Genomic DNA, 576,716 nt, shown 5'->3' with positions numbered 1-576,716 from the left:
AGGTAAAGTGACATGTATTGTATTATGTGTATGTTGTTTTATGTTATTTTATTTAAAAATTTTTTAGATTTTATTTTTTAAAATTTTATCAAATATAATAATAATAAATACATTTTTAAGAAAATAACGTGAAATTATTGGACTGTTGAACTGCATCAAAACAAGAAATTCAAACACAAATATTTATTATATTTATATTTAATATGAAGTACTTAAATTTCATTTTGTTGCGTTCCATAAATGTTTAAGAAAAATAATGTGCAATTATTGGGCTTTTAAACTGCATTAAAACAGGAAATTCAAACAGATTTAAAAATAATAAAACTTTCCCTACATTTTATGGATGTAAGTTGTCCTGTTGGGGAATATAAAGACTTTTGTTAATTTTCAAAATAACATATAATGTATATATAAAGTAAAATAAAGAAATAAATATTAATATCTGTAAATCACTAAATACAGTGTTGACTTTGGGGTTGACAATCGATGTAAAAATTATACAAATAAAAATTTATATTCAATTTTATTTGATCAATATAAGATACTTTGAAAATTAGAAGTTAAAAAAAGTCAAAAGTATTTTGAGTTATCGCATTTTGTTCCCTTTTTAAGTTAAAATATATGTATGTGTGTGTGCATAAATGTATAATATGTATGTGTGTGTATAGGAAAACCACAGGCTTTTCAGCAAATGGTTAATGAATAATGATAAATAATGGTTATATGGGAGCTCATTTCATGCACAGGATATAGAAAAAATCTGCCTGTGGTGGTCAAGACAGACATGCTGTTGATATGTGTCAGTGTTTGAATTTCAAGTCTATTTTGTTGGAGCCTTTATTGCTGTAAAAATACAAGTTTGAGGCCTACTTGATATAATTAGGTTTTGCTGTGTTAAATCACACTGTTTTATGATCCTCAATAGTCTTGGACTGACTTGGACTTTATATATATAAATATACATATTTACATCTTTATAAATGATTGTTTTTGCCTGGTTAAAATATATGTTGATTCAGAATTAAGCATGTATATTTATATACTGGTGTGTTGATATAGTCCAGAGAGAGTCGTCACGCGTGTCTCTGAAGAGATCGTCTGAGATCAAGGCGCGGGCGGATGTTCAGAGGGGCTCTGTGGTGGAGTCTATGGACCCTGCTCTGAGTGGGATCAAACAACAGCTGCAGGGGAAAAGTGAGTTCGTACAACACACAAGCACGTCTGTTCGCTCACATACAGGTCCTCAACAATGTGGCTGATATCACAGACTTCACACAGACCGGCCTCAGTTGTTCAGCTCCTATAAATACATCCTTCTCTTTGTTTTGATTGGCTTTTTACTGATATTTTGAGCCTGGGTGCTCATGCAGGAAATGTAACTTTGAGTTTTACGCCATTACTAGTATGTTTTTCACACTAAGGACGTTAAAGGGAAAATTACCCCATGATTTACTAATCCTCAAGCAATCCTAGGTGTATATGACTTTCTTCTTTTAGATGAATGCACGTTAAAGGGAAAATTACCCCATGATTTACTAATCCTCAAGCAATCCTAGGTGTATATGACTTTCGGTTTTTGAAGCCCAGAAAACGTGCATCAAGTGTGTGCATCCATCATAAAAAGTGCTCCACACGGCTCTGGGGATTAGTGTGTGCATCCATCATACGTTTGTATAAGAAAAATATCCATACTTAAAACTTTATAAACTGTAATCTCAAGCTTCCACTAACTGTCACCTCTCTTCTTCACATCATCTGGTCTTAAAAAGTCTTAATTTGCCCATCCACAAACTAACAAAAATTTGACTGCACGCATACAGTACACACATACTACACTGGTGGCTGAATTTACGTTACTCACACTGTATCTTTTAGATGAATGCATACCCTATCATACGCATAAAACCTAAGTATACTTTGGGCGTAATACTGATGAATCCGATCCTTGGCGCTCCCCTCTGGATGGAGGTCAGATTCAGGCCAGTGTCTACACTGAGCTTAGAAGGCATTGTTTCAGTCATGTTAGCCGGCAGATATAAATATGGAGATAGGCGACCTGGAAGCGGAAGCCAAAGCAGCCCAGAGCTCTGGTTACATTCTGCCCAAATTAATCCGGACAAGACCCGGTACCTGCCAAACTCCTAAATAAAGCGTTCTGTTGCACTGAGCCAATACATGCTCAGGATAACAGTGATTGGTTGTCAGGGACTCATTTCCCAAAGCTGGAATCATTGCACGTGTAAAATGATAGCCGCCCTCGAATCAAAACACACACTGCTTTAATCATACTTTCATCTCCCGCCTTTTTTCCCTGTGGTCTTAAGAAATGATATTGCCATGTGAGTGTGTAGATGTTTAAATATTTTCTTTATGGATAATGCGCGACTGTTTTTGTACATTGACGTGACATTTGATAAGAGTAAACTGAGAGGCTTTGCTAAATTTCACCCGTCGATTTTAAAGATAACTACTCTGGAAGTGCCATTATATGATTTCTTTTGTGTCATGTAAAGTTGAAAGTCTCTGGAAACAGATGTGTTTCAGCGCTAATGGTAAAAAAATGTGGACAACAAGGACTAGTTGCTGCCGGGTTTTCTGCGCTTTTTCCAAGTTCTGTCACACCAGCGGTTTCGACCTATTAAAATCATTGCGAAAGTTGACAGGGAGACTGCTCAATCACAAAGAAGTGGTGACAATCGGTCCATGTTGGTATAATTATAGTCCACAGTTGTTCCAGAAATGCCTACAGCAGTTAAAAACCACAGGAAGTACTATGTAAAACCTCATTTACTCAACTTTTGTGGGTCTGTAGTAACTTCTCCCATGTGATGCCCTCTTTTAAATGTTGAGTGACGTTTGGATAGGGGGTGGACATTTGTTCTCAGTGTCAGCAGAGTTTTTCCCTGATACATAAACATAACAAACCATTGGCGTGATCAACATTTCCCCTGTTCTCCATATTTTCCATTGTGCCGCACCTGGGCTGCAGATGTTGGCTGGGGTCTGACGTCCCATGTGTAGAAGCGATGCATTGCTGTATTAATATAGTCAAACATTTGTGATGAATGGTGTTGTGAGTGAGGCGTTAGAAATGCTAATTTAATCAGGTCTGCATCCCTCACTCTCACTCACTCACTGACTTTACTTTTTACCGTAATGTGCTTTAGCATACCAGTCCACAACAGGGCCTGAAACACTTGAAAAAGTTTGTTTTTTTGTACAAGTGGTTGGTAAAAGAAGCTTGTTTTTCATTGATTTTATATGAGGTTTGACTTTTTTTTTAATAAAATATATAGTACTTTTCAAAAGTTTGAGGTGAATATAATTATTATTATTATTATTATTATTTTAATTTTTAGGGGAAAAAATCAATTTATTCAGCAAAGAAGCATAAAAATGATCTAAAGTGACAAAAAATCCACAAAAATAAAAAATTAAGCAGTAAATAAAGCACAAAAATAATAATTAAATAGTAATAATAATAATAATAATAACAAATGTTTCTTGAACAGCTTATCAACAGAATAGAATGATTTCTGAAGGATCATGATGCTGAAAATCCATCTTTGTCATCACAGGACTACATTACATTTTTAGGTGCTATTCTGAAATTTGAAGTTTTGTAACTAGGTACTATCATGTTAGCTTATTTTTATCAACATATTTAATGTGTCTCTATTGTTTGTAGTAGCGGGAGACCAAATTGTAAATTTATTTCTGGCAAATGTCTGTTAAATTTACAGCTTAGGTTACAGAAAAACTTTCTTTTCTTACCCAGAGCATATTTCTCTGAAAGCCCCTACTACTCCCGCCCCATATCATAGTTAAGGGTCACAAGTGCCCATAAAAGCAGTTCCACCCATTTATTTGCCTCCATTGCCCTTTGGGCTTCCAGCCGATACTGTTCCCAGGCGTCCCGTTGTCTTTTTCTGCAGTATCACTTCTGACTCCTCTCTCAACTTTTGCCCTCGGCACACTCTCAGCCCTCTGATTATATTCATCTGTCAGACTGACATCAATACCATGCTAGTATGCGGCACCTGACATTAATGTCATACGTTTCCTCTCACTCTGTCACGGACAGTGGGCACCCAAATGGCGGTAATTGACTTTAAACGCTGCTCTCATTATTGTATGTGTGTTGCAGTGCAAGAGCCGGCCCTGCTGACGGAGATGGAGCTTCGTGTTAAATGGGAACAGGCTCTCGGTCCACATTACGATGTTATGGTAAGCAAAATGTAGGGGAAGTAATGTTAACAGATGCTAAATGCAGCTTTCAATTAAACATGAAGCAAACTGCACATCAGCAAGAACCGCCAGCACTTACGCATGCTGTGATAAGAGATGTTCGATCGACCAGCTAAATCTAGCTGTAGATTGCGTCACTTGACTCCTGTTGGATTTGAGTTCATGTGCTGACACACTGTTGTTTGGCTTTATTTACCATAAAGGGAGTGTGTTGACCGTATTCAGGTTACCACTATGGAGAAATCTTATATTTTTTATTTATAATTCATTTTGGTTTTTTTGTTTTTTTATTCACATATTATTTTATTTGCATTTTATTTTATTTTTACAGGTTGTACAGCTTGACCCTGTCATAGATGATGATATTGAGCTGCAGAAGTACTCCAAGGTACTGTGGAAACAGCACAATCCATGATTCATTCATCCATTCATTCATCTCTATAGTAGGGCAGGGCAATCTATCAAATATTCATGATATATAGTACAGATGGTAGCGAGCTGGACACGTGTAACTCTTCTTTGTCTCACGACATGCAAGTATGACAGCACTTAGATATCAAGATGGTTTTTAGCTCCTCACAAGTTCATAAGTTTAAAATTAATTTCTGTGAATCAATTTGTTACAATGAATAAATTCAAAACCCTGAACAATTTGTTTGAATTATCACAAAAAAAGGTCTATTGAAGTTCCCAACAAGCTTTAATATATTCAAATGTTTTAATAAAATATATTGTCAAATTGGTGCATATAAAGAAAAAATATTTTATCCTTGGGTTCATTTAGTGAAAACCCATGTGGAATTTTGATTTTACTGTGTTTTAGCACTTGCAAGAAAACCCTTCTTGAACAAACACTTAAATATCAAGATATATATTAAATCTTACCCAGCCATGCTCAGTAGTGATCACAATGAGTGAGTCAAACCATAAAAATTATGTTTCTACAGCTTCTCCCAATACACACAATGCGCTTGGGCGTGGAACTAGACTCTTTCGATGGACACCACTACATTTCCACAGTGGCTCCTGAGGGTCCGGTGGCTAAACATGGCCTGCTTCGACTAGAGGATGAACTTCTGGAGGTAAAGTCAATTTAAAGAGCTTTAAACAGCATCTACACTTCCGACGTGTGTCTTTCTTGCTCTCTCACTCTTTGGCATTATGGTTACGTGGGCTCCCAGGGTTTGGCCAGCCTACAGCTTTGCTCTTGGCTTGCTTTGGTGAGCCTCTTCTCGGATGCTTTAATAACACTGACCTTTGCGTCCTGCCAGCACCAAGCCTCCAGGAAGGCTTGCTGCTGCTGCTGCTGCTGCTGGCTCGTGGATGTTCTGGCAGGAGGGCTCCAGAGTCTGACCGTGGCCATCTGCATGACTGTCCCCTGCCCTAACCTCCCCACTGGCCTTGCTTCCTGCCCCCTTCCCTCTAAACTTCCCCCTCCCACCTGGTCTGGTGGCTGAGGGCCGCTGTGCCTTCAGCCTGTTGCTGTTGGCAGGAGCCTGGATGGTTAAAGCGGGGGAGATTTGCAGGGCTGCAGGAGAAGTGGCTTATAGAGAGATGTGGTGTACCTCAAGGCTACGTCCTGGTTGACAATGTATTTGTTGGAGTCTCTGAAGAATCATTTATGAAAATCCCATATTGCAGTGTAACCTAAATATCTTAATGTACTCCTCTTGGCCTTGCTAGATGCTTAGAAGTTCTGTGGGACAGCGATGGTGTGTACATATGTGTGTGTGTATAAGGGAAAGGATGTGTGGAGACTATGGCTTCCCCCTGGTTTGTGCAGATGGCACAGTGCCGCCCCCATTTGCCCGCTCCATGAAATACCAATTAAAGATGGCCAGTGAGTGCCATATATAGTCACCAACCTAATAAGCTCCCCATAAGATGTTAATATGATCTGTAACATCCTTGACAAAGAAAAAAAGTTACACTTTATAAGTGACCTTATTTTTATACCCCTAATGTTTGATTATGGAAATCATGCAGTGTTAGATTTTCAGTATGTTTGAGAGTAAAATTTATCCCAATAAAATGTGTGTTGTATTTGCAGGTGAATGGTGTGCAGTTGTATGGGAAGTCCAGACGAGAGGCTGTTGCGTTCCTCAGAGAGGTTCCTCCTCCCTTTACTTTGGTTTGCTGCAGACGCCTTGCTGAAGAAGGCAGCGAATACCACCCTGAATCTGAAGAGTGGCACTCATCCAGCCCCTCAGCCAGCCTACAGGAGCAGGTAACGAATACATACACACAGAGAGTCCAAAATTAACACACAACATCTGCCAAATACAAGTCAAAATTGGCTTTGGCAAGTTACTCTGCATTGGCCAATACTTCGAAACAAAACTGCAAAATAATGTATGCCTGCTCTTTTTGTAATAATTTTACAGATTGAGAATAACCTCTCCATGTTTGCCAAAGATACAAGTCTACGTGACAGCATGAGGGAAGAGTTTCAGGTTTGTCCATACCCTCAAATGCAAGGCTCTCTAAACTCTGTCTTGGAGGGCCGGTGTCCAGCAGAGTTTACTGGCACTCCAAGACCGAGTTTGGAGACCCCTCCTCTAATTAAACTTTATACCTGGATTGTAGCTCAGCAGTTCTCTACTGATTTTGCTTCAGGATCTAGATTTTTACATGTGGCACCAAAATGGTTTATTATACAAAAGTAAAAAAAAAAAAAAGTACAACAAAATACAATTAAAATAATTATTATCCATTAGATTTATTAAAATGTATTATATTTATATCAGAAAGTTCAATTACAATATGAAAAATTTGTAACATGATATAAACTTGTGTTGTAAAGTTATAGTTTGATTGCGCAATTGATTGATTAAGTGACCCCAACAGAACAGACCTGCAACCCATTTTGGGGTCACAACCCACCAATTGAGAACCACTACTAGCTCGTTGTAAATTTGCTTTTCTTTTCATGCCTGTCAGGCATCAGCAGTGGAGCAAGAGGTTAACCATAAAGAAGAGCCCTTAGAGCCAAGCGACCCTGAGAGAGAGCAGATGGATGAGGAGAAGGATGATGATGAAGAAGATGAAGGGGAGCTAGCTTTGTGGTCTCCAAATGTGCAGGTTCTAGAACTAGAGAAAGGAGAGCGAGGTCTCGGCTTCAGCATACTAGACTACCAGGTGGGGAATTAACTCATTTCTGTTTTGTTTTTGTTTTTTTTGGAGGGGGGTAACTACAAATTTTTATCTCTGTCTCTGAGAAAAACCATGAAAAGATCGCTTTACATTTCAGGAAGTGTTTACAAGAAGTGTTGAGTGTTGTCATCTGCATGGAGGAATTGATACAGTCACCCTGCACCGTAAAACAAGCTAAAAATGAATAAATATATTTAGTAAAAACAAGACCAATCAAAATTCAGTATGCAAACAGATAAAAGGAAGAGGTCCAGTCACAATTAACTATACAATTATTGTTATGATGTCTTCGTGGTCTGTTACATTCTAAAAATATTCCATTATTTTGAACATGTATGTTAAGTTTAGGATTAAGTAATACCAGAAGTTTTATACATCTGCAATTTAGAACAGATTAGGGCTGCAACATACGATTATTTTGATAATCGATTAATCTAATGATTATTAGAACGATTGATCGACTAATCGTCGATTATATCACTGATAAATCAGTAGACTTTGATTATTCAGCTTTTGCAGTTAGGTAAAATATTGAGTTATACATATTCTAAAGGTAATCATTTCAGTTTTTGAAAATCATTTTATGTAATTTTAATTATCATACAATTAATTTATACAAATAAATATATTTGGCACACAAAATGAGACAGACAGGGAAACTCTCAATCACCATTTATTTAGCTATATGAAAAAGTAACTTCACGATTTTCTATCAACTGTCCTTTAAATGGGAGAAGAGGAGACCAGACTCAATCAATCCCCCTTGACTTTCCCAAAGTGTGATCACAGGAAACGTGCGTTGATGTCACAAGTCATTGGACATTGAACAAAAGAAAGCACTGAAACCTTTCTGACTAGGGCCGCCACTGTTTATCTGGCCCTGCGCCAGCAGTCAAACCCTTTGCTCTACTCACTTAGTACGAAAAGCTGCTTTCCTCCTTCCTTCATTAGCCCTCTAATCAGGGTTAGTACATAACTGCACGTTGATCCTGAATCAGAAGTGATCATGTAATGAGGCCACTTAGAATGCAGAACCTCTCCCGCAGACCTGCACTCCTCCGGTCCTGTGGGACGCCTCGTGTTTTATATTATCCAGCCATGGGTTCCAATTGATTTCATGCAGGGAAACAGTATTGGCAGGAGAAAAACATGGCTTTGCTTTGGTTTCTTCATCAGGACTGTAATAAATGGCCACCGCATCGTGGCGAAACTGAACAGAGATCATGTTTTAATGGTAAGGTATGCTTCTTTTCTCGTCGTGAGTGATGGGGGACTGCGGTGACATGGACAGAATTACATTTGCTGCTTAATGGCGGTAACCTGAGCAGTGATCCCTTAAATTCTTCCTTTCTCTTCATCTCTCTGATAAATGAAGGAATGAAGATGGAGCAAGGATGAGAAAAGTCGGGAGCGAGTCTATAGGCTCTGTGCTATGTTAAAAAATATGTTTTGCTGACTCAGGTCCTTATTTTATTTTTTTTCTTGCTATTATGAGATTATAGTTTGTTTTTGCAGCATGAACAAGTAGGAGCGAATTGCATCAATACTGCATCGACGCACTGAATTTGAGATCATCTCATCCCCACCAAGGCGAGCAGACAAGAAATTTGCAGTCCTGCAACTTGGATCATAGATCATTGTCATGGAGAGGCAGAAGCGCTAAAGCTTACTTTGCAGATCTTCTGGAGCAGTTGCTGGTGCACCCTGGGGTTTATTGGAAGCCATATTGACCTGTGTAGCTTCCACTCGGTCGAACTCACCGTTTTCGTGCTCGGCACCAGCTGAGCCCCCTCCACCTAGCCCTGTCTGTTGGCTTATCTACACCGAAACAAACGCTTTTCAACCCGAGGGCCTGATGCATGATGGGTGGGAATTGATTCAGAGGAGGAGGGGGTGTAGGCATTTGAAGTGAAAGAAGTGTTAAAATGTCCATAAATGTATGAGCTGTAAGGAATTGCCAGAAAGACGAAAGTGAGCAACTCCCTCAATGCAATGATGGGTACGGTCTTCTATGCTCTTCTAATGGAGGAGGAATCTCTCAACCTTTCTTCTTGACTTCTTTTCTGTTTCCCGCGGCAGACGGGCCAGGGCCTCTCCAGTCTGCAAGGGGGAAATTGATTTTGCCGATCTCTCCAGTAAGAGGCCTGAGCTGATAAGGCAGAGTAGGCAACCTCGAGACCTGCAGACATGCCCGAAGCCTTCCAGAACCTTCCATCTCTTCCTCTTTCTTACCACCCTCCTTCTCTTCTTCTCGTCTCAACCACTAGTATTACCCCTAATGCAAGGAGACCTTGTAACTGCAGCTAGATTGATGGGAGCCCATGCTTACACTGACAGCTGGAAGCCAGGGAGTTTTTCTTCCCTAAATGACACCCCTGACTGCGTGAGTGACGTGAAGTGGCGACAATGAAATCATTTGGAGTCACGCCTCAGTTTTTTGATCTGACAAGAAGGAGATCTCGAAGTAAGAAGAGCTACATGGCAACATGAGAAGGACCCCCTTGGTAGTACTAGCCATCCTGGTAATGGAGATTAATTCAGGTCTTCTTGAAGCCAAACAACTGATCTGAAGGGTCGGGTTGTGGTGGTTTTGTTTAAAGTGGGATTGTACTCTCATGGCCATTTAAAAGTCATTACTAAGAGTTTTCGCTAACAATTGAAGTCACGATGCAGCCAGACTCAACTGAAATTTGATTGAGCAGTTCTCCCGCGAAGGGTTTAGGGTAGATGTAAGCTGCCCAAAGGGAACGTGGCTTAGCGTAACTTTCTGTTTGGGTAGGATGTCGTCCCTACACCAGACTCAAAAAGAGAAATGACTCCCTTCACAAAAATAATAACCTTGTAGAGTGAAATAATAGCATGAAAAACAGGAAGAATTTGAACTGCGACATGTTCTCCGAAGGTTCTTACGTTTACAAATGCCGTTTTCCACAGAATCATATACATTTACATGAAAGGCCTTTTGCAGGTGGGCTGTAAACCTTCAGTGTGTAAAACAAATTAGTTTGAATCATCGGTAGTGAATGTATGGCTCCAATAATTCATGCTGTCCAAAGAGAAGAGATCTGAGAGAATGCATTTTTGAATCATTTCGATGGTTCAAAGCGCCTAACCTGCACATCAATACAGCATTTAGTCTCATCCACTGAATGTTTTAAAGGAGAGTCATAAATCATCCCAGAGTGTTATTATTTATTTATTGTTGTTTATTTATTCTGTAGCCTGAAGCTGCAGAAACTGACCAATGGCTATTTTATTACTGTCGCAGGAAAACAAGCTACCAAATCAACTATAGGACACCACCCTTAATGTTAATATGTTAAAGAAGGATATGCATTGTGCTTTTCAGCCGTGAACAATTGTTGTAACGTTGTTTTGTTGTTTTGCAATGGTGTCTTGCAATATTAGGATCCAGTTTGTAGCAGATCCAAAGAAAGAGTTGTCTGGATTTACTACCATTGTCATGCCTGCACTGTCCGTGCCACCTTATGCTAAACAGCTGCCCACAGCTATAAGTTTTAAAATAAAAAACAGCTTATACATTGTTCCTCCACCTTGTGCTTCCCAACTCTTTGATTTGGCTTGCGATAAGACTTGTCAACGCACTTGTCAATATTAGTGTCATAGCTAGTAGCAAGAAAGCAACGAATAACTATCAAAGCATTTTTTTTCTTAATGTGAACTTTTAATGAACTAAAGGACCTTTTTCCACTATCAAGAATCTTTGTGCAGAGGAAAGATTCCATAGATGTTAAATGTTCTTCATGGAACCATAGATGCCAATAAATAATCTTTATTTTTAAAGTGTAGTTTCAAGGAATTTATGTAATTGTACAACATGCTTGTCCGTGCCATGGAAATGGTACCCTGTGTTCTCTTCTCAAGGCAACTACAGTGAGAACAACCAAAAGACGGATTAAAAGAGAAAAGAAAGCAAAAGACAGACGTCCTGGAGTTCCTGGTATTCTGTTCAGCAAGATTGAAGGCATGCAGAGCACAGGAGCAAAACAGATGACTTGGCCTGCTATTGATTCCTGTGAAACAGCAGATTTACTGTCCGCCTGACACCACACTGAAGAATTTCAACCCGTTTGACAAGCAGGGCGAGCCAAGGGAATGTTTGGCACTCAGAGAAGACAGTAGCCAACCTTAGCCCAGCAAGAAATATGGGATATCCAATCCGGCCGCCAATGCTCATACCCATCCATTAGCTAGCCAACAGTTTCAACCACGACTTCACCTTGAGCAGTTTCCCATTGAGAATGGGCAACAAATTTCTATCTCGATACTTAAGATCGGTCGTGGACCCTGTGTCTCACCTGGTTGCCCGCTGACGGCATCATAGTCCAATAACATTGCTCAAAAAGTTCCCCCCGTGTATCATCACCTTAAGGTTATGTAGTCCACAGAAACACATTGTGGCATTTCTGTTGGCGTTGACCTAAACTAATTTAATCCAGTTTTGACTGACTATTTTATGCTGTCAGTGGTTGTGTGGAAACTCTGTAATGTGCACCACCCGCTAGGGACTTTTGGAATTGTCATTTTCTTTGGATCTAAAAAAGTTCTTCACACCTGTAACATAGTAAACTGCTGCTACCCCAGTGAGCCATGTACTATATGCCATCTAAATCATATGTGCACTCGGATAAAAATATAAATAAGAAATGGAGCAACCTAGTTCACTTTCTTTCCATCACTCATGTGAACATCCTTACTGATCGGTGTCTTTATTCCGTAGCAGGTGACGTATTGTCATATTAGGAGCCCCCTGTGCCGGCCTGTTCCCCTTGGCCCTATTTTTTCATTGCTGCTCTACTGACATCACTGGCCATGTGGGATGAGAGCAGGGCTTGGAAAGCAAAGCACGCTTGGCTGGAACCCGGCAGCCGGACAATGCAGCCTGTGTCCTCCTAAAGCGGCAGCTGGAGTGGAACTTTAAATCCTCTCTCCAACTTTTTCCTGTCTTTTTTTTTCTCTTTCTTTCCCTTCTCAGTTCCTCTCGCTCTGAAATTGCTTTTCTCTTCTCGTCTGCTTACCGTGCAGCAGTGGCTCACTGGGTAATCAGGGGTCAATAATTGCCGGGCTTGCTGACCCACTTTTTATGGTTGGGCTTGGTGAAGTTTCCCGGTCTGCTCTCCGCAGTTTCACTCAGGGCCTCTGCTGTTAAAAATCCTTGTCAATAATATATCATCTCCTTTTTTTTTTTGAGTGGTCATTGTGGTCTGAACCTTGAGATGTCTTTTGTGGTCTTGTCCAAAAATCAACTGCAGATACTGAAATAACTCAAAAACAACATGCTTTACATTTTTTACATTACAGTAGAAGAGATTTATGTCAGAAATCTCAAAAAATGCAAGGATCGTCCATTTTTCAGGTCTTTTGACATGGTTGGTCATAAATGTTCATGGGCAGATAGATGAGATTACTAATGACTGCGCTCCCGCTTCAGTTTTTACTCTCAAATAACTACTTGTTAATCACTTTTATATTGTCATTCGCCACATAAAAGCCGCCCATATGGGTCATGAAATATATTGTTGGAGACATCAAATCGGTTGAATTGCAGTTTTATGGCAGAGCTCCCCAGAGATGTGATTGATACCACAGTGCTTGGGATGTTGGAGTTGGAAGTTGGCCTCATTTGGCCTTCCACTCTTTTGGATGTGGATTTCAATGCGAGGGTAGCCAAGTCATTCCTGTTGTGAAGTACATATGTGTGTGTTTTACTTTAAGTAACATTAAAAGGTACCGCATAACAGGAATGACCTATCTGCTTGTTTGTAAATTTTTATTCTCTGCTTACGCAGGTGCTGTTTTAATTAAATGTTTGTATTAAAACTTAAGCATAAATAAATGAAACTTCAAAAGGCAGTCTTCTTGATCTGCTTTTTGATGTGTCTGTGATGTATAGGTTAAATCAGGGTCACCATTGCTCTTCACTTTGTTCTCACGTTTTTTTTTTTTTTTTTCCTCTGTTTTTCTGTTTGTGTGTCTGCATTGCCCTCTGCAGGACCCTCTTGATGTTGCGCGCTCTGTGATTGTCATTCGCTCTCTGGTGCCTGGAGGGGTGGCGGACAATCACGGGGGGCTGCTCCCGGGTGACCAGCTGGTTTTTGTCAATGACACTCATCTAGAAACATGCTCTCTGGCCCAGGCCGTAGAGGTCCTCAAATCAGCTCCTCCCGGGAGAGTCTACCTTGGAATCAGGAAACCACTGGTGGTAAGAGCCACTATGTAATTATGGCCTCATACTGTTAACATTCAGTGCTGGAAGTGTTTATTTGGGCAAATATTTAAGATTGGTGGGTATTTCTTCAAAGTATTACTTAGGCTTGTGTAGCTTTATAGTGTTTAAAGTGTCTTTTTCCATCACTGAGTTATTTTATATCTCACAATATGACTATATCTTATTTTAAACTTTATCTCACAATTTTCCATTATTTTTTTTTCCTCCAAAGCAGAGTGCTATGTAAACCAGATGTTTACAATGAATGTAAATTAGGTTACTGTAACACTGTTAGATAAGCATTATAAAAGCATGTTTGGCTTTTGGTAGTTAAAAGTTTGGTTCATCCTTCTATTGGCACAGTGTTATATATGATATGTCCATTTAGTCACTAAGTTTATTTTGCATTGTTTTGTGTCTGTGAACTACACAGCCAGAGGACAAAGGTACTGGGCAGCAGTCCTCTTGGCCTGTAGAGGGCGCTGATGAGCAAACAGCAGCAAAGCAGGCCTTCACTCTCCCATCTATGCAAGAGGTATTCCACTTTTTTTAAAAGCAGTTAATACTTTTGTTTAGCATAAAATTGATAGAGACTTTTACAAAAGACTTCTGTTTTAAATAAATGCTGTTATTTTGAGATTTCTTTTAATCAAAGAATCCTGAAAAAAAAAATATCATGGTTTCCACAAAAATGTTACGCTGTAAATGTTTTCAGCATTGATAATAAGAAATGTTTCTTGAGCAGCAAATCAGCATATTAGAATGATTTCTGAAGGGTCATGTGACTGAAGACTGGAGTAATGAGGCTGAAAATTAGGCTTTGCATCACAGGAATAATTTACATTTTCAAATACATTAACATAGAAAACGCTTATTTAAAATTGTGATAATATTTCACAATATTACTGTTTTTACAATATTTTTAAGCAAATAAATGCAGCCTTTGTGAGCATAAGTCTTTTTAAAAAAAATATTGAAACCTTGAAAAAAACTTTTGAACTACAGTGTACATAAGTGAATGTAAATATATATGTACACTACATAAATACTATAATCTTATATTCACATATACAGTTATTATATATATGGTACTGCAGGGAGTTTGCCAATTATAGACTGATCTATTTTGATTTAAAATATAATTTACAAATACAATATTAACTTAACTTTAACAAAAGCAGAAGTTAGTAAACTAAAGTTAGGCTAAATGTTTTGTTGTCATGAGAAAAATTTGAAGACTCCTGGTCCAACATCTGAAAACACACTTATGTCCATCAATATGTAGCAAAGAAACCCAACTACAGTCGTTATTAACAAAGAGAGCTGAAGAGAGAAAGAAAAAGAGCTCGAGCAAAAGAAGATGAGCGAGGAAAAAGAGGAACAAATGAGCGAGCCTCATGAGAGGAATCTTTTTGGAGCTGATGCATGACCCCCTCTATGGGCCTTTGAAATGTACCATATTATCCTTGAATTTTAGCAAAGATGTAATTGAGGCGGCCGAGTCAAGTGCTGCCGTAAATCTACTCAAAACGAGACTAATTGCGCCATTAAGATTTTAGACTCGGCACATTTTTCATGGCAAATTGGTTCTGCTCGCTGCAAGGGTGAGTGAGAAAGGCGCTGAGTCGGCTTGTTGGAGCATCGTGGGGGAAAAGTGCGCTTTCAGCTCTTATGATCCGTATGTGTGTGGAAGAGGGAGAGGAGGACAAGCTCCGGCACCCTGTTGCAGGGAGAGAAAGAGCTGCTTTGTATGCAGCAGACAGACAAGAGGTGAGATGTCTCTACCCTCCACGCCCACTCCAACATCAGACGTTTCTGTTAGCGGATGATTTAGGGGGGAGGAATGTTAAAAAGGGGTATAAAGTAGCATAGGGTTTCGCTATCAGGAGTTTCGGTGTGGGGAGGGAATCAACTCCAAAAATGAAACAAAGTTGGCCAGGTTTGGACTGAGTTTAATACAGCACTTTTCTGGGTGCTTAATAAATAATGTTTGCTTGTATTTGGTAGATGTAGCCTTGTGGTTCAAGATTTAGGTTTGTTGCCAGACGTTTTTGGGTTCAAATCCCTCAAGAGGCAACTTCTAAACTACTATCAAAGTACGATTAAGGGATTTTTCAACCAAAAATGATCTCCTTAGAAAGTAATACATAGTCAGACAAGTTTGGACTGAGTTTAGTTTAACTCTTGGACTAGTTTTCTAAGAAAAAACTAAAGATGCCATTTTTGAGCACAAATTATATAAATATGAGCATTTAACAGGTTAGAGTTTAGCAGAGCTCTTGGGCCTTGTTTTGAATAAAGATTGCATTTTTTAGCACTGTTTATATAAATATGGACTTTTTAGCTTGTATTTGGTTAATATAGCCTTGTGGTTCAAAATGTTGGATTGGTAGCCAGAAGATTGCAGGGTCAAATTCCATAAAAATTGGTTTATATACTATTATCAATATGGAGTTAAAGAAATATTATACCTAAAAATGCAAATTCTGTTCTATTTCGGTTTTAATTCAGTCAAATTATGACTTTTTTTCGGTAGAACACTAAAGTAGATGTTTTGCAGAATGTTCAAGCTGTTCTTTTCCATATAAAAGCGGTGGATTTATACTACCAAGTTTAAAAAATGCACCATAAAAATTGGTTAATATAACTCTTCTGACTTTTTCTTAGCTTTGAGTGAGAAACAGACTAAAGATTTAAGTTGAAACATAATTTTTGTTGTGGATAGGACTTTGGAAATGGCTCTGTTTTATCTGACGATCTGGATGAGGAGCCAGAGCTTATCCTGGACGCTGAGCCCCGCTACGCCTCCCCCCTCACCACCATTGGCCTCCTGCCCGTCCTGGAGCGAGAGATGGCTGTAGATGAGGATGATGAAGAGCAGGAGATGGACACCATGAAGGATCAAGGGAGCTCCAAGGTCAAGGGCGACAGTCTGCCTTCATACTTGAGTGAGAAGACTCGCTCCTGGGAAGAGCCAACACCATCCAGCCCCTACCAGTTCAACAATCAACCTGATACACAAGAACAGGTTTTAAATTCATTCATATATTTAAATGAAATCCATTATAACAAATGATACCATACACTAATAAAACTACAAAAAAAATGAATGCATTAAATTAATGAGAATTTTAAGTTGTCACAGTGTTAAACATCTTAAAAGTTCTGAAAACAGGCTTAGAATTCTTTATTGAAAATATTCAAGATATAATTTAAAATATAATTTTATTTTGGGGTGTATTGAACTCTTGTGTTGTTCAGTTCGCAGAGGTGGACAATGAGCTTTGCACAAGCTTTGAGAAGATTCAGCTGCAGCTCCCGCAAATTCCCCTTAGTGAGTGTTTGTCATTAAAGCAAGGCTTATTTCAGTATTAATATACTGTAGTTCATTACAGTTTGACATTTATACATCTGTTCTCAGGTCAGTCTGCCACATGGATCGAGGCAGCAGACAGCGAGGCAGACTCAGAGCTTACCTTGACAGACACCGACACTGAGTGAGTCTCCATCTGTAATAAACACACACACGCACACACACACGTCTCTAACCATCACTCAGCTAACTTCTGTCTATGAACAAATTGCCATGTTGTCGTTGGTTTAGTTTGGTTTAGGTGACAACATTTTAAAAACACAACGTCATTATGACTTTTTTTGGTGCTTGATTTCATTAAGATTGGTGCCCTGTGTGGAATTTTAATCACCGTGATTATGTTTCCTAATAGAACGATAACTCCACCTGCTGGACAGATGTGGTGCTTAACTATTAACAAGGGTTGTTAATAAACTAGAATTTTAAAGATGTAAAAATAAGATATTCAAATTAAGTAGTTAATCATAATTTAGAGATTTATGCTTTTTGTTATGTTACAAGTATTAGAAAATGATCGTGCTTATCTTAATTATGCAAATGAGTTAATTATGATGATCCATAACCCAGGTGTGGTAGAGAAATTGAGGAAAAGTGAGAAACGGATATTAAACACCGTTTTAAACTACACAATGAAAGGTGTCAAATTGGTGTGAAACGCAGCTGAGACTCGGCCAGCTGTTTATGACATCAGTGTAATAGAGAATTTGTGTGTGTGTGTGTGTGTGAGAGAGAGAGAGAGACTGCTTTTTGGTTTATGCACATACATGTTTTTGGAAATTATTAACACATTAATTATTTTTTCACTGCACAATATTGATCTTTAGAAAGGGAAAATATTTGTGCTATTATTAAATTATGAATAAACTATATAATAAAATGTTCTAAATATATATAATTAAATAACATAAATCTAACAATAAATAATAAGAACAAATATGATACTAATTATTATTAGTAGTAGTTGTAAGTAGTAGTAAAATATGTTTTAGTTGTATATTCTAGCTCTGTTTATGTTATGATTTTAATTTTTATTTGTTCATGCTTTAATCAAGTGAAATATTTAAGAAATAATTTCACTTGCTCTTGTGAACGCAGACTTGACAGATCTGAGATAAATGTGAGTGTGATTAAGTCAGAATCGCTGTTTTTGCATAAACCTGATGAGTCTGATTCAGTCTAGCATATATGACTAAGACTGGGACTGTAGTACATCTTTGAGGGATTTATGTGCTCGATTTCTCTTTGCAGAACTGCACAGCGCACTTCCTCTTGCAGCAGGAAGAGAAGAAAACAGGGGGCTGCCGGTTCGATGAGAGAAAGCCACAGGTAGCAACTTTGTGGCATTAAAGGGATACTCCACCCCAAAATGAAAATTTTGTCATTAATCACTTACTCCCATGTCGTTCCAAACCTGTAAATGCTCAGTTCGTCCTTGGAACACAATTTAAGATGAAAACCTGGAGGCTTGAGACTGTCCCATAGACTGCCAAGGAAATAGCAGTGTGAAGGTCCATAAAAGATATGAGTCTTTGTCAGAATACTCCATCTGCCACCAGACGTGCAATCTGGGTTATATGAAGCGACACTTTTTGTAAGCGAAGAAACGAAAACAACGACTTTATTCAACGGTTCTTTTGTCAACGGTCTCCTCTGTGTCTCTCCATTCACTGTATCACCATATGCTCTTCTATATCATCCGAACACGAATGGAGCTGTTTTTATCAGATTTGGAACGACATGGGGGTAAGTGATTAATGCATCCAAAATAGAATGCACTGTTTTCTTTCAGATCAAAATAATAAATAATAAATCATCTAAATACACGAGGTTTAGGAATGATGCTTTTTATTATAACTATACAGTAAATGTATTGTCTGCAGTGATCTGCCTGAAAGAGAGGAGGGAGAAGGTGAGGAGACACCTGCGTTCAGTCACTGGGGTCCCCCACGCAGGTAAAAAAAAGGTATTATAAAAAAAAACGAGTTTTTTTTGTTAATGAGGTTTTTTTGGAAAGGAATTAACAAAGTGGAACTTCATTGGAAACTTCCAGTTTTATATATTGTTACTTTTGATAAGAAACAAAGTCGTTTGTGTGTATCAAGGTGTTTCTTTGTTGGGGAATTAAAGTTTTATTTTGATGCTTTTGGTTGTGGCGTGACCGATCGCATTTAAACGCTTCAGTTCAAACGGCAACGCAATCATCACTTCCTCTTTACTACTAGTTTTAATGCGAAATAAACGTGAATGAACATCTCATGCCTCATGTAATCTCTCAATCAGTGTTTCAACCACAGAAAGAAGGCAATAAAACAGCTTGTAAACAAAATGTCACGTAGCATTTCATTTACTTCAGGCAAGTCATCAGTGTCCACAGCTCATTATTTCTTCATAAATGAAGTCTAGAGAAGAGCATTTCGCAAAATATTAGATTACACACTCATTATTTTTTACTTTACCTGTTAGTGATGTCTTAATTATATAATGTTTACATAAATCTGTCATGAAACAAGTTATGAGAGCCACTGTGTAAATTAATATAGTTCAACAGCAAATAGAATTTTTACAATTTAGAAGTTAATTTAAAAACTGCATTATGTGCAATTTTTACAATTTGGAAGTTAATTTAAAAACTGCATTATGTGGTTGATTAGGTTTTAAAAAGAAATAGTAATACATATACATACGTATATTTCATTCAATCCTTCATGTTTTAGAATTATTTTGATTCTATAAATTAATATTTAAATTTATTTGCAAACAGTGAAGGTAAATAAGTAACAAATATTCTTTTAGAATTCTTATTCTATATATAGTTCACTGTTAAGGCTTATGACAGTTTGTTTAATGTTTATTGTCAAATTTAATATTTGAATAATTTTAATATTATTATTATTAATGTATATATTATTATCATTGTGTATCACCCTTATGCATACAAACAAACAAATACAGACATTTGTATATTTTTTTAATTATTTTTAGTTAATTTTTTTTTTTATATATCTCTGTTAATGTAGCTCAGTTGATCTTGATAAGGACAGGAAGTGATGTGCTGGTTTGATGTTTTTGTATCAGAGATAATAAATCAAATAAGCCTCTGCTCTTCTTTTTTCTATTAATATATAATATTATATTATATAGGGATGCACCAAAATTAAAATTCTGGGCTGAAACCGACATTTCTGGATGCACTTGGCCGAAAACCGAATAATTATTTTAATAATTATTATATTAAATTATGTTATATTATACTTATATATTATATTATATTATACAAGCTATCTATCTATATATCCATGTATATCTATCTATGTATTATGTATTACATTATACCAGCTATCTATCTATCTATCTATCTATCTATATATATATATATATCCTGTATTATTATAACGTAACAATTAATAATAATTAACAATACATTTATTTATTTTAATTACATTTCTTTTGTTCCTCTTTTTTTGTCTCAGAGTGGAGGTGTGGCCAGAGCCGCAGGAGTCTCTGGGTATCAGCATAGTGGGCGGACGCACCGTTATAAAGAGGCTGAAGAATGGAGAGGAACTGAAAGGCATTTTCATCAAACAGGTGCTGCCAGACAGCCCAGCTGGACGCACGGGTGCCCTTAAAACAGGAGACAAGATCTTACAGGTCTGAGAGCCACACACAGACACCTCAAACACATTTGCTCTTAATATAGCCACTTTATCTGTTGACATAACATTATTCTGGTCTTTTCTGCTTCCTAACCATTTTGAAGAGGCCATATTCTGTGTTTTGTAGCTTTTATTTATCCCTGAATCTGCTTAGAAAGGTTTTCTTGCACTAAAATGGCTTTAATTGATTTCCCGTATACTTTTGCTGCTATATACCTACAACAATGTGTAAATGACCTTTTTATGATGTGCACCTAGCTGTGACATCATGGTCTCAATAAATATTTGAAATAAACAAAATAAACAAGAGAATGCTGCAAGTCCCCTTTAAATCCCCTCTTATCTCTTTTTCCTTCCTCTGTCCTCTCTCTTTTTTTTTTATTCACCGTCCTTTGTAATAAATAGGTTAGTGGAGTGGATTTGCATAATGCCAGCCATGAGGAGGCAGTACAGGCTATCAAAGCGGCACCCAGTCCCGTGGTCTTCATCGTGCAGAGCCTGTCCTCCACTCCACGGGTAAACCTGCCATTTCTAACTCCATTTAAAATGCCATCCTCTTCTCCTGCCTCTGTGCACCTAAGATATGACCCCCTCCCTTGTTCATGCTTGAGTGCTCTCATTTATGAAAATGGGGCCAATTCATTTCCAGTTCAACAATATTAAATCCACTCAGGGCTGGTAAATGACGCTGCACTCTTGGGCCACTTCCTGCTCTGCCATTAAAGGTCTAGCCGGCTTTCGATTTCTTGTAGCCGCCAGTATTTTTCCATAACCCCTTTCACACATATAGTCTTTAAGAGATCATGTGTGAACAGGACCTTTTCAAAAATACCAGTAAATTCGTTCTGACGCATTTACTCGGTGTTTACGGAAGTCAAAGAAATGTCTGAAGTTGTCTAATACGATGATGTCTCTGGGCCAAAAGCACCTAAGCACCTAATACTTTTATGAATGTGAAATTTTGACACAAAAGTGAAAACATCAACAATAACACTGACCGCTTATAACGCTCCATGTTTACAGTCACAACACTGGGAAGCATAGAAGCATATTTACCGGTAGGAGGTAATTTCCAGTTAATGATGTCACAGAATGTAACGGTATTTTGAAATTGATGTGTGAATGGTGCTTTACTGGTAAAAAGATGGGACAGCACATTTTTGAATTTACTTGTAAAGTCGTTCTGGTAATTTTACGGCAATTTACTGGTGTTATGATGTAAAAGGAGTCTCTATATTGTAGTAAATATGGGTCTTGCATCTTTTAACTCTCAGCCAATTTTTTTTTTGTGTGTGTGTCTTTGCAAAAGGGCAAAAAGCTTAACAAAACACAAATAAATGCTGTAGTTGTGGCCACACATGCTCGCTTGCACATTTAGCCACGCTGCTCGTGTAGGAGATGCAAGTTGGAAATCATCCTATGTTGTATTTTCATGCAGCTGTCTTTTTCTTTTATTTCTACTATTTGACTGTTAATAAAAATGACAAAAAGATGCCCCAAAAATAATTGTAACAATAAATCATAAAAATACAGTTATATACATTTCAAAAGCATATTTAATGTTAGGTACATTTAATATTATTATAATTTATCTAATAATAACTTATAATATTTAGATACTGTTTTAAATTTCTTATTAAATTCTATAAATAATAAAAATCACATGTATTTAATAATAGTTATTACTCAAATAAATGAAACGTTTTAAACTTTTCTAAATGGTTTAAATACTTTATCTAAATAGAAATAAACAGTATTATATAATAGAATTATGTAAATGTATAAATGATACATGTATTGATTTATAAATTGTCATATGTATTTCATATATTTTTATATATATGTTTGTGTGTTTAAGCATATATATATATATATATATATATATATATTATATATATATATATATATATATATATATATATATATATATATATATAAAATAACATTAGTGACGCTTTTTAGTGATAATAAAGGGAGCGTGCTTTGCGCACTTTCTAGGCTATAATCCATTCAGAATCTTTATGAAACTTTTGATTTTTGGACACATACACAAGTTTTGGGAATGACATCCGCATATTTATGCTGGATTCACTCTCGAAATAGCAGTGACTGACAGTGATAACCATAGCAATGGATAAAAATATATGTGAGGAGAGGACCTCAGTGATTTAATTCTGGAACAGCTCCTGGCCAGACATCCACAGACAGTGTGCGTCCTGAGCGAGATCTAAATCATGGAAAGCATGTGTAAAGTTTATTGAGATCAGGACATATCAATCAGTAATGTCATTGTAATGGATGGTAGAAAGTTCAGGAATGTATGGTATGCCATTTATGACAGAATATAGTGCCACAACGTTGTTGTTGTTGTTTTTTTTTTTTGTCTTCACGTGTCTAGCCATGATTCAAATGGACACATTTCACGTGACACGGGAAAAAGTCATGGGAAATTTCAGTGAACATCAGAACCACATTTCTGGTTAAAAATGAAAGGGCATTTTTTTTTTAACACACACACACACAACACACACACACACACACACATATATATATATATATATATATATATAATATATATATATATATATATTTTTTTTTTTTTTTTTTTTTTTTTTTTCTTGAACCACCTTGACTTAAGGTATATATGAACACAAACGCCTTAAAGGTGCCATGTGTAAAAATTGAGGTAAAAATATGCAAAAAATGACCTACACGCATCAAAAGAATGAGAAGAAATAAGGGCGATGATGTCATTAAAAAATGTCAAGTTATAGTGCTGCAGAGATATCAACCTTAATTAGCATTAGCATTACTAGCCACGGCCCGACAGGTGTCGTAATACCAGTTTCGGCATGGGGGAGGCGGTATGCGGGCAACATAACCACCAGCCAACCTGCAATACACGAATAACTCGCACGGCTTGTGGGCGTACTTGAACCTGATGTCAATCGTGTGGAAAGTACAGCCCACTACTCTCATTTCAGTTCAGGGAAGAGAGCGGAAGGATGGCTGAAGCCCTTGGCAAGAGACACCTACCACCACCACCCGCTACAGGGAAACAACCGCGCTTGGAATCACAAATCAAATCCGATAAGAATAGGAGCCGAAACAGAGTAAACATCGGCACTGCTTTCCATCGCTGGAGACCAACTGATGGACTTCAAAGAAATGAGGTTCGACTCCATTGCAACATTTCTTTTGGATTGGTAAGTAAGATGCTGTTAGTATTTCGCTAGAAGTTTGTTTTATATGTTTGCGTATTTTTTTCGGGAAGTTATAACATAGAAATGTATCGAAAGCTGTTCGATAAACGTGCTAATGTTAGCGATGGCTAACCGTAGCTGCGTTTGATAATGAGCTAGCTATAAGTTACCCACAGATCCGATCCGGTTTTCACCTGTTATCTACCAAAGCCCGTCTCTACCAAGCTGATGCTAAAATGTAACATTACCTAAGAAGCTTGAAATGTCTTCGATGATAATGAACCCGAGAGAGAGAGAGAGAGAGAGAGAGAGAGAGAGAGAGAGAGCGCCCCGGCCGCGCGCGCAATCACTCACTATATTCAGAGCGGTCAAGTTTTTGAAAGCGTGTGAAAAGAGTCAATTGCGTGTGTCTCACGGTGAATGCTTGAGAGTTGGCAGCTCTGGTTACATTGGTTGGCGCTAGCTTGGTCAAAATCAGCTGTCTGATGTTGACTAATGATGTTGACAGAATGCTGTCTGTCAAATTAATTTAATTCAAATAATGTGTATATACAACTCAAAATGTAATATGAACAAAACGAATATGAACATATTCACTGGTAAAGGTGAAGGGGAGTAGCTTGAAGATGTCATGTTTCAAAATCACTTGACATCACCCAACGTTCCTCTGGAGGCAAAACGTCCTTTAGGCTTCGGCTATGGCTCTAGGGTTGTTGTGAAGGTAGGGGCGGAGCATAGAGACTATGCTGTTTCTCGTTTGTTACTCTAGAGTAGACCAATTCACTTTGAGGCATACTGCCCCCATCTGGTATGGAATGTGGAGTATGACTAGATTTTTTTTGCCAGACATTACACATGGCTCCTTTAATTCACAAAAATTGTTTATTATGCATTAGCAAAATCATTCAAGCAATTATGTGCCTTGGCCAATATGTTTTTTATTACTTATTCTAAATAATGTATAAATAACAAAACACAGTTGAATATAGGTAGTGTGACTGAAATGTGAGGAGGAAATATGCGTCACTAGAGACCTACTGGATGATTTTTGCCTCACAATATTGTGGTCGAGAGCAGCCTGCAGGCCTCCATAAGCATCCTTATTAAGGAACTGTGTGATTTGAGGGTAGAAGCTCTTCTGAACCTTTCTGTGTCGACCCTGAGGCTGCGGTTGCATCTTATGCACCAGCGAGCAGAGCTGTTGTTTAATATAACATAATGATTTTTCTGGCCTTAGTTCGGATGTGCTGCAGGTTGGGTACTTCGACCTCAGAATTCATACAGCCGGAGGAGCTTGTGCTGCTCCCATGCCATGCGCTAAACCCTCCTGATTGGATGCTTTCTATAGTAATAGCGACATTAACGGGATGTCCGTGATTGATGTGTTTCTCTGTCTGAGATGATTGATTTCGTTCGCTCTCAGCGCCAGTCTGGGAACGCACATCTCTAGAGCTGATGTGTCCCGGTTTGTTATCCGTGAGGTTGACTGTCTGTATGTATGTGTGTGTGTTCTCAGCCTGTTTCAGTGATGGCCTCCAGCATTAGACAGCACAAGGCTAAGAGGAAAGACGCCCAGGTGAGTTACAAGCCTGTGCTCTGCACAAGCTCACCCATGAGTTCTGGCTCTTTCACCTTCAGCTCTGGGCTTCTTAACCCAAGTCCTGTGAGAATATACATACTGACAGATGTTGCAAATAGAGCTGCCAGTTATTTAGTGGGTGTAATTATTTAAAAGTGGTGAAATAAAAAATGAACTCAATTAATCTCTTAATTTTATTGTATCATTATATTAATAGAATTATTAATAATAGTTCAACATTTTTTGATTATTTATTTGAATCTTTTGATATTGAGAATCCTTATCCAAAGTCAAATTAAATTCTCAAAATTAAAAAAAAAAAATCAATATATTAAAAATCATAATAAATTATATTATTAGAATTTCAATAACTTTATTTCCAGGTTTAATTTGGATTTTGAATGCTAAATTTTCAGTGTGGTCTCAGACTTCTGATCACATTTTATATCAGTGCATAAACTGACAGATATTACAACTAGGGCTGTTGATTTAGTGTGTAATCATTTAAAGTAATAAGCCAAATAGAAATAACAGGACTAGCAAGATATATATTTTTAATTTTTTTATTTGAATTATATTATTGTATTTTTTATATTGTTTTTGCACTTTTTTGTATTTTGAATTTGTATTTAAAAAAAAATTCACATATTTTAATCCTAAATATTGAGAATGCTTATCCAAAGTCAAATTGAACGGCATGGACATAAATATACATTAGGGTCCAACTTTTTTTTTCTGAGAGTAGTGAAATGTTATTTATTTAATACAAATTTTTCATGGCAGATAGTTACCATAATTTAAATACTAAAATGTATTTTGAATGCTAGATTTTCAGTGTGGTATCAGACTGTAAGTAATTAATACAAAAAGAGATACAAAATATATGCAGTCTTGCTAAAACTTATTTTTATTGCTATTTTATTTTAATTATTATAATAAAATAAAACGAATATTTTTGAAAAAATTTCTGGACCATATTTTGTATCTGGAGAAATAATATTGGGTGTCTGTGCTAGAGCTCAAAACAGCAGCATTCACTGCAATATGATTCTCACTGGAACTACAGTGTCCATAATGATCCGTTATTAGGTCCCAGCTGTCACAGATGTCTGTGTGTCCACTAGTGTAAGTGTCTAAGGCTGATTTCCACTCATATCAAAGCACAACCCATCACAATCTGGTTCAACCCTCGCTGCGTGCCGGAATCAAGAGAGAAAATGAAAGAAAGAGGACAAATGTGCACCAGCAAGCCCATGTTTCTGAGAAACGGTGTCTCTTCCCAAGAGACCTGCGGAAGAATCCGGTTTTTGAATCTTCTAGATACCTCTGGTGTCGCGGTATTTTGATTAAAACTGTTTTATCTAGCAATTAATTTGAAATGACGGTAATTTGCCTAATTGCTCCTTCATCCATTAGTTGCATTCGGCTCCCGAGGCTACGTGATTATTCACCACAATCAGAATATGGGGCCCTCTAATTACACCCCGCAAATTTAATTAACATTTCAGCTCGTATCTGAAGACAAACTCGCTCTGCTTTCTATTTCTGGTGTTACATTCAGAAAGAAAATGGAAATTTAGTTTTAAAAAGGGAACAGAAACAGACTAAATAGAACAATTTACTTTTATAGTGAGTTATATACCATTTTTCCCCCACATATTGTGTGCAAAATTGTTTGCAAACATAGGAAAATTAGCTTTGACTGCTAATTCCTGTATTCACATCTGTTTCACACATAAGTGGTCTTTCTTCCATCATTCAGTTATTAATCAGCAGTAAGTGCAGCTCTCAGGAGCAGTGAAACATTACAGCGTCATTCTGTAAACGCCGCTAATAGGTGATTAATGCTAATAGACTCAATAGAGGCAGCTAACGTAAGCAACTATAGCTGCACCTCTGTTGACAGATTGTTTGATTAGACACAGTTGTCGCTTGTCAAGTGTGTTACTTAGCATGTATGTTCAATGTATTGTTAAACTACTCAGAACTTCCTAGAAATTGCAACATGGTAAAAATAAATCAGAACACCCTACAAAAAGCATAGTAACGTGCAAAAAACTACTTAGCACCATAACCAGTGCACATCAACATGTTAAAAAAATGCAGAACACCCTAGAATTCTGCTTAAAACACCGTAGAAATCACATATTGATGTGCTAAAAACTACTCAGCACACCCTATAAATTATGTGGCATGTTAAAGTACTCAAAACCTCTAGAAATCACATAGCATGTTAAAAAATACAAAAAGCACTGTAGAAATCACATGACGACCTGCTAAAATCTACTCAGCACACCCTATAAATTATGTGGCATGTTAAAGTACTCAAAACCTCTAGAAATCACATGGGGGTGTGCAAAAAATTACTCCGAACACTCTAAAAATCACACATTGATGTTCTGGGGAAGTCGTGGACTAGTGGTTAGAGAGTTTCACTCCTAACCCTAAGGTTGTGGGTTCGAGTCTTGGGCTGGCAGTACAACGACTGAGGTGCCCTTGAGCAAGGCACTGAACCCCCAACTGCATAAATGGCTGCCCACTGCTCCGGGTGTGTGTTCACGGTGTGTGCACTGCTGTGTGTGTGTCTCTAGAAATCACACACTGATGTTCTAAAAACTACTCGGGATGCTCTAGAAATCACACATTGATGTTCTAAAAACTGCTCAAAATGCTTAAAAAATAATATGTTGATGTTATTAATAATAATATTAGAACTCTAGAACTTGCATATTGATGTTCTAAAAACTACTCAGAACACTAGAAATCACACATTGATGTTCTAAAAACTACTCTGGACGCTCTAGAAATCACACATTGATGTTCTAAAAACTACTCGGGACGCTCTAGAAATCACACATTGATGTTCTAAAAACTACTCGGGACGCTCTAGAAATCACACACTGATGTTCTAAAAACTACTCGGGACGCTCTAGAAATCACACACTGATGTTCTAAAAATTACTCGGGACGCTCTAGAACTACTCGGGACGCTCTAGAAATCACACATTGATGTTCAAAATCTAAAAACTACTCGGGACGCTCTAGAAATCATACACTGATTTGTAAAAACTACTCGGGACGCTCTAGAAATCACACATTGATGTTCTAAAAACTATTCAGAACATCTAGAAATCATACACTGATTTGTAAAAACTACTCGGGACGCTCTAGAAATCACACATTGATGTTCTAAAAACTACTGGGGACGCTCTAGAAATCACACACTGATGTTCTAAAAATTACTCCGGACGATGTATATATAAATCACTGATTTTTTTTATAATAATTGGTAGGGTCTATATATAAATCACTGATTTTTTTTATAACTACTTGGAACACTCTAGAAATCACCAGGGGTGTGAAGTAACGAATTACAAATACTCACATTACTATAATTAAGTAGTTTTTATCAGAAATTGTACTTTTTTGAGTAATTTAAAAATGTTGTACTTTTACTTGAGTACATTTTAAATTGTGTCTGTACTTTTACTCGGCTTTTTTCCCTCCGTTTGTGGTCGTTACATGCTTGTTTTGATTTTATTTTTATCCATATGCATGATTGGATAGGGAGAGGGTAATCGGTCTTGTGACTCTCGTTAAATCAAATTGTGTATGCTATTGTTACTCATGGCTGCTGGAAGCGCATTCTTCAAGCATCAATTCAGTTATCAGCATCTTCCTCAAATATGTTAAGGTAATTTTCTGATTTTTGCTAACTAAACGATCTGTATAGACTAGCCTATCTACAGGGCCTGAAATTTGGTGTGAGGTTGCGGGTATTGCGTACAATGTTAATAACTCCCACAAGTGCCACATTTATAACATGGTAAATTCATTCCCATTTACTTCAGTATAGAGAGACACCCGCGATCCAGAAGCAGTCATTTGGAGAAGTCGGTAGCTTGTCGACTCTTGATGAGTTTGAGTGCGATGCGCGCTGTGAAAAAGTGTGTTGGGAACACTCTAAAACATGGAAATAATGTACGCATGGAAATAATGTACCAGATTCAGTATGCACCTTATTGATGAACTGTGATGTTAATAAACTGCATCTGTGTCAGCACGTGATGTAATAAGTCAGCTCGTTAATAAACAACATGTTCTGTTTGATTCATTTTATACAATCTGTCTTCATTTAGCAAGTGCATTCACGCAAAAACAATTTTCAAGTTCAACACTTGTTGTTCGATTCAGATGTAGATGCTGCTAATAGAGCAGCTTGTTCACCGAGACCACCGCAGCCCCGCTAAGAGTGCGTTTGTGTGTGTGTGTGTGTGTTTTCTTTTAAAAAAAGTATCCCTGGAAATATTTCCCTATTTATTTAATAAAAAAAATTCCTAACAAATGGTAGAATCAGCATAACAATTTGAGTAAATGTGTAAAAGGTAGGCGATGATGTCCTGCTTCTAGAATGTGCATTTATGTTTAAGTTGTAACATAAATTATCATGTCTATGATTCTCATTTCTTTATCACAAAACACTAAACCTGGCACCGTTTTGGAGAGAATAATGGTTTTATATTCTTTGCATTTACTGTATCTAAACAGTACTTTATGAGAAACAATAGCATGATCTGGCTCTGTGGGCTTACACCTGATTTAAAATCTTTTTTTTTCTTTCAAACTTTGATTTAAATGGTGATGATTGTACTGAGAATAACTCTTTCATCACTTTAAAAGTTTTTCCATGTTGTTTTGATGTATTTTAAAGAGTTGGCAGTCAAAGTTAAAACTGCTAGATGATGGATATTCTTCATTCTTTCTGATAAACAACAAAAGATAATGTGTATTACAGTATGTACAAAGTTTTTTAAATGTTTAAGTTGAAATGTACAGCGTACAATAAGCTACTCTTTTACTCTTACTCAAGTAGTTTTTTGGACAAGTAGTTTTTACTCTACTCACACTACATTTTTTGGAATGTAATGGTACTTTTACTTGAGTATATTTTTTCAGTACTCTTTCCACCACCGGAAATCACATTGATTTTCTAAAAACTACTTCGATTACTCTAGAAATCTCATATTAACGTGCTAAAAACTACTCAGAACACTTAAGAAATCACACATTGATTTTCTAAAAACTACTTAGAACACTCTAGAAATCCCATTGCGACAAATCTGTTCACAACAATGGACCACTGACCAATGAGGTTGAAGTGCATTTATAGCACTTGGGGGTCCAGTAAAAGCACAAATGGTAAATACTTGTCATGCATCTGTAGAACTGTGTGAGTTGAAGTGCCTTGTATTGAGATTTTGATAACTGCTTCAGTGGCGGCTTTCCAGCAAATTATTCCCATGTCCATCTCCTGAGGCTTTTCTCTGGCAATGGCGGTTTTACGACACCACTTCTCGTAATAGCCTAGTGTCTAATTTCGCGAACCAGTTACAGCTTTTCTTGCTCTTATTTTTCACATCTCTCTCTCCTTCTATCTCGGTCTCTCTTATTCATGCTTTGGGGTTTCTAAGTTTGCTCTGCCTTTTGAGGAATAGTACACCCAAAATTGAGTTTAAAAAAAGCATCCTAGAAATGGCATAAAACAGAGCCATGTGACTCGTGCACTATATTCATAATGGTCTGAAGTAGATGTGTTGGAGAAACCCAATCTGAAGTAATTATTAAAGAACTGAATCAGTTTGCTTTGTGAATGAGCTTATCGTTTGGATTGTTTTTTGTGAACTGGATGAACTGTTTAATTAATAAGATTAAAAAGGCTTTTCATTTTGGGGTGAACTTTTCCTTTAAAACCATTGCATCTTTCTCTGTCTAGAGTTTTCCCAGAAGCATTCATTCATATTCATCTCTTGCTGTTTATTTCTCTGCATCCTTTATAGTGTCTTTCCACAGTGGGCTGCATTATACTCCCTCACAGTCTCTTTGCTTTTCTCTTTGCAGAAAGCAGGACAGACCAGCGGCCCTCCAGCCATGCGCCTCCCCCCACCCTACAGACCCCCCAGCCAAGTGCAGGAGGAGGAGCAGCAGGAGGAAGAGAGTGAGGATGAGGAGCAAGCTAAAGGTGAGAGTCTGCTGATCCTGCCAAACTGAACTATATGTGGCCCTGGCCTGGAGTATAAAACCTTAGGTCGCTGGGGTATATTTGTAGCAATAGACAACAATACATTGTATGGGTCAAAATGATGTGATTTCTTATGGGTGTGATTTGTGTAAGATTTCTAGGGTGCTCTGTGAAGATATTTTGTAAATTTCCTACCGCAAATATATCAAAACATAATTTTTGATTAGTAATATGCATTGCTGAGAACTTAATTTTGGACAACTTTAAGGGCGGTTTTCTCAATATTTTGATTTTTTTGCGCCCTCAGATTTCAGATTTTCACATAGTTGTATCCCGGCCAAATATTGTCCTATCCTAACAAACCATACATCAATGGAAAGCATATTTAATTAGCTTTCAAATTATGTAATAAGCTCAATTTTAAAAAAAAAGATCCTTATGACTGGTTTTGTTGTCCAGGGTCACATATGTTCTTTACTTCACTTCTACATCACTGGCTATGTTCAGAATCACATACCACCATTCTGGTCTCTTATTTTGTAGCAAATAGTATGGATACGTGGCAGATTTTCTGTATAGATGGAATACCTGTAAAACCTAATACATTTTCATTATTAGGGCTGTCTGTTTGTTTGTTTATAAATTCTGGTTGAATGCGTAGATGTTTAATTGAATGAAATTATTAATAATAAATTATAACAAATAATATTAATTAATAATAATTTTATGTAATTAAGCAAAATTAAACAATTTTTTTATATATTTTTTAAATCAACTGACAGATTAATTACAAAAAAGTACATGTAGATATTTTGTATGCATGGAATCATTATGCATTAGGACTGTCAATTTAATATGTAATGTAGTATATTTAATTATATACAAACAACTAATATAACTATAATAACAATAGTTAGATATTGAATTGAATAAAATTTGTTTAAATTAATTTTTATCCAGAAATGTTGTTAATAATAAATGAATATATTATTATTTTTTTAAACAATTAAATTGTTTAAAGAAGAAAAAGAAATTTGGAATTTATTTTATTTAATTAACATAATATTTTTGTAATCAGTTGCAGCAATATCCATTAATGAGGTGTGCAATTATAAAAAAATGATAGTCAGATATTTTGTATGCATGGAATAGAGTTTGCGTTAGGTCTAGTTTAGTATAATTAATTTTATTTAAATAAACTAATGATAATTATAATAATAATACATTTTGAATTGATTTTAAATTATCTATCTGTTTTTTTTAAATCCGTTGACAGCCCTTCCCATTATACAGTTGTGCCGTTAATTGCAAAACATTATGTAATGTGCAGTATATAACACTGCACTGCACTGGGTAATATGTCCCAGAATGCAATGCATTGAAAGGGACATGGATTAATTACCATTACTATAACAGCCACACTTGCTGAATTAAACAAGCAGCTTGGAGAGGTCATGTGACTAATATATACTGTTTGAACCATTTATCATTGCACATATTGCTCAGTTTGCAGTAAGCAGTACACTATTATTTTATTCCGAACATAGCCAGTGTCTTAAGAAGTGGCATGCCGAGATATATGGTTTTAAACAATGTCTGTAGCCTTACAATAATGTTTCCTCATTACAACATCCCAGTACCAGATCTCATTCACTTGATCTGGGCTGGCAGACTTTCTCAGCATCACACCACCGCTCTAATCTCTTTCCACTTTGATGCTCCTCAGTATGCCGTGCAGGCAGTGCAGCGTCTTTTTCATTCATGTCCGCCACCGGCCCTTTGATTGGCTCTGTTTCTGGATGCTATCCAGCGAGCACTCGCGTAGTGTGAAATTGAGTCTGCGTTGAGGTGTGTGGTGTTTAGGAGATGGTGAGTAGGATAGGACCAATGAAGTGGTTACATCCAGGTAAAGTTGTGATGGTGTGGTGTAGTGGTTAAAGATCCATATTGGAAACTTAATTGTGGTGGATTTGAGCCTTACAAGGGAAAATACATGACCTTTCAGTATCATGTCCTTGAGTAAGACACTTTGACTTCAGGTTGGTCAAGGTTGCTGACCTTAATGTTTAACAAAGCATCATCATAGAATTGCACATTAAATCCATACACGATGTAGTTTGTCCAGTATTTTTTACTATTTACTACTATTTATAGCATTTCATTTGGCTTTCACCTCATGTGAAAGTGTCCGTGTTAAAAATGACAGATTAGCATGAAAAACAACTGGTATGTGACACCTTTGTGACCACATTTATATATTTTTGCAAAAACAAAAGGGAAAAATACAAAGCTGCAGGCTTACACTCTGACTGTGTAGCTGTTAGCTTCTGTTAGCTTTGCTGTTTCGTGCCACATACTGTATCTTCATTGCGTGCAAATTCTTCTTATGAAGTGATTTTAAATTTAAAAGTCAGCATCTTGAGGCTCTAAAATATGAACATGGAACTTAAGCCCTTAAATTAGACATTTTTGTTGTTGTCAACCTCTTGTATGTAACCATTTAGTTAGCAGGGCTGAATGTAAAGTTGGACAGAGGTACTACTTGCTAGTTTCAGCTCATTATTTCCCACATTCCACACCATTTGGACAACATTGTAATGAGGAATGGGTACAAAGCTGCATGTATACACTGTAAATGTGTTGCTTAGGTTTCTGTTAGCATTTAGCTTCTCTGTTTTGTGCACTTGTATCTTTAGTGTGCAAATATTGTTCTTATAAAGTGATTTTCGATTTAAAAGACAACATCTCAAGGCTCTAAAATATGACCTTAGAACTTAAGCTCTTGAATTAGACACTTATATTTTTGTTATTCAGTTCACCACTTGTATAAAACATGTTACCATTTAGCTAGCAAGGCTAAATGTAAAATTTGATCTACTTCTGAAGCCGCTACTTGCTAGTTTCAGCTCATTATTTCACACACTCTCTGAAATTTGGAGAACAATGTACAATGCATATTGTAGATGATAAATGGCTCTCATGTGCCTAGTCACTTTGGATGAGCTCAATAACTGCTTTCTATCTGCGGCCTGAACGGTTCTGCCTGTGAAGCTCGTCTTCTGGTAAGGTGGTTTTGATGAGCACATATGGTTGTCCCGTTGCTACCTTCCCGTCTGTCAGTAATAAATTACTTCAGGTTACCTCATCTTGCTTCTGTCAAACCAATCAAAGAATTAGTTGAATGGATTGATGGAACTCAATACGTCAGCTTTGCTGTAGGCCTCAACATGCCGAACTGCTTTAGTTAGAGAGGTTTTTCTTTTTCCACTCCAGCGAGTTCAGGACAACCTAGTCAGCAGTTTACATAATCCCTCGGCATAAGAAAACGTCTGCTCGTGGATTAAGATAAGAGTAATATTGTGTCGGATTTATTGAATGTTGAATAAACACAATCTAAAAACTTTGCCTAAAACTTGACGCAATAGGATTACGGGTGTTTGCCTTGCAATGTAGGACGTGTGATAAGACGACCTCTTATGTCTGGATTTGCTGATGTGCATTCATTTTGTATTTTAAATTGCACACTATTACCAAACGGTTATTGCATAACTCATATTTGCTCTCCTAAAAATCCCCAATATTCTGGCGTATTGTATGCTGGATGTAGCTCTGCTTCTACACCAGATTTATACGTTTTAAGGAATGAGTGAATGCTGCCATCTGTTCGTATCTGCGGCGAAGGTAGGGGAGAAGGCCGTCTATTGTTTGAGGTTGAAACAGGGACCTTGAAGTAGCTATTTATCTCAGTTCAGAGCATCAGTCAGCTTGATGAATTATAAAAGACTTGCAAGATGGCCAATGGAAAAACACCACAATGGAGCCAAAAGGCCCATTTTTCTGTTCAGATCTGTCTTTGGCAGCATCTGTTTCATCAGTTTCCTTGGAGGAATGGTTTTGTTTTGTGGTCTGGGATCCTCTAGTCTTCGTCCATCATCTGGGCTTGATGTATCACACTTGGTTAGGCAGACTAGAAATACGTTATCTTCCTTGTCAACTCACAGCTGTGGACATTTAATGCATATTCCAGTTTTTCCTAGGTGTTTAATAGTAGTAGGTCATTTGATGATGATGGTGGTGTTAGTTATTTGGATGGTATTTCATATCACAAAAAGATACTTTTTTGCTAAATTGAGCTCCAGTGTGGACCAGACTGTATGCTGATTGTCAAAAGTCTGGCTCAGTGAGATCACATCCACATAGTTCACCGGCCTGAAAAACAGGAGTGCCTGCGGGGCATCTTTCCAACTTGGCAGACTGTGTTACATGAGGTATCTTGGGAGATCATATCTCTTTTAAAAGTGATTGGCTAAAAGGTTCACCATCAGTGTTCAAAGGAAAATACAACAGACTTTATTTAATGGCAGTGAAATTCTAGTTTTCTTTTTTTTTTTTACTCTCTCTCACCCTTTTTGTTTTTATAACATTGTAGGAGTCTTGTGTTAATCTCAAGAATAATTTAAAAAAAAGTATATTTATAAATGTATAGCTAATTAAATATTTCATTTGGTAATTAAAGTGTATTGTATAATATTTTAAGTAAAACAATTGAGTTAAAATATAATATGATTCAGGGGGTTTTCACACTTGGTTCGCTTGCCTGGTCTGAACCAGAGTTCGATTGCTCCCCCCTGCTGGACTGCGTTCATATTATTTTATTTGGGTCTGAAACGCGGTTCTTTTGCGTCATCGAGCCAGCAGCTGTTTACCCCGTTGCTTAGTAATGGCAGCGCAGAAGGCGGCAAATGCATAACATTGCTCACTGCACTTTTATATATTTACATTTTTGAACCGTTCGTTTTGTTTACAAAGCTTCGGTACATAACGGCACTTACGTCTGTCTTACAAATGTACTGCAAATGCTCTAAAGAACGCTGAAGGCGAACAGAAATAAGATATACAGCTCTCTGTTTGCAGCGAGTCAGTCACGCTCATCAGGAAAGTGAGTGAAACACATTTTTATCAAATAATACGTCATTAATAGCGGTTCACTTCCGCGATTTGGTATGATTGCGTTCACATCAGCAGCGAACAATACCCCAGAACACCCTTTTTAAGTGGACTCGAGTACGGTTCGTGGGTGTGCACCTGAGTTCGGAAGACAGCGTTCACATCATGCAAACGAACCGAACTCTGATGTCAATCGAACCCGGGTGCGCACCAAAAGTGCTAGTGTGAAAGCACCCTAAAATAGTTTTGTAAGTAGCGTGAAGCTGAATCTTTTTAACTTTTCATCTTTATTATTATTGATGAAGATTATTTGTTTCATCAGTCAGATAAATGAGTTATTAATCTTACGTTTATCTTGTTATAACTATCATTCATGGAACTAAAAGAAATTCTTAAGAATCAATAATAAAGATGGTGCCCCTATGATGCGTTTTATATTTTAAATAATATGTATGTATGTATGTATGTATGTATGTATGTATGTATGTATGTATGTATGTATGTATGTATTGTTTTACACTAATAAAAAAGTTTAGAATAATTATTTGCAAAAAAATTAAAATGGCACTGCAATGATTTTTTTCACAGTATAGAGATCAGTTCTCACTATTTACTAGTTGCTTATTAGCATGCCTATTATTAACATATCCTACCCAATACCTAAACTACTACAAAAACTAAACAACTACCTTACTGACTATTAATAAGCAGCAAATTAGGAGTTTATTGAGGCAAAAGTCGTATGTAGTGTTTGGTTGATAGCAAGAATTGGACCTTAAAATAAAGTGTGACATCTATCTATCTACACTAAATTTAAAGTATAAGAAGTATATTTTTTGTCAAAAAACATCTAGTTTTAAGTTAACGTGTGCTGTCACCTGCATAAAAAAACAAACAAAGTGTTATCACTTTTTGAGAAGATAAAGTAGGCGAACGAGACCCAAAGTCCTTACCCTGTTGCTTTTAATCACCAACTCATGATCTTCACAATCTCTGTTCAGTCCAGCGTTTCTCCTCTAGTGTGCTTGATGTGTGCCACCACACCTCTGCAGTCACTTCCTCTGCCCGCCTGCTGTAGTTACTGCTGCATGATTAATAACTCCAGTGATTGCAGGAGTTTGGCAGGCTGTCGCTCTTCCCGCTGTGTGTATGCTCTCATGTATGCATGCTTGTGTCCGTATGCTCCAGTATGCTGTGTGAAGTCTGTGCCGATTGTGTCCAGGGACGGCACGTCAGTGGTTTAATGCACTGGATTCAAATGGATCACTGCCAAACAGCAGCTAACTATACAAGCATCACTGTCAGAGCCGTCGTCCTCCCTCGGCACCCCTATGGCTCAATCATTTCACTTCCTGTTCAGATGAAACCTGTCCTTTACTCCTGCCTTACTTTGACTGGAGCGTCATTTGACTATCATGGCATCATTTCCTGTTCATTTGACAAAAAAAGGTTTTCATATTTTACTGCAAATAATTACTATAAAATGTACTTTTTAATTCATAATATTTTATATATAACGTTAACGAGCAATGCAAAATTTGGCACCAAAATAAAATAGAATTGTCAGTGATTATATATGAATGTATATAATTATGTATTTATTTACTTAATACTAGTCGATATCTCTGACTATCTTCAATACTATTGTCTGTCGGCACAACCCTAGTTGTAACACTGAATTTCTATTTTTGGTTCTTTTGATAATAATCTATTGTAATGCATATATAATGTCGGTGTGAAACGCAAAAATGATGAGTTCTGAAAGAAGGGTTTCAGAACGGCCTCCTCAGATTTCATGGAGTTGCTCAGACTGGCCCTGAATATTTCATTGGCTGCTCTAGTTTTTACGTCCAGAAGAAATCAGTCATCCTCTGAAGTCTGCATATCGCTGAGCAGTTTTGCCAAATCTATAAATCCTCCATGAGGAAAGTTGGAATCATGCTGGGGTTTTCCTTTTCTGATCAGAAAAATTCCACTGTGGCAAAAAAGCTTTCGGATCAGTATACATGTGTTAGAGCCTCAATTTATCATTTATGTTGTCACTATTGATAGACCAATGTTCCTCTTCTTCTTCACTAATGCTGCCCCCCCTCCCCACCAATGTAGAGGTACAATGGTATTGGTCCTGCTAGGTAGAGTTTTTCGATGGAGGAAATTTTTGTGCAGCTATGGCAATAATACTTCTGCTTTTATGATGTTTCCTCGAGTGAAAAAGGGTAAACACTATTTTACCTCAGTTCTGTTTGACAGTCCATACAAAGATGAATGGTCGGGTCTGACATGTTTCTTGTTCACGACACATTTTAGAAGTCAAAATCGCCGAATCTGACACAGTGACTGTCGTAAAATTATGTAGTCTGAACCGGGTTTAGGAGAGCCGAAACCGATCAGTTTCAAAAAATGCTTGATCGGTCCCAATCTCGATCCTTGAGATCAGCTCGGGACATCCCTATTAGTAATGCTTAATAATAAACATTTATAGTTTATTAGGTCCGAAGGGGACGAAGGACCGTATTGTTTACTTTATTCTTATTATTATTCTTATTATTATTCTGATTTTTCTTTAAGGTTTTTGGGGCTTTTAGGGCCCTTAACATGCTCAAAAATTCTTTTAAAAATTGGCACACAAAATTATGATAATTTAATTTATAATAAAAAAAAAAATAATAGCGTAGTAGTAATTTGAATGTATTGTAAATATTTTGAAGTCCATTTCTCTTTAACGAAAAAGATTAAATAACCCTTTTTTTGTATATTTTTCATTCATATCCTACTATTTATTTTCCAGATAATTTCAGGTAATTTCTTCTTATGTCTTAACAGCAAATCCTTTTCAGCTTCATGATCTCTCTTCTGGTTTTAGTGAAGGAACGTGACTCATCACTCTGGTAAACTGGCGAGCCTCCTCTGTCTTCTTCTGCCCGGCCTTAATTAAGAGCCATAATGAAGCAGAGCTAATGAGAAGTATTCTCTGCAGTGCTGCTCTGTGTTATCTCTTCATATATGGATTAAACCAGAGTGAGTGCTGAGTGATCAAGGAAACCTTGCGTTACGGCTGAAGTGTTTAGCTTTGTCTTCTCGTTCTGAAATATCAGTGGCTATTTCTTTTCCCAGCTCTTTGTCATCTCTTTCTTCTTGCCTTCTCTGGGTTTCTTGGTGCCAGAATGTGAGTGGCTCTTCTTCATGTGTTCAGTGGCGGAGGATTCAGTTTAATGCACCGAATATTGTTATTTATCAGACAGCCGCTGAATGCTTGACAGCTTTTCTACATATATTTAAGGCAGAATGCCTTACCTCAGCAGTCTTTGTCTGCAAAGGCAGTATATTGTGTCAAACAATGTCTCTAAAGCAGATTGATGAGCAGGACAGCATTAGAGTATCTAGCAGTGACTGTGTGAAGGGGAGCTGTTTCATGATATGATCGCAATGCAACACAATATCATAATTAGATCGCGATTGAAACCGTGCCAGAGGGACAAGAAGAGACCCCCATGACATCTCATAGAAACAACTCGCAGAGTATATTCTCAACCAGGGATTCATGACTGTAGTACTGCAGGGGGTCTGCAGAGAGTTTTTATTACTTTATGACATTTCTGACCGTTTGAATGGTCTGATAAACTTGAATGAAATAATACATTGTAAATTAAATGTTACATTGCATTATTTTGATTAAATTTTTATTTTATATTTAATATTATAAATCAAATTATTAAAGTAAATTATTTTATGAAATATGTATTATAAGAACATTTAAAATTTAATTAAATATTACAGTGCAAATAAAATGTATCAAATTATTTTATTAAATTAAACTTTATAGTTAAATACATTTTTATGAAATATAACGTATTATATTAATATTTTAAACTAGGTTAAAAGTTATATTGCACTGCAAATTAAATGTTATATTATACATTTTTAGATTTTAAATTGCGTTTTATATTAAAATGTATAAACCAAATTATTTTATTACATTATATTTTATATTAAAATAATTGTATTGTGAAATGTAATTAGAAGCATTTAAATTAAATTAAATGTTATTGCATTGTAAATTAACTGTTACTTTACATTATTTTTTATTATAATTTGAATTGCATTTGACACAAAATAAAAACCTAATTGCTTTATTAAATTACATTTGTTAATACATTTTTATGAAATATATAATGTATTATAGGAATATTTAAATGTCATATTACATTGAAAAGTAAATAGTACAATAAATTTTTTACATTTTATATTACATGTAATCACATTTTTTATCAATTAAACTTTATATTAAAATATACAATTATTTATGAAATATAAAGTATTACATGAGCATTTAAATTTAATTGTTACATTCCATTGTAAATTAAATATTACATTAATTTTATTACATTTTAAATAGCATTTTATATAAAATATTATTAACCAAATTATTTATTAAATTAAATGTATTATTTTTTTTACATTATGTTAAAATAATTGTAATTTTTATTTTTTTTATTATTTTTATTATTTTATAGGATTTAAAATTTTATTGAATTATTGTTTGATTTATAATTTATATATATAAATTATTGATTTTTATTGGCAAAGACTTCGGATCGACCTTATGTGGTTTTAGTTTCAAATTTGGTTGACTTTATTTAATTGTCAATAAATTGTATTTGTGTGTGTGTGTGCATATTGGCATTATATCTGCATTCTGCCACCAAGCTCACACGTCACAGTGGACAATGAAAAATCCATAATAGTTCACTACTAGTGTGTAGAAAATACACCTGTGTGAAAATTATTGTACACTATTAGGATCAGCTAACCTCAATGCAGCTATCATAAGCAATTGCAGAACACATTAGACATATTAAAGAGGGTGAAAATAATATGTGTGTTTGTCTTTTGCAGGCTAGAGAAGCTGACTGTTGTATGGCCAGGGATTCCCCAATAGTAATCTGTATTCTCATCACGAGAGCTGAGGAATAAAAAGCGTCAAGGACTCCTCTTTTCTGTCATTTCCTCACTGCTTTTGTTCTGTGGGAGCTGGTGAGAGTTGATGTGTCTTTCATGGGCGAGAGGTTGTGGGATGTAGTGCGGTCTCAAGGTGGTTGTACGTCTTTTTGCTTGGTGATCAAGGTTGGTTGCATCAGGGTTATAGTGCGTGTTACTCATTTTCCGTTGAGCGTTTCCTGCTGTGGCTTCTTGGGTTTTCGGTGGCGTCTTGCTGTCTTTTTATTTGGCTCAGGGTGGTCTCTTTTTGTTCAGAGCTTTGCAGCTGTTCTTTACAGATGACTATTGTCCATACACTGAGAAGATCAGCAAGGACCAGCGTGTTTCTGCTGGTTAAGCTAGTTAAGGAGCTCGGGATGGACACCAGAACACCTAGATAAATTAAATTAAAATGTATTTATTTTTATGTTAACCATTTTTAATTAAATTAAATGTTGTATTGATTATAATTTTTTTTAATTAAATTATATATTTTTTATTTTATTAAATTAACCTTTTTATTAAATTCAATACAATGTTATATCAAATACATAAAATTTTATATTAAATATTATAAAATAAATTTATTCAATTGATATATGTTTTATATTAAATTTATTAAAGCTAAAAAAAACACCATTGCTGGTCGTTTCAACAGGGAATTCTATCCTTAATATAAAATAGCAAAAGTAATCAGTAATATTTTGATTGCCTTGTCCAATGTTTCCATAAATTACTTGGACATACTTCCTTCGTGTTTTCTCTTTTCTCAATTTGACTTCTTCATTTTGAAGAAGCCTTATTTATATATTTATTTTTTTGTTGCATTTATTGAATATCTGCATATGTCCAACTAACTGTTGTGGAAATCAGGGGAAATCTGTGGAATTGGGAAACATATCTATTTATTCCTTTTTTATAATACAATTTTGTTCTTATATTTAAAAACAATGGAATAAAATGTAATAATTTTTGAAGTAATTTTCACGTTATAAAGGCCTCATATTTGCTTTTGTTTGCAAAGCACTGATTTTAATAAACCATTTTACCTCACCTCAGCTTGTGCTGGTGTTTAAAAGTTCTTCACCATTGAGCACTGTAGACATTTTTCCTTTCAAAGTCTACCTTCTTGTGTTCCAGACACATTCAGCTGTTGTTCTCATGTGAAGAGGCTGGTTTGAATCCAGTCAATAACAAGTGTTTGCCGTTTCACTTTCCAAGCACCTACTGTACTTGAGTATGCCAACCACACCACTCTCCCATTCCCTTCAAGGTGACGTCTGCATGACATCCCTCTTCCCAATGTGATTTTTGGTTTAATGGAATGATATGTCACAGGATTGAGATAGGGGAAGTAAGAAAGAGGACTGGCAGGATTCTCTAAAGTGTCCCACATGAGAGGCGGCACTGAGTTTACACAGGGGACTCTCACATACAAAAGCCCTGTCAGTCAACATAGCCCATCCATCATTTATACAATACTGCTCCGCTTAGAAATACAAAAGAAAACGGTTTCATTTTAAGAAAGTCTTTGGCATCCACCATTCAAAACATTCACTCCATTAATAGAATTCATAATGTTAAACTCTATTGATAGCATTTGTGACACAGAAAGTAATTTTTATTTTATAATAATTTTTATAAATAATTTTATTGGTTTACCGACCTAGAATGGAAGTCATGCATATATATATATATATATATATGCATGACTTCCATTCTAGGACTTCCATAATTTTTTTCATAATTACATTTTATTATTTTAGCTTTTATTTTTATTAAAATTATTTATTTATTTATTTTTTATTTTTTTATTAATTTCAACTTGCCCCTTTATGTATAAAAAAGTAAAACTGCTGCTTCAGGAAAGCACTAAAAGTGCATCATCTAAAACTAGTGAATATTGATCTCAAATACAATTCTGAAATTATCAATAAATTATTTGAGATGAAATGTTGTCCAAACTATAATTTTTGCTACAGTTTTAGTTAGATTAATTTTTTCCTGCCTTAAACCATACATTATACCTTATACCTACATAAAGGAACAAGTCAAAATTATTTTCTGTGGTAATCAAAAAAAAAAAAAAAAAAAAAAAAAAAAAAAAACTTAACTTACATTATTAATACTGAAATAATAAATAAATACAATTATGAAATTAATACATCAATAAAACATTTACAACAACGTATCATTGTAATTTAAGTGCTTTAAAATGATTATTTTTAAATTTAGACTTAACAGTAGCAACAATTAAACTTTTCATCTGAAATAATGTTTTATTCATGTATTATGTAATTTCATAATTGTATTCATTAAGTATTGCTTTTAGATTTAAACTGAATGAAGTGCATGGAAGTAATCTATTTTTCAGTCAAAATGATTTTCTGTGGTAATCGACAACAAATGCTGTTGTTGAAGAGCTGGATGGAACTGTGAGCCAGTGATTCTGCTGGAAGTGAAATGAGATTATTGTGGCCGTGCAATCTTTGTCTTGTAGATCAAGTGCCTTCTTAGAAGCAGTGGCACAGAAAGAGATGTGTCAAGAACGCCTTTTGTGATACAGTGCCTTTCCCGCTGCTCTCTGGGCAGAAGAAAACGCTCCTCGATCCATCAGCGCTGGCTCAGAGCCGGCCCTCGTTTATCTGGAGTGGGACATTCTGATCTGGGACCAGAGATAGGGTCGTAATTACCACCGGCTTCTCCCTAATGCCAGAGTTATGAGGCTGCTCCAGTCAGCCATTAATATCGCAGACACACACACTTATGCACAACTCTCGGTGTGCCGGCAGCAGTGTGAATACTAGCCCTGATAGCCCTGGCAGCGTCCCAGTTACTTGATTCTTTGTCTACTGCAAATACTGCTGATACACTGAGCTGTGGTGCTCATTGTGGAATCTAGAGTTCAAATCTGGTTCTCTCTTGATATGATTTTCTGTCCTTAACTTCTTTAATATTGAAGTTCAATTTTTTTATTATTATTGTTTTGTTTTTCCAGTCTGGAGAAACCAAATATAGTTTTTCCTTTTGTTCTGTGGTTTTTGTGGCCAGCGCTGTCTGTGTAGTTGTGTATTTAGGACAGTTTCCTTCGAGCAAGTGGGTCAAGGTCAGTTATTCCAGTGTTTTGGAGTGAATCCCCAGCACTGTTTATTGAAGCAGTCGCAGTCTCTGGCGCTGTCCCAGTTTCCTTAGTCTCATTCCCAACACACACTTACCTGAGCAAAGATTTGGGTCTCCTAAATAAGCAATCGTTTCTTTCTCTCTACCTGTCAACAAAGACACTCTGATTGGTCTTATCTGCACTGGTTTTTCCATTGACTTTTATGGTATTAAATGATTTGTTAAATAAGTAGTCGCTTTTTTATTTTATTGTATTTACGTAAATTTCTCTGTTTTTTCTTAGTGTTTAGTTTTGTTCAGTGACCTGATGTGGTGACTCTCAATGGGAGATTTGATTTTGGCAACTATCACACAAGTTTTTGTTTTTGGTTTAGTTAGATTTAGCTTCGTTTTAGTACACAGTGACACACCAGATCCACAAACTGGATGAGGTTTTCAAGGTTTGAATGGTTATTATGACTTCCACTTGTCTCTAGTAAAGGGTTTTGGACTGTGCACGTTCTTTTGATGCCATCAACCAATTATTGTTGCCTTGACATCATATTTACTATGATTATTGGCTCAAAAACAAAAAACATGCACTTCCTGCACTAGTCGAGCAACTGCCTTTGAGATGGATTGTGTGTATGAGGACAGTGTGCAGTCAGTACTCTCTTTTTATGTGTAATGGTTTTGTTCGGGTGCCTGAAACACGTGCACACTCAAGACTACCGCTGTGTTCTGTTTGCCGGCACTTAAAATAAATTGTGTATACAACATAAAACAGCTCCTGGTGATTTGATTGTCCTTGAGTAAAGAACACTTTTTTTTCTCCCCCCCAGTGTCCTTGTTTAAAGAACAAAGCTTCTGTATTGCTTAAAACACCAATTAAGGGCCAGAACTTCACAGTTCTCCCTTACGGCACTATGAAATTCCCCATCTGCCTGAAAGCAAAGTAATCAAAGACAAGAGGAAAACTTTTTCTCGAGCATCGTTCTATTTCTCGATTTGTCTTCCAGCATCCCCACCGATAGTGAGATGTAGACGGCATCAAACGTGACCTTGGGTAACCAGTCATACTTTATGGTTCTGATCAAATGAATCTTTGTTTAAAGGGATAGTTCAGTCAAAAAATCATATTCAGACCACCTTAAGTTTTTTTCCATACATTGAAAGCCAATGGGGTACAGTATTGTTTTGAACCTCATTGACTTCCATTGTATCGACAAAAACGTTCTTCAAAATATTTTCTTTTGTGTTCAGAGGAGAAAAGGAAAGTCATACAGGTTTGAAACAACACAAGGGTGATGAAAGAATTGTTAGTTTTGAGGCAAACTATCCCTTTAAGTGTGTGTGTGTGTGTGTGTGTGTTTTAGTCTGATCTTGTCTGCCGTGTATTCAGGAGCTCTATGCAGACTTGAGTGAGCTGTCTCGGTATCTGTGGTAATAAATCAACCACTATCATTCAGTTAAACACCCACTCTCCCCATCCTCTACCACTCAAGCCTGATCTGTCTGTTTAATTCACTTGTTTACCCCTCCCATCTCACTCTGCTGTCGTTGTCTGCGTCATGGAAGACAGAGCCTAGATCTCTTTCCACGGTCACCGTTTGGCGTCATGCAGGGACATCTTGAGTCTTTGACTAATGTGATCTTCAGTACTGCCAATGGTATTGAAAGCGTCGTAATGGTCCCAATGAGGTTGAACAGTGGCCTCTATGTTGCTATCTATCAAAGAAAAACAAACCTGTGGTGTGTGAGCAATTTGTAATGGTGACCAATATGCCAATACATGTTGTTGCAGCTGCAGGTTTGCTCTAAATTATTTATGAAACCGATTGCCACTGGCGTACATGTCTTCTACTGGTACCTCCGGGATTGAGCAATTCATCCTGCTTGTCTTTCGTCACAATTGTTCTTTAGTTTTAGTATGATATTCAGTTTGTTTGAAATTATCATAGCAGTTTCACACTGAAAGCTGGCTACAATCTAGGGTTTCTTAGAACATCAATGGCCAATAAGCTTTATTTTTCTAATGTCCACTTGACTTAAATCTGCCCACCCCTGATGTAGGAGGAAAATAGCTCATGTACTTGCAGGGCTCTCCGTTGTTAAAACTGTGCTTCAGTGCAGGTGTAATGGACTTGAAAACCAAGCCGCTTCATAGTGATTGGTTATTCAGATGCCTGTTTCCTCTTGAATGCCCGGTTAAGAGGAACAAGCACTAAAAGCGATTAAAATCAAGTTTCACCAAGAAAGAACTTGAGCAAGCTGAATGATGCAGTAAAGAAAATACTGACAAATCTTTAATGTACGGAAGTGTTTTTGCTATTCGAAATTTGTCACTGGGATGCAGACAAACAGGTTTGTCGCCGTCTGCCAGTTCAATTTGCCCCAGAGAGTGAGAGGGACGCATATTAGGCACGCTAGAAGAGAGCAAAGCCACTTTCCACTCTGAACTTGAATTGGCAATTGGCGAGTCTTATTTTGCGGCAAATTGTCCTCCACTGACTCAACCCTCCGGCTGTTCACATGTGGGAAAGAATAATAACGCTCTAGCACCGGCATTAACTGGAGTGCTATTGTGTGTGTGATGGCAGGAGCATTAGGAAAACAGCAAGTATTGGCAAGTGACGCTTTGATCAATATGCTATTATGTGCAGAAAACGCAAGAGGGCTGAGGAACGACCCCGGACTCCCTCCCTTATCAATTGTACGTGCGAGTAAATGTTGTCGTACAAAAATTTGCTATTAGTCACCACTTTCCTCGCACTGGAGCATTTGCATACCTTGTGTCTTGTCTTCTAATGACTACACAGACATTTTGCATAATTTATGCACAATGTTAGGAAAGGTTAGACGGATCATGACAGGGAGGAAACAGACAATTTAGGGTAATTATTAAAAATAAATCAGGTTTATCTTCCCTTTATTTGTATATACAGAAAGGATTTCAGGAGAAAATGACAAGGGAAGGGGAGGGTTAGACACACTGAAGCGTATAAGTGTGTGTGTGTGAGACTGAACACGCACACACACATAGTGCAGCGCTGCTCTCCTCACCGCTCAGTGTGTTCAGAACGAGCACCCATGCCGGTTCGCACAACACCATGACTTCTCACCTCTGGTCAGCCTGGCTAACGGCGGCACGCCGCTGACGGACACACAAGGACATATGGATACCGTAAGCTCTGTTGTGGAGGTGTTCTAAAGGATGGATCATGGTGCCAGGTCAGTATCCGGTTCGTCCTGCGCTGTTGCACGACAGAAAGGACGGTGTGTGGGGCAGTGTTTAACCTTTGTGTCGTGCATGCACCTCTGTGTGTATGTGTTTTCATGCTTGCCAAAGCACAGCAGGGTTGAAGTCAGAAGGGAACAGTGCACAAACGGGTTAGTTCGGACTCTATCAGGTTTTGCCGCACACACACTTTGTGCTCTTGGTTGGGTTTTGTGAAAAGTATCTCTGCAGTTTTACAAAGCAAAAATCTTAAGATAAGGTGACTTTCTCTGCTTGGTGATTTTTGTTATGATTTGTTTATTTTTTCTTTTCTTTTTTTTTTTTTTTTCTTGTTTTTTTTTTTTCTTGTTTTTTTGCCTGTCTCTCCATTTTCTGTATCTTCTTTTGTGCCTCTCTCCCTCTTCCTGCACATCTGTCTCTGTCCCTCTCTAGCTCTTACTCTTCCTGTCTTTCTCTGTACCTATCTCTTGCACCCCTTATTTCTCTCTCTTCTTGTATCGCTGTCTCTTTGCCTGTCTCACTTTGTACCAGCCTCTCTTCCTTTACCTGTGTGTTTGCCTGTCTCTCCCACTTGAAGTCTCCTTTTCTCCTGTCTTTCTCTCTATATACCAGTCTCTCTGCCTGTCTCTTTCTCTCTGTAGCAGTTTCTCAGTCTCCGTCTACCTGTCTGGCAGTCTCTCTTCTCTCTCTCTACCTGTTTTTCTCTCTGCCTGTCTGATTGCCTATCTTGTCCTGTTCTTGTTCTTAGACGTTTTCCTCCCTTTGCCTGTCTCTCTCTCTCTATGAGTTTATCTTTCTCTCTGCCTGCTCTCTCTCTACTTTCTCTTCTGCCTGCATCTTTCTCTCTCCTCTCTACCTGTCTCTCCTTTCCTCACCTGTCTCTTTTCCTCAGCTTTCTCTCTTTCTCTCTCTCTCTCTCTCTCTCTTCATTTGTAAAACACACTCTCCTGTGTGTTTCAGAAGTCTTTACATAGCATTTTCTCAAAGTAAACACCTTGAGCAAAGGTCTCTCTCTCTCTTTCCTGCTCATTTTCCCTCAATCTTTTCCTTCTGTACTTTAGAGTACTATAATTCATTCACCGTTACGCTTTTGGCTATTGTTTCTCACTGCATACTCATGAAAGTGTCATTTTGAAATATGAGTGTGCCATGATTGAGATATTGACCCCTCTCTTGCTCTTGCTCTCTCCCTTTGTAATCATTATGTTGAAGTGGTCGTCTTGTGATATTAGAGCCTCAGTCAGTTGTAAATGCTCATTGCACAATGTGTATGTGTATCACATAGAAGACTTTGCAGGAATGTGCTCATTAATGCAACATGCAAAAGTGTGTGTCCATGTGAAACCAAATGTCTCCACTGGGATAGTAAAACCTGAAAGCACATACATTTTGAGGACCAGCCAACGGTCCCCATGGGGAGAACGTAAGGTAAAGGCTTAATTAACATACAGTTCTAAATGTTAATGAAAATTTGGAAGTGCAGAAAGGTGTGTGTGCACATTTAAAGTAGGCTAGGGTACGTCAAAGAAATGTCCCAAACATGATAGGAAAAACAAATGTGTGTACATGTGCAAGGGCTGGATGTAAATCAAACCCACAATGCACATTAAGAGTAGGCGTGTGTCCTTAGGTTTATATGGTTCATCATTCAGACCATATAATATAATCATGCATTGTGTGACATTTTAAAGATCAGTTGTGTCTGAGCGCTGCATCCCTTTAAGATCTTACAGTAGCCACACACAGTGTCTCTCCCCACAGCTCTGTTCGAAAACCTACAGAGCTGCCGTGGTGTTAACTTATGTAGGCAGCTGCTGTCTAAGGGAGCATATTGACTATCATAAAACCTCATAACTGCCTGATTTGAAATGGTGTACATAGGCAGCAACTCCACATGGGAGACTCTCAATTGATTTGATGTTAGCATGTTGCTAAGCTCATGGCGTGATACTCTAAGCATAAATATGCAGCGCTAAATGATGAAATAGTAATCAAATAATCATTTACAATCGATACTTATCAATACCTTGAGTACTGAATACATTTAAGTATTTATAATCAGTTTTGTCCACCACAGTGGTATGGTCGCCGATAAATGCAATTCTGTCTAAGAATTAAAATAGAAAAAAGGTGTCTTGTTTATTTTGTTTACGTTTTGAAACCGCCTTCTCGCCCTTGAGATGCTGCCTCAATAGGCAGCTCACTAGGTTTTGAAACAGAGCAATCCTTCCATGTTGCAGACAGGTCTCGTACAGACAGGTCATTTGCCGTCCCCTCTTGAGACCCCCTCTTGAAACCCAGCCGTCACTTGATTCTGAAGTATTCATCTCATCCAGCGCAGCAAAGAGGGCTGATAATGATAGAGTGTAATAATGTTTGACTAAATGTGCTTTACACTTTTTACTGACTAAGTGTTAAGTAAACTCTCATAAGACTTGAGATTTATTTTCCAAAAATGCTAGTTACAAATTGAGCTTTATTTTTTTTATTTATTTTTTTTTTTTTACTTTTTTTATTGAAATCAGAAGTTTGGGCAGAGCAATTTGCTGTAGTACTTGCTCATCACTTACAGGTGGTATTGGGGGAGGGGCATCATCATTCTAAAGAGCTTATGATTGGACAGAAATCGGTGTAGTGCAGGATGAGTCATCAGTTATTTTGGTCTGTTTTCTCTGTAAATTTGAAAATTATTGATGTTTAATATTTTTGATGATTATATTTGCTTTAGTTGTTTTTTGTAATTTTATTGGAGTATATTTGAGCTTAGATGTGGTAGAAGTTGGATGAAGTGGTGTACAGTTTTGTTTTGTTTTAGTTTTTATGGACACTTTAAAACTGGTTGCTGGCTGGTTGATTGTTTAGTAGGGGTGAGTGGTTAGGAGAGTGTGAGCACTGATTAGACTGCTGATATGAATGCACTGCAGTAATGGTGCATCTCAGCAGGTTACAGATAGACAGTGACCAGTACAATGTATATGTGAACAAATGAGGCTGCAGAAAGAAAGACCGACAATGCAGTGCTGGTGCACACACTCACACTGTGAGCATTGCAAGACGAAAATGCTCTGTTTATGAAAGTGCTGTCTAAGAGTGTGTGGTGCTGCAGGCACAATGCAGAGATTTCACACACATCAAGAATTGCCGTATAGACAGAATGGACTTTAACTACAGCCAGCCACCTGAGGAACTATACTGTCTCTTTTGCTTTTTCCATCAGCTTTTTTGCTTTTTCCATCAGCTTTGCACAGTTCTTTTTTTTGCTTTTTCCATCAGCTTTGCACAGTTCTTTTTCTCTTTATGTCTCCTGTCTGTCTGTCTGCCATTTCTGCTTATGAACCTGTCTTTGCTCCCCTCGTTTTTTCTCTGTTCATGTGTCTCTTTGTTACAGAAATCTGGATTGTTCACACATTGTCCTTATATTAGATAAATCTATCCCTATATATGCACATATATCTCTGTCCCTATAGCTCTTATATATCTTACTCTTCCTGTCTTTCTCTGTACCTATCTCTTGCTCCCCTTATTTATATATATATATACTATATATATATAATTTATGATTTTATATATATTTTTTAATTACCAGGCAAAGCTTTAAAGATGTTCAAAAATGTGGTAAAACTGGTAAAATGCCTGAAGATATTTTTGTGAAAAATCTAGAAATCTGTTTTTCATCTCTGTATCAAGCATTACAGCCTTGAGAGAAAGCAGCTTATTCTAACTGCAGAAGAACGAAAGGTTACACTGCATGAGAACTGCAGTAGGACATCAACAACCCTGCAGAAATGGTTTGTCTCGTTTACCATCCAGGACTAGATTTATGAAAATCCATATAAGTTTTGACATTTTGTTTTTGTCTGTATTGTTCCAGCAACATGTTTTAGATGAACCAATATTTCCTTACTCTGCCATCAGGTAGTTTAACCAGTCACAGGATTTCTTACACCTATGTCAGTTACTTACTTGCAGCGCTAGACTGACCAAATGCAATTGCAAACATAATGACTGTTTTCAAACAGGTTTCTGTCTCTTATTGGTCTGATGAACAGATATCCCCGCCCCATATTGGTTGAGGCTGTTGCTATGCCAGGCTGTTCGGAATTCTCAAACAAACAGATCAGTGTTTACTTGGTTATCAAGTCTCTGCATATTAATTATTTTAACATACAGAACATTTACACATTTTAACCACTTAAAAGTTTCTTACTCTATATCAATTACTTACAGGTAAAGTGTGTAGTTTCTGCAGCGAACGCCTCACCAAAAAAAATTTCAAACATAATGACTGTTTTCAAACAGGTTTCTGTCTCTTAATGGTCTGACAGACAGATAGCCCCACCCCAAACTCACACCATTGGTTGAGCTGCTGTTGCTATGCCAGGCTGGTCGGAATTTTCAAACAAACTGATCAATATTTTGACAAGCAGTCACTTTCAAATGAATCAACCTATACGTGGAGGGATTTCTGCATGTTAATTATTTCATCATAAAATAAATGTACACTTTTTGACCAATCGCAAGCTTTCTTTCTCTGTAAATTACACGAATTTCACAAGCCTCCTCAACTGGAATTTCAACCGTAATGACTGTTTTCAAACAAGTTTCTGTCCCTTTATTGGTCTGACAGACAGATAGCTGCGCCCCAAAATCACACCATTGGTTCAGCCACGGTTGCTATGCAAGGCAGATCAGAATTCTCAAACAAACATAACAATGTTTTGACAAACAGAGCTGCAGTGTTTCAATTTTAAGTGAATCAACTTGTGCACGGTTTACTTTGTTGTTTCTGCATTAAAAAGTATTTTAACAGTGAAAATGTACAAATTTACACAACAAATCACAGTCTTTCTTATGCTGACAAAACAACATGTTAAATGTTTCATAGGTATGTTTGTAAGATCGTTCACGCCTCACACACATCTGCATCATGTCCCTCCACTCAGGGGTGGCCCATCAGATTATCCCATCTTCCCCCAGCAGAATTCAATCTGTGGGCAAATATTGAATTATCCAAAACTGCAGCTGCACGTCCCTCTTGATTATAACCCTCCCTGCACACACCGCTGCCTTATCAACATCAAAGACCGATCTTACCTGTTTACCAGACCCATTTGGCTCTTGGTTTGAATAATTAATGTCGATTATAATTATTTTTTGGCGTAAGATGTTTGTAGTATTAGACTTCAAAGGCAACGCCCTCCGTTTGTGTTACGCTAATTACCTCCGCGTGGCCTTTTCATTGATTTCTGTCCATTAAACACAGCCTTGATAAAGCCGAATGAAAATCCCATGAGGACAAACCCTTCCCATAGACATAGTTATACTGGTGCACAGTATGCAACAAGCAAGTTTAGCTTATAATGATGTTGTTTGGAGTTAAGGAGAACCTTTTATTGTACATAAGAGGTTGTTTGAAGGTGAGGTGTTTAAAGCACAGGCTATGGTTTACACACTTGTGTGCCAGCAATGGCATTGAGGGAAAAGACTGTTACTGTAACATAAAATTACTCATACTGCCCATGCCTAGTGTGCGCAGGTGTTGTTCCTCAGCGTTTTTGGCAGGGTAAATTGCAGAGACACTTTTTTTGGAGGCAGTTTTGGTGCATCTAAAAATAAGACTATAAATAGGTGTATGTTTGTACAATGGAAAGAGACACAGAAGGGGATTGAGTGCTCAGAGCAAGGGGACCTGTCAGAGACGATCATCATACAGTCCAGAAGTGTGTGTGATATTGCATTGTTCTTCATGTATTAGATATTTTGTTTGTTTTTGTAATGAGACCTCTTTGTTGTTGTGGTAGTGGTATGGTGCAGTGTTTAAGATCTGAGCTGATTGTAGATTGTAGGATCGTACCTCTTTGGAGACCAATGTGTCCTTGAGCATGAAAATTTACCTTTCTGAATGAGGACCGAAATTTGTATGCATGCATGTGTTTTTATTTATTTATTATTTCGTTTTTCTATAAATTGTAAAATATGTAAAAATATTTAAAATATGTATTTAGTTAATGTTTAATTTTTGCAATATAAAATCATATTTACTATATAATATTATAAATAATTTATAAAAAAATAAATATACAAAATTATTATAAACTGAATACAGAGCAGTTAAATTAAGATAACACATTTTTTTAAATTGTATAATCACTTTAAAATTATATATACTATAAAATGTAAATAATAAATTATAAAATATAAATATAATATATAGTATCTAGTATTTAATTTTAGAAATAACATATTATTTTTGTATTTTTCTCACACAATAATTTTTGGTGGTTTTATTTATGTTTTAGGAAGGGGGTCAAAAAGTTGGTGTCAGAAAAAGTTTTGAAATTCCTGCGTTGGGCTACATCTTCCTTCCCTACTGTTTGGTTGAACATGGAAATCAAATATTTCCCAGCCCCTCATTCACGTTTTACTCTTCCCACAGTACAGCTCATCAGCCTCAGTCCTCAGCGCTTTCTAATTAAAACAGCAACAGCTGGCCTGCCTCCCCTATAGATGTGTCTGGATTCGCTTCACACATCTTTAGCTATCCTAACAATAATGTGCCAGTCGAGGCGAGCTTGGAAGTTGGCACTTGCCAGTCAAAAAACATACCTGAGAATATCCTTGAAGGGTTTCTTCCACCCACACAGTTTGTAAGCGAGTAAATGGCGCTCAGAGCTTTGTAGCTCATCAGCGGCCCTTTGAGAGAGATGAGAGTTAACAACTGTTATGATCTGTGCAGATGCAGCAATGTAATATATAGCCTCGATTTGAATAAGCAGATCAATTTGAAGGCATCAGCCGTGAAAGAAGAAGGTAAGGAGTGATGTGATCTGAGGCTTTGATAAAAGACTGCTGTTCTGGAATCACTCCACTGCAGAGAGAGATGTTCTCCAATAAGACTAAGACTCCTTATGAAATCTTGGATTCTAAATAAGCAGTTTGTATTACACTGCTTTACTAGATAGTAGCTATGTTATTGGGTGAAAAACTACATACAAGCAGTTGTTCCTAAACTTCCTTAACTTTTCAGTTTGCAGCTTGATGTTATTTTATATTATTATTTTATCATATCTTTGTAATTGTAAGATATGATAATTTGGTGCATGAGTTACATATTTATCAAAACATTGATGACACATGACAAATAAGAAAGTTTATAATGAGAAATGTTCAACCATTACAAATCATACTGGTTGCATGTGGTTTTCAGAAGGTATTACAGACTTGTAATAAAAAATTATATATATATTTTTTTTTTATTATTATTTAATTGCTAATGCTTATTTCCTGTTTTTAATTTTTTTATGATTTATTAATACTGTTAAATGTTATCTTTAGCAAATCTTAAAATAAATACATTTTGATTTTGTATATGTATTTTGTGATGCCTAAATTCATGTAGCATTAAAAATTGATTTTACTTTTTATTTAATTATTTTTATTTTTATTTATTTTTTTAGAAAGTTAACATTTCTTGATTATTAACCATATTGTGTTGTCATAATTGTTGATACACTTTCTCAGTGCACATTAGTATATGCCTCACTTTCATATGTTTTGTCTAGCCTGTAATTTTCATGAACAAAATTAAAACTTTGTATTGTCTCTTTGTTGTAAGTCCTTTTGGAAAAAAGCATCTGCTAAATGAATAATTTTGATGAATAAATTAAGGTTGGGAACTGCTGATATAGAGAATGACCACACACACTACTGGAACAAAATAACATTTTAGTGACCTAGTTGGGGTCCATGCCATATAGAAGAGCCTTCTTGAACAAATAGGACTATAGGGAGCAACTGTGCTATTGAGTTTCTGTGCTGCGTTTGTGCAGTGGAGTAAAACAGTTGAATAAGGCCATGTTCCTTTCTTATTACTATAGTTTATGCACACCGTCTGGCATGCAAAGTCCTTGAGCTTTCGCCAGTTTCTTTCTGGCACGTCTTCCCCCTCAGTGAAGATGGAGGGCGACCCATGGTGAGGGTCTGGACAATGATGAAGGGCCAGCATTAGCAAACCGCTCTCTATATTTCCCTCGTTTTCTCTGAATGATGCCCTGATGGGTCACCAGATGCCAGTTTGAGCACCTGGTCATTCAGAGTTCCTGCCTACTGATTACCTGGAATGGTGTAGTGTGTGTTTGTGTGTGTGTGTGTGTAAGTTAATAAGTTTAGTTACAGTATCCACCAGCAGAAACTAGACGGCAAAATCAGGCATACCTTAACTCTTTGGTCTCTGCCAGTCGATTCTGCTTGCTGAATTGCTGTCTGACCTCTAATAAATAGCCAGTTCTGCATGCGTGAGCTGCTACGTGATTCATAATCTGATCAAGGTTGGGTTCGCTGTCCTCAGACACCTCTAAATCAGAATAAAATCTTGAAGGTGACCTTCACAGTCCTCGAGGAGAGATTTTCTCGTTTCTCTTAAGTAGATGGTGCAACGGCCTCAAGGTCATTCAGATGTTAGGTCAGTATTTGCTTTCGAATTAATAGGTTTTTTTGGGGGGGGGGTTCTTGCACAGCATTTCTCTCTTTCACGGTAGTCATCTCTCGCTGTCGGTCTTATCAAATTACAACTGCTTGGTTTTTCGTTTCCACCTCTATCAGCATGTGATGGATCCTGACGCCGCTGATCTGAGTGCAGTCCTTGTTTGTTGTGCATTATACACCTCTTACCTGAGTGTCAATGATCAGCTCAGTAATATGGAGCAACGTATTGGATCAATAAAATGGCAGGGTTTATCCGAATGCATAATGAAGCCTCTTGAATTATCATGCTATCAAGGTTTCCAATGATAGTTGAACCTCTGACCGTGTGTCAACCTAGATGCTAAGCTCATGAGTTTTGAAATTGACAGCTCTGATTTTAAAAGTGCTGTAGTATAAACAATAATTAGGATTTCTATGTACACGTATTACAGTAGATTAGAACCCAGAATCCTTCATACTCAAAGCAGAAATGTAAACCATTGATTGATGATCGAGTGGTAATTGTTGAACCACTGACCTGCAAAAATCCCTGGTGTGAGATGTAGGAAATAAGTTATTAAATATTAGATATCACAAGTTCAATTTGAGCACTTGTATTGGTTGGGAAGAATGATTGCTTATTCAGAAAGTATGATGAGAACACATCTCACAAAGTAGTAAAGATGTAGATCAATACATTACATGCATATTTGACAGAATATGTGTTCATCACAAAAGTAAAACATTATATTATTAGTGATGCATCAAAATGAAAATTCTAGGCCGAAACTGAAAATTCAGGATGCACTTGGCCAAAATTTGAAACTGAAAATTGTAACTTTTTTTAAATTACGGCATAATAATGAGCACCATATAATATTTGAAACATTCACCATTTCTTGTCACAACCTGTCTATGCGAATTTTAATGCAAAATACTATGCTTTTAGGTAGTGTAAATTTATTCTTAAAGGCAGTGTAGGTGAATTGGTTAAAAAAAAATATATATGCTTTTTTTATGATTTAATACATAGATTTATAAAATGTATGTATTTATATCATCTGTGGGCTATGGAAGTCTGTTTCCGCCTCTGAATAAAAAATAAAACAAGGTAATTGCGACTTTATATTTCACAATTCTGACTTTTTTCCTCAGAATTGTGAGTTTATATCTCACAATTCTGACATTATTTCTCGCAATTGTGAGTTAATATCTCACAATTGCGAGATATAAACTCACAATTCTGACTACTTTTTTTCGAATTTGCGAATTTATATCTCGCAATTCTGACTTTATAACTCGCAATTCTGACATTATTTCTCGCAATTGTGAGTTAATATCTCACAATTGTGACTTTATTTTTTCTCATAGTTACCAGTTCATATCTCGCAATTCTGACTTTTTTCTCAGAATAGCGTGATATGAACTCACAATTGCAAGTTTATATCACGCAATTCTGACTTTATAACTCGCAATTGCAAGTTATAATGTCATAAATTCCGAGATATAAACTCTCACAGAATTTTGAGAGAAAAAGTCACAATTACATTGTTTTATTTTTTATTTAGTTACGGAAACGGGTTTCCATAGTGGACGATATAAATTGGACAACCATAAAATGTTTGTCCAATCATATTCCTTAGTCCAAGGGCTACAATAGGCTGTCCTACCTCCTCTCTTTGCTCACACAGGAGGTACGACACTCTCACTTCATCCATTTGCCAAAGTTTAATGCTGCTCCTACAGTCCTAAAGCTTTTAATTAGGCCTCTCACATGGTAGCGGTGCTCTCTCGATGAGCCCCCAGTGAGCTACACCGCAGGATAAAGGAAACAGGGATGAGCTTTCATGATGCGAAAGGTCACAGACATGCGACAGCTGTGGATTTAATCGGAATGACTACTGAAACTTGCACTTTAAAGAGCCACGGTAAGTGTCACATGGGATTATTGAAGTTTGGAAAAGATTTTAAAGGGTAGGAAAAAGTTGTTAAAAGTATGAAAAATCTTCACCGACCATCTGCCAGTGGCCTCATTTTGTTTAGGTGTCTGAAACCAGCCAACAAATTGTCTGGTTTTCTTTGATTCCATATTGCGAAGTTCCCTCATGGTTTCTTATCAATAAAGTCCTAACTGATGGTCCTCTGTGGTTTAAAAGTGCCAGCGAATCATCTCCCTCTGAAGTGTTTTGTTTCTTTATGGCCACCAGTAGCATTATACTCAATTTTGATAGCATGAAAACTGAAGAACCCTCAAAAAAATCTCTTCAGCCATTGAAGTCTTTTGAGATTCATGAGAAGCAGCTGGCTTGAAAGATTATCAAATGTTCCCAGTGCTTGAGAGTCCAGTCAGTCCCAGCTCAGCCCCCATTTCCATGGCAGCCATATAATACAGACTTTTGAGAGACGCAAGACGGGTAAAAGCAAAGTGAGACTTTCACTTTTGTCCCTTTTGCAGGAAGTGCCTCAGGATGAACCAGGCCTAGTTTTGATTTGAGCTTGTGTTAGGTCAACTAAGGGCTGATTTGTTAAGATTTATATGGCATGGTTTAAAATGCTCGTGGCGATTAAATGCTGCAGGCTCTGCTCTGTCTTTCTCTCAGCCGTTTATCAGCATGTGGCCATGAATCGATTACGTGAGCTCTGTAAGTCTCGATGTAATATCACATGAGCCGTGAGCTGTAAAAGATTCAATTCCGTTCTCCACTCAACCTGGAAAATCTCTAACACCCCAAATGTATCAGTGTTTCTTTTTTTGTTCTTGTCAGAGAAAAAATAAAATTAGTCTACTCAAACCTTGGCAATCAAAAGAGCTCTTAAAATTCCTGTCCATGCAAAGCTCATGGACATTTTTGACTTGTTAATTATTTCTAAGAAATATAGGTCACGTGCACACTGTAAAGTTTCAGGAGTGTTAACCGCATTTAAATACGGGAATTAATTCCATAAATTATCGTTTTTGTATGTGAACGGAGCAGAACTCACTCTCAAAACTGATGATTGACACCATGGTAACCAAAGCAGCGTTCTGCCATCTCGCATGTTTGGTAGTAATATTACAATGACCAAAGACTCGTTATGTTCAGCGATTTTACATAAACCACCATCGACAGAGACAGTATGTTTTATTTATGTTTGGAAGGCTGCTTTCAAAGAGCTCACTTTTGAAGGGTTGCCATGTCCACTCGTTATAAGCAACACTTATTAAGCGTCTTTGGGATTGATATTTGGTACGTGGTTTATTTCCAATTCAGTTGTAGAATGCAGTTGTCACTTGCGTAAATTACTGAACTGTGTATGTGCAGAACAGAATTAAGTACTAAAAGGTAAATTGACCTGTTAGTGAATTTAGTTGCATTGTGTACATGGCCATAGACATGGCGAGTCATCTTATGGCATTCGAAACGACCCTACGTTGGGCGCCACATTTGACTGCATGTATTAGGTTGGATTTGGGTTGGTTTTAAATTAGAAAAAACTACATATGGTGACTTAATGTGTAATTTCAAGCCGTGCTAGACTTAGTTCCCGAATGACATACCGAGGACGTTCTCAAAATGAGAGAAGCTTTGCTCACTGAGCCTTGGGGCTTTTCAGATTGTGTGTCAATACTGTTTACTATACTCAGTGTGATGTATAGACACTCGTGTAAACAATACCTTTATCTCTGTCCTCTAGGAAAGTAATTGCTTTTGTTTCCAGTCCTATTCCCTGTCAGACGTGTCCTTTCTTCATGTTTGTGTTTAGAGGTGATCAGGCAGAGGTACGCAGACCTGCCAGGAGAGCTGCTGATCGTAGAACTGGAGAAAGATCGGAATGGCTTGGGCCTCAGTCTGGCCGGGAACAGGGATCGCTCCTGCATGAGCATCTTCGTGGTGGGGATCAACGCTGGAGGGCCGGCCAGCCGAGAAGGACGCATCAAAGTGGGCGACGAACTGTTGGAGGTGAAACGCGCAAACACACTGTCAAGTGATTGAGTGGTGGGTGTTGATTTGTTGAGGTGGGGTTTAGAGAAGGTGAACATCTTCAATTTTTAGAACAGTATTTCTTTAAATAAAAAAATAAAAAATCACATTAAATTATTTGTTCATTAGCGTCATTATAATTGATATGCATTGGTTAATTAATCAATAGCCAATAATAATATTAATAATAATTATTAATGTAATTATTAATGTTATATTTTAAGTATAAATAATTATTAATTACAGTTTTATGATATTATTTTTATTAATGTGTGACTTACATATTCTTAATTTTATTTGTAATTTATTTTATCAATCTATCATCTATCTATCTATCTATCTATCTATCTATCTATATGTTTGTACACTGGAAAGAAATTACTTGTGTATATATATAAAATTAATATAGGCTACTCATTAATATTAAATATGAAATTTTTTATTATTATTTAATGATATATATTTAATATTATTTATAATGAATATTAGTGAGTGACATATATTGCTCAATTAATATAAATTATTGATAATAATACAAAATACGTACTAAAACAAAGTGTCCCTGCCTTTTTTTCCAAAGTGATTCTTACATAGCTCCCAGTGAGGAATTGTGGGTCAGTTCTCAGGATTTAGAAGCTATACAGTATCTCTCTCGCTTTCTTTTTTTTCTTTCTCTAGGTAATAGCCTTTTCCTGTTGAGCCCCTTGTAATCCAAAGGGAGAAATGGTGGTTTCCATTAATTTCATTCTCATTCTGGTTTAATGCTGAATGAAGCATGGGGCTCAAGGGTCGTCTGGGTCAGTCTCATACAGGCAACATCACTTTGAGTCTTGAGGGACGTGGTGACCAGGCTGTCTGTTCTGGATGTGGATCAGCTGGTTCCTCCATCTCTGTCTTTATCTGTTTGTATCTGTGCCTGAGCTATTAATGTGCAATCAAGAGTGTAGGGTTTTGCTCAGATGGCCGGATGAATTTCAAATGAAGCCACCCTGCCCTCAGTTTCACTATCTCTGTCTGTGCTTATCACTTTCCCTGCCTTCCTCTTCTGCTCGCTTTATCTCTCCAAGTGTTTCTCTAACTCCTTCAACCCCACAGCCTCACCATAAGACATAATTCAATGCGAGGTGAAACAGTGATAACGCCAGGTCACTTTTATGTTTATATTCATGCACAATTTTAATGTTTTTATTCATGAGTGTGACTTTGAATTGAATTGGCCAAACCCAGCAGGAAGTTGAGTTTAAATTTTAATGACAAGAAACTGAATTTTCCTATAAATATAGAACTTTGTGACACAATGTGAATAACTAAAACATTTTTCAATTTTATATATATATATATATATATATATATATATATATATATATATATATATATATATATATAAATTGAAAAATGTTTTAGTTATTCACATTTTATATATACACATATATATAAAAGCTAATCCACAAATTAATATCTAATCAGTTGATTATATAATTTATGAAACATTTTGGTGAATGTATTTGAACCATAAAATTAAAAAAAGATCATTAAAATATAATTAGTAATTATTTTTATTATAAATTATATTACTATTAATGTTTATTTATGACAAATACATTTAAATAAAAATGTATACAGGTAATTAATAATATCATCTAATATCTCTGGAAATAACACAGTGTGTATATTATATTATGTTTATGGGTAATTCATGCTTAACAATGAAAACTGAAAAAATACTTATTAAAAAAATTTAATTTCTGAATGAACTCAGCTGGTTCTCCATATTGCCTCATTCCACAATAAATTCCCTGATCTTTTCCCTTCCAGATGGCACTTTGGTTTCCACGTTTGTTTCCCCCTCAGAATTGCCTATCGATTTAGTAATTTGGTCGACACGTACGAATGCCGTATTTCAGTGTGGAGTTTGAGGCCTGGTGCAGCCGTGGCTCAGAGCCATGCTCGCTGACCTTTGTCTAATATCTATCTCCATTAGACGTGAACACACTGCGGCATTAGTCACGATCCACTAGTGCTCCTGCCTAATGATTCTGTCACAGGTGATTGGAGACACAAGTCAAACAGGCACAAATACGTGTTCGCAAACTCAGATGTGGCTATCCGTAAACGGTTCAGCAGAGCAAACTCTTACAAAAACAAAGAAAAGTACCATGGAATTATCACAGGTTTTTAAGGATGTGGTTCTCTGTGTTCAAATGTAAATGAAGTTATGTCTGTATATTGGTTGTTGTCCATGTTATTTGTCATATCAGACAAAATTTATATGAATATTCAGGATATGGGAAAGTGTAAATTTTAGGTATTGAAACTTGTTGCCATTTTGCCCAAGTTTCTTAGTTTTACATTTTAAATTGTTTTGAAAGCTTGTTTTGGTTAAATTTTTGTTTTTTCGTCGTTGTTGTTGTTGCCATTTTCCCCATGTTTTTCAATTTTACCTTTCATATATTCTCTTTTTTTCTTTTGTTTTGTTGCCATTTCACCCCAAGTTGAGTTTTACTATTGTTGCAGTTTAGTGTTTTGTTTTTTTTTTTTCCCCATGTTTTTCTATTTTTTAGTTTATTTTCTTTTTTCTTTTTTTATGTTTTTTTTTTTTTTGTTTGATTTTTTTTTGTTTGTTTTTTGTTTAGTTGCCAAGTTTCTTAGTTGTACCTTTGTTGCAATTTTCACTAAATTTTGTTTTTGTTTGTTTTTTGTTTTTGTTTTTTTTTTTTTTTTGCCAATTTTCCAAATTTTTTTAAAATTATACACTTCTTTTTTCTTCTTTTTTGTTTTTGTTGCCATTTTCCCCCAAGTTTCTCAGTTTCACTTTTTACATTTTCACACATTTAGTTTTTTGTTGTTGTTGTTTTTGCCAAGTTACTTAGTTTTATCTTTGTTGCCATTTTGCCATATAAATTGATCATAAAATGATATAATAGTACAATATTTATCTTTTCACAGTTTTCTTTAAAAAGTCTTGTTTTTTGTCTTGTGCTAACAGAATTTTCTGTGCTTCCATCAGATAAACAACCAGGTGTTGTACGGCAGGAGCCACCAGAATGCATCAGCCATAATAAAAAGCGCCCCTTCAAAGGTCAAACTCGTCCTGGTCAGGTAAGAGACCCTCAGGGACAACCTTCAGCCTGCTGCTTTATTATGAATTCTTTAACTCATTAAAAATAATGAGATCATAAATGTATTATAATGTGTTAGTTTATTCCTCTGGAGTTTTGAAATGTGTGATTAATTGCACCAAATTCAAAGTAATATTGTTATCAATTATTGATTCATTGACAGCTCTAATATTTATAACAAGCTCAAAATGTTGTGAATTATTGTCACTTTCTTCAGCTTGAATCCACATGTTAGCAGAAACCGTCGTTCTTTCCTCCTTGCAATTACGCAAACCAAGCAATCTCGCTTGCCCAGATGCGAATGAATTGCATTTTTTTTCTCCTGTCCAAACTCCTTGATCAAGCTGAAAACCCAAGGCACCGTGGCTAATTAGGATCATAAAGCAGGCTTTTCAGGGAGGCAGTGGCAATCTATGTATAATTGAAGCAATCTGAGTCAGTGCCAGTACTTTCGTTAAACATTCCCATCTGAAGTTAACATGAGTTAACAGAAAGCCATTTCTCTGTGTTCAAATGTAAATGCAGTTATGTCTGTATATCAGTTGTTAACAAATACCAAACTTAGCTGAATTCTTGGGTTAAAATATTCCCTCTATATTCCACTCTCTCAATTTATATATATAAATTAATTGCACCAAATTCAAAAATAATATTGTTCAGTTTATATATAAAAATTGAGACTATGAACAGTATCACATGAGTAGCAGTGCACGGTTGCATGGCTGTATATCAGACAAAAAAGTATTCAAAAATACTATGTTGAGTCAGAATTCCATAGGAAATGAATATGGGTCATTTTGACCCCATTATACCTTCTTGGGTTAGTTTTTTCTGTTTATATAACCAAGAAATATTAATGACAGTGGGGGAAGAAAACAGTTTTGGAGTTGACATGTCCTCCCATCCAGAGAGTGAGGTGTGATATGGTGTAATAAACTTGAACTGCTATCACTATAAAGCATTTTTTGAAAGCTTTTAGAGGATTTTTGCAATGCAATACATGGTTATGAAACAGTACAGCCCATTAGTCCATCATAAACGAACAGTGACTTTGTCATTGTAGGCGTAATCAGAGACTTATTATCTGTTTTGTGTTCATATCTCGTGTTTTATAAGAGTATTTGTTTGCTTGACCTTTATTTGACTGGTTGTTTTGTCAGGTTTTGCTGATAACGGCTGTGTAAAGACACCAGTATCTCCTTGCTGTCTACAGCTAATTATCAGAAGTCCGAGAAATATGACGGGCAGCTTAGATTACATCTTTCAAAACACATTAACATGCTACTGAATGGTAATAGATTTGCTTTAATGGATGCAGGGTTATTTAATGGCGGTTATTTGGAAACAAGCTGAAGATTGATCGTTTCATAAATTCTGATCACCTGCGTCGACCTTACCTTGACAAAAACACATGACTTGTAATTGGAAATGGGTCATTTAGTGCACAAAGACAATAACGCCAAGGTGAACAGAAGCAGGGGTGTAGGGAGCGATATTATTCGTCAACCCAAGATCTTGAGGAAGAGGCTCTGAGGATTCATGGCACAACATCTCAGTTTATCTGGCCCATCAGTCCTTATCGATCTGAGCAGAGAAAACTGCCAAGAGCCATGTGGGAACATGAGAAGTAGAGAGAGAGCGGCACCAATTTTGGCATCGTTGAAAGGATGGGATTCATTTTTCTCAGTTAAGCCATGTGCGAACATTGCCATTGATTTACAAAGTATGAAAAACTACTGTGGAAATCAATGGCTGCCGCTTACCCACATTCTTTAAAATACCTTTTTTGTGGTCAACAGAAGAAAAAAACTCATAGAGGTTTGGAACGACATGAGGGTGATTAAATGATGACAATTTTATTTTTTGGGTGAACAGTACCTTTAAGATGTTTTGCTGGTGAAAAATAATACCATCATAATTTTGTGTAAAGGTTTTTGTTAATTTGTGGAAAATTGACATGCTTTTCTGCTATTGCATGGGATTTGCAGTGAACAGACCTTAACATTAGATCTTTTCTGTCTGTTGATAGGAATGAAGATGCTATCAATCAAATGGCTGTCGCTCCTTTTCCTTCCCAGCCTTCATCATTCTACTCCAGTGAGGTAGGGTACATTATGAATAGCCACATTTGATTTTGTGTTGGTATCAGTGTTTTTGTCCTAACCACCAGTCAACGAGTACAATTTTGATGAACACCATGAAAACTCATTGGTCCAAAACATACTCCACTTAACATAAAGGTTAAAAGTGTTATGCTTTTAGGAAAAAAAAGAAAAAAAAAAGAAAAATAAAAATATTTTAATTTAATATTATTGAATATTGAAAAACAGAGATAATATATTTTATATATTAATATTAAATTGTTATATTATTATATTATTACATAATATATATTATTAGATTAATCTGCAAATATTTATTTATTTATTGCATAAATTGCCTGTTTTGTCCTAACCACTCAAGTGACCACCAAAATCATGCTACACATAACACACATATTAAATATGTGCAGAATTTTCACTTTTAGGAAAAAATAACGGGAAAATATTTGAAAATAATACTTTGAAAAAGAAGAAAATATTTGAATTCAATTAACAAATGTATAAATTATTCTTAAAAATATTAAATGTTAAATTAAAAAATACATATATTAGATTAATGTAATAATTATTATATTATATTGTATATTATTATAGTAATATTTATGTGATAATATTTTATGTATTTATCCTTCATTTATTTATTTGTTTACTTAATTATTTAAATAGTTGATTGCATAAATTGCCTGTTAGTGCAGATTAGAGATTACTGCCTCTTCATGCACTGCTAAAATTTAGAATTGGACGAGTTCAGCTGATTTCAGAGCTGTTGTTTCAGACGCATCAGAATATGCCAGCAGCTCTAGCTCCAGCTCCAGCTCCAGCAGAGAAGCCACAGCTACCCCAGAGCCTCCCTCTGAGCAGAAGCTCACCTGAGCCGCCACTAATCAAGGTGAGTCCTTGCCAAATCAACACCCTCCAGCATGTATGAAGGGTCAGCGGCCATGAATTGCTAATTTGTAATAACTTTGGTTCATTTTTTAATGTACATTTTGTATATTATAATTAATTATACAAATAATTATATATAAATTTCATGTAGAGTCCAAAAATAGTGTAGTGAATACAAAAAAAAGATTTATTTTAGTCTGCCGTGCTTGCAAGCCAGACTTTTCTACAGATATGATGCAAGAATGCAGCAACCGATTGCCATCATTATGAAAACAATAATGACTCTGGACTCAGCATTTTACGAGTCTGTCCCATCTACCCTCGCTTTCATCCCCTCATTGTCAGCCTGAGCTCGGACCAGCTGTTTCTGCCCTAAATGTGGATTTGTTTCGGTAAACAAACAGTTGAAAGTGCCTCGGGGGCGCTTGACTCTAAACAGCAGCTCATTGTCATCGGCTGCCTCTAGCTTTACTCTGTCCTAGATGGAGGCAGCGAATGCAGTTTTGACCTAGTTGAGGCTCTGTGGGGAGTATCTAGGCCTTGCGCTTTATTTTACCTGTTTGCCTGACTCCTCATACAGGATCAACCCAGCTTGGCGCCGACCGTGAGCTCCACGCAGACAGATCAGGTGCAGAAGACTTTCAGAGATGGAGAGTCAGCCTTAAATCCACGCTCACCTAAGAAGATCTCGAGCCGACTGTTGATCACTCCCGCAGACAGATGCAAATGTGCAAATTGTATAGTGTGCTCAGAGATGGAGATAATCATACCTTAATTTTTTGAGCACATTTCAAAACCTAAGAACCGTACTCAAGGACAGTATGTTCAAATCACATACTACAAAATACTATATTAATTCAGAAACCCTGATTTTTAAGGACAGCAATAAAATACAAAACACAGACATACAAAATATATAAATATAATTCAGTATATATATTTATGGGGATTATTGAAAAAACGACAGTAGGCAACCATCCAACAAAGTGATGTAATGTTAAAACATTTTGCATTTTTAATTTAGTGAGTGGCATTTAGTTGTAGTATGCATATTAATACTGAAGTTAATATACAGTACTTTGACAATTTTCTCTATTAATGCAATTGCTACATAAATTAGTTATATTGTTTATATATATATATATAAATTTGATGTACATTTATGTATTTAAATGATTGTTTATAATTATCTATATAATTTACTTTAAATCCAAGATTTTCAATACATCCAGTATATTTATGGAATTTTTTTAAAAGTGTTTAAAACATTTATTCTATTGCTATTAATGCATTTCCATCTTTGCCGTTTTACTCATGAATCAAAAAGTTCCATGAATATTAGTCAGTTTCATGATTGCTCCATTAGATTTTGGTTGTGAAGTCTCTTATACTGAGCGACAGAACTAATTACGGTCTATTAATCATCTCAGAAGCTGAAATCTTCAGAGAAAATATTGGAGACTCCAAGCGAACAGTCACCCAAGCCTCTTGTGGAGCAGGTGTGTTTGTTCATTAAAGTGTATGTTTGGGTGACACAAAACTCCATTTGCAACACATTTAACTTCCATATCATTCATATGTTAATTTTGAGTTCCTCTTGACTTTAATTGAGTTGCATGCAAGTTTGAATGAGATTTTTGGATGAGATCTAAACAGCTGCCAAAACACGGAAGCTCTGCCTAGACAAAACATGGCAGTCGTTAGTAAACAGTCTAACCTCTGTGTCTGTCTGTCTGTGTTCCTGCGGACTCGTCCTTGTCCTGGATTCTCCCCAGATCACCAGTCTTCCAAAAATCCAGAGGAATTCCACCAAGCCCTCAGCAGGTTCTCTGGAGGTCACGTCCTCAGGATCATCCGTGCCAGTGTCCGGCACCAGCCCTGACTTCGAGTACTGCAGCAAAGGTGCAACACGCTCAGTGTCATAAATTGCGTTTAAAACACTTTACACTGTTACTTTAATTTTCTTGTTTTTATGAACTTTTTTTGTTGTTGTTGTTGCGCTGCAATCTGTGGCGCCCAAATGCCTGTTTAATCAAGGCTGAAATGAAAACAACACAGGCCTGCCGTATGGATTTGCCTCAGCCTCTTTGAACACTGACAGTTGTTGTTTTTTACAAAGAGGAATTCATTTTCTGTTTATAAAAACACCGAACATGAAAGACTTGCATCATCTTTATCTCTCTGTGTGTTTCAGACCCTGCTACATGTCCCATAGTTCCAGGACAAGAGACGGTTATTGAGATTTCTAAAGGCCGGTCTGGACTGGGTCTCAGTATAGTTGGCGGCAGAGATACTCAGCTGGTACGATATCAGAAGTAAATGTGTATGTGTATGTGTGTGTGTGTGCGCGCTTTTTTGTTATTTTTTGTTTGTTTTTCGTTATTATTATTTTTCTGTATTATTTTTTGTTTTATTTGTCTTTTTGTTTTATTTTTCCTATTTTGTTTTTTATCTTTTGTATTTGTTTTAATTTTGCTATATATTTGGGGGAGGGGGAGTTGTATTTTTTCCGTTTAGTTTTTTTGTTTGTTTGTTTGTTTGTTTTTTGCTTTTGTGTTTTTTTTTTTGTTTTTTTTGCCTGGTTAGTTTTTTTTGTCTTTTCTATTTGTTTACATTTTTGTTACATTTTATTTTATTTATTTTTTCTGCTATGTTTTTTGTCTTTTAGTTTTGTCTTGTGTATTTGTTGTTTTTTCTGTTTAGTTTTTGTTTTGTCTTTTTGTTTTTTCTGTTTTGTTTTTCTGTTTAGTTTTGTCTTTTGCATATTGCATGTCTTTTGTTGTTGTTTTTTTTCCAGTTTGTTAACACTTAACCACTAAAAACAGAAATCATTAATAAATAAATGATTTCTGTTTTCAGTTGTTAAGTGTTTGTTAGCAAACAGGCTGAAATCACATAAAGCACCTTTGATTGAAACTCATGCATCAAAAGACCGTTTTAATGTCAGTTTCGGTCAATAACACATTTATTGTTGTTGATTGCTTATTTTTAACTAGATTTGGTAGCATACACACACATTATGCTTTCTTATGTTCAAAAATAGCTAGATAAAATGAAAGGGTTCATTCTTTCCAGTGGGCCGCAGGGCTGCATCAGAACAGACAGGTCACAGCACGAGCTTTTTGTCTGCCCTGACTTTCTCTGCTGGGCTGCAGAGACGAACATCGCCTCAGGTTTTTATCAGTGTACTGCCACCTCGCCATCATAATTCTGCAACGCTCCGGCTCTGTGGGTAGTTTAGCTGTTTAAGGCTTCCATGAGTCAACAAAACCAACCCGCGGGCTCCACAGGTTTTCAGCAGAAAAAAATGTCTTAGTGTGTGTTTTTATATAAAAGAATTTTAATGGTGAAGGGGAGCAGAAATTGCACACCCTCATGTCGCTCCAAATCAGTACGACATACTTTCTTCAGAGGAACACAGAAAGAGATATTTTAGGTTGCTCTTTTACATTTAGTTACAAAATATTGTGACTAAAGCTTCAGGCTTCAATAAAGGATGCAAATAAAAGTATCATAGAAGTGATCTGTATGACACGTGCACTATATTAATTTTGCTAAAGTCTTCTGAATTCCTGAATACAACAGCAAATTTTTGTTATCAGTTATTATTCAGTGATAATCTTTTACTCCAGTGAGCTCTTTACCGAATCGAGCCAGTGAGTTGAACTCGAGAACCTGATCAGTTCATTTTATAAACAAATCATTCAGTTTTTGTGAACTGGGAGATTCGTTAAAAAGATCTGACTCACAAAATAGAAAATGTCAAGATTTTTAAAACATAATGAGCGGTGTTGATATTGTTAACTAAAATTGAAACTGTTAAAAATAGTTTTCAGTAATCTAAATAAAAAATTAAATATAAATATTACATTAAAAACGAGAGAAAATATTGTCTTAGCAACTATGCCTTAGCAACTATATAAGCAAAGTAACTAAAAATTACTGAAGTATTAAAATGACTAAAATTAAAACTTAAAAATAAATAGCTATGTAGAAATGGCAAAAAAAAATGTAAAGAAAAAATGAAGAGCACTAACAAAATATACTAAAATATTAATAAAATGAAAAAAGCTAATTCAAAATATTACTTTTCAATTATTATTAATAATTCAAAAGTACTGTTGTAGTATGTAAATAATTGTACTTTAACACTGATTAACTTTTAACTTTGTTTTTTCACACAAATCTATGGTAGGACATCAGAAGACTTAAAATATGGCTAAAGAGTCACTGTTGTGTTACTTTTGTCTTCTTTATAAATCTTTGAATCTTCCATTTCAAGCTACTTTGTAATTTTTTGTTTCATACGAATTTGAAACAACATAAGAGTAAGTAAATGGTGACAGAATTTAAATTTTTAGGTGAGCTATCCTTTAAGAAAGATGTGATAGGAATTTGTAGTTTATTTATTTAATTTTTCGCCATATTCCTCCTCTTCACACACATTTCTCATCTTTTCAGGATGCCATAGTGATTCATGAAGTGTACGAGGAGGGTGCGGCGGCACGGGATGGTCGGCTCTGGGCCGGAGATCAGATTCTCGAGGTGTGTGTGTGTGTGTGTGTGAGAGAGAGAGTGTGTTGCAAGGTTGCAGAGCGGGATGCCTCTGTAATGTCTCTAAAAGCTGGTCTGCCTTGAGCAAAATGGAAATTTGATGTTGGTTTGAGGCTCACTATTATTGTGAATAATAAGAATAGAGAGCTGTGACTAGGAGCATTTACAATCATTAGATCTGAGCAGTGCTTCTCTGTCTTTAATTTAGATGATAGCTCCATCTCCTGGACATAGAGTAGCATGAGCATTAGCTCTTTCTATATGCTGAATGTGCTGTATTTATTCATATTATGAATTAGCATTTTTTTTTTTTTTTCAGTTTTCCTTTTAATTAACTTTTTAGTAATTTTGTGTCATTTATTATTATTGTTATCATATTATTATATTTATTATTATTTTTTAAGTAATTCTGTATAGCTTGAATTTTGCATAATTGTTTTGTTGGTTAATGTGTATGGAAACTGGGTCCTCTGGCGCCCCCTGCAGGTGAATGGAGTGGATCTGCGCAGTGTGGCTCACGAAGATGCAATAGCTGCTCTACGGCAAACGCCGGCCAAAGTGCGGTTGACGGTCTTGCGCGATGAGGCGCAATACAGGGACGAGGAGAACCTCGATGTGTTCCGCATTGAACTTCAGAAGAGAACCGGACGCGGGCTGGGTCTGAGCATTGTAGGGAAGAGGTGAGTGCAAACTGTTTTTTTTATTTCAGGAGAAGAGAGAGAAAAGAGCAAAATACAAAAATAATTTTAAAATAAAATGATTAGAAAATCCACAATACAATTATAATCATTTGAAAATGACATAAAATAAAAAGCACAGTACAATATAATTTTAAAATAGTATCTTAATAAAATGCACTGTAAAGTGAATATTAATAAAATGCAGAGTATAGTAATTTTGAAAATATAATATAATGAACTGCACAGTACAATGATAATTAAATGTGCAATACAGTATTTTTAAAATAAATAAAACAATGCATAATACTATGATCATTTTAAAACACAACACAATAGAATTTTTTTAAATAATCAAAAATCACCATATAATATTTTAAAATAATATATTCAAAGCAACTTACATTTTCAGAATGCACAGTACGGTTAACCAAAGTGACTTATAAATAAAATGCTCAGTACAATAATCATAATAGAATGAAATGCACAATGCACTCATCTAAAAATACAATACAATAGCAATCATTTTAAAAATAATAGTATAAAATAATAGAATAAAAACTAAAAAAATATTATATAAGTTTTATACAGTAATAGTTTTGAAATTAAATGGTAATAAATGATGCTCAATACTATAATAATTTTTAAATAAAACCATAAAATAAAATGCACAATATAATAATCATTTTAAAATAAAATAATGACATTAAATGCATCATTAAAGAATATTTTAAAATAAAAAATAAAAAAAAGAACTGCACAATACAATAGTTGTTTTGGTTGTACACAAATATGACATATGTTCCCTACATTTCCTCTGTCTTCAGAAATGGTAAGGGTGTGTTTATCTCAGATGTGGTGAAGGGCGGAGCAGCAGATCTGGACGGCAGACTGATGCAGGGTGATCAGATCCTGTCTGTGGATGGAGAGGACATGAGACAGGCCTCACAGGAGACTGTTGCTGCCATTCTCAAGGTGAGCTCCACCTGAATCCCAAAACTCAAGCCCAGTTTACAACACCTTCCAAAACTACAAGAGCAGAGTTATTTGCAGCGGAAGTTGCGGAATGCTGCCACTAGGTGTCGCTGTTTGATTGTGTATTTAGTGGTTGTTGAGGTCTGTAGTATTTTTAAACAATTTTGTATTTCTTGTTTAAAAATGTTGCTTTGTCTACAATCACAGTAATGAATTCAAAGAGATTTTATCAAAACTATTCTGCAAAGTTTATTCCTATTAAAAGAGATTATAGAGGTGATATGTAGGACCACAAAATGTATTTCAAGTGACAAAAACACTGAATTTCATGTCTTATGGTGTCTACCCTGACCATTATATATTTAATTTTATGCAAATGAAAAAAGGGCTATGATCGATAGAAATATGCCAGCATACAGGTTGCACCGTCAAGGTAAATGTGGCATCGAACCCACCCGTTTCATTTGTTTAGATGAGGTTTAGACACACATTCACTCTAAAACACATTTAGCAGTTTTGGCTTCCTGTAGTATTTTGTTTTTTAATTTGTACAGTACAGATTAGGTTTATTTATTTTTTTGTTTATTAATGATAGCATTTTATCTATTATCAAAAATGTTGTGATAAATAGTATTAAACAATATCAGCCTTCAAGACAGCATTCTCCAATTTTTTTTTTTAAGACATTAAAAATTCAAATTTCTAAAATTAATAACAACAAATGGAATTGAGTAATAACTTTGTTACAAATGTTATTTTTCTAAATTTTGTAAGAAAAAATTTGATTGTTGTCAGTTTTGTCATGTTAGGATGTTTGAGGTTTTTATTTTAGCTTAAACATTATATCACATATATGTATGTATATAAATATAATACACTATTATATAATATACATATTACAATATATTATACACATTATATAGTGCAAATGAATTGAAAATTGTCAAGTCATGGCACTCTCTGCAGCTCTTTGGGAGTCATGTGAAAAGGCCTTAATGGTAATGTTCTGAACAGGGCAAAAAGAAGCTGCAGTATTGTTCCAGTTGGTGGAATTGTGGGAAATGTTGGCTTGAATGAGGTTGCATTGAGCCCGTGTTGTTTGGCTGTAGCCTCTCTGCGGAGTTCAGCTCAATGGGGTTGGCTCTCTGGATGAGAGCGAGGATGTGTTATGGCATCAGGTCTTTGCATGTGTGTAAAGGTTCTCGAAAGTATGTGAAAGTGTATTTGAGAGGAAGTGAGTAAGAAGACACAGTCCACAGTGCCAAACCTGTGTGTGCGTCAACGTGTGCTGTGATCCTGCAGTGCGCCAGGGGCAAGGTGCTGTTGGAACTGGGCCGACTGAAGGCTGCCTCCTGGATCTCTTCCAGACGCACCTCCCAGGGAAGTCAGGTGTGTAGCCTGTACCCCACACCTCATTGGGCTTCCCTGCCACGTCTTAAAAACTCGAAGTCCAGCATGCTGAGCTCTAACCCTATCAATAGTGCATGTTAGCGGACGGGCAAACCAGCGGTGTACTGCTGTGGGCATCTGTGTGTGTTACTCATCCATATTGCCAGAGAAAGCAAAGGGAGTGTGTGTTTACATGTCCGCATGCACTCACTTGTCACTAACCGAGATGTATGCATGTGCGATGGCATGAGTATGTTGTATATATGCGTAGAATTGCACCTTCAGCTAACTCTTTGTACTTTAGATGAGCCACTTGAGTGCCAACAGCAGCACCCTAACCCCCACGCCCCCTGCTGTGGCCCCGCCCCCCTCTCAAACCCTCAACAACAACAGCCGAGCCATCACTGAGCCCAACAGCAAAAGCACAGGTACTTCTCGCACCACATCAGCACTTACAGTGGGGCAAAAAAGTATTTAGTCAGCCACCGAATGTGCAAGTTCTCCCACTTAAAAAGATGAGAGAGGCCTGTAATTTTCATCATAGGTACACTTCAACTATGAGAGACAAAATGAGAAAAAAAAAAAAAACAGAAAATCATATTGTAGGATTTTTAATGAATTTATTTGCAAATTATGGTGGAAAATAAGTATTTGGTCACATACAAACAAGCAAGATTTCTGGCTCTCAAAGACCTGTAACAACTTCTTTAAGAGGGTCCTCTGTCCTCTACTTGTTACCTGTATTAATGGCACATGTTTGAACTTGTTATCAGTATAAAAGTCACCTGTCCACAACCTCAAACAGTCACACTCCAAACTCCACTATGGCCAAGACCAAAGAGCTGTCAAAGGACACCAGAAACAAAATTGTAGACCTGCACCAGGCTGGGAAGACTGAATCTGCATAGGTAAGCAGCTTGGTGTGAAGAAATCAACTGTAGGAGCAATTATTAGGAAATGGAAGACATACAAGACCACTGATAATCTCCCTCGATCTGGGGCTCCATGCAAGATCTCACCCTGTGGGGTCAAAATGATCACAAGAACGGTGAGCAAAAATCCCAGATGAAACCAAAATAGAACATTTTGGTAAAAACTTAACTCATCGTGTTTGGAGGAGAAAGAATGCTGAGTTGCATCCAAAGAACACCATACCTACTGTGAAGCATGGGGGTGGAAACATCATGCTTTGGGGCTGTTTTTCTGCAAAGGGACCAGGACGACTGATCCATGTAAAGGAAAGAATGAATGGTGCCATGTATAGTGAGATTTTGAGTGGAAACCTCCTTCCATCAGCAAGGGCATTGAAGATGAAACGTGGCTGGGTCTTTCAGAATGACAATGATCCCAAACACACCGCCCAGGCAACGAAGGAGTGGCTTTGTAAGAAGCATTTCAAGGTCCTGGAGTGGCCTAGCCAGTCTCCAGATCTCAACCCCATAGAAAATCTTTGGAGGGAGTTGAAAGACTGTGTTGCCCAGTGACAGCCCAAAAACATCACTGCTCTCTGCATGGAGGAATGGGCCAAAATACCAGCAACAGTGTGTGAAAACCTTGTGAAGACTTACAGAAAACGTTTGACCTCTGTCATTGCCAACAAAGGGTATATAACAAAGTATTGAGAAACGTTTGTTATTGACCAAATACTTATTTTCCACCATAATTTGCAAATAAATTCATTTAAAATCCTACAATGTGATTTTCTGGTTTTTCTTTTCTCATTTTGTCTCTCATAGTTGAAGTGTACCTATGATGAAAATTACAGGCCTCTCTTGTCTTTTTAAGTGGGAGAACTTGCACATTCGGTGGCTGACTAAATACTTTTTTGCCCCACTGTAAGTATCAGGAAAGCGCCATAAAACGGCTATAAATCAGACTTAAAACAACACATTTCTTATCTTCCGACAGCTAGCGGCAGTGTTTAGAAAGTGCAAACAGTGTGCTTATGATTGTTGTTTTGAATGTAAATTATTTATTTAAATTAGAATAAAGTTGTGGTCACATTTGCTGTTGTTCGTCAAATTTTCTTGCCTGAAATCTAGTTGTTTCATTAGGAATTCACACTATTGGGAATTTCGTGTCAGGGTGAAAGATTTCCCCAAGCAGGGCTCAGGTTGGTCACGCGAATTTGCCACGTCATGACCATCAGCAATCAGCCTGATTTGAAAGTGACTTTTTTGTTAGCTGTCCTTAAAGGGATACTCCACCCCAAAATGCACATTTTTGTCATTACTCACTTACCCCCATGTCGTTCCAAACACGTAAAAGCTTAGTTCGTCTTCGGAACACAATTTAAGATATTTTGGATGAAAACCGGGAGGCTTGTGACTGTCCAATAGACTGCCAGGTAAATTGCACTGTCAAGGTCCAGAAAAGTATGAAGAGCGTCGTCAAAATATTCCATCTGCCATCAGTGATTCAACCATAATGTTATGACGTGATGAGAATACTTTTTGTACAAGAACAAAACAAAAATAATGACTTTATTCAACAAAAAGTATTCTTGTTGCTTCATAATGTTATGGTTGAACCACTGATGGCAGATGGAGTATTCTGACGATGTCTTTCTTATTTTTCTGGACCTTGACACTGTAATTTACTTGGCAGTCTATGGGACAGTCACAAGCCTCCCGGTTTTCATCCAAAATATCTTAAATTGTGTTCCGAAGACGAACAATGCTTTTACGTGTTTGGAACGACATGGGGGTAAAGTGATTAATGACAAAAATTTTCATTTTGGGGTGGAGTATCCCTTTAATACATCACAAAGGACAATGAACCTTTTTTGCCCAAGAAATTTAGCAAAAGTTTTGATATTGTGACCACCAGTCAACTTTCAGCAACCACTTTTATTCCCATTGAGGAAGTGGTATCTCAAGGATCGCTCGTTTAAGCCAGTGGTGTACAAATGGCCAGTATAATGCACATAAATATGTAATACAGCTACCAATTGCTGGAACTGGTACTAAGTCGGCAAAGCAAGCATAATTGATGCTGATAAACCCAAAATGACCAAAAGTACTAGTGATCTGGACGATATATAGTTACACATTCACCTCGTTAAACACAGCTGTGTATGCCGCCTTTTACAATCACTTGATTTGTTTTCCTAAATTCTGCCAACTTTAGGTTATATTTCTAATGTTAAATCATGCGGATTCAGGTTCAGGCATACTTAAATATTCCTGTATATTTGAATCATTTTCTGGTTTCAATCTACAGTGGACCATCCATCAGCTACCACAGTTGTGTTCCTCAGTAAAACATTCAGGAACTTATTAGTATTTCCAACGAACAAAATTGGATTTAAACATTTGAAACTCTTAAAGGGTTGTAATTGGAAAGTTGGTGTCTGACTTTTTATCCCTCCAGGGACAGAGCCAGGCGTTCGGACAGTGGAGATCACACGGGTAAGACCATTTACCTCTGAACACCTCAGTAGTTTGACTATAGTGCTCAGTAGTTACAGTTTTATTGCACCCTTTTCTCACTCTCTCAGGGTCCCACCGATGCTTTGGGTGTGAGTATAGCGGGTGGTAAGGGCAGTCCGCTGGGCGACATTCCCATTTTCATCGCCATGATCCAGGCCAACGGTGTGGCTGCCAGGACGCATCGCCTCAAAGTACAGCATCCTTGCCTTTACAGTTCCTTTCTATTGCTCATTTTCCTCTTTCGTCCTGTGTAAATCAGGCAGAGAGTTATTGATTAAGCATCATACAGTGGTTTGGGTGTGAAGGGCACTGCTGGGGATTGGGTTTGTATCAGTGTGAATGAATTTCAAGCAATTTTTCTTTTAATGTACCTCTTTTAGGTAGGTGACAGGATTGTGAGCATCAACTCTCAGTCTCTGGATGGCTTGACTCATGGGGATGTCGTAAATATGCTGAAGAATGCATATGGCACCATTATACTCCAGGTACACATTCAACTCAATAACGCTCTTTGTTCATTAAATTCACCTGCTTTCGGATGTTTACTATTGTCCAGCTATTCAGTGCGTTGTGATTGGCCGAATACCTCAAGTGTGTGACGGAAATGTTACACCCCTTAACATACTGTGATGCCGTGTGTCCCGGCACGACGAGACAAAACAATAAAACCCATTACAAACGAGGCATTTTTAGCATCATGTGGGGACATAATTACTGATTATAATGACTTATACTGTCTTTTTACGCGTTGTGTATCGCACCGCGTAAACATAAAACCATGTCTGCATTTGTGATCGTAGAAACGACAAACAACAAGCTCTAACAGTTACTCTACACTGCGCAAAGTTCATGTTTTAATCATCAGTGGCAAATTCTTTACATATGAAAATGTACTTACAGGCTGTGTGTCAGAAGCACCAGACTGTCCTTGCAAAGTTAGAATTGCCCCACTTTATAGAAACACACAGCGTCTCCACAACATGGTGCTGGCGGCAACAGCGAGAATAAAAGTTATGCCTTCTTTCTTTGCTTGAACATTTGGGCGGCGTTATGCAAATCTTCCCACATCCTGACGTAGAGTGGCATAGAGTACTTTGCTTATTCTTCTTCTGCTAAACATTTTTGGATGAACTAGTTTAACGAAGTGGCAAGGCTGCGAAGCATGCAACCTACAATTCAAATTAGCTACAGCGTTCTCACTCGCTGGCTAGCTAATGAGGGAACTCACTTTAGGTAATGTGATTTGAAGACACTGTACTTGTTAACAGGATCACGCCAGACAGTCTGTGGGATGAACTTGAACTTTAAAGAAGCTGCTGGCGCTGAACAGAGCCTCCGACTCATCTGGTGTGGTGCGTCAAACCCCCCACGTTTATTCCGAATGTTTTTTAGGAGTCGTTTGGTGGGTTTCTTCTTAATCCCAAGAAATTTCACGTAACCCACTGCTAGTTTGATATAGCACTCTAAGTTTGAATGTGGAGTTTGTATATGTTAGCATTTGCTGGTAGATATCAGAAACGAAGGTCACCATATTAAGTATACCATGGTACTTTTTTTTGTAAGTGGTGTATTGTGGTGTTTTTGCATGTAGCTGCGGTTTCAATGATGTGTGTATACACGCTTGTATTGTGTGCTGTTATTGCTATGCAGAGCTGGCTTGTGTGTATGTGTTCTGTACGGTTATCAGTGTGTGTTAGCGGAGTCGGTGTATTGAAGGACAGTGTGCTGTGTATATGTGTGAGCGCGTGTTTGTTTGGACTCATGGTGGTGTGTGTGCGAGTGGTTGGTGCTGTGTCACTGGGCTGTTATCAGCTGTGTGCAGCTGTGCGGCAGTTGCGCGCGGGTTGCCAGATAATCCCAGCCCTTTATGCAAATGTGCCGTTATCTGCGTGGTTCCAGGAGGAATGCACAGGGCTTTTAAACAGGGGAGCCCAGCCTGCAAAGCCCTGATTACAGCAGCTCAGAGAGCAATTATTGTTTAGCTCTCTCTCTCACACACATACTCTCTCTCTCTCTCTCTCTCTCTCTCTCTCTCTCTCTCTCTCTCTCTCTCTCTCGCTTATTCATTCCCTCTTCACTCGTTTGAGAGAGAGCTTACTTTCTCTCTCTCTCTCTCTCTCTCTCTCTCTCTCTCTCTCTCTCTCTCTCTCTCTCTCTCTCTGTTTTTATATCTGTCTCTCTCTCTCTCTCTCTGGCTGCTATATGTTTAATTGGACATATGTAATGCCCTATGCTATTACTCATGTCACAGAAATCAGATAATTTGATATTGTTTTGTCATTCTGGCTGTGATAATGTGCTTTTTTTTTTTTTTGAGAAGTTTAGTTGTTCCACCCTGCTGAAGTATATATCTCTCACCAACTCCCACTTTGTCTCTAGTTTTCTCTCTTTCATTTATTTTCTTTTGCAAACACAGAATCACTATAACTATTGCTCTTTTTTTTTAATTACTAAAAAAAATGACTGCATAGCAATGTGCTATAAAACACCCAGAACCCCATAGCAACCATCTAACAGCATAGCAACATTCTGAAAACCACTTCAACACTTGAACTGCATAGCAACACCTTAGCAGTGTAGTAAATACTGCTTAAAACACAGAAATTGCATTGCATCACATTGCAATGCCTTGGCATCCACTTAGAACACCTTAGTAACAGACTAGTAGCCACAATGTATTTTTTTTATAAGCAACTCCAAACCACCTAGCAACTGCATAGCAACGCCCAGAACACCGACAACGGCATTGCAACAGCCTGGGCATTAAATAAAAAAATTTTAATAAATTGGTTTTATCAGTCATTTATTGGCAATTAATGTTACACCCTAGCAACCACCCACGTTCTTTCTTTTTTTCTTTCTTTTTCTTTTTCTTTTTTTATTCTCTTTTAACACTTTTTTTCTTTGTCTCTTCTTTTTTCAGCCTCTTTCTTTTTTCGCTTTCTCTTTTATTAGTGTACCTCTTTCTTTTATTTATATTTCTTTCTTTTTCACTTTTTTAATCACATTTTTTTTTCTTTTTTTGTTGGCTTCTTTTTTTTCTCACTTTTTCTTTTATCACTCTCTTTTTTTTTATTGGCCTCTTTATTCCTTCCTGTTACTTCTCATTCTTTTTTAACACTCTTCCTTTTCTTTTTTATCCTTTTCTTTATTTCTATTTATTTCTTTTCTTTTTTCAGTCTCTTTCTTTTTATCAGTGTTCCTCTATTTATATTTCTTTTTTCTCACTTTTTTCTTTTTTATCAGTCTCTTTCTTTCTCTTTCTTTCTTTCATTCTTTCTTTCAGTAGGTGTAGGTGAAGATAGCGAGTGTGATGACTTGGAAGTGTTTCACTGTTGTTGTTGTTGTTGTTGACTCATTCATTAATTAGCTTTTGTTTATTGTTGTGTATTTCATTTTTAATTGCCTTGCCGTTAATTAAATATGCAAATTAATATGCCACTGCCCTCATAGCCAGCCCTGAGTTTAGTGGAAGAGAAAAGTTTAAATGAAACATGACAAAAAAAGGCATTTTTGATTCTGGTGAGGGAGACAGAGGTTTGATGAACAGCGGCTGAGCGATTGGTCGCCAAAGTCACCGAGAAGAACATTAAAGGATTGTTAAGATGCATTTCAGTACCAAACACACACACACACACAACATAGAGAGCAGTTTCCTGTTATCTACAGGCAGACAGTTATTTGTGAAAACACACACACGTCTAAATGGAAGAAAACACACTTTCAAGACTGAGTCATTTATTTCTGTTTGACACTGTTCGTCTGTGATTGACAGGTAGTTGCCGACACCAACATCAGTGCCATAGCCAATCAGGTGGAGAGTCTGTCCAGTAGCTCCACCCCAAGCACCAATCCAGAGGTCCGGCCGGTGGAACCAGAGTGAGTGACATCACCGTGGCAACAAGACTGTTTGAGTGTCCTGTTTGACCTTAAACATTCCGTTACAGGAGTCTCAGGAGATCATGTGTGATTTTGTTGTGTGTGATATTGACAGGACGCCCAAGCCACAGACCATCACTCTGGAGAAGGGCTCAGAGGGGCTGGGCTTCAGCATCGTGGGCGGCTTTGGGAGTCCACATGGAGATCTCCCTATCTACGTCAAAACCGTGTTCAGCAAGGTAATTCCTGTAGGATCATATTTGCAGATTAAATTAAACTAAACACACTTGGGCTGCATTTACACTGGCACAACAAAATCAGATTTTTGCTCACATTTGACACAGATCGGGATTTGTTGCACACGTGTAAACACAAAAATCCACACAAGATCGGATTTTTTTCGCCACTTCCAAATGTGCTTTTAAATCAGATACATATCTTATATCTGGACATCCGACCTACGTCTAAACACACATATATGATTTCCTGCAGAACTCCCAATGCGAGGGCGACACATTTGCACATAAAGATTGTGTTTTAATGCCGGTGTGCTGTATGTGCTCGCATTTTAATGATATGCAAACTTTTTATAGGTAAGAAATTTTACATCCAGGAGCTGGTGTTCAACCCCTGCCCCGTGAAGTTCATAAATACAACAGTTTTGAATATATACGTACAATTTATTCATTTTTATAATGTTTATTGTAGCAATGAATATTGTGGAATATTGTAATTTATAATATTTTATATTGATTAAACAGTTACTCTCTCTATAGATAGATAGATAGATCGATTGATAGATAGTAGCAGTGTTGTAATTGTTAACTAAATGTATTAAAAAACATTTTTGTCAATTGAAAAAACTAAAATTAAACAAAAGAAATATTCGATTAAAAAAATTAACAACAAATGAAAATGAGATGTCAACTAACTGAAATAAAGTTTGAGTTAAAGTACTAAATTTGCTAAAAATTAGGTAAAATGAATAAATATGAATACTAAAAATCTAATAAAAACTAAAAATAATAAAAGCACATAACAAAATTACTAAAACTTAAATTAAAATGAAAACCTATAAAAAAAATATAAAGGCTGTTTTAAAAACAATATTAAATAAAATAACCGTAAATAGCACAAAAATAACACTGATATGTTGTAACACTTTAAGCTATATAAATTAATATTACCTTTTTATAACAGGCTGTTAAAATCAAAACATTTCAGACACTTACTTATTTTTGCTTAAATGATCAGAACCCTGCATATAACATCTGTACAATATGAAAAGGTGGATGTGTAAAACAGAAAAGAAATGTATATTCCTACAGCATGTTGCTATGTGCAGACTGTACGGCTCTGTTCATGCCCTGGCCACCAGCAGGCAGCATAGAGCTCTGTTTCACAGGAACATAACCAGCAATAACTCCTGTCAAACACTTCATATTCACCTAGAAACAACACATGATTCGTGTTTATGTGATATGATTCTTCTGATGACTCTTCCAGCCCCACTGGCAGTCCATGAATGTCCTTCACGGACATATTGATCAAAGAAAAGTAATATTTAAATATTAATCATATTTATATGTAATAATTCAGAATATTTAATATTATGTATATAAATATAATTTAAATACTATATAAGGATATTTCTCAAATGTGTTACATTTAATTATCTGCATAAAGGTCACATTTAATTCTGTGAGTTAATAAATAATATTGTCCTCTCCTTACCTACAGGGGGCAGCGGCGGTGGACGGGCGTCTGAAACGTGGTGACCAGCTGCTATCGGTCAATGGAGAGAGTCTGGAGGGCGTCACACACGAGCAGGCCGTGGCCATACTGAAGAAGCAGCGGGGAAGCGTCACGCTGTCCGTCCTCTCCTAACAAACACACTAAGGACTACATCCACTGTAAAACACACATTGCATTCACACGTCTTATTAAGAGACTCTTTGCATCAGCAGCGGCCATTATTCGGCCACCTTACTTCCTGATATGGAGATCGTTTGCACTCGATCGCTTAAACTCCGCCCTGTTAACTGTTTGTGCACCTGGTATCAATCCGAAAAATACTCATAAAGGGAAATTACTGTATCGTCTTTGTCTTAGTCACAGACATGTAGCCTCTCCACTTGTGACGGTGAGCAGGTGAATTATGGGGCAATATTAGAAAAGGTTATTTTGATGAAATGAGTGCTGGTAACTCAAGACCAGGAGGAAAAATTAAAGTGCAACACACACTAACACATGCAGTTCGTTTGTAATGATCTTTTCAGTCCACATACAATAACTTCTAATGTGCTTGTCTTAATCTTTTGATTTCAAACAATATGTTCATGACCTACTGACAAACCCACGCTATTTACAAGAAATCAGATGAATTGTATGTAGTAGATGAATTCATGGATGAGCATTAATAAGGGATGACAGATGTGCCTTGGAATGGGCAGATCAGATCGTATTGGGATGTTTTGTTTAGCTAGTATTAGATTTAATGATCATTTCAATCAGGTTCTTTACATTGCAGGGTAGCTTTGTGAATATTTCAAGAAATAGTTCATCAGAAGATGAAAAAAAAAACATCTCTGATGTTGCTCCAAACTTGTATTACTCTTTCTTCTGTGGAGCTTAAAATTAGATATTTAGCTAAATGTTCACGCTGCTCTTTTCCATACAATGAAAGTGGATGGGGACTGGAGTTTCTGTGATTCAGAAATGCCAACAATAACCATAAAATATCACAATTTTGTACAAATTTGGTGTGACGGATGAACTGAAATTTCTGTCTATTTTCACTTGCAATCTTCCCTGTAAGTAAAATTTCAGACAATTCTACACACAAAGGTATTAATGTTAGTAATTTTTCATGTCAAATTTTATGTGGAACATAGAACTGGATGTTTTGTTGCATATTAACACTACTCTTTTCCATAAAATAAAAATGAGACTGGCATTTTATAAATTCAGAAATGACATCATGACAATAAAAGTATTACAAGTTGTTCATATGAATTGTGTGTGATAAGTTTTGCACGAGGAATGATTTTAAGTGTTTCTCACTTAAAATCTTCCCTGAAATAAACATTTCAGAAGAAATGTCATACAAAGCTATTATTGTAAGTCGTTCTCACTTAAAATCTTTCTCTTAAAAAGTCCCAGTCCCCATTCACTTTCTTTGTATGCAAAAGAGCAGCCTTAGAATTCACAAAATATCTCCTTTTAGATTCCACAGAAGAAAATAAGTCCTATAAGTTTTGAATTACATAAATGATGACAATTTTAATTTTGGGGAGAACTGTTCAACTCTATTATGTTTCTATGTTGTACTGAGATTCACAGAAATGCATAATTTTTTTTTTTTTTACATTTTTGTAATTCCATTTGTAATTAATTTGCACATGTCTATCATTTCATTGTGAATGTGTAATTTATTTCCTTTTTTAGGGTGTTTTTGCATCGCTGTTGTCTTTTAGAAAATGTCTCGCACATCCTAGTTTGAGACTGTGTGTGTCACAATATGAGGATATCCTGTGTCAGTCTCTCTCCTAGAGGAAGTGCAGCAGGCTCTTCAGAGACTATCAGGGCTCTCCAGGCTGTAGACAGCACGTGGAAGCCTCGTCCAGACCGTCTCTTACACTAGGATTTCGTAAGCACATCCTCATATGATGCCTCATGAATTTTTGTGCCATGTGGACAGTGTGTTCTGAACTGTCCAGCACTATGTCCCTTTAAAAAGATTGCCTGTATCTCTTATGCCTGTCTTCCCCTTTCTCCTCAAAAAAATGCAACGCTCCAATCTGCTACCTTTAGCTAGATCTTTACATTTGGGCTGTAAACCACGAAAACGCTCTTGAATCATGTCGAATCTTCAAATCGCCCTCAGATGACTCGAGTAGTGACACCTTTTTATCTGCCATTTTTCTGTCAGTGTAATGTTTTTAAAGTCACAAGAAACCATTTAGTTAAATTCATACATTAGATACAGATCTAAACCTGAAATAAAGCTGATTTATTAACATTTGCAAAACAAACAAGTGGTCATTATGGTCTTTGACTTTATTTTGGACAAGTAGAATTTATCTAAAGTGTCAAAATAAAGTTATTTTCATTTTAAGCGTCTTTTGACTTTTTATGATTTTATTTTAAGCTTTATTTTAATGTTTTAATGCACAAGAAACATTCACAACACCTATTTCTACATGCACTACCATTTAAATGATTAGTGACCGTAAGATATTTTTTTAAAGAAAATAATTTTGTTCAGCAAGGATGCATTACATTTAATCGAAAGTTTAAGACATGATGTTACAAAGGATTCATATTTTAAATAAATGCTGTTCTTTGGAACTTTATTCATCAGAAATATTTCCAAATAAAATAAAAAATTAAGCGGCACAGCTGTTTTCAACATTAAAAATAAATGTTTCTTGGTCTACAAATCAGAAAGATCATGTGACAGTGAAGATAGTGAGTAATGGCTGCTGAAAATTTAGCTTTAAATCAAAGGGTGGGGGGGGGAATACATTTAAAATATATATTCAGATAGAAAACAGTTATTTTAAGTTATAATAATATTTCACAATATTATTGTTTTCATTATTTTTGATCAGATAAATGCAGCCTATGTGAGCATAAAAGTCTCAAAAACATTAAAAATCCTAGGATCCAAGACTTTTCAATGGTAGAGGATATTATTTATGAATATTATTTAAAGAGGTTTGCACCACAAAGATCAGAGAGATACTGAATGTCTGATATTACAGTAACATGTTCAACAAATGTTCTTTAGAATTAACTACAGTTAATGTAGTCGATTACTAAAACCTGCAAAAATCACTGCTAACCTTTGGTACAAGATGAGCTGTGTCAGCTATTAAAATGATAACTTATTTACAACAAAAAGTAAGGTTAACATGGGGTGCTGACTCGGCTGATTGTGGACGTTTCCTTGAGATTACATCTTGGTCACTTTTTCATCTGTTTGGTGAACTATCGCGTTCTCATATGCTTTAGGGTCTTCACTGCTCCTGAAAAACAGATGAATACATGCATTTTAAAGGGAATATTCACTCTTTCCCATTCATTTTAATCATTCACCTTTTAACTGTAACCTTTTATTCTGAGAATAATTTCAAAAACATCATGTCAAATTTAGCACAAAGCATCAGATGAGGCGTTTTATTCTGACTGAACATGATTTCAGGCCATGTCAATATTTCTCATGCAGTTTCATTAAAGATAGTGTATCTTTTTATAGGCTTGGGTCACTTTAGGTTTTATAACGGCTGTGTTATTGAGGTATTATTACCTGACTGCGTCCAGACTGGTTTCACATGTTGATCCATTAGTCATGGCGTATTCGGTGGGCACTGCTTCTGGTTCGCTTTAGTCAACAAAGACGGATTCAAATGTTTACACAGACCAGATTTTGGACAGTAGTAGCTAATTAAAATAAGTGTATTACATAAACTACAAAGACAGATAAACATGCTTTGTGAGACTTTATAACCTTCATTCAGACATGTAGGCTATTACTGATGAGAAAATTAAGGAATGTGCATTACCTAGGCTATATAAACAGTATTTCACTAACAAATAAAAATGAAAATTCTGGTATATTAGCTATAGCACAAAAAAAAAAGATATTTTGGAAGATTTTTTTTGGACTTTAAGTTCTTTAACATTATTTTGTGAAGGAAAGTCATACATGTTTGGAACGACAAAAGAGGGTGAGACTTCTAAATCTTCTAAACTCTGTCTCTTCAATGTTAAAATTGCTAGTGGTTTTAGTATGGTGTTGAAATTGAAGCAGATAATTACCTTGGGGTTTCACACCAGGCTTTGTTCACAAGGAAGACGATGAAGACAAGAAAAAGGAAAACAGCAACGGCGATGATTCCCGTGAGCCAGTTTGGCAGAGCTTGCTCAGCTTTCTCTGAAAGAGACACGTGCTATAAATACAAAAACTGTACATTAAAATACCTAATACTATTGCATTCGAACGCTGGATCTCACTATGATATGCTTAGCGATGCTATTCTCCAAATTTCTAGATTTTCCTCCACAAACAAAATATCTGTGAAGGCTTCACCTGCTTGAGCCGCAACTAGTCCCAGAGTGAGGACAAGCCAGTGAAGCACTGTGACTGATTTCCCCATTTTTATTCCTCTTCAGGTGCGCAATAATTTGTTGAAATGTGCACTATATACTGCTCAGATAAAGACCTGTATCCTGTCTCTAACCAGGAAACCGTTATCTGAATTTCCATGGAAGAAAAGGACAACACCCAGTGGTCTGTACAAGTCGTGTCAATCATTAACCGCCTCATGATATTTAGCTATCGCAAAGGAACAACAGAGATGGGACTGATCTGATTCAGCTGTTATCCCAGTGATCTCTGATATCAGCTATAAATATGCATTGCTCTCAGAAAAACTGTTTTGCTCTTAAAACGACGGTGGAGTTGTTAATCTAGTGGAGGATGTCCTATCTCCGTACAGGTTTAAGAAGACGCGAGTCTTTAGATTTCGGCGATAAAGGAATTTGTCTGGTTAGCATTGCATGGTTTAAAATTAGGAATAGATCACTGAAGGGCTGCTTGACACATTAAACCCAACATTAGTAGCACTTGCTGCTGTGGAAGTTACAGTTTAGCCAGAGAAAAACAAGCGAGCGGTCTATAATTGACCCTGATTCGTGTTTGAGTTCAAGTTCAAACAAACCCATCATTCATCAGCTTGAAGTTGTTGTGGGTTAACGAAGCGAATCTTTAAAGGAATAGGCTAGTTTACACAAAAATGAACATTTGGTGAACATTGACACCCTCAGCACATCCGAGATGTAGCCTAGATACTTCATTGGAACAGATTTGGAGAAATTTAGCTTTGCATCTCTTGTTCACCAGTGGATCCTCTGTAGTGAATGGGTGCCGTCAGAATGAGAGTCCAAACAGCTGTTAAAAACATCACAATAATCCACACCACTCCAGTCCATCATTTAATATCTAGTGAAGTAAAAAGTTGCGTGTTTAAGATATAACTCCATCAATGCATTAATTTCATGCCATAAACACAACTGTTGCTTATGGCCAAAATAACAGTCCATAATCCATAACAACGCTTTCTCCAGTGAGAAGGTCCATCCCCTGTTGTCCTCTCACATCAAAATCCACCAACATATTTGTTTAGAACAGTTTGGACTGTTTTCACATGTAAACAGCGCTTGATCTATGTAGCTATATTTCTCTCCTGGTTCAGATGATACTGAGTTAAAATGTCTTATTGGTGGATTTGTTTCTTAAAAACGTGCAGCATTTCAATTCACAAGACATTAATTGATGGACTGGAGTGGTGTGGATTACTGTGATGTTTTTATCAGCTGTTTGGACTCTCATTCTGACGGCACCCATTCACTGCAGAGGATCCACTGTAGTGAGCAAGTGATGTAATGCTAAGAACAGATTGGATGGCCTGACGGTTGGTGTATTTTCAGCAAATGTTAATTTTTGGTTAAAGCACTCTTTTAACAGCTCGCTTAACTAACCTACAACAACTTAAAGTTGATGAATGACGAGTTTGTTTGAACTTGAGGGCATTGCTTTCCGTATTTGTCCTCTCTTATTAAACCACAAGAGATGAGTGCACATGAGAGAGCGCTCTTGAAGAGTGACAGAGCAAATGATTAACAGACCAAAACAGAGAAAAAGAGGCGGAGTTGGACAAAGACCACGATCCGCCCCTCTGGACTCAAGAGACTCCATGTCTCACAGCCCAGAGGAAATTAGCACCTCTTTATAACTAGAAAAGCGCTCTGCCCACTCATTAACACATTGCGTAAAATACCGGCCCGCTCCCCAAGGGAGCCACTTCTGCCGATGGTGTGGTAGATAGCCATGAGAGACCGCAGAGGAGACTCTTTCCACTGGCCTGTCCTGCCTCTGAGAACCAGACCTTTGGGAGGTTCACTGGGACATCCTTGTCCCAGAAGGAGGGGCGTCTTAATTGAATACTCTCCCCCTTGTCTAGTTATCTCAGGATAATGGTGGTTTTTATCAGTCGGTGAGCATGTCTTTTTGTTGTGATTGGGCTCCTTTGAGATCCATCCAGGCTGAAGCTCCGTATCCTCCGGTTTGGGGTCACTGGTGGGAAAAAGGCGAATCGCGACTATGCTGCAGTTAATTAAAAAGGGAAAAGATGCTGTCAAAAATCCATCCCTGATTGAATCCGTACCACCAGCCCACCGTTTCAAGCGCGAGAGCATTTGGCATTTGAGATGAATGAAGAGACTTAATAGAATTAGAGTGTTTTGATGGCATGTTGAATCTCTGGTGGGATACACACAGGCCTGTTTGTCACATGGCTTTAGTATTCATGGAAAGAGGATACCATTGAAGATCTGACTGATCTTTAATGGATGAATAAAACTCTAATTGAGCAGCACAGAACTTGATGTTGAGTCCAAAACTGAATTGTTCAGAGTGAAGTTTACTTAATGAGATCAATGAGGCATGTTTGTGTTAATAGTTAAATATAAAAGTGCATTTAAATTCATAACTGTAATGTAGCTTAAGACTTAATAAAATGACAATTTCACCATCACTTACTCACCGTTATGTTCTTCCAAACCTCCAAAAAAGGAGTTATTTTTCAGATTGTATTGGTTGCTCTTTTCCATACGGTATTTATACAAAGACCTAGCTCCAAAAATAACAAAAATCACCATTAATAAATCATTTTTATTATATAAACTTATTAAAATAAAATTATCATTTAATATTTTATTTATTATTTATATATGGTGATTTATTTTTTATTTAATGCATTTTGGTGGACATTTTTCTCGAAGCACCATAAATAAATATTATGGTGAATTTTGTTTAAAAAAAAAATAAAACGCTATAAATAAATACACTTTATTTATGGTGATTTTTTTCTACCAAATATTATATTTAAAATATAATATTATGTTATTATTTTATATTTATACGTTTTTATATATATATATATATATATATATATATATATATATATATATAATATCTTTGTACTTTTTGGTAACAATGTTTTGTTGAATCACCACAGATATTATGCAGATTTTTGGTCAAAAAGCACAATAGACACGTTTTTAAAATGGCATTTATGGTGATTTTTTTCTCCAAATAGAATATAATGTAATATTAAATAATATAAAAATTATATAATATTATAAAATATTTTATTTATTTATTTATTTATTTATCATTAAATATCACTGCAAATAAATAAATCTAAGCATTTTATTTTATTTTTTGTCATTTGTGGAGCACAGTGTCAAAGTATCCATACTGTAAACATATTCCATGTCTTTTAAAACCACAAAATTTTATTATGCTAAAAATTCCTCCGCTTTTAAATCTTGTTTGCATAAATTCAAAAAGTATGATGCGTCAAGATAGCTTGTAGCAGTTTTGATGTCAGTTGCCTCAAACGTACTTTGATCTAATGATCAATCATCATTGACATCAGGTAAAAAAAAAAAAACATTTGGGTTTGGAACAACATAAGTAAATGGTAACCAATTTTTCATGTTTAGGTAATTTCTTCATGCAAACTGTGTATTTGTGATTTCACTCTCCTCTTGATATAAAAGAGGAGATACTGTACAGACATTTGACATTATTAGCTTTATCTCTTTAGTTTGAAATGTTTCTCATGTCCTCCAGCTGATAGGATGGAGAGTGTTTGGGAAGGTCGTTCATGTGTGTGGGTGTGGGTGTGGATCAGTGATTGGTCTGGGAACTGCCCTTGGATCAGTTTTTCACAGTCCCTGTAGGGCCCCTTGGGGCCAGTAGACCGACCAATGACTTTTTCATTGGCTTTGATTCTTATCAGTCCTTCAGAGTCATATTCCCAGGGTTCAGACACCCATGTACGCCCTGCTTTGATCCTGACTGTCCTCACACCCTCAGAATCTTAAAACAAGATAGGCTTTTTCTGAGTGGGGCATATCTATGTTTTTGTAGTATTAAGCGCCTGCAGTATGTGTTTTATAGATGGTTGAATATAAATCTTGTTAAAGGTATTTCTTGTTATCACATCCCACTGTATTAATTTTTCATGTCAGGGATTTAACATTTTGTTCCTTACATAAAAATACATTGTATTTTCCCGACTCGCATGAGTGATTTGACAGTATTTTCATATATCTCAGTCCCTTCAATGCAAATTTTTTTTTTTCTGTTTAATCCGTCTACTGTGTTTTTTGACACTTTGTAAAACGCTCCACTGGATATTTTTTTCCTTCTCCACCTTTACAGTTGTCATGGCAACAGAAAAGATTATAATTCAGACATTTGACAATATGAACGTAATGTCCAGCAGACAAGCACTCTGTTTGCACGCTCATACACTGACAAGAAATTCTCTATTATATTCAGCATTTTTCAGAAGAATAGCACACATTTTCAGGTTTGTTTTTTATTTTTGTGGGGTTTTATATAAAATTTGTGTGATATAACATTGCATATGTTCATAGATAGATTTTCACCTTACAACAAAGGTTTTTCTACTAAATATCACATTAAAATAATCATTTTTTGTTTGTTTGCTCGTTTAATACCCAATAAAAGACTTAAAGGTACCAAGACTGGTTACTCAATCCTCTGCTAAAAAGCAGATCAAGTTCATACAAGTCAAATAAAGTGACAGAAGGTTACTCGATGAATGCATCATTGCGAGATGGTCAGGTTGGAGGGGTGTTTAAGCCAAAGAAATGAACGAATGAATGAAGGTGAAATGGAGATGTGAATTAATGGTGTACCATGATCACAATGCAAAAGAACAGTCTAAAGGAACAAGGGTCATCGTTACAGACACACAACATTATCCCGCTCTATGTACACGCTCTTGTACCTCCTCCACCATTTTTCTTGTATGTGTGTGGGTTTGAAAAATAATACCGAAAAATTGTATTTTTTCCAAATAGCTTTTTGTTGCTATTGCCACTGACGTTAGTAAGATTTAAAATAAAGGTCATAAGCAATTAAAATTCCCAGTATGTACACATTTGTCTAAAAGACGTTGCACAAAGCCAAAGCCGGGGCGTCTGTAATCATGTTTATGTAAAAATCAAGAGCAGCATAATTTTATTATTTACTCACCCTCATGTCACTCCAAACCTGTAGTACTTTCTATCTTGTAAAGATATTTTGAAGAACAATGGAAGTCAATTGGATCCAAAAACGAAAGCGTTGGACCCCATTGACTTTCATTGTAAGGTTCTTCCAATTTTCTTTTTCTGGGCTCCGTTGAAAATAAAAACTCACATTTGGAATGATATGAGGGTGAGTAAATGATGCCAAAATTGTCATTTTTGGGGATGAACTATTCCTTTTCTTGCTTCAAATGCTCTTTTTTTGTTATAAAAGTCCAGCTGTTTCCAATGACCTCCTTCCCAGTGGTGTACCTGATGAGATGTGGGTACCATTCAATCTGTTTTCTTTTTGTTTCAAGGTGGCGATCAACAATTCCTGCCTAAGCAACTGAGTGTGGACTAAAAATCTACCTGACGTTTTCCCCCGTACCAGCGTCTCACCACGGAGGGCACCTTAGCATCGAAGTGCGAAGAGAAGGGCTTAACAGAAAGTCATACGTAAGAATATGCTTGCACACAACATGAACATAGCTAGTTGAGGTCCATGAAGCACTGCGCCCTCTCAAACCCGGGGCTCCAGAAATCAGTCCACCAATGCCAAATCAGTCATCGCTGGGCGTTTCCGTCTAGCGGGAGGCTAGAATGGTGCAGTCCCCTTGCCGAAGACCTGGACTCCACCGATGAGTCCTGGTCTTCGGTAAAGCTCTCCGGACTAGCGTCCCCGTCCAGCAGGCTCCCACAGCTGGAGTTCGGGCTCAGCATCTCCTGAAGGAGGTCATCCCGAGCTAGGGTCGCGTCTCGGGTGGCACGGGCGGGGGCTTCGCCGCCCACCACGTCGTCCTGGTCATTGAGGAGCTTGGCCAGGAAGTTGATGTACTTCATGGCCAGGCGGAGGATCTCATTCTTGCTGAGCTTCTTGTCGGGAGGGTGGGTGGGGATGAGCTTTCGCAGCTCGGCGAAGGCACCGTTCACGTTCTGCTGCCGCCAGCGCTCACGGCTGTTGGTGAAAATCCGTCGCACGATTTTGGGCTGTGAACCTGCAAAGGAAGGATAGTCAGGTTATACTCTTTGGCATTGGTTTGGGGTGTCACAATCTGCATTATTTTTTTACTTCAGAGGGTGAGTTCTTGTTTGTAACAAATCAGCGACGCGGTTGAGTGCTTTTACAGTGGTTTCCTTGTGAACACACCTAAGGTGTTCACTCACTTCTCACTGGTAGATTAGCTCTTTATCTCCCCCTATTTAGCCAAGAATTAATTAACCTTTCTATTATCTATGGCATTTTACATTCAATTATTCAGGGCTATTTCTCATCCTAGACAGCTCTGTTGGAACAGGCCTATCAATGCTTCACTTTGCCTGATGCACCAGTGACTTCATATAATTACACTTAGTTAAATGGATTCCCAACCTCTTGAGTTAAGGAATAATTTAAAGCGTTTTTGAAATGGCGGTTAGGGTAGTGTTACCTTTCATGCTCTTCTATATCATATAAGAACATATTGTGTTGCGCATTTGCCATTTTCAGCTCATTAGAATCCTGCATTTCTGTCTTAGTACACGCAGCCAAACACACTGACTCATATTTGCATTTTTATAGGCAACTAGCAGCTATCTCTTTAGTGCATACATTCATTTTTTTTTTTGGAGGGTGGGGGAGTCGATTTCTATTGGCAAATGTAACCATTTTTTCTCTCTCTCTTACATGCCTGATTACTGTCTTAAATCTTCTTTGTTTCACAACATTATTGTATGATTTTAAGGGTTGCAAAGATACTAACATTATGGAAATTGTCACTTTAGCTAAATAATACTTATTTTACTTTTTTTTTTTTTTGCAAATGCAATTGTGACATTCCTTGTCACAAAAATATGTTAGATTAAAAAATTAGAAGTTAGTTCATTTAATTCTGTTCATTTAAAAAAAATTTAAGTGACACTAAGTAATTGTACAGATAATAAGGAAGTTATTTTGTTTGATTTAATTTATCATTTTAATTTTGTATGCTCTCTTTCTTATTACAAAATGTTTTCTAATACTAAATCTGGCTTGTTTGGTGCATGGTGTTGTTTTAGATGGAGAGAATGAGACTGAGATGATGGATGGGAAATCATGAGAAGAAAGAGAAAAGCACAGCCAAAGAGTGGCTTACCATACTTAGAAAGATCTAAAATGCTCCTACCATCGTTGATTTCAACCTCATAAGGTGCAGGTCTGCGTTTCACTCGACTGCTGGGATACATCCCATACTGATCCGCTTCTCCAGCAAAACCACTGAGGACAAACACAAACGTGTCATTTAAGCAATTGGAAATACGAAAACTTTTCCTAAAATGTTCCTGTTTATCTGCTTCAAATGTCATTGAACAAAACAGAACAGAATAGAAATAGCTTAGAAAAAAAAGTGTATATAAAAATAAATTTTAATGCATTATATTTATCTTTGACATATTCCAACATAAAATGCCTTTAAAAATAAGAAAGCACTCAAATAAATAAATAAATAGAATAGGCTAAGAAAAATGTGCATATTAAAAATACATTTTAATCCATTAGATTTTTCTTTGATTCTAACATAAAATGCCTTTAAAAATAAGAAAGCAAATTGTGCATTTTAAAAATACATTTTAATGCATTATATTTATCTTTGAAATATTACAAGATAAAATGTCTTTACAATGAGAAAGCACTTAAATACTAAAGTGTTAGATTGCAATGGAAAAAGCTCGGAAGAAATGCATAGAAAAATACAGGTCAGGTATGCATTTTTAATGCATTAAATTACATATTCTAAGACTAAATGTCTTTGAAAATGAGAAATTATACACTTAAATATTTAAATTATAGAGTAGAATAGAATAAAAGCTTAGGAAAAAGTGTATTAAAATACATTTTAATGCATTAGATTTATCTTTAATACATTAAATTGCTGATGGAGAAAACGAAGTGTTTACGTTTAATATAGCCTACAGAACAGAACAGAATAGAATAGAATAGAATAGAATAGAATAGAATAGAATAGAATAGAAGAAGAAGGAAAAATAGAAATATATATATATTATAGTGTAGTCTACCGTTTATTTCAGGTATCGCAAAATAAATAATATTTAGGATACAGATTATCTTAGGCTAGTGTAAGAAAATTAAAGATGAAAACGAGAAATTAAAGATGTTAAGATAGTTACAAATGTTATCGTGCAAATTCATTAGGCTATATGTATTTCGTTAATGCGTCTGGTTTTGCAACAGATATTTAAATGTAAGTATTTATTTTATATGTTACTTTGCATGCTGTGTAAGAGTAGAAGTTACCTGTTAATAGTGGTGAGCGGTGGGGTCATGTTGCTGTAGAGCATCGCTCGTGCCGGGAGAGGGAAAGCGGGCGGACTCAACTGCACCATTCGAGTGTCGCTCAGCGGGTCTCTGGGGGGCAGCGGCAGTGGAATCGGTGGTCTGCACAGCTCGGTGGTCTGCACCTTATGGCTGATGTCTGCCTTGAGCTCTCTGCCTTTTATATCCGCGCTCCCTCCTCTCCTGGACAGCTCGATCACCGCCACTTCCTTTTTTAGCTCGATGGCGTGGTGAGCCGTTTCCTTGGCAACGCCATTAAGGACGCAGCGCTCCTCGGGGAGGTGATGCTCTCGCGTCTCCGTCGTCGTGCCTTCCTGTTTCCCGCATGCATCTCCCTCCTCGGGCGCGGTGTCGCGCGGGGGAGATCCGCAGCCCTCCGTGCTCGGGCTGAGCGGAAATTGCTCGGATTTCAGTTTTTCCATCATCCTTCAGTCAAAATGCAAAAAAGCGTTTTCCCAAAAGCTTATATATAGTGGTATCCAAAGAAAGTTGTAATTCCCAACCAATCCAGCGGCTGTTTAGCTTCTCATCGGGGGTCACCTGTGAAAGAACACACCTTTGATTGAGTGGAACTGAACGCCTGCGTTATTACGCGCATCCTTTCAGTCCTGAGCGCGCGCTTGACTGGAAACACTGACAGTGTACAGTAATGCAGCTCTATGACAGCACGTGTCATGTGTGTCTCACTCAACTGCTGGAGCCATGCAAAGGCCGGATCATTTCTAGACCTTTACTCTTCCATGATTAAATAGACAAGCAAGTTTGTTTACATGTAGCCTACAAACTAAAATGAGACATTTGATGCATTTCAAAGAGTTTTTGATCAAATTTGTTTTACGGTGTGTGTGTGTGTTTAGTGTTTTTTCTTTTTTTCTTTTTCTTTCTCTCTCTCTCTCTCTTCTCGACCTGACCTTGGTCTGTCATATCATCATTCTGCTCATGGTATCTGGAGATAAGAGTGTCATACCGGTGTCTTGGTTGGGAAAGAGCTTATCTTTGGCTAACATTATTCTACATTTTAACAGAATATAATCTGCATAATTATTACAGGACATATTCAATAACACATTCCCAAATTTGCATTTTAAATCATATTCTTACATTTAAATGACTAACTTTATTATTATTATGATTATTATTTTAACATGACTCGTCACTATAATCTAATATAATTATGTATTTTTCAATATAACTTCATATTAGCCTATTTATTTTAAATGCGATGTTACCGTCAGTATTTAGGCCTATATGCGTTGTTTATTTATGTCTTTTCATTTTTTTAATCCAGGATTGGAGCTAAAACGAACGTTTTAACGTGAGTATTTGCGTCTATTTTTGTCTAGTTTTAAATATTATAGATGCTTAAAACAGCTTTTAGCTTTTTTGTAGTTGAGTGATTGTTTATAATGTAATTTCGTCGTCGCAAAAAAATTATTTCTAAGATTGATGCACGATAATAGGCCTATTAGTTTTATGTTGTTTTCATTCACAGAGAATCCAGTGTCATCTACTTTTAATAATGTTTATTTTTGTGTGTAAATATACTACATGAGCATTGTTAATAGGCTACATCATACCCAGTTTAGACACACTTTTACATTTACGTCTTTAGGTTTGCTCCATATAGCTATTTAATAATGTCTCTTGTATTTATAATATATGAAAGTGCTAATATTTGATCAGAGTTGCTTTAAAACAACCAAATCAGACGATAATAAACAGAGGCTATTTGCACGGTCTCAAATAGACTAATAATTCGACACGTGAATGTCAACAAAATTGAAAAACAAATTATCCGGCTATATTTATAATATCCCGCCCAAAATGTGATTTTTAGTTTTATAAATGAAATATCGATGGGTGAGTTATGGTGGCTGTTATTTTAAGCACTAAACGGAAAAGAAGAAAATAACATTTTATGTGGAAAACTGAATCGAAATGAATCGAATTTCGTAACTTTAGATTAAACGATTATGTCTAAAACGCGCGTTAATTATAAAATAAATGCCAAATCGATATCTGCCTTCTGCAGGCGCAAGGGCCTATTTGCTCCAAAACCGAATACAACCAAAAAAACCCTATATAAATCATACCTGACCTTATATTAATCATCTGGCTTCGATAGAAAGCCTAATTATGACCTGCATTAGTATCAAAGGAGCGCAGAAACACCGATATTCGCCTCTTACCGTCGTCGGGCGGTGGATGTTAGTGTGTGCATGGAGCCATTTTGTGGTGGGTCATCCATGTCTGAGGTTTTAGATGCACTGAAGTGCTGTGTGGAACTGGAAGTGAGGTCTATATAATTCCACATCACGTCCAGCGTCTCTCAGTATGGGGAGCGGAACACGGGCGCAATGTGGCCAGGCGAGATAAGAGCGCAGTGGCGGCCACTGCGCGGTCGATAAGCCCCTAAACCCATTATTTATGAAATGATTCATTATTATTTTGCTTTTTATCGAGGGCAAATGCGAAGAGAAAAATATAGACTTATATTGTGAATGGATATGCATAAAAAATAACTCAGCAGATTGAGGGGGAAAAAACGAATGCGTAATATTGTTGAACTGCTTCAGGGCTCAATCAGAAATTAATTATGCGTCCAAGTAACATATTTTCAGTGATATCAGCTGGGGATGTAGGGTTGAAAAGTACCATTAGCGGCTGTTTGTTTTACACATTTCAGCGTTTTCGGGCGTTCAGATTAAACTGGAAATAATGTACATAACCCTCACTCACATGTTAGACAGGATATAAAGGTAGACAGACACAAATTGCAAAAGCTAACTGTTGTGAATTCTAATTCATAAGAATGCACAAAAATAATCGCGATATGTTAATGATTATTTGGATTTAATTCTTCACAAATGCTTTAGAATAGAACAAATAAATGTAATTAAGAATGCACAATATATATTTGTGAACAGCATCAGCATTGTTAGAATCGAGCAGAATTGGACAATAATGTAAGCACATGTTTGATATTTAGGCTCTTTAAAATTCTAAAATTAAATAATTGCTAACATTTTTTGATACATTATTGCACTTATATGTAAATTCTAAATTGAAGCTTTGAATTTAGAATACACTTTTTAAAATGTAGACCTATGTATGTAAAATGTACAATGTCATATATATATATATATATATATATATATATATATATATATATATATATATATATATATATTATGTATGTATGTATTTTTAACAGTGATATAACTGAGTGTTATTTTTACATATAATGAAACATGTAATGTATAATACTGGCTTTAACAAAATAATTGTTAAATGCCAAAATGTCAGTATTGGTGCATCCTTGATTTTCGATATAGGCCTACTTTATTTATTATATAGCCTAATTAATAAATTATTGTGACAGTTAATATTAATATAGACTATAAAAACGTCACTTAGGCTATCTACTAGCCTATATTTGTAGCCCAATGTGCACCTATATTCAGAAGCCATTTCAAAAGCAAATATGCATCATAATTTGGTCACTCAAATGTTTTTCTCTGCAGTTATGTGCATATGTTTGCGTTTACTGAAGATGTTTCGATGATGATGGAGATATAAAGCCCATTAGTTCGTCATCATCGTTGTCAACACATTAACTCCAACATTAGCAGAGATAACAGTAATTGTCAACACTGGAAAGGGGTGTCAGGTATAGAGGAGAATGCTGACAGATGATAATATATCTTCATGAATGAATGTATGAAATAGACGCAGAATAATATGTGGGAAATCAGCTCCATCATCTGAGAGCCTTTGATCTCGGGCCTTTGTTAGTTCATTGCCACGGATTCTGAGTGATTTGGGAAGGATGCCCCGCGAGACTCGCCAGAATTTGGTGTAAACCTCAAAGGAGCACCTTGCGGAGTGCGATAAGACTGTATCAGTGAGCCAGCGACCCCGGGTTCATCCATCAGACAGGGATGAGAGCCACTGGGTGTACTAGTGCAGTTTGGCAGACACTACCACCATGACAGCTTCCTCCCACGTTTGCTCAATCCAATATAAATCTGCTCTAAATTTACTCGCATTATTTCCAGGTGTTAATAATAAACACACAGGCCAAGAACATTACATTCAAGATGCAGGCTAACTCTCTCCTTCTCATGGGGGACTCAAATTGACCCTTCACGCTTAAGGTAAGTTCTTCTTGAGTTCTTCAAACTTTTAAATGACAAGCTATCTCTTCATTTTCACCCGTTTCTCCATAAACAGGAAAAAGGTTGTTGTTTAGGATCAGGATCGGGTGATCTTGTCACGATTCTCAGTGCTCGAGGACGAACTAGTCTTGCGTCTGATGACGCTGATGTCACGATCCGCTTCCTGCAAGCCTCCCTGACCAAAAGAAATGGGCGAGTTATGGGTGTTTGAGTGGAGCACTGCACGAATCACGTCGTTAAGTTATTATTAAGTCACTATATAATAATTAGGATACACACCTCAAACGAATTAAGTCAAAACTAACAGTCGTTTCCATCTCATAACAGTGTTTTCAAACAATGTTTAAGTAGTAACGAAAGGAGTGAGATTACAAAGATTACAAACGGTGTCTTATTATTATAGGTATCTCTAGAAAACGTGTTACACGCCTGATGGTCAGTGAAACGTACAAGTTTGCGCGACAAACGTCCAGCCGATTTGGCGTTGAAAATTACATCATAACTGAAGATGATTGCATTAAATAAGCCACGGTCCAGTTGTAGCCTGCTTTTGAGAAAGACATATAGCATTTGCTGTTCAGGAGCCTATATTGATGAGATTTAACAGAACAGATTAGATTAAATAAAAGTAAAATTATAGGCTACAAATAGTCTATAGCTACTCAAAAACCACGATAATTGTTTTATTTAGTCATTCATTCGTTTGTATAAAATGCCACAACAAAACTCAAAATCGCTATAATATGACTAAATAATAATGTGATTCAGTAGGCTAAATAAATTCAGTAAGCGCTCTGACTGAAGTGTGTTTGATTCGCTAAAAAGAAAGGCCGACTCATAAGAGTCGAATTCATTTAGGAATCGAACTGGTATGTTTTTGATTCGGTGAAAAAGAACAGTCTCAAACGAGTCATTCGTTGGGTACCACTGATTGCTCTATTTGGCGTTGATTCACTGTAAAGAACCGGCTCATAAGAATCATTCGTTCAGGAATCGAACTACCACTAGTCGCGCTGTATGTTTTGACTCACTGAAATAAATGAACCTGCTCATACGAGTCATTTGTTCTGAAATCGGACTACAACTGGTTCACGCTGTATGTTTTTTAGTCACTAGAAAGAACCTGCTCATAGTAATTAAAATACATATATATATATATGTATATATATATATATACCAAACCTAGAGGGAATTAGAAGAAGTTGAGGCATTAGAGAAAAACGGGAGCATTTGTAATCGTGATTACGACTTCTAATGGCGGGATTGGGTATTGGCAGTATCATGAATCTTCACACTGTATATGCGCAATTTTTCTCAATGCAGCATCGCCCTCTAATGGTTAGACATATTAATGTTAAGATATATTACATTCATTTGTTAGCATGTTCAGTGGTAGCTCAGGAAAAAAAGTTCAAAAATAAACAGGGAAAAGATAATTGTAGAGGTTAAGAAAGTTACAGTAATTTTATATTATATATTTTATATATAATATTTTCTACAGATCGGACTTCATCTGCTTTATACGTAGTTGTATCATATTTATTTGTTTATTAATTTAATAGAATATGGCTAATATTCCTAATATTGCTTAATGTAGGCTACCCCTAATATTTTAGCAGTGGTGTATTTATCTCAGTTGTGTGCAAAAGGCGTTGTATGCTGTTCTTGACAATAAAGACTTAATGTTATAATACAATACAGAAATTAAATCTGTGAGCTTTGAGCTCATTCTGTATAAACGTCTTTTTTTTGTTTAGTTATTAAAAAATGTGTATTTTAGAAAATATGAGAAATGTGTTTTTTGGTGTTTTTTTGATTTTATCAATTAGTCAATACAACCAGTCAGTCACATAGCTGATATGATTTTAAAAAAAAAATGTGAAAAAAAAATTAAGCTTTCAGAACAGTAGATCTTTCATATAATCTGTTATCAATAATTTACTGTGCACATTTTTGTTTTGTGTCTTGCAGGTGCATAAAATGTTCACTAGATAGAGCTATTCACTAAGCTACTCCTTCATTTGCGTCCCATCTTCAGTCCGTATAAGGTCGTGCAGTTTGTCTTCACTGAAGAGAGGAGCTTTATGGAAAGTTGTTTTCACAAGGAAGACATTTTTCCACTTAAACCAGGTCACGCCACCCCTCCCCTCCTGACATATTTGCCTTGTGCAACCTACATGTAAGATTATAGACAAACTAAGCCTATGGATCTTCATATTAGACATACATTAAATCTAACTATTAACAGATTTCCATAGAACCCTGCTTGATTTTTGAATAACACAGAAAAACCTAAAGGAATACCATTTATATAATTTATAGGCTGGTATTTCCATTACTCTAAACAGTGTTCTTTTGTGTCTCCAAAGGTTTTTGCGCCAAAGGGTGGCTGCTGGATCTCTTGTTACAGAGTCAGCAGAATTAGTAGCGTCTGACATGGACTTTGGTGTGGCTACTGTAAACTGTACTACAGTAACCCAGAGATGGCTCAGTGTAAGTAATACAGCGTCATCAAGTGAGAGCAGAGAAGAAATGAGATCATGAATAAACAGAAGTGAATGGGGTCAGTCTGCTGTTTTCTCATCAGGCCCTACTACAGAGTATTTTTTCAAAGCCTCGCTTGGCAAGAAGTTGAGAGTGTGTTCCTTAAGTTGAGGGTGGAATTGCTTGATTCACAGCTGTAAGTATTCCTTACAAAAAACTACTATGGTAGAAGCAGTAAATGTATCAAATAGTAGTACTGAATGATTACCATTTATTTCAATGTACCATAATATTACCATCTGATACTATCACTGTGCCACCATAGTACACTTTTGTAATGGTATTATAATGCCATGTCCATTAAAACAACAGTATTGCCATGCAAGTTCAAAATGTATCATCATGGTTTCATATCTATAAAACCACAGTATAGATGTAGACAATGGTAAATGCCAACTTTTCTTTGCGTCAGGAGAACTCTTACATCTGTTTATGTTGAACATGTCATACTGTGCATGCTTCGCATTCAAGGTATTGTGGATCATTATGGATCATAATTGTGTGGTGGGGGTTTAGGTGTAGGAGGAAACTAGCGAGGGATGAGATCATAAGCGAGAGGAGTGTGTGTCGTGGCTACAGATGTGCTGTATTGCTCTCTCTGGCTCTTATCTCTGCAGGTTGAGAGAGTGATTCATCCATCAGCTCAGCAGGCGGCTAGGTCTGTTGTTTCTCAGCTCTATAAATACACAGCCCACGCTAAATTTGATGCTGAGGGGGCGCTGCTGTCCAAGTAGAATTACCTCACAAGCGTGTGCATGTGGGTCTTTCACCTTTCTATGTTAAGCTGTGATTCACCAGCCAGCATTCTTTTTTTATCACTTCAAATCATGGTGCATTTTCTTGGAGCGGACTGGCATTGCTGAATCGAGTCTATTTTAAAATACAAGGTTGACTGGATCTGCATGGGGGAGGCGGATGTGTCACATTGCTTTATGTTCATAGATGATCTGCCATATTAGCATGCCTGCTCCCAGACAGCCTCTGATTATGTTTTGGGTGGAGGTGTGATGAAATCACGTGTGTTTGCAAATGTATGTCTGAGTGTTTGTATCTCAGGTGTTGAACCCTGACCTCCAGGGGGTCCTTGGGCTCCTGGTCATGGCAAAATTAAGGGACTGTCTAGTAGGGGGGTCTGTCTGGGGAGAGATTGATTTGAAGTGATGCTGTTTTGACTGCCATGTAGTTAGCCTGGACAGAGTGTTTTTTGGACACTTATAATGAGGGACATGTCCTCTACCTGGCAGAGATGCTAATGCAGATCGCGTTAGGTATCATTACCATAAGAGGTACAAAAGCAAATGGAGCTGTCATCATCAATGCATTTTTTCTTTGGCACACAACATTTATGACTTCATTGGCAGTTTCTTGAAAGCAGATCCATTTTTGAACCATTACATCAAGACTAGAATCCTTATTGTTTTATGTAGCTCAATTGGTAAAGCGTGTTCCAAACGATGGGTTCGATTCCCAGGCACTGTCATAAAATATATATATATGTGTCTAAAAATGAACGCTTCTTGGTTTTTCCGTTCCTGATGTTTAATCTCTTCCGAAGGTGTGACACTTTAAGCTATCATGTTCCGACAATGCATTCTGGGCAGTGCTAGGTGTAAAGAGATTATATACCCTATGTGTTTTATCCTCTTCATAAATGCGACTGGCTTTGAACAATAAGGCAGCTTGCTGGCAGGAGGTTGGCCCCCTTTGCCCCCAGGGTGTATGTGGGGGTTGGGAATAGCTGTTGGAAGTATAAAAAAAACAAGGAGGTGGCGGTCGACGGGCTGTTTGTGTATTGTGTCGTGAAGGAGGTGGTGTGTGACATGAAGGGGTAAAAAAGGAGTCCTAGAAGGCGTACGAGGGGAGTGGGGGTTGCTGATGAACCTCCGACAGGAATGTGTTTACCTCACACGCCCTGCCCCCACTCATCTGTGACCCCCGTCACAATTCCCAGGATGGGGTCCTGATTTGGGGGATGTGCCCCCTTTGTCTTGAGGTTTTTGTCGCTCTCATTACCATTTGACTTCTTGAGGGGTTTCGCAGCGAATGGAGTTAAAGTTTGGTTGCCCCTAAACAAACTATCCAAGACAATTCCCAACCAATCAGTGCATGCAGAAAAACAAATGCCATCCGAGGACATTCGTCTGTGGCTAATTGACGTAAATTTCACACATTTATGATTTTTTTGCCCCTCCTCTTTAGGATTCTGACATCTGTTGTGATGTGTCATTAGCTTGAGTAACATCTCTGATGCTCCCGTGTGACTCCTCGGTTTCCTCTTGGGATGAATTTATCAACTCGGTCTCCTACATTTTCCCCTCAGAGAAGAAGAGCAGTCGGTGGGCTAATATGTGGCGTACCTCAGGGCTCACAGCTAAGCCTCAGAGTAATTGAAATAATAACACACGCTGCCTGGAGCACCCGGAGTGATTACACTGTTTGGGTTGCTAATTCCACTTTCCCCCGCATGCAACTATAAACACGGTAATGCATCGGCCCGCCTCAGTACTCTTGTTTGTTGTTGTTCCGCAGCTTGACGACTGCGCTCTCTTCCACCCCCCAGGGAGCGTGTGGTGTTCTTATCTGCTAAATGTCTCCAAATGACCACAGCGGTACAATAACTCCTTTCTGGAGAATGGTTAAATCCTTGCAGAGAAAAGTTGCTCACTAAAAACCACTCTAATAGAAACTACTAAAAAAAAATCTGAAACTACTGAGAGATGAGTGTGTTTATTAGCAATTATTTTGTGAAAAACTGGTAAGAAGAGTATTTGACAAAAGTAGTGAAACTTGTGGTGGGACCTTAACAATCAGTTGACGATCATGACATGACATGACTTGAGTTACTACTGCTGGGATCATATAAGGGTGGCGCCCAGGGTACAGGTCACGCCACATGACCGTAAAGTGAGCTCACCTCACACAATTGTGTGTTTTGTGCTCGTTCAACCAGTTTAGAGTGTGACACCACCTTTGCCTCAGGGTCTGATCGTCTCCACATCCAGTTGTCAACAAACTTGTCCTTTCTCTCTCAAGCTGTATTGTTTTGAAGGTCATGGAGGAGTGGCAATTGTTTTGATGTTAGATTACAGACTTGGTAATGTCTTTTATTGATAGTAGAAGTAGTAGGAGGGGAGCTATTATGTAACTGCTAATGTTGATAGTCAGTGAGGTTTGTGTTTCTACTGCATGTCTTGGAGACATGCATCAATTATGAGGTGTGTAATTCAGGGGTCCGGATTGCTGTCATGCCTCCGGCTAGATCCCATGCGGCACACGCTTGTGACGCACAGCAGTGACATTAAAACATCCTTGCTCTAACATCCTAATGCTGTTTCTCTCTCTCTGCTCTGTTTACAAAAATAGCAACCACCATACAGGGCCAACAGCTCTGCACACACACACACACGCTGAAACTGACTGAAGTAAAACAAACACACTCAGCTGTTCTGCACACTGGGCAGTGTGAGACCGAGGGACGTTTTGTGTTACTCCCTTCTAAACATCGCCCCACTTCTGTCCTGGTTATGCAATTTCAAGGGTAACAATGTAGGACAGAGTGTCCTTGCTGCTCTGGACTTATGAACAAACAGATAGGAGGGGTAATGGAGAATGGAAGTATCTATCTATCTATCTATCTATCTATCTATCTATGTATGTATTGTTGGATAGATTGTTCTTTCTGTTATTGTATCTATCTATCTATCTATCTATCTATATATATATGTGGGGTGATGTATATTTGTCTATCTATCTATCTGTCTATCTGTCTGTCTGTCTGTCTGTCTGTCTGTCTGTCACAAGCACTCACAGCCTGTTTCTGTTCTGAACAGATCAAATTAAAGCTGTCTGTGTTGTCTGTGTAGAGGTATAAAGAAGAGCGTAAGAGAGTTGGGTGTATGTAAGGGGCCTGCAAAGAGGAAAAAAGAGCTGTGTGTGTGTGTTTGGATGATGAATGGCTGACAGTGTTTGCAGGAAGTGCATGATTACACACAGACGTGATGGAAGAAGCACCAATACAAAGACACAGACAGGAGAGCCATGGGAGCAAACGTTAAGCTCTGTTACAAAACCTAGTCAGCTCACTATCTAGATTGCATCATAGGCACATTTTTTGATTCTATAAGACTGTTTCAATTGATAGGTATTATGCTGCCTTTTTATACCTTGTTTTGGCTATCTATCTATCTATCTATCTATCTATCTATCTATCTATCTGGCTATCTGTCTGACACACAAATACACATACATATGCGCACACTCTCACTGTCTGCTACTGTTCTGTACAGATCAAATTAAATCTGACACCTAAGCACCCAAGGATGTTTTTCATGCATACAGTAGCATCACCCCTCCTCCACATCACACAAAGACACAAACAAAAACATGCGTTTCCAACACCCTCACCCTTCTCTAGCACACGTGCGTGGAAGCATCCACAAACAAACAAATGAATACACACTCAGACCAGATTTGCAGCTGATGTCAAACAAGGCCAGTAGCCCCTCCCCCCAACAACAGCCCCCACAACAGATTCACTGAAGTCATGCTGGGACAGCATCTGCTGTCACCAATACCTCCACCCCATTTCTTCAAAATCTCCCCTTCTGCTCCAACATCCCCCTTCCATCATCTTTTGTTTCCGCTCCACACACATACACACACACACACAAAATATCTGGCCTTTTATTGCCCAATTTGTCCTCTATACAGACTGTCAGTCCATTTTGAAACATACTTATTAGCCATAGCGCTGTTGCATAACATTACAGTACATACTGTTTGGCTACCATTGTACGTGATGTGTCAGATAGTAATACCATGGTACTTTAATATATACCATGAAAATATACCATACCTAAAACCATGGTATCTTTCAAAATATCAAGGTAACACAATTTTGTTAATTCAAAGAATACTATCGTATTGCTATCATGACAGTGTCCGAAAACCAGGGTACATTTCCAAAATAACAATTCCAAAAACTACTGGTGCTTTTCTACAGCATGGTATGGCTCGGTACGGCTAGTACAGTACCTAGTATCTGGTACTTTTTAGTACCACCTTGGCTGAGGTTCCAAGTGAGCCATACGGATACTAAAATGTGATGTATAAACACTGCATGTCACTGATTGGTCAGAGAGAATCATCACTACCAGTGTCATTGGATTTTCATTTAAATAGTCAGCAACAGCCACCGCAGTACCATTTGTTCGCACAACATTTTTAAACGACTTGCTTTAAACAACTGTTGCACTCAACTTGGCTGTAGACAAGGTGGCAGTGCAACTATAATAATCAGTTTATCGGTACTAAACTGCAGTGGAAAAGCAAACTGAGCCAAAGTAAAGCGAGCGAGAGTCGTGCCGAGCCGAGTTGTACTATACAGTGGAAAAGCACTACATGTTAGTACCATGGTACTTTTTTTTTTTTGTAAGTCATTAAAAAGATACTATAACATTGTTGTGGTGTATTAACTTCAAATAATACCTTGGTATTACCATAGTACCACACCCAAAACATGGCAATAACATGGTCATTTTTAAGCGCAAGTTATCACACGTCAAAGGAAAGGCGATCATTCAGTGCCCATTCTTTTCCGCTAGACTCAGCAACTGTTCTTTGTTCCCGGCCAGGCACACATTTCTATTTTTAAAGCAGCGCCTTCCCATCAGCCCCAATGGGTGGCCCAGGATTTCCTAATTGTGATCAACTTTCAGCATGAGCTCTTGCTGGAAGGTTCTGCTCTCTGGCTCAGTCTGGGTCTTGTGTGTAAAATCCACTAGTCTCCTTAGGCATCTGTTGACTTGGCATATAGCAGGAAAATGCAGTGAGCAGAGACGCGTAGCCGTAATCTGATGGCCTCCTGCGGGTCACTAGAGCAGGAGGCTAATGAACAGGATTGTGTGACCCGCTGAACTGCCAAGCACTGTGGGAAACACATTAACACGTTGTTTGCTTTAACCTGTACGACATACATCAGTCCTGTAGAGTCTTGGACATATATGTTCACTCTTGTTCAAGCGTAAATATGATGGACACACGAGACACATTGTAGAAATTACATTATCTCCTCAACGTTTTTTTTGATAGTTTGGTTTGGGTAGTTAAAAGGGTGGCGCTCACTCTGAGCAGATGTTGAATGAGATAAGAACATTTTGGTCTATGACAGGAGATAGTGACACGTTGTACTTTCTCTAATGTGCATTTTTTTTTAGGATAATTTGACCCCAAAATGAAAATTCAGGCTTTTTTTACTCACCCTCATGTTGTTCGTTCCTCACAGCAGGAGATGTTCTTCTTCTGCTTTTCTCCATACAGTGAAAGTTAATGGGGAGAGATGCTGTATAGCTTCAAAAATGACAAAAAAGCATGATAGATGTACTGTAAAAGTAATTGACATGATTCATATTCATATATCAAGCCAAACATTAACTTTGTGGGAGGAACAGACTGCAGTTATAGCTGTAATCTCTTGAAAATACAGTGGCCATCTCCATTGACTTTAATTATTTGGAAAAGTGCAGCATGAACATTCTCCTAAACGTCTGTTTTTGTTTTCCACAGAGAACAGAAAGTCATACTGGTTTGGATCAACATAAGGTTGAGTAAAAGATGATCATATTCTAATTTTGGGGTAAACTGCCCATTTAAATGGTTCCACAGTGGTTCCAGGTGGTTCTTTGTAGAGCAACTGTTCTTGATTTTACATTACAGGCTCTTCAGATCATTGTTTTGGTTTTGAGTTACTTAAAAGCACCAGAAATAGATATTTTTAAGCAGTAGAAATACTTTTCTTCCATGGCTTTTGTCTGTAAAACCCTTTTGGTAGTAATCTAAACTTTTTTTCCCCAAAAAGATCACATTAAATCATGGTTCTCCTGTGTTTTCCAAGTTAGAATCAAAAACTGTCTGCTCCCAAATGAGTCCAAATGTTTGGAGTTTCCTCAGCAGCAGGCCAGAAAGAGAAAAAGGTGTCCTTTATATTCTCACTGTTTCCATGCGGCATATGGTCTTGTAATAGGTGGAGCCGCTCGCTGCCTGAATGGAGATCACTTTACTGTATTGTTGCTAAGCAATACAGCACAATGTTTTCTTTGTTTTGACAAAGAGCATGCACCAATAGTTTAAAGAACTTACCACAAAAATTGTTGACCAAATTTCCACCAAAACCAAAGTTTTCTAGAAGTATTGAGGGACATGGCTAGCACAGTTGTTATTAATGAAATTCAGATAGGTATGTTTTGATTTAGTAAATGCATGAATGGAATGAATTACTGTAAATCTATGCATAGTGATCTAGCGTGCGCCGTTGTGTTTATTGTTGTGGCAGCTGCTGTTGGTTACTGAACCACGTTGACTCTCCAGCATGAAGCTTGTTTTGTCTCCCTAGTAACATTTGGCACACTTACTGTTACGTCAAAACCCAGAAAACTCCTGGTTCCGACCTTGATTTTTGGACTCACTTAGATATAGAGGATTCTGTGACATCATTACAACCCAGAGGCAAAGTTCCCAGCGAGGAATATTTAGGTTAATTATTACTTTTAACAACAAATGGATTTGTAGACGTAAGATTTAATAGTTGACAAACAAGAAAGATCACCTCACGCTTCATATCACATTTGGATGTGTCATTTTTAGTGTACTTTTGTGTGAGTCACTATGAGCAAATAAAAAGTACTCTGACAGAACTTTCCTCCAGCCTCTGAACTGAACTTTGACCATTTCAAGGAACTAAGAGAGTGAGAAAACTACAAAGGTATTTTTGGCCATGCAAAATTTAATATACTTCCTCTTTTTTTGACAAATGTAATGGTCAGGAATCATAAAGAGCTTTTAAAGCATTTAAACATTTTATTGGTGCAAACCTTTATCAGTTAAACAACTTCTAACTTTTTGATTTGTTCTGAACCTCAACCCTAAGTATGGAATGTCCTAAAAGGTCAAACAAGGTAAATGCAACTGTATGTCTCACAAATGTGACTGTATTTCTCACAGTTGTGATAATATCTTGTAACTGTGACTTCATACCTCATAATATGACTTTTATTTCTTATTTACTTTATCTCAAGTATGTTTTTATCTTTTACTCTTAGGCATAAATAGGCTTCAATCATTGTAAACCTCACCAGATAGTTTTAAACTTGCACCTTAGCAACCACTTACAACACCCTAGCAACTGCACCTTAGCGACTGGATAGGAACAGAATAGCAAAATACTACAACCATTCAGAACACAACTGCATAGCAACATCCTGGCAACCACTCAGAACTCTTTTGCAATAGCTTAGCAACAAGTTAGAACCACCGAGAACACCCTAACAATGACATAGCATCACCCTGGAAACTGCACTATAGCAACTGCAATACAGCATGCTAAAACCACATAGAATACCTTAACAACTGCATAGCAGCACTCTGGCAACTGCTTTGCAACATGTTAGAATGTTAGAATAATTCAGAACACCCTAGCAATTACATTGCAACACCCTAGCAACTGCATAGCAACATGCCAAAACCACTCAGGACACCTTAACAACTGCACAGCAATTTTCTGGCAACCACCCAGAAGACCTTAGCAACTGTTTAGCAAAATGTTAGAATGTGAGTATTTTTGAGAACAATATTGTAACACTATAAGATGTGCATTTTAAAAAACATATAGAAATGTGATAAAACAAAGCAACTGCATAGCAACATCATGGCAACCACTCAGAATAATGGAAGCAAGTTTTACATGGTCAACAAAGAAGTTGTTTTTATAAAGTGAAAAATCTAGTTACAATTTCTGGAAACAAGAACAGTGATCACTAGTGTGTGTCTAAAGTGCCTGACTAACATGAACTTTCTCACTCTTTTCAGATCTATTTACACCGCGGCTCCTGTTGGAACACATGACCCTCCTGTACCAACAAAACATGAGAAAGGTACACCAGCCTTTTTTCTCTTAGCGACCATCTGTCTGCCTTAATTGCCCCAAGCTTCCTTTGCTCTCAACATGCCCCAGCTTGTAGCGTTTGAGGAGACACCTAAATGTTCACACACAAGAGGTCTGTTATCATTGCAGAACCCTCACAGATCAGCCACATGACTGTTTGCTGTCAGCTTCTGGAGTCTATAAAGCTTTTGGAACTGTAATTAAACGCAACCCCACAGCCAACAGGAAACATACATCAATGTGACGTATTGTGTGTGTGTAGTACGTCTACGGTCTTTGGCCTGGTCCAACAAGGTGGACCCTCCCCCCAACCCCACCACTCCACAACGACACCCCTTTCACCATCCCATGCTGCTCCTGTTTCAGGAAGCCTGGCCCTGTCACTGATCCCATGCTGGCATTTTTCCCAGGATACCCCTCCCCCGATCCCATTTTCCCTCAAATCACCTCCTCCTCCATTCCTTAGTACCCTCCCCCACTCAAACCCTTTTCCCCTCCTGTCCTCTGCCAGTTTCCCAAGATAAACAAAGACTTCAGTTTGTCTGGGCTCCGGCAGGGGTCAAATGGAATGAATAGCGGGGCCACGGTGAGGGCTCTTTCTCTCTCCCCTCCTTGAAAAGATCACTGCCGAATTGTCTTTGTGATTGTGCTCTTGTGGGGGGAAGGGCGTTGAGTCATTGTAGACCGGTTTCAAAGTTCTAACTGCTTTGTGGTTACAACTTTTAGTTCCCTGTTTGGTTTTATTGCACACTAGAGCCGGAGTTTCCCTGTTTATTTTTGCAGTCTCACTTAAACGACTAAATCTGAGATAATCCGTATTACGTGATGCTGTATTTTGGCATCACTCGCCAACCAGTCTCAATAAAGAAAATACTCTATGCACAAATTTAGTATTTTCTTCACTACACAAAAGGTTCTTTATAGTGGAAAAAGTTTCTTTAGATAAGATGTTCCTCATAGTTCTTTTAAGAACTGTTCACTGGAAGGTCCTTTGTGGAACCCAAAATGGTTTTACTGTCTTTTGGAAACTTCATTTTTAAGGGTGTACAGAAAGCACATCTGATCTTTTGGCGGATGGCAGATGGTTTGCTAGTGTTTTGAAGGCTTGTGATTAGGTTCGGTAATTCCTGCACGCGCAAAGCTGATTTGTATGGACAGTGACTCCTTTAAGCCGTGGCGTGAATCTGGAAGAGTTCACATATTGGTTTTAAGATTATTCTCTCACTCGTCGCCCATCCCCCCGAGGTACTTTTGGAGGAATACTGTATGAATACCTTAAAAACTAGGTGGATGAGTAACTTGGAGCATTGTGGAGACTGATGAGATCATTGACAAATTGCTTTGTGGGTCACTCTGGTTGATGTGTCAATGCGGAGATATCCATCTTGCTGAATGAGCAGTCTAAAGATTTCCTGACTTTCTGTTTGCTTTGAACAAAAGAACTGCTTGAGTAGATCTTGTCTCTACTTGTATCCAGACTGGTGTTTTGTTCAGGCATCTTTTCGCCCTACTCTTTGGGACTGACCATGTTAAACAGGGACACGGCATGGCTCTTAGCACACAATAAATCATCTAAACACCTAAAACAGTCCTTGACATCTTATCTTTATTGCTTGATAGTCTCGTTTTGTTTTTCAATGCTCTCCTAAAAGCTTCGCAAAAGATAGGGGTTTCACACCAAGTACTGAACTTTGTTTTTGATATTACTTTTCTAAATGGTCATACTGTTTAGTTTTTATATTTGTTGATAAAAGTCGTGTAGATTTGTATTTTAGTTTTATTTTTATGTGTGGGTATTATGTTATCATAAAGTAAGTTTAAATGCTCCATTCTAGTCGAGCTATACAGAGTTACGTGTATGAGTAATCAAGTTTTCTGAGTAAACATGACACTAATCAAATATTTGCCTATTAAATAGGTGCAGTCACACATTTACTGTGAATTTTCACGGGTAAAATCTAGTCATATCAATAGGAATCCACACAATCAGGAATTTCTTCTGAGGGCAAAAGATTTCCGCATGCAGGTTTTGCATATAAGGTTCAAGTTGGTCACACAGTTTCACTGCATGGTTTGAAAGTGATATCTGTGTGAATAGTGCTTCATTCATCACTACACTTGAAAATGGACAATGGACTTTTTTGCAAGCAAAATTTTGACCTTTAGTCCGACTTTGCAAAAACTAGACTGCTATGATTTCAGCTAAATATTGAGCACTTACAGGACATCTTAAAAAGAGAAATTATTGTCTTAGTCCAACTGAAATATAACTTTTTAATGCAAGTAAACTTAGTAAGTAACCACACAAAGCATCCCAACAACTGCATATATATATATATATATATTTATATATATATATATTTTTTTTTTTTTTTTTTCTTTTTTTCTTTTTTTAATATAAAGAAGACTTGTTGCATTATCATTGTGCATGAATCTGAGCTGATGTTTTACCAAAATTGTAATCTGACCAATGTTCCCGCTAAATTTCTCAGCTTTTGACTCAACATTCCAGACCCACATGCTCTCCTACTCCACATTGGCAGGAAACGTTTTCACAACTTTGCTTTTTTCTCCCCCCCCCCCCCCCCCTTTTCCTTCCAGGACTGAGGAATGCAGGAGCGAGAGGCCAGTCAGGAGAGGACAGCTGCATGTGTTTAAGCATGGTTTGTGAAACAGCCAGTGATGTTGCATCACATGCGACAAACAATTTTAGATTTTTATGTTTGATTTGTAGACATTTTTAGATCTGTATCTATTTTGTATCAGATTTCCCTATGTCAGTGATAATGAGAGCTATTACGGTATTAAAGGAACTGCAGAAATTTAAGAAAAAGTCCATCACGGCTATGTCAGGCCACGCCCTCGCCATCTGCTTCAGCTCTGTTACTGTTCTGTGCTGGTGTGGTCAGCTGACTCGACCATGGCCGGGATTTGAATGACCCACATTTCGCAAACGATCAGGGCGAGAGAGCAGCTTTACTCATGCCTTCTGGTCTTTCTCAAGGGAATGTATCTATCAATAGCTGCTCATGTCTGTGTGAAAGAATGCGGCCGCACCGGGCATCAACCTGGTTCTGCTGGAGTTAACGTCATAAAAAGTGTTTTTTCTTTTCTTTTTATGTTACGCACACATTGAACATACTGTTGACAATCTAGAAGGTATTTACATACCTGATCTGACCTTTAAAAACCACTTTCCCATTCACACATTTTTACTAGTCAATTTCAGTGACTTTTTAAAGTTTTGTGCCTGGAGAAGGATTTTAAAGTTATTTTATAGAGATTGCAGTTTAGTTTCAAAATATTATATTATAGAATTGAAAAGAAATTATATTTTATATGCTAAATTACAGGTTATGTTTAAATTATTTCATATTTGTAACCATATACATTAAAGTTTAAAAGTTTGGACTTTTTTTTTGCTTTTTTGAAAGAAATTAATACTTTTGTTCAGCAAGGATGTTAAATTGATAAAAACTGATAGCTGAATGCTGTTCTATTTAACTTTTAATTCATCATAAATTCTTGAAAATGTATCACAGTTTCCTACAAAACTATTAAGCAACAAATCTGTTTACAGCATTGATAATAAACCAGCATATTAGCCTGATTTCTGAAGGATCATCATGTGACATGAAGACTGAAGTAATGATGCTGAGAATTCAGCTTTGCCATCACAGGAATAAATTAGATTTTAAAATATATTCAAATAGAAAAGTTATTTTAATTGGTAGAAATATATCACAATGTCACTGTTACTTTAAATTACTTTAAAGCATAAATGATTTTCTTCTTTGTAAAATCTGAATCATATCGCCTCCAATAATAAAAAGTTTAGACGTCAATGATTCTATTTTGACTGCTATTTCTGTTGTAGGAAAAGGCATGTCATGTTGAATAGCCTGGGACCAAAGACAGACCCTGGGAGAAGAGACAGCAGTCTGCGCTGAAACTGAACCTTGCATACCACACATGCTTCAGGGGCACGATAGCTTTCTTTACAACATGCAGTAAAAACTGCCTGGAAGTGATGCAGTGAAGCAGCTGAACATTCTTGTTTTTCTCAAACTTGTTGGATCATTTAGGTCAAAATAGGTTTGTTTTGGGAAGCTGCATTTTAAATATATCAAATACTAACCCTAAATATTTTTCCATTGCCTCTTATATTCAGAATCAAGTGTGTGAAACATGGTTCTCACACTTTTTGACCAATTCATTTCCAGGAGTTTCATAAATTTTCATTTTAGATTAGTGAACAGTTCTTTGTAATTAAAAATATATAGAATTCAGAAATTTAAAATATGAATTCAGGTAAATTGGAACAATTTTGCCATTGAAATGACTTGGAAGAATGTCCCAATTGTCCTGAATCAAGCATATATATATATATATATATATATATACATACACACACACACACACACACACATATATATATATATATATATATATATATATATATACACACACATATATACATACATACACACACACACACCAGAGACTGCGCACAAACTGTGTTACAATATTGTTGACAATAGTGTTATTATATATTTATATAATAAATATTAACATTTTCTATTTAGACTCGTAGTAATTTCCATGTAATTCTACGATCACTGTGAGAACCTTGAAAACAGCTTTGGGCTGGAATTTTAAATAAAGTTCTAGAGAAAAATGAAAGCTGGCATCATTTGAAAAAAGGTGGATGAGGTGTCATTCTTAGTCATGTGAATAGCCACGTTCTCAACCTTACTACTCGTGAACAGAAAGCACAGAAACAGTGTCATTTCATTTTTTTTTTTAATACGTGAGCACCACGTAAATTGTCATGATACCAAAATACATAGATTCAGAATGCGACATGGGAAACATTATATATACACACACACACACACAGACGAATATTACAAAATGTACAGGTCTTTATAAAACAAAGACGTTAAAACAGTGGTCTAAACCTCGTACAGTCAAGTTTGGTGTGCTCGACCCTGAATCGGTTCAGTGACAATGTAATATTGACCTTCATGACACGTTTGCATATGTTGTAATACCACTCGCTCACGTGGCTTCAGAGTGGTCTGAGTTCAACACTTCAAGGACTGTAGTAGATCCCAAGGAGTAGCACCAGCATTCAGACAGTTCCTTCACTAGAAAGGCATGCCTGGACATCTTACAGGCCGAACTGAGCTTGTAGTTACTTTGGTAGCAGCACTCACGCTTGCTGGGAAGTCCCACACTACGATGTCGGGCCTGACCACGTGTTACCAATGCGCCCAGGGCAACCCGGATGAGAAGTACAGTGCAGTACAATACAGTTAGAAAGCTACTATCGCCGTACTCCAAGGGTTTAGGTTCTTCAGCATTTGGTCACAGCAGATTTGTCCACTATCCTCTGCCTCGGCCTCGGGTTTGGCGCTGTCTTTGCTGAGAAGTCCCGAGAAACTGGAACCAAATATCGTTATGAGGTTGGACACGTTACTCGTGTCCATCTCCTCGGCTTCCTCGTCCTCTTTAGCGTTTGAGGAAGTAACTTTGGTCCTCTTTTGAGGCGAATCGCCACTTTCCGACTCCTCCGCGCTTCTTTTCCTGTTTGAACAAACGTGTGTTTTGGGTGGTTGATGTGATTCCCCGTTCGCTTCAGGCGTTGAGTCGCGTTCTGCTGCTGCACTGTCTGAGGGACTCTCCTCGGGCTCGTTGGTTTCCGGCGGTGTTTCAGATGAAACCTTAGCCACAGAGTCTAGCGAAGAGTTTTGGTTTTGCTCTTGTTGTAAAGTGGAAGTAACGTTACAATCCGCCTGGTCTGATTTCACCTCATCGTCGTTTTCACGATATTCGCGCCCTTTCTCGGGCTGCTCGCTCTGTTGCGGTTCCTCTGTGCTCTCCACTCGGTCGCATTCCGTTGCAGAGGGAGGGAATTTCTCCCGGTCTGAGTCCGTGATGTCCCATTCGTTCCCTTCGCGTTCGCTCTGAGCGTTCAGGTAAGCGCCGCTGTAGTAGTCGCTCAGATAGACCTGACGCGCGCTGCGAAGGACCAGCGAGACCAGGAGGTTTTTATGCAATTTAATGCCGCCTCGTTGAACGCGTGAGTTGTAGATTTTCCCTAAGGAAATACTCATAATCCGATGGGCTTCCACTTTGTATTCCATGGCTGGAATCGATACGGTAAAGTTCACAAGCGGTACAAAGTTCGCCGGGCGTTTCGCGTTTGATTTCCTCTCAGGATTCTCCTCAAACCGCTACTGTGAATTGGCCACCGGCACGTAAACACGATAAAAAATAACGTCCAAGTAGTTTTTTCTTCCCGTCGATCAAATCGTCCTGTAGTTTGTTGACACAAGCCTCATTCCCATTCACAAAATACGATTTTTGTGTTATTGGGAGAGCGTAGGAGTTTTTAATACCTCAAACATTCTCTTCAACACCCAACAACGGTCTCGGTAGGAATGAGACCGTTTCTATTTTTAACTCGCTTTTATACTTAAACGTCAGCGGCTACACTAGCCAATCACGTCGCGAGTTGCGTTCTGCCACCGTTGTGAATCACACCCCGCCAAACAGGCGATGACCAATGAGAGAGCGCCGTGACGATGAGTCATATTTAAATACTAACGTGGGAGAACTGTTTAAAGGGAAATAATTGTTTTCAAGCTAAAACAGACTGATATTTTTACGTTGTATGTATTCAGCGATAAAACTAATATTTAAAAAACGACATCGTATTTTAAGCGAATAGAAACTAATCACAAGTCAAAATCGACATGTTCAAGACACTAAATCATGTTTTACAGATTATGTAGTAACGTTATATTAAGGGTAGGCTTGTTGTTTCATAGTTAGTTTCTAAAATTAGATTTTAAATCTACACGTTTCCGTATTATTGTTATTCTTTTTTACACTGTTTCCGCATAGCAGCTCATCTCGTGTTATGTTCAGAAAAACTGGTACTTCCCCTTTAATTTTTTTAACTGACTTCCTCGACTGATGTAATGGTTTGTCTGCTACAGTCGGGTCACGTGACTCTATTGTGCAAATCCATTGCGGTGTCTGGGCAAATGTGAATGGAACTGTTAGTGGGGGGAAGGGCACTGTTTTGTTTGAAAAAAAAAAAAACAGTTAGCTGCTACTCATGAACTACAATGAACAGAGTGGGAGATTTAACCCTAAACTGACGATAATGCTTCTAAATGGCGCTGCTTTCATTATTTATATGTATTTTTTTTAACGAGTAATCCGCGTGCGCTGGTTTTGCGTTCGCCTGCATTAAGATGTGGGTCATAAACAAACCTGACAGGAAGAGCGGGCTGTGACGTAAGACACTTTCAGAGATTGTTTATCTAAATATAACCTTTCACAGTCATCATGGCCACTGCACAATATATGTGAGAAATCCTTGCTTCAAGCCCTATTTCAGATTAAGAATCTATTTCTGACAGACAACAACACACTGTCATATGAATCAGCATCCAGCTGTGTTTAGGCTGCAGTTAGTAAAGGGATACAATACAAGGTCTATATAAAATAATGTAGGCTATCCTTATCTATTCCCAGCTCTTCAATTTCAGGTCTGCGTGTTGATGGGAAACTGGCAACTGATGCGATAAATTTAACCAGAGCTGATTAATAATTGATGCAGCTTTACTTACTAAGATGAGCTGAAGTGTTTCCAGCTTGTTTTACATCATACACAACCAAGGATAGCACTGGTGCAGACTGTCAGCTAATGAGAAGGCAGTGCACTGTGATGAATAATGTATGTAGCAGTGTTTTAGTGGGCAGACGAGGTGCAAAACTACGTTAATTTAAAATAAACCAGTGGCAGAATCATAACTGCGTCCTTAGATGATTTTCTTCTTATAATGACAATCTTGCTTTTATGCACCTGTGCCATCTGTGGCGATATTGCTTTGTTCTTTTACTGCAACAAACCAAAACAACCCACGTAGAGCACGCCGGTGTTTGTTTACCGGGAAGCGTGTGCGTGTGTGCCCAGACTCTCAAGGACCCGGATGTGATTCCGCCGAGCAATGGCGGCTGAGCGGATCTGGGCTCCGTCCCGTATGTAAACAACACATTAAGCGCTCTCCTTTGTTTAAGAAAAGCAGAACCAGCCGCGATCAGGAGCATGAGATTATCGCACAAGAATCGACTCATCTGAGCATCAGAATGTCAATGGAAGATCCGTTCTTCGTGGTGAAAGGGTGAGTTTATGGCTTAGATCCGACTATCTATTTAGGAGAAAGCGAATTATTAGCTTAAAGTGTCTCTTATGATTAAACTTTTCTGTTTACTAATGTTAGCACCGCGTGTGAACGCTTTGAGAGGTCGTACGTCACTACGCAATACCATCTAAAACAGCTGTTTCAGTGAGATCGTTGTCGTGTTGCCATGGCAACCATATCTATCGATTTCCTCACCATTGTGTCACGCCTTTAATCGATATATCTATTTCTTCGAAGTGGTATTGTTGTGTGGTACCAGATACCTGCTCTTAGCTATATTACATTTACAAATAGGTGCCGTTTTACTATCGTTTTTTTTTTACGAGTACCATGGTATTCTGGGATGTACCTTGGCGTACCATGAAAATACCATGGTGTGAGTCAAAGCACGGTGGTATTTCCGTGTGATGCCTCCGCTGTACCAAGATATGTCCAAAACATGGAATTATCACGTTTTTTGGACCTGTACAGTGGTATACTTGGAAGTACTTTGGAGTGCCATGTAAAAGTTAAGGTATAAGTCAAATTACCATGTTTTTCCATGTATTTTTGGACCTGTACCATGGTATACTTGGAATGCCTTGTGGATACCATGATGTAAATCAAAGTACCAAGGTATTTTCTTGTGATACAATCACTGTGCCATGTTACATGTCTAAAATCAAGATATTATCATAGTGCCAAAAGCATTATTCAAATGCTGTTGGGTTTCTCATTTTATAGCGAGGTTTAATTAATTGCTTTTTGTTAGAGAGGTGCAGAAGGCTGTGAACACAGCTCAGGGGCTTCATCAGAGATGGATGGAGCTGCTACAGGACCCGGGTGGAGCCAGCAAGGAGGAGGTGGACTGGACCACTAATGAGCTGAGGAACAGTTTGAGGTCCATTGAATGGGACTTGGAGGACTTGGATGAGACGATCAATATCCTTTTGTTTCTGGTGGCCTGTGTTTGGACTAAATGGTTCAGGTGTTTATAATGTTGTAGCCTTAACTTTGTCTTTAAGTATTGTGGAGGCTAATCCAAAGAAGTTCAATCTCGATGTGATGGAGCTGGCCAAGAGGAAAGCCTTCATCACTAGCACAAAGCAGACAGTCAGGGTGAGCATATTTGAGAGACTTACACATCTGAACTAATGGCCCATGGATATCTCTAATCGATTTTCATTTTACAGGAGATGAAAGACCACATGACTACACCAATGGCCATTACGGTGTCCGAGAGGAAAAATCGACAGGTTTGTACTTAAACTATGACAGTAGGAGCCAATTTATGATTTGACAGTTTGCGTATCATCTCATGACAATTAATGATCTTGTATTAAACTTTAATGGGCGATGGCGGGTCTCGTGGCCCAATCTGGCAACCCAGTGCAGATAAGTACACTAGACTGGACCGGGAGCTGCAGACGGCAAACTCACAGTTCATTGAGGAACAGCATTCCCAGCAACAGGTACAGTTCATATGGCAATTATCAGCTAATTATCACATGATTGACATGTTCTACCATATTTATGAGGACGGTGTGTTTTATTTGTATGTGTACCTTGCAGCTCATAGCAGAACAGCAGGATGAGCAGCTGGAGTTGGTGTCAGGAACTATTGGCGTCTTGAAGAACATGTCCCAAAGGATCGGCCAAGAGCTGGATGAGCAAGCTGTGTAAGTCACTTTTAAACTGGTGAAGTATAAAAATGCAAATATTTAATGTAATTTTTGAATATAAAGTATACATATAATGTGAAAAAAATAAATCTTTATATAGTATTTGTATTATGCAAATACATGCATACATACATACATACATACATATATAATTTAATATATATAATAATTATACATAATTTTGTTATCTTATGTAAATACACAAACTTTTTTAATTATAATTTTTAAATAGTAATTTAAATAGTTATATATATATATATATATATATATATATATATATATATATATATATATATATATATACTTTTTTTCAATGTATTTTTATATATTATTAATATATTTATTATTCATATTTAATTCATTCAAATACAAACCAGAACACAACTTAAATTTGTGCATGAAAAACTGCATATATATATTAATTTCTATATAATTTGACATGTTACATAGTTCTATAATTATTTTTTAAATAATTTCTTTTTAGTAATATATTTTTTGGTAATTTTTATTATTATTATATATATATTTTTTTCATTAATTACAAACCAGAACACAAAGTGAAAAAGTGAATCCTGACAGTTTGTTTAGTGAGTTAACAGACCGCTGTTAAGACTGTGTGTCTGGCCTGTTTTCAGAATGCTGGATGATTTTTCACATGAGATGGACAGCACTCAATCCAGACTGGATAATGTCATGAAGAAACTGGCTAAAGTTTCTCACATGACCAGCGGTGAGTAATACTGCTTCATTTACTGGCTAAAATAATGGTTAAAATGCATGTTAAACTCAGTCGGAAAATACTATCAGCAGTCGTTAAACTGAAAACTCTTATTTTAATATTTGACATCATATCTGACACTTTTGTAGTATTTAGTTTTTATGTAAAGCCAAAACTTTGTCATAATTCATAAAGTCAGCACTCTGTTTAGAAAGAAATCCATCATGCATTTCCTGTTAATAGGACCCCTTGTCTTCCTGTTGAAGCTAAAGGTGATTGGCTGCAGTGCCCCTTATAAGGCAAAGCATAAACAGGAAGTCAAACTTCCAGACTTTTTCAAAGGAATAGTTCGGTTGTTGGGAGGAGAATGATGTATTATGTAGTGGTGGATTTTGTGGGTGTTTTTTAAAACCGTTCTCTGGCTGATGGATTAACAGTTGAAAACACTGTTTATCCTAATTCTCAGTGTTTTAACCTGTGATATTCCCTCTTGACCCCGCAGATCGTCGACAGTGGTGCGCTATCGGCATTCTTCTGGCCATCCTGTTTGTCGTCATCATTCTCTTGATTGTTCTGTGAACAGCCCTCCTCCGTCCTCCGCCGCTACAGCTCTCCCGCCTGCGAACGCTCACTCCACCGAAGGTGCTTGGGAGAGAAACAACACTTTCTCCATCTTTAGTCCATTATACGGTAGAACGCTGCTGCTTTGTAGAAGCAACCCAGACCAAAAACAAATGGGTAACACAGCAAGGGCTGGTTTGGCGATAACACGGTCTGATCATTTCATACGAGTTTTGTTGTAATCCAGGATTAATCAACTCTTTCAAATGGACAATGATTTTTAAATACTTAAAAAGGATTATGTGCTACTACTGCTTTAATAGTCGGTTTAGACCACTGTAATGTAAATAATCAACACCACCTATTAAGTTACTAAACACTGGAGTTTAACAAACCAGATACTGTTTAAGCGGGTATGTTACTAATCATACTGATGTGAATTAGTTATTTACTGTCAAAGTGTTCATTTTTGTGTGCTTTGTTTACTTTTTACATTTGAGCTATTGATAACTAGTGAGATTTATTCACATGCACTGCGCTTCGTTTCTTTAAACTGAATGGAACTCTCCGGATAACTGCCTGAAAGTCTCCAAATAGGTTAACAATTCAAATATTAACAGAAAACTGTGCTTAAGTAAGCATTAAACATGTGAATTGCATGATGGTTGGTTATGAATCTGTAAAAAAAAGTCTGAAAGCGGGTCACTTCAGATGGAAGTGAAGTTTTGGACCAAGTGTATTTTAGTATGCAAATCGAAATTTGACAACTAATGGTTAAAGGAATAATCCATCCAAAAATGAAAATCTGCTGAAAAGTTTCTCACCCACAGGTCATCCAAGATGTAGATGAGTTTGTTTCTTCATCAGAACAGATTATTGTGTTGGTTATTTAGCATTACATCACTTGTAGTGAATGGGTGCCGTCAGAATGAGAGTCTGATGATAACATCACAATAATCCACATCACTCCATTCCATCAGTTAATGTCTCGGATGGCCTGACGGATGTTCATTTTTGTGTGATATAATGTTTATAGTTATAGGTCACTATCTAGCCAGCGCTTTAGCACAGATGAGCGGGAAGTTACGTTTCACTTTAGAAATCCAGGCACTGCATTTGCAAACTGCTAACTCAAATGGAAACATACTGTATGAAGCAGCAGTTAATATGAAAATCATTGTATTTGTTGTCTTCAGACAGCACAACAGAACACTACATATTCTGTGAAAACAGGAGTACCTTTATCTTACTGGATATGTGTATTGTATTGTAATGTGTATCTCTTTTGGGTGAATCACACAAAGAAATGTTGTATTTCACCCCAAAATCAAAAAAAAAAAAAAAAAAAAAAAAGTTAAATTGTATTTTGCATATGAAAATAAGCCTTTTTTCTGCATTATTATACATTCTTGTCATGCCAGTTAAGCACATTTTTCATTACTAAAAAATCATGATGTAATATAGTAATAAAAATAATCTTGACTGGGCACAATTATATTTTTATTAAAATATCATGACTACAGTTTATTTTAAAATAAATACAATTTTATAAATCCAATATTTCTTCTTGTAATTTAATATAAAAGAAAATTCACATTGCAGTAATGAGAATTGTTAATTGGCCATTAAAATGTCATAATGCTAAAAAGTGTGATCCTAAAAATAGGCAGAATCTTATGTAAAATATAACCTGGACATGTTTTTGACAGACTTTGTGTGATTTACCCTTCTACGTGTTCCAGCTTTTTGTTTTCGAGCAATCGCGTCACTTGAGGAGAAATACAGGGAATTTGCAGTGTTTTTATCTTTCAGACATTTCCGTCGGCCCATATAATAGTGTTCAGCTGATTCTGACTGCCCTCGGTCACATGATGCACTCTGATTGGTTCGAAGTATGACTGAATTGATTATGCAATTTTACGATACGAATAAAATGATATAATTGCACAATTACGTCACTGTTCTTGAGTCGCAGTGATGCAGCGGAGAGTTAGTGAATGCTGTTCTTCCTGACTGTGTGAATTTCAGTTGTACGTGTTTGTTTTTAATGTTTGTTTGCTCCTGAAGAGAATTTTTTTTTACCCCCTATAGTTTCTCTTGATCCCTCAGAAAACTGTCAAACCTCCCCATGTACCCACAGCCCCTCAGTTTGTCACTGTGTGAAGCTCTGAGGCCCATTAAAAACAAATCATTGAAAAATGGTGTCGGATTGAATTCCTGTCGATCTGAGGATATAAAGGGAATCTAAATACCAAATAAAAATGACCAATAAAAATATATGAATTTATTTATATAAAAACATATAAAATATATTATGAAAATGTACTAGTTTAATTTTTGATTTATGTAGTTCATATGTATTCAAAAATAATTGACATTGTTTTGTAAAAAGCTTTACAAATGATACCTTTATTATTTTTAATATTTAGAAAGAAATTATATATTATGAATATATACATTCATTTATTTCTATTAAAATGCAAAGGATTTTTTTATATTTAAAAAGAAAATATAAAACTTGTATGTGTATTGTTGTTGAGTATATTTTAAAGAAGTTTTCATTTCTAATTTGAAATGTATAATTTACATTATTTAAAAATATATTTTTATATTTATAATAATTTTATAAAATCTAATTAAAATGAACAAAAGATACATATTTTTAATATTATATATGAATTTAATTTAAATGTATGTATATGTGTGTGTGTGTGTGTGTGTGTGTGTGTGTGTGTGTGTGTGTGTGTGAATTTAAATAAAAATGTGTAAACTATATTATATAAAAAGATATGATTTATATATTATAATTTATATAATAAATTAAAAAATAATTATTTATATACTTTTTTGATTTATTAATAACAAAATAAATGTAGAGTTTATTATAAAAAATTTTTTTTTTTTTTGTTTTTTTTTTTGTACAATCTGAAGAGAGTTGTTTATAGAGCTTAATGTGTATTGATCCTGAAACATCCTCTGTGCGATGTTGTGTTGTCAGACTCTTAGATCAGCATCTATCAGAATATCAGCATTGATGATTATCTCTCTATTGATCCATGAATCCAGCAGGCAGGATAGAGGCCAGAGAGGGCCATTCACCCTGATCTTATGACAGGTGGCGTCTTTCTCCTCTGCCTCCCCATCCTCCCTCCTTTTGTCTGGCCCACTAATGATCAGATATCAACACCTGAGTCCCACACACAGCACTGAACTCCACTGAGCCAAACCATCAGGACCAGAACCTATAGCGGCATTCAGCGATCCCTTACACTGAGCTATCACAGAGGTTATATTTATAGAGAAATAACAGAGTAATATTACTTGTATACTATATTTTTTATAATACTGTGAATATGAAAATATTTGTATTTATCTTAAATTTTAGTATTATAAATATATAATTGATTTTATAATATGATCTTCTTTTGCATTTATTTGCATTAATATACTAAAATAGTCATCCAAAAAAGGTATGTGTACATATATGCATTACAGGATTATACTGCATTTTAATTCTGCATTTATATTTAATACTTGTATATGTGATGTTAAATATGTACTGCTCATTTATAGCAATGATAACACTTAAAAATAATAATATGTAAAATGTTTTCACTTTCTGAAACTTTTGTTTCACTATTGCAATTAATATTATAGAATTAATGTTTTATATTTTTTATTTCATATTTAAATAATATGAAAAATATATTTTATATTGTTATATAACGTTAATGTATATTATATACTGTATTGCATATATTATTTATAGATTTTGTATATATATTATGATTATTATTTTAGTATTTGGTCCAAATCGTGAAATATTACTATTTATAGTGTATTATATTAATTTTATATTATAATTATGTAAGTAGAATTTATATTTATTTAACTTGTTATTACAAAAAGAAATCATTACAAAAAATGTTTTAAAAAAATAAGTAAGTTTTAAATAATATATAATATATAAAACATGGTGTTAAATATGTACTGCCTATATATCAAAATAATAACATTTGAATAAAAATACTGATGTATATATAGTCACATTCTGATGAATATTTTATTATTCGTGCATAGTATTTAAACATGAAATATTAAAAATTATTAAAATATTAATTCTGTAATATTGATCATAATGCTATTATATTTTATTATAATAATTTGTATTTTATTATATATTGATTATTATTTTGTTCATTCAATATATTTTATATTAATAATACCAGTATTTTATATGTGTGAGTGTATAGTTAAGCATTATAGGATTAATGTTGCAGCATTTATGCATTTAATATTTTAATGTAATCATTTATATTGAATGAACATATTTTTTGGCATATGTAGTACAAAATATTTACTGCAGTTTTTATTTTAATATTAATCAATGAGAAAGGTAGTACATAAAAAATGTTTGGCTCAAATTAGTGGTGATATTTGTGGCTAAAACTGGCTTTGCATAGCTGCTTCTAATGACGGATTTAGAGAGACCGTGTGTGTGTGTGGCAGGGAGGCAGCAGGTGCAGGATGCAGGTTCCGAGTTGGGCTCCTTTATCCCACAGAAATTGGAGGGGACAGCTGAGCTCTCGTACCCGTGGGGAGGTGGGGGCGGGGACGAGACGCACTTCTCCGCCAGCTGAGCTCATTAGCATCGCTACACACAACATGAACCCGCACTTGAGAGCAGCTATCATGTTTATGAGAGTACAAAACGACTATAAACCTACCCGGAGTCCTTTTAAACAGCTGTCACGGACAATCGTGAGCTTTTCTTCTAGTTATCGGTGACATAGCTATGAATATTGGGTAATGAAGGGTATAATTGCTTAAAGCTGGAGCCTGTAAATGCATATAAGCATCTATAAAGACATAAATGAGATTGTGCAGCTTGGTTAGAAGATTGATTTTAGTTTTTTATTAGTTTTGTAAGCATTCTGACTTAATAAATGGATGTATTTGATTGTTTTCTGTACTTTTGTGTGTGTGTGTGTGTGTGTGTGTGTGTGTGTGTGTGTGTGTGTGTGTGTGTGTGTGTGTGTGTGTTTTGAATGTCGTGACCAGGATGGATTCAGTCATCGTCTAATCAATAGGGGAGGACAGGCAAGATTATTGACCAGCACGTATTCACCTCACCCTGACAGTTGGAGCATCCAAGACCCTCTTACACATCTGTAAGCTTTTCCGGCTTGAAAATCCCAATCCTACACTCTTACGCACAGAACGCATGTTTGCGTTGAAAAATGTAAAACATGAGTTTTACGCAAAGTATTGTAACTCGTTTAACCTGTTTTAACATGAGCATGATGTTTTTAGAACACTGCGTTTTTAAAAAGAATTGAGCGCAATGGAAAAGCACCGCAGTGGGTTGCTAAAAACGCTTACCCTGTATTCGTTAGACACAGAATGCGTTTTTGCATTAAAAGATGCTGCATGTAACCATACTAAAGCATAAAAACATGATAATACATCGCAGGTATTTAGGAACCATTCTAAGTTCACATACTTGCTTTACGAAAAACAACGTTAAAGCCAGTTATTCTACTTGTGTTTACATTTAGTCATTTTGCAGACACTTTTATCCAAAGCGACTTACAATTGGAGAATACAATTACAATTTCAGAGAATACAGCCGTTCTTCTTAAAGAGGCAAACAGATACAGGAAATCCTCGTAATACCAAGTTTCAGGCATTGTTCAAATAACTACAAGTCAGGTAGCATTAAAAGAGATGAGTTTTCAGCTGTCGCTTGAAAATATTCAGGGATTCAGCATTCCGTATAGTGGTGGGAATGATGAACGAGAATGTTCTGGAAAGTGATTTTGAGCCTTTCTGTGATGGTACCACGAGGCGTCGCTTACTAGCGGATTTCCGACTTCTGGAGGGGATGTAGATTCGTAATAGTGAGTGGAAGTAGGTGGGTGTTGAGCCTGTGGCTGTTCTATATGCAAGCATCAATATCTTGAACTTGATGCAAGCTGCAACCGGTAGCCAATGCAAGGAGATAAAGAGAGGTGTAACATGGGCTCTTTTGGGCTTGTTGAATACCAGTCGTGCTGCTGCATTCTGAATCATTTGAGATAGAGGTAGAGGTTATGATTGTGCTTGATGGAAGACCAGCAAGAAGAGCATTGCAGTAGTCCAGCCTAGAAATGACAAGGGCCTGGACAAGAAGTTATGCAGCATGCTCCGTTGGAAAGTGCCTGATCTTTCTGATGTTGTGCAATGCAAATCAGCAAGATCGAGCTGTCTTTGCAATGTGGTCATCAAAGATTACACCAAGATGAACGAAGTTGATGGGGTAACTGTTGAAGAACCTAGCTGGATGGAGAAATCATACTGTAGAGTTGGAGTGGCAGGGAAGACAAGAAGCTCAGTCTTTGCCAGGTTGAGCTGTAGGTGATGTTCTTTCATCGATGCAGAGATGTCGGCCAGGTAGCCTGAGATCCGTGCAGCTACTGTTGTGTCATCTGGTTGAAATGAGAGATAGAGCTGTGTGTCATCAGAATAGCAATGGTATGAGAAGCCATGTGCCTGTATGATGGGTCCCAGTGATGTAGTTTATATGGAGAAGAGGAGGGGTCCAAGAACTGATCCCTGAGGAACCCCAATGACCAGTTGATGTGCTTTGGATACCTCCCCTCCCAAAGCAACCCTGAAAGACCTACCTGTGAGATAGGATTCAAACCAGCGAAGTGGACTCCCTGAGATGCCCAGTGATGAGAGGGAAGACACTGGGGTTTTGACAGTTTTTTGGGCAGTGGGGTTACCCGAGCCTGCTTGAATCCATTGGGGAAGGTGCCTGTGAGAAGAGATGTGTTGATGATGTGTGTGAGTGCTGGTAAGAGTGTAGGAGAGATTGCTTGGAGAAAGTGTGAGGGGACTGGGTCTAGAGGGCATGTTGTAGGATGGTTGGAGAGGAGAAGTTTTGATACTTCTGCCTAAGTGAGGGGACAGAAGGAGAAGAAGGGAGTTTTAGCATTGGGTGTGGTTGGTTTGAGGTCCTGTGTGTGTGGGGTTGAGAATTGAATTCTCAGCCACCCACACACAGGACCTGTTTTTTGGGACCTGTCAGAATGCCTGTTTTTGTTTTGGTCTGTGACTCAACCCACTGTCAGTTTAACCAATAGTATCTCAACACGCCAGGTTGCCAGAGAACGGAAAACAGTGTTTTGCAGCCATGGAAACCAGCAAATAAACTGGGTAAGAGATCACAGATTCAACGTGACCTAAAAAGCCTTGGCATTAGTCTAAAAAGCTCTAAGACCAAAGGCATATAAAAATAGATAAATCAACTCATCAGCTTACAGTTTAAGGCTCATCGCCTTCTATTGTCAATTGCGCTCAAAAATGCGAGATGCAGGGTAGTCTAGAGATGCAGTTTAAAGTTTAAACATCACCCGAAAATAAAAATTATGTCATTATTTACTCACCCTCATGCTGATGGTAGCCATTAAATTCCATAGTATGGAAAAATAAAAAACCATGGAAGTGCATGGCTACCATCAAATGTTTGGTTTCCAAAATTCTTCAGAATATCTTCTTTTGTGTTCAGTGGAAGAAAGAAACTCATACATGTTTGTAACAACTTGAGGGTGAGTAAATGAACTATCCCTATAAAGGAAAATTTTGAGAAAATTTGAATTCAGTATTATTCTGAATCCACAAGATTTGTAGAATAATGTTGATGACCACAAACAATTGCAAAAAGTAATTTAATTCTCTTAACTGTATTTCACTGTATTCTTGGTCTTACTAAAATACTAACAAAATATGAAGGAAAAAATAACAAGCCGTCCCTCAAAAGCCAGTTGTTTTATTACATAGTAACACATATAAATAAATGTAACAAAATACATTAGGTTGGTAGCTTTTTGCGTTGCACGTACCGTAATACTGATATCCTTCAAGACAGCACGCTAATAGTGTCGGACTGCACTGTAGAGGCAGAACAATGTGCTGGCTCATGGAGAAATATCCAATCAGTTTACTAAAGAGCATTTAGAGCTGATGATCAATGCGACTGCAGCGTGTGCACTCAGCCTGACCGTGTACAATATAGATCTGTTTACTTGTCAGCAGCATGAAACCGAATACAAAAACAGCAGAGGATTTGGATGAAACAAAATGTTCAGAAGATAGATAAACATTTTTGTTCATTGGTCTTTTTAGCAAACACATTTACACTATCCTTCATTGCAATAACACTTGAGTTTAACATTCAGTACATGAAATATCCTTGTCCTTCATACACACTGCAGACTGTACTACAATAATAATATTGTGTTGTAGCGGTAGTACCATTCTGGCAAAAAAAAAAAATTGAATGTGACTCAGGGTGTGGTCACATTTAATGCTGTTTGCCAGTCATTTCAATTGGACCGTGCACGAAAAAAAAGTTCCCACATAGATTTGGGTCATCTTCAAGTTGGTCATGCAAATCTCCACACAGACCAACAGAAAGTTGATTGGTTTGAAAGTGATTTCTGTTGGAGCGGGGCTTCATTTCTACACTATTTACAATGGACAGTGTGCCTGTTTTTCACTGAAAGTTTGCTAATGTGACCACACCTTCATTAGCGTATTTTTTTTCAAGGTACCACTGTAAACTAAGTCCCATTCACACCAAAAACAGTAACTACAGCATTAACTGTAATGATAAATGCAAAGTTCTGTCATGAAACTCCAGATGGCGCAGGCCGGTAGGTTCTAAGATATAATCACATGATTATTCACATGTCGCAGCTGATTGGTTTCTTTGAACGCTTCAGAAACCCTCCCCCTTCCCCAGCTCCACCTGTATAGCTCTGTATAGGGTAATTTCATGTATGTTATTATGTATGGGGTTGTTTTATATATGTGCAGCAGCAGTATTTCCTACATGCTCACAGCAGCACATCTGTGGATGTATTGGCAGTAGCAAGTCTCTGTACTCGCTCCGTCACAGCAGTAGCATAGCAGATCCATTCCGCCAAGACTAAACACATTAACATTTTCATGTATATTACCATGCTAAACTCTCTGAAAGTTGTCATGACAGAACTAAATTAGGATCCACAGCAACGTGCAATAACAAATCTGTTTAAAACAAGCACTGCAGTTTTGTCATCTGCCTCTTTAAATGCTGGAACTGTTTAAAGCAGAATTAACTCTGATTGGCTGCCAATGTTTTTTGTCATTCATCAGCTGTTATTGTTTTTGGTGTGAACAGGCCTTTAGCCATAACAGTGGCTTCAAGGATGAATTCACCCAAAAAAATGACATTTTTGGTGACTATCCCTTTAATATGGACCATTGTGTGATCATTGTGATAAAACTCCAAAGGTCAGTAAAACGTAATACTGCCGTTTTCACTAACTCATCCCTGACTTTATTTCTGATGCTTTTTTTTTTTTTACAGTTTTCATTTATGCTGACTGGAACAAAACGTGGTTCTGGTACAGTCTTGAATTCAGTTAGCGCTGTAAGCATCTACGTCGTAGTACACGGATTGAAGCTGTGCTGTTTTGAGTCATTAAACGTGTCACCAGGTCCAGACTGAGTCCCGCCACCTTCTCACCGTTCACTTCTAATATCTCGTCCCCGACCCCGAGCAGCCCCGCGTAGAGTTTCTCCATATTGCTGTCCCCCATTTCTTCAACGTACACCCCTTAAACATAGAGCCAGTTAGTCTTAAACTTTCTGACAATGTCAGAAGTGCATGAAAACGAGAGCGGGGGTCACTCACCTGAGTCTGGCCTGCCTTTCCCTCGGGAGATGAGAAAGCCGAAGGGGCCGTTGAGGGGTCTGGAGAGCTCCAGCAGGATGGTGCCATCAGGGAAGGCCTGAGCCACGCGTCCCACCGGACGCACCGCACTGGGCCGCCCCACGTCCTCTACACTCAAGGCACGCTGAAGACCCCTAAAAACACACACAGATTTATCTACTTAGAAAGACCACAAAAGTGCAACAGAACTATTTTAGTGCCAGATTATATGGTGAGTTACTTATTATTTACTAATTATCATATATTATTTTGACGTATGTTCATTTAAGCAGTTCTATTTTTATTTTTTATTGTTTTCTTTTAAATTTGTAAATGGTTCTTAACTGCGAAAGTTTCTACCACTAGGCCAGAGCTGTTGAAAAATATTTTTAATGTATTGCTATGCAGTTTCTAGGATGTATTGTGTGGTTACTAGGTGGATATATTTTAAAATTATTAAAATGTATTTATTAAATGATATCTTATTATATTATAAATATATATAAGATACCATTTTAAAATAAAATTATATAAACAGACACACTGGGCCATATACCATGGTAGTATTTGAATGGCATTCCCAGGTATTGCAAAGAAAACCATGGTTTCACAATCAAAAAAATATCACTGAACCATGTCCAAAATAAATAAATACATACATATGTATAATATATATTTAATAATATGTAATATAATAATTATAATATTATATTATGAAAGGTCCTTATGACATGATTTATTTTTTTACCAAAAAAAGAGAATAATATAATATAATAATATAAATACAGCTTAATATTTATTATTGTACAGAATTGTATTTTTTCAAGTGTGACATTTTTTCATAGAAGCCTGTCTAATAATGTTAGTCCCCAGACTATTTACAGGCTGCAGTGTTTGCTCCTTGTATTTCAGCTTGTCTTTTCATCTCTGTGTCAGATCCAAGCGAACAGCCAATTATAGCACATCTCTCTGCTTTCTTACTGGCTCTCGAGAAGGCTGATGTAAGCTGCAGCTCTTCTCCAGTCACTGGGGCTGGAATTCCTCTCTGGCTAGCTCTCCTTTACTCAGACACACATTCACACACTCATAAACACCACACGCACTCACAGGACCTATCAAATCACAACACCGGCGACAAACACATTATCTGACACTGTGAGCAACCCAAACACACATGCTTAAGGGGCAGCGTCTAGTAACACACACAAGAGGCTGAATATAGCAGCAGCAATCAGACGAGTGATCATTCCCTGCATTCCATGTCTTTCTTTGGCAGATACACACACCTCTATTTTTATCTTCCCTCCCTCCCTCCTTCTCTGTCTCTTTTTATTGCTGCTGCTGCTGACCCAGTCAATGGAAAATGCTTATCCCCTTGCACAACACGACAGCTGCTCCACAGAACATGTCATGCTTCAAATTGCCATTGTTCATAACACTAAAATGTTACAAAGAGGTAAACAGGCAGATTTATTGAGATCAAGTGGTGTGCATGTGTATGAAATAATACTTAAATAATATTACTGTGGTGTTGGCGTTACCATAGTACAGTATATATATATACAATATATATATTGCAACCATATGTTATATTATCATGATGGTGCCTGAAATCATGGAAGTATCATTGAATCATATTATATTATATTATATTATATTATATTATATTATATTATATTATATTGTTTGGTGTAATTTGAAGTGATGCATCATTTGTAAGTTGTGTTACTCCTGTACCTGGTTAATACAGGACTACAGGGCTGTTCTCCTGGAGTGTATGCAGAGGAACGGTCTGTTTGCTTTCTGGGGATTTGGAGGTTTTGAGCCGATGAAGATCTCCTCAACTGGAGAAACGGAGACCCCTAGTGGTGAGAAATGACACAGTCAGCGCTGCTCTCTTGAAATTTTAAAAAGTAACATACTGACACATCCATGTAACTGTATTTTCAAATTCAAATTATAGTTTTGAATTTGAGGGACATCTGAAGGTTGATTATTATTCTATAGATGCTAACCAGACGTATAGACTGCAGTGAGGGGGCTTTCTTCAGCTGGTGGTGTTGGCTGTGTGTGGGGTTGGGGGAGGTGGAGGGTGAGGTCGGCCGAGCATTTTGGTTTGGGTTTGAGTTGGGTTTGGGGTGCAAGCTGAGCTGATCCATGCTGCCGGATCGTCCTTTTCCCAGCAACCCCACGCTGTTCAGCCCCATGGCAGAGAAGAACCGCCGCAAGGAGAGTTTGGGTCGACCCTCTCGCTGCTCTGCATCCATGCCTGCTCTGAAAAACAGGGTAAGTCATAACAGGTTATTTCAGTATGTTTTTTATTTTTTTATTTTATATTTTTTGTAATTTTAATCTCCACATTGACAATATTACATGGTTTGGGATGTCTTATTTTTTTTAAATAAATAATTATTTTTACTAATTATTAAGAAAACATGGTTTATAATAGTTAATAAATTAATAATAATAGAAAAAACAAATCCCACTGACAAAAAGGTTTTTGTTTGGTCTCCTTTTTGGCTTATATTATTAGTTTGTTTTTTCCTTTTTTTCATTTCCTTTTTTTTTTAAGGCGCAATTTTGATTTTGTGATGTCTGTATAAAAGCAATATATATATATATATATATATATATATATATATATATATATATATATATATATATATATATATATATATACACTACAATTTTGACTTTGTATAAATGTTTATGCAATTGTGAATCTCAGTCAGTAGGTGGCAGTGTTGTAGTAGACAAACATCTAGTCATAAGGAAGCCTGGCCACATCTCCCCTGACCTACTTTGAGCCTTAAGTGCCAAAGCATTCCATATGATTGTGGCCCCGGAAATTACATTGTTCTGAGAAAGGATTCAAAATTTTAGTAAAGGATCTGATTTGTTAAAGTCTTAACCAAAAAAGGGGGGATTACAGTAAAGGGAGGAAGCTGTGGGTATGGACATAGCATAGTCATTATTTCCACCCTCTCTCTCTTTCCCACTTTACTCACTGTGAAAAATTTGGGCTAGTTGCCCTGTGATGCACTGGTCTGATTGGCCCTCTGACGTGTCCGTCACTGAGACGAGTCTGGGTTGATTCAGCACTGCTGGATGTCGCATCAGATCCCAGCTGTCCTGTACTCTGGTGCTGGTCCACATCTAAGGAAGAATGGAAAGCTTGGCTATGCATATCATAGGACAATGGATGTAACATCTTATGGAAATTGTTAAATATCATGATGAATCTTGATAAAGATAATTATCTTGATTTTCATATGTTAATCATAACAATATAATATTAGTGGGCCATTTTATGTAACTGAAACGTAAGTGTCAAAATGCTTTTCCAACCAGCGTCACACAAGATGGAAAATTATTGAAGGAGATGGAAAAAGACTGGTGGAGAGTTGCTGCTGATCGCACTAGCAACTAGCTCACTGTGGGATTACTCTGACAGGACAGTGTGGATCTGCAGATCTGGACAATCCCCAGTGGGACAGGAATGCAATGAAGAGATCCTACATGTGCTCACCCATAGGTGTCACCTTGCTGACCGGTGCAGGACTCACAGGTCTACCTGGAATTGCCGCTTGATTCTGAGGAAAGCTTTGATTAATTTTTAGATTAGATTACGTAAGCGTGCATTTAAAATCTAACCTTCACAGTGCTAAATATTAACTTTACCTTTGCAGTGTGCTCAAATGTGCATTAATAATTGTGAAAGTTCTATTAAATAGGACACTTGTGTAACACAATAGCACCTAGTGCTAGTAGTGCTTTACAATTCGCAGGCATTGTGCCATTGTTTATCTTGCTGAAAAACGCATTTTAGCTAAGTGACTAAAGCTCAGTGCTAGCAACCAGAATGTTGCTGGTTTGAGTCAAATAGCAATCACCATTGTGCCCTTAAACTAGGCATCTCTGTAAGTGTACTACAGGGGTGTCTAATCCTGCTCCTGGAGGGCCACTGTCCTACAGAGTCTAGCTTTAACCCCAATTAAACACACCTGAACCAGCTAATCAATGTCTTTTAAGCTTGCTAGAAACTTCCAGGCAGGCTGGTGTGTTGAACTTCAAGGCAAGTTGGAGCTAAACTCAGAAGGACATTGACCCTCCAGAAGCAAGTTTGGACATTGCTTGTGTGTGATAAGTTGCTTTGGATAAACCTTCTGCTTGGTGACGACTGCTATTAGCCTATGTAGTTAAACTAACCTGTTAGCCTTTCTTCCCCTTGTATGGGTGAGTTTCGAGCACACAGAACTGGGCTCGTCCTGAGTGTGGGACCAGAGATGACCATCGCAGATCTGTCCTCCCAATAACCCAATCCAGAGGAAGCCTGTTCCTGAGGACAGCTCTCCACAGCGCCCCCCGCCTCTGTGGAGTCCAGGTGGTATTCTGGCGAAGACATGAGTATGACGGTCCGCTGACCATTACAGCGGTTCTTTGAGCTGGATTTCAGGGCTGATTTTTTTGGTTGGAGAGGCGGAGGGGTTGGCTGAGGAAAGTGGGAGCTGGATGGTTCTCCTTTGGGGGGCAATGGAGGTGCCACAGGTCCCTTGCTGGATGTGGGGCTGCATGTGGCTGGGATTCTCTGTCCAAGTGGATCCAGGGCATAGGGGTTGAGTGGCAATGCTAGTCCATTCGAGAGACACATTTGAGTTCCACTGTTGCAGTCTGGAGGTGTTGGAACTTTAAGGCCGTTAACGAACAAGGGTTCCTGCTTGCTCTCTTGTTTCCGGACCTTCTTCTTTAGCTTCTGGATTGTTCCCCTAGTGCTCATTTTATCCACAGGACTGCAGTGCGTTCCATCACTGTGGACAATAGCGGGACTCGTCCCAATGTATGTCTCTTTAATCTGTTCAATTCGAACAAGCCGGTTGGGAAGGGTGGGAGCGACCCAACATGGTATCTTCTTCCCTTCAACTTCCCCATTAGGTAAGGACAGATTATTTGAGTTTAAGCTAGGCCCATGGGGGTCATTTAGAAAGGTCCCACAAGAGTTGCACTGCCTGTTTGCTGTCTCAGGACTTTTGCCATTCAACAAACTCTTCTTGGCTTTTGTCTTCCAGAATATTGGATCACTTGAACCATGTCCCGTCTCTGCCTGTCCATTGATGTAAGACGACAAGTTGGGTTTGGACACCAGGAGCCCCTGCGCTCTTTCTCCAGCCCTGCGCCGCTGGCGTAGCCGCTCCAGATAGCGCACCTCAGCGTCCTTCTCCGATTCGTCTTCGAAACGCACACGGGTAGGGGACTGGCCGTGTCTCCGCCGGGTTCCGCCCACCGAGTCACCACTAGATGAGTCGCTAAGGTTTCCGGAGACCACCGCCACGCCTTCCTTCCCCGAAAGAGGAGCCTGGTGTAAGGGTACACCAACCCAGGACAACAGCTCCCTGTTCACACATGCACATTTATGAAAAAAGTTGCATTCCTAAGCACTTAGATACACAAAGAAACAGATGCATGCCAAAGTGACCAGCAGACTATCTCTCAGTATGGATAGGCAAATTCCTGACAAAAATTTCTCTCTGCTTTGGCTCCTCTGTGCACATTCCTGACATGCTTTTTTACTCCTTTAAGGAAGGTCGTCTTCAGCGTGCCAGGCATTTCGATATCATCAGCTCTTTGTTAAACATGGGAAAACCAAAACTTGTTCCTTTCAATATTCCCTGCTTGCTAAAATGTAAAAGTGCGGGGGTAGTAATCTACAGGTGTATTATTGTGCACTGGGACTTTTTATGCCCATTAAGCTTTGTGCAGTGTTCTGAAACCTATGGGATTTTATACAGCCATGAGTTTGTCTTAAACAGTCAATCTCGAGAGAGGCAGTTAAGTGTTAAGTTTAACCCAAGCAAGCTGACAGCAGTGTACTCAACATCACTGAGCTGGTTTCCCCATAAGGGAAAGGCAGGGAGGGAATTAGGGAGAAGGAAAGTAACAGCTGGCAGACACGACAGGTGTAGTGAAGCAGGACGGCAAAGCAGTTTCATCAAAGCTCCCGTTTAAATCGAAAAAGGAGAATTTTAATCTGTCAGTCACTTATTCACTAATCATTTTTTGAATCCAAGCCAGAATATAGACATACATTTTTCATTTGTTTGTTTTTATTAAATATTGTTTTATTAATTTCACTTTAAAAAATTTAAAATATATATATTTTTTTATATATATTTTTTTTTCTCAGTGCATGTCAGGTTTTGTTGTGATGTTTAAAATTGCCCTAATCTGTTCCGGATGCTGCCATGCAGTACACACTGCCTGTCTTCATACCAAACAAGGAGACCGGCTTTTGGGGCAGCTCGCCCATCTGTCTTTGTGTGAAAGTGCTGAGGTAGAGAACAGAGTACGGTGGCTGAGAGAGCTCAACGTGCTGCAAATTAAAAAACACATGCAAATAGAAAAAACACCTGCAAATTAGGAAACCATCTTCATCAGCTTGACAATACATGCACTGCAAATACTCACAACACAACCAAATACCTTAGTAGCAATATACATTATAAACCAAATATATTAGTAGCATAAATAAGATGACAAAAATTGTGAAACGTATATAAGCTGGCTAACTTATTTTACAACTTCCCTTATGAAAATTAACCATGGTTTTACTGTAATAAAAAAAAAAAAAAAAGTTATTATAGTTGTATTTTGAGTATTTGCAGCACATGTGTTGTCAAACTGATGAAGATGTTTTCTTAATTTGCTAGTGCTTTTTTATTTTCATGTGTTTTCTTAAGTTGCTGCGTGTTGAGCTCTCGGCCACCGTTACAGAGCACTGGACGGGGAAGTGGTATTTAGAGGCACCAGCCGTGTGTACACATTGTATAATTCAGGTTGTCTTATATAACAGAAGAATTTGGAGGAGGACGCCAATATACTAAGTTCAGAAGTTTAAATTCAGACTACCATTAGCCTCCAGCTGTTTCACTACTAGCACGGAATGGGCATCTTTGTTTTATTTGATACTAGAGATATTCTACAATACTTGTACATCGGTTTCATACAAATGTCTTTATGATGCCATACTTTAAGCTATATTAAAAGGTCAGACTGAAATAGAAAACAGCACCTGTTGCTTTCTGAAAAGAGATTTGCCAAACCCCCTCCCCCACTTCCCTTTTATCAGCTGCCCGTCTCCAAAGAGAGTAAAAGACTATTCAGTCCAGCACCAAATAATGTAGTTTAAGATCTACACCCCCTCACAAATCCTCAAGAGTGAGCAGGCAAAGGTTTCCTTGTTTTGATATGAAGAGAGCCATGTAGACACCTTCTCTTCCCATGATGCCTAAGCCTCAAAACCCCAAGAACCCGTCCCCAACCCCAAAGACAAAACACAACAAGTGAGGACTAGAGAGAAAAAGACCAGGAAAACTTACAGGTTGTCCCTCTGGACGGGTAGGATGGTGTGGTCGGCTTTGAGAGGGTTGGACCGGGCCTTCATACGCGCTCTTTCCAGCAGTCGTTTGGCCTGCTCGTGGCGAGGGCTCAGCGGAAGGTCGTCGCCCAACACAAAGGCCCTGTGGGCCGGCCGGAGAGAGAGAGAGAGAGACAGAGAGAAAGAAACACGTCAGCTCCTGTGCAGAGTGGGGGATTAAGTGGAGCAGGCCGTCATCACTAATTAGGCTGACAGACGTTGAGTGTGTGTGGGGTTTGTACCTGATTATGATGCACTAGATGGGCTCATGCATATGTTTACATGGTCAAAGGATAATATTACTCTAAAACAGGAATATGGCAATATCAAGACTTAAAAGTTCTTATGAAATCAATATAAATAAGAATGCATGAGTCGTTTTCAGGAACCGCTATACCTCAGGATTTGCTACTGATATTGTTCAAATAAAACTTAGTCTCATAATAATAAGTTTAACTCTCATTAATGTGTAATGTAAAATATATAATGTAATGTAAAATATATTTTTTAATATATTTTTAAATATTAAAAAAAAAAATTCAGCCAAGTTTATGTCTGCGATGTAAAAGAAAGAAAAAAATAAAATAATAATTAAATAAATTGATGTTTGTTTCTTCAAATTATTAGTCTGTTGCTAATTCATAATTTTTTTTAAAATCCAAACACAAATATGGATACACTAGTTATTTAAAACTTTCTACTAATATCATTAAAAATAAATTTAACTCTCATTATTTAATCACTTCAGATCTGTTTAGTGTGCAATGTAAATAATAGGAATACATTTAAAAATTAATACTTATCTGTCAGTCACTAATTCACTAATTTATTTTTTTCATCCAAGCAAAAAACATTTTTGTGTATTTGTGTTTGTTTATTAATACATTCTTTTTTTCATTTTTCAAAGGATTTTTAAAACTCATTATTTAATAACTTCAGCTCTGTTTAGTGTATAATGTTAAAAAAACAATAATTAAAAAAAAAGAAACTAAAAAAAATCTACACAAATTTAGCTTTTGTTAGTTCAAATATGATTACATTAATGATTTTTCCCCTATAATGTTGAAAATTTGTTTTCAACACTATTATCTTGTGACACTGTTATGTATTAATAATCATTCTGACATATCCACATGAGCACATTCAACCTCTTTTGACCACATAGTTTCTTAAGTGTCTCATAATGACAGTGATCTCATTTTTTATATAGATTTTTAAATAAATAATGTTCCTGAAATGTTCAGGCTCAAATTTCCTGGCAATGACCCATGTTTTTTTTTTAAAGAATTTGTGGCATCTTTATTGGTTTGGAGAAAAGAGCTCAGCTATTTCCTTTGTTATACAACTCTTAGGTGAAGTTTAAAGGAGAGGCAGAATTATATGATCTGTTTCCTTAGCTTAAGAAAAGCAGCTGTTTTCTCTTGAGCTCACATTCAACTTTGTGCATGTTCAACATTTGGACATGATTAAGCAGCTCTACTTTTGAGAGTCCCTGAAAGCTAAAATAATAAATCTCTAATCAGCACTGTGAGAAGCTAAATATAGACTACATGGTGTGTGTGTGTGAGAGAGAGAAAGAGTTTAATGTGAGAGCATCAATCTGTGCTGCCCACCTTTGGCTGTGTTCACTACCTTGGAGTGAAATCCCAGAATCCCAATCACTGTCATTCAAGCCACAGATACCTGTGGAAACAGATACAAAGACATTCAGGGTGTAGATTACAAGGGTTATGACTTAATATTAAAAATGTATATAAAATAAATCAATAAAATATACTAATTTTAATTTTTTAATGCATTTTCCCTGTTTTGACCACCATAACCAATACTCTACGCCATCCACAGTTTCACTATTGCATTATCTGCTTCAAGTGGAGTGAACTGTGTTTGCCCGACAACTAAAAGCCAGTTGTTTATCTCACTTGACATGACAAGGTCATCATGTTTGTGTCAACATCTGGTGCTTCAAAAGTGAGAAAAAAACAAGCGAACGTGTGAAGCGTCACACCGTCTCTGTTTTCCCATCTCACAGCCTTTATCAATGTTACTCTGAGTTGTTTTTAATCAGTGTAATTCTCATTCTTATCCTTCTGTCCCCTCATATCTGGATTATCCAGCTCTCTCGTCTATATGACCTCTGCTTCATTAGGGAGGTCATGTGTGATCATTGTGTGTAATCCTTAAACGTGCTAAAGGAGACAATGTCATCTCATCAGACATGCGCTAACGCCATTTAACACCTGTCTGATCACCTCGGATTAGCGCTGCTACGCATTATATTGTACATTCTGTTATATCAGATAAGGCCGATTACATCTCAGCTTCCGGAAACAAGATGAACGATTTCAAGCCAAGTTTGAAACGCATATGCCACGTTCTTAAAAATGTGTTTTATTATATATATTTTTAATGAATATAATTTTGAATAAGATTTTATACAGTTTTTATAGCATTTTCAAGAGAAGATCAGTTTAATTATTCTAAACATGCCATGTGGTGTCACCACCTTTAACAGTTAGAAACATACAAACCTTAATCATTATGTTTAAAATAAATTATCAAAATAAAAAGTATTTTTTTGTTCATGTTTACATATGATTTTGAAAAACATTTAGATTATTTTCAAGACAAGTTTTGATTTAATTACTCAAAAATTGTCATGTGGTGTCCGATAACAATAAATTACATATCTTAATCATTATTTTATGTTATTAAAATAATAATATTAAATAATAAATTAAAATTATATATTTTCAAGGTTATATATATATATATATATATAAACATTATTAGTTTTTTTGGTAGTTGCACCACATGACATTCTACAACCTGGACTAACTTTAAAGATAAAAAGATCAAATTTAATAGAGTTTACACATAGTCATGAGGCTCTGCGGGGGTCCTCTATGATGTCACTTCCTGTTTTCTGCTTTTTTTTTTTTTGCGTGACTCTGTTTTTGTAAGAAACATTTTTTCAGTTACTTTTATTAAGTAATGAGAGTCAATCAGTTTGGTAAAAATAAAAGAAAAAATGTGATTAATAAAGTGATTAATAAGTGATTTAGTAAAAGTGTTTAATAAAACAAAAATAAATTAATAATAATAATAATTACATAGTTTTTCATAGGCTTTTTCTTCATTATATCAGAACAGTTATACCACCATAGAATTTTTTTATCCGCCCCAAAAAAAACAAATCAAAATGCATTGAATTCATGTCTGAATTGCATTGTTAACTGATTTTTGAAAAATAATAGTTCCAAAAAAAACTAGTGTCATGTCATTTACCCACCGGATCTCCTTACCTCTACCGCCAATGTGCGTGGGGTCCTCTATCCTCTGTCCTGGCACATGTTCTTTGTCTTTGTTCTGGGTTTTCTGCAGCATCTGTTTGAGAAGGCCGCGGTTCATCTCGACCCTCTCGGCCAGGGACAGCGAGCTTCCACTGCTGCACATGCTCTCCAAGCTGTCAGCCCGCCAGAGTCCACACTGTCCCACCTCACCGTGATTATACCTGCGTAGGTGACTCTCCAGGCTATCAGACCTTTGCAGTTCCCTTGAAAACTTGTGGCCCATTTTGTGGCCAGAGGTTCCTCCATTTGGTCCATCTTTCCCCACAGGAACGTTCCCATTTAGAACCGGCATCTCTGGTCTGATGGACCTCCAGAAACACTTTGGTGGCATCCATGATTTATTAGATGAAGAAGCATTGTCTTGAGCACCGCAAGCATCGTTCGAGAGGTTCTCCAGGCTTGCTCCTTCTCCAAGGCCGCGTGGAACTGCCAACAAGGCTTCGGAAGAGACAGGATCATAGTTGAGTTCTACCTGAGGCTTGTGGTCTCCTGCAAGGAACATCAGAGGTTTGCGAGGTTCCCCGTCTTCATCACTGCTGCTGGAGGCCCAAGCGTCCGTGAGGGCGTATCCCAGTATGAAGGTCCCGGGAACCACTCGTTTGTCCTGGTTCTTACTTCCAGGTTCTTTCCAGACAACTCTGCGTTCAGAGAGAGCCTTGACCTTGGACTGCAGCGCTGATACGGCAGGGCCTTGAGCTTGCTGAGTGAAAGGCGAGGACGGGGAGCTGGGCTCCAGGCTGCCGCTGGAAGGACACTCATCCTCTGGCTTCCTGAGGTGGATGTCAGTGTTTTGGGAGGCGGCAGGCAGGGGTTCAGCATCCTCAGAGGTTACCGCATCCTCCATGGTTGAAACAGAGAGTCAGTGGAGCATTGTGGTGGCTGAGGGGACGGAAAGAAACGAGTTAGGTCTCATTCACTAATCACTAATAGCTGCGTGGATTATTCATAATCGTACACACAGGAGAAATTGGATAAAATATTAAGACTTGTTTTCAGAGAAAGTATATTTAATAATTCAAGTTTATTTTTTTCTTACTGCATATTGATTGAATAAATGATGAATTGCAGATCTGTTTCAACTTTATTTTAATCTGCAGCTTTTATTTTTATCTGCAGCGTTCTGACCGAAAGAAAAAAAACCTTCAAGTTATGTATTTATAATTTGCTTTCAAAGAGGGTCTCTTTGCTCTTGTTTTAACATGTTTATCATTTAAATGTGAAAAAAATCAAATAAAATACACTTAAGAACAAAAAACAAGTCAGTGTCACTTCTCAACTAAATCTTTTCTCAATGCCTTTTTTATGATTTAAAAAAGAATACAAAAAAATATTCCTTAAGAATAAGAGTTTTACAGTGCATAGAATTTAGTGATAGATTTGGCATTTTTGAGTGACACTTAAAATGAATTGCGGGAAATACAGGCCTTCAGTATCACTTACTGCATGAAATGCTGTATTTTTCTTTTTAAGGCCATTAGTAACCACAGAGGTTTTAACTGTCCTCAGACCAGTGGAAAGCACATTATTCATTTAACTGAATTCTTTGATATATCACTTTATTTTATTTTTTATTTTTTTGACAAAAAGACTTTTGCATCTTTCATTCTTTACAAACAGCCTTGGCCAGAGCTTGACCACAGAATAAAAAAAATATTTTAGTCACAAACAACTGCAAGTCATTGTGGCATTGAAATTGGATTTTCCCAAGGTTGAGGGAAAGTATCAATGAATATTTTAGTGTAAAAAATGTTTAATCTGCTCTACTAACCATTTACGCCACTGATGTAGAACAAATAGTTTCACCAGGAACCAAAACAGCACACTAACCTGTTCTGAGAATAATACAGGGCTTGGTGACACATTATCTCCCTTTTAGCTTTCGGCTTAACAGCCCTATCCTGCTTTTAAACCTCCAATCATCATTTAACAAAGCACAATGTAATCAAACTAACATCTGAATGCTCTTAACTTTTATTTAATAAACCTCACTGTGGTGTAGTTAGGTTATGGTGTGCACATAGCATATGACAGACCAGGATAGACAAGCAAATTGTCTCTGAGGTAAGTTCACAAACGAGTGATTTCTCTGGGAGATTAATTTGATTTAATTGGTCCTCTCTAAATTAGGACACCCTCCCGGTACTTCACACTTGGATACACAGACGTTATTCTGTCTGAACAGACTTACAAGATTGAAAAATCTTAATCACTTGTTAGGTTTTTAAAATATTAACAAACCATTTCCCAAATATTAAGAAGGCCATACTTCATACATCAACCTTCACAAATATGATTAAAGAGTTCAAGCTGCTAGTTATAACAAAATCTAGTTGTTCAATGACGAGATATTATATTATATTTGAGATATTATAGAGAGAAAGATATTTTGGATAAACACCATCCAATGAGTAAGAGGATTAGGGATTAGCAATAATAAAAAAAAAAATAAAAAAAAAAATCTCCAGATTAAAGGCATAATGCATGATTAAAAAGTTTTTCGATAAAAAAAAAAGTTAAAATAAAATGTTGAGAATAAACTCAATATATTTCTTACTCAAAATGTAACATTTTTTTGTTGTTCACAAAACGCAATGACTTTATTCTCAAAATTTTATGAGTTTATCCTCATCATTTTATTTTGACATTTTTCTTGAAATTTAACGAGTTTAATCTTGAGATGGTTTTATTTTTATATTATTGCTTGGCCCTATTCCTCTTCCATGAGGATTAATGAGGGCCAAAAATGTATAGAATAAATTATTGTAAGGGTTCCCAGACATCCTGATCATGATTTTAAAAAATGTAAATAAATAAATATTATTTATATATTATAAACATATATAAATAATATTTACAATTATTATGCTCACAAAGAGCAATTCTAGCAAATTGAATACCTACAGTACTAGAGTCAAGCATAAAAAGTAAATAGCATGTAGAAATATTTACTTTAAAACTTTCTATGATTCTAATCCTCAATTTTAAAAATAAATTAATTAATTATGCTCAAAAGAGCAATTTCTAGCCGAATAACTTAATTATAATTATCAAAAATAATTTTCCCTGATCTCTGATTTTCTTCTATTAGTTTTTTTTATAAATAAATAAATAGTTATCCTATCAAAGAACAATTTCTAGCCAATAAAATGCCTGTTAGAGTCAAGCATACAAATAAATAGAATGCAGAAATATTTACTTTAGAAGTTTCCATGAATTAGTTCCATGACTATATAATGAATAAATAAAAATATGCTCACATAGCGAGTTCTAGCCCATTAAATCAAGCATAAGAGTCAAGCATACCAACAAATAGTGTATAGAAAGACTTAATTTCAATTACTTTTTCAGGCCTTTAACTAATATTTCCAATTTTTCCATGTGCTGTTTTTATTCCAGCGCAATCTGTTGGTTATGAGAAAACTACAGGAAATGAAATCATTTCAAAGGAATTAGTAAGTACTTGATGCTTTCTTGAAGTCTCACTTTGAGCTCAGGTCAGTGTCTACAGTTCTGCACCCTCACATCATGTTTTATCCCGTCTGCTGCTATCTGTGACCCCCAAACACACGCGGGTCACCGTTTCGGGCCACGAACGAAAACAATCATCTCGCGCGGGACCACTTCTCTCATCTGACATTTGTTTAACACTGCAGCGAACAGGAGAATGGGTCAGGAAAACAAAATACCATCCGGATGCAATGAGTCACACACAGGTGACCATGAAAGCTGGACAAACAACTCATAAAGACCACGAGAGCTGTAATTCTGACAAAACACGTCATTCAGAAACCCCAATAAATATCTTCTTCAAACAGCTTACCTCCCTTCGTCCTTCTGCTGTCTATAATCCACAGCAGCGCACTTACAAAGTCATTTTAATAATCATATTCGGTTACAAAGAGTCAGCAAAAACACAAGCGCTCAGTCAAATCCCATCTTGCTCTCGTTTCTGCTTTGCTTTCAGTTTAGTTTTGAGCGTCCAAAATCTGCCCTCGCCCTCTCTCTCTTCCTCCAGCTGTTTTGGCCAGCTCAAGTGTGCTCGGCACACTCCCACTTCAAATTTGGCCAACTAAACAGACTAGACTGGCCATCGTTCACTTCACTCGCGTTCCTGAAGGACCAAACTGTAAAAGTGAACGACCTGTGGAGAGGTCGCTACGTTGCTATGGAGACAGTCGTGACCACCTTTGAGAAAAACTGACCTGTGAAACGTTCCTATTGGTGGAGCGGCCCGCGTAGCTCCGCCCCCGAGTGGGAGGGGTGTAATTCTATCCTTGAATTTGGGTGGAAAATTGATGGAAGAATTTTTAAATCCTGACTCTGGGTGGAGAGGAAGTTCGCGAGTCTCCAGGCACCTATTCCAGCTGCCAAGGAATTTCCTTTGTTGATTGTGAGCGCGCACCCGCTGGTTCGTGCCCGTCTTCATGTTTATTAACCTAGACATCTCCGTTACACTAAGGCTGAGAGAACTAGTTTGATTTCTCATCCATAGAAGTCGCTCAGACTTCATACGTGATTATTTTTCTTGCACTAAGCGCTTGAATCCCTGATCTGAGGCCAGTTCTGAAGCAAAGCCAGCTGTCAGAGAGGGCACTGGGGTGGGTCTTGAACTTCATGCACAGTTGGGTCCAAGGACGCATAAACTGCAAGACAAAAAATGAATAGGCCTTCTTCTTTGTGCATTCCTCTGACACAGACCCAGCCCTGCCTGCAGCCAGAAGGAGCTGTAATCTGAGCAGATACGCTCAATCACTGCTGCTGCTCTGAGCAAAAGTCATTATCTGAGTTTTCAAACGTCCTCTCACATTCACACGCTCCTTGTAATTACATACAAATCAGTTTAACAACTGCAGAGAGGAGGAGAGCTGCTGAAGAGAGCCTCAAGGCCAACTGATGACCTACGAACACAAGGCCTTTACATCTCATTTCTTTCAAGCTATTTCATTTATTTATTTAAATAAAATTTTTGTAATTTAAATTTGAAGTGTCAGTTATTTGAATAATGTAATATAGATATAAAATAAATAATAAATAGTTATAGTTTTATATGCAATAACACATTTAAATTGTTTATAATGTTTTAAAATAGATAAATATTATGTATTAAAACTAGGGCTGTCAAATGATTAATCACGATTAATCACATCCAAAATAAAAGTTTTGTTTACATAATATATGTATGTGTACAGGGTATATTTATTATGTATATATAAATACACCCCCATAAATTAGATATTTATATTTACATGTATATACAATTATATATTTATATTCTTAATTTTATATTATATATAAATATTTTTAATATATAAAACATAACATATTCTTCTTAAATATATACATGCATGTGTGTGTGTATTTATATACATATAAATATAAAAAGTAGCACACATATTATTATGTAAAAAAACTTTTATTTTGGATGTGATTAATCATGATTAATCATTTGACAGCCCTAATTAAAACACATATTAAATGTTACATGGATTATGTATTAACATCAATATATAATTTATAATATAATATAATATAATATAATATAAAAAGTATTTTTAAAAGTATTTTTAAGTATTTTATCTAAAATATAAATAGTAATATAGTGTATAATATAAATAGCCTAATAAATTATAAATAATATAAAATAGAAATAAATGATATATAGTTATATATAAATAAATACATGTATTATTTTATTTTATTATATTTTGTAAATTTTTTGTCAAATGTAAACAATTAAAAATTATCAATGTAAAATAGTATAAAATAGTTTGCAATAACACATTTTAATTAAGTATATTATATGAATATTATGAAATATAAATTATGTATTGTATATTTAATAGTTAATTTGAATATATATATATATATACATTTTAAATCATTTTTAATCATAATATAATAAAAAAAATTAATCTGTTTTTTTATTTCGGTTTATATCTGATTTATTACAAACTCTACATTTTGCAGATCTACAGAATACTGTAAAAACAAAAATTCACTTAATACATGCTAATGTAAACTTCTGTGACACTTACCTGTCAGTCACTGTCATGTGCATAACTGACCATCATAATATTCAGAAAAGAAAAAAAAATCAAAAGAGCAAATACATTTATTATACTTCCTCCAGAGCAATATATTCTCCTGAAGTTTGCAGGGACTCACATTTCACAAGTTCTCCCCACACATTAGTCCCATGGAGGCACACAATTGGTTCGGTCAGTTAATCTGCCCAAAGATTAAAACTAAACAAAATCTGCAACAACCAACCGCTGCATGGCGAGACATTGTTGGGTAAATCACTTCAGTCTGGCCCCCACAAGCCTCCCCAGTATGAGTGAATGAGGCTCGGATGAGATTATTTCAACCAGCACTGGAACGAGCTCAGCTGTGCCAACCGCCTCGTGACGTCACCTGCTCTGATCCCAGCTGTGGAAGTGGACACTGTCTACAGGTTACAGTCGGATTAGATCTGCTGGCTGTTCTCAGAACAGTCCATTTAAAGAAGTGTTGCTGTAGGTAATGTTGCACCATATTATCATAACATTGAGCCTCTGAACGCTAAACTGGATCTCAAAGTGGTTTGTGTTTCGGTTCGCTGGTGTAAATGCATATTTGAAGAGCTCTAATGTAATCCTACTTCAGAAACTGCATAAATGAGGGGTTTAGGGTTTGATGATTCAGTATCATTTGGTTTTGACCCTCATTCACTTTGTCAGTGGGAAAGGTCCCTGGGGGAAACACTGAGCTGGATAAGGCTTAGGCAAATGCAGTGTGATGGAGGAACATGATGACTGGAAGATGCAAACGCAGAACTTCGTATGAAGGAAGCTACTCTTCATTTAAAAGAAAGATCTATACATGGGTTTGTGCAAGTAATGCACATTTTCCTTTGCATGAACATTAAATGCACCCAATTCCTAGTGAAATGGCTCCATCTAGTGATAAGAAGCAATAAAATGTTGTATCACATCTGTCTGTTTCCAGTGTTTACATGAAATTTATGTAAAGACAAAGTACAGTAAGAGAAAATGACTTCCACGTAAAATTCTATTTTTTTTTCTATACAGAAGAATAATGAATAACTTGAAGGAAAATTATGAAATGTTATTAAATATGATATAGTGTTCTAATCTTAATGCTAGTCATGCAAATATTGTCATTTTAAAAGAAATCAGTAAAGCAATACTTTTAATGACTCCCATGTAAAATTGTATTTGTCACTAAAGTATATGTACAGGAAAAAAAAGTTACATTATGAGGAATAAAAAAAAAATTGTTAAGAAAAAATTGTGAAATGTTTTATTTATATATATAATTTAAGTATAAAATAATACAATGTAATATAATTTAAATAATATATGATAAAAATTATATGTGTGTATGTGTGTGTTGAAAATTATGACACATTATATTAAAATGTTTAATAAAATGTGTCATAACATTTATATATATTATAAATTTATATATATATATATATATATATATATATATATATATATATATATATATATACAGAAAAAGGTTGTGAAATGTATTGAAAAAGAAAAATACATTTAAATGATTACGTTAAGAAAAATTATATAAAAATAACAAAATGAAAAAAATATGTAGTATAATATTTTATAAAACATAATACATTTGTATATGAAATTTTATATAGGCTACATAATACTGTTTATTTTCAGGATATATAATCTCCTTTCTCATTATATTAATATCATCATAATATCATTATATTATATGATCAATAATATATTAAAACAATATTTTAATATATATTACTCCTGGAACTTTTTTTTTTTTTTACAGTATTCACTTTGGAAACACTCTGAAATAGAGTAAAAAGCACCTAAAATAAGAATGAAGATTAATTTCACTGAACTGCCTGTTTTGGCCCCTACTTGTTAAATATGTGAATGATTTGTCCTAAAAACGCTCTGTACTATAATAGCTCATCAATAGTTAATAAAAGTCGTTGTTGATCATCTGATAGGGTGGCACGAGGCATCAGCTGAGAGGAGAGGAGGAGAATGATGCTGCCGCCGCCGCTGATGATGATGTCACTCAGCTAGTCGCACGCACTTCAGACGTCAACACTGCGAAAGAGGGTAGATTCACTCATTTAATCCATTTAACATGGCAACATATGACAAGTATAGTGTTCAAACATGTTTTTAGTTGTTATGGGATGTTTCTGGATGCTTATTTCGTCGGTTTGTCGTCGATTTTAGCACAACGGCGCCGCGAGCGCAAGCTAACTCTGAAACTGACAGGCGGATAAGTTCAACAGCTAAACTGTATTTAGAAAAAAAGAGGCAATCTACATGCATATGCGCTCAGTTTAATATTCCATATTGTATTGATAGGCTTTAAGTGAATTGTTTTTGTTTGTTTAGGTAGAGAGTTTATCGGAGAATGGCGTTTGTGAAGAGCGGATGGCTGCACAGACAAAGTGAGTGTTTATTACTCCATATTTAGGACCTTAAAATCCTTCGTTTTAGTTATTTTGGGCTTTCCTACGCATTATATGACGTTTTTTCTAATCCTTATGAAAGTTTAAATAGCACTTTTATAATTTAAAGCCTCTGAAATATACATCAAGGATGCGAAATATTTAGCTTGGAGGTTGAATTGAAAAACTTTTCAGTTTTGCTTATAGTTTTTATTCAATACAGCAGAAATACAGCTGAACTTTGTGTGTCAGAACCTAGTGAGCTGACTATCTGGCTGTATCTGTTTGTCTTAAGCGTTTAAAAGCTCTTTTTAGATGATGACTTCATTATTTCTGTTTGCTTGACCTGTTAAATGTCATGCCATTACATGTTTTAAACAGTAATATCTTAGTCTGACCCTAAAGTAATCTTGACAAACTATGTATCATTGGAAAGCTTAAAGACTGTAGTTTTGATATTTGGTGACCAATTTTTGAAAAGATTTACAGAGCAACTGTAATTTATTGACATGCAAGGAAAGTACACATCAAGAGTCAGAGAATTGAAATAGTGATGCATAGATGAAATCATGAAAAATCTGTAAAAAATCTTTATTCATTTTCATGGAGAGTGTTCATAAGATAACAACCGTTGTATTTTTTGAGAAAAAAAAATGTCTATAAGTGTTTTGAATATATAGAAAAAACAATAGATTATCCTTTTTTGATGCGCTGTGAACTATAATGCAAGTCCAGGGTTCTTGTAGCATGTCTTTTATGTGTTTTTTGAGGTTGAAGTGGAATAAAATACTGTCATACTGACCCTTAATACTTCTGATTGTGATGTCTACTTCTTAAATATTGAGAAAAGTATGGAAAAACATGTTTCAGGTCACATAAACCATTTATGGAAATGAAGGGGCCCTTAAATGGTTACTAATGGGGTTTGATGGTCATCTAGTGGAAAGGCTTGGTATTACACCCAAACAAAATCTCACTGAAAGCTGATTTTTTTGAGATATAAACCTCAAATTTGGAACATAACTTGTTCAGAATTTTGGTTTTGATTTTCTAGCAGTTTTAGAGTAAAACATGTTTTGTAAAATATATATTTTATATAATATATAAATATTTAAAAAAAAATATATATATTTTCATAAACTTCAACTTCCATAAAGTTTTTGTTATAGAATCTTTATAACTTTTTTCACATCTACAATAATCTGCCAAGTGTCTGCTTTAAAAAGAGACCAACCTTAAGTCTGTTGACCAAAGCATTCAAAATTTATAACAGTTTAAGCTGGAAAAGTCATGTTCACGTCTATGCTCAAAAAGTGGAACCGACAGTTAACAGGTTAAACTTGATTAAACTATAGAGGTCAGATTACATTTACAAGCAGCTTTTTTAAAGAATTTAATCAATTTATTATACATTTGTAATATGAAGAATATAAATAAAGTTGATACATTTTATAATGCAATTATTTTATGATATAGTTTTTATTGTTTTGATTATGAAAAGTAAGTAAAACATGGCTGAAAAATGTTATCATTATAAAAAGTAATTAAAATGTAATTCTAAAATCTAATCTTGTCATCTATCAGGCACCATCTTGCGGCGCTGGAAGAGGAACTGGTTTGACCTCTGGTCAGATGGACGTCTGGTCTTCTACGATGACCAGCAGCGGCGGGACATGGAGGACGAAATCCACATGAAGGTGGACTGCATTAACATCCGCAACGCCAACGCGTGTAGAGGTGGGAGTGATGCGCACTTTAGTCTTCATCCGCTGTCTTTCCTTCTGCTTTTGAAACGTGGAAGATGCAATAACTTCAACTTTGATGTAGTACTTGACAGGTCTTTCTAAGTCGTTGGACAAAGAGAGGATGAAAAAGTGAATAGTAAGTAACTTGAAAATCTCCATGTGTTGTTGTTCTTCATCCTCCATTATTTATTTCCAGATCTCATGCCGCCTGAAGGCAAGAGCAAAGACTCCCTCCTGCAGATTGTCTGCCGGGACGGTCGGGTCATCAGCATCTGCGCAGACAGTGCAGACGATGCTTTGTGAGTCAGATTTGTTATTAATATTCACAATGTGTGCTTCAAGATTAGATTTTTTGATGCTAACTCAATGTATTTTCCCAAAGGGCTTGGACCATGGCTCTCCAGGATGCTAGACTCAACACTGTGAGTTACACAAATGCAGTTTGAGTCTGAAAACACATTCACATTTAAACTTTCCAGTAGCGCAGCTTCTGGAACTGATTTCAGAAGCGTTACAGAGGCATTTGCTGACATGAGTTGGTGTGTTTTGTAGATGGTGCAGCATCCTCAGGTTGGTTTTGCCGAGGACAGTGTAGCATCAGCTCCTCCACCCTATTCTGAGTTAAACCCAACTCCACAGGTAATATACTTAAAGGAAAATGAATGTATCAAAATTACTACAGAAAAAAAAAAAAAAATTTTACGTGGATATCCAGCTTATGTTGTTGCTTGTGTTTTAAAGCTCTTTTTAGATGTTGACTTTGTCGTTTCTGTTTGATCATAAACTTGTTTTACCAGGAAGAACAATTGAGGTTGGATTACATTTACAAGCAATGCTTGAAAGTATATTGGCTCCCATAAAAAGAATTTTATCGAAATCCCAATAAAACACTGCTTGAAATGATGGTTTCAGGTTAAACTAGTTCAGCTGACGAAAACGGGACACTAATGTAGATTGTTTCCCAATGTTATGTTATGGCTGAAATTATAATTCTGTGCTATTGAATCTAAATTAATTATAATTTATTATTTGTTTTAAAATTTGTGACATATGTTATAAGTTACATTACAAAAAATCTATGGTATATTTAAGTATGAAAGTGTATTTTTAATTTAAATTAAAATTATAAAATAAATTTTATGTGTAAATATTTATACACATGCACACACACATATATATATAATTTATAAGTAGAATAGAAAAACAATGAGCATGCACAATTAAAATGTAAAATATTCTGAATCATGTTATAATGTAATTTAAAAAAAAAAATTTGTTAACTTTTATAATTATTAAGCATAATATAAAATGTAACTACATATAAGGAAAAACTAAAGCAAATATATTATAAATAAATAAATTAAATTGTTAATGAAAAATAATAATATAATAGTAAACAATGTATAAAAATTTTATAATTATTAAAATAAAATAAAAATGCATTTAAACAAATAAAAACATAAATAATTGAAATCTAAAAATAGGGGTAATGAGCATGCAATATTTAAAAATTAAATACTTTGAAACAAAGAATATAATTTTTTTTTATTACATTTACATAAATTATATTACAATAATTTAAATCATAAAACAAATAATTTAATTTAATAAAAAATAAATTAGTCAAAATGAGTGTACATAAATTATATTTTATCAAAATTAAAAAAAAAAAAAATCTACATTTTAAATGTAATGTGCATCAAGAAAAAAAAAACTGTAAATCAATATATTTATACCAATTAAAAAATGATACCTGATACTGATAAATCATGCACCCCTAATTTCTTTCTAATTTTCATCTAGGTTTTCTGTCCTGATGGATATGGCGGTTATGTTCCTCATCCTCCGCCTTATGCCACACAGATGGTCTACTCAGCAGATGGGCAGCAGTATGCAGTTGCCTACCCGTATCTTTATCAAGGTAACAGGAAGTTGCTTGATATTTGACTTTCATGTAGTTTGATTGACATTTGTTATTTGTTTCCATTAGGGGGATACGCACCCGGCGTCAACCATGTCATAGTGCAGGAGCGTCGCCGTGACGACACAGGTGACGTTGCTCTGGGGATGTTGGCTGGTGCTGCGACCGGATTGGCCCTCGGCTCCCTGTTTTCCGTATTCTAATGTGTTTTTGTGAACCCAGCCCAACCCCACCTGACCTACAGTGCAGAAAACCTTTCCCGTGTTGTTTTAACTTTCCCTTTACACCTCGTAATTCGTAGGTCTGATATTGTAGCCGGGCTGGGAAATAATCGTTTACTTTTCTGTATTTGTCTTTGTACCAAAGCTTATATAATTTGGATTAGGCACAAACAAATGCGTTTGCTTTACAAATTTAATCTGTAGCATACAAAGATATACACTAAAATATTGGCGGCTAGTATTAAGATAAGGATAATCAGTGAGGTTTAAAAATCAGCTGCTGTTTAGAAACACAAAGTGTCTGTTGTGGAGTATAAAAATGGGTTGTATTTATACTAATGATGACACAGGCCTTGATCTCAACAGTTTTTCCTTTCTTTGCCTTTGTATTTTGTGGCGGCCTTCATTTAATTCATCGTGTTTATTTATAACTCAGTGTTATCAAGTGTGTATTCTTCCCGTTTTTGTGGAGTGACACTTTCTTTGAGATTTATTTACTTTGAAAAATGTGATTGATTTTGTCTTGATTCCTATTTGTGTGTGTGTGTGTGTGTGTGTGTGTGTGTGTGTTTTTTTTCTCTTGAGAACTAGCACAATTATTATTCACAATGTTTGTGATGGGATGCGATTAGGGAAACTTCAGGGAAAAGTGGGATCGATGTGATCGGTTGGATTTACTGTACTTTGACTTTGTTGTGTTTTACATAACATGTTTAACCATGAGTATATAAGAGATAATAATCATAATTGTTTAATGTATACATGATGTATCAGTGGATTTCAGGCCGTGGTTTAGTTTAACTCGAGTCCATTGTTTTTAAAGTTTAATGGAGCAGTGATTCAGAAAATGACATTTTTCATATTTGATGCTTATTTCTAATGTGCTTTTCTTTATTGCTTTGCTGTTTGAACCTCAAGAAAATAATTTACTTGTTAATATATACCCACATAATCACGGGTGTGTTATTTCTAAACTATTAAAATAAGATGTCCTGTGATTCTTTGGGTCAGTTCACTCATTTAGTTTCAGTATAAGAAACACTGCAACATTACATAAAAAAAGAAACTGTAGTGTTTTTATATACCAGTGGATACATTGCATTAGTGTTATTTGTCTGCTTGCGATTTCTTTCTAGTACTCGATGTGTGTATTAGATGAAAGCAGAAATGGAACAAGACACGAAAACCACAAAGAGGAGAATCACGCAATTAGAGGTAGTTATACATTTTATTTACAGAAGAGAGAGTAGAAAAATAATAAGCACTTTAGAGGCGACAAAGAAAGAGGTCTGTATATCCAAAACACATATTCACATATTTGTAGACATTGTTTCACAGCTCACTGGTTGTCTTTGATTTCGAGAGTTAAGTTAATGCTAGTGATTTTAAGTTTTATTTGGCACTAAGGTACAAAAGTAACCAGCCATTAAGGCACAAGTAACCAACATAAATACAAATACTTTCATCACTCAAATGTCCAAGTAAAAATATCATGACCCATTTGCAACAAACCTTTTAAAATTAAGAGGATTTTTAGTAATAAGATCTTTCAAATGGCTGTTGGTGCTGATTGGTTATGTTCAGGATAATATTAAGGCTCAAAAAATGTTACCCCCCCCCCCCCCCCCCCAAAAAAAAAATCTCAGGCTCAAAGACTGACCAAAGATTTTGAAAATAAAATATTGAGAAGGAGCTTTTGTAAACATGATGGAAAAATATAAATAAATCCCACATGAATCCTGCAAAAATTCATCCCTCTTGACCAAAGTCCTCAGTGAACTTTTTAAGCTTCACCAGATCCTCCTCGTTCACGGTGGGCTTGGTTTTCTCGAGTGACCTCAACATGTCCTCCTGAGACACAGACAAGAAGATCAAAACAAGCTCTGGGACTTCCGCTTTTTTTCCCCCACTAGCTGCAAACTTACCAAGCTGACTATCGGCTCCAGGAGTTTATCGCTTGCTACATCCACCCAGGTCATCTGGATCGCACTTGCGTCGTTTGGAGAGCAGGGCGTTAAGAGGTCATCAACCATAACATCTGGGTTGTTCCATGCCTTTCCCCTGACCTGTTAAAACAGACATGAGAGCATGGATTCGGCTCGATTAGATGCTTCTCTAGGTGTACAAACATATGGAAGCTTGTTTCCACCATGCAATAAAAAAAAGGTAATTTTGACTTTTCAATCTCATAACTGCAGTGTTATCAGAATTACAAGATGTGAACATAATGAAAAGTCGGCATTATGAGAAATAAAAGTCAGAATTGCAAGATACTGTATAAAGTTGCAATTATTTATTTTTATTTCATGGCAGAAAAAAGAACAGAATGCTTGTTTTTCCACCATGGGATAAAAAAAAAGTCAATCTCTGAATTTATATCTCACAATTCTGACACAATTCACAAATTTTAATTTTTCTATTGTGATAATTTCATAATTGCAAGATATGAAGTCTGATTTGTGACAAAAACTCACAATCCTAAAAAGAAATTTCGGAATTGTGAAAAAAAGAATTATGAGATTAAAAACTATAATTATTTATTTTTTATTATTATTATTTTTTATTCTGTGGCGGAAAAAAGATCAGGTTTTAGAAGCCTATTTTTGCCAAGCGATGAAAAAAGGTCACTGTGAAGGTAATTTTAAAGGTAATTAAAAGCTAATTTTATCTCACGATTTAGACTTTCTTTCTCAGAATCACGATATATAAACTCAGAATTGTGAGATGAAAAATGACAGAACTTCGAGATATAAATTCTGCATTTATATCTCATAAATCAGATTTTTTTTCTCACAATTCTGTGAGACGAACTCAGAAATGCAAGATAAAAAGTCAAAAATACAAAGCCAAAATGACCTTTTTTTTAAATCCCGTGACGGAAACAAACTTCCAAATAAATGTCATTCCGTACCTTTTTGAAGTGGGTCGCGGACTGAACTTTGCGAATGGGCTGCATGAGGGCGTCACGAACGACGATGCTGATATCGGCACCTGAGTAGCCGTTGGTCTTCTCCCCGAGAGTTATGAAGTCAGCTTCATCGAGGCTATTCGGAGTGGAGCCGAGGTGCAGCTTGAACATGGAGCAGCGAGCGTGCTGCTCAGGAAGAGGGATGTAGATGCGCTTTTCAAACCTATAACCATGAGACAATAATAAACCAATGCCTATAAAGACATTTAAAGCCATGAGAATTTGTTTGGATTTGCATGACTTACCTTCTCCTGATGGCAGAATCCAGCGTCCAGGGGATGTTTGTCGCTCCAAGGACCAGAATTCCTTCGTTGTCGTTTCCTACGCCTGTGAGAGTGAGAGAATTACGTTTAGAATCAATAACGTCATAAATCATGAAGACAAAAACAGCAAAGAAAACAAATGTTTATAAATATAAAAAATATTTTTTTTACAAATATAAAATATAAAAAAATCTCTGTACAATTAAAACTAAATGGGAAATTGAACCTACAAAGAAATTTGTTTTCAAAACTCTGCCAAATGAGACCCAGACAAAGCAAGACATTTGCTGTTGCGACAAAGCTATCGCTAGCTTTGTGTTTACCTTGCATCTGGACCAGAAACTCTGTCTTGATCCTGCGGGCCGCTTCGCTCTCGTTCTCGTTTCTCGAGCCGCACATGGAGTCGATCTCGTCAATGAAGATGATCGAAGGCTTGTGCTCTCGAGCCAAACTGAACAGATTCTTCACTAACCTAACAGACAATAGCAGAATTAGTACCAACAAACATATTGAGAACAATGAAACATCTGAAACTTCTAAATAATTATAAACTAATAATATTAATATATTTCCTTCTTTACATTTGAAGAGCACTTACTTCTCGCTCTCTCCCAGCCACTTGGACACCAGGTCTGATGAAGAGATGGAGAAGAACGTGGAGTTGTTGGCCTCGGTAGCCACAGCTTTAGCCAGGTAGGACTTTCCTGTTCCTGGAGGACCAAAGAGCAGAATCCCTCTCCACGGAGTGCGTTTCCCTGTCGATAATAATGAGCTTCAGCGCAGTTCAGAAAGACATTTTCAGGCATTTTAATTCATGAAACCCATCATACCAGTGAAAAGATGAGGGAATTTGATCGGCAGGATGACCGCTTCTTTAAGGGCCTCTTTGGCTCCTTCCAAACCAGCAACATCGTCCCACTTAATGTTGGGTTTCTCCATAACAATAGCACCTGGAAAGCATGCAAATCTATGTTACATACAGTTCTATTGTGAATTTGTGACTTTAATAAAGTGTTTTCAACTCCAAAATGTTTTACCTTGGAGTTGATTTTGGAATTTCTTTTTCTCCGCATCGCCATCATCACTTTCAGTCCTGTACAAGATGAAATTTGACATTTTATTTACTCCATGTAACAGGAAGTGGATTAGCCGATCAAGTAGGAAGTACTGTAGATGCTCTCACCCTTTATCATCAGACTGGGGAACTTTGACTGGTTTGGAGGGCGGCGCGCTCTCTTTCTTCTTCAGGTACTGCTTGAGCTGCTCCGCTCGGTCCAGATAGTCGGCACACTTCGCTCTGATGCTCTGCTTGGCCTTTTCCCCCTGAGCTTCATCTGCACCATAAAGCATCACAATAATAATAAAACACATGCCATCATTAGGTCATGGATGTTTTGCCTATATTTTTAAATATGCACTGAATAAATGCTAGATATGAAAGACAGTACACAGTATACAAATAGATTAAATAAATATATAAATTAAATTTAAAATCTATTAAATAATCAATTAATAATAATCATTTAAATATTATTTTACACTTAAATAATATTATAAATAAATTCTAATTATCTGCAGCATAAAATATCAAAACATTAAAACGTGCTATTATTAGTTCATGGATTTTTTTTAACAATAAAATGCATTTAATGATGAATCAAATACATTTACAATATGCAATACAATAAATACATACATATAAAATTATTATAAAATAAATTATAATCATCTGCACCATAAAACATTAAAAAGTGCCACTATTAGTTCAAGAATCTTTTTTTTTTTTTGCTCAATAAATTGCATTTATTAAAGGATCAAATAAATTTAAGGTGCGATTTTTTTTCAATATATAAAAATATAATAACAATCCATCTGTCTATCCATGTTAATAAAATGCTTTATATTTAATATATACATATATCATAAAACTACATATGGAATCATCTAAATAATACAATTACTTAAAAAGTACAATACTTTATATATATATATATATATGTGATATATATATATAGATATATATATATATATATATATATTCTATGTAAATATGTGAATATTAAAACAAGTAATTTTTTATTAAATTCTATGAATAATATTTTAATATTGATGTACTAATAATTTATAATTATATATATATATATATATATATATAGAAAGTTTCAATATAAATAAACATAAAAATAGAATATAAATATATTTAAAAATTACATGTAGACTCTACGTGAAGTATATAAATAGTGGCTTATGGCTTCTTACACTTCACCACATGAAGAAAATACTGGATTGCATGCTGATAGAGGCGCAGGGCTTCCTCGTAGTTTTTGGCCTTGTCCTCTTCAGAGGCTCTGCTGGCCAAATCAATGGCTTTCTATTGTGCACAAGTAAAGACGAGACATTTAAACACGAAAAAGAAACAGCATTTTTTCTTGCTAAGTCTAATGTTATATTGTACAATGTTTCACACTTTAGGAATAACAGAAATAAAAATACATAGAAGTGATATTTAAAAAGTCTAAGACAAAAATAACACAATCTAATTTAATATTGTCTGTCCATATATAGATCACTTGATCAGGTTCAAATGATTCAAACCTGAAATCTGTGTTGGTCTGTCTGTGTTGTATAAGATTATGTTATAGTCTGGTGTAATGTACGGATAACTGGTTAGACCAGTTTAAGGACAGGCTGATGAATACATACAGGAGCTAAAAAAAACTTTACAATGTACCAAATAAGTTCAGCAGCACTTTCTTACATTTATGTATGTATCAAAAAAACAAACAAGCCACTTAAATATAACGAACAATTGAATGTTTACCGGTTAAACAATACATATATTCTAAACTTCAACAATATAATTATATTTTAGCCTGTATGTTGTCAAAACATACGTTTAAATAGAGCAGAAAAATTACAACAAATCATAAATAATGCGCATATTACATTTAATACATGAAAAAGGTCCATTATTATGGCAGTCATACCGCTCGTAAAGTCTCTTACCTGTAAGTTGACATTCGTCATTGTTGACGGTGTGTTGAAGGTGAACTTATAATGTGTTACTGCTGAAACAATTCAGATTTATACATTTTTTGTAAATGAATGCGTAGCAGAATCCGATTGTTGGTAAATCTGTGCGTCTCCCGCACTTCCGCGTTGTGTGTTTACAGTGACGTCACGAGTGACGAGCGCTGAACCACACCTTTCCCACGCATCGGACACGCCCACTTCGACGCACCAGCAATTTAAACTGGAAAATTTCGAGTTTACTGAAACAAATAATGTGAAATATGGTGACAGTAATGTTTGAAATAAAATAAAAATAAAAGTGAGATATTTTTAAATGATAATAATAATAATTAAATACAGAATACAATAAAATATTAATTCACGTTTTAAGTAATCAGATAAATGTATTTTAAAATATTTAATTTCCTCATGAAATATATTTTCGTCTACATTTATTATTTTGAAAAATAAACAGTTTACCACACTTCATACACAGACAAAATGCTAGATAAAATGTTATAAAAACAAATATTTAAGAACCAAGATGTTGATATTTGAATATATATATTTATTTTTTTTTTTTTTTTATATTTATATATGCATTTCAGCGGAAATACAAGAAGTACAGTTTATAAATAAATAAAAATAAGTAAAATTAAATATTGTTCAAGCAATAAAATTAAAACCAATTTAAAAATCATGTAATGATTTTCATTAAATGAAAGACATTTAAAAAGCAGCATTTTCGTGTACATTTATTGTTTTGACAAATATACAGTTTAACACACTTCATTCACAGACAAAATGCTAAATGAAATAAGAAAACGAACATGTCCACATTCCATTTAAGCAGAAAATAAATATGGCAAGAAAAACTACTCATTAAAGAGCCAAGAGTAGTTTTTTATGGAATTAGTATTGAGCTTTTATTTAAATTGGGTTGTGACTATTTTTTATGTTTCCATGTGAAAGTTTTCTTTTCTTTGTTTTAGTAGTCGTATGCCATAAACACTGATTCATGAGCTCTTTTGATGAAAACATGCTATTAATTAAAATATATTTGCAGTCTACAAGACACTTCTAAAATTACATCACCAAAATAATTTATTAATTTTATAAACTAATTTTTAAGCATTTAATTTTTTTAACAAAATGCATAAGCTACTTCTTACAAAACATACAAATTTACTAAATGCTTAAAAAAAAAAAAAACGGAATGACATGACATTACATTACATTACAACATTTCCAAGATGAAGAATAAGCAATTCTGCTTTTCAGTGCATTTGTGTTGCTGCAAGCAAAGCACCATTATAACATCGGCTGTATGAGACAGGAAAGCTGTTACGGGATTTCTCCTCTCTCAGGAGGATGTAGTGCATTCATTTTTCATCAGCTTAAAAACAAAGACAGCAGAGAGCTAAGAGCAAACCCAGCAGACATCAACTCGCTCCGTTCAGCACGGCCAGCCGCAGGACTCGCAGGATGCGCTCGTTCTTCGTCAGATCCTCCGGCAGTTCATTGTTCTGCAAAAGTGCCATTAAAACACCAGATAAAACCAGATTATCACGTGCTTTTATGATTAGATTAGATGCAGCATTTATCATATTTTGAGCTATTTGCCAACGTAAACGCTCACACTGACCAGTAGATGGCAGTGCTAGATATATATAACAATAAAACATTGACAGGGACATCAAGCAACTAGTTTTTGCAAACATTTAAACTACAAATTTTAGACAAAACATTTTTTTTTTACCTATGATAAAATTATCTTTCCTATTGTAAATTGCACAATTATATGTGTCTGTGAGTGTAATATATATTTATACACACACACACAAAATTATTAAAATAAACATTTTAACAAATAAATCATTTTGCCAGATGTCCATGTAAATTAATATTAATGCAATGTATATATATATAAATAAATATATTTTGCCAGATATTCCATGTATAAATCGATATTATATATATTAATATGGGGGACCGCAATTTTAAACACTCCTATTGTGGATAATAAAAAATGAATTACACAAATAATAAGATATATATATATTATATATATATATATAAATAAGATTTATATATATATATAAATTAAATAATAATTGTGTAATTTATTGATGCAAATCAGTAATAATTATATATTGGGGTTAATATTTAAGTAATATTTAAACAATTTAAAACTACTACTAATAATAATGAAAATAATAATAAATAAATTAAAAAAATAAATGAATAAATAAATATAAAACATAATTAAAACCTAATATTATATATCATATTTTCATCTTGGAGAATTTATTTTTTGGATATTTTGTTGATTTTAACAATTAATTATTTTTATTTTTTTTTATTTTTATTTTTTTTTGCTATTTTGTGTTTATTTTGATCTTTCATTTCAGTACAATCACAACACATTACATGATGCTCATTACGATCACAAAGTGTTTTAAACAAAAGCAGGTATGAACAATTACTTGCTGTGTTTTTAAGTATGATTTGTACTTTAGGTTTGTTCGATTATTTCAAAATATAATTTCTTTTCCTTTTTTACAATTAAAAAAAAAAAACAAGGGCAAAAAAAATAAAAAAATAAAAAAATATAAATAAAAATAGAAACTATATACATCCAGGGAAAGAACATGTGTCTTAGTTAAACTCAATCCTTAACAACCTCAGATGGCTTATTCTATTATCAAATGATATGGAAATGATTATTACATACACATACAAAATATATTATTAACATATACATTATATATTAATCTTGATCTAATTAAGTATAGAAGCAAATCTGATCTTCTTTCAGATACATATGCAACCCAATTCCTCATATTTTTCCATTTAAACATCTCTCTTTAAAACAAAAAAAGGTAAAATCTTTTCCATCATATAATCTCTATGGTACATCACAAATAAAATAATTTATATATATATAAAAAAATAATAATAAATGTAAATATTGATGCAAACAGTAATAACATATATGGGGTTAATAATTAAAATATTCAAACAATTTAAAATACTAAGAAAATATTGTGGATAAAAAAAATAATAATTACATAATTAAATAAAAACATAATAACCAAATATAATGAATTATAATATTATTTATAGAAAATATTGTGGATAATAAAATATATTATACATAAATAATAAGATTACACAAATAAATAAGATTTATATATATATATATATATATATATATATATATTTGTGTAATTTATTGATGCAAATCAGTAATAATTATATATTGGGGTTGTTTTGAACAATTTAAATAAATAAAGAATACATTTAAAAAAAACGCATAAAAAATAAAATTAAATAAAAATAATACATGCATATAAAATACACATATATTTGAGAGGTGTGGATTAGTATGTTATAATCCATGTCTCAAATTTACCTTGTTGGGTAAAGCTGGATCAGCATTTGCCTTCAACAGAAGTTCAACTGTTTTTGGATTCCCACCCATGACAGCGGCATGAAGAGCTGTGGAACCATTCTAGATTGCATGGCAAAACACACACAATCACAGTCAAACCACCTTTTGGACATCAGAAGATGCTGTCGTACCTTCAGAAGGCCGAGTGAAGGGGAGAACTTGAGGAGCTCCTCGATGACGTTACAGTGGCCTTTATGTGCAGCCTTGAAAAGAGCTGTGGAGCCGTCTTCAGCCAGAAACATGAGAGACTCACGCACCGAGATAATAGAATAAACCAAGCATTTGTCAAACATTTCATGCATTTTTAATAAGCTTCTTTTCTACCTGGCTGAAGAGTTTGACTCAAGCCAGGGTAGAATATGAAGAGATATGGGGAACAGAACAGAAAATAAAAAAGTAATAAAATTAAATGAAACGTAAAAGAACTACTCATAAAAATAATAAAATGAAATAAAGTAAAATATCTGGGTAGAAATATGAAGCTATTGGAAGTTGAATAGATTTTTTAAACATACTTTTCTATCAGCATCACGGTCTGCTCCTCGTAGCAGCAGAACTTTCACCACCTCACTATGTCCCATCTGGGCTGCCATCCAGAGCGGAGCTGTGCCATCTACCCCCCCAAAAAACACAATCACAACATGGAGAACAAATATACATAATAGCGAACCAAAACCAAACCACAATGCATAAGCCATGATTATACAGCAGACCTCTCGGGGTTGGTTGACTTTAGCCCCAGTTGACAAAAGCTGCCGTATTATGGTCACATGACCCTCTTGGGATGCCAAAAATAAGGCCGTTGCGCCATCCTGAAACAGAGGATATAAAAAAAAGAAGAAAAAAAAGAATGTGATCTTTCATACATAAAATAACATTTCATTTAATTACATCAAATTTTAAAATTGTTATCAAATTAAAAAAAAACAATTAAAATGTATATAATTTATCATTCTAAACAATTGATAAATATAATAAAAACCTCATTAAATAAAATACAAAACCAACCAAATAAATAAATATTACTTTAGACTGAAATAATTACATTAAATAAAAAACATAAAACATAAAAAAATAATAAACTTAAAAATCACATTACATTTAATAAAAAATTATGAATGTATTCAAAATAAATGAATAAATATAATTAATAGTAGAAAACCGAATTAAAAATAAAATGAATGAATAAATGATACATTTAAATAAATATTAGATTAGATTAAAAGATTATAAACAAAATTAAACATTAAATTCAAAATAAATTAATACATAATAACAATAAAAATAATAAAATATAAATAAACAAACAAATAAATATTAGATTAGCTTACAGTAACAAAATATTAAATCAAAATTAAATAAATAAAAATATATATATATATTACATTAGACTGAAAAAACATTAAATTAAATAAAACTAAATTAAATGGCAAATTATTAAATTATTAAACAAATATTTCCACCAAATTATTTGAAAATATTTGGTGTCTCCCAAGGATATGTTTTATTTTAAACTGTGTCTTATCCCATTCCTAAGAGCCGAGTCTAAACACTGAATCAGCAGAAACCTTAGAGGAACTGGCACAAACATGCATCAGGCTTTTAGAGAGCGAGAACACGTGTTGACTAACATTGAGCTGGTCGTGGACATTGGCGCCGTTCTTCAGAAGGGTCTCCACCACTTTGGAGTGACCATACTGACAGGCTGCGGAGAGCGCCGTCCCGCCATCCTGGAGAACACAAACCAGTCAATTCTGAATGATCAGATTTATTCCGAGTCACAGCATACTTCAGTTTTATCTGGGGCTAAAACATACCGCACCTTTGTCCGAAACTCTGTGGATGCTCCAAATTCAAACAGGAGCTTGACAATTTCATTATGGCCCTGCTGTGAAGCAAAGAAGAGGGCGGTGGAACCAGTCTGGAGGAACAGTGACATCATCTGCATCATCATCAGCACACTTATGTACACAAACACACTTCAGCTCTTACACAGCCATATGAGGAGTAATATTAGTACGTACTTACACAGCCATATGAGGAGTAATATTAGTACGTACTACTGCACTATTAACAACCTGTCACTCTAGCTTTATACTTAGCTCAGACAGAAATAGCTTTCAGCGCTGCTTATTGCTAGGTAGATGTCAACAGAAATGCTAGTGAGGAAAATAAAATACAAAAAGCCCAAACAAACAGACAGACAGATAGATATAGATATTAAATTAGATTAAAATAATACATTAAATTAAAAATAATTAATAAATCTAATAATTAAATTAAAAAAATAACAGAACAAAATAAAATAAAATAAACTAACAATGAATTTATATTAGATTAAAATAACATTACCTTAAATCTAAAAATTATTATTAAAAAAAATTAATTAATAAAAATAAAAAACATCTAATTCAATCAAAAATAAACAATAATAAATAAAATAAACTAAAATAATTTAATTAGATTAAAAACATTTTACATTAAATAAAAACAAATAAATGAAAAATGTATTAAAAATAAATGCATAAATATAATATGAATGCTTAAATAAAAATAATCAAATGAAATATAATAAATAATATATTTTATAATAATTACAAATAAATACATAAATATAAATGTAGGTACACATAAAAAAATAATAATATAAATAATAATAAATATAAATATAATAATATAAATAATACATTTTATTATAAATATAATACAAATCTAATTGAATTAAACAAAAATAAAATAAAATGAAGGAAAAAATAAATAATAAAGTTAATATATTAGATTAAAATAACATTACATTAAATAAAATACAATTCAAATAAATTAATAATTATAATAATAACAAAATCAAATTAAATATAAACAAAAAACAAACGTAATAAATTCAACTACAATTAAAAAACAATCTCATCAAAATATCAATATAAGCATGATCCAGAAGCAAGAGCATGCTCCGTACCTCTCTTTGCAGATTAATATCTGCACCTTGCATGATGAGTTCCCGGGCACTGTCATAATGGCCGCTGTATGAAGCCACCATCAACGCTGTGGTGCCGTACTGCGAAAACACACAGAATGCATTGTTATATGCCATACAATCACTCGAACAGTGAAGCATGCAGGAAAGAAGAAGCTCATACTCCATCTTTGCAGTCGACATCCACTCGGCCGCTGTTCAACAACAGCTGAAGCAAGGCCAAGTTCCCTTTCCTCGCTGCCCAAAACACAGCGTTGGCAAGCGGTGTCTCCTTCTGTCAGACACATAAACAAGCACAATCACACATAAACAAAACACATCATCATTTCTATGACAGATCACACTATTACCTCGTGGACATTAACATGCAGTCGATATCAGTATAAATCTTCTTAATCAACAGGGTCAAAATTAGCAAAGTAATGTTGCTTAATAAAATATCATTAGGGGTTTGTTATAAATTAATTAGTAAATTAATTGTGCAACATCCATTTAAGATTTTAAATAAATTTAAATAACAAACTACATTAAAATAAAATAATGTATTAAAATATATTAACATATATTTACATTCTAATAATTATTTTACTATAAAAAGGCCAAAAATTATGTTTATTTTTATACATAAAGTGTTTTATTAAATATTTTGATAATTATTAAAGGGTCTGACTATTTAACAACAACAGTGTTGTTTAAAACAATATATATATATATATATACACACATATAAATATATATATATATATATATATCTTTATCTAATATATATTATATATATATATATATACCCACATATATATACATATATATAACATATACTATACATATACACAATATACATATTATATACTATATATTATATATATATACACCACATATTAATATATATATATATGGAATATATATAATATATATACAGGACATTCAAAATAAAGGATTATATATATATATAGGAATATTTTTCTATCTTATATGAGTATTACTATATTTATAGGCTTATTTTATAGCTATTATATTTTATAATTATACAATATATAAATATACATATTACATATTACATATTTATACCATATTATATTTTATATATTCTACATATATACTATATATGTACATATCTAAAATGTAGTATATACTATATATAATGTTTAAAATTATATTATATATTTGAAACCCTTAATATATAATATAACTTTAAACACTTTATTAATTTTAAATATTAATATACATATATATACGTTATTCATTTAAATATTAATGATATTTTTATATTGATATATGATTATTAATTTCATATGTTATTATATATATATACCAATATTATACCATATATTATCCAATAGGAAATACATAATTATATACAATATATATAATTGGGATTTTTTTCGGTATTATTATTATGAATTAACTGGAAATTTATTTTAGGCTTAGTAAGGTAATTATAATGAATTAAGGAAATTCATAAAGCCGTATAGTATAATTTTTTGGCTGTAGTATAAAAGTATAATATATATAAAATAACATTCATTTAAAAATAAATTAAAATAATAATGTAAATTAAAGTGTATGATATGTAATGTCAAAGACTATAGAATACCTTAATTGATAAATAATTTTAAAAGTGTTTTTTTTTTGTTATTATTATTTTTAGGGGTTTTTTGTTGTTTTAAAAAGTGTGAGGGGAAAGAGAATATGGTATATTGTATATATATATTATAATATATTATATATAGTATATAAACTATAATAAAAATTAAAAACTAAATATATAAGACAGCATTCATTTCAAATTAAATAAAAAAAATCATACTTTAATATTATTATTATTAAAAAATACAGGATATGCGTCTGATTAAAAAAAAAAAAAAAAAAAAAAAAAAAAAAACCGTTTTTTAAGGAGATCACCCCCACACCCACACAAACGTACCATGATTATTATACGATATTTTAATGTAAACTGCGGTTACCATGGTGATTTTTGGACGGGTGGGGTGGGCGGACACTCGTCATAAGGCCGTACAGACGCCCGTGACCGAGAGAAAAACTCTCATAAACAGTTAGTCGGTAAAACGCTTATTCGTGTTCGTCTTGAGGCATATTTAGACTACAATTAATGTTTTACCAAAACAAATGTTGATGTTTACCTTGAAAGACATGCTAAGAATCTCATTCGTGCTTCATCTTGTTGCTACGCGCTGTGCTCTTTATAACGTCCGCCCGCAGCGCCCGTTCATCCCGCTGAAGATCTGTCTGAACGGATATACGGCGCTCTTTACCGCAGTGTTTCACGGAACCGCGCCAGCGAGAACACGAGCGAGCAGCTTTTGCATCAGCTGCGAATTCCCTTGAATCCTCCTCCTCCCTCCCTCTCTCTCTCTCTCTCTCTCTCACTCACATAAAACACAAAAAAAAAAAAAAAAAAAAAACACGGTAGGTGTGTTCGATTCGTGAACGAATAGTTCTTATGAGTCGAATCTTTCTTATGAATCAGTTGAACCAGTTCACAAAACCGATCTGAATGATTAATTAACGAATAGGAAAATACTGAAGAAATATTACAAATAAAACAGCCTAATAAACAGTACAATTTGCTTTCATAAGCCTTCTTAAAAAGTGTGTAACGTGTAATATTCCATGCGACTACGTGATGGTATAATACAGGTGCTGGTCATATAATTAGAATATCATCAAAAAGTTGATTTATTTCACTAATTCCATTCAAAAAGTGAAACTTGTATATTATATTCATTCATTACACACACAGAATGATATATTTCAAATGTTTATTCTTTTTTAAATTTGATGATTATAACTGACAACTAAGGAAAATCCCAAATTCAGTATCTCAGAAAATTAGACATATTACTTAAGACCAATACAAAGAAAGGATTTTTAGAAATCTTGGGCCAACTGAAAAGTATGAACATGAAAAGTATGAGCATGTTACAGCACTCAGTACTTAGTGGGGCTCCTTTGCCTGAATTACTGCAGCAATGTGTCATTGGCATGGAGTCGATCAGTCTTTGGCACTGCCAGGTGTTGTGAGAGCCCCAGGTTGCTCTGATAGTGGGCCTTCAGGGCCCCATTCTTGGGTCTGACATCACGCATCTTTCCTCTTCACCAATACCCATAGATTGGTTTCTATGGGGTTAAGGTCAGGCGAGTTTGTGGCCAATTAAGAACAGGGATGCCATTGGTCATTAAAAACCAGTTACTGGTAGCTTTAGCACTCTGTGCAGGTGCCAAGTCCTGTTGGACAAATGAAATCTGCATCTCCATAAAAGTTTGGTCAGCAGCAGGATGCATGAAGTGCTCTAAAAATTTCCTGGTATACGGCTGCGTTGACCTTGGACCTCAGAAAAACACAGTGGACCAACACCAGCAGATGACATGGCACCCCAAACCATCACTGACTGTGGAAAAACTTTACACTGGACCTCAAGCAACGTTTGGATTGTGTTGCCTCTCCTCTCTTCCTCCAGATCTCTGGGACCCTTGCTATCCAAAGGAAATGCAAAATTTACTTTCATCAGAGCCACATAACGTTGGGACCACTCAGCAGCAGTCCAGTCCTTTTTGAAGCGAGACGCTTCTGACGCTGTCTATTGTTCAAGAGTGGCTTGACACAAGGAAGGCGACAGCTGAAACCCATGTCTTTGCATCTTGCATCGCGTAGTGGTTCTTGAAGCACTGACTCCAGCTGCAGTCCACTCTTTGTGAATCTCCCCCACATTTTTGAATGGGTTTTGTTTCACAATCTCTCCAGGGTGCGGTTATCCCTATTGCTTGTACACTCTTTTCTACCACATCTTTTCTTTCCCTTCGCCTCTCTATTTATGGCTTGGACCACGAGCTCTGTGAACAGGCCAGCCTCTTTTGCAATGACCTTTTGTGTCTTGCCCTCCTTGTGCAAGGTGGTCAATGGTCGTCTTTTGAACAACTGTCAAGTCAGCAGTCTTCCCCATGATTGTGTAGCCTACAGAACTAGACTGAGAGACCATTAAAAGGCCTTGGCAGGCGTTTTGAGTTAATTAGCTGATTAGGTGGTGGCACCAGGTGTCTTCAATATTGAACCTTTTCACAATATTCTAATTTCTGAGATACTGAATTTGGGATTTGGGGATTAAAACTTAGTTGTCAGTTATAATCATCAAAATTAAAGAAATAAAACATTTGAAATATATCAGTCAGTGTGTAATGAATGAATATAATATACAAGTTTCACTTTTTGAATGGAATTAGTGAAATAAATCAACTTTTTGATGATATTCTAATTATATGACCACCACCTGTAATGGTATAATAATGTAATGTAGGCCTAATGAAAATTTACTTGTAATCTGGATTGCGTAGTCAGATTCCAAAAACTGGATTAGCCTATATTACATTTTAAAATGCTCATTATCAGATTAGTTACTTTTTTTTTTTTTTAATTACAGTATCACATATTATTCATAAAATGACAGTAAATTATTCATAACCTCTCAAGCAATTAAACGTATGAAACAAATAATTATGCTAATTAAGTTAATAAAAATTGGTGCTGTTTTAGCTGTGAAACACACACTATAATAGAACAGAATAGAAAAATAGTCTATAGTGTAAAAATATATATTAAAAAAAATAGGCTATAGTAAAGAAAAGGTTTTAATATTTATTATTTTTATTTCATATGACCAAGTGATTTTGTAAGGAAAATCGAGAGGCTACTCACTATAGTTTACAAATATAGGTTATAGTATAAAATATAAATATAAACATACAGTATACTGTAGGCTAAAGTGTGAAATGCATAATATAAAAACAATCTATATAAAAAATAAAGGCTATAGTACAAAACAACAACAACAACAAAAACTACCCTTTTTATTGAATAAGCTAAAGTAATTTTATAAGGCAAATTGCAAGGCTATTTACCTGTACCAGACTGTGCATAATGAAAAGCCTCAAAATATGAGCTGCAGAAGCAATCATGGGATGAAGAGTAATAATGGGGGTAAATTATGACAGCATTATGACAGCACTGAAGAACACACTGTTAACTGAGAAAGACAGATGACTCAGCAGACACCCCCCGTAATAAAGGCCTTGCTGTTGTTGGACTATACTTTGTGGATATAATGTCTGTTGTAGTACATTCATTATATTCCAAACAAGAATCAAGTCAGACAAAACACGTCAGGCATTCAAAACACTGCTGACTCAGTCCTCATTTAAATATTCAATAACAAACGAAAAGATGTCATATGAACCATCACATTTGATTTCTTAGGACAACATTTCGGAACGCTTCATGTGCAGCAGCGTCAGTGTTTTTGATGAAGTTGTTGGTTGGGTTTAAATGTTTTAAGTCTTGTTAATTAGTGGTTTCCTCTTGCAGGATGACATAGTACGTATAGCAAGTCCTAATAGTATGGACACACCTTCAGCACGATGGTATATAACGCAGAAGGCATGCTTCAGTTTCATCCGCACGGCACTCCAAACGCTCACACTTCCTGCAGAGCCTGTGCAGCAACATGTTCGGTAAGTCTGGAAGGAACCACACATTTGTTTTGGACCTGGTGTAAATAAATATTATTAACTCTATTTATGTGAAATATTTGGTTAAAAATATTTATTTCAGTTGAGATGCTGAATTCATTAGTTTGTTTGTAAAATTAAAAAAACTAAAAACAAAACTCAAACTTTAAGGTTATCAAAACATTTATTTAAACTGAATTGCTGAACCAAAACACTATATTTATTTATTTATTTATTTAGTGCTCAATATTTTTATTTATTCATTTGTTTACTTACTTATTTTTGTTAAAGTGAATCAGTCTCAGAATAAGAACTAAAAAAAACCTGTAAACTTTCAGGTTATCAGAGGTGATATAACCATAGCAAATAACCATATTTTCGTTTTGCACTTTCTTTAAATATTATAGACAAATTCAGTTATTTAAATCATAGGTCTTCAGCCCTGCTCAAGGGGACCAACTGTCCTGCGAAGTTTCCAACCGGCTTCAGCACACCTGGCCTGCACTTTTTCAGTATCAGGGTTGAAGACCTGTAATTTAAATATTTATGTTAAATATTTAGTAACCTAATTTGTGCTCATTTTATTTATTTAATGTGTTTTGTATAGGGACGTATCAAGCACACTGGGCGGCGCTGTTGGGTAGAGCGGCAGTGTTTGCCCTCCTGATGTGGGGACCTCTGCAGGTGGCAGCAGATTCAGAAGAGGAGGCTGCTGCAGAGTGGGACATGTGGAAAAATCTCCATCAAATATCCTACAATGATGAGGTTGATTACAATCTGGGTGTGTCTTAAAGGGACAGTACACCCAAAAATGAAAATTTGTTCATTATTTACTTATGTTCCTGTTAAGTCCAAGACAACAGGAAGCATTACGAAGACACAAACTCAAATTATCTTTTATGAACTTCTTTTAAAACTAAAAGTTTTATTTACCACGAAAAAAAAAATGGTTTTTTTTTTTTTTTTTTCGGTGAAATGCGCCTTTTTAAAATTGTTTTCTTTTGGCAGTGAGCGTTTTGTAAGCTGTTTACGCGCCCCGGACACCTCACGTTTAAGCTGCCTGCTGCGCCTTGCATTTTTGTAGGAGTGCTCTGAGCGCAGAAAAGAGTCCGACATCATTCATCTTTTTTCCATTGTCCAATCAAATGAATGGAGAGGCGGGCCTTCTGTTGTGGTGACAGAAGTTTACAGTTGCTTGGAATGTCCGGAGACTGCAATGATGGAGGAGAAACTCTTGATGGCTGTCGGGGGTTACCAAGAGCTGTATTTTTTTAAGTTTCTCCTAATATGACAGTTTATTTAACAGCAAGCCGAAGATTTTAGAGCGTTCACACTATAATCCTTGATAAGACTGACAGGACAGCTGATTCTGTGGTTGCCTAGCAACATAAAAAGAATGCACTGCGCTTTTCTAAATAATAAAAAAAAAGTAACAACTGAAAAACACATTCTGTCTCATCAGGGCCTTACAGTGCATGAGGTAAAAAAGAGAGTAAAATAGCAAGAATTTTCATTTTTGGGTGAATTGTTCCTTTAAAAACTCTGTTGAAAACCACTATTGTGTTCTTGTGACATTTGAGTCGTTTTAATCAGTTTGTGGTTGCTAAGATTATTATGTTATACTGTCTCTATGTTATGCCTTGTATTTTTGTTAGTATTTCTCATGAAGTTTGACTTTATATCTGCAGAGTGACAACCTTCAGAGACAATTCATCTGGGAGACCAACATGCGAATGATTGAGAAGAACAACGACGATTTCCGCTTCGGACTGTCTACATTTAGCATGGCAATGAACAAATATGGCGATCTTGTAAGTTAAAATGATTAAAAATTTACACTGTTGAAATCATAAACAATGAGAAACTTTTGTATTAGCTTTCTTAAAGGTGGACTTACAGTGACACCTAGTGGTGTTGATGTAACATCCCACAAAAAAAAAAAAAAAAAATGGATTTCTAATCTAAGATTATGTTTTATCTAATTTCTCATCTTCAGACCAAGATGGAGTATAAACGCTTGCTGGGCGCCACAATTAATGAACCGATAAACAGGAGCGAAAAGACCGTATCCGCACAAACGCTCCATGACAATGCTAACAAACTGGGATTGGCCAATGTGGACTATCGAGCACAAGGATACGTGACTGAAGTCAAAGATCAGGTGGGTTTCTCTATAGTTTTTTAATTGATCATTGATAAGCTTATTTTTATTCCCAAGTGTCATACATGTACTGTTGAAAATGATTATACTGCATGTTAGATTCTAAAATGATTGATTCGTCATGTCTTTGCAGGGATACTGTGGGTCTTGCTGGGCCTTTAGCACTACAGGAGCCATTGAAGGACAAATGTTCAAGAAGACAGGACGGTTGGTGTCCCTCAGTGAGCAGCAGCTGGTGGACTGTTCCAGGTCTTACGGCACATATGGCTGCAGTGGTGCCTGGATGGCGAATGCCTATGATTATGTGGTCCATAAAGGGTTGGAGAGCTCTGACACTTACCCCTATACGTCAGTGGTGAGTGGTTTTAGTCATTTGACTTTTTCTTCTTCACGTGATTCGGCCAATCTGAATGTATGTTTTTTTGGTTCTGTTTTTTTCAGGATACTCAACCCTGTTACTATGACAGAGGTTTAGTTGCCGCCAGAATCAGTGACTACAGGTTCATCCCGGCTGGAGATGAACAGGCTCTGGCTGATGCCGTGGCAACCATCGGTCCTATCACTGTCGCCATAGATGCCGACCATATAAGTTTCCTCTTCTACAGTTCAGGCAAGATTTCACTAATATTGATTCTATTAAAAACAAAATAATAATAATAAATAAAGAAAGAAAGAAAGAAAGAAATATTAAAAGTAAATATTTTAATATTATGAATAATATTACATTATGATTCTAAAAGTCAATGAGCATAAGAATAAGTAATAATAATGTTTAACTAATATTTAACTATTTTTGTTTTCAACTATTATATTAACTATGTATTTATTTTTATATAAAATTATAGGTATCAATTTAAATATTAATACACAAATATAACTTAACATTTATTTAATTTTTTAAAAAATTTATAATTAATAATTTATATGTAATATAATATATATATATATGTATATTTATATATATATATATATATATATATATTTATATATATATATATATATATATATATATATAATATATAATATATACACACATATATCTACAATATATTTTAGGAATCTACAAGGAATCTAACTGCAACCCTAACAACCTCAACCATGCTGTGCTTGTGGTTGGTTATGGCTCAGAGGATGGCAAAGATTACTGGATAATCAAAAACAGGTAAGAGAACGCCCATCATTTAGGTTTATGAGTACATTAACACCCCACATATACTGAATACAACACAATGAACTACAACGCTCCTGTTTTAATGCTGTGCACTTGTAGTGTAGATAACTTCATTACCCTTACAAAAATTATTGTATCGTGGGGGTACCATGTTGCGGTATTGGAATCAGATGATAAAACTTATGCCCCCCACCCACCAAAAAAAATATAAAAAGAAAAACTGGTAGTTGCAATCTAGGTGTCTGATCTTGTCTTTTCCTTTCTTTTCTCAGTTGGGGAACAGGATGGGGTGAAGGAGGCTACATGCGAATGATCCGCAATGGTAAAAACACTTGCGGGATCGCCAGCTATGGTCTTTATCCCATTGTGTGAGAAGAACCAGACATTTCCAAATAAAGACTTATGAAGTCTGAACTTTGTGTCAGAATCAGTTCATTTAGTTGTAAAGTGGGTTTGTAAAATAGGGCACTAGAACAACTATTACACTAAGGAGCTGTGCTTCAGTCCTGCAATAGAAAATTAATGTTTGAAGTTTTTGCAGTCCATTTTAACCTCTCCCACTGTCCAAACTTGCATGTGTTTTTTCACTGTATACCCAGGTGTTTTTGAGATTACAAGACTATTGTTCTCACAATAGGCTACTAATGGAGACAAGGTCATGTGCTAAAACCTGTGCTGTCAACGAGAAGGTTTGGTGCTATTATTGGGCAGTGTTTTGGAAACCATATTTAATAATTGCATTTCATACATGATAAATGTGCTCAAAAGTATTTAAAAAATAAAACACAAAAAGTTACACTTTTTATATTTTTGTTTTTACATTTTCAAAGATAAAATATTTCAACAATAAATAAATAAATAAAATAAATAAATAAAATGTTTAAAAAATAAATACATAAATTCCGATAATAAAATTAGCCATAGTTCTGAGACATAAAAAGTTAATAATTGACAAAGTTCCTTAAAGGGTTAGTTCACCCAAAAATGAAAATTAGCCTGTGTTTTACTCACCCTCAAAGCATAAACAAAATTTAAGTCATTGCGACTTTTTTATCTCATAGTTCAGTCTTTTTTTTCCTCAAAATGCTGAGTTTATATCTTACAATTCTGAGATTTTCTTACAATTTTAAGTTTACATCTCGCAATTTCTCGCCACAAAAAACAAAAACGAAAACAGGCTTCCATAGACAGAAAGTGTCTTATTAAGTCTTATTTCTTATTAAAGTCTTATTAAAATTTGACATTTCTGTTCTGAATTTTTATAGCATAAACTGTGAAAGTATTATGTTAAAATGCAATACTGAATCCAGCTGAAAGTTCATGAAAGTAAACAAATGATTCATTCAAAAAATACATTTGCTTACAAAAATTACCACGTTACTTTACCACATGAATATTTAAAGTAATTTTAAAAACTGAAAAAACTTTTTCTAGAGCTTTTTATATGTTTATATGTATGTATTTATATGTTTGTCTGTTAATTATTGTATTTGTGAATATATATATTTTTACATTTGTTTAATCTTTTACCTAAATTCAGCCCAATTCTGTTAATCAGAATGATGGTCATAAGGCTTCAAATAAGTACAATTATTACATATTCACCGCATTCACATGTATAACAAGAGACAGAAAGCAAGAGACAGCTCCTGACAGAAAGAAATGAGGAAGAAAGCTTTCTGCATGGCCTGAATGAGGAAGTACATGTTATTCACACATTAATGTACATGTTATGAATAAATGATGAAAGTGCAGGCAGACATCTGAGTCTTTATGCCCTGAACTTCCTTCTGTGGTGCATCGAACAGCACAGACATACCAGATAAATACATCTATGAGCCACAAGGAGAAGCCATTTAGATGATAAGAATGACAGCTTTTAAAGCAAAGGTCAGTGCGGTGCCATAGCGCTTTTAACACCACCTAATGAAGCATAATCCACACAGATTCCATACTGTATGTGATATTGAACTTAATAATAAAATTAATGCCTGAAAGATACTTTACGCAAGTATATATTAACGTAAACGCATTCTTGAATTCCAATCTCAGTGTTGCCACAAGGGGCGCTAGTGGGTATTAGGGCACACTAGGTTCTTTTCTGGGCAAACAAATATATTTAATTTATTTTTTTAATGTATTTTTCTGCCACAATACACATGAAGGGCCTAACCTAAGATCAAATGTGTGCCATTTCCAGCAAAATAGGCCCCCTTCTCAGTCAGGCCTTTGAAGCAGGACGTAACCCCACGAATGTCAGCTGGATCCGTAGGGAGAACCTTTAGAAACCCTGAGGTCTTGAATTCATCCAATTATACTCTTCTGAGCCACTTCTTACTCAGAAAAAAAAATGCGATGCATCTTTTACAGAACAGAATACTTGTGGTTAATCTACATGCTGAAATGGGGAAGTTACACGATCGTACTTGTGTTTTGTGAAGCTTTCCATGTCCCACATAGACAGGAGACTGCATGCAGATCATGTGTGAACCTTTCAGTGGATGTCCATCGGGTGTTTGAACGCCATCCACAACTAGATGAAAGTTGTGTTGCTTCGTGCTGGACTTGATCTGTACATGCAACATTGATTAAAACTGCTGATTTCACAGTTACCAGTTACGGAAACACAACTTTTGAGAAACAAAAACGTTGTGAAAAGCATCTTTACAAGTTAACTAAGATATTTTCTTCTTACCCTGCGCCACGCTGTTATGTAGCCTAGTGCCGTTTTCCAGTTTCGCATTTGTTTGTGGATGTTAAATTTTCCTTACAGTCACTCATTTCGACATTCAAAAAAAGCAAAAACTCATAATTCTGAAAACCAAAGGAAAACAATAATAAATCTCTTATTTTTTCTCTGTTTAATATATAAAATAAGTTAAATAAAATAAATAATACTTTTCAACTTTAGTCTGTAATGTTGCTGTTTGAGCATAAAAGGGATCTGCAAAGTTACAAAGCCCAAAGTCCACTTATTTTATTTAACAGAAATCTCTCTTCAAAAACTACAAGGAACGACTCGTTTGGACTACAATACATATTTTCTGGGATTTGTGATGTCACAAATACCGACCAATGGGACGAGACCTGGTTGAAACAGTGCAGATTAAATTTCTTCTGATGCACATACATCGTCAAGTGAGTACCTCAATAACTTGTTCACCTTGCCACCTACTGGCATAGCGGACCAATCAATGAACGGATCTTTTTTTAGAATCGATTCATAAGATTCGACTCCTGCTGAATCCGAATCCCTGCTGCTGAGGCCAGAGGATCTGCAAGGGTTAATGTGAAAGTGGTTTCCTGGTTGGAGGCAAAGGGCGTGTTACAGTCGAGAGGAAGCTGTCAAGCTTGTGTTTGAAAGCAGAATCGGCTCTGTCACCTGTAACACCTCAGCGGAGTGAATGAGAAGCGGACACTGCTCTGTTTCTCCTTTAACAGTGCGTCACGCGCGATGCTGATATGCTCGCGGCCAGCTGATGTTTCACAGCTCGCGGCGGCCTGATGGAGGGAACCATTGCGGGTCTGAAAACATCTTAGCACCGCGGATCAGACACGGAAGGGAAAGAAACTCTTTCCAGACAGTTTTCACCAGTGGTTTGCTGCTGGCCATCGATAAGGGAAAGATCATTTAATCTCGCGCGCGCCACACCGATGGTTGTTTATTCAGCGCAAAACAACCCGACTGTTTCTCTGCGGTTTATTTACAGAAGAACGAGTTTTTTTGGCCTATAAAGGAGTAAACCGAGAGGATGGCAGGCCCAGACTCCCCGCAGCAGCAGGTTGAAGAGAAAGCCGAGCAGATAGATGACGCCGAGCTGGCGTTTCAGGGCATCAATATGCTGCTCAATAATGGCTTCAGAGAGAGCGACGAGCTCTTCAGGAGATACCGGTAACATTCATGTGCATCTGTGATTTTAGAATCATGTGTATTATAAAATAGCCTTTTTTTTTTGTTTGCATGAACGGGAGCCACATATTTTGGCTCGCTGCTTTTATTTGTATCCGTTTCCAGGTTTTATGACCAAAATATGGGACATGGCCTCAGTACTATTTGAACTGTTATAAATTATATAGATTCATATAATTAATATGTGTGTGTGTGCTTTAATTGCTTAAAATAAAGTCAAATAAATCCTTCCTTTGTTTTCTGTTTCTAGCTATTCTGGGACAAAATGTTGGTTTGCAGATGGACTAGCATATATAATAACTATTTGTTTGTTTTGATCATTTATTCTGACCTTAAATAAGGCAACAGGGTTGAATGTAAGTGACTGTTAAAAGCTTCAAGGATTAGTTCACTTCCTGGTAATTTACCCACCCCCATGTCTTCCAAGATGTTCATGTCTTTCATTCTTGAGACTGTCTTTTCTTCATATAATGGACTTCACTGGGGGCAAATGGGCTGAAGGTCCAAAATTACCAATCATTTCGGTTGGTTTTACCCTTATTCCTCTGGTTGGGTCGTTTATTGCTCTGCTGGGATCGTGTAGAGCCCTTTGAAACTGCATTTTTAACCTTTAATCCGTTGAGAGATCGTTTTGGGAGAAAAATACTGGAATGTTTTCCTCAAGACTGAAAGACATGAACATCTCGGAAGAGACGGGGGGTAGTAAATTATCAAAAAAAGTTTTATTCCGGAAGTGAACTAATCCTTTAAATCAATGAATCTCAGTAAAAACCATCAAAAAATGCCACTTAAACATTAACTGAAATAAAATATAAGAAAACGTAAACTTTATTTATTATTTTTAGTTTAAATTTTTACTAAAATGAGCTAAAACTGGATTAAAAATGAACAAACATTATATAAATATATCTATTTTTAAAACACAACGAAATTGCTAAAATAAAAATGGGAAAATATAAAAATGCACAAACAAAAAATATTAATAAAACTATAATTACTCAGTGAGTGTGAAATAACACTGGAAAATACTTAAAATAGCTTTGTATTTCAATGAGGTGATTATATCGTCAGTAACGGAGTTAACTGTTGGATACGGTCAATAAGGTCTGAGGTGGAACGTGCCAAAATGCCCATGTTAAGGTTGGATACTGACTTTCGATGTGTTTAAAGATCATGTTACGTTAATTGTATGTTGCAAAATAGTTTATCGAACATATGTTATTGGTCTCGCAGCAGAAATAATGGGCATTGTACCTAATTCAGCCAGACCTTCTCGTGAGACCATAGACAACAGATAAGTATAATGACGGGTACATAGATGAATGCTCCATGTTGCCTTAGGCATGGGTGCAAACTGTGCACAATAATCATCATATAAACACATGGAGATTATATTGTGCATTATATGAGATTAGAGAGATAAAAATAAAAGAGTCACCTGGAAAATCAAGTTGAAAGTCTTTTTTTTTTTTTTTTTTTTTTTTATCATCTACAGATGAATAATAGTACTTAACATTATATATATATATTTTCATTTTAAATATTTTATATATATATTAAATATTTAATTATATATTATAATATTTAATAATATTTTTATTAAATATTAAGGCAAATTTTTATTTTGCTTTCAGCTAACAGGTTTAAAAAAAAAATTACATCTCAATTTTTTTTTTTTCTGGAATATTAATTTTTTTTTTTTCAGAGGCTAAACTTGAGTTATAGTGCAGTATCCCATGATTCCCTATTCTGTCTGCAGGACCCACAGTCCGCTGATGAGCTTCGGCGCCAGTTTTGTCAGCTTCTTGGTAAGTGAACTCCATTAAATGATTTTTAGTTAGTACTTCCAGTGCGTTTGACACAAGAACAGCTTTCTAGAGAACTGAAAGTGCCCATACTTGCCCACAGTATTAGCCACCAAGCTACTTTTACCATTACCCCTTAGAACTCTATTTGTTGGGGCACGTAACCTGTTGGTTAACAGTGACATGCTGGGAAAAACAACACAAGTAGCTGAAGTGGTAACACTTTCTTGTGTAATTAGTTTGACATCAGCCCATCATTACTTGTCCATCTCTGTTATATCTGTTATGTTACACAGTCAGCAAACGCTCTCATTCGTACTCCGACTGCAGTCCTGTTCCCTGCAGCACTGCTCTCGTTTCATCCTAGCCTTTAAACAGGAGTGAGAGGACAGGAAGTGAAATATTAGCGAGAAAAGAGATGAAACCGAGATTTTCATAATAGCAAACAATTATATAAGATATTTATTTTAGAGGAGAATATCAAGAGGTTTTTTTAATTATTATTTTATTATACATTTTTGAAGGATATTTTTTCCATGAAGTGAAATTTTACTTTATAGAATAGCCATTTTTTAAATTTTATTCTACATTTGTATAGATTTTTTTTTGTCCAGAAATTAAATTTATACATTTGTTTATATATTCATTTATTTATTTTTGTTTCATTTGATAGGAGAATTGCAAGTGTTTTTTTTTTAAAATTGTTTTCTACATTTTTATTATATTTAATAGAATATTTATTTCCCTGAAGTGAATTTTGTTTTAATGGTTTATTATTTTATTTTGTTACTTTATATGAGAAAACAAAGTATTTTATTTGATAAATAAACAAACAAATAGAAAATAATCAATTAAATAAATAGCAATAAAATAAAATTTCACTTCATGGAAAAAATATCCTATAAAAATATGGGCTATTTTCCTATGAAATAAAATGAACAATAAAATAAAAATTCACTTCAGGGAAAAATTATCCTTTTAAAATGTAGAATAAATTAAAATAATATTTTTATGTTTTTAAGTTTATTCAACATTTTTTAAGTATATTTTTTCCCTGAAGTGAAATTTTTTATTTTATTTTATGGGAGAATAGCAAATATTTGTTCTTTATTATTCTTTTTTCTGAAGGGAAGTTTTAATTGATTGTTATTCATTTTATTTATTTATTTTACATCATCTTATATTTACAGGATATTTTTTTCCATGAAGTGAATTTTTTTAAAAAATTTTTTGGTGCCTTTAATGTAATAATAGTAATGTGTGCATATCACACTATTTCTGCAGTATATAGTATATGCTTACAGTGCTTAGAATATGAATGGAATACCCAAAAGGCGAAATGTTTATTGTTGTGTAATAAGTACTGTTTCACATTCTATTTTAAGAAATAGTAGGAGGTGTTTAGTATAAACTGTGCAGTATGCAGTACACTGAGTAGAGAATGCAGCCTGAGTTTCTCATCAAAAGTTGAGGAACAGACCTTGTCACAACCTTTTATGTCAAGGCCGGTGCCTCAGGATGTGAATTGTGATGTCAGCATGATGTCATTTGGGACTTTGGCGTGGCATGACCGATGCTAGTCAGCACTAATGTGAGGGATTACTTTACCAAAAGACCTTCAGAGGTGTCTGGGTTATTGTTTAGCACTAGTGTAGTTGCCATGGTTTAGCTCTAGCTAATAATAGACACATTATACTATCAGAAAATGGCATACTGTAGAAGATATAATTACATTGTGCAGAAATAATACCCATTGAGTATTGATGTCTCATTGTGTCGTCTCTGCTAGGAACGTTTGTTTCCCGTCTGCTCTGTATTTTGCATCTGACTTCCTTTAATAATATTACTGTTTTTTGTCATGTTTTATAAAAGTCTTGATATAGAAAGGAATCCAGTGCTAAACAGGAATTTTTAATGTGTGAAACTGCAGTTGTAAGCTGTTTTAGACTAAACCATGCACTTAAGTAAAATAAGTATGGGGCTGCATGATACATTGACATAAAATAGATATTGCGGTATGGTTGCGATTTTAAACAAGCAAATATGTGCGATACTGGTTTCAGAGTGAAGTGTGGCACTGTGCTCACATTATTTTTATTAAGTATTTCATTTTTTATATTTTACATTACAGTAATTAATATAACAGTTGTCATATTTTGTTTTATATTTTAATTTAATAATAATCACAATAAAATAATAATCTTTATTTTTTCATAGTCCTATTGAATTGGTCCAAAAAATGGTTTCAGAGTGAATGGTTTCATTTACATGTTATTTTTAATAAATATTTGAATTAAGATACAAGTATATATCAAGATTTCTTTTATACTTTAATTAAATAATAATCACAATAAAATAGTTTTTCATTTTTATTTTGTATTGTCACACTCCCAAAAATTCCTTAGAGTAAAAAAATAATTTTCAGCTCTTTTGTTATTATTTTTATTTTCCATGCAGATGCATTTCCCATCAAAATCACCCACTCATTCTAAAATGATTAATTCTTTCCAAATATAGCTATTGAAGTCATCTGGTAAAAATCCTGTGTTTTTCAAATTGCAATACATATTGTATATCGCTTGCAATGTCAGTTTTTTCCAATATCATGCAGCCCTAATATTTGTCTGATCATAGAACGCCATGATGACATTTGAGGAGGAAAAAATGCAGATGGCCAGTGATGATCTGAGAACTACTGAGAAGCTTTGCGAGAGCGACAACGCCGGCGTCATCGAGACCATCCGCAACAAAATCAAGAAGAGTGTGAGTTTGTTTGCATGAGTGTGAGGCAGCAGGACGTACTGAATCTGTTTGCCCATTTCTTCACATTAACTTGGTTTTTATCTTCACGCCAGATGGACTCGCAGAGATCAGGAGTGGAGATTGTGGATCGTCTTCAGAGACAGATCATCGTGGCTGACTGTCAGGTTTATCTCGCCGTGCTGTCTTTCGTCAAACAGGAACTCTCAGGTGGATTCCGCATGTTTACATTTTACATTAGAAAAATGTTGAATCATGGAAAAAAACAGATTTGAACATCATTTGCATCATTTGAATGCCATTGTGTTTGGGGGTGGGGGGGGTAAACTAACTTGAAATATTGAAGGGGAGAGAAGTGCGGGTGTAATGTCATGTTTACTTTATTCTATTTTTTCCCCAGAATATTAAGCAATGTAATTTTTTAGATTTTATCTTTATTATTATTATTTTTTATTTTATTGATATTATTGAAGTTCTTTAATTTATATTTTATTTTAAATGATTAATTAAAAATCTAAATTATATTTGTATTAATAATAATTAATGTTATGAAAACTATGATTATTTTTATTTACTATTTTTATTACTGTAGGTATACACAAATTTGGATTATTAAAAACGATTCAGCTTCTGATCAAATATATTAAAAATCACAATCATGCAGTTATCTTGATTGTTTTTTTGTTTTTGCATTTTTGTGTATAACTGCATTCCTGTAATTTTATATTTTTATTTGAAAATTAATCTAAAGAAAATGAATTTATTTATAATTTTATTTTAATTAGTTAATGCATACACAAATTTGGATTATTAAAATGACTCGGCTTGTCACGAAAACTATTGAAAGACTCAATCATGCATTTACTTTTACTTTTTTGTTTTTATTTTTATTGTATATTTGAATTTCTTAAATGTTTATATTTTATTTGAAGAAAATTTAAGATTTTTTTTTTTTTAATTTCCATTTTAAATTATTTTTGATTATTTTAAGAATGCACAAATTTGGATGATTAAAAACAATTCAGCTGGTCACCAAAAATATTAAAAGGCTTATTCATGCGATTATTTTTATTTGTTTTTCATCTTTATTGTATATTATAGAATTTCTTTAATTTTATATTTGTATTTGAAAATTAATAATATTATTTTAATATAGTGTATATATTTAATATATTTTTACGTACCATTTTACTTTTTTATTATTTTAAGTATACACAAATTTAGATTATTTAAAAGGATTCAGCATGTCATTAAAAATATTAAATGGCTCAATCATGCTATAGAACATTATGTTCTATAGTTCTAACATTTTCTTTCATTTAATGTTATTATATGACCTATCACCCCTCAGCATACATCAAAGGAGGCTGGATCCTCCGCAAGGCCTGGAAAATGTACAACAAATGCTACAGCGACATCAGCCAACTGCAGGAAGCCTGCTGCCGGCGCTCCTCCGACCAGCAGGGGGCGCTGGCCTCTGATCAGGCCAATCACAACACCTCAGCCGAGAGCGGCGGCCGGGTAACAGAAGAGGTTCTGGACCGTCTGAAGGGTTCAGTCAGCTTCGGCTATGGGCTCTTTCACTTGTGTATTTCAATGGTGCCTCCACACCTGCTCAAGATCGTCAACCTGCTGGGCTTCCCGGGAGACCGTCACCAAGGTCTCGAGTCCTTAGCATATGCCAGCGAGAGCAAAGATATGAAGGCGCCACTCGCCACGTAAGACAATGTTTTTTTTTTTTTTTTTTTTGCACCTTAGCAATGTCAATCCACCTTTTGTCATGATTCTCTCTTTAGTGTATACTTAATTATGAGCATTTGCACAGCCCTACAGAAATGTTTGGCGCTCATACACCAGAAGAAAATCCCTCACTCCTGATGACGTGAATTCGTGTGCGAGCACATGCTGTTAGGGTTTCACACTGGGGTTACATAATTGATGGCATCTGAAAGGTCACAATTAGAGATAAAGGGCATTAGATGGAAAGGTCATGTGAGCATATGCAAGCAAATGCTACCACAGACTCATCCATTACTATTAAACATATGTCATCAAGAAGTGAACAAGTAAACTATTATAAGAAAATGTGAATTTTGCTCTGCTAGCTCAGTCAGTAGAGCTACAGACTTTAAATCACAAGGTTGTGGGTCTGAATCCCGTGGGGAGCGGGAATTTTTCATATGCAAAACTGTCCAGCAGTCAAGTGGGTCTAGACTAAAGCTGGTTTACACCAACCCCTGATCATTTAAAATGGCCAAAAAAAGTATACTTATGCTGAAGATGGAATTTGAGCCATATTTGGAGAGGTCTATCTTGGAGCAACCACCAAGCAACCATCCATAACACTTCGGCAACCAACAAAAACATCCTTGCAACAGCCTAGTAACCACCCGTAACAATCTAGCAACCACATAGCAACAACCTAATAACCATCCGAGGTCTATCTTGGAGCTTTGCAGCAAGACCATCCATAACACCTTATCAACTACATAGCAACCACCCAAATCAATTTAGCAGCTAGATAGCCATGTCCTAGCAACCCATCCACAAGACCCAATTATTATGGCAGGGAGACCATCCAAAACACCTTATCAACCACCTAGCAAGAGCCTAACAACCACCCACAATATCCTAGCAATGGTCTGACAACCACCCAGAACAATTTAGCAACCATCCTCAACACCCTAGCATTATGGCAGCAAGACCATCCATAACACCTTAGTATACTTTTAGAAACACTCTAGCAACCAACCAAAACACCTTAGCAACAGCCTAGCAACCATCCAGAACACTATAGCAAATTTAGTACAGTCAAACATCATTCATATATCCTTCATAAAATGTATTTTAAAAATAAAATCTAGTTAACTGTGATCATTTCTAAGATTTTTTTAAATGTAATTTTAATTGCGTCATTTCGTAAACCGTTATTTGTGATCTCGTTATTTAAGTTGTTCTTGGACGTTGTTTTTCTGGGGCTGACAGATTGCGCAGCAGCTCTAATAATAGAGATGAATTTAAGCATACTTAATCCAGCCCGGGGCAAAACCCTCCCAATTTATTCTTCAGTTGCATAGATGCTGCTTTTTTTTAATCGGTGCTGCTGTAGCACAAGCAAATATATTCAAATATATAACCAAACACAACTAATAAACATCCAAACTGTTATTCAATGGATCTTTGCATTCTTTTCTCTCGTTTTGTCTCTCAGTTTGGCTCTTTTGTGGTACCACACCGTGGTGCAGCCCTTCTTTGCTCTGGATGGCTCTGACTCGCAAGCCGGGCTCCTGGAAGCCAAAGCCATTCTGCAGAAGAAGGCGATGGTTTTCCCAAACTCCTCTCTCTTCATCTTCTTTAAGGGACGTGTGCAGAGATTAGAGGTGGGTATGGAGGGATTTCACATTATGATATCGCATCAACAGTGACATGAAACCAGAGCAGAAGCTTGGTGCTTGATAATCGTTTGGCATAATTAAATCATTGAAATAATAATGCGGTTTATGCTTCACTGATATTTAATTTCTATGCAACCACCACAATGACTTTCTTCAAGTAGTGGGTGTGTTAGATGCAATGGAAGGCATCCAAAGCCAACCATTAATATCACTCATCTCCAATACAAATTATACACTGACTACAATGTGTACAGCATCTAATACAGCATGACAGAGCTTCATGTGTCCCGACTTAAATCTGGGCTCAGGAACAACCATTTATATTTATTATATTGTTAAAATTAACTTTTTTTTATTATAAACACTGTTATACTCAAAATGTTACAATATATTATAAACAATATTTATTGCAGTATTTATTATTATTTGTTTGTTTTATGTGTATATATACACACTCATAGAATTAACATTGTTATTATAGTGTTATAATGAAATATTACAGTTATATAAACAGTATTTGTTGCAATATATCTAATATTATTATATTATGTCTTATGTGTACAATTTTGATTATAATGTATATGTAATAGTTTATATATTAACTAAATTGTGAACTAATAATGATTATTAGAAAATACATATATAAATATATGTAAAATGTATTATAAAAATTAATCTGCTATTAGACAATATGTAATAAATGAATGTGTTTATAAATTTAATATTTTACATAAGCATAAATAAGAATTCATGTACATTATTTGTACATTATAATAACAAAAAATAAAAACGTGTATTAATTTTAGTTAAAAAAAAATTATTATTTTTTTTTTATTTTTTTTTTATATATATAATATACATAATTAATCTATTTTTCTTTTCTTTTTCAGTGTCAAATCAACAGTGCGCTGGCGTCATTTCAGGATGCTCTGGAATTTGCCTCAGACCAAAGAGAAATCCAACACGTGTGCCTCTATGAAATTGGTACAAATCTGAAGTTGTCTTACTTTTCAGCAGGAACAGAATCAGTGCTCGTGTAGTACAGTCATTTATTAAATATTTAGTCCAATTTGTTTGAATTTTGACTTGCATTCAAAGAAATGTATGCAGTTAATCACATGCACAAACCTTCCAACCAATTTATAACCAGTGTTTCATTTGCTCTGGATCTGCAGGCTGGTGCAGCATGATAGAGATGAACTTTGAAGACGCCTTCAGGTCGTTTGAGCGGCTGAAGAATGAATCCCGGTGGTCACAGTGTTACTATGCTTACCTCACTGGAGGTCCGATTCCGTTCTGTCAAACTCTTTGTCTAATATAAAATAACTGTTTTAATAAAACCTTTTACATCTCAACCCAAAGTATGTCAGGGGGCTTCTGGTGATCTAGAGGGAGCCAAAACTGTTTTCCAAGATGTCCAGAAGCTTTTTAAACGCAAGAACAATCAGATTGAGCAGTTTGCACTGAAAAGAGTGAGTTACCTAATAATTCAGTTGTTTGCAGTTATTTTAAATTAAACTCATGATTTCTATAATATATGCATATGAATTTGTAGTTAAGGTACAAATAATTACTTTTTTATGAATAATTATGCTTATGGAAATTTGGAATTTCTATTCCATTTTTATTTATTTATCTATTATATTAGTATTAATATATATATTTTTCTTATCTATTATATTAGTATTAATAATATATATATATTTTCTTTAAAAAATTAAACTTGAAGTATTGCGTTCAAGTTTGTTTCTCTATGATTTTAACTCCTAACTATAGTTATTGTAATATAATAAATGTATAATGTATATAAGTCATTATATATATTTTTTTTTTAAATTTATAATACAAAATAATAATTTTTCTATTAATAATAAATTATGCATAATGAATATATAAAACCAACACACACACACATATATATATCATGCATACCATGCATACACTTATGGTTATTAGAATTCATAATTCAAAAATAATTTATCATTTTATATTAATGATAAAAAAACTACAAATTACAGATAAATTATACTATAGTATATTAATAATGTAAACATATTACATTTCTAAACCTGCTTGTTTATTTTTTTTAAATAAATGTATACATTCATCATATATTTTCTTCTACTTTGTTTGTGTCACTAGGCAGATAGGCTGAGGAAAGTCTCCCTTACGCGAGAGCTGTGCGTTCTGGGTGTTGTGGAGGTGCTATACTTATGGAAAGCTCTTCTAAACTGCTCTTCCTCCAAACTCCAGCTTATGAATCAAGGGTGAGCGGCGGGATGGGCAGTCAGCTCTGAGCGCCTCTGTTTCCTCATGATAACCCTGATCTTGATGCTGTATTCAGTGCTACAGGGGCTGGACGAGCAGTCGAGCCTGGGCCTAAAACACCTGCTGCTTGGTGCTATTCAGAAATGTCTTGGGAATATTAAAGACGCTGTTCAGGTTTGTTCAGTCTCATCAAGTTTGTTGTAATGCATTAGGTATGCAAACTAAAGTCATTTACCTATACTTATCTTAAAGGTACAGTAACGGTGCAAAATAGTTTCTAAGTACATTTTACAAATAGATTTCAGAGCATAAATGCTACAAAATGCAGATTATAGCACATTAATAACATGTTTTGTTTATCCTCTCACATACTGGTTCTGTGTGACTGTGTTCAGTCGTTCCAGCTGGCAGCGCAGGATGAATACGGCCGTATGAATAACAGCTATGTGCAGCCCTATTCCTGCTATGAGCTGGGCTGTGTGTTACTGGCTAAACCAGAGGTGAAGCGCATTCACAATCCCTTTATTCTCAATTGGTAGGCACTGTATATAAATATATTTATTCATCAGCTTCCAGTGGACTTTATTTAAAATCCCAACTCTTTATGTTCAGTTCAGACAGTCTTTTAGAAACATTTGCATTGAAGTGTATCATACATTTTATTCTGAAAATACCATTGCAAGGATTAACACACATATAGAATTATCAAACTTTGCTTCAGAAATTGTTACATTTCTTTTGGAGCCATTTAGTATTAATAATAATAACAATAATCACCATATAAATCTCAAAGTGTGGTGCTTAATATTCTCTATTTAACATCTAGAATTTTAATAAAAATATAGTGAGATTTTATTCAATTAAATGGAGATTGATATTGAATATTTGTTTGTATTATAATATTATTTTTTATTTCTAAGTATATTTAATATTGTGTATTGTATTTTATAATATAGAAAATAATGAATTAAATGTATAGTATTGTTTATATAATAAATAATTAATAATAGGAATGTTTAAGTATTATTTTCTAATCATTTATTCTTTTTTTAAATGTTAATTTATTTTTTATTATAGATATGAGTTTTAGTTTAAATGTAAACAAAATTTTTATATATATAATCTAAATATAAACTATTATATCTGCATAATATACACACACAATGCACAATTGTTTTCAAATTGTAGTTATGAGTTTACGTTTTAGTATAATATAAACAAACTTATAATAACTATAATTTATGAATATTTTATATATATTTGTTTTTATATATTTTATATATATTTGTTTTTAATTTAATTATGGAGTTTAAGTTTTAGCTTAAATATAAACGTGTGTGTGTGTGTATGTGTATATATATATATATATATATATATATATATATATATATATATATATATATATAATTAATTTAAGTGTATGTAAATACAACGAATTTTATAAATCATATTTATACAGTATTTTTTAAAATTTATGAAAATTTTAAAATAAATATTTTTCAGTTATAGATATTATGAGGTCAGGTTTTAGTTTATATATTTAGATATAATTTACATGATATATAATTTAAAATATTGTGGAATTATATTAAAATAGAGACTGATGTGGTGCATTGTATTTATAAAATTAATTAATTTATTCTTACTATTTCTTAACATATACTTGATTTATTTATTAAACTTTAATCTTTTAAATTCATTTCATTTTTTCCCTTTCTAAGACCCTGAGTAAAGGAAGATCATTGCTGCTTCAGGCCAAGGTAAGACTGTAAGACATCAGCGATTATTATCTTGAATACATCAGTAAATTGAGTTCAGGTGGTGACTAGCTTTGCTTGCAGGAGAACTACGCCGGGTACGACTTCGAGAACAGGCTGCACGTCCGCATCCATTCTGCCCTCGCCTCCATAAAGGAAGTGGTCCCTCACTGACCCGTCCGAACGCAGAAGAGCACTGTACTTTGACCGCTCCTGTCCAGCACTTTTTTGAAACGAAAGCCATTTGAAGTAATCCAGCTTTTCTGGAGGGAGAGACTGGAAGTCAGCGGATTTCAGGTGGACGGAGGACGAGTTTGCCAATATTTTTCAGCCTAGTATTGAAAAGGTTCACTCTTCATGTAGCTGTTGGTCTAATCTAATTTTCACATTCACATTTCCACCCACGACAAGTGCAGATCCACAGATTATGTGTGTTAGGATTGATCTGCAGAAGTGCAGGAAAACGTAACTCTCACAAAGAAACACAAGAGTAGACCGACTGGTTAGATCCTTTCCCAGGGTTTGCACTATCATACAAAATACATTAGCATGGGATAGAACTCTACATTAGATAACATTAATACATAAAAAATTAGAAAATATATTATGTAACCCTTTATCTCAAAGAATAATAGTATCTAAACGTACCAATAATTACTGTGTATGTCAAATCAAGTTTGTATGCGTCTGGTGTAATGGCGGGGGGCCGATATGAGACAGTGATGATTTCACTGAAATAAAGGTTTAATTATATATTAGTCCAATCTGCATCAAATCTGTGTTCAGTTAATGATATTAAAAGTTATTTTACTTAAAAATAATACTGTAGTTAATGATTTATGATTTAGGTTACGCTTTATTTTACAGCGTCCTTGTTACTTTCTATACTAATTAGAGTAAATTTATGCTAATATATAGTAACCAACCCTAAACCAAAACCTTGACTTTAAGTAACCGTAAGGGTTAATTAATATTACTCATACTTAATTACACCATAACAAGGACAACCTTAAAATAAGGTGTAACTATATATGTTTTTATTATTATATGCATTTTCATTATATATAATATGTGTGTTGTGTGTCAGAAAAAATATAAAAAAGTGTTTAATAGTGATAAATTATGTACTTTTTTTGGAGCAAGTAGTGTTAATAATATATTTTAAAATAAACATGTGTATATTTTTTTTTAGAGAATTTTATATATTATATATTTTTTTTTTATATATTATTATATATAATTTTCAGTAAAAAATATTACATTTTGCATGTTGATAGATAAATTGATGGAAAATTCAATATAGGATTAGGATATATAGGATCTATATATATATATATAATATATATATATATATATATATATATATATATATATATATATATATATATAAAATGCAATAAATAAATGTTAATATTTTTAAAGAAAATTGCGTATAATTTATTTTGCATTATTATTTATTAATTATATATTATTTATACTAATTATTTTTTAATTATACATTTTTATTATTATTATATATGTAATTTTCAGTAAAAAATATTACACTTTATGTGTGTATATCAATAGATAAAAAATCCCTTATAAGATTACTGAACTTTGCTCCATAAATTAAAAATACAAAAATTCCATAAAATCTAAAATTTGTATGTCTTTCTTTCTAAATAAAAAGTACCGCTTTTATTATTTAGCCAAAATGGTCAAATATTGGTTGTTGAATCAGTCTGATATATCGGTCTGTCATTAGTCTACTTGAAGACGCTTTTGCAGGTTAAAACGCATTGCATTAAAGGTGGGCTGTTTTCATTGTATGTATTGCAAAGTTTCATTTTAACACTAAACCATGTGTTCCCTTTGTAACCCTTATGTACGTGGGATATAGAACATATTTCATTAAATCTGCCATTCTGTGTATTAAGTTGAGAACAGCAGCTTAACTTTGCCATAACTTTCATTCTCATATCCTCTGCTGGTCAGCAGATATTTTCTGAAGTGAAAACCATGCACAACTACCTACTGGTCTTCCTCTGGGGCCAGAGGAGGTCATTTAATTTGGACCTTGTTTTTGACGAGCTGTAAGTTGTATAGATTTTTTTTGTGCCAGATGTTCTTTAATATTTTTGGCCCAGTCGTATCGTTTATAGACTTTTAACAGCACATCAGTATCTCTTTTTGATGATATCTGAATAACTTGAATTGATTTGAGTTGGTGTATATATTGTTAAATTGTTGTGAAACTTGCACCTTCTTATTTTCTTGGCCCGTAGCTGTAAACATCTGTCCCATGTTGGGGCTTTAATTCACTACTGTACGTGATTCCCTCTGGTCTCTCTGTCAGTAGCTCCAGAGGCTCAAAACATGTCTTCACTGTGAAACGTGTCAATATTGGATGTTCAGGGTTTATACCTTGTGAGGACAGTAGAATTAGGAAATTTCAATAATAAAATAACGAAACTTGTCATTAAACATTGTACGTGAGTTCAATGTGTTCACTGAATTATGATGTTCAAGGCATGAGCTTTGCAGAACTCAGGATGGTAAGTTCTACTCAAATTTGATTATTTTACATGTTTTCATTCTGTACTGCTGTGGTAACTCATTCAGCCTAACGTTACGGTTGTAAGAGCATATATTGTATAAAATGCTAATACACTTTTTTTTTTTTTTTTTTTTTTTTAGGTTTTTATTTTTTAGATGTGGATTCTAAATACAGTATTTAATGCCTTTTATGCGTAGAAAGGATTTATCTGCTCATCATCTTGTAGGCATTTTTGTTTTGATAAGAAAATATACACACATGTAACACAGAAAATAAACTGATAATGGGGTTAAAAGTAGACCGCATCAAGTGGTCATTACAGCTTCATGTTTCTGACCACCTTTATACTTTTAAAATGTAAAAAATAGATGAATAACTAACTCATGAGAAAATACATAATTAAAATGATTGCTATATTATAATATATCAAAAGACATTAGTCAATATATTAGGTATATATAATATATTCAATATTCAGTAACACTGTGGTGCTAACCACAGAGGCATCTCTCTAAATAAAAATCAACATCACAACAGAAAGAGCAGCAGAAATAGACACACTGTCCTAATACTGTATTGTATGTGGAGAATAGAAACTCTGAATTTTAAAAAGTTAGATTCCAAACGTATAAGTTATTTTCACAACCAGTTGTTTTATACCACATTCTCACTCAACACAGTGGGCCCAAAAAAAAAAAATGTTCCAACTCAAGAAATGTCAAGTTGATTTTTAAGCCAATGAACTGAAAAACAAAATGGGACTCAGACTTGAGCCTTGGGGGACACCCAAAATCTTACCATAGTTACAAAATCTTTTTTTTTTTTTAAAATGGCATATGACATTTTTCATAAGACTAAAAACAGAACCATTATTGCCATTACAGTACACTGATATTATTGTATCAAGCCCAAACTGTGATTATCATCTGTCATGATATGTCACAATCTGGTAGTTTCTAAAACCCTTGTTATTACATAGCATTTAAATATGAAAGTGTAAAACTAAATTTAGTGAGCTTAAATAAAGTTCTTTCTTGAAACAATGTATTATTTATGATATTTGAAATGTTCACCTGGCCAACCAGCACAGGGTGCACAGTTTTATAGTTACATTATGGGTATAGTCTTGACTATTAATAGGTTCCTGCAGGTCAGTAGATGTCTGGTAACTGGGAATAATCACGGTCCCAGTAACCATTAGAGAACAAGCAGTCCTGAGAGCCGTTGTGTGGATTTGGACCTTGATGAAACCACCTGTTTCAGGCAACGAGAAAAGTTTCAGTTCAGCAAACATGTAAAAAACACTTATTATAATGGGATTGTTCTAGTTTTGTCACATTGAGTCACTTGGGGTCAGTCAACTCAACAGCCAAACATGCGTAAAAATTACGCAATTAGAATCAGCTTGTTCTTTGTTCAATAGATTCGGTGGAGCATTGGCTGTAACACTTAAACCAGGTGTAAAGTTTTCACCCTGCTCTCCCAGTAGAAGTCCAGAGAGCTCTGTTTACATCGTCTTATTCCATATTTAAAAATAGATTGTCTAAGGGGGGGGACATAAAAAAAACAACAACTCATTCCTTTGGGTGTAAGTTCTATTTGCATATGACAAAAAGAACTGTAGATTTATACTATGTTTTGTGATGTTACAATTAGTGTAATACTCGTATTAAAAGTTCTCTAGTTGTTTTCCATCATAAATGATCACTAATTTTGAATTTAAAGTCTTTGAAAGCTCATCATGGTGACACCCTTATACACAAAACCAATGTTTTACTATCATTGTGTATGGGACTATTGTTACGCATGCGTGGTGTTCTAACCCACAAACATCCTCTCTTGTGCTATAATTATAGGCTGTGGATAGATCCCGTCGCTTAAGGCAATTAAATTACAATTCTGGAGTGAAACAGTTGAATGCAAAAGACAGAGCAACAAAGCAAGCATCAAACCTGGGGCCAGAGATGACGTTTCTGCTCACCGCAGCGAAAGTCAGAGGACAGATAATGGGAGAAGAAATTAAGGGGGAAAATGGGGTTAAATGCAAAGGACAGTGTCTAGTGAACCAGGACTAAGAGTGGCGTTAAACATCAATGAGTTACTTAAGTAGATACTGTGAAGCTATGGATGAAAATGGTCTAATAAATAAATGAATGACCAAATTTTTATAAATTAATAGAATTTGTCACAAGCACAACCCTAATCACAAAAAAAAAGTGTTCCATAGTTAGTTACTACAGTAATTTTTACCGCTATTTTACAAACTTTCATCAAAAAAACTAAATTAATGATTTTGAAAAGCACTGTTTGAAGAAGATCCCATATTTATTTATTTATGATTTTTGAGTATTAACAATAAACTATAGTAGGTGATGGGCGATATCTACCGTGTTTGCGATATACCAATAAAAATTCTCCTCACGATAAGAATTTAGTCTTCCCGCGCGATGAATACATAATCAAAACCTAGGCGCCCGTTTGATCAGTCTTAAAAGGCGTTTTCTATCTTCTTTTTTTCTCAGCTACGGGCGGGTGATAGCTGGTATGCCTTTGTCCATATCAGGTATTTGTCCTGTTCTATCAGTTCTATTACTTCTGTGGCGTTTGTGCACGAGGGCGCCCTCTGGCTTCCAGTATGAATGAAACCGACATTACATGTGTGCTCACAACACCCTATTTTTGGTATAAACATTAAAGAAAATACATCTATCTAAAGAAACAGGAATTTTTTTCTCTCATTGGATTCATATGAATTATCGTAATTGACATCATTATCCCAATAAATACCAGAAAATATTGTGATAGTCCATATCGCCCATCCCTAAACTGTAGTAACTTTTTGAAAAAGCAAACCGCATAATGTGAAAATACGAAATATTTCTGCACCTCATCTTCCACTCATCATCCGACTTTGAGCGGTTCTTACGTGCCGCCCTCTGCTTCTCCTCCCAATCTCTTCTTCTCCTCACTGGCCAGGTCTAAGATATTCAAAACAGAAAGGATATTCAACCTCTGAATATTTTAATGCAGCTCATTTGTGATAGGTTCTAAGAATATAAAGTATGACTTAGAAATATCATCAAGACATCATCAGCAGTGGCACAAAGCGGTACATGGAAACCACACACCCGATGTCTCCGTTCTCCATGGCTCGTATGTTTCCGGCCTCAGTCTGCTGTCCGTTTTTGGGATGACCGCTTCAATCTCTTTTGTCCAGCTCATGAGCTGCATTGCGAATGTAGTGAAGTTGTACATCTGTTTTATGCAGATAAAACCAAAATACAGAAGTTTCGGTTAATTCAGTAGATTTCAAAGGATGCACAAAACAACAATCATGTATGGCATATTTTTGATAACCTATACTGCTCACGTGTTGTGGCTGTACTACTATTGAAATGTGATTATTTTAACATTTACAAATTCTTCTGTTAAAGAAACTTCTGTATTAATTGAGCTGTACATTTGTCCTAAACTTACTTTACAGTCATTTTTAGCCTTTTATGGTGATGCCAAAGTTGAAAAATGTACACAAAAATACTTTTTAAGTTTAAAATCATGCAAACTCTCATATTGTTCCCGTCTTGTTGCTATAAAATGAAACTGATTATTTTAAAGTGCCATTCACTTCCATTGCAAGTGCCCATCACCATAACCCAGATTTTTCTGGGGACAAGGTTTCCCAGAGCTATTCAACTAAAATGGAACTGACCTGGGCAGAGTTTACTGGTCTAGGGTGCTATTCTCCAGAGCAACTGACTTCCTGGGATAAACCTTCTAGTGAAATCTCCACCTGCTGTGGTGTTTCTTCAGAGTCTGATGCCTAAGAAACACCAAGCAAACAGTTATAAACCATACAGTAGACATCGCTTTCTCATTTAAACCTATCAGCATTATCTTTGATGGGTATCTTGACTAATGTCGGATATGAAAACTTTCAGAGAAACACCCTGTTTACTGCTTTTCTTGTCTTCTGCTGCTGTTCTTATCATTCTTCCTGTGAGTTTTCAAATGTAGCAGGGTCTACTATGTACATGCATTCCGTCCATTTCTCCATAAAGATTGTACACTTTCTTTTTTGCTGCAGGAAATACACCAATTATCAATGTCAAAACAGCAAAGTGGCAAGGCGGGAACATTTATCATGGATAAGTTAAAACTCTGCAGAACAGCTAACCTCTTGTCCAGGATGTAGCCTTCAACCTTATGTATATTCCTTCCCAAAAAAGCCCACCTGGTTTGAAACTCAGACAGCATTTTTCACCAGTTCTGTTGGCACAATATCAGTCAAACGGGCCGCATTAGTAGTAAGTTTAAGTGAAGTTAAACCAGAAACAGAAACTAGTACATTTCCAGAGACTCGTTGACACCTGTGGTTGAGTAACCTCCACACTGCACCGTACCTGTTCGCATCACAGCTGATCCTACGATGACTGGGTTTGCGCTGCGGTGCTAGCAGTGCCGTCAATGTGGGGTTTCGTCCATGTGTACACGTGTGCCTCATTATGCCTTGCAACGAGTTTATTAGTTGACATGGGTTCTCAAACAAAATGGAATACACACCAAAACCTGTGTACAAACATGTTCAATAAATGCTCCGATTCATCAATACGTTATTATAAACTTTATTCTAAATTACGAAAAATGTAACGAACATCGGAAACCCCATCCCTAAACAATGTGTGGGGATATTAGTAAGGTTGGCCATTGCACCCAGAGCTGATAGAGCAGAGTCTTACTTGGGAAGTTCTAGAGTGATGATGCCTTAGGTTCGGCCTCCCCGCTTTTGCCCCGAACTTCAGTTTGGGTAGATGGAGCCATGAAAACACAAAGTCCTTCTGCAAAACCCTCATGCATGGAAGGCGCTGACAGGAGGATGGGTGGCTCACTCGTTCTGATATCAGCCGGAAACCAAGGATCATTTTCGATCCCTGAAAGGGGTTTTTTTGGGAGGGGGGGGGGGGAAAAAAACATGGTAAACTATCCCCAAGAGACCAACACCGATTGGGGGAATCCCATTTTGCAATGCTAATGCTACAAATTAACATTAAAAAGGCACCAAATAAGAAGTCACACTTGCAACGATTCATGCTAACAAATGAACATTCAAACATTAAATTTACATTAAAGGGATACCTCCACCCCAAAGTGAAAATTTTGTCATTAATCACTTACCCCCATGTCGTTGCAAACCCGTAACGCTTTCGTTCGTCTTCGTAACCCACAATATTACTATTATTATTAAAATATTTTGGATGAAAACCTGGAGGCCTGTGACTGTCCCCATAGACTGCCAAATAAATTACACTGGTCAAGGTCCAGGAAAGTGTGAAAAGGCATGTCAGAAAAGTCGTCGTCAGAATACGTTGTGACGAGAATAAGTGAAGAAAAACTAAAAATAACGACTTTATTATTCAACAATTCCTTTGTCTCTCCAATCAGCAGTAGTCCTCTGTGGCTCTCCATATCACCGTATGGCTAAGCTACTGTGTGCTCTTCTGTGCGTCATCGCGCGCCACAAGGATGCGCTGTTGCTACGTGTATTTAGCTTTGATCTGAAAGAAAACAGCGCAGCCTTGTGGTGCGGATGATATAGAAGAGCATAGAGACTGCTGTCAAAGGTTGAATAAAATCATTTATTTTTGTTTTCTTTTCTTCTTACAAAAAGTGTTCCCGTCGCTTCATATAACCCAGATTGCAACGTCTGATGGCAGATGGAGTATCTGACGACCGAACTTTCATACCTTTGATAGACCTTGACCACTTGTTATTTACTTTGGCAGTCTATGGGACAGTCTCAAGCCTCCCGGTTTTCATCCAAAAATATCTTTAAATTGTGTTCCGAAGACGAACGAAGCTTTTGGACGGGTTTGGAACGACAAATAGGGGTAAGTGATTAATGACAAAATTTTCATTTTGGGGGTTGGAGTATCCCTTTAAAGGTGTGTGGTCACATTAGCAGAATTTCAGGCCGCAAAAAAGGTCCATTTTCAATAGTGGTTAGGCACTGTATGAAGCACAACTCACACAAAAGTTTAAATTTGCCCCGATGCAGTCTTCGAACAGCAGTAAACAAGCACTACTTGTAGTGGGTCTTAAACACCTGCAAAACTCATGTAAAAGCCTGGATTGTGTGAATCGGTGTACCTGGGAAATCTATTTCGTATGTTCTTTACCATCATTTTGCAACAATTCACAATCGGCTGAACGTTTTCTTACTATTGAGCGGTGACATGGAATTCTACGATCATCGTCAACTGGCGTATACCGAACTATTAATACAATGTCTGACTGCACCGAAAGACTATAGCAAACGTAATGTCGCATTCGCAGATGGGGTGGAATTGCCTCACTCTGACTAAAACATCGTACTTCTCACTAGCAGGGCTGGCTTTGATCAGGGTAGATACCCTGTCCTTCTCCCACTTTGAGATGCCACAAGCTTGCTACGGCAAACGCTGGAATCTACCCGATAGACTGGGTCAGAAATGCGCACGATTTTTTTTATTTTAAAATCGTATTTAATACACAAAATAATTCATTTAAGGAACCAAATTCAATCAAACATCCTCAAAAGTGCATAAGAAAATGTGGAAACTGGCCAAATTGAGACCGTTCAACTACAAGATTACACGTGGGGCTCATTTTCAAATTGGTAATTTGGCCCATGTTAAGGGTTTTGACCCAGGTAGTGTTTCAGATACTCCAAGGGTACATTGTTTTTTTTTGTCTTTTTCCAACGAAAACATCAGCTTAGTTAACCGGGTCTGAAGCAGTAGCCTGATGGATGAGGGGTACGTGGGCTCCATATATTCTGTTAATCTTTGGTTCCAGAACTCTCAGAGGCTCATGTTAAACTAACAGGCAGATGGTGATCTTTGCAGCTCCTGAAATGAGAGACTCTCAAATCAATCATATGAATATGGCGCTTAAGTGTTTTGATTGCAAAAAGACACTGTCTTACAGAGAAATGTTGCATCTTCGTGAAATGTTTACATTGAATCGTCGGTTTACAAAACCTCACCATCGTCCCAAAAGCAAACATTGCCTCAGTATTGACTACAGGTCAGCTGAAAAGTCATTTGCGGAGGACACATGGGGGCTGGTAAGCTGTCTTGTGGACTAAGTCAGACAGCAGTAAAGTAATTCTGAGTTGTGCCTTGTCAGCTTCTGAAAAAATGTATGGGTTTTGAATTTAGAAACCACTAATCATTATTAGCCATACAATGTTGAAAAAAAAAAACACATAGTTAGCTGGTTCCATGGTAACCGTTGTATACATGTTGCCATTCAGACAAAACACGTTAGAATCTGGCGGTATCAGTACTAGGTACGGGAAGCAGAGCCTACTTCCGCTTCATGTCTTATTCAGCAAAAAACAAGGCCAGTGTATCCCGAATCAGTTTTCATAAGTTGCTCCAAGATACACCTGCTCTTTTTATACTCTACACTACCATGCTGGATGTAAAACATAATAATGAAGAGATGTGGTGTACCATTATATTGTTTTTATGCTTGTTGTATAATATGTAATATAAACTAATTATATTATATATATATATAGTATTATAATTGTCATATATATATATTATATATATATACACAACCCACACACACACACACACACACCCACAACATACAAATTATATAAAATAATATTTTTTGATAAGGAAAATAATTCATTTACCTATATTCAGCTTGCTAATATAAACGATTGCAATGTAAAATAACTGTAATAGTTTTAAATAAGGTTTTCATAGACTATCATAATGTGTAATGAAATATATAAAACTAAATACTGTTAAACTAAAGTATTAATATATATTTTTAAGAAATAATAGACAATACATTTTTTAAATTACATTTATAAACATTTTGTTTCATTTAAATTATATTCTATTTATATTTATTAGTATACTATGTATATATATATATCCATCTTCCCTGTTTCTAAATACAATATTATAAAATAGTTACCGTTGTGCCCAGTAAAAACAACTCTCTTTGAGTTCATTTAATGAACATGCAAATACTATTGTAAAGAGTGTGTGTGGTTATGTCTGTATTAGTATGTATGTAGGTATGTAGTATATCATAATATAGTTATACATAATATATATATATGTAGATATATCTATTATCTATTATATATACCCACAACAAAAAAATACCTTTTTTTATATAGATTTTTCAACAAAATAAAAATAAATAAAGATATATATTGATTTTTACATAGACATATATATATAATATGAGCATGAACACTGCCATTTCTACCTACAATTGTAGTAATAGAGTAATCCAGGTAAATAAAAATAACTCTGTGATCGGCTTTCAAAAGTTCATTTCTTTCCTATTAGTCAATGCGCTGTCAATCAACATGCCGAGCCTGTAAAGTTCAAATTACAGCGTTAAACTCGGCTACATCATCAATCTTTTACCATTTCATTATGTGAGTGAATCTTCTGGCCTCTGGCAAGCGAAATTATTGACCAACAAGATACAAACCAAAAACAAAACCACAGAGAAGTGTGCGTCTAAGAAGACTACTGACAGATAACAACAAAGGTGACCCTGAAAAAAACAAACTGGGCTGAATGTCAAGTCTGAGGACAACATTTTTTTATATCTTGTATCATAATCGTTACCAAGTTGGTTTTTTAATTTTAAAACCCACTGGAATGTTCCACAATGCTTTGCGCTTGAAACTTTCTCTTATTTATTTAATTATTTTAAATGACTTTAGTTTAATTGTTGTTTATACAAGAAATATTGGTACAAAAAAAAATAGGCCGTATCATAGTTTGTTGTTTGTGTTTTAGGCGTTCCCACCTGTGTTTCCTCACTCCGTTAACACTGGCCACCTCATCGTCGTCCTCTTCCTCTCCACGACGGTCTTCCCGGGACATCCTGCCGCTGAAATGACTTGAAATGCTGCAGTAGAGCTCGGAATTGAAGTCCTTTCCGTCTTCGCTGAACGAATGGCAAAGCGGTTTCGACAAAAGCTCAGCGCAGGCTCAGAGTCCGAAATCTGCGGCACAGAGCACAAACAGACATGGTAGAGGTCAAGGCAGCGGACCGACCCCGCAGCGGGCTCGCTACGAGTGTAAACCATGAGACAGGGGAATCAGTGGGTTTTATTGGAAACCCACTCTGGGTCGATGGATACTAGGGACAGGGCCACAGCCCTAAGAAAGGTAGCGCTAGTCACATACTTATGAATTGCCAATCTGAAGATATCCTTGGTACTGTAACACTAAGTACACCGCAGGCTCTGATGATGGCATGACAAGATTTCACTCATGGGCTCAGGTTTGTAACAATTATATCGGACACCATGAAAATATGAAATCTACTGCATCTATCAACTTGGCCTAATTGAAAACTCATGAGGAAATGTTCTTTTACAAAGGTGGACTTGTTGAGCCTTGGTGCTTCATGTGGGAAAGAAGGTTTTGAATTCTGGTCTAGGTAGTTTTCTTAATGACAATTTTCTGTATAGGCTTAACGAACTTTTCAGTCACTTATACTGTTTTAATCATAGGGAAAATGTTCACCTGAAAATCTCTGCAGAAAATGTGCATTCATGATACAAATGCTTAGAACTAAAATAGAACACTCACTTAAAAAAAAAATTCAAAACGATTATACTAATGCATATTGCATGCCGTATGTATCCTTTCACTCTTAGCAGATATACTCTCTTGGTCACAGTTCCCTGTGAAAAAAGCAAAAGGGCTCATTTAAAAAAAATGTAATTATTAAAGTATTTTGGTCTTACATATGTTTTTGTGACAATTATTTATAAATGTTATGATACTGATATTTTAAAATATTGTACACTTTACACAGACTTTAAAAACATAAGTTTATATAATATGTACATTAGCGCATATCACAACATTATGATGTTACAGTATAATAAAAAATAACTATTTCAGTGTTCGAGATGTGTGAATTGTTACAACAGTGTTTTTGTTAATTTGATTCAATTTTACGTGAGGGTTCCATTGAAAGAAAAAGTAAAATATGTTAAATAAGTTTGGGGCAAGTCTCTAAGGGTCATTTTATTTGGTCAAAAATACAGTAAAAAAAAATCAATAAAATTGTTAAAAATATTATTACAAATCAAAAAAATATTTTCTAATTTGAAAATATTGTAAATTGTAATTTATTCCTGTGTGTGCAAAGCGGACTTTCTCAGCATCATTATTCCAATCTTCAGTGTCACATGATCCTTCAGACAAATCATTCTAATATGCTGATTAAATGTTGAAAACAGTAGTGCTGCTTAATGCGTTGTGGGGAAATGACGTTTTTTTCAGGATGTTTGATTGAATAGAACAGTTCCAAATGACCCAGGAATTGATTTGACATACAAATCCTTTGTAACATTATTCACCTGTCTTTACTGTCACTTTGGACCGACTTGGGATACAACCTTGCTAAATAAAAAGTAAATAATCTCTTTCAAAAAAACCGACCCTGCCACACTTTGCAGCTGAAGGTTTGAACTGGTTGGCTGTGCTTCAATCTTCAAGCATACGAACCCGACAGAGCGTCGTTGGAAACTCGTTCTTCGCTGAGGGACGCTGCGGGGGACGAGCCGCTTTAACCACCGGATCTGCTCCCAGCTCATGATGTCAGTGGCCAGCGTCTTGCAGAGCCTACGATCAGGCTTTTATTCTTCGCCAGCTCAGGCTGCCTTCCAGTTTCAACACTGCGCGCCTGGGAAAAAAACAAGGCACACTTTTAAAATTCATGATACAACGAATGTTTTTTACAAGGATCTTACCTGTGATAGGGAACGTGGACACTAAATGTTGAGAAGGGACAATAATGTTCGCTGGGACAATCATGAAAAAGAAGAATTCAAAACCTTTGTAGTTCCAAGTGAGTACCAAGCGCTCAAAATGCACACAACACACACGCATTTAAACACTGTGCCAAGGATACGTTTGTAACGCAGGCACTCTAATAACCCTCCTACCAGTAGCTACATAGCAATGGTTTATGTGCAATGAAATAGGTACATTACTCCTTCCTGTATGGAAAACAAACCCCCCAGACACGGTGCGTGCAGTGAGGAGACAGGTTTCACTGGAGGCTTTCAAAGACCTACTTCAGTTCCTGAACAACTGCTGCGGGGACTCCTGCAAGAAATATAAAAATACACATCGGCCTTTAAAAAAAAAAAAACAGGTCTGCCTATGTCGGTTTAGGCCAATCAGAGGCAGCGGTAGAAGAACACAAATCGTCACGTTCTGCACGGCAACTATTCTTTCACATATGGAAGGAGGGGGGGGGGGCCCCCACACCTCCGTTCTACAGTTTCTGATGGGCACGCCTCGGCCCGCTGTCTCACACCAAAGAGGAAACAAGGAAAACAAAACGAAACAAAAAACGGATATTGTGAACGAGAAAGGGTAGAGACTAGAAAAGTGTCAGGCGTTAGTCAACTTTACTCTTCTTATTTTTTTTATGCGAGGGAGTGGTTAGTAGTGAAAAGGGAAGTCAGAGCTCATTTTTCTATAAACTGCAGAAATATATGAGCAGGACACAGCATAATTACTGTCTATTTATAGTTCATTTTATGGCACATGCATAAGTGTTTATTAATTATAATGTAATAATGTAGACCGCAGCGCCATTATTTTATCACAAATAATATTATAATTAAACCATGTCGTGGTATTTCTGGTATATTGAGATATTTTAGTATATCTATATATTATATATCTATATTCAGTATTATTATATATAATTCTTTAATGTCCTAAAGTAGACTTTTCTAACTAAAAATAAACAAAAGATACTTTTCACTGCCAGAATTCATCTTTGTAATCATTTACGTAAACAATACAACCCTTTTCAGCTCATATAACATTGTCACATGATACTGAAAAAACATAATGAAAATGAGTATGAACAATGTTATAGTATTTTCATTTGCATCATTTAACTTAGTTATTACCTAGCTCTTGTATGTCACCCTATATAAACTGTTTGAATATATACACAGATTTTTTTTTTAACTCTGCCAGTAGTTGGTCTTTGTAATAATAATCGAAAATAATACAACCTTCTCTGTGATAGCTAATTTTGCCACATGAGAACAGTACGTGCATGTCGGAAGAGGTAGGAGGGCGGCCATGTGCATTCCATCAGCTGAGGATTGCAAGAACAATGTCACAATAATTAAGATGCCGATGTGACTTCTCACCTGAAGTGAGTCAGAAAAGATCATGGCACAGACACGGACGTTGTCTTTCCTCTTCCTCGCTGTCTGGGTCCTGTGAGCGATACAATGAGTGCTAAAGGCTGAATGCTAATCTATGGCCTCCAGCCACCTCTGAAAAATAACACACACATTCATACAAACACCGTAAAACATACTCCAGTCTAATCGAACCACAGAGCTGAAAGGAATCTCACTTTTCTGGTAGATCTGGGGTCGTTCTTCTGTGACACTTTGAAATGGTGAACAGGGTCGTCAAAGCACCTGACTGTGAAATAACAGTTATCTTTCGCTTTAATCGGGAAAGTTGAAAGAAGAAAAGCAGTTTGGGAAATCCTGGTAACAATCCCACGAAACATGAATCAGCTTTTTGTTCATTTGCTGAGAAAAATCATGAAATGAATCTTACCATGCGCTGCGCTTGTGTTAGTCGGTTTGGCAACCTTGCCGGTGTTGTGTTTGAATCTGCATCTGACAGGGATGGGGTCAAAAAAGATTACAACATTTTTAAAATACTATTTATTTCTGACAACATTATTTTTTGGGGGGGGGTAATTTTCCATCATAAAAAAGTAGTATATAACTGACCCTGATGAGTTCACTACAATCCTTTTTTTTTCCAATTTGCAAAAATAAAATCTATTTATCATTAAAAAAATTCGAATTATAACCTGTGGTTCAAAAAATGAGAAACAGGGTTTACAATACAAATTTCAGTTTTTCAACATATATCTTTTGTCTGAATTTTACTTAATTAAGTCGTTACATTTCAGCAATGTTGATGGTCGAGGAGTGGGATGATAGAGTTGAGTCACTGACTATATACCTTTATATATACACATAGTATGAGCTTCAAAAGGATGAAACATTCCCCCCCCCTCCAATTTAAAATAACATTTTGGCAACATGAAGTCTTTAAGCAAATTTGGCCATCATCAAATTTTATGTTATATTTGAATTAAAAAAATTAAGCATTCCAATAAAAGTTTTGTTTTAAAACATCAATCTGTAGATTTTGCCCAAAATAAGTCTTTCAACGCAATTTTTCTGAACATTAAATTTTATTAGATATTATGACCTTGATGTGTTTTTACAATTTACAGGCTTTATTTTCTTACATTAAAAACATAAAAAAAAAAATTTGTTTTACAAAATTTTCTCTGCACATTTGCAAAATAAAGTCTTTAATTTCACAATTGTGTATCATTACATTCTATTATAATATACATTTCTTTCGTTATTATAGCATCACATTTTGGAAATAGAGGCAGATACTCAAGTTTAGGGTACCCCCCCCCCCCCCCCCCCTCCTCCCCCCCCCCCCCCCCCCCCCCCCCCCCCTCTTGACAAGACTCCGTCCTGAAGAACTACCCCTGTAGGAGCGACAGCCAAAAAACCTTGAGCTCGCAAATAAAAATATAAAGAGGAAATTAAAAACAGAACCAAAAGAAAATCAAAATAAAAAAGTCAATATAACAAATAATTTATTTTTTTCAAAATATGTTACATAGGTATAGATTTGATAAAGAATACCTTCCAAAGAGGCCCCTCAAACATTTTAACATGTCGCGTCATGCCCTATAGGATGAAAGTGTCGTAACAATAAAACCAAATACACAAAAAAAGCCTACACTATCGTAAATAAAGTGTAAAATCTGCACAAATCAGTGTTATGATATGGTGATGGACAAGATATTTTTGAAATACATGTGTATTTGAAGTGTCTCAATAATTGAACCTACTTTCAATAACATTTCCTGTAATGATCTGCTTCATTTCAACATCGTTAGCCAAATCAAAAACAGTCTGATCTAAAAAACAATGAGAAACAATGTTAATAACATGTATCAGGCAACTACAAAAAGTCAGAGGTCATTTAAATATAAAACAAAAAAATTCATGTATTGTTATTTTATTTTATTGAACTCAACTGTAATGTTTCATATACATTTGTAGGTGTACTAAAATAGTAAAAATACGACTATGACAGTAACGAAACTAAAACAATGAAAACAACAGTGAATTGAGAAAATATTGACTTGGCGACAAACTCAACAGTGTTGCAATGTTTTGAAAAACGACGCTACAATAAGGTGGAGCTCACTACCGATTTTGTTCTTGATGTTGGGGTTGGCCTTGTGCTGCATGAGCTTGACGGCACACTGTTTCTGGCCCCTGTAAGCGGCGCAGTGCAGCGGCGTGTTGCCCAACAAGTCTGTGCAGCTTATGTTTGGGGGTTTTCTTCATGTTTAGCTACCCGAGGAACAAGAAGATCGGACATTACAACTGCTCAAATTTGTTTAGCGACAGGGTAGAACAACAAGTTCTGCAAAGTAGTTAGCAGGTCACCAGTCTTGTGAGGGTAGATATGGCTCCCTCCCTCGCCGCCTCCAGCAGCTGCTCCTCTAGTTTCCTCTCTTCAGTCCGCTCAGCAGCTAGAAGGTAAAAAATTGAAAGGTAATAATTTAGTTATTATTCTGCAGACTTTATCCAAAACATGTTCAGTACGATTTCATGCACTTTCAACATGCTTACCCTCCAACATGCTTTAATCTCAGCACTCTGGGTAATGTCTTTAGGTATCTGGGCCATGCCATTGATGACAGAAGGGCAAGCGTCATACTGAAGAAGCAACATTACAACCTCCTGAACCCACAAAATCAGCATTCAGTATCCAGTCAGTATTAACATTCAGGTGAGTAGTTACTGTATGTCAGTGATTTAAAGGGATACTCCACCGCAAAATGAAAATTTTGTCATTAATCACTTACCCCTATGTCGTTCCAAACCCGTAAAATCTCAATTCGTCTTCAGAACAAAATTTAAGATATTTTGGATGAAAACCGGGAGGCTTGTGACTGTCCCATAGACTGCCAAGTAAATTACACTGTCAAGGTCCAGAAAAGTATGAAAAGCATCGTCAGAATAGTCCAGCGTATGCTTTTCTGTGTCACACGTGCTTCACAGACGCGCTGTCTTCGTATAAATCAAATCATAAATACATGTTTAAAATGTATCCTTGTGTCGCGGCTGACACAGAAGAGCGTACACAGTTTGCGTTCAGGTCATATTCTCCAAAATGGCGCTACGGTGATGTGGAGAGACACAGAGGAGACAAATTGTGAATGTTGAATAAAGTCGTTAGTTTTGTTTTCTTCATGTACAAAAAGTATTCTCGTTGCTTCATAACATTACTGAACCACTGATGGCAGATGAACTAGTCTGATGATGCTTTTCATACCTTTTATGGATCTTAACACTAATATTTATTTGGCAGTCAATGGGACAGTCACAAGCCTCCCGGTTTCATCCAAAATATCTTAAATTGTGTTCCGAAGACGAACAAAGCTTTTACGGGTTTAGAACGACATGGAGGTAAGTCATTAATGACAAAATTTTCATTTTGGGGTGGAGTATCCCTTTAAGGCTGTACACAATCATATGGCTCAACAGTTTAGCACTTCTATTAGAGATTGCCCAAAAATGCCTTTTATGACTGATACCGCTAACCGATAGCCAATGTGCACAACTGATTTTTAATTGTTGTTTCATCTTTCAAATTTTAGATACAATAATAAATGATGATAATAATTATTAGACTACGCCAATAAAAACATAAATCAATATAATATTATGTTAAATAATTATAACAATAAAATATTCAAATCAAAATTTAATAAAATTAAAAAAATTAAAGTAATAATTAGACTACAGTATAAATTAAATAAATAATAAAATAAAAAATTTAAACCATAAAAAAATGATATTTAATATATAGTATAATTTAAATTTTTAATAATATAAAAAGTTTAATTAATTGAAATAGTTTAATTACTTGACATAAAATATATATAGTAGATATATATTATATATATATATATATATATATATATATACACATACTACATACATACATATATATAAAATTGTTAATTATGTCAAGTTGAGTGTATATTCCGAGGTTGCAAATTTATTTTATATCTTTAATTTAAAACATTACGTATCTGTAAAAACATTTACAATTATCAAAGACACACAGGAAACAAATGTTTCTTTAGTACCATTGTTGGTTGCATTTCTATTTTTTTAATATTAGTCAAATTGATGATCAGTCTATCACAAGCTAATATCTCAGTGCATGAACATGTATGATACCAGTAATACATACTTTTCTCCCGGTGAATGCTGCTTTATGGAGAGGTGTGTCTCCGACATTATTTGGCAAATTGGCATCTGCCCCAGCCTGTAAGAAGCACAGATGAGCAACAATTAGACATTAAAATACCAAGCGCAAATTCTACTCAGAAACATACCAGTGCACACATATATGAGAATATAAAAGGCTGAGATGATCGATACCTTCAGTAAGGCCTCAACAACATCTTTGTGCCCAAAGTAGCAGGCCAGATGAAGAGGAGTCCAGCCATGATTAGATTTGCTTTTGCCTGAAACAATGTAATGCTGTTAGAAGTACTCCAATGTGTCTAGAAACATACGAATTGTCAATAGAAACCTAATGACGTGTTCTACCCTTGCAGTTGATGTCGATTTTGACCTCCTCCTTTATCTTGGACATCAAAAGCTTCTGGATTCCTTCGAGGTTCCCGTTCCTGGCATCCCTGAGGAACTGCTCCTCCGGGTCCAGCTCCCTCCATGACTTCATGAACAATAATAACAAAAAAAGCATTAAAAACCATAAACCAGAGCAAGTGCAGGGTATCTAAAAGTCATTTAATATTCTAAGAAACATATAAAGGCAGACTATTTGAAACATCTGCCCATGTGACTTTCTCGTTTTAGACTGGAGGAATACACTTAAAAGCCATAAACAGAGAAGACCCTATTAGTGACGTCATCAGAAATACCCTTATAATAAAGGTCTGGTGAAAAAGCACCAAAGAAAACCTGACGATAATTCATCCTAAGAAGATTAACCCTATAAAGCCTAGTGTATCATAAAGAGATACGGAAATTTGTAAGGCCTCTAAATTATCAAACATTAAATTTCATGCATTCTGTCATCTTGACAGAACATTTTTTTTAACAAGTAAAAAAGGCATTTTCTACAAATTTCCATTCTAAAAACTTCTTTCAGCTCCTGATACACGTGTCGTTTTTGCTGTGAAATCTTTTCTGATTTCATGTCGTAAATGCAAGAGAAACTCAGCAATATTTCAAGATGAACACTCGATGGCACGAAGCAACTTAGGTACTTGAGTATCCATAAATCATGTCAAAATGCGAGGATCAAATAGGATGCATCGTGATTTTTTAAGACCATTTATTCATTTCATCTTCGTATTGCATTGCATTATGTTTTTTCCCTCACAATAAAACCTACAGAGCTTTTGATCATAAAAACAAAGCATTTTAATTGCACAAGATACGAGTGACAACTGATATTTATTTGTGTTTTATTTAAGTGTCTGCTATAACCTTTACAAAGATCTCATGATTTGCATTAGCTATCAGAATTTCATCTGAACTTTTAGGCCATATAAAGAAAGATAAGCCATCTGCAAATTTAATATCTTTAAAGGTGTGTTTTTCTCCCTCAAGTATGAGCTCCACATCCTCATATATTATGATACAAGAAGAATAAAAAAGCCTGATGTATGAGATAAAATACTCAATAAAGACACATGCAAGCTTTTTCTTTTTAGATTTCCCCTAAAGGATCAATAACTGTTCCCCTTAAATAAAAAAATAATAATAAATAATTTTCGTACAATTATTATTTAAGTCAGACTTCACAGGGGTAATATGCCGGCCACTGAAGCAACCAAGCATGAAAAATGTCTTGGTATGCAGATTAACAGCGTCACTTTTAACGCAATAACCGTTTGGTAAACCATAAAGCTTTCTTTGTGCTGAATGTAGGTCAGTATGCTAAAAGAAAGATGTAATATATAAGTTTAAGAGGCTCACAACTCAAGTGAATGTCTGTCGGAGCAGTGACTTCATGGGATCTGACTTAAAACGATAAACTAGCTGACACTTCGAAGAATATCGAAGATAGTTTCTATTCGTTGAACCTTTTAGTCCATTTACTTGCGAATATCGGAGGTCTTCATCAGGATGTGGGTTTATTGGTCATGAGCTGCAGTCAAAAATAAAATACAAAATAAAATAAAAATAATAATAATCCGAATGAATTACAAAAATCACTGTGTAAACCGCTCTAAACACGTCAAACGTAACTTATAAATAAATTTGCATACTTGAAAAAAGAATAAAAATGTAAAGACTTGCCTGTTTTTAAAAGTTAAAGCATGACTTGAGGTTCGAGATGCGCTGACATGCTTGCTCCAGATCACTCCGCAATAAAACAACATAAATCAATTACTTCCACAAAAAAATTATTTCCATAAACTGCTTTATCCTAGATTTGACAGAGCATGCGGTGCACTCTTCCCGATTGGGAGACGCACACTTCACGCGTGAGAGTCTTTGCTCATAGTGCAAAGTTCTTCATAGCATCTTCAACAAACATCTTACAATCGGTTTTGCAACTCCCACGCAGGACGGCGCCACAAGATAACATCACAAGGGCGAATATGGAAATAAACAGCTGACTGAACAACTCGCGTGGTGACGATTCACTTCCGGTTTCGATGAGCGTAAACAGCCAAGATAAAAGTGAACGTCTACTATTAATAGGTTTAAGAATAGTAAATAATAAAGATTAATTAATAATAAAGATTATACGGACAGGAAAACAAACAAACAAACACATAAATAAATAAATATTGTTTTCTCAGCGCTGTTGTTCATGACTCTTATTTTGAAATGTCTTGCGGAAGTGAGTCAGTTGCGTCCTCAGTATGGAGGGGTTCGTAGCAGACGGGCGTGGTCAGGCGCCTTTACCTGGAAGATGTGCTTTTTATGTAGCAAAAAAGAAACGATACTGCAAGATGATGTTGGAAGTGGGAAAACCTTCTGCGGGGAACATGCAAATGCTGTATGTGAATGAAAATACGTTATATTGCCAATGTTATGCTGCTCTGAATGTATGCACTAACCCTATTTATAGATCAAATAAGTTGTTTTCTCAAACTTTGATGTCATTTCCATATAGGGTGAAGAAGAGAGTGAGGAAAAAACGAATACCCTGTCCTCTGGACCCCAAACAGTAAGAAGTTCACTCTTCTAACAAGTTTGAGAAAGTTTCTGTGGTGTCTAAGTAGTTCAGTCCCACACTGAATCAATGAAATGATTCCAGAGTTTCAGATTCATGCATACAGAAAATGTTATATCTGGCTTGAATATTTCTTAATAAATGTATGTAATATGAAACTTGACAAATCTAGAAGTGAATGTGTGAATTATGACTGGTGTCAAACAGGTTTTTAGCGCCATCATTTTGCATTTTAAAGACTTTGATATAAATATATGTAATTATTTTGCATATTTGAAACCTAAGAAAGATGTATTTTAAAATTAACCTCAGTATCCTACTGTCATAGTCGATATGAAATATTGAGGTACAGTCTGAGGTGGTTTTTTAGGGGCATTTAATGTCACCATTTTTAGAATAAAGAGAAATAAAATGAATTGTACATTTGTTTAAGAAATTAGTGATCACTATGATTATTTTTAAAGTAAATTGGATTATTCCCATAAAATTGGGTACCAGTTGTGTCCCATGTCTCAGTTGAGACTTTGAACCGTTATGTTGTTATATTCAATAATCGTTCTCATGACTTAAACAGCACTGTATTTTGAAGAAATGTGGCTAAACCCTGAAGAACTGCAATTCTAAGGCAGAACCAAAACGTAGCTCATAAATAATTCACATACAATATTTATAATAACATTAGAAAAAAAAATCCATGTGGGGTAACGAATCATGCTTGTTGTGGTAATACGGAAGCTATGTTTTGATTTGATTATAGATTTCTTCTCTGAAGGAGATTCAATGCAGGTTGCTGCCAAAATGACGACGAACCAATAGAGGATGTGATTTTAGTGCTTATGAGAGCATGTGAATCTAGATTTCATGACTTTTAATTATTAATAGATATGTGCTTAGTAATGATGCATCAATGCAGATAACCATCGCTGAACGCTCCAAAGAGGAACTGAAAAGTTGATTGTGAAACTCAAAAACTGCACTGAAAGGTATCCAACTGTAACTTGTGTTTTATCACATGACTATTAAATCTGGTTAGGCCTATGTCATTTTTTTTTTTTAATGTAATTATAAGCGATTTGTACGTGTTGACAACCGGTTTCCTTAGGAGTAAATACCAAACTGGTTGAAAATATACTCTCACATTCTGCTCTACATGAGCCTCTAAGTGACCCAAAGAATGGAGATTCTGCCTTTAAAACCACCTCAAACAACAGGTTTGTAAAGCACTCCAGAACTGCTAAAGCACACACTTACTATATATAAATAGAATTTGTTTATCCTTATTGTCAAGAAATGTTTGACAGGCTTCAATTCTTGGAAACATGGAACAGGTTTTAGAACTGCTCAGCCCACAACAGATGCTACATAGAGTTTGGAGCAGGGAAGGGAAAAACTCTCCCACTGGATTCACATGCGCTCTTCAAAGCAGCTGAAAATGCGCATTTTTACTTGTGGAAAGGTCCAGCACTCGCTTTAAGTTCTTTGTGGTGTTATTCGCATAAAGCTATCCTTTTCCTCAAATTCAGAAAAATATCGTTCTTTCTACTCGCAAAAGTAAGGTTCAATGTCAAGTTTATGTTTTTTAGGTAGATGGCAAGCACAAAAAGGCAGGCTCGACATTTGATAGGCTTCAGGTTGATATTCAGCACCTTGATTTGTTATGTGAGTCGTAATTGTCTTAATATATTCTAAAATGAGTTTTTTAAACTAGGGTATTTAGTTTGATCTTTTAATAAAACAACTTCTTTGTACCTTTCAGCAAAGGTCCCTCTTCTGAGAAAACGTCTCAGGGCTTTCTATTATGGTGGTGAATTGGTGGCACCTGTGTGGTGCAGCAACAGGTAGAAGAGAATTCAGTAAATGTCATTATGGGTATCAGTACTGCTAGAGTTGAGTTTTGTTAACTTGTCTCCACAGATCTGGCCCTTCGGTGTTTAATTTGAGCACAGCTGCAACCGACAAAGATGATAACCTCCAACAAAGCGCATAAAAACTCCATCAGAATGAGGGTGCTGGTGATTTTATTAAGCCTGTTCCCTCTACCGAAGGCAGGGAAACTGGTGAAAGGCTCATAGTGTCAGGAGTGGCCATTGCTCTTTGCTGCCACCCCCTTGTTGCGACTGGAGACACTACGTGGGAAAAGAGTTCTTCAGGCAGAGAGGTTCTTGGACCGAAGAGTTCGCTGACTTTCAGCGCATGTCGAGCTGGGCCACTTGTGGGATGTAGAAAAATTGTCTCTAAGACAACAGACGAAAACGAAGTGAACATAAAACAGGGGAAGAGGAAGAACATGAGATGTGGCGAGGAAGCTTTACCACCGATCCCCTCAAAGGGTGAGTTTTTTGCTGGTCGACCAATACTAATTGCATTTAAGATCATGATGTTCATTTGTAAACGGTTTTTCTTGCAGTTTGATGTCAGTTGAAGATCGGGAACAGATCGGACCGGCTTTGTAAGCGTCTGACTTGACCATGGCAGAGTGTATTACCTTCAGCAAAAAGGCTTTGAAACAAGCCTTAAGTACTACACAAGCAGAGACATTTCATTGGAGAATGGTGTTACTAACTGCCGTGGTTCCCGCAGCCAGGCAGAATAGAGATGATCTCCACAGCCTTCTAAACAAGACAACTAGCACAAGTGCAGGACACATATTCTTCATTTTATTTGATCAATGTTTATGGATTTTATTTTAGCTCATCCACAAACATTAGTTTTTTGACATATTAGCAGAAAGCAGCAACTCCAACAAACAGCATAGACAAGACATTTAAAAGACGGGAAGAGCTCTTCACAAAACGTAGGGGCGAACAAAACTTGACATGATGGACCGGAAGATCAAGACAGAAGCCCGCATGCAAGTCACAAAGAAGATCCGGTCTCTGACGCGCCTTCGCAAGTCCACATTTAGCACTAATGTGAAAGTTTGGGATCCTGCAAGAGACATTTAATACAAAAGTTGGTCTTTAAGACGCTCTCAAGGCTTTATTTTTCATGTTTGAATTATTAATTAAACAATTAACAATTTAAATCAAAAAAGTTTCTGTTACCAATTATGCACACAATACATATTGAGTACACGCATAACCCTCTTTTCCGGGCCTCTTGGATGTAGAAGTGCATGAACTCGCGACCAAAACATCTCCGGTCTTCTTCTTGCATCATCCTCTTTTAAGTCAGGAGAGTCACATCATATGTCAAAGGATTGTCTCTGTAAATTCACAAACCTGCAGAATGAGCATTTTTAAACTTCGTAATCATTTGTAAAATGCACAAGCATGCAAACAGGATGCTTCACCAATGCTTAGCACTCAGTCCCAAGAACGCAATTTGCATTCTTGCATGAAATAGATTCCGGGGTTTCCTATAGAATTTTTTTTTTTTTTTTTTTATTGGTCCCCAATGACACTCTACAAATTGAACAATACTTTTAGTGCTTAACCTGAGGTTGCTCATGTCCTCCATAAGTGGGAGGAATGTCTCGTAGTTTATTTTTGCTCAGAACTAGCGTGTTCAGACTTTGCATAGACTGATATTGTCTGGCAGGTACTCTAGTTCATTTCTTGGGAGCCACAGGTGTGAAGTTTCTCCATTTCTAAATTGTGGACATGTTTATAGGATTTATTACAAAATCTTGTAGTTCTGTTAGTACTAACCACCTCCCAGAACAAAGATAATGATCTGAAGTTGCTTGTAGTTTAGTATTGTTATTTTACCTGTGAATATCTTCTGGCAAACTTTCCAACCTGTTGCTGCCCATGTCTAGCCACTCTAGAGAAGTGACCTTTTTTTTTTTTTTTTGTTGACACACACAATCTGGACTGGTGGTGAATTTGGTTCATGGAGAGGTCCAAGTGATACAGCTTCTTTAGATTGCTAAGCTAAGGAAATTAGATCTAAGTAAGTCCCAGGCACGTAGGTATATATATAGTTTTAAAGACCAAATATGTGGTGTATACATGTGTTCAATGTTATTTGATACCTGAGTAGGCAACTCATCCAGATCTTCGTTCATTGCAGAACCCCCCCCCCCCCCCCACTTCCCGTTTCTCCAGATTTTCACAGCAACCAAGTTCTTCTGGTACGTAGCTTACTCTGTATATAGCTCAACAACAGCTCTCGTAACCGAGTTAGTTTGCCTGTTAGTTATAAGAGCATATCTGAGAGTTTACTTAGGCTAAAGACCAAGAGAGTCCCAAAGTTTTTGCCAAATGACTACACCACGTTTTTATACTGACCAATTTCTTTGGTAATTTCGGTTAACTGAATTGCGAGACAAGTTCAAGCCTTATGAGACTCCTTCCCAAAACTTGAGATGAACTGTGTTATTTTTTGACGTCCGATTTCGGTGTAACTGCCATTCTTGGATCTTGTGGGAAGACGTTGACCCATACCTGCGAGGACAGAGTCTGCACACAAGAGTGGCTTGTGGAAAACCAATATGCTCCGATTAGCCGAAAACTCCCTTCTCCCCTCCTCCCACCAATCATTCAAGTCCAGTAGGCTGTTGTCTATATCTGCCAAATTACACAGGTAAGTTTGGAAAGCATTGTTTTTCTAACTCTTTTTCTTTTAGGAAGTCTGAGGTGTCCAATCCTGTTTCCTGGAGGGCAACCTTGCTGCAGAGTTCAAGAACTCCTACCTCAATATAGCAAACTGAATCAACGGTCCTCCAAAATGATGTGTACAAACCTAAGCAGGTGCGTTGGAGCAGGTTTGGAAGCTAACCTTTGCAGGAGCTCCAGAAGCCAGCCTTGGATGCTTTTGCTCTAATCCCTCCCCTAAACCCTAGCAATTCAAGTCAGTTATTATTTGTCTAGCGCTTGTTTTACGAGACATGATCATTGCCAAAGCCACCTTTACAGAAAATTAACGTTCTACAATATTTAGTAGTAGTAGTTTTATCAGTGGTGACTGTCGTTTTATGTGTATTAGGTGTATATCATCGTCCCAAAGGTGGTCCAAACCATTTTTTCTGGAGGGTACAGTGTGCCTGCGTTAGCTGTTAAAACCTAATTAAAACAAACCCTGAACCACCTAATAAACTGGTTCTCGTGCTGGACGCAACACCCTTTTCCTCCAAAGTTTAAGCGTCCAACCTTTGATTAAACATCTGAGAACAAATAGTCAATGTCTGCAGGAAATTCTGCAGGAAGGTGTACCATTCCAGGCCTGGACCTGGACATCGGTGCCAAGTGTAGGTTGACAACATTTCCATTCAGCTCCTCTTTGGGACAAGACATATATATATATAATATTATATAGATATATATATATATATATCGGTATTATATTATATATATATATGCTATATATTAATCTCTATATAGATATTAGATGTTCTGTATATATGTCAATGATGCACCTTGCTCTCTAGATGACAGACTGGATTTTAATTTAATTTTATCTCAAAGTCCAAAGCATAAAAATGCTGTACCTTCCACTCCTCATTGTCAATACGCAGGAGGACACGTCCATTCTTATGCTCACAACGTTTTCCTTTAGCTTGGCCAAAGTGATCCGATCCCTCCCACAGGGGAATACTCCCCCCCAGGTCACCCTCGCCCAAGATGTTGAATTGTCAAAAACTTTCTTTTGACTAAATCTGTTTAATGGAGGATTCCATGATACATGACGTGGGTTCTCAAACTTGTTTCGTCAGGATGCCAGGATTTAACTTGGACATCATAGTGGTGACCCGACAACAGTATCCAAATCCAAAAATACACATTTGATGCAGTATGCTATGCATTGCTTTTTTTATTTATTTATTTTTATTTTATTTATATTTTTTTACCTTGCATAGTTTTAGTTCATGGTTTTAAAGGATGAAGCTCCCTTTGCCATGTTGGCAAAATTTGACTAGCTCTCTACCAAGTAAAAATTGAACGTATAGCGGTTGAGTGAGACTCTAGACCTTTAATGCTGAAAAGTATTTTCAACATATATCCCAACTTATCATGAATTTTATGAGTATGTTTCATACGTTAAGTAACCTGCAATGCTTTTTTGCCTCACGACCACCACCCCCCCCCACAAAATACTTGAGATAAATTACTTTTAAAATAAATCATTCATGGCCCCCCACGGCCCCCCCCCGACCCTGGGATACATGACATAACTGGACGATACCTACCAACCTCTCACTCAACTGTCTACTCTATGCTCGCTCGGTCGTCTCAGCTTAATCTTTGCATTTTCTTTATCCTTGGTTTCCCAACAGAGCATGATAGAAGTTTCAACTTCACACAGCAGGACCGTGACCCCCGTAAGGATGATACAGAGCCCCAAATAATCACCTCACTTCCACAGTGTGTATGACGAGGGAAGCCAGATCAGCTATTTGATAAACCGGCCAGGAAAAAGCATGCGCGGCATGTTTGTTTTGTTTTGATATGACAGGGCACATTTGAATTAGTACTAAGGTAAACATTGCTCCTGTGATTGACACATGTAAAAAACTGAGAATGTTTTGAATTAGATTGTGACCTTCCACTCGCATTGGGTCATATTGTCGTTCCAGCGTCTGGGTACAATGATTTTATACCAGGTTTAGCTCCCATTTGAATATGAATAATATAGTCACCAATGCGTACAATTCCCTCTGACTATATGCTAGTAAGTGTGATCGGTGTTGAAAACGAATGCGCTTTGACGTAATATCCACTCAGTGTTTTGGATCACAAGGTTGTGCCATCGTGAAGCGTAACCTCTGGCCAATGGCTATATTAAACCAGAGGCAACACTGAATAGTGTTGTCACAAGCTCAAAGTTGGCACACAAGAGCAGCTGCTCCCACTTTTGCATGCTTTACCAACCCAGACGGCATTTAAGAATATTAGCCACCATTAACCTGATTACAATGAAGCTTAGGACCGTTTCATAAACAGTGTTGTTAGATTAGTATACATTTGTATACTTACGGGAGCCGTTGGAATGCGTTGCTGAGGCTGATTGGATGACGAACGTTCTGAGGTGTCCAAGTATTTTCAGGGAACCGACAACGGCGAACGTAGTTCCAGGGAGCCTCACGGGGACCATCATTACAGTGTCCATATCAATTTGCATAGCTAACTGTAATAAGGAAAATTAGCATACAGTCCGGCTACCTAGGTCTTCGTTTCACATCAAAGCTCTTTCTTTCTTTCGCTTCTCCGTTTGTACCGCTGTCTTCTCGCTCTCATCTTTCTAATAACTTTAATTTATAACTGCCATTATTTTTTCTTTTTTTTTTTTGCATGCTATCAACGGCTCAAGCCTCCATTATCAAGACTTTAAAATGAACGTTTTGGACGACCAGTCGGAAGTAGGCGTGGGGTGAGATGCGGAAGAAATGGTCGCTACTCCAATAGCGCAGTTAAGTACCAAAACGACCGAATCCCTTTTAAATTGTCATCTGATCGCATTGTCTGTGAGGGTGTGGTAACCATAGTAATAATCGGAAATAATTGACACGACGGTCCATTGATTAATTGTAGGAGACTTCGAAAAATAATGCACACCTGAGGTGTAACGCCCACTCCGATCAGCACCGTCCGGTGATTGCATTATGTTCCTAACTAATGTCAGGCTGCTGAGCAGGCGTCAATTATTCCTTACGTATAACGTGGCTGCTGCCTTTAGTAGAAATGTTTAAATGTTTAGTAACTGAATTAAAAAAAAAAAAAAAAAAGGTAATACAAACAATTTTCACTCATGAAGTTTGGTGTGCTTGTAATTTTGACAGTCCCTAATTACAAAGAAATAGCAAGTAGGATTGATTTAAACATGAAATTTTGAAGTAGAAGAAAGAACTGTGAATGAATAGCCATTTTCCATTTTCTCTGTAAAAATTCTTCCAAATAAATTGTTTTAGCTAAAATTTAAGAACACATTCTTAAGGTTATTTATTTCTATACAAATGATGAACAACCTACTTTACTGGGCATAATGTCGCTTACATAAAACTGTACTTTAATTCCAGTTTAACCAGTTACAGTTACTCTTTATACACTGCAAAACAAAATGCAAACAGCAATATTAATAATAAGATCTGTTTTTATAGATATATTCAGTGTGAATGTGTCTGCCAAGAGGGAGATCCTCCAGATGGCTCTACTGGAGCAGTTCACCAACACCCGAATCCTTCAGCTGGCCGATGGCCACGTAACAGACCAGCTTATATCGATCATACAGCAGCCTTCCTTTACAGCTGTGTTTTCATTATACAGTCAGACAGCTCTTTGGAAGATGCATGAGCATGAGCAGCTTGTACTCGAACAGTCTCCATGTCTTTCATCAACAAGGTGTTTGATTAATTTCATGAGCTCGGTCCAGGGAGAAGTGTCTTTCTGGGATGGTAACCTGTCCCTTGATAGTGAATGAGCTTCTCGTCTTGGTCTGGTAACTTTCTGGCCTCTCGGTTCTTTCTTCATCATCCAGGTTGAGCTGCATCTCCTTGGGATGGGGGATCTGTGATGATGTCCTGCTTTTCCTTTGAGGTTCTTCCTTGGAACGTTTTCCATCTTATGGTGCTTTTCATTTTTCTCCTGGGGTCCCTTCAGCTGTTTCCTCCTCTTTCTTTTTGTTTAATTAGATACATAAATATAATTGTTACTGTCAGTTATCCAATGAAAAGGTCAATATCTAGTATGTATGTTGCAGCCAACGTCTTCTTCTTTTATCTTATGCTACACCATTAATTTGATCATAAATACATTTAAAAACAGCAATATTGTGAGATATTACAATTTAAAGAACCTGTTTTCTATTTTAATATATTTTAAAATGTAAAATTATTCCCTGATGCCAAAGCTGGATTTTTTTGCAATCACTACTCCAGTCTTCAGTGTCACATGATCCTTCAGAAATCATTATAATATGCTAATTTGATGCACATGAAATGTTTATTTTTATCAATGTTGAAAAAAACAGTTAATATTTTTAGAAACCGTGATATCATTTTTTTTCCCTTTTGAGTAGAAAGCTAAAAAAAAAAGAACATTTATTTGAAATATAAATCTTTCGTATTCACCATCATCATTTAAAGCATCCTTGCTGAATATGTGCTAATAAAATAAATAAAAAAAATCTTACTGACCCCAAACATGCATATTACAGATTAAATAGTTTTTATAGATAATTTTATTCTTAAAAAACTGGATGTCAGATTATTGTAAATTAACAATAATAATGGAGGAAAATAATGTTATATCAAGATTTAGTTTTTAATTTTGCAAATATTCTGCTAATTTAAATCAAGATTTTTTAAATTTGCCATTGTATTATTTCTATTATCATTGTTACAATCCATAATCCAGAATTAAATCAAGTTTTTCTAACGCTGTTGCACCAAACTTTAAATCATACATTTATGGTGTAAAGTTACATTCAAATTATTTGATCAGTTTTAGTTTATAGTAAACCGTAGAATACAATTAATCCTGTTATATGAGAAAGTCTTACCTGCATGTTCTTTCTGTAAAAGAGCTTAGCTAAAACCCCTTTTAGTTTGTGTTCAAGGGCCTAAAGGACCAGGGATTTAAAACACCAGGGGCTTTAGAATGCGACACAAGCTCCACCCCCTGCTGAAGCTCTGTTTGACTTGTCTAAGGATCATAAATCTTATAAAATTCACCAGCGGTACTCATACCAGCTCCTGGAGTTCAGCCGTGTTTTGAGATGGAATAGTAAGACTGCTTACTGCTGAGAAACTCTTCCTCAAATGTACAATTTATTAAAACGCTGTTCCGTTGTAATTCACCACACTCTCCCAACAATCCCTCAAGGAAACTCCCATTATTCATGATTGGCAGAACATTATGCTCCAAGCAAGAATCATCACACCAGAGAAGAAGATGAGAGGAAGTATCAGTACAGATTCCCCACAGCCAGTTTTGAATCACATATATTTCCATTTTGCTTTTTAAAAACACTGGAGTGGAAAGAAAAAGCACTTTTTTGCTTATTTTTTGGAGGGTAACAATTTCATAAGATGAACCCCATACCTATTTCTTAATGTTATCCACTAACAAATATCACGTTCATAGCTGATTTTTAAAAACCCTTGTGCAACACCATTAGAGATTTTACAGTATTTAGAAAGTTTATATACAAAAAAATCACAGGGTACGTTTTCATATTGCTACATTGAGTTCATATTGTCTAACATTCAACAATTCAACAAATAGTTTTTTCTGGTCGATGTAACACTCTGATGTCAGTAAAGCAAACAAGAGGACAGGATTTAAGAAGAAAAACAACAAAAAAAAAAAAAAAAAAAAAAAAAAAAATTTAATAATAATAATTAAATAATACAAAAAAAAAAAAAAAAAGTTATAAAAAAAAAAAAAAGCTGTTTAGCTTTATGACGTTGTGGAAGTGTTCTTCAGTCATGATGGAAACCAATGGCTCCAAATAGCTTAGTTGGCCCAGTAACGAAAAAATCTTTAGTGTTGGGAGACGGAGTCTAGATGTGCTTTCTACTTCAGATCCAGGACCATGGAAGAGGGGGTTTTCCAGGTACGATCTCCACAGGGTTGAGAGGAAACGACAACAGGGTTGCTCCGTCGATGATCCGGTGGTCGGCGGACCAGCTCACATTCATGATGTGTGCTTTCACTACCTCGCCCTTGTGGTTGAACCGGGGCAGCGCCTGTGGAGAACGCAAAAAAAATTTGCACGCAAAATTAAAAACTGGGCTGCGTTCTAAAAACTAGTGTGCTGCCTTGGTGCCTGCATAGGCAGCATACTAACTGAAACAGAACCTCACTGATTTTGAAAGTTATATATCTGCAGCAACTCTGTGGGTCACAAAACTGTTCGCAACTGATTCCAAATGAGTTTAGCGTTAGCATGTTGCTAAGCTAACTGAGGAATATTGTAGTACGTGTTAAAACATATATAACACACAAATATTGAGTAACATTAAACTATAAATTAATATTTTACTGAGTAAATAATTATGTAAATTCGTCATATTGGCTTTGTCATCCAATTTTGGTATTTTTTTTTTACACTAATCTTGTTGCAAAGCATTATGGGATTGGCTAAACATGTATGTGATTCTACCTTAGTTCTTCGCCAAAATTCTGTACATCTTAGACGACAACAAAAACCTTTTTTAAAAGCCTTATGTTGGAGCGCACTTGTTTTTCCTACATAGGTAGAAAAAATGTTTGCCTACATAGGGAACTCGCTAGTTTTGGAAAAGAGCCGCAGACAAAATGTATAATAAAAAATAAACTTCAAACGAATCTCAATTCAAAAAATCTAAACAATTATGAAAAGATATTACAATGCTAGTATAGAAAACAGCAAGAATGCAGCGAACTGGTCCGTGAGTATCGGAACAAACCAAACTATGTTTTCTGACATATATGCCCAATTCTCATCTCGCAAAACTACATAGTGCAAATTATTAGTAAATTGGAATTTTATTGCAAAATTTTACCTGGATCTTTCCAAGAGCACCAATGGCAACCTCAGGCGGGTAATATGACCGGCTTTTGCATAGGTTCTCCAATCTGTCAACAACCACGACGTTGTGTTACGTAATTTCCATTGTGTAGCTAGCTACAACAGTTACCACTACATTAAAGGAGCAAACAAAGGTCGTCCTGCAGTGTTCTTTAACTTACCGATCCAATGTTTGAGAGCGTGAACGTTGCCCTCCCGTGAGGTCGGTGGTCCCCAGCTGCCCTGCCGCTCCCAACGTCTGCAGGCGGTTGAGCTCCACTGCGATTTCAAAGACACTGAGACATCTGTACGTTCTTCACATTGGGAACTAGAAGTCCTTGACTGGTATCCATCGCCAGTCCGATGTTATGAGCAGCCTGGAGGAGGAAGAGCAATCAATGATCTAGCTCGACTGAATTCAAAGTATCTTTATTTAGAGGGAAACTGTACCTTATAGGTGATATTTGTGCAGTTTTCATCCAAAGAAGAGTTGAGAATGGGAAAATGGAGGAGAGCAAGAGAGGCTGCCTGTTTGTGAAGAAGATACTTATATTAAAACCAGGCATAATTGGAGTTTTTGCACACCACAAATCCACTTTTATACCTTGATGAAGAACGGCATGTAGCTGAGCTTGGACTCCTCGGACTCAGCCAGGCCTTTCAGCTCTGAGCGCAACCGGATCAACAGGCTTAGATCCACTTCGTCTTTATAACCAAAGTGAGGGATCTTCAGGGCTGCTGCCATAGTCTTTACCATCGCCTTCTGAAAGCCTTTGTTTGAAAAAAATAAAATCAGTGACAATTCTGCCAAATCATGCTGTTCACACTAGATTTTCAACTTAATGTTAGCTTGTTGATAAGCTAAAACTACGCCAAAATTATAGTATGCGTGAAAAATTTTTAACTTAAAAATACACACAAATACTGTGTAAAATGAACTAGACTGAACTACTAATTTTAATATCTTTCTTGTACTAAGTGAATAATCATGTTAAATCATCATTTTGGCTCTATCGGCTTTTATTTGACTCTATTTTGGATTTTATCGCAATGTATGTGATTTAATTTACTAAGCGTACATTACTGTTAAAATAGTCGTAACTGATCTTGCCTTCTGAAAAGCCTTTGTTACACAAAGAAGAAAAAAATCTTGCAGGTCATGCAAATTGTGTTGTTTACAATGAATCAATCAAGTTTAACGTTAGCATGTTGCTAAGCTAACTCCAAAATACCTGTAGTATGCATTAAAATACATAACACACAAAAATTTGTACAATTATCTAAAGTTGAACTACTCCTTTTTAATATTTTTCTTTACTGAGGTGAATAATTAAAGTCATCATAGTGGCGTTTGTCTGTCATTTTAGATTTTATACACTTAACTTGATGCAATGCATTACGGGATTGGCTAAGCATGCATTTGATTCTAGTCTTAACCATAGCCTTCTGAAAAGTCTTTGTTCAAAATAAAAACATTTTTACATTTTTTATTCTTGCCTGAGAGCAAGCGAGTTCTCACTTCCAGTACTCGCGCCCCTGCTCTGCACATTTTATATTGTTCTCTTATCACTTCAGACGTTTGTTCTATTCCAACGTAAGTGCCCTGTGAAGTGGACATCATCTCAGGATATTCCGCCATGATTCCAGTTCGAGGTGAACGTATATGTTCCATTCAAAGTGCACTGAAGTGTGCGAGACGTGAATTTAAATTTTATATGATACAGAGGTATATGATGTCACACTTGTCTGTGTGTTGAAGACGTTGCACAGCGCAAAATCCGTGAATTAATGTTTCGAAGTGAGGTAAACTTCAACAGATTTCCCTGCTTGGGGAGTAGGAAGCAATGAACCCTGTGTAGGGGACCATGTCAATGGGAACCACAGTTTCATGCACGGAGCTCACTTCTGAAGGACTGGAATTGAGGACCGCTGGCCTTACAGCCAAAAATTACTGCTGGACAAAATTTTACCCATCGCCTTCCTGAAAGCTCTTCTTTGAAAAAGGTATGCGACCTGAATCAACTTCTGAATCAAAACACACAAGCAAACAAACCTTTAATGGGTTCCATGTGGTCTTTGCCTGTGGAAGGACAGGTTTAGGGGATCACAGGAGTGGGTTATACTAGGTGCACTCATCTTCCTCTTTAGGGCTTTGCAGCTGGAGTTTGAAGGTGCTACAGCCGCTGGAGGAGGAGGACGAATCTCCTGGAAGGGTGCTGGGGGGTAAGATTGCCCCCGTCACGGCTGGCTATTGAAGTTCAGGATGTCTTCTTGAGAATGCGGCCGTCTTTTCCCAGTGCCGACGACTTCGCTTAATTTAATTCTGCGAGGCAAAGATTTTTGATGATAAGATGGACCAATTGTTGTGATTTTTGTTATTGAGAAAACAGCACAAAAATCCTCAGGAGATCTAATATGCTGCACACTTCACCCTCAGCACTTGTGGCCATCAGCAACACCAATATATTCTCCAACTATGTGATGCTGACAGGCTGGCCATTTATCTAACACTCTCCAAAGAGGATGTATGTGACTGTCTACATAGAAACAAGCTGCCATCTCATGACCCTCATTTAAAGGGCTACTGCGCTGCCTAGCAACTTCCAGTGCTGATGCAAGAGTTTATGACCCCCGATGACAATAGCTAAAGACCACCTCCCACTGATGCTGACGCCATGCTCTGTTTGATTTTACCTACTCTCAGAGTCTCCTTTAAATGACCTTATAATTTTTTGGGTGACATTGAATATTCAGTGGGAAATGATGTAGGCAAGGGCTTGATTTAATGCCTCAGTATTTGATTTATTTACTTTATATTATTTTTTTTATTTGCATAATGTTGTGTATATCTAAGTTTCTGAGAAACAGAATAATCATAATAATAAATTGTATTATATACATATATGTTACATTAAAAAAACTGTTCAAATACATCAGATTATGAAGAAAAATGTTAAAGATGTGGTCTTTGTGCAATATATATATATATATATACATTGTATAGATCATTAGATTTTATTTTTATAATGTTTAATGTATTCAGTTTTGTTATTGTCAACTAAAACACTAATAACTCCACACATTTTTTTTTTTACTTTAAACCGGTTTTAGTACAAGATATATTTTATATTATCATTACATATATTTTATTTTTTATAATTAAATGTATTTCTGAGTTACAAAAAAAAAAGAACGAATTTAATGCAAAGGAAATTTTACGGAAAAAAAAACTATATATTTTATATATTTAATAGTATTTTTTATAATGTGCTGTATACACTTAACTACAAAATATGAAAAAAATATCTTGCACTTACTTGAAATAAAGCTTAACTGACAAAATATGATAAATATTATATGAGAAACTTTAAAATGCAAACACCTAAAAATGAGCTATGTTGACTTGGTAAACTAACTGAAACCAAAATAAGTTAAAGTTACTAAAATGACTAAAAACTTGTAAATAAAATATAAAAAAAATTGACACTAAAAACTAGTTTTAAAAAGCAAAAACTATAAAAATGACAACAGCAAATTACAAAACAAACTTACAAAACTAAATTCAAATTTCAAATCCAACCTGAAAAACCTTAGACCAAAAGCTAATTCAAGATATTAGTACTAAGACAATATATTTAAATACTAAAAAAAACCAGATAGGTTTCATGTGAAAATTATTATTAATTTGATAACTACTAATGTATTTTTTATATTAATAAAATATATTTATATTCATTGATATCTATATAATTGGATGTTATACTATATATGTATACTACGATATATGGTTATACTTACTATATCATATATATATATCGTTATAGATATTAAATACATAAACATTTTACACACACAACGGACTATATATATATATATATATATATCTTATATATATATATATAGATATGGAGATATAATTTATTTATGTATACAGTATAACACAACACACATATGTACAAGTATATTATATAATGTATATATATATATAATATAATATACAAATCCGTGTGAACCTAATCCGAAAACAACCATGTTCTTTTTCCGGTGGCCTAAGCGTCGGAAAGCAGGGGTGTGCCTGAGTCTTGTGACATTGATGTCTCTGGCGTGCGTGTGCTCCTCGTTGAGGACATGGCGGGCCGTCTCACTCACATCTCCTGAGGCACCCTCCACTGCACAAGCAGACAGGCTAAAACACTGCCTGAATCAATACTAAAAGGTCAGGTCCTTCTACTTCTAAAAAATACCCTTCAAATTACTTTACCTTGACCCGCTTCCGTATTCAATGTCAATGAGAGGTTTGGATACACGGGCGATGGAATTTTTCGACGATGAAAGTAGAGGTTTACGACTGATTCCATCATAAACGGATGGGTGATGGTGAACAGACGCCTTTGTCACTCTGGGACTTCACCGATGCGGTCAAAAAACTGAGACACTTGGTACGCTTCTTTCGAGCTTCCTGATGATGACAAAACAGATAATGGCGACCTCTGCTCGGTGGTATATTTGTACGTGTCAAAAAAAGACCTCAAAACTTGACCATTCTTTGGACAGGTCACCTCCATAATGAACTCTCGATATAATGAGAGCTTGAACTGCAAAACTGGTCTTGCTGCAAACTGCAATAAGCAGCATAAAGTGCTATAAATACAGCCATCTAATAAGATACACAGAGATGTTAATAATTAAATAAATGATAATCACCATATCCTTATGCGAAAGAACCGATGCTGTTGTGCCAGCGGATGAGGGAATATGAGTGGGGGCGGGATACAAAGGCAAAAGCTGTCGGACCGTGTTTGAGCAGCAATGTCTGTGCAGGCGAGCAGAGACCTAAACAAAAATGACACGCAACAAAAACATTGAGTCAGGAGTCTTTTCTCGATGGGTTGCAGCATATGCTCGCAAAATTACAGCAACAAAGACCACAATAGTGTTGCAATGAAAATCATCACTGCGGGAGACCAGCTTAATGTCTGAGAAAAAAGGCTGTGTATAACAAGTACAATAATTAATAAAAATAATCATAATAATCATTTATTTAAATATAATAATAAATGCACAATTATGCACAAAAATTAATTGTATTAATAAATATCAGTAAATACTATATATTACTTAAAATTTAATATATTAATTAACCTGCATGCAGGCATAGATTAAAGGAATATTTACACAAGGTGGTCTCATACAACATAATTTCTTTATAAACTATAAATACCTATTCGTTTCTTAGTTATAATATACAATTATACACGCATCTATCTAGACATAAAATGCTATGTAAACGATAAATGTTATAAATTATATAGACTACAGCAAACTACACTCTTACCTATTTGGAAAAAAACAAAATACATAATTTCTAAATTTTATTTAGAGATATCCAATACATAGCAGTTAGATATAACTAATTATTAATAAAATGTAGAACATTTACACTCGCCTCATAGTATTTACACTAGAACAATTAGATGCTCGTCATACTTTTCTGATGGCTGATTTTAACAGTTTTCTTGGTGTTTAATATTGGGCAACTATCAACACACATCATGCAGGTCCAGTTTCTTCTTCAAGGTGTTGATAAGCTGCAGGATGCTAGTGTTCTCAAGTCTTCCGTTTGGTAGTCACTTACAAACGCTTGAATCGCATTTAAACGGCCTCTTAAATGTCACTTGTGAACTGTTTATGTCATTGCAATTGTTAAGATGCGATGAAAAACTAAAAGGTTTGAAAAAACATACCAGGCGTCTTACATAAAACGCGAATGGAGTGCCCGCACAGTGATGACGGTCAGCCATCTTTCCCCCCAGCGATTTGGTGGTAAACCGGAAATGATCGTCGCCCTCACGCCCGCTCCACTGACAAACGGAGAGCCGCTTTTTGGCCAAGGGCAAAATATTGCGAGGATACTTTTAACAGAATATTTCTAATAAAAGGCAAAAAACTTTGAACAGAACAAAAAGATAGAAGAACTGAATATAATCAAAGCAGTTCAACAAAGAATAAAATCAACATTAATGAGTATTACAATGACATGTATAAAAATTATTAACTATAAATCAAAAAGTATGCAATGTTATGTAAACATATGTATAAAAAATACGAATATTATTATCAGTAATTAAATACATAAATTATTGGAACTAAAAGAATAAAAAAATAATAAATAATTTACGTGAGTTAAGCGATTCTTGAAGATGGCTAAGGATCCTCAGCTGCTTGGATTGAGTGGGCAGGTCATTCCACCAGGAGGGAACATTAATTTAAAAGTCTGTGAAAGTGATTTTGTGCCTTTTTGGGATGGCACAATTAAAGCAAAGCCACTTGCAGAATGCACAATCTTCTAAAGGGAACATAAGTCTGAAGTAATGATTTAGGTAAAGGGGTGCAGAGCCAGTGGTGATTTATAGGCAAACATTAATGACTTTAATTTTATGCGAGCAGCTATTGGTAGCAAGTGCAAACTGATAAACAGAGGTGTTGGAAGACCTGCCAAGAGAGCATTGCAATAGTCCAGCCTGGACAGAACAAAAGTTTGAACAAGGACTTGTGAAGAATTTTCCAAAAGAAAGGGCCTGATCTTCTTGATGTTGAATAAAGCAAATCTGCAGGACCAAGCAGTTTTAGCAATGTGGTCTGAGATAGCTTTTTCCTTCAGGCTATCAGACTAATGAACAGTCAAAACTAATACACCCTACAGCACCCTACAGCATACTCCCACAATATGATATGCAACACACTGTACTTTAACTTCAACAGTTCAACACTGGACTATACACACTGCATTTAATACAATAATCTACCTGCTACCACTGGATACCATCCAATGCACATCCATGACATTTTGTGTATCAAGTTCATGTATAATCTGTTGCACCTTAGCATATTTTTTATGTGTATATTTGTCTACATAATGTAGAATGTGTACATACTGTGTATAGTGTATAATGCGTAGTGCTAACTGTAAGTATTTATATACTGCATATAATGTGTAGTGCTAACTGTAAGTAGCCTATGTCTAATAGTACACTGTGTGTACTGACTATTTGTATGTTCATATTGCACATTGTCATCTGTTGAAGTCTGTATGGCTATATGTAAAAAGTGAAAGTGAAAGTGACGTGACATTCAACCAAGTATGGTGACCCATACTCAGAATTTGTGCTCTGCATTTAACCCATCCAAAGTGAACACACACAGCAGTGAACACACACACACTATGAACACAGACCCGGAGCAGTGGGCAGCCATTTATGCTGCGGTGCCTGGGGAGCAGTTGGGGGTTTCGGTGCCTTGCTCAAGGGCACCTCAGTCGTGGTATTGCCAGCCCAAGACTCGTACCCACAACCTTAGGGTTAGGAGTCAAACTCTCTAGCCACTAGGCCACGACTTTCCCCTGTAAATTATAAATGTAAATTGTAAATTGTTTCTGCAATTTCTGGAGCACGCTCCCAAAATTTTCTCTTTAAACGATGGGTTTGATGGAACCACAAGCTGTTCTGTCTTGGTAAGGTTGAGTTGAAGGTGATGGTCCGTCATCCAGCAAGAAATGTCTGTTGGCCAAACTGAGATGCGAGCAGCTATCGTCGGATCATGTTTCTGAATGACAGAACCTAGTGATGCCATGTAGACAGAGAAAAGAAGTGGTCCAAGAACTGAGCCCTTGAGGCACCCCAGTAGCTAGATGTTGCGACTTTGACAATCTCACCTCTTCAAGATACCTTGAAGGACCTATCTGAGAGGTAAAACTCAAACCACAGGAGTGCGGTTCCTGAGATGCCTTTTGCCAATAGGGTTGACAGGAGGATTTGGTGGTTAACCATGTCAAAAGTAGTGGAGGAGGTTGTTTCTTTGTGAGAAAGGCAGAGACATGGTTGAACACAGCTCGTTCAAGTGTGTTTTGCAATGAAAGGAAGAAGGGAAACCGGTCTGTAGTTCTCTCTAAAGACATGGGTTAAGGGTGGGTTTCTTAAGTAGAGGGGTTATACCACGAGCCTGTCTAAATGCTGAGGGGAAAACACCAGTGTGAAGGGATGTGTTAATGATGTGAGTGAGTGCAGGTACAAACTGCAGGAGAAATAGCTTGAAGGAGATGAGATGGAATAGGATCAAGCTGACAAGATGATTAGAAAGGATGAGCTTGGAGACGTCTGCTTCAGAGAGTGAAGAGAAGGACAAGCTGGTATTTTTAACGATATGCTTGACAGATGTGGTGTGGAAAATTGTGCACTGATGGTTTTAATTTTATTAATGATGTGAATGTGACCAAACATAATGAAGAATGTGACAAAGTCGTCAGCTGTTAGTGTTGATGGATGAGGGGGAGGAGGAGGAGGAGGAGGACAAAGGAGTGAGGAAAATGTTTTAAAGAGCATTCGAGAGTTTAGCTAAGATAGTATGTCATAGTATGTCCTTTTAACAGTGGAGACATTAGCTGAGAAGGAAGAGAGGAGTGACTGATAGATATAAAGGTCATACATATTATAACACCTCCAAAATTTATCAGAAAAGCTAATTAAATAAGTAGGCTATAGTTTTTTTCATAGACATTTTGATGACAAAGTGCTTTTATCCGCTCATAAGTTCTCGGTGCATTCCAAAATGAGTCAGTTCACTCGAAAACCGCGTAATCCGATTTAAATGAACCGAGCGGTATAGTGAACCGGTTCAACACAATTCACTGAAAAGATCCGATTCAATTGAACGATACGCCAAACGAATCCGACATCGCTCACCATGCGCATGCCCAGAGCCCGTCCACCATAGCAGTGTGACTGGCAAGACTATTGCTAGAGTAGAGTGTGAATGATCGCATTGCCAGGAAATTCGCTGAGTTCTTAGCCTATATGTAAGCGAGTCAAATTAATATTTGATTTATTTCACTCGGCTCAGCTGCGTATTAAGTTCATTTCTTCTTTTCATTCCAGAAGAGCAGTTTCTCTAGTGCCGGAGCTTTTGTGTGAGAAGTTCGCGTTTATCGCGGCATTGTTTGTGGCCATACGCCGGTTTATATTAACTTTCGTACAGTGTGAAAGTCTCGCTTCGGGCTCTTTATTCCCACACTGCGATACATTGTAACAATTTCTCGCTTTTCGCGAAAATGGCCGCAACTACGTTCGAAATGGACGGAAGTGTAATGGAAGGGGTGAGTGTTCTATTTCGAACCTTTTTTGTTTTGTTTTGTTTGATATCTCCGATTAAAGTTTTAATGTTGAACATGTTAGAATGGCATCGCCAGAATTGAATTCAGTAGTCTTCGGTAATTCTTTAAAAAGACAAATTTTGGATCTTTCTCTTTAAAGGGAGGACAGATTTTTAAGGCTGTCCGCGGCGCTGAGTTGCATCCAAGGGGCGTCAATCAAAATAAATAAAATCCGAGCCGGTAGAAGCACACCGGGTTTGAGGTAATGGAAATGTTGTTTTTAGACACCTTATATATTCATTTCTGTGGCTTTAGGTACATTTAAACAGTTATTTTTTTATATATGTGGAACATCCCTCCATTTGCTCCCCCCTTTCCTATTCTACAGTGAATCATGAAACAAAGCAAAGTTGGTTGTTGGAGTCTAGTTTACCCAATTTACACTTTACTTTCGGAGTCAAGCACATGGATATACGACTATATATAAAGTAAAGTTGTTTTGAACAGTTGTTTATCCCACAGAAACGCTGTTAAATACTTTTACCATGAATTTTTAATGGGGCCCTTGTTAGTTGGCACTGAAGCACATGACTACTTTCCATGTTATCCCTTCACTTTTATCTATTTAAATGGTCTGGATTTTTATCGAAACTCTTTAGTAACCCATATTTTTCTTTGTTGTGTACATTAGTGCTTTTTTTAAGTATACAGATGCAGCCTATATAAAAAAAAAAGTTACTTTAAACTCAATCTAGTCTGATTCCCATGTCAATAAATGGAGAAAATCTGAATCTTTGGTCGAAATGAGTTGTATTTTGAGCTGCATGTACTTAGTTTCTCTTCAATTGTTATCTCGACACCCCCACCCACCACCCTCTCCCTATTCAATGTCACCAGGCCTCAGCATCTGTCAGGTCTCGAGCTGGTGAGGGACATGTGCAACGGCAATCTGGAAGGAGCCACAGTGGGATCCTCTGAAATTACGCTCACTCCTGGGAAAAATCAAGGGCGGGAATCATGTCGCAGATACTCGGACGGCTGGGTGAGTACCTCTTTGAGTCATGAGTAGACTGCCTTATTTCTGCTAAACTGTAAAATTATGCCAATATGTGACACCCTGATGAAGCATTTTTTTGGCCCCTAAGTGTACTTTTGTTGTCTGTGGTGTAGAAGCGTGGGGGAATGCTGATGCAGATCTCACTGCCGTGCTCCCTGTTCGCTCAGGGTCCGTCAGAGCTGTGCTTGAAGGAGAGGAACCAATGCTGAGATGGCACCTCAGATCGACTACACTCTGAAGGTATGTGTAGACGTATGTTTGCGCACTGGGCAGGACCGGATTGAGTCATCAGCTGTGGACATCCTTCTAATTCTGACGTTCAAATCTCTTTTAGGTCTTCAAACCGATAGTGGAGAGATTCGGAGTTCAGTTTGACTGTGATTTAAAAATGAGGTATTGAAGTGCAACTTTGGAGCAGATCTGATGGTAGTCGTTAAAAAGTCAAACCTAAAATGTTTTCAAAATCTTTTCCGGCGAAAACAGGGGATTACTATCCTAAGGGAGGTGGGGAGGTTGTGCTCAAGGTGAACCCTGTGAAGGAAACTGAGTCCCATCAACATGACTGAAAGAGGAAAACATCACCAAGATCTACGGCAGGGCCTTCGTGGCTGGGGTGCTGCCCTTTAAGGTACAAGATTGTTGACACAATTTTTTTTGATGCTAATTGGGCATGGAACAAAAATAATTCTCCCACAACATCTAAAAAAATCGCTTTAGCAAGTAGACTTGAAACAACAACATAGTTAATTTTTTATTTCTTCACCACATAATTAGTTTATTATTCATAAGTAGCAAGGGGGCGAAAAATTCGTAAACCACAACGTTAAAATTTTTTAACATTTATTTTTTATTACTTTTAACTTTGCTACATAATTTACATTTCTATTTTTGAAACTAGCCTTGATAAACAAAAAAAATCTCTATTTTTTTTTTGCCTCACTACAATAACCTCCTTCACCAAAACAAGCTATGTTTTTTACTTTGTGTTAATATTTTATTCTCTTTTGAAATTTATTTTATGTATTTTTTTTTTTTTTTTTGTAATGCTTCTTAAGCAAAAATTTATTTATTTTTATTTTTTTTGGACGTTTTTACATAATTTTTGGTGTGGAGAAAAAAAATCTCCTAAACCACAAGTACTTTTTTTTTTTTTAAAATAAATTTTTTACTTAGTTTTCATGTCTTTTTCCGTAACTAGCCTTGTGGAAAAAAAGCTCTAAAATCACAACATGCTTTTTTTTTTTTTTTTTTTTTTTTGACTTAACTACATAATTGTTTGTAAGTAGCCTTAAATGCTCTTAAATCACAACATGTGTTGTTTTTGATAATTCACTACATAATTTACATTTGTTTTTTCATAACTAGCCTTGGGAAAAAGCTATCAACCAAAATATTTTCAATTTTTATTTTACTTAGTGAGATAATTTACATTACTTTCAACGCTATCTAGCATTAAGTCCTTAAGTAGCCTTGTGTAAAGCACAACATGCTTTGTTTTTTTAGGTTTTAATCAGCATTGTTTGGAGAAAGTGGCATTATGTTTATAAAACACTCCATTTATTTTGCAACTGCCCTTTACTTCTCCATAAACTTCAGTTGAATTGTTCTTGATGTTTAGTTGGCGAAGGACATGTCACACGGCAGCAGTCCGCACTATCAGGAAAGAAATTAAGGATCTGTGACATCAACATTCAGTCTCTGCAAGAGAAGGAAAAGGCCTGTGGGCAACGGCAACGGGATCATGTGAGTACATCCCATCTCAAACCATCTGCTGCGATACCGCTTTGATTAACGTCTGTACGTTTTGTGTCTCCTGGCAGAATAATTGCAGAATCATCCACTGGCTGCATATTTGCAGGGTCATCTCTTGGCAAAAAAGGTAAGACTTGTCTAGTTGCCCAGTCCTGAAGAATTAATTCCAGGTGTCATTGTTTTGGCACTAGAGGGCGATATGTCACAATAAAAAAAGCCTGTTCATTTGTGCTTTCACTTGTAATGTGGATGAGAATGTCTAATAGATTCCCCTGCTATGATGATTCATTCTCAAAATTAACATGAATGTAAAATTTGACCGTGTTTATGTTCTTTCTGTTTTGTCTTCAGGTGTATATGCTGACAAAGTTGGCATCGAGGCTGCAGAAATGTTGCTAAGAAACATCAGGCATAATGGTTGCGTGGATGAGTTCTTGCAAGACCAGGTCAGGCACACAATATGTGTTTATCTGGAGAGTAATTATACATTTTGTTTTACTTTATTCCCAGTAAATTGTCTTGGGGGGAAAAAAAATCCTTAACCAAAATGTTTGTTTGTTTTTTTATTTAATTTTTGTGTGTGTGAATAATGTTGGATAAAAAGCCTCTTAACCACAAGAAGTTTTTTTTATTATTTCTTCTCCACATAATTTACTTTCTTTACATGAGTTTAAAATATTATTTTAGAATGTATGGCCTTCTTGTTTCCGTGGTGATGCGTCATGCTTGTCACGTGACATACCACAGCCACAATAGCGCTGTATGACAGATTTATTGCTTCCGTTTCATTTTTCCTTTTTTGGGTGTTTAAACACCTTTATAATGACCACGTTAGTTGATCTATAACAAAGTCTCTTTAGGCCAAAGCGTGAAAGTAGATTTGAATTCAGTAGCTGATCATGTGACGCACTGAACGTTTTAATCACACTCATCAAAGATCGTACTCATCAAAGGGTCAAAAACTGGTTTTATATGTTTTTTGTAGCTAGCTCTTAAACCACAACATGCTTTTTGTTTTGTTTTTTATTACACAACATAATTTGTTTTTCTTGTAACTAGCCTTGAAAAAAGCTCTTAACCACAACATGCTTTGTTTTTGTTTTACTTTGCTACGTGTTTTATGTTTCTTTTAATGTATATAAAAGAATCAGACTAGATTTTTTTTTTACATCTCTACCTAATTTACATTTCTTTAATTAATTGGTTTAATATTAGTTTTTAACTAGCCCTCAAAACACATGCTTTTTTTTTTTTTTTTTTTACCTTGTTTTTTGCTTGTTTGTTTTGTAACTAGCCTTGAAAAATGCTATTAAATCACATTGTTTTTTTTACTTTTCTATGTAATTAGCATTTTCTTTTTATGTGAATAACATCAAATAGAAATTTCACAATTTTTTAAAAATTTTTTATGTTTCAGTGCAACATAAAAAATGTGTTTGTCTAGAAAGTAATTATATGTTGCTTTTTACAGCTTATTATTTTCATGGCCTTGGCAAACGGCATATCCAGAATGCGAACAGGCCCGATCACTCTCCACACACAAACGGCAATCCACGTGGCCGAGCAGCTCACGAACGTAAGTTCAGACCTGGACGCACCTTATAGTCATTAAAAACTAAGTTTGTTTAAAAACTAGGTGACTTTAACTCGTTTTCTTTCTTTTACAGGCCAAATTCGTTATACGCAAAGCAGAGGATGAGCATGCCAACAACGATACCTACATTATCGAGTGCCAAGGAGTGGGTGCCACCAATCCTAGCTTGTGAACACATGGATCCGTCATCCTCGGCTTGTCCCCAGCTGAGATGAGGAGGACTTGTAGCAGAGACACACTACTACTGTAACTGACTGGATGACGCAAAGATAACTTTATTATCTTTGTTCGTTGCGATTAACCATTAGTTTTCTGGCACTGACCACCGAGTCTCTCCACATTTGTCCCCTGCTGTGTCCCCTTCTGAAACTTTCGTTATTACTCAGGGTATTGCCTTACACCGTAATAAAACGGATACTTTGAACTCTTCATGCAATATTCGCAGAATCCTGACTGTTTTTGGGCAAATTTGCTTTCCGCACGCTAACACAAGCCTTAAAGTTTCATTAAATCCTTCCGATACTGTTAACAATAACAATAGCTTAACCAATTTGCATGGACGTAGTAAAATATATGTATGTCACTGGTAAATTAGTGCACTGTGTGTACAAGGAGGAAAAGAACGTTTTTCATCCAAGTTTATGGTTCCATGTAGCTGCTTTTTTTTTTTGTATTTGTTATTTAAGTCGTTTCTACGTTGTTTCCAAAATTTCATTACCATCTTATTCTATTCTCATTGACATCCTTAGATAATTTAGACTTTTTGACTCTTAAAAAGGATCAATTCTTTATCAAAATTTCTGTTTGTTATTTATAAGATGGATTTTTTTTTTTTTTTTTGCGCAATTATTTTTTGCATTTTTTGGCTACTTTAGGTGACCGTGTTCTTTTGTTATTGCATTAAAAATTGTGGATAAAAAAAATACAATAAAATGAGTGATAGACATACAATATTTTACCTTGATTCTGTGTTTCTTTGCACATAAATAGAGGATTTATCTGTATTTAAAGAGATAGTTCACCCAAAATTGTAATTTACTCACCCTTAGGTTGTTCTAAACCTGTATGAGTTTATTAAACTCATTTATTAAATATATTTTGATGAATGTTGGGCAACAAACAATTGATGGTAGCCATTGACTTGGAAGTCAATGGCTACCATCAATTGTATGGTTATCCACTTTCTTCAAAATACCTTATTTTGTGTTCAACAGAAGAACGAATCTACAGGTTTGGAACATCTTGAGGATGAGTAAATGATGACACAATTTTCATTTGTGGGTGAACTGTCACTTTAATCTGTTTTGCTCTTTTAAAATAGCACCATCCCAGGCTTTTCTAATGTCATTCAGGCATTTCACATTTATATGCCTGTCTTAAAGTCTCTTATGGACATTTAAAGCCGTTTTATGTGTCTTACACCTGTATAACAGGCTACTAAAGTGAAAGCACTTGACTTACAATGCAAATCTTCGTTTAGCTCACCCTAGAGACAGCCTACAAGTGTTAGCTGTTGCCGGTCCAACTGGAGTGTCTTCCCTCTGCTCTTTTGTGCTCCAGCCGGCACAATTACTGCCGGCAGATGCCAGAACAATAGAGAGAGCAGAAGAGAATAGGGCAAACCATGTGATGATACGTGAATATGCATGGAGCCCTTGGGTCTGGAAAGGGCACATCTACATTGTTAAAAGAAGAAGGCTCCCTGCGGGGGCGGTGGGTGTGGCTTCTGAAGCACATTCAGTGGGCCGTCACTCTGATCATTGGCTGTCTGGTGCATCTGTTGCTGTGGGGAGTAATTAAACACTGGCAAAGCCCAAAAGGTAATCTCTGCATATGGTATGGATGATCAAATGAATGAATTTTAAAACTTGGATTTTTAAATGAATTTTTTATTTTTTTTTAAAATGAAAAAATTACTATATAAGAAAATCTTTGCTTATGATCTGGATAATCAAACATACAAAATAAAAAAATAATACATTTGATATATTTACGTAACTATTTATGTATTATTTTCACATTAACTTAGAATTATTTTACAATTTAGATTTTTGATAAATTGAATAGATTATTTGAATTTAAACTAATTTATAAAAAATAGTGTGACATTAATAATTATTGATTTGATTGACAAAAACCATCACTTTTTAAGAATATCTTTTCATATGGTCTGGATGATCAAAAAAACAAACTGGGATTATTAAAATGTATAATTTATATTAATTATCAATTTGTATATAGAAATGTATTTATTTTATATTTATGAATTATGGATTTTTTAAATTGTTAATAATGTAAAATTAATAATATTTTGTAATGTAAAATGTAATACAAGAAGCTACTGAAAAAAATCTATATATATATGTAGATAGATTATTTTATGTATGTAGTTTTATATAGAGAGAGATACATATATTATTATTTAATTACATACAAAATTATTAATAGATATTTAATTATTTTTAATTATTAAAATGTAATACAATGTAATATATATATAGAGAGAGAGAGAGAGCGAGAGAAAGAGATACATATATAGATATAGAAAAAAATGCATTTGCTCTAGATGATCAAATAAACTAATGAATTTAAAAATGGTTTATTTAAAAAAAATGTTTTTTAATTGTTTCAATCAATTTATTTATATATTATGTTTTATTTTTGGAATTTAGAGGTTAATATTAAAGTTGTAATTTTTTTATTAGTTAAAAATAATTGTACAAATGAATTTAAAAAAATGTTAATTAAAGTGTTTATGAATTATTTAAAACTGCAAGAAGTTACTGGCCTAAATCTGCCTTGCAAAGCCTTAGAAAGGTTGCTATGTAAAAAGGCTTCATTAGACATTATCTAGGGCCCTGGCATATGGGTTTGTACATAAATCATGCTCATCAGAGCTGACTGAACATAAAGTACATAAAGTTTTATGATTTTGCTGTTTGGTGGCCAAGCATGGCATCATAGATAACAACATTTCTATGTGACCTACATTGATATGCAGCATAAAGATAAATGCTAGGCAATAATACACCTGTAATGTTCAGTGTTAATACCATTTTCATAATCTTCTATTTTTATATTAAACTCTTAACAGTGTTTTAATTACTGTATGGACTTCGCCCCACATTAGATTAGATATGGTGACCGGACGGATAAACCAGCACACTGGATTTGCCAAAGCATGAAACTCCATGGTGATAAATCTATTTCAAATATTTTTCTTAACTACTATGGTGGAAAATATGGATTATTTCAATCTATGTGCACAAATTTATATATATATATAGATAATGTATGTATGTATGTATGTATGTGTATATATTTATATATATATATATATATATATATATATATAATATATATATTTGTGTGTGTGTATTTTTGTTGTATTATTGTCATTTTTACTAGTGTTTGTGCTCTTTAAATATCTGTTTATTTATTAATTTGTATTTCATGTTTAGTTTGAATTATTTTAGTATATTGTTTAACTAACTGAAAATGAGAAATGTTGCCTGGGCAAATAACTGAAATACAACACACAAATACATCATTTTTAGTAATATTTTATAATTTATTTCATTTAATATTTTATTTAGTTGTTTTATTTTATTTTAACAAAAATTATTTTAATTATGTATTTATTATAAGAAGTTTATTTTTTTTTAATTTCATGTTTAGTTTTACTTAATTTAGTACATCAACCTAAATGAAATGAAATGAGAAATGTTTGTTTTAATTTAAAATTTATATTATTTTGTTTCAATTTATATTATTTCAACAAAATATTTTTAGTATTTTTTTATATTACAGTTTTTTTTTCTTCTTTTATGGGGCTTTTAAAGACTCTAGTATCACATCACTTCTCTTTTTCAGTCTATTTTGACAACTGGGCAAAAAAAACAAAAAAACTTACAGTAAGTTGTCTACGTGACCTTGATCACCTCTTGAAAGCCATGTCAATGGCTGACCTCAAAACACACAGTGAAAACACTCATTTTTACTAGCACACTAGCATGTGAAACCTGTCATTTACTTTTCCATGATGTCAGAGCAGCATCCGCCTGGACAGAACCAAAACAATAGCTAGCATGCTCTAAAAAGCATAGATACACTATATGTGACACGATGACAACCTGGAACCATACCCGGAGGAAGAAACGTCACAATAGTGCACTCTGTTTGGAAAAGTAACACAAGGAACCCTGAAAGTCACACCTTACCAGGACCGTAACATGAGTGGCATGTGAGGAAACCTGAGCGGGCCGCGTGAGCCGGATCCTCCCTGTTCTGTTCCACTGGCACACTCTGTCCCCAGAGACCACTGCACATTGTGGTCTAGGGTCCGTTCCAGAGGGTCCCACCAAACCTGGCTCTACAAAACCTCCATGAAGGCATGTCAGACGCTGTATCCTGGAGATCCCAGGAGAATAGTGAATGGAGTGGGTCAGCCACAGCCATCCAAAAGGTCTGGATCTCCTTGGTAGGAGGTAAGATGGACTTTGTTTGAAGATGCTGTTTATATGACTTGGAAGTTGCATGTGATACCAGTCCTCCTCAGTTGACTGGAACTGTAGTATGATACCACAGGATGCATTGATGTCTCCAACAGTATATGGATATATAGGCCTATGCATAGTTCACCCAAATTTTTGTCATTACAAATGTGTGAATTTTTAATTTAATTTAATTTAATATTTTAATTTACATTTAAAAAAAAATATTTTTTATATTCATAAAAAATAATTTATATTTAATTTTTTTTAAAATATTAAGTTTAAATATATAAAATTAGATTTTTTTAATTGATAAAAATAATGTAAAATTAATAAATAGTTACTCATTTTAAATGCTATTAATTACTGAAAATACAAGAAACTACTGGCAAAAATAACTATATATAAGAAAATCTTTGCATATGGTCTGGATGAATTTTAAAACAATTAATTTTTTTTTAATTAATTTTAGATATTTACATTTATTTATTTATTTGTACTAATAAATATTCATTTAAAAAGTGTGTTGAGATCAATTTTAACTTTTTTTATTTAAAAAAGGGGAAAATTAATAAATAGTTAGTAATTGTAACAAATATTATAATTATAATAATAATTATTATTATTTATTTATTGTACCAATTTGATAATTACGATTTTAATATTACTTTAAAAGTTAGGATTTTTTCAATTGTTAAATAATTACTATTTAATCATTTTATTAAATGTAAAACAAAACAAAAACAATTATTATATATGCAGATATTTTGAAGAACCTTTTTCTCCATACAATGAGAGTCAGTGGTTTCCAAAATAAATGGATTCCCCCGGCTTTCAAAATATCTAATTTTTTGTTTCACAAATGAAAGAGAGGAAGATTGGAACAGCATGAGGATTAATAAATAAGGACACAATTTTCTTTCTTTCTTTTTTTTTTTTTTTTTTTTTTGATTGCAAGCAACACCGCCCTCCTTTAAGGCTCTACTAATATGCTAATATAGTAATATCAAAAAGAAGCACAAGCTAGTTCCTCTAGCCAAGGGGCAGTGGGTTCACTGTGTTGTTTACTCATTTGCAGATTATTCAAATCCTATGCGCAATGCACCAAAACATCCTGGTTTGCTTTGTTTGCTGCCTAATCACTTAAAAAACAATACAGAAAGATCAGACTGAGCTGTCATGAATGGACCCACATTACTAATCTGCTTCACAATGTCCATCTGCTCACACTGAACTATTTAGAACCTGTGGTGACCACACTGTGATCAGTTTCATACATGATCTCTCCAGCTGCTGCTGTGAATGACCCGAATAAACAGTCTGCAGCGGGCCAACGATATTTGAGCTCAGTGTTACAGACTGTCTGACGACTTGTGTGTTTGGGTTCACTGATGATACTATGTGCTGTAAAAACAAAGACATGTCAAAAAATCAGATAGACAGATAGACAGATAGATAGATAGATAGATAGATAGATAGATAGATAGACAGATAGATAGATGGACAGACGGATGGAGGGACAGACACACACACACACACACACACACACACACACACACACAGATTGATAGATAGTTAGACAGACAGACAGACAGACAGACAGATAGATAGATAGATAGATAGATAGATAGATAGATAGATAGATAGATAGATAGATGGATGATAGACAGACGGATGGAGGGACAGAGAGACAGACACACACACACACACACACAGATAGATAGATAGATAGACAGACAGACAGACAGACAGACAGATAGACAGATAGATAGATAGATAGATAGATGATGGACAGACGGATGGAGGGACAGAGAGACAGACACACACGCACACTGATAGACAGATAGATAGATATTGTAGATAGATGATGGACAGACGGATGGAGGGACAGAGACACACACACACACACACACACACACACACACACACACACACACACACACAGATAGATAGATAGATAGACAGACAGACAGACAGACAGACAGACAGACAGACAGATAGACAGACAGACAGACAGACAGATAGATAGATAGATAGATAGATACTGTAGATAGATGATGGACAGATGGATGGAGGGACAGAGACAGACACACACACACACACACACAAGCAAACACAACTCTAGACAGATTGTTAGATTGTTTTTTTGTTATTTGATTGACTTTCGGATGGATGGAGAGAGAAAGACTCTCAAAAAAATGTGAGATTATGTACACACACACACACATGACACACACAGATGCCAGCAGTATAGTAATTGTCAGTCTAGATATATGATGGGGTGAGGGATGGATGTGCTGTGGGACAGACAGAAAGAAAGATAGCACACAATAACATAGTGGGAGAAAGTAAGTAAAGAGGTTTAGATAGGCAGGTTGATGTCTCTCTCAGAGTGAAACAACCTCTCGTTCTCTGATTGGTCGAGCGAGAGTGAACATCCTTCCGTGCCGCTGATTGGACATCTCGGCACCACGTGACGTCCCTTTAAGATCTTTCCTGACTGTCCGCGAATATGGCAAGGGAGAGATTTCCACCTAATGACCAGGGCAGAGTAACCAGTGCAAGGACCGCGACTCGTATCTGCCCAGTTTAAAGCGAAAACGGATATATATAATTCGACGAATGGCGTTTTGACGGCGCGCGCGAGAGAACAACAACTGCTGATCATTCAAGCACTTTAACGCGGGACGCGCGAGTTGGGAAGCCGAAGTGACGCAGCTGGAGTTGTTTCAACAGCTTGAGAAGTTGCAGCTCATTTCCTTCACCTTTTACGCGTGGAAGAATACCACGAGATACGAGTGCCTTGTTTACACATCTCATTGGGCTTTTCTGTTCTTGAGCTACTCGGAATATTTGCGCCATCAGTTAAGAGAGAAGTTGCCTCCGTGAGAGGAAACGGATTTTAAAGCAGCAGAGACGTTAACGTTTGCTCCTCTTTTCGAAATAGCTGCCCTCCGTCGATGACTCTCGACACCTTAAAACACTCCGCGATACTCACAACTTTATTTAAAATGGCTGATGATAATGATTTAATAGGTGCTTCGGAGTTTGTTAAAGGTGAGTTTAAGTTTCTTAGTCGCTTCAGTTTGGGTAACTTTGATTCATTGTGTTTCCTCAGACTGAGATGTACTTGTTTCAGTCATCAGATCCCTGCAGAAACTGTTGATGTGTGTTATTTAACATTGTCTCAGCTTATTATAATTATTTAAGTGTATTTTTCTTCTTCAAATTTATCATTTGCGTGAGAAATGGAAATAAAAGCTTGAGTTTTGAATTATATATTTTGTATATGATATATAACGGGGTCCAAAGGTAATGCATCAACCCTGTTACCACGATGACTATCTTTTATAAAAATCTCTTAATGTGCAAAAACTTTGTTATAAAGCCACCCTCCTCTGTGTTTTTAAGGTCTTAAATGGTCAACCCTGTTATTCTGATTTTGCATAGCAAACAGTTGGTTATTGAAAAATTGGATATTTACAAAAATATAAGCATTTATTTTTTAATAAACACTTGGTAGTTTAATGATCTCAAGCACATGACTAGTAATGGTTAAATGAACTGTCAACCCTGTTATTACTGCTTTTATAGCTTCATATAGCTTCATATAATTTAACTTATAATTAACAAGTGTCACAGTGCAATTTATACTTAAATTTACACTTAATTGATGGCGGCACTTTGTGTGATAGAATAAAAAAAAGTGGATTCATAAATTAGTAGATTAGATTTGTGGAGGAACATTTATTTTTAAATAAAATCTGTCAAAAAAATAAAATAATGTAACATATTTGACTTTCTCTTACTGTAATTGAATAAAGTCCCAGTAATGTGATAATTCACATTTATATTTAAGTGTATTTAAAGCTACAGTGGGATAAGTTCATTGTTGCAGATGATTAAACCCAAGCCAATAATCCGATGATAAAATCTTATCTCTGAAGCGTATTAATAGTTGTTTTATAACTGTACTGGCTTGTTTAATCAACCATGTGTATTTTCTTTCCCTTTTTTTCCCCCCGATCGACTCTATTTTGCAACCTTGCGGACCAAACCGAAAAGCACCGCAAACACGCATTACTTCAGCACGGATGAGGAGTTTGTGTATGAAAAGTGAGTTTTCCCTCCCTCAGTCATCTTTCAGAGCCAGAACCACCCAGCAGGCAGGAAACTGTTCTGAAGTCTGTTACATAACTCTTTAATTGAATGTTTCCTTTAGTAAAAGTTGCATTTTTATCTCCAGCGTTCCATAATGGATCTGTCAATCATTTGTTTTGAATTTCTGCATGTGGGAAGATTAGAGAAAAATGGAACTAATGTTCTTCGCATCATTCTGACAGATACTTTGAAAGAAAACACTGTTTGAGGCTGACTAACCAAGGATGGGTTATAGTCTTTTTAGAGCTCTCCTTTTGTCATAATTGCAAAATATAATATTGGAATAACGAGTACATTCCAATATGCGAATTTATTGCTCATATTTAAAATTACAAGAATGAACACATTTGTATAGTACATTCCAAACGAGAAAAAGATTTTTTGTCCTTCTATATCAGTTTAACACCTGCATTGGCTTTATTCTGGCTGTTTGGGCCACAGATTGAGGCTCCTGACAGTCAAAGACCCCGGGGCCCTGGCCCCATTAGCCTGAGCCAAAGTCCGTCCATGTTTACTATTTAAATAATTGTATAAATCAGTGTTTTTCTCTATTAAACAATGAAGGCTAACATTGTTGCTCTCTTTCATAGCTTTTATGCTGATTTTGGCCCCCTCAACCTCGCTATGCTGTACAGATACTGCTGTAAACTCAACAAAAAGCTCAAGGTGAGTCAAACACCTGCTTGATTTGTTACGTTCCTCCTGAAGAATGTGCAGTATGTTGCTACATCAATTTAAAAAAGCTGTGGAATTTGTGCTCACGCCCCGTCACTGGATATTTTGGGCTGTCCGATGTGCTGACGTATATGTTTGTAATATGGGATGGGAATTTAAGCTTATTGATACAGCACTGAACTCCAGCTACAGCTAGAAAACATCCCATTCCTCCCTCACTTTATTAAGTCATCAGCTCGTTTTATGCCATGTCTGTAAGGCAAAATCGCATGTGCTCATTTTAAATGAAAGCGACTGTGACCAGAGGCTCAGAAGGATACATCACGTGCATCTTTAGCCATGTGTCTCCTGTCTTTTTTAGTCTTTGACTCACCTGTAGTCACAGGTAGACCACAGCATGTTCTTGGCTCAGGGCCTCTTTGAAGCTCAGCGGTTCAGGCAATGAAGAGATTTCTTCTTAAAAGAATAATCCAGGTTCAGTACATTTGCAGTGTAATGCTGATTTGAACACAAATTAATTTCTACATGTCGTTCTTCTTTTTTAAAAAATGTACATTACCCTGAGAAACTTAACAATGGAAGTAAAAGGTGCCAATTTGTAAACAATAAAAAAACTCCACACTAAAGCATGACCTAAAGAATATGAGCATTAATATGATATCAGTGTGAAAAAATCACTTATTAAACTTTTCTGTATGAAGTTATATCTAGTTTTACAACTTTGTTGCAATGACACATCTCTAAACAATGGAAACAACAAATTAAATGGTTAACATACTCATTATTAATAAAATAATTAAAGTGCTTTGAAAAAATCATAACCATTTCTGCTTTTAAATGCTCTAAAAATTGGCGCCTTTCACTTTAATTGTCAGTGCCTCACTGTGTCTTCCATATTTGTTTTGTTTTTAAGAAGAGTAGGGACAAGTTGGAATATTTTTTTGGTAACCCAAATTATTCCTTTAATCCACAATTCAGTTTGTATGAATGTGAACCTTTAACCTGATACCTAGTCAGTGAGTGAGTCAGTTTCAGCTTCAGCTTATAAATGCCAGCTGGACATCAACCAGTTGCATTACAAGAATATTTCTAATTTCTCTCAGCTTCTTAAAGTTAAGACTTAATCCAGTGGTTTAGTAACTAGTCATTTACTAGTCGCTTTTATACAAATGGTATTCAGGGACAATCTTCCCCAAGTATAACCTGGGGTTAAGTTAGGGTGACCAAACGTGCCATTTTCCCAGGACAAATCCTGGCCAGCATTTCTATATTGCCTAAAATATCCATGCTTTGGTTTTGGTTTCATACTTAATGAAGGTAATGATCGTTTGACCAATAACATGCAGACATTGTATGTAATCGACCAATCGGGTTGCATGAGAAGGCGGGATCTACAGAGAATGGTCAAAGCAATGCAGATACATGTCCTGGGAAATGTCCCGTGTCCTGGGAAAATGGCACGTTTGGTCACCCTAGGTTAAGTGCCTTTCACAATGGTGCGTCTTGATCACTTTGATGATTGAACCAGTCACCTTACTATCTTAAAACTGATATACTAGGCCTTAAATTCACTATTCAAGTTCAACTTTCTCTTCCTCCACCATTGTGGCATTTAACAGAATATCAGCAAGGGGGAAAGCTTCCTCCACCATTGTCATGGCATGCTCACAGTCTGCTGAGAAAGTGATTTGCGTGTTATGTCACCTTTCTTGATCTCTTAGGCCTGATCCTTCCGTGTATCAGATGTAACAAATGTTGGGATTAGATGTGACCTTTTTTCTTTTATCCACTCAGACTTAGGCAGGAGCCACTGGTACTGGCCTTAGCACGTGGTTCATGCATGTCCCCAGGATTTATGAAGGGGGATTAGATGTCCGAGTACTGCTCTACACGCTTCAGTTGTGATGTGGGAGGGTCATGGGATCCATCCCAACCCATCAACTCCCAGATTTTCGTTTGATTGCTAATATAAACACTGTAAAGGGCACTGTTTGGTTTTGTTTACATCCTTTGGAAATATAGTTTTTACTAAAGTTACGCTAACTGCTTTCCAAAACCTAGTGAGCTTCCTTGCTTGCGACTACCTACAGAGACTGCTACCTTCAAAGACAGCATTTTATCCAAAATGAAACCTCATAAGTGCCTGATTTAGAACACTACTTAGGTGTAACTCAGTATGCCACACAAAATGAGACTCAATTGATTCCAGTAGTTTTACATTAGTGTGCTGCTTAGCTAACAACACAAACTTTGGGAACAAGTCTGTTTTTTAATTAGAACTTTTTATCAATACTTTTCAAATGAAATAAATATATTGTATGCCATCTAAGTCTTCTGAACTCACTGCAATGCATTCTGGGACATTCTCCCCTAATGATATGTATGATTTTTCCATTTGGCTAAAGGTTCTTAATAGTGCATGCCTGCCACCTGCCTTTTGGAAACTACTTTTGCTGTCTAGGTAGGCCTGTCACTTGGTTTTGGAACAAAGCTACAATGTTCCTCTGCTTTAGCAGACTTTAGAAATGTAGTTTTTATGATTCATCAGCCTCCAGGAGCATAAAACGGTTTACTTCACTCATTAGTTTCCAATTAACCTAAATTGAGAGGTCAGCAAAGAGGACCAAACCCAAAGCAGACAAGAAGTTTACAGTGTCCTTGTAGTGATTAATTCTGCTGACATGTCAACTTACTTAAGCATCTTTCCATGCTAAAGGAAGGTGTTTGAACAATAATAAACCACTTTATCTTTTGTGTTTTGTTCTGTGTTTCTAAAGCTGGCAAGGTGTAGGTCTCTCATGTGTTCATGTTTTGGAATATTAAAGGTAAAGTCCTGTGGTAAAAGCATGATGTGTTTTCCTCCTAACCACTTTCACTATGTGCACATCCATCCAACCACATGCGAATGTCCCCGCCTGTTTGTAATTTACAAGTTGTTGCCGTAGAGATGACTTTTTTTTTTTTTTTTTTTTTTTTTTTTTTTCCAAACCTCACCGGTTTGGGTTGCATGATTGTTTGTAGGCCGGAGGAACCAAACAGCAAGAAGAGAAGCTTGTGTCGTATCTGTTCTGGTAGTTTCTGGTTATCATAAGATCAGTTTTCTATCATTGCTGAGAGGAGCTTGTGCAATCTCAAGTTGCTTTTTTGAAGCACAATCTGATTTTAAAAAATGCTGTCAATTTTGAGATTGTTTTGTTTATTTTTTTAAGCTAAATTAAATTTTTTACAGATTTCTTTCCCGTCACTAGCATAACCACCTCCTGCATGTGGATGTTCCTGTTTTACATAAAAATGTACTTTCTGAGTGATTGTTAACTTTGTTTTGCTTATTGATTTGCCTAGAAATTAAAAAGGGTTCAACCCTGTTACTTTGACTCTGTGAGAAGAGATGATCTGCAGATGGCTAGAGAAAGGAAAGGATCTTGTTTCCAAACTAGCTGACATTCAATATTGTTTTACTTATCAATTTACCTTGGAGGAATAAATGGGTTCAACCCTGTTGCTATGACTCAGTGACAAAAGATGACCTCTACATCGTCACTTACCAAACTAGTTGAGATTTAGTAATGTTTTTATTAAATTAAAAATATTTTGTTTTTGTTTTTTTATTTTGGAAAGATAAAATGGTTTAGCTATATGATTTAACTTTATGAGAAAATATGATCTATAGATCACCACTCTCCAAACTAATTGATGTTAAGTATTGTTTTGCTTACTGATTCATTTTGGAAAGATAAACTGGTTCAACTCTGTTACTATGACTTTGAGAAAAAATTACCTCTTGATCTTCACTTTCCAAACTAGTTGACATTCAGTATTGCTGTGCTTATCGACTCATCTTGGAAAGATAAAAGGATTTTAACCCTGTTACCATAGCTATACTATACTGTTACTATATACTCTATGAGAAAAGATCCTGTACACCTTCACTTTCCAAACTATTTGACATTCAATATTACTGTGCTTATCAATGGAAAGATAAAAAGGTTCAATCCTGTTACCATGACTTTACAAAATGTTGTAAAGTTAAGGTAGTGAATATTCATTTTAAAAATGAATAGAGAAAAAATAAGAAACAGAAAAAGTCAAATTTTTAAGAGGTTCTCCTGTAAAAAAAAAATTTTTTTTACTTTTTTTTTTTTTTTTTTTTAAAGATCTCTTAGCTTAGATAGCTTTGCAAAATTCCTTTCCTTAGTTTTGCCCTCAGTATGTATCTTTTTCTTTGGGGGCGTGTTGTAGGTGGACAAGTTTGAATCCTCATTTGTTGTGCTGGCAGTTTGATTTCACTCTCATCCCACCCCAGCCAAATTTTACTACTCTGCGGCATGTGGAGCGACACAGGAACAGATGCTTTGAGGGCTTTTCAGTTCAGCTCGGCTCCAGCACAGATTATTCTGAAGCTTTTGGCGTGTTGTCTGTGCATGAGTTGCCTTTTAGCAGCTACATGCTGTCTCTTTTGCGCACACATTTCGGCTCACCTGCAGCACCTCCCTGTGCATTACCGCAGCAGCTGGGGCAGATGCTAGAACATCTGTCTCCAAATTCTCTCATGTAAAAGACTTTCAACTGAGTCATCCAGAGAATACCTCAAGCTAGTTTAAGCATGAAAAAGGGTGTTAGGTGTGTGAAATTGATTGATAATGAGATTTTTGTTAATGAGATTCTCTTAACCTGTTTCCCAAACATCTAATCAGTCATGTTAACTGTTAATGGGTTTGGAGTGATTTTAACATTTAAATGTGATTTTAACTGTTAATCAAGACAAACCAACAAGTTAAATGAGTGTTGCAGTTCCTTTTTTCTCTTCATGTTAAAATGCATTAACAAAAAGTTTAATGCAGTGATTGATCATTTTGGTTAAAATAGCATAAAAAAAAAATTTCATCCAATTTTATTGGAGTTTCTTTAAATACCACTCTAATGAAAACCATGTTAAATTAATGATGATTTTTTTTCTAATTAAAATTGCATTACTTTTGATACAATTTCCAATTTTTGTAAAAAAAGAAAAAATGGATAAAATATTCTATTAAAGAAACCCAAGTTTAATTATTGATGCAGATTTATGCAATTTGTTTGGTTTGTTTTTTTTTGCAAAAAGTTTAACAGTTGATATAGATTGCATAATGTAACAAACTACATTTTAATTTCTGAAATTGAAATGCAAATGTACATTTTGAAAGATTAAATTATTTTGTTGATTGAACTTGATGTTTCAATTTGATGTAAATTGTATAATGCAACACTTTTTTTAATATTTTGAAAGACGGATGAAAAATGTAACTTTAATTTGACTAAACTTGGTGTTTGTTAAAATAATAATGAAAAGTTTAGTGAAAAATGTCCATCAATCTCTTGGTTTAACATGGTTTTGTTTCTGTAAAATGCCAGTTAACCATTGATGCTGTATAGCATTGTTTTTTTTTAAATGTAAAATTTCCACAGATTAGTTATGCAACCTCATGCTATTTGAGTTTCATTTTCTATAAAATGGAATGAAAACTACATTGAACAATTGATGCAATGCAAGCTATCCAAAAATTGCATATTTAAAATGTATTCTTGAAGTTTGATTGCAGTTTAATGCATTTGTTTTTCTTTACAGTCGTTTACACTGACCAGAAAGAGGATTGTGCACTACACCAGCTTTGACCAGCGCAAAAGGGCTAACGCTGCTGTGCTCATCGGTGCTTATGCTGTGAGTATTCCACGTCCATTGTCCTTCTGTCTTCCTCCATCACTACTGTTAATTACTTTCACCGGAACCTGAGGATTCGCATCCAGAGCGGAATCTGTCATGGCCCTGCAAATTAGCCACTTTCCATTAAAACCAACAGTCCTCCCACATCGACAGCAAATTTGTTTGTCGTACAAAGTCTTCTCGGATATTTGCCAGTATCCTCATTCCAAACTCCCCCTCAGAGACAGCGACAGAGTGCTGACTGACTGGTAGTCCCCACGCTTTGTGGTGGCACAATAACTATGTCCTTGACTGGCTCGAATGCCAGTTTGTCCTGTTCCACTGCATTCATTCATCTAGACCACCACGTACACAGCGGCCCTTGTGAAATGCCATGACCGTATGAGCCATGCCAGCTGATCGCGCCATTGGACATCTCCACTCTTCCTGTTCCTGGCGCTCTCAGGAAGCACTCCGGTCTGGGCAGATTTATTGCTCAGATGGCAGTGTTGGCTTTGTCAAAGGCAAAGGTGCCAGCTGTAATGTGGGTCAGTGTATCATTCTTATAAGCCCTTCTTTTAAATGACTGCCCCAGTTTTATAGGGTCATGGCACCAATTTTTTTCTATAATATTCATTACCTGTTCGGCACATTTACTCAAGTATATTCAGTATTCAGCTACTATTTCACTATGAGATAAGCTGTGGGAGATTCGAATGGTTCTGTCCTCATGAATATTGATGAGACCTAAACGGCAACATGGAAAGGAAGTGGTATGACAGATGCTTCTCCAGTTTCCTTCAAAGAAGCCATTGTTAACTTTTTCCAACAAGAACTGCAAATTGAAATATTAGGGAACCGATATACAATACAATATCAGTAACCTTTTTTCCTGATTCTGGACTATTCAAAGAGGGGGGATATAATGTCCCTTGCTTTCAATTGGATGAGGGCCATAACAAGTTATAATCTGGCTTTTTGTATAATCTGACTTTGGACTGTGACGCAATGGCTGTGTGCCATCATAAATCCTGTGTTCGATGTTTTTGTGGCTCTGACTCAACTTTCCACTCTTTTGGATGTTTTTGATTCCCTTGTATATGGAATTTTTAGAAGAATTTCTGAAGGATCATCTTGACACTGAAGGACTGGAGTAATGATGCTGAAAATTCAGTTTTGCATCACAGGAATAAATTAGATTTTAAAATATTTTCAAAACACAAAACAGTTAGTTTAAATTGTAACTAATATATTCACAATATTAGTGTTTTTGTTGTATTTTTCATCAAATAAAATGTAGCCTTGGTGAGCTGCACTTGCTGTGAATCTTCTGTAAGTAGGTTCGTTATTGATCCAGGCTTGTGTGGGATGTGCTCCTCTGGCAAGAGCAGATGTTTGCTGCTGATCTGCTCTGCAGTAGACGACCCAGTTTTTTCATATGAAGGAGATTATTTGTACTGGTTGAACAGCTGGGCCAAGATCTTCCATCAGAGTCACATGGGACAGTAGGGCGCAACACAAACAAACAAGTACTGACCCTTCTCACGGGATTGAACTTAATCTGCCGAACTGTTTAGCTAATTGTTTGACCGGTGCATATTTCATGAGCTCGTGCACAAATTATAAAGCTCTGGCCTCCTGCAGAACAGGCAGCCTTCAAAAACAGACACTTCTGACCTCACTCTAGTTCGTGTTTTGTGTTTTGTCAAGTACTGGAGATCTTAAAAAGATTAGTTCAACCAAAAATGAAAATTCTGTTATTTACGTTGTTTCAAACCTCTATGACGTTTTTCTGTAGAACAAAAAGAAAATATTTTGAAGAGTTTGCAGGTCGCTCTTTTCCATGCAGTTACAATGAATGGAGACTTTCAAGCTTTCAAGTGTCATAAAAGATGCAAATGCACCATTGTAAAATGGCTACATGACTATATTACACATCTTCTGAAGCTGTACAATCATTACCACATTATCTAGAATTGCTGAAACTTATATAATGCAATTAACATGATGCATTCAAAACATTTGGATTTGTGACCAATACTCAGATACGCGAGCCAAGTTTATTTGTAGCACATTTCCCACACACCATTAATTGTAGATTTTCATTTTAATACTGGTATTTTAGATTATTTTATGAATGTAAATAATAAAATGTAATTGTACTGTAAGTGTACCAATGCAACTTTATTTATTTTTCTCTTAACAATGCATTTTTGACTTGGTGCGACTTGTAGTCAGTTACGATGTACTTTCTTGAAAAATGCGGGAGTTATTTACAGAATCACATTCATAAGAGAAGTAGCTTTGTCAGATTTGTGAATGAATCATTCTTTCTAGTTGAATAATTTCAGTGAATCGATTGGTGCAGTTCACAAAACTGGTCTGAATGATTTGTTCATAAATAGAAAATGTAGTGAAAAGTACTTTTAATTTGATATTTATTATGTTTTTTTGCATCTGTTTGAAGCTTCGATGGTTGTAATTGTATGGAAAAAGCGACTTGCACAAACTAAAAATTTCTTCATTTATTTTCCATGGACAATATAGCATTTACAAGAACGAGTGTGGTAAATTACATAACTTTTCATTTTGAAGGTTGATACCTTTTTTCTGTGTTTAATGCATGTTGGGCTTTGGCGTGGTGCACAAAGGTTTCTTTTTCGTGTTGGCCACCGTCCTGCTGCATTCTGACATGTCAAACCACAGAAATGCTTGTAAGGAGTGAGCTGGTTGTCTATTATAGAGTCCTTTCTTTTCATGATGTCAAGAGGGAGTTGTGGCGTTGGGTGTAGGGGAGTAGATGAAACGCGCTAAAACTAATCGCTTCAGCAAGTCTGTGTGTGCCTCCCGCACTGTGCAGCGGACAAGTGCGTCTCCAGCTTGACAAAGGCCCTCATTGTGCTGAGTCCCCAGACATTATTTATCTGTGCTGACACAATTCTGCCCGAACATAATAATTTTCCTGAAAGTGCATTTGTGTATGGGATAAAGAGGAACACAGACAGATGTGAATAGGAAAAAAAGATTGAATAGGCAGTTGGGGAAGTAGCAATGTCCGATTTGTGTATAAATAGTTCTTTCTAGAAGTCAGATTGTGATTAAAAAAATCTTTTTATGAAGTAATAAATATCTAATGTCATTTTACTGCGATTGTTCAATACTTAATAAGTGGGGAAATGCGACTAAAATGGATTAAAATATTGACTAAATGTTGAAGAATATAAAAAATAAGAAAAGCGAGTGCATCACAGTGCATACAGTTAATCTGAATTGGAGAACCCTTTGAAGGAAACTAGATGAAAGACTATGTTAAAACTGTTATTTTTTAGTGTGATTTTGTAAAGATATAATTATAGGTATTTACTTATATTTTCAAGCTGGGTTTTTTATTTTTAATTTTATATTTTTAGCTTACGTTTTGTTTTTGTTTGTTTTAAGTTTAGTTATTGTGTTGTTTGTCATTTTGTTTTTATTTTATATATATTAGAAATATATAATTGAATTATTTCAATATAGATTCTTTTTTTTTCCCAGTTTAAGTAATTTTAGTAGTTGCTTATTTTTTTTTTGTTAGTTTCAGTGCAACAGTTTATATTTAAGTTCAAGTTTGTTTTTCATTTTAGTATTTATTTCATTTTAGTCAGCTTTTCAGTTACCACAAAAATATTTTTTTATGAAATGATTTACTAATAATTACCAAAATAATTTGTAATGGTTTAGTTAACAATAACAACACTGATGTTAAGTTTAGAGGTGGTACCTAGCATTCAGCTTCTTTGCTGTTGCTCTAATGTCACTTCCTTTCCTTTTTCCTGTCTCAGGTGATTTACCTGAAGAAAACACCAGAGGAAGCCTATAGAGCTCTTATCTCCGGCTCCAATGCCTCATATCTTCCCCTTCAGTAAGACGGCTGCATATCCCACATCAACTGCAAAACTTAATTAAAAATGCAAGAATTTCAATTGTTACTAAACCTTTGAGTAGCCTCTCTTCCCCCCACCACTCTCCCCTCCCTCGCTTTTTGCACAGTGTACTCTAATCTGATTTCGCACAAAATATTGTCTCTCCTGTGGCTCACAGGGTTTTTAATGCTATAAACTTCTTTGCCCAGATAAATAAACAGGCAAAGTGGAAAAACCACACTGCCGTTTTTGCAAGCATGAAGCTGACAGACCAGATAGTTGTTGTGCATCTATATTGTGATGCTCATAGTTGAAGCAGGATTAGATTATCTTGCTCCCTCTGGGTCCAACATCTCTGACCTTTAATTTGGGATTATGGCTGGTCAGCGTGCTCATGTAATCTCTCTTCTTGAGCTGAATTTTTGGACTTCGGTTTGCAAAAAGGACAGGACACTAAAACCTTTGAGCTGACTGCCATACATAGAAGGTGGCGGGACATACTTAAGGCCCTTGAGCAGGAGAAAAAAAACCATCTGTGACAAGTTCTAGACTCAATGCAGATGGTGAGTGGTGAGTAATCTAGATTTGTGAATGGTTAAGAAGGCACAATTCTGTTGTGAATGGAGTCCTCCTGTTGGATAATACTGTTGCCATTTTAAAACTAGAGTGTGGGTTTCCAAGGCTTTTTTTAAAAAAGTTTTCCCAGCACAGTATAATATTTAAAGGGTGATAAAATAAATAAATGGGTAGGGTTACAATTTAGGAGACAGGAAAAAAAAAAGACAATAGATGTTGGAGTCATGGCTTGGTGGAGTTAGCATGCAAAAAACAATTATGTATATAATATATTTAAAAAATATATATAAAACATAATAATAAAAAATATAATACTTTGGCCTTAACAGTTTATTAATTTTTAAACATTTTTTAAAAATTGAAATATAACATTAAGTATCTTTTTAATTAATAATGTTTAAATAGTTGTCGGTTTCTTATTAAATGGCCAAAAATGTAATCAATTTTATTTAAAGAATAAATAATCTCAAAATGATGAGGAATTCCCATGGAGATATTATTTCCATGTCCTAAAACATTGTCCTTCCTCTTTTAAAACGGCTCAGTCACACAGAAATCACAGACACATAGCATTTTTCATTACCATTTAGTTAGTGTTGTGGGTAAGTCAGTCCTCTTGGTTGTTTGGCACCACCATATGAGATTTGACCCCTCACTGACCCAGAAACACAGAAGTCTTAAAGTTCACCCAGGCCAAGCACATAGCTGCATATTCTGGTATGCTTGCATATATAATGAGGGACATGTAGAAAGACGGGGCGACCCATGGCCTCATCGAACAGAAGCACTCATTGTTAAAGTGGACTCTCGTTGACTAATGATTCAGAGCCATATACCACTGAATAGTGAAGAGGCCACATTTCTAAATCTGTCATGCTTCAGTGGCAGATCACCATGATCTTTTAGGCCGGCTTTCTGAGAGGGCTGTAATTGCTTCCGGTATAGATTACCTCTGGCCTCCAAACAGTTGGAAGAGATCAGTCAATGAATGCAAACAGGAAACAGCAGCTTTATTTTTACTGTCAGTCATAAGTGCTTTTCCCAGCAGGCTGAAATGCCCCATTTGAGTATTCTTTATATTTTCAGCATCAAGGGATTTTATTTTTTTACTTATTGACCGTCATGGTTTCTTAACACACATAAGGAATTATGTGCTACCTAATTAGTGGGTTTATTGGTCAGCCATGTCTAGTTGTTTCATTCACTCTTTGTGGCCACTTAGATTCAAAAGCCTCTTGAAACTCTCAAAAAGATTAAACTTTATCCAACACTTTTTCCCATAAAGATTGATTTGTAAATATTATATTACAGTATTTATTTTAGTGTTTAGTATTATTTAGATACTCATTTTGATGTGTGCAAATCCAATTTCATATTATTAAATAAAATATTTTGGTTTTCATGAACTTATGCCTTCATAATGGCATTCTTAAATTTTTAATCTTTTTTTCAAGCACTGTCAAGGCACTTTAATCATCACGAATATTTAAAACTGACCTAGTTTATAAAAACATAAATGCTCGTTGGGGATGTAGGGAAGTAACTATTTATCTTTGCCAGTTTTAATGTCCAAGTGGCATTCTAGGTCCCATTATTGTCATTATTGTTTTAAGCTCTGCTTAAATGTGCTACCATGACAATTTATGCAGTTAGCCAGATTGCTTTTATCCCAAAGCGACCTTACCGTTTTAACACTTAACATAGATGTTTTTTTACCAGCTACGTGTGTTTCCCTGCGGAATGAAACCCACAACCTTTTGCGCTTGCTACGCAATTGCATCTACCAACTGATCCACAGGAACATTGTGGAATATTAAAGAATGTTTTTGGAGGGGTTACTTCCAGCTAGAGAAGAAAAAAACAACCACTAACAATTTAAATCAAAAATGCTTAGATTTATTATGAATATGATGCAAAATCTCAACTATTTGATGCACAATATAAAATACTTACGGAAAATGCCATGTCGTTGTAAATATGCTCTGCTCATGAAACAAGAAACAACAGAAATGGTTCTGGCAACAGAAAAATACAGAATACAACTTTTATCAAAGCAAATCTAAGAAAGAACAGATGACAATGAAGAGGACTTGCTCATGTGGTCATGCGGGATATTCTGCGTTTGACTGGTGTTAGTACATGTCCATCGTACTTCATTCTAAAGGATATAATTTATTTCAGAGGTCCTTATACAACAGGGCCATAACCCACAACCCACACAAGATATGGAACAAGCAAATAATATTAGTAACACAATAGGATGTTCTTGCCACAAAATTAAGTTTTATTTTATTGTGGAAAGCACAATCTGTCTCACCGCTCGCTGCAATCTCTCAACGAACACATATACAAGACAGACACACATATTCGCACCAAATAGAAACATTCATGTGCACCGACACATATTGTACAGCACTGCTCGGTGATGATTTATCACCTGTAAAACAAGTTAGCAATTTAAAGGCTACATGACATTTTCTCACTACTGAGGTTAATAACAGTGCTGTTACTGAAGCAAATGGAATTACAGTGTCGCTATTAGTAGAATACAATGCGGGAAGGAATGCACAGACTCGTGTAATTTCTCACACAATTAATATCTCTATTCCACTCTTTTGTCAGTCTGTATCTCTCTCTCTGACTCTAATACACTGCTTTAATAACTGCAATCCGTCTCTGTCTGTCCATTTCTTTCTCGCTCTTGGTCATAATAAACTGCATTGCATTGCACTCCACTCTCATGGCCGGACATCACCACTGCTGATCAATTATTTTATAATAATGCAAAAGCTTGTCATCACTTACATTCTTACTTAAATGAAAACTTGGTTATCCTGATAGTATTCCCATTTTTACCAAACCTGTAACTGTGTAATCTGCCTTACCTTGTTTTTTGCACGTAGCTATGACGAACTAGTTACCAGTTTTTGTATCCTGATTACATAATGCTGTTATGAGGTATTCCAGTTTACTCCCCAACCCTGCATACAAATCCTGCAGTACGTTTTAGTAGTCGTTGCGGTCTTATGGCACTTCTTTTTCTCTGATTTGCCATCCTATCTGTCTTTGAAGAGATTAATTGAGCTTTGGTTTCTCCACAAAGATGTGAATGTTAGCTGCGCGCAAGGGAAAGAACAAACGCTTTGTCCCCAGTGCGAACCCCCACTTGGCGGTCTTAGCCATGCCTACTCGTGGAGACAAACCGTGTGACATGGTTTATGTAATGCCCTAGCAATTGGTTTTTTAAATTCAGAGTAAGTAAAAAACAGTTATGATGTGTCCATGAGAGGGAAGGGGTGCCTGATGGGAAACAAGAATGGGGACATTACCATTGAAGGAAAGTGTGAATAGTCTGTGTGGAACCCATGAGTTAGTAACATCTCTAGAGGAAGAAGAAACTACAACGAGATGTTGGATATAAAAACGGGATTGTGTATTCTGAAAATAATAACATGCTGCACCTTTGGCTGATCCATTCTGCATCATTAGACCGCTTTTCCACACTGTCGGGCCAAGTTGCTTTAAATGGGCCGGACGGGGGCTCAAAGACTGGGACCTGTAGCACCGACGGCCAAAATAGCGCTGCGTTTCAACCGTTGGCAGCCAGAAAGCTCCACTTCCAACTTCACTAAAACCCGCCCTTTACACTGCTATCCAGGAACAACGTCATGCAAACCCATCATTTCACCACCAATGAGAAATTATCAGAAAAACTAAATAAGAAAAATAACGTCACTGGAAACTAGCCAGATACACAAAAAAAGAACACGATAAACAAGCGGCCGCTTGTGGGCATGCTTTTGATGCTGGATGTTATAGCTGAGTTCAGCTTTACAGAACTGATTCGTCTGCACCTGACGCATCTCAGATGTGGAGAAACTAAGCAGTTGTTCCATAACAAACACTCCCATCGCCCCAAGCTGGCCCGATGTTGGCCACAAGGTTTTTTCGGGCAAAAAAACCCAAGGCCGTTGGGCCCTGAGGAAGCACTGACGCGGCACGATTCAAGCACCGGAAAGCCTCGCACAGGAACCACGCCGGCATGGCCATGGTACTGCACTAGCACGCCTGCTTGATGGCACCAGACAGTGGACCCTATTGTGGCTTAGCAACAAGTAGCCCCACATTTTCAAGGGAGGCTACTGGAAATGTAATGTTTTGATTCCATATTAGACATAAGCAATGGGCTTTCTATCTGTCCAAAAGGCTGCATCATTGATCTTGAGGTTGAAGAGACATTTTCCCACCACTACGCCCTACTTGGAAATAAACTTAATAACCTACAGGTGATTACACATTATAATGGCATGAACAACATGACCGGAAGTTATTGTTTTCACGGCCGTGTATTTTTAGAGACAAACAATTTCAAGTAACATGCTAGGTTCAGATGGTTTGTTGGCAGGGGGGGACAGTGTAATATCATTCAACGGGAACCCAGTGCTACATCTGTTACCACAAGTTGGCGAGACTGTGCTCTAGTGACCGTGCGACGGGGGCGGGTTCCAGTCTAATGTGGACAGTTCAGACATTGGCAGCGCTCCTCCCGTTATGTAGGAGAACAGGAAAGAAATTCGTTCTCTGTCTGCCCAAATATTGGCCAACAGTACTTCAACGAGGAAGCAGTGGCAGTCATCCAGTGAGCTAGCAAAGCAAGGTCCTAATCTGCCAGGTATGGCAAAATCTAGTCCATTTTTTTGGTCCGTTTGAGAACCAACTAAAACATGATATAGCAATATAGAGTAATATAGCGATTCTAGGTCTCTTTTGGGGGCTCCACACACCCGTCCTTATTGCAAAGGGTCGTGGGTTTACTTCTGAGATTGGGTTTCCTGGTTCTTTAGTTTCATACTGCATGTGATACGTCAAATTTAATCTGAGGAACTTCCTCATTCGATCACTGGCACCATTACATCACCAAGACCCTTGTATAAAAAAACACACACCCCTGTCTGTTTTTTCCACCAGTTCTTAGGGTCAACTAAAAAAAAAAAATCCAGTCCGAATTACTCTCTGGGCTTTCATTGCCATGTAATTTCTTTACTTTGCATTCATCTTATAGCCTGCACTAAGACACGCATCTGGTCTTGCACAAGTTGGAGTGTGGCTTTGAAAGCTTTTGACTTATTAAATCATATTGATCATTGAAGTTACCAGAGCTTTTACGTCTTTGAGGAACCTCTGACCCGTATGATTCAAGATCACTGCTATGCAGTAAATCTGTTATCGCTCAAACAAATATGGGCCGTGGCGGTGGGTACATAATGGCTCTACAGGCTTCTTGTGTGTTTTAGGATCTCTGTTAAGCTTGTTAGCTTTGCTCCATACAGGCTCGCCCAGGACACGCCATGTGTTAACAGCTTGATCATTCCAGCCTTTTGAAACAAACCTAAGACTGTAAATAAGAAGATTTATAGTGAATGCCTTGACCAGCCTATCTGAGAACTGTTTTTTTTTTTTTTTTTTTTGAGAAAAGAAAACCAATTTGACAGTAGATGACATTCCCTTGAGATACCATTGTTGACTTACCACTTATGGTAATGGCCTTGAGCCTGTAATTGGTGTTCAGTTAAACGACTGTCTGTGTATCGCCTGTTAGAGAATTTGAGTTTTGAGACTGATCGCAAAAGTTCTAGACCCCCACAAGGGGACAAAAACCAATGTGCCCTTGTGAAAAGGCCACTGGACACGTTAGGTTACTCCAGCAGGGGACTGTCCTTATACTGGCATTGCAAGTGCCTGAATTGAATGAAAGCATCTATTAAACTGACCAAGTTTTATAAATTAAAAATGGACAAAGATGTGCTATTTTTTTAATGAGGGGTTCAATCGCTTACTGGCCTCCCACTCCTGGAGGTTGAGGCGATACATAATCCTCAGGGATGTAAGTCTATAATTGGTGACAGTAAGCCGCTGTGTTTCTACAGCCAAATCGATTGCCTCAAACATTTCTCTATGCTGTGGGGAGAGAAGATGGATGCAGCCTTTGGCTGGTGAGAAAGTCTCAAGCTGTGTTCTCCGACCATATCTTGGATCCTGCTGACAGTATATGGTACATATAAGTGTGTGTGAACAAAAAGACATTTTTCTGCTAAGCTCTGTTGGAAACTTGCCTTGGTTTTCTTCTCGTTTCCTTTTGTTGTGTTTTTTAAAAGATGGTTGTGCTTGTTTATTAGTGTTTTTTCTTCATATTTAAATTGGTGGTGGTAAAACCGTGTGGTTAAACATCTAGGCTAGTAAACTAGGGGTGACCGCTACGGGCCATTTTTACCTTTTAGAACGCATCCTTGCCAGGATTTCTATATATTTCTATATTGCCTAAAAATTTCCAGGTTTGGCTGTTTGCACTTTGCAGGTCAATCATTGTATGACATTCATGAGAGCTGTAAGCGCAGATGGCTCCTTATGTTTTGAAGCGGCTCTTGCGATACTTTGGTGGTATCATGATCAGTGCGCAGCACCGCTTCAAGTGGAATGAATGAAACAAACACAGGCGCGTTTTTGCATCACTTTGATCGTTTTCTCTGTAGTAGGTTGGCGCGACTGTCTACGCCAAAATTTGGTGAGAGAGATTCATTATCCCATAGATTCATTATATATAGGTCGGGGGTCAATAGAAAAAACTCTAGTATAACTAAACTCGCGGTGATGAGGTATCCCACTGGATGCGGCGCATGCGCCGCTTGACACCCACATGAATCCCTGACGCGGTCAAGTGTAGACTTGCTCGCTAGCGTTCTAATTTATGACGCTGCTGACACAAATTTCGCAAATGAAGTTTCGGTCAAACGGTTGCGGTTGTTGATCACGGCGCGTCGCCATACCAACTGTATTTGGTCCCGGTGTTCAGACCATGGTGTAAGGAGAGAGTGACTGAGGATGATGACGCGAATGAATTTGCAGATCCTCAGTACTCCGCAACTAGACAATAACTGTAAGACTATGTACAAACTGTTGTGGTTAATTTGTAACTGCCGCTACCAATAGTATAATATAGACGTACGTGTGATCGAGAATCTCTGACTAAGTGGGATACGGTGAAATAAAAAGCCAGCAATCAAGTGAGCACTCAAAAAGGGGGGAGGACTCACCCTGGTGCCAACATATAGATGTCTATAAGCCAGATCGGACCCAACCCTACTTACTCTCGGCGGTAGATCTCACCTTCTCCGAATCAGAAATCAGCAAGAGCTTATTGCCAACGGTCATGCTTCGGCGCATTGGAACAAGGAATTTGTGTTTTAGCGTAGATGACAATTAAGCTTTCCCAGTGTGATCTCTGAGACAACACAACAACAACAAACAACAGACAAAAAAAAAAAAGACAAATATTGACCAAAAAAATCGAAAAATAAAATAAATTGTATGAGACCAGGTTTTGCTGTATAAGAGGTTAATGGAATAGAATATAGTGGGGGGTTTCAAAATCTAACAATTAAAACTCAATTCAGGTTTGTTAGCAAAGTTTATGATTCGCCTCATTGTGCAGGGGTCATGGGTTATTCTGTGTAGTTTGGTATGGCTGCCTCAGCCCTTGTCCCACCATCCCCCCAAGCTGAAGTTGAGTGCTCGTGTGGAAGTGAACTGATCTTACCAACTTTTTAGCGTAGTAGGTCCCTTGTTAGCCGACTCTATATCTTTTTGTTCAGTGTGTTCACTTGGCTGATTATACAAGACTCCTTTTCTGTCCCCATTTCTCTGTAGGCATCCTCTTTGGCCTGGACGAAGATCAGTCCTGAGTTTTGCGTGTTGAAAAAAACAAACCATGGGATTATCATTGTTGAATTGTTAAATAAGTCCTGGTAGGAATAACATATATTCCTATCGCTCACAGAAACTAATACAGGATGGTCTAAGAAACTAATACCCGGCTCTGTGTGAGTTCAGGTCCAGATCGGGTGGTATACACAGCATGGCTTCAAAAACACGCCAATTCAGTGAGCGTCTAAAAACAGGCTTTTAAAGCCCCACCTGTGTTTCAGTGGTCCATCTGCATCTTTACAGTCTTTTATACTAACAGGTTGTAGGGCAAGATGTAAGTTTATTTGCGCGTAAGTTTGGTATAAGATGAACCAGGCAGTGATCAGACGAAGCCACCAGAAGCTGCTATGTGGAACAGAGTGATATGCATTCCTTATTGTGGTGTAACAGTGATCTATGTAGTGTCCACATGCTGGTCCCTCCCTGGTGGGACACTGTAACATGCTGTCTGTATTGGTTTGGCAGTTCACGGTGATGAGATTGGCTTTAATAAAGTCCCCACGAATGATTCCTAAAACAGATGAGTTCCGTGGTGTTGTTGTTCTGTCCTCTGTGATCTGATCCCAGCGATGTTTCTGTAAAGCCAGGCTCACGTTGTGCTTGGGAGGAGGGATGTTAAACACTCACAAGGAGAGAACGAGTGAAACTCCGCGGCAAATAGAATGCTTGTAGTGACCAAAAAGACTTCTAGATCTGAAAACAGAACATCTCTTTAACACGGTGCATCTGTACAAGCACAGTCATGATGTAAAACGCCATTTGTCCGTGCCTGCGTGATTTCCCGTTGATTCTGCGTCGATGATTGGCTCTAAAAACAGCGAAAAAGCCGGGCAGATGGAAGCTGCGCTGTCTGAAATGGCGGTCATCAGCCAGGGTTTCGTGAAACACAGAGCAAACAGAGTGTGAGAAATCTTTTTGGTCTGGGATGCGCAGAAGGAGTTCACATTTTTGTTTGGTAGAGAGCGGAGATTGCCGACGGAGCTAGGCAATGGCGTTCAAAATCGCGCTTCTGAGTCGGACCAAGCGCACGGTTAGTTCCCCCATCTGAGCGTCCTGAAGCGTTTGATCAGCGCCGCTGCTACGCCGACAAAAACGTTTCAGTAAAACATCCGAATAATTTGAAAATTGGTGTAAAATATGTTGTGTTCTGCCGAATGTTCAGCCGTTCTCACTGGTGAAAAACTGATTCATTTTTTTGAAAACAAAAAAACAGCCAAAAAACGAACAAAAACAGTGCAAAACACTGGAGAGACAAAGCACTGAAGCTAGGCGGGGTGCAGCGCCAGCGAGAGCTAAAAAATCTCACGCGCCAAGGAGTGGCCGAGTAATATATACATACCTGCATGGTATGTTCAAACTACATTGAGATGTTTTAGGCAATATAAAAATCCGGGCCAGGACATTGTCTTATATTATGAAGAGGCAAATTATGTCCACCCTATAATAACCAAAAGTTGCATAGTTCAAAATCAATCACGTTTTTGTTTTTTCATCCCGAACTTAAAAGTGGAAACATCGCTTAAAAAATATTATTCTGTGCACCTAAAATAAAAATCAACATACTTATGGTTAGACAAAATATTGTGTTTACCTTGAAGCAGTGCGACCAATACAACAAGGCCCCTGGAAGTTAAGGGTTTGCATATGTGAGTATGTGTTTGTGTGGGTCAATGGAGCCTGACACTTTCCATTGAGGCACATCTGGGAGACTAATGACAAGGTAATCACAGCAGAACACTGCACCACTTTTACGGCAACCTAGCTTGCCTCATAAACAATAAAATTAAGCGCATACATAATGCAAAAAACTCAAATTAAAGTGGGCACAAAGGACCGTTTCCTTGACATTGCATTGGGGAGTGGTGTATTGGGCCACTTTTAGTTTCTGAGGCATTAGGCATTTCATTACAACCCTTGCTCCATTGACACAATAACATAATTTTAGGTGCGCAAACAAACCTGAATTGGACTTTCTCATACATGTGATCAAACCAGTCGTGTCCATGGACATTAATTTCACCTCGACTCTTTGTAGATGTTAACCCACCTGTGATACAGGCTGCCCACTTGTAAACACTCCACCAGGCAAAGGTTTGCTTTCTTTAAAAAAAACATGACAAAAGCCAACACAGTCTCGACCTTGGAGCCTTTACTTTCGTTCCCACATCCGAAAACACAAAGGCCATGACACAGTTACTTGTATTCTGGGATGGGCAGGTAATGGTTTACTCCGGATAAAAGCAGACCAACTGAGAGCCACCGTTTGATCTTCAGTGCTGGGGTTCCCTTCGTGGCTTCATGAACATGATTTGCTGGTTCTTGTTTCTATTCCTGTGGGTGTGTCTTTGTTGTTATATTGTATTTTGTGTGACTACACACGCAATTTTACAGGTTTTCTCGCTCTTTTCTTCTTTCAGGGATGCTTCATTTGGAATATTGCACATACAACCTGACAGTTCTTCGGACTGCTTGCCGACGGCATTAGGAAGGTGAGCTGTACTATTGTTATCCTATCCAAAGTATTTTAACGCTCACCCTAGTAGATATCATAATTAAGAAGGTATTATTTCACAATATTAAATTAAAAATATTTTAATATTTCTAAAATTAAAAAAATTTATTAGAAAACAAAAAAAATATATATATATATTACCATTTTACATTGTATTATTGATCAAGCTAATTGATACGTTATATTTTTAAATTAACTAATGCAAATTCATTAGTCAGGCTACATTAGCAAGAATGGATGGGGTTTAAGTAATTTGCAGCGGCTCAAAGTACAGATCACAGTTCACACAATCCTGGATATTATACCCATAGATACTAATTGACACGACTTAATCCTTATTGGATACGGTCAGCGTGAGACTGGAAACCTGTACATTAGGCAAGGAACATTTGTTGTCTACGTTTTGGGAAAAGTGCTTCAGGCAGGTTATGCTGACTGAGGCTATATAAAACACAAGGTGTCTAAAGTTTTGAGCTTGCAGGGCAATGAATCTCTCTTCAGGCCTCTATTGTACAGTCTTTCTTGAATGTTCTGTTAGCAGGTGTGGGACCCATGTCCGCAGTGTGTGGCTGATGATTTCTTGATGACAGCCTTTTTGTGTCTTTGTTCAAATAGGCAGTCAGTTTTGGTTGTATCTGCCTCATAAACACATTTTTCGTTTTTTTTCTGCTCAACAGCAAAAGGCGACGTGAACTATGAACAAACCAGATCAATATTTGTTTTGAAATCAATTATTACATATGTGATTTCTAGGTGGGGGAATTTATTTTGCACCGTTTTTTCCTCATTTGGGGGGACAAATGCCTATTAACATACCCAATCAAAAGTTTGGGGTAAAGTAAGGTTTTAAAAATAGAAATTAGTACTTTTTTTTTTCAGCAAACGATGCATTATGTTTAGCAAAAATGGCAGTGGAAGCAGCATGTACATTACCAAACTTTCTATTTCAATATTCTTTCTTCTTTGGAATACTTTGAAAACTTTGTACACCACAAACTTGTTGTCAGTTTGATGAATGGTTAATAAATATGTTTCTGGAGCATCAAATCAGCATATTAAATGAGTTCTGATGGAATCATGTGTCACTATAAGGACTGGAGTATGATGCTGAAGTTAATCCAGCTTCTATGGCATTTTACAAATATATTCAAATAAAAAAGTTAGTGAAAATTGTAATCATATTTTTACAATTATTCTGTGGTTACTGTGTTTTGACTATAATATAATGCAGAGAACTTAATGCGCATAAGAGGCGACTTATAAAAATGCTTAAAAATCTCTTACTGACCCCACGATTTACAATGAATAGCGCTGATTAACACGAATGCAAATGTGCAAAACTGTCTGGAAGCTGTTTGAATATCCAATTGTTTCATACTTTTCAGTTAAGATATTGTAAAAAAACATCCCATTAATCTATATAATCACGTCTTCATTGCAGTTTGGAAAGAAGGTCACTCCAGGACTCGATTTCTAGGCTCTTGTCAAAAAACAAACATTGCTGTGTAATAAGGTGGTTCTATTCAGTTCTTTTGCAAAAAGTGCTAGCACACACAACACTAGCTGGCAGTGTCAAATCAGGGGGTGTTCACGTGAGTTTGTCAGTTGCGTCTGTTTGCAAGTAACTCCCAAAAATCAGACAAACAAATCTTGCAGGATTAGATGTTGTCTTCGGCTTGGAAAGCTTGGCGTGTTTAACACTTGTTAAAGACTTGTGAACGCATTTAAAGCAAGTAGTGCATTTTTATGTCTTCAAAACATCTCTTAATCCTTTTAAAAACGTGACATTTTCAAGAAACCTGCGGACATGTCATCCTGTGCTTTGCTGTTAAGATGGTAGCTGTAGACGTAATGTGACAGTTTTATCCGGGCCTGGATTCTTCTGGCTCTAATTTTAACAGCTTGTTTTAAACAGCTCCGTAATTGCATGGAGTCACACAACAGCATTCTGTGAGTGACGGGATAAACACTGAATAATGTTAATGATCAAATCACCACTGCTGGCCTCTCTCCAAGCTGCCAAAGAGGAGGGAAATGCCCTGTTTTTGCCAACATGAGAGCAGTTCTTTTGTTGTTTGGGTTTAGCTTATGGGGTAAACATCTGGACTGGTAACCCAAAATGTTGAAGGTTCAAATCTGTTTACAGTATCATGAATCCAAATTTACCACAATTTTGACGGGAGGGAAAAGTGTAGCTAAATCTCAGTTTTTTCTTGTCGTCTGTGACTTTACATTTACTTTGTAATTCACAATTTGACTTTTTCCATTGCGAAATTTGTTTCTTGTAATAAACAATTTTAGTTAAAAAAAATTCAGTCACATTGAGTTATGAAGTTGCAAATTGTGAGAAACAGTGTTGTAAGAAATAAAGTTGTAATTACAAGAAATAATTGACTTTCTCATAAATGCAAATGTTTTTTCTTAATTGTGACAAAATACAATCACAATAAGAAGGAAAACATTGCAAATTATTATCAAAATATGAGAGGAGAAACACAATTACGAGTCACAATTACGAGAACCAGGTATGCACTTATGAGGACCTTCTCACAATGTTACATCTGACTTTGTTTCTGACAATTTGGAACTTTTTACTAAAAATTGCAGCTTCTAAATATTCTATTCTAAAAAAATTATAACCCCCTCACAGTGTGACTTGCAATATCAACATTTTTGGAAAATTCTCATGTTTTTTTTGTGACATGAAGCTGCAATTATGCGTAAAAAGTTGCAAATTGTCAGAAACAAAGTCAGATGTCACCACTGTAAGAGGTCCTCATAAGTGGATACTTGTGTGTTTCTCATATTTGTGATCTCACTAGCACAAGTTTTGATTATGAAGTCACATTTTGAGATATGGATCGCAGTTATGAGGAAAATGTTGCGAATTGTCCGAAACAATATAGCAGTGAGGAAAAAGTTAGGACAACAACAATTAGAACTAAACTTTCTTGCAAACAAAAAAATCAAAAAAAAAAAAAAAAAATGCAATAATTTAGGTAGTCAATTTGTCCAAGATACAAAGTCGCAACTTAGATGTCAATTGTGAGAAATAGTCGCAATTTCAAGTAACAATTCTTTTTCTCATAATTGCAAACTTGTTTCTCGTAAAATGTGACTGTCTCACAATAGTGCAGTTTTTGAAATTAAGTCGTAATTGAGGAAAATGTTTCAAATTGTCAGAAACCCTAACCCTAACTTTAAAAGTACTTTTAAAAAAAATAATAATAAATTATACATTTTTAAAAATGTCTCTTGTTTTTAAAAATTCTTGATTTTATATATATATATATATATATAATAATATATATATATATATCTATAGATATATATATTATATATATATATATATATATATATATATATATTAAATAGTTCATAATTTGGGACAAATGGACAAGTGGTACCGCAGCCAAAACACATGGTGCCACCAAAAAATACAATACAATTTGGTTTGGACCTTATTGATACTTTAGGGGCCAGGTACGCAAGCACAAAAGCAGTTGTGAAGTGTCACATTGGGATTGGGAGAAAAATTTGGAATTATGAATAACAATTTGAACTTTTCTGGGCAATAGTGACTCTCACAATATTGCAATTTTTGGATAGACACATTGTAGGAGATGAAATCGCAGTTGTGAGGAGCAAGTTGCAAACTGTCAGAAACAATGTAGCAATTGTGAGATGTTGCACTGTGAGAGAGTCAGTTACGAGAAACATTAACTTTTTCTCATAATTGTGACTTAATATCTCATGTATTAAACTGTATGTGTAATATGTAATTACTCAGCAATTGTGAGATGTAGTAGCTATTTGGACATTGTTTCGGCTACTTTTTTTTGAAAGCCAACCTTTGTGATAAAGCGACTTTCTAATAAGCTACTACAAGCGACAATCCTCCTGGAGCATCCCGAGGTTTAAGTGTCTCAATTAATGACACTGTGAAGATCGCTAGATTACCAGCCTGGATCTTTAACCACTAGGCTACTCCAACCATTACCACTGCAAGGGTAAATGAGAGACTGGAGATTTAGGCCATGTTGGTAGTAAATTAAGTGCAGCTCATCCACACAGTGTCCATTGACGCTGCAGAGAGGATTGCTGCTGTAAGCTCTTTGTCCAGTCAGCAGTGGGAGGGGGACTCATTATGATTTAAACCTGACCAGGAACAGTTACATAACCACAGCCTGAGAGCGAGACGGCGATCACTGTAATCAGATGCACACACAGGCTCTTGTCGCTTCACCCAGGTGGAGTAAACAGAACACGGGCTGCCTGGTTGTACATCTGCACGTGTGGACTTCAGTGTGAATTGTTTGTAAAAAATATAAAGTTGTACAGTTTCATACCTTAACACGCTTAGCTGATTGGTCCATTAGCGTGATAGTAACTTTGCCGGCTTGTGATAATCACTCCACCTGCGGTGTCCTCGTATCAGCCATGATTAGGTTTTGACTGTCTGGTGCAACCCTGCAGCTCAGGAACAGCCATGTTTCCAACGGTTGGATGACTTTGCAGCGACAGTCTTCTCAGTGTTGTTTGTTTTCCATAGACTGCTCCTGATAGTTGCACAAAAATAAACATACAGTGCATTCCAAACAGGATATATTGCCCTCCGAAGGGCACTTCGAAGTGAAAACGAATCATGGATAGCCATATTGAAGGGTCGTTCCAAACCGAAGTGCTTAAAACTGGTCACCTTCAAAGGGCCCTTCGGAATGAAGGATCGAAGGTTCGAAGGGTACAACTGATGGGACACTTCAAGCTCCCCGTGATCCTTTTGCGGCAGATTCTTTGGAATGAGGACGGCGCCTCCGTGTGGGTACGGGATGATGACGCAGAAGGGCACTTCAAGAAAACAAGTTGGGTCTCCCTACAACCCTTAACCCTTTGAAGCTCTCACTCTGGAGGGTAAACCCTGTTAAAGGGATTAGGGCATAGGGATGAACAGTCTCTCCTTATGAGTGCAGTCATCTTGAGGTCATGTGACTAGATGAACCCCATTCACTTCAAATGTGCTAACCCATATGGTCAATCTGAGATTTTATATAGCCTATATATAATATATATATATATATATATATATATATCTATATATAGAATATTATATATATATATATATATATCTTATATGAATATATAGATATCTATATAATATAGATATATATATATACACACTCACCTGCCACTTTATTTAGGTACCTGCCCTGTTCAATAGCTTGGTAACACAAATTGCAAATCCAGCCAATCACTGACAGCAACTTAATGCATTTAGGCATCTAGATGTGGTGAAGATGACTTGCTGAAGTTCAAAACCGAGCATCAGAATGGGGGAAGGAATAGGGGGATTTTTAGTGACTTTGTGAACGTTTGGAAATGGTTATTGGAGCCAGACGGGCTGGTCTGAGTATTTCAAATCTCAACAATTCAGCAAATCCCGTTCATTATCAGCGTGGATTTGTGCAGCTTGTCAGTTAACAATGGCTCTGTGTAGTAACAGCTGCTCATTGTGAAATCACGCACCTGATGGAACGTACAGATGATTAGAGAACCGGCTTTACTGACGAGATGCACATTAATTATCGGACGATATTTATCGTGCACCCCTAATAGAAAGGCAACAGTAACTCAAATAACAACTCGTTACAACCAAGGTATGCAGAATACCATCTCTGAACACACAACACGCCGAACCCTGAAGCAGATGGGCTACAGCAGCAGAAGACCACACCGGGTGTCACCCTGTCATCTAAGAACAGGAAACGGAGGCTACAATTCACACAGGCTCACCAAAATTGGACTATAGAAGATTGGAAAAACGTTGCCTGGTCTGATGAGTCTCGATTTCTGCTGCGACATTCAGATGGTAGGGTCAGAATTTGGTGTAAAGAACATGAAAGCATGGATCCATCCAGATCTCAATCCTATAGACCAGCTTTGGGATGTGGTTTGAACGGGAGATTCACATCATGGATGTGCCATCCCACAAATCTGCAGCAAATGCGTGATTGCTATCATGTCAATATTGACAAAAATGTCTGAGTAATGTTCCAACACCTTGTTGAATATATGTCCCACGAAGATTTTTTGTAAGGGGTTAAGACAGTTCTGAAGGCAAAAGGGTGTCCAACCTGGTACTAGCAAGGTGTACCTACTATAGTGGAAAGTGAGTGTATATATATGTATGTGTTTGTATATGTGTGTGTATGTAAATAATGTAAAATTTTTTGTAAATATTTGCCAAAAACAAAAATGCATTATATATAAAAGAAAATAATTTTATTCATATTATTATGATTATTTACAAATTTTTCTAAACTTTTTTTTCCTCACAAGAAAAAGTAATAGTGGAAGAAAAAAGTTACAAAAATACATAATATAATAATATACAAATACATATTATGTAAATCATTATGATTTAATAATAATACACTTTATATGCAGGTTATTTTATTATGTGTATATATCAATATATTTTTAAAAAGTGAAGAGAAAAAATATATTGAAAAAAAAAAAATTTACGTATTAATTTTTTTATTATTATATTTATATATTATTTAAAAGTACTTTTAAAAATAATTAATTTATACATTTTACAAAAATGTCTCTTGTTTTTAAAAATTCTTGATTTTTATTATATAATATATATAATATATATACATAGCTATATATTTATATATATATATATATAATATCTATATTAAATACATATTAAATACATATTAAATACATATTCATAATTTGGGACAAATGGACAGGGTGGGTACCCGCAGCCAAAATACATGGTGCCACACAAGAAATACAATACAAATTTTGGTTTTGGACTTATTGATACTTTTATCAGGCCTAGTGAAATCCAGAGATGTACGTTGTTATATTGATAATATTGTTTTTGTAACATTGTATTGTAAACCCCCAGTTACTGTTGTTCTTTTTGTTGTTGGGTTTTTTTTAGGTACATTGGAAGATCTCGGGCTTTGCTGTAAAAAGTTATAATCAAAAACTTGTTTAACTACATAAAGAATAGAAAAAGATAAAAAATTGGACAAGTGGTCATGTTCAAATGTTGAGCTGTTCGTGCTTGCCAGTGTTTGTCTTTGACCTGTGGTGCTCCCCTAAAGAGTGGAGTAAAGATGTCATGTGTCTCACTTCACTTGCTGTGTATTGAATGTCCTATGTACTTCCATTCGTGTCTATCTTTAATCCTCAATCCTCTCTCGAGGATTATCTTATCCTCTGCTAGCTATAAGTTACTTGACAATTTGTGTACACATCTTTTCGAAACACAGAATCAGTAACTAGAGGCCTTTGCCATTGCGGATCACTGGCTTTCCGCCGCCCGAACCTTTTGATCTCTTCTCCTTCTTTGCTTCCGCCCCCCATCTCCTTTTTATAACAGCCGTATAAATCTGACGTGTTGTAGCGAATCTCCACAGGATATCGCAAAGTCTAGTTGAGGTACCGACAAAACTCTTGTGTTCCAATTGTACACTTCAACGTGGATTCTGCGTGTTATGTCCAGTCGGGTACATTTCAGCCGTGCAGTACACGGTGTTAATTACTCCTTATACCGAGGGGATCAGTGTGTGTGGTGTTTTGTGCTTTCATGTCTGTATCATGCCTTTTGAAATTAGTCTATGGTACATGCAGCTCTTTGACTGGCAACCAGATCGGGCCATTCACCACACCATTAACTGTTCTCTTTTCCTTGATTCCCACTGTGCTTCGGGACTACGGATTTCTTTTGGTGACTTGTCAGTGACAGACCATGTATTAATGCACCTCCCACACCCCACCCCACGACTACTGTGTGCTCCACCCTCAACGCTCAGGACCGTGGCCGCCCAGATTCCCGGCACTTGATTCGTTTCGATGTTAGCAAGTAAGCAGATGGATGGAGTAATTAATGCCCCCTTGTTATAAGGCAAATACCCAGCAGGCATGTGATGACAAGAGAGTTACTGCCAGACTTCTGTGTTTCATTGGCTCCTCAAGCCTGTTACATAATCCAGTTTATTTCAACCAGGAACCAAAAGACATTTTAACCCGCACAGGCCACATGATACTCCCGGGGTCCGCCCGCGCACACACCGCGCACTTCTCGGTGTGGCGCATGTAGAGGTGGTTTACAAAAAACTCGACATTATAAAACCATACATCCATAACCTTTCCATCCCTTTTTAAAATTTTCTCTCTCTCATGTTCTTTTTTTGCCCTGGCAGCGGTTGGAGAACGGAGAATCTTAACTGGCTCAGTGAAATGACAAGCTTCTCAGCTTTTCAGTGGGGGGGCAGAATCCGAAAAATTAAATAGAGAACCGGTAAGGATGCTTGGCCATCTTTTTAGCCAGAATGTCTTTATTTAAGCACGGTTCTCTGCCGTGATGTTTTGGTGTAATTCACTTATTTGACAGTAGAGGGCACCCTTATTCTAATAAACACTGACGTCCAGATTCACACACAGAGAAGAGTGCAACATTCGATATTAGAGATTTGACATATACTGGATAAAAGTAGCAGCAGAGCAAAAGGTTTGATTAATAGTTCAAAGGGATTTTAGTCCTTCATCCGAAATATAAAACTTTTTTTAAGTCTTTTTTTTTTTTTTTCATTGCATGTGTATGGATGTACTACTTTTTTGTTACAGGTTAATGGGAAGTTTATTGTGTATATAATATATTTTTTTGGATAATTATTTTCCCATATTATTATGTCTAAATAATGGAATTATATTATGTATTTAATATTTATAAATTTCAAATAAATATAGAATTGTTTTTCATATTATGTTTAAATATAGGAATTATTTTAAATGACTTTATAAATAATTTATATTTTAAATTTTTTTTTTATTCAAAATATGTAATTTTAAATTAATATACATTTAATAAACATACATTTATTAAATTATTATTTCCCATAATATTATATCTAAATATAGGAAATATATATTAAATAAATAATAATTGAAGATTTTTTTTTTTTAATACTTTCTCTTCTCTTGCATGGCAGGTGGTAATTGGGTGATTTGTTATATATTCCACTAAATAAATGTTTATGTTTATTTATTATACTTAGATATTTATTGATTGCAGTTTTTATAGAAAAAAATATGTGTATATATATATCTCTATATATATATATTATATATATATATATATATATTATATATATATATAATATATATATATATATAATATACATATACATACATACACAATTGTATTCTTGTTATTTTATGTTGTTCTTGTTCTCTTGTGTGGCAGGTTACCCTCTACATGCCCCCGAGGCTTATTTCCCATATTTCCGGAAGCACAACGTCACCACCATAGTACGCCTCAACAAGAAGATCTACGAAGCCAAGCGCTTCACTGATGCCGGTTTCGACCATTACGACCTTTTGTTCTTCGTGGACGGCAGCACGCCCCAGCGACGTCCATTCACCCGCCGCTTCCTGCACATCTGCGAGAGCACGGATGGAGCGGTGGCCGTACACTGCAAGGGTGAGACGCCCTTAAATCAAAGACATGGAAATACAGCCACACAAATGACAGCGTCGCCTCATTGACATACTTATTTTGTGCAAAAGAGGATAATTGTTGTCAAAATGGCTTTGTTTTTATTTTAACATTAAACATTAAAAATGCCCTATTATTGAGGTCAGACTCTCAAAGATGAAGGGTTTTTTTTTTTTGTAGTTTATGCTTTCACAGGAACTGAAAGCGAACCAAACGTTCATTAATGTTATGGTAATGTGGCCTTACGATACCTAGGAATACATGAATGAGCCCCAAAAAAATTAGTTTTTATGTTGCAGTTAGTGTTTTAATAGATAAATGTTGATATAAATAATACATTATTTTAAACACCTAAGACCTTTTTTCCCAACCTATTCCAGCGGGTTTGGGCCGGACGGGGACTCTGATTGGCTGCTACCTGATGAAGCACTACCGCTTCACGGCTGCTGACGCCATCGCTTGGATCCGCATTTGCAGACCCGGCTTCTGTTATTGGACCCCCAGCAGCATTACCGAGAAGAGTAAGTCCCAACATTTACCCACAATGCACCACTAGTTTGTTTGGGCTCTTTACACCTTCCTGAGGCTTTTTTCCTGCCTTTTTATTGGTCATTACATTTACATAATGTCGACGAGTGCTCTAATTTTGGCTCAGAGTTGTGTATTTTTCGAAAGTGTTTTCAAGAGCGCACTCCTCGCTAAGCAGATCAGGAAGGTCAGCAGATGTTCCAGATCTGGCTGAATCAAGTCCAACTCTGGCTTTGGGAGTCTGATTCAGTGTTCGTATATCAGTAAGGGCTTTCGTGCACCATATAACTCGACCATGGTTCACTTTTCTGTCATGTCTGATTTAAAAACAGAGCACTGGTCATGTGAAGGCCAGTTGAAGCTAATCTCTCAAGTGTTTTGTTGGGCCTGACACAATGCTTGCTGCCCCCGTAGCACTGTAGAGAATGCCCACTGTGGGACAGATGAACGTTATCTTCAGGCAATATTTCCCTCCTTAGGCCATTGTGAGACGTGTGAGATTCCATTGTCCTGCGTGCCGGACACAAAATTATCCCTTATCTGGCATTGGCATTGAATGAATGGTTTGGGTCTGAGACCAGATTTCTTTCCATACGGCTGAATTAGTTTTGTGCAAAACAAGATATGCAACAGGAAATTGATGGGAACTGTACTCTTTGTACCTGTACAGGAAGCAAGCGAGCTGCTGGGTGCATGGAGATATTCTCCGCTCCAAGCAGCGGCAGTATGAGCGAACAGATCCGTGCCTCACCCCTCATCTCTAGTATGGACAACCTCTCCATCAACACCTCCATCTTTAAATCACACAGCTTGGACCGTATGGAGGAGGTGAGGCCATTTTTATTTAAATTAGGATGCACAATATAACAGTACCATATCAATTTTTAGAATAGAAAAAGAAGAAAAAGAAAAAGAAATTATTTATCACCCTTAGCAATACTGGGCCAAAATTGTATATCAGTATGATTAGTCAGTAGCAGTATAATATCAGTATTTTACCACTTTAAATCAATGTTTTTAATTGTTATACACTGAGGGAAAAATATACATAAATATAATAAAATATATTTATGTAAAATAAAATAAAATAAAATATACAAAGTATACATAACAATATAAAATAAATGTGTATATAATTATGAAACATTTATTTAAATAATCAAAAAAAAGCTTATTTTAAACAGATATATTGTGCCTGCCAATACTGTAAATCAGATTTTAGACCTTTGGTAATAATTATAAAAGTTTAATTAAACTCAATTCATATCTTAATGGAATTATGTCAGACGTTTAAGTTACATGTTCTCTGACTCTCAACAGAACGATTATGTGGAGAAACGATCTCGGTAATGACCAAGGAGACAAATTGCGTGCCTTAAAGGGTCGATCGGCAACCGAGGTCCTGTGACAAGCTGGAGCCATAAGGTAAGACGCCATTCCTTTGGTCTCTGCAGGAAAATCAAATCGTTTAATATGTTTAACTATAGCACAACCTGTAACCTGCCCCCTGTGGCCACACTGAGAATGCAACTCTACTGTTGCATACAAATTGCATTAAAGAGGCATTTTGTGATGCAGTATTCTATTCTGTCTGGCTTGAATCTCAACCTGAACATAAAATCAAAGCTAACCTTAAGACCATATCACATCTTCTATTCATCAGTCTCTCATGATGAGCCACATTACATCAAATGCAACTCCTTATCTTTCTCGTTCATGCGAATGAAGCCATTTTATCACAACTCTTTCAACTTCCATTAGCATGTTAGCTAAGTGATAGTAGCGAAAAGGATGCCAGGCCACGGTTAGATGCGTTTCCAGTCCCCACTCTTAAATGCAAGACACAGAGCTGCAGCAATGAATACAAAAAGAAAACAGTGGACGTGCTGACTTGTACCAGCGGCGCAGAGCTCGGTTGGCGCATAGTAACGATGTGTGTCGATTGGAGAGATGCTGACCCCTCAAGAAACATCTGACTGCTTTCCTTCTGCTTTTATATCGCTGATTTTGAGAGTCCTGAGCTTTTTGAAATGGAACACCAGCCTAACTAGAAACTGCTAGTTGCGATACTATATAGAGTATAATGTATGCTGTGTACTGGTTTGTGAAAATTAGTATGCAAAAACTTTTAAACACGTGACCCGTACTACATTTAAGTGGGGCTGGGTTAGTATATATGTTAGTATATAGTATTCCACAATGTTGTGCTCGCTTTATTACTGCACATTTAGAAATGTAGGAATAATCCCCCCCCCCGAACCCCCCCCCCCCACACCCAAAAAAGAACCCCAAAAACCCCCCAGAACCCCCCCCACCCCACCCTGGGTATCGATGGCATGTAATAAATATGACAAAGTGGGCCCATTATGCATGCTACATACTAAATTCTTTCAAAATAGAAGTAGTACGCATCTTTTTTGTGATTTATTTAGGGGCTAGGTCTGCCTCTCATCCTCCTCAGGTACTTTTTCTTTCCAAGTTTCAGGTCGTTCTGTTTAAAGCCATAACAGAGGTCAGTTACAAACAGAAGTCTTAATGGTAAAGTAGCACAACCACCTGGAAAAATGGGTATGTGGCCTGGTTTTGGTGTGTGAAATCTATCTAACTTTCATAAATGAAACTTTGAAAAAAAAAATGCTTTGGGCGTAAGCTGTTGGCTCACTACACTAGCTGTTTTACCTCAGACCTCTCCAAGTGTACAAAAATAGCCCAAGGAACAAACACAACCTACTTGGCGCTTACCGTTTTACGTACTTCAGACAGACCCCTCAAAGACAAATTATACCCCGAAGTATCTTCAGTTTCAACCCTCCTTGCACAGGGACCGAAAATGCCTAAGAAAACAAGACCTTCAAGTACCGCTTGATGAGAACAGGACGCCGCGTCCTCGTGTACATGATGATGTCCTCATAATTTGAACAGGCCTTGTTTTAGCACGTTTAACCAGATGTAAATTAAACACCCCCTCTTGAGCAAATGCGCAGTCCTTAATTAATTTCCCATGAAGAGCGGCGAGTTAAAGAGGCCTCTCGGACATAACTGGCCCTCCTTGTCTTCCTGTTGCAGATTGCAGATTGCAGATCCTTCTCACAATTCTCACGATCCTATAAAACATTGTATATATTATATTTAAAAAAATCTAATTGAATTAAAAAAATCTAAATAAATAGAAAATAATTTGTAAAAAATTATATATATATTTAACAAACCCTTACCTAAAGTTTTATAATACATACTTTATAACAAAAAATAAAAAGACCATTTTTTTTTTACATATTTATATTTACCTGTGACTCTACATAAGACAATCTGTTGAAAAATAGTATATAAATATATATAATGTAAATGTGTTATATATGTATATATATCTATATATATTCTTGTTGATTTGATATTAATTAATGAATCAGATGATTTTGCATCACTTCTTTTTACATTTTGTCAGTTATTTCATTGAGATTAAACTGAGTCAAAGAGGAGTTTTTGGAGTGGGTGAAAAAAGAAGAAACTGTGTGGGAGATTGTGATTAGCGTTAGGGAGGGCAGCTAATAGAGAAAAGAGCACTGAAGAATGAAGACCTGAAGAAAAGGAACTTACATTTGAGGAGATTTGAATAGTCCTGTATAAAACAAAAACATTCTATATATATGGAGCATTTTGCGCTGGATTACTAGGCCACAGCGCCGACTGGCTAAGTTCTAGGAATTTTGGAGCCTTGCCTGTGACTGACCTGTTTCTCTTTTTCCTGCTTTCTTTTTCCACAAACAAAGCACTCTGTAAAACATAATGCTCTGGTTCCCTTGTTGTACACTCAAATAGAAGTGAGTTTCCGATATTTACACAAATTTCTCCAAAACAATTCAGTTCCCAGATAATGTGTTTTGGGAAGAACATGGTCTTGGGAGCTTTGGTTATTATGAATAGACAGTCTGGCACTTTTCATCAAGGGCTGTGGTTGGGGCTTGATCTTTATTTATTTATTTTTTATCAAATTATATCTTTGTAGTCAGAAGGCGAGCAAAACTAGATCTGTGCTTGAGAACTTCAGTGTACTATTGAATTTTTAAATGTAAAGTTGTGTGTAATGTAGCAGTGGATATAGATTAGTAGTTATTTTGGGTAATAACTACATTTTTATGTGTATAAAATGATTTATATTTGTTTAATATATTTTTGTAAATTGTTTGTTTATATTTATCTGTGACCTGTGAATCTGAATTATTTTATTTTTATAATTTGTTTTTAATTGGGGGTGGGGAGGGGGCTGTATATATGCAAAGGCATGTAATGAAGAAACAGTTGTCAACATTTACAGTTTATTATTACTTTGAATCTGTTTTTGAATTCACTGGATTTTTTGTGTTACTTGATTTCAGCTGATTTTGTGTCTGTATTTGTGTGTTTAACAGCAGAGAGAAACCAGAAGCCACTGGCCAGGGCTCCATCTCCCCCCTCAAATCGTCTAAAGTCCCACCATCCTCCCCGGTCACTCTGCCTCTGCCAAGCGAATTGGCCGCTCTTCATCTTCATCAAACCAACCTCAAGAGGTAAGCCTGACCTCCCTCTAATCAGCTTTCCTCCAATCTTCTCTGCACTTTCTATTTCTTTCTTCCTCCTGCTTATTCTCTCACTCGTCCACCTCTTTCTCTTTGTTGCCTCTTTATTTCCAACTCTTTCTTATAACTTATTCCAACGTCTCTTTTTCTCTTCTCTCTCCCCCTCGGTTTCATGTCCTCCCAGCTCCCTGGTGGCCTTCTTTCCTCTCTGTGATTACCCTATGCTCTGAAACAGAGAGCCGTAAACGCAAGGAACCAAGTTGGTTGCTCCATGCTGTTGGTTTCAAGCGACTTATTCCCTGCTGGTTATATAATCAGATATCCAGAGTCATATCACCCTACCTACCACTCTGTGACTCTCTCCAAACCAGCACCTATCAGGGCATAGCCATGTATTTTTGGACCAAGTACATACCCTCTACTTTCTAGTAGTGTTCAAACCATGTTGAAAAGCACTTTTTAACACTCTTGGGACTAGGGCTGCATGATTTAAACCTTAATTTTATATATATATATATATATACAAACAAATGTCCTTTATGTAATTTAATTATTTGCTGCTGACCTTCGATGATCCAATTCAACCATACTAATAAGCAAAAATGACTTTAGATAAATATAACCTTTGTTATTTTTTTAATTGCTGAAGAGAGTTGAACTTTCTTCTGCTGTGTCTTATTCTTTATATCTAGATATATATTATATATATATATATATATATATATATACACACACAAAAATACCTGCTAATAAACAGCAATATATTCACATTATTTTACATAAACATTTTAATATATGAAAAAAAAAATGCATTGGTGAAATAGAGAAATAAAATTTTATATGTAAAATTCTGGTTATCTGGTTTATAACGTTCTCAAAACATTAGCACAAAAATGTAATTTGTCCATTTTTTTTATGAAATGTTCCAGATTGTCTTAATTCTTCATTAGTCTGCTTGTATCAGATTGTTCAGAAAACATTCAAAAGTAATGTTCCTGTAGCATTTGCAAAAGGATAAATGGAACTTTTCAATGAATGTTTTCTCTAACGTTTGTATAACCAAGAAAAAAAAGTTTTAAAAACATTAAATTATTTTATATATACCAAATATTTGTTTTGTGTACCCGTGCAGAGTAATATTTGCTCAAACGTTCATATAACCTAGAAGAAACTTTATTAGAATATTACACAATATTATATGATCCAAGGAAATAAAATAAAAAATACATTTTAATTTAAATTGCAATCAGTGAATCAAACATAAATTTAAAGAGACATGGGTACTTTCCTGAATCAATATTGCATTAAAAACAATATTTACGATTAGAAAGATTGTTAGTACATAATAAGTCGCCCAGCCCTACTCCAGCAGGCTGAGTTTGATGTCTTAAACAGCAGAAAACACAGTGTATTCCAGAATGCATGCAGTTCCTTGTCCCATCATCAGACAGTTTTCCATGATCTCCGTGTCCTGCAGTTTAGATATGGGTATGAGTGTTGTGTCCCTCCCCGTCCTCCACCCTTCATGTGTGTTTCCCTCCCTCCCATCCTCCAGCACCAGGTTAGCCAGCTCTCTGGGTAACCTGTACGAACCAAATGGTGAAGCCAACAGCTCTGGGAAACCGCCTTCCCCTTCTTCATTCACTTCCCCCACCCCGTCCGCATGGGTTACAGCAGCCCGATCGCCACCCACAGTTACCACTATGAGGTCAACAACAATCAGTATAACAGCACCCAGCACCCCGAACAGCAATGGGGTAAGCCGAGCAGCGGGGTAAAAAGCCTGACCTACAACCTCAACAACACCACCCCAAGTGGACCTTCCGCCAATGGAAGGCTAGGGGCCAGTGAACAGGGGCACCACAGAAGCCCCCCGACGGGGCTGAGCGGGCTCTCAGCACGATACCTCAGCCGGTCCATTCCTGTAAGTCATCTCTCCTCCCATCAACCCTCCCAAGATACACACACAGCAGCAGCATTTCAGAAAACTGACCGTGGTAACTGTTGGTTTCTGCCAAAATGCCATAGTTACAAAATAATTTTAAATACATTAAGTGTTTTAATGTATTAAATGTATTTAATGTATTAAATGTATTATAATATTAATGTAATATGTTCACAAAGATGAAGAGTTTGAAAATGACAAGTACATAGAAACATTCGTACTACACATTGAGTGTGAGTAGGGGTGATTGTGTTACTTGTTGTCTTTTATGTGATTTGTGTGATGATGTATGTATTTGTGTGGTTAAGCCAAAGACAAATTTCCACTTGTGGACAATAAAGTGACTAAACTAAACATTTCTAAATTATTTAGAATTTGATGAATTAATGAATTAATAAAAAATATATATATATTTATGTACATATTATTATATATAAAAATTAGATATCTCATTTTCTGTCATTTAAAGTTTATCAATTATATATATAATGGAAATGAGATGGTCACACATTTACTGAAATTAAATAAAACTAATACTTATTCACTAAATATATACTGAAAATTATGAAAAATTAAAAATGAAGATACATTTTTACTAAAAATGGTTGTAACTATAATATATTTTTTTCAATGAAATGAATGTAATTTTAAATACATGTTTTATAATTTTTAAGTTATTATAAGTTTATTTTAATTATTAAATTGTTGTTATTATTATTAAATATTAAATGTTCACTAGTCAGATTTCAGGAAATGACACGTTATAGGTTACATATAATAACATATATGGTGCACCGCCCGGCAGTGTTCAGCACACAGGTGTTTCACGCTCCTCGTCACTCACTATCCCGATTCATCAGTATTATCAAGAGTGCATTAACTGTTAACAAGCACAACTGTTGGTTTTAATAATGCATTAGTAAATGTTGAAATTAACTAAGATTACTAAATGCTGAAGAACTATTGTTCATTCTTAGTTAATGTTAACTAAAGTAGTTAACTAATGAACCTTATTGTAAAGTGTTACCAATATTAATATAAATTCTGTCCAGTTTTGTGTTACTCTGTACTTTTGTGTTACTTCCGGTAAAAGTGGGGTTATTTTGTTGGCTTGTGTTTTTTTAAATTCAATATCATTAAAATTGAGTTAAATTTAAAAAGTCTTACAAAATTACTTTATATTATTTAATAAAATAATAAATAATCATTACAAAGCATGTTTGGTTTCGGTTTTCTGCCAGGTGCATCCAGAATTTTCAGTCCATCCCTGTATATTTCTAAATCTGGAATCATCTAAATCTGCTCAAACAAGATTCCTTAAATATTTATTATGTTTTATAGTCATAACAATGGTGTTGAAGTGGAAACTGTGGTTACCATGGTACATTTTTCTAGGAGAAACCTTTTTTTTTTTTTCAAACTCCTTCCTACTTCACCCTGATCTAACACATGCTTCTTTACAGTCTGTCGTAATTTTTGTTCAAATTTTCCTAACAGATTCTTTTAAACGCTTATCTTGAGCATGTTGCATGTCCTCACTTTTTACCAATTACACACTCACGTGCACATCACTCACTTCTACAGCCGTCACATCTCAATCTGTATAGCGTCTGTCTCTAGTGTGTTCTCATAAAGCTCTTACTCAGATGATCTAATATTTACCTAATTACCATTGTCAAGTGAGCTTTAATCGAGTGGTCAGGATGAGACTAATTTTTTTCATTTTGAGCTAATCCGTCGCGCTTTAACTGAGTGCATCCCACACTGATGCTCCGAGGAAAAGAAAATGAATACTAAATAAACAAATATTAAAAAGGCAGAGCAGGGATTCATACGTAGGCTTTAAAATGTAGCTAATATAGTGGAATATGGTGGCAGGCTGACAGCTTTAGTCTGGTTTGGCAGTAACATGTCTACTAACAGGTACTAATGGCATGTCAGTGCTGCTGTTTGATGGAAAGGGAGTGGTGTCCGTGGCAAAAAAAAATGTAGTTCTGTACTTCCTGTCATCTTCACCTTGAAACTTCAAACCCTTAGGGTTGTTAAGCAAGAACTGATTCATAATTTGGTTAAACTGTTACCAGATACCAAATGTTTTCTTGAAGTTCGGTTCAATGTTTGTGTTTGTTGTTCCATCTTCATAAACGTTAAATTCCTCAATGTGTTTTCTGTGAATCATTAGAATCTGAGTCCTTGACTCTGCCTGTTTTTATTTTAATATAATTACACCTTTTATTAGAGCTATGATTGAGAATACCTAGATGTCGAACAGGTCTAGAGTTATTAGAAACGCTTGACCGATGCAGTGAAAACACATTGTGGTATTGCGTGACCTGAGGGCGCTTAGGCCGGACAGAAAGGCCATGTGCTTGGGTTTTTTGTGGTCTGTTGTTCTTGGACCGTCTGCACACCGCTTGGAAGTTGTCTTGTTGGAAGGAGTTTGGTAGTTCCCCTTACAATTTCCTGTTGGTGCCTTTTGTCCATTGTGAGTCAGGGATTTTTATGCACATGTCACTGTACTTCACTGTTAATCATGTGATTTCACAAATTTCTAGACTTTCTCCTGTTTATGCGATTGATGAATGGCTCATATCATCCCCGTTCTGGAGTGTAGTGTGCTGTTTTTTTCAGAACATCACAACGCCTACACATGTAACAGTAGTGACTCGAGGTTTTGCTGCAATGATGATGAATATCACTTTCCATCTTGCTCTGACAACAGTACTGCGTTCTGTTAAATGTTCGTCCTCAAAGGGTGTACAGCTGACTGTCATTACAGTCAAGATGTCATCAGTTTCTTGCTGCTAAAAAGTGCAAATTTAGGTCGTAAAAATTTAGCGTAAAGCTTCTGATTTCTCAACATTGTCATGTTGTTGGGCTTTTAACGGAACTAAAAATTAAATTAAAAACCAACAACTTTTTTAGAATGTTCTGCACTTCAGAATTCTATGGAATGATTTTAAACGTGGTATAATGTGTAAAATGGAGCAGCTTGAACTATTCAGGTAGCTGAAAGCATGATCAAATTAGTTTAATAAATTAAATGATATTTAATAAACGAACATCTGCAGATAGTGCAGAACTTGTGAACGACTGACATTCCAATTCGTTGGAATCCTGTGGGGCTTCCTGTGATATTCCTGACGTTTGCCTAGATATTCCATTCGGATGTTTAAACCGCGTTAAGTAGCTCTATGCGCAATGTTTTATAATTTTGAATGAATGCAGTTCTGTGTTGTTAGAACGTTGATCAAACCTTTGTAAGTGGACGACACAAAAAAAGTGCTTTCTGTTGCTTTGTTAGGTGTTTTATGTGTAGGTGATGATATTAATAACAAAACCCTTTATGTTAGGGCTCATAATGAATTTACAAACTAATCTGAAAAGGTTACTTTAGCTAGAGTTGCATACTCAGATTTGGTTATTTTTGTACTGATTTTTCATAACAAAATCGTCAGATTTAAGGATGTTTGCAACCAAACTGAAATGTACACATTCATCAAGATATTCCTATCAGACGTTAAAACAACGTTAAGTAGCGGTATGCACAACATTTTACGATTTTTGAATGAATGTGATTCTGTGTTGTTAGAATGTTGTAAAAACGTTTGTAAACAGACAAGGCAAAAAACAAAGATTTCTGTTGCTTTGTTTGGTGCTTTCTGTATAGGAGTCGAGATGAATAACACAACCTTTTTATGGTAGCCCGAGTAAAGAATGTATGAAACAATCTGAAAAGGTTGCGTTAGCGAAAGTTGTCTACTTAGATTCGGTTATTTTTGACCCGATTTTTCACTGTAAAGTCGTCAATTTTCAGAATGTTAACAGCTAAGCCATTTGTCTGGTGCTTTGTGTAGGCGATGAAGTGAATAACAATTTTTTATGTTACCGCTCAGAATGTATGAATTAATCTGAAAAAAGTTAATTTTGTGAAGGTTGCTTCTTTTCAGAAATGGTGCTTTCTGTATAGATTTCTTACTGTGAAGGCATCAGTTATCAACATCTTTACAATTAAGCACAAATTCAAGCATTCAACAAAATATCAGAAATATCAGATTCAAATAGTGTTAAGTAGCTGTATGCGCAGTTCAATATTTTGAATGCGAATTCGCTGTTACTAGAACATTGATCAAATGTTTGTAACTGGACGGCAAAATAAAACAATGCTTTCTGTTGGTTTTTTTTTTTGTTTTTTTTTTTGTGTGTGATGTTGTTTTTATAAAAGAGTTTTTTGTGTTGTGTGTGTGAGATATAGTGTGAAGGGTGTTTTTTAGATGTTTTTGTACTTACTCAAATTCGGTAATTTTTGTACATTTCCTATTATAAAATCATCAGTTTTTGGGATGTTTACAATCAAGTGAAAATTCACACATTCGTCAAGATATTCTTACTGCATGTTCAAACAATGCAAAGTATGCTAATCTTAATCGTTGATCAAATGTTTCTAAACGGATGACATAAAATAGAACAAAATGCTTTCTGTTGCTTCCCATTTGTCTGCTGTACAAATTATTTTTTTCGTTCCCCCCTGCTGTGGCGCAATTATTAATAATTAGCATTCAGCTATGCATGTTCTACCCCTGTCTTCTAACCTAAGTGGCTTTTTTTCTGCTTTCTGCACGCATCTCACCCTCTCATCTCACCCTCATTTACATCAGAGAGGGCTGTGATAGTAATGTCTCAGTTTGGCTTTTTAGACTATTATTTAACTACCCTCTGCCATGTAATTTTCTGTAATTACGTTCTGCATCGTAATCATTTCATCTTCTGTTTTTTTCCCCCCTCTTTTGCAGTCCCTTCAGTCTGAGTATGTTCAGTACTAAAGCCGCCACCTTCCGCTAACCCCCGTCCCGTGCTGCTGGCCTGGTCCCGACCCGTGACACCTTCACTGTGACCACTGATTTGCTGACTTCTTGTCGTAAAAGGGGAATGAAGGAAATGTTTTGAGACTGAACTGTGAGCCTCATGGTCTGATACGTCCTGCTACGACATGGCTGATCTGGAATCTGCTGCATGCTGTTAAACGACACGAACTTGCCTTGGTTGTCCTTTCAAAACACCTTTTGTTTTTTCTTTTTTTTTAAAGAGATACTGTGCATGTATGAATATACATAGTTAAATATTTTTAGATAATGAATTTTGTACTATTTTTGTCCTATTTTATCTACAGTTCTTAAGCTCGACGACAAGGTTTGTTAATATTTGTGTATGTTTGGATTAGGAAATTTGTTCTGACGTAAATATCTGACGTTTTTTCTCCTGAGTGTATTTACTGAGTAACATATCAAGAACGAGGGCTATATTTGAAAGGTGCAAAATGGTTCGACAGCTACGTGTCATCTTCAAAGGGATTTTTTTTGGACGAAGGAAGTAATGAGTATTTTTTGTTTTCTTTATTTGGGGATCTAAGGGGGGTTTGTCTCCACACAACGGCGGACGGCTAATGAGACCACAACCAATTTGTAAGCAAACTTATTTTTCTCTGGAAAATGAAGGGCTTTGTTTGTTCGGTATGAACAGTTGTGACATCATAATGTGCGTTATTATTAAACTAATACAGATCTGAGGTTGCATGTGTTTCAAGAGCATTAAGGGCTGTTGAGAACACAACCATCAACACTTCACTTTTCAGGAGTGTCCTTTTCACCAGCACATCTAAAATATAACATCTCAGAATGTACGAATGAGAATAAAATAAAATAGCTCAAACTGCTTAAAATATACATTAACCATAACGAATATAAATGTAATTACTCGCAAACTATAGTAAAATAGAAGAGCTGAAGTATAGACGCTGATATGCATAACAAAACCTTTTATGTTAGTGCACATAATGAATGTACAAACTAATCTGAATGGGTTGTTCCAGCGATTGTGTCTCAAATTCAGTTATTTTAGGATGTTTACAATCAAGTGCAAATAATTTATCATACAGTGTTCTTAAAGGTGACGAGCAGGGTTTAAACTAAAACCTTCTGATTATTTACTTCATGCAAAAATTACAATACATTCAGCCTCAATTCATTCCGTACTTGACCTTATTTCTTCCCTGAATTATAAAATAAGATTTTGCGCGATTCACAAAGCTTTTTAATGATAAAGATTGTTAAGCTTGATGAAGAAAGCACTGTAAAAGTACCCAATTCTGTGGTAAATAAGATATCTTTGCGCAATTATATAGATTAGAAAAATAATAATTTGCACAAAATTAATTACAATTTCTCAAATTTCATTAAAATCAAAAATTGCTTGTCAAAACGTGTTGCTCCAGATTTGACGTCAGTGTCGAGATGTGCAAGAAAATGTTTACGATCATGATGTCAAATATGGCGCAAAATGTCATAAAAAAACTAATGTATTTAAATGAAATCGTAGAGTTACAGTACAGAGGAAGCATTCTGCAAATTGGCAATTTCATTTTGTTCATCACGCAAAGCAATCATACGTATTTGGTAAACTTGGTATCGTATTTCTTCTGAAAATACCAGAAAGTACTTATATGGCGCACGTTTGGACCTCAGCAGCCTTATTTTTATTGAATGGAAAAGAGCAGCGTGACCATACCTCCGAATATCATATTTTGTGTTCCACAGAGAAAAGTCAGTCATACAGGTTGATATCAGTTTAGTAAATGATGACAATTTTCATTTTGGGGTTAAACTAACCTATGTGTTAAACTAACCTAACCTATTCCCTAAACAAATACCCAGTGCAAGTTTATGCAATTATATCTCGATGATTGACTTTTCTGCATCTGCTGTATTAGTCCTGTAGCACTCTGTACATTCCGGATGGTGTTGTGAATTATGTGTATAAATATATATTTTGGGAGAATCTTATTTGAAGTATTCTACCTCTTTGACATATACATGATGTAAACTAATCTATTGCTTAAAAAAATATAAATATCTATTTTTGGAGCAGTGTGTAAAGAAAATCTAACAATGTTAGAGTGGTGTTTGCTTTTCACAGACATACTGAATGGACATTAAAATTCAAAGTAGTGGGTTGTACATTATTCTGTTACAATGTAAACACGATTTCAAAGACCAGAACAAATAAAAGACAAATTTTGCTTTAGTTTGTTCATTTTCTATCATAATTTCTCTCAAGTGCAGATTTCCAATTAGTCTACAATAGGCAAGTAAGTGCTGTGCATGTTGTTAAAAATACCCTTTTTCTTAACGGCTCCACAAAAGTCAATTAAGTGCCAACTATACTCTCTCCCTGACAACCAACAAAGTGTGAACTGCGAAAATGGCCACACATTTGTGAACTGAAGTCTCATTTTGAGTCTATCTGGCAGCAGGCGTCGGGACGTGGGCGTTTGGAGACAGCTGTGAAAATGGCTGCTAGTCGAGTGACTGTTCACAGCCACGAATTCGGAAAGTATTTCAAAATGTCACTTTAATTATCTTCACAAATAGATGCTTGTATCTGTGTCGTGAATTTTCTCTTCTACCCATTTTCTGAAAACGGTTTTGTAGGCCCAGAATTTTCTCCTAGAGAAGTCACTCAATCTTAAGAGACGTGATTGGCCTTTAGTTCAGTTACGGTACTTGAACATTATAGCTGTCGTAGGTGTAATATATTTAATTGAAACCGTGTCCTCGTGTTTTCCCGAGCCTTTTCATTCAGCTTTTGATAATGGTATAATATCTGTCTTTGAATGCACATTAAACTTGATAATCAACTCAAAGCAAATAGCAGGTTTCAAGGCTGCTGCACTTGTTATAATAATGGTGCTCAAGTATCTTTGAAATGGTTCCGGAAAGGCAGCTTGACAAAACTGTGATGGTTGTTCTTTATATACTATCTATACTTGATTGGGGCACTTGAGAAACGGATTTAGAAAATACACGCGCTGCTCTTTTCAAGAACGAAAAAGCTTGAAAGTGCTCTCTTCTGCTAATGCAACAATGGGCATTATTATGCACATTATTATATTAGTCTGCCCGAATACCCTAATTTTCACGAACAAATAACCTTTAAGATGTTTTTAGTGTCTCAAAACACAAAACGCGATCAGTGTAGTTTGATTCCTGAAGGAATGAATGACAGTGAGTCGGTTCAATCAATGAAAAACATTCAATGTAGTCCGATTCACGAAGGAACGGATGACTCTTGGGAGTCTGCTCTTTGAGTCAATTACAAACATACAGTGCTACCAGTGTTTGTCTCATTGCCAAAATGAATGAATGACATTTATGAGCTGATTCTATTTAGTCAACTAAAAGCATCCTGACTTGTGTTGTTCAATTTCTGTTGTCCGAAACCTGAATGAATTACTCTTATGAAGAGATGTGTCTTAGTGAATTATCACTGAAACATGCAGTGTGATTAGTGTGCAGTCCGATTCCCGGATTGACGAGTGATACTTATGACTGTACTTTTATGGATACAAAACATATTTCTGAACAAACCATTGACTCTTATGAACCAATTCATTTTAGTGAATCAGAAACATGCAACTGTATCAGTGTCATCTGATTCTCGAAGGAAATTCCAACTTTTATGAGCCTTTTTTTATTAAATCAACATCATACAACGTGATCAGTGTCGTCTGGTTCTCGAATGCACAAATGATTCCTATGAATCAGTACTATTGCCTACAGCTTGGTTGTTTTTAGTTAATCAAAAACACGCTGCATGACCAGTGGTAGTCCGATTCTTGAACAAATTACTCTATGAGCTAGTTATTTTTAGTGAAATCAGAAACACAGCACGATCAGTGTAGTCCAATTCTCAAAAAATGAGTCACATAATAGGCTATTTTTTTTAGTGAATCAAAAACACAGCTTGGTGGTAATCTGAGCCTGTTCTTTTTACTGAATCATCAGAAACCGAGTCAGTGGTAGTCCAATTCCCCAGTGAACGAGCCAGTTATTTTTAGAGAATTGAAATAATACAGCGTCTTTTTGGTAGTACAGGTTATTAGTTTTGTCATCTCCGACTTGATATTTTTTCTCACTCGGCTGTACAGCCCCAGTCCCCATTCACTTTCACTGTATGAACCAGAGCAGCGTGAACATTCTGCAAAACATCTCCTTTGAATTCCACACAAGAAAGAAAGTCCTACAGGTTTAAAATCACAGTCAGTTCCTTTAGGCAAACTAGTATTATTAAAGCTCAAATCAGTAGATCCACATTGACTCGATTCAGAATCCGACTCCCTTCCCCTTGTTCCTAAAGGTTCTCAATGGGGAGCCCATTATATGATGCCCTATTGATTATCACAGGCTCAATCCATTATGAATAATTACTTGCCTTCATGGTGATGGTGCTCCCTGAGAATAATGAACAACACGTGTGAATGCAGCGTGGGCTCCTGTTGATCTCAAGCCTCTCGTATTCACACACACACACACACACACACACGCGCAGCGCACACACACATATAAACCTCGGTTCTCCACCGCAGCATCGCCAAAGGGAGCTGCGCTCTCTCATGCACACGTTCCTCACACAATGTGAGATGGGATAAGATGAGATGACATTATCCGCACATCTCCCATCATGCCAAACGACACGGATGTGCCGCTGTCTGCGTGCGCTCTGGGACGCGGCTCGCGCATCTCCCTCGCCACCGTCTACTCCTTCATGTGCGTTGTGGGAAGCGTCCTCAACCTCCTGGTTATCTATTTGGTGGTGACGTTCAAGAAGCTCCGCACAGCCAGTAATGCGTTTATTGTGAACGGCTGCGTGGCGGATCTGCTGGTTTGTGCTTTCTGGATGCCCCACGAAGCAGTGGTCACCTCCACTGGGACTTTTTTGGTGATTGGCTACCAGGCGTTCAAAGAAGCGCTGCTGTTTCTGGGAATCACCGTGTCGCTGCTCTCCCACTCGCTTATTGCTGTCAACAGGTATGTTTTGATCACCAAAACCCCTGCTGTGTATCAAAGCCTTTATCAGAAGAGAAACACCGAATGGATGATCGCAGGATCGTGGCTGATCTCCTTGGGCTCCTTGCTCCCGTGGATCACGTCCTTTCGGTACCCGCCCGAGAGGTGCCGGGACACCGAAGATGCGTCGTTCCCCAAGGGAACATCGGTGTCTGTTTTGTCCAGTCGGTTTGCTGCTGGTACACTAGCGTTTACTATCATCGGACAGACTTGGGTTGTGGTGTACTGCTACTTTAAAATCTTCCGCCGAGTGCAAACAAGTGTGAAAAGAGTCAGTATTTTGAATTTCCAAATCGTGAACAACCTTCCTTATTCGTTCCCCAGAAAGGACAAGCGACTTGGTTTTTACGTTCTCGCAGTCTGCTTTATTTTTATTCTTACAACCGAGCCGATTTTTTTGGGTTCTCGTCGCGGGACTCTTTGGCCCCGGTGTCCGTGGTGCTTTGGACGTCAACGTGGATTGTGTTCTGCACTATATTCGTGTCCAATCCCTTTCTGTACACTTGGAAGAACGAGGAGTTTCGGAAGTCCTTCAGGTCTGTGATGAGAGGAGACTTCTTGCGGGGATCCACGGTTGGAGTCGAGCCCATCACCATCAACACCATTTCTCACATCTTCCCGAGACAAAACAGCCACAGGGCATTTCTGGGTGAGTTGTCCGAAACCTGAATGAATTACTCTTATGAAGAGATGTGTCTTAGTGAATTATCACTGAAACATGCAGTGTGATTAGTGTGCAGTCCGATTCCCGGATTGACGAGTGATACTTATGACTGTACTTTTATGGATACAAAACATTATTTCTGAACAAACCATTGACTCTTATGAACCAATTCTTTTTAGTGAATCAGAAACATGCAACTGTATCAGTGTCATCTGATTCTCGAAGGAAATTCCAACTTTTATGAGCCTTTTTTTATTAAATCAACATCATACAACGTGATCAGTGTCGTCTGGTTCTCGAATGCACAAATGATTCCTATGATCAGTACTATTGCCTACAGCTTGGTTGTTTTTAGTTAATCAAAAAACACGCTGCATGACCAGTGGTAGTCCGATTCTTGAACAAATTACTCTATGAGCTAGTTATTTTTTAGTGAAATCAGAAACACAGCACGATCAGTGTAGTCCAATTCTCAAAAAATGAGTCACATAATAGGCTATTTTTAGTGAATCAAAAACACAGCTTGGTGGTAATCTGAGCCTGTTCTTTTTACTGAATCAGAAACCGAGTCAGTGGTAGTCCAATTCCCCAGTGAACGAGCCAGTTATTTTTAGAGAATTGAAATAATAACAGCGTCTTTTTGGTAGTACAGGTTATTAGTTTTTTTGTCATCTCCGACTTGATATTTTTTCTCACTCGGCTGTACAGCCCCAGTCCCCATTCACTTTCACTGTATGGAACCAGAGCAGCGTGAACATTCTGCAAAACATCTCCTTTGAATTCCACACAAGAAAGAAAGTCCTACAGGTTTAAAATCACAGTCAGTTCCTTAGGCAAACTAGTATTATTAAAGCTCAAATCAGTAGATCCACATTGACTCGATTCAGAATCCGACTCCCTTCCCCTTGTTCCTAAAGGTTCTCATGGGGAGCCCATTATATGATGCCCTATTGATTATCACAGGCTCAATCCATTATGAATAATTACTTGCCTTCATGGTGATGGTGCTCCCTGAGAATAATGAACAACACGTGTGAATGCAGCGTGGGCTCCTGTTGATCTCAAGCCTCTCGTATTCACACACACACACACACACACACACGTGCAAGCACACACACATATAAACCTCGGTTCTCCACCGCAGCATCGCCAAAGGGAGCTGCGCTCTCTCATGCACACGTTCCTCACACAATGTGAGATGGGATAGATGAGATGACATTATCCGCACATCTCCCATCATGTCAAACGACACGGATGTGCCGCTGTCTGCGTGCGCTCTGGGACGCGGCTCGCGCATCTCCCTCGCCACCGTCTACTCCTTCATGTGCGTTGTGGGAAGCGTCCTCAACCTCCTGGTTATCTATTTGGGGTGACGTTCAAGAAGCTCCGCACAGCCAGTAATGCGTTTTATTTGTGAAACGCTGCGTGGCGGATCTGCTGGTTTGTGCTTTCTGGATGCCCCACGAAGCAGTGGTCACCTCCACTGGGACTTTTTTGGTGATTGGCTACCAGGCGTTCAAAGAAGCGCTGCTGTTTCTGGGAATCACCGTGTCGCTGCTCTCCCACTCGCTTATTGCTGTCCAACAGGTATGCTTTTTTGATCACCAAAACCCCTGCTGTGTATCAAAGCCTTTATCAGAAGAGAAACACCGAATGGATGATCGCAGGATCGTGGCTGATCTCCTTGGGCTCCTTGCTCCCGTGGATCACGTCCTTTCGGTACCCCCGCCCGAGAGGTGCCGGGACACCGAAGATGCGTCGTTCCCCAAGGGAACATCGGTGTCTGTTTTGTCCAGTCGGTTTGCTGCTGTTACACTAGCGTTTACTATCATCGGACAGACTTGGGTTGTGGTGTAACTGCTACTTTAAATTAATCTTCCGCCGAGTGCAAACAAGTGTGAAAAGAGTCAGTATTTTGAATTTCCAAATCGTGAACAACCTTCCTTATTCGTTCCCCAGAAAGGACAAGCGACTTGGTTTTTACGTTCTCGCAGTCTGCTTTATTTTTATTCTTACAACCGAGCCGATTTTTTGGGTTCTCGTCGCGGGACTCTTTGCCCCGGTGTCCGTGGTGCTTTGGACGTCAACGTGGATTGTGTTCTGCACTATATTCGTGTCCAATCCCTTTCTGTACACTTGGAAGAACGAGGAGTTTCGGAAGTCCTTCAGGTCTGTGATGAGAGGAGACTTCTTGCGGGGATCCACGGTTGGAGTCGAGCCCATCACCATCAACACCATTTCTCACATCTTCCCGAGACAAAACAGCCACAGGGCATTTCTGGGTGAGATGAATTGAGCTAGACCTACGAAACCTTAAGACTAGTAAGACCGTGGCCAAATTTCGCTCGTGCCTGTCCAAGATGCTTCTACTATCTGCTGGTGATTTTTCAACCACAATGAGCTGCATGTGTTTTACAGTGTTTTGTAAAGTTTTTGAAATCTTTTTTTGTGAAAGTTGAAGTGTGAAGTGTTTTTTTGCACAACTGTGAAGGCTACACTGCCACTTTTTAAATGAGAAATGTTTATGAATGTTCAAATAAATCAGAAAAATCTCAACTTTGTGTTGTTTCTCATCTTTGTTTTTTTTTTATATAGGTTTTTTTATATCAATTAATTTAAGTGTTTCCTTTTAACGTGTTTTCAAATGTTATAATTAATAATCAATTAATTATATTTGAATTAATATTCATAGTGTTATTATTATTATTATAAAATGCTTATTTTTTTTGTTTAGCAGCGTGTTTTTTAACTTGTCTAAACAGTCAATTATATTATATATATATATATATATATATATATAATATATATATATATATATTATAATATATTATTTTGAAACCAGCATTCATAAAGTGTATTATTAAAAATTATATATAAAATGCTTATTTAATAGTGCACTTTTTAATTTAAGAGCATGTTTACTGTCAATAATATTCTTATTTTATTTTTGAATTAATATGCATAAAGTATATAAATATTGTTATTATATAAAATGCTTAATATTTTATTTAATAGTGCATTTGTTAACAGCTTGTTTAAAAAGTCAATTATATTAATGTTTAATTTTGAATTAATATACACAGTGTATTAATAATATTATATAAAAGGTTTATTTTAAGTATTTTATTTAACATGTTTAAAATGTCAATTACTATCATATTTCGATTATGTAAAATGCTTAATATTTAATGGTGCGTTTTATTTTAAGAGTTATTTAAAAATGTAAATTAATCAATATTTTGAGGACCTTAATATTAACATTATACAAAATGCTTAATATGTTATTAAATATTGCTTTTTATTTAACAGCAAGCTAAAAATGTAGTTAATAGATTTTATTTGGAATTAATGTTTATAGTGTATTAGTAATTTTGTATCAAATACCAACTATTTAATAGTACTTTTAATATGTTTAAATGTCAATTAATACATTTCATATATTTATACACCATTAAGATAATATATAATTTAATACATTTGTTTATTTAGTAAAAGTATTAATAATATTAATGACATTTTAAAATGTCTATTGTGTAGAAGTTTTTTTTATTTTATAAACAGCAGATTTTCAGCACCATGTAATATGTTTTGTTGTCTTCTTTTCATCAAGCAATCACAATATTATACTGTACATTTTAATCAGTGTAAAGAACATCTGTGATGCAGTGAAATTCAGTGAAGAGAACAGGATTTTTAAACCCTGTTGGAAACACTGAAAGTGATAAAAAAAAAAGTGATATCCGGTCATATGTCCACTTTTAAACTCTCGCTTACATAATGCTTAGGTTCAAACTGTTAAAAACATGAGGTAGCATCTGTGCAAGCAATATGAAAGATTAAACTGATTTCTTTAAAAATGCAAAAAGTGATAATAAAACTTAATTTGGTATAAAAAAAATTAATCTCTATCATTTTAATTACAGTTTGCAATCTCTTTTAATTGTCCATTTTAACTGGATAAATCTTTAAATATAAATTATAAGAAGTAATTTAAAATAAATCAAATAAATTCCCACAGTCTCTACCTTCATGATTTGAGCTGCTTCTTTTAGATGAAGCATTTCTGAGAAATAAAATGATCTAATAAAATGATCGGCCAAAATTTGTTTCATGAAGTCAATCACTGGCAGTTCACAATGGAATATTATCTTTAAAAAGTACACAAAGCAGTTTCCTGTAATTGAGAAGAACTCCTTTGGGACAGCAGAGGGAGCCCTTTGGAGGGAAGGAGAACACAAAACATTTAATGGGGAATTCTTCTTTGGGTTATCTGGAGTGCTGAGGAGGTGGGGTTGTGATCCCTCCCCCCCCCTTCTACTACTAAATCAGGCCCAGGGCTGAATGAAAGAAAGCACATTAACTTTTTTTACTCTCTTGGAGCTCTTTGAAAGTTCTTCATAAGTGGACAGCATGAATTCAGCTTTACTGTTGACTTTGCCTTCTACCAGTTGCAGGCAAGTTTATAAATTTATTTTAGGTTCTCTTGTAAATGTCAGGATTTAAACTATGCATGCTAAGTAACCTGAATATTTTAACATATTTTAGAGTCTTACCATCTGCTCTGCTTTCAGGCACTGCAGCTTTAATCAGGGTGAAAATAACCTAAAATAAAACCATAAAAAAAAGTTTTTTCTTACTTGAAATCATTGTTAACTGAAATAAAATGTATTTTAAAAAATATTTTAGCTAGTTACCAATGCAACATTTTTCATTTAGTTTAATTGAACTTAAATAACTAAAACAAAAATAAAAACTAAATAGACATTTAAATTAAAAACTACTACAAAATGACAAAAACACACAACAAAATTACTAAAACTTTAAATAGAACAGATGAAAACAGAAAATATTAATAAAAGCTACAGTATCTCGATGCTAAAAATAGCACAGACTTTATATACAATATTCTTTATGATTTTTTTTTTATTTAATTTGTTATTTTGTTTTGTATACTTATGTAATTTTTTAATAATAAAATAGTATTAGCATTTTATTCATCTCCCTCCTTCTTCTGAAAATTGATTTGACAATACAAGACTCCCATAACCGCACTTATTTGATATATTTGTATTTACATAATTGTGCATTTTGATTTTTCCTCTTTAGTAAGTTGCTTCATGAATGGGCATTTTTTTTGTAAATGATGCGCACAGAAATTATAATAATGTAATTTTTGTGAGCATTAGAAACTAAATTCTCTATAAAAATAATATAACACTTTTATGATTTAATTACGTTAACTGCATAATTTGCAAAATCATTTTAAACAATCATTTTAAAAATGAGATTTACAGATGAGTTAATGTTGAACTAATGTGCAATGTTCTCTTGAATAGTTGTTTCCCATGTACTGGACCTGCCATCCAATGTTCTGTTCAAAGTGGGCGACAGGAGAAATTTGACTTGCAGCATGTCATCTTGCCCAGAGAAGGTGAAGTTTGTTTGGCGCTCATTGGAAGACAAACCGTTATTCGCTGCTATTAAATCACAAGACAAAGAATCTGTGCTGATCTTTGACAATGTGATGAAAGATCTCGAAAACAGCATAGTGTGCAAAGCAACCTGTCAAAAGGAGACAAAACAGGCGACAACAAAGATTAAAGTTTATTGTGAGTTCCTTTTCAATTTTATTTAAACTTCAGCAGGCTTCATAATGCACTGTTGGTGAAGACCGGGGTAAGTTGTCACAATTTTTACTTCAGTAAATATTTCTCAAGGTATGTTTAACACTGGTTTACTTATGGGTTTAAAGCAATTATGACTCAAATTAATTCACGTGAAAGCAAATATTTAAAAGGTAACCATTTTTTTTGCTAATTTGTGTAATTAAACTTTAGGTCCAAAACCTTATATCTATTGAAATATGTGACATCTGACCCCGGTCTCTCTTATTTATTTATTTTTTAATGCTACATATGAATCACATAAAAAAAAAAAGAAGAAATATCTCAACTTAATTTAAAGGTTGTTTTTTCTTGTCGACTCATATTTAAATCTTGGAATCCGTTTCAGCTTTTCCAAGTAACCCAGTTATATCCGGATATGATCGCTTGAAACTGGGCGAGGAAATATCTTGGGGCTGTGAAGTGTCTTCTGTATACCCTTCGGAGTTCCTTAAAGTGCAGTGGCTCTATGAAGACAAAGTTCTTCAGACTCATGAGGAAGAACCTGAGAGAGGAGTTCATTACAAATTCACACCTTCAAGTGAGGATGATGGGAAGTCAATAACATGCAGAGCATCACTCAATGTTGATGGTATACCACCTGATGAGAAGATCAAGGAGACGTCTGTAAACATGACAGTTCTCTGTAAGCTACACTTACATATATTCACATAAACTATGTTTAAATTAAACCCAAAAATGGATGTGGGAATCAACTTCCCCACTGAAGAAGATGACCCCCAATGATCATTCACTTTCCCATTGCTTTCACAGCTGCACCGCATAATGTTAAAGTATCTGGAGCGACCGCCGTCCCGCTGGGATCCAGTTTAAATTTGACCTGTGAGGCCGAGGGCAAGCCAAAGCCTGCGTTTACATGGACTGCTCTTAAACCAGATGGCCAGTCTGTGGAAATGGGAAAACATCAAGATCTCTTTGTACATAATGTGTCCTTATCAGATGCTGGTACTTACCAGTGTGACATTAGAAATGAATTTGGAAACCAAAGGGCCAGCGTTTCAGTAGTTGTTGAAGGTTAGTGGTTCATTTAATTCTTTAAATATCTCATTTCGGTCTGAGCTAACAGCCTAGTTAGTAGCACTGCGATCTGAGTCTGATTCCCCCTCTCTCCCACTTTCTGGGAGAATAAATAAATGCAAAACTTAAAAATGTCTAATTTAGAAACATTGCTTTGTTCCCAAGTAATTCGGTTTTTGAATTTTTTTGGCAGCACCTCCTATGGATACCCTCATTGAAGCGAGTCCACAATCCATTCTGAAGGAAGGAGACTCTGTGAGCATTTTCTGCAAGTCCAGCGGAGTTCCAGTGACACGTGTGGTGCTCCAGCAGGAGGGTGGATGGGTGAAAAAAAAAGAGCTAATGTCTAGTGAAGGTGCTGAAACATCAGTTCCCCTCTTCTCTGTCAAGCTGGCCGACTCTGGCGTGTTTGTGTGTGAGGCTATCAATGAGTATGGCAGGCAGGAGACCACTCTCAATCTAACTGTCGAAGGTAAGACCTTGAACGTCTGGTTATGGTTGATAGTGTTTGTTGTTGGATTTGTAAGTTGTTGGTAGGTTGAAGTGTGGGTTTTAATTGTGGTTTGTGATGGTGTGTGGGATAGGGAATCAGTTGTAGTCTGTTATCTCCTAAAGATACTCTGAGTAACACTGATATTATATAATATAGGCCTGAAGTTCAATTATCCACAAATTCAATTTGAGGCACCAAGTCAAATTTTCTCTTTTTTTTTCACACAGCTCATTTGCTAGAAGTGGTGCTAACACCAGGTGAGGTCTTGTTGGAGAGAGGCTCCAGCCTGGTCCTCTCCTGTCAGGCTTCAGGTTGCCCTCAACCCAAGTTCTCCTGGAAGAATCTTTCAAATACACCGAAACTCAGGGCTTATTGAGACAGATGTGCTTCCAGTCCCAGCTGTCTGTCAATCTAGTAGAGTTGGAAGACGAGGGAACTTACCTTTGTGAGGTCACATGTGGCTCAATCAAGAAGTCCAAACAGACAGAAGTGAAGGTGTTTTGTAAGTATCTCGAAAGATTTACTATCCAGTCTCGGGTTGTTTGTAAAAATTGTTTGTATGGGAAAAAGGTCCTCTAGCATTATATTAGTAGTTACTTAGTTGATGAATTGAGAATGTATTAATTAAGTTTTCAACATCTCAAGGTGAAATGTGTAATTTCTACATCACTAGCATCACCAGATGGAATTGCAAGACTGATTCGCAAAACTCATTGGGCCAATATTGCCGTGTTTGGCCAGTTGGGATGCTCAAACAGAAAAATTTAATAAGAGACTCTTAATGTCAAGGAAAAATTTCCTTTCCCTTTAACTTCTCAGAATCTGAGTTGCAATTAACCAACTGTTTAAACATGAGTCATCTGTGAACAGTATTAAGTCTCTTGAAATCTCTATGTGGAAAGCTTTAAAAATAGCTCTCTTTGACATTGATTTGATGGAGGAATTAAGTCTCTCAGCGGACATCAACTCTTAGAATATGCGAGGGAGTACTGGTTTGTTTACATTACGTGTTGTGCTTCATATTGACACTGTCAGAATGATGACCAGCTGTCCTCATTCAAGGTTCTCTTTAACCTCGTTGTATTTATTAGTTGGTGTGTATTTATCCTTGAAAATACTTAGAAATACCATTTTCTACTCTTTTCAGCATTTCCAAGTCCTGTCGTAACAAACTCTGGACCTTCTCTAGTGGGAGAGATAATGAAATTGACCTGCACTGTTCAGGAAGTTTTCCCGGCCAACCTTTTCCAAATCCTGTGGATGGATGGAGAGAGAGAAATGCTTTCGGGAACTGGGTCATTTTCAAGTGGTACTACAAATCTGACTTCAGTGTATTCTTACCACGTAGACACTGGAGACCAAGAAAAACGCATCACCTGCAAAGTTTTGCTGGAAATGCATGGTGTGCCAGCTGCTCAAGCAGTAAAGACAGCATCTACTACATTGTCCATTCACTGTAAGTCAGGGTTGGTTGTTTATTTGTTCTTTTCAAATATGATTTTGTCTTGGTTATTGTTAACATTGTGCTCCTTTTACAGATCCCCCGAGAGTGACCAGGATCACTGTGAGCCCACTGACGGAGTTGAAGGAAGGAGAATCCATGAAAATTTCTTGCCTATCTGACGGCTTTCCAGTGGGGCGTACAGTGCTGAAGAGGGTGGTGGATGGCATACAAACAGAGTTAACAGCCAGTGATGGGCTTGAAACATCGTTTGCCATTCCTTCGGGAAAATCGAGCTGGATGACTCTTGGCATCTATATTTGTGAAACTTCTACACAGTATGGAAGCCACAATGATAGTGTGGAGATTACCGTGAAAGGTAAGTTACTAAATACACTCCAGTCAAAATCAATCAGTGGCCACAGTATCAACATGTTGTAGTGTTTGAAATATCAACAGTTATTTGAAAAAAAAAAAAAAAATTGGAGTGCCTTGCTCTCCATTTTGCCTTGCTCTCCTTTTCATCGGATAAATTTTGCTTCTACTGTACAGTGTTTTTGCTCTTATTAAGTTGGATCCTGTCTAAGCAACTGACAATTATTATGCCTCTCTTATCCCAGCACCACCCAGGAATATGACAGTGGAGATCTTTCCATCCACGGATGTTCAGGAGGGGCAGAATATCACCATCTGTTGTCGCTCTGTGAGCTTCCCTCCTCCTGCGGTGGTCCTCAGTAAGCTGGATAGTGAGAAAAATGTCTACTCTCTTGATGGTGTATTCCTACTGATCAACCTCACGCCCAACGACACAGGCTTATATCAGATCAATGTCACCAACTATCTGGGCTACGAGACAGAGATTTTTAATATCAATGTGATGGGTGAGTAAAACTAGTCATACACCAAATCAAGCTATTGTATTTCTGAATACACTGCCTACATAAAACATTCAGTTTGTGAATTAACAAATTTTGCACAATTTACTTGTTCAAATTGACTAAATCCCAACCGATTAGGGCATATTTGACACTTAATGTACATTTATGTGAAGTCTGATTTTGGACCAGTGAAATTTCAAAATGGCTAGTGGGTACCCAGGTGCGACCAAAATTGCATACTGTGACATTTAACAAAGAACATACCTGTCCTTGATATATGATATTGCAGCAATCAGTTGGGTAGCTTTACAGCCATGGCCTGATGGGATAGTAAAATGTCCATCAGATGCACACTTCGCAATCTCAGTGGAAATAGTAGGTCATCCTGGTACTTTTCGCCTACTGTTTTATAAATACTTTGGGAATTTCAGATATATTACTCTTTTCACATTCTGTTTTTCATTCACGCTAGACGCCTCTAACCCTCACAGTCTCATTTTCATTCCTGTCGAAAATTTAATATGGTGCTACCCTGACTAAGGTCTATAATAGGGAAGTAGGCATATTCACACGCAAGTGTAGAATGAAAAAATGTGTCATTGTTTTTTTCAATTGCGACTGGTTCGGACTAGGACATCATTTTTATTTACAAACATTGTACAACATATTTTAAATTTGCCTTTTACGTTTCGTTACAGAGAAAAGAGTCAACCCTCCGTTAGACTGGAATGATTTTTTAATGCCTGCGACTTACCTGGGAGTTGCTACTGCGATGCTCGGGGTTGTGGTGTACGTGTTGAGCGCTAGAAAGAAGGGATCATATGACCTTACCAAATCCAACCCAAGTACCGTGTAGGCTGTGTTTACATTCCATGGACTGTTTTGGAAGCAGCTACGCTCGGGTGAACTGTCTTGTCGGGGCCTAGGGCCTCCCTAAAGCAAGAACTGCAGGTGACTGGATTCATCACCTTGAACATCAGGTGACAATAACCCAGCTGGATGGGAACCTGCATTCCTCACAGCAAGAGACAATCAATGTGACCGTGATTTCCCGTGCATCCCCAGAGAAAGGAAATCGAACCAGTGCGGTTCCTTTGTGGTCTTTGTGTTGGGAAGTGTAAGCTGTTTTTGAGACCACCTGGTCTGCACTTAAAGAAGTTTTAAGGTGTGAAATTCTAAATTGAAATGCAAACTTTGAAACATACGTTTAAACATATTAGCATTAAGAGAAAATAGAGCATTTTTTTAGCATTAAGAGAAAAAAACCTAGCCAACATTTTTTAATTGAACTGTTTGGTACATTTTCATGTCTGTAACAGTCTCATGGAGCCTATTGTGTCCTAAAAAGTCTATATGTAATTGTGGGAAATCTTGTCAAATGCTTTCATTTTAATATTTATTAAACTAGCAGCTTTCTGTCATTTGATCTGGGAAAGTGTTTTATCGGAAAATCCGTGGAATCCACAGCGTCTGTTATAGCTTCACTTCCACTTTAACATTTCACTTTTGCTTTTGGTTTTATTTATTTTTTTTGGAATGTTATCCTATCTGTTCAGCACAATAAAGGTGGGATGATTTGGAGAGGCTTATTGTTCACTGCATGTGTAAAAGCCATTTCTGAATTTCCAACAAGACAAGAACAAGCACACCTTCCAAAAATAAACCACTCCACATATATGCCTCCATCAAGACCAATCAGACGCTCTGAAAAACATCTGTTTCTGGTTACCATTACTTTGACCTGCAAATAAAGACCAAAACCATTAAAAATCGAGTTCCTCACTCCTTTTTTAGTGTCTTATATTGATTTTTTTTTTGTCAGTGATGCTATAAAAGGCTGTTGCCATGGTGACCATCCAGATGCAATGGGAAAGAAGGGTGGGTTTTGTTTTCATGTTCCACGGGGAAAAGGAGGAGAAGCAAAGGTGCAAATGGAACTGTGTTCTCTTTGAAAGACTGAGGGCCACTCACCCATTTCTTTTTTTGACCTCTTCATATTAAATTTAGTACAATCTTTTTAAAGAACCAGCAGCAAGTAATGTCCTTGCTTAAGAAAAATGGCAGTATTTTATCATTATTGTGCTAATATTCGTCTCTATTTTGACATTATACCTCACAAATGTTTCCAAAGAGGCTGGTGTTTGACTAAATATGAGTAATAATAGTGATGAACGACAAACTGAAATCATGATTTATAAGTGTGTTTTCCAGTCAAACACTTACCATGTCCTTATGTGTATTGTACTTGAAGTGTTTTTTTTTTTTGGTGTTTTTGTTATGTTTGTGTTTTGTTTTTTTGTTAGGCCTATAAGTGCTGTCCTTGTAAATCTACTATCAGAATAATTGACGGTCAAGAAAATCTCATTCTTGTTCTCGGAGTCTGTTTGCTGACATCTGATTCTTTGAAGTGACTCAAGTTTGAAGGAACCCTTCAACAGAGATTCATCTTAGTTTAGTTTTGATCAGGGCTCCAGACAAAATGAATGCCTTTGACTACAAGAATAAAACATTTAGGAGCCATATGACTTTTTTAGTCAGAATTGCGTTGCGTTACAAATGATGGTTTAGACCAATCCGTAAATAGATTGATGTCCTTTTAGAAACAATTCCTGGTTCTCCTGGAATTCATCAAAGGCTCTAAATGATTCACTGACTACTTGAATATGACTCAAACAGATAAGAGTTCAACATTTTTGTCTCAGTGATTAAAAAGAACCTCTTCATAAGAGTTGCTTGTTCATGAATCATTGTATGAAGAAAACACTGGCAAACACTCATGAGATGATATCTAAAGATATATGATATAATGATATTATATGACTAGACTAGATTTAAAAAAATAATAATTTCATATGAAAATGAACCATATTTATTGTAGTAAAAATTATATATTTTTTTTGGTTGATTGATTACCATTTGTATCACATAATTTTTTAAAATTCACAGCTTTCAAAACTGTTTAATGGAGGTTTTGTCTATTGAAGATTTTTTTTTTTTTTTCCAGGAAAGACATTTCCTAGTATATTGTTAAAGTACAATTTATTGATTGCACTGTACTTCCTCGCAGTTTTCAGTTCTGTCAAAAATTAAGTATGGCGCAACCTGACTAAGCTCTACTATAATAGAAAGTGGGCACTTTTGTTTTTAAACCAGAAATCAACCACCTTATCAACCACTTAAAACACAATAGCAACCGCCTAGCAAACACATGCAGATTTCTTCAAGTTAGTTTTCCTCTAAAGCCCCATTAAAGTGAATCACAATATCATTACTTTCTTGTTTTTGCTGGCCATTGTGGTGGTCCCTATCAGTTACAGAATGGTTTTTTTGTACTCTGTTTGCTTAGACAAGGGGAATGAACCATCTGTGGTGACATTTAGCACAAAACCCCTTTCAAGGTCGAGAAAGATCGATAGTTTATACAGCTTGTGAAACCACCATTATTTTAAAAGCCTTATGAAGAGTTTGTGCAAGACTGACACATTCTAACCCGAGGGCCCCAAGAAGCCCTTGCTTATGCAACTGTCCTGTGAAAAAAAAAAAAACAGCAACAAAGATTTGTGCAGAGTCCTGTCTTTTTTTTAATCGCTTAAAGACATTGGTATTTCCTGGTTCTGTGTGGACACAGAACATCTCTAGAGCATAGCGGCTTTAAACGCCTCCACTCCAGCTTGTTTGTTTGATTGCCGTTTAAAGAAAAACAGAATATTTATGGAGATGAACCCCCTGGTTCAGCAGATGGCGTTTGACCCAGGGTCTCTGTGTTCTTGCCACGCATCCTTTGCCGATATAGCAGATCAGCCAGCTTTTTTTTTTACAACATCCCCAATGCTTTGTCTTTTCTTAGAGATCTGTTTTTGTTGTTTCTCTTATATGTATTTGCATTTCTTTCGATGCTGGTACATTAAAAAAAAATTCAGTAGCACTAAAACTGCACGTAGCTGCCTCACAGTTCCGTCTGTGTATTGAATGGAAAATGATCTCTTCCAAGAAAAGCAGTCAATAACAAGGAATGTTTCATTTGGCTGGCAAGTTTATCAGTGCAGGCCAGAAGAGTATTCTTTTCATCACTAACAGACTGGTTTATGCTGACTCCCCAAATGTTGCTTTTAAACTTCAGAAGTGCTATGCAATAAAATAAATACCATGTACTGTTTTGTAATACGGCATCCGCTTTTGATGCAGAAAAATTAGTTTTGTTGATCAAAGCATGGACTATGTGATGTAAGTTTGGCAACACAAAGATGCTGCTGACTGTCATCCTGCAAACAACATATAAGATATATATAAATATAAGAAATACTTTTAAAAATGCTCTTGTTACAGTGGCAACACTCATATATGCAGATGCTATGCATAGAAAAATAGTAAATTAATGGAATAAAATAATTTTAAGAACAAAAAAGGAATTAAAATATTTCCAATTATAAATAAATTAAATATAAAATATCTGCTAAACCATGGTGTGTTTCATGACGTCTTTCCGCGGTTGAAACAAAATATCTTCTGATGTTCATTCATGTTTGTTTAGTGCTAGCCCTATATCTTGTAAAGATGAAGAGATGATCGGTTCACGTGCTGAGGCACTACAGCGATCTGTCACAACACTTAAAGAGCCACAAAATGCTATCTCGCCTTGCTTCAATAATACAAACCCCTCCACAGATAATTTAATGTAATAGGCCTACTCATGCACACATCAGTCTAGCCTGATTAAGCATGCATGCCTACATATTTACAAGAGTGGTCTATTTTTAATTCAAAATGACCTTGAATATCCACTGCCCTCTCTGAGCCCTGGCTCCATTCTGGTGAAACGTTTGTGTGTGTGTGTGATTTCCACCTCAACACAATGAAAACATCAAATGTAGATTTTTTTCATTGGCATTGGCTTTGGTTTAAAATTTGTAAGGATATGATGCATGATTTGTGACATAACATGGCATAAACCTTGTGTCGTTCCACAGGAAGCAGAGGTTTGCATACTCTATCAGCATAAGTCTATTCCGGAACACAGATTGACCTACAATACGGCCGTGCGACCTTCCTATGTATATGGGGTACATCTTGAAGACAGTGATAATGAAGACATAGGCTACTTGGCGTGAAGCTGGAGTTGCTAACCTCAGCACAAGCTCTGCCAACCACGGTACAAAACTGTGCTTCAGTCGTTCAGCCACTGTGACGCTATGACCTCAAGAGCTGCCTGTCAGAAAAAATACTTTTAAAGACTTAAAAAGTGACTTAAAATTATTCATTTTAACCAGAACATTTAGAAAACTGCACTGAGATTGATCACCATTAGTGATTATATTGCTTATATTATTTCTATTGCTAATATTTAATGTAAGTGGCTGCACTGTTTGTGCTACACAAATGAATATAACAAATCATTCACTTTTTGAGAAGAAACTGTTATTTTTCTAATTGGACTTGTGTCTTCTTCGCCTAGCGGACAATAAACCAGGCCATACAGGGACCTGAATGTCATAGTTGTCGCGTTTGAACTTGTAAGCAACCTCCCAGAACACCCAAGCAACCATTTACCTTACCCTAGAAACCACATAGAAACATATTAAAAGCCATTACAGCAACCTCATAGGAAACACCAGGGCATAGCTCCATGACTGAAAGTATCACTCACATTTTCTTACAAAAAGGTACAAATCTAGTTTAAAAATGACTGTAGACAAAGTAAATTCATATAAGGTTTAAATACTTTTTAAATAACACTTAAAATGTTTAGATGTTGCTGCACATGCAAAAGAGCTGTTCCCTTGAACTGTCCCCTTAAGATGGGAATGCTATTCAAAATCATTGCCCACTAAGTTTTAGCACCCCACTGACTCTCTTTTTCTCTCTTTTTTTTAGATACAACCCGACCAGAACAAACTTTGGTGCCTTCCTCTTGTTTAACTTACAGTTAATGGAGCCAAATAGATGCCTCTCACGTCTAATATCTCATGCTGTATCTACAGAGACTGTCCAGTCCAAACTACGAACACTGTGAAAAACCATCTCCAATCTTTTTATACATTACATAAAAAAATATATATTTAGGAGATGCACAGAAAACTGTGATGTTCTACAGCGTTCTTAGACCCCAATAGCACACGTACATCACAGAGACGTCTATCTGACGTCTGCAAGACTTATATTTTAAAGTGTTTGTTCATTTGCAATCGGTAAATAGGACGTTTCCTATCGGATGTCAAATAGACGTTTAGAAAATGTCTTTAAGATGTTTTTATGATTACATAAACAGATTATATGTTTATTTACAGCAGAGGCTTTAAGCGATCTTTAACTGATATTTTGCAGACGTAGCCTGGGGAGGTTATTATTAGAAAGCGCCTCAAGTTTGCTGATATTTCAAGACTAACAAAAGCCTGCGATCGGTCTTCTCATGCATATTAATGAGATGAATGAATAAGATGTGTGAATACACTCTTACTTTGAAGCCTCTCCCATGCCCTTTAAGATGCTCATGTGTGTGAAACTGCGATCCAGCATAAGGATGCAATTGTTCGAATCAATTTTAATATGCATCAGTGCATGCAAAATGTTTGATCAAAAACTGCTTTGGAGAGATTGTACTAGCTCTACTAGAATCAATGGATCAGCTGCCCTCTATGAGAAACCAGTGTTTTCCAGATTTGCTTATGATCAGCGTTATCTAACAGAAGTGTTATTTCACATTTCTGTATCAGGGAAAGCATATTTTGAGCGTCTGGCGATCGTGTTACACAGGCTGTGCTTGAGTTCCCATTCCTGTCTGCCGAAGCAGTTACCATGGGGAACACCCTTTTTTTTCCCCTAGTATTGAGGGAGCATTGAAGTGTTGTTTTGAAGTATTTGGAATGCAGGTCTTGCACAGTTTAGCAGTTTTCTTTGGGTGTTAAAACTTGTGTTTACTAGCTTGTTTATTGGACTTAAGTCCTTTATTCTGCTTGAATACTTTATTAATGAATGCTTGTTTGTTTTTTTTTTTTATTAACTTATTCACTGAATTTGTTATTATATGTATAATTTATAAAGATGTATAGATTTTTTTCTTTATTATTTAGTTTACAGTTTAGAGACCATCAAAAAGACTGAAGTTTTAACTTAATGTTGAGATTATATAGCTCACTTTTTTACAGTAATGTACATCATGTTTTATTTGACATGAAGTGTTTCATGCAGCAACAGTCATAGATCTTTATTTCTCTTTATTAATATTCATTTTAAATTTTATACGTTTTTTTTAAAGGAAAATATTTATATGTTATAATAATCTAGAGTCTAGACCAAACATTTGCTTTAAATTCACTTTGAGTGAACAAAGCTTTTTACAAAGTTTCGTCTAAAATCGTGTGCATGACTGTAATGGCCCTACCTGAGAGAAGAGGGACATCTGGTGGTGTTGTGCTGAAAAAAAAGATTAATTTTCTGTTTTGAACAGTCCACTCCAGCTGACTGTATAACATATTTCAGAAATTGTCAACTGAATTTTACAATATGACATTAATGCAAGAAATTATAATTATGGCTATTTCAGAAATTGTTAAAAATGAATGGATAGTATGTTTTATTAAGATAAATAAATAAAGATGTTATATTACTCATCTTTGCATCTATCCAATGAAAAAATGATATTGTTAGAAGGAAAATAATTTTATATTGTTAGAAGGATATTAATAATCTAATAATTATAAATAAATAAAAAATTAGAAATACTTATTGAGTAATAAAAATAATAGTTTTATGAATTCCGTAACCCCATATGATTATCCTTATATAAAAATATTGTTAACGTTTAGAAATAACTTTACTTATTTAATAATAAAAACAATAACCTTTTTGAATGTCTACAGCAATAATAATAATTATTATTAAATATATAAAATGTTTAATTTATTTTATTTTAATTGTTAATTAATTCAGCTATATATGGCATTAATACAAAAAAAAAATGGTTTTTCTGAAATCGTTAAAATTGTTGGATACATTTAAAAAGTCAAACAAAAATTAAATAAATAAATAAAAACATTAATATAAACTGCATGAAAAAGAATAATTAATTATATGTGACCCTGGAGCACACAAAACCAGTCTTAAGTCGCTGGGGTATATTTGCAGCAAAAAACAAAAATACATTGTATGGGTCAAATTTATAGATTTTTCTTTTATACTAAAAAATCATTAGGATATTAAATAAAAATCATGTTCCATGAAGATACTTTGTAAATTTAAAACCGTAAATATATTAAAACTTAATGTTTGATTAGTAATATGCATGGCAAAGAACTTTATTTGGACAACTTCAAAGGCGATTTACTCCAGTATTTAGATTTTTTTGCACCCTCATGATCCCAGATATTCAAATAGTTGTATCTCAGCCAAATATTGTCCTAATCCTTAAAACAAAGCTTATTTATTCATCTTTCAGATGAAGTATAAATCTCAGTTTCGAGAAAAACTGATACTTAAGACTGGTTTTGTGGTCCAGGGTCACATATTATTAAGGATATTTCGTTCAAAAAAATTAAACCTAGCATGAATAATGAATGACCAATTCACTTCTAAAGGAAATAACATGCATGAATATTCCTAACATGGAATGAATGGATGAACGGATTAGATTTGTGTTGGTTTTGTTTTAACCCTAGTGGCTCAGCGACATGACGCCACGCGACGTCGACGGATCGACGCACCGGACTCCTCGACGCTTCAGACGCTCTTGACGCTGCAGTGCTGCTCAAACGGCTACCGGAGACGCTTAGCTGAAAAATGCTCCCGTTATCCATCAAAAAGATGACGAGTACAAGCCTGCCAAATTCAATCTGTTCGTCAAGTTGTCGGGCTGGTTCAGGTAAAGACAGTGAAATGCTCAAAATCTCACTGAGTTTCACTCACAGCTGTCGGCTCTGTGCTGTGTGGCTAGGGCAGTTAGCATGCTAGTTAGCCCTCGAGACTTCATTTCAAATTAAACTTGTGTCTTTAAGACATTTATTTATTATTTTTTAATTTGTTTTAAAAAGGCTAAAATAATTGAACAGTTATAATAAAGAAGCAGACCGCTTCCGCTAATTTTTCAGCCCGCCAGATGTTAGCAAGACGAAGTAAACATTTGACACAACCTTTAATATCTTTCGTTTTGCTTTATAAAAATGTGTTGGAATGTATTCCGCAACAAAGTACGTCTATCAAGAGATTAGTCGGACCACATGTCAGTTTTATTTAAATAAACTACAGTTGTGTATTTGCCTAGCTGTGGTTCCTACAGCCGGTCTGTCTTGTTTCAGGCCACTTTATAAATGAATCAGCCTCAAAGCACTCTCTCTTTTTGTCTTTATGTCCTTCCCCAGATCGATTCTTGCTGATTAAAACCTCTCGCAATCTGTTTTCTTCCTGTGTCTGAACCTGTCGTTCGCGTTCGTGGAGCTGCTGTACGGAATATGGAGTAACAGGTAACAGTCCAGCGCAAGATTATGCCACGTAGGTCTAAATGTGGGATGAGCTAGAGTGCTTTTGTTTTTGGGCCCTAACTTCTGTTAGCAGTGTTTTGATTGTGGTTTTCCCCTTGAGCTGTTATCGTAGGCGTCCTTGAAGTGAGATTGAGTGCTGATCGAAGTTCAGCAAATACAGGATGTGTCTCGAAACCTATTGAGGTGCCTATCTAGACAGCATATTTCGGGATGTAGGTGTGTTTAAACGTTCAAACATGACTCTGGTGTCTGAAAATGCATTTTAGATAAGCAGATCTTACTTGGTTTTGAGAAACGGCTGTAATATTTTATATATATATATATATATAAGCTTTATGGGGGATTAACCATTTGTAATGCCATTGTATGTTAAAGGATTACTACACCTTAAAATGAAAAATTTTGTCATAATCACTTGTCGTTCCAAACCCATAAAAGTTTAGTTCATCTTTGGAACACAATTTAAGATATTTTAGATGAAAACCGGGAGGCTTGTGACTGTGCCATAGACTGTCAAGTAAATTACACTGTCAAGGTCCAGAAAAGTATGAAAGACATCGTCAGAATAGTTCATCTGGAATCAGAATACTTTTTGTGTGCAAAGAAAACAAAAATAACGACTTTATTCAACAATTTGTCTCTCTGCATCACCGTAGCACCATTTTGGAGGACATCCGCTGAACGCAAACTGCGTACGCTATTCTCCAAAATTTACACTTTGGGGTGGAGTAACCCTTTAACGACTATATGTCTTCCCGTTTGTACATCATACATCCACTTTCACTGAGGCTGTAACGTTGTTGGTTGGTTTTTTTATTTTTAGTTGATGTGATTTTAGGTGACGTAGTTATGCGTGCAACAGAGTTCAGCATTATGCAAATCCTTTTAATTAACAAAATGTTATTTTGTTATTAATATTGTTTATTATAATAATTTATTTAATCTGCTACCTTTCATATGATAATATTATACAAAGAAATGACACCATCCCACGAATGGGAGTGCAGACAGTGAAGCTTTATTATTATTATTATTATTATTATTATTATTATTATTATTATTATTATTATTAAATCAACAATAGTAGCAGTAGTAATTAATATAATAGTAAACATTTTTATTTTATTTATTTACTTGTTTGTAATACTTCATTTAAAACTGATAATATTATGCAAATTGCACAGTCCAACAATGATTATTTTTTATTAATTTATTATAACTTATTATTATTGTTGTTGTTGTTTTTAATAATTTGTTTAATACACTTTGTCATTTGATAATATTATGCAAGTGACATAATCCCATGAATGGAAGCTTGAATTATAAGTAGTAGCATTATTAGTAGTTTTTTTAAAATAATTATAATATAATTTTTTAAATTTATTATTATATATATATATATATATATATATATATATATATTATATATATATATATATATATATATATATATATATTATATATATATATAATATGTATATATATGTGTGTGTGTACACAAAATATTTATACAATACATTATATATACAATATATCTGTTTAAATCATTATTAAATGTAAATGTATTAGTAAAAGAATATAATTGAGTATTTTTAAAACATTGATTATTAAATGTTTAAATGTATTCATTTATTTTATTTTGCATAGTTTAGTTTGACCCTCTTGAAACTAACTTGACGACCAAATCTCGGTCAGCACGAATGGAACCTTTGGGCGGTTTTATTTTTGTCTCTAAGTGAAAGAGTGAATAATGTCTAACAAAAGGCCCTATACAGTGTGGCTCTGACCTCAGTATGGGGTGGGATGTGTTTCTCAGGTTTCATGATAATTTTACACTCCCCGTTTTGTGTTGGTTTGATTCTCAGTTTAGGTTTGATATCGGATTCCTTTCACATGTTCTTTGACTGCACCGCTCTCCTGGCAGGCCTTGCAGCATCGGTCATTTCACGGTGGAGGTCCAATGACTCCTTCTCATATGGGTGAGAGAACACTACAGTTTAAAAACGGCTATTGTGGGTAGTGTACCAATGACACAAGTTTCCTAAAAATGACACGTTCACTTCTGCCTGAGTGGTGTTGACAGGAAACTGCATGTCTTCACTGCGTTGTTATGCAAATCCATTTGATTGTTTTGTAGGTATGTCAGAGCAGAAGTGATTGCAGGATTCGTGAATGGCCTTTTCCTCATCTTTACCGCCTTCTTTATCTTCTCAGAAGGAGTAGAGGTGTGCAGTAGTATACGATTTCAGTTAAGATTTACTTGCCAATTGGCATACTGATGCACTAATATCTTTTTGTTGAATGATGGCGTTTGGTCTTATCACCAGAGGGCGCTGGAACCCCCTGATGTGCACCATGAACGCTTGCTCCCGGTGTCTATAGCAGGGCTGCTGGTGAATCTTGTAGGAATATTCGTTTTTCAACATGGAGGACATGGACATTCACACGGTGGTGAAGGTAAGTATCTCACACAGAATAACGAACTATAAGTGTGTATATATTCACAATTTTTGCTATTAAATTTTCTATATTGCTGATATAAAGTGCATAGCTTCTCTATAGATGTGTTGCTCTTATTTTTAGGTCATGGCCACAGTCATTCTCTATTTAATGGCAGTGTGGGACATGGACACAGTCATGAGTCCAAACACGGACACGATCACGGACATTCACACGGAGGACACGGACATTCGCACGGAGGACATGAGCATTCACATGACGATCCCCACTGCCATGGTGAGACCTCAAGCTACATTACTGATTTCAGTGCAGTTTCTGTTACGACTCAGTACCATTATAACGCGTCAGATGTGTTATTTGATCCTCGTGCTGTGTGAAAATTGCAGAAACTGTTTTGATCGTAATGGTGTCTAGTATAGCATGATTCATTTCTAATCTGTCTGTGTCCTCAGATGACCACTTGCACACACCGGGAAAAGGCTCCAGCAAGCAGATATTACAAGGTATGGCTTTTTTGTATGTTTGTTCTCCTCCAGATGGCGCTTGAGATTGTTTTGTCACAATATTTGCCTTGCTTTTAAAAAGGCACCAGATATGAAAATATTTGCAATCACATTTATCAGGTCTGGACAGCTTTTTCCTCTTTTATAGGTCAATATTTTGAATTCTTAGTGGATGAGGTCCTCTAGTAAACTAGTAAAAAAAAAAAACTAAAATTCAGAAGGGAGGCAGTGGTCTACATCAGACGTAACTGGATGATGGACTTTTATGACACCTCTGACCATCCCAACCTCTAACCTTTGACTCGGGGGTAACTAGGTTAACACTGACACCAGAGCAAATGTGGTACACTGTCACTTTAAATCCCTTTGTCCGAGCTTGTGTGGGAAAGAGCAGAGCAGAGAAAGTAGTTTGTCCCCTTCACCCTGGCACACACAGAGAGAGAATGGATCCTTTGGGGGGCCTGCTCAAGGGAGAAAGAACGGGGCACGGAGGGGAGGACCATGTAGAGGGGGAGGAGGGGAGGGGAGGAGGTGACAGTGCAAAAGGTTACGCTGCCTCCATCCCAGTCGAGGGACCTATTCTCCACTCCTCGTGAAGAATTGCAAGTAGATCCTACCAGCCTCCCGTCCTGAAGATTTTCATGCCTATTTTGGCTATGTTTATTATACTTACTTTTTACACCGAATACTTGGTAGATGTACTCTATTTGCCAAAACATGCAGTATGTACCACCTTTGTTCCCTTTAAAAACAGAAATGCTTCTTTGGATACTTATCGTAGGCTTGTAGAAAGTGATGCTGTATCTATATTAAAATCTAAAAGACAGTATAAACTTGCACATAATTTGACGGATGCACAATTATCTGAATTGGAATCACTTAAAAAAGATTTGTCTATAGTTATTCAAAGTGCTGACAAAGGTGGAGCAGTGGTTGTTTTAGATCGACAAAACTATGAATTTGAAATTCAGAGACAACTTTCTAATTCAGTTTTTTATAAAAAAATTGAGTATGAATCCTTTGGCTCATTACAAAACATCTGTACACAATACTTTAAAACTCTTCGTTGATTTAGGTTTGTTGACAAAAAATGAATATGAGTATATGTGTGTTGAGCATCCGATTACACCGGTACTATACACGCTGCCTAAAATTCATAAACCTTACAGGGATATCCCTTCTGGGAGACCCATAGTGGCAGCAATCGGGTCACTTACAGAAAAAATTTCGGCTTTCGTTAATTTCCATTTACAACCATTAGTCACGTCTTTACCTTCTTATATTAGAGACACGATGGATTTTATTGAACTATTTAATAATGTGACAATACCTGATTGTCTTTTAGTCACCATGGATGTTGAATCGCTTTACACCAATGTTCCATTTCAGGGAGGGCTAGAGGCAATTAAATTTTTTCTTGATCAACGTCCTTGTCAGGTTCCAAGTACTGCATGTTTGAGTGATTTGGCAAAATTAGTGCTTTCACATAATTATTTTTTTTTTGAGTCAGATTACTATTTGCAGATCTCAGGGGTCAGCATGGGTTCTAAGATGGCCCCAAGCTTCGCATCTTTATTTTGTGGGTTGTTTGAACATCAGTTTGTGTTAAATCCTGGGACTAATGATTTCTTGAGACACATTGTTTTATGGAAGTGGTATGGAGTGGCACTGAATCTGAGCTACTAGAGTTTCATAGTTTGGTTAATAACAATTGTAGTGCGTTGACATTTACGATGGAATTTCATCAAGAGAAAATGATTTTTTTGGACGTGCTTGTTCTTCGCACTGCGTCAGGCATAGAAACTACTTTGTATCGCAAACCAACTGACCGTAACACTATATTACATGGACAATCATTAAAGCGTTCATTACCAATTTCCCAATTTAGTCGTGTTTGCCGTATTTGTAGTAGTAATGAAGATTTACAACAGCAATCACAAATTTTATCAGAGAGATTCAGAAAACGATCATATCGAGAAGAGTGGATTCAGTGTGCAGTTAGTCGTTTTAAAGACGTGTCACAAAATTTGACCGTCGTGTTAATTGTTATATCCAGTATTCGCCTGTTTCGAAGGACATTGATAGCATTTTATTGAAACATTGGCACATTGTAAAGAGTGATCCCAACCTCAAGAAATGTTTTGACAAACCACCTCGTTTAGTGTATAAGAAAACACCTAATCTCAGAAATATTTTGGCTAGAGCTGATTTGAAACCTGCTCCTCATTTCTTGAACGAAATACCATATGGGAATTACAGATGTGGTTACTGTCAACAGTGCAATTTCACATATGACATCGACCTTTACACATCCTCACACAGGTAAAATTTTTAATATTCAAGGTACTATTTCGTGTAAGACATGTTATATAGGTAAAACTAGCAGACCTCTGAAAACTTGTATCTCTGAACATCGATGTGCAATTAGACATCCGGTAGCACAGCACTTTGCAGATTCGAGACACTTAGTTTCCACTCTTCAGTACATCGGCACTGAGGTAGTTAAATATCCGCGTCACGGAGGTGATATCAACAAATTGCTTTTATAGCGTGAGGTCTTTGGATTTATACACTAGACACTTTGTCCCCTAGAGTATTAAATGAGGACTTTGATATTCGTCCATTTCTTTAAAACACAGGATATTTATTTATATAATAAATGTTTTGTGGTTATTAGTTGTATTTATGTACGTAGGCAGGTATTAATTGATGTTATTGATTAATACATTAAGAATTGTATTCTTGTATTTTGCATAGTTTTACATGTTTGGTTAATTTTTTTTTTCTTTTTCCTCCTTGGTTAATATGTCATTGTTGTGATATTATTGTCATGATAATATTGTACTGTCATGTGACCTTTGATCACTTGGAGGTAGGGCTATAAAGATTGGTACATCAGTGTTGTTAATTTGTCTGATGAGGAGCCTGCGTGCTCGAAACGTGACTGCATACGCTATGCGATAGCTTTTTAATACTACATTTTTTGATACTTTTGGAGCTTTGATGTTGCCGACTTTGCATTTAAATATTTTTCCAAAACATGCAGTATGAAATATTATGAACTGCACAGACTACTGTATTCCAGAATGCAATGCACTTGACTTTCCCTTTGCAGTGTGACAAATGAAACATGATTTGTCTAAAAATGTTTATATACCGGTGGTTAAGATGTTTTACACAAGTATTATTATTATTTTTTTTTTTTAACGTCTTTTTATTTAATTACTATTGCCATTTATTAAAGTAATTATTAATATTATTATTATTATTATTATTTTACAAAAAGTCATGGAATATTATTATAACAAGAAAAAAAAAATATTTTACAAAAGATAAATAATAATAATAAAGTAATAATAATAATAAATTGACAAAAAATAGTTTTGCTCATTATGAAAATATTTAGAATTTTTAATAGTAATATTTAGCAAAAAATAGATTATTATCATCGCTATTATTAAATTACTATAATAATAATAACTATTATTATTTTATAAAAATATTATTTTACAAAAAAATAATGGAATGTTTCATTGTTGTTATTAAGTGAGAATATTAATTGTTATTTTTCAGAAGATAATATATATTTTCACTAATCATAATTATTATTATTATTTTACAAACACAGTATTAATAGATTATTTGTGGAAAAGTGATACAAAAATAGATTAATAATATAATTATTATTAGAAGTAGTAGTTTTGATGAAAGGAAGATATTTTAATAAAAAATAAATCTTTTCATATTTATCGTTTTAATATTTTATAATTGTTATTATTTTATTATTATTATGTGAAAATATATATTATCTTATATCTAATATATATTATCTTATTTTAATTTAATTAGTTTGCACAGCATAGTAAGCTATTAGTACCATTATCAGCCGTTCTTTCTAAGGACACAAAGAGCTCCAGCATTCTTGTAATTTTTCTAGTATTTCTTTTGACCACATTTGGACGGGGTCTTCACTTATTAGGGAGATTGCTCCGTTATTGCGGTTGTGCTTTCTGCAGCACTGAAAGTAACCACAAGTATGTCAACTCATTTTGAGGGAAGGAAAGGACTTAGTGGACCGTCTCCATGCCGTCACACCACAGTCCACAGCTATTCTCCAGTGTCCATCAGGACAGCCAGTACAGACCCTTGAGTTCAGGAAATGTTCTCACTGACTCACTCATGTTGGTTTTAACATAGTAGCATATGATATGACATATTCTGGAAAGTCTTGCAGGTTGGCCATTCATTTGAGGATGTACTCGTATGACCTGTTTGTGGAATGACATCATCAGTTTGAGGGTTACCGCTAGAGATGGTATCCAAGACAGTGGGTTCGTTCCGTCCGCAGTAGTCATGTTTGAACATGGGTGCTAGCAAATGCTGTATCCTCATCTCAGACACAATATTAACTCATTAGTGCTGTTTAAGTGAAACCAGGACTTTCATGTAGGCAAAAGCCTTAGTGTATAACTTGCTGTAAACTTCCTACTTAGATAACTGTCTACTTCATAAGTGACCGGTTTGGAAAAACTATGGGTATTGACTCATGCAAATGGCCTTTCCTTTTTTTTTTTAATACAATTGATTCTAAGGGTTTGATGTTAGCAAGTTGCTTAAAGCACACACAAATATTTGGTATTTCAGTTTGATTCAAATATTTTAAATTTTTTGTTGTATTAATATAACATTTTATAAATATAATTTTTTTATTATGTTGAGATATCTCAATATTAATATACTTAAACGAAAACATTAATATTTTTAACAATTCATAGTTATTTTAAATGTTATAAATATTAATATATTAGTATTAGTATTAAGTATATTATATTAAGTTAATATTGTGATATAATAAAACATTTTTAATATTTTTTGTATTTATATATACTACTGCACAAAAATTGTGTCAGTAGATTTGTTTGTAAAAATATTTATATAATAATAAGTTGTCGTGGCCTAATGGTTAGAGAATTTGACTCCTACCCCTAAGGTTGTGGGTTCGAGTCTCGGGCCGGCAATACCACGACTGAGGTGCCCTTGAGCAAGGCACAGAACCCCCAACTGCTCCCCAGGCGCCGCAGCATAAATGGCTGCCCACTGCTCCGGGTGTGTGTTCACTGCTGTGTGTCTTCACTGTGGATGGGTTAAATGCAGCGCACCATACTTGGCTGTATGTCACGTCACTTAGAATTTATTTTTATTCAGCGAGAATGAATAAAAGAAAGAAAAATCTATTCATCTAAGAGTCCTAAAAAATGTACCAGATTTTCCAAAAAAATATTAATTAATATTAATACATTTTTCTTGTGGACCAAATCAGCATATTAGAATAATTTCTGAAGGATCATCATGTGACACTGAAGACTGGAGTAAAGATGCTGAAAATTCAGCTTTACCATCACAGGAAAAATTTTAAATATATTAAAATAGAAACATTATTTTAAATTGTAATAATATTTTACTGTATTTTAGACTTAAAATCTTTAAAAAAAAAAAAAGTGTATTTTCTTTCAGATTTTTGAACAGGATAAATCTAAACCCTCATTCTCTTCATTTCAGGAGTTTTTCTCCACATTGTTGCGGACACGCTGGGCAGTGTCGGTGTCATCATATCTGCCATCCTAATGCAAAAATACGACCTGATGATCGCCGACCCCATCTGCTCCATGCTCATCTCGATTCTCATAGGAGTGAGGTGAGTACGCAAATGAGTCCATGCTATTATGAGCACTGAGCTCTCTCGACTCGACTCAAGACCATCCTCCACCCTCAGACCCCACCCAGAAACCCTCAACAGCACCTAACACAGATCATACAAAAGCCACTTCACAGTACCCTTCACCAAGAGCCGTTGGCGCTCCAGCCTGGTGAATTACAGGATACACGCTCAGAGGGTGGAGCCCGGAGCACTTTCTCAACATGTGGCAAAGCCAGAAAACCCAGGATTTGACTCTCTCATGTGGCATTTTTCAAACAACTCCAGTCGAGAAAGAAAAATGCATAGCATTTCATCATTTTTTAAAGCTACCAAACCTCTCGTTCCTCCTCCATAGTCTTGAAAATGCCATCAGATGCTTTAATGGTGATGAGTATGAGTATTTGTTTTTTGTGTGTGATGTAGGTTAATGTATGTAAAGACTGTGTAAATTTGAGCAGGACTGCACCATGTTTAAATTGCAGATGGTCTGTGGTTACTGTGCTTGAGTGAAGAGGCACCGTTCGTGGCCCCTTTTTGCAAAATGCACGGGTCTGAGCAGAGCCTTTCCCGCATATTCATCTCATCCCTCCAACCCCCCTCTCGCTCCCCCTCTTTTCTGTGTTTGAGGCTTTTCTTCTCCCTCTCTGGAATGTGGTGGCGATCTGTGAATGTTACTTCAACAAAGGCATCTTTTAAGATGGAATTTTCCTTCTCGTTGTTTCTCATAAAATGTCTTAGACATTTTTCCCCCTCTTCTTCAGTTTTCCATGCACTGTCCGATTGGCAAGTCCTGAGAATTGAGAGTAGGGCTAAGCCTGTGGACGTTTTCCCATATTGCACCTGCGTGAGAGCGTCTCGGTCTCATTCAGGTGCAATCTGGAGGCCGATCTGGAATGGCACACGTACAAAGGTATTACGCGACTATGGAAAGCCATTAAATTCCAAAGCAGATAATTAAAAACAGTTGCAAACCAGAGCTTGTGAAGCTAAAGACTTCACATTCCTGTGGTCCATCTGTACATGTTGTGTCTTTTGACACTGAATGATTTTGATATGACTAAACATGTATTGGTTTTCTGAGACCAAAAATTAAGCAAAATTTCTGGCTATTTTCATATTGAAAACTAGCATATTGTGCAGTGTACACTACTGTTTTTTTAAAGGTTTTCAAAAGAAGTCTCTTATGTTCACCAACACTGTGTTTATTGGATCAAAAAATACAGCACAATAGTAACATTGTGAAATAGTATTACAATTTAAAATAACTGTTTTCTATTTTAATACATTTTAAAATATAATTTATTCCTGTGATAGTAAAGCTGAATTTTCAGCATCAATTACTAAAGTCTTCACTGTCACATGATCCTTGAGAAATCATTCTAATGTGCTGATTTGCTGCGCAAGAAACATTTTTATTTTATTTTATTTTATTTTTTAATTATTATCAGTGCTGTAAATGGATACTGTATAATATGTTTTGTGGAAACCATTATGCATTTTTATTCCGGATTCTTGAATAGGAAGTTTAAAAGAACAGCATTTATTTGGAATAGAAATCTTTTGTAATATTATAAATGTCTTTATTGTCACTTTTGATCAATTTAATGCATCATTGCTGAATAAAACTATTAATCTCTTTTAAAAAATCTTATTGACCCCAAACTTTTTAAATAGTAGTGTATACTGCATACTGTTTGCTAAAAATAGTAAAAGTAGTAATTTACTTACCATCACGTACAAAACCAATTGACATCTTCTGTGGACAACAAATGAAGATATTTTGCAGAATGTTTTGACTGTTTTTGCCCATGTAATGATCTGAAAACTTGGAAAAATTCGCACCCAATTGACTTTTTTCATAGTATTTCTTTTGTGTTGCACTCAAAGTCGAGTGCCATGCAGTGCATTGTGCACCGCGCATTAACTGTTAAGTTTAACCATCATAGAGTTTTGTTTTGTCTTGTCAATTTAGACATTCAAGCAATTCTAGTAAACACAGTCGGTTATGTCTTAAGTGAACCTAAACAGCTGAGAAAGAAACCGGATGTGTGTCAGTATTAGGTCCGTGCATTTGATCTTAAAGAGGCCGCAGCCATTAAATACCTGCTTCTGTCTGCTATTCAAATAACACCACAGCTCTAACAAAGATTAATCTTTATTTAACTTGTGCAGTGAGCACTATTTTGTTATTTTACATTTCATTATTACATTTCTGCACCTGAATACTGCTACTGACTTTATTTGTAACTGTGTTATGTTGTAGCATTTATCTATGCTTGTAATTTGTGTAATTGTTCTTGTTTTATTACTATATTAGTTAAGCTAGTAGTTTTTGCTGTGGTATAGAAGTATTTAAATTAAGCCTTTTTTTGCCAATCTGATCCATGACTCAAAATCCATATGTAATCCGTTGCACCACTAGCATTGTGGGATAGAATTGTGGGATTTTGCTAAATGAAGTAGGTCAAGGGTACTTAATTCAAAATATGAATACTAAGTACAGGATTTCTACTATATACTGCAGAAATAGTAGTATGCTATTCTGAACATTTCCAAAGTGATGTGTTCTCCAGAACTAGGCTTAATGTTTTTGGGGAAGCACAGCTATTATGTACTGTATATAGATTTATTAAACACATGATAGACTAGTTTGAAAGATGGTACTGTGGACCAAAGCATGAGTTCATCTGCAACTCTAGACTCTCTTACACCTTTGAACTTCATGTCTGTGTATGTCTGGCATAGCAGAATCATTTATCGTTCGAGTCTTGAGAGAGATATAATTGGCCACATGGAATGTCTGTGGCTCTTGTTTGATCGTTAAGATGGACTCTGCTTTGTTTGGACAGAATTTTTCCCATGTACCCCTCATTGTGAGATTGATATTTTCAAGAGAGCGCCTTGTTTTGATCCAGCCATCTTGCTAACATTTGGATGTTTGACCTTTCGCTAAGATGATAGACTTCTTCAACAGCTGCACCTGAGGCATGACACATTTGCGCGGGAACCTCCACATAAGACCCCCTGCTGCACGCGAACTGGGGCGTGTTTCGCTAAGGCCGCTCGGGGTGCGGTAGGCTTGCTTCAGGGGGATGTCTGGGTACGGCTGCAGCGGCTGGATCTGTTCCGGTACCATGTGATTAGTTGGAGGGAGTGGAGGAGTCCTGCTGCTGTGACCTACAGCAGTCCCCCACCACCAAAGTCTTCCAAAGACCGCTAATCGCTTTGGGCCTAAAGCCCGAGAAATGGGCGTGAAAAGAATGTTAACAGTAATTAACATTTGTTCTTGCCATGCAAAGCTGGGCCTTTGAGGATGAATTCATTTGTCAATCCTCAGTGCAAATGGGTGTTATGGCTCTCCGAAGCTGCTTTTGTTGCATGTTATTGTGTTATTCTTTGATCTACTGTATTTCTTCATATAATGCGCTTTAGCACTGTGCTGGCTACTAGATACTGTACATTTTTTCAGAATGCTAATTTACGGTGTATTGGTGCAGGTGGGGAACAAGCCACATATACATGCAACACTTTATTTAACACTCAGCTCTGCATAGAAGTCATTTATGTTATCTGAGGGCTGTATCATTCAGTCTATAGTTGTGACCCAGACATGTTTCATGAGATTCATTCAGTTTTACACACATTGTCTTCTACGTTCAGATTGGACCTTTTGTGACCATCAGCTATGTGGGGAAAAGTTTTAGTATTAGTGATCATTTGTTGGTAGAGCTGGTCAGAAGAACATTTGCAGACTCTCAAACTGTAAAACGAGGCATGCATATTATGCACAAGGCCAAATACCTATACAATCCTGTGGTTATGACCACCATAGCTTGAGTGCAGTTGGCTCCTAGCAGCAAAGCATCTTAAGCTTTTTGTGGTGGAATCCCAATAACTACTTACCCTAGAAATGGAAAAGTTTGTTAGGTCCTATTGCATATAAATCTCAAGTTAAATGTACCTGCTCTAATTCCGACTGTGATGTTTCAGAAGCAGACTTCACTACAATCACCTCATTCTTGTGGTGGGTCTGGTGTCATAAATATTTCTGTGCTCCAGTTAGGTACTCAGGTTGTCTGGGCATGTTAACCAATAATTTCCATGTGGTTTAGAAGTGTGTGTGTGTGCTTTTACGAGTGACTGCTTTGTGCCACGTGACTCCAAGGTTTTTTTCCCTGATTTCCAAAAATGTCCATAGGTGATTACAAGTGTCCTTGCAGAAATATTTGATCCTGATTGTCACCCTGACCCTAGGTGGTGATATTTTGTCTGTGTCACTGGCCAGCTTAACCTTGATGCTCACACGTAATTGTATTTCAGGCAGCTGAGTCACTTGTGTAACTGCATTACAGCATTTTCGGGGCAGGTTAGCGATCAAGCGCCAGCAAACAGTGAGTAAGAGTGCCTCTGTTTCACTGAACAGGAAGGTATGGAACAATAGTATGAAGTCAGAGGTCTGAGGTACCCTCTTCCAGTACTTTCCTGTTTTCATTTTATTGCCTATAAGAGGGACAAACTCACCCGTTACTGAGAGGAATGCACAGTGGCCAGTTTTCTGATGCCCTGTCACAGTACATGTTGATGGAAACATACGAACCTTCAGAAAGTTGACATGTTCTGCGGCATGACATTATATTTGCTCTAACATTATTTTAAACCGCATTTACATTTTTTTTTTTTTTGTCACATTGCAGGACAATTTATTAAAACCATTTACATGGACTAATGAGGGCAAAGGTGATTTAAAAATATCAGATATCTAGTTGCTAGTTGCATATCAGCTCTCAATATAGTGTAGTAAATGTCTGTGGAACCTCACAGTCAAGACACAACTATTGTGAAATCAAAGCCTTGTGAGTAACATGATTGCCGTTATTAAAATTTTATCAAAACAATGTTGGGGCAAAATATTTTAAAGGCACACATTGTTGCATTTTTTCAGCAGTGTGTGCCAGTGAGTGTTTAGCAAGGTCAGATGTTGTCAGATGTTGTCAGATGTGTCTTTGTTGATGCCACATTTGCTTTGCGTTTCATGAATGTCCAAATGAGACAACCATCAGCTTCTCCACTTTGGTGTGTCCCAAACTGAGGCTGGGGTTTCAGGGAGGAGTTCAGGAGAACGTGGGGGTGATAGAGTAGATTAGGGACCGGGAAAAAAGTCCAAACCAAGAACCCTCTAATGGTTCCCAGATGGAGCAGTGGTCAGGCCTTGAAGGTTTGAAGGAGGACTGATGACTTTGTAAGATGCTGGTCTAGCCAAGACCTAGCTTTGATGGGGCTGAAACGGCTGACTGGTTAGGAGAGAAATAGTCCTAGTCCTTTCTTAACAGGTCAACCGTTTCTGCCAAGTTATTCTTCAGCAGAATTAATGGGATTGGATGTCGTTCCTGGTCTGCTCAGGGTTGCTTGCTGGCTCACGCGCACTACAGCTGTTGGAATGACATCAGCACAGCTCTGTTACTCCACCCCAACCATAAGATGGGCAAGTTAATGTTGGACCACGTTGAGCATGCTCTGAAATAAACCTAATGAAAAGAGTTCTTGTTTGTCATGATAATTAAAGAATTTCCACTCCTCCACTTATAACACTATGTGTCAAGCTGTTAGGACACTAACCAATTCATAACCAATGACGTTTTTATGTGTGGCGTCCCTTCCTGTTGCCAGCATTTGCCTAGTACTTGGCGCGCCATTGAATTCATGTCTCATAGAACTGCGACTCATTTCTCACCTCCTTCTTTCCCACAGTGTGGTTCCTCTGCTCAGGGAATCCATAGGGATCTTGATGCAACGGACGCCTCCTTCTCTGGACCAAACCCTTCCTGAATGCTACCAAAGGGTGAGTTATTTCTATCTTCTGGACCCTATTTGTGAAAGCTGGCTACTTAGTTAGACAGTTAACCTGGGATATCAACTGAAACATAACTAGCTATCCAAGTAGCCACATTTGAAAAATAAGAACTTGAAACCCTATCGAGGGTCAGAACCTCAATCTTGCAAGAAAGTTCCAGGTTTTTGGCTAAAACAGTTCTAGATAGCCAGAGACAGTCCAAGCATCCTAATGAGCGTCTGAACCTTTGAGAAAAACTGGGGTTGCGTTTTCTAACCGCTAATGTTCCCTGCAGGTCCAGCAGCTTCAGGGTGTCTATAACCTCCAAGAACCTCACTTCTGGACCCTTTGCACAGATGTGTATATTGGTACACTCAAACTCCTCGTGGCGCCCGATGCAGATTCTAGATGGATTCTCAGCCAAACGCACAACATTTTCACACAGGTGGGGACCGTTGGAAAACACAACCTTAACATCTTGATCGCACTTATTAAGAGATATTTCAAATTTTCCATTACATGATCTTTTCTGCCCTGTGCCCAGGTTGGCGTCAGACAACTGTATGTTCAGATTGATGTGGCGGCCATGTAGAAGTCTGCCACAGTTCTCCTGATCTTTGGGAGTCCCGGGACCAAAGGCCTTCTGTGCTGCTGTGGGGAAATTCTCCACCTCAACCCATCTTTGGGTTTCTGTTGCTCCACTTCCATCTTGGATCAAGATGGAGCTGGTGCAGTCCAGCCTCTCTGACTCCACTCTGGCCAGAAATCAATTGACCAGCTACAACGTGATGTTTTTGAGGGAAGCAAGAACTTGCAACATTGGTGCACCCTCTCGATCATTTGAACTGTTTTTTTTTTTTTTTTTTGAAGTTCCCCATTGTTTTTGATTTTTATAATCCCGACAAACTGTTTCTTTTCCTCATAATTGCTGCCCTTTTCCATTATCAGAATGGGGTTTTAATTATTGAATGTGGAGTTCAGTGGACATTTGTAAAAATAGCAGTATGTGATTCATTGACTTTTTGTACTTCACCTGCTTTGATTTTCAGTTGCACAGTTGTAAAGAAGTGCAGAATTAGTTCGCCAATGCCATTATGTAAACAAACATTTGTCTGCATTTCTTAAGTGCCTTTTTAAAAATGATCATGGACAATCGCTTTCACTATCGTGTTTGATGGTCAACATGAATGCGATGAAAGCTGGATCTTTATGACCTTGAGTTCTGTCTACAATTAAAACATTACTTTGCATTTGGCTTTGCTGTTTATGCATGGTGTAAAATTTGAACAAGTTCCTAAAACCTGTCATATAGACAGAATTACACAGAAGCAGCTGTTGACTTAAATGGAAATCGTAAAACATCTCCATGATTATTTATTTTTTTAATACACAAGAAGGTACAAGCATCAGTAGGCAAGTCCAACATATTTGCAGTAAAATGTCAGAGCCTATTATGGTTTATTTCCCTTCAAGTAATCTGTGGAAACAGTTAATCAAGGCTAGTCCTGTCTGGATACAGACTTTTTTTCAGTTTAAATTTGATCAAGATTTCCATGTGATTTTCAAGACTTACTTCAGTGATTTTCACCTAAATACCTATTTTATTTTGTGTTTTTTTTAGCTGTACTTTGTTAAAATTAAAATACATTCTACTCTGGAATGGGTTGAAGAAATGACATTTGAACATTTTTAGTTGCATTTGAAAGGATGAAGAGGTTTGAGGTATGATTTTTCAGGACAGTATTGTTATATTGTTTAACAGTTGTTAAACTTTATGTTTAGATTTTATAACACACACACACACACACACACACACATATAATTAAACACTTTTCACAGAAAGAGTAAAGACCTTTTACACAGAAATTTCACTTCTCCTATGTAAGAATAAACCATGTTTCTTTGAGAAACACAATATTCTTAAATTTTTTCACATAACCAGTTTCAACCTGTTATTTCTTAGAATAATGCTAAGTGTTCTGCAAAAAATATGACAAAGTAGGCTCACACTTACACCACAAGCAAATATCAAAGAATATTTGGATGTTAGAAAATGTGGAATATTCATAAAAAAAGAAAAGAAAAAAAGTCTAGTACATATAGACAAGAACATCAGTAATGGGTCATTTCCACCGAGTGGTTCAGTACGATTCGTGATGGTACATCCTGATCTGGCTTGCGTTTCCACCACCAACAGTACCCTTACTTAATAGGCGCGGTGTATGCCGCAAAGTAGCGAACTACGTCATTCTGTGTATGAAAATATAAAATTATAAAATACACTGTTTTAAACAAGCCCAACACACATGAGCTTCATTCCCCTTGTGTCGTAATTTTCCTTGTAGCATGTGCAAGTGACGATTTTCTGTCAACCAATCAACGTTCTGCAGTGAATCTAGCTCCACCCTTCAGGTACCGCACTACAGTGCTAGTTACCCAAACGGAAGGGTACGGGTACGGTTCACTATTTTGGTTTCTGACAATGGAAACAAATAATTGCGTACTGTACTGAACCATACTGGTTCAGTTTTTTTTTTTTTTGTCAAAAGTGTGCCAAAAGGCACATAACCTTCACTTAAACCAGTAAATGTTTTAAGAAAGTTAGTGAGTCTTGGGCTTTGTACTTTGATGGCAGTAAAAAGCAGATGCAGATCTGTAAACCAAATAATCTCTAAATGCAACACATGAACTCTAATTTGTCTTTGTATAAATATACCAGGCAGAGGCAAACTACTTTCTGACAAAAGCTTTGTTCACTTTCTGTGCAATGAGAGATCACAAACAAAACCAAAGATGTAGTTGAAAGCAGCCAAACCACAAATAGGGCGTTGATGTAATCAGTGGCGATGAAATTAGTGTCTTTATTGTATGAAAATCAATCTTCATCCATTATGACATGCTCCAAGGAATCTCAGTATTCGCTTTTTTCTTATTTACATTCTTACTGAGAAAGTTCCATTAAGAAACGTATGGAAACATTATGCCAATTTTGAAGAAAGCTCAATTTCAGAGGCACTAATGCAACCCAGATGCAGTTGGTCCATAATAACCTTTTCCATTTCCTCTATTATAATTCCAACATTTATTTTTTTGACAGCAAGAACATGACTACCACACGTCAAAATAATCATCCCACTCCCAATCTAAATCTTGTAATGAAATGCAACCTTGGCCCGACCGGTACTCAAAAGTTATAGTGGTCAAATTTGATCTGGAATAACAATTATGTCATTTGCATGGTCTCCTGACCCTCCGGCAGCTCTAGGCTCTCACGTGGACCGCCTTGACTGCTTTTCGTTTTTAAAAAACCCAGGAGCACTGGAAAGGGAACTTTTTTTCTTGAGGAGCACAAGCTTCTTGGCTATCACGAAACATATGTGGAACTATCGGTCATCTTCAAGGTCTTCAATCCCTCAGGACCACTGAAGAGTTTCAACATGTCAACCTCTAGAGAATGAAGGTGTCCACTGATGATCATCGAGTGAAGTGGTCCTCCCAGATCACAGGACATCAACTCTTGCAGCGTCCCGGAATGGATGGTCTGGACCTCGGCTCTGATCTGAGCCAGACCAACACACACTGTGTCTTGAGTCATTGCTGCACTGAAGGAAAGAACAGGATAAACTGTGAATGCTCACAAAGCTTTCAATCAAATCAAATCCAATTTTACGTCAATGCTTCCCAGTGTCTCAAGTCGGCCAGACATCCAGATTGTTCAACCACAGAGTTAACAGGATTTCATGCAATTCAGAAAGGTTTGCAAGAGTTACTTACCCAGTTCCTCACCCCGATCCCGTTGGTTCTGTAGTATCTCTAAGAGTTGCTCAGCTGCCTGAGCAAAAGTCATGTACCTGGGAGGCTCGTAAATATTTGGACCCCTGGAAAGATAGGGGATTGGTAAACTTTAAGGTGAGCAAAAGTATCTGGTGTCTTCTATTAATCTGTCTACATCCTTGACAGTGTGGTAATTAGTTAATGCACAGGTTGCAGGTGGTCCCAGAACACTGAGCAAGTAGGTGACCATTAATGCAATTTACAATTGAGCTTTAAAGTTAAATACTCTGCATGCTTAAGGTGCATTAGCCATTAACAGACCATCAGTCCGTCTTTAATGAAGTCAGTCAACTTAAGGAAGTTGGAGACATGCTTTGAATTTCTTTTTGGGGCCATTTCCCCCTCCTTGCAGTGAAGGGCACCAACCTCACTGGACAAACATCTGACTGTGACCAAAATCATGCAGCATATGGTTATTCCATTTCCGAGTAATGGTACAGCAGTGCCAGTAAATCTGGGAGACATTAACACACTTTCCAGCCTTGAACAGGGAGCCCGCACTAGGCCTAATGCTCGTCTCCTTATAGCGTACATAGTGGAACACTAAAACCCATTTGGGATTTATGTGGATTGGATATAAAATTACACAAAGTGTGCGACCAAGGGGGGAGATAATTACATGACACCACGGAGAGAGCAAGGAGTTAACAACCGTCTTCTACGATGAAAAATAATTCAACACCAGTGAAAGTTTTTCAGAAAGACTTCGAGTTCAAGTTTAAAAGCAGTTGATGAAGTTCACTGTTGCTGATAAACATATTTCTGAAGGCTTCAGATGGGAAAATTATACCGTGGCAGTTCTGGAGGCGGCCCAGGGAAGGTCCATGATAACATATCATGCGTCCAAGTCAAACAAGCGGCCGCGGTTTTTACTTTTGTTACTTTTGTTGTCTGCTGTAAACCACAAATCGACCCTCCTGGAAAAGCACCACAGACTAGACATAAATCAGCAGAACCCACTCAACCCCACAGAAAATCAGAAAGTGAGAGACCTCATTAAATTCTTCATAGACTGCTCTTTGACTTTAATATCTGCTAAACAAAGGAGTTGTAAGTGTTGTACAATACAATAAGCTTGGGTTTTATAAACTAGGCCACTCTGGATGTTAATGTCACATCATAAATAGTAGGTCGCCCCTCCATCTGGAGCTGTTAACCCCACTCAGTCTGGAACACGAGTACATTTTCAGACTGCACCTGAGAGGGCTTCATATTGAGAACAAAGACCCCTGACCAGTCATGTTCTCACACCATGTCTACACTGAAAGCATCGCCATTAACCTCAAAATTTTTATAAATAACGGACCAATCAGATGAGCGTTCAAGGCAAGACTTGAGCTCCAATAAAATAGGACAATTTCTTTGTTTCCTACTTTCTTCATAAATGGAAATATGATATCAAAACTGACTGCATGAATTTTAGAATGGCAAAGAAAATGTATATAAATCTACCTTTTTTACGTAACAGCTCTGCAGAAGATTTAAAACTGAAATAAAATGCATAATCAATTAATGATGTTTAAAAAACAGCAAATTTTATACAAAACTCGTAATTATATTTGTTTAAAAAACCCAACAAATTCATAATTAATATTTCTGAAAGAAAAAAAAATAGAAATGGAGAACCTGACATAAAAATCATAATTAATTTATTAATATTTGTAAAAAAAAAAAAAAAAAAAAAAAAAAAAAAAAAAAAAAAAAAACTGTGTAGACACTGTGTCAGACTTTTAGGAATTACATATCTAATTTTATTTTTGAATTTAATTTTAAAACACCAGCAAATAAATTAACTAATATTTGCTAGCTTGATTAATAGCCCATGTCTTGTTAGCGTTATGATGAATGGATGCAGTGTTTATTCCCTGTGTTTTGTCTGTGTGTGTGTGTGCTTTTGTTGTGACTGCAGCTTATTGTGTTAGATAAGCACTCTCGCGGCCAATGGTGGATGGGGAGGTGTCCAGTCCCCGCCTTCCTCTGTTTGCTTTTGAATAATGAGGTTAATAACCCTGATCCCTCGCTTGCTCATTTTTGTCATCGCTCTTGCTCTCTGACTCCTCAGCTGGGAAGCACCTGGGGACTCCCGCCCCTCCCCCTCTGTCCCGCCAGCCAATGAGACACAACCTCTGACCAGTAGACTACTATTTTACCAACATTCATTACCAAAGATGCCTTCCAATGGGAAATCCCAATGGTACTTTGGAAAACGGGGGTTTATTAAGAGTTGGCTGGAAATCTCTATGGCACACCAATAAAAACGTAAATTATTTGCGACCATCTGCCTTGGGGGTACCAAAGCATTTGCAATGGGTCCAAGTTTAATGTGTGCCCTGAAGGGAAATGCCTATTTGACGGGACGTCAAAATACAGGGGTCGTCGCTTCTGGTTTTGACACATTCAATATTAAATTGATTGTTAAAGATGAAACACACATACATTTTTGCAAATTTGCTTGGGGAAAAGAACCAAGAGATGGAGAACCTGCCAATTGTGAGTGAAAATGACATCATATAACCTTCTGTCTAATTAGAATATCTCGTTCAAAAAGACTCAAAGGAAGAGCTTACCCAGCAGGCACAGCGTGTGCAGGCCCATATCCCTGTTCTTCTTGATCTTCATCTCAGGTCTCCATGTGTCCGTCCAAAACACAATGGACACTGTCTCCCCAAAGTTGTACAGCCAAGGAGGAAAATGCAATCACATTCATACTTAATTTATTCACACTAGATCTTATTTTGCATTGGTCAGTGTGTTCACGAGTAACCAGTTCTGTTTATCCATAGACAAGGTGCTTCCTGTTATTCAGTAAGCATGACATCATTCTGAACACTAGAGTGTTGCACAGCTGACACAACAGTGACATTACAGCAAGCAGACTTGTTACCAGTTACTTTAGGTCCTACAGACCCTCTGAAGAATGTATTAATGCAATACGAACAAACACATAGGGAGTGTTGAAGTACCAAGTCCAGGGGTGTCCAATCCTGCTCCTGGAGGGTCAATGTTCTGCAGAGTGCAGCTCCAACACACTTGCCTGGAAGTTTCTAGTGAATCTGAAGACCTTGATTAGCTGGTTCTGGTGTGTTTAATTACGGTTGGAGCTAAACTCTGGAAGACAGTGGCCCTCCAGGAGCAGGTTAGGAAACCCCTGACCTACTCGGTTAGTGAAGTCAACTGGAGTCCTAGATTAATTCCTTTTTGTTTATCTATAACAAATCCAGCAGTCGTGACTTAAAGGGGATGAAGAGAGTTTTTACAGGGCCCTATAAACAAGATATTGTATAAACAAACTTACTAATTTGCGCTCTCGTTTTAGTTACATCAAATTAAATTAAAACGAGGGAACAAGCGTAGCCTTGATTTACCTAAACAAGGGAACAGATTAACATTTGATTAAATGCAAACAATATAACTGAAACATGGCCACAAATCAATTAGTTATGGGAACATATTTTTAGTTTGCGGACATAATATCTATTTTTTCCTGAATGTCATGTGCAGGGCTCTGCAGGTTTTAGCATGCTGATAGTCTAAGAAAAGATGTTTTGAAAAATGTCTTTTGAACATGAAAAATGTTTTTTGTCCACACAATTAAAGTCAGTGGGGTCCAATGTTGTTTTGGACCCCACTGACTTTCATTGTATGAACAAAAACATTTGTCAAGTCAAGTCAAGTCAAGTCAAGTCTGCTTTATTGTCAATTCTTCCACTGTACAGTACATACATACAGAGAATCGAAATTGCGAAATTTGAAATCGAAATTTGAAACATTTGTCAAAATATCTTCTTTTGTGTTTAACGGAAGAATGGAAGTCAGTCACTACTGTTGCTACTTTAATTTCACTGCAACTTTTAAGATCGTCATTCAGAATCCATGACCTAGTCATAGAGATGCAGAGAAAAACCAAATTCTCATACAATATGACTTGAAAACAAAACAAAATTAGATGTTTTTAGTAACAAAAGCAACACACCTCTGGGTGTAGAAAGTCTTGAATCTTGCTTTTTTTATGGCATCCCTGGTTGTTGATTGCTTCCAAATAGTGTGTCATGATCTACACCCAAACAGTAACTGCAAAGCGTGTGTTAACCTTCTAGATCCCTCTGTGGCTGAGAGCAGCAGCTGCAGTAGAAGATTTAGGACCTGCTTTTCCTACCTAAATAATATCCTTAAGAAATGGCACCGCTGATCTCAGATCATCTGAAGACACCTATCGTGAGCTTAGGGCGGCATCTGGGGCCTCTTGATACACAAAGCTGCCCTGACAGGTCAATACAGGGGGCTGTTATTGATGGCCAGTAGGCTTCGTTGATAGACTCCGCTGGGACACCTACGATACAAAGGCAGTAATGCCGTTTGATCATTTTCACGAGAGACTGGGCACGAGTGACACACGATAGTGAAGTATGTTCTCTGGAAAGTACATGTTGACAATGACACCATGGGGAAGCACTGAGTTGAGGTGTGGTAGCATTACCGAATTTTCTGAAAAATTTCGGGGGGCAAATAGGGTCTACTGGTAATAGCGTAGCGATGTGTGAAGCACAACTCGCACAGAAGTCACTTTCAAAGCGAACTGCTTTCTGTTGGTCAAAGTGGTGAATCTGCATGACTGATTACAACCAGTTGCGAAATCTGTGTGCGAAAACATTCCCAGTCTCATTGATAGCTATTGACTGGATTTCGCCCACGAAAATTCACAGAATGACTACATTTGACTGCAACTTTATCCTTACCTGCAATCCACAGCAGCCCACTGCGTTCATGATGGAGGCATTGTGAACAACATGATACTGAATCCCAGCATTCAGCGCTCGCAGAACTAGGTCACTGTGGGTCGTAGCCTCTGGGGAGATTAAATTGATTTTTTTTTTTGCATTCAGGACTCCAAAATATGCCCCAACCACAGAAAATGGCTACTCATCAACATCTTTCTTACTACTGTGTTGTACTGTTTACAATGTGGAATTAATCCAAATTGCACCAGAAACGCTTATCCTTTCGATCTTGAATATATCATTAAACTTTATTAAACCCACACATTCTGAAGTGCAGGGAAAATGAGGAGTCAGACCCCCGTCCCCCTCCCGCTACGTGGGTTTTGGTGGTTTGGCTGGAAAAACTCTGGAGCCAAACACCATGCAAAGCTCAACCGTGACTAGAAGCGACCGAGACGAGAAAGTGCAGCGTAATTAGCTCATCTCTTCTGGAGCGTTTCCACAGTACCCACGCCTCAGACGTTCACTTCTGGTAAGACCGATAATGCTGCACCCCAGAGTTTAGTGCTCAACCACTCTGTGGTTCTTCAGGCACTAATATCCTGAATAATAGGAAACATTACCATTATTTATCTTCTGTTGGGCTGTAGAAAGTGTTTTCTGTTGTTTTTTTCCTTACACTTATGGGTTTAAAGTGCACTTAAATTGTTTTTTGTGGCATTATCCGAATCAGAATGGAGTTTATTAGCCAAATAAGTTTGAACATTTTCTCCAATTTCTCATTAAATTTCTTTATTAATAATGAAATCTGACTCAAGATAGGCCAGTGATAAAGCTTTCCAATGCAAGTCTACAGGTGCTGGTCATATAATTAGAATATCATCAAAAAGTTGATTTATTTCACTAATTCCATTCAAAAAGTGAAACTTTATATTATATTTATTCATTACACACAGACTGATATATTTAAAATGTTTTTTCTTTTAATTTTGATGATTATAACTGACAACTAAGGAAAATCCCAAATTCAGTATCTCAGAAAATTTTAATATTGTGAAAAGGTTCAATATTGAAGACACCTGGTGCCACACTCTAATCAGCTAATTAACTCAAAACACCTGCAAAGTAAATTTAGCATTTCCTTTGGAAATCAGGTCCTTAAACCAGGTACTGGTAGCTTTGGCACTGTGTGCAGGTGCCAAGTCCTGTTGGAAAATGAAATCTGCATCTCCATAAAGTTGGTCAGCAGCAGGGAGCATGAAGTGCGTCTAAAACTTCCTGGTATACGGCTGCGTTGACCTTAGACCTCAGAAAACACAGTGGACCAACACCAGCAGATGACATGGCACCCCAAACCATCACTGACTGTGGAAACTTTACATTGGCCCTAAAGCAACGTGGATTGTGTGCCTCTCCTCTCTTCCTCCAGACTCTGGGACCCTGATTTCCAAAGGAAATGCAAAATTTATTTTCATCAGAGAACATAACTTTGGACCACTCAGCAGCAGTCCAGTCCTTTTTGTCTTTAGCCCAGGCAAGACGCTTCTGACGCTGTCTGTTGTTCAAGAGTGGCTTGACACAAGGAATGCGACAGCTGAAACCCATGTCTTGCATACGTCTGCGTAGTGGTTCTTGAAGCACTGACTCCAGCTGCAGTCCACTCTTTGTGAATCTCCCCCACATTTTTGAATGGGTTTTGTTTCACAATCTTCTCCAGGGTGCGGTTATCCCTATTGCTTGTACACTTTTTTTCTTCTACCACATCTTTTCATTCCCAAGTTATTTTAAAAACTTAATAATCAGTTAATAGCTAAATAATCAGTGTGGTGCAGAAAGTTGTCACGTGACAGGAAAACTATTAAACAGGAAATGATATCACAGAGAGGACACGTGTAGAGCTTCATGATTAGATATTAAGGTATTGAGGTTCTTAAAAATGTCATCTATTTTGACCTTTATATGAAAAGACCAGTCAAAAAATCGAGTAACTCCAAAATAATAATCATGATTCAAAGATATCTAAAGCTTTTTTTTTTTTACTACAAAATATATTTGAAAACTTTCATGAACGTTTATTAGTACTTTTTTTTAAAAATAATATTTTATATAAAATAGGGAATAAACTTTTTTAAAATGTCTGAAACAGTTATAAACACAAATATTGCATATCTTGGCATGTGTGTTTTAAACTAAATGTTAAAAAAAATAAATAATTATCATTGCAGGCATCATTATTTGTCATCGACCAGCATATTGCAGAAGACGTGAGTATCTTCCCATCTCATATTAACGCAATATTTCAAAATGCAATCATCTGGTTCTGACTGTGATGCATTTCAATCAGTCAACTGTCAGGATTCAGACACTATAATGTGTTTAATCATCCACATACCAAAGAATGGACGTGTAAGCCTCCAGATAAACACGACTACACTGACGGATGATCTCTAAACCTTTCACAGTGATGTATTTAGCATCGCCCAGACCAAGACCGATGAAATACAACATCTCTAAACCACAGATGATAACAGAATGCACAGTTACTGGTCGCCAAAAGGATAAATCACAAAAATAATAAGCGCATTAAAATGAAAAAAAAAAAAAGAGCTGCCTGGCGATACACTATTATGTGATCGTTTATCAGACAGTGAATAGCTTGCAAAATACATTAAGTTCTTGACCAAATTTAATGATGATAAATGCAGCACGTTTGGATGTTATGGTTTCCAAGGTGTTTTCAAAACTGTTTATGGATTTATGATTGTTTGGATTACTTACTGTGCATAAATCTTAATAAGACAAATAATCGGTACATAAAGTCCTTGTTTTATCTATGGTCTGAAGCTGTTGTAAATTCATAGGCCTCAACTATGACTCCCAATGTGAGTGGGGATAAATCCATGGTACTTAATTAGCACGATTTAGCTGACCTTGAGCTTGACCTGGTTTATTTGTAGGTTAATAGGCTGTGAATAAAGGTGAAGACCTTTTGTTACACACAGCTGATACCTGTAATGAATGAACACAAAGTGCAGTCAAAGGTCCTTAATCTAAATATAAGGCTTACAAGCCCTAAAGGCTCATAGACCATCTGGTCTCCACCCACAATGAACTTGTAATGTAAAGTCAATGTTATGTATTGGTTTGACTGACACATAATTATTTAAGTCTGTTTGTTTTATTTGGGAGAGTAAAGTAGAGCAGGCAAGTAGCTCGGAGGCCATCTCTGTCACGCTCACAGGCAGCGATTTCCAAGCACAGCTCCTAAAAGAAAGTTTCTATGGGTAATGCAAAAGTTTTGCGAGCGAATGCAAAGTTTCTTGGAGAAATCACAAACATTTTTTGACTGAATGCTCACAAAAGAGGAACAAAAAACTTGAGCTCTTGCAAAGTTTTTTGTGGTATAACAAAAATAATTTTGCAAGCAAAGTTTCTCAGTGGAATGCAAAGATTTTGCAAGCAAAATGCACAGTTTTGTGTTGTTTCTTGGGGGTACTCAAAGGTTTTGCACATGAACCCAAAGGTTTTCTTTGGAACACAACATTTTTTAGAGCAAGCTCAAATATTTTGTGAATAAACCCAAATTTTCTTGGGGGAACGCCAGCATTATTTTCAGGGGAAAGCTAAAATTTCATGAGCAAATGTGTTTTTGCAAGAGAACACAAGGGTTTTGCAGGGAATTAAAAAAGTTTTGCAAAGGAACACACCGCTTCTTTGGGGTACACAAACATTTTTTACACCACCATGTCACTTCAGGTTCTATATTTTACTCTATTTAAAAAAATAATAATTTTTAGAGTAGTGTAAAAAACATAGTAAATAAAAATAGAAAATATTAGTACTACAAATGAAAGTACTGTGAGTAAGCTATGTGTTATATTGTCATATATATAGATTGTCATTCTTATGCATACTGAGCTCTCGTTCTCTTTTTTAAAGTTGCAGACAGTGCATTGAGGTGTCGTTGTTTACCTCAACTCAGACTGATGTGTTAAGCAGATCTCAGGCCGAGGTGTGATAACGTATGACTCATCTCGAGGCCTCTCCAGTGGAGCTTCCTCACCATTTGTAAAGTACAGAATGGACTCCATCATTCTGCATTGTGCCAGACAGAATGGGCTTAGTCTGGCAAAGAGAGGGTTTTTTTTTGCGCTGTGGGCTTTGGATCCGGTGCTGTCCATTCCACTGCCAGCGCTGCTCGCTGCCTCCCAGCTGGTTGCTACAGCAACCGGACCAGGCCAGCATCTGAAAACAATTTGGGTCTTAATGAGAATTTACTTTGCGCAAATGGTGGGAAAATTGGGGGTGGGAGAGGGAGAGCGGGGGGGGGGGGGAGGAAGGAATGAGGCGCCTGGATCTCGCATACTTGTCATACTTCTCAGTAAAGGCATACTAGAGAACTGTCTACAGTTTTATTGAGGGTTTTGTCTTATTTATAATCTTTCAGAATTGATGTGATTTGTGCAATATGAGCCCATATAAAAATGACCAAAAAATGCAGATACATTTTTACAAAAATTCTAAGTTAGTTCCCAATCCCGAGTAGTAAACACCTCGTTTCACATCATTCTCATCCACTGATTTCTGAGTGCAGCATTATGTAATGCATCTCTTTATGTCTTGTGTGTGTGTGTGTGTATGAGGGGCATTCAGCGCTCCAATGAATGGGAACGATGCCAGATTCTACTGGGATCCCCCCTTTGTACCCGTCTCCCTTTTCCCTGGTTTTGTTTGGGCCCAGTCAGCCAGTAGCAAATTGTCCCAGCAGAAAGGGCCAATCTGGTTGGACTGTGGCGAGAAAGAGGGTCCCTACAGAAAAATTAACTGTTTGTTGTTGCCAGGGTCTGCTCAGACCACCTCAGAGGACCAGAGGGAAGGTTGAGATAGGTGTGAAGGGGTAGGAAATTAAGGTTCCTTTGGTTCAATAAATTTGAGTGCAGCTGTGACTCCAGAGTTTGTTTTGGTGGGATCTAGATGGGTGAATGTCACAGAAACATGTCCGGGTCACATTATACCCCCAAATCAAGAGAAAGTTAGAAATGATGTACATTATATATATGTTATTTAAAATTGCATGCATGTATAAGATGTATACATTTTATTTAAATGTATAATTTTTCAAATATAATGAATTATGAATGATGATGATGATAATAATAATAATCATAATTTTGCATACAGTGGGACTAAAAGATGTAATAAATGCAAAAGGTGGTTCAACAAAATACTGACATAAGGGGGTGAATGCAGCTGGATATGGATAAAACAAAAACTGTGTCCGTCTTCATTTCAGGCTGTAAAGCAACAAAATGTGATTATTTTAAAGGGGGGTGATTCTTTTCTTTACCCTCTGTATGTGTGCGTGTATAAATTTGCTCAAATTCACTAGAAAAAAAATAGAAATAGAAATCTTTGAGGCAATTGTTGACATACAGTAAGAGTTTAAAATGAATGTGAATGGATCATTTAGTCTTGGAAGAAATTGACTGAATGTTTAAGTTTATAATGAGACCTCTGACTTTTGATTGTAGACTTTAGATTCTAACTGAGCACAGTTTAAAACATTGGTAAGAAACATTTTTAAACTCTAGAGGAGACAGATATCTAAATGTTCAGTTTGATCAGTGGTGTCTGGGAGAAACCAGTGAGATCATTGCTTCTTTTAGCTTCAGCTCAAAGTAATTCAGGTCATGATTTTGAATTTATGTTTTGTTTAATATTTTGTCACCGACACTGTCTTATCTCTGGACATAAAATACCAAGTGAAGTTTTCTTAGCGATATAAACTATTAGCATGCATCTCATCATAGTTTACATTCTGCCGCTATGCTTGTAACAGAAATGTCCAGTTTATGATATTCAGACAAATATAAAACCACCTGTTTATCCAGGCCTTTCCACATCCATACCAACATACTCACAAACAATAAATATCTGATAATGTCTAGATCTGTTAAAATAAACCAATAACAGGAAAACGCCCCCTGTTTCCTTTTGCTATGGGCATGAATATTCCCCCAGCGGCCACTGCTTTCTCCCACGATTCTTGGTGGGAAGTCTCTGGCTTCTTGCTCACGTCATCGCTGTGAGGCAGACATGTCAGGGGAATACTGAAGAATGTCTTTTTTGGGGTCTGTTGTGTTTTCACTCACCATCTTTTCTCTGTAATCCTCCCTCTATGTTATACATAGCTGACAGCATGGAGCTCTGAATAGCAACTAATAACCAGTGGGACCAGAAAGAGAAAACATCTGCTGATCCAAAATAGTATCCGTCTGCTGTAGATGCTATGGATGTAAGTCATGTGACCAAGTAACACAGCTCTTGCTACCTTCAAATCTTCCTGAGATGAGTTTGAAAGTCATAATGAGTTGATGTGGTTGGCCACATTTTGTAATTTCAGCCAACTTTTTAGTGCTAATGCAACAAAGGTAGGATTAAAAAACAAGCATTAGGTGTATAATAAATGCTTTAGCCATTTTTTAGCATTCTTGTGGTGCTATGGAGAATGCTAGGAAATTTTGTCACTTCATAAACACAACTAAATCACCAAGGCAAGCTTCATCGCAATTTGTTATTAAAAATAGGGCACAAATAAGACAAACAAATTAAAAATGAATGTAAAAAAAGATGTACAACTATCATTGACTCTCACAAATAAAACTAATTTTGAGCAAAATTAATTTGATTCTACCATAATTTTATTAAATTACAGGCCTCCAACTTGGAAAACTTTGTCGCTATTTATCATCAATGTCAGTACATGGAAAAAAAACAAAAAACAACTTACACTCTATATCATTTCATCAACGTACACAATTATAACAAATATGACCAAAACTGATTCTATTCGTCCCCAATTTGGGAAGTCACGATTAATAAAATCTCGAGTTTCCTACTGGTGGTCGATAACCTCTTAAATGACCATTCCTACATGACTTTATTCTGAGACATACCAAAATTCTTTGATACATCAGTAATTAGACGCCTCAAGAGTAATGAGCATGCGTTATTAAGGATATTCACCTTGGTAAACAATGTAAGGTCATGAACACGATTGCAATTTTTTGTGTTGGTCTGGAAAAGACTAAAGTGATCAGGAAGAGCCTGTGGAATGCTGTCCACTTCCAGTCAAGGGATGCACTAGCCAGAATGGGTAAGTTTGTGTGAATTCTTAAGTTTGTTATGTTTGTTGTGTTGTTTGTGTGTTTTAAATGTCATAGACATTGACACATCCTTCCACTGAAAACCCCAAAGTAAAAGTGAGATTTGAGAGTTTGTTGATGTTTTGGATGTATGGACTCAAACAACAATGAGACGCCGTCAATGCCATGCCAAGTGCATACTTGGATTGTCAGGTCCAGGATGCTGCCTCAGCCAATGTTGGAAAGTCCCATTATAGTGTCAGAATGCTATTTGAACTATTAAGACGTATCTGGAAACTCCTGAGGAAATAGTGCTCACCTGATTTTGGCAACAAATTAATATTCGCTACAGCAAAAAATGTTATTTAATGGCACCATTTGGCAAAGCAACTAAGGGAATGTGTGTGTGTGTGAGTGTTGTCCTGCACGGAGAGCTCCTCTTAGCATTCCGTGTAGACTTCATTTCCCATGCAAAGCCCTAGTGTTCAGTCCATGCCTCCTGAATGAGCTCCTTTTGTGCAGTAATTGGAGATCGTTCTGTGCGGCTAACAAAGAGTTGCTGGCCTCTCTCGTCTCTCTCCTCTGCCCCACTCTCTATTTTCCTGCCATCTTTCTTTTTTCCCTGTCCTCCTCATTATGTCCCAGTCTCTTATCTCTTGTGTACCGTATTGTGTAAAGATAATTCAAAGCGTCTGTTTACAATCTTTGGAGGAGGCCATGTGGTAGCAAGCACCTTTCGTCACAATCTTAGCATTTATTGGATTGGTGTTCCATTTTTGTGGTGCGCCATTTCCCCATTTGCCTCAATCAACAGGCTTCTGCAATTTTCTGCAGTTGGACAAAGCACAATTCCACAATCCCAGCTGACCCACATGGAGAAAAGCAGAAGAATCCGGTTCGAGTTATGCTCAAATCCGTATCCGAAACCAACTTAATGTTTGTTTTGCAGTTTGTTTTGGATGTGATTTAGAGTCCCAGACGTTGAGGTTTTCTCTGTTGAAAATACATAATCTTTTTGGTCCTGATTGGAATGCCAACCATGGAAGATCCACAAAATACATTCTGAAGTACCTGAAGAATAAATAAATACACTCTTGACAGTCAATATACCCCTAATAAACAAAGAGTTGTAGTTGTTGTCCCTCATGACTAATGACACTCATGCTAATATTGTTATTTTTCTTTTTTAAATATGGATATTTCTAGAAGTCACTGCTACTGTCAGACATTATCATAAAACAATTTATGTGTGCTGTGCATGTACCCCATAGAGATATATACATAGATGCCTCATTAGTTGCTGTTTCTATGGGCCACTATATGTAAGCTGTAAACCATATTGGAAAAGTCAAAGCTGGTCCTCGATAGCAATTCGATTGCAAGCTATATGTATTTGAATATCCATATCTGCAATGGACTTTAGCAGATGCTTTTGCTAAACTAACACAATACAACAAGATGAAGCCATTAGCTAACATCACATTAAAAAATACCATAGTTTAAAAACCTGTAATACATAGGCTATTAATACACAAACCAACACATTCTTACCAGTGAAAGATTAACCCATTTCTTTGAGAATTTTAAATCTTGGCTGTTTTTACAACAAGCCCTGTTGAAAAAAAACAGCATATGCTGGTTAGGTATGTTTTGACGCTGGGATGCTGGTTTATGCTGGTCCTTTGCTGGTTTACGCTAGTCATGTGCTGGCAAAGGACCAGCATAAACCAGCATCAAAACATACCTAACCAGCATATGCTGTTTTTTTCAGCAGGGAGAGGCTACACACTATTCTGGTATCTTGGAAAACTTATTGTTTTTTCCGTTGAGTGACAATGTTGACCATTCCAAGATGGTGGACAGGATCGACGGCCTCTGGAGTGGTCGAATATGGCATCTACATATACATATAAATGATGTACCCTAGCATACACGTACAGACCGCAGTATAATTTATGCTTTAAATCTCTGTAATGTGAACAGAGCCAACTTGAGCATATAGCTTATATAGGCTACATAAATTAAACACTACAAAGTTTTGGAGTGACAACTGCATTTATATGCGGGAGTAAAGTTTAAAAAGTTGTTATTAGACCTCCCTGATTTGGTGGGTTACACTTGGTCAAAAAGTCCATTACTCTCTTGTTGAACTGTTAGCATCCATATTTCTAGCTAATAGCAGTGAAACTACCAACATTGCTATGACTTGAGTTTGAGGGGTTTCAGAATGCGTGTGGCTATTGTCTCAGTAGGCAGTTTCGATAGGATTTCCTCCATCATGATCCTGAATCATTAACCCATACCAGACAACACTCTCTCAATCCCTCTTCACTTCATTACAGCGAGTCATTCATTAATGAATCATACAGAAAAAAGCCACTGATGATGAGGCTGTTACACAATTGTGAATTTTACGCGGCATGTACTTTTCCTTCAAAAGGGTCACCTGTGTTCCTGCTTGAGTTCAGTTGTGTCGTGATCGCCCTCCATAAACTGTATCCATGTGGATGCAGATAGTATCACAGCGTCATTTTAGAAACCTCTCAGCTGGTAGTAGCGCGACCGATAAGAGTTTCTGCTACTGCTGGACGTTATCATCAGAACATTCCAGGAATGTCACTTCCACTTGCGCAATGCATCTTTTAAATGCGATTGTTCACAGACGTTGACACAGAATCGTATGCTGTTGTTTAAAAGATTTTTGTTCAGTTTCAGCGTTTTGTTCTTGTTTATGTTAATTCTCCGAGTAGAGTATGTTTGTTTGTTTTTGTGGGGTGGTCAGAGAATGAGAAGTCCTAAATGACAGAGCTTCCTGAACTTCGGGACAGTCTGTTCAAAGGAAATTAAAGAAAAGTACACTGTAAATAAACATTGCAGTGTTTCTCACTGACATTGTAAGCTGACTAATGCAAAGCAAAGTTTCCTGTTACTTTGAGCTTCATAGTATTCCTGCGGAAATTTACACAAAAAACTAACTTCACAACTAGATTTGTATCTTTCTTCCTGAAGATGTGAGTATTGTTTGCCTGTGCAATACTCTTTGCGACAATATTAGAGTGTTCTGATTGGTTGCTATGGTGTTGCTAGGTGGTTGTCAAGAAATTCTAGTGGTTTCAATGTAGTTGCTTAGGTTTCTGAGTGTTTGCTCTGGCAGTGTTAGGTGGTTGCTATGGTGTAGCTAGGTGCTTGTTAAGGTGCTCTGAATGGTTGCGAGTGGTTGCTTTGGAATTGCAGTATTCTCATGCAATACTTTTTGCCACAATGCTATAGTTCTCTGGATGGATGCTATGGTGTTGCTATGTTATTATTTAGGTTTTCTGAATGGTTGCTATGGCGTTGCTTTGTGATTGACAAGGTTTGTTTCTCAGTGCAATACTCTTTGCTACAATGCTAAAGTGTTCTGAGCCATTGCTAGGTGGTTGTCAAGATGTTCTAATAAGTTGCAATGTGGTTGCTCAGGTTTCTGAATGTTTGCTGTGATATTGCTAAGTGGTTGCTAAGGTGTTCTGAGTGGTTGCTATGGTGCTGCTTTGGAATTGCATCTAAAATCATATTGAGATATCTTTAAAACCTTTTGAGTTACAGACATGCAAACTTTGGAAAAAGAATATTTATGGCACCCAGACAGGTAGGTTCTATGCAATTATTTTGATGTAGGGAAACAAGATGCAGTTCTAGTTTCAACATTATTTGTTCTTCAGACATTCCTCTTTAAAAGAAAAAGTATCAGTTGAATGCAAAGTGATCCACATTTGGTCTTTTGACCACTGAAATGTGGACAATTTAACAATTTCCTCCTGGAGCCATATTGAGATTCCAATATTGCTGGAATGGTACCAGATAGAGCCTTCAAAATGAAGATGCCAAAAAAAAGAGGTTTGTTAAGATCCAAATTCTAAAAGGGCTTTAAGATATTTAATACTTCTTGAGTTACAGTTATGCAAAAGAAGAAATTGAAGAAAAAATGTGAAAAGTGCTCTTTCCCCATTTTTGAATGGTCACCACTGGCATATAATGCAGAAAAGATATCTAAAGTCAAAAGATTTTACTTATAGACAATCTCTGTAAAAATAATATAATAATGCTGCCATGTTTCTAGTCATTTTTACACCCCTCAAAAATATACATCTGTGACATTTAATATTTTGACTTTCATCACTGTACATGTTTATCTTTCTTTAGAAAAAAATTGACACAATCAAAAATTTGAGAGATTCTGGTTTCTTCAAGTTTGACTTTGATCCCACATTCAATATAAGGGATTTTTTTTTTCACCTGGTTTGTAGTTGTTTCATAAAAGTAATACATGACTTATTATAGACAACTACTAAATGAAGTCAGAAATGGAAAAGTAAAATGCAAAGATGCATGTTTACGCATTAATATAGCATTGCTATGCTATCAGTAAAATTCACTTTAAACAACATCCTCTTCTTTGAGGTCTGAACAGGAAAGCCAAAATCCAACTGAAAACAATGCATAAACCCCAACACCACACACATATACACACACACTCACACACACTCTCTCTCTCTCTCTCTCTCGTGGTGTTTGTGTATAATGCATTATGTTTTGATTTTCTAATGACAGATTGGCCCACTTGTATGTATAAAAGTACAGAGTGTCCTTTGACCTCTATGTCTGGAAACAGCTGCAGTGTTACTGTAACAGGAGCACATTGTGGTCTGGGATCCTGACCACTAACCCCTGCCTTCCCAAACATAAACACACACATCACTGATGTGCTGATGTCTGCAGCCGACACTGGAAAAGAGGCGATGGAAATGACGCACTCAAACGATTTCATACAGGACCTTCTATATCATTTCAGTTTTTTTTGTTTTTTTTGTTATATATTTTTGGTTTTTTTTTGATGTTTTGTATTATTATTATATTTTTTTTTACTCCTCATTTAGTTCCAAACCTTAGACACGCACAAAAGCACGACTCCAGATTAAACTCCTCTGTGTTTGTTATGAACACTTTCAGATACATCTCGACTAGAAGGTGTCCATCTCAAACTGATGACCGATAACACAGAAAGAGTTTACTAATCCATAAAATCCTATTTCAGTTCTAAAATTGTCATACGTGTTCTATAAGTTTATGATTTGATGTCATCTTTAAAGGGACTGCTGACTAAGAAACAGATGAAATTGATCTTTACTGTAATGAATAACTGCTTAAGTGTGTGTGTTTGTGTGTGTGTTTATTGCTTTGTATTGTTATGATCTCTCACTGAATGACTTAAATAGCAATGGATGTACATAGATTTAACCAACAATGGATTATGCTGTTTGCTGAATCAACAGGGCATGGATGCCCTGCAGAAGAGTGTATTAAACTAAATTAATGGTATCTTTTGTTTATGGGAATCAAAAGCAAAGTCAAATTCAAGTGAACACGAAAGTTCAGTTTACGCTCACTCCGAATGGGATTTTCTTTACAGATGTTATGTTTTAACTTAGAGCAAACTTAGCAGTTGGTTAAAAGTCAGTGTAGAATAGTTTAGAGAAGTGATTCAATCACGTCTGCTACAGGAAGCAGTATTGCACTGAACTATCCCTGGATCTTTATCAGATGCAAAAAAAGACCTCTGCCCTCAGTACCAAATATATTCTTTGATATCTTCTTTGACCCAGTCACTTTTTTTAATTTTATTATTTATAAATATATATTTCAGTTTTAGATGGTACTAGTTTAGTTTTTTCATCAATTCATTGAAAAATCTTTTTTAATGTTATTTGAATTTGTTTATCAGTAAATTTTCATTATTACACCAGTGTTATTTTTGTATCTTTGAGATACTAGATTTATACTAGTTCCTGTGGTTCAGTGGTAGAGCATTGCGTTAGCAGCGCAAAAGGTCATGGGTTCATTTCCCAGGGAACACACATACTGTTAAAAAGATGTATAGCCTGAATGCACAGTAAGTCGCTTTACTATGCTAGTTATTATTAACATTTAGATTTTTTGTTTTATATTTTCAGCTTAGTTTGTTTTGCAAAACTTTGTTGTGTGTTTTTGTCATTTTTAGTTGTTTTTACATTTGTCAATATAGTTTTATTAAATTTATTTTAGTTTTAGTTATTTTACATCAAGGTAAACTTAATTAGAATAAGAAATGTGTGACTGACTATTGTCCTGTTCTCTATACCATTATAAGAAAATGCATCTTTTGTTTTTCCACCCTCAACATGGTCATTAGCGCTTTCCGTTGTCGTAAGAGCGAATTGAATTTTAATGACTAATTAGACGCTTTAATTATCACATGTTTACATATATGCTTCACTGACCACGCCCCTCTCTCTTTATTGTTTGTTTGTCTGAAAGATTTCCACCTTTGATATGCTTGATTATACAGGCACATTCACACACAAGAACACCCCCCGTCCAAGGTATAATTCTGTTAACTTTCTAGCTGAAGTCACTTGTGGCACTTACGAGCTTCCATATCCGTTATGCTTCCATTTGTTTTAGTGAAATTATCATGACTTCCTTTTTTCTTCTCACTTCAGTTGCTCTTATCCGAGAATCAGAGGTGTAGCGGGGGCATAAACAGGGGAATTCTGTCTTGGATGCAAACGTTCTGCTCCTGGCTTTTCCATTAAATTCTTCCAAAGAATTCCCTTGTAAATGATGCACTGTTGCTTCTCTCTGTTTTCACCTCTTTCTTTGATTAACAGTGTGGATTTCAGCTGCGTGGGCTGTTTTCCATTCTGTTTGTTTACATAGACCTTTTTAATGTGGTATGCAGGAAAAAGAGACAAATACATGATAAAAAATCTCTTCTGCAAGCATTAATGGCCAGACTTACATCCGTTGATTGTTTCCCTTTTCACTATTTCATAGTTTAGGGGGAAAAACACCTGATTACAAGGCTGGTCTATTTGTACATTACATTGAGAAACATTGAGAAACATTGAGTAGTCTTTATTTTTAATACATTTTATATATACCGATATAATTATATATACCAATATTTATTTATTTAGGTTTAATTATAGTTATATACCAGTACAATCAGTTTGTTTGTTTGTTTATAAAGGATTACTAGTAGTTATATACCTATACAATTGTTTTGATTATTTATTATGTATATTTGTTTATTTATTTTGAGATTTTATATAGAGAGGTTTAATAATAGTTGTATACCAATACAATTATTTATGCATGTTATGTATTTATTATAAAGCTATAATTTTTATTTATTTTTTATTTATAAAGGTTTCATAGCAATATGCCAATAAAATTGTTATTTATACTTATTTTATATTTATGTATTTATATTCATATTTTTCATATCAAGGCTTGATAATAGCTATGCATAAATGCAATTGTTTTATTTATTTATTCATTTGTATTTAGGGGTTTTTTGTATAAAAAGTTTTAATAATAGTTATATTCCAACTATTGGTCATATGAGTCAAAATACACCTGTGAATCAGTCTTTCTGTGTGACATAATCATCTGTTCTTTTGTAGGTTTACTTCTGTGAGGACAGGAAAAGGACATCAGATGAAGAGGAAGATTCAATTCAGCCTTATGCTTTCACCACCATTACTCACAGCCTTTCTCTCTATATCTTACTTTCTCGACTCTCTATTTTATGTCCTCTTAAGAAAAAAGGAAATGGGCAGAAAAATAAAGAAAAGTTGCTTCTCTGCTGTTTTTTTTAGGGAGGTCTCCAGGAAATGTCCATTTAGAGGCATAACTAAGCTATTTGTCCTCTGTCAATAGCCGTGCAGCTGATGGGAACTATCTATAGATGACTTCAGAGTCACAATACACGTCACATCTCCAAAGTCCTTCAGCGCTTGTGGCTACAATGCACGTATTGTCCAACGCATCCCACAAACCATGATTCAGATCTTCAGAAAGACATCAACATTTTTGCCTCGTGATTAATTGTAATGCAATGCATTACACAGTTCACAGTTCCACAGGTTCTCACTTGTACCCATGTGGGCAGCTCATTACTAAATTACAGGGTCTGGATCCGAGCGAGCGGGGTGGGAGTGTGTTTCCTATGTGTGTGTTTTTTTTTGCTCCAATTCAGTGAAATCCAATTTCCATTCCCTTAGCACGCTTGGTTGGATCCCTTAATACGCCGCCCACCCTCAGTTTCCCCCTAAAGGAGCCTCACTCTGAGTGCCCCATCACTAACAGCCCTCTGATAACCAAACACACACAATATTAGGGATCATTCCATGCCTTCCCACATCTTCCCTTTTTTGTCTTTCCTTCATTCTGTTTCTTTCCCCCTTGAGAGTTTTCAGTGTGTTTAATAGACGTAGTGGCTGTTGGGTCCTACAGTTGCTGGAAGAGTTGCCCAGACTAGAAAAACTAGAATGAAATTACTGTAAAAAAAAAGTCAAAACAGTATAATTGCAGTATAAAGTGGCATCTAAGTTAAGCTTAGTCTAAAAAGCAGTGTTTGTGTTGATTGATTGGCTATAACATCATTCAGTCAGTAATTGTAATTTAATTAAAGACATGTTTGAAGCATTATTGTTGTTTGTTTTGATTGATTTTTTATGAATTTATTATGTCATTAATTGAAAGTTTTTTAAGTTTAATGTTAGTTTATAGGTTTTAATAATTTTGTGTATTGATGGTTATTATTAGTTTGTATTATGTTAGATATTGTAGGATTTTGAATGTCTCAAGTTTTTTTTTGTTATTGTTATGGATTTATTTTTTTTTTGCTAAGTTTGGTGAACAGAATTAATGTGGATTATTATTGAAATCGCAGAATTTTTTTCTAGCTAAAATTCACTGAACAGAATTAAATTAAACTTCAGCTAATTTTATCAGAATGTAGGTTTGTGATTTTTGGTTTGAATTCAATGTAGGCGTCTAAAAATTAGTCTAACAAAGTAGGCCAGTTTACAAGTTTGTGAACGGAAAAGTACTTGGATGTACACTACTACTGTACTTCCACTAAAATTCTTAACTGTGCATTAGATGGACACTTTACTATTCCATGAGGAGACAGGATTTTGAATGGTAATGAAGCAATGCAACTGACGCTGGTTACAACATGGCGGGTGTAACGTGTCAGAATTTAATTCATGCTACCCATAGATATAGCTAGAAGCCCTAGTAGCAGCTGTTTCTCTAGGCTGCTATACGTAAGACGTCCGCCATACTGGAATGTCAAATCCGATCCGTGAATACTCGAGAGCAATGCCGGTGCATCTGCAATGCAACTGCATTTATACACATGTATGAATATCTATATCTTCAGTAGACTTCATAAGATGCTTTTTTGCTATGCATGCTACCCATATTCGTTCTGTATAGAACATACTTTTATAACGATAACGAAGTAAGTTTCAAACCAAATATAGTAGGTCTACCTATAGACAGTATGCAGTTTCGGACATAGGTTAATTCTAAAAAAGTCTGGTGGAATGATTCTGTATCCACTCAAATGCGGACAAGCAGAATCATGTTAGAAGCATCAACGCTTCTTGGAAGCGAGCTGTTGTAATCTTATCAGCTCGTTGTCAGTGCACGTCACTAACGATGACAGACGGATGCGATTCAATAATGATGTCGGGACAGATGAAGATGCCGTACATCTGGCCGTGTGCCTGCATCCTGTTGGAGTGTGGCTGATTAGATTTAGACATCATTGATTATGCAGCGATTTAATTTAAATTCATAATCAACTGAAATAACATTGTGATGGGCTGGTGCCCCGAGATTAGCCCTAAATAAACAACTAGGATGGAAGTGGTTTTTGGCCATATGCAACATCAGATTAGGATGAAAAACCACGACTAAACTAAAGTTTTCCGGGGAATGAATCAGTTGCGTTTCTTTGTTCGCAAGCCTCCTATATTATCTGCAGGAAACCCTCCTGTGTGCCTCATACAAAACAACGACGTGTTCTCTTTGTATGTCAGACCTCCTCTGTGCAATGTAAATGCAACGTTGATGGCTGTATAGATGATTTATGCTCCTTTCATACACAGCATATGTGTTTTGTGAACGCTGACATTTTTGCTTCAAGTTGAAGCGTTGGTGATTGGATACACAAGTGCTTTGTGTCAAGTGCGTTCTTTCATATTATAATAAGCTTTCCACTCAAACAAATGTCAAAAATATGTAAATTATCTCTGTATTATCTGTTTTAAGTGCTGTATCATGGCCGCTGGCATCTAATTAATGAAACATTTATCAAAACAACACCGGTGAATTATTACTTAGTTCTGTTTGTTTGTTCTACCAACATCTTCTAACAGCTAGAAATTGTAGTTTAAATGCCCTTTTGTCCTGTATTGAAAAGTCTGTAATATATTTATTCTGTTTATTCATTCTACAGTTGAGTATTAGCCATGAGGCTTTGGTTTCATAAGCATATAATTATTGTGGTATCAGATTTATAGGAGCAGTCAGACATCAAAATGACCGTTGGGATGAAAAATTGTGTTCCTTAGAAATGACTGTTTGATGGGACACCAGGTGGCAGATGGATATTCCATAATTGAGCCATATCTGGGAAATATATGCACCTGATGAACACTTTTTAGTTATCACATGGTATATTTCCAAACAAAAAAAGGCAAATCTTTTCAATGAAGCATACGTTTTTCTTTAGCTCAATTTATAGAGCTTTGGACTAGCAATGCCAAGGTCATGGGTTTGATTTCCATACTCGACATCATTTACATAGTTCATGTAATTGAAGCTATAATTACCATCTTATACATAGTAAAAATATTCATAGTCAGTTTATGGGAAGGATGCATATGGAATTTTTAGAAGCATGTAGTTACTCCAAAGTTTACTTTTGGATATTCCCGGGATGTGAACCCTCGTCCACCTGGTATATGGCACTAGCCGCCTGATTATATGATGGGACAGGGCCAGGCTTTTGTGTTGGGTTTGTTATGCTGGATTATACCAAAGGAACCAAATGTAGGAAACCAGAATGGAAAATAAGAGCCAGTCCTTCAACAACAAGGTCATTACAGCTGTGAGTAATGGTTTAGTAATCTACTTGCATCCTGGAACATGTATCCTTTAATGTGCAACACTCAAGAATTCAGTCTCATAGGAATTATAATGGAAACACTGTTGCGTTTTAGTGTACAAATGGACTTGAAGATGAAGATGCAGGCTTGTTACGAGTTATAATATTGGAGCAGGGTAAAAGGAGATCACTAGATGCAAGAAGCACATCTGTGACTAAAGGAAAGCTTTAGCATCTCGGCAGGGATGATTAGGTCATTATCTAAGCTCAATCTGCAGGAATAGACAATCGGTTGAGAAATGGCTGTTTGTGAGATTTAAATTAATGAGATTTCGGCTCATTTTGTTTTTTGATTTCGACTAGGCTGTTGATTAGAATAGTAGAAGACAATTTTTGTAATTTGTGTATGTGTATATACACACACACACACACATATATATATATAAATCAGTCCAATTCTTATAAATGAGATTTTCATTAATGTAAAACTATTATAATCTTAGAAACTTTAAGCCTCTGATATAGCAATATATGCTTCAGGGCACTGAGTCTGGGACATTAGCAATGAGCTCAGATTACAGCATGAAATATTAATCAGTTGGTTATGTCCTCATGTGTCCTCATGTGTGGTTTTTGAGATTATACAGTTTTAGAGACTAACCCATGGTTCAGATGGCGACGTTGACGTTGGTCAGCATCCCGTCCAGTTAGGCTATGTTTCCTCCACTATCTTCCAGCAGCACGGCCGTGATAAACGCACTGTGAGACAGCCCGCTGCTGAGAAATGGATGTTGTGTTTATACACCTCCAGAAGTGTGGCGGAATATCAATTGGAGCTGTGCAAGAGACAGATATGTGTAAGAAATGAGTCAATGGAAAGGGAAAGAGTGGGAAGAGATGGTGACAATATCATGGGACCTCTTGAGAGTCACTGTGAAGGAGTGTGTATATATATATATATTGTGTGTGTGTGTGTGTGCGTGTTGTGGCAGGTTTTGTCATTCTCGTGAGTTTCTAAAAGTTAGGATAGTTTTACTATGTTAAGAAAACAGATTCATAAAAGGCCTAAATAATGTTTTATTCATAGGTGTTTAGTAAGACAAGCATCACTGGTACTGTTACTAATAAAATCACTATAAACTTCAGTACTTGAATATGAAATGGAGAAGAGAGTCATGCTTTTGGATTTACAGTTTTTGCCTGCCAGACAAAGGGAAAAAATGTATTTTATATAATAATTTTATTTATTTATTTCATGTTCATTTTATTATAAAATTAACATAAACATCCATATTTACTAATAGATTGTGTAATGTAAATAATATTTCATTAAAATTGCATCGGTTGCTTTGCTTCTGTCTTTAAATGTCCAGTGATGTTGCCAAGCCCTCTTATTTTTTAAAGTAATGTTTAACAATCATTTGAAAACTTATATACAATACAATATACAATAACTCGGTATTCAAGTTCAACACATATAGCAACACCATAGCAACCCCTCTGAATATCCTATATGCAGGTTTTGAATTTATTTCTTAATTTATTTAAGTAAAAATTGCTTTTTGTTTGTTTGTGGACTTAAAAATTAACATTAAATCATCCATATTTACTTTCTGAATAATGTCAAGTCAAGTCACCTTTATTTATATAGTGCTTTATACAATACAGATTGTCAAAGCAGCTTTACAGTCAGTTAAAGTCAGTTCATTGTTGATTCAGTGATTCAGTCATCGTCAAGCTCAGTTCAGTTCTTTTCCAATAGTGTCGGTGACAGAAAGGGAGAAAAACACCTCGGGAGAAACCAGGCTCAGTCGGGGGGCCAGTTCTCCTCTGGCCAGATGAAACCAGCACGGTGTGGTTTAATTCCAGACTGCAGCGCGAGTCAGATTGAGCAGAGGACTCATCTGGTTGTCGTGGTCTTGTGCTGATGGCCGACGAGGTCTTCACAGAGGATCTGTCTCTGTATTCGCTGACATTAAGCGTTGTAGAGGTCGTCTCTAGGTGCTGATCCACCATCTAGACTGGATACGGACTGTAAACAATGTTCAGTAAAAATTAATAACCTGTTCCACTTATGACTTTATTTTTCAGCTAACTTCACCACGCCACCTTTTAACAATAATGTTTAATAATTGTAAATTAAAAAGAGACAAATTTGACAAGAATTTACAACAATAAATGATATTCTAATTCAGTTCAACATGATATAGGCTATATATAACGTGAACAATATTTCAGTAAAACTTGCTGCGCCTATGATTTTAATTAGACTTTAATGACTTTATAACTGTGATATTCAAGTTGAATACACTGTAAAAGTGAAACTCATTGCGGAGTTCTATATAGTCGAGCACGAACAGCGACACGTGACTTGTCTTTTGAGGGACTGTGGGAGTTGCGAATGGAGAGGGAAGAAAAGCGCGTGTTGGACTCCGCGTAGTTCTCCCTTCGCCATGGCAACGGCTGTAGAGCGGGGACGCGCCTTCACCTTTATACTGCTGTAAGAAGAGCCTCTCCAGCCCCAAACCTCATTATAAAAGACCACACAACTGCTCAGATTTCTGAAATGGCTGTTTTCAGATGTACTGACTCGCGTAATACTGGCAGAGCCACGGCGTCCCTCTGTTGTAATCTTCTTTCATAATGCATTCGCTCGTTTCGTTTGCTTCTTGTTATCATCAACCCTTTTTGTCTGCTGTCAGTCAGCTGTTTCAACAGCTATTCAGGATTAACGAGTGATTGTCTTCAGCCCGGTGTAATATTTGCTTAGCATCCAGCATCCATGCTGTCCTTGATTAAAAAGTCACAAATCAATCCTCAAGGGATAATCAAGGTCAATCTTGGTTATTGATTTATTTGTTTGTGTGTTTGTTTCTTTAGTTTCTTTAATTTTTATTATATACATGTATTTATTTTTTTGTATTTTTTTTTATTTTTTTGTTGTTGTTTTTTTTTTTTTTGTTTTTTTTTATTTTATCTATTTATTTATGTAAGCTTTTTAAATTTATTTTAGTGTTTTTATTTTATTGTATTGTTATTTTAGTATCTATTTATGCATATTTTTGTTTTATCTTATTTTGTTTTTCTTGTTTTTTTTCAGCTTTTTTATTCTATCTTATCTATTATGTGCTTGATTATTTATTTGATTTTTTTCTTTTTTATTTATTTATTTTTTCCAGCTTTATTTAATCAATTTCATTATGAACGGACTTTTATTTGTTTATTTATTATTATTATTATTATTTTTTTTTTTTTGTATTGTGTCCTTTTTATTTTAGTATATTTTTATTTATTTATATATTTAAGCTTGTTTTATTTATTTTTACTTGTTTTTTTGGTGCTTTCTTTTCTTTTTTACTTTATTTAGTTTTAGGCATATATCTGGACATCATATCAAGCACACTTTCAAATTTCATAGAGATTGCCTCAAAATGACAGATCAGTGACAACAAATCTAGATTATGTAGGGTGCTGACACGGTTACCTTGGTTGTCCTTGGGTAGATTGACTTGATTTTCTGTTGTTGCTGAACTGAGATCAGTTTTGAAATTTGAGAGGATGGATAAATCTGTAGGTCAATGGTCAGCATATAAGAGTGCTTTTATTTTACCCTGCTTTTAATGACCGGCTCCAATATCTTCTTACATAACACTGGCCAAATCATGTGTGTGTGCATGTGTGTTTCGTCCTGTGCTTAAAACACAAAGTCTTCTATTGTTCAGATATCTCCAAAGCCTCTGTAATAAACAGGTAGGCAGAAAGGCTTAGACTGAGCTGAATCACGCTGCGGCTGGACAACAAAGAGCAGGCGGGTGGCTTTCTAGACTCTGGGCTCCACGCTTGTTTTTACTTTCCTCTGGCCCTCTTTGCTCCGTGTGTTTGTGCTGATCACTGTGAAGTGACACCAACATGATTTTGCATGCTTTCCACCACTCAGGGTTAGAGCTTGGTCAAGAGTAAGACTTATGTCTTCATTTAACATGCTTTTAAGAAATATATTTCAAATTTCTACATTTTGTTGAAATGTATATGATTTGTTTTATTATTATATGTAGTCAATGTATGAGTAAATGTTTTATTTTATTTTATACTCATAAAAATCAGATATCAGTTATAGTAATTTTTGTATTAAATTTTTATACAAATCAAAAAATGTGGTTATTTATAAGTTAAAAAAAGAATTATTGTCTTTCTTGATGATTATATGTATTTGTAAATATATATTTTTTAAATGTAAAAAATATATGTAAAAAACTAAATATTAAGATTTATAAAAACACAAATTATATATTATATATATATGTTTGTGTGTCTATATAAATACACTATTATTATTATTATTTTTGTTACACTTAAACTACACTTAATGCCTAATAATATTTAATAATTATGATTTTGAAGTTTTTGTAATAACTATGATTTTGATTATGAATTCTGACTTTGCTAACTAAATTTGAATACTGAAAAGCATCTGTGTAATTTTTTTTTTTTAACTGTCAAAAATTATGAAAATATAAAGTATATAATGAGATCCTTATAAAATAACCTTATATACAATTGTTTCTTGAGGTTTAAGTGTAAATACTGAAAAACATTTCAGCGTAATAATTAAAAAAATTATATAAAAAATGATTAAATAATATACATAGAGAATACTGAAAAGCATCTTGACGCTTGACTAGACAAAAAGTTTTTTTTTTTTTTTGTTTTGAAAAAAAAAGAAGTAGTAGTTTTAATTTATATTATTATTATTTGTCCAAACATCTTGCCATGCAGTGAATAGATGTCTATTGTCTTGCCCATTGAACCTCAACAGAAACAGACGAGAAACATCATTATTTGGGAAATAGTCCTCCGCCGGTCCAGCTGGGCACGTGGAACTAATTACTGTTGAGGAATTTATACAGCAAGTGAAAGTGAGAAAATGTGCTGTGTGTCACGCAGCTTGTACGAACCGCTGTAGCAGTCATGACGTTGTTATGAATGTCTTCCTGTCTCAGCTTTAGCGGATGAAACTCAAGGTTAAAGGGATACTCCACCCCAAAAAGATATTTTGGATGAAAACCGGGAGGCTTGTGACTGTTCCTGCCAAATAAATAACAGTGTCAAGGTCCAGGAAAGTATGAAAAGCATTGTCACAATACTCCATCTGACATCAGTGGTTCAACCGTAACAGTATGAAGAGATGACAATACTTTTTGTACGTGAAAAAAAAAAAAAAAAACTACGTTACTCAACAATCTGTCTCCTCTGTGTCTCTCCACATCAGTGTAGCGCCATTTTGGTAACCCTGAGCTGTATGCAAGCGGAGACAAATTGTTGAATAAAGTAGTTATTTTTGTTTTATGTATTGTTTCCTTTTTATTGTAGTATCGTTTTATTTATTAATATAGTTTAGCTTGTTTTAGTTATTTTACTTGTTTTTTTGGCACTTTCTTTTCTTTTTTACTTTATTTAGTTTTAGGCATATATCTGAACATCATATCAAGCACACTTAAATTTGGATGCAAATAAGAGAGCCAATGGTTTCTCTCTCATGGTTCGACCTGTTGCTGATCTGGTGTTTGCAAAGCCGTTTAATTTTCCTATCTAGCATTTCAAACAAATGTGTCTTAACTGAAAGAAGAGATATTTGTGCCGCATTTCTTTATCAGTCACTTTTCCCACATTTGTCAGCTAGATCATGTCAGCCTGCGTAAACCCCTGGACGGCCTTGTTAAAATAGCAGCGCATCACGTGTGTGTGTGTGTGTGTGTTGGCTAGCTGTAGCCTGTCGATTCATTTGTTGTTCATTTATTGTTTGCAGAGATCATATTCCCTAGGATTGCTTTATGAGGTCAATTTAACGTAGTGAGTACAAGTTAAAGCCATTTTTATTACCCCACGCCTGAAGGGGCACCAGATCTTTACACTTTTTAAAAGGCTTTAGAGACTGTTCTGCAAGTGGCCTACATCTGGATTCAAAGAAATGATCTGGATTTAATATTCAAGACAATCTCTATAGACAGCAACTGTATTTAAATTTAATCTTGACTTATTTAAATTAATTAATAATCATAATCATAATAATAAAACTCTTAAATGTTTAAATGTATGTTTAATTAAAATATTTTTTTAAGAAATTAATTGATTCAAACATTTATTATATATTATTAAAAATAAATTAATTTAAAATGCATAATAAATGTAATTAAAATGTATTTAATAAATGTATTAAAATAATACATTATTCATTATAATATTATTTAAATGTTTGTTGTTGTAATAATACTAATAATTAATATAAACTGTTACAAATTTAAATAGTGTATTATTGAAATGTTTTATTTTTATTTAAATAATTGATTAAAACATTTAATCTATAACTTTTAGATTTTTTTTATTTATTTATAATATTTAAAATATTTAAATGCTAAATGTTTTTTTATTATATTATTTAAAAGTTTAGTTGTTTTTATTATCACTTAAACAATTTAAATAAATTAATGATTTAGACATTTATTATATAGTTTTATTAACAATAATAATAATTAAATAATAAATATATGAACTCATTTGTTATTTAAATGTTTACTTTTTTTGTTGCTGCTGTTTTTATTTAAACAATGTAAATATTAAATTAATTGATTTAATCATTGTTAAATTAATACATTATTACTGTTATTATTATTAGAGTAGTAGTAGTAATAATAATAATAATAATAATAATAATAATGATGGATTAATTTAATCGGATACATTTATAAATAAATACTTATTCTATGGACTAAGGTTGAAGAACTTTTCTTTCCCAGAATGTCATTATATATTCTATAAATTCTACTTCTTGTATATATGTATGTATGTATATATATATATATATATATATTATATATATATATATATATATATATATATATATATATATATATATATATATATAAACCTAATAATTATTTAAAAATGCATAAATAAATAAATAAATAAAAGGCTCAAATATCACAATTTTGTACAGAAAAAAAAGAATGTGAAAGGTTTATTAAAAATATGAGCTACACATTTTTACTTTTTAACCCTCCTGTTTCTTGTCCCATAGGTATATAAATGCTTTTTTGTTTTTGTTTGTTTATTTTTGCATAGGAAGGGTTGAATGGATTTTGTTTGTGGACTTGTTTTTAATCCAGAACTTATTTTAGGGAAAGTGACGGGTTGAAATTCATACTTGTACGTGTATGCTGTGTACATCCTTTGACCTGAAAATCATCTGCGTTTAGTTGGAATGGGAACGAATTGAGCACGGAATTGACAGGAAACACATGGCATGTTAGGTGAAAGGCTGGGAAGAGGAAAGAAACAAATGTCAAGATCTTTCTATGAAATGTTGTATAACTTCAATACACACATCACGTGTCACGTCGGTGCTCAGAAATGTGTTATGAAGAACTTTCTTAGAAGACACACCCCCAATGGGACTACAGTATTGGCTTTTCTGAGGCTGTGAAACAGTACCATAGGTGAAGTCAGAGAAACACCATTACAAATAGTGCTCCATCTTCAACTTTGTCCTCTTCCCACCCCCCAGTCGCCCCCTGAAAAATATACAGCTGCAGGGATTCTCACAGCAGCCTGAGTGTGTGACCTTTAACCCCTTTGCAACCTTGACCTCTCGAACTGATCTTTGAAGAAGTCATTTTAACAAGAACAATCGCTTTTGAGAATGTGTCTTTAAGATTTTCTGATGATTTTATCTTTGAAGATGTCATTTTAACAAGAAACACCCTAGCAACTGCCGTGCAATACCCTAGCAACCACCCACAAGACCGTGTGGCTCAGTGGTAGAGAATTGATCAGCGCAAAAGCGTAATTAATGACAGAATTTCATATTTGGGTGAACTATCCCTTTAACACACCTACCAACCACCCAGAACACAAGTAGCCACCTAACAACACAGAGCAACTACCTAACAATGCCACAGCAACCACTTAGTTTTTTATAGTGTGTATTTTGGGTTTTATTGAATTGGTTTTCACCCAGAATACCCTAGCAACCACCAACAAATCATTCTTGAGGATGCGTCTTTAAAATTCTGTGACTGAACACCATAGCAACAACCTAACAACACACAAACACCCTAGCAACCACCAACAAAAGAGCAATCACTCTAGAGGATGTATCTTTAAGATTCTGTGACTCTACACACTAGCAACAACCTAGCAACCGTTCGGAAAACCCTAGCAACCACTTAGAACACTCTAGCAACCTCATAGCAACACCCTAGCAACCTCCCAGAACACTCTTGCAACCTCAAAGCAACACCCTAGCAACCACTCAGAACTACCTGGTAACCACAAACACTTAGACATGATGGTGGTGAGTACTGTAACAACCTTATATTATCTTAATAAATATACTATTGTAATCTGTTTGTCCCAAATGAAGGTGATCATGCAGAGAGATCACAACCTCTTGTCTTTTATTTTTGCAACCTCAGTATGGCCTGCCACACATCCAACCAACTGCCGTAGAAGAAGGGATTATCGGAGAGTTTTATGGCTGGATGGATGAACAAAGAGTTAAGTGTGGCTTAATACTATCTGAAGTCACTATATTCAAAACAATCATAAATATGCAAAACACTCCTAACTGAACTAATCCAGCTATGAAGATATTCCTTGGAGGTATAAATCCCTCATATATCAAAGCACTTCCCTCACAATAGTCATTTGCTCTGGGAGGCGCAGGCTGCTGGACCTGCACTAGGGGTTTAGGGGCCACTGAAAGCAGTAGACCTGAACAGACCGGGCAGCACATGTGATTAATGCTGAGCTGAAATTAGGGCAAATGGGGGGTAGATGAGCGGTCATGCTTAGCCAGCCCACCCAGTTCAGCTCGTGCTGTTTGGGGTGAGGCTGCTCACAGCTGGGACATTCCCATAGGAAGAGACAAAAGAACACGGGATATGGGGTTAATCTGAATTTAGCATAATGTGATTTGACATAATACAAATCAGATCTACTACTATAATAAACTATAAATAATGATTTAATTATATTTAATAATAATCATAATCATAATAGAAATTATTATTATCATATTAATTTATAAATAGTTATTAATTATATATATTATTATATTATATATATTTATAGACTGACTCACATACCTGTATATTTATTTATATTTAACCTCCATATTTAATTGTTGTAATATTGCTAAATTATTTGTAGTTATATTTATATTACTTGTAGTTATTTATAGTTACAAATATAAATTATAAATATTGTGTTTATGTATATATATTATATATATATCAAATTATTATATTAATAATTGTAGTTACAATTCATTTTATATGTGTGTGTGTATTATATATATATATATATATATATATATATATAGACACACACACTCACACAATTTATTAATTCATACAGTACACAAATAAATTAATATATATATATATATATATATATATATATATATATATATATATAATTATTTAAGGTTATTAAATTTTTAATTTATCAATCTTTTTGGAAATCCAGAGACAATATCCAACTATTTTAATGATATACTTTTGGAAGTTTAAAGGTTATTATTTGTGCCATTCATTATTATCGCAGTGTTTGAACTGATGCCAGTCTGTTTCCAGCATATTGCTTTGGAATGTCTTGAAGAGCTTTGGATGCTGTGGAATAATAAGAGGCTAATGAGACTGAGGGAAGGGGAGGGCACTGAAGCTGAGGGCTGAACTGCAGAGAGGAGAATCGGCTCTCCAGTCTCTCTCCAGTCAGAGAAAAATTACCGAGACTCCAGCCATGCAATAAATACTGCACCTTTGATATCTGGCCATACTGCATCAATATTACAGGATTAAACGGTCAAGACGTTTGGTCTGGAGTTTACAGGTAAGAAAAACTCTTCTTGTCCACCTTGAACTTTCTGAATGTCAAGCGACTGCGATCTTAACCGTCAGCAAGTCTTAAGTTTTACAGTTTACTTTAAAGTTCGTAATATATCGAATGGCTTATAAATATTAGCGTGAATTGTAACAGACCAGTTTAATCGTGAATACGACTTTTTAGTTGGGATTGCGGCATCTCTTGTCATGCTCCTATAAATTTAACAGTTTTGAAATTAGTATTCGCAAAACGATATTAATAGCATATTAATCAAATAACAAATAGCCTATTTTAAATTTGACAGGTATGAATTAGCGCGATTCTGTATCGCAGTTCTATCAATGTGTTGGTTGTTTTTTTGGGTTCAACAATTATTTATTATTATTATTATTATTATTATTAGTAGCCTATTATTTTTAAACTTATATAGGCTCTCCTCTCTCTCTCTCTCTCTCTCTCTCTCTCTCTCTCTCTCTCTCTCTATATATATATATATATAAACAAAAAGAAAATTAAAAGTAAGTTTAAATCAGTTTTGTATATATATATATATATATATATATATATATATATATATATATATATATATATATATATATATATATTAATAAATAAATGTCATTGACGGAATTTGACATTGATTAGATTCGTATTAAGAAAAGAACACCGACAATTCCAGTAGCAAATATAACGGAATATTTTATCAGGATTATTTAAAACTATTTATCGCATTTTTGCTGTGTTCTGTTGGGTCTGAAACTTTTTAACCAGAAGATTTCATGTATAGACGCTTCGCTTTGGATTATTAAATTACTCATACTCACACTCGTTTTGAGATTTTGGTTTTCTAAATGTTTTCCCACTTTTTTAAATTAAACTTGTTTCCAATGAAGCTGTGTTTATGTGTTTACCATAATCACATAAAACTAATAATGTGCTATTATAACAATATGCAGTTCTAATATACGGCTATTTATTTCTTCTAGCGTTTTCATGATGCAGTTGTTGGATTTGTGGACCACATTCGTCCTCTCTAAGGATTTTTACCTGACTTGAGAAAACCTTGCTTACATGACATCATACTAAGAAGAGAACTGGATACCCAGCTTCCCAAATCCACCAGCACCCCTCTGTGGCCTTTGGTGGGTTGCACTTTGGATTTCAAGCCAGTACAAACCATGGATGACCTAATCGCTAGACACTACAACTTCACTGGGAAATTTCGCAAGGTTGATGACAAGGACCCGGGACTCAGTGCGGACTCTGTTGTGTTCATCATCGTGTGCTGCTTTATAATCCTGGAAAATGTTCTGGTTCTCCTTACCATTTGGAGGACCAAGAAGTTCCACAAGCCCATGTACTACTTCATCGGGAACTTGGCCTTGTCAGACTTGCTGGCCGGGGTGGTGTACACTGCGAACATCTTGCTGTCGGGAGCCAACACGTATAGGTTGACCCCAATGCAGTGGTTCTTCAGGGAAGGGAGTATGTTTGTGGCTCTGGCCGCTTCAGTGTTCAGTCTCTTGGCCATTGCTATTGAGCGACACCTGACCATGCTGAAGATGAAGCTTCACAACAATGGTAAGACGTGCCGTGTCTTCATGCTCATCAGCACTGTGTGGTTCATCGCTGCCATCTTGGGCGGTTTACCAATCATGGGTTGGAACTGCATTGAGAGCATGAACAACTGCTCCACAGTTTTGCCACTCTACCACAAGACCTACATCCTCTTCTGCACCACCGTATTCAGTGTCATCCTCATGGCCATTGTCATCCTGTATGCCCGCATCTACGCCCTGGTCCGCACGCGGAGCCGCAAGCTGGTCTTCCGCAAGGTCGCCAATGGCCGCTGCAGCAACAAGAGTTCGGAGAAGTCCATGGCCCTCTTGAAGACCGTCATCATCGTGTTGAGCTGCTTCATCGCGTGTTGGGCGCCGCTCTTCATCCTGCTTCTGCTTGATGTGGCCTGCCAGATCCGCACTTGCCCGATCCTCTACAAGGCTGAGTGGTTCCTGGCTCTGGCCGTGCTCAACTCCGCCATGAACCCTCTGATCTACACCCTGACCAGCAACGAGATGCGCCGGGCCTTCATCAAGATGCTCAACTGCGGCGTCTGCGACCAAGCGGCGGGGAAGTTCTCCAGGCCCATCATGGGCGCCGAGTTCAGCAGGAGCAAGTCGGACAACTCCTCTCACCCTAATAAGGACGAGCCCGAATACTCGCCAAGGGAAACCGTAGTGTCTTCTGGGAATATCACCTCTTCTTCTTAAAGGGACTTTTTGTGTACATTTATGTCTGGAGTGTGTGTGCAAGTGAGTGTGTTTGTCTGGCATCCTCCTTGTTTGTGTTCCTGTGGCTCAGTGGTAGAGCATTGCGTTAGATGCACAAAAGGTTGTGGGTTTGATTCCCAGGGAACACACATGGTTAAAAAAAAAATGTATAGCCTGAATGCACTGTAAGTCGTTTTGGATAAAACCGTCTGCCAAATGCATAAATGTAAATGTTGTGATCCTTAATGGAAGCAGAAGGCTGGGAGAAACCAGGATTTGGCATGCGCTTACATTAAAGACTTTGTCTTCTGCTGTTCAGATCACCAGAACATTTCTGCAACTTAAGGAAGCACTTAACCGACCATTATTCAGTATTTTATTTTTTTATCCCCGTCAAATGGAAACCTGTAGACAAGCACTTTTCAGGGAATTGCTCCTTTGAGAACCAACATAGGCATTATTGACTCTGTCTAAAATGGATTGATGTGAGAAATACTAGCTTGTTGTGGTTGTTTGTACTACATTTTTGGAATCAAATTGAAGAAATGCCGTCAAGAGGTACTTGTGTTTCTTTAAGTTAACACTATGGTATTACGATGTTATTTTGCCCCTGATCCAGAATGTATTTTGTAAATGCATTTGTTTTTCTTCACCTGTCAACAAATAAACTGTTGTTGTAGAAGAGTGTACATTAGCTGTCAATATTAATTTATCTTGAAACAGTTGCAATTAATTTGAAACTTGGTGGGATGGAACTAAGTGTTGTGTTAATTAATTGTAAATATATTTTATTATTTTACTTTGATAGTACGCCGTGTATCATAGCTCGTGCACATTGATCTGCTCTGCCGCCCATCAGGTGTAGTTTTGTCTTTGCTGGGTTGCATGGCTCAACTCTAATGAAGTTAATTTGATGGGATGGAAATATCTGGGGAAATTAAGATTAATGTCTATGTGAATTTTCTGTTGGCATGTCACATTACAACAGAATTAATTTACATGTTTGTATTTATCTGTTCCTCATACATACAATCAAATCATGAGCCAGTATTATCCCTGTTCAGTGTTGCACATTGTAACATCTAGTCCATGTGTTTTTGTTCTTTTAGTTGTTAATAAATATTGTTGAAGAAAAAGCAATCAAAGTTGTGATTTGATTTAATTAAAAATTATATTTAAATGTGTTTTTTGATTTTATTAAATGTTTTTTTTTTATTTTTTGCTTAGTATTTTTTATTTTTAGTTATTTCAGTAATTAATTATTAAACTAAATTGTTATGGTGACAATATCATTTGTTATCAAAAAAATAATTTATCCGTAATTAATTTGTACAATTAGAAAAATGCAAAATAGAATCATTTTCACAAGTGGTCTCAGACTTTTAAACACCATTGTAGCTGTAAATAGAATTACAATTGAATAATATGGTTATATAGATGCAATTAAATTAAAATGCAATTTAATAACTTCAGAAGAGCACGAGGTACAATAAGATATAATGTAAATATAATTCTGGTTTCTTCACAGTAGCAAACAATTCTCATATATGAGCAAAGAGCGCCACTTACTGGACAACTGCTAAAATTGCTTCTTTATTAGATTTTAAGATTTTTATAAATAATAATTATAAACCACTCGCAAATTTTCAAATATGCTTATATGTACATATTTACACTGATAATCCACATTTACATTTGAATGGATGAATTTCTGACATATTCAGTTTCATGATAATACTTCTTGATACTTCTACTGTAAGCAATTTGCTTCTTTATTGTTTTTTGTGTAATTACACAGTGCATACTTTCCTTTATACATCCATAATATATATTTAAATCTAAAATCTAGATGCTGATTCAAGAAAATTCATGAGTATGTTATGAATCAACCTCCAATTTAGCTTACAGACACACAGATAGGGAATGCAGTGCCACATAAAATTGGCACTGCATATAAAATTTCCCTTAAATGATAATTATTATAATTATTATAAATTATTTAGTATTATTACGGTAAAAAAAAAAAAAAAAAAAAATTATTATAGTTAAAAATTTAAGTTTAATTGCAGCCTATCCCTTAGGATTTGATTACTGATATAAACATTTTATTTCAAACTCTGAAATTCATAAAATCAGATGTAGAAATGACTGAAATTATTGTAACAAGTTTAATAGTGGAAAAAAACTATATAGTGGAATACAATGCAAATCACGGATGGTAAGGTATGAATAACGGATAATTATGTCAGTTTGTTAGTAAAGACACATGACTAATTTTTTTTCATGGGTTCATTGGGTTCAGTTTTATTGATGTCATGGAAGGTCCTGCATTGCCCTGCAACAAGAGTTTCTTTTACATGTGTTTAATGTATTCATTAAAGGCAACATTAATGTAAATGTTTAAAAACAGCTAACAGCATTTCAGTAAGTTAATACATTTTTGTTTATACTCCCTCACACATGAATATAGGAAGAAACTGTCACCAAAAAATGCAACCAAACTCTTTACCCACTTTCACAGCGATGGTAAAGCAAAGCATCATGGGAGCGTGAGTCCCTTTCGCGGAAATTCTCCATTTTTGGTTGCGATGGCTGTAGCGGGACGGAACTACATTTCCCAGAATGCCATTTTCTGTACATTGGCTCATGTTATACATGGGGGAATATGAGAGCGGCGGATGAACCGAAAGCGACAGCAGAATACCTGGCGATAAGTATAACGTTAAATAGTGGGCGTGAAATGGGGGGGATTCAAAGCCAAATCACCCAGAACAGGCTGTCGAAAAAGGAAAATCGTTTTTGGTGTTGTATTTTTCTTTAATATAAATTTGGTGTGGACTGGGGTAAGGCACCTCCCTGCCTGCTCTGCGCCGGGGTGTGTGCGTGTTTTTCGGGTAGGCTTCATCGCATCACCGCGCTGCAGTATATTATTGGAACCGACCTGAGGTGCCACGCCGCCGGTTTACAGCTGCCCTGCGCCGTCGGCCGATACTATGTCCAAAACAGAGAGAGACAAAGTAGCTCTGCGACTCAATCCTACTGACCTATGCAATGAAAAAATGGCAACTTTGCTCTCTAACAGCTGTGGTTTGTAGCCATAAATAAGTGCCAATGTGCCGAAAGACATAGTGGAGCGTTTTGTGTGCCTGTTATTAAAAAGGTGAGGAAAAAAACGTGCATCTCACTACAAATCTAACTTTCTTGAAGAAAACTGGATCGTACTTTACATTACATCGTTATTGTTGCAATGCTACTATTTAATTACGTAATTAAATGTTATCCTTCATGTTAATAATGAAATATGTGTATTTATGGTGTTCATGAATCTGTTACTGCACAAGCTTGTAATTAAACAGATTGTTGTAACTGCCCATTAATTTAATTATCCATCATTTAACTCTGTAGCTTTGTTACATTGTAATGTTTAGGGTCACAAACAACAATGCAATTTTTTTATAAAACATGGGTATGTTTAATTTTCCTAATCAGATCATGCAATGTGTACTTCACAGGACCACTAAGTAAAATTTAAGATTTGCACTGCAAACTGCTTAGGAAACAAGTGTGCATCGGCATAAGACTTTACAGGAAGTAGAAAGGGGGTTATTTACCCACAAGGCATTTTGTACCACCTCAAATATGTCACTTCCCTGCTATATAGCATGTCAAATGTACGTTGTGCCCAAATATGCAGTAATAAAGAAACGCTAGGTGAAAAATATCCAAATTGACGGATTGCATCTACTGACATTGTGAGTATTGCAGTCAGGAAACTTTCCTGTCCCATAAGACCTGTTAAGCTGAGGAACTGTCAGATTCAGAAAAGCTGACAAATAAAAATAAAAATGATGAGCCATGTGGCTCTTTCCACATTTAAGTGCTATAGGTACCAAGAACGCTGGTCCCACTATTTATCAATTATGTCAATAATTTATCAAATTCAGTACAGACTCTAATAAAATGGGATTTTGGACACAGAAAAGGTTTGGCTAAAAAAAAAAAAAACTGGCATTTTTATTCAGGCTGATGAAAAAGAAAGTGCTTTTTGTGCTGTTTTTTGAGCGTGTAAAGTGAGATGTGATTAGCTAGAAAGATATCACATTTTCATTTTAAACATCAGTTGTTTATTACTAAACTAGGTGTGTTTATTTAAATATATAGTACTATATATATGTACAGCATGGAGTTGTTATATATATATATATATATATATATATATATATATATATATATATATATATATATATATAATATATATATATATATATTTAAAAGTATGGTAATTTATATTATATCTAAAATACCTACTTGACTCTAGTGTTGTCTGTGACAGTGTGACTTGAGTTTTCTATATGACCAAATAAAAACTTTTACAAATATCCCCTGTTGAGTGTGTAGGGTGCAGTGAACACTAAGTAGAGACCCTGTTAGTCAGAATACAGCTAATTTCTTTTTTTTAAAAACAGGTTTTCAAACACTCCCCTGTCAGCCATTGGTCGGATGAACAGTTAGTTCCACCCTAAAGTCACACCACAGAGAGGCAGTGTTTACACTTTCTGTGGGAATCAGTCTACGAGTGGTTTAATAATTGTTGTCTCTGTGTTTAAATTTGGGATACGAGGAAGTTTTGGATTTTTTTTTTTAAATATATATTTAACATTGTTTGTTAATAACTGATTGTTCTGTGGGTTGTATGATTTTTATTGCTGACATGCTCAGTAATTCCCACTGTAACAGTTCTAAACTTTTTTGTTTGTTTGTTTGTTTTATCAGCAGCTTTGAAAAGCAGCAATAGGCAGCCCGCATGGAACGAGCAGGAAGCATCCAACTTGATATTCCGGACTTCAGCAACTCCGTCCTGTCGCATCTGAACCAGTTGCGAATACAGGGCCGTCTGTGTGACATTGTGGTCAATGTCCAGGGCCACAGTTTTCGTGCCCACAAGGTGGTCCTCGCCGCCAGCTCACCCTACTTCAGGGATCACATGTCACTGAGTGAGATGAGCACCGTGTCCATATCAGTAATCCGCAACCCAACCGTGTTCGAGCAGCTACTCTCCTTCTGCTACACGGGACGCTTGTGCTTGCAGCTCGCTGATATCATCAGCTACCTGACGGCTGCCAGCTTCCTTCAAATGCAGCACATTATTGACCGTTGCACCCAGATTTTAGAAGGAATCCACTTTAAAATCAGTGTGTCAGATGTGGAAGAGGAGATCGGGAACGGGGCCCACAGGACCGCCAACCAAACCGTTGAGTCAGGAAGAGGTGGGACCGGGCTAGGTGGGTCCCGCTCCCTAAGTCCCAGACTTACCAGTTCCCGATTGATTGGCAACACTGGGGTGATCAACATCCGTGATGTGAGGGAAGTCCGAGAGATCAGTCCCCCTGGGGAGTCCATGAGTCCCCAGATTGTGGAGCACAGTGGCATTGGCTCAGAGGAGGTGGGAACTGGGAAAGAGCCCATTCTCCGCATTAACCGAGCTGGGCAGTGGTATGTCGAGACGGGGACTGAGGTGGAGAGAGGAGGAGAGGAGAATGTGCGGATGGTGGATGGGTTTCGGATTAAGACGGAAAGGATGGATGAGTGGATGGGAGCGGAGACCCAAGCGTCGGCAGAAGAGGGCAGTGGGGCCGAGGAGGGGCCGACAGTGATGATTGACACCTCAGGACGTACCACACTGGTGCAGGAAGGAGGAAGAGGTGGGAAAAGCTCCCAGCCGTCCAGTAGCGTCAGTGAAACAGAGAGGTGTGTAAATTCTTTCTGATGTTTACTTTCAACATCAAAATGAAATCAAAATCTTATTCTTATTGAACATAATTCATAAGTTCTTGTTATTTTGATGGAATTGTTTTAATTGGTCTTTTATCAAAATATAGTGCCTTTCTTCACTTCTAAAACAAGTTTCTATTTCAGCTAATGTCACCAAGCCTTCTTACTTTTCAACCCCTTCCTTTTGACCATTTACATTATCCAATCAGTACTTAATGATACCATATTGAATAAATATCCCATTCTACTCTGAATTGGATGTATATTGGATGTAGTTGCAAAACATCCTTTCATGTTGATTATAAGGTTTGGAAAGCCCAATGCATACTTTAAAATGTGATGCATTTACCCCATTAACCCATTTTCTTCTGCCGACAAGCGTCCTGTAAAAGATTGAACCCATATTGTGTTTTTCTTTCAGGTTTAGTCCCACAGGAAGTGTGGTTGTGATGGCTGATCACCAGAGAGCCAAGAGTGAGTCTCCAGGAAGAGTCGACGATCAGAGACACCCCACCTCACAGGTAGGGCAACCTTGATCAAGACTTGGCTCTATACACTTACAACCCTTGGTTTAACTTTTTATGATCTCTGAACACAGTTGAAGTCATTTCAAGGAATATCAGTGGAGCACACCTCACCGAGCAAATAAGAAACCTTAAATTGCCTGCAGTTTTGTAATACTCAGAACAGTTGGTGTGCCTAACTTAGAGTGCATTTCAATTGGGAAAAAGCGGTGGGAATCATGAAAACAAACCATAACCTCTCACATTTCCCTTACTAGGGAGAGGAACAAGCTGTGTTTGACATGGGGGGATATGAGGAGTACCTACGAGAACAGGTAGGTGATCGGTGGTTCCGCTACAACCCTCGTCTCACCTGCATTTACTGCTGCAAGTCCTTCAACCAGAAGGGCAGCTTAGATCGCCACATGCGCCTGCACATGGGCATTACCCCCTTTGTTTGCCGAATCTGCGGGAAGAAATACACCCGCAAGGACCAACTCGAGTACCATATCCGTAAGCACACAGGAAATAAGCCTTTCCATTGCCACGTCTGCGGCAAGAGCTTCCCGTTCCAGGCAATCCTCAACCAGCACTTCCGCAAAAACCATCCAGGCTGTGCCCCACAGGAGGTGTCCCATAGTGCCTCTCCCGAGACTACCACGGTCACCTCCCGTGGAGGCCAAAACGAAGACGAGTCGCCCTCCCAGGAGGATGCAGAGGGCAATGGTGGAGGGGGAGGTGCTGGCTCGTCCTTCGGAGAAGGTGTCCAACCTTCGGTATCCACCACTGGTCCCGACTGAAAGGCTTTGAAGGAAAACGTCACAAGTTTAGGGAGACACAGGACAGTGGGGGTCCAACAGGACCTTCTCTTGAGAAATCCCTCTGTCCCTTGTCTCCCACCATCCACACTGAATATTACAAGTTGGAAGGAGTTGAGTGAGCGGGAGGTTCTCTCAGCTGCTGTCAATGAGGAACGGATAAAAAAGGGAGAGTCTACTGCGTCCTACTTGGACGAAGATCCTCTATTTTTTCCAGTGATAACAAAGATGCAAGGAACAATTTGGTAGGAATAGTATTCTCTAGGGATTTATAAATGGTATTTCTGCTTTAAACCACATCTACCTTCACCATACAAACTGAACAGGACGTCAATATATGAAGACAAGCCACACTCCAACAACCTCACACACCACTGGATGCAGTGATTTTTCTTTTCTTTTTTTTGTTTTTAGTCTTTCCTGTCTTTTATATGTTACTTTTTATATTTTTGTACTACTACAGATCTTTCAGGATTAACTAAAAGAGAAGCTCTAGCTATGATTTGGTCAAATTGCGTCAAAATTGCCAAACTTCTCTGTGCCAGAAGATGAGTTCTAAAAAGAGAGGACATCGTAGTCCTTTGCTACTTTGCCTTGAGACAATCTTGATAAATTAACCTGGGGCTAGACTTTGCGCTCCCCAGCCATGGCAAGCTTAGGAAAACGGGTTCAGTTTTTTATTAGGGACCCTCAGGTCTGACCTAACATCAGATTCTTGATTTATTTTTTCATTTTGTGTTAAGTGCCGATCTGGCCTGCCATAGAACCGAAACACATTGCTCACACTTAGCCTCAACGCAAGGAAATTGTAGTTATAGAACTTTGGGTTTATAACAAGATAACTCACATCATTATTTTACTTTTAATGTTGATAGTAATACTGTGATATAGGCACTCTGGTGAAAAGACGTTGGTAGAGTATATCATTGACACATATTTATTTCAAGTTTAGTTCCCTTTAAGGCCTTCATACATCTCTAAACTCAACAACTCAGCTGCTGAATGTTGGCGACACAGTGATAAAAAACAAGGAAATCCTTCAACCTCAGATAAGCTACAATAGACCGCTCAGTTACCTCTGTCTCACATTACTTCGCAATACTGATCTGTCGCACGCAGATGCGTGGATGCACTCAGCTGAATTTTATGTTCAGTGTTTATTTCTTTTCATACATTTTAAGTCGCTCGTTGAGATTCGCTAGTCTCATCAACTTGTTTTACTAGTCTGGCAATATTTTGTTTGTAAGAATGTGTTTGAGCAGGGGGGAAGGGGTCTCTCAGAGGATTGTAACCTTTTTTGTGTCAAGTCAAAAGAGATGAGTCTAAGGCTGAGACGAACCAAAATGCGGACTTGGTCGTCGATGCCATTTAGGAAAACGTAAACCGTATGTCTGTGATGACTGGGATACGCCGAAATGCCACGGAATGACTTTGAGTGTAAGATTTCCCTTCATCTGATGGAAGGCACTTTAACCTTTGGGGTCAAGTGCCTTTACACTTGGCTTATGAACAAATGTTTCCAGCTGGTGCTTTCAGTAACCAAAGGAACTGAAATTTATTGTGAAAGTTCTTAAACCCTTAAGATTTGGAGGGTGAAGAGGAAAAAAAGAGATTACATCAGGCACTTAGAAAATGGGATGGGGATGCGTTTTGTTTTGTTTTTAGAATTTTTGTATATCTATATACATGTCACTTATGCATATTTAGACAAATTTTTACTTGTAATAACTATACAGAGACAGTTTCTAGAATGATCAACAAAAACAAAAGGCGTTTTAAAGCGAACGTAAAACTGTTAGCATTTTTATAAGGCTGTGAATCACACTTGGTTGTGACTGATTTTTTAGGAAAGGGTTGAGGCATATAAAAATCAGCTACTGATGTTTCCAATAGGGATTTTCTGCACCTCACTTAATATCAACACAGGTCAGAACTTGTTTTTTCGTTACTCACATCTGTGAACACAGGTCAGCAGGTAAACACTTCTTACAAATATCAGGAACTCACTGTTTACTTTTGTGTTTACCTTTTTTTTACCTTTTTTTTGGCTTGTACCAAGCAGATTTTCTTACTTAGAATTCTAGCTCTGGGTAATTTGGGTCGAAATGTTTCACAAGTGCAGCAAAAAAAAGAAAAAAAAACTACATACACATCAACATATTTCCTCTCAATGTAAATACCCATGCCTCAGAAGTGGTCACAGTGAAATACAATCCTGAAAACTGTATAATTTCAAGTTTGTTGTACAGCGCAGAACCCAGGTAAATAGAAGAGCATGCTAATATTGCTTTTATATATCACAATGCAACCTCATGATAATAAAAAAGGGCAAATAATTTTGTCTGTAAACATCATAATCATAATCTAATATGTTATAGTATATCAAGAAAAGATGTTCTTTTTTATGGACTTTGCTTTTAAGTTTAAATTTAGGTTTGGGGAATGGGCCTGTTTTGTGTATGCCAATCATATATGGGTGATAGTGACTTAAATTATCTCTATGTGAATGAATTAATTGCAATCTAATAACAAGGGATCTATATCTGTAATCAGTCATTCCAGTTATTTTACTGCACATTTTAGCGGTCTAAATTGAATCATATTAATTTGGGTTTTAGGGCTAATGATAACTTTCAGCATGTTTTCCCTTTGTGCATATCTGTTGTTGATCTCGAAAACATTGATGGTTGACCATGCTGCCTGTTATTCAATATTACAATATTATTCATTCAAATATTATGTTTGGCTTTTGTATTTGATTTCAAGCTTTAAATAACATGGTGGAGGATAAATGTATTGCTGCAGTGTATATAATAGGCTGAAATATTTAATGTTTCGGTATGACAATACATCTACTGCAGTTTAATGGTGTTGACTGATCAAGTCATTTCTAACCAAAATGTGTCTAATCTTAACACAGTGTTACAGAATGTGTAGGTTTGAAATGAAGCTACTTTTGAAGCAATATTTCCAGTTCAAAAGTTGCTTTCAGATGAAGTGGTGCAAAATTTAAACACACCACAACAAACACAATATCTCTTTAAAAGTTGTGAAACTGATGACCAGTTGATTTCGACAAGAAAAAAATATGTATCTTGAACTTATAAAACAATTATAAATATTGGCAAATGTGATAAAATTTGTTTCAGTGATTACAGTAACCTCTGTTTTTTTTTTTTTTTTTCTTCATGGTCTGGCTTGTGAAAAGTTATACAGTGCATGTCTCTACTTACTAGGTTTTTGGGAAGACTGAATGACAACACTGAGCAAAGTCCCTCTGGAGCAAATATTTTGTACAAGCAACACATTTTACTTCAATAGACTAGACTACGTATATATTTCATAACTTAGTCTGTCTGAATAAGCAAGCAAACGTGATGCTTTGTCAAAAAAATAAAATAAAAATAATAATAATTAACCTCAAAAGAGTCTTTGTACAAGGAATTAAGACATTGTATTTCTACTGACCCTCAGTAGAAATAGTTTTTTTTGCATGTTGTCTTTGTCTTTTGCAACGGCCAAACACAAAGACATTTCCAGACATCTAAATTTGCACCAAGAGAAGCCAAAATATTGACCTTTACAATTTGTCTTGCTATATTGTTTTATCTTGCAAAAAGCAATATAGTCTGTAAATTTCTTTCCATGTGTCTTATGAGATTTTAATCACTTTAATTTAAATCATACATCAGGAAAAAATTTATTTTGCATATCCATGAAATAAAGCAAAATATAATAGGTGTTTTTATTGTTAATAAAAAAGGTCCAAATTCTAAAACATGAGCATTAATTACTCAATTACTCTAATTTAAATAGCAAACCAGTATATTTATTGAAAAAGTAAATGTTTAAAATGTAAAAGTTTTATAAATTATATTTGTAGGTGATTAAGGTATAATTACTTATTTGAAATTAATCTGAGTTTATGGTTACTTAGAATTTGAGACTTCTCACATTTAAAATGGTACAGCAATCAGAAAGATCATTAATAATGTGAATGCCATTTTCACAATAACCACTATGTTTTTTCCTCACTGGCAGTGTGTCAAGTCCATTCTTCTAAATAGAAATAAAGCACTTTAAGTGTAACTGTGAAGGATCTTTAATTATGTTCATAAATGTATCATTATGTAAGCCCAGATTGTGTGACACTGCTAAACCCAAATTTCTAAGATTAAAAAATAAACCTGTTTTATCCTTGTCCTGTGCTTTTATGTGTTTGTTTCCAGTGCGTGCTTGGTTTACTGAGAAAATCAATATATTGTGACAAATTTAATGTTCATTATTAAGCAATAATGAAGAAACAATGCCGCCTTGTCAAGTTAAAAGTGAGGACGATCAATAACCGTCGTCTTTTGGATAATATCCAATCCATATTAGCTGCTCCCACAAGGATTTGCAACTCGGTCAGTGAAGATCAAGGCATTGATGCTGGATTCACGGATAAGGAGAAGGAAAGGTTGGTCCGCCAAAAAAATTCTCCTGGTAGATGTTTAAGGACCATACGAAAAGAACAACCGCTGTGGCGGCAGCAGCCTCGCTACCTTCTTCATTCACCTGAAAAATGAAAAAAAAAACCATTGGCTAAGAAATTGTGTAATCTGTCTTGATACGCAGTTAGACTAATCATAAAACATGCTGCTTGACATTGCAAACAATATTGAATGTATTTCATCTAAAGGAAGGCCTTATGGTAGGCGTTGGAGATGTACAAGTTTGGGTCCATCATCGGTAACTATTCCTAGCACAACACAACGTTGTGACAATATTATTGTACAGATTCATCAGAATTCAAGATGTCACCCCAACAATGAACACAAATCCATACAGCAACATTTCATAGTAATCAAGCCAAGATCCCCTAGAAGTAGTCTATATGACTTGTGCTCTACATTCCTAGTCTTATGAAGCTTTTAGGTTCTACAGAAAAAAAGTCATACAAGTTTGGAACAACAGCTATTTTCATACCTGGGAGACTGGCGTTTTCTGGACTCAAAAGATGTTCAAGGCCCATTTTCACCAGCTGCTCTTTGAGGCTAAAGTTGTCCTCAATATGGAAATGAGGAAGCTGCACGAACACTGTGGTCTCTTTCCTGGCTTGTAACCAGCCCTCAAGTTTCTTACGGTTCATGTTTTCCACCACCTTAATTGGATGCAGTTTTGTTGGGTAGGACTAGAGGAGAAGATTTTTGAGGAGAACATTTTGCCTATTGTTTTAATCGACTTACTCCGACAGGGTTGTACTTTCAAAAGGTAATATGAGCACCATTGTGATGTCACCACCATTGTAGGGCAATTCCAAGGATCTTCACCTTGTCATCATTGATTCTGGCATACTGGAATTTCATTGACCCTGGAACACAAAAACCAGATTGTAACACAGTTCACAATCAGGGGAGTTCAGTCCTGCTCCTGGAGGACCACTTTCCAGAGTTTAGCTCCAACATACTTTGCCTGGAAGTTTCTAGTAATCCTGAAGAATTTGTCAAGGTCTTCTACTGTATATGAATAGAATGAATAAAAACTTTTAACCCTCTGGTATTTTTCATTTGGGGTTGCACGTGTTGTTTGCGATCAAAAGTGTGTCCATTTTTGTACTCTTATGATATTTTGGAGCGTCACCCCTTCATTGCTGTTCACTTTTTTGTGCACCGTGAATGATTTGTAAATTGTACACAAAAAAAACTCTGTATTTTCTTTCTTTCTTTTTTCTTTTTTTTTTGTTTTTGTTTTTGTGTATTTTTCATTCATTTCCAATGGTGGTCAGTTTTGACCACGAACAACACAAGTGTGACTATTTTGTATTTTTTTTTTTTTTTTACAACCATTTAGCTTTTTCGAATCAAGTCCACAAATTTATTTGTGATCACATGACTGCCATAAAAGTCATAGAGTTTCGTACCATTCCGATGAAGTAGCGATTAAAATGACCAAACAACACCAGAGGGTTAAATATTATTATTATATTTTAAAAGTCATCAGTTCTATTTTTTTTTAGCAATTCATAACTCGACATCTAAATAAAATAAAAGAAATAATCCCTTCAAATCTGCCTATTCAGATTGTTTTAGAATGTGAAGGGTTAAATGAAAGACAGCCATATTAGAATTCTCCCGCCTAACGCTTTCAGCTCTGTGATTGGTGGTCCAGCTATAAAATTACAGATGGCCAAATGATAGTAAATCAATGAGAGACTTATTATCATATCTCTCCCCAGTGGTGTTTGATATCACTTAACTTTATTACAAGTTCCGCTATTATGAAGCTGTTCACGGTGGAAGCCATGAGTAACATTACTGAGGAGGCCATTGTTTGCTGATTTATAGTCGTTTTCAAGATAACCTTTTAAAGAAAATTTGGAGTTAATTGGAAATGGAAGATATAACGTCCACCAGAGCTTAATTTGGTGTAGAAAACTGAGAGGCATTTCAGCCTCAGCAATTACACCTGTCTTTAAGTAAATCATCAATGGGTAAGTTAATTAAAATCTGTCTGGGCGCCGTACCAAATGTTTTTATTCTGGCCGTTGCTGCAAATGTTTTGTATGTTTAGCTTTATTTGAGAAAAGTCAATTGGGAGAATTAGTGGTCAGTGTTTAAATTTACTAACTTTACTAACATATTTGTTGTAATTCCACACAATAATGACATATAGGTTTGTGTTTTGTTACTTTGGATAAGAAACAAAGTCTCATCCTTTACATTCTGTCAATTTTATCGGCAAATACAGTAATGTGCAAGTAGTGCTTCCTACATAGAATATGTCATTAGCTGAGACAGATTTTTTATTTATCTTTAAAAAAATGTTTATTAAAAATTACTTTATTTAAGGACAGAACCACAACTTGTTTAGTAAACCACTATTTAATTAAATAAAGAAGCCTTTTTTTTTTTTTAATCCCCCACCCGTACCGAAAATACCTTCAAAACCGAGGTACGTACCGAACCATCATTTTTGTGTACCGTTACACCACTACTGTCTAGGGTGCTGTAGTGTCTGTCACTTATTTGCATTGCCGTGAGCCTTGTCATAATGTGTTATTAAATGCTTACTTTGTTTTGTTGGTTTTGTGTGGTAGGATGGGTGTCTGTCATACATTTTGCAACCCGGGTTGTTGTCATCATACTATGCTGAAGTGCACAAACCGATTTTGTGATTATGCAATTATTTGTAATGAGGATTTGCATTTTACTTGAATGAGCTGTTTTATTTTGATGGTTACTCTCACTGTGCTGTTTGCTTGTTGCTTTTCTAAGGCTGGACTAGCCTCTTAAGAGCTGAACTTGTCTAGAAGAGGACCTAAGTTCCCTGGATGAGTAAAGAAGGTGAGAAGGCTAAGGTTTAAGTGTACGTTTATGTCACTGATGTGCTAAAAATGGGAAAAGTTTTTCCTTTGTGTTTTTGAAAAGTTTTGCATATAGACGCACAACGTTGAAAATGACTAAAAAAAGTTGTATTATGTATGCCCGGCCAGTAGTTGGCGATGTCGAACACTACGCGCATGCGCAAAGACTTGTTTCTATAGACTGAACAAATAATATGTGAGTATGAATTCACCATTTTTACAAATTTTAATTTTCATAGTTTACACGGTGACATTAACAGCATTGTTTTGGAAAACTTGCACTTTGAACCCGTTTGAATTTTCAGGTCCCTAAAATGTAGTTGACATTTAATAAAGGAACAGCCAAAAATCACAAAAAGTTTTCCGTTTTTAGTTGAAAATAGTGTTGTGTAAACACCCCCTAAGAGTCGCCGTTCGCTACTGGACCTTTATTAGCAGGTGTGTTTAATTGGTGTTTGAGCTAAACTCTGCTGGAAGGCGGACACCCCGGAAAATTGCGTCTTAATTACAATTATCTCTCTGCATCCTCACTTTCTTTGAAGTAGATTGCATTCACCAAGACTAATATGATGTTAGAGTCTATTGAGCCTTCTGGCAGGGTGTCTTATTCGGTTATCAGTCTTGTTGGCTATCCATTCATTTATCGTCATCCTTGAAACTTCCGGTTACCCCTGGAGGACGAAACTTTAATGTTTAGTACAGTGTCAAAGATCAGATGTGCTACATTTAGACACTTATAATGTAACCTTAAAATCGAGAGAGGCAGCAACTTGGCTCCATAGACCATCTCACTGATGTGCTGGTAGGACTCATTAAAATGCATAGATTTTCTCCAAACAAGAGATCAAATCTGTTGTCTCATGCTTTTTGCAGTATAGTCGACAGTTCAGCTTGGCGAAGAAGAGATGGACCTGGTCTGAGGTCTTCTCCTTTATTGTATTGAACTGAATAACCTACATGTGAAGAATAGAGAAGTTGTTGACCTGCTAAGTGATCTATCTTTATTTGGAGTTACAATTATTTGACCTTACTTTCATGAGCTGCTCCAGTGTGGTGTTACAAGCCCTTAGCTTCGTCATGGCGAAAGCTGTTGAGATACTTATTGGCGACAGAAAGATGTTTTCATCGTTGGACTTTCCCTCAGCAAGCTGCTTGAAAAACATGAGGGCGAAGTGGCTGTTGGCTTTGGACAGTTCCCACACTCGAGGGTTGATGCCAGCTGGGATCTTCTCTGGTTTTTCAGTTGGTTGTGTTTTAGAATCCGGGCTGCGGTAGATGCAAATTGGCTCCAAAGGTAGATCTTTGGGCTTTGCATTGCAGATATATTTGGCTGCCTGGACCGAACAGAGGGCGAGTACCCACAAACCCCATGTACATGCCACACAACTTCATTCTGCCCAAGATGGAATGGGAAACCAGCCCAGGAAAAGCAGTTCAGTGCAAATTCTGGTGGTCAGACAAGTCATGGAATCATGAGATGTCTGTTGTGAATTGGTATGTTTTTTTTTTTTTTTTTAATTTGTACTTTAATTAGACTTAAAACAGTTAGCAATGTGCAAATTTTACATAACACTACTTTTCTAGAAAGAAATTTAACTGCTTTTCACTTTAAAATCCAGAGTGGTTACAAAGTCACTCCATTTAAAGTTTAAATTACCATAGCTGAGTCAAATTTCGGCAATTTTTACTTTATTAATCATACACTGCTAGTCACAAATTAAGGTTTAATCTGAATGAAATGTCACTACCAATGGATGATTGACTTATAAAGATCCACTTTAAACTAGGATTGTTTCTAATTAAGGTGAAAATTTAATTACATTTTTATAACCCCACGAAAACGCTTCGTACAACTGTTCCAACAAAACTGCTCTTTCTGGATCAGGATTTTCAATGCATTTAAACATTTTTCATGTACTTGTCGTATTTCCTTGTTAAAGACCAGTTTTGGGACTAAAGACCAGTTTAGGTTATACTAAAGTAAGGAGCAAAGTGAGGAAACACTTCTCTGGATAGGTCAATGCCCTTAAGAGCACTGGAAGGACTAGAGATGGAAATTTACTCAGGACAACCTTTGTGCTATTAATTCATGGTGTAAGGTTAGCCATAACAAGCCAAGCAAATTTTACTAATAATGGGAAATCTGTTCAAAACATTGTTTCAAAAGAGGTGAAACTGTTTTGTTTGTTATCAGTTATTGGTATTAAAGATTCTTTTGTTTAGTGTGTTTTGTTCAATGTTAATGGTTGTTTGCATAAAAGTGCATGAATTTGTACAAAAGACCATAGAGGAAAATGGTTTACAATATCATTTAATCATCATCCATGCCAGAATCACTGCTCCACATAAAATACATTTCTTATTAAATAATATTTTCAAGTTTTTCAATATCTAATTCAAAAATCCAGTTAGTAATACCCCCTGCCCTCTCAAAGAAGAAAAGCAATTGTATTATACAAAAATGCAATCCAAAATTTCACACAGTGAATTCTTGTACAAAGTGAAAAAAGGTATTACAACTACATCCACATCGGAGAAATATTCTAAACATTCCTTATTGGAGTATAATATACAAACATTTATTTTCGTATTCAGGTTGAAGTTAAAGTGTACCTTAATTTAAGCAGTCTATCATGAGATAACATGGAAGAAATCATCAAAACCAATTATATATCCTGATGTTAGGAATCATGGTAAAAAGACCACAATGCAACACCCCATCTCACCGAAAAAGTCAATACATGAGTGCAAGCAACGAGTTACAGTGGGAACAAACATACAGAAATGAGGTGGACAGCACTCTCTTTGGACACACTTGAACAAACACACAAATCATTCATTTCAAAACTACATCCTACAGCTATAAGCTAAAACACTAAAGCCTGTACTTGTGCACAACCCTTATGTTTTCAAGTAACTTTATGACTTCTCATAAATCTACTGTGTGTATGTGCACAGCATATAGTTTCCCATCAAGGCCAGGGAACAATATGTACCATTAATCATTTTTCTGTGTGAGAAAACATACTACACTCTTGGGTGTTTCAGGCACCAAGTGTCAAAATTCAGATTTCAATCATTCCTATCTTCTAATTTTATGACGTTTGACACTAATTAGTACTACATTCATATTTCAAAACCAACCCTGAACGTAGTCAACAATCACAATAAAATGAGTTCCAGTGAGGAAGCACGGAGACTGTTCATTAAACAGTGATAAAAAAAAAAAAAAAAAAAAAAAAAACTTTTTTTTTTTTTTTTTTAGGAAGTCAGCACTGGGTGGATGAACCTCATGGAAAAAGTCATATTTCACCTCAAAAAGATTTTTTTGTTTGCATTGAAGCAATTAAGGCAATTTTTCCCCTCCAAAATGTCATTACCACAATGCAAAAAAAATTAAATTTAAATTAAATTTAATTATATAAATTATGCATTACAATAAAGAATTATTCTGTGCTTAATGTTATGAAAATAATTTTCACAATGCAAAAACAAAGGTTCCAAAAATGGGCCTTATTCCATGAGATATTTAAACATACTTGTGGTGAAATATGACTGTTTTTTGACGAGTTTCATGAGATTCACCTGGGTAAACATTTTGGTTCCCTTTTCAAATCAACAGTGATTCCCATTGGCTCATGGGGGATCATGTAAATGTTGCTTTGCAACAATAGTTTAAAACAGTTGGTTTACAAATGGCTGACTTCGAATGCATACTTTCAAAACCAGAAATAAATTGAGCCCATCTGCAAAGGTTTATACAATCTGCGTTTCGCTCAAGGAAACATTGAAAATCAATTTCGGTTAGGTACAAAGGAACTGTTGAGGATTGTATTAATGGCTTTTATGAGAGCAGTAAATCTTGATTTGTTTATCTGTATTATCAGACCTCCAATAATGTCATTAAATATGAAAATAAGCCTTGATACTTTCCTCTCTAAACAGCAATATCAAACTATGACAAAATACACAGACTGTTTTGTTTTCCTGTTCCAATTTAGACTCTTCAAAGAACCATAACATCAAAAGACCACCATCACACCATGAAACATGCTTAAATACTCCAGTTCAATTGCATGAAACGTACACAAAATGGCTACAAAAACAAATGACCTGGCAATAAATTCCTTTATCTCAGAAAGGATAGGCAAGTAATCCGTTTGGCGGTATAAAAGCCTGCAGATTTGAAGAGATCATTTAATATAAATGCTGACTTTGAAGACTGAGAGGAGTTGAATATTATAAATAGAGATGGTTCGGCTACATCTAAATATCCAACGCGTGAATAACTGCAGATCTGCAAAAAGGCACACCCTGAAGTCTTCAAGTCTTGAAACTGGTTAAGCGACAATTGCAGTACTGAAGAAAAAAAAAAAAGATAAAAAGCGAGTAACACGATTTTTACACACAAATACACTAAAATCAACCCTGAGATAAAGACAGAGGTCTTCCTTTAAAACAAAAAGTAAAGATGTTACCCAAGTGGACATAGGACTTATTATAGATCCTAAAAATTCCTACAAGAGCATTTAACATAACTTCGCCTTTTTGAACTCGTAATCCATTTAGTAGCTTTAAACCAACAGCAACAAAAAGCTTTCTGTTTCTTTCGAACAAATTTTGGGTAAATTCGTGCTATCGTTAAAGTCTACACTGTGCATCACAGTGGTTACCTAAACGAAGTTGCAATATCCAATCTTGACGATTGCTTAAATGTTGAGCTCAGACCAATGTGACAGTATTAATGAAAATAAAATCAATAGAAATCAACTCCAACTTAAGAGAAGTTCCACCAAAATAGGTGCTTTTAAGGTTGTGGTAGGATGTCTCAAGAGACCATTATATGCTAGCAGAAAAAAAAAAAAAAAAAAAAAGAAAAAACTATAATAAACTAACCTCCAATTTAAAACTAAATTATTGAGGCGTGACTGGTTTCATAAGCGATGAGATCTCACCACCAAGGAAGCAACGACATGGAAAAATGCAAGTTTGAGATTTACAGTGCAGGTGTTTTGATGAGCTTAATACATTACTGATCATGGAATAGCTGATGGAAATATGATGTTGTGTACTTTAATGTTAAGGCAAATTTAACAGTTGCCAAGGTCTGTGCAGAATCTGTGAGCACATTATCCACATCTTGCGTCTTCACTTGTTTATTTTGGCTAGCTTGATGATGCTTCCAGATTTTCTTCCAAAATCTGCACAGAAAATGTGAAAAACGTCTGTTTTTCTTTTATTGTGTGGTGTCTCTCTAAAGATCACTAGTAACTACAAACTCAATTTTTGGTTGGGTCGGAAACAAAACCAATTCCCAATAATGTGAAATATGGAAGTATTCATGCTTAGTGGTTTAATTCTCTTAAAGAAATGGTTCATGCAAAAATGAAAATTGTGTGAGATTTAACTCATCCTCAGGCCAGCCAAGAAGTAGATGAGTTTGATTTTCATCAGAACAGATTTGGAGAAATTCTCTTATTTAACTTCTGCAGTGAATGGGTGCCGTTATTGAGAGTAAAACATCACAATAATCCACACTACTCCAGTCCATTAATGAATGTCATTTCTTACAAACATGCAGCATGTATACCATTGCTTCTGGACAAAATATGAGTCCATAATCTATAATAACACTTCCTCTTCTGGAAAGCTGCATCCTTTGTTGTCCTCTCACATCAAAATCCATATCTGTTTTACACGGTTTTAAATTATAAATGTTGTTTGATCTGTGCATATTTCTCTTCTGGTTCAAACGACATGATTGTTTTCACTAAAGAAAGCAATATCTAGACTAGCATTTTAGTTAAAAACTCTAAATGATGGATTTGTTTATTACAAACATGCAGTTTTTCGCTTGACAAGACATTAACTGATGGACTGGAGTGGTGTGGATTACTTGTGGCTTATTGTGATGTTTTTATCAGCTGTTTGGACTCTCCTTCTGACGGCACCCATTCATTGCAGAGGATCCACTGGTGAGCAAGTGATGTAATGCTAAACAAACTCCTCAACACCTTGGATGGCCTGAGGGTGAGGAAATTTTCAGCAAATTTTTATTTTTGGGTGAATTATTCCTTAGAAGGTTGGGAGTCCAAGCTTTTCGAGTCCAAACAGTAAAGGAGCTTAGTTAATCCTCCATCAATATTAGAATTAATCTGAGGAGAACTGTGATGTACACGCTTGAGCTCAGCATGTAGGGAATTCGATTGAACCGGCCCATCAAAACAATATTCTGGAAACTTCAAAGATGAAACAGAATGAAGGAGAGTCTTGAGGTGGCTACAACTGGATCAAAGTCTTTCTTTTTGCATTGAATATACGGCACATCTTTCAGGATGAAAAACTCCACATATATTAAAAAAAATCGTGGCTTGATCTGAAGATCGTAATTTCACTGACAAAGTGAAGAGTAGTATATACGCATTCTTAAAACTGAATGCATCTTTATGAATTACCGTAGCAGCTTTCTTTCCATCCTCAGGATGGAAAAAATAAAACTATACCCCACTATGAAAAAAAACAGCATGACCTGGATTATTTCTATTCACGTCCACAAAATATAGAGGCCGATTAATGCATCCCTGAGGACATTACAACAGAAGATGATGATTACAGGCGGTTCAATCGAAATCCCACAGGCGATGTAGTGTAATACACTGAAAACAATACAAGGGCCCTGGTTAAGACTGGAAAAGGCTTTTGGCTTTGTTGGCATGAGTGCAGTTGAGGTCAAATCAGTGAACATTTGGGTTTATGAGAATTTCTATAACACACAATAATGTGCATCGCAGCAATCACACTGTAAAAGCCTAAATGAAGCCTAATGTATGAAACACGATACATAGTTTTGACCGTCACGATAAATCAAAATGGTTTCCATTGGTTGAATATGCAGCAAGCCTGCAGTAAAAAAATGAATTTAAACACTGTAAACCCTGACACAAGTGTAAACGCCAGACCAAGCACAAACAAGAGTGTAACTACCGAAAACGTAGCACATAATAAAAATGCAATTTTGAAACCCAAGAAAGTGGATTCATGATAGTTAAACAGCATAAGTGAAATCATCTTATATGTTTTTCAGATTCACCCTGATTTACTTGGCAATGAAAAAAAGAAAGTGAACAAAAAACAGGAAGAAAATGCATGACAGCAGATACTGCTGTAAAAAGAAACTAAATCAGGGCATGATTGTGCACATGCACAGTGAATCCCACCCGAACTCCACCCATATTTGCCTGATGGGTGTTTGAGGCTCAGCGAGGAAGATAAACGCTCAGGATTAAGCGAATGAATGGCGTGTGTCATACAGCAATGATGAAGCATCCTGCTCTAGAGGGTTTAACCCTGGCATTAGAGAGGGGTGGTGGTTGAAGAAGGGGAATCTGAGGTAGAAAGAGCCGACTAGGAGTGGGCGACTCCGTTCTTGGGCAAATCAGGGCTGCTGGCCACCTGTTCAGAGGACAAACTGAGAGATGACGTCTTGCTGGTCAGCGAGGACATGCCGATGGAGCCGTTTGAGCCCTCACTAAAACCAAAGAGAGAAAGGAGATGAGAACAACTGTGATGAACTCGTATTGTATTTGACATGACATGTATTTGAATTTCTTTCAGTGGACGTAAACCATGTACTTCTGAAAGCAAATCCTGACTTTAAATAAATAGCCCTTACACAACTGAAATGTTACTGGTATTTCTTTTGATTTAAAACCTATTTTACTGAGATAAAATCACTGTTATATTTCACCTAAGAGTGAGTGGATGCTCATCTCGTTGTAGAGTGTGTTCGTCTTGTCCATTTTCGACTGAGACCCTCTTGTACTTGCCATCGTGGCTCTCCTGAAGGCAAAAAATAATTCATGCTTAAGCACAGCAATGTAAATCACATGACGTTTAACAACTTCCTTTAGTTAACAGAAATATAAAAGCTCCTGAAATTACACTCCACAATCCCAGTTTGAAAAAACAAACAATAATTTTACAAATGACCTTGCTTAAAAATGAATTTTCTGCTCAAGAAATGGCCCACGGTCGCATTAATTATTAACTGGAAATGGAATATATTAATTATGAATAATTAATAGAAGCTCTATAAATTGCATGTCTCTCTTACCCTGGCCATCTCATGTGTCCTCATGATGATATCTCTCTCCACCTGGTGCAGCTCGAGACTCAGCTGTTCACTGGACAAATTCCCTGATGACCAGTCCACTCGAGACGGCTGGGACATGACTGAGCTTGGGTTCTGCCAAAAGAGAGAGTGAGAAGCTGAATCATTAAAACAACAAAAGTCATTATAATTATAACCTTTATTCTTTACATTATTTTTTTTTTTTTTTTTTTTTTTTACATTTTTTATAGAATAACAATACTACTAATAATAATTTATATGAAATGATGTGCATATATATAAAAATTAAGATTTTTTATATATATATATATATATATATATATATATATATATATTATATATATATAATTTAATACAATTTAAAAGTTAAATAATTTTTTTTTAATTGTGTATTATACATGCACACTTCATTTAAATTGCTATATATATTTTAAATACAATTATATTAAAATATACATACTATTCTAAAATATTCTGTACATAATATATTATAACAAATATATAAAATATACTGTATATAAAAAAAATCATATACACTTTAGTAAATATTTTATACTTGTGTCATTTAGTTGTATTCAATATAGAAGAAAAATATATAATAAAAAAATTAAATGTAAATTAAAATTAAATTTATGCATTTAGCAGACGCTTTTATCCAAAGCGACTTACAGTATATACTATACAGTACATAATGTATTTTTAAATAATAATATTTTTTAATAATATATTTATGTTTTCATTTATAGAATTTATATATTTTAATGTATTTTATTGTTAATTTCAAGTGAAAATTTGCTATAGTAAATATTTGATACATTGGGTGTCTTTTAGTAGGATCGAACAAGGTGTGAACAGGCCTTTAAAATGACACATCCAGCAGGACGGACAGTCTCACCTCCTGGCTGCGGCTCTGCGTCTGCTTGCTGATTTGCAGGTTGACCTGCTGTAGCTCCATCCTCAATTGCTCACGCCGGGGCGGCGCCCTGCACGGCAGGGGACAAACTGGACCTGCGGGATAAGTGGAAAATACTTCACACATTTAGAACCTTTCTAGAAGAAAACTACACTGAAACCAGGTGATTACTTGTAAAGGGGTGGGGTTGGGCGACATACCGCTCCCTGAAGTGCCCCTGAGGCTGAGGCTTTGGTGTGGCTGGTAAGCATCGCCACTCCACCCACTGTGATTCGCATAGGCGTAGTCAGCTTAAAAGAGAAGACAAAGGCCATTCAAATACCCTGAAATAATCATTTTGTCCCATTAGCAATGCTGAGACAAAGCAGGAGGAGTTTACAGCAGCAGAAGCGGTGTGTTTGGCCGAGTTTGGCAAGGGTGGCATGGGACTGTTTGGTGGGTAGCCCGATTTAGACGTGCGTGAGATGGCTCCAAAACGAGACACGGTCGGCAGGGAGCCAAAGGGAATTATGGGGTCGTCGTCTTTGACGTCTGCCGCTCTGCGTTGAAGCTCCAAGCCGTGTGCTCTCAGACTTTTGCTTTTGTCTAAATTTTGCTGTTAGGGAATGGTTACAATTAGCTCAAGAATCCTATATTATTATGCTAATTATTCAGCATACTATCATTTAAATACACCCAACTTTACTGTTTAATATTTAAGAATATTATCCAAGCATTAACATGAAATAAGCCTGAACTGTTGACAAAAAACATTGGTTATCTGTTATATATATATATATATATATATATATATATATATATATATATATATATATATGGCCTTTGGTTTGTCAACAGTATTTGTACAAACTAGACAGAATAAACATTGGTAACCTTTTATAATGGAACAGTCACTGAAAACAGCACAGATCTGAATGTGTGGGAGAAACGGGACACAATCACCTTGCAATGTGAGCCTTTCTGCTCTAATGAACTTAAATGTAAATTTTTTAATGCAATTTTTGCCCACAGAAAATTCTTAATTATGATGCTAAGGTGCTATAGTTGGTTGCCAGTGCATGCTGTGTGTTTGCTAGGAAGTTATGCATAAAAAAATAAAATAAAAACTACATTTCTTTAACATTCTGGTCTACAGATCTAGCTCAGGTTCCTCCTTCAGTGTATGCCCTTGGCCATGTTTTTGTTAAAAATACAACTGCTTGAGAATCCCTTATGTCCCTATAAACATGCAAAACTTACTGTGTCCATGCCCTCTTTGGACTTTATATCCTTGCCGCCAATGTAGGAACCGAAGGGGTCACATGACCAAGGTGAATATGAGCTGGTGTAGTCTGGTTCCCGGAGGTGTCCAAAACCATGAGAGTTCTCTTCCATGTACTGTGAACGACACAGATATGGCAACTCATTACCAAACCCTAGCTACTAGGGCTGCATGACTGCACAAATTGTCCCAACATTTTGTGATTATATTTCAATATAAATATAAATTTAACACAACAACAAAGATAATATTATTAATAACATTATTATTATATTAAACAAAATTTGAAATATTAATAATTTTGTTTTCTTAAAATTACAATACAATATAAATATGATTATAAAATAATAATAATAACTATTATTAAATACAAAAAAAATTACTAAAAATTTCACTAAAACTGAGTATTTTCATTATTATTTTTTTTACTACGTTTTTAAAACTACAATACTAATATGTATAACAATAAATAATTTAAATCATTAAAATTGATAATTTAATGGTTAATAAAATAGATTTCAGATAAATATAATAATTTTACCTTACCAGTTATACCATTTTTATTACTATTATTAAATAATTCATTCATTCATTTATTTTTTTAAATGACAAAACTAGTTTATGGCAGTCTTAATTTTTCAAACATTAAACAATTATTTAAGATTTATTACACTGCTCTGTGGAATACTCTGTGGAAAACTGAAGTCGGCACTATACGCGCTTGATAGGAACAGTTTTTCTTTCTAGAAGCTTTGCGTTCGGTTAGCTAATAAAATATTAAAACTCAATTTAGTATTATTTTTTATTTTTTGATGTTTTGCTTTTGTTTAGGTTTTGATATACTCGTTTCATACAAACGCAGCTGCTGCCATTTCACGACGATTGTTTTATCCTGCGATAACAACAATGTAGATTATCCCTTACTAAACATGCAGCCCTTCTACATTTTGCTTAGTATTATTATTTCTATGTAATATTGTTTTTCTGGCTTACATGGCTCTGTCCCCTCATGTCCTGAGGGTAGCTGGGGTCGTGCGAGTGTGAGGAGCTAAAGGTTGATGGGGAACCATCCTTTCTATCCTCCAGCTGGGCCATGATCTCCTGTCTTCGACGGTGCAGGTAGTCTAGGGACGGCTGAGGTCGCGTGTAGGCATTCTGTGGACACAGTATTAGGTTATGTTTTCTTTAGGTTTGGAATGAGACCCATGCAGTTCAAATATCACAGGTAATGGATCTTACCCTTGGGTAATTCCTGATCTGATTGGAGTGTTTATAACTGTCTTGTTCTGGCAGGTACGAAGCGCTTTGGGGTGGTGGCAGTGGGGGAACGTCTGGACTCCTACGGACCAGTTCCTCCCGTGGGGGGAATGTTTGGGGATGGGAGTAGGCTGAGTGGCGATGGCCATCGTGGTGTGAAGGGTATCCGTAATGTGAGCTTTGGTTGGCGCATTGGCGCTCTGAGGTGTAGGAACTGGAACCCGGATATGGTGGCATGCTTGGATCTTGAGCAGGGTGACGGGTGTAGCGTGGGTGCACATGGTGGTAAGGATAAGGATTACCTGTTGAAATGAGGGAAATTAACATTTTTAGAAGTGCAAAATATTACGTGTTTGTTCAAAAAATAATAAGTGTTTTGCTACCTGCAGGGTACTGGGAGGATTCATATTGGGTGGAGGGTGGCAGAGGGCCTCGCGTCTCAGAGTAATACAGTTCAGAGTGGTGTGGTGAATACATGTGAGGAACTCTAGGCACCGCAGGCATGTGCTTCTGTCCGACTGCGCCATCGCCGGCCACCCTGGAGTGGGAATTTATGAACATCCCTGGTTTTGGGATTGATTCCAATCTGCAAATCAAGAAATAAAGTGCAGGATCACTCTGCAGTCTGGCTTTTTTAAATTAAACAATTTTGACTCAAATTTATATTTTATGTCCATTTATTTGGCATGTAGCCATGTAGTAAGTTGAATAATGTATAGCAGTGTCATTACTGTTAAAGGGGTCATGTGATGCGATTTGTAACTTTGGTTGCCCTACATTTAAAGGGGTCATATGATGCGATTTCAGAAAGTTGCAAAGACTAAGGTATCAAATCTAAAGAGATATTCTTTATAAAAGTTATGAGTCAACCACAGCCCCCATCTCTACGTCACTATGTGGGAAGATTTGCATAACGCCGCCCAAATGTTCACGCAAAGAAAGAAGGCATAACTTTGATTCTCTCTGTTGCAGCTGCTGTCATGTTGTGGAGCCTCTGTGTGCTTCGTTGAAGTGAAACTTTGTTTGGCCTTCCAAAAGAGTCCTTAAGAGAACTTTAAGGCTTAATATAATTTATACAGATGAGTTATAAAAAAAATTCACGGCCCCCTCACAGTTTTCATGAAGGACAAAATTAGCTATATAGACCAAAATAATTTTTTTGTACCAGGCTGTAAACATGTTTTTTTCTGCTGTAAAGTTGGGCATTTTAACATGAAGAGTCTATGGGAATGACTCCCTTTTGGAGCCAGCCTCCAGCGGCCAGTCGATGAATATTACAGTTTAGTCACTTCCATGTTGGTTTCAAGAGAGGGAGAGGGAGGTTGCCGCTTGGTAAAAATCGACGTGTTTCAGAAAGGCAGGGGGTATAGAGGAGAAACTATAATGTACATTATGTGGAAAATAATGTGTTTTTTGAACCTTGAACCGCATAAACCACAGTGCATTACACCAAATACACAAAAATAATGTTCTTTTTAGCAACGTCATATGACCCCTTTAACTAAAACTTAAAAAACAATTGTTTTGATTTAGTTTATTGAAATGTTGCTGAATTTAAGCATTTAACATTTTATTCAATTAGTTGCCAAGGCAACTTTTTTAATTTTCAGTTTAGTTTGTCATCTATATAATGATATCTATAGAAAGTATAAATATTAGATGACAAACTTGAACTGAAAATAAGTTGAAGTTCTAAAATAACAAATCCAAAAAAAATTAAAGCCAAGTAGTAATATTAATAAAAAAATCTAATTAAAAAATGATAAAAGCACACAAAATCACCTGAAATGAAATAAAGCTAAATATAAATATAAAAAATACTAATAAAAATTATAAAAGCACATAAAATTACTATAACCTAAACTAAAATTAAACCTGAAAATATTGAGAGGTGGTGTAAAGAGTGCAAAAAGAGAAAAAGGATTCAACAATACAAAAAAATACTGATGTATAGATAATTGGTCAGCATCAAAAAAGTTAGTAAAAAAATTAAAAATTTAAAATAAAAAAAAAAAAAGAAAGTGCTGCTGCCACTGCTAATACAGTTAAAATATTAACTATCCTATAAAAATAATAATTAGCCATTTCTTTCTCTCTAAAAACTGGTCAAATCATGAGACTATTTATATATTTTGATTTATTTAGATCCATTCATTATTTAAAAATAACAGTTACTTAATAAAAAATATATTATATATATATATATATATATATATTATATATATTATATATATATAATATATATATATATATATATATATATATATATATATTTCATTTTTTATATAGCTCTTAATAAATTGAAATATACATTATACTTTACGAAAGGGATCCTTGGCAAGGGTATCTTCTCATTTTGCGATATGTGATGTAAAAAGGTTTGAAATCCCCAGTGCTAATATATGATTTGCCCCCCCCCCACCCCCACCCCCCCACTAATAAACAAATAAACTCACGACTCTGGAGGTGAACCAGGCGCACTGAGGCTCCCAGAATTCATCTTCTCTGGTCTGTGTGTTGGATCATATGATGGGTCTGAGCCTCTGGAAACCAGGTGGGCAAAAGTGGATTCGGGTCCTGTTGCTAGGATGACGTTAGTGATGGAGGAGGGTTTGCGTGGGAGTCCCTCCATCGGCAGCCCCTCGTCAGGCAACAGACCGGTGCCGAAGTCCATCTCATTCAGCTGGGTCAGGGACTGGCTGAGCTGTCGCCTCATTCCCAAACGCTTATTCATCTTACGGTATCTGTTGTCAAAGAAACGGTGGTGAAGCTGATACTAAAGCTTATTATGCTTTACTTAAATGTACTTCAAGTGCTGCTTACTTTTCAAGCTCTTCCTGAGAGTGAGCAAAGGTGCAACTTGCCCCGCGAGGACAGCCGCCTTTTTGTTTCATGTCCCGACACATGTAGGTCTTATATTTGCTGTGCTGAGGTGGCTGTGGACAGGAATTGAGATATGCTTACTAATTTCTGTGCAAGTTATTTAAATGACCTAATTAAAAAAAAAAAAAAGAGTAGCTATATATAAAAAATAAAAATGACAACACAGAGTTTGAACTGAACTGAAAATATAAAAGTAAAAGCTAATTCAAAATATTAATAAATACTATAATAGTATCTAAACATTAAATTATACCTGAGGTATAGATAAGCAAATAAATTATATAAAAAAAAAACTGGTCAAAAATCATAAGGCTATTTTAATAAATTTTATTAATAATATTTTTAATATTAAATATTAATATATTGAAATTTTTGTGATCTGGTTACAGACCTGTTGCTGAGCACCTCATTTTTAATTTTTTTAATGTTAATTAATTATAGTTAATTAAAGGTAAAAAGAAAAATAAAAAATAAAAGCACAAAGTTTCTGAAACTTAAAAATGAATACTGCAAATATAAAAGCTAAAATAAAATATTATTAAATATTACAATAACATAAAAATAACATGTATAAACACTTAGTCATTATCAAAAAGAAAACCCACTGAAATGTAGAAATAAATAAATAAATTTAAAAAAGTGCTGCTGCTACTACTATTAAAAATAAATAGATACATATATGAATAAAAGAGATCACGAGACTATTTTGACACTATTTTAATCAACTATTTCAATAAATTATTTAAAACTATTAAATATTTAAAAAATAATATTTTATGTCTACAGTCTGGTTACCGACCTGCTGCTGATCCCCTCCTTTCTTGCTGTGGTTCTGAATGAAATCTACCAGGCCATGAACGACGGTCCGCACTGCTTCCAGCCCTTTGGCTAGCTGCTCCCATGTGGGCGCAGGGGCATCTGTTAGTACAAAAAAACAGGTGTGAGCATTCAGACATTTATGTTGTTAAGAATGGCTGTATTGACATATGTGTGAATGGAGCAGGCTGATGGACCTGGGCTGGGGTCGATGTCAGCCAGCAGCTCTAGATGGGGTCTGAGGCGGTTGAGATTGGCTGGATCTCCTGTTCTCTGAAGGGCGATGGTGAGTTCCTGCACACTCTGAGCAAAGGATGCTGGTGTCTGCAACTGAAACACACAAAGCCACATAACCACATACTTCACATACCAGCAGACAAAATCAACATGTTTTCATGCACGAGGTCACAATGCGTCCTCTACATAGGGAGGGGTGTTACTAGAGAATTTAAACACGTAACACTTTGCCATACTATATATATAATTTTTTTTTTTGCAGACCTGCCTTAAAAAAAAAAAATACAGCACCACCTAGTGAAATCTTAAAATATTACCCAGGAAACAATCAGAACAGGATATGTTTGGAAAATTTAAGGTGTAATTACCTAAAAGGCCACTTTGAACTATTCAATTTATTTTTTCTAGCAATTTATAAACAAAAAGCCATTTTTACTTCTTATAATACACATCCTCATCATACCTTGTCTATGATGGACTGCATGTGGGATTTGTGCGACTGGTCGCCGTACAGTAGAGATGACCACTGGTCCGGGGCGATACGCAGTCCACCCTCCATCGCGATCTGAACGATCTGAGAGTCGTGTTCCCTCCGAAGAGCCTCGTACGTGCGAAACTCCTCCTTCAGCTGCATCAAGGAGGAATCCTCATCACGTTTGGTCACCTGAGATTAAAACAAATAAAATGTTATATATTTAATATAAATAAATACAAAATATACATTTTTCTAAATATCTATTATTAATACTGCATAAGTTTAAAAAAATATTTTAATTCTAAAATAGATCTATTTAATATATTTTGTAATTTTAATTATTTAATAAATACAAATGTACAAATTTTTTATTGTATATTTTATCAAATATATTATTTTATATTATATAACAGTTTTTAATATATTGAGGTTACAACAAAAATGCTATGCAGTAAAATTGTATACTTCTGTGTTACATTTTTATATATTAGACATTATATACAATATATTTTATTATTTTTTTTTTTTATTATTAAATCTATAGCAATGAGAAGCATTAATATTGTAAAGGAAAAGAGGAAAAGTAAAGGGACCTTAAAGCAGGAGGCCCTGTAAAGCAGCTGCACCACATGTCCTATGCTGGTTTTTGAAGCCTGGGGAAAACGTGGTTCGAGTCTCTGCACCACAAACAGGACCAGAACCTTCCGTGAGAGGGCCGAACCATCTTCCAGAGCGAGCAGGACCAGCTTCAATGCTTCTTCCTGCATAGCTGTTGGGTGAAATCCCAATTTTTGTTAGTGCCCTGAAATGATTTTATCAGCCTGCTATCATGTTATGGTGGTAAAATCTTACCAGGGCCGAGAAACTGGCAGCCTCTGGCTCTGACAGCAGCCCACAGGTTGGAGGAGAGCTGCTGAGGGTTCTGGTGCTGGAGGATGAGCTCAGTGACAGTGCGTTCACCCAGAGAGCGGGCCGCCCGCATGGCCCGGATGCGGCCCTCCTCCTCCACCAGCTGGCAGTGCACCAGAGTCACCAGCTTCCTCTGCATGGGTCTGCTGAGAACGCTCTGAGCAGCGCCATTCAGCCCTGCACCTGCACGGATCAACACCAACAAAAAACAAATGTTAACTGAGCCTTTTCATGGATTACTAATTATCATGATGGATGATGAAACACTTAAAAACTAGGGCTGGCTTTTGACACAAATTTCACAATTCAGTTTGATGGTCCTTCACAAGCTTACTATGGATATATATTAGGGACAGAACATAGCAAATTTTCTAAACTAATTTTGTAAAATATACCTTAGAGTCAATGATGTGGAAGGTTGAAATTTGCTGATTCGTATACAAACACTTAACATATACAAGTTTTTGTTATATTAAGATTATAATACTAACTTTAACTTTAAATTACATAATTTCTACTCTAATTCGTTTTTTGAAATGTAAACATTTAAATGGTGACTGTCACAAAAACTTGATGGATTTATTCAAACAAATTAAATATTGAAGAACAATAAAAAATATATATAATCAATGTTATATGGTGCATATTTAACAAAATGCTCCCCTCTAGAGTTCATTTTTCTAGCCAACTAATGAGTTCATGGTCACCGAATAAGTTTTTCTGTGGTAAATGTGACGTTAAGTGACACATTGCTTACAAGCTATTGTCGTCTTTCTGTGTTTAAAACACAGATTGAGTGATTACATGAGACAGGATATGGATTTCGGTAAGTTTTAGCCTACTCTTTCTTTTAACATACCTTCGGATGTTCATTCATGTTTATTTCAAGCGGAGATGATTCTAACTGAGGAGCTACAGCGATCTGTCACTCCACATTAAACAGCTCCAAAACGGGATTTCATATTTGAATATTGTTATAAAATGGACAGGATTTGAAATCTGAGACTTTGTTTCATATCAAAAGTAAGTGTATTGGAATTTACTGGATGGGAGGCGCGCTACAATGTTCCATTCATTATCTGACAGGCTAGACTAATCGATTCTTGGGATTTATTAATCAATATCGTTTCATAAAAATGAGAATCGATTAAAATCGAGAAATCAATATTTTTTTACCCAGCCCATTAAAAACCATGTTAAACCATATGCTAAGGATAATACATATGGTGAATTGTTAGGTGTCCAAAAAAAAAAAACAAAAAACAAATAAAAATAAAATAGTAATTTAAATAAAGTAAAATATCTTAAAATACATATAAAAAAACATATTGCAATCGCATTCCAATTATGATATCTTAATGCATTTGTTGACATTTATGATTAATCACTTTTAAAAAAAGCATATGCTAACTTGTACTGAATAAATAAACAAAAAGGGTCACGTAAAATGGCAGGGACCTCTGATGTTGCTCAGGGGTTTGAGATAGAGGGCCAGGTCCTCCACACATGTGCGAGACTCCTCATAGTGCTTAACGTCCTCTGCAGCTGTCAGTAAAGTGACGGGGGGAGGTTTGAGTACCTGCAGGAGAAAACACAACATTTGTCTGTCACCATACCAAAGATAGTTCTCATCTACAGGGCTTTGATGGCATTCCTCACATAATAGGTCATCTGATGGGGCTGTCAGCATTCCTTTACACGAACAACATGTTCACACCCACAGACTGAACAACAACTCCCATAACAACAACAGAGAGAGGAACGATGGTTCTGGCCACAAAAGGTCCCGTCATTTGGGCTGTCATGACTGTGAGGTTTGGCTGATTCACGATCATATAAATAACTGCATTTCTGAATATGGACTGATTTAGGACTGACACTTTAAAATGGTAGAATGATTTTCTATTATATATGATTATTACATTAGATAAACCAGTTTAAATGTGTAGGATTTAAAAAAATATATTTTTAAAGAAATGAACACTTATTCAACAAGAATACATTCAATTGATCAAAAGTGACATTAGGAGGACACTATTTTTTTTTAATCCATCCCAACTGAATAATATATTAGTAGTAAGAATTATTTGGCTATTATTTTCCAATGGTAATACATTTCAGCCCTTATTTCTGTTTTTGGTTTCATTTTAAAAGGTGGTCACTCATGTGTGAATAAAGAGATTTGAATTTCTTAATGTAGATCATTTTTAAACAGGCAGTTCATCTTATATGTTTAACATGGTTATCTTTACCTCATTTGCTTTGTGTGAAAACCTGCATGGACCCACACTATCTGCAGTTTTGCAAATGTGAAACCATGGCATTTTTGTATTTGCTTAAACACCTTATTTAAATGCAGTTCCCAATGGAGCGCATTATGACTGTGGTCATCTGAATTAATCGTGACTTAGACAATTATGTAATAGTTGCAACAGTCATACCTATCACCGCATGTGCAGAATAAAGAAGTATTTGTACAGACAATGCTGGCAATGACTGGCTGATGTTGATTCAGCTTCCTGGTTCTCCACTGTGCCATCCTGTCATGCAGTCACATGCTTCTGTGTCACATCAGGCATGAAATCCAACCAGACCGGAACGATCGCAAGCTGATCTTCAGAAACCTGATGCCCTGAGCTCCACCTCTCCACGCTATACATGACATGTTCAGCTCATCCTCTTGATTCAGAAACAAGCGGATGCAGTAATCACAGTAATAAACACGCTCCACCTAAAGTACAACTGCTGTGTTGTCTGCACGATCACTGCGGTCTGGTCTTTTTGGCTGTTTGCCTCACGTTCCGATTGTTATCAAGGTAATTTGAAAAAGAAAAAGTTACAAGGAACCACAGTAGTTTTACTTCCTTATCCTTACTTAGATAGCCCCACTGAATAATAGAAACCTGCTTAGTTTGAAAGTGACTTCTTTGTGAACCGTGCCTCATACAGTGGGGATAGAAAAGAATCACCCTCCTTTAAAATAATCACATTTTGTTGCTTTGCAGCCTGAAATGAAGACAGACAGTTTTTGTTTCATCCACCTTCTCAATGGCACGAGTGCTGAATGGTTTAAACACTGGCAAGAAATGCAAATTAACTTCAGTGAAGATGCGACACTGCCTCGATTGTGCAAGTGAGAATTCCTGTGTCAACTGTGCAGCTCGCTTCTAGTGCAGACACGATGTGCTGATTTGAAGCCATTTGCGCATTTTGAGAGGGAAAGAGAGAGAGCGCACGATGATTCATTCACACCGTCACACAGAAAGTGAGCGGATTCATTTGTAATGAAGAAATATGAATTGTACCTCACTTTCAGCATTATTATTATGTTACCCAAGCTGGACAGAGATTGAGACGGTGCCACTGCATGTCATGCCAAACCTCTCACTGCAGGCGCGCCGTCAGCTTGAGATCAGTCTTTATAGAGACCACCAATCAAATATCCCAAAATGATTATTGGCCGATAGCTGATCATTCGGAGCACCACTAAGGAATTGTGTGTGAGAGCAAAACATTTTCGGTGCAGATTTCGCTCATGTTTAAGTTGGTCATATGAATTCGCTGGATTGATAAACACTTGCTGAGCTGTGCTTCATACATCTAGCTACTCTATTGACAACAGACCTTTTTTGCCACACAATCTTGCAAATGTGACCACACATTTAGACTCACCTGTCCACTGACGAGCTGCAACAGCGCTGTGTTGACGGGCAGCTGCTCGATGTCTGTGCTGATGGTGGTCTGGTCGAACGGGCAGGCCTTGCGGTGCAGTTTGTTCAGGCACATTTTGCACACAGTGTGGCCGCAGCCCAGGCTGATGGGCTTGCGGTGGCTCTCCTCGAAGGTTTGTGTGCAAATGGGACACAACAGAAACTCTGTCCATTGCGGGGCTTGCACTGGCATTGTAGCGAAGCACGGTCTGTGATGCACCGGTCTCTTATTGCTGCATTTGTGTCTATGTGCGTTTTGTGTAAAACGATACAATAGTAAATCCAAAAGGTTCCACTGGAACCGATAAAGCTCTTCCAAAGATCACAGTTCTTAATTTCCTGGCATTGTGGGCGTTCAGCACATAGTGTGAAAAACATAACCTGAAAGACAAAAAAAAAACAACCCACAAATGATCACTCACATCAAGATTTTACAGTAAATCCCAACATGCCAAATTATCTTGTTCAGCCATAAATTACATAATTCTTGTTAATTGTGTCTTGGCCTTTTTCAAATAAAACATTAAAAATGCAATGCAGCTAAATTGAGCCTCATTTATGAAACAGAACAATGTTGTTATTGTTAACAAAAACATTTTTAAAAACTAAAATAACTTTTTAATTATGATTTTTTTTTATGTTATGACTTAAACTTCCTAAAATAGACAAATTTATGAGTTTTTTTCATACAGAATAACTAAAAAGTTTTAATTTGATAACCTGCCTTTCATTTAACATGAAAATGCTGCTATTTAAACTCTTTTACACATTAGCACAAAAATCCAAAATATATAAATACATAAACTAAAAAAAGAAAGAAAAAACTAAACAATAAAAGAGATGAGTAAAAACAATGTTTTTATGGTATTTTAGGCTTTATAATGATGTTATGGGATAAAAGGCTTAATAAAAATTAATTTTTTTGTTTTTATGTGTTAGTTTGTATGTAAATGTTTAAATTTTAACTTTTATATTTAAGTGGTTTTATGTATAAGTTTTTGTGTATATGTTTATACTTTTTATACCATTTAAACCTTTTGGCCGCAGCCTGAAAACATGAGTTCTATAAAACATTCAGTCCTGGCCGGGAAGTTCAGAAGAGCAGCAATAACCTGACTCATCATTTATTACACCGCAGTCTGCGTACCTTACCCTAAAGCTGCCTGAAATAGCCATTATATAACCAAATCAACACCTCCACAACACACAAACAAGGGGATTTCAAATAACTAGTCACGAGTAAAGTACAATTCCTTCGACCGCTCCAGCGGCAGACATAACAAGGAAGCGTCTAAACTCAAATGAGGTTACGAGTCCTGAGCTCTGACTCATCTGACAAACAAAAATTCAACGTGTTTTCAGGAGCAGGAAGGCAGGAATTTGACCTATAGGGAACAGAAACATGAGCAATAACAAAGAGCGGTTTCCATCACATGCACGGGAGTTGCACACTCACGCTTCAGTGACAAAAGGAAGCCGAAAACAAAATCATAAGATACTAGTTGCGAAACACCTGTTTCCTTTCTGAATGTCACAATCTATGCTGAAAACTATTTAGATCTCCACTCATTCACTCCATCAGGAATGCAAGTTTAGTTTTCGCAAGGATTTCTGCCTAAGTCATGTGCAAGTGTGAGAACTGCACCCATAATTTTTTTTTTTATTATTATCTTCAGCAGCCACCCATGCAACTAAGGTACTTCCTCTTGTGGCAGCTAACAAAAGCACCGTTTTACATCGGCACGCCCACGTTTTCTTTCTATGTCATAAATTGTTTCATTGGTGCCAGAATTTCTCAGAACTATAATTAAGTTTTGTGGCGATCGACAAAAGGGAAAGCTCTGTGGTGTGGGATAACTATATATAGAACTCCCTCTATTACAAGTATTTTAGATAAAATAAAAAAGTCATTTTCATTTAATTTCAATTTTTTTTAAATCTATTTATTTTTTAAATGTTAAAAAAAATAGTTAAAATAAATAAAAAATATTATATATAAAATGTTTAAAACTTTAAAAAATTGATTTTAAATAAAACATTTTAAATATATATAAAATGCATACATTAAAAAAAAAAAAAATTAATAATAAAAAAATACATTTGAAATTAATTATATGTGTATATATTTTAAGTGTGTGCGTGTGTATACACACACACTCACCAGGAAGTACAGTATGTCAAAGTGTATTTCCTAGCATCTCCATACAAAGAATTGATGCAGTGTAATCATGACTTGTTTGTCAACTACATGTGACTCATTTAAAGGCAACTGAATTTAATGTGTACATTAAAGGTCATTTACATGCCTCACAATCACTTTTTTGATTCAAAAAGAGGATTTTTTTTTTTTTTTTTTTTAGATGCCAGAGCAGTCATGGAAAAAATTACCTCTGTTCAAAGCATGCTGAGACTTATCTCTTGCCCTTTGCCTAGTGGAAACCCCCTAAAGCGGGTTAACAGAGATTTTAAGCATCACTTAATAATCAAGCGTTTAATTACACAACTCAACACGATCTAACAATATATAATCCACATCCTATTTAATCTGTGCCTAGAAAAAGACAATTAGCACGTGTGCATCATCACATTCCGATCGGATTTAGCAGCCAAATGAAGCAAATCAAATGTATTAACATCAGATGAGTCCCCAAGAAACTCTTAGTCGAAGGTTTCTTGAGAAAATCCTATTTCTGTGTAAACTGTTTGCATAACACCAACAAGCCCTTCAGGACAGGAAAGAAAGAAAGAAAGAAAGAGACAAAGCCCTTTGACTAGACCTGCATATGGCTGAAATAATAATAAAACACTCGCTTTAAACTGCAATTATGTATATATGTCTTAATACCTACTCGTTTATCTATTCAAGTGCCACACGATGATGAAGAAACAGTTCTTGTTTAAAAGCTCAGATTGTCAAACTTACGCTAGCCAGCTAGCAGGTTAACGAATAGCCATGTCTAAATTAAAACACAAATAAACACATTACTGATCCTCACCTAGCACCACGACCTGTCTTCTACATATAAACATTATGAAGTCGTATAAAATGTGAGTTAATATCAATGCGCATTTGGACCGTTTAGACCGATTTGAAATTTGAATATTAAACAGCTAACGTTAGCCGGTGTGCTAACAAAAAGCTTGTAGCGCTCGGCTAAACGCCATTTGTTGAATTAAAACGGTTCTACCGCGAACCCCTTGCTGTTTGTAATAATATTTTGCTAACTGGAACACTTTCAAAACATACAAACTTGACACTAACCGATAATAAAATGTATTCTTATTGAAAAATGTGCTCGTGAGCGTTAGCATTTATGCTACGCCGGTTAACGCATCTTAGGTAACGCTTACAACGCTAATTTCTAATAGTTTTAGGCGTTTCAAACGAATTACGCACATTTTAACGATACTTACTGCAGGAATGTCAATTAAAGCGTTTTAAAGGTGATTGAAAAAATGTTCTGCTGTATTCCTAAGCTACCTACATTTTTACACATTGTTGTAGCATCTATATACGGCGTGTATATAAAAGAAACGAAATCTAAAAGGTCAATAAACCTACATAATATAAGCAGCACAACATGTACTCACAATATTTGGTTCAGCTCAATCTTCACAGAAGAGGGGCGAATTTCGCCTGCTGCTGTAATGAACGTTTCTTTGGACTGACTGCTGAGTCTCGGAGCTCACGCGAGACAAGTCCAGGATTGCGCAACCGGAGATCATCCACCCATCGAGATCGTATCCTACATGGAGTCAGGAATCTCCAACCCTACCTAGACAGCAGTGGTGAGGTCCAAAATGCTGTTTGAACACACAAAAAAAACAGCTTAGCAGGTTTTAAAACTCAGAGCATTAGCGACAAGCCTCTTTATATTTGGTGGCAGAGTGAGAAACTAAAGTGATGTTGTGTTTGAGCTTTTGTCTACATTAACATAATGGCTCTCGTTTATGTTGAAGTCTTGAATCCATCAAGTTTGTTCCAATGTGGTTGGTAAGGCACTCCAAGTAATGTTTAATTCATTGAGATTCTGTTGCTAGGGTGGTTACTCTTTAGCCCATGTCAATTCTGGCCCTTAGATACTATTATGTAAACTTATGTAGGTTTGTCACCAGGTGTGTTTGGCAAGTCAAACATTTACCTACTAATTAGATAACATAAGTTTGAGATCATATATCCTTATAAGACACAAAAGGATGTGTTGGTCAGTGATAAAACTCACACACACAAATAAAAAAAGTTATAAAAGAATACGTAATTTAATTATGGACACATACATGAACAAGTCATCTAAAAAGAACATACAAAAACACAAAAGCATAAAAACTCAGTAATTCTCCCTTTGAAACGGTTTGTGTCAATTTGAGGTAAAAATCAAGAGAGACAAGTAATGGCACAAACAAGACAAAACGTTAATTAAAATTAGTAAAGCGAAAACTATACTGCCTTAAATGAGTCACTTGACTTCATACAAGGCACTTTACTCATACTGTACATGACACATAAGGAGTCATCAGGCAAACATGTAAAAACTTTTAAGCCTGCATATAAAAGGAAATAACATTAAGGTGACACGAACAGTTACAGACAACCTAACACTTAAGGTTTTCGATGAAAAGAATCTGTACACTTTTAAAAATAAAATCGTGTTATACTATGTAAACAAACAATGGAAGATAAATCTTCGAGGATGGGTTTAAAACAAACTGACATTTCTTGATGATTTGTTTCTGTGTGTTAAAAGGATCTGTTTGGAAAACCCCCATGATGCATTTCAGAAGAGCTTGGGGAGCTGGCGTAACCTGCTCAGATCCAGGAAATTTCCCACCGACCCTCCAGGCTCTGTGATTTCCTGCATCCTCTGGTTTTCAGTTAGCGAGGACCTACGTTGAGTCAGACCTTTCTTTGCATCATTCTCCTTCTCTGGGTTTGTCCCGCCACACATAAGCAGCTGCATTTTGGGCCGCAAGTCTAGGATTAACTGCTCTTGAGAGTCAATGGGAGGCATGTGGAGATTGGCGACTGGCTTGTTTGTTATGTTTTTGAGGATCGCAATGCTCTGGTCTTCACGGTCTTGCTTAACGCTCACATACTTGGACGTTTCATGCTGTATAGAACACCCGAGAGCGGAGTCTACCAGGACGGCGTCCTCTTGCTCTTCTTCGCTGCTGTTTTCTTCTTCAATCAGTCCGTATTTCTTCATGTACTTACAGGTAGCTAGAGACATATTGGTGGGAGACAGTATACTGAGTCCAACGCTGCTCTTTTCTGCAGCAGATCTTCTCAAGAGAATCGCGCTAGGGTCTGGAAATGGGCCTGAGGATTGACCGCCCAATGAGAGTCTTGACAGCTGCGAGTCGCTTAAGTACTTAAGTGCAATGGCATTGGCCTCAAGGCTAAGGTCTACACTGCCACTCGGTCCCCAAATGCTGGTGCCCACTGGTTCAGAAAGAGCTAGTCTTGGAATCACCGCCTCTGGGTTAATGCAGGCAAGGGTACTGAAGAGAAAAAGGATGTTAGAAACAAGACTTTTGATAAAATGATCTCTCATTGACTATGTCTTTACCTGGCACTTTCCACAGTTGCATGTGTCGTCTTTCCCTGGGCTGAGTCCAAGTTTATGTTCACCCCGAACTGTTGGAGCTGTCTTAATGTTGCACTTAAGACACGGTCCTGATCTGGAGGACTGGATCTGTGCTTCATTTTTTGAGTTTGGGGTATGGAAGATGTCAGTGATCTCTTAGACTGAAGGTCTACAGGGGACAGACTTTGTCTGTTTGGGACACTCTGTTGGTCTTGCTCTACCTTTTCTTCCACAATTGCGGAGTCTTGTAGACGACTTTGCACCTGACCCTGCAGCAAGTATTGAGTCATAAAGTTAGTTTGAACATTCACAATGCATCAATTTCTAATTAAATATGTGAAAAGAATAACTAAAAAATAGAAAAAGGATCTGCCACTGTTATGCTCCCTTTATTTAAAAAAGTTAAAAATAGCAATACTTCGGTCAAAGACCTTTGTCAGGCAAGACCTGTTTGCCTGACGAAGGTCTTTGACTGAAACGTTGCTATTTTTAACTTTTTTAAATAAAGGGAGCATAACAGTGTGCAGTGTGCTTTTTTGATTCATCCTTTGATCTTGCACCTGGTCAAGATCAAAGGATGATCAAAAAAAACTTTTTTGGATGTGCGTATTTTGATTTTTCTAAAAGTAGGGCCATACCAGTAGTTCTTGGTAAAATCTTGGGTTGTCAATTTCTCCGTTTTCAGACAGATCGTTACTCTGTGACTGAGAGTTATAATACATGCTAGCACTCTCTCCCAACACTGGACTCTGAAACGAATGGGCTCCGAAACCAGATGACATGCTGCCAAAGACAAATAGAATATCAAACATTGCCTGGAAAAAATAAAAGTGTAACACTCTTCGACAAATCAGATATGAAGGTTAACGATCACTAAAAATGGTTTAGGGTTCATTGCAGGTTCATTAGGGGTCAACAAATGGTTCATTACTTGGGTTTTGGAGATGCTGGATGTAGCGGAGATCCTGGACTGCACACTTGGGTGTAGCGACATGCATTTTCGGATCCGAGTCTGGAAGTGACTATACTGTCATTTTGACCTCCAGACTTTGGCTCTATCTCAGTTTGCCAATCCAGACTTGGGGCCTCATGTGTGGAGGCCTCCTGGGAGGTGTTCCAAAACAAACTAGCCCCTAAAAAACAAACGAAAATGTCATGACATTGAAAGGAACTTGTTACAAATTCAAGAACATTAAAGCTTCCATCAAAGTACCTGTTCCTACAGCAACACTGACACTTGTTCGTTTTGGTGGAGATGTGGGTGTCTGATGGTCTCTTTCCTGCTGAGTATCATGTTCTGCAGATGATACCGGAGGTGTTTTGCTCTGAGACTCAAGAAGTTTCTGAATCTGTTAAGGAAAGTCTGTCAACAACATGTGATAACAGGTCAAAGATACAACGTTTGCCTTACTAATACAAACCTGGAGTTGAAGCAGCTTCAACTGACGCTCTTGATCCATAAGCATCCTGTAAGCATCAGCAGGAAGGAGACCCATGGGGGTGTCTAGGCATACTACCTGGCTAGACTGGACTTGGCAGCATTGGGTTTGACAGGACAGGACTTGCTCAACAGAACCTTTGTTGGTGTTGACTGTGGGGACACATGGTGTCCCTTGCCAGGTGTTGTTTTGATACAAGGGGACGTGGCTAGGTTGGTTGGTGCAGCAGCTGCAAGGGTTGGCAGCTGGGGTGCTATGGAAGAGCCTGTGTTGAGACGGATGATGAATGGGGGTCTGGCTAGGCATTGCTGAACTCTTTCTCGCACTGCTGTGAGCTGATGTTGGGGGTCCAGAATAAATTGGCTGGGGTTTGGTCAGGAAACCTTGGGAAGGACACTGCCTTTGTTGATGACTGGGTGAAGCAGCATTCCTTGTTGAGGAAGAGGATGATGATGAAGACGATGATGCAGATGATGCTGACGAGCTTTCTCTTGATCTTCTCATTGAGGGCAAGGATTTACGATTCACATTGGGTTGTGGTGTCTGTTGTGCCAGATTTAGAAGTTGTTTGTTTTTTGGCTGAGAGAGGATGGGAGTTAGTGGTCTTCGGATTGGAGGAGGTCCAGGGACACTACCCTGTTCTGGAGGTCTTAACACTGAGAGGCCCTGGTGGGCAGGGCTAATGCTTCGCCGCTGGACATTCGAAAGGCTATGAGAAACAGGAGTCGAGTCTTGTGTATTAACAACACTCCCATCCAAAAAGCTGCCATCTATTACCATAGATAGTTCTGGTACTGAAGGATGAACACGTCTAGTCTAAAGAAAAATATTTTAAATGGAGGTTAATGGGTAAGAAGTTATCCTGCACGGAATGAAGAAGTACATCAGGGGTGCAAGGCCATGAGTTAACAAACCTGCTGACTGACAGGATGAGGGTTTGGAGACGGCCGAGGGGAGAGGTCTTCATCTTCTACACCTGAGTCGTGATCACTGATAGACAATTTATTCTGTGGAGCAGCTGAAGATGCTGCAAGAGTTGTCCTAATAGGTCAAAGCAGATATAGTGTGTTATATTTCCTCTTGCTTTGGGTATATTGTATTCTGTCAGAATTAAAACAATACATTAAAAGAACACATTACAGAACACATTAAAACAATTTTTTTAGAGAAATAAAAAGAATGTACCCTGTTAAAACAGACTGGGAGAGCACTTCCTCAAACAGCACAGTTTCCTGATTTTGGTTCTCAGCACTGAGCTCAAATTGTAGAGGCCGTCCTTCTGAAGGCTCTACATTCTATATTGAAAAATATATAGTAAAATTAATGAGAAAAAAATAGTAATAAAAATGCAACTCTAAAAACTATTTAGTACAGCATGTTAGCTAACCATTAACTGTAAAACCAAAGACACGCCAGGAGGAGAGGAATGTTTCCTATAGACCTTTGCGTATTCATATTTAATTTGATGAGAGCAAAGACATAGACAGGGTAACCTTGTAAAGCACGAATGACTCTGTGCTGGTGAGCAGCTGAAAGCTCATTTGTTGATGTCCGACACATGGCTTACACTGGTAGAACTCGGGATCCCGGTGAGTCAGGGAATACAGAACCACCAGGAAAGCACCTCCCTCCGACATCACTCTGGAAAACCCAGGCCAGGAATTTATTTTTATTTTAATAATAATGATAAAATCATTTTTCAGAGATTTCAAAGATTCTAGCAACACAAGGAAAAGATCACATTTACTTTAACAAAAACATGCTGAAATAATTCAAGCAATAATACTAAAACTATGCTTTCCTAAACTACAGATTATTAAATCTATAAAAATAAATATATTCAATTTAATAAATAATGAAAATGCATTTATTTTTCTAAATAAGATATTTTATAATTGTTTAAAATTATCTATTTAATATTTAATGGTTACAAAATCTGAAAATTCATATCAGATGTAGAGAAAATTATTATAATTTCATGATAGATTACTAAAACATTTTTAATCAGAACAACATACATTTCATTTAGTTTTTAACTGACTTATTGGACCATAAGAGCAGATGGATGGGACACTCACTTGTCTTGGAGGGCGGAGCTGTGCAGGTACCGCAGACACCACGCCCACACAATGGGATTATGGATGTGTGTAACACCACTCAACCATCTGCCACAGGAGAACAACTGTTACACACGTACTCTGAACATCTTGCAGGACTCCAAGTATGTAACTAATAGGGCTGAATTATAATACCTGCCTACAGCCCGAATAAAGCAGTAAGAAAGTCACCATTTCTAAACAATAAAAGTACTTACATTCCTACTAGAGGGAGAGTGTAAGCTTTGGGGTCAGATTCAAGTATGAGTAGAAGTTTCCTGGTCTGATCCATGGTAAGAAACCTGACACAGAATGAGTCACATTTTAAAACACAATAAGCTTTCAAGAACAAAACATGGCCATATAAGGAAACAGAAGTGCTTCCTTACCCACGTTTCCTGCTGTTTTGGGTTACACCTGCAGGGCTGCTGAGGTTCCTGGCCAGTGCGGTTGGGATGATGGGCACTGCCCGGACAGGGACCGCATCTAGCATACAGGCCAAAGTGACAGCTGCCCAGGACAGGTCAAAGGTGAGTCTGTCCATGTTCTCAGAGCAGCTGAGACGAGCTCGCAAGGTGAGGAGTTTGGACAACTCCAGAATCTCTTTACTGCAGCAGCAATGTTGAAGCATCTGGAAGAGACACAGAAATAAGCATTAGTGTTTGACCATATAATCTCAACGTACATAAATTTAAAATGAGATGTAAAACAAAAATGCTGTAATGAAATAAACATTTGTTTTAATTCAGTCTGTTTTAATTCAAGTAAAAAAAAAAAAAATTAAAACAAGCATTAATGAAATCAGAAGAAAAATAATTTAAAATAAAACATTTAAATATAGGAAAAATTACAAAATGAAAATTAATATTAATATTCACATAAATGTATTGTTTAAATTACTTTTAATATTTATATATAATTTGAAATATACAATGTTTGGGTGGGTTTCTGAAGAGATTTCTTATGTTCACCGTGGATGAATTTATTTGATCATAAATACAGTAACTTTGTAAAATATTTTTACAATTTAGAGAAAAAAAAAAAAAATCTATTTGAATATAAAATTTTATATATTCCTGTGATGGCACAGCTACATTTTCAGCAGTCATTACTCCAGTCTTCAGTGTCACATGATCATTTAGAAATCATGCTACTATGCTGATTTGCTGTTCAAGAAACATTTCTTATCATAATAACTGAAAATGATTGTGCTGCTTAATATCATTGTGGAAACCATGATACTTTTTTTTTTTTTCAGAATTCTTTGAATAAAAAAAAGTTTAAAATATCAGCATTTACTTGAAACTGATTTTTTTATAAAATTTTTGACTAATTCAGGGTTTGTACAGATACTGTAAAATTAAAATTCCAGGACTTTCAAGGACTTTAAGCTTGAAATATTTTTGTGGTTAGTTAGGCCTTAAACCACTTTTTTGGTTTAAGGCCTTCAATCAGAAATGTCACTTATCAAACAATATCTTATCTTTCAAATTCTAAAAAAGATAAATAAAAATATACTAATAAAACAATGGCTAAAAATGGCAAAAATAAAGTCAAGCACATGCAATGTATGCAATGTCAACTACTTTAAATACTGGTAACATTAATAAAGTCCTAAAATTTTTCAACTACTTCAGTGAAGGTTACATCATTACTGGCCCCCATCCACTGAATTGGCTCTATCTCTCTCTTCTCCACCTATAGCTGGTGTGTGGTGAACACACTGCTGCCGTTGTACTGTGGCAGCCGTCGCATCGTCCAGGTGGTGCTGCACACTGGGTGTTGTGGTACACTGGTGGTGGTTGAGGAGAGACCCCCCCCCCATATGATTGTTGTGCGGTTTTGGTGTAAGGGATTTATAAATGCGATTATTTATTTGTATTTTTGATTTATATTTATGGGGTATGTGTTTAGAAGGGATGATTTTGTTGACCAATCGTTAAAAAACACTGACTCATTCTAAAATGAAGTAAGGTTTGTAAACAAGGAAATTATTAACTCTGAACAACACTGGCATGCATAACAGCTTCAGGGCAAATCTGAAGCTGATTCACTTCAAAGAGATCAAAGTCCTGGTCACGGGAAATCCCCATAACCATCGAAAGAATATTATGAAGTTATCACTTTCCTCATTCAGACTGATTCTTTTCCCACACGGATATATGATTGACCTGAACAATAAAAGCTAAATCACATACAATGAAATATAATAATATAGCATTGTGAAATGGCTCTATAGACTTCCAGAGAAACAAGCGCAGGGCTTGACAATATGGACTGCCCAGTGGTTCGGGGACAGTGTGAAAGAGGCTCGGGACAGTTGACGAATTTGTCACTGGCCCGATTGGGCCACTGCTGCATCATCACGAAAGTTTATGATTTGCATGTGTTTAAGCCATGCTAATTTTAAAATTCAAGCTATTTTGAAGCATTCAAGCAAGACGCTTAACGGGGGAAGTCGTGGCCTAATGTTTAGAGAGTCGGACTCGTTACCCAAAGGGATTCTAGGTGGAGGGAGTGAATATACAGTGCTCTCTCCCACCTTCAATACCACGACTGAGGTGCCCTTGAGCAAGGCACCGAACCCCCAACTGCTCCCCGGGCGCCGCAGCATAAATGGCCGCCCACTGCTCCGGGTGTGTGTTCACTGTGTGTGTGTGTTCACTGCTGTGTATGTGCACTTCGGATGGGATAAATGCAGAGCACTAATTCTGAGTATGGGTCACCATACCTGGCCACATGTTATGTCACTTTCACTTTTCACTTTCAAAAGACAACTCCATTCAGTACTCAAGTGCTGTGATCTGTACAGCGCACACACAGAGAGAAGTGTCTTTGAAAATGTGCAGGCCCCATGTAAAAGTATTGCTTGGTGTAAAACATGTTGAAGATTAGCTGATAGGCTGTCGATTCATTAAATGATAAGCCGTTTCCTCTAAAAAGCTGTTTATTCAGCGTAGTGAGGCCTCTCCTCCACTGACGTGCATTGAAAAAAAAAAAAAAAAAAAAAAAAAAAAACGGCCTCTGGTCTCCTTTACCACGTACTGCCAAAGCAGAAGCGATAGCATTAGCCGTTATGCTTTTTTGGCTAAAGGTTGTAGGCTTGCCTTCCAGTGGCTTTGGGTAATACCGTAGCACTGCTTTGTTTACAGCAGTAACCAAGGAAACGCTGTATTACTGCTGTTCCATAAGCGCCTCCTGCTGTCAGAGTCTGAATTTGCGTTCTCATGCCGCACTGCTGTTTTTCCTAATAAAGCAACATTTAATTTGTATCTTTGTTCTATATATTCAATTGTGCTATTGCTTGTAATTTGTGTTTAGTTACTGACTGTTCACTTAACATTAATAATATTTCAGCTTTATATTTGTTAGTAGTTTTTGCTGTTATCGAAATTAGAATTGAGAATTGTAAAATTTCATTGGTTATCTTAAATTTTGGTGACATATAAGGTTATTTATTAGAATAAGGGATAGCATGGGTCAAAAACAATGATAACAGCAACTATTTTATTTTTTGTGGCAAGGCCAGTGAAAATATTGGCAGGGCAAGTAAAAATTTGAAGAAAATCCTTAGCATTGCTGAACTCCTGAAATCCTGAAGCACAAATAACATCTTAAGAATCTTTTCTTTGAATTTCTGTTTTTGCGATTTACTTATTGCGGCGTTAACGAAAGTTGTATCGTATTGTTTAAAGCAGATGCCTTAACAAATGTATGTAGGAATGGTGGGAAGATTTTAAAGTGAGCGGTTCATTCATAAATGTTGTAGTAATAAAAAAAAGGCAAAAGACAATAAGCGCAGTGCTACAAAGGGGCAGGGCACCACAAGGTCTACATCAGACGGGGAGCAGCATTCATTTTGTGTGAAAAGATGTGTGTTTATTGAAAAAAAAAAAATTAAACACTTATTTCATATATGCATTGTCTTTCAATAATTCAAGCACTTTTCAAGTTCCTTTTTGGGAATATTGCTATTTTCAAGGGTTTTCCAGGCCTTAAATTTGAAAATGTCAAATTCAAGTACTTTATGCACTTTGTTTGAGCCCTGCTAATTTTATGCATCCTTGCTGAATAAAAGTATTTATTAAAAAACTTAAAATACCCCGAACTGTTTGAAAATGAATAAAATTATTAAAATGTCTTAAATTAATAACACATCCATGGTTAAATTAAGAACCGTTCAAAGCAAATTAAGAAACCAAGGAAACCACGCCAGATGGGAGCAGTGCAACACACTTAATCACCTGTCTCTAAGGAGCACAGTGTCACAATCAGGGCAGCTGTTACTGACAGGTAACAGGGTGACGTTGATTACCATTACGCCTCAATATGTTTCCACAGAAACAAGAGGAAAGAGCCCCAGCTGTTATATGTTAAACATGTGCTGTCAGTAATTCTCAGATCAACTACCTTAAATGAGATGTTCAGATCCTCCCTCGAGTGCACCATGCTGCCAGTAGCATTCTGGGCTTCAAATACACATGGCACAAGGATGTCTCCGGGGAGAAGGGCAGTTGGAGCTTTCCCAGGACTTCCCGTCTGCTCTCTGCCCGGATCAAAACGATCCAGGGTTATGGTCACACCTTCCTCGTCTAAGAAAAGAAAATATTAGTGATTATTATGATATTAACAACAATATAGGATGTCCAGATACAGGCCTTCTCAATACTAACCACTGTCTACTGCCAGTGTGCCGAGCAGGAAACAGAAAAACCGAGGCTTGTTTGTCTGTCTAGCATGACGGTGAGCTAAACGTAATGCCTTTTCCACAAGTAACAGTCTCGGATTCCTGAAATAGACCAAATGTTACTGAGGACATTGAGCCATAAAATTAAAGTTTTTTTTTTTTTTTTAAATCATCAGATCAGACGTCATTATTAACTAAAACAAATAAAATTTTAAGAAATTAAAGTAAAACTAAATATTAGATGAAAAAAGAAAAAAAAAAGTTGCCTCTGCAACAAGATTAAGTACTAAAATTACTTTAATAATCAAGTGAAAACTGGAGAAAAGGTCATATAAATTACAGATAAAAAAAGAAAAAACTAAAACAAAAATGAGAAATGATGCAGTGGGCCCTACCTGAAACAAATATCTAAGTTGCTAAAATTACAACACTAAAAAAAAAAAAAAAAAAAAAAAAAATTTAAGTTTAAAAACTTAATAAAATTGACAATTTTTTTTGCAAAATTACTACAACGTAAATGAAAACTAAAAAAATGAATACTGTAATAGTATAGTAATACTAAAATTAGATGGGTTGCAAGACTGAAAATGTGCTGGCAAATGTGTTTAATGTTTATTATAAATAAGCACAGTGATATGCACCACTAAAGAAAACAATAAGTCTAAATGCAAAACCATCATTTCACCATCACCGTCCCTAATACATGAAAACAATCAAGATTATGTGTTTTTTCCAGAAGTAATCTGATGACTGATGGTGGCATAAAAAGTACTAAAACTGAAATAAAAATGTTTTAAAGACTAAATAGAAATATAAAAAATAAACATGACAAACAAACATAATTACTAAAACTAAAAATATAAAATGATTAATGAATACTATAATAGTAAGTTAATAATACTATAATCGGCTGGTTTGCGGGGCTTTAAGTGTTTCTTTTTTTCCCCCCATTGATAGTGACATTCACTTTAATGAAAAATATGGTTCATCCAAAAGATTACATAAGGACTGACCTGTAATATGAGAAATGCAGACTGACAACATCACCACTGGGAGATGGATCCCAGAGAGAGACTTTAGATTTTGGGAATGTCAGTGGAGTAAGGACATTGTCCGATGATTAAAAACGTGAACAAAAATATTACTTTCATTGAACAGCAACCATAATAATAAAAGTTTAAAATAGAGTTTTGGGTGCAATGCACGAGAACCCTGATGTAAGTTAGCTAAGTTACCTGAGGTTTTGAAGGGTTTCTGCTCTAATACTGTTCTCCAAGATGTGGGCTGGCAGCCCTTTAAAATCCACTTGTACACGATTCATCCTGTGGAAATAAGCTTTTTAATGAACTAAAGCTGAAATGAATCCGATCTAGCACTGAATAAAGCACGAAAAATGCATTTTCAAAACATCTCAGACACTCGGTTATGGTATTTTTGTAAGTTTGGCAGGTTAGGTGACTTAGCTTACATGCTAACATGGCGACACTACTAAAAACACGTAAAAACCTATAACATATGGTTCAGAGCTTTTTATAACTGATGTAGGATATATAATATTTTACCTTTAGGCTGTTTGAACGCCTCGCTCATGCCTTCGTCGTGTTTTAGTCGAAACACTGCTGGGTGTGGGCGTGAAAACTGACAACAAATGTTAAAACAGTCCTTCCAAGAAGTTCTTGCGGTATTTATTAGCGGCGAGCAGCGTATAACGACCCGTGAGTTAATAATTAAACTCGTTTGGCTTGTCAGAAAATTGAGAAATACCAGTTGTTGTCAATAAACAATGGAATACAAGACGAACGCATTCAGCAAACGCAACAACTCGAAAATAAATTGTGGCGCTGTTTCCAGGTTCCAATGGCGGGGCGCTGCAGAAGGGCGGCTCAACCAATAGGAATCCAGTTGCGAGTGGCGCTCGACCAATCGGAAGAGAGGAACCGGACCCGCTTGCTTGCGGAGTGTTTTTGAATAGCTACGGTCGAGGATTGATTTTGAGGATATAATTTACTATTGAACACGTGGATTGAGTTTTTTGAGGCTGTTTATCATAACAAAAAAGTAGAATATCAAAAGTAATAGTATATTTTTGACCCTAACTGCTTTTAATACCTTTAATAAAATCTTATTCTGATTTCATGGATCAACATGAACGGATAATATTAAAATATAAAATAAAATAAAATATTCTGCAAATAAAGTCATTTGCGGATATTTTGAAGAATTTGCTGATATTTATATTTGAATTGTTCTAGTTTGATTGGAAGGGAAGATTAATGTATTCAGTTTAATTCTAGAATAGCTTTATATATATATATATATATATATATATATATTATATATATATATATATATATATATATATATATATATATATATATATATATATATATATAATACATATAATAATAGTAATAATAATATAATAATAATAATAATAATTATTATTATTATTATTAAACTATAGGCCAAAATGTAAATTATTAGCCTACTGACAGGTGTTAAAAGCTTGCCAGGTTACTAAAAACTCATACTTTTTTTGATTCTATGTCAGTTTTATTTACAGAAATGTATAGATTTGCTAAAGTTTCTCCAAATGTTATTGCATTTAAAAACATTTTTGGTCAAACCTTAAAGCAACTTAAAAATTTTATTTACCTGCAATATTATTGATTAAGTTTAAGTTGTAATTTGCTTTTATACATTATTTATTGTTTGTAAGTTATTATTATTATTCATTTTACATACTGTCCTATGAATTGTAATGGAATATATTATATATTAAATAGTGTTGTGTGCACAACACATTAGAATAAATAAAATAATAATTACATACATTATTATTATTATATTGCATTGTCAATATATTTTAGTACAGTAGTATAATATTTAATTATATATTAACTGTTACTGTTACATTTTTAGTTTTCATTTTAATTATAGTTCCAATAATTTTTTTTGCATTATTATTTTATTGTATTATTCATTCATTATTTTTTCATTATTATTTTAAATATGTCTATTTAACGTTAATTTATTTTTTATTCAAAATGTAATTTTAATACTCCAGATTAAACTTATTTTATTTTAGTTAATTGCCAAGAAAATATTTATTATTATTATCGTTGTTATTATTATTATTGTTGTTGTTGTTAGTATTCTTGTAGTTGTTGTTGTTATTTATCGTTAATGTAATAATAATAACAGTAATAATAATCATTATTATTAGTGTCTGTATGAATGGGTGAATATTCCGATCTCTTTCAGCCCCCCTCATTCCTTCACCCGCCGTTTCCGCAGCAACAGGGAAAAGATGGCAGCCCTCGCGACCCTCACTCAGGTAATACCAGCTAAAAACACTTATTTCAAAGGAATAATGAGGAAAAACATCACCATGCAGAAGTAAATCTAAGAATTAGATACGAATCGATCCCGTTACTTGCGCTACCGGGTCGTTTTATTGACATTTAGAGCGAAAATGTCCCGGGCCTCGTAGATCGGGCTCATATTGCTAACCGATTAGCTCGCTTTAAATCGCATGCATGTCTTAAAAATACGAAAAATAACAACGTCGTCTTCAATATAAATTTCCGATAAACATTCAGTAGCAAGAACATGTTAAGATAACTGCCATTTATATGAATGAGAAATACAGTAAACAAAGTTTAACGAATGCAAATAGCTAGCCGCAATATATATCAGAACATCATAAGCGCTAGAAACTAACGTTAACTGTCAGGGCGCGCTTTACGTATAAAGTCATAATTTCAGAATGTGTTCATAGAACAATAATAAAAGTAGTAAAATGGTAATGAACAACATTATGGTATAGATGTTAGCTCTCATACGTGTATGATAACGGATGTTGAACCGCTAGTTTAGCTTAGCGGCGATGGGAATTAGTGAGCGTCAGAATCTCACTGTACTGCCTTATGAACTGAAATGGACTGAATTGTGTATTAAATACAGGTGTATGCGCAACACATATTAGAATAAATGCAAAAAAACTCATTACGTTAATTATTATATTACATTGCATATAATTGTTTAGTATTATTTATATGTACATTTTATTGTACAGTATAATATTGCATTTAAAATTGTTATTGTAATATTATTTATATTTGGTATTATTTATAATAGTAGATATTCATATTTTGAATAAGCTTTTATTATTATATTTTCAGTTATATTTTAAAGTTTTTATTTTAATTCTAGTTAATTTGTAATAATTTTGTTATTTTAAGTTTTAGTAACCTGACTATATACTGCCATATGAATAGTAATGGTTTCAGTTGTATGTTAAACACACTTATGTGCCCAACACATTAGAATATATAAAAAAATTGATGTATATCATCAACAGCATTATTTTATTGCATTATTGTATTGTGTGTAGTATTATTTATGTAATATTATAGTAGTTATTCATATTTTAAATTACCTTTTACATTTTGATTTTTCATTTTAATTATAGTTAAATGTTTAATAATTTTGTTATGAGTTTATATATATATATATATATATATAATATATATATATATATATATATATATAATATATTATATATCTTATATATTATATATATTAATATATATATATATTATGATTATTTATTTATTTATTGCTTTAATTTATTTTTTATTTCAATTTAGTTAGTTTTAGTAATTTTAGTCTTCCAACTTTACAATATTAACAAATACTAGAAATCTTGCCTTGGCAACACCTAAAAATTTTTTTTTTCCATCTAATACTTATATATATATATATTTCAATTAATGTTATCCATTTTTAATAGTTTAAATTAACAATAACAACGCTGTGCATTATATTACCTAATTGTAATACTAATTATTATTATTAAATAATATTATTTCTCTTTCTTTCCTCACTCTCTTAGCTGTCAAGCGGGAACCCTGTATATGAGAACTTTTACAGACAGGTAAGGCCATAATTCTGTTGGCGAACACAGAGTGATCTGTTTTTATAATATTTCAATCTTTTTTGGAACAAAAAGCTAGAGCCCAACCAATATGGGTTTTTGGGAGCCAATGCTGATATTGGGGAGTAAAAAAGTCTGATATCGATATATCGGCCGATATTCTTTATGTGTATATTATAGTACAGTACCAGTCAAAAGTTTGAACACTTTCCCAATCGTGTGATTGGTACTGTATATAGAATACAGTATTTACATAAACATAATATATATACATAAACACGTTTTTTGCAATCATCACTCAAATGTGATGAAACACTTATAATGATGTGACCTGTTTTTTATGTATTCATCAAAAATGACAAGTTCTGTTTTTATGACTGGATTCTGTGATTCTGTCCGCGTTTTCTGCATCACGGAAATCATAGTTACCTATTGATGTAACAAACGAGTATGATAAGCTCACTGTGAGTGTAAAAGCCGGGGACATCGTTTATTTACTTTATAGCATTGCATCTCACCAACTAGGTGACAAAATAGCACTAAATCACCATTTATTGTCTATTGGACTGCAGAAAGATACAAACTTTTCAATCTGCTACATTACTGACTGTCCTGACAAACTGTGCCGACTTAAGAAATGTGATGTGACCGATGTGATAAACATGAGTGACATGGCAGATTTAAGGGACTGGGTTAATGTTATATTGGACTTCTATTGAAAAGGCAAACTTATGGGGCTATTGTTTATTAATTTTACAGTAAGTTATGTATTTCACAAACTAGTTAGCAACTTACCGTTAAGACAACGCTTGACTCTGAGTTGTGAAGACACCGCTTGACTGCTTGTCCGCTGCTGCCTGAACGAGACCTCCTTACTGAAGTGAAAGCGTTGGCTGGTGTCACTACAGTGACCTGGGTCGACAGTAGCAAACAATGGAGAGATTTGATTAAAGAGTTTAGTATTTAGTGCATTTATGATGGTTTTATCTGCGTTTTATGTTCTGTAAAATAATGTTCATATTGGTGACATATCTGCGCCATATATATAAGCAGATACCGATATATCTGCGACAGGCTCATATCGGCTGATATAAATCGGTCGGGTTCTACAAAAAGCCATAGTTCATCATCTTTATGTGTTTTTTTTTTTTTTTTTTGAAGGTTGACCCGGGAAACACCGGGAGGGTTGGACCTACAGAGGCTGCCTTGTTTTTGAAGAAATCAGGCCTGCCTGACATCACATTAGGAAAGGTTGGTGTTTTGGGTAAAACTTGTTGCAAAAAAATGCTTGGATATTCATAATCTGTAATTATCTGCTGGTCTCTATTCAGATCTGGGATTTAGCTGATCCGGATGGCAAAGGTTTTTTGGATAAACAGGTAAAGAAGCTTTCATGGTTTATAAGAGCATCAGTCGGGATCTGAAACTAGATGCTGACTTGAATCGCTTGTGGTTTGTTTTTCAGGGATTTTACGTTGCTCTGCGACTTGTGGCCTGTGCGCAGAGTGGACACGACATCAGCCTTTCCTGTCTAAACCTCCCTGTTCCCCCTCCAAAATTCGTAAGTGTCAGTGCTGAGAGCTGATATCATAGTTTTCCCAGCAGTATGAGCTCACAGGTTTCTCATCTCTGTTCTAGAAGGACCACAGTAGCCCATCACTGAGTTCTGTTACATCAACCAATGAGAGCCTCTGGGCTGTGCGGGTAGGATATTTCCATTCTTCCCATTGTCACTACATATTACAAAAGATTTTATGAATATTTATTATAAATCATGTTTATTTTTCAGCCTGAAGAGAAGGGCAAATTTGATGGTATTTTTGAAAGTCTTGCCCCAGTGAACGGATTACTGTCCGGTGAGAAGGTCAAACCAGTACTAATAAACTCCAAACTTCCTGTGGATGTGCTCGGAAAGGTAACATTTCAATAGATAAAGAAAATGAAGGTAGTATTTATAATACAATGCATAATAATAGTAATACGTTAATAAATGTTTATAAAGAGATTTCATATAAAATGATTAGTATTAAATGACTCTGTCTGATCAGGTGTGGGATTTGAGTGACATAGACAAAGACGGACACTTGGACAAAGATGAGTTTGCAGTGGTGAGTCATTATTTTTTGTAATATATAAAAAAATCACACTCATAATGTCTTACTGCATACTATGATTTTATTGATACTATGATAATCATTAACATGTAAAATTGAGGTAAATAATTTTAAAATAACATCAATCAAAATAAAACTCTTATTAAAAAATGAAATATTTTATTTGTTTACCTGCATGTCTTGTGACCATTAACCAATGTCAGAGACCCGTGAACATGCAAATTTGATAGTTAATTATTAAAAGACTTATTTTATTTTGAGTAAATAAAGGTGAAAGAGGTTCAGATGAAAGTTTGGCAATGTGTGCATTACATGTAAATAAGAAATAATGTGGATTTGTGCATTTTAATGTGTTTAAAAAAGATAAAAGCCTCCCAGTCATAGTATGTAAAAAAAAATAAAAAAATAAAAGAATGTGTTCATCAGTGGTTGATGCAATGTTGGAACACTTCTTAAACGTACTGGAAGACTTTCTGAATGTTTGTAAGTGGTAGGCTATTGTAGAAAGGAACTTTTTAAAAAATGAAAAAGAGGAATTAGGGAGAATCTATAAATTATGAATAATTCATTTTAACACACACACACACACACACACACACATATATATATATATATATAGAGAGAGAGATGGATGGATAGATAGATACACATTTCAAGAATTCAAGAATATGCTATCAATTGAAGCATATATGTATGTATTATATATAAAAAAAATACTGTGAAGCTTAAAACATCTGAAAATGTCTTTGTTTGTCCAGGCTATGCATCTGGTGTACCGCGCCCTGGAAAAGGAGCCTGTGCCCTCAGTCCTGCCCTCCTCTCTCATTCCTCCATCCAAAAGGAAGAAGTCATCAGGGTCCTTGTCCAGCATGGTGCCAGTGTTACCAGGCAGCCCGCCGCCACCTAAAGACAGCCTGCGCTCGACCCCCTCTCACGGCAGCATGAATTCCCTGAACAGCGCTGGGAGTTTGTCCCCAAAACACACCATTAAATCCTCACAGGTGCGGTTTTATTGGTGCGTCTTCATGTTAATGTTGGACAGAAGAATTGAAGAGGGTCTGATGTTTTTCACTCTGTCTTCAGCATTCAGTAAACTGGGTGGTACCAGTCGCAGACAGAGGGCGCTATGACGACATCTTCCTCAAAACAGACACTGATCTTGACGGCTTTGTTAGTGGCCAAGAAGTTAAAGATATCTTCATGCATTCCGGCCTTCCTCAGAACCTCCTGGCACATATTTGGTACCATTAAAATGTGCTTTCATCCAACACTTGTTTATCTTTACACTTCCTGTTGTGATTGGCACAATCATCGCTTCCTCTGTTGTCTTTGTCAGGGCTTTGGCGGACACCAGACAAATGGGCAAACTCACACGTGAGCAGTTCTCCTTAGCCATGCATCTCATTCAGCAGAAAGTGGGCAAAGGCATGGACCCTCCACAAGCTCTGACTCCAGACATGATCCCACCTTCTGAACGCAGCACACCGGGACCTGTGAGTCACGCTAGCACATTTATCACTGCACACTTAAATTCATCCTGGGATATAATATATAAGCAGTGTCTGAGAAATGATTTTAATGAAATTTTGTGGTCCAGTGTAGTTATTGTAACAATTTAATATCCCATAAAAAATATTAAAAATGTCTTCATTCATTTAGATAAAGCAGAAATAAAATTTTATATAAATATATATATATATATATATATATATATATATATATATATATATATATATATATATATATATATATATATATAAAACTTTTTTTGCCTTGGTTTATGTTGGAATACTAAAAATTACTAATACTAAATTAATTAAATACAATTAAAAAAATACAAATAATATAGAATAAGAAAATTAAATACAATTTATTTTATAATACTGAATAAAATAAATAAAAGACACAAAAAAAAAACTAATAAAAAAAATCATAAAACCTAAACCGAAAATATAAAAAATAACTAATAATCCAATTAATAATCCAAAATAATACTTCCAGGAAAATAATGCATGTACAAAAATTATGTTCAATTTGGAAAATTATTTGTCATAATATATAAAATTGATTACATTTAACAATGAAAATTTGTTTTATTTTGATAACAAAATCTCATTACTTTAATACAGTAATGGAAAAATAATCATGTCCAGATAAATTTCTTATTTATTTTTTTAATTACATCAGCATAATTTAAATACATAAATAGTAATATTAATATGCTAAATAAATGCTTTTCCATTTTATTAATATTTATTTATTTCAGTCTGAAATACTCACTTTGAAAATAAAGCGCATCTCAACAGTCCTAAAATAGGTTCCACATTCTTTGCACAAAATGCTGGTTGATATTTTTCATTTAGATTTTTGAGAGAAAATATATGACCTGGACATGTTTTTGAAATTTTTTTTTTTGTTTTTGATTTACCCACCTGCATTATCTTCAGTACATTAAATGAATAATGAGCAATGTGAGCTGGTAAAATATCACTTAAATTAAATTGCAATTTACTTCTATTATGCCTACTATACAGAGCTTTGCTTGCTTTAGTAGTCTAATGTAATGTGAAGCAATGATATTGTCCCTCATTTGAAGTGCTTCCTGTTTTTTCAGAGTTTGTCGGGTTATATGACACCAGTAGGCTCTGACATGGCCGCACTGACTGAGATGCGCCGGGTAAACAATCTCTTTTTTTCTTCTTTCTTTCCATGTATTTCAACTTAAGTATCATATGTCGTATTTCTACAGTTAGGATTTCAAACCCTAGACATAGATGAAAGTAGATTCACAATACATCAAGAGAGCCACTAACATCTTATAACAAGCGCAACAGTTAAAAAATATCGAAAATCTTACCAAACAATCTTCTGTTCCTTTCCATCCACATTTCAATGCTGCTGATGTTTTATGCCGTTATCACTGGCTAAAATCAGGCAATAATGTTCAAGTTATGGGTAGGTAATGTTTGGAAAAAGCCTGAACAAATGCTTTCGATGGTCGGTTAGCCGAGACGTTGAGTTGAAAAGCATTTGTGAGAGATCCAGTGCTGTGAAATGGTGCTGTGTCTTGACTTCCCCATGTTTTGAACAGCAGAGGTGGAAGACAAGCTGGTGTCTTCTCCCGTGTGGTGGCTCCTTGGTGTTCTCTACCCTTCTGTTTGTGTGGTGCTGTACTTATGTGTGGTTCAGATGCAGCAGGACTGATTTAATGTGCTGGACCCCCTCATACAGGACAGCTCCAGCTCTGTGGGTTCAGGCGAGTTCACCGGGATTAAAGAACTGGACGATATAAGTCAAGAGATCGCTCACCTGCAGAGGTAATGCAATACACTGGCATTTAAGGGTGGTGTGTGAAAAAAATGTAAAAAAATGTACAAAAAAATTCACTTTTATTTATACAATATTTTTTCTTTCATTGTATTTAATAATGATACACACACACACACACACACACACACACACACACACACACACACACACACACACACAGCTTCTTTAAAAAAAATAAAATATATAAGTTTGGGGTCAGTAAGATTACAAGCTATTTCAGCAAGGACACATTAAATTGATTAAAAGTGACCATACTGACATAATGTAATGTCACAAAAAATCTATTTCAAATATAAATTTATTTTTTTGAACTTGACCTTTACATTCATCAAAGAATCCTGAAAAATACTGAAAACGCGTATCATGCTTTATGCAAAAATTTGAATGATACTGTGTGTACCAAAACCATAAAAAAACTAACAAAAAAAAAAACTTAGTTTTATTTCACCTAGTTGCCTAGGCAATATTTCTATTTTTATGTAGTTTAACTTGATGTAATAGAATAGCTAAAAGTAAAATTAAAATGAATATAAGCTATTTATTAGTTTTTATTCTTGAAAAACTAATAAAATGTCAAACACAACAACATTACTTAACCTTAAAAAAATACAAAAAAGCTTTTAAAAAATATTTAAGAAAAATTCTAAAACTATGTAAATATAAAATGTATGTTAATATAATACATGTTTATTATAATAATTTTTTGATAAATATATTATGAAAGTATTTTAAAGGTGTTCAAATATATTTAAAATATTTTGATTTCTTTAAGTGTTGTTGAACTTGTGAAAACAATCATGCAAAGTGTTTTAATAACTGTTTGTCCATGTGTAGAAATGTTGCTATGTAAATCCCTTCTGGTTCTCAGAATTCCTCTGAATCATACTCAAGAAAATAAACACAACAGACGGCAAACAATATTTTTAACTATTTCTCTTAGGTACTGCAAAAGAAATTCTGCTGCTGTCCAAAGTGTGTGAATATTTATTAAAGGTTTTTTTTTTTCCTTTTCTTTTTTTTTTTTACATTTTGAAAAAGATTTTTAGGTAGGAATTTGTTTATTGTAAACAAACAGCGTTACAGTTTGGACATTTTTTTTCAGTTTTTGATTTATTTTGAGGAGGTGCTGATTTTTTGTCTGGATTTTGCCGCCTCCAGTTGCCCATTTTTCTCGTTGGCTCACCCCACCAAGTCTAGCATATTTGTCCTTTTCTGAACAGTTGCCTTATAGATGACCCTGAACTGACTCTCATGCTAACAGGCACCCTTCAAAGAAAGAGGAAAGGTACCTGAGAGCTCTTGGTGGTGGATGAGTTTCCCTCTCCCTAAAAAAATCCTCATCTCACTAGGGATGCATCGATCCGATACTCAGGATCAGTATTGGCTCCAATACTGGTATTTTCTGCTGGATCGGGTATCGATAAGACGAGACCGATCCAAATCCGATATAGTGTGTATACTGTTCTGTGTTATTGTTGAGCCCCACGAAAGGCACACAAACATTATATAAAGCACCAAAAACTTTTCGTGCACTATATTTCAAGTGTTCTGAAGCTGTTCCATAGTTCAGTGTGAGGTACAGATGAATATATAAGTCATTAAATTCAAGTTCACATAAAGCTGTCTGTCATCCTCCATTCAGCAATCAACCTGCGTGTCGCGTTCGGTTACTACAGTCAAAACGATGAAACTCTCTTCAAGAGCGCACAGTAACTGAGGTTTAAAACTGTTCAAAGAAAAGGCTCAATAAACTAACGCACAGATTTAATACACTACGTATCAATATTTCTTCCCTTTGTAATAGTGGTGTCAGGTTTCACGAATGAATCGTTCGATTTAAACGGTTCTCCTTAGTGAACCAGTTCACCAAATGGGACTGAATCATTTGAAACGGGTCGCGTCTCCAGCTGTGTGTTGTACCAACTTTTCTACATTTAAAAGAAAAGTCTTTTATATTTCTACAGTTACAGTGGGGAAAATAAGTATTTTAAGCATTTTTATTTTTATGGGTATTTGTATTTGTGATTGTGATATTGAATTTCCACCAGATGTAGCCATCAAGCCAAATATTGAATTCATACAAAGAAATCAGAACATTTAAGTATACAAGTTGAGTCATAAATAAAGTGAAATGACACAGAGAATAAGTATTGAACACTTTATTTAATACTTTGTAGAAAAGCCTTTGTTGGTGATTACAGCTTCTAGACGTCTCTTGTATGGAGAGACCAGTCGTCTGCATTGCTCAGGAGTGATTCTGGCCCATTCTTCCACACAAATGGTGTTTAAATCTTGAAGGTTCCTTGGGCCTCTTTTATGAACTTTGATCTTCAGTTCTCTCCATAGATTTTCTATGGGATTTAGGTCAGGTGATTGACTGGGCCATTCAAGCAACTTGATTTTCTTTCTTTGAAACCACTTCATTGTTTCCTTGGCATTGTGTTTGGGATCATTGTCTTGCTGAAATGTCCAACCTCTTTTTATTTTTTGGTTTTGTTGTATGTTGTAGGATTTTTTTATAGAGTGTGTCGGTACATTTCTCCATTCATCCTGCCTTCAATAATATGAAGTCTGCCAGTACCCCTTGCTGAAAAGCAGCCCCAAACCATGATGCTTCCACCCCCAAACTTAACTGTTGGTATGGTGTTCTTGGGGTGGTGGGCAGTGCCATTTCTTCTCCAAACATGGTGTGTAGAATGACTGCCAAAAGTTCAATTTTGATTTCATCTGACCATATTATAGTCTCCCAATAATCCACAGGCTTCTCCAAATGCTCTTCCGCAAACTTTAACCGAGCCTCAACATACTTTTTGTTCAGCAATGGAGTCTTGCGTGGTGAGCGTGTATGGATGCCATGGTGGTTCAGTGCATTGCTTATAGTTTTCTTTGAAACAACAGTACCTGCTGATGCAATGTCTTCCTGAAGTTCTGCCCGAGTGTTTCTTGGCTCTTGGAGAACTCTCCTGATTATTCTTTGAACTCCTCAGACAGGGATCTTACGTGGAGCACCTGATCGTGGCCGGTTTATGCTGAACTGATGCTCTTTCCATTTCCGGATAATGGCCCCCACAGTGCTCACAGTAACATTCGCCTATAACCATTCCCATCAAAATGCTTTTCAACGATAAGATTACGAAGATCTTGAGAGAGTTCTTTGCTTTTACCCATCATGAAGTCTTTCCTGTGTGCCTCCTGGGTAATGAGAAGCCTTTATAGGCCATCAGTTAGGACTAAAGCAGCTGATATCGATTAGTACTGATAGGGGCAGGGTTTCTCTCTCAATACTGACAGATTTCAGGTGATCTCCTGGCTTTCTATGCCATTTTGCACCTTGTTATCTTCATGTGTTCAATACTTATTCCCTGTGTCATTTCACTTATTTATTATAACTCAACTTGTATACTTAAATGTTCTGATTTCTTTGTATGAATTCAATATTTGGCTTGATGGCTACATCTGGTGGAAATTTTGTGTCAATAGCCCACTTAGAAATCCCCTTACTGATAAAAATGCTGATGTGTCAAATACTTATTTTCCCCACTGTATATAAATGTATTTACTTATTTTTCATGAATGTATTTTATAACAATACAAAGAGCAATGTGTAACATTTTACCAGTTTTTAGACTTATTCACTTTTATTTGTAAATAACATATTTCACTAGATTTTATAAAATTATTGTGCACCCGTGATTTTTCATTAAAATGAAGTTGTCTATATGTAGTAGATTGGGATTAACACACAAAAGGGTGACGATCAGGTCAACACAGAGAAGTATAGAAATTCTACATTAATTAAAAAAAAAAAAAGTTGCTGGTATGGGATTGGATCGGTATCGGCAGATACTCAGAATTTTCAGGATCGGATCGGTTCTGAAAAAATGGCATCGTTGCATCCCTACATCTCACCTCCTTCCCCTCTTCACAGTGTCCGTTTAACGTGTTTGTTTTCTTTACGAAATCTCTTGTTTCACTTGCTTATTCATGCTGCCTCAGCACTCTTGCTTTCACACACTGGGATACACTCAGGTAAAACCTTCTCTTGGCTGTCAAGGTTTGTGTTTTGTGTGTGTGACAGATTTTGTGTGTGAAGGAGGCAGGTATGAGGGATATTTTCTAGTTGCCAACAGTTGATAAAAGATTTTGTGTCTCTTGTTTTATTATTTCAACAGAGAGAAATACACTTTGGAACAAGACATCAGAGAAGCGGAGGAGGCGATCAGACACAAGACCACAGAGGTTCAGGTGAACCCGGCAGTGCTATTATTAGAAGTAGTATACAGTACATTTATTTTAATAATTATAAAATATACTTCACGTCACAGGATTATATATGATATATTTAAAAGTAATTGTATTATAATTTAAAGAATATTGTTAAAGTAATTGTAATTATTATTGTTAATATTATAAATATAATTATTATATAAAAAATGTATGTAAAGTTTATATTGTTAAAAGTTTTAGCTTTTATTAGCCTATGATAAATGTTAATTATAAATTATACTTAAAGGATTATTAACACATTTTAATATGTAAATATACTTAAATATATTACAAAGTATATAATTTTTAATTACAATTATATAGATAATTGTATTATTCTTTATATTATAATGATAAATATTTGTATTAATTATTAGCATTATTAATATTAAAAATACATTCATAAATATATGCTAAAAACAGATCATTTTGTTATTATTGGTATTATAATTATAGTTTTTTATAATAATATTAAATGTAGAATACATTTAGTATATAAAATACAAATATAAAAATATATAACATTTAAATAGTAACATAATATTTTAGATGTAACGTTATGTTGTGTGAAAAAGTTAGGGCACCCTTTTGAATTCCATGGTTTTCTGTATCAGGGCATCATAAAAAATATTTGGACATTGACAGGTCTTACATTTAGAAAAAATAAAACCCTCGGATGAACAAAAACACATGACATATTGCATCGTGTCATTGTTTATTTAACAAAATAAAGATGGAAAGATGGAAAAGCCATGTGTGACAAAGTTAGGACACCCTTACTGTTCACATAGGAATTAAGAGAGTAAGTAACAGTCAGGCACTGCTAATCAAATACCTTTGATTAGATGATCATCAGCAAGTGTGAGCAGCTCCATAAATCAGAAGTTTTGGCATTTTGTTGGTCTGAGCCATCATTGTGTGGAAATACCAAAGAGAAAAGACTGCCATCAATCTGAGAAGAGTAAAAGGGCCATTTCCAAACAATTTGAAATCCATCATTCTACAGTGAGGAAGATTATTCAAAACACATCCCTAGACGTTCCTGGACGTCCCAGGAAATTCACCCCAAGATCAGAGAAATGGCAGACAAGCCAAGAAATTCACTGCAGACTCTCATGTTAAATGATAAAGTTCATGACAGTTCAATTAGAAAAATATGGGACAAGTATGGCATGTTTGGCAGGCTTGCCAGAAGAAAGCCTCTTCTCTCTAAAGAAACATGGCAGCGAGGTTTAGGTTTGCAAAGTTGCGTCTGAACAAACCATAAGACTTCTAGAACAGTGTCCTTTGTACAGATGAGACCAAAGTGGAGATGTTTGGCCATAATGAACAGTGCCATATTTGGTGAAAACCTAAACAGCATATCTGCACAAACACCTCATATGAAGAGTCACACATGAGGTGTTTGGCAGTATTTATGAGTGAAATATTTGTTTGAAGAGTAAAAAGTGTATGTCCCTATGATTTCCTTGATGACACAGAACTGTAAAGGTATTTCATATAAATCCTGTGGTCTCTGTTAATGAATGGCGCAAACACCGTCTACAAATAAAGCGGGCGTCTCGGTTTGATTTGAAGGACGTAAACTCATGTGCATCTATTACTATTTTTCAGTAGAATGTACATGATAAAACTAGCCTCATATACACTACACTACTGTAAAGTATTCACGGCAAACAAAATAAATCAGTTTTTTTTTTTAAAAATCCCCTTTGTTTGCTGACTAGCCTAACTAAATAAAGAAATGCTTTGTTTTTCAAAAAAAATGTTTGCTGAAAAATAAAGTTTGCTTGATTTTCAAAAATTAAAAGATAAATGAAATTAATGTTTTATGCCTTCATTTGATAACCAGCTAAATTTAAATACACAACACAGATTTTCTGCGGGAAAAAAGAATTCATAAGACTACTTTAAGAAAAAAATGAATAAATTAAGTTGTTTTATGCATTCAAATAATTAGACATGCTAAAACACAGAATTTGGTAACAATAAAAAATATGGTGAGAAAAAATAAAACATTTCATAGGGCCCTAAACATGTAATTTTTGATAAACTTTTAATAAATTGATGTGAAAATAAGGTTCATGATTATAATTAATTTGCCATGCTTTTTGATTAATACAATTTAATTTAACTATTAAAAAGGAGTCGAGAAAAAATAAAATAGAAAAAAAGGAATCCAGAAAAATTTTAACAGAATTTAGGACTGATTTCTTAGGGCCCTACACATGCTGGTGGAGGGCTGATGATTTTGGGTTTGTCTTGTAGCCACAGGAACTGGGCACCTCACAGTAATTGAGTCAACCATCAACTCCTCTGTATACCAAAGTGTTTTAGAGTCAAATGTGAGGCCATCCATCCCACAGCTAAAGTTGGGCCAAGATTGGGTCGTGCAACAGGACAATGATCCCAAGCACACCAGCAAATCTACAAAAGACCGGATGAAAAGAAAAGAATCAAGGGGTTGCAGCAGTCCAGTCAAAGTCCAGACCTCATCCTGACTGAAACTGAAGCTGTAAAGAGATATGTGCATAAACAAATGCCCACAAACCTCAATAAACCTGAGCAACACTGTAAAGAAGAGAGAGCCGAAACTCCTCCAGAACTATGTGACAGACTGATAGTCATACAGACACACAAAAGTCATATAGAAAATGATTACTTCAAGTTATTGCTGCTAAAAGTGGATCTACAGGCAGTTGTATCATAGGCGTTCCTAACTTTCACACATGGCTGTTCCATCTTGGCTTTATTTTTGCTAAATAAATAATGACACTGTGTGCTATGTCATGTGATGTTGTTCATCTAAAGGTTTTATTTTCTAAATTTTAAGACCTGCCAAGGACCAGATCATTTTTAATCATGTCCTGATACAGAAAACCATGGAATTCAATAGGGTGTCCTAACTTTTTCAAATGACTGTATATTTATACAGTATGTTTATTATAATATATTTTATTTTGTTATATTCTAAGATAAATTTATGAATTAAAAATATATCTAAAGTATGATTCATATATTTAGAAGTAATTTAAAAGTATTTTAATGTATTATAAATAATATTGACATTTTATTATTTGTATTATAAATAAAAATATTCTTAGTGTTATAAATATTTAAAAGTAAATACATTCATAAATGTATTTTATTATAAATATAATAAAACCTATTTTTTACTATGATTTGTATTATAAAAATACACATTCTAAAATATATTTAAAGAGTTATTAATATAATTTAAAAAAAAATTGTTAAATATATACATTTTACAAATATATTTAAATTATTATTAATAAGTATTTTTCTTTTTAGTATTTTATTCTTAATTATAAATATATGTGAAAATTAGTATTAAGATATTTAAAAGTATCAGTTTTTTTTATTTTTTATTTTTTACCTTGTCATTACAAGGTACGTTGGCTTCATTATTAACTGAATCTGGTTTGATTGACAGGAGATGCAGAACGATCTGGACCGAGAGACGTCCACCCTCCAGGAGCTTGAGGCGCAGAAGCAGGATGCTCAGGACCGGCTGGAGGAAATGGACCAGCAGAAGGCAAAGCTGGAAGACATGCTTAATGACGTAAGGCAGAAGTGCCAGGAAGAATCGCAAATGGTGAGTGAAAACCTTGAGAAGACAGGATTACAAGATCCTCAGCCAACACCTTGTCAGTGACAATAAACATTAAACACATCCAATCTTTTTCAGATCTCATCCCTACAGTCCCAGATCCACTCGCAGGAGTCAGACCTGCAGAGCCAGGAGGAAGAGCTGGGCCGGGCCAAGGCTGACCTGAACCGTCTGCAGCAGGAGGAAGCTCAGCTAGAGCAGAGTCTACAAGCTGGCAGGATTCAGCTAGAAACCATCATAAAGTCCCTCAGAGCCACACAGGACGAGATCAACCAGGTTGTGCCTTCAGAGCATTTTATATTCAAACCACTAGGGGTGACGAACACCTAAAGATGTACTTATTTCAAATGCATTCATGCATATATAGTTGCTTATGTCACTAGAAGGCAGCCACCAGAAACTGCTTTTTCTAATAATGCCAAAAAAAAGAAAATGTGCTAAGCATTTCAGTATGTAATGGAACTGAAATCAAACTGATGTGCGTATGTTGCAGGCTCGGAGTAAACTCTCCCAGATCCAGGACAGCCAGCATGAGATCAGCAAGAGCATTGAGCAGTACAGCAGCACCCTGAACGGAACCCACGGCGGCAGCATGACCAACCTGGCCGACATGAGCGAAGGCTTTCCAGAGAAGGAGAATGGCGGTTTTGGTGCTATGGTGAGAAATTTTACATTGTATTTTAAGCTCCTCTCCAAATTTAGTACTTAAAATGGCAATAAAAGAAATGATGACATCAAATATATATGACATCATATGATGACATCAAAAAAAATAAAAGAATTTATGTATTTATATATATATATATATATATATATGATGTTTTAATAAAAGCATCTGCTAAATGTAATATAAATGTGTTATTTATATTTGTTTTTATTAAAATAGTAATTAACATATATTAATCCATGGTTATTAATAGTGTTAATCGTCTGTTTGTTTACGTCTTTTTATTGATTTTTCTGAACATTTCTGCCATATGCACATGAACTGACAGTCACCACTGATAAGCTACTACTAAATATTGTAGAAACTTAATTTTCTGTAAAGTTGCTTTGTAATGATTTGTATCGTAAAAAGCGCTATACAAATAAACTTGAATTGAATTGAATTATTTTATTTTTTTTAAATTAAACGTAATAAAACAAAAACACACACTTTTATATATTATGTAATTGTTTTTGGTATTATTGTTATTTATTTAATAAATATTTATATAAAATATATAAAAATAATACGATAAGCATGTTTAAAAATAATATAAAATAAATAAATGTATATAATTTTTTATTATTCACACACACACACACACACACACAGACATATACATATACACATGCATTTTAAATGGGAACAGGCCTGACTGAATAAATTTCTTTATGATTATATTACGTTTCATAGTTGCATAGTTATTTGTCACTTACTGTTTTTTTTCTAATTTAAGTTTAAAACCCAGAGTATTTCTGAAGAATGATGACGCTCACTCCTTGTGTGATTGCGATTGAGCTCCTGTTGACATTCTCTGGTTTCTGAGGGAGAACTTTGCTTGCTTTTCTTTCTGAATTATGCCTTGCATGCAAAGGTACAATTTGGAAACCCAGCACTTTTAACAGAGCTTCTTATGTTATTTGGAAAAGCTGAAGTGCTTGCTTAAATTGCAAATTGTAGGCACAAAATGACTGAAATTTATACTTCAAGGTTCTTATTTAGAGTAATTTTTTTTTTGTTGTTGAATGGCTAGTGCTTCCCATCTTTCTTATTTTCGGCTGGACCCCTAACATAGTGTTGGCCTACTTCTTAGACATCTGGGTTAAAAGCTAGCAGGATAAGATGCTATCATAATCAGCTATAAAATAATGTGACAACATTTCTACAATGTCTTTGAGAAAAAAAATACTCTTGCTTTTGAACATAAAACACATTATTATAGGTTCAGACATAACAAATTTGCTCTGGGCAGGAATGAACCTTTTATGCTGATCCATGTTTAGCCCCTCTTACCCAAAACCTACTGTAAGAGAATCAATAAAAGAGGCCTCAAATCATTGTGAAAGCAAACATCTATCTACATCTAATTGTTTGTTTAAACCCATTACAGGAAGACCCTTTCAAGGTGAAAACCACTGTGTTCAACAGCGCCCCGCAGGAGATGCACATGGACCCCTTCCAGTCTGAAGACCCATTTAAAACAGACCCATTCAAAGGTAGGTCATGTATTTATTATATATATATATATATATATATATATATATATATATATATATATATATATATATATATATATTATATATATATAATAATTTTTTTTGTTTTTGTTTTTTTGTTCTTTTGTTCTGCTCAAATTAAATACCTCCCTTCCTTAGAGATGGGTTTGGATGCTGTACTAACAGTAAATACCTTCATGTTTAATTTCAAATTCCTGTTTACTGGTGGTTGTGTGGCACATTCTGGGGCCAAGCTTTTGAAGCCTTTGTAGTAGCTACTAAACACATCTCGTGCTTTCTTTTTGTTTGTTGTAGGCGATCCATTCCAGAATGACCCATTCTCAAAGCAGACCACCACAGTTGCAGGTATCCAGTCCATCGAAATACATGAAGCGAAAAATAAGTGAATGAAGTTAAATATAAATATATGTAAATATACAGCATAATATATGAAATATTAGATATAATAAAGTATATAATTAGACATATATATACACACATTTGGCCACAATTCATTTCAGTTTTTCATAAAAACTTGCCCAAAGCTTTATGCTATTAAACTTTGTTCACATGCCTTGGCACAGTTCCCCCTTGGTAATAAATAAGGCTTTCAGTTCCCCAACTCTCATAAAATTGGGCTGAGTATACATGATAAAGTGATATAATGTAAATGCTGTTATTCAAATGCAAGACTTTTCCATGACAGTTATATTAATTTGTAAAATCTTTTAGATCCTTTTGGCGGAGACCCTTTCAAAGAAGCCGACCCATTTAGGAACTCTTCTGAAGATTTCTTCAAGAAACCCTCGAAGCAAGACCCTTTCAGCAATGCTGATCCTTTTAGCAAAAGTGCCACACTTCCCTCAAAGGTACCCAGAAAACCAACAACATCACATTATTCCCCATATTATACTTGTTTATCAACTCTCTCTTCTCTTCTGTCTTATAGAGTCATAATTTCTCAAGTAATGACCCCTTCAGCTCCACCAGCCCGAAACCAAAAGGCCAAGGTACAGTCAGCATGTGTCTCTCACTTATTTTGCTGAATCATAACATCTCTGCCACTCCCTTCCTTTGAGATGCTGTGCAAAGATTGGCCTCTTCATCTTTGCATGCAGCAGAACCTAAACCTCTGAAACTGATCTGGTTTCAGCAGAAAATACCTTGTTTCCTCACAAACGCCTTGAGGACATGCTTGGGGTGCATTACACAACACAAGCAAGATGATACTTTCACACCCCATGCCCAGTGGCGACACTTTTGTCTTTTCTTTTTTTTTTCCAAAGGCCACTCAGGGAGCAGTTCGAGAGAACACGTGTGAAGAAGCTGTCAAAAGAGTTCCCATGCAATGCATCCTCTCGCAAGCCCCTTTGGCACCCAGAACAATGTGATATTCCTCTGCTGTTGCAGTAAACTGTTAATGCAGCATTCTGTTGCAGCATTGTGGAACACTGAGGCGATGCCAGGAAATGCTCAACACATTTTTTTTTTTTTTTTCAAACCTGTGGGTTGAAGGCAAAACAAAGACAACAAAGCACACTGTAAAAATGCTTTACATTTTTTGTTTTGGCTTTTTGAAATGGAAAATTAATATTCCTTTTTGATGGCTTCAGTATGCATTTTATTTTACCCCATTACTATTGTGATTAAGGCCAATTAAGTATATATTTGACTATATTTAGTGACTATAAAATTCATTTAATGTGCTTAAAAGTGTAATTTAATGTAATTAAAAGTGGTCAGTTGAGTACTTCAGTGATCATTGACCATAATATTATTTTAAATAAATAAAAACCACTCATTTATTTATAGGTAATTAATTATTATTATATTTAGTAAAATTAAAAATAAGTCAATAAAAGTACTCAAATAAGTAATTAGCCAACCCTTAACCATAATATTATTTAAAATAAAAAAATAGTATTTACTTATTTTTATTTAACATTATGGTGAAAGGAAAGTATTTATTTACCATTTTTTTTTTTTTTTTTTTTTTTTTTTTTTTGGTAGCTTATTTTCAATTTTACTGAATAAATAAAATGTATTGGTACTTTAAATAAAAACCTTTTATTTTTAAAAAATTTTGTATTAAAATCAAAAAGTAAAACTGATTGAATAAAAATTTCCGTGATCCTTGTTCTTTATATTATTTTAAATTACTAAATAAAATACAAGGGTTTTATTTAAAGTCCTTTTGTGTTCAAGTATCACTAACGATTATTATTATTATTATTTTTATTTTTTTACCACTTTAATTGAGAGAGAAAAGGGGGAACAGAATATAAGATTTCAATTTTAATATGAGAATAACCCCTATAATAAGGGATGCACCGATATTTCAGCCAGCCGAAAATATATGTGGCGCCGCACCGTCTGACAGTGTTCAGTGTGCAGGTTTCACTCTCCCTGTAGCCATCATAACTGTGCCGTGTAGCACTCTACTCAATATTGCGGTCAATGAATGTGGGTTCCACTCATGTACCACTCATGCTCACCTGAAAAGCAAAGTCCTCTCAAATAACGCACTTATAGCAAATTTTTATGTAGTTTTCCATTTTCTTGACTTGTTATATTATTTCCTCATTGTTTTACTCTGCCAATTCCAGATTTCTTCGGTACTTTGGACCCTTTTGGAAGCAGTTCGTTCGGGAGCAACAGCGGATTTGCAGACTTCAGCCAAATGTCAAAGGTAATGAACACCTTTTTTACATTTGCATCATAAGCATAGTCAGGGCTCGACAATAAGGACTGCCAGATTGCCCGGGGCCAGCGTGAAAGACACTCGGGACAGTTGACAGATTTGAGACTTGCCCAATTGGGCCGCTGCCGCGTCGTCACAAAAAGTTTAGCATTTGCATCTGTTTTTAAGCCTTATTAATTACAAAAATCAAGCAAAAAAGCATTAAGAAAATCAATCAAAAAAGCATTCCAGCAAGGTGCGAAAGACAGCTCCATTCAGTACTCGCGTGCTGTGTTCTGTGTAGACAGTGCGCGCACAGACACCTGTGCCCGAGCCCCGAGTTGAGTTTCTTTCCGCGTCTTTCTTTTACTAGAACGGACATATACATACAAAAATATGTCAAAATACCCATCTTGGTGAGTAAGTTTGTAGTTTTAACAATGATTAATCTATGTTTAATTTATACAGTGGAGTAGAGGTGCACCGATCGACTGGGCGTTTTTGGCTTTTTTTTGGATTTATTTTGTTCTGTGTTTGTTCAGTGGTTGCATAGAAGTATGTTTTTTAGTAATTTTTTTTGTATGTAATTTGTGTGGAAATATTATGTTATTATTATATTTAGTCTTTAAACGGCCATTAACAGAGGCAAGCAATGCTGAAGATGAATGCAAAGAGGAGACAATACTGTAGCAGGTAGAGCATGATCAGTGTTCACAATGCGCGAAATATAGGAAGAAAATCCTAAATATTGAATTTTGTACGGAACATTTCAGAAAAGTTTACATGGTATTTTCTTTTCATCTTGTCTGGGTATAATGCATTTAAAGTAGTGATAAAATGCACAGCGCTGCTTTGTGTACAGCACTAACCAAGGAAACGCTGCTTTTCTTGGAGCGCCACCTGCTGTCAGAGAGTGGACGTTCAACTCTGTTTTGTTTATATTTTGCTTAGCCTATAATTTTAAATGACAGATGTCGTATTTATTTATTTTTCTCTGCAACACTTTTCCTACTGTGTTAACAGAAAATTTGTTTTGTTTATTTTTTGTTTTGTGTATAATTTTAAATGACAGATGAGTTTAGGGCTATTTTGTACAACCTACATTTTTTTTTTCTCCTCTCTCTGTGGACATTGTATCCTATTATGCTGTAAATGTTGACAATTGTATCCTGACAAATGAATAAAAATAAGAAATACAGGTACTACATTACAACATTTTTATTTTCTCTGCGACACTTTTTCCCTACAAACAAATTTTTTTCATATAAAATCTCAATAATTCAAGACGCACATAAAATAACATTAATTTTGTGCAGACTACACTTCTATTTGTAGCTTATCTCTCTTTCAGTAGCTGAAATTTAAATGAGATTCTGGATTCTGGATCTGAATTTAGCGGGAATGGTTTGGGAAGAAATATTCTAAGCGGCAGCATGTGAACAGAGTATTTATAGCGGTAGCCGGTGGGTGCGTGCGGAATATAACCTTGCGGGAGCGGACTAAAAAAATAGTCTGTGCAGACCTCTAGTTTTCAAAGCTGAAGTCACACTTCAGATTTTGAAATTATTACAGTCTAATTTAAATCAAACGTTAACATCAGTGTGTATAATGTTTTTTTTTTTTTTTTTTTTGGATCGATTCAAGATTTGCAGTGGTTACCACTCATTTCAAATGGCTATGATAAATCAAGGAGCAAAAGAGTGAAGAATATGCAATGTTATTTACATGCTATTCAATTTCTGTGAAATCACCGACAATATGAAATCCAAATCATTTCATTGTATCTTTGTTCTATATATTCAGTGGTGTTTTTGCTTGTAATTTGTTCATATGTTCTTATTTGCTGACTGTTCACTTGTCTTTAATTATTATTGAACTTTATATTTGTCAGGCTAGAAGTTTTGGCGGAAATTGAAAATCGAGAATTGTATCTATTGCATCTAAAATACTGGTGTCATATAAGCTTATTTATTAGAATACAACGTAACAAAGATCAAAACAATGATAAAGGCAATTATTTTATTTCTATTTTAATCCTTAGCGTTGAGCCCTGATAGTGGAACTTCACTTTCTCACACTTTTGCAACATGACATTTTTAAGATGTGGTTTTGATTGATGTCCCACTCATAATTTGCGCGGTTTGCACCTTATGTATCTGATAATGGCCCACCGGTTCTCCTTTCCACTGCGATTTAATATAGGGCTTTGTAGATGACCCCTTCAGCCGAAAACAAGACATGCCAGCTCTCCCACCCAAGAAAAGCATACCACCGCGACCCAAACCACCTAGCGGTAAGCATTTAACCTTCATTTCAAAGCCCAAAAACAAACATGGACCCTTTTCAAAAAGTTTACATTCATGTACAACCATATAAGGTTTTTTAGCTAGTATGTCAAATTAAACGATTACTACAAATACACAGCTAATTGTTGCAATAAACAAAATGTAGACAAAACAAGCAATCTAAACAGCCAACATGAAAGACCTGGAGAATGTTGTTTGGGTGGATCTTTCGCTACGCTTTTGGCACTCACATTGAAGTAGACAAAAATCTTCAAAGTGTAGCATCATCCACTACATCTCTTTTAACTAGTTGTTTGTCAGCAGTGAGAACAAAACAGCTTTGAACAAGAAGCTGATGACCACAGCTCACACATTCATGTTGTAGAAGTCTTTTATTAAGCTCTTGAGAAGCTCAAGAAAACTTAATTTTTACTGTCCATGATATCTAGGACTTCATCAGTTGTCAACAGGAAACTGAGGTACAACCTTGACATGTTTGCTTAAGAGTTTCGTTTTTTTTCTTTTAGTTTTTTAATGCACACTGGCTCAGTCCTATCTCCATCCAACTCCAAAATGGTGCACGAACAAACCTGAATGGAAGATAAATTTGTTACTTGGAGAAAACGAAACCTGCGCTGTTTCCTCTCTGCAGTCGGCAGTTGGAGGAAAGGCGAATCTGTGCAACTCACTCTTTTTTGCAGCAGCAGCAGCAACATGAAACATTTTTTTATCCTAGAAAACAAGTGAGCGCTTTCCTGGTGTAACTGAGGTTTAAAATTTGGTGTAGAGGTTAGAGAAGAAGGATTGTTTGGTGCACTAAGAGTGGTATACTTAATATGCTTCGGTGATCTGCGGTTAGCCTGCACTGCCAGCATCATGCGATGATCTACACACCCCTCCCCACTTCCTGTGTGTGTGTGTGTCTGTTTGTGTGTTTACACACTTTAGTGGGTAGTGTGGCCTTGCTGCCACAAATTTTTACCCTGAGTATTTCACGTTTTACCCTTGTTCTCCTTTAAAATACACATTTTGAACATTGTAAGTGGAGTTAAACTATGTGTATCCAATAATATGTAAAAATTTTTAGTAGTAACGTGCACAATGACAAGTTAACAGATTAAATAAAACTTAAAAGTAACATCAAAAATATGCAGTATTTTGCTAATTAATGTATACGTTTGGTCTGGAAAGACAAAAATTTTAAAACCCAAGCTAAAATTATTTTTGTTGAAAAATTTAAAATTCATTCATTTTTGTTAACGCAGTGTATCATTAAAGAGCATGGCTTGTTTTTGACCTCTTTCCCTCAGCAGGGTGGAGTCTTTTTTTTTTTTTGTGGTTTAGTATTCCGTTTACTGACAGAAAGAAACTGATTGCTGGTCTGGTATAAATAACAGCCCTATTGAACATGCGGTTAACACCTTTAGAGGAACCAGCAACCAGTTTAAATTTCTCACGAGTAACTGAATGCCAGTCTTGGCAAAAAAAAATAAAAAAAATTGTGCATAAGCATTTTTAAATTCGAAGGTCCTCGCTGGTTTGTGATTACTTTACATTTCTTTCTTGGGCAAATTTCTATATTAAGCAAATTTCTTGTGCAAGGATTCTGCTTTCCTGTAAAACAATAACTCTTATTGGATGTGTACAAAGAGAGTTCATTGTTGTTTTGAATTGAAGCTGAGTTACCGCATCATACACGCTTGAACACTGTGGGTTTTTTGGTTGAGCTTCGGAAGGATATGTGCAAATGACAAGTGTTTGATTAGTATTTTAATATCATTACAAAAAACGTGTGTTAATTTTACAAAGAATTACATTACTGTTCAAAAGTTTGGGGTCAGTAAGATTTTTTTTTTTTATGTTGTAAGAAGTCTCTTATTCTCAAAACGGCAAACATTTTTTTAATTAAAAGTCAAGTACAAACACGAATATTATGAAATATTACAATTAAAATAGCTCTCTTTTATTTGGATATGTTTTAAAAAATAATTTATTCCTGTGATGCAAAACTGAATTTTCAGCAGTCATTACTTCAGTTTTCAGTGTCACATGATCTTTCAAAAATCATTCGAATATGCTGATTTGCTGTTCAAAATGTTTTTTAAATCAGTTTTGCTGCTTAATATTTTTGTGGGAACTGTGATATTTTTTTTTCAGGATGAATACAAAGTTCAAAAGAACAGCATTTATATGATGCTTAAACACTGGTTTTCTCTTGTTTTTGTCAAATGGGTGGAGGTGTTGTGGTGTACTGGTTAAAGATCTGGTTTGGTAAACAAAAGGTTGAAGGTTCAAATGCCATAAATCAGTTTTTTTAATGAGCTACTGCTGTATGTGTTCTATTATTATCTTAGTAAATAAAGCAATCAGAATTTGTTAGATGGTTGTTATAAAGTTATACAGGACCAATGAATTTTCATTTAGCTTGATGAAAATGAAACGCTACGGTTGGCATAGACGTTCAAAATGAAAACTGCTGTTTTTCAACAGGTAAAAGCACTCCAGTAAACGTGCCCGGATCTGCCGATTTGGCCAAGACGAGCGATCCTTTCCAGCCCTTCAGTGCCGACCCTGCTGATCCGTTTCAGAGTAAAAAGGGGGTGGGATCCGTTTAGTGGCAAAGACCCATTTGCTCCATCTGACTCAAGTAAAGCCTCTAAAGATTCATTGGGTTTTGCAGACTTCAGCTCTGTAAGTTGAGCTTAGTGATACTCTTCTCTTGTCCGGTCCACTAGATTCTTTCCTAAATCAAAACAAAAAACCAACCAACAAATAAAAAAATGCTTTCTAGCGATATCAGTGAGGTTTTCTAGAGCAGACCGCACCATTGGCTTCTGTATCGCTCAGTCTGTCGCCTTGTGCCAGCTACTCATTTAGTTTCCTCCATGTCTGCAGTCCATCTATCTGTGATTAACTCACCAACGCACAGAATTCTGGATAATAAGCCCTAATCAAGCAGCCAGACATCATCTCTATCTCTTTCAGTGACTCAAATACAGTTGTTTGTGGTGCACATGGCTATGATGTCATCTGTCGTTTTGCTCAGCGTTTGCATGGGCTTGTGGGAAGAGGAGCAGTCACACTTGGTGATACCAAGCGCTCTCTGCTAAGCTAATGTGGCTTCTTGCTGTTCTTCTGTGACTTTATTGTAAGCTGTTTGTGCAAAGTGTCTTGTTTTTCAAAAGGAACACTGTTCAGGCTGCAATTGTCATTCAGAAGCAAAGTAAGGTCTTGTTTGAATGTACTTCAAATCAAGATGAGCTAGTGTATAGTTTACGCTAATTTTAGTCTGGTGATAAATATTTGCAAAAACCTATGCATAACGAGGTTAAAAATCATATAGCAACTTAGATGATATTTTCCTGTATACTTATAAAATTTAAGTGACATACAAAAAACGTTAGTGCTTATCGTTACTATGTGCACAATGTCAGTATTTTGCTTCTTATCTAATACTTATAAAGTTTTAGTGACCCACAAGTTTGTTCTCCATAAAATGTCAGTGGTTATCAACTAAAATGTATGTTTTGTCAGTATTTTCGCTTAATCGTCTGCAAAGTGGACCATCTAATTGGTTCCTAAAATAATCACAAAAATTTGTCCACTCAAACAAAACGTCAGTGTTTAAAGTAGAGTATATGTCGATGTAAAAATATGTATAATTATGTGTAAGTGTTTAATTTTGATTCTATTTTTATGTATAAGTGTTTTGTTTATGATTAGGTTTTGATTAGATTAAACAAAATGTCAGTGTTAGTGTTATTGATGTGTCTGATGTTAGTATTTTCCCTCTTTGTCTGCAAAATTAACCATCTGATTGGCTCCTAAGAGAAACACACATTTTCTTGGATCAGATTTGTTTTGCTTAAATATCAGAGTTTGTAGTATAATCAAAGTTTGTAATATCGTTAATTTTGTCTCAGATCTAGCTAGTTTATTTAAACTCAGTGTTTGTTTAAGCACTTTGTCTATTGTCAGTATTTTCGCCTCATGTTCCGCAAAGTTAGACCTTCTGATCATTTCCTAAAAGAGAAATGTAAATTTTTTTTTGCATCCCAAATCTTCTTGGCTTAAAATATATCAGTGTTTCTAATATAATTAAAATTCATAATATCAGTATTTTCATCTCAAATGTTGGTAGTTTGTTTCATTGAACAAAACGTCAATGTTTATCGTTTCACCGATGGTCTATTGTCAATATTTTAGCTTCATTGTCCGCCACGTTGGACTGATCGTTTCCTAACAGAAAATTTCAATTTTCCTTCATCTCGAAAATTTGTTCACTAAAACATGATCCTGCAGCATGGATCATCTAATTGGCAACTAAAAGAAACTTTAGTTTCGTAAACGTCCCAAACGTTTGTTCACTCAAACAAATTGTTCATTTTTTATAGAGTTACAATGTAAATTAATGTAACTATCATGAAAGTGCTTTTGTTAGTTTTCTCTTTCTTTTTTTCTTTCTTTCTTTTTCTTTCTATCTTTTGTCAAACATCTCGTCCTTGTAATGTGTTTTTCTTTCTAAACTAGCTCGGTTCTCACCGTTCCCTTATCAGTCATCAGGTCCTATTTCAAGAAGTGTGGGAAGCTTGTATTGACACCATCTGCCGTGTGGTCACACTCCACAAGTCAGTGGAACAAGTATAATCAACATCTTGATCTTATCTCAACCAATGTATTTTCAGCTCACTTAACCTTTATCCTCGTTTGAAATCACGTAGAAGATTTAGTAAACTTGTTTACTAGAGGAGGAGAATTGAAGTCAAAGTATTCAGAAAAATGTCCGGGATGTCCCGTTTCAAAGTTAATAAGAGGCGATCGTTTTGACGTGGGAAGTGTCAGTATCACTACTCAGCTCTCAGGCTGCGTTTTCCTTCGCATGGGATCACTGTGTGCTTCATACAGCAAATCCGCTTGATCCTAGAGCCACAATGTTTGACATAGCATCATCTTCATCCGCCCTGCCTCCTGTCCTTAGTATCGCTGTGCATGACTTGGGTGTGCAATAGACTTGCTAAACCATCTCTGATTTGTTACGTGACCCAAAACTCCCTGTAAGAATGATAATTGCATTGTTTACAATAAAAAAAAATGGATGGATTACTACCAAGAAAATGGTGACAAAAATGTAGGCATTTTAACAGACTCATCTGAATTATTATTCTTTTTTTACTTTTTAGTATTAAATCGTTCATTTTAAACAAATTCTAATTAAGTTGTAGCTGTAGTTGATGCATGTGATTAAAAAAAGAAGTTTAAATTCAGTTTTTCTGTGTCCTTCAGGGTGGTTTAGCAACCCTCTCTTTCACCTGTGGTCAACTTAGTGTGCATGTTATGTTGCATATATTACGCTATATATCACTGTAAAATTTGTTTTTTTTTTTGAAGCTCTCAATGGAAAAAGCTTTGTAATGTCTTTTCCTTCTGTCATTATCTTGCTGCATGAGATCAATGCATGTTCATTTTCCTGTCCATGTCATCATTCGCTATTAACGACCAATTAAAAAGGTCCATCATGAGTCATCAGTGGTAGTGGTCTGTTGGTGTCCAATCAGCATTTGTGTGCGTTGCGTTTAGAGTTCAGTGGATGCTTGTGTGGTAGTTTGGTGTAAATCTCTTTGTGTCTTTTTTGTAATCATTCCTCTCTTGCAGGAACTGATCGAATTAAGGTAAGATCTGTCTGAAAATGGCGCAAATTTGCCGTTTTGCAATCACAAATGAAGGTCACTGAATAATTTGACAAAGAAAATGTTCATGCATGCTTTTACAAATTTTGCATTTGTAACACGTGCAAGATCAATCCACACACTTTTAAAACCTTGTGCTGTTGCTGAAAATCCTTTTAATTGGCGTTCACAGTCAAAAAATGGCCGGCCTTTTGAAAACTTCTTACAAATTTCTCAATGCTATATTATCATGTTTTTTTTCAAGCAGCACAGGTTTTGTACTTCTTTTTTTTGAAATTGATTTATTATATTAAACTGAGCTTGAGAGTGAAAAAAGCTTTTATTTGCAGATAATTTTGGAAATGTTCATTCAAAAACTGAGGAGTAAAAGATCAAACAATGCCTACTATGAGTCAGTTCCAAAAAGAAATAAAAAAACCTGTGCAAGTTGATAACAAGATTTAATCCAACATTTGGTAATAATTAGCATGACAAGAAATTTCTATGCATTTTTTTTGTAGGCTGGTCATTTTTGATAAATAAAAAATCCAGTGCCGCAAGTGGCACAGAACTATTTTTTTAATGACTTCAAATGTTACTCCTGAAACCTTTTTGGTAAAATTGGCATAAAAATATTCATTATTTGTTTAGCTGTTTGTATATATGCAAATAAGTGTCTGTCTATCAATTTAGTACATTTAAACTGTACCGATCAGTTCACTGTACGATCACAGACCACAGCTTTGACCACAGTGATTCACACCATTGTGCAATCCCCAGTTTGGGACCAATGGCTCTTAACGTGGCGTGTTCCTGTTTTTCCGGCCCAGTTTGGGAATGAAGCCCAGCAGATGGAGTGGGCGAAGAGGGAAAGCGAGAGAGCGGAACGGGAACGGCTGAAGAGAATGCGCCAGCAAGAGCAGGAAGACCTGGAACTGGCCATCGCTCTCAGCAAGGCGGAGTGTCCAATGCCTGACCGCCTTCCCCTCAACATCCACCCTTCTGTACACTACAGCAATGATTGTGTGCGTGCGGTGATGGACCGAGATAATATACATGCAAGACCATTAATGTGTCTGTCCTTTTGTGTTCATGTGCAGGAGTGCGGGCCTATGGTTTGTGATCAGCTAATTCACTCGACATGCACTGCATTAACCTCTCAGATGGAGTATATAGTTTATTTAAAGTGTATTTGTGTGTGTAAATGTGCATCAACAGAGCCATGGACATTTGAAGACACTTATTGGTCTCTTGCAGATCATTATCTCACTGGTTTGGAAAAAGGAATGAGAAAACCGCTAAGAAAGTTGTGTTTGGATCCCAGGTAGGGTCGAACCCCGAACACAAGAAACTTGAATTACCGTCGCTACACTCCCTCCTTTCGAGCCCTTGAGCAAGGCACTTAATTCCAGGTTTCTTCCTGAATTAAATTGCTGTAAGCGTACTGTAAGTCGATTTGGATAAAGAGCATCTGCTAAATAATAACTTTTACTGGCTCTTGCTGTAGTCAGTATGGTACACACTGGAATTACTGGAGCGCCTGCAGACCAAATGTCTGTAAAAAGCTCTTGACGTGACGTAAAGCTGAACGAACGACTATGTGATTCTGGAAGTGTCGTTTGAGAGAACTGATTGATTCAGAAAGTGAACCTGGTTTTTTTTTTTTTTTTTTTTTTTTTACTGTACTTTTCAGAGAAGAAGGTTCAGCAAAACTGCACTGATTTTTTTTTTTTTCTTTTTAATTTTCCCATAGTAAATGGTTTTTAGCTGGTTGACACCACTGTAGGACTCAACACAGTTAGGATTTTTTAAAATATATATAAGATATATATATAACATTTTCTGTCGCTATATTGATCGGCTCTATCTATCATTTTTTGTCCATTCTATATATTGTTAGTTTGTGCTTTTATTCTTTCTATCATTTGTTCATTAGTTCTACCTATCATGTGTTCTCTCTTGTTTATCTATCCTGCTCATTCCTCCATTCGTTCATTCATTCATTTGTTCATTCTTTCGTTCTATAGTGTATTTTTGTTCGTTCTGTTTTTTTATTGTTTGTTTTTTGTTCGTTCTATCATTCGTTTGTCTATCGTTCTATCAATCTATCTATCATTCCTTCGATTGTTTTGTTTGTTCATTCAATCTTCTGATCGTTCTGTCAATCATTCTTTGTTGGATTGATGTACAAGTTCAATAAATGTTGTGCTTCAGTCTTGTACAAATCTTGAGATTTTCAAACGCTTTCACACTGGCCAATCTTTTGAGCCAACCTCATTGTTGAGTTCCGCAAGTGGTATAAAATTTGGTTGCATAAGCGGAAACAAGCGCCTCCATGAGGGAGTTGGTAAATGTTTAAATTTGTTTTGCTCTTTAGATTTTCTTTAATCGTCTTATTTGTTACTACTTTTGTTTCTGAAAGCACAATCCTGCAGTTGTGCTAGTTAGTAAAATGGCTATTGTTTGAACCCATAAATAGGCCAGATGGAAAACCCTTTTTTTTGCATTTTCAGTTATTTTTAATGCAAAAATCTGCAGAAAAGATTTCATGTGTTAAAATGTTAAACACAAGTCAGGATTACTAAACCTGTTGGTAGCTGAAAGCACAATCAATTTAGCCTAAATAAATTAATGCGGCGATGGCAATGGGAACTTTGTGATTTAGGCAAAAACGTTGTTTATTATTGCTGTTGTCGTTTATTGTTTCGGTTAGGCCCTATTTTATAGTCGGTATTAAATTCGACTTGAGCGTTTTGGCGATGGTACTTCCTGCACATTTCAAACCTGTGTTTTTTGTACGATTTTTAATTATCATACTACGTAACAATACACAAGTTTTTTTTTTTTTTTGTTTAATTTCTGTACCATCTGCTGTTGTTTTTTAACAGTAGATTCTTTATCTGGTACTATTAACGCTTTAAACCACGATCTGTTCATCCAACCTCGAATCATTGGAACAGCTGTTGTGGTCGGTCATGGGGGGGTTACTGGTAAATTTTCCTGCGTAATGATTGATGCTCATGTCCGACATTGTGGACACTTAATAATGTTAAGACGAACAACTGTGACATATCCCAGTGCACTGCTACATTTCAGCTACATCATCTTTCTGTCACTTTTTTTTTAGTTTGTTCCTCTTCTTTACTTCCAATCAGCTTGTGTTGATTTTTGACCGCAAAATAGCTGCTTGACACTCCTTGGTCATGTTAGTGTCACACTAAACAGTGTTACTTTGTCTTATTTAAAATTTGTAAAATGTATTAGATGGAGCCAAGCTCACAATGAAACTCCTGCAGTTATTTTTGAAGTGATTTATGTCATTCCAGTACTACACTAATCTTCAGTCAGTTAAGCGTTTTAACAAAACTGATCGTCTTCAGGACTGGAATCAAAAGCTGTTATATCCCAGACACAGATAACTTCAATTCCTGGCTTATCAAGGGTTTTATGCCGTAATGTAAGCTGGGAGTGGGCTTATTTTGTGTGCAGGGGTCTTTAGTCTTGGCTTTTCTGCCTTTTACTGTTACAAAAATATAACAAACCATTCAAACTGAATAAACTTCGCAAACGTTTTGTTAGCACTCCTGGTTATGCTGTATACTTGTCCTCTATACCTCCATTGTGCAATAGTTTGTATATTTTTTATTTGTTGTAATACCTGTAAATTCATTTCAAGTTTTCGTATAGTTTAATTGTTCACCAATTTTGTCTTTTTTTTATTAATTCCAACTGACGTGTTTTTATTTTTATTTTTTTAGTTACCGTCATAATTTTTGGGTATATGTCCCCATTAAACTCAAGCAGAATGCATTCTTTTTTTTTTTCGGCCTGCCTTAAAAAACCCTCGCCTGTGTAGATAAGACAGATATTAACCCAATAGAGAAATGTATCAGAGTAGACACAAACCATGTAAATTATGTGTTATATTTGTCCTATGAAACTGAGTAACTGCACACGTGTAACTCGAAATATTTTAAGGATTTCAGACTGCATTGATAGTGATTTAGTGATGCTTAGATTCCTTTGGAAATGTTCATGCTCCATATGTTGTTCATGCTCCATATGTTGTCCCACCAGAATAAACAAAGCATTTCAGATGCATGTATACGTCACTCTTTGTTCAATTCATATGTGTTTGTCAAGAAAAAAGAAACTTTAAAATTATGTAATATCTAACACAGCCACCCCAAAAAGCATTTGGACACTTAGAAATATGTGAATGTCACTACGTTAGATCAAACCAAATGGCTTTATTTTTGAAAAAAAGCATCGTACAGACATGTTTTCCTAAAGTTTTGTCGGTTTTTATTTGGTTTACTTTGATTTTTTGTTTGGTTTTATTTTGTTTTGTGTGTTGGTTTAAATGTGTTTGATTTGGTGAAATTATAAGCTGTGAGCTAAATGTTTTTTAGTATATTTAAATTTCCAGTTGGCTATATTTGTTAGTGTCCAAGCAAAGGGATTTTACATACTTAGCTTAATGTAACTAGTAAAACATGGCTTTAGTTTAATCTGATGAACTAGTTCTCTGTGTACTTGAGGGAAAATGATTAACACATCAACTAATGCTCAGTATCATTCATACAAATGAAGTGTGGCTTAAATGTCCAAAAGCTTGTTGGGATCACTGTATTTTGGGGTTAAATTGTGTTTTGTTTTTTCAGTAGGCCTAAGGTGCAAAAGTAGGCTAAGTTCTTGTATAATACTGCATATTAAATTGCTTTATTGTAGCTACTAAAATCAGAAATTCAATCTGAATGCAAAGGGAATGAGTCATACTTGTATAACTTCTAGTTTCTTGAGGGCTTTCTTGTAGCTCAGTGGAACTTTGTGAAAACTGTATCCTGAAACACAAGAGAAGAATGTTAACTGTAACAGGAAATTCCGAGATCGGTATTTGCTTAGTTTGTGTGCTAGCCTAGTGAACTTTGGGAATCAAAATTGTGGGAATGGGCCAAAGAGCCTTTCAGATTGGACTCCCGATGTTTTTGGGAATCAAAATTGTGGGAATGGGCCAAAGAGCCTTTCAGATTGGACTCCCGATGTTTATTCCACATGCTTCAATAGTTATTTTCATAACCAATGACATGAAAAATCCTTCTTTAAAACCCGGCGAATGTCCTTGACAACTTTCCTTACATATGCAGGGCGTTCCTAGGGAATAGGGGCTGATGTCCAAGTGAGACGATCCAGGTGTGCCAGTAATGATCTATTGTGTTTTACCAGAGCAAGGTGAGTATGTTAAACAATGCGACCACACATGTACATGTTGACGGTCTGGATGGGGTCATTAGCGTCACGCTGGTAACAAGATCCTCCGTGTTGTGCTCCACTTGGTTGATTGGATTCAGGGGGGACCCTTTCACGGACTTGAGCGTATTGACAGCTGGCTGGGAAATGTTGGCCCGCTCCGCTCTGGCGGAGAATTGCTCGGTCAAACGGGTATTTGATTTAAATCAGCGTGTTGACTAATCAGACCTCAATCTGCTCGTGAAGAGCTCCAGGACGTGAGCGTGTCGCCCCCTAGCGCCATGGACCCGGTTTTGTGTATTTAAATCAGTCTCTCGGGGGCCTGGGCCGAGAAACATGCTCTCCACCGAGTAATTGCAGCCCTGGGGATGTTGCTGTGCACTGACGGACACTCTTCTAACACTCCACCAGGACCGTCGCAGAGGTATGCTTGGGAAATGTAAGCCATAATGGCCACTCTCCATTATGTTTGTCAACACAAATGTGGTTTTTCCATCAGCAATTGGGATTCTCGATTTTCAGTTCTTTGTTTGTTTGGTGCAGAGGTGAATGTTGGAGGACACTGACGTGATGTTATAGCCTCCCAATGCAGGGATTTGCCTGGATTTGATGGTTTTTTTCCCAAGTTTGGCGAAAATGATAATAAACATCATGTCCTGATGTTGTTCTCCATTGGAAGCATCATTATAAATATTTTGGGACAAGTTGGACCATAGGAAAGTCAGAGTATCTTCTGCTGAGAATATTCCCGTTTGCACGTCCAGCAGGGTGGCAAAACTCTTCCCATGACATTTCCAAGCTTTCCAAAGGTATCTGTTCCAAACACTCGCAAACTTGGTCCACTTGAATTTGTATTGAAGCTGCTACATGGATGGACAAAAAGATCCTGGGTGTTACAAACATCAGTTATTTTCCCATTGTAGTCTCAAACCTGTCTTGTATTTTCATTAAGATCAAATAAAGCAAGATTTAAAAAAAAAGAAAAAAAGCTTTTCATTTTCTCCAGGTGCCACAATAACAGTTGATCCCAGAACAGGAAGGACTCCAATTGGTATGTCTTATTATTGGGTAAATGGACACTTATTTTGAAGAAAATTCAGGAGTTTTTCCATCTAAGGTAATTTATAGATCAGTGGTTCTCAACTCCAGACCTCGGGACCCGCTGCTCTGCACATTTTGAATGTTTCTGAATCTGACACACTCCAGTTCAGTTCATTGATCTCTCTCCTAATGAGCTGATGATCTAAATCAGGTGCGATAAATAAGGGAGACAAAACAAAATGTGCAGAGCAGTGGGTCCTGAGGACTGGAGTTGAGAACCACTGTTATAGATTGTAATTTAAAGACGGTTTGCCTGGTGGCATGAGGCATACCCTCAAGACAATAAAATATCATAGCACTGTTCCAAGAACGTAAAAGAGTCTTGAATTTTATCTTTCAGTGTGAAATCTGAGAAGCGTTCTGGGCTTGAAGCTAGCCAATTAGCATAATCCTAAATGCATCATTGGTGTCATTATCAGTTTCGTTATGTAAGTTAAAACCATTTCTCTAGGTGAATAGTGTAAAGTCTCTGGCATCTCAAGGGATTTGTTGAAACTTTTGCAGCGCGACACATGAGGGTTCATTGGAGGATTAGGGAAAGTGTTGTAAGTTGAAACGGCACATATTCACTTGGCTGATTTATCAACTATACAGCAACTCCGAAAAGTGATCTGAGACCACACCTGAAAGTGATATGAAAATGTTTTTCTTACTTCACAAAGTAAGCCATCTATTGACACAGTTTTAGTTCCTCATTTCCTCAAAATAGACCATGCGATGAATACCTCTCAAACAACTGACTGGTATAATATTTCCATACCACTGCACAGGGCCCCAGAAAAACACATGAGAAAGGTCTAAGAGTATTTATCATACAATAGCAAGATGAGCTTTGCTTTCCTGAATAGTCTCACACCATAGACCCATTATTGGATGCGATTGCTCCTGCGTGATCTGAATACGCCGAGTGGATTGCACCTTGTTAGGAGATGGATGTGTTAAAATTTACAAGTGTTTTTGTTTTCCTGTGTATTTCTAAGGTAATCAGGCGCATCTTCATGCAAAACAACAATTTAATAAAGACTCTGCTGCCAAATACCCTTGAGCTCTGATATGTCTGTTTATGCGCTGACTTTACAGCTCCTATAAAGCTTGAGTTCTCGCCCCAACTGTAAAAAAGAAATTCAAAACAGAACCTTCACCCCCCTTAGATTATCCCACGTCAATTTCAAACGCCGTTGTTTTTCCAAAAGCCACCTCCTCTCTCTCAAAGAACTGTGGTGTAGCCCTCTCTCCCAGACATGGCTATATTCAGTCTCACCAATTATGTAAATGTAATGTTTATATTTATAGGTCTACTAGCACAAGTGCATCCCTATCATGGCAATGTTCTCCAGACTTCAGGTAAAAGAATTGTATTCTTCCTCAAGGCCTATAACATTACCACCAAGGTTTTGTCGTTGAAGGATTCAAAAAAGAGTGAATTGGCTACGCTGAACATATCAACAGACCAAAAATGTTTATATCTCTCAACGTGTGTAAGTTTCAATATATACATTAAGGTACAATATTAGACAGAGTATACATTATGTTACATAAAATGTTTGGTCAAGCAACGACCTCACATAGCCCTTATCATGTCATCCCGAACATCTGGGACAGTCTGCAATTCACGTTAACAACATACAAAGACGTTAGAAAGAAAGAAAGAACAAAACAACCATAAGACCCGGTGCGGATTTTTTAAATGGTTATGTTGATAAATAGCACAAATTACTTCAAACATTCAGTTAAACGTACGCCCTTTTGTTCATGTTTTTTAAGGCAGTTTTGAAAGAGAAAAACATTGTCTTATAAAGCTTATTTAGTTTCTTGAAACATTAGCATACGTTTTTGAAAAAATGCCAACCAGTCATTTTATGGCACTCATGTGATTCTGAATACATGTATTAAAAAGCACTGATTGTTGCGATGTCCATAGCACATCATTTTAACTTAAGATAACAAAAACCACATTTTACTGTTCTGATTCCAGTTCCGTCTTGAGGTTTAGGTCCTGGCCCCTGAGCATGAGTTTTTTGGTACGTTTGGGTTCGCACCTGGAGTGAAGGGTTTACAGCTCGTTGGTAAATATATTTTGCTTTCTCTTTAAAAAAAATCGTGTAAAGAAATGAAGTGTAGAACGCAGCTACAATGCAAAAGTCAAGTCATTCTATGTTTCCTCTTTTTCCTTCCCTTTTATCATGTTGGACTGTCATACTTAAATAGGGGGTACAGACAAAATGCGTTAGTTTTGAACATCTGTGATGTTCATTGTTCAGTGCGTTTAAGTCCTAATATTTATAGTCCATTCCTACTATGGCGTTTCATGTGTCGGAGGGCGAAGATGTGTCAGACCGGGGAGAAGGCGCGCTCGCACAGGTGGCACTGTGAAGGGTCCGGTGTCCGGGTGTGCTTGCGGAAGTGACACGGGTCAGTATCACTCCAGAACGGGCAAACTTCCAGCCGCAACCTTCCCAACTGTCAAGGGGTAAGGCTTCTCGCCTAAAAACAAGACAGACAAGGAAAGACACCCCGGTACATTAATATATATCCATTTAAAAGCCATCTATAATGATGTCAACACATTTCAATTTCAAAAAAGAGCAGATGTTGCTCTGCAGTAGCGTAGTGATGTTTATTTACCTGTATGCGTTTCTGTTGATGCCGCCTTCAAGTGAGGAACTTTGCGTCGTAGGGTTTTGGCGCATCCGCGAAAAAGTGCAAGTGTGAGTCGCCCGTTCCGTTTTCTCCCTCTCGGCCAAGTGCGACTTCCCCTCTTTGGTTTGGTGTCCATCTCCAGAGGAGATGAGGCGGTTGCTGTGGAGAAGTACTCTTGAGGTTGGTGCTGGGGCATCCCGGTGTCCGTCGTCCACACACGCTGAAGTGATGCGCGGCATGTTGGGTATGGCACGCTGCATCTGTGGAGGTGCAGCATGGGGGAAAACCCTGTGTTGCCTTGGTAACCCTGTGTGAAAATGTCATCGCATGGCACATCTGTGACTAGCCAGTCTGTTGTTGATCTGAGCTCCGTCTCTGGGGCTCTGCGGTGGAGTCATGCTGCCTGCTCCTTGCGGCGTGTTGGCCAGGTCTTGGCTGCTCGTACTTGAGACCTCATAGCCATGAACCGTTGCCCTCCTGTCTTTGACTTTGGGGAACCATTCCTCTTTACAGGTCCATAAATGTCCATGCAGGCCTCCACTTTGATACACTCTGAAATGTCCTGATTGTGGAAGGGAGACCTCGCGGGACTACCAGGAAGTCACTTCCCTGGATGTTGATGGGGTTGGGCAGAGACCGGTTGAAGGCAGTAGGTCTCTATCATCAGAGTGCAGAAGCTCGGCCATGGAGGCTGGTAGTATACGGTGGAGGTGAAGGGTTGATCTCAGGCACTGGGTACGTGGGGTGGAGGCCACTGTTGGATTGTACATGTTTCTGGATTTCTTGCATTCTGTAGTCGCCGGCCCATTCCGAGCCCAAGATTCTCAGAACCCACAGGTTGTGCCAGAAAATAAACTCCAGATCCAGATATTTATCGAGATCTTCGTCATCTGTTTCTGTGATGTATCTGAGCTATGCAGTCCATGTTTGATAGGTGTCAGCTGTGCAGTCTGAGATGCATGGACCTGTCCAGTTCAATACACCTCCTTCCACCTCTCTCAACGAAACAGATCGATTAGACTTACCTTTTATTTTTTCCATACATTTCAATGCGGCTGAGGTTCATCTCGCGGGACCCAAAGTAGTAAGACCCCAGTAAACCTGTAACCATCTCAAAGGCACGCTTTTCTTATATATTGTGATGTGTAAACTCTAAATTTTAACACAACTCATGACAATCAATGATATTTCCTCGATGTACTGTGAGCGATAATCAGTTGTTGTTATGGTTATGGTGTCCTCGGGAGAACGCGATCTATTTACATTTAGCGCCACTAACTTTGCATACTATAAACTTTTTTGAAGTTCGTTGAAATGGTTTAAAAAAACAAGGTTGAAATGGGGAGTGTGTATACATACGATACGCGCTTCTTCAAACGCAACACATACTTGTAAAAGTAAAGAACTACATAAGCAAAGTAATAAAGTGAACTAAAAAACAAAATACTCACGTTTTCCCAGCATTTTTCCCTCTGTGCCGAAAAATGTGGAAATAGACGGTAAAATTGTTCCACTCAAAGCCATTGTCCAGTTGTCCCAGTTAAAATAAAAACGTCAAGATCAGGACCAGTTGCAATCCCTCCAAGCAACTTCGGTTGTAAGTGCACTACAACTCGTTTTCTGCTTTTACACTCTGTGTTTCACACTCATTGCAGCAAGTATGAATGCTGGAAGACCTTATCGCGGATAAATATCACTGCATTTAGAAGCTGGACCAATTGTAAAAAGCGGAAGGGAATACTTCACTAGCCGTCCCCTAATTTTAGGCCCCATTATATTGATGCTGCTGCTCCTCATTCGCATGTGCCGCCTTTCGTCTTGGAATGGTGAGAGCGCCAGCGGGCTCGTTCTTTAAATCACCGGATGTCCTCCACGCCCCCTCGGTAAAAAAGAGTTATTAACGAGTACAACACGATACAGAGATCCCTCCTCCTCCTCCTCCTCTCTTCCTCTCTCTCTCTCGTTCTCTCTCCTGACTTTGAGGAGAAAAAAAAAAGGAGTAGAATGGGAGAAAAATACACATCATTAACACGTTGTTTAAAGATGAAAGGTGTCGATACAATTGCGCGCACCCTCTTTGAGCCCTTGATACCGCGTATAAAAAAGGGGAGTATTGCATTTTAACAAGAATAATGTAACTGTGCTGGCTAAAGAGCAGAAAAAAGATTTTGCATTTGGTGGAAATAAATACTTAAAGTAAACCAAGTTTATGAAATGCCAATTTCTTTCCCAGATAAGTGAGGTTAGATTGATAAATCAATCAGTTAGTGGGTTACATCAAGAATGGGGATCTTTGTTTTCAACAACTGCTACAAACGTGGCCATTTAACCAGCTTTACATGTTGTATTGGTTTATTAAGGGAGCAAATCAATATGAATAATAACCCCAACCTTTAAATATTCTGCATACCAAATATGGTGGATAGAGATCTTTAACACACACAATGACGCAGTCTTGCAGAATGGCAAAACTGGAATTTAACCACATCGCTGTGGTTGTGCAGCTGTAGTGTTTAACACTAAGGCATGTACAATGGATTAATGATAACATTAAGTTGACATAGCCTGCCTTTTAAATTTATAGTTTCACAGCTTTTTTGTCAAAAAACATCAGCTTTTTTTTTTAGCCCCTTTACACAAGCAGTTTTGTTCACAAAATGTGAGAGGACCAGTTATAAACAGCCAGTTGAATTCCTTACCTCTGGACGCCTTGATAAGGGTCGATCTGCACTTCTTTTGCGCTGTGTATTTTTTCTGTGTTGCGTTTTTTTTTGTGTATTTTTTTTGATTTGTGACGTAAGCGATTACGATGTTGAGGTTGGCACCTGCAGCCAAAAGCCACAACTTTATCAGATTGCATGTCATCAGACCGGAAACATTAACAAAAACACACACAACATTCCGGTGCTATTTTAACCCCCTTGCAGGCGGCCAAATGTATCTGTAGTATCAAGCTCTTAACCCTAAGAACTCATAACACATGCCATTTAAAGCTCTTAAAACCCCTTTCATTTGCAAAATAGAGCTAAGGAGGTGGGGATGGGGCCCGCCCCACCGTGGGCCCCGGCCCGGGGGGGGGGGGCGGGGGGGCGGCGTGGGGGCGGTCGGAGGGGAAATTAACGCCCCTAGAGGGCCAATGGTAACCTGTGACAGGGGCGTTCGTACAAGAGATGGCTGATTTCGTAGCTTGCGGCAAATGCAAGGGGGGGTGCCCAAGGTCCGAGTTTAGGGGCCGACAGACTGCCCACAATCCAGTGCAAAGGGCAAAAAACATAAAATGGCAGTTTGTTTTGTGAAATGACAATCACTTCTCTATTTCCTGAGTATCAAAAATAACACGCAATATGGTGGGAAAGTGGTAGCTGCATGAGAGTTCAGGGATGAGGTGTCAGTCAGGGACGTTCAAAAGGTTCAGGAATGAATGCCATGCCATTCCTTGAACAGAACACAACATGTGTTGTGACTTTGTTTACTCTTTTGATCCCATTCCTCTTCGCACATTTTCATGAACCAAATGATATGATTCAATAGCTCAATTTAGGTGTACAGTAATGTCTATTTGGGCACGGAGAGCATGTTGACGATGGTCGTTTCTGGTGTTGTGAATATTCGAAAATGGGTGTAGGTTTATTGACACTGTACAACTAAGTTCTCTTCCCCTTAGGGCTCCATGGATCATACATTTAATATGTCGGTTTCTAATTGTGCTCTGATCATGCTTGTTTGGAGGTTTCCGACACACACCCTCACATTCCCCCTTTACAGGTATGCAAGCCTATATTCTGTGCATTGCCGTGCTGTTCGCGCTGCATGATTAATATACAATCTCTTAAAAATAAAAGTGGGGGATTTGCAGCGATGCTATAGTAAGAACAAATTTTTTGGTTTCTACCAAGGAACTTTCATTGAACAGCTCTCGTAAATTAAACCATTTTTATTCTTATTTGCGAAGAATCTTTGTCTACTATAAAAACCTTTGGAAAGGTTCTATGGATGTCAAATGTTCCTCATGGAAGCATTGATGCCAATCAATAAAACCTTTATTTTAGGAGTTTATAGAATTAATTTATAGTTCTCCAACTGTTCAGGTACACAGGCCAAAAACAAATGTAGAATAATACCTCTTGATTTTGGGGGGTTTCGCAGCGACACCATAGAAAAAAAACCATTTTGAACATTTCAGTCCTAAAAAAAGAACCATTTTAAAGACCAATGCAATAATCTGAAAGAATCTTTTTCCAAACTTTACTAGAACCTCTGGAATTGAAGGTTCAGTGGAGCTTCATGAAGACGATCAGTGAGGCAGTGAGGAGTTCTGAAAAGAACCTCTTGATTTGCCTGCTTCTTATCTGTGTTTTGTGTTGTATTTCCACCCTCTCTGTGCTGATATCTTTTGCGTGATTAACAGTTTATCAACTGTTATGCGGGTTGCCAATGGATAATGAAGCTGTGCCCTGGATTGTACTACAAATCATGGTGCAACAAGTTCTTGGCCTTTTAAGAGTTGAACAAAGTCCATTCACTTTCCTTTTGGTCGTTTTGGAAAAGGTATTATGCTTTGCGTGTTAACTGAGCTCAAGTTACCCGTAAGCGAGTCTGGGCATTGAGCATTTATTTGGAAAAAAAGTATTTTTTTTTCTTTTTTGCTTTCGTGCTTGGTTATCCAGTGTAATGCATATTTTTCAGCTTGAGTCAAACCCTGGGAAACACCTGCTCTTTCTTCACAGCAGGACGGTGGTTGCGGCTGCCCCTGCTGGCCCCTGCTTTCGAGAGAGAATGGAAACCGAGAGTCCTGCCAGAAAGTGCGGCGAGTGTGAGAGTTTGAGACGAATGGGATTCTGCAAGCAGGCCTTTATCTAAGCGACTATTTTTTTTAACGTCCCACTCCCTCTCGACCTATCAGAGGGGCTTCCTCTCTCGGACGCTCAGGAAGCAAGCCTGGCTCAGCTTCCTGCATTGCACGTGCCGGTCTGTTCAGAGCCAATCAGGGAAGGATAGCACTGTGATGACCAGGGCACTGACTCAAAAAGGAAAAAGAGTTAAAATCATGGGCACATATTTGTGTTGATTAGATTTTCAGTGTGAGCAAGTGATTGTCTGAAAGGGAGTTTGACATGAAGCTTATATTTTTTTGAAGCCTTTTAAGATTAAATAATGAACTCCAATTGAAAACATTTTGTGTTTAATGCTGCCTCTAACAGTGTTTATTTGACTCTTCAACAGTGTTCCCAATGTTTTTGTGTCAGGTACCGGCCAAAGGCCATAAAGTAAGTACCCCTAACTGTACCGTTAATGTTCTATAATGCTATACTATAATATCGTTTATTTTCTATATATGTTTTGTGTATGTATTGGTTTACACACACACACCACACACACACACACACACACACACACACCACACACACAGGCCACATACACATTTATATTCACTTTCAATGCCCATCTACATCAGCCATTCACACATATTTAAAAAAAAAAACTTGGAAAAAAGTCAACAGACCATCTAAATTGACCCCATATATTTATTTCTGTTGTAGCGCACAGATTTTTGTTTGCCTGTGTAGACTTTGTGTATATGTAGTAAAATATAACTATACAAGTATGTTTATACTATAAAGGAGAAGATTTTACATTTTTAAATCTTTAAATACTCATGTGTTAGATAGCTATATTGTATGTTTCCATAACCAAATTTATGATAATGTTTTTGTACCAAAATTTCTGAGTGAGAAGATCTTAATCAATAACCAAAAGCTAGCTAAGTATATATATATTCGGGTCTGACATCTGTTCGATTACCGCGTAACGCCCACTTTCACCATCCAATCACATTTCTGATGGTTAAAGTTAAGAGTCCCACCATACTTTCTCTGCCCTTGTTTTTCATTTGTAAATACACAAAGATGTGGACAATGTAAAATGGGTTGTCGAGTAAAATTCCTATTGTCTTACAATGAGGCGCCACGGCATTAAAATACCTTTCCTTTGGGTCAAAAATCACGTCACTGTCGTTTATTGACAACACACCTCATTAATGCATGTCTGTACATTCTCAGGTCAACATCAACAAGGAGGTTTCATAAAACATCTTCGCTTGTAAGCCCCCTTGAGATAGAGGACAGTTGACAGCGCAAGATAGAATCGTATTCTTTGGGAGAGTTTTTTTTTCCCAATGGTCTGCTTTTTTTTTTCCCGTCAGTTCATTTGGAATTTATTGGTTTGGGTAATTCTCCTGGGAGGCGGCCAATTTATAGCCTGTTAACACTTGACATCATGCAGGTCGTGCGCTGTGAGTGCAAATTTGCGACATTGGCTGTGAAATATGTTTGCTGTGAGGATATTTTACAGCAATAAATCAGGAAAAACCGGGTCTTTTTTTCTTTCTTTTATAATCTTTCTCCATGTCCCACGGCATTCTAAGCAGCCCATTTTGGCTGCGACTAACGTATCAGTGGCTCTGGACAGCGTGGTCTTTTCTAATTTTTGTTTACTTTATGGCCTCAAAATGGTTTACCAGGTTTTCATATTGTGTTGATTTCTGTCTGGCCCTTGGAGAAAACGGACTACAATCCAATCTCATACTTTAGACCGGTCACAGCTGTAGCTTGACCAAAACAAACATAAATTGAAGTCATGTGTAATTTCAATCGATCCTCAAAACAACTTTTCTTTTTTCCTCCCCCGGTCGAAGTGATACCATGAGAATATTACGGAATTGTGTTGTGAGTGATATATCCAGAGACAGGTGGATTGGGACAATTATAAGCTTGGGCTGAAATGTTTTGCAGTTGAACCTGGCAGCGTTATGCATTCATGTAGTTTCAACATCGCCCTGTTTCACAATGTTCTAAGTCTTAAAGCCACACGAGGAAGTGCCATGGTGAGGGCTGCCAAATGGCAGTTCCTTTTTATGCAGGAGTAGGAATTTATGGACAAAGAGAGCGAGGGAGTTACAATGGAGAGTTGAGTCTCTAAAAAACCGGGCGACCTTTTTATTCGCCAGCCTGACCACAAACGTGTCCCGCGTTTCCTTCAAATCTTGGCCAGTAGCCTGCGTAAAATACATCCAGCCTTCATTTACACACAGGGTCCCTTCTCTATTCCGACTTTGAACTTCTTTTGTCTAACGCTGTACGCTGTAATTTCCATGTATACACCTGAAAATGGATGGCCCAACCACAAATTCGCCAGACATTTCCTGAGCTACATGACCTTTCAAGGTTACTGTTACTTCTGAAGATCTGATAAAAATCACACGCAATATTTTCGTGAGTTAAGGTATATTCCCGCGATATGAATTGAATATGTGCATACTGTGTGTACCCAAACACCAGGCTGTTTTTGTTTCCGTTGGCACTTGCAAACCATTTATTAAGTTTTAATTAAGGTGTTGCGTACAGTGTGTGCCCACTATGCATGTTTGTCGCCTTGCCTAGTTGTCTATTACTGTACTCTATGAAGGGCACATTATATTAAGGATGCAGGGTGGTATGTTTGTTCCCTCCCATCAGAATGTATGGGCCAACACATTCGCCTCACGTGTAATTATAGCTGTTTAGGGCGAACATAAACTCTTCGTGCACGATTGTGCGCGTAGGGAACGGCAAGTGCCTGTGGTTTTTTTTTCCTCCCGCCGGCCCATTCCTGGATAGGTTTTCCAGGATGATGTGTTGAGGCATGCTATGTTTGAAAGACAACATGCCGAAGCTTGTGCTTTTAAATATTGTTCTCTTCATGTTGACGAACTTTTTTTTTTTTGGCTGATTCAATGCCTAAAGGGCATGTACTAATGTGCATCCCTCATCAAACATTTTGTCAAATACTAATATATAGATATTTAGTATAAATCTATCTATTTTTGTTCAAATATATCTAGATATATAATAAATATATATATAACATAACACACTTTTTTTATTTACATATGGTTTGGTTAATACAATTTTATTTTATATGTTATATTTTCGTTTGGATTTAAATCTGAGAACACTCTATAGTTCCTTAGTCTTCAAAAACAGTAGTTTTGAACTAAATGTTGGATGTTCTTCCTTACCCTAATATGCACGTATTCCTAAAAATACAGTGCCCAAGTTTAAAAGAAGTTAAAAAAATCTCATCTCTTAAGACCTTTGCACCCCCATCCCCCTTGCCAACCCCCACCCCCACCACTCCAATTCCAGTGGTGTCTTCTTGCCATTGGAGGAGTAACTTCATTATGCGTTCTTAAAAAAGTCTGAATTTCGTGCACAGTTCTGCTTTTCTAGATAAATTCATCTTGGTAATTTTTTTTGAAAATAACACTGGAGAAATACTTTTTATAAGAATTTTGCAGTGTTGGGATGTCTTTGTTTTTCAGATGCAGAGGGAACGACACTATGCGTAAGTAACCACTCCGGACTCATCGGACAACCCAAAAGTTCATGCAGAACATTTTTCAGTAAAAAATGCTTTAATGATGTTTATGCAGTGTTGCTTTCTAAAAAAAAAGGAAGAATTTTCTTATTTTAAAGTATTTTTTTTTTCAAGAAGTTTTTTGTTACAGGAAGAATAAGACCATTTTTAACAGTGTGAGAATCGTGGGAAACTATAGGAACGCCAAAAATTCTTTATGGAAGGGAGGTCCTCATTCTGACAACAAAAGTTTTTTGCACCCAATGAGACCAAGTTCTGGATTGTGAGAAAGATGGGTTCGCAGTTTGAGTTTTTTTTTCCCTTGATTTCAAACAATAACAGGAAGATGGATTTCCACACCCTCAATAATGTGGTTCTTCTTGTGCATTTTTAATCCTTCAAAGGCTTTGTAGTACGGAGAATGCCCTTTACTCTATAAGAGTTTAAGCTTTTAGCTTTTTTAACATTCACATGCTTTAAGAGGAAACCAAATCATGAAAATAGAAGGAAAAGAGTTGTATCATACCTCAATCACATCAGATAGTGTTTAAAAACGATCCCGCTCCCTTTTTTCCTTTTTTTTTGACTCCATAGTGTTAGGAAATCGTTGGATACGCACTAAAGTGAAGTGTGCACGTGAGAGTTTGATTTAATTCAATGGTGCAAAAAAACATGGGTGTCGTAAAGATATCAAGCTCGTGTAAACGCTTGTGTTTTTTTTTTCACGGTTTATAGTGTGGACCAGGTATGGGGCCTTTGTTGTTTTTTGCAACATGCTTGATCAGATAGACCTAGGCCTCCTGTACTATGGTTTTCCAACTTCAAAACAATCCTGGTGCTCCCTCAGGGCGCTGCTTTGAGTGTGGTGAGCGAGGGTTTTCATCATGTGCATGATATATGCAGGATTTGTCGGGGTGTTAAAAAACATAAAACCGTCATCTCAGTTTTCACTTCAGTCCAGGTTCTCGTAGGCCAACCATGCACCCCACAATGCCCAAAGCTTCTTGCATCAGATGCCTAATGCCAATAGTTGTCACCCCGGACTAACACAATTGAAACCATTATCATGGTCTTTTTGACTTTTTTGATTCTTTTGTGTTGTGTGTCGGATTTGAACCTCATCTGGTTTTGCTTGTTGGGTTTCGCCTTGAAGGTTTTGTTGCAAATACATGCGATCCCTCACAAACGCATCGCCAAATCCCTCCAATATTGGTACTTTGAGAATGTTAAGACAATAAACAGAATGATAAATAAACATGGAGGAGGTACGATAACACTTATTCCCTGGTTGTTTGCATAAAGGGAGGCCTGATGTGCGTTTTGTATTCTTTTGAAATTCTGTCTTGGTTTTATATCTGATGAGTCAGGGGTGGCTTTGCGGCAATGGTTGCATAATGTGTAAAGGGTGTTACCTGTAATATTTACAGTACTGCATCTTAAGAAGTATATCACGACGAGATCAGATGTCAACCTAAAAGCTGAAAACAACATCAGAAATTAACCTGGCCGTGTTTGGCGGTTAAAAAATCGAGATCATTGATTTTGCTTTTGAATGCAAGACTTTTTTTTTTTTTGTTTTTTTGCAATAGGGCCTTCAATTTAGAAATAAAATAAAAACTGTGTTGGTTTTGTTCAGGTCAGGCGTCCCCCCCTGTCTTCCCTTTTCCCAGTATGCCCTCGGGCACGAGTACTTAACATGGGTGTCCATCATGTTAATATTAAGTAGTTACTTGTATCTTACTTACTCTTTTCAGTTTTTATTTTCTATTTTTAATTCTTTATATTGTATTTAATCATGTAAATCCTGTAAATAAGGGAACACTTTCAAATCAAAATCTTTTGTATTTGTTTTAAAAGGGGTCATATGATGTTTGCTAAAAAACAAGGAAAATTTATTTGTTTATGTTTTTGTAATGAAATTTGTTTATATATATGAGTGTGGGTTCAAGGTAAACAAAAAAAAAAAAAAACACCTTATTTCCACATACTGTACTTTAAGGTTTGCTCCTCTACTCGATGCCCGCCTTTCTTTCCTGAAAGATGCATAGATTTTTTACAAAGCCTTTCAGCTTTTGAAAAGCGAGGTGTGCTCTGACTTGGCCTGGATCTAGCCAGTGCGTTGTGATGGGTGGAATGCCTCAAGCGTGTTGAAGGAAATGTTACGAGCCCTTGGCCATAACTGTTGATGTGTCCCCGGCGAACAACCAAAACCGGGGGGGCGCGAACAAGAACAAAAACAATAAAAAAACCCATTACAAAAACGATCCATGTTGTTGTATCCAGTCGGGACGATATTTAACCGATTAATAATGACTTATCCTGTCCTTTTTATTTAATTTTAATTTAATCGCCATGTTGTTGCACGCATTGTGCATTCGTAAAACATAAAAACCATGTCTGCATGTATTATTGGAGAAACGAACAAACAACAAGCACTAACTCTACACAACTACTCAAAACTTTCAACCTAAAACCAATTGTCTCGCTTGTGAAATCATCAGTGGCAAAGCCTTTTTTTACATATTTTAAACTAACTAAACTGCACACATCTGAATCATTTGGAGTTGAATTGTCTGGAACAGTGTGTAAATATACCAGCTTAACCCCTGATTTTTTCCCTAGTTAGGTCCCTTAATTTTGGGAAGGCCAAAGAAAAGTAATTTTCACCTACTTTGCCATGACAAACTTAGCGTCTTTCACAACATGGCACTACTGTGGGCGACAACAGCAAGAAGCAAAAGTTTACGCCTTCGTTCACTTTGCGTGAACATTTTGGGCTGCGTTTATATCAAATTCTTTCCCCCACACAATGATTGTAACCCGTTGGGGGGGGGACACCCGTGTGTAAAAAAAACGAGGCGTTTTGAGAGTGGTGTGTGAAGAGTCTTAACTTTTATAAAGATTAGCTCTTGGTTTTGAGGACGTTAGAGTCCTTTTAAAAAAACACTTTAGGGATATTTATCTATTCATGAAACAGCTTGTAACACTCCAAAGAAAAAGGAAATTTGAACAGTCATTGCAAGATGACATTGGACAAGTTGAGTCACAACATAAAAGAGAATGTATGAATTCAACTACAAAAGCTATGCCAACCTACAAGACCACGGCGTCATTTTTTTTTTAACAGTGCCGGTGTGTCATAACTGTATGCAGCCATTTTTTGTTCAGCACTACCACTAATGAACCTACAAGTTAAGTGTGAAGGCGAAAGCATCGGAGGTTCTAGATGGGGTGTTTCCACAGCAGTACCACCCAGGCAGCCATGTGTCTTTTAAGCCCAATGGCTGTTTTAAATATTTTAGAGTAGTAATTACATGTGCAGCGTAGATGGGGGGGGGGAACAAAGAGTCGGTCCCGGGCTGAAAACAACACAAGGACCTCAAGTTCACTTGCAGCCACTTAGTACCTACCCTCTCACATCAAACCGTCTCGATATAATGGTCTCAAACCCGTAGTGTGGCCTCTCTCATGAGGTTTGGGGGCTTTTTGAATACGCAGGTCCCCACTTATCCTGGGGTTTTTGAGAGTGGCCCTTCCTGCTCTGAGCCGGCTGTCCCCTGATCTGTGATTATGGCTGTAATTAAGGCTCTGCAAGGTGATGGGACATGCAAAACCAGAACACAAAGTGTATTCTTTTGGTATTATCTCTGGCAGAAGATCAAAGCGACAGAGAAATTCGGTGAAAATTCAAAGGCGTTCCAAGATAACTGAATATGCAGCAAAATGACCCTCACATATACAATTATCACACAAAAGATGATTCTTCGGCCAACAGAATGTGCCGTGAATAATTTGCTCATTGCACTAATTAAGGAAACGTGTACAGATGTACCACACTTTTTCACTCCCATCGGAAATGTGGTGACTTTTCAGTAGTGGTAATCCACTGTCCTTTTAACTGTTGGGTAGAAAACGCGAGTTGATTATTTTTTTTTTTTTTTTTTTTTCACCGGCTGTGTTTGCTGAATAAACTCTCAAAAAAACAAAGCTTCTCTTCTTCATCATGCCATTGATAAGTTTTCCCATGAGAACCTTTTACCCGTTCATGGAACGTTTTTCCATTTACAAAACGGTTCTTTATAGTGGAAAATTGTTCTTTATATATTGGTTCAAAAATGTTCTTCAAACTAAAAGAAACATGGTTCTATCAAGAACTCTCTCACTGAAATGTTCTGTGAGGAACCCAACATGGTCTTCTATTGGATTTGGCACACAAATGTATTTATTGGCATTGATGCTTCCATGAAGAACTTTTAACACCAGTAGAACCTTTCCATTAGACAAAAACATTCTTTAAAGTGGAAAATGTTCTTCCAGATTATTAAATGGTTCTACAACTCTCTTTTAAGAACTGCTCATTTGAAAGGAGTTCTTTTTGGGGAACCAAAAAATGGTTCTTCTATGGAATTGCCTGTGAAGATCCACTTAGAAAAAAAAGTTTGTTTAGACTTTTAAAATGTTCTTCTAACTACTAAACAATCATTCTTTTTAAGAACTTTTCACCAAAGTTAAGTTCTTTGAAAGAACCAAAAATGATTTTTTCTATGGTGGATCATAAATGATTCATCACTGTAAAAAAAGACCTTTTTGGAACCTATTTTTCCAGAGTGTTTTTAAACCTTGTGCTTAAAGTCTGTGCTTTTAACTCTCACAGGTGGTTCTGCTTACGCTTAAGTTCAGGTGTAACCACATTTCAAAAATGTTTGGAACTGTTTATGTGGGATCATATGTTTTTCTCTTACATCAGGGGGGCAAGCTTATTGTTTTTCATTCGCGTCGTAATTATGTCAGCATCCAAGTGCCTGCACGATGTAATCATAAGTTGCCCCTGTGAGCAGAGTGTTTTTAGGGTTTTACTAACTTGTTGCTTTGGCAACAACAGATGTTTAAAGACTGAGCATTGGTTGTGTTGCGTCAAGAAAAATGTGTTTTTTTTTAACCTTGTGTCAGTGCAGTGAGATTAAAGGGGAGTTTTGTTGGGAATACGTTTCAGCAGCTAGACCTTCTTATGCAAGTATTCATAAGTTGAACTCAGCCAGAATGAAATTCTTCCATGAGGTCCCTGTGGTTGACTTATCTCAGAGTAAACATTCGCACTTGGGAACCTCTGTGTGGTCATAAACTGGATCAATCGTGATTTGGTCTTGATTAAGGTCCACTGAGGTGGACTAGTAACCTTAATTTTCCAAATCATTCCTTATCTGATTCCATCCATTTTTTTATCTCTCTCTTTAGTGATGAAGTTTTAATACTAAAAAGAATACAACACAAACAAATTCCATCTTCAAGCAAAGTGCAACTTTATTTGTCTTTCTTAATTGGGAACTTAAATGTGTGCACAACATTCAATCTTTGGCAGGTTAGTATTTCAGTTAGTACATACGTTGATTTTTCCTGTTTTTATCAGCTTTTTTTTTTTTGTTTAATTGGTTCTGGGCTTGAGATGTAGCAAAATCTATGAACCTGTTGTCGTGCTCAGAGAATTCAACCAATGATAAGACTGTGTTTTTCCTTCCAAAAAGTAAGTGAAAGCGTGGTGTCTTGTGTGTTTTCCTTCTTGAATTTTACCCACTTATCCCGTCACTTTGCGTCTCTGCTAAAATCTAAGTCCGTTCTTCCTTCTGAATGTCTCTCACACCCTTTTAACCAAGCCAGGATTGAACTAACCAACACCGGTTCTACGTACGTACGGAAACACCCATGTCCTGTCAGTAAGGCCCTCTGACATTAGCTAGTTACACATTTGTTAAAACAAAACACTCATTCTCCTGTACTGGCTGCACAATGAGTCTAAATTAAATTTCAAAATGCAAAAGCTGCGTACGTATGCTTTGTTTCAGTGGTGTCTCAATAGCTTATTATGTCACTTTGTTGTCTTACTGTTTTTATTTACTATAAGTTTTTCTCCCTATTTTTTATTTTCTTATTTTTTATTGATTGATTGGATATTTTATTAGATTTTTTCATGTTCTTTTTTTTAATAAATCTTAGTATTAATATTAATAATCCAAAAAAATAATGAATAATAAAAAACAAAGTTTTAGGTACCGTGTGAATGCATGGGAAACTTTTAAACCGCAAACAAAGGTAACGTCCATAAAGGAAAAACTCTTTCCATTGCAGAGGGAAAAACATGACTTAGCTTGAAGAAAGAGGCATACATTTTTTGTATAGCATGAACATGAAAGCTTGTTGTTTTTTCAATGTGATTTTATTCCTTTTGTTCTTTCAGCTTTGATATCTAAGCAGCAAGAGAGATGCTGAATGTTTATCAGTGTTCATCTGCTTACATTATTGGATGAAATGAACACCATCTCTTTTGTTTTTCTTGTGAAGAGCGTTTGTTTTTGGTGGCTCGTGTCTGCGTGACGGACATTATTTTGGAAGGAAGTGGGCCTGACAGATGTTAGGTGTCTCTCGGAAGCGCGGTGACGCGCCGAATCTCCTCTGTGGTGAAAATCTCAATCCACAGTCAGGCAGAAAACAAGCAGTCTCCTCAAGGCGGCCTCTGCCTAAAAACCACAATTCTCTAAAAACTCAACCTCCCATTTTCCCCTTTTGCTGGCACCCCATGTCACACAATTGCCAGTACATCCCCACGCTTTTGCATCGAGCATAGACGATCGCTTCAGCAGTCCTTTTCCTTCAAATTGGATCAAACATCGTAAACCTGCCAAGGTTTTGTACGCAGACTGTACACACACTTTCAGGAACTGGTCTGAGACCAGTGTTGAGAAATTACACCAACAGGGTCCTTTTCAATGATGTCAATATGAGAGCTGCAGAAAAGGAAGACACAGCCTATTGCAAAGTGCAGATTAGTGGTTTCATCCACGTCAGCAGGCACCTTCTGTTTTCCTTGGATGTTCTGTGCCAGTAGAAGTTCTGCAGTGTAGACCTGTCATGAAGTTGTTGTTCTATGACCCACATAGGACCTGAGCTGAGAACATTTGAACAGATGACAGCAAAGTGGCAAAACAGCATTTGTAGGAGGGTGATCTCACAGACGTTAAATGCCATCGAGTTTCACTATGATATGCTGCTAAGAGTATGTGGATTTCTCGGAAAGGAGTGTAACCCCTGTGTCGTTTCAGTGTATTCTCTGTTTGTTTGACCATCCTGACATAGGACTTCAAAAATGCTTGTAAAATACATTCAGATTCAGTCGCCCCCTCCATCTAGTGTGGGACCCATCGGCAAAGTACACAGTTTGATTGGCTGCTGAAGCAGAATGAAATAAAAAAATTATAAAAAATATTCCCAGAAGAGCTTTCCCCTATTATGAAATATTCATATGTTGCTTACAAAAATCTTCTCTATATGGTTGTCTTAGTATTGGAAATTGCTTTATTTAACTCTATTTCACCTTTCAGCCATTTTTTGCAGTTGACAGCATTTCATCATATTGGAAAGGAAAGTATTAAAAGATTGACAAATAATACGTCGAACTACATAAACTTCCACAAAGCTCTTCATGTTTGTTAACCAAAATACAGGCCAGGTTGTGTAATCTGACCACTGCTGTCATAAAAATTTAAGAAATTGCAACAAATATATTATGGTAAAATGGATATAATTATAATTTTAAATATATTATTAAAAGCATTAAATGCTTAAAGTAATGGTTTGCATCTACCGGCTAACCAGCTCATGCTAACCAGCCCAGTGTAGTTGGCTGGACCAGCCAGGAGTTAGTGTTTACTAGTAGATGCCATAATTTAAAAATTTTTTACTGACATTGCAACACTCAGTAACAGAATTAGTTAGATTTCAGCCGGACTAATTCCTCAAAAAAGTGGACTTTTGCCTACGTTTTTACCTACTTCACACTCACTGAAACAGGCTTCCAACCAGGGACCTCTTTTTGGCAAAGGATTAGAAAAGAATCATTATGTATGCATGGCTTTGGTGGTAACAATTCCTTATTCAACTAAGCCGAATCTATGGGAATATCCTCATCGTAACAGTTTAGTTTGCAATTTTTTTTGTTAACCCAGCGGCTACACATGCGTGTTTAGCAAAGATATTGACTTTGAACAAGCACAAGCATGATTTATAATGTTTAACATCTGGATTTGTTTCAGTAAATTCTACCCACGAGCTGTAGGGTACTAACTCTGACTGAATTTGGCATTCCTGTGTAGACTCGTTTTTTGTCTTGATACAGTCCAGTATGCAGAATATAGCTATTGCGTTTTTGAACCTCCGCCCAAATATGAACGATAGTACGATAAGCAAGTTCTGATTTGGTTGGGGCAGCTATTAGCAACTTGAGTATTGTGCTGTATATCTGTACCTCCATGTCACATAATATTAAATATTCATGCTGTGGAACTACACGACTCGATAGGAGAATAAATGCGTGCCTGCGCGGGAGTGTTCGCAAGCGCCTGCCAGGAGTTTGATAAAACCGACATGTTGTGCACTGAATGTTTGATCTTTCTTGGAATGTTTTCTTATAACAGAGCGCATCATCAAGAGTTCCCAATAATTCTGAGAGGATTCTGAACGTAGCCCGCCCCAGCAAACACAGTATTCTCCTAAGGGGAAGATGAAGAAGTGGGGGGAGGATGGGGGGATGCTCCATCCAGTGCTGTCAAAGAGCTGGCCAACTCATGTTGGCCCACACATCTGACTGTTCATTAAGGCCTCGGCTCTTCGACGGTGATGAAACCCAGCCTGTGGCTCGCAGGGGAAAGCCTGTGATTGGAGCACCGGCACTCTGTCGGACTCGGGGGCTCGTGAGCCCAACTCGGCCCTACAGCTGGGTGGTTTTCCCCCTCTGTTTCCATGGTTTCCTTGCAAACACGAAAATCAGGCCGCCTTGCAAAAAGCAATCTGGAACCCTCCTCCTCATGCCTCATTGGTTTACATCAGGCAGATTCCAGCGACTTTTATCCTTTTCATATGGTTGTGTCCCATCTCCCATTGCGTCCTCGGACAAAAACACTCTCTGTTTTTAATAGTTGGTTTTCTGTTAGCACTACTATTAGAACCTTACCGATTTGGGATTTGGAGATTTGTAAGGACAATTATGCTAGAGGTCTGACATTACTCCAGATAAATTGGAAAAGCATATTTTTTTCGTCTCCTGTTTGGAGCGTTTGTTCAAACTGAGGACAGCATTTTTTTTGTCAAGAAAAAAAGATGCTTTGTCCGAAATATGTTCAAACCAATACGCCAAAAGTGCAGTATGTTCCGACACTTTATAGTATGCGAAAAACCAGTACGACCAAAACAGTGAGTATGTCTGAAATTTACACGATGTTAAAAACTGTTAACCAAAAGAGCAGTGTCTTAATTCATAGTGGCAAAACAAAACAAAAACAAATAAAATAACATAAAATAAAAATAAAAAAGCAGTACCGCCAAAGAGAGCAGTACGTCTAAATTGTCATAGTATTCATAAAAAACAATAATGCCCAAAATTGCAAATTCCCCTAGTTTGCAAAAAATAGTATAATCAAAGTAATATGTCTCAAATTCAAAGTATTCGATAAAACTGTATGTGAAAAGTGATAACCTGCTACTTCTGCTGAGATTCTGACATTGCACATTCGATGACACATTACTATTCCTTGAAGCAAGAAGTTGGTGAATTGCAGTGAGGCGACACACCAAGACATATACAACAGATTGGAGGTGATAACATTTCAAATTTCAGTCATAGAATATACTTTTTAATGGATTACACAAAGCAAGGTTTTCAGTCCGGAACTGTAGTACCTACAAGACAGTATCTGATTTTCCAGAACACAGCTTGAGCTTTTTGAAGACATTCCTTCCATAGGGATACATTTGAAAATATGTTTTCAGTGAGCTTTTGTGACATGTAACGTTGTACAGTCAAGCTTATATAAGGTGTTTTAGTTCACCTTTTCAGAGAGTCCTTTGGATCAGGAGCCACTTTTGGTAAATGCTGTAAAGATGATGCTAGTGTGTGTGTTTTGGCATGCATAGCAGTCAAAAAACACCTTGAATTCCTGTGCTTTTAATCGAGGCACATTGAGTAGAAATGTGTGAAAGGTGTTTGTGCCACGATCAGATGGTTAATGCAGCTGCACATACCACTTTGGTATCCACACACCATCCACTGCTTACAAAGACATCAGGTCAGTGGTTGGCTGTATGCAACCGTTGGTGGTTTTAAGGGGGCAGCAAAGTGCTCGGGTAATCTCAGGCTAAGTGTTGTGGTCAACAATCCCCTTTGTAAACAAAAGCAAAAAGAAGCATCTGTGCACAATGCGGTCTGGAAGCAGTCAACAATGGTACACTTTACCCTGCAATTTGGGCGTGGAACTTAACCAGTAGAGAATCGGAGGGTAATTTTGTGATTCGTGACCATCTAGAGTGGCATCAGCAGTTTAGATATTAAACCAGATGTTGATTTAGGATTTGCTCAACGTGGGGAAATAGCCCTTTGTCCTTTCATTCAACTTTAATGACAAAACTCTTCGCATGACAAACTTCCCCTTCCAGGAACTTGTGATGGGTTCCTGCTTAATGGAAAGTTGAAGAATGTGAACTATGATGATGGTTTCAGAAACAGTATTACAAGTCTTGTTCACTGACGACCCCCAATAACCCAGCCAGAAATCATTGCGCACTTACTTTCGTCGCTCATTAAATCATAGCTACTTATAACGTGACCCCAACCTTTTTTATTGTGGCGCTCATTAAATTTTTACGACTGTCATTTTAGCATGTTATTTTCAGTGTATTTGTACATGTTTTTTTTTTAATTTAAATTTTTTTTTCTTCAAAAATTTTTTCTGTTGTGGCGATCTTAATTTTTTTATAATATTGTGGTGGGAGTAGCAAACGACAGACACAGTGGGTGTGGCGTCAGGCCTCAGAGAGGCTTTTTTTAACAGAAAAAGTAACAAAAACAGGGAATAAAGTGTCCACAGGAGAAGATGTGTCAAAATAAATGGGAATCTTGTGTACTTGTCATGCTATGGGGTTTCGTGTAGGTGGGCAGTGTTCAGCAAGGAAGGGGTCCAGGTAAGGGGTGTGGAGTCCCGACGGCCGCATGTGCTCCCCTCTCCAGTCCCGGGCACGAGGGGGCAGCGGCTTCTTCCCAGCGGCTGCATCGTTCTTGGTTGCCCTCGGCGCTTGAATGGATTTAAAACGGCCTGGCATCCTGTGCCTGACGGCCGTGTAACGCATGCGTCTTTCGTGCCGACCGCGGGTCCCGGCAGCTCACATCTCTGGGCGTGTGGGGAATCCCTCCACGCACCCCTTCCTGGACCCACGACGACAACCAGAGTGTACATGCTTGGGCATTTAAACAGCGGCGGTGATGAGGCTCCATTTTGCGTCAGGTGTGCTTCATCACACCCAGGATATTCCAGTGCCCCCTCCTCTCTCACAAATACACAATACGTCAGGAGCCTGGTGAAGGGTGGCAATTAAGGGACGGGGTGACGATAATAATAAGGGGGGAGGAGGCAGCTGACTCATAACCCCCCCCCCCCCCCCCCCCCCCCCCAAGCGACATCCCTGTCCTCAGGCACCGCCCACTACGCGAGTGCTACATTCCTGAACTCCAGGATCCAACGGTCAGAGTGGGCGGGGCGGGGGATTCCTCTCCCGGGAAATCCTCCCTCTCCGCTTCGCGCCGGAACAGGTACAGAGAAACTGGGTTTTAGTCGACAGCCTCAACCAACCACAGGGTAAATGACAATAGAAAAACCATCACTTATCCCTTTTGTGGGTGGGAGGCTGTCTCTGTCATTCCTCTGTCCCAGTCCGGGTTTTTAAGCAAACCTTTTGCGAGTGAGAGGGGATGATGTCATCGGGTGATGGCGACCTGATGCTGTCTATGCTCCCGCCTTGCCCGATTCTCCACCAGTGTGGCGTGAGGAGCAAACGACAGACCAGTGGGTGGGGGCGTCATGCCGGCGAGAGGCTTTTATTCACAGGAGGGGCAGTGTTCAGGCATGTAGGTTCCAGGTAGGGGCGGAGTCCCGGCTTAAGGGATGAAGGCTTAAGGGATGACCCTTTTAAGCCACTGCACGAGCAGTTTGGTCATTCCAAATCTGCAATTTCCTTGAGAATATTGCAAGATTAACAAGTAACACAATTCATTAAAGGTTCCCCCAAAAAGGCTGGTCGTCCATACATAACACAAATGCATGAGAGGACAGGATAATGTATAGGCACTCGCAAGGGGGAAATGGTGCCAACACTGCAGCTTGGAATTTGCTAGCTATTTTCATTGCTGAACTGGGAATGGATCTGTCTTCGGCACATTTAAGAGAAGTCGGACTGAAAGTGCAACGCTTCAGTGACCAACCCTCTCATCAGCAGGAAGGAATCAAAAGGCTAGAACTAACCTTTTTCGGAGGATAATGTTGTTTGGAGCGAGGAACAACTGGGTCCCAAAGTTCCATTTTAGTGATGAGAGCAATTTTCATTTATTTGGGCGCCATATGGGAAACATTATTTAATATGGCATCAAACTAGGTGGAAAACTGGACCCTGAGTGAATAATAAGTCAGTTAAAGGTGGGAGATAGAAAGTGTCATGGTTTGGGGATGTTTTCTGCAGCAGGAGTTGGGCCTCTACAACACCGCTACATGGCATGTGACTGAAAATGTTTAATCAGAACCTCACTTCAACAACATGCCAGTTACTTCGCTGACAGCATGTCCCAATCAAGCCTGCAATTTTCATGCAAGACAATGTCCCATCCTACTGCACAACAACGCACAAAGCAAGGGGCGCTCTGCACCTCCTACTAATTTCTTGACAGCTTATGAATCCTCCAGAATTTTCAGTTTGCCAATCTTTCGCGCTACAGTGGTTACTGTTCTCTAATTTTTGATTCAAACAAAATAAAGGTTTTTGTTGAAATGCCCTTGGTTTATTTCTGTCAAACCAGTTTTAGTATAGCACTTGCCTTACCTACACTAATATTCCATCAAATTATGAAGCAATGAGTTTGTACACTCTATTTCAAAAACCAATCAAGCAATTTAGGGAGTATGCTCTCAATTGGATCTCCGCTGTATAATAACTTAAATTGAATTTATCGTTTTATGTCCAAAATAAAAATTCAAAATTTAAGCAGCCACGTGTCATCATTCAAAAGCAACGAAACATTAATAAATAAGCAAATAATAAATAATTTATTCCATTTAAGTTCCTTTTTTTTGTAGTTTATAGATCTATGATATACCAAACTTGTTACTTGACGACAGCAAACAACACTACTAAATTGATGATACATTAAAAGAATGTGAGTAGACACGGTGGGTTCTGAAATGTGGTGATGGCAACTACAGATGCCCTCATCACCTCTAAAAAGACAGGTGTGAAAGCCCTCATAAAACCCTCAATTTGATTCTCTTTCACCTCAACCTCCTTGTTGAAAAGCAGCAAAACAGGGTGGAATCAGACCTCACAGTGTTAAGCAGGTGGACAAGCTATGACACAAGAGGAGATTGTGCACAATTGCAAACAGTGTCAGATTTTCAGAGAGGTACTGTTTCGTGCAATCCATAAACGGGTGTGCCCCCGGACTGCAAACTGATCAAATCACAAGAACTTCTTTGATGACAGTTTAGTGTACTAGAGAGTCCATTTCCCATGAGCCTCTTGCCTGCATATCCCACATCATTATAATCTTTATTTATTTTTCCAAACAAACCCCTTTTGATGTGTCTTTGCAATGGAAAAGCTGACGCATAAGCCACAATCTAAGGTTTCATTCTGGATACTTTGCATGCTCAGAAAGGCCTCGTGAACAATCAATGTGATTAAATAAATCATTTCATTTAGTGTTAAGCAGCCATTTTGACATGATGCAACCATTTTGTCATCTCTATAAACTTTCTAAGCCCTTAAGCTTTGCCTTTTTTTTCTTTTTTAGTTTTTTTTTTTTTTTAGTGTTTGTGCTAAGGATATAAATTTTGACTCAAATTATGTCCCTTGATGTATTTTTGAGCGTTAGTGCTATTATGATTTATAAGATAAACAGACTGATCCAATTTTGTCTGACAGATGATAAAATTGGCTAAAGTACCATAAACTTGCATTGAAGGTGGGTCTTGAGCCATATCTAGAGATCAGAATTTCGTGGAAGCTTCAATCTGGGCTCTTTTGAAGGTAAGCGCACCAAGCAACTGCATAGCAATGTAAAAACAGATATTTTCTTTAGAAAATCGATATCTGATCTTTGGTTTGCAGCAATGATTGGCGACTAGCCCACTTTCGCACTCTGTTGAAAGAGCAGAAAGGGGCACATCAAAGAAACTTTAAATTGTTTAGAATTTGGTTGGAAATTTAAGTACACCAAAGATTAGATATCGATCATGATTATTTTACTTCCATGTGTCACAAAGCTAGCTTTCGCCTACTTTGAGAGGCTAAGCTAGGTTCAAGCTTAGCCAGGCTAGTAAAAAAATTCCTGGGTGCGAGGTGTGCAGCAATAAATAAAAAGGGCAAAAGACTGTTTTCCACACCACTTGCTTTTCCACTACGGCCAAAACCAACCGTCACTCTCACCCAGTAACCATTACTCACACAACGCTCACAGACAACACTGTAACTTTTCAGAGTTGAGTCTCAGAAACATGGTGTCATTGTAGCCGATGACAAATGCTCTGTGTCATTCTGAATCACTAACCACAATGATTGCAACATACTGTGACTTCTCAATGTGACACAAAATAATAGTAGCTCGTGGCAAGATATCCAAGTCGGATGCCCCCTCACCAAACATGGTTCATTTATGAAGAAAACATTTTTCCAAACTTGGGTTTCAAAGACTTCAGGGTTTATAGAGAAGCCTAAAATGTGCTGAACAAATTAAATTGAACTACAAAACCATTGGTGTTTGCATTCCTTTACCAAAAAGTAGTATACTTCAAGTTTATTTTATTAAGTATACTTAAGTAAAGTTCAAGTATATTTTTGACTTTTTGTAAGTATTAGTCAAGTATACTTAATTGTCATTATAAGTATATATCTTAGAAGTACATAAAGCCCATTTCTGAGAAGTACATAAAAAGTAAACTAAAAGCATACTTTCCTATTTTTAGTTGTAAAATAAGTATACTAATAGCACACTTGAATAAACTTATTTTTCGTAAGGGTTTATAGCCTGCATAGGAATTAGCAAATACTGCCATGATAACACCGGTAGCCATGTTTTGAATACAGAAAACATGGATAGTTGTTGTTGTAGGCATGCTGTTTGTAGCAAATGTTTTTAGCTCTCTGATAAGACAACCACTGGATTTCCCAGCATTGATAAAGGGTTACAGGCACAAACGTGACTCTTAGTAGCTCACTAATGAACAGATTTCAAAGCTCATTGCTAGTGTTGTAATTATAATCACTCTCTTGTTGAAAACCCTTGTGTTTATGCATTTCACTGTGTCGCCTTTTGTAAGCTCTCTTTAATGGATACCAAAAGTCTTCCTCGTGCTCTACTTCCGAACAAAAACATTTGTGGTGCCATTTGATGAAAAGATGTGCTAATTTGGTCAGCAAAGTGTCCGGAAGTAGGCTAATGTTACTTACAAGATCAATGTTATCAAAAACTATGCATCCTATCTGCCCCTAAATGGTGCATACTAGTACCTCAAGGATGAATATTGCACCAAGACCACTTATTAGTACTAATATGTACTAATACACTTTTTAGGGGTAGATAAGATACAGTGATACAGTTTTAAGCATACTGCCCCAGTGACATGATAGTGTTTCCCCTTACACGTACAAATGTTGTGTATTTCTTCAAATAGTATTACTAGAAGTTATCCTCTACGTCTTTTGCTTGAGAGCTCCAGAGAAGGCTGTCAGCAAAAGAGGTGTAAATTTATTTAACTGACTGGGGCAAAACCCTCAAAAGTGCCTGTGTATTGTATCTACCCCTGAAGGGTGCATTGTAGTACATTAAGGATATGTATTAGTACCTGTGCATGTTTGGTACCTTAAGGATATATATAAGTACATGTTATGTACTCTTAAAATATTAATATATACCTTTTAGGGGCAGATAAGTTACAGTCTTGCAGTTTTGAGGCAGCTGTCCCAGTGACATAACGGTGTTTCCATACCGGTAAAATTTTTATGTACTAGTAATTATCCTTTACTTTTTTGCTTGAGATCTCGAGAGTTAGCTGTAAGCAAAAAATGTGTAACAACATTACCTAATTGGGATAATACCCTCAAAAGTAGCCGTGTGTATGTATTGTACCCCTAAAGGGTTCATTTTAGTACCTTTTAGTATAGGTATTAGCACCTAGTATGCATATTAGTACCTAGAATACATATTAGTTTCTATTATGTACCTTCAGTGTACTAATATACACCATTTAGGGGTAGATAGAGTACAGTCTTGCAGCAGTTTTAAAGCTACTGCCCCAGTGACTTGATGGTGTTCCCATAAAGGCACATCATTTTTTTTCAGACAGTATTGAAGTAGTTTTCCTCTACATCATTTGCTTTTGAGAAGCTTGAGAGAAGACTGGATTTAGTAAGTAAGTCATACGCAATGAAGTCTTGGGCAACACTAACTCTATGGCTGATTTGTTGCCTGTAACCCTTCAAAAAATCCCTTTGCATTACTCAGTTCCCTGTTCATCAGGAAACCTCTACTGCCAACTACCTCATCCATGTTCTGGCGCACTGATGCTCGGCAAGTCTGCTTATATAGCCTCTCCCAAAATAGCCGCTCCCTCATTGGTAGAAAAAACGGTTCACACTGAATCACTCTGGGCCAATTAGAGAGTAGCACTTCCTGTTCTGCGAAAGATGTTTCCTGTTGATAGCCAGGCGCCGAGGGACGAGACATAGCGAAGCTGGCCATGTTTTGCTGACCTTTGTAAGGTCTGCAGAAACACTGTCGGTGATAGCGGCGTGCCGTGTGCAGGAACACATGGCTCTGTAAGCTGCGTGAGAGCCAATGTTTTGGTCCGAGTGTAAACATGCGCGCTGATGAGGTGCCTTGACTGTACGCACATGTGTCTACACTGGCTTCCTGGTGGCTCGCTATGACACTAATGATACATCAAGGTCTTTTCTGTTTGAGCTAGTAATGCATTAGCAAAGAATTACAAGGAGTAAACAGCATGTGGTTGTATACAGTGGAGTGTTTGATTGAATTATTTGTTTTCAACAGCGTTGAGTCTTGATTCCCAAACTTGCTCAAATTTTCCAAAGAGTCTGCTGTCGAGGGTCGACAACACAAGGCTATATAATCTCTAATGCTTTCACTCATGATGTTTATGTAAAGTTGGCTCCTTAACATTCTCAACTTATTACCAAGAAACTAATAAGTGTTTAGAAGATTAGGGTTGTTGACCACAAGAGTATGGGATCTTCAAAAAGGATTGATTTCGTAATACGTGTCTGATCGCACCAGACACCTGGTGTCCCCTTGTGTCACGTTTTGTTTAAAGTTCAAATCCGAGAACTCTTTCAAAGTCATCCAGAGCCAGGCACAAGACGTCCTGGATTCAGGAAACTACGTTGTATCCTGAGTTCTCCGTTGTGAAAACAGTGCATTTCCTTGTTCTTAAAACAGACAAATGAATGACTAAAGCTAACAATGCAACTTTCACAGCACTTTTAAGGGGAACTGCCTCTTAAAAAGTGTACTTCACACATGCTTAAATGCATGTAGTGTAGCACTGTTCACTGGAGGTATTACGCAAGTTAGTGGTTTTATAGGCCTGTAACAAGCCTACTGAACTGATTATTAGTGTTAGGAAACATTACAATGGCAACTGTGCCTAGCATTTTATTTTATTTTAAAACTATACGTAGACAGATATACATATCTAAATAAAAACATTGGTTAGCGTGTCCAAGTTGTTGAATTCAATGTTTTGTTTTTTTTTCTCCAGTGGCAATTTTGTTTTCAGTGGAGAACATGTCAATTTGTTCTGTTGACTGTTAAAATATTATTTTTGGTATTTTAGCACGGTACACCACAGTGTTTCCTGGCTGGTCCTGATACTACAGTACTTCATAATTTTATTGATAGTGATTAAATGTGTTCATACCATGACAATCGTGATTCTGATTGATTGCCAAACAATATGAAGCGCCGATTCATCTGAAAGTTCGCATTATAGTTCCACATAATTTTCTATTGTGAATTTTATGAGGATGGACTGCACTCATCAAACTAAACAAAAACTGAAAAGTAACAATAGCAAAAACTGAAAAAAGCAATAACCCCACATGTTTATCCTGGCTATGTTGGCAACTAAAACTTTTTATTAATGTTAGTAAGGATTCATTTATTTGTGGGGCTGTTGAACTCTTTGAATAAACATTTCATTCTGTTTCCAAAACATCACACATATATGTACATACTTTCACACAAAACTGTCACTTATATGCAAAGCATGCATGCAGTGTGCTTGTAGCTTCAACATACATTCCTAATGTGATGCAGTGTTTTGTGCATTGCAAAATCACAAACTCTGTTGAGATTTATTCTTTATACATAATCTATCCCAGACTGCACTGCAATTATGATCTATTTATCTGTCTATCGATCTATATTTTTGATTGCACTTTCATGAATGTAAAAGTTTAGTTGTATCACTTTTTTTGTTTTAAAGTTTAATATTTTTTTTCTAGTACTGCATAAAGTAGTGTGACACTTCTTTCCATGTTACTTTCTTGTTAGTTTACCTGCAAATGAAGCAAACTTGAATGAAACTGTTTCCTTTTTATTTTCATACTGCATGTTGACATGGGATTGTGGGATGACGTCCTTTCTTTGTGTGCCAAGAAATGTTTGGATATGAAGCCAGACTAGCTTTAGTCATTAAAGAAGGCAGTGTAATCACAAAAATGTAACGGTAAGCACAATGGGCCTTCCTTTTTTTTTTAGCACGTTCACAGGAATCACACACAGAGGCCTTTTCTTTTTTCTCAAACAATTGTTGATTACTACTAGTGCCTTGGATTGACGTTCTCACATTGTGTTGATGTTTGAGTGTGTATTGTACTCTGGCGGTGAGGTAATATCCTCAGCATAACAGCATGTTTGATGTTTGCTGCATTGAAACTGAATGAAAGAGACTGAACATTGACATCATGGCTAACTTTGGCTTGTGGTAAAATGCTTCTAGAGAGGTTTTGTGCTGTTATATCAGATAATTGGCAATAATGATGGCATCCCTGTGCAAATAAACCTTTGATGATGCTAGCAAGTGACTGTACACAAACCCACAGTACCACTAAAAGTGACAGATGTTGAGTGCAGTATCAAGTAGGCTTTTGAGAGGGAAAGATTGCTGTACTGTAAACATACCTGTACTGTTGACCCACACTACATAAAGGCACTTTGGACGAGTACATGTACCATAAAAGGGTCCTTTGTGTCAAAAACAAAAGCTTCTATGCCTTTCTTGCACCTTTACCTACAGCTTTGCAGTTATTTGGTAAGATTAATGACTTTAGAAATAAAGGGTTGTGTTTATTCTAGTTGTGTCCTACTAAATGGCAGGAGAGAGAGAGAGAGAGAGAGAGAGAGAAAGAAAATACACACTACCGTTCAAAAGTTTGGGGTTGGTAATATTTTTTAATGTTTCTGAAAAGTCCACATTACTACATGTCAACTAACTCTCAGAAATCTGTTTAGATATTTATACTGGAAAACAAGACAGACAGTGTTTTTTGCAGTGCACTAACCCTAACCCAACTATCTACTAATATAATAATAATAATAATAATAAGAGCTAGGTGACATGTAGTTGCAGAGTTACTCATAGTTAATTGAATGTCTAGTGGAAGTGGAAATTAGGCATACACTTTAAATAACCTAAAGACATACTGTGCTTTACATTACGACAGGCTTGGCGCAGTTCCAGGTATTCCAGGTGATCATAAAGTACAAGAACAGAATGTATTTGTGCTTCGGTTTGTCTGTGTAGCTCTTAGCTAAAACCATCTTGCAGGACAAATATTTTCTGGATGTATATTGTTCCAATTTTTATATATTTTGAGAACTGTCAGTCGAACAGATGCCAAGCTATTGGTTGGTCAACATCCTCAAATGTCTGTCCATTATGCTTTAAAAGTGGCTTAAAGCGGCCTGAGATGGTTTATCTGGCTTTTGCCCTAAACCCAGATCAGCTAATCATACCAGAAGACATGATCAACTAAGACCAGAAAACTAGTTAGCTAATTTTAATTTTAAGATATCTTGCGTCTTTCAACCTTATATAACCTCTAGACATCTTGTACTGTATATTAGGACAGGTTTGGCACAGTTCCAGGAATTCCAGGTAATCACAGAGTACAGGATCAGAATGTATTCATGCTTTGGCTCATCTGTTGCTAAGATCATCTTGCAGGACAATTATTTTGTGGACGTTCGTTCTCAAAATCTTAATGTTTTTGGAGTATTGTCAGTCCAACAGATTGTCCTGCCCTAAACCCACGCCATCAGTTATTCCACTTTTGTCCATTATGCTTAAAAAAGGTTTAAACCAGCCTAAGATGGTTTTCTGGTCTTAGCTTTTGCAAGACCAGAAATCAATTTTTAAGACTTTTTAAGCTACATTTTGGACCTTTATTCTCAAAACATTGGGGGGGGGGGGGGGGGGGGGGGGGGGGGGGGGGGGGGGGGGGGGGGGGGGGGGGGGGGGGGGGGGGGGGGGGGGGGGGGGGGGGGGGGGGGGGGGGGGGGGGGGGGGGGGGGGGGGGGGGGGGGGGGGGGGGGGGGGGGGGGGGGGGGGGGGGGGGGGGGGGGGGGGGGGGGGAGGGGGGGGGGGGGGGGGGGGGGGGGGGGGGGGGGGGGGGGGGGGGGGGGGGGGGGGGGGGGGGGGGGGGGGGGGGGGGGGGGGGGGGGGGGGGGGGGGGGGGGGGGGGGGGGGGGGGGGGGGGGGGGGGGGGGGGGGGGGGGGGGGGGGGGGGGGGGGGGGGGGGGGGGGGGGGGGGGGGTTATTCTCAAAACATTGTCAGTCTGTTTAACTTGTGCTCATCGCCTATGACTATTTAGTTTCTTTCTATCTAGAGACATACTGTAATGTATATGACAACAGGTTTTGTGAACGTTGTTCCAGGCATTCCAGGTACTGACAGTGTACAGGAGCAGAATGTATTCATGCTTTGACTGTTGTATGTTACTCTAAACTAAAACCATCTTGAAGGACAGTTATTTTATGGATGTTTATTATTAAATTTTGGACTTTTTTGGAGCATTGTCAGTTCAAAAGAAACTAAACTCTTGCCCCAAACACATGGGATCATTGGTCTACTTCCTCCAGTGTTTATCCTTTATGCTGAAAAAAATAAATATATGGCTTAAACCAGTTTAAGATGGTTTTCTGGTCTTAGCTTTTGCCTAAAATCCCCTCTAAAACCAGCAGACCAGACCAGATTGCAAGATCAACTGAGACCAGAAAACCATCTGAGGTTGTTTTAAGCTACTTTTTGGAACTATATTCTCAAAAGCATTGACATTTTGCAGCATTGTCAGTGTTTCGAATCTACACATTGCCTGTCTTGCATCTTTTAACTTAAATAACATAGAAACATACTATACTATTTTAGGACAGGTTTGGTGTGGTTTCAAACCAGACTGCAATACCAGAAACCTTGACTTTTTGCACATTTTTTTTTTCTCAAAAACATTGACTTTTAACTAGTCAGTTTATTTTGTGCTCATCATCATGTGACTGTCTTCTGTTGTTCAGCCTTAAATAACCTAAAGACATACTGTGCTGTACATTAGGCCTGATGAATGCGGTTCCAAGCATTCCAGGTACAGACAGAATGTATATGTACTTTGGCTCATCTGTGTGACTTTAAGCTAAGACCATCTTAGACAGTTTTAAGCTGATTTATCCCCAGCAGGAAAATTATTTTGTGGACATTTCTTCTCAAAATATAAACAATAGGTACAGACAGATATATATATATATATATATATATATATATATATATATATATATAAAATTAAAAAAAATTCTCTAAGACATTTTTATAGCATTGTCAGTCCAACAGATGGTCCTTTCCCCAAACTCGTTGCTTCAGTTGCTTCAATTTTTTTAATTTATGCTGAAAACCAAACCAAACCAGACCAGATTTCTGATCAAATAAGACCACCTTAGGTGGTTTTGAGCTACTTTTTGGACCTTTATTCTCACAAATGTGGATGTTTTGCAGCATTGTCAGTTGGTTTTGCCTGTGCACATTGTCTGTCTTGTGTCTTTAGACCTCAAATAACCTAAACAATACATTACCGTACTGTACATTGAGACAGATTTGGAGAATGCAGTTCCAGGTATTCTAGGTCATGACAGTGTACAGAATGTCTCTGTGCTTTGAACTGTTTGTTCTAATAACGTGTAATTGGCTGATCTGTGTTATGCACCTCAGGCGCTTTCTATATGTGAAGATGTTTTAACGAGAGTTCCTTGAAGAAGGAATGATGGAATGAACTTTAAACCGCAAACATAGTTCACAATAGAGGCAAATGGGTGTTCCTTGATTAGTTCTACAACTACAGCATTATTAAATAACACATCCGTCAATAAAACAATCAAAACTCAATCAATGCTGCCAAAACCATGTCAAATTTTTAATATCTAACTTGTTGCTTGGGAACTGCATGTTTGTTTGGGTTTTGATCTAAAGCACAATCAATAAGCTAAAAACAAGACTGCGAGCATAGAGCCTAGAAATGTATTTCACCATCCCTGCCACATTCCTTCAGATCATTTGATGAGAACCACTCAATGGGAGAAAAAGAAGGCTCTTACTTGCGAATGTTTGCCGAATGAGTCATTCACAGTGTGGGTACATATTTGTAAAAGGTCTCATAATGACAACAGTGCGAGTGACAGGCTGAACAGGAAGTCCAGCAGGAACCTTTGCACATTGGGAGCTCTGACTCAAACAGAGCGGCGATTTTTTATACTGTATGTTGACCTGATGCTAGAGGGAATAAACAGATTTTGAAAAATTTTATTATTATTATTATTATTTTTTAATTGTGAAGTAAAGCAGTATGTTATGGTGCAAAATATAAGAAATGTTTAGGTTTTTGCATATATATATTTTTTTTTTTTTTTTGTTTGTGAGTTTGTTATGTTTGTTAATATAAGAAATGTTTAGGTTTTTGCATATATATTATATTATAAGAAATGTTTAGGTTTTTGCATATATATATGATTATTATTATCATTATTCCAGTCTACATTCCAGTGCTTCACACGCTGCTCTATTAATATGAAGATTCCTTTTACATCATGATTTTTTGCTGCATTTTTGATTAGTTTACATTAGATGCAACTGAAATGTTTTGGTTTATTCTAAACATTTTAATTCTAAGTGTATAAAATGGAATTAAAAATATTTTTTACTGTTGTTGCATTGCTTTGTTGTACAGATATGTAATGTTAATGTTTTCTCAATTTTCTGTAAATTAATTTAATTCATGTATATAAATACATCAATTAAACTAATATTTCTATAATTAATAAAGGAGATTGTGGTACAGAGATACCATATGCCAGTGTCTACCTAAATTATAAAAATAAATCTATTCATATATTAATTAAATTATTTGTTTATTTAAAAAGAAAGAATCAACTTTTTTTTTTTTGTTAGATTTTTTTTTTTGTAAATAAAATGGGTTGGTTTTTATTTATTTTTATTTATGATTTCACTACCATTTTTTCCATTTTGTAATTGCAGTGAAAATGTTCATGATAAATGCAAAAAAACAGGCAAAATAGAAGCATTTCCACTTGTTTTCAGATTTTCAGCTCTCATTGCAAGCTAGCATGCAAAGTTGTTTTCACTCATGCCTTAAAGTGAAAAACAACATTCCTTGCTGTCAAACATCCTGGGATTCATTGTCACAAGTTGGGAATAACTTATGTACCTTGGAAATGGCATTTAGGGTCTTTGTGTTTAACCGAGACTGTCTTTGGTTCCGTTCAAACAGGTCTTAGGAACTAGCGGATGTGTGAAGGTCAGCCTGAGGGTAGGAGCCTGGTGGGCCACACGTGTTTACCTACTCATCAACAACAAAAGGCGACCGTTGCGAGCTTAACCGAGCATGCTAGATTAATGGAGTATGCAAAGGATACACTTTTGTCTGGCTACAGCCGTCATCAACTGTAAACGCTGTTTTTGCCCTAAATTACAGTGTTAGGCCTGTGCCAAGTCAACAATTTTCGAGACGGTCGCTACGCAGAGCCTTTGAGGTATAGTTATAGGCCATAAAATGTAAGATGCAGCGAGGTTTATTGTGTTGAAGCCGAAACACTTATTCCTTTTGTGCATTAACATGAACCGAAAGGTGTGTTTGGACTGAATTTTTTTTCCTCTAGTGAAACCTGCGTCTTTGTTTATCTGATTTTTCCTCCATCTCGCGACTGTTTTCGTAGGTGGTTATATTTATAAGCACCCGGGGAAAGCCTTCTAAAAAGCACTAATGGAATGAATGTGTTTACATTGTCATAATACATCAGTAAATGGGCGCATTTCCCACATGTCAAGTGTGAGTTACCTGTTTTGACTCAAGCTGGGCACAGATAAAGTGATAGTAGATCAACTGAATGGATGACGCAGGAGGTCTTATCACCTCGACGCACATCAAGAACACATAGTCAGTGAATATTTATGGGAGAAACCTCTGCAACTTGTCTTTTGAGTGTCTCCGGAGGAGTTAATCTTTGTTCAACCAACCCCCCTTCCTCCAGACTGAGTTTCAACCATCTACTTATAAAAACCAACCTTGTCCCGGCAGTTTATTAGCACTTATGGGCGCTGTGGAAAATCTGTGATGTACCTGTAAATTTGATAGCCCACAGGATGAAAAGAAATTGTTGGAGATTAGCCTAAAGTAAATTTTACAATAAAAGACTACTGTTAAGTGTTTTATGGGTTTATGCTGTAAAATATGGCTCTCGGTTCTTCCAGGAGTTTGGATTCAAAGAGCATTGCACGCTTGTATTTGCTGAGCAAATAATTTCATGCTCTGTGAAACATTTTTAGATCCCTGACTGAATGATTGAGCTGGAAGTGGATTACGGCCGCTGAAATACGACATGGTGATGCAGTTACAATTGCGTCTAACATGGTTCGCATGGTTCATAAGTCCAAAATCAACGACTATATTGCTTCAGATTGAAATCTATTCGATTGCAAGAATCCTCGCGCCAACACTTTCAGACGCTTCAGACCACCAGGACTTTACTAGATTCCCCTTCAGACACACATGACAAGTCTTCAAGTTCTGGTAAACCCCTTTGCTTTAATCATCCTACTACGCTTAACCGCACTTAAGGGTTTATCGTCCTGTAGAAAATCTCCAGTGTAGCTTTGGATGTTGCAGTTGGTGTTTTGATCTCAACTATTGCTTCATGAGAGGTAACATAACTAACGAAGAACATTGATTTTTTTCTGTCTGCTTGTTCTGACAATCTCATTGAGTTTTGTTAATAGCCTCTTTTTCACACTCCGTCCATCGCACGACCCAGGTAGAGTAAACGTAAAAATGTGTCAGAGGCCATGTGAGTAAACAAGATTATTCAAATGTCAAAAAGAGATCCAACACCCTGTTAGATAATGAGCTCCATTTGTGTGCCCTCCTTTGTTTGCCTTTTAAGAAAGATATCGCATTGAGCAAATACAGCTCAACTAATTACAGTTTCACGACCACTTGATGCAAAATGTGTCAAGAAAAGTTCACTTTTAGTATTTAGTCAAGTATTTATGCAAGGTACATGTTATGATGTTTAATGTGGGATTTTTCTGCAAAAAAATAAACACCTATGTTCTTCCAAACTTTTATCACTTTCTTTCTTCTGTGGAACATAAAAGAAGATATTTTGAAGAACGTTCTGGATGCTCCTTTCCATGCATTTGCGATGAATGGAGACTAAGGTTTTAAAGCTATGCAAAAACATCATAAATGTGCTATAAAAATGGTTCAAGTTTATGGTACTTATAAGTACTGAAGCCAGACAATAGCTTTGCACAAGGAACAGGCTGAAATTGAAGTTGTTGTCACTGAAAATATTGAAAATCTCTCTATACTGCAAAATTATTTCCTTATTTAGTATTTTTGACTCGTTTTCCAGTGCATATATCTAAACATTCTTTTAAACTTTAAACAAATGAAAAATTCAGTGTTTAAGCTCACAAACTACAAGATTAAACAAGATTATTTTTCTGAGCTGTCTGGCAGATATTTTTTGTTTTAAGCTTAAACTTACTTAATTTTGATAAATTTTTTCAGAAAACAAGACACGATCTTATGCCATTTTGGGTTTCAAGTTAATTTATCTTGGTTTGACTTATTTGGTTTCTCAAGTTCAACTGACTGAATCAATTATGTGTAGTGGAAAATAACGACTCACAAATTAATTGTTCTTTTGAGCCTTAAGTCTTTTGAAGTACAATTCTTTAAAATGACTTCTTTTGTGTTTCACAAAAGAAAGCAAGACATACAGGTTTGAGGAAAACACAGAAATTAAATTTTTGTTTGAACTATCCTTTTAAAACTAACTAAAATGACAATCAAACCAAGTCAGAAAAAGCGCAAAGTGAGATGTAGGTATTTGTTGACTTTTCTTTTTATCATCAGAGTTAATGTTTGTAATTCTGTTGTTTTCAGGCCTTCCTTTTCACAAACTTGAACCTCTAATTTGTTAAGGTTAAGTTCAAAAGATCACCTAGTGCATAATTACATCTGTTATGTCTAACTGGAAGGTGTTTTGTTCACCAAACTGAGCGCTGAGCAAACATTTCCATTCAGTTGATCTGTTGCGGTGAATTCTCTGTCAGTTCGTCTTGTTGCTTTCAGACGCAACTTTGGTGGGCTCTTGAAGCACACGCACACACACACACAGACCATCCTCTGTTTCTCTTTCAAGTCAGGTATAGACGCATAATTATGTGCTTCGTTCAGGCCTTTAATACGGGCCCAATTTTCTGAGTTGAAATGGACGTTCAGAAGCTGTTAGTGTTTTTCCCATTTGTATGTGCAAGGGGGTTGAAAAGCGACATGACCCGGGGTAAAACAGCTTGTGAAATGACAGTCATCTGACAGAAACAAAGACCAGGTAGACAATATGCCATGATTGGATGATCTCTGACAGTGTTTGAACAGCCTGCAATCTTTCATCAAATTCACAGTTCGGTAAAATTGATGTGCTAATAATGCATTAATGGTCTTAAATAATCACAAAACGGTGAAAAAAAACACAAAAAAGTGCAGGTGCAAATCTGTCATTCAACATGTGGCATTTGATAACATGTCTCTTATGAAGTGCAGTTAAGCGGTGTGTAAAAACCTAACAATATTACTGCTATTGTTTTAAAGCATACGGATTGGATTTCATGAGGATAATGCATTCAGACAAGATCAACATCAGTTATGCATAGAGTATGTACCTTAACGCAAAGAATTTGTTGAATTGCTCAGAATATGAAACTAACCTGTCTTACAATGTAGTTTCAAAATCCTCTGCTAATACTTTGCTGTCTATAAACTTTAGTATTCTTCCATGAACCTGGTATTTTGATAAAAAAGGAAAGATATTTCTCAGCAGTTTTTAAGAGTTCAAGACCTATGACTAATAAGTATTTGTTAGGGAGTTTTTCTACTCATGTAGCAGTAAAAGAGAACTGCAGGATTATGAATGTTAAGGTGTTGAGTTTCATGAGAATGAGGACAGCCAAGATGCCTGACACAATATTAATGCAACATCTTAGTCATTTTGGCTTAATCGTTTGGTTTAACCATTTTTCCACAATCATGCATGTACTCAACTCTGGCATTTTGACCAGATTGTTTCTTTTGAGTGCAGAAACTCACCAAACATCAAAATTTGTTTGGGTTTGATATGCCTATAAACGCATGCTACCAGCTTCAGGAACTAATCCTGCACTTAAAAGAAAAGTTTTGAGTAAAATAAGCTAATATATGACAGCCTGTTATGTTGCTCAAAGCCATATAACTTGTTTTTTTTTAGTATGATGAGATAATATATGACAGCCTGCCTGAGGGGAAGTTTAGTTGCATGGGAACAGAGTGATCCCACGTACAGCATGTCCCTGGTTTTGTCTCGAATGAACATCGAAGAAAGTACACTGGAGCTGTTAAGAATAAAGAACAAATTCACGAGGCATACTAAGGTTAAAGCAATTAGCAATTATAGTTGGGGAAATGGGCACTAAACACACGCAGAGGCATCAGAGACATCTCAGCGATAGCGTAAAGTTCAAACACCTGCCTTTGAGCACTTATGCAAGGGTGTACATGTAGTAAAATAGCTTAATTATGACTATTATCATTTGTAAACAGACATAAAAGAGCATTAGGCTTGTGATATTAGTAGAGCAGGACAGAAGATGCTGAAGCTACAAGTCAGAGTTCTTTTCATGTGGTCAGCAGTGGTTGTTTTAGCTCTTAAGTGCCTTGTTAACTGTGGGAACAAGTTATAAGAAATAAACCTGATGTTAGCTAGTGCGTGAGAACCTCCTTTCCTCCTGTTCCCAACAATATTTGCATATACATGAGCAGCTTCCTTTGGCATAGCATCCGCATCTCCTGATCAATCAATCGGCCAAGCCGTTTTCTCCCACAAAGCAATGTGGTTACGTTTAGAAAGATCAACAACAGCACCTAGGGGCGGTATCTACCTTGGAGTGTCTCCTGACACCCACCTGCACTCACAAGACAATGTTTTGCTGATGGGGAAGAAAAATTCCCCAAGCTTCTCCATTTCTGCCCCTGTAGATCTTGGCCCGTCGGTGGCTGGGGTGAGCGCAGGATTTGAATGCTAATGCTAAGGCTTGGGGAGAACAGAGAGGGAGATGGGTTATTGTTGCATGTTCAGGTTAAGACAATAAACTGAAGAAAGACGAGAGAGCAGGCAGCGCATTCCTGCTGCTGTAAGCTCCGGCAGTTTCCCACAGGCTCCCACTGAAAACCTGCGGAGGGGAAAATATTTAGTTTGGAGGTTCACACGGCAGCGAGAGCAGGCCAAGCTTAACCGCACGTATGATGACTACAGTTGGGAAGGTGGAGGCGGAGATGCAGACAGACGGTTGCTACGGTACGTGAGAGGGTCTGGAGTCTGACCCGAAATTCCGGCCGCACCGTCAGCATGTCGACTGGAGTAACTTAATAAGTTACGGTGAAACTCTAGTAAGTCGGTTTTGCACACAAAAATGCACAGAAAGTTGACCAGAATTGAGCTGTTACAGGAAAATGGAGGTCAGGAGGATGAATCACAGGAGTTTTGGTATTCCCACATAATTTTGCTGTACACTTTGACAGCTGTTTTTTCGAAGTTTTAGCTACTGTACACACTCAGGACCTTTAGGGGCACAACATCTTTTCAGCAAATGGGCAATGAAAGAACATCTTTCTACCTTAGTTAGCCCTGAAAGGTTTATAGTAGTACCTTAAGGGTACATTTTACTACTCCAAGGTTCCAATTTGCATCTTTTAGGGGTACTTCAGATTGTCACGGGGACAGTATCCTTAAAGGGGCATCTTTGTACCTTATTTACCACATAAGGTACATGTTAGTACCTTACAAGTACATATTCCAACTCACATGTACTAATATGCACCATTAAGGAGCCCAAATGTATGTCACTGGGGCAGAAAAGGAACATATTTGCATCTCATTTACTCCTAAAATGTGCAAAGTACTGCCAGTAGTGTACATATTACTACTATTGCACCTTTTAGGTTCCCAACAGATTGTCACTGGGGCATTACCCTTAAAAGGACAGCTTTGTACCTTATTTACCCCTAAAAGGTTTATAATAGCACCCTAAGGGTACATTTTACTACTCCAGGGTACCAATATGAATCTTTTAGGGGTACAACAACATGGGACAGTACCCTTAAAGGGACATCTTATTGTGAAGATTATCTTATTTAGCTCATAAGGTGCATAATGTCTTAAGAGTGCATATTACTACCTCTAAGGTACTAATATGCACCTTTTAGGGGTACAACAGGTTGTTACTGGGACAGTACCCTTGTAGTACCCTTATAGGGACATCTTCGTACCTTATTTACCCCTAAAAGGTACATATACCTTATGGCTACATATTACTTCTCTAAGGTACTAATAAGGGGTAGACGATGTACAAAGTGACAAACTGTTTTACTCCAAAAGGCAAAATTGTGTGAATTTTTTTTGAGATAGTGTATGAGGACCGAAAATAGCTTGCTGAGTCAAATATAGATGTTCTTTTATGGAGTCAACCGGTTCAACCCAGGTACATTGTATTTCAAGAACACCAGCAACCGTAGTAGATGTAGTAACCTTTTGTCATCAGTCTCCTTGAGATTTGGAAAAATGGTTTGCAAGAGAGCTGGAAAACATTGCAAAAGCTGAGCTCTCTGTTGTGGGGTCGCCGGAGTCTACGATCCATGACTCCCCCTTAACCTCGGCGGATAAATCAGGTTTATGTGGATCCGGGGACCTTCAAAGAGTCCTAATGGAGATTAGCAAGCAAGAGTTTGACCGGGTTAATTACCCCTGCAACTACTGCAGGTATAAATGCAACCCCCCTTTCCTTTTTGTCCACCCCCGATGCATTGATAACATCTCCCTCCGCCAGGGACTCTCAGTCTATGTCAGAGCTTCAACATTGTGCTGCTTCTCTGAAGAAGGCATTCAGACAGGCTGGAGACAGCGCTCACTAAAAATGCCTCTGTAGAGCTGAAGCCTTCTTTTATTAAGCTAATTAGACCTTGCAGAATAAGGAGGCTGGTGGAAAGTGCACCAAGCTGCTAATAAAATCAGCGCCCTGACATCTTTAAACACCAAATCGTAGCTGTGCTATGTGTTTATCCCTTTTCTTTAATTAATACACCATAAGAAGTGATGCAGAAAGGATTTCGCATTGGAAAATAAGCCAACTGCAAAAGCCAAAATGAGACTGTGATCACTAAAAATGAACAATTCTTTTTGTCCAGCCAACACCAAGCCCCCCCGAACAAATTTTTCACTGACAGTTTCTAATTTTCCCTGTTCCATTCGTTAGATTCACTCTTCCAAGAAGAAGAATTGCTGGGAATGCATGGTCTGTATTCTTTATCATCCTTCTTATTTTCCCCTCTCAGAGTTGAGGAAAAACATTTGGGAATGTTTGAGACCGTCCGTTTGAGAGTGTAACTGAGGACTCTTCTCAAATCTGTCAGCATCTAATTTCAGCTATGAGACCCCAATTAAACCGTGTGCCAAAACATTAACCGCATGCAGCACAAGCACCTGCTGATTATTAATATGTCCAGTTGTATATCAGAGGATGTGTGCATGAGGAATTCATTCCCTGTGGACCTCAGGAGCAGACAGGTGCTTCACAGCTGCTACAGTGGAATTCCAGCGGCTCTGACAAAAGAACTTATTTCGATCACAGGCGAATGGAATCGCTGCTTTTAGTTCTGACCTACTCAGCTTAAAATTTACACCCCGTGATTCCCATTTAGCTCTACAGGAATCCCATTGTTTTCTTCCATGAGAGATTTGAATAGACCTTTCTTCATGACCAAGCTCTTGGCTGTTTTCCAAACCCATTGTTGTGTGTTTTATATTTAATGTTTCTTCATGTCATCTTGGATTACGATTTGGATCAGAAGTTATGTTGACGAAAAAAAAATCAGTGTTTGACTTCAAAATAAATGAAATATTCCATTAATTTGAATAAACCTCTAGTGATGGGACCTGAAATGGCATCCAGAGCTCAGGTGTGACGAGTGTGTGGCCTGAATCCATTACGACTACTTTCCTGCTGTTGACGCTTGTTTGCTGGCAGTCAACGTTGAAGTGTTTTGGCAGTCTGATGGTCTCAGGTTGCACTTATTTTCTGTGTGAGGTCTACAGATGGTTTTGAAACGATGCCCGAATCCTCCCCCGTTGAAAAGCAGCGATATTATTGCGGCGCAGCACAATACATCCCATTCCTTACGTCTGGAGATGTTGCATCAGTGTCTCTTGGGGATTGTCCAGCTTTACAACCCTCATTGCAAAAGATTTAATAAGGAGGATTTAGTCAACCTCAAAGCGATGGAGTTGGATTTTCCTATATTGTTTATGGAAAACAATTGTCTTAATTTATTTGAGTCATCCAAGTGATGTAGACAGGATTGTATTATTGTTTGATGACAAGATGTTTCGCAAGTAAAGTAATGTGTTAAATTTATTTAAGCAACTAGTTGTGTTTGAAAAGTCTAATGTGTGAGTCATGTGAGATTTCTGTCATATTTAAATCAGATTTTGTTTTATTGAGTGCAGCTATTCTTATTAGTCCAAGTGCCCTTGGACTTTGAACTCGTGTATTATATAATCTGTTTTGTACGGGTCTCAAACACCACTGGGGGCCAGTTGAACAGTTACAACAAATACATGTTATATATATATATATATATATATATATATATATATATATATATATATATATATATATATATAATATAGCATATATATAATATTTTTAATAGATATAATATTTATTTTAGTTTACTAAAACATATTAATCTTTATCTCTTTTCTTTTAATAAATGATAAAATTACAAAATTTTAAATTTTTTAAAGAAAAATACACATTAACACACACACACACACACACACACACTCTTTTCTTTTAATAAATGATAAAATTACAAAATTTCAAATTATCTTTTCTTACACACGTGTATATATATATATATATATATATATATGTATATATACATTTATTTATTTGTATTATTTTGCTAATTACTTTTGAATGATTTATTTAAAAATAATATTTATTTTACAAAATCAAAATTCTTATTATAAAATAATTATTTTGAATAATATAATTATATTTATTATAATATATAAATTTATAGTAATTACATATATTTAATTAAATCTAAATATACATTTATGTATTTAATTCATAATTATTTAGTCTGTTGTTTAATTACTTAAAATATTATTTAATTACATTTTCTTTAATTAATTATATTTATTAAATTAAAATATTTGTTTAGGCCAGATTTAAGGAAAAACAGTTGAGTGCTGGGTGACACACTTTAAGCTGATTTCAATTGTTTATGTTTCACAGCATTTACACAAGATTTTTACCATTAGGAGTATCCACCTCAACAAATTCCTTATTTGGATGAAACATTTCAACGTCAGCTTCAGTTCATTACGGTTTCCATTTACCTTCCCACAGCTGTAGGATGGCGTGTCTAGTCCTGAGTCATCTCTTGACGTGACTCTGATTTCCTGGCTATCATGGCCTACAGGAACGTCGGTCTCTGCTCAGTCCATAGTACATGGCTGCCATATCCTCCCTTCTACTGCCTGGCCTCGGGGTCCTGGAGAGGGAATGGCCCGTCAGCACAGGATATGTGTAATCAGCTGATAGGGGAACCATCAGAAGATCTGGGCACGGAGGGTAAATGGCACCCTCTAACCCAAACAAATGCCAGCGGAAATGAACACTGATGACTGTCGTTCAGCTGAATCATGCAGTGGAGAGGTGAAAGTTTTACAGCCATTCATCTAGTAGTTCAAGGTGAGCCACTGAATGATTTTTCCTACTTTCATAAGGAATACTTTAGGTTAAACTCAGTCAACAGACAGCAATTGTGGCATAATTGGCAAAAATTCATTTCCACTTGTCCTTCCTTTTCTGGAGAAAAAAAGCAGATCTCGCTTAAAATGAGAGATTTAGAATGGAAGTGAATAGGAGTGATTTGTAAATGTTAATATAATAAGTATATCACCATTACATGTTCACCATAACAATGGTGTAAACTCTAAAATGACTGTAAAAGAAGAATTAATGTAAGTGCTTTTATAAAATTATAAGCTTCACATTACAGCTAAAAAAGATTGGCCCCATTCACTTTGATTTTAAGTAAGCATAAAAAAACAATTATTGGAGTAAATTTTATAAGAAAATATTAAGTGTTTCTACTACACATTTCACGTTAAATTCAATGTGTTACTTGTCGCTTCATTATAAATATTTTTGAAATTTACTAGTAACTTCTGAGTGAAAATTGTTTTAATGTAAATCCTACACTGATTTTCTTTCAGTCAGCATGCTATTAATTACCATCAGGAAACGTATAGACCACGTTTCCCCTTCAGCTCTTGTCTTATAATCTCAGTGCTTCGATCAGATGGGAAAACAGGCTTGTTTCATGGTTACCAGGGAGAGAGGGGCCCAAACAGTGGAGATGTGATTCGATACACATTTATTTTCTCCAACTCGCATCTCTCTCCTCAACAGGGGCACGCTTTTGAGCGCACGTCTTCTGAAGGACAGGCGTGTCCGTGACTCTCTTCCAGGGTATTTTCCAGCCGCCATGTTCACTTGGCCCGACGACAGCAGAGTCGACAGCAAATGAATTTAGAGCTTGTTACAGGCCAGCAATAATCACTGGCATGTTCGGATTTCTCTCTCGAACCGCAGAGAAAACACTCCGGCTGATCAAGAAAGAAAACAGGGAGAGGATTCCCGCCTGACGGACGTCAGCGATGGCGTAAACTTGGCGTGCATCTTTGTGCGTGTGGAGTGTCGTCAATATGACTGAGGCTCATCTGGAGACGCTCCAGGCCTGATGCAGAGCTCTGAGCTGGGGGCGCTTGCCAGGCGCAAGAGTTGGTGGAGAACGCAGGCATGTGTTTGGATGGTGACCACACCAGAGTGTTGCCAAAGTCCACCTGCAGGTTGGCCTCATGGTCTTTAGGCTGCATTGGGACTGCAGGCCACCCCCTGTCAGCGAGGAACCGCCGATCTAGTCCAATGGGGGTCACCACAGGCAGCCGAATGCTGTAATGAAGCCCATATGTGAACACCACAAGCATCTTGATCAAATTGGCAGCTATCCCCATATTCTTTCTCTCTGGCTTTCTCTTTCCCCCTTTCTGTAAGCCTACTGAGAGCAATTATCTTTCCCCCACCTCTCCTCTCTGAAGAGACATCACTTCCTGTCTCATCTCACTGAGGTCCTAAAGTACCTTCATGGCACAAATAAATAAGTCTCAATGATGCTAATATAGTTCTTGTTATAGTTATCTTTATAGTTATTGTTCTTGGCCTTAAAGAGTGGCCATGATACAGGAATACATGATACATGATACAGGAAAGAATTGTGCCAAGTTCTTAGAAATTTGATTATATAAAAAAAAAAACTTTTAAATGATTTTTAAGATGTCATGTAGTCATGTAATGGGAAATTTAAAGGTATTTTCAAGGTAAAAAGTATTTTTTCATGAATCATGAATTATTAGTTCATAAATATTATGACGTTTTTTAGGGAGTCATACCAAATGACAATTTATAACCAGAACTAAACTTCATCATATAAAGGTCAAATTATCTGCGATTTTAAGAAACTTATTGACCGTGATACACATTCATGAGGATCTGCAGGGGTCCTTGTTATGATATCACTTCCTGTTTTATGTTTTGTTTTGTCTCTTTTATTGAGACTTTTTTTCTTCTTCTTTATGATATTGGACAGTTGTACCTTACTGATTTTTTTGACTTTATGTCCTACGAAAAATACCAAAATTATTTTTAATTCAGAAATTAAAAGCCTGTATTTATTTATTTATTTATTTAATATTTTACATTTATAAATATCAAATATACACATACCATTTTTAATTAAATCAATAGAAAAAAATAAATAAAAATAAAATATTGTGTTATGTATAAGTTCCATGACAATCCAAATCGCGCAACTGGAACTATTTGTCTTTATTTCTAACCAAACTTAGCAGACTTCCGTTGCCTTAAATAGCTTCAAATCCCAATCCAAACTCAACTCATTCACCTCAAATCTGAAGTCGTGAGGACTGAACTCTGTAAACATAACCTGTGCGCATGTATAAATGTCCAAAAGTCAACAATGAATATCATTGTGAATGTTTCTCAAACTCATACGACCAACCTTGCAGAGTAAGTCGGCACAGCTCGTTCATTTTGTAATTGATGTTAACTAACCTTGTCTCTTACCAGGCTCTCTTCCAGAAATACAATCATAAGTCCTGCTGGAGGAATCGCTTCTTTTCTTTCTCTGGAATGTATCGTTCCTGAATATGGGTCCTGGGGGAGTAATGGAAAAATATGGGCATATTTCTATAAACAATTGCAGCAGATGCCGAGAGCTGGGCCAGCTTTATTCAAGCCCCTTGTTTCATGGATGACGTGAGACATTAATAAAAGACAGAAACACTTGACGAGCCACCATTCAGAATTGTTTTCAGGTGGTCTGTTGGGGCACTTAACCTTTAAATGTTATTGTACTGTTCTATCCATTGCTCAGCAATTGCTATCGCTATACAAGACGTCGAAATCCCCTTACTATATCCGCGGTGATAAAACTTCCTATGACTAAAGTGACGTGATATGCATGATATTGTTTTAGAAGCCATCGTAAAAGTCTCGTCATTTTATTGCAAGAGAGTATCATTTCAACCGGACTCCAAAAGGTAATTCCAAACCTTCTTTTCTATCTCTAACAAGAGATTTGCATCTTCGGAGAATGTTGCGTGCCAAAGTTTTGGATATGTTTTTTAATACTCTCTTTAATACAATCCCTGTTGGCTGGCTGTTTGCTTTAGTTGGATTACATTAAATGAGCTTCAGGCTGCTATCAGGTAATAACAAGCTTTAACATCTAATAAGCACCTCATGGAGAGCCTAGGCTCAATGTTCATGCTGTTCTTGCGGGCCGGTTTTTAATGATTTCATATCATAAAAGCTATTATTAAATTTCAGAAACATCACAATGCTATGATCTGCTAAAAAGGTCATTCTTAAATGTTTGGTTTGAGGGACACCACCATAGAAAATTACAAAAAAACAAAAAGTGAAAATTTGCTGAAAATTCACTCACCCTCAGGTCATCCAAGATGTAGATGAGTTTTTTTCTTCATCAGAATGGATTTGGAGAAATGTAGCATTCCATCACTTGCTCACCACTGGATCCTCTGCAGTGAATGGGTGCCGTCAGAATGAGAGTCCAAACAGCTGACAATAATCAACAAGTATTTCACACAACTTCAGTCTATCAGTTAACGTCTTGTGAAGCGAATTGATGCATTTTGGAATAGTAAAATCCAAGTGATTTTAACGTTAAACCGTCACTTCTGGCCAAAATATCTGTCCATAATGCATATAAAGTTCATCTCCTGTTGTCCTCTCACATCAAAATCCACCAACATATTTGTTTAGAAATGCTTTGGACTGTTTTCACTTGTAAACGATGCTTGACTTGTCCATATTTCTCTCCTGATTCAGATGAGAAAACTTTATGACTGGAGAAGGAATATTATGGATAGAGGACCTGTATTTATATTTATATTGTATCTTGTTTATGTTGAGTTTGATTTGAATCTCAGATCTGTGTTTAGAAGCCACAAGATGCTTACAAGGTGTGGCAATGGTTCAGGATGTGGGCTTACAGCTCAGCGATCATAGATTCAAACCCAGCTACAAATGACTCATAAACAAGAGAATTACAGAGATTTTAGTGTTTTTTTTTTTTTTTTTTTGCTATTTAACTATATGTTCTCAGCTGTTCCAAAACCAAATGAGCTGTTCCAAGTTTATCTAATTTCCATGGCAACATCACAAAGTATTTCAAACAAGGTTAGACCGGATGGACATATGCACTCTATTTTAAAGTTTACCACAAAGTAAACAGTGAGTAATCTTCATTGTACAGGCTGGCAGGTGTGGCACATCTGTTGCTAATGTGTCTCAATGCAGGTACGCATGCAGTGAGAAAGTTTAGCGTGACAGATGCCTGTTTTCTTAAGCAGTTCAATATGCTAGCGGCTATATGATCTTTAGCATGTTATCATGTTGAATACATATCCTCTTCGTGCATTTTAACAAACAGATGTAAGACAGGTCCTGCTTGGAAAAGTGCACTGCATTTACAACTCAGAGAGAACGGTGCCAAAATCTGCATTCAGCATGAGGTTCTCGTGAGTCTTTGCGTGCAAGTGCTTGCATAGCTGTAGTTTATTCTGTTTTAGTCCTTTTTTCAAAGTCCATCACGAAAGTAACTCAAATGTACTTTGTTCTGACACACTGATTTGATTTTCATTGCCTGCAAGTATTTGAGAATGCGAGCCATGCTGAAACTACAATTTTAGAAAGTAGATGGAAACAATGTCATATCTAAGTTAATGTATAATCTTAAAACTAAAACAGGGAAAAACTGAGGTTATTCACTGTAACACACAACCTGAGTGGCTTATTGCTTTAATAAAATTGCAACAACAGCAAGGAAATATATTCGAAATTTCTAAAAACACCCACCTTACTTTCTTTTTGGCAGTAACACTATTTTATGAGCTTTGTTTTGCTTGTTTGAAGTTACATTAATCGCTAGCATCAGCAGTCAATCGGACATGTCAACACAAACTCTATTAGAAGAAATTCTAATATGGATAGTGTCTACTTTTCAGCAAGTCAGTTACAACTGCTTATGTTACGTCACTAATTAATATTCATGAGCAAATCTTATAATGTGTACCCCCTCGCTTCTCAGATCATCTGTATGAATGTAGGAACAGAAATATGATCAAATACTCCAATAATTAATAAATAAGTACATTTATTTGGATTAAACTTAAATTTAGTCAATTAAACATTATATAGTGATTTTTTTGGATTAAATTTGATTTTATTCTATTATAATTTATATATAGTAAAATGTAGAATCAGATGATAGATAGATAGAGATAGATAGATAGATAGATAGATAGATGAGATAGATAGATAGATAGATAGATAGATAGATAGATAGATAGATAGATAGATGGATGGGTATATAGGTTTACATATAGATGGATGGAAGGATGGATGAATAGACATAAGATAAACTGGTAGACAGGATAAACTGGTAGACAGATGATAGACAAACAGGTAGAGAGATTGGTTTGTTAGTTAGATAGATAGATAGATAGATAGATAGATGGTTTGTTAGTTGGTTGGTTGGTTCGGTAATGGGAAGATAGATAGATAGATGGGTAGACAGAAGGGTATAGATTTTGTAGTCTGTGTGTGTTTGAAGATGTGATGTTGACAGATGTTATTGTTATTTACACGCTCGAGTTGTGCTGGCAATGTATTTCTCAGATCACGTTATTACAACTCAGTTAAACTGCTGACAAGAGCTGCAAGAGATTGAAGTCGTACAAATGAACACAAGCCTTTCTGTATCGCGCCAAACCACCACAGAGATGAAAGCCGAATGTTTATTTCTGAATTCATCCATCCAAGCACTTGCTGAAAGGTGAGCGCGTGTCCTCCAGCGATCTGTCACACTCACATCACCAATTTTCTCACGGTCACTGAGCGGATCGCTATTGTTGAAGCTTTTATTCTGCTGAGTCACAGACAGATGGACTCAAAGCTACTAACACAACAAACCTGTTCTCTATTGACCCCTACATAAAACTCTGCTACTACCAGCAACAGGGGGCCGCCAAGATGTATTCAGGTGCGTCAGGGCCTTACTGAGGATAATACCTGTGGGACGAATGATTGGGACTCCCACAATCCCCTGCGGAGTACCTGTCTCAGGTGTGTGTTTGGGGATAAACAAACACACTCTTTGTTTCCCAGCAAATGTTTATCAGGCTAAATCAAATCTGGACTTGCATAACAATGCTACTATTCTGAAACAAATTTTCAGTTATTATTATTTCATTTATAAATTAAAGTTTGTTGTTGAAAAGTCTGAATTACATTATTTTCTCTATTTTTATAAATTTTCTTATTTTTGTGCATAATCTACAGCAAGCACTGAATCTACTATTTTATTTACTCATCTTATTTATTCATTCAAGTTATTTTAAGTTATAAATTTAAAAGTCTTTATTCTTTTTTATAAGAATTAATTTTATTAACTTTTTCATTAAACTTTTTGTTGTAATCTAGTGTAATCTAGTAGCCTCTTTCTCCAATCCTTTATTTTATTTATTCATTTTTTCAAGTCACAGTTAAAATTTTTCTTTGGGCTTAAATTTATTTTTTTAATGATGTTTTTTAATATGCCTTTCTCTAAAACAATCACTGAAATTGTATTTATTATTATTATTATTTTGTTCAATCACTGAATTTTTATTTATTTATTATTATTATTTTGTTCAGAACTGTCTCAATTGTTATTTTTTTGCTTTTTATTAAAAATTATTTTTTACATTAATCAAGAAGCCTCTTTCTCAAATGCAATAACTGAATCTCTTATTTTTATAAGTATTAAAAAAATATTAATATTTTTATATTTATATTTTTTGAATGTAAATTAGAAGCCTCTTTCTCTAAAGCAATTGCTGAATCTAATATTAAGATATGTAAAAAAAAAACATTTAAAAATCTATTCATTATCAATTATGATATTTAAAAAAAACATTATTATTAATTTTTTTTATTTATCAAAAGTCTTTCTCTAAAGCAACCACTGAATTTATTTTATTTATTCATTTTATTTTATATATAATTTACTTATTTATTCTTAATTTTTTTTTTTTTATTATATTAACATTTATTTTATGTAATTTTATTTATTTATTTTAGTGTAACCAAGCAGCCTATTTCTCTAAAGCAATTACTGAATCTCTGCAATGACTGAAAATAACCCAAAACTCCTTTGATTAAAATGTTTGGACCACCATCGTTTCAGATTTATCTCCAGAGTCATCCGCTGGGCTATAAATCTCGCTGAACCCCTTCATATGTTCCCAATGTATTAAGCAGTTACTGCTAACCTTTGCAAAATGGATTGTTTCAATGTTTCAGTTTGATTTACTCCTTTGTGATGCAATGTTTTGTGATTGTGAAAGGTTAAAAACTCGCAAATCATGTACAAGGTAACTGCACATCTGAGACTGGCTCGTCCTAAAAAAATACACGTGATAAAGATGGTTGGCAAGGCAAGGTGAGTTATAACGGCATTTATCCTCTGCAAATGTTGCACAATTCTCATGTAAAATCATTTTAGAAAGAACAGCCTGCTGTTTCTTGGCCCCAAGTACTTTTTGATCTCCAAATAAGATCGAAAGACTTCACCTAACATTTGTTAACACCGGCTCATGAAGAATTACCTGCAGTTAAACAGCCAGCCTTTTCATCTCCACTCCTGACCTGCTTTAAACTCGTCTTTTTCAAGAGTGATTTGTCAAAGCCCCAACAATGGCCAAGCTTTTTATTTCTCTCCTCAGGACGGCCCATTTCTTTCCTGACGTCAGCTAGCCTTTTTATTTTAGCCTAGCACAGCACATCCTAATGCACTGACAGCAGCACTCGTATGGGATTTTCCTTCGAAATTGCAGACTCCGTCAACATGGATGGATAGATAGATGGATGAAAGATGGATAGACAAACGGGTAGATGGATGCAAGGATGATGCATGGGTAGATAGATGGACAGACAGATGAATGGGTGGATGGAGGGATGGATGGTGTATGAAAAGATACACAAACAGGTAGATACAAAAGGATAGATAGATAGATAGATAGATAGATAGATAGATAGATAGATAGACAAAAGGATAGACAGACAGATAGATAGATAGATATACAGATAGATAGATAGATATACAGATAGATATACAGATAGATAGATAGATAGATATACAGAGATAGATAGACAGATAGATACATAGATAGATAGATAGATAGATAGATAGATAGATAGATAGATAGAGACAAGGATAGATAGATAGATAGATAGATAGATAGATAGATAGATAGATAGATAGATAGATAGATAGAGACAAGGATAGATAGATAGATAGATAGATAGATAGATAGATAGATAGATAGATAGATAGATAGATAGATAGATAGATAGATTCTGACTGCTCTTGACCTGCTTTAAACTCGTCTTTTTCAAGAGTGATTTTTCAAAGGTTTTTAAAAGGTTTTCATTTCTCTCCTCACGACTGTGACGTCAGCTAGCCTTTTCATTTCAGCCTAGCGCAGCATGGCCTAAATGCACCGACAGCAGTGCTCGTATGTGATTTTCCTTCAAATTGCAGACTCTCAACGCTTCAATGGCAAGTTACTAACCTAAAATGACATGCTTGTTTCAAATAGTGTAATTAGATGATTGGGGGGTTTGCGTGTGTTGTTTAATGTGTGGCCTAAGAGTGTGACAGGACGGAGGGGGATGCTGGGAGGTTGTGTTCGGCTGATGTTGGCATGTGGCGCTCCAGCATAGAGAGCCACCATCTGCGCTCGTGTTGAAGCTCTTATTCACTCCCACATGTCTTGCTCAACAGCGACCTTAAGCCGGCTGGGATGAGTCGCTCTGGAAGGAATGCAGGTACGACACCTTCGTCTAGACAGCAGGTTCTGCTGATCCCACGTCTGCTGCTTTCCCAGATCTCCTGCAAGGCTTTCATTCCTGGGTCAGCTCCATCCTCCGACGGCTCACAGACAGGTGTTTTACAGCCAAGCTAAGACTGGGGCCCACTAGCAGGCCTCAGTACAAGAGGAGTGCAAAATGTCTTTAAAATAATTTTTTAAAAACGTTAAACTTAATTTTTAAGTTTCTATTTATTTTATATGATTTTTTTTTAAGTTAAAATACAACATCCAAATGCCAATCATTATTTTTTTAATTAATTAATTAATTTTATATTAATTTTCATTGTTTATTTATTTTAAAATATATGTAATTTTTTTCTTATTTTAATTAATTAAATTACCTAAAAGCTTACATGTGCAGCATATTTCTTAATCTGAAACTTATCTAGAGTGCCCCAATGGTTTTTTAATTAAAATTTTTAAATTAATATTAAAAAAATTATTTATTCCCTTTTTTGTTATATATTTTATATTACAATTTATTAAAAAAAATATTTATTAATTTATTTTAAATGAAAATAAATTAAAATCTTAATGTGTAGCTTTACTAGAGGGGCACAAAATTCCTTTGGAATCACATAAAACAAATTGGTTTTTAAATTGATATATTTATTCATTTTTAAATATTTAACTTTTAACTTTTATTTGGAATCTTTAACTTAAATTTTATTGAAATGAATTGACACTGTGAAAAAAATATATTAGCACAACTTGTAATGTACATAATATTTCTTACTCTTGAACTTTTGTCTCTTGAAATTTTGTTACTATACAACAAAATTGGCAATTTTTGAATTCATTCTTTCATGGATCTAAAATATTTGTTAGTATTGGATTATGGGATGCAGTTTAAGAATCTGTGCTAATCTTTAAGACAGACTGTTATCGTGATCTATGTACTTTCATGAGACATTCTCAGTCTTGACGTAAATTAGCTTTCATTCTCACTGCATATTTCTTTTTCAATCGGAAGCGCTATGGGCTGTTATACGTCACTGAAAGCTATAGCTGATGTGTGCTACAGACACGAGGCATTAAATCGAAGCATTTGTGTAAAAATACTTTACAGATCACGTGTTGATTTGCTAAGCCTGGAGGAATTCCAGACCAGGTGTTTGACGTACAAAAGTCAACAGGATGATAAAACAAGTACAATGCTATGAATATTTGTAAGTGTATTCTTTGGTCGCTGGCCCATGTGATTAATGTAGACTTTCACTGGAAGAACCAGAATGAGAACAAACAAACGTAACAGTTTCTCGTGGGAATCTTGAACACGGCGACGGCACATTTGTTCTCTCAGCCTGTCATGTAAACGAGCTGAAAAACGTACTAATATGGTTATTGGTTTGTGCTGAGGGAATAATATTAGTTTCTTTGGCTCAATAAAAATCAGTTTGTTATTTCAGTGATGTAAGGTGAGGTCTTCTCGGTCAGATTATGTCCCCTTCTTCGTAGAGTGTTTCTTTGAAGCATGCAACTTTCGGAGGGAAAATCAAACACGTGCGGAATGTTCCTCACCGCGCCATGTTATTTTTCGATGTTCTTAGCGAGAGCTCATGTGTAGATCAAACTAGAGCTAATTTTCGGCTTCAGATTGTAGCAGAATTAGAAAAAAACAAAACAAACAAAACCGTATTGGAGCCCCCTCATACCTACTGTTATATTCATGGTAGCAGGTCAAATGCCCACTGAGAGCCACTGGATGCTGAGGGCTTTGTGTTGTTGCTGTAACTGAAGAACTAACGGGCCTCCGACATACAGGTGCAAGATGTGTCCATCTTTAACATCCATTTATTTTCAGCAGCCTTGCACCCTGCTGGCCTGGTTTCTACTCGAGAAAGAAAAGAAGAAAAAAATCAGTGGAGTACAGTTATTACAGGACAGGCGGAAAACATGCTAACTGGATTACTCAGTGTCAACAAGATTTTATCTTTTTTGATGTCTGAGATTGATTATGGTGTATAAAAAGAAGACGGCATTCCAAGCCGACTGGCAGACATCTGGTAAACACAACATGCAAAGCTAATCCGAGACAAAGCTCCATGGGGAACATCAATTTGCAATATTCGAGAGTTTGCCTTTTCTGATTTTGCAAACCCAGCTGTGTGTATGCACTTCATTAATAACCATGTTACCGACCACAAAAACACAAGTTTTCATATGGGCTGCCTTCTTTCTTTCTCATGATACTTACTGGATTTCTCAATTATATATTATTTATATATATATATATATATATATATATATATATATATATATATATATATATATATATATATATATATATATATATTAGATATAGATATAGATATAGATATAGATATATAGATATATAGATATAGATATATAATATTATTGACCATTGATATTTTATGTTTTGCATTAATATAAATATTACATTTATAAGTTAAATTAATTTATATTTATATATGCACATATAAATACATGCATTATAATGTTTGTATATTTATTTCTGTAATTATATTAATATTTTATATATTTATTTTTAAATAAAACATATTTCATATTTATTTAAGTATTTATGGGCAGTAATATTAAATCACATTTATACATTTAAATATATATATAAATGTTTTTCTTTTTAAATTATTTTCTATATGTCATATATTTAAATTAGCATTATATAATTAAAATTAAATGTTCATTACTTATATGCATATTAAATACAAGTATTATAATTTATATGTAATGTATATGTATTGTACATGTTTAACATTTGTTTATTTGTTTAAATAAATATTTAATATTTGTAGGGGCATGTATTCAAATACATGCCCATACACAAACACACACACACACACACACACACACACACCACACACACACACACAACAGTTTGAACACACACACACACATAATATATAGGCCTTAATTGGCAGCATACCTTGAGATGTTTTGAGCACTTATTATGTAGTGGAAACCCACATTTCAGCACAAGTCTCACCCCAGTGTTAAAAAATTAAGGAATTAAAAGCTGCAGAGAGAGAGAGAGAGAGAGAGACGAATAGATAGATATTACTGTTTTGCTGAATTTAATTTGCTATTTTTTACTACACCACTATTACGAATTGTCAGAAATGTTGTAAAACTTTTTTTGTGCTTTGCATTTGTCAGATTCGTTATTCCCAGACAACCATCTCTGCAGTGAACCGTGAGAGTTTTGTTATATGAATTCAGGTCGATCTTGTTTTGTGCACCTTACGGCTTTGACAGCTGCTCACCCAGAGGGAGAGAAAGACCTGCTTTCATCCTTGGATGTTCACCTGACCCTTTTCGTAATGTAATAAAGCCTAGTAATGTTTACAGTATTGGTTTTGCTTCAGAGAATCCTAGAAATTTGTCTTCCAAGCGGGAGGTTGTACTTTTGACCTCATAAAAGGTAATATGCTATGATTAGTTTCACATGTGTTATTTTTTTCTTCCCTTCTTTTTGGGAACAAAATAATTGAAGATCTTTGGAGGTTTTTAATTCAGAGACAGTCTGCATTTTCTAACAGGTGATTTTTGTACTAATATGCTATTTATAATGGTATAACAACCTGGTTTATTTAGTCATTTCTGAGTTTTTCCTAAAGGCTGTGCAAGCAAAACATATGGACCACAAGGGCAAACCTAACAGTGAACACTGGTTTGGCTCTTAAACCCATGGTGTTTGTTAAATATTTGAGGAGTCCCATTTCTCCCATTCTTGTGATATTTTGAAACAGACGATCCCTTAAGATTATCAGGATGTTTGACTTTCTTTAACACAGCAGGTTTGGATTAAAACAATCTTGTTTTGTTCGAGATGCGGCCCACATCACAGTTTATCACATCTGATCTGAAACCTGTATTCAAATTGGGGGTTTAAAAAACAAATTGGGGCCTGAGAGAAGATGCTCTTATTCCAAGCTGTCCCAGTTTAGTGGGAAGACAGTGTAACAATGCAAGCTGTTAATCCTTGCCAAGGGCTGATTTGTTGCCGGGATTCAACAGTTCTCCAACTAGCAGCTCTAAAAGGGACAGTTAACCCAAAAAATGACTGTTTCTTATGGTTTTCAAGAAGCTTGGAATGGCATGAGGGTCAGGAAATAAATGAAGAAATATAGTCATACTGTGAGAAATAAAGTTGCAATATAAAGTAGCAATTTCAAGAAGCAAAGATTATTTATTTCATAAATATTGTAAATATAGATTAATACTAAATGTATATAAGTTGCAATTACAAAAAACAAAGCATATTTATGCATATTTATATAATATAAATGTTGTTAATATTTGTGATGTGTATATATATATATATATATATATACACACACACACACACACACATATATATATATATATACACACACACACAATGTTTTTTGATTCTAAAATTATATATTTATTTTGTGCTTTTTTATGAATATTTTCCATGTTGTATAAATATAGGTTATTTATTTATAGTTGATTTTTATTTACATAAATACGTTTTTATTTCTCATGAGATAAAGAGGGGAAAGGGAAAATTAAGATAAGTGAATCTCTTTTTTTTTCATCCATTTTGGAGACATTGTAAGCAGCTAGAACAACTTCAAAATATCTCCTTTTGTTTTCCACAGAAAAAAAAAGTCATTAGCAGTTTGGAACGACATGAAGGCGAGTAATTAATGACAATTTTCATTTTGATGTAAAGTAACCCTTTATACTGCAGATGTTTGATCTTAGCTACAATAAGGCAACTGGACTGGTTGTCCAAGCCAGACAGTATTTCCACTCAATTGCAATGTTTATGGATCACTGAAAAGCTGCACCCTCAGTGACCCGCACATACTGTCTTTTGATTGTTCTCTAAGAACTTGTTTGGCGAGAGGATGAGTTAAGATTAGAACAGAAATTGGAACACAGCCACTGCGATTACCTGTCTCAGGTAAGAACTGTCTGTACGCAGGTTCCACAATGGCCTGCGGCATCCGTGGCCTGGCATGATCTCTGCTCAAAACACAAACCGCATAGAACAGGATGTCCCTGCTTTCTTTGAACTCAATACATGAATGAACATGTCAGGCATTATGCGAACAAGTCCATTGAGGTTTGTCCTGATCTTCTGTAGTCTGCATGCCAAATGTCCAATGCTTTTTGAAAGTGAAGTGAAGCTATTTGATTGGAATTGTGCTCTGCATTTAACCCATCCAAGTGAACATACACACACCGTGAACATACACCCGAAGCAGTGGGCAGCCTTTTTTTTTTTTGAGCCTTGCTCAAGGGTCTCACATCAATCATGATATTTAGGGTGGAAGGGAGCATTGGTCATTCACTCTTTGGGTTACAAGTCTGAATTTCTAACCATTAGGCCATGACTGGCCCTTATGGTATTTTACTATTGGATACATGAGTTTTAAATATTAATGTTAAATATGTGTACTTTAGTGGTTTGACAAACAAACTTTAGTGAACTGATTATGCCGGAACAGCATTCCGGATCATCCTGGCCTAATTTAACCCTTGGCCATATGTCAGTACACAACATTTTTGAGAGGTTATGTTTACACACCATTTGTTTAATGGCAATGCATCAGATGGGAAACAGTGTCTTCCCTTAGAATACCATAAAGCTTAATCATTAGTAGTTAGGTGGAATCTACTATCACTATGTCGTCTCTAAATCCCCTAGTTGGCGTACAGCTTAAAGATAAGGCATGCTCCCTCCTTAGTGCAAGGATATTGATTAAACACTTAGTTTCTTATTTGAACAGTGAGTCACCCGTGGCCAAGATAAATGTTTAAAGCAACAATGTCAATATGCACTGCAACATTTGACTTGAACATGAGATAACAGTGTTTTGAAAGATTAATCGATTAGCAATCCCTAATGGCATTTTATAGAATCATATCATAAGTGGTGGTTGCTAATGCGTTAATAGTGTTGTTGAAACTTAAAGTGCTGAACTTTGTTGTGTTAGTCAGACTTACGATTATACTGAAGAAGTAAGCAATTGCTCAAAACACTCTAGCAAATATCAAGAACATCCTTAGCATAACAATGTGCTAAAAGCACTCAGAATTTCTTAGCAACCACTCAGGACACACTAGAAACTCTCTAGCAAACATCCTTTGCATAGCACCATACTAAAAACATACCAGCATTGTGATGGATTGTTTCTTAAAATGTAAAGATAATTCTTAAAACATACATTTGGTGCGTTTTAATTAGCATGTCATTTGAATCTTTTGACAGAAGTTAAACATATGTACTGTACGCCTTCCATCTGATGTGCTATACCATTGGTTTATATAGGCTATTTTGGGATATCTTTATGTGGCATATGTTATATTTAACTTTTCTTTCATTAAAAAAACCCTCTCCCCCTCATTCACTCATCTCGGGCCCTTTCTTGTGTCGAGCGTACCCTCTTATTTAAAGGGAATAATCTGTAAATTGCATGCTGGTTTAGACTTAATCATAACAACTCAAAGTAAATAGGTCACAATGAGTGCTTCTTTCTTTCTTTACCACCCCCCTCACCTCCTCCTTTGAGTTAAATGGAAAGCACATGTGTCTCCAGGGTTTATTTTTACTCCCCTTTAAAGCAGTTAGAGGGCCTAGAAACCACTTCATGGCTTTAAAAGAGAGTGGTCGCTAGGCAGAGGGGACGAAATTACGGGACAGAGCGCACATGTCACCCTGATGGTTTTCTTGCATTCCACCAAATATTAAAGGCACAGATGGGGACGTGGAGCTGAGGGATATAGACGTGGTTAGCATTAGCATTAGCGACATCCCTCAGGTGCGCACATGGACTGTGACCTTGTATTTGAGCCAGTCTCTATGAACTGCAGTCGCAAAGAACACAACTAAACCTTTATGGCTACTTAGGAATAGGCCATAAAGGCTGTCCCATTAAAATATTTGCAGATTAGCTTCGCTAAACATTCCTAGCATGCAATGACTTTCAGCTATTTGTGTGTTAAGTGTGTTCTTATTGTTTGGTAGTGTGTTCTGGGTCATAGCTAGGTGGTTGCTAGAGTGTTGTTATGCTAAGGGTGCTCTTGGTGTTCGCTAGAGGTTTCTGGGTGATTTAGCAACTGCTGTTGGATTATGGGTAGTGAGTTTTAGCATGTTTCTCTAGGGGCTTTCACACTGGAGGAATATTTTCATTCTTATAACTATTGATGAAAGTCCCTGCTTTTTGGTGTGTTCACACCTAAGGAACTGGGAATAATTTTTGTTATAGGAACGTCTTTTGGGGGCACTAAATTAGCTCCTACTTCAGGTCTAGACCAGCACAATATGAACCACCAGTGACGTAAGTGTATCTGTATAATGACTGGCCAAACGCAGGGTTTTCTTGGTGTTTGATAATTTGTTTTGGGTGATCGTTAGGCGGTTGCTAGAATATTCTGTATGGTTTTTACCACGTTGCTATGGGTGTATTTGATGTTTCCTAGAGCATTGCTACAGTGTTCTGGGTGATTGCTATATTTGCTTCAAGCTGATGCTATAACTAGTTGGCTTAATACCAGCAACTTTGCATTTTGAATTGTTGACACATTTCTCAACGACAGATAAAATCAAGCTTGCGTAGCTAGAAGCATTCTTCCTCGCATATTTGCATACAGTGTGTTTCAGGCTTAAAATGCACTCTGAAATTACATAAAAAAAACATACTTTTTATAATATTATTCTCTTTATTGCTTTTCTTGAAGTTTCTACTTTTTCACAGGTGCACATCTGTTGCAATCATCTGAGGTGAAACGTTCACCTATTTGCTATTTCCCATCAAAGAGCTCCAGGCTTAATCCTAATTCAGACTGAATTCTGAGCAAAGTCTTTAACATCTTCCTTTACAATGCCTTGTAGAGTCACGTACATCTGTGTCATGGATGAAATATTCAAATATATTCTGTTTAAAATCTTTTCGCCAATGCTACACTCCATAAACTAAAGCCTCTCTGCCTATTACTTAATGTTTGTGGCTGACATGCAATGGTCCCCCACATCAGTCAATACCACTGTGCTGCTCTTGCTGAGAATGGCTGACTGCTTGCGTCACCAAACCAGGTGTACCTCACACGCAAGGATTTCCCTAAAAAAAAAAAGTTGCTAGGCAACCGTGTCAGAGAATAACAAACAGCAGGACTCCCAAGCACACTATAGAAAGCCAAAAGGCACTCGATGTCCCATGCAACTCAATTACGTAAGTTATTGTATCATGTCAAAAGCAAACACATGCAGGGCCATGAGAAATGCCAGCACTTTCGTAATTGGGATTTTATAACATATTTTGGTTTCTAAAACAGACTAAGTTGTTCTGCAAGGCTGGGTTACATCAACTTTGTCAAAATTATATACGCTAACAAAAACAACGAAAGCTGATAACTTTAAAAGTTGTTGAAAAAGAAACAATTTTTTTAATGGGGAATTGAACCATGAAATTCTTATTCTCTAAACATCCAATGTAGCATCTAGCTCAAGGCCACGTGGGATGCTAACATGCTAATATAGCATCATAAATGTTATGCTTAGTTTATAAGCTAAGTGTGCTGCAGTAAACTACAATGCAATATAAATACAAGCAAACTACTTTTTGTTTTTAAGCTGTTTTAAGCTTTTGTTTTGGACTACACTAGGAAAGTCATTATTTAGGCTTGAGTGTTAAGTGTTTTCAGTCGTTTCATTCACATAAACATTTTTCTTGGGGTCTAATGTGCCTTTTCTTGAAAGGTTAATCTTGCCGCCAGCTGCTTGTCACCCACCTGAATTGGAAGGAGATTTTAAGTAGTGTTTGGGGAAGAGTGACCTCTACAGGACTGTTTTGCTTATGGAATGTTATTCCAAAGGCTTCCTTTGCAGTTTTTCTTCACAGATACTGGACATTAATTGTGCAAACCTTTTAATGCTAAGACTTTACTACTAAAAACAAAGCGAGATAAAATGCTATTGTCTTACGTGTGGGCAACCCGGAGTTGGGAAACTAAACGTGTCTCACTATAATCCCCTCATTACTCTGAAGTATCAGACAAGGCGTTTACTGAAAGCTCTTCATCTTGTGAAGAAACATGGCTATCTATGCATGTGTGCTACAGCCGCATTGACCACAAGCACCTCACATACCGAAGTGAGCCGCTGAGATTAGATAACCACACAATACCTGGGGGAAACGTCTGCTTGACAAAGTTCTACTCAAACAATCACAATGCCAGTATCAGACAGGCAAACACTGGGTCCTGACTTCTGAGATTTCTTCAGTGGTGCTCCTTGGGGAATATTTTAACAAGTTCAATGTGCCAAGTGCAACTTTCGACTGCTTTAAAGGAACTGTTCACCAAATTTTAGTTTTCAATATTGGATATTTAATTGCATAATTATTTCACCTGTTTTTACATTTAGATTGGCTTTAATGCCAATTAATGTCCATTTTCCAAGCTGTATATAATGTTTTTATTTTATTTTTATTATCATTTTTTTTATTACTGCTTGAACAACAAATATAAAAAAAAACATTTTTTACCCAAGTGCCAAGGGTATACACACAAAAAGAAGAAAAAAAAACCCCATAAAAAATACATATTAACTATACATGTATATATAAAACCAACATATAAATGAAAATAAAATAATGAAAAGTAAAAAGTAAATAAAATGCCTTGTTAAATCACAATAGCTTAAATATACCAAATAAATACACAGTTTTTTATAGCTTTTTTGTTTGTACTCTCCTTAATGGTGGTATATAAATTAATGATGTTGTGATGCCCAAATTCACTTGCATTATGTAAAACTAGCATTTAAAATGATTTTAGTTGTTAGTTTTTATTATTATTATTTATCGATTTATTTTTTTAGATTAAAAAAAAAAATCTAAGTAGGTTTTATTAATTTTAATGGTCAATGATACACTTTTTTTTGCTTGTTTTTTTTTTTTTGCTTGTTTTGCTTGTTTCTCCTCAAATTTTTGGGCTTTGCAGATACTTTTCCATATAATGTTTTTAATTTATAAGATTTTTAATGTCTTAGGTCGTCACAACACTCACATTTGACTGTGTGTTATATAATGTAGTGATGCATAAATGCACTTACATTCCTTTTACAATGAATGAATTAAATAAAATATTAATACTTTTTCATAAATTGTAATGTTTCAATTGATTGGTTATCAGCCATAAACATTTCTTTGGCACATTTTTCCTCTACTTTTAGGTGCTTTGCAGTTTTTATTTGCAGATTTTAGTTGTTAGTGTTTAATTTATATTCATTTAGATTTTATGATTAATAAATGCATTTTCTTGTTACAATTCATTGGTTAATGCTCATTTTTGGTGCTTCACAACTGTTGTAAGGAAAATATGCATGTGCTATAGCTATAAATAGCTTTAAATTTTCTTTATTTCCTTTTTCGCAGAAATCATAATAAAATATTATTTTGGAATGACATGAAGGTGAGCAAATCACAAAATGATCATTTTTCACTTCAACACAGAAGTGTGCTGAAACTAAACTCTTCAAACTGGTCATAAATTCTATTATATTATAGTAGAAGGACATGCAGTTTGTTAGCAGTACCATGTGTAGAAGATGAACTAGGTGAACTCACACAGAAACTTGCTAATTTTGACCCCTTTGTGTCTGGACAGTAGCACTCTCCCGTTCATTGTGTCCTGTCCTTATTTTGTGTCCAGAGAAGAGCCTGGCAGACAGTAGCTTCAAGCCACTTCCTCAACCACATTCCAGCACTGCTAAATACGCCACTTCAGAGCGCAGGAGGTGACATCAACTGAATGCGGACTGCTGACCTCAGCTCCTGAAATAGCCCCACTATGGTAAGCTGGAAGGAAAGGCGCTTGTAGGTCATTTTCCCCCCAATTCATCCATTCATATTTCAGCTTGGATTTCTTTCTGACTAAAGCAAACCCATTTACTATTGCACGATTCACCCATACAGAAAATATTTTTATTAGGGAAAAAATAATGCGTTACGAATAATCCACAGATTATCTTGCTTATGATTTCTTTGTTATGTATTATATCTTGGCTAGGCCATGGCTGGCAGACTAATGCTTTTGGACACAATGTAAATTGCAGTGGAAGGATAGATTGGGGACAATCAGAACATTATTTTGGATCCAAAACATATGTAAATAAGAAATTAGCGTGTTCAGCACCTCCTCAGAGCCCAGAGCAACAATCAATCTCTCAGCAATCAAGCCAAAATGAAACAAGGCCCAGATGGAGCTGAGCACAGGCCATTCATCATGTAATTAAATTCCAAACATGTCATTAGCAGAGACAATAGCTAGAAGTGTCAAAACAAGCCAACTTCTATACCTTTAAATACACTTAAATGCAACATCTTGTGGTGTTAACTAGTTAATATGAAATTTGAATAACTTTAGCCACATGGAAGTCAGCTGATTTTCTGCCAAGCTGATCAGGCTCATCAAGTTTATGAAGGGATTTTAGAGATTTTTTTTTATTATTGTTTGTTTACTTATCTTAAGGCCTACCATTTCAATACCAGCTAGCGTAACCAAGACCATCAAACCACCTTTCTCTACCTTAAGTTATCATTAGCAGGATAACCTTTGGGATTAATTATAGGTAACATAAACTCATTGGAACTGCGTTCCTCTACCTACAATTTAGCAAAACATGAAAACATACCTATACATACAATTTGCTTCAGTGTCCAGCTGAAATGAACACTAGGGGCAGCAAAAAACTGAAAAGTTTTATTCTGTTTCACCTAAATTATGAAATTATAAATTACCAAAGACTTATTTCCACGCGGTTCCTTACACAATAATATGTTATGACCTCAAAATACTTATCATAGTACATGATTTGTAAAGGAATGCAGTTAAATCACAACCAGCTCCATGTGTATGGCTTTTCAAGCATAGTAAACTTGCTCGGTAGCTCACCTGGTACAGCATTATACAAGTCATAATAAAACAGCAAAGTTAGAAGCTAGATTAAATGATATGGTTGCTTCAGCAAATGTGTTTTATCTCACATTTTGTTAATACTGTTGGTTAGGTTTAGGCTAGAGTTTACAACATTTTCAAACAAGATGAACTTTTTTTAACTAGTGTTCCTGTGGCTCAGTGGTAGAGCATTGTGTTAGCAGTGCAAAAGGTTGTGGGTTCGATTACCAGGGAACACATGTTAGGTAAAAAATGTTTGCCTGAATGCACTGTAAGTCAAAGCGTCTGCTAAATGTAAAATGTAGCATTAACGTTTCATTTCCAAACTGTAAAACATACAAAGATCAATTGCCAGATTCATGTTCATCTATTTCGGATAAAACTGAAAGTGTTTTTTATCACCACTAAACATTTCACTTTAATAAATTGTCATTGAATATGCAAGAAGCAATGTAATCTCTTTTAAGCGAAATGTTGGCACAATCCGCCTGGGTTCATTTTAGGATAGACATGTGACTTTCCGTTTTTCGAAGCAAGCATATCCAGATGTATACATTAGTATCTGCATTCTCATGCTCACTAGCAGGCTAATTAAGTCTAGCAGATACAGTAACCACATTTTCTTACCTAGCTAACCATGTAACCACGTCTGGAGATTTTTTAACATATGCAGGACATGCAGTGCTCTTATTTTGTATCATCTTATAATCATACTTGAGGACATGTTTAACAAGATCTGCTGGTAAGAGCTGGGAGGGAACAGCTGTATTGAGTTTCAGGCTTTAGTTTCGAGCCAAGTCGTTAGCATTTATCTGCATTGGGATCTGGAGACCAGCGGTCGAGGTGAACCTGATGTCCGGCCCAGGCGCAAACAATGGGCCACGTGCGCATGTTTTCCATGGATTTGTCACAGCGAGAGAACAACCAGCTGTTGGAGGAGAGCATGTGGGGAAGGTTATAATAGATCAAGTGTGCAGCGTTTGCCGTGTAACAATAACAATGAAAGTTTGCCATTAGGTTTTAATAGTGTTGTAGTGTGGAGGATTATGTGTTGACAGTTAGCCATTCTCTATATATGCTAAAGGATATCTGGCTCTCGGTTTGCTTATAAAATATGTGTGTTTGAGAACAATTAAGGGCATATGTGGACGCTAATGCTATGGAGATTTTAGAAACAACTTCATTTTATACTCATTATCCATCATGTTCATAGAATTACATCAGTTATTGGGTAACATTTCTTATAGATGATTTTAAACTAGGCAATTTTCCTCATGTGTCTAGACAATGGGTCTAAATTGCTGTTTCCTCTTTCCCAAAGGATCCTCTAAAATGACTGTCTGCTGAGCCATCAAACAATCCGTCTTCCTGAAGGGGTTGCGAGACTAGAACATTAAAAAGGGTAAAATAGGATGGTGTAGCGTTCACAGGGGGTTTGTAGCTGTAATTTGTAGGTAGAGTGTAGGAGCCTCAACTAGATGATGGAGGAAGGTTTGTAATTTGGCCCCGTACCACAATCCTCCCCCCAACCCAGTACAAAGCTTTTATGGGGAAAATGAGGGATGGGTCAGAAAATGCACATGGAGATAATGATGATATTTTGTGTTTGCATTATTACAAGCATTTTGTAATGTATTGGGTGCTAAACAGTTGGCGTAAATGCTGTAAGGTCACAGTTAAAGCAATTATTTTTTGTTTTTTTTGAATTATTTTGTTTTTTATTGGGTGCTAAACAGTTGGCGTAAATGCACGTAATTTGTCCCGATTTATGAATTAACAATTTGTGATTGAGTTATTCAATCGTTCCGGAAAAGAATCTGTTCAAAAAACTGATTTAGACCTATTAGATTTTGTCTGTTTTCACAGGGACTGCATTTGAATAATTTAGTATTCTGTTTATAACAACTTTAACAGATCGTTCCAACATTAAAAACCTAAGAGTGGCCATACAAAGTCATATAAAGTGCACAATTATGTTTATGGTGTTTTTTTGGTTATTTTCAGAGATAAACAGTTTGTGGGAAAGATCTCCAGTTCTTAACCCACTGCTGGGACCAGATCAGTGAATTGATTCAGTGAGTTAACAAATCAGTTCAACTTTTGAAGAAACTGTTCAATTCACGAATGAACCACTCAGTCAGTTTTTGTTAACTGGATTAGTGGTTCATTGAAAAGAACCTGTTGAAATGAACGATTTGTTCATTGATCTGTTTCTTGAGTTTAATCTTCTAAAATATTCTGTTGCAGTGTTTACTTTGCAGTGAATTAACAATTAGTCCGAATTAGATTTTTAGCATGACCTTTCACTTTAATACAAACAACCTGAAGCTCTGGCTCAGGAAAACCTGTTATTCTTTTAAAGATTTAGATTTTGCACCAGACTGCGACAAAATCAGCATAGCGCAGCTGACTACAATATTAAATCAAGTTCTGTCCGCCTCAAGCTCCTCTAGGTCTGTGAAAGATTTGAAAACATGTGGCGGTTGTCCTCGTTTTTATTGAATTAGTGCCGACAGTAAATCAAAAACAATTTAAGCCATAAGCTGTTGTTTGATTGTTGCTTTGTTTGCCATAAATTGAAGAACGATAACTTTAATTGCTTTGCTTTTATGCCTGCCAATGTAAAATAACTTTTCACTGAGCGTTTTTCTCATATGTGCATTATCATATCACAATTTTCAGCAATGCTGAGGCATGAAACTGGAACATAAACATTGAGTCGTGTGTTTGGAGTCCCACAGGGCAGCACAACGTTCGTCATCAATGACCCTTAAGCTGTAAAGTTCAATACTATTGGCAGGCAGTTCCATCTGCCTGAAAAGGCTCACAATATTACGCCCTTATTCCCTCCGAGCTTTCTGCATTTTCTCTCCATTGTTTTCTTCGCTTGATGGTTATTGCAAGAGATAACATCAAAGTCTGCTTTTTTGAGTGTTTTCTTTTTCTGCAACCATTTGGTCTCTTCGATACAGTTCTGACCTCTCTCGCTCGCTCGCTGTCCACAGGGTGAACGTCGACTCTGGTTATGAATTATGTCCATAACTCACCAGGACTTCCGCTCTGGTCACTTAAATCACTTTTATCAAAGTTAGACACTGACAGGAATTCAACTGGGATTAGTTTGTCGGCGAAAAGAAAAAAAAAAAAGAGCAATAACAAGCAGAGACTGAAGTGTCAGCGTCCATCTAGTGTGCTGTCCTACCTAACATAATTAAAATGGAAGAAATGTCGGTGTATCAAATTTTATTTATAATTAAAATAATAATTGTATTATTTTAATTATTTGTTCATATTTATTGGATATCAGTTAATAATACATTTACATATAAATCTAGTATTTTAAAACAAAATAAAAATTATTTTTAATAAATAATTTATTACTTTATTATAAAATTAAAACAATATATTATCTGTAAATAATACTTTTTTGAATAAATGAATTTTTACATTTTGTATTTATTACAAAATTACACTTATTTATGATTTATTGCTTTATTTTATAATAAATGAATAAATGCACTAAATAATTATTAGTAAAGAATATGTTATAAATAAATGTATTTATAAATATAAAAACATTTATTATGTTCATAATTATTTATTACTTTTGATTTTAGAATTGATTAAATACATTGATTTTTAATCAGCAAATTCATAAACAAATGTATTTATAAATCATGTTATGTATACCAAAATAACACATTGATTATTTTAATCATTATTTATTCATTTATAATAAATTAATAAATGCATTATCAGTAAATACATTTATAAAGAAATGTTATCTATAGCAAAATAACACCTTGTTTTTAATAATGTTACTTCATAATGAATTAAAAAATGCATTTATTCATCAGTAAATAATATATTTATAAAATAAATATAATTTTTTAATAATCATTTATTATTTTATAATACATTAAAAATGCATTATTTATCAGTGAATAATAAATGTATACATACATTTATTTATAAATGTGTTATTTATAACAAAATAATATTTATTATTTTTAATACGTATATATTAGATTGTTTTTATAATAATAGTTTATTTACTGATGTGGATCCTGCTCTGAAGCCCTTCTGTTTTTCATTGAGGCTCGTATCTCAGTTACAGCACTTTCATTATGTCTGTGGGTTCGAGCTCTGTGTTTAGCCCATGTGGGCTGTACAGGCAGCACGCTCATGATTACAGACCATCTTGGGTGATGAGTTTTGTGGGCTCATCGGGGGTTAAGACTGATCCTTTAATTGCAAAAAAGTGGGGACAGTACACAAGTGCCCCCTTCAACCCCAAAAGAATAGTATGCTAAAAAAGTCAGCAAAACTTAATGTATAACAGCATTTTATGGATTTTTACATCAGTTGTGAAGGTAACAAACAGCATGGGTTGTACAAATTGAAGCACATATGCACTTCTCTCTACTTTTAAACTGAAAAATGAAAAAAAAAAAAAAAAAAGGTGAACGTTTATATGGGTGCTTAAATGAAACCTTGGCAGCTTCTAATGGGAATTTCCATTGTGACATGTCTAGTGACAGTTATAATTTAGACAGTTGCATACAATTTAGTAATAACTGAAATAATTGCAAGCTGCCGGTTCAGCTCTTGATGCATTTAATTGAACTGAAAATGAAAAAAGCCACAAACTGTACTAGACGAAAGCTAACTATGTATTAAATTCTTAAAGATAAGAGCCCGAGCACAATATAAGACAAAGAGTTACATCAGCATAGCAGTTGAACCTTATCAAAAGTCCGATGTTAGATAAACATAAATACATTCTCATCAGAACCATATGTGACACTATTGCAGTGTCACAGACCCAGAGAATCCACGGCAACGCTAATTTATGACTAGCGTCTAATTAAGGTGCAGCGTCTGGGGTTTTGTGGATATTGGCTCTGGGGAGGTTTAGTGCACGGAAAACCTAAAATAAACAACACTAAAAATAAAGCAACACAAATTATGCAATTGATATATTTATATATTACAACAGTAATTTATGACTAGATTCTAAATTAAAGTGTAGTGTCTGAGGTTTTGTAAATATATGACTCAAGGCGAAATGTAGTAAAAAAAAAAAAAATTTAATCAAATAAATTAATATTTAATATTTTGAATTTTGAACATACTGCACTTAAAGTATGCTCAGAAAACCCCAATAAGAAGTGCATTACAATAATCAATGCAAGATGGGTGACAACTATATTAATAATTACTTTTCTGCAGCATGGGGCAAAATTCTGCAATATATCTCTTAGATAAAAAAAAAAAAAAGAAATTCAAGAATTCGCTTTGTATGGGAGGGTCAAATGTCAATGAGGAATCAAAGATCATTCCTAGATTTCTTAATTTGCTCTGGAATTCAAGTACAGAGCCATCAATGAAAAGAGGACTTTGGTCAAACCTACTGAGTTGATGAGGAGAACCAGTAAGCAGTACCTCAATCTTATGTCCATTTAAGCACAGAAAATTATTAGCCATCCATGATTTTATCTCAGAGAAACATTTAAGTGAAGAATGAGACAGCCTCACTCTGACATATTGTTTACAATGAATATACATTTGTGTCGTCGGCCTAAAAGTGATACTTGATACCCATTTCGTATCAAAAGATAACAATCGGGGAATAAATAAAGACTAAAACGTAAGGGTCTTAAAATTGAGCCCTGGGGGATGCCAGTAGAAGAAACTGACCCAATATCAGACCTGTATTCCCCTAAAACAACAAAACTGTCTGTGTACGGTCATATACAAACTATATCTATATATTATATATATAATATATATATACGATACGATATTTAAAATTATTATTTAACTATTTTAAATAATTTCGTACACTACAATAAGGTAACATAATACTGTAATACCTGTATAATATAATTAAGTATGTATATATATATATAATAAAGACTAAAAAGTAATATATATTACAACATACAGTTATATATAATTACTATTATACTAAACGTATATCTATCTATCTACAAATATTATTTCTCTATATATTTAAATGTTATAATTAGATAACAACATGCTACATAAATAATTATATGTATAAATGAACGTAATTACTCTTAATTTTATTTATCAATTTAATTTTAATTCATATCAATTTATAAATGATTTTATTATGCACTACATTTGTAAGGCATAAGCCACAGACACTGCACATTAATTAAAACACAAAGTTCAGGTTTTTTTTTAGATTAAAAAAAAAAAAGTTTGAAAGGTTTGATGTTATGATTGTTTTGTTAATTAAAACACAAAGTTCAGGTTTTTTTTTAGTTTTTTTTTAGATTAAAAAAAAAAAAGTTTGAAAGAACCAGTGTTATGTTTGTATTGAGTTTGGTCTATTTGTAGTTGATTTGTTTATTGAGTCTTTGATGGCTCTTTAATGTAAGTTTGTGCAGTTTTTGTATTGTGTGTACATTGCAAAATAGGCCTAACTGATTTGTGATTATACACTGTGGTGCAGCTTTGATATAGGCTCGGTTTATGAGGGAGTAATTAGCAAGAGGACTGTGTGGTTTTCCGTGCTTCATGTTTGTTCAGAGCACACGCACAAATCACCCGACCCACGCAAGCAACTGGCTGGTAGAAGATCCTTATGAAATGAGATTTCACTGACTGAACATACCTAATAATAATAATAATAATAATAAAAAAGTAGCCCCAGTTGCCAACAATTCTAGGCTATTAGATGTGACTAGACTAGATTAGACTAGTGAATTTCTCAATTAGAAGAAACTAAAAGAAATGAAGCAAGTCACTGACCACGGGTGAATAAAAGAAAAAATAATAATGAAGACAAGACTGAAGGGTAGACTGAAAGTTATTGCATGTGATTGCATGTTGGATTCAGTTGGGTTAAGACCAATCCAACAGCGCCTTCTGCAGGTAGACTTGTGTTGCAACATGATTTTTGGGCCATACAGCATCATAATATGTTTTTTCTGCTTTTAGACTTTTATTGTATTAGACTTTGTTTGTACATCTATATTGTGTTTTTATGTTATTTTACTTAAATTGTGTTTCTTAATGTTTTTTGGTATATAATGAATTTACTAAAGATCGTGAGTTGCATTAAATTACTGTGTAGACTATAGAACAAGTCTATATAAACAGTGGATTTAACATCAAAACATAACATCAGATGTTAAAAACTGTTCAATGGAGCCTCCCTTGTAAATGCCTTTAGTTAGTTCAAGAAAAATGTATGCAATTTTTTTTGTTTTATTTTTTTTTGAAAAAAAAAAATTTTATATAGGTTTTTCTGTGTATTTTTTTGTATCGTTCAGCTGGTGGAGGATGATAGAAAGTAATTAGTTATAAATAATCAATATTTTTTCATCCGGAGTAGAAATGCTACAGTAATCTAATTACACTGCTATAATATGTAATTAGGAGTCCTATTAATTAATTTTTTAGAGTGAACTTACACAACACTGACCCACTTGTGTTGTAGATTTGTGAGCTCCTAGCATGCATTGCAGCATGAATAATGATGCGGTTATTTTTGTGCTGTTTGCTGACTTTATTTATGATTTTATCCACAGAAGAAAGCAAGATCATACCCGGATTGCAGCAGCATGAGGGTGAGTAAATGACTTACAAGACATGATTATACTTTGCCTAAAGATTCTCAAATGGACAAAACTAGACTTAACCAGAACAATTAACCTGTTTTATCAAGCGTTCAGCTCACCATCAAAGACGAGGCCCCCAGATTCTTTTACACTTGATATAACATAGGGGCAAGCAAGAGAATTAAAAGTTACCATAGGTACAATAACAAAAACCCAACTTCAAAATCTTAAATAGTTTTAACCAAACCTACAAAACATAATCTCAATATACAGTGAATAATTTTAATACATCCCAAATGGAAATGGTTTTGTTGCAGAGTAAGCAGAAGAAGCATGTACGGTAACATCATGGCAGCTGATTTTGCTCTGAAATGCAACCAGTCGAAAATCCATACATATTTATTTCGTCCACGCTGACTTTGGGGAATGTCGTAATGCTCTCCGTCAGTGCGTCCAGGTGTCTGTTGAAATCCTGTAACACACAAAAGATGTTATTCACACATCACCACACACACACACACACACCACACACACAAACAGGCTACCAATCAATATATGTCAACATTAGCAGTGACAGACTTACCTCAACTCTTCTCTTGTGTTGTTTTGGAGGCCTTCTTTAAAATTCAATAGTTTCCATTTGCTATTAAAAAGTTACAAAGTGAGAATGATATTTTACAACCCAATAGCAAGTCAAACCGCAATTTCAGTCAGTAAAAAAAAAAAAAAAAAAAAAAAGACAAATTAGAAGTACGTAATTTCATTACTCAGCATTTGAAATAATCACAGAAAGTCAATTAATTACGTAATGATCTTGTCTTCTATGTCACATGAATAACAGAACACACACACACCCTTTTCTCTTGTAGTTTGTCGAACGCAATTTGTGCTGGTGTCCTTTTATCGACATAAACTTTCTTCGTTCCTTCTTCGTTTTGACTGGTCAAAATCTGCTCCTCTAAACGCTTCCTTTCCTTGTCCTTCTTCTTTTTCCTGTGGAAAAAAAAGCAAAAAGTAAATTACACTCAATCACTTAGTTGTATTATATAACGCGCACAACAACACTGAGCTAGCATAACAGCTAACGGCTGCCGTGAAGGCAATGGCAACATTTTCCCACAACACAGCTATAAAAATATATATATATCTAGTTAAGCATTAAGATAAAACAAATACATACTTTTTACTTGCTACAAGAGACTCCTTTCAGTTTTTTTTTAAAGAGCCTTTTTGAACCGAGTTGTACTCCGACATGTTAGCTAGCTTCTCTGCATCAACCAGCTTTCGTCCGAACTGATGGTGTTTATTAAATAGCCTCGGCTTTACTGTCCCCTCTAGTTAAGGGTATGCGTGACTGGTTTAGACGCAATGATGTGGATTTACTTTTATTTATTTCATTTTTGCACCTTCGTGGTTCAGATTGTGTAACACTGTATGTTTACAAAATTATTATTGTGCTGCTTGATATAGAGCGCTATTGGAAACTGTGATGTTTGTGCCAACATGGGGCTCCATTTTGGATCTAGACTGTGTGCGTAAAGTGCGCATGCGTGTTGCGGTTTAATACACCCGGAATGGGACGTACATGTACAGTTCAGACAGCATGGTGGAAGATCTGAAGATGCACAATGGGCACATAGCGTACTTCATTGCTTTAACGAGGATGAACCCCCCATTGCCTGTTCTGAATGCTTGTAACGATCTTTTTATTAACACTCTACGGGTTCAGTCCCGTAGTTTATGCTAGTAAGAAACCAGGTAAGGTGGTGTTTGTGTACTCAGTTTTTATTTGTATCCATTCAATGTCAACATTACCCTGGCAACTTCTGACCTTGTGAATTTTTGTCTAATATTATATTTATATAATGGTCTTTATTTTTGTTTTTTTTATTTATATTGTTTTAATATGATTATATTTCATATGACATTTTTACATTAAAATATGTAAATAGCTATTTTTTATGAACTATTATTCCATGTTTTTTTTTTTTTTAGTTACCAAAGGCAAAGGTAAAGGAATGGTAAAGGAAGGTTTTTAAGGGTCCAGAAGTATGTAAGGATCCAGTGAGACTTTGCACTCATGCAATTGGAGCCAACATCTTTAAACAAAGGCGAGGAGGATCCTCTTATTAAACCCAAGGAGGATACCCAGAGAATGGTATGATGGTGATTTTACTTTGTGCTTTATAAGTGCATTTAGTTTATGGAAGCTCTGTTATACGCAACAGAATAATTAATAATAATAATAATAATAATTATCATGAATATATATATATATATATATAGTATATATATATATATATATATATATATATATAATATATAATATATTGCAATTTTTGTATCTCACAATTCAGACTTTTTTATATCTCACAATTCAAAATTCTAAACGTGTAATTTGCGATGATTTACACATCTCACGAGTTTTTTTTTTTTTTTAATTAATTCTGATGTGTCTTACACCTTTTTCAATTTAGTTTACATCTCACAATTCTGCTTTTTGTTTCTCACTAACCGACTACCGAAAGATATAAATGAAAGGTATATTGTGAATTTTTATGTTGCAGTTGCCAAGGGTGTATATATTAAAATTCGCCAGACTTTGACGTTCTCTCAATTGCGCAAGTGAGTGAAAAATGTCAGAATTATGAGAGATAACAACAATTCAATTTTTTTTTGCCTAGTTGTTTTATCTTTTTTCTCATAGCTATTATTATGCTGACATGTGGTGAAATAAATATTTCAAATGCATTTACTGCATCTCAAGCTAGAAAAATAAACCAGGCATGACGCTCATATTTCTGCTTGTATACTAGACAACTAATGTCCTATACCTTCAGGTTTCTTGTTTGACAGTGTGGATCTGGCGGTTACATACCCAAAAAAATGTTAACTATCCCCAAAACAACACAATCATCCCAACGAACTGTCAATGAACAAAGACAGTCCAATAAAACGCACCGGGAATAGTGTCCGCTGGAAGCTTTTAAGGAGGAGCATAATTTGGAGACATAATAAACTGCTAAAGGCAAAATAAGTGTAGAAGACTTTGGACTAATCCATGTGTCTTTGGTGAGCAAAGGCCTGGGTGACCTTTGCCTTCCCAGCATTCACAGTGGACATTACCTGAGGCGCACTTCAGATATTGGAGAAGTTTATCTTCTTTTCCAGTGTTGTAACGAACCAAATCAGTGCTGACAAGATAAGCAAACTTTCAGGTTTGCTGGTGTGCTGGTACTATGTCTGAGGATCAAGTGGATGTTAGTTTTTGTTGTCATTCTTTGTATTATTGTGTTTTTTTTTCTTACTTCCTGTCTCACATGAAAAAAAATATGCTCTGATAATAATAATTCTAATGCGCAATGTCAACGTGTATTTTCTTCATCAATTCAATTTTCTTCCTTCAGTTGTTTTTGTTATATATTATATGAGTCTAATTGTCAACAAAAATTGTTGGAAATCGTTTAATAGTACAAATTAATTCAGTCCTGTTTGTCTGTCTTGTACTATTTGGCCACGTTGATGTGACGGTTACGCGGGTCACACCTCTTCTTCAAACAGGAGTGACTCGTTCGACATGCAAGATGGGCTTTGCTGCTATAGGGGTCGAGGGAAGGTGATTGAAGTAAAAAGCTCATGCTGCGCGTGGTGGCCAGTGCATGCAAAATACATGTTAGATAAGAGGAACTACGCTGACTGAAAAAAAAAGACAGAACTCCTGCGGATGTTTACCATAATGGTATTTGCCGGAGTCTGATAAGCATTAGTCGCAGTAACTGATCCAAAGTGAGTTAAACGGGATATTTATAGTGACCGATTATTGATAATCAGAGTGCGTACAGTGAGATCATATTTCATTAAATAAATAATATTTGTGTGCTGCGGTCGGCTTGACAACTTATGGTTTTATGAAGCCGGGGATAAAACTCACTGGGGTGGGAGTCTGCGGTTGAGAATTACCGTATAAACAGGTAAGTGTTTTTGTCAAGTTAAAGTTGAATTGATTAAAAAACAGCTTTTCATTTGATATATTTCATTTTGGCAAGATGAAATCGAACCACTTATATTAGTTTACACTAAGTGATCATGTGATCTAACTGCAATATGTCGATCTTCTTCCTCATGTGACTAGTTTTGATCAATTCCTCTTTGGTTTGGTAATTTAAATTTACTTTTTCCTAAACCATTGACAAATGTTTCGTATACAGAAAAAAATATAGAGTGCATTAGGTTCCGCATTTCAGTTACTAATATAGGCTCACGTTGGTAGGATCTTCTTTACATACCGCCACAGGAACAAAGTCATGCGGTAATATAAACTCGTAATGTCTAGTTTTGTGTGTGTGTTTATTTAGGTGTTTTTAATATGATTGAAAAAAAAAAAAATAGAAAAAATAATAGTAATATAGGGTTTGTAACAATAGCAAATATTCTTTAGATGATAAGGAAAAAAGAGAAGTCTTTTACACAAGTCTAGATAAAAACACGTAGAGTCAGTAAAAGTGTACAGAAATGTAATTTTCATATTCAAGTTGATTTAAAAAAAAATAGGCACCAACATTTTGTTGAATAACTGAAAACTAAATCGTACATCTTGAAAAAAAAAAAACTGTCTGACGATTGTTTTTTTTTAAATAAAACTCCTTTGTCATTTATTTCTCAGATCATTTACCAAGTTATGGGCGGACAAGAATTTGGGTGTAGAAAACCCTGAGCGACGGCCGGCAACGCTAAACAGGAATTGGTTACATGCTTAGACAATCTAGAGTGTGGTTTGGAAACAGCTGGCAAAGGCAGTGGCCGAACAGCCAACCAGTTCTGCTATGGGCCTAGGAAATATATAGACGTCAATTGTTTGAAATAACTAACCGATACTGTCAACGGGTTGTGACCGATTCACAAGTACAGGATCTACTTTTTTGTAGTGACAAAGAGCTGACTGGAACTGCTCAGGGGCCCCAGGTTTTGCAAAGTGCTAAGTCACCACATGGCAAGTCCTGGGCCGGATACCATGCTTGCCGCTCCTTGCAGATAGAGGGTGCACCTTGGCTTTGTGTTCCCTGCTTCAATGTCATGAAGAACAATCGAGACCACAGAGAGGGCTGTTGGGTTCATCACTACACATGGTAGCTAAATACATATAACAAAATGATTATGATCTGAATCTAGAACAGTTCCTCAATCCTCCATCCTCACTGTGGTGTGCCTCCCTTTGTGGTTAGAGTTTGGTTTGGTAACCCAAGCACGAAGAGGCGGTGAGTCATATTCACTCAGTGTTTATTTGTTTTGTTGGGCGCAGTCGTGATGGAGCAGATTGACATCACACTCCAGCCACAGAGATCAGCGGTCCCCGTGGTACCAAGGAAAGAAGTCCCGTGGTTCTGAGCTGCAGAGGCACGGTCGGACCTGTGGACTCTACACCCTACCAGTGGTTCAATGGCAAAGATGAGGTTGGTGCACTCAATGTGTAACTGAACCTATTGGATATTAAATGAACCTACTTAATATTACCCTAAGTCTAAACCTACTCGAAATATTACCCTAAGAATATAAACTAGTCTGGTTCTTAATGTTCTCGGTAGGTGCCAAGAGGCAATGGCCCAGAGCTGGTGCTGAATCCTGTTAGTCCGGCTCAACAGGGCCCCTACATCTGCCGTGTAAGTTCTGGGGACAAGTACGTTTCTCCAACTGGCGGATCATGTACGTATAGTGAGGTCTGGAGGCGCAAGTGCAGGCATGTGAAGATTTCACTTTAAGCTGAGTCTGAAATTAATCACATTTCCTTCATCACTGATAAATTACCGTCACATTGCAGGTTCCAGCAGTGACTACTTCCCTTCGTCAGCTAGTGGGGTGTATATTAAACTCGGCAACCTAGGCCTCACGGTGTTGATGGAGGGAGACACTCTCTATCTTGAATGCACTGCTCAGGCCAATCCGCCTCCCCAGTTCCAATGGTTATCTTAACAAACAGCCAATGCCATAAACGTGTACTAGAAGCACTCTTAAAGGTACTAATCAAAAGTCTCACAGGTTGAAATGTGTAGAGTAATTCACTTGCAATTTACTTGGGCATACTATATGTGCTTGTCCTCAGATTCCATGCATAAACCACAGCAGACAGAGGTACATATTACTGCAAGGTTTACAACCTCTATCATGAAGCGTGAGAGTGATCAGGTCCAAGTTAAACATCGGTAAGACGGCAAGACAAAATTATTTATAATTATCCCCTTGAATATAAATGAATAAATAGATAAAAGACTTTTCTTTATAGCATGGCCTGTTTTCACTCAGGTCCTGGTTCCTTTTCTGATGCCTCATGGGAAGCGCTAAAGTAGGTAAGCACAATCTGTTTAATTGTTTGAATTTAACACATCTACTGATGCTTTCTTGTCACTCACATGCAACCTTATGTTTTACCAGGTGGTTTCTGATGAAGGTCCAAGGCAAAATGGGTGATGTTGCGGTAAGTGATAAGCAGAAGTGTGGTGGTTACTCTTGCGCATTTATTGTATTCGGAGGATCTGCTATGTCAATCTTGTCACTTCAAAAGATTTATAGCCACCCTGATAAGGTAGCACTGCTTATCGGCGGAACATGAACTACCTGCATCACCGGCAGATCGAGAGCTCCCATGGAGATGTGTCATGAGCTGACAAACCTTCTACGCCAGTTAGACTTTAAAAGTCGTCTCTCTGCTGGACCTCAAACTGGCAGGAGATGCATAGTGCTGTTTACTGAGTTCTTGCTGCTGTGGATCGAGGTGTTTATGGTTAGTTCTTTGTTGCATCATTTAGACTTCTACAACTATAGATGTTAGGCCCAATTCTATAGTTCTATACATCCTGATTGTTGTTTATTAAAAACATTTGGATCATTTCATCCATGTCCACCAGGCTGGTTGTACTTTGCTGGTCATGGCTATTTTTTTTGCAAAAACTATGGGAACAGTTTCATGGTACCCATCGATGCGCCAGCCTCTTATACATTCAAGCACTGCCTCTGGGTGGTCAGGATGTGTTACCAGCGCATGCAAGAGCGCCAGACGGGACTTAATGTGTGCCTTTCTACCTTGTCTCACGACCTGTGTGCCTCGGGCCGGGAACAGCGTGCAGTTTGAATTTCACTTGAGTTTATCAGTTTTCTGAATTATTGTGCACCTAATGAAATTGTACTGAAACTGACTTCATGTTGTGTTGTTCATTCAGAAATCACAAATGACGAGAGCATCCCACAACCTGGCCCCTTGAGAGTGACAGCAAACATTAGTGTTTGGCTATGCCACGTAACGGTCTAATGCAATGACAGTACATTTTTTTGACATCTAGAAATTTGTGATTTACAATCTTCACATCTGGATTCAGGTGTGTTGATGCCGAAGCTTTTGAAGTAAAATAAAGACGATCTCTCTAATGGAATCTTCATGAGCTTCCTTAAGGAATAAAAGCGACATGATGGAGCCAGGAAAGGGCACGGTCATACTTGACAAAGTAGCGCTGAACGGTTTGGGGATTAATGTTCAAATCATTTTGGTTATGTGACATTTTTGTTGTAACAAAATGTGCAATTAAATTTAAGTCACCATCTACATCATAGTGATCCTATAAAAAAAAAAAACTGCGATTAGCCAGCAAGTGTGACCACATAGTTTTACAGAGTCAGTGTCCATTGCAGACATTGGGAAGGTGTGAAATCACTCCGTGTGGTCGGCAGGCTCCTAGAGCTGCGCAGCAATCTCTCGGAGCGTCGTGCCCTGACAGACAGCATTCAGGCTCCAGCATGCCCAAGTCACAGCATCAACGCGAAACTTAGTACAGTGGGCCATCGCTCATGGTTCGACCTTTTCATAATAAAACCCTTTTAGTTTGTATCCTTAAGCAAAGCACTTCGGATATAGATAAAATTATGATATACATAATGACGATTGTGTGTGAATTGTTCCAGTCCTCCCAGAGAGCTGCTGTCTTCAGTTCGAATTGCCGTGGTGTCAAGGTACAGCTAGGTTTTGCTGCAGAGTTTCCCAATATCAGATCATCTAACTACTCTCGGATATTGGAAGACTCTCTAAATGACATTTGTGTACTGCTCTGCCTCAGCTTTCTCGATTTTACAGCCAGGGTGTGGAGGTTAAATGACTTTCTTGATCAGCAAAGAATGTATTGAAATAGTAGTCCTGAGAAAACTATCAACAAACGAGTGATATCATTAATTGCTTTCCTATTAATTTAAATTACATTGCCTTTTCCATGGCAGCCTGCTTTAACTGGGTTTATCTTTTGTAGTCAGTTTTTTTGAACAATGATATAATTTCAGGGTCCTGAAGTAGACCTGAAGCACAGCCAATCAGGAGAGTCTTCTTGGGCTGGTAGCTTACTGACGGTCCATGGATGATCTACTGCCTCTGGAACAGCCTCAGCTCTTCACATCGTATTAGTGCCCCTGACTGCAAAGGCTCAAGGTACAGTATGTTGCCAACAGTATACTTACTAGGGCGTTGGTGCAAAATATGAGGAAACACCTGGAAATTAGGCAATATTTCGTTATTAAAGGAATTACTCCACCCAAAAATGAAAGTTTGTGCCTCATTACATCACTTACCCCCATGTCGTTGCAAACCCGTAAAAGCTACGTTCGTCGGCTTCGGAACACAATTTAAGATATTTTGGATGAAACTCCAGTAGAGGTCCTGTGACTGGTCCCAATAAGACTGCATAAATATAATAACAGTGTCCCTCTGTTTCTCTCCATATCACCGTTAATGCTGCATGAATCTTCTGTATCACTCCACGCCACAAGGATGTGCTGTTTTTCTTACGTGCATATTGGAAGTGCTTTGATTTGAAAGAAAAGCCAGTGCATCCTTGTTGTGGCGCGGATGAGCCTAACAGAAGAGCAAACGCAAGCACGATATGGGTGATAGAAGAGGAAGAGACACAGAGCGGAGAACGAGTGACAAAGGAATTGTTGAATTAAAGTCCGATTTTTATTTTTGTTTTCATATCGCTTACAAAAAGTGTTTACCGTTCAGTCTTCATATAACCCAGATATGCAGCACCGTCTGATTCTGGCAGATGGAAAGTAGTTCTTTGATGATGAGGACTTTCAAAACTTTTATGGACCTTGAAACTGTTATGTACTTGGCAGTACCCATAGTACCGTCACAGGACTCCACCCTCCCGGTTCCATCCAAAATATCTTAAATCGTTGTTGCCCGAAGAACAATTACGAAGCTTTTGACCAGGTTTGGAGTACGACATGGAACGATTCTTAACGTGCATTAATGACAAGAATTTTACCATTTTGTGGGGTGGAGGGATCCCTCTTAAAGGTAGGGTAGTGATTTCAGAAGCAATAACCCAAGCCTAGCTTTGAAAGCACGTCCCACCTTCCTGCATAATCCACTCTGCCAAAAGCCATGGCTCCTCCAAAACCTGCAATGTGTGCTCAGCAGCAGTCCAGAGGCATAACCAGCGACACAATGCAGGACAATGTGTTGGTTGAGAAGTTTTGAATGCAATGCTGTGTACAGTTTACCTATTGTCTCATTTAACCGTTGTGGTCGAAAACATTTACAGTACAAAAGGTATAATATTTACAGCTAATAATGTCTCCGCATGTCTGTGCACACGCTGTCTGCCCCATATCTTGTAAGGTGTTTTTACCACTATTTGCCTTTAATACAGCCTTCCATCCTTCTTAGAATAGAGTCATACGACTTTGAGCTCGTATTCTCTCTGGAATGTCATCTATCAGCCCCCTTATTTTCAGAGATCCGGTGCAAGAAGGGAATCTGCTTCTCATTCTTCTCTCCACAAATGTTCACAGTGCCGTTTGGTAATATATATATAACGCGATCAGGAGTTTTTCAGGGGTGATTTGTCCATGCGCCAGGGCTATGATGTCTGAAGTTTTAACATCAGGTTTAAGAATCACACCATTTAGTGATTGGTGATTACAATTTTAGCAGGTACATCACTTTCATTGATGTCTGGCTTTGTAAAGGTTTCTACTGGGATAGTTTCACTAGTTTTTTGTGGAATCTGGGTATTTAATGGTGACACGTTGAGGGCTTGCCTACGTGCAAACTACTCACAGACAGCTTAGCTTCTTCATAGTTTTCGAACAAGCGCCCCATATCATCCACTTTTGTCGTCTTCACCTGCTACTTGTCTTTGTTGGCATAAAGTCTTGTTGACACGTCGCTGTGCGCTGTATCTTAGATCGGATTAAAATTGTTCGAAGACTGTTGTTCCTAAAACACTGAACAAATTGGCAGATGTTTAAGGCTTACGGATGTTCCTGCTAAACAGGCTTCAATTGTTTGTTCTTGGAAGTCTGCTAATCCTCTCAGGAAGTGCTTTACTAACACTGAAAGAGTAAATACACAGATAATCACCTTTGTTTTTTCACTCTTGCCCTAAACAAATTTTATTTAACCTGTATAATAATGGGTGTTCACAATATTTTGTCCAATCCCTGTATATTTAATGTATTACTTATAACCAGGGGCGGTTCTAGGGTGAGTGGAGATCCGGGGCTTATCCCAGAAAAATCCTGTAGTGACTTTTTATTTATAAATCAGAAAGATGTCACTTGAGTTTAAAATATACCAAAAACAAATTTAAACATTTTATTTAAAGTTTATCCCTTGTCATCTGACACATATGCTATGTTTGTGTCTCTATCTCGCTTTTTTTTGCCTCTGTCTCTCAGTTTTCTTTTCTTTTACAATCAAGCCTGACTGGCTACACTCTGTCCTGGTAGAACAGGGATAAGAAGCAAACATTAAGCAGTGCACTGACATACTCTTACTCTACAAAGATATACCGGTCAAAGGTCTTTATCTCTGTGTTTATGCATTACAGTAAACAGATTCAAGTTATTCAGTCTGGCAGATAAACCTTACCCCTCTACTGAAGTCTGTGCATCATTCATATCTCCATGTGTTTCAGCTGTTTTAGTAGCTCTTCCAGCATGTCATGGAAGCCTTATGAAGAGCTACTTTGTTCATGCTCTATGAATGATTCTAAAGCTCTTTTCCAGTTGGAGAAACTTGCACTTGTTAATGTGTCTTTGCTGTTTCGATATGGATGCTTGCCAAAGAGACGACAAGAATAGCAGAATGCAGAATTTCTGGATAACGGAATACTCAAGCCACTGAAATGCATCTTTGGAATACAAAAATATAGAAATTATGAAAAAATTAGAATGGTATTTCTTGGCTACTAGGTGGCGGTAAGCCACTGCCTTAATGTGAGGTGAGTCGGCCAGTCATTTAACTGATGGATTCGCTCGAACAGATGATTCATTCAGAAAAAGTAAGCAACTGTTTTTATGAATGGGTCAGTGGGAATCATTTATTCAAGCAAATTTATTCAGTAAACACCGCTGTGTGTTGCTGCAGAGCACAACAACATGCTTTGTTTGGAACCATTTCCTTTTGTAAAATATGTCTTTTTTTATTATCTTGTTTATTGAATTGTTGCCCTGACACGAAAAAGTCTGCTACAGACCGTATAAACAAACATTATAACCGCTTCATGTGTGTGTGTGTGTCCTAAAGACTGAAGCTGCATGAACCGCTATGTTAGATGTTCAAAATGTAACGTTAACCAGACACAATTTAAAAACAAAAAAGAAATATAATACTATGATTAAAAGTTACAGATACCTGAAGCTGTTGTTTCTGGCGCTCAAGTGTTGGCTATTCTTTGAAGAATTTTCTAAATATCCATTTTAATTTTCAAATAAATTGATCTAGTAAAAATACTACACGCCAACAAACCGCCTGGCTCCAAAAAGATCTCATATCATTGGCTGGATCGCATATGACGGCCATCGATGGTTGGCCAGTTTGAGCATGTTAATCGATCAGAAGCACTAGACTCAGTGCTGTTTTTGTCGGGTGTGTGAATGACAACGCGAAATTGACAGACACTGTAGACGGAGAGTCGAGAGATATTTATTTGGTATTTATTTAATTAAATCTCTAATATAAATGACTTTATTGGGCATGAAAACTCATTGATGCATGTTGGTAATAAAAACATTCGGGGCTTTACTGAAAACATTCGGGGCTCCAGCCCCCTTAGCCCACCCCTAACGCCGCCCCTGCTTATAACGCATGTATATTATAAGGCATATCTTACTTTCCCCTTGCAGAAAGAGCTCTCGTTTACTGTTTGTCTACACTACAAGTATACTAATCTGGATGAAGAGGTCTTGGAAGAGCAAAGAGTCAGTGTAGGCAAAACCATTAGTGTCAAAATCCTCAACCTCCACTCCAGCCACGACTCTCTCTCTCACACCTCCTCCTCTGACCGACAAAACTCCAGTATAATGGAGTCTTCATCCTTCAGTGAAACGCTTCAGAGCTAACCTGCCCGACTTAAACCCTTCCTCCATCAGATCTGCATCTACATCATCATGGTCCTGCTATCAAGGACCCATGGAATCACCCACATTTTCTAGCCTAAAAAATGAACCAGAGGAAACCATATGTCCTGAGTACTTTGAATCAAGAACCTCCTGCCATCAAGAGTTTGCTCTAGCCTTCCTCAGGAGCTCCCATTTAAATTTATCAACTTACCAAATTCCATTTAGCAGGAAAGTGTTCAAAGCTGTGCATCTTGATGCTACAGTGTATGTTACCACAGTGTGATTTTTTTATATTTTCACCCTGACTGCCATGTTACAGAAGCTTGTGAATGTAATGTAATAAAGAGAAAGTTGGTATACCCTTTACAGCTTACAGTGTATCCTATTGTTGATACATTTGCCAGTGCATTAAATTATCATAATTTTTTTGTTGTTGTTGTTTTTTTTTTTTTTTTTTTCATTAAACTACACCAACAAGTGATTCTGTCTGTGGTAATGATTGTAACGCATCAATCACTTAAATTTCATCATGCTAAACAAAATACATATCTAGCATGTCATATACACTATGTTTTTACCCTCTAAAAACATATCAGTACACCACTATGTTAGGTGACCTTGACTGACACACGCAATGTGTAATTATAATATGCTCTTTTTACTCACTAAAAAGACCCTCAACGCCAAGTAACATTATTTTTTGGAAAGTCAGGCAAATGTTATAAAGTTCATGCACCTCTTTCAAAAATGTCCTTAAATATTACCATCACATAAGCTAATGTAAAATTTTATTAATAACTGACTAAATAGACTATTTTTGTCTAATATTCGGATTTCCATTCCTACCTGTAATGCATCTTATTCGCAAAAAAACCTTCTTGGACAACAGTTATTCCCGCGCTTCTGTCAAACAGCCCTTGACCATGCTGGACGCTTGCGCGCATGCGCCTAAAATCCCAAGGCAGAGCGCATGCGCAGGACACTAGTGGACTGCGCCATTTTGTTTTGACTGAGAAAACGCTGTTTATCGATGCTCTATCTATAATCCGGTGAGTGTGCGCGGGGTAGAGAGAGAGAGAGGATTCGTCCCTTCTGCTTCCACCGTAACGTTCTCTACATCCTGAAAACATGTCAGACTCGTCTACACCAGACGTGGGGCCTGTGGAGGCGGGGGTTCGTAAATTATCGGAGCTGAGAGTGATCGATTTGAAGGCCGAGCTGAAGCGCCGAAATCTCGACATCAGCAAGCAATAAGAGCCTGCTTTCAGAAAGAAAGACTCAAAAAGGCAAGAGATATAACTCCAGATATAGACATATCTCCAATCAACTTTACAACTCCCTGTTATATATTAGATTAAACATGCTTTGCATGCATACTGGGGTGGATGGTTACTAGTGTTAATTTGTCAAATGCATGCGTTTTTATAACATTTATTATTATTTATTTTTTTTACACAACTGTCTATTGTTACTGACATCAAACTTGCTTTGCAGTATGTTTTTTAATTCAATGCTTGCGTAATATGCATTGAATGAAGTGTAGGTTGTCATTGTAGAACAATTATGGATTGCTGTTGTAGGCGGCTGTAAACAGTAGACAGATGGGTGGCGTTTATGCTTGTATATGACTCCTATAAATCATGCTTTCATTTTTGGAAGTATTGAAGAAGAGGAGGCGGGAATCCAGATGGGAATCATTGTACACTTAGAGATAGCTCCTTAAAAAAAACACCTCAGCTGAACCCCAAAAGGTAAAGAAGTGTGTTTTAATGTTTCTTTTTTTTTTCAACTCATTTTCTACATTATCATGTTTAACAAATTTTCTCAAAACTTGCTTCAAGGTTATAGTTTGAAACCATTTTTTTTTTTTTCGTTCTGTAGGGAAGAGACAGGATGAACCTGATGATTGCACCCTTGAGGAGGACTCTGTTGACGGCCAGGTGCTTTGTCATATAAAGTTGTTTATGGATATGATCTATGTAACTGGGTTGGGTTATTTTGCATAGGTTTCATCAAAACTAAGAGCCGCTTTTTACTTCCTTTAGGAGGACCCGGATGCTATTCCAGAGAACCTACATGAGATGGATATTATGGACATGAATGTCCTAGATGGGAAGCTTTTCGATATATGGGCAAACTTGGTGGGCCTGATGGAGATGAATATGACGAGGAGGTTCTAGACACATTGTCGCGTCTGAAGAGAACACAGAAAGCAACCTGAGGGAGGATGATAGCAAAATGACCATGACGTGGAGGATGTCTACAGTGATGTTGTCATGAGTGAAATCTGGGGTAGAGGAGGTGAGGTTTTAAAATTAGCCACTGATACTGCCAGTTCTTTTCTTATTGCACGTTATGTGACGCTTTTTTTTTGGCATTCAGGAAATGGGCCTAACTGGACGAAAAATGTGGATGGTGAGGAACGAGGAAGCTGCCTTTGTCAGGTATTCAAGTTAACATTTTTGAGAGTTGTTTTTTGTTCTGATGGGTGTTGGGTTTCTTTTTATTCATCTTATTTTCCATCTCTTAGCAGGAGGGATGATGATGGGTGATGAGCATGGATGCTGAGGACACAAAAGTGAAAAAGGTACTGTATGGGGTTGTCTGGAATTGCTTTTAAGGTCAGGGGTGAAATTCCTTAAAGTCCTTTTAGTATAAATGTATCAGGTTACTCAGGAACAAGAGACTGGGAATCCAAAGTTGATTACTGGCTTTATGCATTGCTGTCAATAGACATTTAACCATTTATATTGATTTAGAACCACTTTATAGTCATACATGCTTTTTTTGAAAGGTGCAGATATGCAAAGAGCCAGTAATCTGTTTCGAAAGTTACTTGCACAGGTTGGTTTTAAATGGTTGCTGCAGATGCAATTTAGTCTTCTAGGTTGCCTAAGAGAAAGAGCTACAAAGAGAGAAGATGAGAAAGAATTGGATCATGCTGGAAGCAAAATCTCTTTAGGACTTTGTTAGTGGAGATTTCACTAATGGACCATTTGCTTGTTTCAAAAGAAACGCAATTCCTGTAAAGACAGCACAAGCTGCTTAGCCTTCCATATCCACGGACACTTCAAGTACTTAAGTTGGACTGATGGACACTTCGGATGTGGTCGCGTGGTCTTGTGGCTTTCCCCAGTCAACAGCTTGCTCCTCTGCTTTGGGGTGCAGGTGAGCTGAAAGAAATGGCCTGTTGTCTAGCTTGTTGATTGTTCTCGCTTTGGTTTCCTAGTCCTTCACAAGAGTAGCTTGCCTTTGTTTGTGTATGAGACAGCAGAGGGCCACGATCTAGTCCAGTTCCACGATAACCATTGCAATGTCTCAGGAAGTGTAGTTAAACTCTGTGCCATTCTATCTCCTGTTAAATCAGTAGAAGAGTGGTAGAAAGTAGCCGGGTCTTCGTATATCAGAGCCGCTTTAAGGAACACACTGATTGAAGAGCCGACTGAAGACAAAGAAATCTTCAGTCTGGGATTCCTCACAAAGAGGAAGACAATGTGCAGGACTCGTAACTTGCGAGGGAGGCACAGCCAATTTGGAAAACAGAGTCGTCAGCCACCTGTAGAGATGGGCGTTGATGCGCTCGGCCATGAAAGTGAAATTGGATGTACAAGTAAGGATAAAGAAAACATCTCAAGGACAATTTGAGTTTCAAGAGCACTTCTGCTCTTCAGGGTAGCTAAAGCTAATGAAACAGATTTGTGCGAGCATCGAAGCGCAGTTGATCTGGAAAGGGCATCTAAAGGAGGCTGATGTCGAGGAATGCAAGAAGACTGAACCTGCTGAGTCAGTCGATCAGAAGTGAAAGAGTCCTCTGTGAGGTGATGATCAGAAAAAAGAGGTTTGTTGTTTTTCTCTGTCTACTAGAACAATGGCTTTCTCTGTTTCTTTGGCTCCTTTTTTTTAACAAGTATGGGTGCTCATGGGAGGTCTAAGCAACTGCGCATTTCGTGTACCATTTTGTCATATCTTTCTACCTTCAAAAAGTAATGTACCCAAAATTTGGCTTTCTGCCATATCATATTCCAAGGTATGTTTTTAACATAATTGGGCTTCACATGACTAATTTACGTAAGTTGTAGGTTTACCATCATATTCCAAGGTATGTTTTTTAACATAATGGAGCTTCACATGACTATTTAAGTTGTAGTATCCAAATCATTGTTCATTGCTTGAGGTTGTTTGTCCTCACTAGGTGGGTATTTGTTTATCAACACTGGTGATCCCGTTTAAACTGCCCATTCAATTTCTCATAATGGCGTATTGTTTTCTCTAGTAGTGATGAGGATACATCAGCCGAAGCCTGACTCAGAAAAGATGATAAAGGTGGGAGTCCAGTGAACTACTTTTAAACAAGAAAATTGTTTCTGGATTTTTGCTAAATTGATTGTGTGTGTGTCTTATAAGGTTGAAGCAGCTGCTAGCGGAAAGGAACCTCTGGTCAGTGGGGACTCTCTTCAACCACCAGAAGCGGTAGTAGATCTGAAGAATCTCTTTAGCAAATATGGCAAGGTCTGCATGTTACAGAAAACTAGACATTACCGAGAAGTTTGGTATTACTGAGGATAGAAAGTGTCCTGATTCGTTATTACATGTCCGTACTTCTTGCAGGTTGTTGGTGCTAAAGTAGTAATAAACGCCAGAAGCCCAGGTGCCACACTGCTATGGCTTTGTTACTGAGGTGCTCTACTGAGGAGGCAACAAAGTGCATCAGTCATCTGCACAGAACTGAGCTGCATGGGATGGATGATTTCAGTTGAAAGGGTATATGGTTTAGTTTATACCCAAACCATTTAGGCTTAAGGTGCTAACACGCCTAGAGGAAGCTAGAAATCACTGCAAGTGTCCATTGGTGGCTGTGTTTCATTAGGGCCTTTCGCACTCCCCGGAACCTTTTCATAGTATCAGAACTTCAATTCGTGGAACTACCCACTTTTACGCTTTCACCGCAGGAACTGTGCGATTTTATTGCCGGACTGTCTTTTTCGAGAACCAAATTAGTTCTATTCGAGCAGGTCTAACCAGCACAAATTGGTACTACCCGACGCAAGTAGAGACATTGATTGGCCAGAAGCGCTCTCAAAAACGCCCCTCACCTGCCATTATATTTAAAACGCTGTGTAAACATACTGTAAACATTGTGTCAACTTATTTCGCAGTAAGTATGATGGACAGCTGATGGACGCCTGAAGTAAGGCACTTGTAGCAAATGTAGCACTGCCAGTTGTCGCTTGAGATTTTAGTCCTTTCCGCTCTTTCAGTCCTTTTATGTATACCGCAATATACAGACGCTGAAGTGCAGGAAACCCGCCAGACACAGCCCGAATACAGCATCCTCCATCCTCCTGTTGATAACGCTGTTCTTGTTAACGCTTTGTTGAAAGCCGCACAAATGACATCGCTTGTCGACCGGCTTACCGCCACGCCCTAGTACACACTCTTGGTGCTAATGCATCCCTTTTTAAATGGTACTGGGAAACAGTTCACGAAATCATCCTACTTTTAGTACTGTACATTTAGTTCTGGGAAGTTCAAAGCGGTAAAGGAAAAGCCCTATTCACTCAATGACAGTTCCTACAGTTGAGATCCAATTCATTTGATTTGTTTTTATTTCTAAAACCTGACTTGACTCTCAATTTGAAATGGATCTTCTCTTCCTTGCAGAAAGCCTCTAGTGTAGATTCCCAACCCTGCTCCTGGAGAGCTGCTACCGTCCCTGTAGACTTAGTCCAAACTCCCCTGCTCCAACACACCTGTCTGTAATTATCGGCAGCCCCGAACACCTTGATTAGCTGGGTTCAGGTGTGCCTTTGATTGGGGGTTGGAGCTCGAAATCTGCAGGACAGTAGCTCTCCAAGAGCAGGGTTGGGGTTGCGTGATATATTGTGTAGTGTGTATGGGTTTGTAGACCCCTGCTATAGTGTGTAAGGGCCTATATTTCAGCTATTGCATCAGTGTTGGGTGGCTATCAACATTATTGATGCAAGGTGTGGAGTCAAAGTTGGCTGATTTGATCTAGTATCTATATTTAGGGGTTAAAAAACGAGCTCTCGCTACGTGAAAAAAAAAGCCTCCGCTGGACAAAAAGCTTAAGTACCTCAAAAATTCTGGCAGTGACAGAAGACACTTTTCGGACTCTAAGACAGAAAAAAGTAAGTCGGTGAGATCAATCAAGGTATTTTGAAGACATCTCTGCATGCCAAATAATAAGTGCATACAATCTCATCATAATGGATTCCATCCTTACAGATCTGAGAAACAAAGAGGAGAAGCCTGAAAAGCTCTGATGGAAAAAGGTAAAAATATTAGCTTGCATTTGTTAATACTTTAAGTAGTATCTAATGTGTCCAGATCTTAATGGTTCAATCTTGCCATTAAAGAGCCAGGAGGAGAGAGGACTGTCGATGGATGTTAAGTCAAAAGGAGAGCCAGTCATCAGCGTGGAAAACAAAAAGCAAAGAACGCAGTATGTTTATAATTGAGTGGTTTTAAACCAACTGCCAAGTGCTTTTGGAAGTGTTGTTGAAGTGATGCACCAATTTCTGTTTTAGAGCACTAAGAGTCGTGGACCGTAGTCTCCAGCAAGGAGAGGAAGGACATTTTGTCGCTTGACCAGATCAAAGAGCAGAGAGAGAGGGAGCGTCAAAGGCAGAGGGAACGAGAGATTAGAGAGGTGGAGAGACGCAGACACTCTGGGTAACTACTGCCTCCCATTATCATCTTCCCCTCAACCCGATCTACTGTTGTTCAGAAACCAACTTAGCAGTTTTCCCACTGATTTCTCAACCTGTTAAATTATATTCCAGTGAGCGAGACCGCGACAGCCGTTCGGAGCGAGAGCGTATCCGCCTCTTCAGGGAGCGGGAGGAGAAGGAGAGGTTGATGAGGAAGCGCAACTGGCTGGAAGTGGAGAAAGCAGCGACTGAATGCCGATCGCATGGAGCGTGAGTGTTTGGAGCGTGAGCGTCTCCCGAATAGAGTACGAGCGGCGGCGTGAACAGGAGCGCATTCATCGTGAGAGGGAGGAGCTGAGGCGACAACAGGACCAGCTACGCTTTGAACAGGACCGACGTCCCCTTAAGAGGCCTTATGACATGGATGGCAGGTACGCATAGAGTAGGGTTGCCGAAGTCCCAGATTTTCCTTCTGCGAAAAATTAGCAAAACCAGAAAAAGACAAGTTTCACACCAATTCTAATCTACCTGATTCTTTTTAAGAAAGTTCACTGACTAGGAACGTCTTGATTTGGTTAGCTTCGACCCTGCAGGAGGTTTGGGATTACCGTTTTCTGCCTCATCTTTCAAATGTACAGAAAAAAGTCACTGGCAGATGAAGAGAGAATGACCATGATGATCGCTATGGACGATCAGATTTGGGACGCTAAGATCGGTACCAAAGATTCTTTGACCACGATGGACCGCACATAGCCAGCTAGCAGGAAGATATGCTGTTAATGGGATAATAGGTTTAACACTATAGCTTCTGTCCAATGGCCACTCCAATTAGTTATAGGTGTATAGATTTTTTGTGTATAGATGTGTTGTTGCTAACGTATTACTTTTAAGTAGATTTACATGCTCTTTCAAAAACAATGGAAGGAGACAGTCACGACGGCGGGATGCAAGGAGACAGAGAGACAACTAGGTAAGAAAAGTCCTTCTTACCACGACCATCATTTAGATGTGATCCTCAGGCATTGTCAAGGACGTCCTATCATATTTTCTTCTCCATTCACAGCACTTATTCAGATCGGGAGCAGATATGGGCAGGGACAATCGTGGACAATTGTGGGGTGGGTAGCTTCGACCAAGCGTGGAATGAATCCTTCTCCGAGGCCAGTACCAGCTGGTGTGTAAGTTGTTTTTTCACTCCTCGGCCAGATGATGCTGCCTTCATTAAATGGTTAACAGACCGCCTTTGTTCAGTTGTTTTGATCGCTTCCTTTTTTTAAAGTCGTGCACAGAGCGAGACTGGGAGCTGGACGTAAAATGGACGGGGTACAGAAAGGCTAGGTTTGTCGATAAAACATATAGTAAGTCAGAAAAACGTTGCCATGTTCTTTCCTTTATGACTACTACCTTTCTTTTTAGGAGCAGACCGAGGTGTACCGGGACTGTGGACAGGGTCAACATGGCACGGTGCGTTGGAGAGGCAACACGGGGTAGCGAGATCAAGGAGCTATGTTTATGATTTTTATGTGCTATGTTTGGTTTGGTTAATACGGGTATCATGGGTAAATTATACCGTTTGTTGTTTGTTTGTTGTTGTTGTTGCACCTGAAATTCAAATGTATTGTCGGCTCTTGTCACGCCGAGGTGGTTGACTGGTGGAGCACTACAGCGGTAACTCCCAGTCACTCGCTGGAGCCTTTTAACCGACCGAACTCAGAGGACTGTCCAAGCAGTCGGAGATAGCCAATGCAGGGAGCGGGTGCTGAGCACGTTTGGTCGACTCAGCTCTTAACGTTAACACATCTTCCTTGTGGGAGCTGGTGTGTGTCCTAGTTGGGTGTTCTAAAGAAAACTTTGGCCAGCTTGCATACATTGACATAATAAGGCTGTTTGTAAATTGTAATTTTTTTAAGTCGTCCACTTTTTCTTGTTCATGGTTCGTAGTGTCAAGAGGCCCCACTGAACAGTATAAACTGGGGTTGTACATTGTGTTGCGGGGTTGGTCGCTGTGGGGGTTTTTGGTAAAGAGGAGACTTTTTCATTCAACTATTTTTCTCCATGCCACATCTTTAGATTTTAGTACATGTTGTGTGGTTCAGTGATGCATGCTCAGGAGATGGTTTTGCCTAATAATGAAACCCTGTCCTGGACAATCATGAACTTGATTTGCACTTTTTTATTGATCTTCCTCGTGAATCAAACGTGTTTTTCATTAAATGTATTGTGGAATTTTGTCTTTAGGTAGAAGGTACTCTCTTGTTTCATTATGCATGCAGTCATTTATTTATGTCAGTATCGTTGTTGCCTATTAGTTGGCAGGTTCGTAGTCTAAGCATTAGAGGACTTGAACCGTGCTGGCAGAGCTATTGGAAGGAATGCATGATCAGAAAGAATTTATACATATGAACAGGTTTAGTATATGTTAAATATTAACAGTTTTGAGGCGGTTTGTCTCCTATTTGAGGTGTAAAATGTAAAAAGAACATTTGCATTATCAAGAAAAGCTTCATAATATGTGCCATCTCTTGTAGTAATCTTTGGTTAGATGTGCTAGAATGTATTGCGTTACTAAACTCGAGGCAAACAGATGGCTTGGTATTGACCATGCATTTCCACCAGCCCAACACAAGACGAGATCAATGCGCATCTCTGATTATTCAGAGCATGGACGTAGGAGGGACTGGGGTTTTTAAAATACCCGTATAACTAAAGTGCACTCTTTGCATGGACTTCCTTTAACCTCCCGTCAACCTGGAATGACGGATCGAGGCACAGTTGCATTTCGTGGAAGGTCTCAAATAAATTGGAGTAAGTATAGGATCCGAATGTGTTTATACATTCATACCCATCAAGTTCCCATATTGCAAATGATCGTACCCAGTTACTGAATATTGGGGTTGTATCACGGGTTCATCTCTAGAAGCACTCTGGTGTAGCTCACCTCATAGGCGGTATTCATGTCCCATGTACAGAATTGATATATAATAAGGTACGAGTGGCATCCGATGTACCAACTAAATGAGCATCGCTGGCATCCCCAACTTTGGGTACAATATAAAATTTTTAACCCAACACAGGGTTTTCGCCAAGAGTTGAAACCCAAAGTTGGAATTGTAAACACCCAACCATTTATGTTTACGATGTGGGCACTTGGTAGACGATTGAGAAAAATGATCATATAGTGTGTGTTATGAGACGAATGTGTTTTACATATATTTCAATACAAAATCACGTGGCAGTGCACAACCTATGTGGGACACGAGGAAAGGAGGATTCGTAGGCAGAAGGCGGTCATCACCTAATGTCTTTATTTAAAAAATATGATGTAATATACGAATCAGCAGACACCAGATATCGATAAAGATCAATGAAACTCATAAAAATCAATGAAACCTTTGTTTTTGAGTCCAAGGGACTCGTAAAAAGATGATATTCGGGGTGGTGGAGAAGTTATTGTATGATGTTTTCACTAGTTCTTGAGTGTCCTAAAGGAACACTCTGGTCTGCAAATTTTTATGTTTTAGTGGGGATCTTGTAAATGATGTCATTAAACTTAGACTGATGGTCGTGTTTCAGTGGCCACTCACATAACAGGTCAAGGAAGAGTTGTGGAGGTGGAGCCTAGGAGCTTTCATTCTTAGAAAAGCCTGTCGGCATTAAAACTTTCATTATGTATCTTGCTGTGCGGAATGTGTCACGAAATTGTTAAATAATGCTCCTTACCAAATCCCGGTGCTGCACTTCTTATCCAAGACTGGCCTGGTTGACTTCAGGATCCTAATGTATTTAGTGTCCATTGTTTCTGATAATGCTGAAACTAATCGCTCCGGGCTGGCTTTGACATTGGCACAGGTTCTACTACTGAACACTACACGAACATGACGGACACAAGCCATTGGAGCGGAACCATAAAGTTAAAGGCTAAGGAATATTCAATTACGCTAGATCTAGGCCCGCCAACCATGCGAATTTTGTTCTCCCAGTTCAGTGGACCGAGACTGAGATTCTGGATGGAGTCCCCAAAAAAAAAAAAAAAAAAAAAAAAAAAGTCCGTCTTTAAACACGCGCTTGGGAAAGAACATGATGTGGTTTGTGTTTGGACTTTCAAGCTCGTTTCATATGCATTCACTAGGACATTGTCATTGGCAGTTCTCAGTTTCCCCTGAGTAAAACCTTGTGAAAATTCCCATTATACTGTAGTAGCTGGATTCAATTGTGTTAGTCACAGTCTGTATCATATACCTAGTTAGTGTCGGTTCATGCATCAAAAGCAGAAACATTCTAAAGCACCTTTTGAACTAAGAATGGTAGCCAATTTATTTTGAGGGGCGATTCCAAAGATTTATCTGATAATTTATATATTTTATCTAGAGGACATTTTTACAGGAAGAGAGAGAGAGATGCCTTTCATGCTTTCTCTCTTGCAGGTGGTGGGTTTATCTGAGGTAAATGAAAGGGGACATTTTGATCTGGATTATTGAAGTTTTTTGGCCCGCTTCCATTGGGCTGCTTGCCTCAGCTTGCCTGCCAGCAAATAAGACATTCTTTCTAATCACGCTAAAAGAAAAAATTTAATCATAATTAGGGGTCTTGATAAGGGAAGCAACACAACAACTATTGTTTGTTAATACTTAAGATTAGGGATAGGGACAAAAAAGACAATTAAAGGCAAAATTAAGATGGCTTTAGCACTTATGAACAAACCCCAAAGTATTTTTGTTTTGGTGTGTAGTTTTTGACCTGCACCAATTTGTTGCTACAGCCATGATTTTATGCATATAAATTGACTTAATGGAGGAGAGGTATGCTACTACTATTAAAGAGCAAAATAATTTTAATTTGATCTATAATAATAAGAATAATAAAAAAAGCCAGATGTTCACAGAGGGATTCTAGATCCAGTCAGAAGATGAAAAACTGCAAATTACTAACTATACTTCACTCATACTCAGCGAGCAGTAAAAGGGTAGGACATTTTGAACCACAGTGGCGTGGTTTCATAGTCAGGGCTTAGGACCAAATCAGGATGACGCCATAGTTCAATTAGTTTATACAATACATTCAGTAATTTTTATAAATATGCCTTGGCGTGGTGTGCATCTTGGGAGACAAAACCAAGGACACTGACATATTTTTAAGATCAGTAAGTGCAGGTTTTCTTTCATTTGGGAAACAGCTCAGACTTACATTTAGTCTGAGACTAGGCTTAAGCCTGGTCTGTGAAACCAGGGGGTTTTATATGTTTTGGATGCCACAAAATTCTTATTTATAATCAATTTTACTACGATGTGAAACAGTTTTTTTGTCTCGAACCCCTGAGAGAGAATCCTCAATGTTAAGGGGTCATGTTCTTGAGCGGTCAAAGTTTGAGGCTCCATTACAACAGCCAATGTCTGGGACGTTTTATGTCGAGCCCAACGACAGATACACCACCCCAGCACTGGCCCACACCATTCCATTATTTATCACCACGGATGCGGGTAGGCGTGAAGTGTCAATGATACAAGAGACAGCTGACTCATAATGATATTTCTGTCTTCACTGAGTTAAGGCTGTGATTTAGTCCCAACCATACATTTCGGTCCTTTCTTCATGTGTTTACTTTTCAAAAATCAGTATTTTTGTCATTTTCCAGTGAAGACTAAAAAATTCCATAAAACGAGATAAATTTAATGATGATGTTGCAAGCAGAACAGTTCAATATAATAAGACTCTTCCAACAAGATCTACTGAGATGTATTTTACAAGTTTGCGATTTCCTATGACTTGCATGATGTGATTTGTACTGAAGCATACTATTTTTAGAGAAAAAAAAAGAAAAAGATTAAGCTCCACCTCTAGCCTAATCATTATGAATTTGTATGATCTCATTTGCACGCTTTTTGCCATTTTTATGGAAATAAGAAACTACAAAACTGTTTTGAAAATGGCAATAGCATTGAACTGTGTGGGATATTTATTTATTTATTTATTTATGCAGTTGATTTCCCTGTAAATAAGTGTAGAAGTTGCATGCAGGAGAACCACATGTGTTTACATTATATTGAGTGTTCAATTGATAGAAATACTATAAATCTCACAAATGAGTCTATTTATACCACAAACTACAATGATGAATGTGATAGAGAAGGTTGATAATGACCATAATACATTTACTATTCAGCCAAGCCATTTTTAAATCCTGATAATCTTTTTCTTTGTCAACTGACATGGAAATTATTGCTTTAAGTGGCCAGTCTATAGAGGATTAAAGATATCTGTCATGTACTGTAAGCAACAGTATGAGATATTCTCAGTGTGTAATGGATATATATTCTAAGGCCATTACTAAAAATATGATAACTTTGTCTCTTTTTAAGGAAGTTTTTTGGTATTAAGCATGCAAACTCTTTTGTACAAAAGTTCGGATTTGCTTCAAATGAATCTCAAGATGCTCAATATTTAATATATAGTGCATTTTGACTAGTGGTCTCAGACTTTTGTATCCTGAACTGTTTTGATGTTATTTCTGGGATTTACATTTGTTTCTGTGCACCTCTTTCGCTGGGGTCATAAAAGTCACGTTTTCCTGTCTTTGTATGGGAGGGTAAACATTAGCAGAGAGAGACAGGTGTATGTATAGTCTTTGGATATTGGTGGTCATGTGATCTTGTAGTTAGAAGTCACACCATTTCATCATGGTTTTTCAAGGTTACTGTAGAGTATTTTCCATGAATGCAGGGGAAGCTGTTTATTAATGTATGTATGTGTGTGTGTGTATATATATATATATGATGAATCACTGTTGCACTCCCTGCTGTAATCTAAAAAAAAACCCTGCACTTTGCAAATGCTTAATATTAATTAACTGTAACTTCTCATACCATATGGTGAAAAATTATATAAGATTTATTTGGATAATGCATGTAAATCTCATCCAGTTTGTAATTTGTACTCAAATGTAAAAATATAAACTACCATAAAATTTTATGGTGAAAAATCAAACAATGTAGTTTTTTACAGCAACAATTATTAAAAATATATATTTTTTAATGTTAAACACGACTTCCCTCATGTTCTCTGTGCTTGTTTGTATATGAAGGTGGTTTACAGTATAATACTTGGCAGTACTTTTAGTAACGATTTCCTGTTTGAGTCAGCTTGACTAAAGCTGATTGTACGAACGATCTGTTATTTATACTCATCTCATTTTTTGGACAATGCCATGGTTATTTGTCCGACATCTGGAAGCAAAACTTCAATGGTGGAAAATATGACCCCAGGACCTTGATTAGGTTTCATTGCAGCTATTGCAAAGGAACCAATTAGAGTCGACCGCATGAAAAACATAGATAATGAACACAGAAAACAGCAATAAAGTTTAGCAAATTTTTAATTTCTAACAACAATTCATTGTCATATCTTCAATGCTAGCAACACCAAAGTCTTGGGTTTAATTTCCAAGGAATATAAGTACGCACTGATTCAAGTGAAGTAAATGTAATTTAATAAATTGGTGCTGGTTGGATTTACAAAAAAATACAAGATCTATTTGCAGAGTTGATCTTTGATTCTGCAAAATGTTCTTGAATAAGCATTCATTTTTAATTTCAGCTCCCCTCTGGGTGTGCCTATTTTTTCCTCCAACAACTCCACCGACCTTTCTGCCCTGAATGCTCCCACATGCACAGCTACTTGCAAGAAAGATGCACACGCAGGATAAAGCAAGAAGTCTGTAATGTAATTCCATCAGTGGGTCAATGCCCACATTTACCTTTTTCGTTCTCACTTGCTCCATTTCTCTCTACTCAAACTCACTGGTCCAGGAGCGACTCAGCTACCTCTTTATTTTTGAAACAAGAGTGATCTGAAACCAGTGGTGGACCTTGCTTATCCACTTAATTTACAGTGAAAGAATTGAATTGGTTGATTCTTGCATACCGGATGGTGTGGTGATCGCCATTTCTCTATTTAGAGTCAACTTGACATTTATTCCCAGCTAAATTCCCAGTCATTGATTTTGCAGTGTAGGTAAAACTTAACCAGGCTGCTATGGATGTCAACCACCTGACTTTACATGAGCTTGTTTTTTTTGCCTGAAATTAATGTTTAATCTGATTTGTGTCATTCTTGTGACCTTCCTGTATATGGATTCATAATGTAAAACCTTCTCATTGAAGTCTGGCGTTTTAAGGGTCATAGCGTCACCACATAGCTTAGCTATGTTATGTCTGGTTGGACTCACGATGCACCGCTATCTGGAAGCAATCAGTGCAAGCTGTTTTTAGTAGTTGATTGAAGTTTCCATGAGAATATTTTAAAAGTTATTCTTTTAAGAATCATAATAAAACAACATAATCAATTGTTGTTTTTATTTTGTTGAGAAGGCTTTAGAAGAACACACTGCGACTTTTTGTACGGACCAACACGAAGGTTTTGAAGTGAATTTTTTTAACAACAAAAGTGTGTAACTATGAAGAAGCTTCAAATTTCAGTCATCAGATTTTAAAGACTTTAAATATAATATAATATTACTTGTTGTGGTGTGTGAGAATTTAGACTTTGTACCCAGCAGCAGGTACAATTAGCATGCCAGGATTAAGCCCAAGGCGTGCTATGACATCAAAGTACCGTGAGGAAGCGATTCAAAAAGCACAAAAGAAGCCGATCTGCTATCCTAGAGCTCTCACGGTAATTTGTCATACAACAATTGGTCTGCACTTGGCTGCAAACAAAATATGAAACAATGGATATTTTAGGCGATATAGAAATCCTGGTCAGGACGTGTCATGGGAAAATGGCATGTTTGATCACCCTAACATTAACTATATTAACATAAATCCTGATGCACTATATAGCGTTCTGTAAATCACTCAAGCTCAGAATCAGATTGGATTCTCTTTGCCATGTCAATGACTTATTGTTCATCAGCTAGAAAAAAAAATTATTCTGAAAGTGATTCCATTGATATTGTTCCCCTGTGTTTATTTATAGTTATAGTTTTGGTGTAGACTTCCATGGAACAATTATTATAAGCTCATAGTTTCAGATTATCATCCATGGTGTGAACAGCCTTAATGCTTGAGCGTCCCTAAATGACCCATATTGTACACCTGTTTGATTTTATATTTCTAAGTTTTCCAGTCTTTTTTCTTTTCTGGTTGGATGATAAAATGGCCAAAACAAAGTAAAACAAAACAAAAAAAAAAAAACCAAATCCCATTACGTATATGACTTTTTATATATTGTAGGGTAGATTTGGATTGCACTCTTAAAGTAAAAAGGCTCCAAAAGGGGGTTGTTCTTGCTGTGATGCACTAGAAGAACCATTTTTGGTTTTCCCCCAAAGTACCTTTCAGCAGAAAGGTTCTCAAAAGAAACCATTGTCTTCGCTTAGTGTATATAGAACATTTTTAATATGCTTAACCTTTTTTCCACTATAAAGAGACCTTCTGTGTAATGTAAAGGTTCTTCATGGAACCATGAATACCTACGAGAAAGAACCTTCCATTTTACCCCAAAAAATGTGGGCAGTTTTGACTTGGGCCACTTGGAAATCACAAAGTACACCCCCAGCACAACCAACAATACACTAAAACCACCTTAGCAGCACTTTTACAGCCACCCACAGCACTTTCTGCATTGTAGCAGTGACTTTTGCAAGGTTTACAGAAAGTGTAATTTTTTTCCCTTTAAAATTAAGACTGATAAAAATAAGTTAAAATTCAGGCCTAACAAGAGAAATAAAATAACATAAAGTTATAAAAGGCATAAGTAAGAGTCAAGTCTAGTTTAGCACAGTTAGAAATGATGTACATTGAGGTTTTTCAGAAAAGATACAATCATGAAAGTCCACTTGAGGAAGCATGTCTGTTTTCAGTAGATTCATAATTTCAAGACTATAAAGGGGTCCAATCTTTCTTTGTCAGAATGTCTGTGGACATTAATAAGATTGTACCTCATTCATGAGCCACAAACAGAATAGTTTTATTGTGCAAATGGTTCATAAACCATTCTTACACATAAATCTTACGTTCCGTGAGAGAGATTTACACATTGCTCTATTTAATATAAATATATATATATATATATATATATATATATATATATATATATATATAAATAAACTTCAGGATAGCCAAAAGAAACCATTAAGAAGTTCACTAAAACATATTGGGATGCTCCCTTTTTCTCATCAAAGCATTAATCTGATTACCGGTTTATTTTTTATTTTATTTATTTATTTTTAATTATACATTTACTATTATAGTATCTATTAACATTTTAAGTGCTTCTTATTTTTTTCAATGTAATTTAGTGTAATTTAAGTTTTAGTATTTTGCTTTTTGTCATTTTTGTTATTTTAGTAATTTTACTAAAGTATTAAAAAAAATAAAAAACTTTCAGTTAGTTGCTTAGGGAGCATTTAAAATTTTCATTTAAGTTTTGGGTTTTTTATTCTATTTTTTTATTTTTTATTTTTATCTTATTTCAGCTTTATTATATAGTAAATGAAAGAGATTTTTTAAATATATAGTTTAGTTTAAGTTAACATTAACAACATTGTGCTTACAGCATTTTCTCCTTGTTTACATGTCCACATATTAGTTGACTCCCATATTATAACCTTTTTTTTTTTCTTTTATAGCTGTATGCTTTTTCCACACAGACAGTACTCCCCTTGAAATATGGTCATGTTGGTTTCTCAATGGTGCCGAAATGGCTCAGGAAGCATCTTGTCCAAAAACCACCAAAGGGTCAGACATGACTTCACCTCATTTCCAGTTTTTGTCCTGTAGAGTAAGCTTTTTTTACAAAACCCAAATAATTTCTTTTTAAAATGTACACACTTAATGTGGAAATAATTTAGAAATAAGATGCTCAGAGCTTTTTAGAAGATCACACATGGAAGTGGCTGACATTACATCAAACGCCCGCCAAATGTCACTCAATAATTGTTTTTGCCCTACCACTTTGTCCTTTTTTAGGATGGCGATCTACTGCATGGGAAAGAGTTCTATCTGTCAATCTATCTATTGTTTGAAGGTCCTGGTTGGGTTAAAGCCATTTACCAAAAAGGAGGTGAAGGAAAGAAAACCTGCCGCGTCTTAAATCAGATAAACAGGCAAGCACAGTAAAGCTCAATTTGATACAAACACACTCACTTGTTCTGGTGGTAGCATTGAAAACACAGATGTGAGCTTTTCCCCAATTCTCCCTTGAGCATTTCTCAAGGTGGTGGAAGCTTCTACGGTCTTGGTTGACCACACACCACATACCAGTGTCCAGGTCAGAAGTGGAAGGTCAACCAGTCAAAAACCAGCTGTCTTCTGCACCTCCATTGCAGACCATCGCGTTCTTTCAAATGCTTTGAAAAGTGTTGAAGATGCTTGTTTATGCTCAGGCTGATCGTTCCCAAGATCTAGTACTCAGAAGATCCATTTTTTCCATTGTCTATGACTTATATATGTCAGCCACCCACATGACATGCAAGAAAAAAAAAAATTGTGCGCAAACGATTTAGCCTTATTATTCGTTCCCTCAATGTACAAATAAAACATGCACACGATTTACTATTTCATTATCCCTCCAACTTGCTATTTTCGTCCCCTCTGATTTGCTAAAAATCGTTGCGCTCCTATAATTTGACTAATTCGTTCTCACTCGATTTCTAAATTGTGTGCACGATTATAAGCAGCAATCGAGGGAACATAATTAGTAAATCGTACGCACAATTTTATAAATCGCGGAACAAATTAGTAAATCCTGCACAACAACACATAGCTTACTACCTTTTTTTTTCTTTTACTGTATGCCATGTGCGGGGCTCCATACTAAAAGGTTGATACACACAATATTTTTCCCTGTTTGCACAACCCCGTCGTTTGGAGTCTCCACGAAGTGGTATTCGCAGCATGTTCCTATCCTTGATCCCACTGGAGACTTCGGTGCAAAATGGTGGGGTGTAATGACACCAGTGGACAAAAGCCAGTTCTTTAACTTGTGAGAAACAAAGTGCCATTACAGGCTACTTTGGTACACCTGAATGTTATTGCAATCTTTTGTTGCTGAAATAAAAAAAAAAAACAGGATTTCCACAAGTTAATGCTAACCATTTGTTATGTTTTTATCTGACCGAGTTTTTTTTCCAGATTGGTGTTTTGTTGGGGTGGTGGACCGCCCTGTCGCTTTTACTTTAAGAAGTGTAGTTCCCCATTGTCGTGTGTAGTGTTTTTTGATGGTTTACTCCAATGTTTTTTGTTGTATCTCTCCACAGTGGTGAATTTTATTGTTTTACCATATCAGTTACAAGTGTCATTCACATGTACAAGTTTTCTTACAAGCAATGTTTTTCTGCCAAATGATAACTGAAACTCACTCCCTTTAAAATGATAATGGGTCTTTGTTATTGTGTTGCTTTTTTTGTTTGTTTAACGTGGTGTTCCGAGCTGGAATTTTTTTTTTTTAATAAATCTTTTTGTATTTGGTTCCTATGTTTTGTGCCCAGTCAAAAAAAAAAAAACCTTCATAGGATATGATGTTTTTAAAAATGAAGATCCTTGCTGCTTTATTTGATCCAAAAATACAGTAATATTAACAGTTACGTTTTGCTAAATTACACTTAAAACTTATTTTAAATTGTTTAAAATGGTAATTTATCCTGTGATGCAGGATCATTACTCCAATTATTTCAGTGTCACATGGATTCCTTCAGAAATCATGCTACTAAGCTGATTTTTAAGTTGAAGAATGACATTTTTCTTATTATTATCAATGTGAAAACATTTTGCTGCTTAATATTTTTGTGGGGAAAATGGTGATAATTTTTTTCAACATGTTCCTGGATGCATATAAAGTTCAAAAAGAAAAGACATTATGTTGAAATAGAATATCTTTTGTAACATGTTAAAATACCTTACAGTCTTTTTTTTTACATTTTAATGCAGTCCTGCAGATTAAAATTAATTAATTGGCTTTAAAATAAATAGTTTTTTTTCTTTCAACAACAATATACGATAAATAAAGATAAATTAATGATATATCTTAATTATATATTAATTAATATTCATATAAATAAAACTAAACACATAAATAAAACAAATTTTTTTTACATTTGTGATTGGAAAATGAAAAAAGATAAATATTAAATTAGAATAAAAATATAATCATAATGTTATCATATACTTGTTAATATCTTGTACATTGTGATATATAGTTTATGTTTTTTTTCAGATTCAGAAGTGTTTGTGTAATTTGGTGTAGCGTTACTCGGGCTGCTGTGCGCATTGCCATGATGAGTGTTATTCCACATTCACGCATATTCACCCCAGTGCTTTGTGGTGTTATATCGTTGGTGTGGTCTGCTCAAAGAACAGAGTTCAGATTGGTCACTCAGATTACTCACCATGCAGCTTTTTAACCCCAGAGGTTTTCCTGCCCCCCGGGGGCAAATGCGCCGGGTCAATCCACTGACAGTGACTGGGGCAAGAAGGAACTCGCTTGGAGGATTCACTGTTGCAACTGAAATCTCTGAAGCAACACTGGTCTCAATTGATCAACTTAATATGACAAATTACTGAACACTGGCCAAAATAATCTGTCCCCCCCCGCCCTGTCTGACCAGTTCATCACTAATTCTGTCTAATAAGGCGTCAAGCGGGACATGGAGAAATGAGTCCTTAATGCACCAACTTGTTTTCGGCTAGGTTGCCTCCTATGGAAAGCAATAAACGACATTTATGACAAAGCCAGACGTTGACGGCATAGCTGAGCTGGTCAACTTCAAGTGAAATTCCTCTCTGTAAGGTCCTTGTGTTTGGTCGGCGTTTAAACAAAGTCAGTTTACACTTAGTTTTGCCCTTTTTTATTGTCCTGTTCGTACAGGTAGGTAGGAGTATGGTATGTAATGTATGTAGTATGTAGTTCATTCAAATCATTTATATAATCATTTATTTATATATTTTTTTCTGTTAATTGTTTTAGGTATTTATTGACTCTTGATTCACATTGGTGTCCTGAGAATCCGTTGAGTCTGTTTTAAACGAGATGAACGCGGAGGCGACTACTGCTATTCTTGAACTGCCTGACCAACAGAGACTTCGCAGGTCGGGGTTCTTGGTCTGGACCTGGTGAAGGAGAACCAGGTAAAATTTCATGCCCATCCACTCTATATTTTGGATCACAACACAAGCCGCCTCAATGACGGCCACACACAATTGTCACTATTGGAAAAATAGTATTATTACTCAGTGGTGGGTGACTGTGGCTATGCACCTTATGACCTTTGGTATGTAGCACGCTTCTCGTCCTTGACGCAACATGATATTTTGAAGCAAAGCTCTATCTGATAGATCACTCAAACACCTAGGACACCCTATTGAAAAATTGCAGTGCGGGGGGGAGGTCTGGGTGTGAAAGTGATGGGTTCGGTTGGGAAGCTCCTTTTGTAGGAAAGATATGTGCTCTCCATGTACAAAACAAGAAACAACATTCCTGGAAGTTTGAATGAGATTTTTATGAAATACAAATGGAACCAAGTGCTAATAAGAAAACTGGCCGAAAACCTATAAGAAACAATGACTTACAGTAATAGTGTGCATGAGTAAACCAAGAATTACAGTATAAATGCAAGGACGTTTTAGATTCTGTTTAAATGGTTAACATTATATTTCAGTATATTAACTTGAAATAATATATATATAATATTTTTAATTGTATCAAAGTCTGTATTATTTGTTAGCAATTTTCTGGATTTATGAACTTAATACAAATTTATTATCAAAAACTGTGGTACATCAAATGAAGGCATAAAACATAAAAAAAAAATTTCAATCGTTAAAAACTTAATCAAATTAAACAATTCCTTTTATTTTTTGCAAAGTGCCCTGGACAAAATCACAGTACTTTTATTTTTGATATAATTGTTTTTGATATCGCTAAACTGGCATTATTCTTAAATTATGAATATTACACTCGACTGCGCTGTTTCCTGTCCTTTTTTTTTTTGTTTGGGGTTTTTTTTTTACCACAAACATCAGAACGTGTGGTTTGATAATTGTTTGTTGTACTGCCACACAAGCTGAGCTCATAATTAAACATTCCTCTCCGCGACACAATGAATGCTGCATTTCCGCATTAGCAAAACTTCCTCTTCATTGACAGGACAGACACCTATCCCGTCACTCCATTTTAATCTGGACATCTGCATATCCCTGAAGTGCTGGTTATAATGGGACCTTCTCCTGCCTTTATTTATCAATTAATTTGTTCTACCCTGGCTGGAAAGACCAGCTTAGACCAGCATATGGATTTTTATAGTAGTTCAATACTGTTCGAGTTGTAGGGCTAACATAGTCATGCAGTCAAGCATTGATGGATGAACTCTTGCTGGTAAGAAAGTTAGGTTAGGAAGCCCCACTGGGGACACCACGACAACTGCCTATAAAAGCCTCTTTCAACACTTTCTGCAAGGGAAGTAGGGCGACCAACACAATTTTTGTTTTTTGGAACCTTTTATATTGATTGTTGGTTTGATAGTGAGTAAAGGAAGTATTTTTTAAATTATTTATTTATTTATTTATTATTTATTTTTTAGTTAAACTGGGGGCGCAGTTCGGGGGTTCAGTGCCTTGCTTCAAGGGCACCTCATGGTATTCATGAAGGGGGAGAGAGCACTGTACTTACTGCTCCTCCTCACCCCACAATCCCTGCTGGTACGAGACAACCTTTTGGTTGACAAACATTACTCTCCTAAAACACCATGTGGCCATGACTTCCCCACACCATAACCCCTAGAAGTTGAGAATCATACCCCTAGAGAAGCAAATTTCAGTATGTATAACCGTCACCCTCTAGGGTATAGAAGATTTTTTCAAGCAAAGGTATTGGTAGGTTGCAACATGAAAGAGTACAATGGTTTTTACAATAGGAAAACACCGAAAGATGGGGAATTTTAGCGTGAAGTTCGGGAGGTCTGAGCTGACACGACACCAAGGCCCAAAATAAAAAACAAACACAAAACATAAACTAGTTCATAATACCTCAATAACCTTTGACCGTTACAAAAGAAAAGAAAAGAAAAAGTGGCGCGGGGGGGGGGGGGGGGGGGGGGGGGGGGGCGCCTCGGTTAACAAAAGAAAAGAAAGCAGAAAAGGGAAAAGAAAGAAAAGAAAAAGAAAAAGAAAAGAAAAAGAAAAGAAAAGAAAAGAAAATCCTCCCTTACCCTCCCTATCCAAAAACACTCAATGAAAAGGTTCCAACAAAATGGCGTCAGTCTCCCTACTTCCCACAGACCGTTTTATGGTACAATTATTTTACAAAGGTGAGCAAACAGATCCAAAACAGGGGCAATCCAGAATCAAGGTCAAAAGAACATGCGGTGGTCTCGGTATTTACGAATGAGAGGGGCTAACTAACAAACAATCTTCTCACAGGCAAAACCACTCAAAAGAACACACAAGATACTCTCAGTCTTTCTAACATGCCTGTAAACTAACTATATCAGGGTCAGGCAGAGCAAACACAGCAAGTGAGCACAAAGGATAATGCAGGAAGTGACTAAGGAGGCTTTTTATAGGCAGCTAAAGTCTTCTTCCCTTCTTCAGTCTTCTTCTTCCTGGACAGAGACACAAACACATCCCAAAACAAAGAAACACCAACCATAGAAATAACACACAAAAGGGACATACATTACAAGTCCCAACATAAGCAAAAAGAAAGACTTGCAGTTGGGCAATCCAACCGAGCAAACCATCATTCCACTGATCCAGTGCTGGTCTTTTTTTTCAGGGAAATTCACCTCATCTAACAAACACATTCCTTACATTTGACCCACAATGACTCTCAGATCTGTCAGTTTTCACCAGAGGTAGTGCTTTGTTAATGTTTACACCTATCCTCAATTTTGGTTACAGTGATTCTGAATGTCACTGGGATCTTTGTCATATGGCCAGTAAACTGAGCAGTCATTGTTTTGATTATTGTTGCAGTTTGGAGGTGCAGGCCCCACCAGCTGAGATCCTAGAATGGTGCCATAGGATTGACCGCAGCACCTGCAGTGTTTGGCTGGGAAAGGGGTGTGTGAGTCCAGAGCAATGGTTGACATGTGACCAAGAGAGCTCTGCACATATTTAGACCTCTGCCCCCACCACAAAAACTGGGACAACCGCATTCCTTTTTCTTTCCTTTTTTTTTTCCCGCATTTTGCCTCCATGGGTGAAAACTCTCACGTTGAGGATTTTTCATTAGAGGCACATGGGGTTCCTCATTGCGCAGCATAGCATTTGAGGTTAGCCAAATGCAAATTCCAGTATAAAGTTTTGCGTTCAGTTTTCCATGTGGGATGGGCCTTGAATTAATTCTTAAAATCTTGTTAAATAGTATTCATTTTCTCAGAATTTTCGACAAGCAATAAAAGCAGCAATATCTGTTGTGATTTTTAAGTGCTTTACGAGCACCCAAACATGTCAAGAAACTTAAAGGGATGCTAACACTAACATCTTGCAGATGTCTTGATTAAACGTTCCAGCGGCCAACTGTACGTCCTACAACACCCAAAAGTCTGGACTGCCTTATTTTGACTGGGCTTGTTGTCACTTCATTTTATTCCATGATGGGGTGGCTGAAGGGATTGTGGGGCGTTTTCTCCCTGGGTCAATCGTATCTACACAACTGCCTGCTTTAGCAGCTTGGGGCATTGTAGAGCGGGTCAGTTTTTGATAGGATGGTGGTGGTTGTTAGATATTTCCGGCATTATATTTAGACCACATGCCATTAAATGCCTGAAATAAGGATTAAGCACAATCTCGTAATAATTTCATATTTTTGGTTCTAAGACATAAAATACAGTAGTGTTTATGTTTTTAAAGCGTTTTTTACTTGTCTTTGAAAAAGGTGGTTGCTACAACAAGTGGTTGAATGGCGAATAATAAGTTGTTTGGGACCATTAAACATCGTAATGCTCACTCATGTCCGTTTTAAACAGCATTGTGTTTTATGATTGCGATCTTGCAAACAATTCTAACCTCAAACTTTCACGTAAAATGTTGTATAATTGAAGAGTGAAAGAATTGTCGAAAGCCTTAATGATGGTGACATTGAAGTCATGTGACTGGTGTAGTTTGTTTATATCCTACCCACTTAGCTTTTTACTTCTGGCAATTGTATTTTAGATTTCAAATTTCATAAAATTTTGTTGATTCTGAGGATTAATCATGATGAAACAGGAGCTTTGCAATGGTGAGGTCACATTAGCGAAACACATAAGCTAAATCTTGACGAACCTTTTATTGGACAAAACAAAACCAAAAAAGAATCAAACTTTTGTTGGAACAGAGATTTTTTGATTTATTTTTTTGTTTTTTTAAAACCATGGAAAAATCGTATAATATATCATTATATAATCACTCTATTGGCCTGGCACAATAAAAACCCTTATGTAAGCTTTGGTCTCAAAAATAATTCCTCTAGTGTTAGGTTGTGTTTACTTTTCCCAGCTCTTAATATTTCCTTAATCTATCACTATTGTGGGTTGTTTTTGGAACTTTTACTTATTATTTTGAACAGTCATGATGGCTGCTCTCAAAATGACTGTGTTGTGGTGCAAATCAACAGCCTCATGTCCTAAAAACCTTGGTGAAAAAATGGCTCCATGCAAAGTCTAGTACCCGGAAAAAGAGCCTGATATAGCAACTGTGAAAGGCAATGATGTCCCTGAGGGGCACCATCCCTGGCCACCTTGCACATTGTTGAAAGAGCTCATCGTTCTGTAAAAGAATGCCTCTGACCTAGAGTACACCAGAGTAACGGTTCAACCTTCATTTACTTGTGGCTCTCTTCCTAGTCAAGTATGAAATGATTAAGCTCTGCCATGTAATGCATTAATATTCCATTGTCTATTTGAATATAGCTCACATAGTTATTTTAATGTGTTTGTCAGGACAACACCATTGTCCTTCCAATAGAGCAATACTGGCAGTTAAAGTAGACACCATGTCCCTGCAAAACCTTCAGCACAGAATATTTCTTAGCTGCCATTAGGAATTTTTAGACATTTGCATTTGAAACTTCCCGTGTTTATGATTATTTGAACCACAGTGCCAAAAATGATTCAGCAATTTCCCAAAAATGAAGATTCCTCATGTGATAGATGAGAGCCATAAATGAGAGACAGATGGTGACCATAAAGCCTCTATAAACCCACAGTTCACATATGTTTTGCCTCTATAGTCAGTTTTTATATTCAACTTCAGTGATATGGCTTTCTTGTAAAAATTTCCCACAGAAAGGTATAAAAAAAAAAAAATGAGTTCTTGATGTTTTGGGTCTGAACACAAATCTCACAACATCTTGCATGAGATCGCTGACTTTTGATTTTGATGGACTAAAGTTCACAGCGTGGTTTAAAAACTATCCAGGACTTTTTGACTTTGATGGACGGCTGATCTTGACCAACTACAAGTCTGACCCTTCTTACCACCCACTGGTAGACTTTAGTCAGCAATTATGTAATTGGCTAGTGCTGTGCGAAAAAGACCACTATTTATGATCAGCAGTAAAATTGTCTCTGTTGGCTTTTATATGAGCTTGAAACCCAAGGGAGCTCATTATAAAAAAAGACACTTTGCTAGGGGTTCTTAGGGGGTTAGGGGCTAGGGGTTCCTCTCTACAGTATGTAACCATGACATGAGGAGATAGTTTGTGGCCAACTGACACATCCATTTCCCGGAGACATGGTACCTTACCCTGAACCTATAGTCAAGGGAGCTAACGTAGAGTTGTATTAAAATATAAATTTAAACTCAAGAAATATCCTGAATCAATTTAATCTTTGTTCAATATTAAAAGAAAATGTGTAATTATTGTGACTTGATGTGTTTTAGTGTGTTTAGTTTGAAGCCATAAACACAGGTCTAATCACTCTTCAGAACTCATGACAACAACCACCTTTCTTTCTCATTCCCAAACATATGCATCTAACCTTTAGCCCATGAATTGGGCCATAGTCTTGGAGCCCTGTAACTCTTAGGTACCTGGGTCACATACAAACCTGTCGTTTTTAATTAATATTGTTAAAGCCAACAACTGACACATGCATGAATGATTAACACTGGGTTTTGCAAAACAAATATGGATGAAATCTTGACTAGCGTCATTTGTTTAGAAAATGCATGCTGCTACACTGTTGCCAAAATACTAGCTTGTTTTTGTTTGATTGCACTGGTAGATTAGCATATAACCTGTCACACTATAGAACACAGATACCTTTCAGGTGATTGGTGACCTTTTCCAGCTGTAGCAGCCAGGCTCTTCACACTTCCTAGAGCTCTTTGGCAGATTAGTTCTGCTCTGTCCACCCCTCCCCATTACATGTTAAGTCACATTTGACAGCGAGGGCTGACAAGCATGGCTCATTGTTTCCAGACTGAATTTTGGATGTCTAACAGATCAAATGAATCCACATCACCTGTGATTTATGGGGAGGGCCTGGAAAAGGACACAGTGACCTTTGGCCCACTTATCTCATTTTCACTTCTGGAAGCTTTAAGTGTGCTGCAGAATTTTTGTGAATGAAAGCAACACAACACTAGTGCATAATTTGTATACTGTACCTGGTACTAGGCTTCGTAGACGTGGTAATATAGAAAAATTAATTAACGGCAGCAAGTAAATAACTTGTATTAATTGGGCCATTAACTTTATATAGTATAAAAAAATAAATGCTTGTACAAATTGTTGTTGCAACTGTTTAATTGGTCCCCAATGGAAAACACCAAATAACTAGTAGCCCCCAGATAATTTTTTAGTCTGAGACTCCCGATCTATATTTTACTTCATGCATCATATATTCTGTGGCAGCATGATGAGGTTCTGACTCTCGAGGCCTGGAGATCTCCGGTGGCAAAGGCAAGTTTTTTCATGTGTCCCTCAAGCCTCATACAAGATGAGGAGACAACAGCACAAGTTCTCCCCCTGTAGCCTGCGGTGCATGAGTCACATATTGAACATCAATAAAGACAAATGCTTTGTAGGTAAGACGCCTGAACAGATTCTGGGATGAGATGAGATATACTAATGAAACATTAACTTGTCTCAGTCCTACATCTCTCCTACAATGAGCCTTATCTCCATTGCTGAGGTAAACTTTCGGACTGAAGATGTACCTGTTTTTGTCTTGTCAGTGTAGTGAGCAGCCCATTTGTGGAAACCGTATCGTAGAAGAGGGGGAAGAATGTGACGTGGGCCATGATGAAAGTGATCATGATTATTTGAAATATCAAAGCAGGTGAGTTTTATGGTAGGGGAGAGATTAAATTGATTATGGTTCTTTGGGTCCATCAACGCTACCTTCTTGAAGACAATCATTGGTTTGTTTTAAACGAACTGTTTGTGCTGATATTACTACTCATAAAATTATAAATAGAGTGCACATGTTTTTGTATCCGACTTAAAGCCTAATACCTGCGCTAGCACCACTTCTTCGGTTCTTTGCACTACTTTAGCAGAAACGTGTGGCTTTGATTCCTGGGGCACCCTGCTCTGAAAGTGTGTCGAATCCTAGACACAGATGGCCCAATTGCAAGGCTTAAGAATTCTTTCCTGAAACTGGATGAGTTTTGATGACCTGGCTGGTTGGATGAAGGTTTGTTGTTAGCATTTGGTTTAAAATAGTATGCTACCATCTTCCTTTTGTTGCCTTTTACTGCAGTGATGGCCTCACTAGTCTTGTGTAAAGTAGAAGGATTTAGCTTTAACATTTTTTGGACAGCCACTTGAGATTGATGACGACAAGTAACACATCTCTCCAATTGGGTCCTTCCAACTGGCAAAAAACACTCCCTGCAAGCAAGAAAACATTACTTTTGAGGGAACTTATGAATGTTCAAAACATCTGACTGACATTAAAGGCTAACCAGATGCACAGCTGAGAGTCAACTGCATCTGTCCAAACATGATTTGTGTTTACTTTAGCCCTCTTCCAGCCATGTGTCTCACACCATTGACCATTACAAATTTATTTTAACTCCACTGCTGATTTGAGAATTAAATACTGTCCAGCTTTTCAACCATAAATCATTGTGCTCTCAGTAACTTTGTACACAATGTCACCTATGTTTATTTCAAAGAAATCCAAGAACATGACATTCTGATTTTGAGAAAGCCGGATTATCTCAAAATAGTTAATGACAACAGATGGCTATAGATTCATGGAAATCTAACAAAGACAGCATGTTTTTGGGAATTGCACAATAAAAATACAGTATATGTTAACCTGTGAATGGCTTATTTATGGTTGTCTCTGCACATTTGTTTTCTCCGGAAATCACAGGTTCAGAAGGATATCAGGAAGGTTAAAATTTAGTGTTTCGCAAACTTTTGGCTATAATGAGTGGTATCGCGACATCACTTTGAGATGCTGGATTTGCTGTCATGATTTTATCTCTTCATGTCGTCCTTGAGGTGGTTACCATGATAAGCTCTAAGAACTAAGTGACATTTAAGCTTGAATGGGGTAATTGTTCCTTTTGCCCAAACAACATACGAAAACATTAAAGATTTTAAGCAATGATATTAATGTAAGTGTTCCCTCAGAGAAAACGTGCCCATGTGTTTTACCTAATAATATTTAATCTGGACATGCTCAAGACAAGAGCTGTGGGAATTCTTATAATGTGACGTCATTTTAGTTAAAAAAAATTTTTTTTGCCTAAAAGGTCTATTGCTTGTTGCCAATAGTGTAGTAGTAGTAGAAAAAATAATACTTTTTTAAAAAAGAAGCTTTATGTTGGGTAAGATGATTCACCAGATTAACTTGAACCTGTTTTGAAATATGTATAATGGCGTACTCTAAATTATTTTAAAGACAGAACAGATAATTTAAGACAATGCTTGAACAGTGTTTGCTGGTAGCCAGAAGCATCATCGTTACAAATAACTGAATTAAATTAATTTACACTAATGACTTAATTCAAACACAAATCCAGTATTATTTAATACAATCAATCACATTTCAAGGTTTTTCAAGCATATGGCTTACCTTAGTACAAACGTTCACAATCCATTTGCATGAATCACATTCATAGCAACACATTACATATTGAATACAGTACAGTCAGTGCAGTTGCAGATCAATAACAGCTGTATAAATACATTTGTTGAAGTGCTTCATTAAAAAATCACTTGTAAATCTTTCCATTGGCTCTTCAATTTAAGCCTGTGTTGGAACAAAGAAAACTGCAGTTATTAGAAATATTTAGTAAGCCTAACTATAGTATGCTATTGTCACCTTTTAGATAAAGACCTCCACGGCTCCTTGCATGTCACAAATACAACATCCTGAGCTGAACTTCCCATTTGTGGATCTTTCAAGCACAACACAATTCTAAAAAATAAAGAGTAAAAGCACTTAAAAGTGTGTGAATGTCAATGCTTAAAAAATAAAACATCAAATCAAGTGGCTGTAACGAAAGCAAACTTTTCAACCAAAACATTTCACGAAAATTAGTTTGAAATGATAAAACATTAGATATGTTCAAAGTTAAGTTCTGGTAGCAAAATGTTGGTAGTTCATTAATGTGATGAACTACACCTAGTGTTACTCTGCTAGGACACCTGTGTAAACTTGAGGAGAACTGACTTTCTTGAGACCAATTCATTGAAGTCACTGAGCAAAAATGGTTTAGAAATGTGAATCTGAAGTATGTGAATGCTTTTTATGTTCACTATATCTAGTAAAAATGTTTAAAAACATACTTCTTTTGTGTCTCCCCGGCTCTGACTCTGATTTTATGGACCTGTACGCCAGAATTCTTAGAATCTCCTTACCACCACGAGGAGAGCAGAGAGAGTAAAGAGGATGTGGACTCTTTCAACTTAAACTTCAGCATCAGAAGATCTCCAATGTCCTTCTCGGTTACCACAAGGAATGAATAAGTTTTATTGGCGGTGATCTTCTCCTGTCTGCTTGATGAAGTTAGTAAAGATGGTTAGCAAAAGGAATTTGACCGGTATGCTAACTATATAGTCATCTCTAAAAGATATGATTATGGATTACTCACATGTTTAACTTGAGAGCTTCTGCTTCGCCATTGGTACCATAAAGTGAGACTGTCAGTGTTGGCTCCATCGCTAACTGATTTAGTTTACCAAGGAAGTTGATTTTCAATTGATAATGGAAAACTGAAATTAAAAAATGACTAACCAGTGTTATTATTGTTAACTAAGACTAAGACCATTTAAAACAAAACAAAATCTTGAAATAAAATATAAAAACCATATTTCAGCAAAATGTCAAAGCAACATTTCAAATTTTCGTACTAAAATGTCTAAAACACAACAAACACAACAAAAACTGAAAAGTAAGGGTACATTTAAATGACAATAACATACTTCACAATGTATTTTTTTTTTCTTGCATTTTTGAAAAGTTTTCACGTACCAACAACAAAATTATCAAACTGTTCCTTATCTACATAAATCCGCGAAAATGACTAAAAATGCTGTATTATTCATGCCAGGGCCAGTAGTTGGCGATGTCACTTTGTAAAGAAACTTGCGCATGCCTATGGACTGGACAAGTAGTACGCATGCGCATGACGTCACCATTTTCACAAATTCACATTCAAAAACTTGTACTTTGAAACCCCATTTTCAAAAGTTTGTTTTTTAAGTTCCTCAAAACGCCATTGTCTTCTAAATGAAAATGGTACTATCTAAACGCCAGCTACAGCTTTTTTTAAAAACTATATAGACATATTAATAAAACACAACAAAATTGTTTAAATTCCTCCTCTGAAACTTGACACTGACCTCTGAATGGCAAGGAGCCTCGTGTCTTGGTGAACATCTTGATGCTTCTTGCCTTACGGACTTTGCTGGCATCGTAGCCCACAATGTGTCGGCGGTTCTTGTGACACTGGAGCCACATGCCGCAGTTGAACATGTCATTGCTCCCACAGATGTACGCTCTGCTAGCTTCTCCTTCAATCAGCAGAGAGTCGATGAAAAGCTGGACGGACCTCTCATGCTCACCTCTGATGGCATTATTTAAGGCTAAGGGTATTAATAACATAATTTATATGATTTTAAACTTTTGTAAATATGATCTTTTTAATCATATAAGTCAATAACCTGGTTTTTAGCAGAGATGAATGATTTCATTGTAGAAATGTTGTAGCAGGTTTAAATGTAAATTGCCAAAACAAATTAGAAATCCAGATCAAGAACCTACTCCTGATACACAACTATTTTAAATATGTTATAATTTATTATATTAATTGTATTATATTTTTATTTAAAAATATACAATGTTTAATATATAAAAAAGGTTAAAATATTTAATATTTTAAAACACATTTTTTATATTAAATAATATATGCCAAATTTCTATGATGCTACATCGTCTTTCAACAATAAACAATTCAACAACCAGTGGCCCCATGTGCATGTATGCATTCTCTTCCCACATATTTTGGAAATATTTAGGAAATATTGGGGTAAATGGTAAGGAAGCATATAGATGTCATTGTGAAAAGTGCTATACGAATAAATTTGAATTTAACTGAATTTCCCAGATAAGGGTCTTTACCAAGTATTCCATAACTGGCAATTTTCTCTAGAGCTCCTCTCAAGTTGCAGCCAGGCTGGAAGCTTCCTCCATTAGGGTATATGTCCACATGGCCGACCGGCTGCTCGATACCGATACCGATACTGAGACCCAGAGAACCTCGAGTGAATGTGTGAAGGACATCTACAAAATGGGCATCATCTGGGGACAGACGTCTGTGGGCATGGACCCCTTCAAAGTTTGGTCCAGCTGGGTCTAGACCTGCAAAAAATTGTCCCATATGTTGTGTTCAAGACCTGTTCTAAGATTTATTTCCAAAAGAATGCCAATTAACCTACCCGTGATTCGTCCAACTTTATTGGTTGCATGACTTCCTGCAAAACCTGCAATGTGGGCGCCAAGACTGTAGCCAAGGAGGTGCAACTTCTCAAGAGGAACGTTGGCAGACTCCTTATGAATTCAACATGGGCACAATAATGCAAATCGAAAAACCTAGAATAGCAGTATGTGTAATTTGATTTGATTTGACTTGCTAACACGAACCTCTAACCAGTCTATGAACAGTCCGATCTCTTGTCCCACCATCTTCGTGTTTTTGTGCTGCCAACGCATAATAGTTCTACGCCGTGTCCAACCAGTCCACAACAATAACATTAGCATCCTTCTACCTGTTATAAAGTGTGGCAACCAGTTTCTCAACCCAGCTCTCAAACAATCCACTTACCTAGGGGACAAGAGCTAATTTAACACTAACATATGGGACAGCTTGAAAAAGAATCAGCTGAATTTATTGAATGTTTGTAACTGTTGCTTTACCGTCCACCCATGAATGACTAAAAAGGTTTTTGAAGTCCTAGGGGACAAGAGTCTCTGGTTTGCCACGCACACAATGTAACACACATCATCATCTGGTTGGGACGGGTTTTTCTCAGAGAAAACTTGACATTGGCTTTGTTGACATCTGACAGGTCCCTTAGATCGTCCAGGAAATGATCTATGTAAAGATGATGACCATTCAAAAAGAAGAATATAGTACTATTAAAATGTACTTTAAATAAAATACATTAAAATACATTAAAAGGGCAACTTAGACTGCAATATCAAATAAAAAGTTTTAAATTTTAAAAGAAATTTATTTTAATTAAAAATTCTAGGAAACTGAGTTTGTAAAAATATAATACCAATATAAAGACATCAGTCATTCAACATTTTTTTATTGAAATAAATAATTTAAAAATAAAAAATATTAAATTAAAAACGTAATAAAATTATTTTGTAATTTTAAAATATATATTATAAAAAATATGTATTATAATTATAAAAGTGTGGATGTACAGATATTTTAAGATATAATATTAAAATAAAATTATTCTTAATTATTGTGTTATTTATTATAATTAAAAACCTATTAAATCCAATTAAAAAATAACATTTGAATGGAAGGCAATTAGTAATTGACAATCTCACATTTTTTTTTGTAATTAAAAAATATATATATTTAAGTAAAAAATTATATATACATAATATAAAATAAAATATGGAACAATAAAAATTAGGTTTAAGATGTGACATACTTGGCATGCTTAATAAAACAGGTTACGAATATTTCCAGATTTCAGCTCAGCTGACATAATAGGTGGGTGGGAGCCATAATATCCTTATTATACACTATTATCACACCTTTAATTGATGCGATATCACATTGCACATAAAGATTACCTTGTGATGAGTATATGAACTTGAAATGTACTTTTAAGGAACCCTCCTCTTAAAACATCATCTAAGATTCAGCTGACTCGAAGAAATGAAAAATAATTGGGCACCGGCGGCACCTTTCTTCCTGCTATAACATATACTGAGAAAAGAAAATATTCGCAAACTCCTGGTGCTGCTTGAATACTTGCTCATGAAATCTAAACCTCAGACTTCAGTTAAGTTTCTAAATAGCACTAGTAAGAGCCATTGGTCTCATCCCACAGGCGGGGTAATATGGCCAGACATTTGTTTAGGACTTAGTCAAGAGCTGTGTCTCACGAGGTTATTAACCATAATAAAACATGCAGTTTTCAGCTTGGACCTTTTTATGCAAATATAAAAATTATGTTATCATTTACTTACCTAACTTTAATTGTTTAAGATCCATGTAGTATTCTGTCTTTCATGGAGCAAAAAAATAAGAGGTTTTGCAAAATGTTCATGCTGCTCCTTTTCCTTTGGTTGTCTGTCTGTCTATCGTTCCGTCGTTCTGTCAATCACTCTATTTATCATTCTGTCTCATGTTCTATTTAAAACAATGGTTATGTCAATATTCATTTAACGGGTTATGTCAATATTCATGAAAAACATTAATAATAAATATAGAGGAGAGAGAAGTAAAGTCTCTTTTCTTGGCATTTGAGAGAACAAAGAATCATAATTCATTATGTGCCAGTACCCTCAATGCTCTTAGCTCTTTGCATGCATTTTGATAGTCATCCCGTAACACTCAGACCCTGCCAAAACTCTCAATGACACTTGCACCATGGTCATTCCTTCCATTTGTTATAACAAAGACCAGGCACCAGAATTGCTGCTTTCATCCAAAATATTCTTAGAGAACAAAAACATAACTAATAACCTGTCACATGCTCTTTAGCAGATGGAAATGCTTCTAGATACCACTGTCCACCGTACAAGAACTCAGAGCTCGAATATGATTTCTAAGAAGAATTAGAAATTGATAAATAAAAATCAGATTTAAATCTCCATATCTTATGTTTTTATTCCTTAATGTGGTGAACTGGCAGAAGTAGGGTATATTCCAAAAATTCAATGCTGAAATTTCACAACAGTCTTGCAGGAGGTTCTGACTAATGAAAGTATTGTATTTTTATTCCAAGACCTTGTTCTTCCACGAAAAAGGGGAGGGGATCTTAAAAAACAAGCTCCTTGTGTTTTGATTCAAGGTTGCTGCACGTGAGTTGCTCTCCCTTTAAACAATGTGAGTGAGTCAATTCACATTTATTTTACACACACGTTGTTGTTATTTGAATGGATGACGCTCCATTCACATAACATCTTATATGAATGGAGCTAACATGAGCAAAACAATGACAGATTGATGTCTTTTAATGAATTTGTATTAGATTAGATTAAAATATATTTAAGCAACACATTTCTGAAGAGACTGAGGCCTTGCCAAATAAGTTTTTAAGTTTTAAAAATTAAGTTCCAGAATTCTGTTTATGCCATGAAATTTGCACCCAATTTCAAAATAGTTTGAATTAGTTTGAGACCAGAAATATCAAGAACATTCGAATTTAATGCAGACAATTTGCACATAAAATAAAGATTTAAATGAAAAATGCAAAGCACTTGTATACCGTATCAATATTTATTAAAATGACATCATACAGTGCACGGCATATAGATTCATATGATCACAACTGATCATTTCATTTCCTTCCAGTGACTTCAATCAGTCAATTTTTGTTTATATAAACAGAAACATGGGATACATATATTATGTGCTTAATATACAAATATATACATTTAATAAATAGGAAAAAGGGACAGTTTTGGTGTATTTGTGGCTATTATGTGGGACAGTCAACCCTGTCAGGCCTGGACAACTGTCAACATTTCTTAGATCAAATGTATCTTGTTTTACTTCTTGACTGGCTCATGTGTAAACTAAAGTTATCATGAAGGGGGTGATGAGAAACAAAACAAAAGTGGCAGAATCGTTTGTTAAATTTGCTTTTACCAAACAAAACTGAATTGAAAGAGGTGACAAAAAACAAACAAACAAAAAACAACAACAACAACAACAACAAAAATCAATAAAAGTGGCAGAATCGTTTGTTGATTTTGCTCTTTTACCAAACAATACTGAATCAAAGGGAGGCAAAGGCTTTTAAAATGACCTGTGCCAGACACAATAACCTTAGAAATGAAAGAAAGGTAGACATTTGAAGAGCTGTTTGTAAGTATACATAATAACAATTACAAATATTTACAGTAATCATTTCATCTTGATTCAGCGGTTAGGAGATTGAGAAGATTTGGTCCCATTTTTTAATTCATTCAGACTGATTTTCGGTTTGCAACAGAGACAAATTAAAGAGGATTAGCATAGCTAGAAAACTGCTTTGGT

General features: G+C 36.4%; 23 protein-coding genes, 2 long non-coding RNA genes and 10 pseudogenes across 41 annotated transcripts in view; 19 read left to right on the top strand and 16 right to left on the bottom strand.

Moving 5' to 3' along the window:
• LOC109047523 (inaD-like protein) overlaps positions 1-85,274 on the top strand; it is a 100,346-nt gene extending 15,072 nt beyond the window's left edge. For 3 of the 8 annotated variants that reach the window (XM_042711777.1, XM_042711775.1, XM_042711776.1), the window contains 38 exons: positions 1-2; positions 1,060-1,194; positions 4,148-4,227; positions 4,580-4,636; positions 5,196-5,330; positions 6,299-6,475; positions 6,633-6,701; positions 7,189-7,386; positions 13,415-13,624; positions 14,064-14,165; positions 16,356-16,658; positions 16,892-16,964; positions 17,052-17,127; positions 18,252-18,329; positions 18,884-18,955; positions 20,474-20,651; positions 21,062-21,172; positions 25,376-25,435; positions 31,334-31,457; positions 59,926-60,122; positions 63,151-63,242; positions 65,292-65,364; positions 66,140-66,253; positions 66,833-66,917; positions 67,681-67,751; positions 68,028-68,154; positions 68,447-68,553; positions 70,714-70,797; positions 71,293-71,486; positions 72,311-72,458; positions 73,761-73,847; positions 74,152-74,275; positions 77,220-77,257; positions 77,347-77,469; positions 77,659-77,763; positions 81,054-81,157; positions 81,273-81,396; positions 82,898-85,274. The exon at positions 1-2 is cut by the window's left edge and continues 140 nt beyond it. In XM_042711777.1, the coding sequence (XP_042567711.1) occupies positions 1-2; positions 1,060-1,194; positions 4,148-4,227; positions 4,580-4,636; positions 5,196-5,330; positions 6,299-6,475; positions 6,633-6,701; positions 7,189-7,386; positions 13,415-13,624; positions 14,064-14,165; positions 16,356-16,658; positions 16,892-16,964; positions 17,052-17,127; positions 18,252-18,329; positions 18,884-18,955; positions 20,474-20,651; positions 21,062-21,172; positions 25,376-25,435; positions 31,334-31,457; positions 59,926-60,122; positions 63,151-63,242; positions 65,292-65,364; positions 66,140-66,253; positions 66,833-66,917; positions 67,681-67,751; positions 68,028-68,154; positions 68,447-68,553; positions 70,714-70,797; positions 71,293-71,486; positions 72,311-72,458; positions 73,761-73,847; positions 74,152-74,275; positions 77,220-77,257; positions 77,347-77,469; positions 77,659-77,763; positions 81,054-81,157; positions 81,273-81,396; positions 82,898-83,044 (4,384 nt within the window). In that variant the 3' untranslated portion in view covers positions 83,045-85,274. The remainder of the gene's footprint in view (positions 3-1,059; positions 1,195-4,147; positions 4,228-4,579; positions 4,637-5,195; positions 5,331-6,298; positions 6,476-6,632; positions 6,702-7,188; positions 7,387-13,414; positions 13,625-14,063; positions 14,166-16,355; positions 16,659-16,891; positions 16,965-17,051; positions 17,128-18,251; positions 18,330-18,883; positions 18,956-20,473; positions 20,652-21,061; positions 21,173-25,375; positions 25,436-31,333; positions 31,458-59,925; positions 60,123-63,150; positions 63,243-65,291; positions 65,365-66,139; positions 66,254-66,832; positions 66,918-67,680; positions 67,752-68,027; positions 68,155-68,446; positions 68,554-70,713; positions 70,798-71,292; positions 71,487-72,310; positions 72,459-73,760; positions 73,848-74,151; positions 74,276-77,219; positions 77,258-77,346; positions 77,470-77,658; positions 77,764-81,053; positions 81,158-81,272; positions 81,397-82,897) is intronic. The other 5 variants (XM_042711779.1, XM_042711782.1, XM_042711781.1 and 2 more) reach the window with 5 other exon arrangements.
• On the bottom strand, positions 85,155-87,799 carry LOC109046577 (PDZK1-interacting protein 1). The gene is made up of 4 exons (XM_019064337.2): positions 87,252-87,799; positions 86,981-87,095; positions 86,469-86,543; positions 85,155-86,187 (listed from the first exon to the last, which is right to left on the bottom strand). Exons 1-4 carry the CDS (start codon positions 87,316-87,318, stop codon positions 86,115-86,117), a joined length of 330 nt encoding a protein of 109 aa, XP_018919882.1. The 5' UTR covers positions 87,319-87,799; the 3' UTR covers positions 85,155-86,114.
• Positions 87,800-91,598: 3,799 nt separating this feature from the next.
• LOC109046576 (T-cell acute lymphocytic leukemia protein 1 homolog) lies at positions 91,599-97,971 on the bottom strand. Of its 2 annotated transcripts, none has more exons than XM_042711772.1 (4): positions 97,832-97,971; positions 95,604-96,182; positions 94,444-94,565; positions 91,599-93,327 (listed from the first exon to the last, which is right to left on the bottom strand). In XM_042711772.1, exons 2-4 carry the CDS (start codon positions 96,065-96,067, stop codon positions 92,897-92,899), a joined length of 1,017 nt encoding a protein of 338 aa, XP_042567706.1. In that variant the 5' UTR covers positions 96,068-96,182; positions 97,832-97,971; the 3' UTR covers positions 91,599-92,896. The 2 variants fall into 2 exon arrangements, with proteins under 2 accessions (XP_042567706.1, XP_042567708.1); XM_042711774.1 differs by having other exon boundaries at positions 94,474-94,565.
• A 1,120-nt stretch (positions 97,972-99,091) lies between these two features.
• On the top strand, positions 99,092-115,435 carry LOC109047099. Its single transcript, XR_002010646.2, has 6 exons — positions 99,092-99,799; positions 101,792-101,999; positions 102,190-102,313; positions 111,227-111,291; positions 113,904-113,965; positions 115,180-115,435. It is a non-coding gene; the product is annotated as an uncharacterized LOC109047099 (long non-coding RNA).
• A 653-nt stretch (positions 115,436-116,088) lies between these two features.
• On the bottom strand, positions 116,089-117,761 carry LOC109046690 (immediate early response gene 5 protein-like). Its single transcript, XM_019064469.2, has one exon. It carries the CDS (start codon positions 117,449-117,451, stop codon positions 116,621-116,623), a length of 831 nt encoding a protein of 276 aa, XP_018920014.1. The 5' UTR covers positions 117,452-117,761; the 3' UTR covers positions 116,089-116,620.
• A 457-nt stretch (positions 117,762-118,218) lies between these two features.
• On the top strand, positions 118,219-124,663 carry LOC109046691 (syntaxin-6-like). 2 transcript variants are annotated; one of them, XM_019064472.2, is made up of 8 exons: positions 118,219-119,503; positions 120,276-120,445; positions 120,528-120,622; positions 120,697-120,759; positions 120,847-120,975; positions 121,076-121,182; positions 121,821-121,915; positions 122,406-124,663. In XM_019064472.2, the coding sequence occupies exons 1-8, from the start codon at positions 119,469-119,471 to the stop codon at positions 122,480-122,482; spliced, it is 771 nt and encodes a 256-aa protein (XP_018920017.1). In that variant the 5' UTR covers positions 118,219-119,468; the 3' UTR covers positions 122,483-124,663. The 2 variants fall into 2 exon arrangements, with proteins under 2 accessions (XP_018920017.1, XP_018920018.1); XM_019064473.2 differs by lacking the exon at positions 118,219-119,503 and adding an exon at positions 119,565-120,038.
• A 5,598-nt stretch (positions 124,664-130,261) lies between these two features.
• Positions 130,262-147,160, bottom strand: LOC109046689 (uncharacterized protein KIAA1614-like). Its single transcript, XM_019064468.2, has 10 exons — positions 146,791-147,160; positions 142,923-143,849; positions 141,231-141,300; positions 139,580-139,720; positions 136,416-137,596; positions 135,215-135,362; positions 134,222-134,480; positions 133,944-134,068; positions 132,189-132,361; positions 130,262-132,110 (listed from the first exon to the last, which is right to left on the bottom strand). The coding sequence occupies exons 2-10, from the start codon at positions 143,812-143,814 to the stop codon at positions 131,917-131,919; spliced, it is 3,183 nt and encodes a 1,060-aa protein (XP_018920013.2). The 5' UTR covers positions 143,815-143,849; positions 146,791-147,160; the 3' UTR covers positions 130,262-131,916.
• Positions 147,161-150,972: 3,812 nt separating this feature from the next.
• On the top strand, positions 150,973-156,310 carry LOC109046687 (pleckstrin homology domain-containing family B member 2-like). The gene is made up of 8 exons (XM_042711771.1): positions 150,973-151,081; positions 151,370-151,425; positions 153,010-153,162; positions 153,367-153,469; positions 153,553-153,592; positions 153,723-153,809; positions 154,974-155,091; positions 155,161-156,310. The coding sequence occupies exons 2-8, from the start codon at positions 151,389-151,391 to the stop codon at positions 155,292-155,294; spliced, it is 672 nt and encodes a 223-aa protein (XP_042567705.1). The 5' UTR covers positions 150,973-151,081; positions 151,370-151,388; the 3' UTR covers positions 155,295-156,310.
• Positions 156,311-156,521: 211 nt separating this feature from the next.
• On the bottom strand, positions 156,522-161,729 carry LOC109046990 (vacuolar protein sorting-associated protein 4B-like). Its single transcript, XM_042711770.1, has 11 exons — positions 161,550-161,729; positions 160,803-160,914; positions 159,727-159,877; positions 159,581-159,636; positions 159,374-159,493; positions 159,142-159,298; positions 158,867-159,015; positions 158,526-158,607; positions 158,224-158,443; positions 157,238-157,378; positions 156,522-157,163 (listed from the first exon to the last, which is right to left on the bottom strand). Exons 1-11 carry the CDS (start codon positions 161,568-161,570, stop codon positions 157,062-157,064), a joined length of 1,311 nt encoding a protein of 436 aa, XP_042567704.1. The 5' UTR covers positions 161,571-161,729; the 3' UTR covers positions 156,522-157,061.
• A 566-nt stretch (positions 161,730-162,295) lies between these two features.
• LOC109046686 (ankyrin repeat domain-containing protein 29) lies at positions 162,296-170,363 on the bottom strand. 5 transcript variants are annotated; one of them, XM_042711767.1, is made up of 10 exons: positions 170,125-170,360; positions 168,147-168,257; positions 167,966-168,064; positions 166,832-166,930; positions 166,641-166,739; positions 165,722-165,821; positions 165,525-165,622; positions 165,141-165,236; positions 164,971-165,069; positions 162,296-163,081 (listed from the first exon to the last, which is right to left on the bottom strand). In XM_042711767.1, the coding sequence occupies exons 1-10, from the start codon at positions 170,134-170,136 to the stop codon at positions 162,998-163,000; spliced, it is 897 nt and encodes a 298-aa protein (XP_042567701.1). In that variant the 5' UTR covers positions 170,137-170,360; the 3' UTR covers positions 162,296-162,997. The 5 variants fall into 5 exon arrangements, with proteins under 5 accessions (XP_042567701.1, XP_042567700.1, XP_042567699.1 ...); XM_019064465.2 differs by lacking the exon at positions 162,296-163,081 and adding an exon at positions 165,334-165,350 and having other exon boundaries at positions 165,027-165,069; positions 165,525-165,623; positions 165,723-165,821; positions 170,125-170,362; XM_042711766.1 differs by having other exon boundaries at positions 165,525-165,821; positions 166,832-166,897; positions 170,125-170,363.
• A 2,487-nt stretch (positions 170,364-172,850) lies between these two features.
• LOC109046989 (procathepsin L-like) lies at positions 172,851-177,249 on the top strand. 2 transcript variants are annotated; one of them, XM_042711763.1, is made up of 8 exons: positions 172,851-173,506; positions 174,111-174,268; positions 175,192-175,314; positions 175,500-175,664; positions 175,798-176,019; positions 176,106-176,274; positions 176,721-176,826; positions 177,108-177,249. In XM_042711763.1, exons 1-8 carry the CDS (start codon positions 173,500-173,502, stop codon positions 177,205-177,207), a joined length of 1,050 nt encoding a protein of 349 aa, XP_042567697.1. In that variant the 5' UTR covers positions 172,851-173,499; the 3' UTR covers positions 177,208-177,249. The 2 variants fall into 2 exon arrangements, with proteins under 2 accessions (XP_042567697.1, XP_042567698.1); XM_042711764.1 differs by lacking the exons at positions 172,851-173,506; positions 174,111-174,268 and adding an exon at positions 174,592-174,983.
• A 2,857-nt stretch (positions 177,250-180,106) lies between these two features.
• LOC109046988 (tetratricopeptide repeat protein 39C) lies at positions 180,107-193,416 on the top strand. Its single transcript, XM_042711762.1, has 15 exons — positions 180,107-180,450; positions 180,546-180,727; positions 182,505-182,553; positions 185,185-185,313; positions 185,406-185,520; positions 186,662-187,028; positions 188,522-188,690; positions 189,596-189,689; positions 189,881-189,988; positions 190,068-190,177; positions 190,848-190,971; positions 191,050-191,147; positions 191,369-191,473; positions 192,695-192,733; positions 192,815-193,416. The coding sequence occupies exons 2-15, from the start codon at positions 180,588-180,590 to the stop codon at positions 192,902-192,904; spliced, it is 1,737 nt and encodes a 578-aa protein (XP_042567696.1). The 5' UTR covers positions 180,107-180,450; positions 180,546-180,587; the 3' UTR covers positions 192,905-193,416.
• Positions 193,417-196,389: 2,973 nt separating this feature from the next.
• Positions 196,390-212,164, bottom strand: LOC122135013 (annotated as a pseudogene).
• Positions 212,165-214,325: 2,161 nt separating this feature from the next.
• On the top strand, positions 214,326-217,232 carry LOC122135012 (annotated as a pseudogene).
• A 127-nt stretch (positions 217,233-217,359) lies between these two features.
• On the bottom strand, positions 217,360-221,674 carry LOC122135011 (annotated as a pseudogene).
• A 3,372-nt stretch (positions 221,675-225,046) lies between these two features.
• LOC122135010 lies at positions 225,047-230,427 on the bottom strand (annotated as a pseudogene).
• Positions 230,428-235,048: 4,621 nt separating this feature from the next.
• On the top strand, positions 235,049-240,573 carry LOC109047785 (annotated as a pseudogene).
• A 5,991-nt stretch (positions 240,574-246,564) lies between these two features.
• Positions 246,565-280,830, top strand: LOC109047797 (annotated as a pseudogene).
• A 3,124-nt stretch (positions 280,831-283,954) lies between these two features.
• Positions 283,955-291,286, top strand: LOC122135006 (dual specificity protein phosphatase CDC14AB-like). 2 transcript variants are annotated; one of them, XR_006153268.1, is made up of 3 exons: positions 283,955-283,969; positions 285,534-285,902; positions 290,717-291,286. XR_006153268.1 is itself a non-coding variant. In XM_042712441.1 (2 exons), exons 1-2 carry the CDS (start codon positions 285,642-285,644, stop codon positions 290,744-290,746), a joined length of 291 nt encoding a protein of 96 aa, XP_042568375.1. In that variant the 5' UTR covers positions 285,489-285,641; the 3' UTR covers positions 290,747-291,286. The 2 variants fall into 2 exon arrangements, 1 of the variants encoding a protein (XP_042568375.1); XM_042712441.1 differs by lacking the exon at positions 283,955-283,969 and having other exon boundaries at positions 285,489-285,902.
• A 4,014-nt stretch (positions 291,287-295,300) lies between these two features.
• On the top strand, positions 295,301-299,045 carry LOC109047787 (probable G-protein coupled receptor 88). The gene is given in 4 exon segments (XM_042712431.1): positions 295,301-296,219; positions 296,221-296,247; positions 296,249-296,468; positions 298,766-299,045. Coding segments are annotated over 4 exon segments (1,047 nt in total). The 5' UTR covers positions 295,301-295,439; the 3' UTR covers positions 298,786-299,045.
• On the top strand, positions 298,850-307,583 carry LOC109047805 (vascular cell adhesion protein 1-like). The gene is given in 11 exon segments (XM_042712316.1): positions 298,850-298,868; positions 301,826-302,098; positions 302,502-302,798; positions 302,927-303,187; positions 303,384-303,662; positions 303,911-304,033; positions 304,036-304,185; positions 304,831-305,139; positions 305,222-305,503; positions 305,745-306,005; positions 306,701-307,583. Coding segments are annotated over 11 exon segments (2,412 nt in total). The 3' UTR covers positions 306,859-307,583.
• A 7,095-nt stretch (positions 307,584-314,678) lies between these two features.
• On the top strand, positions 314,679-331,213 carry LOC109047512 (zinc transporter 7). Its single transcript, XM_042712433.1, has 11 exons — positions 314,679-314,856; positions 315,353-315,454; positions 317,338-317,451; positions 317,610-317,697; positions 317,800-317,929; positions 318,056-318,208; positions 318,385-318,435; positions 323,995-324,130; positions 329,882-329,972; positions 330,259-330,408; positions 330,508-331,213. The coding sequence occupies exons 3-11, from the start codon at positions 317,366-317,368 to the stop codon at positions 330,553-330,555; spliced, it is 933 nt and encodes a 310-aa protein (XP_042568367.1). The 5' UTR covers positions 314,679-314,856; positions 315,353-315,454; positions 317,338-317,365; the 3' UTR covers positions 330,556-331,213.
• A 1,293-nt stretch (positions 331,214-332,506) lies between these two features.
• On the bottom strand, positions 332,507-341,023 carry LOC109047511 (diphthine methyl ester synthase-like). Its single transcript, XM_042712315.1, has 6 exons — positions 340,954-341,023; positions 338,535-338,643; positions 336,365-336,477; positions 334,790-334,829; positions 333,738-333,841; positions 332,507-333,560 (listed from the first exon to the last, which is right to left on the bottom strand). Exons 1-6 carry the CDS (start codon positions 341,021-341,023, stop codon positions 333,328-333,330), a joined length of 669 nt encoding a protein of 222 aa, XP_042568249.1. The 3' UTR covers positions 332,507-333,327.
• Positions 341,024-366,338: 25,315 nt separating this feature from the next.
• Positions 366,339-369,936, top strand: LOC109047783 (sphingosine 1-phosphate receptor 1-like). Its single transcript, XM_019065450.2, has 2 exons — positions 366,339-366,532; positions 367,513-369,936. The coding sequence occupies exon 2, from the start codon at positions 367,705-367,707 to the stop codon at positions 368,794-368,796; it is 1,092 nt and encodes a 363-aa protein (XP_018920995.1). The 5' UTR covers positions 366,339-366,532; positions 367,513-367,704; the 3' UTR covers positions 368,797-369,936.
• Positions 369,937-371,423: 1,487 nt separating this feature from the next.
• On the top strand, positions 371,424-375,945 carry LOC109047772 (zinc finger and BTB domain-containing protein 37-like). Of its 2 annotated transcripts, none has more exons than XM_019065438.2 (4): positions 371,424-371,956; positions 373,573-374,544; positions 374,990-375,089; positions 375,350-375,945. In XM_019065438.2, the coding sequence occupies exons 2-4, from the start codon at positions 373,601-373,603 to the stop codon at positions 375,869-375,871; spliced, it is 1,566 nt and encodes a 521-aa protein (XP_018920983.1). In that variant the 5' UTR covers positions 371,424-371,956; positions 373,573-373,600; the 3' UTR covers positions 375,872-375,945. The 2 variants fall into 2 exon arrangements, with proteins under 2 accessions (XP_018920983.1, XP_018920982.1); XM_019065437.2 differs by having other exon boundaries at positions 373,570-374,544.
• Positions 375,946-383,924: 7,979 nt separating this feature from the next.
• On the bottom strand, positions 383,925-390,466 carry LOC122134979 (antithrombin-III-like). The gene is made up of 3 exons (XM_042712314.1): positions 390,452-390,466; positions 384,266-384,568; positions 383,925-384,187 (listed from the first exon to the last, which is right to left on the bottom strand). Exons 1-3 carry the CDS (start codon positions 390,464-390,466, stop codon positions 384,047-384,049), a joined length of 459 nt encoding a protein of 152 aa, XP_042568248.1. The 3' UTR covers positions 383,925-384,046.
• LOC109047803 (roquin-1-like) lies at positions 390,384-407,932 on the bottom strand. Its single transcript, XM_042712443.1, is given in 22 exon segments — positions 390,384-390,762; positions 390,982-391,073; positions 391,348-391,479; positions 392,261-392,344; positions 392,346-392,373; positions 392,479-392,504; positions 392,507-392,570; positions 392,671-392,873; positions 393,518-393,655; positions 394,533-394,694; positions 394,779-395,098; positions 395,180-395,382; positions 397,253-397,540; positions 397,620-397,732; positions 398,479-398,597; positions 398,693-398,825; positions 399,196-399,396; positions 399,801-399,976; positions 400,060-400,299; positions 401,575-401,695; positions 403,789-404,207; positions 407,418-407,932. Coding segments are annotated over 21 exon segments (3,198 nt in total). The 5' UTR covers positions 404,020-404,207; positions 407,418-407,932; the 3' UTR covers positions 390,384-390,638.
• Positions 407,933-408,063: 131 nt separating this feature from the next.
• LOC109047510 (SCL-interrupting locus protein homolog) lies at positions 408,064-419,319 on the bottom strand. The gene is made up of 17 exons (XM_042712417.1): positions 419,196-419,319; positions 418,868-418,955; positions 418,647-418,753; positions 417,620-417,735; positions 417,357-417,538; positions 413,336-413,577; positions 413,165-413,248; positions 412,929-413,015; positions 412,344-412,491; positions 412,036-412,145; positions 411,765-411,891; positions 410,833-411,666; positions 410,625-410,760; positions 410,343-410,544; positions 410,050-410,194; positions 409,394-409,680; positions 408,064-409,325 (listed from the first exon to the last, which is right to left on the bottom strand). The coding sequence occupies exons 2-17, from the start codon at positions 418,952-418,954 to the stop codon at positions 408,602-408,604; spliced, it is 3,618 nt and encodes a 1,205-aa protein (XP_042568351.1). The 5' UTR covers position 418,955; positions 419,196-419,319; the 3' UTR covers positions 408,064-408,601.
• A 1,582-nt stretch (positions 419,320-420,901) lies between these two features.
• Positions 420,902-445,780, top strand: eps15l1a (epidermal growth factor receptor pathway substrate 15-like 1a). The gene is given in 25 exon segments (XM_042712444.1): positions 420,902-420,970; positions 422,531-422,572; positions 423,734-423,823; positions 423,904-423,951; positions 424,038-424,133; positions 424,211-424,276; positions 424,362-424,487; positions 424,621-424,680; positions 425,445-425,687; positions 425,770-425,927; positions 426,023-426,179; positions 427,301-427,363; positions 427,918-428,003; positions 432,189-432,261; positions 435,737-435,898; positions 435,992-436,189; positions 436,407-436,571; positions 438,010-438,115; positions 438,431-438,481; positions 438,848-438,984; positions 439,065-439,125; positions 440,722-440,804; positions 442,998-443,088; positions 445,571-445,682; positions 445,684-445,780. Coding segments are annotated over 25 exon segments (2,598 nt in total). The 5' UTR covers positions 420,902-420,943.
• An 11,623-nt stretch (positions 445,781-457,403) lies between these two features.
• LOC122134978 lies at positions 457,404-459,261 on the bottom strand (annotated as a pseudogene).
• Positions 459,262-528,220: 68,959 nt separating this feature from the next.
• LOC122134026 lies at positions 528,221-529,299 on the bottom strand (annotated as a pseudogene).
• Positions 529,300-531,573: 2,274 nt separating this feature from the next.
• Positions 531,574-540,618, top strand: LOC122134977 (annotated as a pseudogene).
• A 1,445-nt stretch (positions 540,619-542,063) lies between these two features.
• LOC122135009 lies at positions 542,064-542,499 on the top strand. The gene is made up of 3 exons (XR_006153271.1): positions 542,064-542,121; positions 542,252-542,310; positions 542,416-542,499. It is a non-coding gene; the product is annotated as an uncharacterized LOC122135009 (long non-coding RNA).
• A 4,209-nt stretch (positions 542,500-546,708) lies between these two features.
• Positions 546,709-547,318, top strand: LOC122134976 (scaffold attachment factor B2-like). Its single transcript, XM_042712312.1, has 3 exons — positions 546,709-546,833; positions 546,950-547,063; positions 547,174-547,318. The coding sequence occupies exons 1-3, from the start codon at positions 546,709-546,711 to the stop codon at positions 547,313-547,315; spliced, it is 381 nt and encodes a 126-aa protein (XP_042568246.1). The 3' UTR covers positions 547,316-547,318.
• Positions 547,319-563,574: 16,256 nt separating this feature from the next.
• Positions 563,575-574,724, bottom strand: LOC122134975 (annotated as a pseudogene).
• Positions 574,725-576,716: the final 1,992 nt, after the last annotated feature.

Source organism: Cyprinus carpio, chromosome A22 (assembly GCF_018340385.1).
Source record: "Cyprinus carpio isolate SPL01 chromosome A22, ASM1834038v1, whole genome shotgun sequence".
Classification (NCBI taxonomy): Eukaryota; Metazoa; Chordata; class Actinopteri; order Cypriniformes; family Cyprinidae; genus Cyprinus; species Cyprinus carpio.
This window is presented reverse-complemented; position numbering and strand designations above follow the sequence as displayed.

Excerpts from the sequence above, each read along its gene's own strand:
- LOC109046577 (XM_019064337.2), bottom strand. The coding sequence starts at position 87,318 with ATGGGGAAATCAGTCACAGTGCTTCACTGGCTTGTCCTCACTCTGGGA. Across the intron at positions 87,096-87,251 it reads ACTAGTTGCGGCTCAAGCAG|AGAAAGCTGAGCAAGCTCTG; the intron begins GTGAAGCCTTCA and ends TGTCTCTTTCAG. Across the intron at positions 86,188-86,468 it reads ACCAGTCTGGACGCAGTCAG|GAGCAGTGAAGACCCTAAAG; the intron begins GTAATAATACCT and ends TCTGTTTTTCAG.
- LOC109046576 (XM_042711772.1), bottom strand. The coding sequence starts at position 96,067 with ATGATGGAAAAACTGAAATCCGAGCAATTTCCGCTCAGCCCGAGCACG. Across the intron at positions 94,566-95,603 it reads CCGCTCACCACTATTAACAG|TGGTTTTGCTGGAGAAGCGG; the intron begins GTAACTTCTACT and ends GTTTGTCCTCAG. Across the intron at positions 93,328-94,443 it reads TTTAGATCTTTCTAAGTATG|GTTCACAGCCCAAAATCGTG; the intron begins GTAAGCCACTCT and ends CTTCCTTTGCAG.
- LOC109046690 (XM_019064469.2), bottom strand. The coding sequence starts at position 117,451 with ATGGAATACAAAGTGGAAGCCCATCGGATTATGAGTATTTCCTTAGGG.
- LOC109046691 (XM_019064472.2), top strand. The coding sequence starts at position 119,469 with ATGTCAATGGAAGATCCGTTCTTCGTGGTGAAAGG. Across the intron at positions 120,446-120,527 it reads GGACTTGGATGAGACGATCA|GTATTGTGGAGGCTAATCCA; the intron begins ATATCCTTTTGT and ends CTTTGTCTTTAA. Across the intron at positions 121,916-122,405 it reads AGTTTCTCACATGACCAGCG|ATCGTCGACAGTGGTGCGCT; the intron begins GTGAGTAATACT and ends TTGACCCCGCAG.
- LOC109046689 (XM_019064468.2), bottom strand. The coding sequence starts at position 143,814 with ATGGAGGATGCGGTAACCTCTGAGGATGCTGAACCCCTGCCTGCCGCC. Across the intron at positions 141,301-142,922 it reads CACGCACATTGGCGGTAGAG|GTATCTGTGGCTTGAATGAC; the intron begins GTAAGGAGATCC and ends CTGTTTCCACAG. Across the intron at positions 132,111-132,188 it reads GAAAGGCAGGCCAGACTCAG|GGGTGTACGTTGAAGAAATG; the intron begins GTGAGTGACCCC and ends TCTATGTTTAAG.
- LOC109046687 (XM_042711771.1), top strand. The coding sequence starts at position 151,389 with ATGGCGTTTGTGAAGAGCGGATGGCTGCACAGACAAA. Across the intron at positions 153,163-153,366 it reads CAACGCCAACGCGTGTAGAG|ATCTCATGCCGCCTGAAGGC; the intron begins GTGGGAGTGATG and ends ATTTATTTCCAG. Across the intron at positions 155,092-155,160 it reads CTACCCGTATCTTTATCAAG|GGGGATACGCACCCGGCGTC; the intron begins GTAACAGGAAGT and ends TGTTTCCATTAG.
- LOC109046990 (XM_042711770.1), bottom strand. The coding sequence starts at position 161,570 with ATGACGAATGTCAACTTACAG. Across the intron at positions 158,608-158,866 it reads GTTTCTGGTCCAGATGCAAG|GCGTAGGAAACGACAACGAA; the intron begins GTAAACACAAAG and ends TCACTCTCACAG. Across the intron at positions 157,379-158,223 it reads CCGCGACCCACTTCAAAAAG|GTCAGGGGAAAGGCATGGAA; the intron begins GTACGGAATGAC and ends CTGTTTTAACAG.
- LOC109046686 (XM_042711765.1), bottom strand. Across the intron at positions 168,065-168,146 it reads ATGTCGACTGCAAAGATGGA|TACGGCACCACAGCGTTGAT; the intron begins GTATGAGCTTCT and ends GTGTTTTCGCAG. Across the intron at positions 165,070-165,140 it reads CTTCACTCGGCCTTCTGAAG|AATGGTTCCACAGCTCTTCA; the intron begins GTACGACAGCAT and ends CATGCAATCTAG.
- LOC109046989 (XM_042711763.1), top strand. Across the intron at positions 174,269-175,191 it reads AAATATCCTACAATGATGAG|AGTGACAACCTTCAGAGACA; the intron begins GTTGATTACAAT and ends TTATATCTGCAG. Across the intron at positions 176,275-176,720 it reads TTTCCTCTTCTACAGTTCAG|GAATCTACAAGGAATCTAAC; the intron begins GCAAGATTTCAC and ends AATATATTTTAG.
- LOC109046988 (XM_042711762.1), top strand. The coding sequence starts at position 180,588 with ATGGCAGGCCCAGACTCCCCGCAGCAGCAGGTTGAAGAGAAAGCCGAG. Across the intron at positions 189,690-189,880 it reads CGTGTGCCTCTATGAAATTG|GCTGGTGCAGCATGATAGAG; the intron begins GTACAAATCTGA and ends CTGGATCTGCAG. Across the intron at positions 191,474-192,694 it reads TGTTACTGGCTAAACCAGAG|ACCCTGAGTAAAGGAAGATC; the intron begins GTGAAGCGCATT and ends TCCCTTTCTAAG.
- LOC122135006 (XM_042712441.1), top strand. The coding sequence starts at position 285,642 with ATGGGTTACAGCAGCCCGATCGCCACCCACAGTTACCACTATGAGGTC. Across the intron at positions 285,903-290,716 it reads ACCTCAGCCGGTCCATTCCT|TCCCTTCAGTCTGAGTATGT; the intron begins GTAAGTCATCTC and ends CCTCTTTTGCAG.
- LOC109047512 (XM_042712433.1), top strand. The coding sequence starts at position 317,366 with ATGTTCTTTGACTGCACCGCTCTCCTGGCAGGCCTTGCAGCATCGGTC. Across the intron at positions 317,452-317,609 it reads AATGACTCCTTCTCATATGG|GTATGTCAGAGCAGAAGTGA; the intron begins GTGAGAGAACAC and ends ATTGTTTTGTAG. Across the intron at positions 330,409-330,507 it reads CGCACAACATTTTCACACAG|GTTGGCGTCAGACAACTGTA; the intron begins GTGGGGACCGTT and ends CCCTGTGCCCAG.
- LOC109047511 (XM_042712315.1), bottom strand. The coding sequence starts at position 341,023 with ATGTTGTATTTCATCGGTCTTGGTCTGGGCGATGCTAAATACATCACT. Across the intron at positions 338,644-340,953 it reads GAAAGGTTTAGAGATCATCC|AGGCTACGACCCACAGTGAC; the intron begins GTCAGTGTAGTC and ends TAATCTCCCCAG. Across the intron at positions 334,830-336,364 it reads GCACACGCTGTGCCTGCTGG|ATATTAAAGTCAAAGAGCAG; the intron begins GTAAGCTCTTCC and ends TTTGTTTAGCAG.
- LOC109047783 (XM_019065450.2), top strand. The coding sequence starts at position 367,705 with ATGGATGACCTAATCGCTAGACACTACAACTTCACTGGGAAATTTCGC.
- LOC109047772 (XM_019065438.2), top strand. The coding sequence starts at position 373,601 with ATGGAACGAGCAGGAAGCATCCAACTTGATATTCCGGACTTCAGCAAC. Across the intron at positions 374,545-374,989 it reads AGCGTCAGTGAAACAGAGAG|GTTTAGTCCCACAGGAAGTG; the intron begins GTGTGTAAATTC and ends TTTTTCTTTCAG. Across the intron at positions 375,090-375,349 it reads AGAGACACCCCACCTCACAG|GGAGAGGAACAAGCTGTGTT; the intron begins GTAGGGCAACCT and ends TTCCCTTACTAG.
- LOC122134979 (XM_042712314.1), bottom strand. Across the intron at positions 384,188-384,265 it reads CACTGGAGCAGCTCATGAAA|GTTATTCAGTTCAATACAAT; the intron begins GTAAGGTCAAAT and ends CTTCACATGTAG.
- LOC109047510 (XM_042712417.1), bottom strand. The coding sequence starts at position 418,954 with ATGAATCGTGTACAAGTGGATTTTAAAGGGCTGCCAGCCCACATCTTG. Across the intron at positions 418,754-418,867 it reads AAACCCTTCAAAACCTCAGG|TCATCGGACAATGTCCTTAC; the intron begins TAACTTAGCTAA and ends TCACGTTTTTAA. Across the intron at positions 413,578-417,356 it reads ATCTGAACATCTCATTTAAG|ATGCTTCAACATTGCTGCTG; the intron begins GTAGTTGATCTG and ends TGTCTCTTCCAG.
- LOC122134976 (XM_042712312.1), top strand. The coding sequence starts at position 546,709 with ATGTGTCCAGATCTTAATGGTTCAATCTTGCCATTAAAGAGCCAGGAG. Across the intron at positions 546,834-546,949 it reads AACAAAAAGCAAAGAACGCA|CAAGGAGAGGAAGGACATTT; the intron begins GTATGTTTATAA and ends CGTAGTCTCCAG. Across the intron at positions 547,064-547,173 it reads GAGAGACGCAGACACTCTGG|TGAGCGAGACCGCGACAGCC; the intron begins GTAACTACTGCC and ends ATTATATTCCAG.